We start from the raw sequence: 563,567 nt of genomic DNA on the forward strand, positions 1-563,567 counted from the left end.
AAATCAACATTTAGATAACATCATTATTCATTATTTTTTTTCTCATGTTGGTAATATCTGGTGTTTTGAAAGTGTTGGTTGGGCTGTAAATTATTCTGTTTAAAAATTATTCTGTTTTTAGAGAGAGATTTGGCAATGTCTATTAAAATGTAAAAAACATACTCTGAGCAATGTCAATTCTAGAATTCTATACAAAAATAACAGTATTTCAAGTACAAAAATTTCAAAACAAAATAAGTGATTATCAATAAGTGAATGAGACATTCATTGAATGGAATGCTATGAAAACATTATAAAGAATAGAGTGCCGCCCTAGCCAATTTGGCTCAGCAGATAGAGCTTCGACCTCCGGGCTGAAGGCTCCTGGGTTCAATTCCAGTCAAGGGCTCATGCTCGGGTTGTGGGCTGTGCAGGAGGTAGCCCATCAGTGATTCTCTCTCATCATTGATGTTTCTATCTCTCTTTCTCTTCCTCTCCCTTCCTCTCTGAAAAATCAGACAGAGGCCGAAAACCAGGATTACAGGCTTTATTAGAGGAGAAGGACCTGCCGGGCTGTCTCGCAAGGGGAGGACAGCAGCACGTGCAGGGGTGGGCACGCCTTTTGAGGGGCGGAATGGGAAGGGGTGGGGGCTTAGTGTACTCGGCACACACTGATTGGTGGCTTACTGCATTGTCCATATAGGACAAGGGCTTAGGGTATTTGGCAGGTGCAGATTGGTGGTCCAATGTGTAGTCCATATAAGGTACCTGGTTAGTCACGCAGGTATTTCCGGGCTGCAGGTTACGTCATACTCCACCCACCAGTTGGGGGAAGGGAGGATCCATCACTCTCTGAAATCAATAAAAATATGTTAAAGAAAAAAAAAGAAAAGAAAAAACAATAGAGTGCTCTGGCCAGCATGGCTCAGTGGATAGAGTGTTGGCCCGCTTACCAAAGGATCAAGGGTTCGATTTCTGGTCAAGGGCACATACCAGGTTCAATCCCCACCCTGATTGGGGAGCCTGCTGGAGGCAACCAATTGATGTGTTTCTCTCACATCGATGTTTCTCCCCCCCCCCCCCCCCCCCCCTCCTTTCCACTCTGGAAAGGCAATGGAAAAAAATACCTCGGGTGAGGATTAACAACAACTGAATGGAGTAACTTCTTTTAAAAACAAGTATTTTTTTATGCCGAAACCGGTTTGGCTCGGTGGATAGAGCGTCGGCCTGTGGACTGAAAGGTCCCAGGTTCGATTCCGGTCAAGGGCATGTACCTGGGTTGCGGGCACATCCCCAGTGGGAGGTGTGCAGGAGGCAGCTGGTCGATGTTTCTCTCTCATCGATGTTTCTAGCTCTCTCTCCCTCTCCCTTCCTCTCTGTGAAAAATCAATAAAAATATATTAAAAAAAACAACAACAACAACAACAAAAAAAACAAGTATTTTTATTGATTTCAGAGAGGAAGGGATAGGGAGGAAAAGATAGAAACATCTATGATGTGAGAGAATCATTGATCAGCTGCTTCCTGCACCCTCCCACTAGGGATCGAGCCTGAAACCTGGGCGTGTGCCCTGACCGGGAATCGAACCATCAAACCACTGAGCCACGCCGGCAGGCCTGGAGTAACTTCTTATGAAATTTACCTTGGAAACTGTATATGACATGTTAATTGCAAAGAGCCCATTGTAGAACAATAAGTACATTATGACCTCATTTCTGTAAAAATTAAAAAGTATGCACATGTCTGCATATAAATTTACATCCACATAAGCATGAAAAGGTCTGATAGACAGGAACCAAAAGTGGTTTCCTCCAAAGGGTGGGATTCATGTCTTCCTTGGTTTGCTCATTCATTCATTCATTCATTCAGCCAATCATTCACTCACTCATTCTTCAGCCAATGTTTTTTGGGTGCTTACTACTTACTAAGCACTGTTTAGGCACTGTGGATGTAACAATATGGACAAACCTCCCACCCTCATGCAGCTTACAGACAATAAAGAAAGGGAGACAGACAATAAAGAAATAAATATCCAGGATTTCAGGTGGTGACATGCTGTATGGAGAAAAATAAAGCAGAGGGGAGAAGGGTGGGCAGCTTGCAGTGTGAAATAGGGTGGATTGAAAGTGTAGAGGGAACATTTCACATCTTTATATAATTTTCTTTACATGGCAGGATTAATGAGTGTTTTCTTTCTTATTATGTGGTTGATTATTTTGTATATTATAAGTAAACAGCATGAAACAGGAATAAATGTTTTAACAGTGGAATTTCTGACCTGGGGGTAGGGCATAACATTTGAGTCTGATGGGGTTTTTTCCTCCCCTGTCTTTGAAAAATCATCCCTACGTATCCCTGACTGGAGAAGGAAACCTACTGTGTGAAATCCCATCTCTCTTCCTCACTTACTGGGCATATTACCAGCACACCCGTGGGTGTCATTTGTGTTATTTCCCCCCAAAGACTTGCTTTCTTCTTTTTTTAAAAAATATATTTTTATTGATTTCAGAGAGGAAGGGAGAAGGAGAGAGAGATAGAAACATCAATGATGAGACAGAACCACTGATCGGCTGCCTCCTGGGGATCGAGCACGCAACCTGGGCATATGCCCTGGGGAACCGAACCGGTGACCTCCCAGCTAGGCAAGACTTGCTTTCTTAATCATGTTAGCCTAAGGGCATTTAAACATTGGTTTGCATTTCTGAGTACAAACTGATAGGGAAACCTGATAAAATGCAAATTGCTTATCTGTGTGAGGTAATCCCATTAATTCCACAATGACCCTTATTTTATTAGTTCTCCCCATGACAGAGCGAGGGACACATGCTAAGGGACAAAAGGTAAGAGTTTTGACGACTATTAAAGTCAACCAAATTGATTGCAAGTTCTGAAACATAGGGAGCAAGTCCACAAGAGGTTTTTTGAGTCCCTGTTTTGTGCAAGGTTTGTGATGTAAACTGGCGAGCCCTTCGAGTTCCTTGCAGTCGGTGTCTGGCTTCTCTGAGACTCTTAAGGAGAGTGGAAAGGAAGGGGGAGCGAGGCTTTGCCATGTGCAGGCAGAATAAAGGAAGTCTAGGCAGACCTGCCACGGCAAGATTTAAAGTTAAACATGAGGAAGGACTACGTTCTGGGAATCTGGCTGGGGATCTGCAGGAACAACAACCTGGTCTCCTCATTCTGGAATCTGCCCCGAGTGGCCCTGGGACTAGTTTGGGGAGTTAGTGGGAGCCAGATGCCTCTCCACAGTGGAACTTATCAGGAGCTTCTCTGGGTGTGCCCCTCTCCTTTCAACCAGCAATGTAACTAACGGTGGGGAATTGTAACCCACACCACCATTTTTTGACACTTTCTGTAAAAGCTGACTCTAATATGTACATAGCTTGTAGAGAACAGCATGCTTGTATAAGAATCCTAGGAACTAACTTCAGAAGATGCAGACTCCGGCCTCCAGTCATCCCCGTTCTGGGAGACTGGCTGATCTTCAACCATAGATGGAGGATGAGACAGAACCAGAATGATGTAGAACCAGATGACGCACATCAGACCATCACTTGACCAGTTTCAAGATCCGTACCGGAATGGACTGTGCTGGCCTGCACGCAGAGAACTTCTCAACCCCCACCCCTTGATCTCTTTGTTCTGCATTGCCTCTCCTTATAAAAACCTCTGCCTGCACTGAGATGCAGAGATGGGCTTTGGGTCGAGTCCCCCAGCACTCAAACCTTTCCTTTTTTACCAGCATCGGTCTCACGAGTTTGGTTTTCATGGTGCAGGCAGCAGAACCTTGATTCCGGTTATAGTAACATCTCTTAACTTTCCTGTCCCCCAGTTGTATGGTTGATAATGGCCAGAGTTGTCTTTGACACACTTACCTACTCTTTAGAGTTATATTAGTAACAACCCTTCTGCCAAATAGGGTGTGTGGAGAGGTTATACATTGTGTCACTCTTTTTCCTCTTAAACAGTCTCTTCAAATTAGTTAGGACAGATATTATTCCCACTTTGCAGATATGCAAACTGAATCCATGCTCTGGTGAAAGGATGGACAGTAGAAACTAGTCTCTTAACTCCGTGTCAGGTGCTCATTGATTTAATCAGAGCACAAGGCAGCCATTCTTTTTTGTTTTTTGTTTTTTGAGGGGGGGGGGGGTTGAGTGTTCTATGACCTTATATTCACATTTCCGTTGCTTATTAAAGGCTTATGGGTTATTTATGATCAGTGTGCTGTTCACCTGATATTAATCACACTACTAAAAAATGATGAGCAGCCCTAACTGGTTTGGCTCAGGGGATAGAGACCGTCGGCCAGGTTCGATTCCAGTCAAGGGCATGTACCTTGGTTGCTGGCGCATCCCCAGTAGGGGGTGTGCAGGAGGCAGCTGATCGATGTTTCTCTCTCATTGATCTTTCTACCTCTCCCACTCCCTTCCTCTCTGTAAAAAATCAATAAAATATATATTTTAAAAAATGATGAGCAATAAATTTCCCTAGTTAATTTACGTTACTATACATGCAGTGAATGCACTTTTGCTGCCTGGGAAGGAATTCCCCTCATATCTAAATTCAGAGCTTTCTTTTAGCCCCAAGCGGAGCCACAGCGACTATCTTGGACTACATCTCCCATTGTGCAATGGGAAAGGTGCAGCACTCTTCCGTGAGCCGACAGGACGCCTAACCAATCCAATGTCAGAGCTCTCATTCTGCGACCTATTGGCTCCGGGTAGAGGCGGGACTCTCAGTTGCTACGTTGTTACCCTTAACGGAAGTGGCTGTGGGCCGCTGCAGGGCAACACCCCGGCGTCCCTGGAAGCGGGGAGCGGGGCAGCCGGGGTGGAGCGGGGCAGCCGGGGTGGTGCTGGGAAGCTGTGCAGAGCCGGGAGCCCTAGCCCGGAGCCTCCGCCTCGGGGACCGGTGAGCACGTCCTCGGAGGAGGGATGGGGGACCGGGAGAGGAGGGAGCGGGAGAGTCGAGGCACTCTGGGCCAACGAGCGGGTGTGCGCGAGCGTGGGCAGGAACTGCAGGAAGAAGGAGAAAGGCCGGCGGGCCGTGAGCCTCTGCCGGGACCCCCGAGCGGCGAGGGCCGGGCCGGGCGGGGCTGCGGCCGCCGGCGCCGGCGCCGGCGGCGAGAGCTGGCGGCGCTCGTAGACCTGGCCCCGCCGGTGTGACGGCCGCCGCGGGCCTGGCGTGGGCGCCTCTCCTGTGGGACAGCTTCCTCGGGGCGACTCCAGGGCTAGCCAGACCCTTTCCCTCTTTGCGGCAGCTGGGAAGTTAGAAAACTTTTGGTTTTCTTTTTTAACTTTCCTTGCATTGATTTGAAAAGATCTGCCTTCTCCTGCTGTCCTCACTTGGCTTCCAAGATTCCTCTCCTGCTTTTTTCCTTTAATCCTCATCCAAGGATATGTTTTTATGGATTTGAGAGAGAGAGAGAAGGAAGGGGAGGAAGAGAGACAAATATTGATTGGAGAGAGAGAGAGAGAGAGAGAAAGATCAATTGGTTGCCTCCCAGGAATCGACCCTGCAACATTTTCTAGGGGCTCCAGTCCACTGAGCCACCCCTGGGGTTCTCCTGGTTTTTCTGACGCAGCCTTCCTCAGTTGCCTTTGCAGCCCCTCCATTCTACCCACCACAGGCAGCTCTGGGTGACTTCACCCAGAGGTTGGGTTACCATCTATTTAATGGTGATTCCCACTAACTGTGGCTCCAACCAGGCCTCTTTCCTGAGCTCAGATCTGTTCCTCTTGTTCTTCCTGTCTCCGCGAAGGAAGGACGTCACCATTCACGAGGCCCAGTTGCACCTGGAATTCCTCTAATGCTTGCAGCAGACGCTGGGAATTTCCTCTCTTCTAGCTGGTATGCTAGATGCGCTGATGGCAAGGTGCAGAAATGACAATATAACCGTGAACAGGATACTGGCTTAAGTGCTCTGACTTCCCACCTCCCTCTCCCTCACTTGGTGTAGACTTCAAGCCCAGTAATTCTCCTAATATCCATGGAATCTGGCCCTTCCTTCCCGTTCTCACAGCCACCACTTGAGTTCACAGTTTCTTGCCTGTGCTTTCAGGGTCACTTCCTCCGTGGACCCTCGGCCTCTGTTCTTTCCCTTCTCGAATCAGTGCTTACTACACAGCCGTCCTGATTGTGTGACATCCCGTGACCACTCCTCCTCAGGCACAGGACACAGTCCTTCACCGTGTGCCCCTTCCTCCCACCGTCCCTTGCGCTCTGGTCATGACAGTGGTTCGGGCTCAGGCTTTGGAATCGCGTGCATGTGGGTGTGCACATGTTTTGCTGTGCCTTTTACTAGCTGTGCCCCCTTGGACAAATTGTGTTTTATTTAAACCAGTGGTTCCCAACCTGGTTTTGGCCATGCCCCACCTAAGCATCTCTAAAATCCTGATGTCCCCTCGTGACATATAATTCTTATTATTCAAAAAGTGAACTCCTATTCATGTGGAGGAAGCCTAAAAGGCCATTAACTTGGTCTAAACAAGCTTCCAAAGAACATGACCTCCATGAAAGAGAAAAATCAAAGAATGAGAGGACAGTTGAAGTCCTGAGGAAGAAATCACTAAGAAATTGTTAAGAATATAATAATATGAAGTGACATGAAAAAATAGCAAAGTTTCAAAACATAATAGAGAACTAAAATGCATAAATATGTCACAGTATATATTTTTTTTTTCCCTAGTTTTTATTTTTTTATTTTATTTTTTTATTTTATTTTTTTAATAATTTTTATTTCTTAAAGTATTACAAAGAGTATTACATATGTCTCCTTTTTTCCCCCCCTTGACATTCCCCCGGCCCCTACCCCCCCCCCCCCCCCCGGCCCCGTGTCTTGTGTCCATTGGTTAATCTTATATGCATGCATATAAGTCCTTCAGTTGGTCTCTTAATCCCCCCCACAACCCTCCCCAGGCTTCCCACTGTAGTTTAACATTCTGTTCAATGTTGCTCTGCTTCTGTATCTACCCCTGTTCATCAGTCCATACTGGTCCCTTTTATTTGTCCCAACCTCACTGGAGTAGTCTCAACCTCACCAGGGCCGTCTGAGCCTCACCAGAGCCGTTTCAACCTCACCGGGGCCGTCCCTACCTCACGGGGGCCGTTTCAACCTCACTGGGGTCGTCCCTACCACACCGGGGCCGTTTCGACCTGACTGGGGTCGTCCCTACCTCACGGGGGCTGTTTCAACCTCACCGGGGTCGTCCCTACCTCATGGGGGCCGTTTCAACCTCACCGGGGTCGTCCCTACCACACCGGGGCTGTTTCAACCTCACCGGGGTTGTCCCTACCACACCGGGGCCGTTTCGACCTGACTGGGGTCGTCCCTACCTCACGGGGGCCGTTTCAACCTCACCGGGGTTGTCCCTACCACACCGGGGCCGTTTCGACCTGACTGGGGTCGTCCCTACCTCACGGGGGCCGTTTCAACCTCATCGGGGTCGTCCCTACCACACCGGGGCTGTTTCAACCTGACCGGGGTTGTCCCTACCACACCGGGGCCGTTTCAACCTCACCGGGGTCGTCCCTACCTCACCGGGGCTGTTTCAACCTGACTGGGGTTGTCCCTACCACACCGGGGCCGTTTCAACCTCACCGGGGTCGTCCCTACCACACCGGGGCTGTTTCAACCTGACTGGGGTTGTCCCTACCACACCGGGGTCGTTTCGACCTGACTGGGGTTGTCCCTACCTCACGGGGGCTGTTTCAACCTCACCGGGGTTGTCCCTACCACACCGGGGCCGTTTCGACCTGACCGGGGTTGTCCCTACCAGACCGGGGTCGTCCCTACCTCACGGGGGCTGTTTCAACCTCACCGGGGTCGTTCCTACCTCGCGGGGGCCGTTTCAACCTCACCGGGGTTGTCCCTACCTCACGGGGGCCGTTTCAACCTGACCGGGGTTGTCCCTACCACACCGGGGCCGTTTCGACCTGACCAGGGTCATCCCTACCTCACGGGGGCCATTTCAACCTCACCGGGGTCGTCCCTACCACACCGGGGCCGTTTCAACCTGACCGGGGTTGTCCCTACCACACCGGGGCTGTTTCAACCTGACTGGGGTTGTCCCTACCACACCGGGGCCGTTTCGACCTGACTGGGGTCGTCCCTACCTCACGGGGGCTGTTTCAACCTCACCGGGGTCGTCCCTACCACACCAGGGCCGTTTCAACCTGACCGGGGTTGTCCCTACCACACCGGGGCTGTTTCAACCTGACCGGGGTTGTCCCTACCACACCGGGGCCGTTTCGACCTGACCAGGGTCGTCCCTACCTCACGGGGGCCGTTTCAACCTCACCGTGGTCGTCCCTACCTCACGGGGGCCGTTTCAACCTCTCCGGGGTTGTCCCTACCACACCGGGGCTGTTACAACCTGACTGGGGTTGTCCCTACCACACCGGGGCCGATTCGACCTGACTGGGGTCGTCCCTACCTCACGGGGGCCATTTCAACCTCACTGGGGTTGTCCCTACCACACCGGGGCCGTTTCAACCTGACCGGGGTTGTCCCTACCCCACCGGGGCCGTTTCGACCTGACCAGGGTCGTCCCTACCTCACGGGGGCCGTTTCAACCTCACCGGGGTCGTCCCTACCACACCGGGGCCGTTTCAACCTGACTGGGGTCATCCCTACCTCACGGGGGCTGTTTCAACCTCACCGGGGTCGTCCCTACCACACCGGGGCCGTTTCAACCTGACTGGGGTCGTCCCTACCTCACGGGGGCCGTTTCAACCTGACCGGGGTTGTCCCTACCACACCGGGGCCGTTTTGACCTGACCAGGGTCGTCCCTACCTCACGGGGGCCGTTTCCACCTCACCGGGGTCGTCCCTACCTCACGGGGGCCATTTCAACCTGACCGGGGTTGTCCCTACCCCACCGGGGCCGTTTCGACCTGACCAGGGTCGTCCCTACCTCACGGGGGCCGTTTCAACCTCACCGGGGTCGTCCCTACCACACCGGGGCCGTTACGACCTGACTGGGGTCGTCCCTACCTCATGGGGGCTGTTTCAACCTCACCGGGGTCGTCCCTACCACACCGGGGCCGTTTCAACCTGACCGGGGTTGTCCCTACCACACCGGGGCTGTTTCAACCTGACCGGGGTTGTCCCTACCACACCGGGGCCGTTTCGACCTGACTGGGGTCGTCCCTACCTCACGGGGGCTGTTTCAACCTCACCGGGGTCGTCCCTACCACACCGGGACCGTTTCAACCTCACCGGGGCCATCCCAGCCTTACTGGGGAAACAGGAAGTTTGGCCCTCTGTCCCCTGCCGGCGGCTCCCCACCAGACAAAATCTCCAGGCGTTCCTGGTGGTTGAACATCCAGCACTCCTTCCCTCCACCAAGTGCACAGACTGCCTGTCTGCTGTCCCCCAGCGCCCCACAAGAGACTGGGACCAGTGGGCATGTTTGTGCGCTTGCTGGTACAGCAGTTCCACAGTGCCGGCCGAGTCAGGCCCAGCCCTGGCCAGGCCCGGACCCGACTCTGCCCCCTGATTGCGTCCCTCCCAGATGAAAGGAGCTGAAATCTGCAGCCTGCTGGGATGGGCTCTGTACTTGGTGCCTCTGCACATCCTACTCAGTCTCAATGCGCTTCTTTCTATGCGAGGAGTTGAAATCTGCAGTTTTTTGGGTTGGGCTCTGTACTTGGTGTCACATCCTACTCAGTCTCAATGTTCTTTCTCTCCTTCCAGTTGTAGAGCTTCCACTGGGCCAACTTTTCCCATGGTTCTGTATGATAGGTGTTTGTCTGATATTTGGTAGTTTCAATGTTGTTGTGTGAGGTAGCACGCACAGGTCTCTTCCTTATGCCGCCATCCTGGTTCTCCTGGGTCTGCTTCTTGAGTGTGTCTCCCATGGCTGCGAGCAGTTGAAGTCTGCAATTTGTTGGGATAGGCTGCAAAAGCGCAGGTGGGTCTTTTTGTGCACCTGGCACAGCTTGGATGGGGATGTAAATTGATTAGGGCTGAGACTCAGGGAGTCGCCATGGCGGAGCAAATAGCACTGGCTGAGTCTCCGCGGCCCCTTGAATCTCTGCCAGGGCTTTGTGTCCCCCAGTGTTGGCGAGCAGCTATGCAACAGAGTCTCCCTCGCTTTCTGATGGCTGCAAGGCCGTGCTGCCTCTCCCCGTAGGGTCTGGTGCCTCATGATCCCGCCTGAACCAGCTCAGTGGATTTGAAAGTTTGCAGAAGCAAAGGCGTTTCTTTGAGTCTGGCACAGCCCAGATGGGAATGTAAATTGCGTAGGGCCGGGTCACAGGGAGTCGCCGGGGTGGAGACTCAGCGGCCCCTTGCCTATCCAGGACTCCAGGACTTTGCGTCCCCCAGTGCCGGCGAGCAGCCGAGCGCCAGAGCCTCCCTCGCTTTCTGACCGCTGGAAGGTCGTGCCGTCTCTCGCCTTGGGGCCTGGGGCCTCAGAGACCCGCCCGAACCAGCTCAGTGGATTTGAGAGTTTGTAAAAGCACAGTCATTCCCTCTTGTGCCTCTGGCACAGCCCTTAGGGTAGGGTGGGGTCACAGGGAGTCGCCAGCGTGGAGGAAATAGCGATGGCGGCGTCTCCGTGCCCCTCGCCTCCCCGGGACACCAGGACTTCTTGTCCCTCAGTGCCGGCGAGCAGCCGCGTGTCAGAGCTTCCCTCGCTCTCCGACCACTGCAAGGCCGTGGCCGCCTCTCCCTGTGGGATCTGGGGCCTCAGAGACCCGCCCCGAGCAAGCCCAGAGGATTCGAGGGTTCGTAAAAAACCGAGAATCCATTTGCAGCCCGCGTGGCGTGTGACTGCGTACCTCTGGTTTTGGTGCCTCCGTAGCTCCCACTCAGTCTCACTGCGCTTCTTTCTTTTCTTCCAGTTGTAGATCTCCCACTGGGCCAACTTCCCCATGGTTCTGAGTGGCGGTTGTTTACTTCATAGTTGATAGTTTCAATGATGCTGTGAGAGAGCAGCACACACAGGTCCGCTCCCTACGCCGCCATCTTGGTTCTCCTCCACAGTATATTTTTTAAAAAAATATATTTTATTGATTTTTTACAGAGAGGAAGGGAGAGGGATAGAGAGTTAGAAACATCGATGAGAGATAAACATCGATCAGCTGCCTCCTGCACATCCCCCACCGGGGATGTGCCCGCAACCCAGGTACATGCCCTTGACCGGAATCGAACCTGGGACCTTTCAGTCCGCAGGCTGACGCTCTATCCACTGAGCCAAACCGGTTTCGGCATGTCACAGTATATTAATAAGACTGTATATGAAGCCCCTAGAACCATAAGAAATGCAAAAAATTCACCGTTAATAACTCATTCTCGAATTGCTCCCCTTAACAATCAAATTGCCCCCCTGTGGGGCATGTGCCCCATTGGGAACCACTCATTTAAACCTTGCTCTGAGACTCAGTTTCCTTATTTGAAAAATGGGGACAATACTCTCTTCCTAGCTGAGAGGATAAGGTGAGATGATGTATGTAAGCATTAGCGCAGTTCTTGGAATGTAGGCAGAGTTCAGTGATTGCAAACTTTTGTTGTCACAATGAATTCTCTGCACCCCGTGTTCTTTCCTGCCCTGCCTTTGTGCACGCTGCTGCTGCTGCCATACATTCCCCTGCTCCCTCTCCTGGGGAGCTGCCGCTTGTCCTTCAACCACCACTTCTACGGGCCTCATCTCCAGAGTAAGCTTAGTTGCCCTTTTGTGTCCCATTGTATTTTGTTAAGTCCCTTAATGTGCTTAACATTTTATATGATCATGTGTAACCAGGTTGGTAGCCCTGACAGTGAGCACTGTGCTTGACCCAGGCTGGTGTTCAGTAGCTGGTTATTGAATGTCTGAATGGTCTTTTGTTGTTGTTAATCCTCACCTGAGAATACTTTCCATTGGTTCTTAGAGAGAGAGAGGGAAAGACAGAGAGAAACAGTGATGTGAGAGAAACACATCGATTGGTTGCCTCCTGCACGCGCCCCGACCAGGGCCGAGGCTGGGGAGGAGCCTGTAACCGAGGTATGTGCCCTTGACTGGAATGGAATCTGGGACCCTTTGGTCCACAAGGCTGACACTCTATCCCAGTGATGGCGAACCTTTTGAGCTCGTCATGTCAGCATTTTGAAAAACCCTAACTTAACTCTGGTGCCGTGTCACATATAGAAATTTTTTGATATTTGCAACCATAGTAAAACAAAGATGTATATTTTTGATATTTGTTTTATATATTTAAATGCTATTTAACAAAAATCAACCAAAAAAATGAGTTCACGTGTCACCTCTGACACGTGTGTCATAGGTTCGCCATCACTGCTCTATCCACTAAGCCAAACTGGCTAGGGCTAAATGGTCTTAATTGATACTCCCTCGTACTGGGTTTGTCTTCTGGAACAATGTAAAATAAGGCCTTTCGGAATGTGAATTGTACAAAATAGATCCAGAGACATGGAAGCATGCAATGGACTAACGAATCTCAGAGAGAAGAGGGAGGGCATGAAAAGATTAACCAAAGATCTTATATGCATATATGCATAACCCATGAACATAGACATTAATGCTGTGAAGGCCTGGGGTGGGGACGAGAGTGGGGAGGAGGGGTCAGTGGGGGGAAAAGAGGGATATTTGTAATACTTTCAACAATAAAAAAAATTTTAAAGAAGTGAATTGTAACAACAACAACTGACAATTACTGAGATCTTAATATATTTTAAGTATTTTATATGTAGTGAATCATATCTCTCTCAACCCTTTGAGATAGATATTGTTATTATCCCCATTTTACAGATGAGGAAACTGAGGCAACTTGCCAGGTGTAAGTGGTAGAGCTGAGATTAAATCCAAGAATGTTCTAAGACCTGTTCTCATTGCCACTACATAATCAACTCTGTGTCTTCTGCTTCTCCCCAAAGCCTTCTCCAGGAATTTACTCCCCACTGTGGTGAACTTTCTTTAAAATTGTGCAAGCAGGTCGGAAGGAATAAATATTCAGGAACTGTAACCGTGCGTGGTCGTGTGCGTGTGTGTGTGCGCACGCGCGCGTGTGGGTGCTTTGTTAGTGTTCAGATGTACAAACTGTTGGCCATGCTGACAAATCAACAGCGTTAGGAAGGCAACCGATGCCCAGGGGTGGGGGGTATACGTGCAATGAATGGAGGCTTAGTCTAGAGTAGAGAAGCTTGGAGTGCTCTCTAGGTCCAAAGGGCAGAACAAGCAAATGAGAGGAAACTTCTTAGGAAGTGATTTTTGGCTTAATATGGGCAAGACCTTTTCATAGTTAATCCTATATAATAAAAAGCTAATATGCAAATTGTCCCCTTGACCAGGAATTCAAGCAGGGGGCAGGGCCGGCTGGCCACCCGCCCATAGTCCCTCCCCCTAGCCAGCCCAGCCTGATTGGCCCTGATCAGGGTGGGCTGGCTGGACCCCACCTGTGCACGAATTTGTGCACTGGGCCTCTAGTCCTATATACTATAATAAAAGCCTAATATGCTAAGTGTCCGACTGTTCGTTCAACCGTTTGACCAGTTGCTATGATGCGCACTGACCACCAGCGGGCAGACGCTCCAACTGGTAGATTAGCTTGCTGCTGGTGTCTGGCCAATCAGGACTGGGCGAGACGGGCCGGACTTGCCCTGGAGCCCTCCCGCGGTCCCTCCCCAGCCCCGATTGTGCACCAGTGGGGTCCCTTGGCCTGGCTTGCACCCTCTCGAAATTCAGGACCCCTCAGGGGACGTTGGACTGCCAGTTTTGGCTCGATCCCCGCAGGCCAGGCTGAGTGATCCCACCAGTGCACGAATCTGTACACTGGGCCTCTAGTCTATATATATAAAAGCCTAAATGACTGTTCCGCTGGTAGCTATGACACGCTCTGACCACCAGGGGGCAGATGCTCAATGCACAGGCATGGAAACATGGAACAGACTGATGAATCTCAGAGGGAAGGGGGTGGGGGGAGGGTGGGAAGAGATTAACCAAAGATCTTATATGCATACTAGAGGCATATTACTCCTAATATTTTATGAGAAGTATCTCATTTCATCCTCAACCTTTTGATGTAGATTATCATGAGTTTCCATTATACACAGGAGGTGAAGGGCCTTGCCAAATTTGCCTAAGGTCATACAGCCGGTAAGGAGAGAGCTGAATTCAGGAGTTTCTGGCCCTGAAGCCGGTCCTTGGACCACTGTGCTGTCTGTCACTTACAGCATAGAGAGGAAGATTTTGGCATGGGAGGAGTAGTTAGACCAAAGGTCTTACAGGTTTTTTGACTGAGATTCCTTGGCTCTATGTTATGGTTTATAGCAGACAGAGCTCCTACAGTTTATATACCTTATTTTGGGCTTGGTCAGAAAATGCAGAGGAGGGAGGAGGCATGGCTCTCATAAGTTTGTGGTTAACAGGGAGGGGAACATATTCCCATGAACAAAGTAATATTAGGAGTAATATGCCTATGAACACATGAAAACTGTCCTTACTGCTGAGGAGGTTATGTGTTCATGGGAGTAGCTGAGGTTAACCAGGGAGGGCTGCCTGGAGGAGGTACATGAGCCACTTTTTTTTTTCCTAGATTCTAGGATTGGCAGGAGATGGATGAGTGCAATTGGATGACCCCTCCCCTGCGATTGTTATGGCCCATAGAGGGTCTCGGGCCTGGTGGCAAGTAGATCTCATCACATTTCATCTGACCTGTTGCTAAGTGCTGTACGAATCTGTACACTGGGCCTCTAGTCTATATATATAAAAGCCTAAATGACTGTTCCGCTGGTAGGAGTACATTACTGATGGTTCTGAAGTCATGTAGGCTGCTGTGATCGACAGTCTCAGACTTGGAAGGAAATGTTAGGACATGTGCCATGTACTTGCAGTAGCAGATCTCAGGCTGCTATCTTAGACCTCTCATCTTCCCTGTTACCCCTGGAGTCCAGGTTATCATGATATCTCACCTACACTAGCGCACCGTTTCTTATTAATCTCTCTGCAGCCACTTGGATTTTCTCCCTTCTGATCTGGCCTCCATTCCAGTCTGCATTCCCAGTGGCTGCCAGAGTGATCTTTTCAAAAGGTAGATCTAAAAAAGCGTTTCCTGGCTTTCTTATTATGAAGGCCAACTTCTCGGCATGGCATGGCTTCCACCCATGTCCCCAGCAGCGTTGGCAGCCATGCTGCTTTTTGCTTGGTGTGCTTTCCTGTTGCAGGGCCTTTGCACGCGCTGCTGGTTCTGTGGGAACACCTTTTCCACTCTGTCCAGTGCATACGTACCTTCAGTCCTCAGCATAGGCTAACGTCAGGTTCATTTCTTCCAAAGCTCGACCTCGTTTATAATTGTACATTTATCTGTGACTTTGGGATGTTTGTCACCCTCCTTTTTGAGGCCATAGACAAGGGGAGCAGCAGCAGAATGGCTTTTCTCACCATTACATCTCTAGTGCACAGCCATAAGTAAACGCAGCTCCCTGCATAGTGCTCGAATGAGTAAATGGTCTCTGGTAGCCATTAAATAAATATGGTTTCTCTCCCGCCACCTTCCTCAATCCGATAGTTCCTGCTCTTTTGGCCCTGTCCCTGCCCACTCTTTTCTGAAGCTAGGCAAAGTGAGGAAAGAAGGTAGAATATAACCCACACTTTTAAAAAAATTTTCTGGCAGGTTCGTTTGACAGTTAAGTGATCCATGAGTTCAGATTTCCAGGACCTTTCTGACCTTTAAATAGCTTAACGTGGATAACTATGTCCATAGCTAATTAGGCACTTCACCACAAGGACAGATTGCATCTGCTGTGCTTTCTAGAGCTGGGATGTGTCCAGGGGTGGGTACCATTTCTCAGATGCAGGATTTCTCTGAGTAGCTGACACAAGGCCTGTATAGATCACCGCCTGCTGGAGTGACTAATTCTCAGCCTGATGTTCAGGCCACCCTTGGTTCCTCCCTCCCAGAGATCTTCCCTCTCCCTCTCCTCCCAACCCCGAGGATTAGATAAGCCCCAGACAGTGGCCATGTGCGCTGCTCTTGGTCTTTCTGGCTCTGCCTTTGCAGAGTCTGTGTGTGTCGAGTCTGGAGCGCGAGGTCCACAAGGCGTCCTTGGGCTCCTGTGGCAGAGGCCAGATTCCCGCGGGGCTCATGCCTGCAGAGGGAGAAGATGCTGCTTCATCAGCCTGCCTTCCTGCCATGCTGCTCCGTGGTGCCGTGGGAGCGAGAGGTGGCAGAGCCTGCTCCCTGTGCGTCCTGAGGCCAGACACCTCTTTGTCCATCCCTCAGCTTTCAGGCTGCAGAGGGGGCCTTGGTAATGGCCCCTCGTGGGTCCCATGCCGTGGATCAGGGTCCCTCTCTGGGAATCTTGGAGCAGATTCAGTAGGACCAGGCCTTGCCGTTTCCTGGCATGCGGTGCAGGCTGCTCCCAGCCCCGTGCGCACAGCTTTTCCTGCTCCCAGGGGTGTCCTGCTTACTCCTCTGCGACAGTGGCAGCTGCTGGAGAGGTCAGGACCTGCTCCTCAGACTGCTGTTGGTTGCAGCTGTGGCTGGCGCCTCCTTGGTGGGGGACACAGTCAGGGCTGTGGCAGCTTCTCTACAGGGCGGCTTGTCTCTGTTACTGGGCGTCAGCGTAGGTGCTGCCGTCCGGGAGGATGGCCTGGCCTTGGGGTCCTGAGGTGGTTACAGGGACAGGAAAGGAGCAGTTCCAGAATGGCGCCAGCTTGTCCGTTGGAGAATTTGGCACTGTCCTGCTCCCAAAGCTAGAAACCGTGGATTCCCGTTGGACTCCTTTCCCCCTCTTTCCTCTCATCCTAGTCCTGCTAACATCCACGCAGCCCTCACATCTGTTCCTTCCTCTCCATTCCCGCTGCTTCTGCCCTCGTTCAGGCCTCTCACCTGGATGGCAGCGCCTCAGTGGTTTCTGGAGCCCAGTCTTCTTTCTCTAATCCAGCCCTGCCACTCCTGCCAGGGCTGTCATCCTAAAGAAAGGCCACCGTGTCACTTTCTGTCACTGAAGCCCGCAGGGACCCTACCCCCTTTGCTACGGGGCAGAGTCAAGGCTCTTATACATGGTCTACCCAGCTTTCCACCTCTGCCCCCGCTGCGCGCTGGTGCAGCCCCCGTCGCTCGCGCTGGTGCCCAGCTCCAGAACCGGTCTGCACGTGGTGCTCCCGCACCTGGCATAGCTCTCCACTCTCCTCTCCAGTGCTCAGAGCAGGCGTGCTTTCCCTCCGCCGGGCACTGCTATTGAGGTTGAGTGCGCTACCTTCACTAGAGGGTGAGCTCCTTGAGGCACTGTTGGGTGTAAATAGGGGCCTTGTTGAGGCGGTGTGACCATGGGGGGCTGCTGGTACTGGCGGGTGTGTGTGGGGCTGTGTGTGTGTGCTGTTGGCTATTTTGATCACTAGGGTTTTCCAGCCGGGGCTGCTGTGCTGTTCGTTCTTTCTTCATTTGAGGGGTAGGAAGCCAACCTCTTGAGTTGGTTCTCAGATCTTTTGTGGTCACCAAGGGTTCAGCAAACCTGGGGGAGATGTGTCTCAGGAAACTTTCCTGGCACAGAGCCGGGAGGCCCGGGTTCCCCCAGCGTCTGGCACATTCCCAGCGCGGTTGGCTTGCAGGGTCTGGTTGGACCTAGGGGCCCCATGACGCAGCTCTGACGGTCTCATCTAAGCTGGGCACTCATTCTCTCTTTGCGGGGGTCTCTGGGGTCTAGGCCTGGAGCCCAGACCAGCCATGGCTGGAAGACCCATCCGCATAGGAGACCAGCTGGTCCTGGAGGAAGACTATGATGAGACCTACATCCCCAGTGAGCAAGGTAAGATGCCTGGCGTGTGCTGCAATAGTTCTTCCAGGGCAGGAATCAGCTCTGACTTAATGTCATTCTTCTGAGGCAAAGATGGTATATGCTCAGGGCTGCTCAGTCTGTTTGGCTTAAAACAGGGTTGGCAAACTATAGCCCATGGGCCTAATCTGGTCTGTTGCTTGCTTTTGAAAAAAATTTTTTTTTAATTTAAAAATATTTTTATTGATTTTAGAGAGGAAGGGAGAGGGGGAGAGAGAGAGAGAGAAATATCAATGATGAGCATGACTGGCCTGGCTCAGTGTTGAGCGTCGACCTATGAACTAGGATATCAAAGTTTGATTCCCGGTCAGGGCATATGCCCTAGTTTCGGGCTCGGTCCCCAGTGTGGGGCATGCAGGAGACAGCCAATCAGTGATTCTCTCTCATCATTGATGTTTCTGTCTCTTTCTCCCTCTCCTTTCCTCTCTGAAATCAATAAAACGAAAAACAAAAATTTCCTTTAAAAAATAAAGAAATATCAATGATGAGAGAGAATCTTTGATCGGCTGCTTCCTGCACTTTCTGCACGCCCCATACTGGGGATCATGCCCTGACCAGGAACTGAACCATGACCTCCTGGTTCATAGGTTGATGCTTAACCACTGAGCCATGCTGGCTGGGCCTGTTGCTTGTCCATTTATAATCTGTGGCTGCTTTCATGCTGCAAGGACATTGTTGAGAAGTTGTGACAGAAAGCATGTGACCCACAAGCCTAAAATATTCACCGTCTGACCCTTTACAGAAAAAGTGTGCCTACCTTGGATTAGACCAGTGCTTAGTTTTAAATGAAAATACAGTAGGGGATTTTATGAAATGCAGTGAGTGCTGAGGCCAGGGAAACCCAATTTCTTAAGAACAAACTAAAGCCGTGTTTTTCTTTAAACGGAAACAATAATATTATTAATATTGATGAAAACAGAATTCTACTATGCGCTATCCTCTGTAGTAAGAACTCTCTATATACTTGCTCATAGTAAGTCATGAGTTAGGAACTTTTATTATTCCCATTTTAAAGTTGAAGAAGCCAAGTCACAGAAAGGTTAAGTGACTTCTCTGCAGTCACACAGCTCTACTCAGTGAACTGGGAATCCATGCCCAGTGTCCCCTCTCGTCCATGCCATGGTGACTGCACAGGAGGCACTCAAAACCGGCTGTGAAATCAGTGACTCAGGTGGCCCCTTGGCTCCCGCATTGCAGCTGGGCCTTTGAGAAAGTTCTTTTGTTTCCTAGTCCCCAGGTATGTCACCCTCCAAACTCTCCACCGAGGTGACCCCTATTGTGATGCCTCTCTGGCCAGGGTCAGTATCAGCTCAAGCACTGATGCCCCTGGAGAATTTATTTGTTCTTCCCGGGGCTCTGGTGACATACTCCGTGGTTACCTTGTGTACCTTTTTTTTTCTTCTCGGTGAGATAGCCCCTAACTCAGTACTTGTGCCTCCTGTATTCCTCCAGATCTCTGGCAAGAGAGCATTTCTAAATGTTTGAAAAAATTTTTTAAAAAACTTGATTTTGAGAGAGAGAGAGAGAGAAACATTGATTGTGAGAGAGAAACATCGATTGGTTGACTCCTTAACATGCCCCGACCATTCGACCAGAGTGACCCTGCAACCTAGGCATGGGCCCTGACCGGGAATCAACCTGCCTCCTTTAATGCATGGGATGACACTCCAGCCGCTGAGCCACACCAGCTAGGGCTCTAAATTCTTGATTCCAAAAGAGTACAACAGGAGTGTTAGCGTTCACAGCATAACGCACAATTGAAGAGGCATCTTCCTTCACGGGAGAGGCTCAGTGAGTGGGAAGAGGCTGCCTGCTCATCATCCCGCCGCCTCGGATCCGGCCTCTGCTCCCGTGGCTCTGGGGCACCTCTCCCCGCCGTGCTTCTCCCCCCGCGGCACCTCTCCCCGCGGCACCTCTCCCCCAGGCATCTCTCCCCTCGCAGCACCTCTCCCCTCGCGGCACCTGCCACCTGCTTGTACCCCGTCGTGTATTGGTCAGGTCTCCAAGGGGCTCATTCGCTGGTCCTTTTTCAGCCCAGGCCTGTGTGAGTGGCGAGGACTTTTTCATTGAGGTTTTGCAGGTTTGGGAGAGCTTGGGTCCTGGGAAGGCTGCCCTCGTTCAGGACGGTCTGGCTGTTCTTCTTGAGCCCACACTGAAGTCCTGGTCTTATTTTCTTTGCCTTTAACGTGGCTTCAGATTATATTCTTGGAGTATGGTAACAGCATGCTGGATTCAGATGTGCCCTTTATAACTGTAACTTAAGAAAATCACACATATTTATTATGTAGAACTAATACTGCTCCCTGAAGGGAATTGGAAAGTAAAGGCAGAGTGGAAAAGTTTGGGGAGAAACCCTGCTTTTCCTTTCCTCTGACCTCCACGCTTCCGACACCAGTCGTGTGGGGTTTCCCCTCCCAGCCAGCTCCCTGGCAGCGGGATGTCCCGCTGTTCCGTGCAGTCCTGGCACTGTCTGCCTGGGGTTAGGGTCAGCCCCACAGGTCAAGGCTCATTCTCACAAGACTGCCCCCGACTCCAGACACTAATCCAAAGTCCCCGGGGGTCCCCGGTTCTGTGGGTGTGTCAGCTGTACACCGACCACAGTTCCCACCACCCTGTCCTCAGGTTTAATGACTTGCCAGAACAGGTCACAGAACTCAGGGAAACACTTATGTGTGCAGTTTGTTATATAATAAAGGGCATGGTAAAGGGTGTGCTGGACAGCCAGATGAAGAGAGACACGGAGAGCTCTGGGAGGGTCCCCACTGTGGGAGCGCTGTCCCGTGGAGTGGGGGTGTGCCGTCTTCCTGGCATGTGGGTGGTTCCTGGGGGCTCTGGCTGGGGATCTTTCTGGAGCCTTCATCATGTAGACATAATCCATGAACTCATGTCCAATCCCTCTCCCCTCTTTGGAGAATGGGGGTGAGCCTCAGAGTTCCAAGCTTCTAATCTGGTGACCAGCCTCATCCAGGGCCACTAGAGTCTAGCCAGAGTCTCCTCATTGGGCAGAAGAACTCCTAGGACTTGGGAGATTGCAAGGGTTTTATTTTATTTTATTTTATTATTATTTTTTATTTTTATTTTTATTTATTTATTTTTTTTAATTTTTATTTTTCGCTAAAAGTATTACAAAGGGTATTACATAAGTGTCCTTTTTTTCCCCCCCCACCCTTAACAAGCCCCTGCCCTCCCTTACCCCCCAGTGTCTTATGTCCATTAGTTATGGTTATATGGATGCATACAAGTCCTTCAGTTGATCTCTTACTCCCCTCCCTCCAGTCCCCCAACCCTCCCTGGTCTTCCCACTGCAGTCCGACAATCAGTTTGAGGCAGCTCTGCCTCTGTATCTATTATTGTTCAAAAGTTTGTAATGGTCTTTATTATCCATGAATGAGTGAGATCATGTGGTATTTTTCCTTCATTGACTGGCTTGTTTCACTTAGCATAATGCTCTCCAGTTCCATCCATGCTGTTGCAAATGGTAAGAGTTCCTTCTTTTTAACAGCAGCATAGTATTCCATCGTGTAGATGTACCACAGTTTTCTAATCCATTCATCTACTGATGGGCACTTAGGCTGTTTCCAGATCTTAGCTATGGTGAATTGTGCTGCTATGAACATCGGGGTACATATATCCTTTCTGATTGGTGTTTCTGGTTTCTTGGGATATATTCCTAGAAGTGGGATCACAGGGTCAAATGGGAGTTCCATTTCCAATTTTTTGAGGAACCTCCATACTGTCTTCCATAGTGGCTGCACCAGTCTGCATTCCCACCAGCAGTGATTGCAAGGGTTTTAGAAGCTGTTTCAGGACCTGGGGGCAGAGACTAGCATATATATTTCTTATTATTTCACAGGTGATTGTGACTTACTTTTCTTTTCATCCACCTCTCTTACTTTTCTACCCTCCTGCTTCTCCTTGCAGAAATCTTTGAATTTGCCAGAGAGATAGGTATTGATCCCATCAAGGAGCCGGAACTGATGTGGCTGGCCCGGGAGGGCATTGTGGCCCCACTGCCTCAGGAGTGGAAGCCATGGTAAGTCTGCACGCTGTGGCCAGGACGTGCCACCAGAGGCGGAGGAGCCAGGCAAGGAGGTCAGCGCTCACCAGCCGCCTTCCATAGCCTGTCCTGCCCTGAGGACGGGAAGCAATGGGCCGCTCCTCCGCTGGGCAGCCTGATGCCAGGGGCCGGGAGCATAGGCTGACTTGATGGTCCTGTTTGTAGAATAACGGTTTCTGAGCTGTGGCCCTGTCAGCTCCTTGAGTCCAGCATCGTGTGGGTACACTCGGCCATGTCTGTTGCTCCTTGCAGACCGACGTGGAGACCCGTCAGCATGTCCACGTGGGTGCTAATGCTGTGAGGTCTGCGCTGAGGCTCAGGCCGGCAGGGGTTTCACCTCTCTTGGCAGCCCATCCCCACATTTGAGTGGCCTCTTCAGGAACACGCTCGTGTTCACGGGATCGTTCATATTTTCGGGTGCAGCCCTTTGGATAGTGAGGAGCAGAGAACAGTCAGGATGTCTTGGGGGAGCAGGTGCAGGGTGCGGAAACAGACTGGCCGCTCTCCTAAGGCTGCACCCTCCCCGCTCTCTGCCGGCCTGTTTCTTCTCTGCAGGTCCCCTCTGCCCTGCAGTGCACAGGGCTCCCCCAGGCTGCCTCCCCAAGTGGGTGCCCTACCTTTACTTCCTGCGGCAGCGCGGGATTGCCCTATGCTTGTCCCGCACTGTCCCCAGGTGGCTGAGGGGTCCTCGCTGATGCTGGGCTTGTGTGAGGGTTAGTCATTCTATTCTTTTTCTTTTTTTTTAATATATTTTTTATTGATTTCAGAGAGGAAGAGAGAGGGAGAGATAGAAACACCAGTGATGAGAGAGAATCATGGATCGGCTGCCTCCTGCATGCCCCCTACTGGGGGCCGAGCCACAACCTGGGTATGTGCCCTTGGCCGGAATCGAGCCCAGGACCCTTCAGTCCGCAGGACCACGCTCTATCCACTGAGCCACACCAGCCAGGGCCGTCCTGTTCTTATCCATCCGTTTACTGTGTTGGCTGTACTTCAGAATGAGTGCAATGGCAGCCTCACTCATCTCCGCTGAAGAATCGGAACCCTTTAGCTTCTTACCTGGCAGTCTCCTATCCTCTGGATCTTTTTAGTGGCCTTTCCTTTAACTTCTCCAGCTTCCTGACATCTCTCTTGTAGTTAGTCCTTCAGCACCGCACACTGTATTCCAGGAGCTGGGGACTCATGGTCGTGTTTGTAGAATAACGGTTTCTGTTTTGTTTCCAATATCCACCCTGATATTCACATTTGCCTTATCTAATAGCTTCTATCTTCTTTTTCTCTCTGTTTTTAACTTTGTATGTATCTATGTTTTGCTTTTGGATATTTTTTTTAATGAAAAGCTATAAGAGAAATAGAATCAGTATAACAGCACCTTCATGTACACATATCTACACTAATAAAAGAGAAAAATGGTAATTGGCGTACGACCGCTACCCTTCCCATTGGCTAATCAGCATATCCTTATGCAAATTAACTGTCAGCCAAGATGGCGGCCGGCAGCCAGGCAGCTGGAAGCGAACATGAGGCTTGCTTGCTCCAGTGACTGCAGACTCCAACGTTCCCCGCCTGACTTGCAGGCCTCTGAGCTGGCAGTTTGAAACTTTGTAAAAAATATAGCCGGCTGGGATCTCAGAGCTGAAGTTATACAATGTTTCGATTATAGAACGGCAAACAAACCAGCAGCGGAAGCCTCAGAGCTAGAGCCAGAGCTAAAGCTGGCCCAGAAGAAAAAAAAAAAAAGAAAAAAAGGAGCGGTTGGGAGCTTCAGTCAAAACCGCCAGCCTGAAAGCAGCCCTCAGCCCCTCACCCAGACTGGCCAGGCACCCCAGTGGGGACCCCCACCCTGATCCAGGACACCCTTCAGGGCAAACCAGCCAGCCCCCAGGCCTCTATCCTATATAGTAAAAGGGTAATATGCCTCCCAGCACCGGGATCAGCGGAGCCGAGAGGTCTCCTGGCACCGGGATCAGCATGACAGGGGGGCAGCACCCAAACCCCCTGATCGTCCTGCGGCTCTGTGTATGACAGGGTGTGGCGCCCCAACCCCCCCTCCCCCTCCACGGCCCCTGCTCTGTCTGTGACGGGGTAGAGCCATAACCTCCCCATCGGCCCTGCCCTGAGTGTGACAGTGGTGGCGCCCCAACCCTCTGATCGGCCCTGCTCTGTGTGTGACAAGGGGTGGTGCCCTAACTCCCCTATCGGCCCTACTCTGTGCGTGACGGGGGAGCTCTCCAACCCCCTGATGGGCCCTGCTCTGTGCATCACAGGGGGTGGTGCCGCAACCTCCCCATTGACCCTGCCTTGAGTGTGATAGGGGGCGGTGCCCCAACCCCCTAATCAGCCCTACCCTGAGCGTGACTGAGGGTGGCATCACAACCTCCCAATCCGCCCTGCTCTGTGCATGACAGGGGGCGGCGCCCCAACTCCCCAATCAGCCCTGCTCTGAGCCCGACCAGGGGCTGCACCTAGGGATTGGGCCTGCCCTCTGCCACCCGGGAGCAGGCCTAAGCCAGCAGGTTGTTATCTCTTGAGGGGTCCCAGACTGCGAGAGGGCACAGGCTGGGCTGGGGGACCCCCACCCCCCCCCAGTGCACAAATTTTTGTGCACCGGGCCTCTAGTGTAATAAATAAATGGCTGCAGCGATGTTGAAGAAATGTGGATGGAAGGAAGGAAACTGACATTGTTTATGGGCCAGCTGTGTGCCAGCTGTGTGCCAGCTGCCTTCACACACCTGCTAGAATTGGTAGCACTCCCTTGTCCTGTGAGGACAATAGGAAGTGTTTCTCACTTTTAAAAATAACAAGTCACTAAAACTTAACGTCTATGTGTCCTCTTTGATCCTTGCTCCAATCCCAAAAGTGACTTGGTGAATTCCTCCCAGACCTTTAAAACAGACAGATCCCCCACTCCCCGCACGTTTTGTGTTTTAGACGTACGTGCTGTACTGTACACTGCTCTTCTGTGTCCGAGTGTGAGAGTCCCCCTTAGCCTCTTGCCCCTGCGAGCTTTTCCACGCAGAGATGGACCATAACGAAAAAATCCTCATTTAGTTAACCGCTTGTACTGAAGGATGTTTAGTCTTCTTTCCAAATTGACTGTTTTGCATGGGTCTGTTTCTGGGTTGTCTGCTGTCTTCCATTTAGTTCTTTGTCTACCTTTATGCCAATGTCATGCTGCCTTGATTACCGTAGCTTTATTAGAAATCTTGAAATTGTTTAGGGTAAATATGCCAACTTTGTCCTCCATTTTCAAAGTTATATAATAGGTTCTTTGCATTTCCATATGAATTTTAGAATCAGTTTGCCATTTTGTAAAAAAAAAAAAAAAAAAAAAATCACTTTAGGATTTTGATTGGGTTTGCATTGAATCTGTAAATTGACTTTGGGGGAGTTGACATCTAAAACAAGATTGCGTCTTCCAACCCATTGAGTCTATTTAGTTTTTCTTTAATAACAGTAAGATAGGTTTTTTAGTATCCTTCTTGCCCACATTTTGTTAGATTTATTCCTAAAGAGTTCATATTTTTGATGTTTCTGTAAATGGCATCTTTAAAATTTTAATTTCCAAGTTGCTGTCATACAGAAATAAAGTTGGTTTTTGTATATTGATTTTGCAAACTTACTAAATTTACTTATGTCAGTTCTAATAGCTTTTTTGTAGATTCCATGGGATTTTCTACATAGATGACCACGTCTTTTGGGAATAAAGACATTTTTACTTCTTCCTTTCCAATCTGGACACTTTTTATATCTACTTCTTGTCTTACTGTGCTGACTAGAGCCTCTAGTACAGCTGAGTGGAAGCGGCGACAATGGACCTTTCTGCCTTGTTCATTGGGGAAAGCGGGCAGCCTTTCACCGGGCGTGTGATGTTGGCGTTTGTTGTGGTCAGTGCCCTTGGTCAGGATGAGGACGTTCCCTCTATCCCTAGCTTGCTGAGAGTTTAAATCAGAAATGGATATTGGATTTTATAAAATGCTTTTTTTCTGCCTTTTATTGATAGGATCATAGGAGTTTTCTATTTTGGCCTATTATATTGATTGATTTTTCAGATGTTCAACTGACCTTACATTCCTGGGATAAAGTCTATTTGGTACATAAATATATGTTAGTTGATTTGATTTTCTGAAATTTTGTTAAATATCATTGCTCCAAAATAATAGTTTGAAGGGAATGAGGTAGACAGAGTTTGGGTATATTTTATTACTGATTTCCAATTTTATTTATTCATTATAGTCCTTGTTATAAGTTGAGATTTCTTTTGTGGCTCAGTAAGTGATCCTATTTATGTAAATTTTCTGTGTGTGCTTGATAGAAATGTCATCTCTCATTTTTGGATACAGGGTTCTAGACATGTCCTTCATATATATCAAGCATGCTAAGTGTGTTTATATCTTCCTGTGTCTTCAGGCATTTTTGTCTGGTGTCACTCTTGAAAGATAGTTTCATTGGGTATAGAATTGTTTGTTGAATATGAACAACCCTTTGACAATATTATGCACCATCATCTTCTGGCTTCTGATTTTTCAAATAACACATGTTTATTTGGTCTAATTTGTTGTTCCTTTGTAGGCAATCATGTTTTTACCCTCTGGTTGTTTTCATTGTTTTGTTTTTAACTTTGGTGTTCTGTGATTCACCACAGTGTACCTAAGTATGGATATATTTTTAATTACCATGTTCAGGATTGGGAGTGCTCTCTTACTCTGAGGACTCATGCCTCTCTTCAATTTTGGAATATTCTCAACCATATCACTTTTCTGGAACTCTTACTAGAAGTATGTTGGACCTTTCTTTTTATCCTCTGTGTCTCTTCTGTGTCATATTTTATTTTTTGATGAAGCCTGAAAATGGCTAGTCTGTTTTTATTACTGTAAATTCTTTATTGTCTACAGTAATACATGTATCTCCTTTTCCCCCCATTGACCTCTCCCCAGCTGCTCCCACTCCCCATCTGTTTCATATTTTAAAGATTACTTTTATCTTGCATGCTGCATTCTGGATAATTTCCTTTGGCATGTTTTTAATTCACTATTTGTTTCTTTTTCTATGTTAAATTTATTGTTTAAACTACCTGTTTTTTAAAAATTTTAATTTAATTGTTGACAGTATTACAAATGTCTTTCATTTTTTCCCTTTTTGCCTCCCTCCACCCTATTTACTTGTTTTTTAAAAATATAATGATTTGCTCTAGCCAGTTTAGCTCAGTGGATAGAGTGGATAGAGCCTGGTGACTGAAGGATCCCAGGTTCGATTCCAGTCAGGTTCGTGTACCTTGTTTGCAGGCTCCTCCCTGGCCCAGGCTCTGGTCGGGGCTTGTGCAGGAGGCAACTAATCGATGTGTTTCTCTCACATTGATCTTTCTCTCTGTCTCTCTCTCTTCTACTCTCTCTAAAAAAAGAAAAATCAGTGGAAAAATATTCTCAGGTGAGGATTAAAAAAAAAATATATATCCTATGTAATAAAGATGTAATATGCAAATGGTGTTATGCGGTGAAGTGTAACAACCGAACGCATAACGACCGGATCACTGATCAGCAGGAGGGTGGGGCAGTGAGCTACAAGTGGGTGGAGGAGAGCTACAGGAGGGGCAGGGCAGCAAGCTATGAGGGGGGGGGTGGGGGTGAGGGGGAACAGGGGGAGCTATAGGAGGGTGGCAGCGAGCTACTAGCTACAAGTGGTGGGCGGAGAGCTACAGGAGTGGGGAGGGCAGCAAGCTATGGGGGGGCAGGGGTGAGGGGGAGTGGGGGAGCTACAGGAGGGTGGGGCAGCGGGCAGAGAGCTATAGGAGGGCAGCAGCAAGCTACTGGCTATAAACGGTGGGCGGAGAGCTATAGGAGGGCGGCAGCGAGCTACTGGCTACAAGTGGTGGGCAGAGAGCTACAAGAGGGGGGAGGGCAGCAAGTTATGGGGGGGGCAGGGGTGAGGGGGAGTGGGGGGAGCTACAGGAGGGTGGGGCAGCGGGTGGAGAGCTACTGGAGGGCCGCAGTGAGCTACTGGCACACAGGTTTGTGTGCAGGACTACTAGCATATATATAATGATTCTTGTAAGTTCTGTAAGTTCCTGTAAGTTCTATTCTGTCTTATTTTCAATATGTCTGGGTGTGATTTTTTTTAAAAATATATTTTTATTGATTTTTTTACAGAGAAGAAGGGAGTGGGATAGAGAGTTAGAAACATCGATGAGAGAGAAGCATCAATCAGCTGTCTCCTGCACACTCCCTACTGGGGATGTGCCCGCAACCAATGTACATGCCCTTGACCGGAATCGAACCTGGGACCCTTCAGTCCGCAGGCCGACGCGCTATCCACTGAGCCAAACTGGTTAGGGCTGGGTGTGATTTTTAGAATTGTGTTCCTTCATTGTGGGTTCTACTCCTTTCTCCCTCCTACAATAATTGTAAATGTAGTTCTTCCGTCTTCTTTCAATGTTCTTGGGAGCCAAGGCTTTTGATGTGCTGCTGCTTCTCTTCATTGTGTCACAGCCTTTCTGTCGGGCGAGCTGTTTGCTCTGGGTTTGTGATCATTTGTGCACTTTGTGAGCTCACCTGTAGGTCATTTTCTGTAAGCGTCTCATCCCTAGTTGCCGAGTGGCTTTATTGTGGCTTCTGTCCACGGTTTCTCAGTGGTGTAGGACTGCATTTTTGTACCAGTTTCCTGACTTTGGGTTTCCATAACACATCTTGGCCTCTATACCTACATGTGTCTTGGGGTTTCCGTTATCCATGAAATGTTATTGCCTGCTAGAGCCTGAGTGGTGGCATGCTTCCTGGTCTCCATGGCTCTCGGGGTTACTTTAGTCACGGAGGGAGCATTCTAAAGGCCCACAGGTAAATGCAGACTTCTCATTTCCAGTTTCTAAACTCGTGGAGGCCTAAGGCTGCATTTTTTGTCCCTAAATTGATATTAAAACGCACGTTCCAGGCCTGTGCCCAGGTCAAGTACCAGCCTCGACCTGCCATGTGGTGCACTTCTCACTCCGAGCTCCCGTTTCCTTCTGCATCTGGCATCTGCGATTCTCTCCTTCTTTCTGGCAGAGTTGAAAACTTTTTTTGTCATATTATTTTATTGTTGTAATTGTTGTTATATATTATTCTAGTATTTATTCATGTTGGCATGGGGTGAGGATAGGGCAGATGTTTTCTTCATTCAGTTAAGTATATTGCCCGAAGTTTTGTATGTGTTTCTTTAGAAATAATTTCTAGAATTTTAATTGTTGTGTGAAAAGATGTGAATTTATTTATTTATTTTTTAATCCTCACCTGAGGATATTTTTCCATTGATTTTTAGAGAGTGGAAGAGAGAGGGAAAGACAGAAATATCCATTGAGAGAAACACATCGATTGATTGCCTCCTGCACGAGCCCCAACCAGGGCCCGGGCTGGGGAGGACCTGCAACCAAGTACGTGCCCTTGACTGGAGTTGAACCTGGGACCCTCTGGTCTGAAGGCCAATGCTCTATCCACTGAACCAAACTGGCTAGGGCAAGATGTGCAGAATTTAAATATTGTTAGTTATTATCCTATCTAATAAAAGAGAAACATGGTAATTAGCCGTACGGCCGCTACCCTTCCCATTGGCTAATCACTGAGATATGCAAATTAACTGCCAACCAAGATGGCGACCGCAGCCATGCACTGAAGCGAACAGGGAGGCTTGCTTGCTCCAGTGAAGGCAGACTCCAACATTCCCCGCCTGACTTGCCAGCCTCTCAGCTGCAACTCTAAGCAACTATGTTGCAAATATAGAAGCTAAACAAAACCCCAGAAACGTGCTTTAGTCAGCCAGGCTTCAGCCAGCCGGACCGCAACATTGTATCAAATACAGAAGGTAAACTAAGGCCAGAAAGCTGCTTCCAGCAGCAGAGGCCTCATAGCTAAAGCTGGCCCAGAATAAAAAGAAAGAAAAAAAGGAGCGGTTGGGAGCTTCAGTCACCCGCCAGCCTGAAAACAGCCCTCAGCCCCTCACCCAGACTGGCCAGGCACCCCAGTGGGGACCCCCACCCTGAAGGGTGTGTGACCAGCTGCAAACAGCCATCATCCCCTCATCCAGGCTGGCCAGGCACCCCAGTGGGGACCCCCACCCTGATCCAGGACACCCTTCAGGGCAAACCAGCCGGCCCCCACCCGTGCACCAGGCCTCTGTTCTATATAGTAAAAGGGTAATATGCCTCCCAGCACCGAGACCAGCAGATCCGCGAGGCCTCCCGGCACCGGGATCAGTGTGACAGGGGGCAGCGACAAAACCCCCTGATCGCCCTGCGGCTCTGTGTGTGACAGGGTGCGGCGCTCCAACCCCCCGCCCCCCCACGGGCCCTGCTCTGTGTGTGATGGGATAGAGCCATAACCTCCCCATCGGCCCTGCCCTGAGTGTGACAGTGGCGGCGCCCCAACCCCCTGATCGGCCCTGCTCTGTGGGTGATAGAGGGCAGCGCCCCAACCCCCTGATCGGCCCTGCTCTGTGTGTGACAGGGGGCGGTGCCCCAACTTCCCTATCGGCCCTACTCTGTCAGTGACGGGGGAGCGCCTCAACCCCCTGATGGGCCCTGCTCTGTGAGTGACAGGGTACGGAGCCCCAACCCCCCTGATGGGACCTGCTCTGTGCGTGACAGGGGGCAGCGCCCCAACCCCCTGATCGGCCCTGCTCTGTGCGTGACGGGCTGGCGCCGCAACCTCCCAATCGACTTTGCCTTGAGTGTGACAGGGGGCGGTGCCCCAACCCCCTAATCGGCCCTACCCTGAGCGTGACTGAGGGTGGCATCGCAACCTCCTGATCCGCCCTGCTCTGTGCATGACAGGGGCCGGTGCCCCAACTCGCCAATCGGCCCTGCTCTGAGCCCGACCAGGGGCTGCACCTAGGGATTGGGCCTGCCCTCTGCCACCTGGGAGCAGGCCTAAGCCAGCAGGTCATTATCTCCCAAGTGGTCCCAGACTGCGAGAGGGCACAGGCCGGGGCTGAGGGACCCCCCCTCCCCGCCCCCCCCCCCGCCCGCCCAGTGCACAAATTTTTGTGCACCGGGCCTCTAGTTTAATTATAATTAAATTAATTAAATTATTTTTTAATCCCACCAATAGCACGTATGATTGTTCATTTGAAAATATTATAAAAAATTATCTATCCAAAAAATTGTCAGTCTGAAGGCAAGGAATTATATCTGATTGTTTCAATTTGTATTTCCCAAGTTGTTCATAGAGTTGAGTTGGCTGTCAGTTGGCCAAGGTTTGTCTTTTGTGATTTGCTTGTTTATATCCTTTGCCTTTTTGTCTATTGTGTTGTTTATCTCTTTATTTTTGTTAAGCAGGAGGAGCTCTTTGATTCTCTGGGGCATTAATTTTATACTACTATTTCTCCTAGCTTCTTTTTTATTGTTATTACTTTATTATTATTTTTTTCTTTTTGTATTTTATTTATTTATTTATTTATTTATTTTCTCTTAGCTTCTTGTCTGTTAATTGTCTTTATGCTTTCTTGTGCACTGAAGAACAAGGCAGAAATGTCCATTGTCATCACTTCTGTGCAGTTGTACTCGAGGTCCTACAGTTGTAAGTTACAGAATATTTTTAAATAGCAAAATTTATTGCTTTAACCATTTTTGGATATACAGGTCGGTGTCATTAAGTAATTCACAGTATTGTGTGACCATCACCACCACCCATCTCCAGGACTTTTATCTTCCTAAGCTGAAACTCTCCAGCTCCTGGTTACCTCTGGTCTACTTTCTGTCTCTATGACCTTGTCTATTTTAGGTATGTCACATAAGTAGGTTCATGCAATGCGTGTCCTTTTGTGACTGGCTTATTTTACTTAGCGTAGATCCTGCAGGGCTCATCCATGTGGGAGCATTCTTCAGGATTTAGTTCCTTTTAAAGACTGAATAATATCCTCTGTGTGTGTGTACAGCATCTTGTGTACCCACTTGTTTGTCAGTGGATATTTGGGTTGTTTCCACCTGCAGCTGTTATGAGTAGTGCTGCTGTGAACATCGGCATTAAAACCCAAGTTCCCAGGGCCTATATACAAATGTCTGTTTGAATCCTGCATTCCATTCTTTTGGGTATGTACCCAGAGGTTGAATTGTTGGGTCATATAGTAATTCTATTTTCAATTAAAAAAATATTTTTTAATTGATTTCAGAGAGGAAGGGAGAGGAAGAAACATCAACAATGAGAGAATCATTGACTAGCTGCCTCTTACACACTCCACAACGGGGATCGAGCCCACAACCCGGGCATGTGCCCTGACTGGGAATTGAACCGTGACTTCACGGTTCATAGGTTGATGCTCAACCACTGAGCCACACTGGCCGAGCTCTGCTTTCAATTTTTGAGGACCTGCCATATTGTTTTCCACAGTAGCTGCACCATTTACATTCTCACGAACAGAGCACAAGGGTTTCAGTTTCTCCGCATCCTTGTCAATACTTGTTATTTTCTGCTTTTTTGATACTAGTCATGCTAATGGGTGTGGAGGGGTATTTTATTGTTGTTTTAACTTTCGCTTCTCTGATGCTGAGTGATGTTGAGCATCTTTCCATGTGGCCATTTGTATAGCTTCTTTTTATACATAACCCTGATACTAAGTACCCCTGATGTTTCCCCTCTTTACTGCTGTGTGTTTTCTATCTTATTTGGATAGAGATTGAGTTGTCAGGTTTCATAAGGAGCTGGATAGGGGTTCCACTGGGATCACATGGATTAGAGGATTATTGGCTTGTTTACAGACTTGAATCTTTTTATTCAGGAACATGGAGTCTCTCTCTCTCATTTTCCTCCTTTTCCGGGCTTTTCAGGAAAGCTTTAAAAGCCTTTGCACTGGGATGTACCCCCGGACATTACATCTTTTATGTTGCTGTTGTGAATGCTGTTTTTTCTGTTATTGGAATGGGTGATTGATAACGGTGGACAGGGTAAATGGCTGCAGCATTTTGGACTTGTCCGTGGTGTAGTTCGAATTCTTGAAACCCACCTTTTGCATTATTTCCTCTGTTGCTGATCCCACTAGCTTGTACTGGCACCTCTTACGCGTTTGGAGGCTTTTGTAAAACCAGAGCTTTCCCAATGTATCTCTCTTCCTCCGACCATTTATAAAAATGTTAAGCAAGGTCTATCCTAGATTTTACCGCCAGTATACCATAGTATTTGTACTTAACTATCTCAAACCGAGTTTATTCCTACACCAGTCTAGCATGAATTCCCAGGATCCCCAATGATTTTACAGCTCCATGTAGGCATCCCATCCTGTGTTCCTATTTAAGTTAACTCCTTCCTTCTTTTTTTTTTTTTTTAAATATATTTTATTGATTTTTTTACAGAGAGGAAGGGAGAGAGATAGAGAGTTAGAAACATCGATGAGAGAGAAACATCGACCAGCTGCCTCCTGCACATCTCCTACTGGGGATGTGCCCGCAACCCAGGTACATGCCCTTGACCGGAATCGAACCTGGGACCTTTCAGTCCGCAGGCCGACGCTCTATCCACTGAGCCAAACCGGTTCCGGCAACTCCTTCCTTCTTAGCTAAATGCTACCCTCCAGCCTTGTGTTACCTTTTCCTGTTTTCTTCTCTCCTTCTATCTGCTCTCTCCTTTCCCTTCCCCCCAATTCCTCCTCCTCTGCCTCCTCATCATTTTTCTCCTACTTTTTTCCCTAAATAGCTTTGGACTTGAGTAGGGACTAACTGCTGGCCTCTGCTCATCCCCAGCCAGGACATCACAGGTGATATTTACTATTTTAACTTTGCCAATGGGCAGTCCACGTGGGACCATCCATGCGATGGGCACTATCGGAACTTGGTGATCCAGGAACGAGGGAAGCTGTCGTCTTCTGGGGCCGTTAAGAAGAAAGACAAGAAGAAGAAAAAGGAAAAGAAAGACAAGAAGGACAAAGAGACCCCCAAAAGCGCCATGGTGAGCTAGTGGACGCCAGCTCAGAGGGGCCAGGGCTGCCACTGAGGTGATACGGGGAACCGCTAGGTGTGTGCAGCTGGGAGGTGAAGAATAATGATTGATAGTCATTTCTCGATGGTACATCCTCCAGAGTGTGCCAGTCTTCTGGCACTTTTTCTTTCAGCTTCTGAAGTTGTTACTGTTTTTAAACAATTCCTTTTTCCCCCTTGGGAAGCACATATTACAGAGGAGGATTGGCGGCAGAATGCCCGGCTGAGGAGGGTGGTTTGCAGGAATACTGAGAGAAGTGATGCCATCTGCCCCCTGGAGAGGGGCACAGGGAGCAGCTGGCAGAGGCCAGGGGGCCTGGGTGAGCCCGTGTGTGTCTCAGTGGTGGGATCCTGGACGTCAGATGAACCGCATTGAGCTGTCAGAGCACCAGTGCCTGCCAGGTCCCTGAGAAAAGCTGTAGGGCTTTCTCCACTTCCGGGGGCTGTGCTGCCAGGGTCCTAGGTTAGGGACGAGTAACTGAAATGTGACTGCAGTGGGATATCCGTGGTCTCCAGTGGCTGTTGTGCTCAGATTTGAAGGTGCTTTTTCCATTTTTGCTTTATTTGTCCCTTCAGTATGTCTGCCTTTGGAAGATAGCGTCATCGCCTCATTTTATAGGCAGAGAAGCTGAGTGGGAGCTGTACCGAGGAGGCTGGGCATTCCCAGCGGCCGTGGCCGTGGCCGTGGCCGCGGCTGTGGCAGGGCTGGGAAGCTGCCTCCGTCCCTTCACTCAGGCGTGGGCAGGCGGCAGGCTGCGGGAGCGTGGGTGGTGGGCAGGAACACTGGGCCTACCAACCTTGTCAAGTCCATTGACTTGCCCTTTTGTTTATAGTCTTCATTCCCACCAGCGCCTCCTCCCGGGAAGGCTTCCCACCTGCCGTCCTTCCCAAGGCCAGTCTGGCATTGGTGGTTGCTCACGAACTTACCCTGTATCATTCCTGTCACTGCGCACGGTTCTGAGACAGGCCCGGTGGAGTTGCCTGTGAGTGCCTGCAGGTTGATGGCTCTACTAGGATGTCTTCCTGCCCCGGCACTCTCACTGCCAGGCCCTCTCTTGGCGGCACCAGCTCTGCCTTCGGTAGAAGACGAGGCTGTGCTTCAGGGCGCGGCTCCCAGCAGGTTCCCTTCGTCTCTCCCTTCCTAGCTCATGCCAGCAGGCCTGGAGGAGGTTGGTGGGTTTCCTAGAGTTAAGCAGCCGCAGGGCTGAGAGCGTGATGGTACCTTAGGCTGGTCTGGCTGGCGATTTTCAGGCTTGTTAGTGGTGGAGGCTGTCTCGGGTCAGTTCCTCCGGAGTCCAGGGTAGAAAGGATGCGGTGCCTGCGGTGGCACCCGGGCTGTGGATCTTGGGGATGCCCCCTCTTCATCGCACGTCCCTGTAGCGCCCCAGGGTGCCACGTGGGACTGGCCTGCAGGGTTCGTAAGCCATGGACCTAGTCTAGCCTCCTCTCTATGAAAAGGAAATGGGGCCCGAAAACAAAGCCCAGGGAGCTCTGAGCTGCCTTCCCTCTTTGGGCTTCGTTTTACTGTACCTGGACGTGGGTCTCTGCTAAGGGCTTGCCACGGGCTGAGGTGGCAGGGGTGACCCCAGAGTGCTCTGTCTTAGTGTCCTCTGCATGTTTATATATCCATCTAGGACACACCACCTGAGCAGGGACTTCTGCCTTCCTCCTCCTCTCTCCGCGGCCCGTCCTCTCTCCCACCTAGGCTTGCTGATCTGGATCTAGACCAGGACACGCAGGCTAGAAATGAGGGCTTCTTTCAGAGAGGGAAGAGTCCATGCATGCTGGGGGACACCCCCTGGGCCCTCCTGGGCACCCCACCCAGCAAGCTGCAGCCGCTCTCCAGAGGCCACGCTTCCCGAACCCACCAGCTCTTTGCCGACGTGGAGAAGATCTTAGGCAGGGCTCCAGCCCAGTGCAGGACAGAATTAGGTGATCAGCAGGGCCTGGAGAAACCCCAGAAGCTGGCTGAGAAAATCTACCTGGGGTTTTCAGACCCTGAGATAGAAGAGCTGGAAATGAGGACCAAACTCAGCGCTCTGGGCTCCGAGGACAGCGGGCCCCTCCAGAACGGGCAGGAGGTGTTAGGAAGCAGGAGCCAGGCCTCCGTGCACTCCACCCTCTCTGAAACCAGCAAGGGCCCACAGCTGACAGGGGTGCAGCACAGCACTGGCCCTGCGGGGGACAAAGGCCAGAGCCCCGTTCCCTCCGCGTCCCCCGAGGGGCACCCCTCGCTCTCCCCTTGTTCTTCGGACCAGATGCTGCCCGGCAGGCAGTGCCAGCTGCTCTTGTTGGACAATGGCCCTGCTGAAGGCCTGCGCTGGCAGGGTGTTTCTGGGGAAGGGGCGGGTGTGGGCTGGGGAAGGAGGAGGCGAGAGCCCCCAGGACTGTGGATGGGACAGGTCTCCAGGCTTGTCGACAAGGACAGCCCCGGGAGCTGCAAGGAAGCAGCGCCCACTGACCCTGGGGATCTCGGGGCCTCAGCGGGAGATCCATGCCCGGGGCTCTTCCGAATACCACCTGACACTCCGGCATCAGAGCCAGCCCAGAGTGCCCCTTCAGGGAGTGCCAGTGAGAGGAGACAGCCCCTAGCGTGTCCAGAGCCCCCCGAAGAAGACAGGAGGCCCAGTGAGTGTGAGCCTGACTTAGAGAGCAGCGGCGGCAGTGGCCTGGCTTCTCCCCTCGGCTCTGAGGTCATGGGCGAAGTGAATAACTTCCCGTGGGACCTGCAGAGCTCTCAGGGGTCCGGGCGGGGTGGGGGTCAGTCAGGCCCCGGGCCCAGAGGGCTGCCCTCCGGCCCCTTCCTGGTGCCCCAGTCGCCCCGCCTGCAGAGCTCTGCTGAGGAGCAGTCAGAGAGCGAAGACTATTCTGAGGACCAGAGGTTCTACCAGCACATCCTGCAGATGGCCAAGATCTCCCGGCAGCTGGAGGGCCTGGGGCTGCCCGAGACCATGCAGGAAAGGCCGTGCAAAGACCTCGCCAGCGTGGTCTGCTGCGTGGCGGCCGAATCTTCCAGGCTGTCTAGTGTGGGGGAGCACGAGGCCATCGGAGCCCTGGAGAGAGACTCCAGGTTTCTGGCTTGGGGACCAGAGCAGTTGGAGCATCCTCAGGAGGGGGCCCTGGCCCCGGCCCCGGCTGGGCAGGAGGCCGCTCCGCAAGCCTGTTTCCCGCCAAGCAGCAGCCCTCTCAGGCAGGCGCTAGTCGAGCTGAGCACCAACGAAAGGCTCGCTGTAGAGCCAGGCCAGATGCAGCTTCTCCACCAGGTAGGCTTCTCGGCGTGGCCTCCAGGCCGCGGCGCCGCGGCGACGGGGCAGGTTGTGCGGCCAGCAGGTCTCTTACCTGCCGTGTGCCCTCCCTTGGTAACGATTGGTCCCTCCATGCTCAGGGTGGCCACCTGGGGGGTGACAGGGATTTCCCGTCTCTTCCACCCCATCACCGGCAGGAGAGGGTGGAAGGTACCTGGGCTTCCTGAGGCCCCCCAGGCTGGGGAGGTATGAGTTTTGGGGGTGAGCAGTAGCACTCCTGCCGGTTAGGTACCTCCCCAGGATCTGATTGGAGAGAGAGGTCCTCCTAATCAGACCCTGCCCAGCTCTGGATCCGTCCCTCCTCAGGATCACACAGAGCTCGAGGGTCATGTCACGGGCGGAGGCCCAGGCTCTGCCAGCCAGGAAGCTGCTTCTGCTCCTGGCTTCCCAGGGTTCCCAGCGACCATGTGAACCCGCGCCAAGCTGTGCAGGCCCTGTTTGCCTACACTTCCTCCCCTACTGGGATGGACCAAAGCGGGAGAGGGCTTTCCCTGTCATTTTGACCCTTTATCCCTTTAATGAGTCACACCATATTCTTCACTTAGAAGAAGTCAAGTTAGATCAGAGACCATGGGGTCCATTTGAATCTCCCTGGCTGTTCTCTTGCCCGCTATGGCTTTCCCTGGTGTCCCTCAGGCTCCTAATGGCTGGCGTGCACTACTCTCCGCCTGCCCTAGTGACCACTGTGTGCCATAGATACCCACTGGGCTGAGGTCAGCCTGTAGGTTCTAGTTAGCGCAATGGCAGCGAGTGCATCCGCTCTGAGGGACAGCACCACGTGCAGCCATCACCAGAGTTAATGGCCATCTCTAGAAGATGACCGGCTAGGGCCAGGGATGTATAATTTCCCCGCTAACCACGGGTTTGGTAAAGGCCCGGAGAGCAAAGCCCTCAGCATGCCTGTCTCCCTCCCTCAAGCCCCCAGCACATTAGCACATTAGCCACGTTTAGGAGGCTGTAATTTCCCATAAATGCAGTGTGGGAAGTATTGTGCTTGCTGCTACATGGGCGGGTTAGGAGGGGGGAGTTGGGGGAACGGGTTTGGTTCGCTCCCATTTCACCTCCGAGAAGCTTGCCTGGGCCCCTCTTCTGCCCCAACCAGGAGGCAAAGGAAAATGCTGGCTTAGGGAGAGCCCTGGCTTCCAGCCTATCTCTGCCCCCCTGCTGGCTCTGTGACTTTGGGCCTCACCAGTCTATTTTGGCTCCTGTGGGGAGGACGATGGCCTTAGGCAGTGGCCAGAGGTCAGGGAGATGTGACATGGAGGGCGCTAGCTCGGTGCCTGGTGCTTGGGTAGTGCTGGCCAGTGTTACCAGCATCACCTCTTTTCCTGCCTGACGGACACCCCACTCTGGGCCAGGTGATTGGGAATCTGCAAAGCGCTGGGAGGGGCTCCTGTGTCACCTGTCAGGTGGACATCGATGCCCTTCCCCTGCAGGAGGGGGCGCTGTGCAGGCAGAGCCCGCCTGGGATCGGCCGCTCGGCCCAGGCTGTGGGTGAGGAGTGGACCATCTGCGTGTTCTAACTCTCACCCTCTCCGGTTCCCTTTCTCTCTTCAGTCCCAGTGGGGTGGGAGAGAAATGGATTTTTGGTTGTTTCATACATTTTAAGTTTGTGAAGTGATTTTAGAGAGCTCTTTGTAAATTTGTTCCCAGATGCTACCCTTGCCTCTGCTTCTAAGGCCAGACTAGTGTGGTGTGAGTCCCTACAATAATAGTGATTCCATAGCGTGGGGTCGCCCTGGACCACCTGCATATGCTCTTCGCATTCATGACCTCATTTGAACTTCTCCACAGACTTGCAGTGATAGGACACACATCTCTGTCTTTCCGAGGGGTAAACTGAGGACCAGGAGTGTGGGCGTAGCCCAGGTCTCAGGCCCCGGGTGCTGGCCTGGCTCTCCCGCCCTTGCTGGCGTGGAGCCGTCGGAGAGCAGGGAGGAGCAGGCTTCTGGAAGGCCTCCATCAGCCACTTTCCTCCTTCCTCAGTGCAGCGGGGCAAGGGAGCCCCTCTTCTGTTGCTCACGTTTATTGTTCGGAGTTAATATTTAAGGGCAGACATGCCCCTGTTACACAGTCAGATAGCACCAAAGTCATCTGACAGAAGACAGCACCTGCTCGCTTCTGTGTTGACTTCATATGTGTAAGCAATGTGCTGGCACTGCCTTTTCCCCGTTCGTCAGTTTACACTTGATCTGTAGAGACTTCTCATCCTGGTAGATGAGCTCCCGGCTCTGCTCCCCTCCCTGACCTTCCTGTGGCTCCTGGAAGGACACAGCCCTGCAGCCTCTGCCAGTGGCAGGGGCATGTGTGCTGCAAGGCAGCCGCAGGGGCATGCGGTCGGGGCACCAGCTGTGGTTTCTCAGGCTGGTAGGGCGGTGATTCTGGAGGCTGTGTTTCATGAGCAGCCCCTGGATGGAGATGGTTTGAATTTGAGTGGCAGGATGTAGATGTTCCATTTTTGTATCTGTCTGCACCTCGCAGAGCCACCTGGCTTCTTAGGTTTATAACAAGACGTTTTCTGTTGACCAGGCCCTGGGCTCCTCACTAGCCCCAGTCCACGTTCCCCTTGGGGGCCTGGCTCCCTTACGAGGCCTCATGGATGCCCCGCTCTCTGCTCTTCGTGCCTCTCACAGTGTGAGCTTGGGGAGCTCTGTGGAGCCTCGTCAGCCTGGAGAACTCACGCTGGTAAGTGCTTTTCATATGTTAAGTGTATTGAGTGACTGTGGGCCTCCTTGTACCATGCTAGGAATTATGTGGCCCACAGATGAGAAACAGAGGGCAGGGGCCGAGTCCTCAAAGCTCATAGTCCAGTTGGGAAGGTGCGTCACACCTGTGTGCTGCTGAAAGTGGGCTCTCCCTGGCACGGCCCCACGCCCTAGTGTCTGCAGTCCTGCAGCCAGGGCAGTGGCCGCCGGGAAGGAGGGGTCAGTGTGCACCGCAGGTACCAGGTCAGCTTTGTGGATGTGGCCGGCTCCCATGGAGGAAGTGTAAACCGAAAGAGCGGGGAGAGCATTCTGAAGGTCACCTGAAGGTCTTCCTTGTGAGCCCCTTGACTTTCTTTCTCTATTTTGGAGCCTTTGCAGGGTCTCAGGACTTCTGCTCATATGCAAGGTCTCTTGGGCTCCATCCATGAGGACAAGAATGCTCTCGGCCTCTTGGCTTTAGGGGAGGAGACCAGCGAGGAGGAGGTGGAGAGTGATAACCAGGTAATGACGCATCCTCCTCCTAGCCCGAGGACCCTCGGTGCTTTTTTTTTTTTTTTTGGGAAAAGTTTTTGTTGTGGTAAAATATATGTAACATGAAAGTTACCATTTTAACTATTTTAAGTATACAATTAGGTGGCCTTAATTACTTTTTTAAAAATTATTTTATTGCTTAAAGTATTACAAAGAGTATTATATATGTCTCCTTTTTTTTTCTCCCCTTGACCCTCCCCTAGCCTCCCATGCCCCCCAGTGTCTTGTGTCCATTGGTTATGCTTGTATGTATGCATACAAGTCCTTCGGTTGATTGCTTACCCACCCCCAACCCTCCCCAGCCTTCCCGCTGTAGTTTGACAGTCTGTTCGATGTTGCCCTGCCTCTGTATCTATTTTTGTTCATCAGTGTATAATGGTCTTAATTATCCATAAATGAGTGAAAAATATGGAACGCTTCATGAATTTGTGTGTCATCCTTGCGCAGGGGCCGTGCTAATCTTCTCTGTATCGTTCCAATTTTAGTATATGTGCTGCCGAAGCGAGCACGGCCTTAATTACTTTTACAGTGTTGTGCAGTTGTCACCACTGTCCATTTCCAGACCTTGTCCATAATCCCAAACAGACACTCTGTGCCCTGAGCGATAACTCCCCATCCTTGCCTCTCCCGGCCCCTGGCAGCCTCTCATCTCCTTCCTGTCCCTGACTTTGCCTATTATGTACGTTTCCTGTAAGTGTAATCATACAGCGTTATCCTTTAATGGATGGCTTCTTTTGTGTGGCATAGTGCTGCTACGGTTCCTCCACACTGAAGCATGTGTTAGAACTTCGTTCCTCTTTATGGCTGAATTATCCTCCTTGTAGGAATAGACTCCATTTTGTGTATCCATTCATCTGTTGACGAACACTTGGGTGATCATCACCTTTTACTAACCTCTGCATGACTTTGAAAATAAGTACAAATGATGTTGCGGCCCACAGCTTCCCTTCTGGCCTGGTCTGTATACCTCTTAGGTCTGATTGAGAACATGTAACCCACAGAGAGCCCCGACCCTCACTTGAGCTGTCCAGTTTCCTCCAGCCAACCACTCATAATCATTTTTGTTTCAGAGTGTCCGCAGCTCAAGTGAGCTTCTTAAGAACCTGCACCTGGACATTGGGGTCCTGGGGGGCAACTTCGAGTATGAGGTAAGGTCCTAAGGCCCCCGCAGCAGCTGTGGCTTAGCCTGGCGTGTCCCTCCGCGCGACATGCCTTTCTCCCTGTGGAATGTGTATTAGGAAAGAGAACCATTTGTCCCCCTCCTGTCCAGATAGGATTTCTAAGGCTTGGGGAAGCACAAGAGGGGAAAGGAATTCATCTATTTATTCATTTACCAAATAACCACCATTTATTGCACGTTTCTACAAAATAAGGTACTTTGCTAGGTGTGTAGGTCATAAAATGCCTAAATTAGATGTGATTCCTGCCCTCCAAGAGCTTATAGTCTCATAAAAGAGAGACCTAAAGGGCCGGAGTGCAGAGTAGAATGCAGTGAGACCGCCAGGAAGTAACGGAGGCCCGGGAGGGAGCGTGGCAGTCTCATCCATTTGGATGGACCAGGAGAGCTACTGAGAAACTGACCTCTGAGGTGAGTCGAGAACAATAGGCAGGGCTAGACAAGCAGGGTAAGTGGTGGGAGAAGTCCAGGTGCAGGGCACTGCACAGCAGGGGCAGGGGTGTGGGGTGCGTTTGAGGAAGAGAGGATACAGGACGTATGTGGGAGAGGACTGAGACAGCGCTGTGGGTGGGCTGGGCTGGACTGCGGAGGACCGTGTGCCAGCTCCGAAGTTTGGATTGAATGGCAGGCGTTGGCAGCCATCAGAGGTTTCAAACAGGTGTGACTCACCCAGCTTCTGCACACTGGTGGGATGCTGGTCTGTATGTGCCATTGTGCACAGGTGTGACCTCACCCAGCTTCCGCACACTGGTGGATGCTGACTGGTGTTACAGGCCACTGTGCACAGGTGTGACCTCACCCAGCTTCCGCACACTGGTGGCATGCTGGCTGGTGTTACAGGCCATTGTGCACAGGTGTGACCTCACCCAGCTTCCGCACACTGGTGGCATGCTGGCTGGTGTTACAGGCCACTGTGCACAGGTGTGACCTCACCCAGCTTCCGCACACAGGTGGATGCTGACTGGTGTTACAGGCCACTGTGCACAGGTGTGACCTCACCCAGCTTCTGCACACTGGTGGATGCTGGCTGGTGTTACAGGCCACTGTGCACAGGTGTGACCTCACCCAGCTTCCGCACACTGGTGGATGCTGGCTGGTGTTACAGGCCACTGTGCACAGGTGTGACCTCACCCAGCTTCCGCACACTGGTGGATGCTGGCTGGTGTTACAGGCCACTGTGCACAGGTGTGACCTCACCCAGCTTCCGCACACTGGTGGATGCTGGCTGGTGTTACAGGCCATTGTGCACAGGTGTGACCTCACCCAGCTTCTGCACACTGGTGGGATGCTGGTCTGTATGTGCCATTGTGCACAGGTGTGACCTCACCCAGCTTCCGCACACTGGTGGATGCTGACTGGTGTTACAGGCCACTGTGCACAGGTGTGACCTCACCCAGCTTCCGCACACTGGTGGCATGCTGGCTGGTGTTACAGGCCATTGTGCACAGGTGTGACCTCACCCAGCTTCCGCACACTGGTGGCATGCTGGCTGGTGTTACAGGCCACTGTGCACAGGTGTGACCTCACCCAGCTTCCGCACACAGGTGGATGCTGACTGGTGTTACAGGCCACTGTGCACAGGTGTGACCTCACCCAGCTTCTGCACACTGGTGGATGCTGGCTGGTGTTACAGGCCACTGTGCACAGGTGTGACCTCACCCAGCTTCCGCACACTGGTGGATGCTGGCTGGTGTTACAGGCCACTGTGCACAGGTGTGACCTCACCCAGCTTCCGCACACAGGTGGATGCTGACTGGTGTTACAGGCCACTGTGCACAGGTGTGACCTCACCCAGCTTCCGCACACTGGTGGATGCTGGCTGGGTAACAGGCCACTGTGCACAGGTGTGACCTCACCCAGCTTCCGCACACTGGTGGATGCTGGCTGGGTAACAGGCCACTGTGCACAGGTGTGACCTCACCCAGCTTCCGCACACAGGTGGATGCTGGCTGGGTAACAGGCCACTGTGCGAGGCCCTGTGGAGATACAGGTGTTACTAAGGTCTGGGGCGGGCTGGCCTCAAGGAGTTTGCAGTGGAGAGAGAGAAAGGATTAGGTTCTTGGCGTTCAGTAAGTGATCAGTCAGTGGTGAGGAAATGAGGATGTAGGAAGCTCTGAGCAGGGCAGCATGTACATGAACTTGGCACAGGCTTGCAGGAGTCCTGAGGGAAGGAATTACTGGTCTAGAGGTCGGGAGAACTTGGTGGAAGAGAGGACAGTTGGCCTGGGTCTTCAGAAGTGGGTGAGTGTTGGAACGGGGAGGATGTGAGGATACGTTAGACAGGCAAACATCTTGAGCACAAGGCCTGGGAAATGCAGAATATGGTTGGGAATAGTTTCTGGAAATCCCGCCCCCAACAGTCCTATTGCTCTCATCTCTCTCCCTGGTCTGGCCTTCACTGCCACTAGGATGTTCCTTATAAAAACAAACCAACAAAACCCCAAACTTACCATATTGTTGTAATACCCCAAAATTCCAATGCACTTTTGTACTTGAAAAGGAATAAGATACTCTATGCATTTTGGTGTGCATTCATCTTTAACAATTAGCATTTCTCTCAATATATTCCCAAAGTATTCACACAACTAGTAAATCATGAGGTCAGCCACTCAGATTTCCCCAAACATTTAGTTACTGATTGCAAGCTTAGTTACGCTTCCCCAAGTCTAACATGCCAAATTCTTCTAAATTTTTTAAACGCTTTAAAATGAAACAGGTCATCGCATTTCGTTAGAATGACCACAAAACTGACAGCTAAACAACAGTGCTTGTGCCGCAGATTTAAATTTGTTTTCTTACGACCTCTTAATATTATGTCCTCCTCCCTTACCACGGCCCTGTTATTTCTGACTCTTACGTCTTGGTCCTCGGCCGCCCTCAGAGCCAGGGCTGATGCCTCGGGCCGGTGGAAGTTGCGGTGTTGGCTGACAGGCCCTGAGTCACGGGTGGGTCTTTACAGGTGATCCTGCTTGAGCCATAGCAGGCACTCTTACAGTTAGGCTTTCTCTAGAACAGTGGTCGCCAACCTTTCGGACCTCATGGACCACCAGTGGTCTGCGGACCACCGGTTGGCGACCGCTGCTCTAGAACGGTCCATGTTGTTAGCTCTGCATAATCAGATGCGTTTGGATTGTGACTTTGGCACTTTCTTCCAAATGTGACATTTTTTCTGAGTGTCTTGTTTTTTTCATCAACCTGATCTGTGTCTGTGTTGAAACTCTTCCTTCCAAATGGGGCCTGGTCTGCTTGCATTAAATCCCAAGCCTTCAGTCTGTTTGCTTCCCCAAATGACAACTTTGTTCCTCTTGTTGACCATCAAGACCTTGTAATGACGGTGGAATCAGCAGCTCAGGGTCTGAGCCCGGGAGGAGGATGTGAGTCGGAAGGGGGTGGCTTTGGGAGAAAGGATGGTCTCCACGAGACGGAGCAGATTGAGAGTGCAGAATCCACCCTACGCCCGTCTGTGTGTCAGGGCCTGCCCCCTGCCTGGCCCACAGGAAGGGCACGGCGCTCGGGCGTCTCAGGCCGCTCTCGAGGAGGGCTCCTTCAGGTCTGCCCTGGCTCGTTGTTGACTGTCACTTGCTCTGGATTCCAGGAGAGGGCAGTAGGGTGGCAAGAATGACTCTCTCCTTCCCCCTCCTCGTCTGCCTTCACCTTAAACCCATTTCCAGGCTGTGACAGCCTCAGAAGGGAGAGGCTCGAGAAACAGACACTGGAAACGGTGTGAGGGAGAGGGGGGCGGGAGGGTGGCGAGCTGGCCTCATGTTGCTGGTGAGAAGCCGTCTGCTGATCCCAGGAGCGGAGGGAGCTGGGCTTTGGAATAATGGATGATGTCAGTGCGACTGGAAGGTGCTAACAGCACCAGGGAGAAGTGCAGAGAAGGGTGGGAACGAGATGCGGAAAATAGACTGCACTGATGATTGATGGAGGCGGGGGGGTTTTGCGGGGGCTCTCCCCGGAACAGGATGTAGCTGTGGACACCGTGCTCAGCACCCCGTCCTCCAGGCCCTCTCTCCTGGGCTGTGTGCCTGGCAAGACCTGCCTTCATTCTCTGGGACCCTCGTGGCTTTTGGGGTGTGTGTTAAACATGAAATGGTTCTTACAGGTACTCTCCCGCAGCCCCTCCCCATGCAGATGCAAGGTCTGTTTTGAAAAAGCCACAGAAATTTGCCTTGAGATACCCAAGTCCCTGGGGCTGGGCCCCGAGAGAAAGGAGTCTGACCACAGATGAGCTGAGAGCAAAGCTGTGCCCGGGGGTGCAATCCCTGCCCTCCCCACCCCCGTGTGCCCCTTAGAACACCGGCCCAGGAGACGCATGGACCGGAGGGAGCCTGGGTCGGGCCTCAGGCCTTGGGCTGTGGTGTGAGGAGGAGCAGGCCCAGGGAAAGGAGAGGAGCGTGTTGTCTGACGGGCTTTGTACACACTCATCTCACCCATCCATCTGTGGGTAGTCTGTGAGGAATGTGTCTCCCGCCGCTGTCCTTCCCTGCACTGCGCCTCTGGCGGTCCCGTGCGGTCGCCATGGACGCAGAGTGTGCCAGCTCACTTACTTTAATGTTAGCCACGTTTTAATATGGTAACGTTTAGGCAGACAGAAGAGGATAAGCCCCACTGTGGGAAAATCTTCTTTTGAAAATGGAAGCTTCAGAAAGGCCTGGCTGGGCAGCAGCCTTGTGGTCCAGCCATGTTTCTCATGTGGACCTGGTGTCCTCCGGTGTTGGATAGGCTACTGGTTTCTCCATCATCTTGAGTATTAGTGGCTGACATCTATTCAGCTGCTTTTCATTTAATGAGCAGAATAAGAAGTGTAGTCTAATCCCTCACAGCCATGTAAGGTAAGGAGCCGGTCTCCCTTTGTAGAGTGGGTGCTCCCGTCGCAGGACACCCGCCTCCCCCCTCCTTACTTGTTTCTGCAGTTCCTGATCTCCCAGCCTCCGCCTTCCTCCCCTCACCTGGGCTGGGAGAGGGCGTGTTCTGGTTGAGGCTGTCTTAGCCACAGTTCAGCAGATTGCTGTGGAGTTTTCACAGTTTATTTTTAAAAACTCAGTCAAGCATTTTCTCTTGTGTGCCAGGCAGTGAGAATAACGGGGCTGATCTGGTGGCGGAAACAGACAAGGAAACCAGCAATTATAATGCAGTAGTTGTTATAGAGGTACTCTCCACACCCCTCCCCATGCAGGTGCAAGGTACCTATCTATATAGAGGATGGGGAAGGCTCATCTCAGGACACCTGCCCCAGGGATGGAGGATGTGATGCTGTGAGGCTGTGAGGACTAGTGGGGGCGGGGGGTGGAGAGGGGGAGAATTAAGAAGGTGCGAGGCAAAGTAGGAAAAAAAGCATGATGTTTATTCAAAGGCGGGAAGAGAGGATGTGTGCAGGGTGTGGCTGGAGAGGACCCATGTGGAGGAGGCAGGGGCTGGACCAGTGAGGAGAAGTGAACATGTCCTGAAGGCCATGAGTGCTCTTTGTCCCCGTTTTATGATCTGCTGCCTTTATTAAAAAAATGTTTATTGTTGAGAGTATTACAGATATTCTCCTTTCCCCCCCATTACTCCCCTCCAACTAGTTCCTGCCCCACCTTAGACCTTCCCCACCCTATTGTCTGTGTCCCTGGGTAATGCATATATAAGATCTTTGATTAATCCCCCCCCCCAGATTCGTCAGTCTGTTCTGTGTTTCCATGCCTCTGATTATATTTTATTCATCAGTTTATTTTGTTCATTAGATTCCTTATTTGTTTGATTTTTAGATTCAATTGCTAGATATGTATTTATTGCCATTTTATTGTTCATATTTTTTATCTTTTTCCCCCTCTCTTTTCTTCTTCCTCTTCTTAAAGAATACGCTTCAACATTTCATGTAATACTAGTTTGGTGGTGATGAACTCCTTTAGCTTTTTCTTGACTCTGAAGCTATCTGATTTTCAATTCTAAATGATAGCTTTGCTGGGTAGAGTAATCTTGGTTGTAGGTCCTTGCTATTCATCACTTTGAATATTTCTTGCCACTCTATTCTGGCCATAAAGTTTCTGTTGAGACGTCAGCTGACAGTCATAGGGTACTCCCTTGTAGGTAACTAACTGCTTTTCTCTTGCTGCTTTTAAGATTCTCTCTTTGTCTTTAACCCTTGGTATTTTAATTATGATGTGTCTTGGTGTGGGCCTCTTTGGGTTCCTCTTGTTTGGGACTCTCTGGGCTTCCTGGACTTGTAAGCCTATTTCTTTTACCAGGTAGGGGAAGTTTTATGTCATTCTTTCTTTTTTCTTTTTCTTCTTTTTTAAAAAATATATTTTTATTAATTTTAGAGAGGAAGGGAGAAGGGGAGAGAGATAGAAACATCAATGATGAGAGAGAATCATTGATTGGCTGCCTCCTGCATGCTCCCTACTGGGGATTGAGCCCACAACCTGGGCATGTGTCTTTGACCAGAATTGAACCCGGGACCCTTCAGTCCACAGGCCAACGCTCTATCCACTGAGCCAAACCAGCTAGAGCTATGTCATTATTTCTTCAAATAGGTTTTCAATATCTTGCTCTCTCTCTTCTCCTTTGGCACCTCCATAATGTGAATGTTGGTACACTTGAAGTTGTCCCAGAGGCTCCTTATATTATCTTCATATTTTTGGATTATTTTTTTTTTGCTCTTCTGATTGAGTGTTTTTGCTCCCTCATATTCCAAATTGTTTATTCGATTCTCAGAATCCTCTACTCTACTGTTGAATCCCTGTAAATTATTCTTTATTTCAGTTAATTATGCTTAATTTTTTACTGGTCCTTTTTCATATCTTTGAAATTCTCACTAAGATTCTTGAAAGTCTTACTAAGTCCCTTGAAGCTCTCAAGAAGATCCTTGAGTAACCTTATAAAACCATGGTTTTGAACTCTGTATCCAGTAGTTTTCTTGCTTTCATTTCTTTCATTTGTGACATTTTTCTTTGTCTCCACATTTTGGCTACTTCCCTATGTTTATTCCCATGTATTAGGTAGAGCTGCTATGTCTCCTGGAATTGGTAGGGTGTCCTCGTATAGTAGGTGTCCTGTAGGGCCCAGTGGCTCAGCCTCTCCAGTCACCTGAGCTGGGCACTCTGGGTGCCCTGTGTGGGCTGTGTGCAGTCTTGTAGTTGAGCCTTGATTGCTGTTGGCATCACTGGGAGGAACTGACCTCCAGGCTAATTGGCTGTGAGGACCAGCTGTGACTACAGTGGAAGAGCTGCTGTGCAGGAGACACCCTGTGGAGCAGGACTTGCTTCATTGGGGCTTTGGTGCTCACTGAGTCTGCCCCTTGAGTGTGTCACTTGTGATGTGTAGAATTGTAATCTAGTATGGTCTGAAGCTGTCCACGAGGTGCACTGGCTCTGGGGCCTCCCGGGAGGTGCAAAGTCAGCCACTGCCTGGGGCCACTGGGCAGGAGCTACAGAGAGATCTGCAGATGGCTGCTACTTGTATTGGGCTTGGAGGTGCCCAGGAGAGGCCACGCTGTGAAGCAAGTCAGGCTGGTGCTAGTGTTGGATCTTGGGCCTCTTATTGATAGATTTGGGGCATGCTCTCATTAGCTGCAGCTTGTTTGAGAGATTTAGGAAAGTCTGAAACCTAATCTAGGACAGGCCATTTGTATGGAAAAGCCTCTGCAAACGGCTTGGGTGGGGCAGGGTCTCAAGGAATCCCCAGTGTGGGCCAAGCTGATGGAAACTCAGATATGGCTGCCAGTCAGCTCTGCGACTGGGAAGGTTCCAGCACCAGAACAATGACCCCTGTGAGCACCTCCTTCTGGGAGAAAGCTGCCTCCAGAGTTCTTGCCCTGATGCTAGACAATCTAGTTCTTCCCCAAGTGTCCCAGATTCCTTTCAAGCAGCTACCCCAGCACTGGAGCCCAGAGGGATTGAGTCCGAGTAAGTTCGTGTGCCAGCCCTTTAAGAGGAGCTGCCTGGGACTCCAGCAGCCTCCATGTCACTCAGCCACAATCTCCGCTGGTTTTTATAGCCTGAATTAATGGGGACTTGTCTTTCCAACTCTGGAACCCTGGGCTGGGGGTCTGGTGTGGGGCTGGGACCCATTGCTCCTCACAGGCAGCTTCCGCAGAGATGATGTTACTCCCAATTAAAAACATGCCACATGTGGATGTCGGACCGGCCCGTTCCGTGCCTCCGCCCCTCTTACTAGTCTCAATGTTTCTTCTTCTTTAATTCTCTAGTTGTAGGACTTCATTTAGCCAGATTTCAGGTGGTTCTGAATCATGGTTGGTCTGTATTTTAGCTGTAATTTTTATGTTGTTGTGGGAGGAGGCCAGTACTGGCATTTACCTATGCTGCCATCTTTGGTCTGCCGCCTTTATTTAATCCTGAGGTGAGCATGGCTGGGGGATCGGCCTGCTTCTGATGAGTGAGGCAGTGTGGCTGCCAGACACCCTCACCTATTCCAAGGACCCCCGCCTCCTCCTTGGAGTCCTTGGAGCCGCCCAAACTGGTTGTGCTGCGAGCTGGCCACTCTTGGGGATGTTGCGATGAGGAGCCTGTCTCGCCCTGAAGATGCTTGTCTTGAAGAAGAGGAGCTTATCCTGCTCCTTCTCTCAGCTCCGTGATTGAGGCCGATTCCTCCCATGTGGCACGTTAGGGGTGTGGCGAGGACGGGCAGCACTGGCGGGTGTCCTGCCTCCATGCTTTTCTCCCTGGGTGCATCCCCGCCAGGTCCAGTGCCCTTTGCTTCGGGCAGTAAAGGCTCCTAACCCAGGCCCCCTGTGACGTTTCACTTTTCTCCATACTTATCTGAATTCCCTCAGGGCCATTCACACCTTGTTCATATTTAGGTCCCCAAGGTGGTACTTGGCACATGAGTCTCAGTGAATGAATGTGTGGATCTTGTCAGAACACAGCAGTTAAAATTTATGGAGCAGTCATGGTATGCTAGGCACAGCTGTAAGTTCTTTAGCTCCACGACTGTTGCTCATTTCATCTTCCCAATAACGCTGTGAGGCAGGCCTACTTCAATCCCTGTATTTTTGTTGTTGTTAATCCTTACCCAAGGATATTTTTCCATTGATTTTTAGAGAGAGTGGAAGGGAGGGGGAGAGAGAGAGAGAGAGAAACATTTAAGTGAGAGAGACACATTGACTGGTTGCCTCCCACACGCGCCCGACTGAGGTCGGAATCAGCCTGCAACTGAGTTATGTGCCCTTGACCGGGATTGAAGCCGGGACTCTTCAGTCTGAGGGCGAATGCTCTATCCACAGAGCCAAACTGGCTAGGGCTGTATCCCTGCATTTTAGAGGAGAAATGGGCAGAGAGAAGGAAACTCACTTGCCTAATGTGGAGCTAGGGTTTTCACCTAGGTGGTCTGTGTCCGAGGCTGAGCTCTGAGATGCTCCAATTCCCTGCCTCTCCTAATGGGCCCTGGCATGTCTGGGCGGCTGGTCAGTGGGCTGCTGGACCTGCAGGCAGGCGCCTTGGCTGTGGGTACAGCAGCCCCCTGACAGGCAGTGTCAGTGGATGCTGTGCTGGGGCTGCTCCTTGGGCCTGTGGACTCTAGTTGTCGGGCCCCCTGATTGGGTGACTGGGGCAGGGAGGTCTTGGATGTTGTGCGCACTGGCAGCTCAGGTGTGGGCACAGGTGTTTTCTGGGGGGAGGCGTCCCTGCCTGAGCTCAGGAGAGGTCATTGGCTGCATTTCTGGGGCAGGGAAGGGGCCCTGTGTTTATTTAGACCAGCTCAGTTCCAAAGGTATCCTAGTCTTTGAAGCGAGGTGTGTGTGAGCAGGAGGGTGTGAAGCGAGGTGTGTGAGCAGCAGGGTGTGAAGCGAGGTGTGTGAGCAGCAGGGTGTGAAGCGAGGTGTCTGAGCAGCAAGGTGTGAAGCGAGGTGTGTGTGAGCAGCAGGTGTGAAGCGAGGTGTGTGTGAGCAGCAGGGTGTGAAGCGAGATGTGTGTGAGCAGCAGGGTGTGAAGCGAGATGTGTGTGAGCAGCAGGTGTGAAGCGAGATGTGTGTGAGCAGCAGGATGCAGCAGTGGTGGAGTCCGCTGCCCAGGTTGTTTTTCAGGAGGCCCTGGTGGAGGGCCCGGGGCAGGTCGACAGTCCCCAGCTGCTGACTTTGCTTCCCTGTGGCTCCTGCCAAGGCCGTGCTTCTGATGGAGTGGATGGGGTGCAGCAGGCCCTGGAACAGGGACATTTCTATCTGATGTGCCCGCCGCCACACACACACATTCCTTCGAACTGCTGTGGCCCGAGGCTTCCTCCTCAAGCGTCCTCCTTCCGTTCCTCCAGTCGCAGGTCTGAGACCCGTGTTCGAAGGCTTCCCTCCCGCCTTTATCCTTCACAGTAAATGGATGGCACCCTGGCCCATCCTGGCACGTGTGCTCAGAGCCTGAGTGGGTGCTCCCACGAGGACCCGTCCCAGGGCCTGTGCAGGGGGCTTGGGCGGTGGCTGCACCTGCTGCTGTGAGGAAGGTGTCCTCCCTGCTGCCTTTTGAAGATGAGAAATAGAAATCCTAGACTCTGGTGCTTTGCTCACGTGATTCTCCGTCACAGTCATTGTGAATAGATGCCGACTGTCTGCGATCTTACGATTTGTCTCTCGGGGCTGGAATGAGAGGCGCGGACCTCCAGGCAGCGGTGTCCCTGCTCCTCTGCGGACGGGGTCTGGTGGGGCCTCCCCGAATCACCATGGCATTTGGAGTCAGCGGGTCTGGGAGCCAAGGGTCTGTGCTCCCCAAAGCTTTGGGGGTGCTTGATAACCACTGGTGTCAGGACTGGAGCAGTGGCCGAGGCGGCGAGGAGACCCGACTTGCCACAAGCCTCTAAATGCTGTGTACTGACTCCTGCTGTCTTCCTTTCTGACATGGCCCACGCTCCCCAGGAGTCTCCAGGAACAAGCCAGCGTGAGGAGAAGGCCCTCTCTCCTGACTCGGGTGCTGCCCGCCCCCCGACTCACGGCAGGCTCTCCGGCCGAGGTGCAGACAGCAGCCTGGCCAGTGCAGGCAGCAGAGGGCGACAGGGAGGAGGGGCGAGTGCCCGGCTCCCCGGAAGAGACAAGAGTCATGAGAGTGACCCTGTGACGACGGCCACGAGTCTGGTGGGCCCTGGGGGTGACCAGCCCGCCACGTCCAGTAAGAGAGACGCACCCCAGGACCCGGCTGCAGCGAGGGAGGCTTCCAGGAAGGAGGAGGCCGCAAGGGAGCCGGAGGAGGAGGCCCCTGTCCTGGGAGAGAATGGATCAGACGCCAGTGACGTGAGTCTGTCCCACAGGTGTCCTGGGCAGCCTTGGTTGCTCCCTCGCCCAGACCTGTCACGGAGGCAGGAGCTCCCTCCGCAGGCCTGCGGTGGGCGGTGGGCATCAGCCAGAGGCCTTCGTTGTGGTAAACAGGCCCACTCAGCGGGCGGTAACCTCCTGAGGAAATTCGGAGCAGACACTGGCCTTTCCATTGGGAGCCTCCTGGGATTGCCATGTTCTTCTGGTCTACTTCCTTCCTCTTCCCATTACTGCCTCCCCTGCTACTTTTTCTTTTTAAAAAAATATATATTTATTGATTTTTAGAGAGAGAGGAAGGGAGAGGGAGAAAGAGATAGAAACATCAGTGATGAGAGAGAATCATTGATTGGTTGCCTCCTGCACGCCTCCCTACTGGGGATCGAGCCCACAACCTGGGCACCCCGGCGTGTGCCCTGACCAGGAATCGAACCAGCGACCTCTTGGTTCCTGGGTCAACGCTCAACTGCTGAGCCACATTGTCCGGGCTCTCCCGCTGCTTCGTGCCTTCAGTTTGGGATTGGCCTTCCTTGCAGAGAGGAGAACCTCGTGTGGGCAAGGCAGTTGGGGTTCCTGCTCAGCCCTGGGCAGTTAGGTCATAAGACGACTCCTCATTGATTTCTGTGGCTCTTTCTGCACCAATCCAAGACCTGGCCATGACCCGATGGACAGAAGTCAGACCGGGGGAGGGCCATGGGCATTTTTGGTTTTCCAGCCCTTAGTCCTGCTGCTCCTCCAGGTGGATGGTGGGGGAATTCATTTAAGGAGCTCTTAACTGCTTCCTGGGAAGGATACTCTCATGCTGTGTTTGTTTTCAGGATAGCATCAACTTCCCTAGCTATGCCCACTGCACTTATTGGCTCTCCTTAGCATGCAGACCCTTCTTGTCCATACTCACCTGGGCCGCCAGCTCAGGGGCTGGGGGCTGGAATCTTATGTCCAGAGAGAATGGGAGGGTCCATAGGCCTCTCAGTTTTCCAGAAAAGGCGGGCTCTGGTTTGGGCTTAGCCCCATGTTGGCGTCCTGGCCTGACAGCTCCCTGGGTAGTGATCAAGACCCCCAGCCCACTGTCCTGGTTACTGTCTGTGGGTCTATCTTCACGGGGATCATGACCCCCTGCGCTCTATCCTGGTGACTGTGGTCTGTCTCCCCAGCGATCCTGACCCCCAGCCCACTGTCCTGGTGACTGTCTGTGGGTCTGTCTCCCCAGCGATCCTGACCCCCAGCCCGCTATCCTGGTGACTGTCTGTGGGTCTGTCTCCCCAGCGATCCTGACCCCCAGCCCGCTGTCCTGGTGACTGCTGTGGGTCTGTCTCCGCAGGCGCTGGAGATCAGTGAACACGTGAAGGAGCTACAGGGCTCAGACTCCGATGCCTCCAACTCCAAGTCCCTCCTTGGCCTGGTGAGTCAGAGGAGGGAGCAGGGGCTGGGAGAAGGCGTGTGCTCGCGGGTCACGGTGCTTAAGTGTCTGCCTTTCATCACAGCTTATACCTGGGGAAGTGTGAGTCAAACTTCTGTCTTGTCTGACTCCAGTTTCTTAGGCCATCACTAAGGATAATACCGCCTACTTCATAGCTTGTCATGAGAAGAAATTGGGTCAAGGGAACCATCAGCACATAAACCTTAAAGAAAGGTCGCTGCTGTTGCCAGGGCTGCCGTGTGAATGCCCTGAGGTCCTGCGAGGTCAGCGCCTCTGGGCTCCGCAGGAACGTCACCTGGATCTAGGCGGCCACAGACTGTGTGCGTGCGTGTGTGTGTATGTGCGCGCGCGCGTGTGTATGTGCATGTTTGTGCACGTGCATGTGCGCGCGCACATGTGTGTGCATGTGCGTGCGTGCGTGTGTGATCACTAAGCGATGGCGAGGACCGTCTCGGGCTCTGGCTAGGCGGGTGCTGGGGTTTCATATCTAAAGTCAGGACGTAGTCCTGGAATGCAGCCTCTATGGTTTCCTTGTCCAGCCCTTCCTGCAGCCTGCAGTGTCCCGCGCCCGCCAGGCCTGCATTTGCGGCGGGGAGTGGCGTGCTTCGGATGCATTTGGGCCAAGCATTGCCTCTGGAAGCCGGGCTCCCTCTGTTTGTGGTGTCTGGCTAAGGGGATGGGCTCAGGGATCTGGTGTCTGGCTAAGGTGGTCTAAGGGGATGGGCTCAGGGAAGAGGGTCAGCCTGAGCAGCAGTGATGTGAGGGGCTAAGGAGGCAGATGGCAGCTGCATTAAGTGGAGTAGAACTCAACCTGAAAGGAAAATGTCACCAAAAAGGAACTCATAAGCTAGGAAGGCAAGGCAGAGCGCCCCTGCGGGCAAAGGCCGCGTGGAGAAGGGCCACCTCTCAGGGCTCTTTGGTGGGCTCTGCCCTTCCGAGGGGCCGCTGTGTGGAGGCGGTGCCCAGCCGTCCTCTCTTCTCTGAGCGGGTGGCTGGAGGACAGCACGGGCTGCAGGACCAGAACGTGGCTGGGCGTCCGCCATTTGTCAGGGCTGATGACAGCTGTCCCTGGTAGCATGCTGCCAGGTAGCAGCCCCTCACCTTGCCCAGTGGGATCTCGGGTGGAGGGGCGGCAGCATGGTTACCTGGCAGCCGGGGCAGCAGGGGGCTGGCTCCTGTGTGGCGCTTGCTGCCTGCCCCAGCGAGAAGCCTGTGAGGAAGCTGCTGGGAGTGCCAGTGGTTCGGAGGCACCTGTACTCGAGGCACCTGTACGCGAGCGGGACAAGTGGGAGGAGCCCACGCGCCGTTTCCGAGCTGCCACAGGTCTCCGGGCGCTTCGGTGGGCACAGGAGGGAGAGACAGCGGGAAGTGACAAGCTTTGCGGCAGGTGTCATGCCAAGAGCTTGGGCTTTGGAGTTTGTCCCGGGCACATCTGCCCGCAGCCCCTTGTCTGTCAGGGGCGCGACCTTGGGGAAGTGACAGATGCGGTGAGGCCTCTTCCTCAGCTGGGAGATGCGAATAGGAGAACTGCTCTAGCAGGGCTCTTTTTCTTCATACTTTTCTATGAGAAATTTCAACCATACAGAGCGATTAAGAGGATTCACAGTGACTGCGCACACACCTGCAGTCCACAGCGAGCCTGTTAGCACACTTGCTTGGTCACCTCTTTCCGTCTGCTTATGTGTTGCTTTGAAGATTACAGTAATTAGATGCCAGAATATTTGGTGCAGCGCCTGGCGTGTGGCGGGTCCTCCTGGGAGGCTGGGGAGGGGCCTGGTGGGTGCGGGGTGAGGGCCAGCATTGACCTTCCTGCCCACCGTCTCCAGGACTTCGGTTTTTGCAGCCGGATCTCAGAGCACCTGCTGGATGTGGACATGCTTGCCCCGGTCCCAGATGGAGCCCGCTGGCCGGTGAGTCTCTGGGGATGGCCAGGGTCTCCCTTTTTGGGGTAGCCCAGAGCGGAACCCTGCCCATCCCAGGATGCATTTACGGAGTTTCCTCCCTCTGGAGTCCTTGGGGCCTGGCCCCGACTCTGCCTGGGATGGAGCTTCTGACCACTCCGTCGCTGATGCTGTGCGAATCAAGGCACCCCCACCCCCAACCGTCGCGTTTACCTGCTTACCCATCGTTTACTCCTGTGCTGATGCTGTGCTGAGAAATGAGAGCGGGAGCTCTTTACTGAGCCGGGTGAGGGAAGACAGGTTGTGAGTTGGACACGGACGGGAGGAAGGTGGAGCGGGAGGAGGACTGCGCCCCGCTGTTCTCTGCGGCTGACGTGAGGAGGAGTGGCAGCCCTGGCAGGGAGCCCTGCTGCTGTGGGCACCAGAAGGTACTCTGGCAGCCTATTTAAAAAAACATATATATTTTTTTGTTGATTTCAGAGAGGAAGGGAGAAGGATAGAGAGATAGAAACATCAGTGATGAGAGAGAATCATTGATTGGCTGCCTCCTGCACGCCCTCCACTGGGGACTGAGCCCACAAACCGGGAATTGAACCTGGGACCCTTCAGTCCATCTGCCAACACTCTATCCACTGAGCCAAACTGGCTAGGGCAGCCTTTTTATTTTTAATGTAATTTGGGGAGCTGGCTTTTAGCTCAGGCCCAGATGGCAGAGTGGGCCACAGCTGCTGGGGTTCAGGCTGCTAGTGGAGAGGTGTGTGTTGGAGGGACACTGCGGACCCAGGGACAGGAACCCCTGGGGAAGAGGGAGTGAGCTGTCTCCTGCCCAGGGCTCCTGTGCTGTCAGAGGCCAGAGGAGTGGCTGCTCCTTTGCCTGCCAGTCTGTCTGCCTATCTGCCTTAGGCGGGGCGGGGCGGGAGGCGTGTGCGCAGGGGAGCTCACTGGCAGCCCTCTTCGGGACCGGCTCTCGTTTAGGCACTAATCTGATTGAGTCCTCCCCGTGGCTGGCACGGGTGGAGGCGAGGCTGACCACCACTGCACTTGCGTGGCCCCGCCCCTGGAGGACATCCTCAGACTCATCAAGAATCGTCCCGCTCTTCACATGTGCCGAGGCCCAGGCTTTACGACGAGATCTGTTGGGTTTTTGATAGATGTGCATCCTTGCCTGGGAAGCGGCCTCATGGCCCGCTGATGGGAGCCGTGTGGATGGAGCGAAGGAGCCCTGTCGGGCTCCCTTTCTCTCTGTCTGTCTGGGCGCAGCCGTCCTCTCAGGTGGAGCTGTCGGCTGCCCCCTGCAGCCATGGCGTCTCAGCGTCCATGGTGGCACTGGCCCTGGAGGTCCGGGCCGCTGAGGACATGGGGTGTTTGTTCACAGATCTCTTCAACGACAGTGAGCGCTTCCAGCTGCAGGCGCAGGCTTTCCTTCCTCTTGTGTGTCTTCCTGCAGCCCTGGCTTCTGGTTCTGGCGCAGTGGCTATGGTGTCTGGCTCGCCCTCCCCAGCCAGCCTGGCCAGCCCTGGGAGCAGCTGGGAGCCGGGACTTAGGCAGAGCCTCAGGGGCCTTGACTGGACAGTAGACAGGCTGCTTCTGCTGCATCCCGCGGGGTCCTCACCCACCAAAGAGCCACTCTTACTGCTTCCTCCAAGCATGGCTGTCAGTGGGAGGGTTGAGGGATCCACATCAGACCCTCCAATATGCACTTTCCACCACTGCTGCCTGCAGGCCCAGAGGCTGGGAGGAGAAGACCAGGACAACAGCCAGTCCAGCCACGATGAGCTGCAGAGCAAACGGTCCCAAGGCTCCGAGAGGTACGGCTGGGGGAGGCCGCCGCAGGGAACTCGGGGATGTGTGCTGGGCAGAACTCCTGGCTGGTCTGCGTGGCTCAGGTGCTCCTGCCTGAAAGCGCATGGGAACCGACAGGATGGCCTGGTAAAGTGTGTGTGTGTGTGTGTGTGTGTGTGTGTGTGTGAGAGAGAGAGAGAGAGAGAGAGAGAGAGAGTATGAGTGAGTGTATATGCTTGTGTGAGTGTGTGAGTGTGGGTGAGAGAGCAGACCTGTGATTCCACACCAACACAGGAGAGTGAAGAGCTGCTGGCGCCTGGTTGACTCCACACATGGCACCACTGTGGGCCGGGGCTCCGACTTGTCACTGCTGGGATTGAACTGTGTGTCTGGTTGTGGCCGGCGCTGGAGTAGCCGCGGCAGCCCTGGGGGTCATGCGGGAGGGTCAGTTCTGCAGCTCAGAGCTGGACCAGGGCCCTGCACAGCAGAACAGGCGTGGCTGTGTGTGTGTGTGTGGGGGGGGGGGGGGGCTTCCAGGTTCTCAGGCTTGAGCCCTGATAAGGCAAAGGCTGTCCCCTGGAAGGGGGAGGGCAGTCATTCTACCTTTTGGACCTTGAAAAACCATCAGAATTCTTCCTTGAAGCTGCAGCTTCAGCATTTCCGATAGTCTGACCACTTGAATCTGGCTTCCCCTTTCCTTCCCATTTCCTGCTGGGTCCTTCCATCCCTCCTGGCCCAGCGATTCAGCCTCTGCGCCCCAAGAGTGCGTGCCGCTCTGCTAGGGGCCAGCACATGCAGCGCAGGGCCATGGGTCCAGTCCAGGACGGGAGCCCTCAGCAGGGTGTCTCCCTTCCTGCTCTTCCACTGCTCTGCCCTCTGCCCTCACCACTCCGTGAACCTGGGGCCCCGGCGGGGGTCCAGCTGGAAGGAGGAGTGGACGCAGGTCCCCACTGCACCCCAGTCTCCTCCTGACTCCCCTCTCTGGCTGGTCTGACCAGGGTATCCCCTTCACTTCTGTACGGGGAGCGGCTTGGGAGTCCCCGGCACAGCCAGGCCACTGTGAAAGGGCCTCTGCAGGCCCCTGCTGGGCCGCCTGAGCGGCGGGGGACACAGGAGCCCACGGAGCACTCTGCACGCAGCCCCCTCCCGCCCGAGTCCCTGCACAGGTAAGAGTGAGCGTGTGCCTCCCGGGAGGGCGCGGCCTACCTGGGTGGAGTTGTGTGTGGGGGGCTGGGGGCCTGGAGAAGTTGGGGAGCGAGTGGCCCTCCTGGAGCTGGAGGGTGAGGAGATTGGCCTCTTCTGAGTAGTCAGTCTGCAGCTGAAATTGGGGTGCCCCGTCTGATTAGGGGAGCTTAGGAACTCCTGAATGAGGCAGGTCTCTTCTGGCCCAGCTGCCTCCCCAGCAGGGCTGCGCAGAGACTGCTGTTACCTGTTACGGGCTGTGATGGGCCTGCCCAGGGGCCCTTTCTCCTAGTCTCCGCCCACCAGCCCCTTCCAGCCAGTGGCCATCCCACCTCTGGTGGGGCAGCACCCCTGTGGGGTCCCCGTAGTGTGCCAGGTGAAGGAGGCGCCCTACCCAGGCTTCCCTGCGGCCAGCCAAGGTCCAGACCCCGGCGCTGGTGCTGTCTGCAAGGGGAGACGCTGGCCTCAGGGCTCACCCGGCGCAGTGAGTCCCTGGGATGTTGAGCAGCATCCATGCTCGGTTGCCAGCATCTATGGGGCAGCTGCTGCAGGTAGAACTTCTTGGGTCCAGTAAGCATTCTGCCTCCCATGTGGGAGGGCGCACCTGCTCTTCATTGTAAACAGCTCGGGAAGAGGCAGGGAGGGCAGGGAGAGTTAAGACCTGAGGAAGGGAACCGGTTGGGGCTGCCTCCCTGTCCCCATCACAGCTCTCTGACCCCAAATGGGGTGCCACTGGAGCCTCCTACCTTTAACACATTTGCTTCTTTATTGCTATCAAGGGATGAAACCCCAAGTCCACCTGCCTCCTGCAACAGTGGGGAGGCGCCGTGCTCCCAGGCCGAGGAGCCCAAGGAGCCCAAGGAGCCCGAGGAGAAGGTGGTGGCCAGCCCCACCCTGCCCATCTCTCCGGAGGGGTAAGGGCCAGTTCTTGTGGGTTGGGCCTATCCTCCATCGTGTGTGAGTAGCTTTAGATCCCATCCACTCTTTTTATTAAAATTCTTACTTGAGGATGAACCCGCAACCGAGGTATGTGCCCTTGACCAAGAATGGAACCTGGGACCCTTTGGTCCACGGGCTGACACTCTAACCACTGAGCCAGACCAGCCAGGGCTGTTTCCACGCACTCTTGGGTGGTGGGGAAAGATGCTCTAATCCCCCCAGAGGTGGTGTGGGGCGGGGGGGGGGTGGTGGTGGAGGGAGTGTACCCTTGGTTCTGTGAGCAGCCTTGAGACCCCAAGGAGCCATCACTGTCCCCAGGGCTCCCCTTGTCAGGACCTGGGGAGCAAGGGTGCAAGTGAGGGGTACCTCCTTAGTCATTAGCAGAAACCTGGTAAGTCATGTTCTCCCCTTTACCAAGCACTATTTTCTCTTTTTATTTTTTTAAATTTATTTTTTAATTATTCTTTACTAGAGGCCTGGTGCATGAAAATTCATGCACTGGAGTGGGGGGGTCCCTCAGTCCGGCCTGCCCCCTCTCACAGTCCGGGAGCGCTCAGGGGCGGGAGGCGACCCGGCGATCAGGGGAAGGCGACGCCCCATCACACCTCTGCTGCTGCCACTGCCGGCAGCACAAGCCTCGGCCGGCCCTGGTTACCTGAGCCTCGGGTGGCCCTGGGCGGCTGGGGGGCTGAGGGGACTGGGGGACTCCGGAGGCAGGCGGGCGGAGCAGCCGGACCTGCCTCGTGGTGGGCCCAGCCTTGCCATATGCCTGCCATTCTGGTGGGGCTGAGGGGACTGGGCACCGCCATCTTGTGGCTGTGGGTGCTGCCATCTTTGAGTGTGTGGCAGTCAATTAGCATATTCCCTACTTATTGGTTGTGGGCTCCACCGTCTTTGAGGGCATGGTAGTTAATTTGCATATTCCCTCCTTATTGGCTGTGGGTGCCACCATCTTTGAGGGCGTGACAGTCAATTAGCATATTCCCTCCTATTGGCTGTGGGTGCTGCCATCTTTGAGTGTGTGACAGTCAATTAGCATATTCCCTACTTATTGGCCGTGGGGCACGACAGTCAATTAGCATATTCACTCCTTATTGGTTGTGGGCTCCACCGTCTTTGAGGGCATGGTAGTTAATTTGCATATTCCCTCCTTATTGGCTGTGGGTGCCGCCATCTTTGAGGGCATGGTAGTCAATTTGCATATACCCTCATTGGCTGTGGGCACTGCCATCTTTGAGAGTGTGACAGTCAATTAGCATATTCCCTCCTTATTGGCTGTGGGTGCCACCATCTCTGCAACCTGCTGCTCAGTCGTTTGGTCGTCCCTCACTAACCCCCCCTTGCTGGCCTGGTCGCTCCATGCAGCCTGTTCAGTCATCTGTTCGGTTGTGATGGTCACTTAGGCTTTTATATAGATAGATGGTTGAAAGTATTCCATATGTCTCCCTTTGGCCCCCTCCATCCCCCCCACCCCCATTATTTTCTCTTTCCTCTGTAATTGGAGAAAAATGCCCGCTCTGAGAAAAAGCAGACAGAAGCTTTTGGAGCTATTTATATACATGGAAGTACACAAGTCTGAGTTGTACAAGTCAACGAATGTTTACACGAGTACACACCACGGACCCACCCCGGATCCCACGGGAGCATCCCGTCCCCCGAGAGCCTTTCCTCATGCCCCCGCCCCCCCGGCCACCCCGTCCTGGCTTCTGCCCGCAGACCCGGTGTTCCAGGCCCCACCTGCATGTAGTAGATTGGATGGTACACAGAGGGCTCTTTGTGTCTGGGTTTGACGCTCACCACAACCAGACATCATTTAGCATTTCTCTGCCCAGTTCACCTTCCCTTCTCGCACCCCTTTTACAGGTGGGGAAACTGAGGTGAAGGGCTTGCCCAAGGGCACATGGCTAGTTGCTTGCAGAATTAGGACTAGATTCTAGTCCCTGGGACGTCTGGCTTTGTGGGGCCTCTGCTGTTCTCGACAAGGACAGGCAGGGCCGGGCAGGGCCGGGGCCACCCAGGTGTGCCTGTCTGTGGCCTGAGTGGTTCGGAAGCATCCACGCCCTCGGGGCCCGGGGCTGCCTGCTGAGCGGAGACTGCCCACCTGCCCACCCGCCCACCCGCCTACCGTGATGGCTTGCTGACAGTGCCCCGGGGGCTGGCGAGGCACACGGACCCGAGCTCGCATCCTCCCCGCGCTGCAGGGGGATGTCCTGAGGGGCCTGTTCTCAGGTGCTGACCAGCCGGCAGCAACAGCTCTGCCCCGAGGGGGGACTCGCTCCCTGGCCTCTTCGGTGGCTGTGGACACCCGGGTCAGGGTGCTTTCTATGAGGACAGAGGTGAGTGGTTCAGAGAAAGGGCCCTGGGCAGAGGTCAGAGGTCAGAGGGTGGTTGCCAGCACCTCTGGGAGAGAGGCTGGGCAGTGAGGGCCGCCAGGGCACCTTGGGTTTCACCCCGTCCCAGCGATGCTGCCCTGCTGGGGCCTCGGGAACACGCCCTGAGCAGTGCACACAGGGCCCGCGGGACACGCCTTCTGTCCTCGGAGTCTTCCAGGCCCCGCACTCCCTTGTCATTACTCCTCACAGCCGTGTTAGGAATGGGGTGATTTCCCCGGGTTTGTGGGGAGCAGCTTTGTGCCTCATTCGAACCTGTGGAATTTTAATACACGGAGGTGACTGGCATCGTGGAGAGGCCAATGGCTCCGAAAGAGGAATATGTTACTAACATTTCCAGAGAAGAGGGCGTGCCACACCACCAGGGCCACAGGGGAAGAACCAGGGCAGGTCAGGAGGCAGGAGAGGTGCGAAGGGAGGGCATGGTCCAGAACCTCTATTGGGGTTTTCTCGGGAAGGAATGGATGAGGCAGGGTAGGTGCCTGAAGTGTGGGACTGGATGGTTTGAATAATGTTGTGCACTTGGGGCTGTGGGGTGGTCTCTGGGTGATTTAGGGTAGGGAAATACCCCCGTGGTGTGCAACCAGGAGGGGCTGGGGTATAGGCGCAGGACTATCTGTGACAATTGGCTAGTCCTGGGAGGGGCAGCCTCTCGTTGACCAGTAAGCTTTTTAAGAATGTCAAAGCATCATCAGCACAGAAGGTGAGGGACCGTGAGTCACAGAGCCGGCGCCTTTCACAGATGTCACGATGCGTCAGAGGGGTTAGGAGCAAAGGGCAGGGCAGCAGCGAGGGCTGGGCTCGCAGGCAGCCACCGCCATGCACGCATCATGCCAGAGGCCTGGGTCTGGGAGGCAGGGACGTTGTTCCCTTCGCCACGCCCACATGAGGTGAACCACGGGGTGGCATGTGGGGACACAGGTGTCTCTGGTTGCAACCCAGTGTCAGTGGTGCACGGCCGTGCCAGAGGGACCGGGACGTGTCTCCCTCCGCCTCTTCCTGCCACCCTCCCTCCTCCTCTCCTTCACTCCGGCCTGCCAGGCCTGCCATGACTGCTTCAGGGACCCACTGGGGCTGGCGCCCGAGGGTGGCCTAGAATGCAGACCTGCCTCTCCCTCTGCAGGCTTCACCCCGAGTGGCCGCGGGGATCTGCCTTGTGGGCCAGTGTTGCCTGCCTTGGACTTACAGGGAGCTTAGGATGGTGGATCTTTAGAGCAGGGACACGGAGAAGAGGCGCACTAAGAAGTAGGCTGGTGTGGTGCGTGCAGCTATTCTCAGGCTGCTGTGCTGTGGACGCCTCATCTTCCCGCAGCATCTGTCCCTGGGGTTCCACATGGCTACACAGCCCACAGGGAGATGCAGTAAAGGAGCCATCTCAGGGAGAAAAGCGTTTGCAGCAGAGGCTGGAAATGAGTTGGAGGGTTGATGAGGCGGAGAGCTGGGGGAGGCTCTTTCAAGGGCAGGATCCTCGAGGGGGTGGCAGCCGCATCGCTTACATCTGCATCTGCTGGGCTGTGTGGGGCCTGGGAGGAAGCGGGGTGTTGGGAGGAGGGGAGGTGGAGCTGGCAGCAGCAGAGAATTAAAGACATAGCTCAGGACCGTTTCTGGTCTGAGTTATAATTTTAGGAATGGAGGAAGGAAAGATTTTAATGGTATTTCAGAGATGTCATGCCTTCCTTCTCTCTGTGGTCTCAAGGGGCGGAGAGGGAATTGTTCCAAAGGCCTGTTGTCACCTGCCATTCTAGCCACGCCCTCGGCCGCCCTCCATCTGCTGCAGGGCTAGAGCTGGAGGGAGGAGGGGGTTCTGTGACCCCAGCCGGGGCTGGCACCCTGCTCCTGGGATTGGATCCAGCCACATGCTGCTGAGGTTGACGGGGGTCCCCCTGCTAGGCCTGAGCACTGTGGGAGGAGGTGGTGGTTGGGTGGCAAGAGCAATTCCTGACGTAAGATTTAGGACCTGGGAATGCAAATGTGTACTAGCTTTTAGGAAAACCGCTCTGGGAGGCGAAACACTTGATCTCACTTAAGCTTTCATTGTTCTAAGTGTCCTTGGGGTTTCTCTTTGGGTATTTCTTTCAGAACCAGTGTACAAGCAACAAACAACCTTGTTACTCTATAGACATCTTTGTAACTGGTACCCTTCGTCCTTACCACCCACCTTATGCATCTGGTTAGCTCTGAATTTCTTTCCCCCTTTTTTGTTGTTACTCCTCACCTGAGGATATTTTTTGCATTGATTTTTTTTTTTTTTTTTTTTAGAGAGAGTGGAAGGGGCAGAGAGAGAAACATCGATGTGAGAGACACATCGATTGGTTGCTTCCTACATGAGCCCCAGCCAGGGCCAGGAATCGAGCCTGCAACCGAGGTACATGCCCTAGACCAGTGATGGCAAACCTTTTGAGCTCAGCGTGTCAGCATTTTGAAAAACCCTAACTTAACTCTGGTGCCATGTCACATATAGAAATTTTTTGATATTTGCAACCATAGTAAAACAAAGATTTATATTTTTGATATTTATTTTATATATTTAAATGCCATTTAACAAAGAAAAATCAACCAAAAAATTGAGTTCATGTGTCACCTCTGACACGCGTGTCATAGGTTCGCCATCACTGACCTAGACTGTAATCGAACCCGAGACCCTTTTGGTGTTCGGGCTGACACTAACCACTGAGCACACCAGCAGGACTCTCTGATCTACTTTTAAACATCGATTCCTTGGTGCGGAGATCTGGAGCCTGGTGTCTGTTGTGCTCCTGCTTCTCTCTCTGGCTCAGGGGTGGTCCCCTGCCTGGCTCACTGGGCAGTGTGGGGGGCGGGGTTTCCTGTCCCTGGGCCTCTGCGGACTGTTCTGGGTCTCGGCTGGGAGGGATGCTGCTGCGTCCCCCTGGCTCCTATGCATTGGCCTCTGTGCAGTTTGGGAGGCAAAGAGCAGCCTCTGGGGACTTCAAACTGATGGCAGGAGCCTCGAGTAGCAGGCCCAGCCCTAGTGGAGGGACTGAGCGGGCTTGAGCCGTACGGGAGGAGTCGTCAGGGCCAGTGCTTCAGTTTCTCCTCTGCCGCCAGCTTGGGAGCCTCGTCTCCGCCTTGGGCCCGGGTCCGCAGGGCCTGCTGTGGGCTGCCCTTCTCCCTGGGCTCACGCGGCCTTAGCAGCCACAGGGGGCTTGTCTCGTAGAACAGATGCTGCCTGCATCTCCGAGGGCATAGCCTTCTGCCCGCTTGGGGGATCTGAATTGTGTGTGTGATTCCTGGTGGAGGGCCCTCCATTAGGGTCTGTGATGACCCGTAGCTCTGTAAACCTGGTGCCGAAAGGCGGTGGTATTAACACTTGTGAACTGCTGTTCCCTCCCCTTGGTAGGCGATCTCCAGAGCTCCTGGCTCTCCCAGAGCAGCTCCCAGAGGCCGCCCGGAAGGCCATGGAGGAGGCAGTGGCCCAGGAACTGGAGCAAGAGCAGAGGCGGCTCCTGGAACTGAAGCGGGAAAAGGTGCAGCAGCTGCGGCAGAGGCTGCGGCAGGAGGAGGAGGAGGAGGCGCTTCAGCTTCGACAGCGGAAAGAGGAGTCTCTCAGGTGCGGCCCGCCCCCCTCCCAGACAAGCTGCAGGGCCTCCAGGACTTGTAGGGAGGGACCCACGCCTCCCTCCTGGGGGCCACTGGGTGCCCGCGGCCTCTCTAGGATCCTCCTCGCCGGCCTGTGTGGAGGAATGGGCTCCCAAGCCAGGGTGCCTGACCCCTCTGTCTTTGGTGGGGAGTTGGGAGGTGTGATCGTGATGGGAGTAGCTGGTGTCTTTTGAGAGACTGCACTGATCCATGTGCTTTATTTTATTTTATTTTTTTTAATATACATATACTAGATGCCTGGTGCACAAAATTCGTGCACTGGGGGGAGAGGTTGTCCCTCAGCCCAGCCTGTACCCTCTCCAATCTGGGATCCCTCTCACAATCTGGGACTGCTGGCTCCCAACTGTTCACCTGCCTGACTGCCTGCCTGCCTGATTGTCCCTAACCGCTTCTGCCTGCCTGCCTGATCACCCCTTAACCACTCCCCTGCCAGCCTGATCGATGTCTAACTGCTCCCCTGCCGGCCCGATTGCCCCCAACTGCCCTCCCTCCCCTGCAGGCCTGGTCACCCCCAACTGCCCTCCCCTGCAGGCCTGGTCGCCCCCAGCTGCCCTCCCCTGCTGGCCTCATCCTCCCCAGCTGCCCTCCCCTGCTGGCCTGATCGCCTACAACTGCCCTCCCCTGCCAGCTATCTTGTGGCGTCCATCTTGTGCAAGGCCGTGATGGTCAATTTGCATATTACCTCTTTATTATATAGGATATTTTATTGATTTCAGAGAGGAAGGGAGAGGGGAAGAGAGATAGAAACATCAATGATGAGGGAGAATCATTGATTGGCTGCCTCCTGCAGGCCCCGCACTGGGAATGGAGCCCACAACCCAGGTGTGTGCCCTGACCAGGAATTGAACCGTGACCTCCTGGTTCATAGGTTGATGGTCAACCACTGAACCATGCTGGCCGGGCCCCATGTGCTTTATATCTATGACTTTGTTAGTCTTCTGAAAGGCTCTTAGGAGGTGTTATTATCAACCCCATTTTATAGAATGTGTAACGTAGACAAATTGAGGCACCAGGAGGTGAAGTCCCGTCCCAGGTCTGGAAGCTGAGACGCAGCAGAGCCTCTTAGCCAGAGGCTTATCTCTGAAGCCCATTGTCTTAACTCCTGCAGGTCCTCTTCCTTGGGAGTCGGGGCCCTGCCGGGACCATGGGTTTGGTGGGGCCTTGTGCTGCAGTGGGAGGAGCTCTTGCCCAGTACTCACAAGTTTCTGTTTGGGTTCCTGCTCTTTGCATAGCTGGCTGGGAGGCCCTAGACCAGTGATGGCGAACCTATGACACGCGCGTCAGAGGTGACACGCGAACTCATTTTTTTGGTGGATTTTTCTTTGTTAAATGGCATTTAAATATATAAAATAAATATCAAAAATATAAATCTTTGTTTTACTATGGTTGCAAATATCAAAAAATTTCTATATGTGACACGGCACCAGAGTTAAGAGGGTTTTTCAAAATGCTGACACGCCGAGCTCAAAAGGTTCGCCATCACTGCCCTAGACAAATAAGACCCTTAAGCCTGGCCAGGCGTGCGTGTGTGTACAGTGGAACCTCGTTCCAGAAGGCTGTTTGAGAAGCACTTTGTTCAAAAACGCAATCCTTTTTTCCCATTAGAAATAATGTAAATGGAAGTAATCTGTTCCAGACCCCTAAATGATTCCCTGTTTCCACCTTTCTTACACATAGTACATGTCTAATGTACTGTTTAATCTATAAACACTTCTTAAATTCATCGAACCCCCCTACTAGCCTTAAAGGAATTTTTCATCTGTCACTGCCTCCGAAATGCTATCACACAGGCTCACTGCTTTTCCTTTATCCAAATCAAACAACAGCTTTTCTACCTCTTCAATTGCCTGTGATTGCTGTTTTGTGAGCACTTCACACCCTTAGCAATATTAGTGCTCTTTTTTAAAAAAGTATATTTATTGATTTCAGAGAAGGGCAAGGGCAAGATAGATAGAAACATCAATGATGGAGAGAATCATTGATCGGCTGCCTCCTGCACACTCCACACTAGGGATCGAGCCCACAACCCGGACATGTGCCTTGACTGGAATTGAGCTGTGACCTTCTGGTTCATAGGTCAAAGCTCAACCACTGAGCCATGCTGGCTGGGCAACATTAGCACTCTTGATGGCCTCTTTATGTTTTAAAATTGTGCTAATCAGCCAGCCACAAAAGCATTCTCTCCTTTGCGTGTTGTCATGCGGAGGTATCAGCATGAAAGGGTTGTCAGGTCGAAAACTGAAATTTTGGTCGACAACTGAGATTTTTTTTTTTTTTAAAATATATTTTATTGATTTTTTTTACAGAGAGGAAGGGAGAGAGATAGAGAGTTAGAAACATCGATGAGAGAGAAACATCAATCAGCTGCCTCCTGCACATCTCCCACTGGGGATATGCCCGCAACCCAGGTACATGCCCTTGACCGGAATCGAACCTGGGACCTTTCAGTCCACAGGCCGACGCTCTATCCACTGAGCCAAACCGGCTTTGGCAACCGAGATATTTTTTGTCTGTGAACAAGTTGATCGAGAACTGAAGTGTTGGAGATGGGAGACGTTTGAGAAACGAGGTCTGACTGTCTATGTATAAACAAGCTAGAGGTTGATTTTTGTAAGAAAAGGCAGCCCTGGGCTGGCACACGGGAGTCCTGGGTCCTTGTCTTCTTTCATCTCTCCCGCTTTAGTGCTGGTTTTACTCTCAGGGTCTCTTCTCAGGCCAGCATAGCTGCTGGCTCTCCAGCCATCGCGCCTGTGCTCCAGGCAGGAAGGACAGGGAGAGTGTAAAGAGGGTACCTTCCAGTTCCTTCAGTCCCATTAATGGAGTTTTCCTGGAAACCTTACCCAATAATTCCCACCTAAATCTCATGGGTTACCCCTGGTTGCAAAGGAGACTGGGAAATGTAGTCCTTTAGCTGGGCCTCTTTACCTGAGAGAATAAAAGGAAAGTGGGAGAATGCCTGCTGAGGAGGTGGTAGCAGTCTCTGTCACCGTCCCAGCATGGGAGAAGTGCAATAGAGGGATGTTAATATAGTTCACGTACTTGGCAGTGTAACGAAATCTTACCCTCTGGACCGAACATCCAAAGTGGTAGAGGCTTATTTTTTATCAGAGATAACAGTGTGTATAAAGAACGGTCACGCTTTATTTAGAGAAGTTAGGAAAACCAGCCCCTGACTGTCCGGAGGGTGGGGACCGTCTCTCATTAGCCAACGCCGGATCCACTGACCCCGGGCCCATCCTTACACCCGCCCCTGGGTCCCCTGCCAGGGAGCAGCCCACGGAACAGACCCCAGAGCATCCTCCTCTTCCACCCAACTGGGAACGGAGCCCAACAGCGGGGCTCAGCTCTCCTGGAGAGGCTGTGCCAAGAAGAGCAGGCAGGCGCTGCGTCCCTGCCTGCCCCCCCAGGCCCCTCCTCTCCTCCTGCCCCTCCCTGAGCTCAGTGGACTGTGCCTTCCATCAGGTTGTGTGAAGACTAGATGCCCCAGAGCCTGCCTCGGCCTGCACTCCGTAGCCGCTCAGTAAAGGCTAGCTCTCGTTTTATTTTCAGTTGAGATCAGTCCGGTTTTGGCGGTCTTGATGGCGTGAGATCTGTGGGCAGCGCCTTGCTGGCTCCCTTTGAAATAGTTCATCACGAGGACCCTGCTTCTGTGTACACGGGAGCCTTCTTGAGGGGCTCTCTTTCTGGGAAACTTCCACTTGGTAGAAATTTCTGGAAGGCACACTGACCTTAGAGCAAATATTCCTTTCTCTTTTTTTAAAATTTAAAGTAATTTTTAATTACAGTTTACATTCAGTTGCATTTTGTATTAATATCGGGTGTACAGCGTTGTGGTTAGACAATCGAATGCTCTGCGGCGTGTTCCCCCTGATATTTCCAGGCCCCGTGGGCCCCGTACACAGTACCGGTAGTAGTTGTGACCGACTCCCTTGCTGTGCTTCCGCCTGTGCCTGTCGGGGGCACAGTGTCTCCCGGCTGAGCAGGCAGGAGGGGCGGGCGGTTGTACGGTGAGGAGGCCGAGCTGAGTTGGACCCAAAGGACCGCACCTCCGGAGCCCTCCGGAGCCCTCCGGAGCCCTCCCGTTCCGTGGTTCTGCGCAGCCGTGCACAGCGGTCACCACAGGTCAGGGCAGGGTTTTCACTGATGCACGCTCTGTCCTCTGGAGGAGAGCCGTGAGCTGACAACCTGAACAGAAAGTGAGCCTAACTCTTCTCTGGCTTTGGAACTCATTACGGAAGCTTCTCAAAGGCGCTGTCTCCCGAGACATGTTTTCCTTGGGTTTGGACTCCCTGAGCACAGCTCCCGGCCCTGGCCTGGGGGTCGGGGGGCCTGGGGGGTGCCTGGGGCTGGGTGGGGGGGGCGCGGGGAGGGGCTTGGGGGCCTGGGGCCGGGGAGCCGGGGAGCCTGGGGGCCTGGGGCCGGGGGCCAGGGGGCCTGGGGGCCTGGGGCCAGCAGCGGGATGTCTGCTGGGGCGACATGGTTCCCGTGGTCGGTCTGTCCAGAGGATGCCCTCATAGGTCCCCAGAGCTTGCTTATACAGGGTGGCCCCTAAGTCGCTTTACTGTTTAAAAATTGAATAATTTTTTTTAATGTTTCCTATTTTTACAATACAAAGTACAGAAAATGCGAATTTTTAAAACTATGTATGAAAAATTATGTCACATAAATGTCCTTCACTTTCCACTTCAAAGCACAGGGTCTTTCCGTGGCATTTTCCATGACGGCTGTTAACATGTCCCTAAGCTGCTGGGCAGTCCTGGGTGTGAGCTCATGCACCAGTGCACCTTATGTGGGTCCGTGTGTAAGTCTGTGGCATGTGCTGCCCTAGTCTGCCCTGCTTCTCCCCCAGCGCCCTGCACACGCTCAGCCCTGCTCCCCCTCAGCGCCCTGCACACGCTCAGCCCTGCTTCTCCCCCAGCGCCCTGCACACGCTCAGCCCTGCTCCCCCCCAGCGCCCTGCACACGCTCAGCCCTGCTTCTCCCCCAGCGCCCTGCACACGCTCAGCCCTGCTCCCCCCCAGCGCCCTGCACACGCTCAGCCCTGCTTCTCCCCCAGCGCCCTGCACACGCTCAACCCTGCTCCCCCCCAGCGCCCTGCACACGCTCAGCCCTGCTTCTCCCCCAGCGCCCTGCACACGCTCAGCCCTGCTCCCCCCCCCAGCGCCCTGCACACGCTCAGCCCTGCTCCCCCCCAGCGCCCTGCACACGCTCAGCCCTGCTCCCCCCCCCAGCGCCCTGCACACGCTCAGCCCTGCTCCCCCCCAGCGCCCTGCACATGCTCAGCCCTGCTCCCCCAGCGCCCTGCACACGCTCAGCCCTGCCCCCCCAGCGCCCTGCACACACTCAGCCCTGCTCCCCCCCCAGCGCCCTGCACACGCTCAGCCCTGCTCCCCCCCAGCGCCCTGCACACACTCAGCCCTGCTCCCCCCCCCCAGCGCCCTGCACACGCTCAGCCCTGCTCCCCCCCAGCGCCCTGCACACGCTCAGCCCTGCTCCCCCCCAGCGCCCTGCACACGCTCAGCCCTGCTCCCCCCCAGCGCCCTGCACATGCTCAGCCCTGCTCCCCCGGCGCCCCCTGTGTTCCTCTGCGTGTGATCTGAGCACGGTCTCCTGCCTGGGACGCACTGCTGGGTCAGTGGGTGGACCCAAAATGGAAGCCTATATGTGCTCTCTGTGTTAGAGTCGTGGAGGGCTGATTGAAAATGAAATTCGGTGATTTTCATGCGTTGTTCCATCATTCATTTTCCCGTAGTAAATTTCCAGGGAACAAGTTTTCAGAATCTGAAAAAAAAATTTAAAAAAAATTACTGCCAAAAACATTATTAAAATTTTAAACGGGAAGGTGACTTACGGGCCGGCCTGTGTTTGGGGCTAGGTGACACTGTTCGAAGTCAGCAGACAGTATGGAGCACCTATCCCATGGCGGGTCCTGTGCTCGGTACCTGGGATGTAACATGTTTTGAGAAAAGGTTCTTTCTCTGGAGAAGCTCCCAAACTTGAAAGAAAAACAGACGTACAGGTGATTACTTGTGAGGCAGTGTGGAGCGGCGGGATGTAGCTGTGATGGGGTGGTTGGTGAACTGGGGGGTGGTGTCAGTGTTGGGGTCCAGCCCCAACAAATCCAGGGGTTCCCCAAGGTGTGGACGGAGTCGGCGAGGAAGGAATGACAAGGAGGCAGCTCAGGTGATCATCAGGGCGAGGTTCCTCCTAGCCAGGTTCCTCTTTTTATTGTCCTCTTACATTTGTATTTATACTATTTGATCTTAACCCTATCTATTCTATTCCAAAGGTCAGGGCATTTCTTATCTCCATTCCAAGGTTACTCTATTGTTCTATTAAGCTATAAGGATGTAACTGAAGGAGATTATTCTAAGTAAAGATTATGTAGCTTAAGCGTGATTGTTCGTAGTTAAAGTGATTAACTACCCACCTGGCACTTAGTTAAGGGGTTTTACTGATAAAAATCCTCACCTGGGGAAATAGCCTTTCTCAGAGAGGTGGTCCTGTTTAAAACACATAGCATTAAGAGGGGGAGCAAATATATTAAGAACAGTATGCCATATGCGCCAGGTCCCTTGAAACATCCCTGCAGCGACTGTGTCAAGCAGCAAGGGTGGATTGGCTTCCAGCATGTCAGAAAGACTCCTCTGAGAGGGCGGGGCTTGGCATTGAATGATGAACGCGGATGGGCAGGCAGAAGGGGATTTTTGCAGAGGAACCGGCAGGAGCAAGGCCCAGAGGCCAGGAGAGCGGTGGGGTCAGAGGTGGCTCATCGGAAGTGGCTGGAGCAGAACCTATGGGTGGAGAGAGAAAGATGTGGACCAGGGTCAGGCTGAGGCAGAGGGAGCCTGGGGGAGGAATGCTGGTCTGGGATCAGGCAGCCTGTAATCCGCTTGCTGAGGAAAGGGCAGGGGAGTTCACGGTCCCCCTCCCATGGGAGGTGCAGGGAGGCAGCAGGACCAGAGGCTGGGGTCAGCGCCCCTGTAAGAGACCAGAGGCTGGGGTCAGCGCCCCTCTAAGACTCCAGAAACTTCCCAGCAGGCCACAGGCCTGTGGGCTGAGAGCCGGGGATACGGCTGGAATAGGGTGGGCCCTCAGCAGACTTGCCTTGCCTTTCCTCCCCAGGCTCCTGCAGGAGCAGCTGCAGAAGGCTACTGAGGAGGAGGGGACTCAGATGAGAGAGGAGGAGAGCCAGAGGCTGGCCCGGCTCCGGGCCCAGGTCCAGTCCAGCGCAGAGGCAGATGCTGACCGAATCAGGTGAGTGCCCATGCGAGCTGCCCAGCCCCTGGGGCCGCCCCGAGGGCTCAGTTCCTTCCTTATCCTTCCGTCTGCCCAGGGCCGAGCACCAGGCTTCCCTGCAGAGGCTGAGAGAGGAGCTGGCGGCCCTGCAGGAGGCCGAGAGGGCCAGCTTGGAGCAGGGCAGCCAGCAGGTGCTGGAGCGGCTCCGGGGAGAGATGGAGGCTTCAGAGAGGAGAGAGCAGGCTGCCCTGAATGCCGAGAAGGAGAAGGCCCAGCAGCAGCGGAGGGAGCAGCTGGAAGGGGAGAGGAAAGAGGTGAGCAAGTAGAGTGGGACCTTCCTCTCTGATACGGCACCACACGGCCTGGGCTGCCTGGGGAGGGACCGAGTGCAGAGAGCGAGCAAGACTTGGGCATGCAGGTGGGCGCCGGGTGGAAAGTGGGGTCTGCACAGACGGGGCGCAGACCCTGGGCCCATTGCTCACGTGACCCAGCTGGCTGCGGGCAGGAGCTGGGTCCGGTCCCTGCAGAGAGCGGTCGCAGAGGCTCCCGGAGGGCTGCTGGGCCTGGTGCCTGGGTTCTGCCACGGCTGGGAGGAAGTTTGGGGGGAGATGGCTGTGGGTTTGGGGAGATTTCATGACTGAAAGAACTTCGACCAGAGCAGAGGTCCTGAGACGCCTGTGCCTCGTCCCTGTCCTTGTCTCTGGGGACATGCGATGACCTTCCACCCTTCCCTTTCTCCTGCCTTCGCTGAGCGGTAGCGCACTCAGTTGTCCTTCGCTCTTCCTCCATGCCCATCTGGTGTGAGGGTCTGTCCCCAGGTGAGAGGCTGAAGTGAGTAACAGCCAGGCCGAGGGACTTCTCTTTCCTTTTGGTGAGGGATGGAGCCTCGCTGAGACCAGGAGACCAGCAGGCGGGCGTGGGCCGAAGCCTGCAGCCTCCCTGCCTGGCCGTGTTCACCAGCGGGAGTGCCCCCAGCGCCCAGAGGCAGGGTGGCAGCAGTGGCCGGGACCGCCTCCGTGCCCTCCACACTGCCCACATGCCTGTCTGTCGGCTGGTTGCAGGCTTCAGGGGCTGAGCTGTATCGGGAGAAGGAATTTGTGCCAGAGGCTCCCTCATCCCCTGAGCTCGAGGCACGTTGGGGCTGGTGTTCCTGGCTCCTCCTTGGTCTGGGTCGCTGCCCAGCAGCCTTCTCTGCCCAGCATCCCTCACTGGCCCTTTGTTGCTCTCCAGGCGGCAGCAGCGCTGGAGACAGAGCACAGGGCTGAGCTGGCGCGGCTCCTGTCCTCCCTGGAGGCTAAGCACAGAGAGGTAGGTGCCAGGCCTGGCCTGTGGGTAGAGCCTGGGCTGTGGCCCTGAGCGCACGCTCGACCCTTCCCTGCCACACGAGGGAGGCAGCCTCTCCCCCTGCAGCCTGCGGGAGGGGCATCGGGTCCTGGGAAGTGGGTCCCCGGCCACTCTCGTGCTCTCTGCCTCACCCCCGTGGCCCTCCTAGGTGGTCTCCAGCCTCCAGAAGGGGGGAGAGGAAGCTCAGCAGAAAGCGGAGGCCCAGCAGCAGGAGAGCCTGGGGTGGGCGGAGCGGAGAGCGCGCCAGCTGCTGGAGTACGAGCAGGAGGTGTGTGCTGCGCTGCTCCCGGGTCGGGTAGTGTCGTGGTGCTCTGACCGCTGAGCCATCCTGGCCCAGAGGGTCCTCTCACTTTGGCACTTGCGCTCCCGTTTCACAGCCCAGTTCCCTTGCGGCAGTGCTTCTCCACGCCATGCCCTGTGTGTGGGAGGCAGTGGGGAGCATGGCCATCACCTGTCATGCACCTGGGTGCGTGGGAGCTTTCGGGGGGTGCCGTGTGAGGCCGAATGCTCAGTCCCGCGTGCTGCCCGCTCAGTCCCCCGTTGTATCCTGCTGCCTGCCCTGCAGCTCAGTGGGCTCCTGAGAGAGAAGCGACGGGAGGTGGAACGGGAACACGAGGGGAGGATGGACAAGATGAAGGAGGAGCACCGGCAGGCGGTGGCGGAGGCCAGAGAGCAGTATGAAGCCGAGGTGACGGCCCTCCCCGTGGCACATGTGGCACAGCCTGGGCCCTGGTGGGCCGGCTGGAGGCGGGGGGAGGGAGAGGGGAGGCGGGGCGTGTCTGTGGGAGGCTCTCTTCCCTGGCCCTGCCCTGGCCAAGTCACGTTGTGCCTCAGCCATCGGATGAGGAGGGACCCTCCGCCGGGCAGGCTGCACTGGCCTTCGGGTGACGACCCTGGCATTGAGCGTGGGCCGCGTGCCAGGCCCTGTTCTCAGCGCTTGGTCTAGATTAGCTCATTCAGTCCTCACAGCACCTCAGGCGGATGTCCTATCATTACCTCCATTTTAAAAGTGAGGAAACTGAGAGTTGAGCGCGAGCCACTTGCCCCGACCCATGGCTGACAGGCAGGAGCTAGGGTCCAAGCCTAGATTGTCCGATCCCAGAGCCTCAGCCTTGGCCTCCCTAATCCTGCCACCAGGGATCATAGGAAGCCAGGACACCAGGAAATAGCCTGGCAGGAGCCAAACAGTAGGCAAACCTCACCTGCCCATCTCCAGCCTCGGCCTGGGTGGGAAAGGTCAGTTACCTAAGCCACCGCCCTCAGCTTGGCTTGCTACTGTCCGGTGAGCAGTGGCCGTGGCTGACTTTGGCCTGCGGCTGGGCCTCTGCCCGGACTTCTAGGCTGCGGTTCCAGGGACCCCAGATCCCAGACTCTCTGTGCCGTCTTTCCCGGCAGAACCAGCGGGTCATGAGGGATCTGACTTCCTTCCCAAACCAGTCCTGACCTGCGAGGGAGAGGGAACTATTAATGGCCTCTTCCCTGAGGGAGGCAACAGCAGTAGGAGGCTCCCCAGGCCATTTCCTCACCACACTGTCCAGCCTGTGCTCTCTGGGGGGACCCCGCTGTCCTAAGGGCTGGCCTTGGGGCACTGGCAGGGGTGGGGACTGCGGTTTCCTACTGGCGGCCCGCTTTGTGCAGGAGAGGACACAGCGGGCCATGTTGCTGGGGCACCTGACTGGGGAGCTGGAGCGCCTGCGCAGGAGCCACGAGCAGGAGCTGGAGGCCGCGAGGCAGGAGCAGGCCAGGCAGCTGGAGGGCCTGGGGCTCCGGCACCGGGAGCAGGTGGGCTGGGACAGTGGGGGCAGCAGGCCAGCAGCTGCGGGAGGGGTTCTCGCTGGCCGACCCCAGTCTGGGACATCGGTGCTCCTTTGTTTTCTGGGCCAAGGGGGTCAGCCTCTCCAGGACCTTGGGGTTGGCACCTCTGATGCTCCTTGCCCACCCTGGGCATAAACAAGGGGTGGTGCTTTCCTGGGAGGCCACAGGGGCTTATGGGAGGGGGTGGGAGCCTGTCAGGGGGTGTGCCATGGCATGGGGGTCAGGACCCCTCCTGCCCTCACCTCATGCCTCGCACCGTTTCTACACACACAGTTTTTCCTCTGACTTTGCTTTGTGCAGGAAAGGAAACTCCAAGATTTAGAGGTGGAGCTGGAAACCAGAGCCAAAGAGGTCAAGGCCAGGTTGGCTCAGCTGGACGTTCAGGTGAGGGAGTGGGGTGGAGGGTCCCCAGGTGCCCTTGATCTTGGAGACATGGTTCCCCCAAGACAGGATGGGCCTTTTCTGCCCCTGCGCCCTGGGGCCTGGCGGTGGCCCAGGCTGGTCCCCTCCCTCAGGAGGAGGCTGCCCCAAGGAGAGGTGGCTGTTGGCCTGAAGCAGCAGGTGGCGCTGGAGAGCGAGCCTGGTCTCCTCACCTGGCCTCCCTGTCTGCCCCCCTCTCTCTTCCCCACCCCCCACCGCTTGTTCACTTGGTCTTTGCCTGCAGGCCCTGGGTCTATTCCACCAGCAGTACCTGTGGGGGAGCCAGCACAGGATGCCAGGGAGTGGGGGGTGGGCCGGAGGGGGAGGACCCGTGACCTCGGTGTGTGGGCCCGGTGTGTGGGCCCTGTTGGGGCCCTGTCCTGGGGCTTCCTGGCTCCCTGCCTTCTCCCACTCTTTCTCCAGGCGCTTCTGTCTTTCCTCTGCCCAGGAAGTCACAGCCACCCATCAACACCTGGAAGAGGCAAAGCAGGAGCACACGCGCCTGCTCGAGTCCAACCGGCAGCTCCGAAGAAGTCTGGGCGAGCTGCGGGCCCAGAAGCTGGAGCTGGAAGCCCAGGTGGACCAGCTGCAGGCCCAGGCCAAGGGGCTGCAGAGACACATCAGGTGGCGTGCCCTCTGACCTTCGCTGTTCGGCCCGTCCCAGGCAGGGCTGGAGCCAGGCTCTGCTGCCTATGGTAGGGATGGGGGTGTGAGGAGGCAGGAGCAGCTGGGGTCCTGGTTTCACCGTTCATGCCCCAGCCCTGCCTCAGAAGCTTGGCCGGAAGTGAAGCGATGGAGATGGTCTTATTTTCTACCTCGGGTGAGGCTCCAAGCCCACCAGGGGTCTCGACAGTGTGCTCAGGGGAGCCTGCTCACCTCCTGCACCCCCACCCACAGTGACCTGGAGGCTGAAGCTCAGAGGAAGCAGGAGGCGCTGAAAGGGCTGGCGGTCGAGGCGAGCAGTGCTTCCCCCTGTTGTGAGCCAGACCTCCACGTTGAGGACCTGAAGACACCCCCTGGCACCGTGAGCTTCTCTGGCCTTGGCAGGGACAGGATGGCTGGGCGGGGCTCCAGGAGGGGCGGGGCTCTGCTCTGTATTGGGCCTCCAGCTCCTGTTCTTACTGTTCCTGGTCCCCCACTTCCATAGTCCGAGGGTCTCAGGGGTGAACAGTGCCAGGCCTCCAGCAGGGCCGGGGTGTCGGCTCTGGGAGGGTTTCAGGCCTGGCGCTTGCGTGCACCTGCTGGCCTGGGTCAGTGGGTTTTCCTGTGTCCTCAGAAGCAGACCAAAGAGGCGCCCCCTTCTGTCTCCCAGAGCCCGGAGGTCGCCGACTCATCCTTGGACAGGTGTGTCGATGGCCCGTCCTATTTGGGGTTGGGCCGGGGGAAGCGAGGTCACGGCAGTCACCCGTGGGCGTGGCTCAGGGAAGTCGGTGCCCACCGTGACTGGGTGCGGCAGGCTGGCATCTGCGGATGCCTGGGCGAGAGTCAGGCTGACGGGAGTGCCTGGCCTCTATCTGGAGGACAGTGCCACACGCCCTGTGTGGTCTCCAGTGGCTGGGTTCCTTTCCTCGGCAGCCCCACCCCACCCCCAGTCTGCTCAGGATGGGTGTCTGCCAGGAGCTGGAGTGACCCAGAGCAGGGCTCTGGAGTCTTTGTAGGCCCTCTCACCCCCGCCCCGCTCCCCGCCTGTCCCCATCAGCTTCCGGCACTACCTCTCTGCCGAGGGGGTGGCTCTCCGCAGTGCCAAGGCCTTCCTGGTGCGGCAGACGCGCTCCATGCGCAGGCGGCAGGCAGCCCTGAAAGCCGCCCAGCAGCACTGGGGCAACGAGCTGGGCACCGCTTCGGATGCGCCCGAGGACCTGCTGGGCACCAAGGGCCTGGAGGAGGTCAGAGCCTGGAGGACAGCCTGGGCCCCGGGGAGGGAGGCTGGGGAGCCGGGGCTGCGCCCGCCACTGCTCATTCTGGGGACCCCATGAGGGTGGGTACACAGCCTTGGGCTCTGGGCACACGTCACGTCGGGCGGTGGGCCGGGCAAAGAGATTCTGTGGCTCCTCGAGGATGAAACGACTCACAGGCTCGCGAGGCTGGACCCCGTGGGCAGGACGCTCTGATAGAAACCGCATGGCCCCCCAGGAACCGCAGGTGATGTGCAAGGGGCCAGTGTTACTCCGTTTGCTAGGTGAGGAGTGCAGTAAGCTGCTCTGAATTTCACGTCCAGCGCCTCCCTTGTAACATACTGCATCTCAGTTAATTCTCAGGGCCCATGAAAAGTAGCAGTTCTCCTAGATGAGAACCTAGACTGAGAGTTAAGTAATGTTTCACGATAACCCAGCGAACAGAGGGCCAGGCTGGGCCCCAGCGTCTGTGGGTCACACAGGCCCCTCCCCTCCCGTGACTGCAGGAGGCCAGGCACCTGGGGGAGATGCAGTCTGCCATGCGGAGAGGCCGCGACCTGCTACAGAGGAAGGAGGAGAAGCTGAGCGAGCTGGAGGCCTCTCTGCGGGACGAGGTGAGCCCTGGCCACACAGCCCGGATGCGGTTGGGTGTTGGGTCCTGTTGAGGCTCCCGGGCGGGGAGACGGCATGGCTTCAGCTCTGCGTTGGCTGGTTTGTGCTGCGTGGTTCTGAGAGACCCGGAGCTTCTTGCTGAAGCTTCTTGGGAGAGGATCTAGCCCTGGCCCTTCCCCGGCCATGGAACCTGAGGACAGGTGTTCCGGGGAGCAGCCTTTCCCCGGATGCCCAGGCGTGGGTGGGGAGACCCTGCAGAGCGAGTTTACTGGGGAGAGAAAGGGTGGGCACCAGCCTGGTCCTGGTGGCCTGCCTGCCCGCGTCTCAGGTGGGTGAGTTCTGTGAGCCTCTCCCCGCCCCCGCCCCCGCCCCCCACCCCGAGAGGCAGCCCACAGGATGTGCCCCTCCCAGAACCCTGGCCCCAAAGAGCCCGCACCTGAAGGGGTGAAGGGCTCCTCTCCAGCACAAAGCCAGTCGGCAAAGGCGCAGGGCGAGGGCCAGCAGGAACTGCTGCTTCTACCCACAGGCTCTAGATGAGGACATTCTGAGAGGGCCCCCCCCCAAGAAAGTGGTGACCTTTGACCTCAGCGACACGGAAGACACTAGCAGTGGAAGCTCAGAGTCCGGGTCCCTGCCTCATGGTGAGTGGTGGCCGCAGGGAGGACAGGGAGGGTGGCTGGGAGGGACCGGTTTCCGTGGAGAGGGAAACGGGCAGCCCCTCCTTCGCTCTGTGCGGGCCTCGGGGAGCCGTGTCTGAGCGGGTCCTCGGTGGGTGCTGGGCGAGGAGGAGGCTCGGGCTTTCCCGCCCACAGGCCGCACGCCGGCGCCTTCCGAGTGCGAGTGCACAGTCCCTGACCAGCCTCTGTGCTCTGGCTGTCTGCTCTGCCGGGAACCGAGGCCCTGCCCTCCACGGTGCCACAGGGCCCGGGGGCCTGGGTCCTTCACCACCGGCCTCTTCCCTTCCAGGCAGCCCGGCCAGGCCCCCCTTCCCCGACAAGATCCGGTGCTTGGACAGCTCCCTGCGGCACATCAGCAGCCAGCTGCACCAGGTCCTCAGCCTGCTGGGCGTCCTCGGCACCCAGCCGCCCCCGCTCCTCACTTCCACCCCGGCCCCGCCCCCGCCCCCCTCCCTCCGGAGGACCCCCACCCAGTGGGCCTGGGACCCGGGGCTGGGCCCCAGGCTCTCCTCCTCCACCACTCAGGCCATGGACGACTTCCTGGTGGAGAAGTGGCGCAAGTACTTCCCAGGTGAGCTTCCTTCGGCCGAATGTGACCTGGGCCCAGCCTTGCCCCTCCTCCTCTTCCTCTCTTCTTCCCCTACCCCCCTCCTCCCTCCTCCCAGCTTTGGGTCACTGCTCCGTTGACTGGCCCCTTGGGAAGCAGGCCTGGCTGGGCCAGCAGCCTCGGCTCTGTGGGTGAGGGCGCTTCGCCTGGGCTTGGGCCACTGGGGCCTTTATGGCTCCAGAACTCAGCAGAACCCAAAGGCCGTCGTCCTTATCATCATGAGGCGCCATCGGGAGCGCTGTGTTGTAGGCCGGGTGTTTCATGTAAAGTTTTTCATTTAGGCCTGTAACCCTCTGAGGTCGTCATTCGTTTTTTGTTGTTTTTGTTAATGTTTTTACTGATGTTTAGAGAGAGGAAGGGAGAGGGATAGAGAGATAGAAACATCAATGAGAGAAACATTGATGGGCTGCCTCTTGCACTGGGGATTGAGCCTGCAACCCAGGGATGTGCCCTGACTGGGAATCGAACCGACTGGAAATGGAAACAGAAAAGTAGATTACGTTTTGGAGATGAAATGGACAGGGTGACTCCCGCCTCCCACCTTTCGCTTCCAACAGCTGAAGGTCTCCCTGTGTGTAGGTTCTCCTTGGGAGGGGCACTGCCTTTTCTGTTGTGAGGAGGCAGAGGTGCTGGGGAGCAGGGGCGGCTGCTCGGGCGGGCGGCTGAGGCTCAGGCCCAGCTGGCCCCTGTCCTGAGCCATTGCTTCCTGCTCCCCAGCTGGGAGCCCCAGCCTCCGCAGCAGCCCTGTGCCCTTGGAGAACAGGCTGGGCTACGTGTCTGCCAGGTAAGACTCCCTGCAGCTCTGGCGCCACCTCTGAGGGGAGCAGAGCTCAAGGTGGGGCGGCCCTGAGGGTCAGGCAGGCCTGGGTCCCAGCCGCCCCTCGGCACAGCCAGAGGAGAGTCCCGGAGCCCAGCTCCGTGAGGAAGTGCCCTGTGGCACCTCGGGGAGGAAGCAGCCTGGCCAGCCCTGGCACAGCCCTCGCGTGGCCCTCCAGCTCTCCATCCCGGAGTGGCTTTGCCCACAGTTCCTTGCCTCCCCAGTCCTGTAGCAGTATCTGAAGGAGGGGGCGCCCTGTGGGGGAGACAGGTGGGCCAGCATTTGAGCCTGCTTATCCTGTTCCTGGCCACATGCCCTGCCCCCCCCCGCCCCTGCCCCCCCCCCCCCCCCCCCCCCCCCCGCCACAGGCCCAACCATTAGCACCCCCCACCCCTCTGACCAGTGGGAGCTGATGCTGGGCGCGCATTTGCTGATGAGATGGGACCAGGATCTGTGTGTGTGGAGCCCACAGTGTTGATGTCAGGAGAACCCAGCTGGGGGGCGAGGGGACAGTCCCGAGGGCCTCCTGCTAGTGGGGGAAGCTTTGAATGGCTAAAGCCACCCCATAAGCCTGTAGCTGATGTTGGGGGAGGGGGCGATGTGCTGCCTTTGGTCACCGAGTCACAGGCCCTCCCCTGGCCCTCCTGCCCCTGCCTCCTCCTTCCAGGGAGCAGCTCCGCCTCCTGCAGCATCCCCACTCCCACGTCCCCGAGGTGGGCAGCGCCAGTCTGCAGGGCATGATCGAGGCTAACCGGCGGTGGCTGGAACAGTACAGGAATGACCCCAAGTTATATCCTTTCAGCCAGCTCTCAAACCCTGGCCCCTTCCTGCTGTAGCTGGGCTGGCTGAGCGGGGCGGCTGTGTTTGTGCCCTGGAGGTCCGAGGATGATCCTGTTGGGCTCCCTTCCCTTCCTTCCCTTCTTTCCCTGGCCTTTCCCGGTGCTCAGCTGCCTGCAGTTTTCCTTCACCTTGTGGCCAGGCATCTGTTCTTAGTGCCCAAGCCAGCAGCCTCGGGCCTCCTGCAGCTGAGCCTGGATGAGAACAACAGGCTGCAGGTGAACCGCTACTGAGGCTCGAGCGGCCGTGTGGGCCCCCGCATCTCCTGCTCCCAGGCCAGGGGCTGAGGAGGGCCCTGCACCTGCCTCGGATGAAGCTCTACAGCGGGGGAGGTGGGCTGGGTGGAGAGGATGGCAGAGCTGAGAGCTAGGAGCCACCTGCAGCGACCATGAGCGGACTGCAGGGTGACCGTGGGACATCGGTGAGCCGCTGTGAGGATATGGCAGCGCTGATGTGGGGCCCCCGGGACATGGGCACCTTCGGGGAGGGGGCATCACCGGCGTTGATGTCAGAGGCCCAGGGATCCCTGTGGAGCGAGGTGAGCCTGCACCGGCCTGCAGGGCTCCGCACAGTGACATGCGCAGTCCTCAATCCATGAGCAAGGCCCCCGCGTCCTGTGTCCTGTGCCCTGTGCGTGGGACGCTGTCTCTCCAATACCTCAGCACATGAGCTCAGGCCATTTCTCTCTTTTCTCCTCCTTCCCTTTTTTAAAACGTCCTCTTTCTTGAGTTCTCTGTTTCTCCTTTTGACTATCTCAGGATTGGGCCCAGCCCTGCCCGAGGGTGCTGGGGCCCCCCTTCCCTCAGCCGCACTGTGCTGTCCCCAGGGCACCCTTTCCTTTGCTGGGCTCTGTGCAGAGCCCTCCCCGTAGCTTCTCAGGTCTGCAGCACACAGCTCAGTGAGAGCCACCCGGGAAAGCCGGATGGCTCTGGTGCTCTCGCCTCTCACCCCTGGGTGCATCCACGTGTGCTTGTTTCTAGCTGTTTCCTGCTGTGCCCACCCTGCTCAGCCGGGAGACTGGGTCTAAGGAGGTGGGGGCAGGGCCGGAGCGGGGCCTTAGAGGGAGGGGTCTTGTGCCCCAGGAGCCACTGCCTATCTGCACAGCCCCCTGCACCCCTCTCACAGCGGCCCCCTGGGGTCCCCAGACACGTCTCTGACATCTGTCTCGGTGTAAAGAACAGAGCACTCCCTTCTTCTTGCCGGGAAAGCTGTGGGGTTGCCCTGGCCTCTATGCATGGAGACCGACTCTCCGCCCTCCCCCCACAAACTTCTTAGTCCCGGAATAAGAAACCAGACCCGATGGCTTTTATCCACCCTGCGTGCTCGGCTCCGTCTGCCACACAGAAAAAGGTCCGTGGCGGATCCTGTGGGACTAGCGTATGTGTTGCACCCTCTCTGTAACCAGCCTGTGTTTGTACATCAATTAAATCTCTGTTGGTCCATTTTCTACAAGGTGGCTGTGTGAGTGTGTCCTCGCCAGGGCCTCTGCCTCCTCCCTCTTAAGAACAGAGCTCAGTGGGTAGAGTGTCAGTTTGTGGACTAAAGGGTCCCGGGTTCGAGTCCAGGCAAGGGTTGCGGGCTGCTCCCCAGCCTGGGCCCTGGTAGGGGCTTGTGCAGGAGGCAACCAATGGATGTGTTTCTCTCACATTGATGTTTCTCTCTGTCTTTCCCTCTCTCTTTCAATCTCCTTAAAAATCAGTGGAAAAATATCCTCGGGTGAGGATTAACAACAACAAAAAAGCAGAGGGAGAAGTCAATGTTCACAGAACATCTAGGAAGCTGATCTGATCATCACAACAAACTGGTGATGCAGGGATTGCCATCTTCATTCCTATGGGCGAGGAAATCAAGGCTCGGGCACCTTTAAGTGCCGGGGTCCTGGAGAAAGTAGCTGAGCTCCCTACAAGGCAGATCCCTCCCCTCCCTGTGCCCTGGGAGGTGCTGACCTCTCCACCGCTCCCTTCATCCCCCTCCTATTGCACTGCCTGCCAGATGCAAGAGAAACCCCTGGAGTCCTAGGCAGGCAGGTAGGGGGTATTGAACACCCTACACACAGTGCTTCCGTTCTTGGGTCTGCAGCAGCAGGAATGCACGGGCACCAGCTTGAGATGGCCCTGTGTCATGGGTTTGCATAAGAAAACCAGCTTCCAGAGACGCATGCACACTGACCTCGGCGCCTGTGGTCTCAGGGCCCCACGCACTCTGATGGAGGGAGAGAAGGGAGCAGGGAGCCTTCGTGGAGCCCCCGGATGCCAAGTGCTGGCATGTCACCTCATGCAGCCCTTTGCCCTGCGCGGTTGGTATTATTTTGTAGACGAGGAAACGTAGGCTCAGAGAGGTTAAATGATGATCTCAAGGTCATCCAGGTCCACGTGTCTCCGAGAGCCAGGTTCCAGCTACCACACTCCCGCCCCTACCTCAGCCGCTCCTGTCTTCCCCTCACCTCCTGCGGGGCTGAAGACGGGGTCCCAGGAAGGGGGTGGCTTCCAGCTGAGGAAGCAGCCCCCGCCCGGGCCAAGGTTTACAAAGGGACTTTTTCAAAAGACTCCTAAACTGTCCCATCCCTCCCTCATGGATTCTCGACGCTGCCTGGGGAGTCTAGAAGCAGAGTTGGAGCTGCCGAGCCTCGAGCCTTGCGCTGACCGGCTCAGCGCTTACTGGCCTGGGCCAGAAGCCACGAGAAGACCGAGCTGTCCAAGTTAGTGTGTGGCAGGCGTGCGGCTAGAGCCGGTAGTCAGTTCTGAAACTTCCAGCCTGAGTCTCAGAAATATTTTTAAAGGATGTTTGTTTTGAATAGGCTCATGTTCACAGGCTTGATGCTCAGATGGTGCAGAAGTTGCTCCATCCATGGGCCATCTCGTTCCTCCTTGAAGGTCACAAATGGATCAGTTCCTCCTGGAGATTTTATGCAAAGACAAGGAAAGAGCAGGCTGCTCTGCTCTTCCCATAGCAGGTGGGCTTAGGGTCATCCTAACCCAGGAATAGAGGCTTCCCAAAGCTCCGAGATGCCCCTGACTGCTTTCTTATGGGAGCAACACTGGGAATGATAATGGCCCCACTCCACCCCTCAACTGCACGGAAACTTCCCACAGGACGGCAGGGTGGTGAGGAGCTCTGGCCTTAAGACACCCCCTGGCTCTGTGACCTCAGCAAGTGCCTTTCCTGGTCCAAAGCTCAAAGCCTGAGTCCACGTCCAGGGGTGAAGCAGGGGCTGCCAGCTTCAGTGAGGATTCTGCTATGTGGGGAGCTACCCTCACTCAGAGCCTGAGATCGGGCTGGGCTGGGGAGGGGTACTGGGAGAGGGGGGTACTGGGTGGGGAGGGTGCTGTGGGGAGGAGGGGTCATTTCATGGGAGCCCCTGCCCGACAGGGATTGCAGGGGAATGTGGGGCTTAACCACCAGGAACTTGATTGTGACGGAGAAGGTGACGAGGCTCCCAACACCTGGCTCTCGGATCTCAGCAGACTAGGTTCCAACCTGCAGCACCCAAGTAGTCCTTCCATTCAGCGGCTTTGCTCATCTGCAGAACCAAGGTGCAGGTGCAGTCAGGCCAGAGGACTTGCCAGGCACAGGTCTGCCTGATTTGGGTCCTCAAACAAAGGGTTTTGCTGGCCCTGGAGCCTGGTCTGCCCACGCCCAGGCAGACAGCTGAGTCATAGCCCCAGTAGCTGCCTGCTGCACACCCCCTACTAGGGATTGAGCCCACAACCTGGGCCTGGGCCCTGACTGGGAATTGAACCATGACCTCCTGGTTCATGGGTTGATGCTCAAGATGCTCAACCATGGAGCCACACTAGCCAGGCAAGACAGAAAGAATGTAAAAAGCAGTAAGAGAAACAGATGAGTTACTAACAAGGGAGCCCCCGTAGACTAGACTTCCTAACAGACACTTTTCAGGCCAGAAGAGAATGGGAGAGCTTATCTAACCTAATAATAGACAAACATGTAAATTGACCATACCTTCGCTATGCTAACCAGCCAATCAGGAGAGTATGCAAATTAACCCAACAAAGATGGCGGTTACTTTGCATACGTAGGCTCCAAGCTGAAGCAGCGAAGCCAGATGGTTCCAGGGCCAAAGCAGCGAAGCCTGACAGCTCCAGCCGGAACCCGACCAGAGCGAAGGCCTGGATCCCGGGTGCCAGAGGCTAACCAGTGCCAGCAGCCAAAGGAAGGGAAGGCCTATTGCATGAATCTCTTCATGCAATAGTCCTCTAGTATAAAATATTGAAAGAATAAAACCATCAACCAAGAATACTATAACTAGTGAAGCTGTCCTTCAGAAACGAAGGAGGGATAAAGATTTTCTTGAACAAATAAAAGCTCACGCAGGAGGTGGTGGAGATGCCCGTGTAAACTCTCCCAGGGCTTCTCTGTCATGACAGCTTTGCTACTGCCCGTGCCAGGGCTTCTGCAGCCCTCACGGGTCCACGGGTCCACGGATCCTCACCACAACCCTACAAGGGACCCATCTATAAGATGAAGGCATGGGTGGGGTTGAGTGGAAAGGTTAAGTCAGTAGGTGGCAGAATCAGAATGCAAACCCAGATCAGAATAAGTCTCCTAGCCTTTGGGCATGGCTGTGCATGTGGGCATCTGTACTCACCCTCATGAGCTGGTGCCCTCCCTCCCGCCACTGGCACTGGAGGGCAAATAGGAAGGGACAGGGAAGGCGGTTCTGAGCCACTTGCCTCTTCATATCAACAGGGCAAGTCTTCTCAGAGGAGAGCCTCCTGGTCTACCTTTCCTCCTCTCCCCTCCTCCTCTCCCCTCGCGTCTCTGCCCCAAGGCAGTGCAGTGTTTGTGTGTGAAATTAATAGCTGTCGTCCCTCCTCGACCCCATTTCCCGTAGGAACAGCATCCACTCAGCTGCAGCCAGGAGAGGTCAGTGGGTGCAGGGCCTGGGTGACGCCTCCCCTCAGGATTTTAGACCCCCAGATGGAGGCACTGCTGTTGGGGTCAGAGGGACCCCTTCTCGGCTGGGACCTCAATTCCCCCCTGAGCTCTGGCTAAGTGACTATGCAGAGACTGAGCCTTCGTTTCTTCGCCTGAGAATGAGACCATTACATGCAGCCGGGGAAGCCCACCGCCTGCCCACCCTCTTCTCCCAGTGCCCGCAGTGCCTGGCAACGCAGCATACACACGCAGGAACTGGATGAGGCTTTCCTCCATGGGAGGCCTGTGTCTAATCCCCTCTCCCTTAGGCTCAGTATGTCTAGGGCCTGGCTGGACTCCCCAGCAGCCCTACAACAAGCCCTACTCAGCTTGGTATACAGTTCATTCGCTGATTGGCTCAAGGGCAATGCGGCCCTGCCTGCTTCTCGCCCCAGGCCACCAGGCTGGGGGGTGCCAGCTCTCTTTTAGCCTTTTGTTCCCCTGGAGGGGTCTTGGAGCCTGAGAAGGGGGGACCTGGGAGTCCTATGGAAGAGGGTGTGGCAGGACCCAGGAGTGGGGCGGAGTCAGACGCTGTAGAAACTCTGCGTGGAAGGTGAGGTGAGAGGCTTGTGTGCTCAGGCCCCACTCACTCACTGGGCACTAGGTGGGCAGCTCTGGGCCAGGCTTTGGCTGGTGTCAGGGAGCAGGGCAAGAGTGTGCACACTGTGATTCAGGCAGCTGTGGACACACAGGGCTGTGCCTCCACCTTGGCTTCAAAAGGAGGGAACTAAAGAGAAAGAATGACACTGGCAGCAGGAAAAGGGCCTCAGGGCAGAGCCTCCTGGGGGGCAGGTAACCACATTGCCCCCTCTCCTGGGGTATCTCTTGTTTGGAGTCAGAGAGCCACCTGCCAGCTCTTGGTTCTACCAACATTAATGGATTTGAGGATATTATGAGGCTTGAGAGTTTCCTTCCCTCTGGCAGACACTGTGAGCTCTCATGGCGACTTTCAGTAGGTTCTCCAGGGCAGCAAGGGCCTTCAAATCCTACCTGCTACCCTGGATGCAGCCAAAGCAGTTCTAAGAGGAAAGTTCATAGTGATAAATGTCTATCTCAAGAAACAAGAAAAATCTCAAATAAGCAATCTAACTTTGCACCTCAGAGAACTAGAAAATGAAGAATGAGCAAAGCTCAAAGTTACTAGAAGAAAGGAAATAACAAGGTCCAAGAGTAAATAAACGAAATAGAGATTAAAAAGACAACAGAAAAAAATAAAGCTAAGAGCTGGTTCTTTGAAAAGATAAACAAAATTGACATATCTTTAGCTGGTCTCACCAAAAATAAGAGGGCTTAAATAAATAAAATCAGAAATGAAAGAGGAGATGTTACAACTGATACCACAGAAATACAAAGGATCATAAGAGGCTATAATGACCAACTATATGCTAACAAATTGGATAACCTAGCATAAATGCATATATTTCTAGAAACATATAACTTACTAAGACTGAATCAGGAAGAAATAGAAAATCTGAATAGACCAGTGGCTCTCAACCTTCCTAATGCCGCGACCCTTAATACAGTTCCTCATGTTGTGGTGACCCCCAGCCATAAAATTATTTTCATTGCTACTTCATAACTGTAATTTTGCTACTGTTATGAATCTTAAATATCTGATTTGCAGGATGTATTTTCATTGTTACAAATTGAACATAATTAAAGCATAGTGATTAATCATAAAAACAATATGTAATTATATATGTGTTTTCCGATGGTCTTAGGCGACCCCTGTGAAAGGGTCATTTGACCCCCAAAGGGGTCGCGACCCACAGGTTGGCGACCCACAGGTTGAGAACCGCTGAAATAGACTAATTGAATCAGTAATCAAAAACCTCAACAATCAGAAGTCTAGGACCAGACGGCTTCACTGGTGAGTTCTACCAAATATTAAAAAAAATACCAATCTTTCTCAAACTCTTCCGAAAAATGGAAGAGGGGACACCTTCAAATTCAATTTTATGAGGTCAGTGTTACTCTGATGCCAAAACTAGACAAGGACACAAGAAAAGAAAATTACAGGCTAATATCTCTGATGAACATAGATGCAAAAGTTCCTAATAAAATGTTATCTAGCTGAATTCAACAATACATTAAAGGGATCATACACCATGATCAAGTGGGATTTATTCCAGGGATACGAGGGTAGTTCAACAGCCACAAATCAGTCAAGGTGATACACCACATCAACAAAATAAAGAATAAAAATTATATGATAATTTAGCAGATGCAGGAGTAGGATTTGACAAAATTCAACATCCATTTATGATAAAAACTCTCAAAAAATCAGGTATAGAGGGAATGTACCTCAACCTAATAAAGGCCATATATTACAAGCCCATAGCTAACATCATGTTCAATGGTGAAAAGTTCAAAGTTTTCCTCTAAGATTGAAAACAAGACAAGGTGCCTCCTCTCACCACTCCTATTTAACATAGTACTGTAACCAGAGCAACTAGGCATGGGAAAAAAGCCACCCAAACTGGAAAGAGGTAAAACTGTCACTATTTGAAGATGATATGATGTTATATACAGAAAATCATAAAGACTCCACTAAAAAACTGTTAGAAATAAACAAAAATTCAGTAAAGTTGTAGGATACAAAATTAATATACAAAAATCTGTTGCAGGAGAACCAAGATGGCAGCATAGGTAAACACCTGTACTTGCTGCCTCCCACAACCACATCAAAATTACAACTAAGATACAGAACAACTGTCATCCAGAACCGCGGGAAAGCTGGCTGAGTGGAAGAACAACTAGAGAGATAAAGAAGAAAACGCATTGAGACTGGTAGGAGGTGCGGAGGCGCGGAATGGGCTGGCACCCGGGTGTGCTGCTTTTTTAATTGGGAGGGAGATACAAGCTCCCACTTGCTCTGAGCTCCGGTGCTGGCCAAGGCTCTGGGGGACCCAGACACATATGGGGAGAAACTGGACTGTCTGGAATCGGGGCAAGAACATGGGGGCGGCTTTCTTCCAGATGGAGGTGCTCGCAATGGTCATTGTTCCTGTGCTGGGACCTCCCCAGTGCAGGGCTGACTAGCAGCCATTGCTGTTTGCTCTACCCTGGAGATTCCCTGAGACCCTGCCCTTCCCAATTTACAACCCCACCCAAGCTGTGCACAGCAGCTTTTGCATATGAATGGCCTGTCCTTTCTCAGCCTAAAACCTGCCAAACAAGCTGCAGCTGGGTCAGGGAGCCCCAAAGCTATCAAAAGAAGGCACAAGGCCAGCACCAGCAGCAGCCTGCCTTGCTTCACAGCTGGGCCTTGTCTGGGCACTTCCAAACCCCATACAAAGAAGAGAAATCTGCAGATCTCTCTGTAGCTCCTGCTGGGTATCCCCAGGCAGTGGCTGACTTTGCACCTCCGTGGAGATCCAAGAGCCAGTGTACCCAGTGGTCAGAGTGAGACCATCCAAATTATAACTCTTCATATCCATAAGTGACACACTCAAGGGAAGACTCAGTGAGCACCAAGCCCCACTGAAGCACGTCCTGCCCCATAAGGGTGTCTCCTGCAAATCAGCTCTTCCATTGTAGACACAGCTGGTCCTCACAGCCAATTGACCTGGAGGTCAATTCCTCCCAGTGATGCCAACAGCAATCAAGGCTTAACTACAACAAGACTGTGCACAAAGCCCACAAAGGGGTGCACCAAGAGTGTCCACCTCAGGTGATTGGGGAGGCTGAGCCACTGGGCCCTATAGGACACCTAGCACAGTGGGGTGGTGAGGGCCTGGGGTGGGGTGGGAACCGGGTGGAGGGGAGCTATGGGGGGAAAAAGAGGGACATCTATAATAATCTGAACAATAAAGATTTAAAAAAAAGATTAATAGAAGAAAAAAATCTGTTGCATTTCTATACATTAATAATGAACTATCAGAAAGAGAAATTAAGAAAACAGTCCCATTAACAATTGCATTAAAAAGAATAAAATACTCAGAATAGATTTAACCAAGGAGGTGAAAGATCTGTACAATAAAAACTATAAGACCTTGTGAAAGACACCGAGGAAGACACAAATAAGTGGAAAGATATTCTGTGTTCAGGGGCTGGAAGAGTTAATATTGTTAAAATGTCCAAACTACCCAAAGCAATCAACAGATTCAATGTTATCCTAATCAAAATGCCAGTGGCATTTTCCACAGAAATAGAACAAACAATCCTAAAATTTGTATGGAACCACAAAAGATTCTAAATAACCAAAGTAACGTTGAGAAAGAAGAACAAAACTGTGGAGGCATCATCACACTCCCTGATTTCAAACCACATTACAAAGCTATGGAAATTAAAGTACAATTAAAGCCAAAAAACACACATAGATCAATGTATCAGAATAGACAGCCCAGAAACAAACCCACACATATATGGTCAATTAATTTACGACAAAGGAGCCAAGAATATACAATGGGGAAAAGACAGTCTTTCTGAAGAATGGCAGCGGGGAAGCTGGGCCACTACCTTACATCACAGACAAAGATGAACTCAAAATAAATTAAAGGCTTGAATATAAGACTCGAAACCATAAAGTGTCTAGAAGGAAACATAGGTTGTAAGCTCCTTAACATGGGTCTTGGTGATGATTTTTTGGATCTGACTCCAAAAGCCAAGGCAACAAAAGCAAAAATAAACTACATTAAACTAAAAAGCTTTTGCACAACAAAAGAACCATCAACAAAATGAAAAGGCAACCTACTGACTGGGAGAAAATATTTGCAAATCACATATCTGATAAGGGGTTAATATTCAAAATATATAAAGAAATCATACAATTCTATGAAAAAACCCCCAAACAATTGGATTAAAAAATGGGCAAATGATCTGAATAGACATTTTTCCAAAGAAGACATACAGATGGCCAAGAGGTACATGAAAAGATGCTCAACATCATTGATTATCAGGGAAATGCAAATCAAAGCCACCATGAGATGGCACCTCACACCTGTTAGAGTAGCTACCACATAAAAAATAAGACATAGGTACTGGTGACGGTGTGGAGAAAAGAGAACCCTTGCTCACTGCTGGTGAGAATGTAAATTGGTACAGACACTGTGGAAAACAGTATGATGTTCCTCAGAAAATTAGAAATAGAACCATCACATAACCCAGCAATTCCTCTTCTGAGCATTCATCCAAAGAAAATGAAAACACTAATTAAAAACGATATCTGGCCTGGCGAGTGTGGCTCAGTGTTTGAGTGTTGACTCATGAACCAGGAGGTCGAGGTTCGATTACTGGTCAGGGCTGTGGGCATGATCCCCAGTAGGGGACATATAGGAAGCAGCCAATCAATGATTCTCTCTCGTAATTGATGTTTCTATCTCTCTCTCCCTCTCTCTGTGAAATAAATAAAAACATTAAAAAAGATATCTGTCCTGCTGTATTCAGAGCAGCATGATTTACAGTAGCCCAGGTATGAAAACAACCTAAGTGTTTAATGATGGGTGAATGGATACAGAAGGTGTGGTGTATGCATCCAGTGGAATACTGTTTAGCCACAAAAAGAAGGAAATCTTGCCCTTTGCCACAAAAGAACGGAACTTGAGGGCATTATGAGTGAAATCAGTCCGACAAAGGCTGTTTGTGAAATTTGAAGAAACAAGACCAAAATAAAGCCCAAGCTCATAGTTACAGGAAACAGATTGCTGGCTGCCAGGGGCAGGGGGCCGAGGCCGGACAAAATGGGTGGAGGCGGTCAAAATAAATCAGTTATAAAATAAATAAGTCCTGGGAAAATAAAGCATGGTGACTATAGTTAGTAATACTGTGCTGCATGTTTGAAAGTTGCTAAGAGAGTAAATCTTAAAAGTTCACGTCACAAGAAAAAAATTTTTTTTATAACTATGTGTGGTGATAGATGTTAACCAGACTTACTGTGGTGATCATTTCCCATATGCACAGAGGTTGAATGATTATGTTGGACACCCGAAACTAGTATGTTTTTGCCAATTGTATCTCAATCACAATAAGTTTAAAAGTTGGCAAAAACAACAAGAAAAAGGCAGAGCAGTGTATCCATACGCATCTCTTTAAACCACACTCACAGTCCAAGTCAGACAAGAGCAAAGTCTTGCTCTGTTCCCCAGGCTTCTACTATCCCAGGTACAACCCAAAGCACGCCAACGCTCTCCCTAAAAGACGTGAAAAAAACCCGTATCCAAAAAAAAAAAAAAAAGGTAAATTTTACGTTGTATATCTTCTACCGCAATAAACATAAAACCCAAAGCAAATGCTGGCTGTACACCCACAAACACTGCGGTTGGTGAGATCTGGACTTGTTTTTGTTTTTAAAAAAATATATGTTTATTGATTTCAAAGAGGAAGGGAGAGGGAGAGTTAGAAACACCAATGATGAGAATCATTGATCTGCTGCCTCCTGCACGCCCCCTACTGGGGATGGAGCCCACAACCCAGGCATGTGCCCTGACCGGGAATCGAACCCTGACCTGCTTCATAGGTCAACGCTCAACCACTGAGCCGCGCCAGCTGGATGGACTTGTTTTTTTTTAAACAAGCTCCTCAGGTGAATCTGATGTGCAACCAAGTTTGAGACCCACTAGTTTGTCTGGGCTGTTGGCAGTGGGAGAGCGGGGCGTGGCCTCTCGGAAGGCCTGCTAGAGGAGGGCTTCTTGAACTTGACTGTGCATCCGTATCCTCTGTGGATTTTCCTCGATGGCAGACTCTGACCCAATGGGTCTGGGGGAGCCTCTGGCTGTGCACTTCTCACCAGCTCCCGGGGACGCTGACGTGCTGGCCTGTGGTCCCCACTTTGAGTGTGAAGGCTCTGAGCCAGACGGTGGCCTCGTCTGCGGTGGACACAGTGCCGCTCCGGAAAGGAGCAGACCACGTTTGTGCGGATTGCCCCAGACTCCGAGCTCAGCGAGGAGGAGCAGGCGTTCAGCTGTTCCGTGAGCCAGCTTCTGGGTGCGGCCGAACCAGGCTGTGGTCCAGCTACAGAGCACGCTGCGGGTAGAGGCAATCGGCATGTAACATCGGGTGAGTTCTGCACAAGCCCGTCTCAATCTCCAGGCCTTCTGTTTACAGGAAGGGGCCCAGCTCAGCCGAACACAAGCTAAACTGGCTCGAAGTTTGCTTCTCTGTTGCCTCTCCAAATCCTTCGATTCCCATCTGGCCCACCTCAGGTCCAGACCTGCCTCCTGCCTCCGCTCACTGCCCCTCCCCAGGGCGGAGCATGTGGGGCTCCCTGCCACCCAGCCGCACACTGGCTCATGCCCTGATGGGTCAGTAACAGCTGCACACAGACTGGAGCTGCGCCAGGAAGCGCAGGGACGCAGCTGCTCACCTGGTCCTGGGCCTCTTCCCCGGGCAGCACCCACCGGCGCTTGGGTCCAAGGGGAAGGCAGCAGGCTCTCCTGAGTCTTCGTCTCCTCTCCGTCTCTCCCTGCCCCGCTAACTCTGGGTGATTGGCTGAAACCCGAGCTCCACCTTCTCCCTTTCAGGTGGAGATGGAGATGGCGCAGCGAGGAGGTTCCCAGAGCCAATGCGCAGAAAGGGCTCTGCTCAGCCTGCACAGGGCTCTCTCTGCATCCTTGGCGGCTGGCTCCCTCCACTCTGGCTTCTGGGATTCGTTCTTCCATGTGTGCTGGTCGGAGCGGGGGCTGAGTTGTGATTTCCCAGGGCCCAGTGTATGCATGTGTGCGTGCATGTGTGTGTGTGAGCATGCATGCATGTGTGCGCACATGTGTGTGCTAGCGTGCATGTGTGTGTGTGTGTGTGTGTGTGTGTGTGTAGAGCCAGGGAAGATCTCCTGGCCTGATCGCTGCTTGCAGTTCCGTGCCAGCAGCCCAGGGGCGCCCTGTCCTCCAGGTTGGAGCGGAGCTGGCCCGTCAGCAGGTGCCTGGAGCGCAGAGCTTTGTTCTCCCTGTTCTCCTTAATCCACCACTGGGTCTCCGGGGTGGGCCCTGGGTGTGGGGCCCGAGATGGAGTTTCCCCCGAGGACCCAGGAGTCCCCAAGGGGCCCTCCTCCGCCCCTCCTCTGTCCCCAGGCCCCCTCACTGGGTGCTCAGGGAATGTTTACGGAATAAGTTCCTTGATTATGGAGAGCCGTGCATCTCAGGAGTGCAGCCCTCACTGTGGCCTCCGCTCGCAGGCACAAGCCCCCGCCTTCCTCCCCAGCTCCTCCCCTCAGCCGAGGGCGGGCGCAGACTCACCTTCCTTCCACGTTCCCCTCGCACACTTGGCCTTGGCTGAGGGTGCAGACCTCAGGAGCCCCCTTGCCCTTCTTAGGGGCCCTCTTTACACCTGCGCCCCCCCCCACCCCTGGTGCAGGGAGGTCCCCCACAACTGCTCGCCTGGGCTTTCCCTAGTGTCTGGTTCTGTCCCTTCACCTGGAACCTAGTCGCCAACTCCTCCGAACCAGGTGAAGCAGGACCCAGCCTGACTCTCCTGGCTGAGCTCTGTGCCCCCTCCACCAGCCCTCCCGCCCTCTGTTGACCTCCCGCCCCACCCCAGGCTCACCTGGCCCTAACAGTCCCCCCAGAAACTCTGAGAGCCTCTCTGTGCGAAACGATGGCCTGGGACGGGGCCTCCCCCGCCCCCCCCCCGCCTCCTCCCCACCCCCTGTCCCCCCCCCCCCCCACCCCCCGCCAGCTGGGAGAAAGCCACCACGTAGAAACATAACCTTTATTGCACACGGCGTTGGGTCTCTTTTCATAGAAAAAGGTATTAACACATAAGCATCTGCAAATTGAAGCAACTCCTGGCTTTTGTGGGACAGTGACATCGCATGCAGTGTCTCCGAGTTGGGATTTTGGTCTTTGTCAAAACCACCGAGATTAGGGGGTGGGGGCGGGGGAGGAGAAATTGCCGAGTCTGTGCTTCTGTCTCAAAATAAGGTGAGAGAAAGACACAGACATAGTGGTCGCTGTGCTCCTATGTGCATGTGTATCTCTCGCTCCACGCGTGGTTTCTGGGTGGGGGTGACGTGTACTGTCAAGTTCTTTGTGCCCTGGCTTCACGGAGAAGAAGAAAATAGTTTCATTTGTACAAAAGAGTCCTATGTACAAGCATTCGCAACGCGGTTGTGGTCATGGTGGGCTGGTTCTGTCGGTCAGTTTAACGTCGATGGTGCAGGAAAGCGGCCGACTTGGTGTTTGAGGGCTGGGGGTGCAGACGGGCCGAGGTCGGCCCTACACCAGGGTGTAGGACTTGGAGTAGGCCCCTGCCCCCTGCTTCTGAGACCTCCCTACCCCCGACGTGCTCATCTCGAGCAGTGAGTCCCTGGAGCCCCCCATTTTGGTGTTTGGGCCCCCGGCCCGGGGAGGCTCGGTGCTGGGGGCCGGAGGGGCAGCACTGGGGGCAGCGGGGGGCTCGGCGGGGGTGGGGCCGGGTGCCGGGGGTGCTGTGCCAGCCGGGGGCGCTGGCATGGCCAGAGTCCTCTGAGGTAAGGTGGCCGTGGAGGCGGCAGCGGGGGCCCCTGGGTGGGGGAGGCCCAAGGGCTTGCTGGCGGGGTCCAGAGTCAGGTGGCGAGCCTGGGTGTGGTAGGTTCGGGCCAGGTTCCGGATGGAGGCCTCTCGGGGCGGGACCGCGGGACAGGGCTCACGCCCCTCTGCCTTTCGGAAGAAGGCCTCCGACTTGCCGTACAGGGGCAGGTTACAGTAGTCACCTGGCGGAGAAGCAGAGGAGGTGAGAGGCGGGGCCCAGCCAACCTCCCGCCCCCCAACACCCCCCTGCTGGCTAGGAGTCCCTCCCCGGGATGGCAGTGAAGGGTTGAGGAAAGGTCAGTTACTTGTCCTCTCTGAGCCTTAGTGTCCTTATCTGTGAAATGGGGCCAATCGCATTCCCTAAGGACATCTGAGCGGAGAGGAAGGTAACGGGCCCTCAGTACAGGGGCTGGCACAGTGGCTGCTGGCGAGCTGGTGCTTATGGGTCAGTGGCCACGCTGAGCCGCGGCCGCAGAGGGCTCCCTGCTGAGGAGCGGGCTCCCGAGGGCTCTGGCTGGGGGATGCGTTTCCTCCCGGGAGGAGAAAAGGACTGTCCCTCCTGCCACTTCTGCGCCGTGAACCTGATTCTGCCCTCGGGGGACCCACAGAGCGGCTCACTCTCCCCCGCACGGCCTCTCAGGCGGAATGTCCTTTGTTTCTGAAACTGACTCCACGTCCTGCTGGCCTGCCAGGCACCTTCGCAGACAACCCCACTTGGCCCCGCAGCCCCCTGGGTAGGCTGCCTGCATTTTGCAAGTGAGGACACGGAGGTTCAGGAAGATGAAGTAATTTGCCCAAATTCACACAGCGAGGAGGGGTGGGCGTCACCCAGGGCTGCTGGTCTCCTGAATCCTCGACCTCTGCTGCCCCGGGCCCTTCTCTAGATGACCCCGGGCCTCCGGTTAGCCTGCCACTGAGCGAGGCCAGTGTCGAGCAGACCAGACTCACGGGGTGACGGCCTGGGCCGTGCCTGCGGCGCCCCAATATCTGCTGATGGACTCCCTCGCCTGCCCCCGCTCATCCTAGACCTGCCCCTCAACCCCAAGGGGCGCATGCCCTGGCCAGGCCCCTGCCGTGGGATGGTTCTCAGCCAGGCTAGGGCACTGCCCACCGGGAGGCTTGGCCCATTGGCAAGGATCGCCAGGATCGCTCTGTTGGGTCGGGATTAAGTTCACAGCATTGAGACCAGCGGCCACTGGACAGTTGATCCCAGGGGAGTCTCTTTCCATCCTGACATAGCTTCAGACTGGTCACTACTTAGTGAGAACGTACTGTGAGCCATGCGTGTGCATCATTTCTAATGCCCGCTACAACTCAGAAAAGCATACGCGATCATTTGCATTTTATAACCGCGAGGCCAGAGAGGTGAAATGACTTGCCCAAGGCCACAGAGATATGAAAAGGTTAAACAGGACATGGGCCCTGGTCTGCCTGCTTCCAAGTCCTGCTCTTTGCACTACCAGCACTGCCAGGGAATCCCCGGGGCTGGCAGGGCTCATGGGGTCTGGGGCAGGGGCCGCAGCGGGGGAGGTGGCCTGGGCACTCACTCTTGTTGGCCCGGTGAGGGATGGGCACCGCCACGTTCTTGCCCCGGTCCGCATCCTGGGGCTTGGGCGGGGAGGCGGTGAAGCGGCAGATGCCGGGCTCGGAGGGTGTGCTCATGGATGTCATGCTGTCGGCATTCTCATTGGTGCCCGTGGTCATCTGGTCCGAGGAGCTGTCCGAGATGAAGCACTCGGTGATCTCGAACTTGGCGTGCTGCAGCTGCTCCTCCAGCTTGGCGTGCTCGTAGGCCCGGGCCAGCTCCTCGTATGTGGAAGAGGCGCTCTCCGTGGACACCATGCTGTTCCGTCCTTTGTCTGGGGAGGTGGGAGGCGGGAGGCGGAGGAAATACGTGGGTTCCCGAGAGGAGGGAGTCAATGAGACCAGACTGAGCAGCTCCCCTCAACCCCCTCCCCAGCCACCTGAGAGCCTGGCTGCAGGTGTGGGCGAACCAGGCTGAGACCCTGCCCTCCCACTGCGAAGGGAGCAGAATTGGGATCTGGGCTGTGTGTGTGTGTGGGGGGGGGGAGGGCAAACACTCTGGGAACTAAGCAACTCCTTGGCCGCCCAGCCCTTCCTCCAGCAGACGCCACGCAGACTGTTTCCTCTATTTTGGGGGAGAGCAAACTGAAACCCCGACCAGGCAGGGCTCAGAGCAAACTGAAACCCCGACCAGGCAGGGCTCAGCGAGGTCTGGTGTTTGTGTCACCGCCACACAGGGCGCCAGCAGCCAGCCGGGGACTAAACTGACAGTGTCTTGGACCCCATGGGCCGGCGGGTAGGAGTTGGGAAAACGGCAGGGGGAGCGGGGTGATGGGACTGGGCGAGCGGGAGCAGGAACAGGCAGGGCCCTGGCCTCACCTGTGTCCTGGGAGAGACTTGCGCTGTAGCTGTCACTCTCAGTGACGGTGACGCCGTGCTGGGAGCCCGCCGTGCGCCAGTCGGAGGTGAGCGTACGAGCAGGTGTGGAGGCCTGGCACTTGGTCAGAGTCCACTGGCTCGAGTACCGGTTCCGGGTACTGTGGGCTGACTTCACATTCTTCCTGGACACGGGGTCTACACAGAGGAAGCGAGAGCCAGCTGCCTCCAATCCTGCCAGCACTGCTACCCTCACAGTGGTGGTGGTGGGGGGGCGCACTGGGGCTCGGGCAGAAGGCAGTGGGGAGCCAGGGAGGAGGCACACGCAGCCACAGGACTCCCTTGGGAGCGCTGAACAGGCTGCCTTTCCTGACCACACAGCTGGCCTCGGGGCAGAGGAGCAAGAGCGGCCAGGCATGGGGCAGTGGGCAGCATCCTGGTCTTCTCTACCCTTCAGCCTGGGAAGAAGGTCACCTCTCCTCCTGACTGTGCACCCATTCCCTACAGCCCTTGATGTATTCTACACGCATGTCTGGAGCCACAGGGCTAGAAGCAAAAGGCCCTCGAGGCAAGAACACCCACCCCCCTCAACACCTCTAGGTGAGGACACCAGGCTCAGAGGTATAAGATTAGGTAGGTTCCCAAAGTCACAGGTAGGAAGTCTGCAGGCCAGGTGCCCAGGCTCTAACTCCACTGCGCTTCCTGCTCTCCCACACGGTTCCACCTTCTTTTTATTTTTGAAAACATTACCCCTGACCCATGCTGTGCCCAAGACACACTGTGCAGGAGGGGCTGCCTCCCTGGGGGCATGCGTACTGGTGCCTGGCCGGATATCGGACATGTCGATGAGGGGGCCGGTGCTCTGGATGAGGGCTGGGTGGTGCAAGGAGACACCGGTACAGAAACTCTGTGGGTTGACAGCTTGGCTGAACTCAGCGTCCGCCACAGGGATGGTGGCCTTGTCATCTCCTGGAGGAAGAAAAACAATCAGCAGGACTCCTTCCCTCTGGGCACCGTCTTTAATCCTCAAATTTCTCTTTGTCTTTATCCAGTGAACCACCAGGAAAATGATCCCTTAGACCAGCGGTTCTCAACTTGTGGGTCTCGACCCCTTTGGCGGTCGAACGACCCTTTCACAAGGGTCTCCTAAGACCATCCTGCATATCAGATATTTACATTACGATTCATAACAGTAGCAACATTACAGTTATGAAGTAGCAACAAAAATAATTTTATGTTTGGGTCACAACATGAGGAACTGTATTTAAAGGGCCAGAAGGTTGAGAACCACTGCCTTAGACAGAGAAGGAAACAGCTCTTTTTTTTTTTTGGTTTGTTATTTTTGTTAATCCTCACCTGAGGATATTTTTCCATTAATTTTTAGGAAGAGTGGAAGAGAGAGGGAAAGACAGAGAGAAACATTGATGTGAGAGAAGAACATCGATTTGTTGCCTCCTGAACAAGCCCTGATTAGGGCCCGGGCTGTGGAGGAGCCTGCAACTGAGGTATGTGCCCTTGACTGAAATCGAACCTGGGACCCTTTGGTCTGCAGGCTGACGCTCTATCCACTGAGTCAAACCAGCTAGGGCGTTAACAGCTCTTTGAGAGAAGCGGCAATGCATTGGAGGTTGTTGAGCTGTTGCTAGGGCTTTGGTGAGAACCACAGCACTGCTGTGAGGCCTGGTGGCTGCCCGTGGTGTGTGTGGCCTGGGAAGCACACTCCGCCCAGGACAGAGAGCTTGTGGCACCTGTCACTCACCCAACTGCTTGATGCCCTCCTTGTCCTCGATTAGCAGCTGGACCCTGGGGATGTCAATGTGTAGCCGAGGGCCTTGGGGGGGCCCCTTCACGGGGGTGTCAAAGCTTCGGTTGTTCTTGCTGTGGGGAGAAGGGCTACAGGTGGGTGACTCAGCAGCCATAAGGGGTTGGGGGAGGGTTTTTTGCAAAAACAGCGGGGATTGAAGCTTGTCCCCTGCAGTGGGGAAGAGAGAGGAGAGGAGAGAAGAAGCAACTATATGAAACCCACCTTATCAACATCTCTGCCAAACTCTTTGCATCTGCAAAACAGTAGAGAGAGGGGCTGGGTGAGAAAGGACTTTGAGTAGGATGAGAATTGGAGAAGGCATGTGGGAGAGCTGAGACCAAGGCCGGTCTCTTGGGAAGAAGAGGGAGAACTGTAAGGACCTCTAGAACAGTCTAAAACATGTTTTCCTTTCCTCAGACTTTTATCTAATAGGAAGGTCCTTGCCAAAGGAGAGAGTATATAAAGAGCTCCATTTGGTTCCTGACTCTAATTAAACAAGGCACCAGAGCAGACTGGAAATGGGCATCAATGGTGGGTCTCTCCTTAGTTATCTGCTGGGGAGAGGAGAGAGTGGAGGATGCAGTAGAGGTGGTCAATGGGAAGCCCCAGATGACTATCAACCAAGAGGTGTCACATCCTCCTCCAGGGCATCTATCCCCTAGAAAATCCATGGATGGATTTGGAGGGCCCTGCTTTGTTTCAGAGGGCCCTTGAATAGGATTAGGACAGGGTAAAAATTGGTGAGCGAGGAGAAGCAAAGGTCCTGGTTAATCCATTAAACCCCCTGATAACAGAATGATCTGTCAGAGTGAATCTAGTTCCAGGCATGCATCCATCTACCACCCATTCATCCATTTATTATTGATCCAAACACCTGTCCATTCACCTGTCCAACTGGTCACACACTCATCTACTCACCCACCCAACTATTCATCCATCATCCACCAATTCAACTACCCATCCATTCAACCATCAACCCATCCAACTATTTCTCCAACCATTTATTCAATTATGCATTCATTTATTTAACTATTCATCCAAACATCCATTCATTTAACTATTTAACCATCCCTTCATCTTATCATCCTTCTATCCATCCAAATATACATCTATACAATCAAGCATCCCTTCAACCATCAATCTATCCAACCATCTATTCACCCATCCAATCACCTATCCATCCATCCATCCATCCATCCATCCATCCATCCATCCACTCCTTCATCCATCTATCTATACAACCACCAATCCATTCAACCATTTATTCAATAAACCTTTTATTCAACCATACTTCCAACCACATTTCCATCTATACATCCTTCCATCCAACCATCCAATCAATAATCTAACCTTCCATCCAACTATGTAATCACTCATCCAACCAGCTATCCATTCATCTATTCACCCATCTGTCCAGCAGCCATCCAACCATCCTTTGAACCATTCATTCATCATTCACCCAACTCCTAAACACCCTGGGCAGTGTCAGTCATTTCCTCTTCTGTGCTGCTATGGTGCCCTGGCTTCTCACATTAGACCGTTAACTCTATAAGGGCATGTTGTTCCTTCTTCATTCATCTTTTGATCTCCAATGTCTGCCAGATACTCAATAAATGTTTTCCAAATGAGTGGTGAACATCTATTAAGCAGCTAGTAGGTGTCAGACACTGTACAAATCGAGGTAAATCAGACCCATTCATGCCACGCTGCACTATTAGATGTGGGGACAGGGGATGATATTCAAAATATTTGAAAATGGGTGTGCATGGAAACTGTCCAGTCAGAAATGAGAGAGGCCCCAAAGAACCCTGCAGGCATGCTCATTAGTGGCTAGGCCCTGTGTGAGAGATCGGCACATCTAGGGTGAAAGGAGCAACATCTATTTACCAATCAACAAGGACATTTTAAAATCTTTTAACAAGCAACACGGCTTTCCCAGTGTGAGCCTCTAAAAGTCAGCCCTGGTTAGGACAGGCACAAAGTCCTGGGGGCAGAGAGAAGGGACCAGTCAACATGAGGAGGTCTGGAAGGGTGGAGTGCGGCTCCTTTCAAGCGCACACGGGCACTCTCTCTTGTCCAGGGAAAGCTGTGAGCCAGGGAAGGTGGCCGGTGGGGCGGAGGGTCAGCGCTCCTGCCCAAGAGGCCATAGGAAGGAAACCCCCCCACCTCGAAGCCGCTTTAGCCGTTTCTCCTTCCTCTTCTTCCGTACGATGAAGAGCAGAGCCAGCCCCAGCGTGGCCAGGATGACGGGGCAGCCGATGGTGAACAGCTTCCTCACGTCGTCCCCCTCGCCTTGAGCAGACTTGATGGGAGGGATGGTGCCTGGATGGGGGTGGGGAAGGGAGTCAGGTGTCCCTTCTGAGTTGGGTGCTATGCAGATTCCCATGGGTCGGGGAGCCCTGGGACCGTTCTTGCTGCCCTCGTTCTTATGCTGACCTCCACTTCTTGGTGCAGAGCTCCTCCCCTCTGCTCCCCCAAATTCTGGTCCCATCAGGACAATCATGGACAGTGGGGTAGTTTCCACACTACATTTTGATATTAATGACTTCCTGAACCTGTTTCTCTTGTTGGAGTTCACATTCATTCTTAAAGGGTGGATGGGTGGGCTCAGATTCCCACAGCCAGCTGGGCAGGAGGGGTGGGTGGGGGAGATGGTGAGAATCTCAGTAGAGAGAAGTCAGGGCGGTGGGATCCTGGGTTCTCTTCTCCAGATGAAGACAAAAGCTACTACGTACACCGCCTTCCCTCCCTGCTCCCCCTCCCATGGACCGTGTCTGCTGGCCTTGGGCGCCTGCACGGAGCAGGAGGCAGCGACGTCTCCTGCTGACAGACCTCGGCCGAGCCCTGTGCCTGTTTCAGAGCCTGCCTCAGAGTCCTCTCCTTCATGAGCCTTTCCTGCCTGAGCCATCCCCTCGCCGGGCAGACTTCGTCTAGCTGGTGACAATGTCCCTCTGAATGCAGCCTTCTGGACGCCTTTCATGTTTGTGTGTGTCTATGTGGGTGCACACGTGTGCATGTGTGTGCGTCATCTGCGAGGTGTCCCGTGTGGCAGACACCAGTTAGTGCTCACCGATACCCATGTGCTTGTGTGCATGTCCCAGCGACAGCCATGGGCCTCGTCCCGGACCTCAGAGCATGACTAGGAGTCAGGGGTGTCACCTCCTGGCCCAGGCCCCTGAGAAGTGGGGAGCCTTCTCTCTCTCTCCCTGGTTATCTTGGAGGTCACAGTTCAAGATGGCAGAGCTAAAAGCTGGTGGCCAGCCAGCCCCCAGGAGACTGTCTGAGCGCAAGAAACACATCTCCACCGACTCAGCCCGGGGCCGTGCCCATGTCTCTGTTACTGCAGCGAGACCCTCCCTCCTGCCTCATATCCCGAGTCAGTAGCAGGTCTCAGAGGGCAGGGCCTCAACCGCACCTCCCTCCCCGTCTCTGAAGCAATGGCCGGCAAGGCTCCCTCCTTCGGAGCCCCAGTGTCAGGCCTGTCTGTCTGCCTGTCTCTAGTGCACCCGCCTGCCTGCCAGTCTGCTGCTGCCTTTGCCTGTACCCACCTGTCAGCCTTTCTCCTGACGATAGTCCTGCTGATTTTTCTCTGTTAGTCCCTCTCTCTACCAGCTACCCTGGCAGCCCCCGGCGCCAGCATCTGTGTCGTTCCCCCCGTTCCCGACTCACTGCCATCGTAGTCCAGGGTGGCGAACTGGGCCGTCTCGTTGCCGCAGCCAGCGCTGTTGCACGCCCTCATGCGGAGCTCGTACCACGTGGCCTCTCGCAGTTCGGTCAGAAATACCTCCCCAGAGGTGTTGGCCCGGAGGCCCTGCCAGGCCCAGGTGCCCTTGGGCCGGAACTCCAGCGCGATGGCCGTGATGGGGCAGCCCCCGTTGCTCCAGCCCTGCAGGTTCAGCCTCGCGTGCGTGGAGTTGATGTGGGTGAAGAGATGCTGGTCTTTGCTGAAGGAGGGCTCTGGGAGCCAGAGGAGAGAGGGGTCAGAGAGACTGGGAGGGGAGGGAGTCAGGCATCTGGGCTGGCCCAGGTCCCCGGGGACTGCAGCGGCTCCAGGGGGCAGTGGTTGGCACAGGTGGCGGTGAGATGCCCAGGGAAGAGGAGGGGAGAGGCGGGAAGGACTGGAGAGAAGGCCTCGGCAAAGGAGGGAGATGCAGGCAGAGGAAGAGAGGCACAAGCACCTGCCACCCCAGAGGGAAGGGGGACCCGTGTTTCCTACTGGGATTCGTCCAGACGCCGAGCTGAGGGGAGCTAGGCGGCATCTCCCTGTAGCCTCCCGCCTCCCTTCGCCCTCCTGCCCCGCCATGTCACCCGGCCTCACCCCGCCCGTGGGTCTTGGCCTCGATGATCTCGCTGATGCGCCCGGAGCCCACGCTGTTCTTGGCCGCCAGCTTCACCTTGTACCACGTGCCGCACTTGAGACTGTCCAGCTTGAAGGCCCGCTCGCTCGAGCTGATGAACACGTCCTTCCACTCCTCGCTGTTGTCCACCGAGTACTGCAGCACGAAGCCTGCGGGGAGGTTCGCCTGGCTCAGGGCGAGGTACTGGCCAGGGAACTGGCATCGTGGGGGGAGGGCTTGGCCGGGGGGGGGGGGGGGGGAGGGCTCTGCTCATCGGGAGGGGCCCATGCACTTTAGAGGCAAACCTGGGAGGCCCTGGGTGAGTGTTACCGCTCTCTCTGCAGTTCTCATGTTGGGGTTTAGAGGCCAAGTGGCGGGGGGGAGGCAGAAAAGCAGGCCGTGAGGCTTCAAAGGGCCCCTGCTTAGCCCCTGTGCTGCGCGTGTGCCCGCGGCAGCGGCGGTCGGGCGCCTGCTGGACATGCAGCGCTCAGCCCACCACAGCCCTGAGTCAGGGCTTCTTGCAGGACCTGGTGAGTCACGGGCGGGTTCAGGTTTGAGAAGCTCTCATCCTGGGGCGCGTCCACTCGGCAGACGTGGAAACTGGGGCCCGGAGAAGAGGATGACTTCCCGGGTTTGCACAGCTCCCCAGTGGCTAAAGCCCAGAAGCCCAGGCCGGGGTGCTACTTCTCCCGTGTCCCCCGCCCCTCACTTCCCTGCCCCGGGAATCTCCTGCGGTCACTCCCTGGGCATTCTCGGCACAAGTGGTGGGAGCGGGGAAGCCCTTCCCTCACCCCCCCTCAGGCAGACCCTCTCACCTCGGATGGAGCTGCCCCCATTGTCCCCTGGAATCCAGGTCAGGGTGATGGAGGAGGCGGAGGTTTTGGAGACGGTGAGGCGGGGCTGGTCGGGGGGCACTGTCGGGGAAAGCCACAGCCCTCACCACAGGGCCACCTTCTGATGATGGGGACTGGGGGATCCCGATGGGCAGGAGGGCGAGGGACTGGCTTTCCCACCCCTGGGTGCACCCCACACCTGCTCCTTCCCTGAGGGTCACTTTCCCGGGGTGGGGGGCGGGTTGATCTTTCTCTTCCATTCGACAACCCCCTCTCTCACACGATGGGGTTTCCACCGCTTCTCGGTCCGCCCACCCGCCGCACCGGCCTCACCTTGCACGAGCAGGTTGACGATGATGGTGTCAAAGCCCCCGGTGTTGGTGGCCGTGCAGGTGTAGTAGCCCGAGTCCTCCGCCTTGACCGCGCGCAGCAGCAGCGTGCCGTTGGCGTGGATGAGCCGGTGCCCGTCCACGGACGCGGGGATGGCCGAGTCCTCACTGTGGGGGATGGGTTATGGCACGCACCCCTCCCCTGGGCCTCCCCCGGGTCTGCGGGCAGATGGAGCTGGGAGCAGGAGGCGGCTTGCTAGGGGTGCCTGATTCGTGGGGCTTTACTTAGGACTTCCGGGGCTGTCTAGGAACCTTGGCCTTTCGACCATCTGGGGAAGGGAGATCCTGAACTCCCAGCAGAGAGGAGTCGGAGGCCAGGCCTGCTCCTGAGATGGACCTTCTGCGGGCTCCTCTCTGGGCTCACCCGTCTTCTGGGCCCCACACACCTGTCCTTGGTCCATTTCACAGCCGGGGCTGGATCGCCCACCGGACTGCAGGGCAGCCGGACGTCCCTCATCCAGGGTGTGGTCACGGTGCCCCCAAAGGAGATGATCTTCGCTGGGGCTACAGAGAGGAGAGGGTGAGGTCGCCCCTCTGCATCCAACACTGCCTTGGCCACCCTCTCAGGGCTCCCCTAAGTTCACAGAAAGTCCTGCCTCTCCCACCTGACCTCAACCTTGGACTTGGGGTTGGGGGTAGGTGCAGGGAATTTATCAGTGCTGTTAGGGGTCAGCTACCACATGAGGCCGAGGAGTTACAGACAAACACAGTGCGTTCGGTGAGGGTGACTGCTGGGTCCAGCTGGGCCAGCTCAGGGGTAGGAGTGTCCTCATGGAGACAAGGCTCTCGGAAGAAAGAGGGGGGGTGCAGTAGAGATGGGGGAGGAGAGAGGGGAGGAGAGGGGGTGCAGGAGAGATGTGGAGGAGAGTGGGGGTGCAGGAGAGATGGGAGGAGTGGGGGCTCAGGGAGAGGTGGTCCTGGCAGGAACCTCACGGCCACCAGGAGCACAGTAGGGCTGGAAATGAACCAGCGGCCGCAGTGCTTCTGAGCAGAGGGGCCTTCTCAGCCAGGGCCTTCCTGGGGGATGGCAGGTTAAGGGGCAGGAGGCCTGTTCAGGGCTGGGGTGCAGGGCCTGAGGCTCCTCCCTGGGTGGGCAGCACCGAGCCTTGGCGGGAGGGAGGATCTGGGGGCGGCTGAGAAGGAAAGGGGGGCTCGAGCGGGGAGGACACCTGGAGGCCGGAAAGACTCGGATGGAGCTGAGGGGCCCCGGTGATGGCTTCTGTTGGGGCCACAGAGCGGTCCTGGGGGCCCGGGGAGAGCGCCAGGTCTCTGGAGGTGGGGTTCTGGCCCGGCTCCACCGTCTGGCCACCGTGTGGCCGGGGCTGGCCTTGAACTGCCTGGCCCTCGGGGCAGGTGTGGCGCTCGGTGCACAGCGTGTCCCTCCTGCCTCAGGCTGCTGTGAGGACAGGACAGGGAGGTGTGTGGCTGTGTTTTGGGAAGGACAGAGTGCTGGATGTGACATTTCACGCCCACAAGGGAAGGCTCAGCCTTCTGCTGAGACACAGCCCCTCAGCCCCTGTGCCAGGCCAGTGCCCGCTGCCCGGGGCACTCCCTCTCAGCCATTCCTCCAGCAGGAGATGCGTTTAGGAGAAGGCGGTGGTAGTGCCGCTGAGAAGAAGGGTCAGGGGAGGTTAGAGACGCTGAGCCACGTGGACAGTGCCCCAGTGTGGAGCCAGGAGGACCAGCCCACCTGTCACAGCCGCCCCACAGGCCGTGGGCCCTGCGTGTGCTCAGCTGTAAATGGGATGTCAAGTTCACGGGCAGGGCTGGGGCCGGGCCCACTGCGGGCCCAGCGTGCGAGCTGACTCTGAGCCTGTGTCAGGGGAGGGCTGATGCCTCCTGTGTCCCAGCTAAAGTCCCCTTCCTCCAACCCCATCCGAGTTCTGGTCCTGGGCCCTGGGCTAGAGGTCAGGTGGCCGTGGGAGGAGGCAGGGCCGGCAGGAAGGGCCCAGGGAAGCCCAGCATCAAATAGTGAACCGGAGTCAGAGCCTGTGGCCACACCCCCGCCCCAGGGTTGGCACAGAGGCAGCCTTGCAGCTCTGTGTGGCCGCCTCTGTCTCCATCGGGCTGTGGCCTCAGAACCGCCCTGCCCTGTCAGGTGGTGTGCATGTGCTCCCTGGCACACGCGTGTCCAGGTCAGGGGTTCAGTGGGCACTCCTGCAGGCCAAGCACAGGCTATGTCACCCGTGTGGCTTCTCCCCAGAGCCCCCTCGACCATACGCACTCGGTGTGACTTCTGCCAGAGCGAACCAGCGAGCGGGGTGGCCCTCTGTGTGTGAGGCGTCCAGGCTCAGGGCGGGCCCTGCTCTGGCAGGCAGGGACCCTGCCTCGGCCCCTCTGAGGAGCTGAGCACTGGGACAAAGGGTTTGCTGGGGCTGCAAGTGGCTACCTCCCCTTCTCTAACCCTAGAGTAGAGTTTGAAGTGGGGGGCCGGTGCTCCGTGCCCCCAGCCCCAGGCACCAGAGCAGCCCCAAGCCTGTCGTGAGGCTCTCTGGGCAGCAGGGGGCAGCAGAGGCCCAGTCTTGGTGGATGCAGAAGGGAGGCAGTGGGCCAGCCTCTCAGACAGGGTGGAGGGAGACATCCCCTATTTGTGCAGAACCAGAATTCCAGAACAGAGCGTCTGGAAGCTTCTGTCCCTCTGGCCCACCCCCAGGCTGCTCACCCTTGCCAGCAGGCTCGACGACGACCTTCTCACTGCTGTTGCCCCGGCCGGCGGAGGTCACGGCCGCCACCCACAGCAGGTACTGCTGGCCTCGGTTCAGATGGGCGATCCGGTAGAAGAGCTGCTCCGGACTCGTCTCATACTCGCTGGGAGCCTGTGGGGCGGAGGCAAAGACGTCCTGAGACCCCAGGCCCTCGGGCCTCCAGCCCTCAGCCCCAACCTCGCCGTGGGGCCCTGGGCTCAGAGGTGGCGGCCACGGGGCTGTGCAAGGGAGGCACATCCTGCCTCCTTGGCCCTGGTCGTGGCCCGGGAGCTGATGGGCCTGCTCCGGGGCTGCTGGGTCGGCCTCAGGTACCACTGATCATCCCTGTCTGGCAACTGCAGCTCCAAGGCCAGGGACGTGTGTTTTGGTTGAAAGCTGGAGGGAGTGGGGAGAGGGGAATAGAGGAGGGAGGGTCCCAGCAAAAGCTTGAGAAAGGGAGTTTCTGGAAGAAGCTAAATGACTGTGCTCCATTCCCCCCGCCTGTCCGCACGCGAGGCCCCCCAGCCCTCATCACCGCTCCTTCGTTCTGCAGAAAGCCAGGTCTGGGCGAAGGGGTTAGGCGAAGGGGCGGGGAGGGACGGAGAGCTTCCCCGGGCAGCACTTCATTACCGGTTATCAGCGCAGACCCTGTCTATAGCTGTAGGTTCTATAAATCTATAGGTTTTTTTTAACCAAATGACAGTTTTGACAAGTTGCCAACAAAACAATATCAGATCCCAGTGGTTTTACCAGTTGCTTTGATGAAAAGATTATGTTACCGTGGAAACCAGAGGCTCAGATATTGAAATGAATTTGAGCACGAGCTTTTGATAAGCGCTAGTTTGCAGCCCTCCTGGCAGCCTCTTCCCGGTGCAGGCGGGATGGGCTGGCTTTCATTTTATGTTATTTTTTGGTCGGCTGCAGGGAAGGGGGAGGAGGACCGCACTAGAGCCTCTTTGAAATCAGGGCGGAAGTCTCGGGAGGGGGAGCCCCCGGAACAGATGGGGGGCCCTGAGGCCAGAGGGAGCTAATAATTAGTTATCTCTGCAGTCACAGGATCGTGCCCACATATGTGCACATGCGCACTCAGACACACAGACATGTAGATGCTTTCATCACATGCCGAGGGCAGACCTCCACAGTCCCAGAGGCATGTTCTCTGTGCCCATGGTAGGGTTGAGGGCCCCATGACTGACAACAGGGGCCCAGGCTGTATGCAGGGAAGTGCTAAGGAGAAGGCACAGGCATTCTGCAACTGACGGAGAACTCCCTGGCCAACTCCTCTCCCCCCTCCCCCATGGAGATCTGGCCTTGAAGCCAGGAGGTCCCTGCTGGGGGAAGGTGCAGAGCCACCTGGGCCCTGGTAGTGGGGGGACTGTGTGCACATCTGTGCTCATGTCCGTGCATGAGGTAGGGTGGGTAGTGGCTTTAACACCTGCCTGCCCTTCTCACTAGACATATGACTCCAATGTCTCTTAGAGATCCTGGGGCCTCAGTTTTCTCTGCTGCAAATGAAGAAAGCAATACAGCTCTGCCTGCTCTGCGTGGTGCATTGTGTGTGTGTGTGTGTGTGTGTGTGTGTGTGTGAAGAAAAGCTGAGTGTAGCTGCTTGTGCGTGTGAGTGTGCACCTGCGTGCACATTTCTCTCTACGCAGGGAAGGGAGGGTTTGGCTTCCTCTTGAAGGCGTTAGCATCTTACCCAGCACACTTCCCTTTACTCTGGACTCCCCAAGAATCTGCTGAAATCCCTTAAAAACACATACAGTCATCCTCCCAAGTCAAGTTTCAGTGGATCAAAGGTTAAAGAAAACAAGTAAGCCCGGCTGGTGTGGTTGACCTATGAACCAGGAGGTCGCTGGTTTGATTCCCTGGTTTGATTCCTAGTCAGAGCACATGCCCAGGTTGTGGGCTCGATCCCCAGTAGGGGGAATGCAGGAGGCAGCCAATCAATGATTCTCTCTCATCATTGATGTTTCTATCTCTCTCTCCCTTTCCCTTCCTCTCTGAAATCAATAAAAATATATATATAAAAGAAAAAATGATAGGTCATCTGTGTTTTAATCACAAAAGCAAAGGCAAAATTATAAATGGAAATGGTTTATAAATTTGAATTATATGAAAAGAAAACCTGATATACGGATTTTTACACCAAAAATAGAATCAAAGGCAAACAATGACCTAGCAAACACTTGCAACCTGTATAATAAAAAATGTTATTATCCTTAATATGCAAAGAGTATTTGCAAATCAATAAGAAAAAGAACACATGAGCCATGTAAATAAAAAATGAACAAGGGACATGAATTGACAACGATGAAAACAACAACAAACCCCAGTAAAAACATATAACAATAATCAACCTAACTAGTAATTAAAGAAAAAAAAACTTAAAAAAATCCAACTGGCAAAGATGAAAAATATATAATACTTTGGATTAACATGGACACAAGGAACAAGAATGCACTTACCATGCTAGTGGAAGCACAAATGGGTGAAAACTTTCTGAAGGGTAATTTGCAAATGTCTATGCAAACTTTAAGAATATTCCTACAGAAATTTACTGTAAGAAATAATAAATCATGTGCATAGGGACATTTATGTCTCAATGAAACATTATTTATAATGGTGAAAATTTGAAAATAGATTAATATAGAATAATGGAAGGAGTGGTTAAATAGAGTATGTACAAACATGCATTTAAGATCATATTTAAAAAATATTTGATGGTGTTGGAAAGTGCCCACTATCTACACTAATAAAAGAGAAACATGGTAATTAGCGTACGACTGCTACCCTTCCCATTGGCTAATCAGCATATCCTTATGCAAATTAACTGCCAGCCAAGATGGCGGCTGGCAGCCATTCACTGAAGCGAACAGGGAGGCTTGCTTGCTCCAGTGATGGCGGACTCCAACGTTTGCCGCTTGACTTGCCGGCCTCTCAACTGCAACTCTAAGCAACTATGTTGCAAATAGAGAAGCTAAACAAAACCCCAGAAACCGGCTTTCAGTCAGCCGGGCTTCAGCCAGCCTGACCGCAACATTGTATCAATGTTTTCAGCAGCGAGGCCTCAGAGCTAAAGCTGGCCCAGAATAAAAAAAAAGAAAGAAAAAAAGGAGCGGTTGGGAGCTTCAGTCACCCGCCAGCCAGAAAACGGCCCTCAGCCCCTCAGCCAGCCTGGCCAGACACCCCAGTGGGGACCCCCACCCTGATCCAGGACACCCTTCAGGGCAAACCAGCCGGCCCCCACCCATGCACCAGGCTTCTATTCTATATAGTAAAAGGGTAATATGCCTCCCAGCACCGGGATCAGCGGAGCAGTGGGGCCTCCCAGCACTGGGATCAGCGTGACAGGGGGCAGCGCCCAAACCCCCTGATCGCCCTGCGGCTCTGTGTGTGACAGGGGAAGGCTCCCCAACCCCCTGATCAGCCCTGCTCTGTGCCTGATTGGGGGAGCTCCCCAACACCCTGGTCGCCCTGCGGCTCTGTGTGTGACAGGGTGCGGCGCCCCAAGCCCCACCCCCACGGGTCTGCTCTGTGTGTGACAGCGTAGAGCCATAACCTCTCCATTGGCCCTACCCTGAGTGTGACAGTGGCGGCACCCCAACCCCCTGATCAGCCCTGCTCTGTGGGTGATAGAGGGTGGCGCCCCAACCCCCCTCCACGGGCCTTGCTCTGTGTGTGATGGGGGAGAGCCATAACCTCCCCATTGGCCCTGCCCTGAGTGTGACAGGGTGCAGCGCCCCAACCTCCTGATCTGCCCTGCTCTGTGCGTGACGGGGTGGTGCCGCAACCTCCCCATCGACCCTGCCTTGAGTGTGACAGGGGGCGGTGCCCCAACCCCCCAATTGGCCCTACCCTGAGCGTGACTGAGGGTGGCATCGCAACCTCCTGATCCGCCCTGCTCTGTGCATGATGGGGCGGCGCCCCAACTCCCCAATCGGCCCTGCTCTGGGCCCGACCAGGGGCTGCACCTAGGGATTGGGCGTGCCCTCTGCCACCCGGGAGCAGGCCTAAGCCAGCAGGTCGTTATCTCCTGAGGGGTCCCAGACTGTGAGAGGGAACAGGCCAGGCTGGGGGGACCCCCCTTCTCCCCCCCCGTCCCGAGTGCACAAATTTTTGTGCACCGGGCCTCAAGTATTATATGAAAAGCCATATGATCTCACTAATATGGGGAATCTAATGAACAAAATAAACTGACTAACAAAACAGAACCAGAGGCATGGGTACATGGAATAGATGGACAGATGTCAGAGGGCAGGGGAGGGGGACTGGATAAAAGCAGGTGAAGAAATTAGCCAAAGAGCTAATGGACACAGACCGTAGGTAGGGGCTACTCAGAGGTGGGTAAAGGGGGAGGGGAGGATAGGGGACATCTGTAATAGTGTCAACAATACAACAAAAAAGAAAGTAAAAATTTTATTTAAAAAATATTTGTATTGATTTCAAAGAGGAAGGGAGAGGGAGAGAGAAATAGAAACATCATTGATGAGAGAGAATCACTGATCAGCTGCCTCCTGCATGCCCCTCACTGGGGATTGAGCCTACAACCTGGGCATGTGCCCTGACTGGTAATTGAACCATGACCTCCTGGTTCATAGGTTGATGCTCAACCACTGAGCCATGCTGGCTGGACTTATTTTAATTAAAAAACAAAACAAAACACACACATACACTTAAGACCCACAATATATGTACAGATCAAATACCGGAAGGCTGAATACCAAAACATTGACAGTGCTTCTCTTTAGGGAATAAGAGTATAAGTAATTTTTGCTTTCCTTTCTTTCTTTTATATATTTACAGAATTTTCCACAATAAATTGCATTATTTTGATAATTAGAGAAAAACAACAAATGTTTTAAAGTGTTGGGTAAAATTTCCAACAGGACTCAATGCAGCTCGGCTGTCTCCAGGCGTAACTTGTGGGGAGCCAGCGCCATATGTAGTTTTCCACGTCTATTCTAGGGTTGCGCACACACACGCTCATACACTTTGACTCGTGTGCATCTGTCTCCAACCTGCACGCCTACCCACCGCTCTGCATGCCACGCACACACAGGCGAGCCCCGCCCCGCGCCCACTCCCCGAGCCCTTTCAGAAATGGATCTGTCAAGCAGGTATTTGGAATTCGGTGGTTAGGTCCCGGGTCCTTACCCGGGATGTGGCCGAAGTTCCCCTCTCACTAGCGCACCGGCCCCTTGTTGACACTGTCCGATGGGAAACCTTCCCACAGAGAGGAGGTCCCGACACGCTCGGGACACGAAGAGGGAGCAGGGAGGGCCCGTCTCAGCAGCAGGAGGGAGGAATGGGGAGCAGCAGCTCTGCTCTGGGCCCGTGGAGGGGGCTCCTCCAGCCCACGCGAATGAGGAGGCCGGGCTCCTGGATCCCCAGCCCTTGGGAAGACTTCCTCATCCGAAGAGCAGACACCCCAGCTGGAGAGCCCGTTTCCGAAGGGAACGGCCTGATGCCTGAGGCTTTGCAGGTGCCAGGCTGCGTGCTTTTCATGACAATGATGTTCCAGGCACAGTGTTTGGCAGCTCAGACCCAAAGATGAAAAAGATGCTGCCCTTGTCCTCACAGGCCCTGCGGACTAGTGCGGGAGACCCGCGTGGACAGCTAACTGCCCTCCAGCCCACCCAATGTGTGACAGAGGGAGGACGCCTGCAGGAGGCAGCAGCGGGCAGGGGTGTCGTGCTGTGGAAAGGCATTGTGGGCGCCCAGATGTGACAAGTTTAGTGTGAGGAGAGCCTGGAGTGTGTGTGTGTGTGTAAGGGTCGGGGAGGGGGAGAGGGGGCAGAAGACATCGGCTGGAAAATTGGCACAACCACCACCCATGGCAGGGTACTCCCAGCCCACCACCTGCAGGCCCCATGACCCAGCAATTCCGCTCCTAGGTACGCGCCCCACAGGGATGATGAGCACCAAGAGACGCGCAGGAGAATGTCCACGGCAGCACATTTGTCTTAGCTCCGAACTGAAAACTACCCAGATGCCCATGGATGTATAACAGCTTGTAACATGTGTGTGAACAGAAACCTGCACAGATGTGAGAGTGGACTGTCTATGCCACACACAACAATGTGGGTGAAATTCACAAATTCAAAATGCCATCCAGTCAAAGAAGCCAGACAGACGGCATGGAAAAGCAACACCAACCTGAAGCCAGGACAGCCCCACGCACAACTCCCTAACTGCTGCCGTCCCTACAGGGCCCCCCGACCGGAAGCCTGCTGAGGGCAGGTGTCCTGGCTCCTGCTCTGGTAACCAGAGCAGGCCAGCAGCTCTGCGGTTGAGGGGCTGGAGAGGAGGCAGATGGGAGGGTGTGTACTGTGGGATGTGGGTGCATAACCACTGCAGCCCCCCTCATCCTCTAGCTCCTGGGTTCAGTGGGAGGGCAGGGGCTGGCACTGTGCCCAGCCTGGGGGCCACCCCTCACTCCAAGGTCTGGGCACATATTGCAGCCTCTCTGTCTGCTCACCAGCACTGGGCCCAGGCCCTGGTCTGGAGAGATGTCCCTGCCCCTCTCAGCTGTCCTCTGTCTTCCTCCTTCCTCTCCTCCCTCCAGCTGGCTCCCTGCTGAAGGGGCTCTCAGGGCAGAGCCCCGCAGCCTCCACGCCCAGACCGACCACGCTGAAAAGCACCCCCTTTCTAGGGACATGAAACAGCCAGTGCCCAGGCAACCAATAGCTCTGGGGCCTGCCAGGGGTTTTCTTGGTCAGTCAGACCGGAAGGGCCTCGGCCCCGGCTTCCCTCTCCGGCCTGCTTGGTCGTGACCCCTGACTCGAAGGAGCCTCCAGGGCTTGGGAAACCTTGCCACCCCTGGAGCAAGGACTGACTCAGATGGATAGTGGGTGAGGCTTCGGCCACTCTCGTGTGACAAGTGCCCATTCCTATCCCTGAACCCAGGTAGAAACACAGACAGACACAGCCCTGGGCTTTGGCCTGGAAGCCAGCTGACCCACAGGGGACTTTTTTCTTCCTCTCGTCCCCTTACCCTTCAGCCCTGGGCCCGCTTACCGGCTGGCCAGACCCGGGGCTGGAGCAGAAGATGGTGTACTTGCGGATCACCCCGTTGGGCTTGGCAGGGGGCAGCCAGGACACCACCACGCTGCTGGCAGACGAAGGTACGGCTTTGACGCCCGCGGGGGGACCTGGAACTGAGCAGGGAGAAGACGGTTCAGTTTAGAGAAAGAAGGAGCACAGCCTTTGGGAAAGAATGACATGCTGGGGAGAGTGAGGCTGATCAATCTGGGTGAGCTTCTTGGAGGAGGTGTCCTTGAGCTATGGTTTAGAGGGGGGAGGTTCCAGCTTGGCAAACTGATGGGAGAGGAAAGGTGATGATACATTTTGAGCATGTAACAAAGTCTCTGAGATAAAGGCACTGGTGGTGGCCAGCATCAGAGCGGTTTGGCTAGAGCCAAGGATTTAGGACTCGCAGGGGAGAAATAAAACCCATGAGTAATTCATCTTGATCCCTAAGACCCTAATCTGCTCCCCGCCCCAATGCTCTACTGACTAATAACGTGTATTCAGGCCAAACAAATGCCCTGGGCGCTTTGCTTTTCCTGGCCTCTGAGCAACGTGAAGCCAGGGGCTCCAGAGTCTCACAGAGTGGGCCTGCTCCTGAGGGTCAAGGGCTGTGGTCAGCCCGTGGATGCCTGTCTGCTGCCGTGCGCCAGGGCACTGCCTTCTCGGTGCTGGCTAGGCCCTTCCTGTTTTCAGGAGGGAGAGTCTACGTTAGAATTGGCTGGGCTCTGACTCGTCTCAGAGTCGCTGGGAGCCACGTGGAAGTGGTCGTCATTCATACAGACTCCGACCTCCCCTGCCCCCGCTCTGGGCCTGCCTGCCCTCAGCCCACACTCTCCTTCTCCATCTCTCCCTCGTGTGGTTGCACGCTTGCCTTCCCTCCTGGGAGCTCTCACACACCTTTGTGGATAGTGACGGTATCTCACTCAACTTATTTTACCTCTCCGAGCCTCAGTTTCCCCACCTATACAATGGACATAACAACAACCACATTAAGGGTTTGTAGGGAGAATTCGTGCTCATTAAAATAAAGCACCCAGCATAGTGCCTGACACATAGAAGACACTCAATAAATTACAACCATTATTACTTTTGCATTCCCTCTCAGCTTCTAGCAGCTATCTATTTTTTTTTTTAATCTAGTAAGTGGTCAACAATTCTAGGTTAAATAAAAGAACTAGATGTAGCATCATCGCCCATACAGGCCCGGAGCTCAGAAGCTGGCCTTCGCCCTTGACTCCACCCTTCCTCACTGCTGTGCCCTCCCTCCGCCACTCAGCCCCCAGGGCCCTCACCGTGCACCTTGCATGGTGGAGCACGGGGCTCTGCGGATGGCCGCTGTGTGAATCTACCCTTTATCCTGTGCACTCTTTTGCTTATCAGTTGTTGGGAGAGGTATGTTGACATTTCCCACTATGACTGTAGATTTGTTTATTCATCCTTCTATTTCTGTCAGTTTTTCTTTTTAGATATTTTGAGGTTATGTTATTCGGTTCACACAAATTTAGAACTGTTTTATGTGCCTACCAAATGTGCCTAGTAAATGGTGTCTTTTATCCTAACAAAGTATCTTTTTTTATTTCTAACTAGTGTCCTGGTGCATGGATTGGTGCACATTGAAAGGAAATTAATTAGAAGAAATATTTTAATATTGCTATTCGCCCTTTCTCTATAATAGAAGTGTCAACCAAATTCATGACCAACAATGACAGATCAAAACACACGCATGCAATTGGCACCAGCGAGAGCTTTATATGTATCGCGCATGTGCAAGTCAACTTAGCCTTTTATAATATGGAATAAACTTGCTTAATTAGAGCTGCTTTCTGATGTAGCTAAACCTTTTCCAGCCCAGTCAAGCACCCCAACTTCTCTTTCAGGATTGTCAGCAACAGAGCAGTAAATATCAACATGAAGCAGATTATTATTGTAGATCACGCAGGGAGAACAAAGGGTAAAATATTTAGCTGCAGCAGTGTTTGACTATATTCTGCACAGCGAGAAAACCTGAAGTCATTTTCAAGTTCCACCATTTCTTACTTCTTTTCAGTCGGGTTAAGTTTCTAAGCTTTCTAAATCTCTGTTTTCCAGCCAATAAAAAGAAAATAGGATTCCACCCAGTCTCCTATCTACCTACTCCAGGACTTGTGAGGATCAAATGAGATGAGGCACGGGAAAACACTTCACAGACATTTGGTTACAGTGTGAAATGTTTCTACCTGGCTATAAAGCAAGTTGTGTTCCTGGGCTGAAGAAACTCCAAGGAGGCTAGTCGCTAAGGAGAGGAAGCCGGGTGTTGCTATGTGATGTCATTACTTGGCGCCCACAGTGACTGTTTCCGGGCTGGGCTGGGCTGTGAGCCGCATTTTGTGCCATGGGGTCTTGGCAGCATTGGCTGCGATTTGGTGGGCTGTTGCTCCGGGGTGGTAGTGGGGCCTGTGTCCCACTTGGGGGAAGCCGAGTGTTGGTTTGTCGGCGCCAGGTCCGTGGTGCTGTTTGTTGTTAAATGGTCAGTGCGCGTCATGGCAGCTCCTGCATCTTGCGTCTGCTCCGTGGTGATCAGTGCACATCTTATCTACCAGTCAGATGGACACTTAGCCTTTTATATATATAGATAACTCTTTTTGCCGTATGGCCTACTATGTCTGATATTAATATTCCAGTTTTCTCTTAGATGGGTTTGCATGGTATGCCTTTTATTTTTTTACACCCTTCATGTTGAACTGTTCTATACTTTCATGTTTTAGATGTCTCCTTTAAACAGCACATATTTGGGTTTTGTTTCGTTGCTAGCCGGTTTGATAGTGTTTACTCTTTAATTGGAGAACTTAGTCAATTTATCTTTAATGCAATTATTAATGTATTTGAGTTTAAATATTCTATCTTACTAAATATTTTTTATTTGTCCCACTATTTTGCTTTTCTTTCCTTTTGTGCCTTCTTCTGGATTGAGTATCTTAAAAATACTCTATTTCTCCCACTCTATTAGTTTGGCTATTATATAATTTTTAATTACTTTTAGTGGTTACTGAATGGATTAAACCATGAATCTTTAACTTACCAAAGTCTGATATCATTAATTGGCACTTTTCTCAGCCAATGCAAGGGACTTAGAACTTCCAGCTGCCCTCTTCCAATGTATATGCCATTGTTGCACATTTCAATTCTGCATATATTTTAGATCCTCCCTAAGATGATAACATTATCATCATCATCATTTTTATATAGTCAATATTAATTGATATTTACCCATATATTCACCTTCTAATTGCTCTTCTTTCCTTATTGCATCATTAAGCTTCCACCTGGGGTCATTTTCATTCTAGCTAAAGAATGCTCTTTAATATTTTTCTAGGGTAGGTGTGTTGATGATAAATTCCCTCAGTCTTTGTCTAAAAATTTCTTTATTTCATTTTAATCTTGAAGATATTTTTGCATGGTATACAGTCATAGGTTGATAACTACTTTTCTTTCATACTTTAAATATGCCATTGCATTGTTTTCTGGCTCCCATTATTTCTGATAAATTAGATGACAATCTAATTGTTGTCCTTTTGAAGGTAACTGGTCTTTTTTTCCTTTGCCTTCTTTTAAGATTTTTTTTGTTTGTATTTTTTGTTTAGCAGCTTTGTTATGATGAGCCTAGGCATGGATTTCTTTACATTATTGCCTGTAGAGTTTATAGATCTTGCATTTGTGGCTTGATATCTTTCAACAGTTTTGAAAAGTTTTCAGACATTTTGTCTTTTGCCCCACTGTCTTTCTCCTCTTCTTTGGAATATCTCCTTGTAGCCTCTGTGACCTTTATATTCCGAATGTGTTCCATGGATCAGCAGCAGCATCACCTGGGAGCATGTTAAAAATTCAAAATCTCAGGTTTCACCCTGTACCTACTAACACAGAATCTGAATTTTAACATGATCCCCAAGTGATTTGTATGTACAGTCAAGTTTGAAAATCGCTGCTCTATGTCTTACTTGCTCTTTTATTTTCCATTCATTTGTCTTTCTGTGCTCCCATGGCAGAGGTGGAATTGGCCTGTGGGACGATGTAGTGGAATTGGGCAGCATGGATGGAGTGGCCATATTGTCTGCTCACCCGCTCACACTATTTTTTCCTATTTCTTGTAAACAGATTCTCACTTTTTTTTTTCAATCCTCATCTGAGGGTATTTTCTTCTTACCTATCTTCCAGTTCACTAGTTATCTCTTTAACTGTGTCTCATTTATTTTAACTTATCTATTGAGTTTTTGATTTCAGGTATTAGTACTTTTTGTTTCTAGATTTTATAATTGAGAGCTTCCAATTCTCTTAAAATTTCAATCTTATTAAGAACTAGAGGCCTGGTGCATGGAATTTGTACATGATGGGGGGCGGGGTGTCTCTCAGCCCAGCCTGCACCCTCTCCAATCTGGGACCCCTTGGGTGATGTCTGACTGCTGGTAGTTGGACATCCCTCTTGCAATCTGGGACTTTGGCTCCTAACCACTCACCTGCCTGCCTGCTTCATCGCCCCTAATCACCTCTGCCTGCCTGACTCATTGCCCCTAACCCCTCCTGCCTGCTTTATGCCCCTAACTGCTCTCCCCTGCCAGCCTAATCGCCCCTAACCATATGTCTGCCTGCCTGATCGCCCCTAACTGCCTCTGCCTTGGCCCCCACCACCATGGCTTTGTCCAGAAGACGTTCGGTCTATTCAGTCTAATTATCATATTACCCTTTTATTAGTATAGTACAAATAATTATTTGAAAGTCCATATTTGATTAAAAAACACACCTTTGTTTGGAATCCTGTGGGTCTGTTTCTTTTGTCTATTTTTTTCCTACTGGCTTTTGTTTACATTATTCTTATTTATTATTTTTTATTGTATGCCAGGCACAGTATTTGCATAATTGTTTGTAAAACTAATTTGAGGTCTCAGGTGATGTAATTTTCCTAAAGAGAGAATTCATGTTTGTTTCTGACAGGTACCTGCAATTTGGGGCACTAGCAACCTAGGGTTGCTTCACTGTAATGTCCTTGACTGAGATGATTTGAAGCTGAGCTGTCTGCTTTTGGCCACTTTTAATCCCGTCCTGCATGGTCTTAACTCAAAGTGAGGGGTTTGCCAGACAGACCTCCATGCCCTGGCAGGCCCTGGCCTCCAGCTCATGTCTTCCTAATGCTGCTCAGATGCTCAGCAACTGCCTCCAGATTCAGCAAATGTCTCCCAGGGGAAAAGCTGTTCCAAATGCCAGGCTTCCCTTCTGGGCTTCCATTCTCCCTTGGATCCTGGCCCAGTAATTCCTCCCTCTCCTGCCAGCCATGCGATGCCTTCAAGCAGGTGTTTTCCACACTATTTTACCCAGACTTTATAGTGTGCGCAGCAAGGGGGAGAGCGGGTTTGGGTTATCTGGCCCACCACTGCGGCAGGGAAGTCCTCTGGCGTGCTTCTCTAAGGTCGGCCTCCTCTTCCCTCATCCTCACTGCTGCCGCCCCAGCACACACCTTCCTAGTTTCTGCCCAGATGCCCACAGTTTCTCACAGGTCTCCCTGACACTACTTCTCATTCCTCCCACCTCCTTCCTGTCATTAGTGCCCTACACTCCTCCACAGTTAAAACCTGGGACTAGTCAAGACTCTTCCTCAGTTAAAGATCTGAGGGTTGTGGGCTCGATACCCAGTGTGGGGCGTGCAGGAGGCAGCCGATCAATGATTCTCTCTCATCATTGATGTTTCTACCTCTCTCTCCCTCTCCCTTCCTCTCTGAAATCAATAATAATATATTTTTTTAAAAAAAGAAATAATGCCCACCCCATAGGGCTGCTGGGAAGCTCACATCTCACCTATGGCCGCATAGCACATGCATGCGAGGTCTGACCACGTTCTGGATGAGGCCTCATCTGACCTCAGTGGGGTGGGCAGTGGGGCAGTGGGTTCCTCCAGCCTCGGCCCCTCTGGCGACACCACTTCCCGAGGGGCACCTGGACCTACTGCCGCAGTCACTCATTGTCAGCACCGTGGCAACCTTAGCACAGCTGCCATGTGCTCGCACTTGACATGTGAGAGGGGATTTTACAGCTCACTTGTTTCTTACAACTTGTCCCCATTTTATCATGAGGAAGCTGAGGTTTGGCACGTTTGAGTGACTTGCCAGTAAGTGACAGGACTGGTTTACAGTGGCCCTTTCCCTCCAGGACGCTGCTGCTCGGGGCCTCGCCCTGCCCGTGGGCACCTGTGTGTGTGGCTCTGCTGCCTGTGGGCACCTGTGTGTGGCTCAGAGGCAGCTCCAGACCCGAGGTTGAAAGCTCCCTGCAGGAGGGTTGGTGCTCCCTGGCCTCTGGGCTCCCTAAGGGGCCTCCCCTGGGTCAGTTAAACGCTCGCCGGTGCTTACGGCTCAGGCACTGCCCGAGGATGGAATGCAGGAAGTCGGCGGCCCAGGGCTCACTTCCAGAGGCTGCCTGTGTGTGGCCCTGATCCTGGATGGAGCTGTGAGCACATCCCTGCTCAGCCTCCACACAAGAGCAGGTGGCTCTGCCTGGAGCTGTCCCAGGAGGCCCAGATGGGGGGCTTGGTGACAGGAAGAGTAGGGCAGGAGGTTGGAAAATATTTGATTGCTCAGAGCTGAAGGTGGGGAGAGGCTGATCTGATGGAAAGGGAGTGGTGTGGGAAGGGGGGGCATTATGCTGAGCTGGAAACGGGTCTGGCCCCTGAGCCCCTGCTGCTCCGGATCTTCATCACCACTCCCAGCCCGAGTCCTTTCCCAACTCCTCCAGTCCCTTCAGCACCTTCTGGCAAACTGTATGGGCAGACCCGAGACTGGAGAAACTGAGGCTGAGTGGGAGGGAACCACAGCCACACGATGTCTCACATAAGCCAACGCTCCTGAGAACATAGCGCCTGGCTCCGAAGCCACGCGTTTGGGGGAGGTGAGCTTGCAGCTTGGGTCGCGGATGGAAGGCTGGCCTTCCCGAGGTCTGTTCTCTCCGGACTGGCTCAGCTCCCAGCCTCCCCCCACGCCCTTGCTTGTTTCTCCGCCTTGAGTCTTGGCTCCTTATTTCAAGTTTCCCTCCATTTCCGCCCCCGGGGGAGGGCTCCAGACCTTAGCCCCACGGAGGCACATGCCGTCCCTCCCCAGCTGGGGCCTCTGCAGGGTGACCGCGAGGTCCCTAACCCACGAAGCGTGGGTGATGCTCCTGCTCCCCCTCAGCCCCAGCCGTCTGTGTCCAGAGAATCAGGTGAGCACTGCAGGGAGCAGGTGCCGCAAAAGGGTGCCCGTGGGCGAGGGAGGAGAGCATATCTGCTCCTGGCCTAGTGCTGGGGGGAGGGGATGATTGCTTCTCTGTTTCCTTAGGAGTCGGGGGCATCTCACCACCACTGTGGGCTGCTTCTCCCAAAGCAGAGCCCAGGCCTCCCAGGGACGGAGAAAGGACAGCTCTGCTCCCGCCTCTCTCCTTGGGCAGGGCGGGCAGTGGGTGGGCAGTGGGGCGGGCAGTGGGGTGGGCAGTGGGGCGGGCAGTGGGGTGGGCAGTGGGGTGGGCAGTGGGGCGGGCAGTGGGTGGGCAGCAGGCATTGGGGTGGGCAGTGGGGTGGGCAGTGGGGCGGGCAGTGGGGCGGGCAGTGGCGTGGGCAGTGGGGTGGGCAGTGGGGTGGGCAGTGGGGTGGGCAGTGGGGCGGGCAGTGGGTGGGCAGCAGGCAGTGGGGCGGGCAGTGGGTGGGCAGCAGGCATTGGGGCGGGCAGTGGGTGGGCAGTGGGGCGGGCAGTGGGGCGGGCAGTGGGTGGGCAGTGGGGTGGGCAGTGGGGTGAGTGGCGAGCAATGGGGTAGCTCAGGGTGCTCTCAGCAGCCGCCCCGGGAGCCTGCCCGGGGCAGTGAGACACTCACCGTCCTCCTTGGTCTGGATGTGCAGCACGCCGCTGCGCACGCCGTCGCCCGCCTGCGTGAAGGCCAGCACCTGCACGCTGTAGTTGGTGAACTTCTCCAGGCCCCGCAGCTCCACGCGCTCCCGCGTGGTCGTGATGTTCTGCATCTCGCCCCACTCTGCCGAGCGAGAAAGGGCCTCTGCATGCGGCACAGCCGGCCGCCAGGGCCCCGCTGCCACCCTCCGCCAGCTTCACGGGGCTCCGGCTTCCACTGCAGGGGGTGGCCTCTGGGGGGACCCTCTACCTCAAGGCCCACGGGGCCAGGTCTGGGGCACTTTCCAGGCCTCATCTCTCCCCAGGCGGCCCCACCAGGGGGAAGGGCAGATGCTGGCCTGGTCTCAGCCCAGCCGGCCTTGCACCGAATCCAACTAGTGCTCTCCCTTTACAGCACTCCCATCTCCCTGTCTCGCAAGTGACGTTTCCCGTTTCCCGGCTGTCCAATCCTCTCCGGGTGAAGGACCGACCGGGGCGGCTCGGGGCTGGAGGGCAGCCTAGGCCAGGCGGGCAGTCCGCAGCCGTTCCTCCCTGCTGCCCCGTGCCTGCCTGCCGGGGCTCTCAGATGTCCCCAGGCAGTGTGGCCACTTGGGGTGACTGGTGATAGGCTGCAGCTGGATGGACTGCTCCTGGGCCAGCCCCCTGACTCTCAACAGTGAGCCAGGCCTTGCCTTCCTCCTGCCCGGGGAGGACCCATCCCCTGCTCAGCAAGGAACCCTGGGGCCTCTGAAGAGAGCTCAGGGCCAGGGTCCCCGGGGAGGGCCAGGGTCTTAGAAGGAGGAAAAGAGCCAGGCTCTGGAGCTGACAGCCCCACTGCGTTCCCTGGGCTTGTAGAAAGACAGGCCCAGACACTGGCCGAGGACAGACTGTGTCGAAGCCAAGCACCTGCAAACCATCCCCAGCCGCTGCCAGGGTCCAGAGGGCGAGGATGCCCAGCCCGAAAGGACTCAGGTCCGTTCAGGGGAACCTGGGAGGCCTGGGCAGCCAGACCCTCCTTTCTCTGGCGGTCAGACTCCAGGGCAGGCCTTCCAGGACGGAGCTAGAGGAAGACCAGGAAGCGGGCAGTGCAGCCCTCGCCCCAGGTGGCCTTGGGGATTAGAGAGTCCGTGGCCCCTCACCTGAGGGCTGAGCTGGGGAAGCCTGCAGGCTCGGACTAGAGAAGCAGGTCCTGGAAAGCGAGGGACGGCCTGCTTCCTGACTCGGCACAGCCGTGAGGCCACCTCAGCATAAGAAGTGGGGACACCTTGGGAGCGAACCCTGAGCTCCAGGCCTCTGAGTTTGGGAGGAGACAGCGGAGGGAGTGGGGGGTGGGGGGACAGACCTTCCTATTGGCAGCGTGTCTGTCGGAGCAGAATCCAGGCGGGGAAGGGGAGGGAGCTGCACGGAGACTGGCCGTGAGGGAGGCCCAGGTCCTCCAGGAAGGAATGAGGCACCAGGGCCGGTGGCAGAAGGGTCAGCATTTGGGGAGCAAACTCACTGCAGCCCTCTGTGACCCCGCAGAGCATCCCCAGAGTCAGGGACGCTGGTGCTCTGGGGCACGATGCAGACTTCCTGCTCACCGCCAGTCTGTGCCCCCCTTGTGTTTGTGGGGCCACACAAGCCCGTGTGGACCAGTGCGTCCAGGGGCAGGAAGGCACCCCAAGGCTGGGACACTGTCTTGGTTGTCCTGCCCCGGCTCACATGGGCTCTTGGCTAACCTTGTCCAGGTGCCGCCCAGCTCCTGGGCACACGCATGCTCACTGCCTGGGCAAGGGGCTCCTGTAGGTGCTCAGACCCGCCTCCTCCTCTTGCCCCTTCAGCCCCGGATGGGGAGGGCTTCCAGCTGGTGCTACTCTCGGGTACCCCCCTTCCCTGCACCCCCTCCTCCCCCAACCCCCCGGAAAGCAGTGCCTTCATTAAACTCTCTTCAATTGCCCCATCTAAGTGAGCCAAGTGTCCCCCTGCTGGGACCCTGACAAATGACCAGAGGCCTCATACCAACACATGACATTAGAAAAGCAAATATGCCCCCATCACCCCTCCGGTCATTCCCAAGCCGCTGGTGTCTCCTCCCCACAACCTGCCTTCCCCCCCTCCCGCCCCCCCCCACCAAAGGTGACCCTGGTGCCTGGCTGTGGACCCGGATCATCGTGGGGAAGAGGGGCTGCACTCCCCTTTGGCATCGGGGGGAAGATGCTCAGCTCTCACTGGGCATGAGCGCAGAGCCCACCCCCGCCCCTCTCACCCCGAGACTGGCCAGCGCTCCCGCAGACTCACCGCCGTCCATGTACAGTGACCAGAAGATGACCCGATAGCCTTTGAGGACGCCGTTGAGAGTGCTTCGTGGGGGCTCCGACCAGGAGATGACAGCCACGTCGGAAGTGATGGACAAGGCCCGGACATTCTCAGGGGGCTGGCTGGGCACTGCACGGGCGAGGGGAGAACAGGAGGGCTGGTCAGGGAGGCAGAGCACTGACCCAGGGCCGGCTGCCCAGCCCGAGGAGCTTCAGGTGAGGGAGGGAGGGACCTCTTGACTCACGGAACCAAGTTTGGGCCAGGAAGTGAGCCACGCCTCCTTCCCTGGAGACTTGGGTAAATAGAGGTCTTTATGCACCCGGATCCTTGCTCTTTGGGGGCCATGTCCCTGGTTCTGGGTAAATGCCAGGGAAAGAAGGCGAGGAACTCTGGCATGAGCCCCCGGACTCAGCAGTGGGCACCGCAGCCCAGGGAGTCCACCTCTGCTGACAGGCAGCCGAGGCTCCGCGCTGGCCCTGGAGGGTCTGCAATTGATGCCTTGCCTCATGGCTGCCAGCTCGTCAGTGTCACCTGGCCAGGGCCTGAGCCAAGGCCTGGCCTAGAGACCTGTGTCCTCCTGCTAAGCTGAAGGGAAGGAAAGGAAGGAAGGAGGATTCAACTAGTCCTGGTGAGAGGGAAACGAGTTTTTATAGATGCCGCTGGGACCCCCGGAACATTGCGCCTCTGTCCCTGGCCCTGCACACGAACACACCCACACGCCTTGGATGACGAGGGAAAAACTCTCTCTGAGGCCAACGTAGGTGGTCCGCCTGCCTTCGACCCTCTCCCGTGAGAGCTGCCTGCGAGCGAACCTGAGACCCACTCCTGCGTTGCCCTGTGCTGCTCACCCTCTGGGATGACAGAGCGTGGGGCCCCAGGCCCAGGCGCCACCTTGGCGACGAGACCGTGGTGGCACTCCCTCTGGCCTCCGAGAGGCCGGAGGGCAAAGGGAGGGCCACGCCGCTTGGCTGTCCGTGGGAGGGAGGAGGCGCAGGCTGATGGAAGGTAATTAGATCCCGTTGCCCCACAAGAGGCAACTCTAATTTTTATGAGCATTTAAATGATAATACATCATCCTAACGACCCTCTTTGAGAATGATTATTGTTTCATATTACTTAGGTGTAAAAATATAAGCACCATGTAATTAGGGACCCAGTGTAATAAACTAATACAGATCGCCCGTTTGAACAAAATGAAGGTAATATAATTATGGGAAAGACACTATTGCTGGAGCAGGGGCCCTTGAATACCCCAGGAGGAGCGCTAATAGTGCCAGAACGATCGGGATCTGACAGGCTAACGAGGGCCTTAATTAAGTATGAAAAACTGCTGAGCAAATGCTGCCGGAACTTTCTTCCCTCTCCTCCTTTGTTTGGAAAACGACTCCACAGCCCAGTCTGATCTCTCCCTGTTGGGAAGCCCAGGCCCCCGACTCCCCAAAGCAAGGGAGGCGGTGCCCCGTGAGGCCGCAGGTGCGCCTGGCCTGGCTGATTCCTGCAGGGGCCTGGGTGGACGGGAGCTTAGTGTCTGGTCGGCAGGCTGGTGTGGGCTCCGACACGCATCCTGCCTTCACATCAGTTGGTCCTGCATCCGGCTTTGCTCCGGAGCAAGAGGGCGACCAGCGGGTGTGGAGGAAAGAGTGCAGGGAGAGAGATGGGGGAGGGCCCGACGAGGGAGGAAGAGCAGGTGGAGGAGAAGCATGGAGGGACAGTGTGCAGGAAGGAGCTCAGGCCACAGGACTAGCGGGCCGAGCTGATATCAGCAAGGGATGCAGAGAGCGCCAATGGACTGAGAAGCCTGGGTGCTCAGCAGACCAATCAGCTCTCAAGGAGCCAAGGGGCACAGGGAGATGGAGGATCCGGGGAGCCTGTGTGGACCACAAGACCATGATGGGGCCAGCAGTGGGGGGAGGGCCCCGCGCCCTGTCTGGCAGCCCCGGCTCTGCCTGTGGCCGGGACCTGCACCCTCTAGGTCCGCCGGTGCCCTCACCGTCCTCCAGGGTGGTGGCGTTGATCTCGCTGGACGAGGGCCCCGTGCCCGCCCTGTTGAAGGCCTGGACCACCACCCCATACTGTGCGAACTTCTTGAGGTTGTCCAGGGTGTAGACCTCGCTGTCCCCGGTGGCCTTCATCTCCACAATGCTGTACTGCCCGTTGCTGCCAGGGCTGTTCTCCCTGTAGCCGATCTGGTAGCCCCGGATCACGCCATTCTGTAGCTCCTTCTTGGGCGCCTGTGAGCACAGGGTGGGGCGACAGAGACACAGTGACACTCTGAGACGACACTCTTAAAGCCAAAGCCAGACCATGTCACTCCTCTGCTCCCAACCCTTCCACGGACCCATGTCACTCAGAGTGAAAGCCGAAGTCCTTGCAAGGGCTACACAACCCCATGTGCTCTGACCCCATTACCTCTTGGACCCTCCTCCTCTCCCCTGTGCCTGCCTCACGCCAGCACTGGCATCACCTGACCTTCTATATAGTGTGCTGATGGCTTGGCTCTGTGTCCACATTAGAATGCAAGTGCCAGGGGGATGGGGATGTCGTCTGTTTTGTCTCCTGCTGTTCTCAGCGTCTAGCATGGTGCCTGGCCTGTACTAGGCCCTCCACACACATTTGTTGAATGAATGAATGAATGAATGATGGATGAATGGTGAATGAGTGAATGAATGAATGAATGAATGAATAAGGACATTGTTTGGCATGAGCTCAGGGGCCTGGGAGAAAGGGAACAGCAGACAAAAAGGAACCGGATGGAGAAGGAGGTGAGCAATGAGTCTGAATAAAACGGAGTCTGAAGATTCCACTGCACACCCAGCAGCTGCCTGTTCTAAAACACTGGCAAGTAACAATTGTTAGTGAGGACGTAGAGGAGCGAGAGCCCCTGTGCACTGTGATGGGAATGTGAAACGGTGCAGCCACCATGGGAAACAGCTTGGTGTTTCCTCAAACCGTTAAACTTAGAATTGCCATCAATCCGGCAATTCCATGTCGGGTAGGTACCCAAAGGATTGAACGCCGGGACTCAAACAGATGTCTGTGCACCCATGCTCATAGCAACAGCATTCTCAACAGCCAAACGCTGGAAGCAGCCCGCGCGTCCACCCACGGGGAACGGGTAAGTAATGGTGTATCCACACAATGGAATATTAGCCTGGAAGGGAAGGCCTTCTGATACAGGCCGCAACATGGGTGGATCTTGAAAATATTATGCTTAGTGAGCTGAGCCAAACACAAAGGACAAATCTTGTGTGAAAGTAGTTCTACGAGGTCCTGAGACTAGACAGTTCACAGACAGGAAGTGGAATAGAGGCTGTGAGGAGCGGGGGTGGGTGGGCAGGGAGGTACTGTTATGGGCACGGAGTCTCGCTTGGAAGATAGAAAAATTCTGCACATGAACAGTGGTGTTGGCTGCACAGCACTGTGAACATACTTAGTGCTGCTGAGCTACACACACAAACATGGTTAACAGGGGAAGTTGTATGCATATAAAATGGTTTACATATTATACAAGCGAAAGAAGTCCTGACTTTCACGTGAGTCCAGCCCCTCTTGGAGCAGCAGTTTCCCTGGCGAAGGGCCAGCTGCAGATGGAGGGACAGGGATAGGCCAGGCCATGTGGGGGCAGGGGGGTCTTAGAGTGCTGGCTGGTGGGCAGGAGTAAAGGCCTGATCCCAGCAAAATGGAGAAAACTCCACTGGCATCAGTCTGGGGGGTGGAAAATGTATTCTCACCCCAAGCTTGAACCCTGACACACACACACACACACACACACACACACACACACACACACACACGGTCCCAGTATATCTCCTCATACCCAGAACCACGAACACACACATCCAGACCCTGCGATACAAACACCCACACCTGCCGCCGGCCAGATGCATTTAGACCCACAGAGAAACTGATGGAAAGGAGAGGACCCGCCCTCTACCAGCTGAGGGGCAGTTACAGAATTTACCAGGCGACCGGAGAACACAGAGGAATGAGTACTTGGACATACAGGAAAAACCCGTTTATTCTCAGATATTTCGCATGTACTAGTATGGTGACTCAGGGGAGACTGTTTCTCTCCAAATCCTGAGCCCCCCAATATGGAGGAAGCGCTCCCTTTATACCCTTTGGTTTCTTTGTCCCCCAAATATGGATGAGACTTCCGGACCTTTCATGGGCTTTGAAAAAAGCCCTCTGTGTTGGGATGGGGGCTGTGAGACCACACCTAAAGGCCTGGCCTAGCGCCAGCGCTGAGAACCCCCTTGGGGGCGTGTGTTGTTCATGGTTTCGGGCCTCTGGAAATGGGAGGACCACTTAGGTCAACGGTCTTGCAAGACCAGATTGTGGAGAAAGGGGCAGTGACTTAATTACAGGCGATTGAGAATGTGCATTGGGTTCCTGCACAGGTTCAGATTGCCAGCCCCAGGAATGTCTCCTTTCCCCTCAGCAGCACCCTCCCCGGTGCGTATAGAAACAGCTTGAATCAGGGTTTTGAAGACAATGAGGTCACGTTAGAAGCCCAGCTTTCTATTGTGCGAAAAGCAGCGAGCTCAAAAACAATGTAGTAAAACCAGTTAGTGAAACAGCCTCATGGTTTTCTTAATTCAATGAATGTTTTAAATGAACTGCATTTTAAAGCTCACTGTTAACTCAACAAAATGAAGTTTTAAATTTAATATAATTGTTTTGAACTCATGAAATAGGTGTGTTCACAATACACACCTGTACACAGCACCATGCAACCTTCACTCACACCAATGTAGACTGGTAGAGGCCCCGATAGGCACCCAGGCCTGCTCTGCTACATACCTCCGCCTCCCTCCTCTCTTTCCTTCTCTCTCTTTCTCCTCCCACTCACCCCATCCCCCAAACAGGCACACTCAGGGTTTAAATCAATCTTAACAATATTTCTCTGAAGCATTAAGAAGTCAATAGGGCTGATTGCAAATTTATATCATAAAGCAGTGGTGATCCATCTCATGGAAAGAGTCTTAAAATGAAGTGACTTATCTTTCTTTCTTTTTTTTTTTTAAATATATTTTATTGATTTTTTACAGAGAGGAAGGGAGAGAGATAGAGAGTCAGAAACATCGATGAGAGAGAAGCATCGATCAGCTGCCTCCTGCACACCTTCCACTGGGGACGTTCCCACAACCAAGGTACATGCCCTTGACCGGAGTCGAACCTGGGACCCCTCAGTCCGCAGGCCGACGCTCCACCCACTGAGCCAAACCGGTCTCGGCGAAGTGACTTATCTTTCAAGTGAATCTTTATTTTTCAGTAATCTGTTTCTTGGTGTTAAAAAAATCCCCTGAAAAGTCAGCCCAAAATTTATTGATGGGCTGGCTCATTCTGAAGCTCTAACTTTCTAATCGATTTTATTTGTCATTATGGGACTTTGGAGAAGTAAATCTGATTCTAAATTTTTATCGACCTCCAGATCAGAGCACTGTAGCCAAACGTCCCGTGTCCGAGTTTTACATACTTGCCCATTCCTGCCCCGCCTCCCGGCTTCCTCAGGGCGCTCCCAGAAGGTGGGTCCAGAGCCAGGAGGCAGAGGAGACCTGGGGATTAGACTCCGGGCCCCAGTTTCCGAGGAAAGCCCTGGAGCCCGATCTGCATGTGGAGGGGAACCATGGCTCCAGCCACCACATGGTGGGCTGGTCTCCAGGAACCCCCACTTTTGTCTTGATTATTTCTTTCAGGAGGGAAGGGACCAGGCTCTGTTGCAGTGTGTGTGTGTGTGTCTATGTGTGTGTCTGTGTGTGTGTCTGTGTGTGTGTCTATGTGTGTGTCTGTGTATGTGTGTGTGTGTGTGTGTCTCTGTGTGTGTCTATGTGTGTGTCTGTGTATATGTGTGTGTGTGTGTCTCTGTGTGTGTCTGTGTGTGTGTCTATGTGTGTGTGTGTGTGTGTGTGTCTGTGTGTGTGTCTGTGTGTGTGTCTATGTGTGTGTGTGTCTCTGTGTGTGTGTGTCTCTGTGTGTGTCTATGTGTGTGTCTGTGTATATGTGTGTGTGTCTCTGTGTGTGTCTGTGTGTGTGTCTGTGTGTGTGTGTCTATGTGTGTGTCTGTGTGTGTCTATGTGTGTGTGTCTGTGTGTGTGTCTGTGTGTGTGTCTATGTGTGTGTGTCTGTGTGTGTGTCTGTGTGTGCGCCTGTACACCCGCACGCGCACACAGAGTCTTTTTAGGGAAAACATTACTAGGCTCTTCTGAACCTCTTCCATGTGCCAGCTCTTCTCATGCTGTTCACAGCGGAGGACAGTGAGGCCTGGCAGGACCAAGCTCCTTGTCCCAGGCCTCGTTGTGAGAAGGCAGGGCGTGGCATCAACCTACCGCCCAGCTCTGGTCACAGGGCCGAGAGAGGGTGAGGCTCTGTCCTGCCATCGCCATCACCCACAGCCCTGCCCCGGAGCTTCGCACAAAATGAAACCCACTCCTGACTTTTTACAACATGTGGGCTTTGGAGGACAGTCCAGTGTGGTGGAAAGCCACCTTCCCTCCGTGGCGCTGCCAAGTTCTTCATGCCACGCACAGGCCTCCACCGGAGAGCCAGGGCGGAGAGGGAAGTGGGGATTGGTGGGGACTTGCTCCTGTAGCCTCTCTGCTCTTCCTTCCAGTCTCCCTGGGTTTACCAGTAAACAGGCATGGGTAAGCCCTGGCCGGTGTGCTCAGTGGACAGAGCGTCGGCCTGTGGACTGAAGGGTCCCAGGTTGGATTCTGGTACCTCAGTTGCAGGTTCGCGGCCCTGGTCAGGGTGCATGCAGAAGGCAACCAATCGATGTGTCTCTCTCACATCGATGTTTCTCTCTCCCTGTCTCTCCCTCTCCTTTCCACTCTCTTTAAAAAAAAAAAATCAATGGAAAAATATCCTTGGGTGAGGATTAACAAAACAAACAACAGACAGCCAGTATGGGCATGGTCAGGGGCCCCCACCAGCCCGCCTGCTGGCCTTCCCTCCAGGACTGCAGGGAGGAGGCCAGGAGGTGTTCTAGGGAGATACCTCCAACCCTACTTACCTTCCAGGTCACTTGGATGCTCTGTGAGGTCACGGGCTGCAAGGTGACGTCCACGGGGGGCCCATCAGGGGCTGGCGGGGAAGAAGAAGAGCCATGTTATGACTCAAGTCCGAGAGGAAGAGTCCTGTGCTCCCATTCCTGTCCCCTGAGCTGGAGGACTGCTGGGCAGGAGGGGCACGCTCACCGACAAGAGCAGACGGCCTGCCTGTGAGCCCCCTGAAGCCATCTGGGCTTATGTTTCCTCCTATTCTCTGTACTTTTCATGTTTGATAGTACAAAGTGTGGGCAAGGGTGTGTCGTGGCAAGAACTCTTATACTCGTACGCACGTCTGATGACTCTCTAATCCTACAGCTGCTCGTGTCCCCGAGAGAAATGCAGGAACCGTGTACAAGCACCCAAGTGCTCACATTCCAACTGTAAACTGCAGATGCCCAGCTGCAGGGCAATGGACAGACGGACTGGATGTGACCCTCAGGTGGGATACCGCAGAGCACTGAGAAGGCCCGCAGGCTACGGCTGTACTAAAAACAGGACGCTCTACACACACTTATCAAAACAAGGAAGCAAAAAGAATATATAAATTGCGGCTTCATGAACACATGCTATTGGAAAATAGGCAAAACTAAACTATATAGTGTATGTGTACAGACATTGTGGTGACAATAGAGGGAAGAAAAGCAAGGAAGTTAAGACACTGGTTACCTCAGCAGGAGGGATGGAGTTATGGCTGGGAAGGGGCATGGAGAGAAGCTCTGGCGTGCTGGTAATGATATTGGCTATCTTAGTTCTTACGTTACTGTTATTTGTAAAACTGCACATATCTATATCTATATCTATATCTATATCTATATCTATATCTATCTATATATTTTTCTCTCTATCTCTATCATCTCCATCTCTTTGGTCTCTATATCATCTCTATCTCTATCTTATCTAACTCTATCTCTATATCATCTTTATCTCTATCATCTCTATCTCTATCTGTCTGTATCTCTCTCTCATCTCTTTCTCTATCTCTATCTCTATTTCTCTCTATCTCTACCATCTCTATCTCTATCTCTATCTCTATCTCTATCTCTATCTCTATCTCTATCATCTCTATCTCTATCTCTATCTCTATCTCTATCTCTATCTCTATCTCTATCTCTATGAGAGAATATATAGCAACAGAGATCTTGTTTAAAATTTCAGGAAAACCCCATGACAAAGGTCATGGAAAATAATTCAGGGTACCAGTACCCCACCCTTTGCAGATCTAGCACATCTGTCCTTCCCATACAGGCTGGGGCTGGGGAACAGGACAGAACCATGGACAGCTCCCAGAAGCCGGTGTGGAGCACCCCACCTGGAACAGGCCAAGCAGATGAACGGGGCGGACGTAAACAAATTCCTTGGGATCTCCCTCCCCTCTTCCCTCTTCTAACTGCCAGCCCGCTGCCCGTGGACAGGGTGGGTGTGGGCCCCGGGAGTCCCTGACCCCAAGGCCAGGGCACCGGGCAGGGTGAGGGGCTCACCGGCCTCCTCGGTGCTGACGGTGAGCCCTTTGCTGGGCTCGCTGCGGCCGATCTTGTTGAAGGAGTACATGCGGATGCTGTACACCGACGCCGGGTGCAGGTCCACGATGTTGGCCTGGTTGATGGTGGGGGAGATGTTGCGCGTGGACTGCTTGAAGTCCCAGGAGTCTGCGGAGAGGATGCTCGTTTCCACCACAGCCAGGCAGACTCCAGAGCCCCTCCCAGCCTCGAGCATCAACACACCGTCCGGAGTGTGATGCCCAGGAGGGGTCCGGTCCCAGAGACTGCAGCGAGAGGGCACAGCTGCACCTTTACGGAGAGGGAGGGTCTGCTCCATGAAGCTCGAGAGACCCGGGAGCGCCCGAGCATGCGAGCAGCAATGCACCGATGGAGGCCGAGACCCAGCTCTCCTCGGGCCTGGGCTGGCTTCCCCACTCAAACCTCAGACAGGGTCAGACGAGGCGCTGCCGGAGGTCCTCCCAGGACCACCCTTTGCTTGCTGTCTCCGAGGGCCTGACTGGGCGGGGCCCTTCTTACTCGCCTCTCGCAGCTCACAGTGGCCTGTCTGAACGGGAGCACCCCACCGGCCAGTAGTCCCGCTGCAGAGGGCGCAGCCACGCATCCCCCTCCCCCCTCTGTGTGCCTCCCAACTTCCTTCCCGTGCGCACTCGTGTCGGGTGGTGTTGGGTGTGACGGGTCTGGCGGTGGACAGACCTAGTGCCAGGGTGCCCTGTCCAACCCCACCTCTTCCTGCGCCAGCAGGAGAATGGCCTCGGAGTCTCTAGGGTCAGGCCAGCGAGAGGACTGGCCTGTCCCTGATTTACCGGGACGCTGGCAGCCCGCGCCAGGGCGAACGTTCAGCAAAACCGTGGCGAGTGAAAAATACCAGATGACTGCCAGGGCCCAAGGGACAGCGCGCCTGCACCTCGAGAGGAAGGCAGTCACCTTTTTAAAAAAAATATATTTTTATTGATTTCAGAGAGGAAGGGAGAGGGGGAGGGAGAGAAACATCAATGACGAGAGAGAAGCACTGATCGGCTGCCTCCTGCACGCCCCACACTGGGGATCGAGCCCAAAACCCCAGCATGTGCCGGAACCGGGAATCAAACTGTGACCTGGTTCATAGGTCGATGCCCAACCACTGAGCAACAACGGCCGGGCTGCAGTCATTCCTTCAACGTGTTTTTGCTATGCCCCTACTCGGGGGCTCCAGAGGAAAACGGGAAGGAGGTGCAGTTACAGCGATGCCCAAGTGAGGACCTACCACCCGGGGGTCCGTAACCAGATTCCTTTATTGGCACTTCACTTTGAAAAGCACAAAAGGCAAAGCACAAGAGAACAAGCTGACAGGAGGGCTCCAGCGTCTCCCAGGCTGGCCCGACGCCAGCGCGCAGTCTAGTTTCCAGGCCTTTTAAATCCACAGGAGAGGCTCCTGAAAGTTCTCAGCAGAAAAGATTACACTGTGTTCACCACAGTTTCATCTCTCAGCCAGAAAAGAAGGCTAGCACTTTCTAGAAGGAGTTTTAGAGGGTTATTCAGGCGAACACCTGCGAAGGCAGGAGAGCCGTGCACCAGAAGAAACTGCTCTTCCAGATTCTGGTTCACTGAGGTCTTCATTTTTCCAAAACACCCCTCAGCTGCAGGCTCAGCACCTGCGCGGGCATCGCCCAGCGCCCCCTCTGCAGCTTTGCATTTAATTCTTTGGTTTCGTGAGCCGAAGTCACGCATGTCAGGCTGTGGATGCTCAGACACATTCTGGCCTTATCCTTCAACCGCCCCTCCCCCAGCAGGAGAGGCACTCTGAGGCTCACAGGTTAAGGCAGAACTGCACGTGTGCAGGCTATGACCTGCTGTGGGCACCTCTTGGTTTGGGAGGGATGGGCCAGCGACATGGAGGCAGGTACTTGCCCCTCTCTGTGGCACCCTGGGAGCCGGTGCCAGCTCACACGTCCTACTTGATCTGCCGTGTTGGTACGTGGGGAACTGACCAAGAGTCAGTGTATTCGCATTCGATGAGTGCAGGCGGAGGGGGAGACCCACACGATGTGTTTGAACACAACGGGGTAGGAAAACAAGTGCTAACATTTGCCAAGCACCTGCGATGTGCCAGGTGTGCACAGGACAGTGTAAACATTCACCAGTTACTCCTCACCTTGCATGGACATCAACGCCATAAATCCACAGCACAGGGGACCCTCAGCGCCTCGCGGCTTATCGCCTGGCCTCCCTTGTGTGCCCCTCCATCTGGTCCCGTGGGCTCCCCAATAAAACACCCTCTGGCTTTCCTCTCATCTCTTGGGTCATTTCTTTGCTGTCTGCTTTGCCGGTGCATCTTCCCTCCACTACCACTAATGAACGGTCAGTTCTGACAGGGTCCATCCTCCACCCTCCTTCTCGCACTCCCTATGCTTTACCTGCCCATGACTCCATGCCCTCCTGTACACGGTAACTCACGGATTTTCATCAGCCCGGATCTCTCCTCTGAATTCCAGACCCTGGAGCTCACACTCAACATGTCTAGGACAGAAGTCTTGACCATACACCCTGCAAACCCACCACCTTCCTGGATTCCCTGACTCATGTTGTCCCAGAAACTTAGGTGTTATTCTTTCTTCTTTCTTTCTTTCTTTCTTTCTTTCTTTCTTTCTTTCTTTTAAATTTTATTTTTTATTGCTTAAAGCATTACAAAAGGTATTACATATGTGTCCTTTTTTCCCCCCGCCCTTGACAATACCCCGGCTCCCCCTACCCCACAGTGTCTTATGTCCATTGGTTATACTCATATGCATGCATACAAGTCCTTCGGTTGATCTCTTACCCCCCTCCCTCCTGCCCCCCAACCCTCCCCGGCCTTCCCACTGCAGTTTGACAATCTGTGTGAGGCAGCTCTGCCTCTGTATCTATTATTGTTCAAAAGTTTATAATGGTCTCTATTATTCATGAATGAGTGAGATCATGTGGTATTTTTCCTTCATTGACTGGCTTATTTCACTTAGCATAATGCTCTCCAGTTCCATCCATGCCGTTGCAAATCGTAAGAGTTCCTTCTTTTTTACAGCAGCATAGTATTCCATCGTGTAGATATACCACAGTTTTCTAATCCATTCATCTACTGATGGGCACTTAGGCTGTTTCCAGATCTTAGCTATGGTGAATTGTGCTGATATGAACATATGGGTGCATATATCCTTTCTGATTGGTGTTTCTGGTTTCTTGGGATATATTCCTAGAAGTGGGATTGCAGGGTCAAATGGAAGTTCCATTTCCAGTTTTTTGAGGAAACTCCATACTGTCTTCCATAGTGGCTGCTCCAGTCTGCATTCCCACCAGCAGTGCACGAGTGTTCCTTTTTCTCCACATCCTCTCCAGCACTTGTCGTTTGTTGATTTGTTGGTGATAGCCATTCTGACAGGTGTGAGATGGTACCTCATTGTTGTTTTGATTTGCATCTCTTGGATGATTAGTGACTTTGAGCATGTTTTCATATGTCTCTTGGCTTTCTGAATGTCCTCTTTTGAAAGGTGTCTATTTAGATCCTTTGCCCATTTTTTGATTGGATTGTTTATCTTCTTTTTGTTAAGTTGTATGAGTTCCCTATAAATTTTGGAGATTAGGCCCTTATCAGATATGACGTTGGCAAATATGTTTTCCCACGAAGTGGGTTTTCTTGTTGTTTTGTTGATGGTTTCTTTTGCTGTGCAGAAGCTTTTTATTTTGATGTAGTCCCATTTGTTCATTTTCTCTTTAGTTTCAACTGCCCTAGGAGCTGTATCAGTGAAGAAATTGCTTCGGCATATGTCCTTCCTTCCTTTCTTTCTTTCTTTCTTTCTTTCTTTCTTTCTTTCTTTCTTCTTTCTTTCTTTCTTTCTTTCTTTCTTTCTTTCTTTCTTTCTTTTCCTTCCTCCCTCCCTCTCTTCCTTCCTTCCTTCCTTCCTTCCTTCCTTCCTTCCTTCCTTCCTTCCTTCCTTCCTTTCTTTTTAATACAGTTTTATTGATTTCAGAGAGGAAGGGAGAGAGAGAGAAACATTAATGATGAGAGAGAATCATTAATTGGCTGCCTCCTGCATGCCCCCTACTGGGGATCACATGCTTGCAACCTGGGCATGTGCCCTGGACCAGAATTGAACCCGGGGCCCTTCAATCCATAGGCCGATGCTCTATCCACTGAGCCACACCAGCTAGGACTAAGGTATTATTCTTGATGCTTCTCTTTCTCTCCCTGCCTACCAAGTCCTATAGCTTTTGTGTCCCATGTGGCTCTTGGATCTCTCCACTTCTTTCCATCTCCATCCCTACCCAGGCCAAGCCACTGTCACCTCTCACTGGGATCAGGGAAATGACATCCAACTACTTAGCCTCCCAGTACCTACCGTGTGCCCCTCCCACCTGTTCTCCACACTGCAGCCATCATCACTCTACAAGTATGATTGGCTCCTCTTACCGGCCAAGCACTCTATCTTGGCATTGAGAATGGTTTTCCCAAAACAAATCTGCTACTGCCACCCTCTTGCATAGAACTCTTCAATACATTTTCCTTGTCCTTAGGATAAATACAGTATTTATTTTTTAAAATATATTTTTTCATTTTAAAATTATAGTTGACATACAATATTATATTAGTTTCAGATGTACAACCCCATGATTAGACATTTATAACTTATGAAGTAATCACCTGATAAATCTAGTACCCATTAGGCACCATATATTTAGTTATTACAATGTTATTGATTCTATTCTTGTTTGGAAAGCTTTTTATTTTTCCTTCAATTTTAAGTGATAACCTGGCTGGGTAAAGTAATCTTGGTTGTAGGTCCTTGCTTTTCATCACTTTACATATTTCACACCAATCTCTTCTGGTTTGAAATGTTTCTGTTGAGAAATCAGCTGGCAGTCTTGTGGGAGCTCCCTTTTAGGTAACAGCTTTTCTCTTGCTGCCTTTAAGATTCTCTCTTTGTCTTTAAGCTTTTGCATTTTAATTATGATGTGTCTTGGTGTGGGCCTCTTTAGGTTCATCTTGTTTCAGAGTCTCTGTGCTTCCTGGACTTCACAAGGTCAGTAAAGTTTTCCACCATTATTTTTTTTTTTTTAATATATTTTATTGATTTTTTACAGAGAGGAAGGGAGAGAGTTAGAGAGTCAGAAACAAAGATGAGAGAGAAACATCAACCAGCTGCCTCCTGCACATCCCCCACTGGGGATGTGCCTGCAACCAAGGTACATGCCCTTGACCGGAATCGAACCCGGGACCTTTCAGTCCGCAGGCCGACGCTCTATCCACTGAGCCAAACCAGTTACGGCAGCACCATTATTTTTTTCAAATAGGTTTTCAATTTCTTGTTTTCACTTTCTGGCACCCCCATAATATGAATGTTGGTACACTTGAAGTTGTCCCAGGAGCTCCTTAGACTACTGATTTTTTTTCCTTTCACTTTTGACATTTAAAATTTTTTTTTTTCTTTTTGGGTGTTTTCTGCTTCCTTATCTTCCAAATTGCTGATTTGATTCTCAGCTTCATCTACTCTGCTGTTGATTCCCCGTAACATATTCTTCATTTTAGTTAATGTATATTTTTCATTTCTGACAGGTTCTTTTTTATGTTTTCTATCTCCATTTTTATCTTTCTTCCTGTTTGTTAAAGTTCTCACTAAGCTCCTTCACTCTTCTCCTAAGTTCATTGAGCATTCGTATAACCAGTGCTCTGAACTCTACGCTGGTAGATTGCTAATTTCCATTTTGTTAAGTTGTTTTCTGGAGTTTTGCTCTGTTCTTTCATTTGGGGCATGTTTCTTTGTCTCCTCATTTTGGCAGCCTCCCTGTGTTTGTTTCTATGTATTATGTAGAGCTGCTATATCTCCTGGGCTTGGTAGAGTGGCCTTGTGTAGTAGGTGTTCTGTAGGGCCCAGTGGCACAGCCTCCCTGGTCACCTGAGCTGGGTGCTCCAGGTGCGACCCTGTGGGCTCTGTGCACCCTCCTGATATAGTGGAGCCTTGATTGCTGTTGGCACATTAATGGGAGGGATTTACCGCAAGACTCATTGGCTGCAAGGATGAGCTGTGACCACTGTGGGGGATCAGCTGTGCAGGGCACAACCCCATGGGAGGAGAACTCTCTTCAGTTTGGGGCTCAGGTGATTCCTGAGTCCACCCCTTGAGTGTGTCCCTTGTGGAGGTGGTTGGGTGGTGCTTCCGCATGGACTGAAGCTGTCCGCTGGGTGCACCGGCTCTGGGGCCTTCTGGGAGGTGCAGACGAAGGTCAGCCACTGCCTGTGCCCTGTCAGGTGCCACCTGGCATGAGATACAGAGAGATCTGCAGATGGCTGTTACTTGTGCTGGACTTTGATGTGCCCAGGAGAGGCCAAACTGCGAACCAAGGCCTGCTGCCACTAGTGCCGGGCCTGGGCCCCTTGGCAGGTACAGGGTACACAGGAACCATATGTTGGTGTTTGAGAGATTTAGGAACACAAGCAGTATGAGCCAAGACAGGCTGTTTGTATGGAAAAGCCACTGAAAAGGGATTGGGTGGGCCTGCATGTTGGGTGGGTGGGGCCTCCGGGAATCACCAGGGCAGGTAAACAGTGTTAGCTAGGTTGATGGTGACTCAGATGTGGCACCCACCTGCTGGCTCTATGGGAGGCAGACTCAGAAAAGGAACAATGGCCTCTTCCAGCACTTCTGTCTGGGAGAAAGCTGTCCCTCCAGCTCTTGCCCTGATGCCAGACACTTCAATTCTTCCCATATGTCCCTGGTGCCTTTCAAGTTGCTGCTTCAGTGCTGGAGCTCAGAGGGAGTGAGCCAGAATAAGTCTGTGCCTGGGCCCTTTAAGAGGAACTGCCTGGGCACCAGCAGCCTCTGTGCCACTCAGCCACAATTCCCACTGGCCTTTACAGCCAGAAGTTATGGGGACTTCTCTTCCCAGCTCTGGAACCCTGGGCTGGGGGGCTGGTGTTGGCCTGGGGCCCCTGGATCCTCAGAGTGACCTCTGCAGCTGAGATATTCTTCCTGTTTTTAACCAGCACTTGTGGGTGTGGACCCAGCCTCCTACCAGTCTCAATGTGGCTTCTTTCTATCCTTAGTTGTAGGACTTCTGTTCAGCTAGGTTTCAGGTGGTTAGGAATGACGGTGGTTCTGTAGTTTAGTTGTATTTTTGATGTGGTTGCAGGAGGTTTCGATTCCTGCATTTACCTATGCCGCCATCTGGACTGGAAGCGCCAGACAAAATTTTTAACATGACCCAGGCCCTGCAATGTCTGGCTTGGTCCCCACTTTTCAGCTTCACCTTCATCACTCTTCTCTGCACACCCACAGCACGTAGAGCCCTTTTCGTTGCCAGGTCCTTTTGGAGGGTCCACTGTGAGCCCAAGGAGACGCTGCGCTCCCTGAAGACAGGAGTCACGTCTGACACGTAGCAGCCCCCTCTCTCCACAGCCCTTCCAGGCTAATGCCAACCTGGCCGGTGTGGGCACTTAAAGCCATTGTTGGTTTGGGTCAGAGCCTCCTTTTTGTCCTTTACTTTGGCAGTAAATACCCCTGCCTTCCCCTCCCTTGCCTCGCTCAGCTGCCAATCATAGGAAGGTGGGAAGGGGGGACATCCCATGAGTGGCTCCCCATTTTTCTGCTGTTGCCAGTCCTTCGCAGGTGGAGTTGACCTTGTGTTCCCAAATCATCTTTGATGTTGGCACAAAACAGCTCTCTCCCCACAACCCTTCCAGGCTAACGCGTCGGGTCAGATCTGGAGGCCTCAGGTTGATTTTCCAAACTCGATCACTGCCATCCGCTGACCCTGAGCAGCTGGGACCAAGGCCTGTTCTCCCTCCCTTTCCTCTTCAGCTCTCTCAGGGTACCGCGTGGGCCTTGGCCAGTTCCGTCTCCTTTAATATTCCCTTTCATATGAGCCGGGCTTACCCAGATTAGCATATTTCATTAAGGGCTCTCTCTCCCTTTCTTCATCAAAGGGTTTATGATGCAAAATATTCTTCTTACAGAAATAAGGCAGCGGCTGGGGAGATGCCAGTGCCTTCTGCTCTGCGGGCTGCTTACGGGAGGGGCACGGAGCTTTGGTTTGCAGGAGACACAGTCACTGTGGAGGAGCATCCGGACAAGAGCCACATCTGGAGCACTGAGCGGCCTGCGCTTGGGAAACATGTCCATTCTGCGTCTCTGATCTCCTTGACCGCGTTCTGAGCCTGCGTGGCCATCTCTGCAGCTCCCAGAGGAGGTTCCTGGGCCTCAGCTGCTCACCGCCACCCAGCACCATCCCTCTCCCAGCCACACTCTAGCTCACACGGATGACACGTCACACAGGCCGGCTCACGCTGTGGTGGCCGATGGCCGGTGCCATGAGGCTGCCTGCCGGGCGTGGAGGCCGTCCTCAGAGAACCCGCCCCGGCTGCTTGCGTAGGGAACAGGGGCAAAGTGTGGCACCTGCATTTGTAACTCTGCACAGTGTCCTCATGGTAGATTCATGAGGACGCTGCGGCCTGTCATTCACATCCACATGTCGTTACTCAGCTGCCCGGGCAGGAGAGCCGGCGTGCGCGGGTGGCTCAGGAAGGGCGGGCTTGGGAACCTCCCTGGGAAGATTAACATGAGGACCAGGCAGGAACCTGCAAAGGCACAGTTGGGGCAACGAAGGGGGTCGGGACAGGGGAAGGGAGAGTAGAGGCACCGGCCGGGGCCGTGGAGGATTAGAATGTGCCAGGCTCCGTGCCAGGCTCCGTCCCAGGCACCACCGCACCCGCTTAACCCTTACGGCCCCCAGGGAGCGCATGCTGCTGTCCGCTTGATGGACAGAGAGATGTCCCCGGACAGTGGGTAGCTGCTGAAGGTCACCCGGCTCTGACCTTGGTCAGCCTGTTCTGCTCTGATGGTGGTCCTTGTTCCACTGTTCCACACGCAGGAAGAAGGTCTATGTACACACACACACACACACACACACACACACACACATCTCCCTCCTCCCTCTGCGTTGTCCATCCGTTCCCTAGGAGACCTTCTCAGGTCCCATGTGATAGCCTGTGGTGCGTGATGCGGGACTGCGTGGCGCAGTGCGGTGGCCCTGGAAGCATGTGTGCGCATGTGTGTGCAGTGTGTGCCCTCACACCAGCTGCGCTGCATGCTCCCAGGGCAGCACTGTGTCTGCGATTCCTGTTTCTCTCCTACCACAGGGCGGTTACATGATCTGCGGAAGGTGAAGGCACTCAGTACACGCTGCTGACTGACAGGCACAGGCCTTCCAGCCTGCAGGTCCTGGGCTGTGACTTAGAGGGGGAGGGACTTGCATTACTAAGGATTTCCCACAGCCTGTGCGAGGTGGTCTCAGCTCTCAGAGCTCTCCAGCTAGGCGGCCCGGGACCCCACCTCCCCCGGAGCTCTCTGGGCTCCCGGCCTGACTCCAGGGGTCACCTGTGGCTCTCCCGCACTCCTTCTCCGAAAGGCGGGGCGGAGGCTGTGGGAGTGGGATGGTCTGGGGAGCCCCCCGAGGCCGGGGGACTGGGCCAGGCGCGTCTCTGTGCTCTTGACCAGCTTTCTTTCTCTCCAGGTGCAAAGCCCCGGGAAGGGAGAGTCTGAGGTGCTTTCATCGCCTCCCCCGCCACTCTGCCTCCCTGCCCGGCGCCCCAGCTCTGGGGTGGGCGCGGCGAGTCCTCACACTGCAGGGAGCCGGAGGGGGCGGTGAAGCCGCGGACAGGCTCTGGAGTGGCATCTTCCCTCCCCACCTCCTTGCTGCTGTTCAGACGTGTGATGTTCTCAGCTTTGCTCGGCCAAGTGCTGCCCCAGGAAAGGTTCCCACACATTACGGAGTGGCCGGCGGAGGGGAGGCGAGGGCAGGGAGGCCGGTGCACAGAGCAGTGGGCGGGGTGGGGGCGCCAGCCCTGGCACCCACTGCCCACCCCAGCTGTGAGGGCAGACAGGGCGGCCGGACAGCCTGCACCGCCGCCCAGAGACGTGGACCTCAGGCACACCCATCCCTTCCTGCCTGGCTTCTGGGCCTCAGAGAGTCCTGAGGAGTGAGCTGGGCACAGTGGCTCCACCCCATGTCCCAGCGGAGGGCCTGCTGCTCATCACCTCCTCACCCTTCCCTTCCCACGGCGCCTGCTGCTCCAGCCCTCCTGGGAGCCAGCCGTTGCCAGGCTCTCGGTGACCCTCCCCAGCGAAGGAAAGGCTCAGCCGGAGCGCCCGCCCCCGCCTGGCCCCAGAGCACGGCTGGTCTTCTGGCCCAGGAAGTGGCTCTGCGACCCCTCGACCCCTGGGCTGGAAGGCCACTCCCCGCATGGCGCGCAGGCCCTGCCCTCCCTCTCCCTGAATCCAGGCCCTCACCTCCCCAGCTTCCAGACCCAGCTCAATGTGGCCTCTGCAGGATCGGGGAGATGCTTCTCTGACCCCCAGGGGCAGCCCCCCTCGGCACCCCCTCCTGTACGCAGGGCGAACTCGGGTGCAGGCCGCCACCTGGCTTTTCTCCCGAGCGAGGCCGTCAGCTTCTCCTGTAGAAACCGCATCAAACACGGCCCCAGTGCCCTGGACAGAGGGGCTTCTCCACGTGAACGCTCAGCTCAGAGCTGCGCCTCTGTCTCCCTCCCCCTCACACAGCCGCGTGGAGCACCTTGTGGGGCGCTGTGCTGGGTGCGGGAGCACGGCGGGGCCAGGGGAAGGCGGGGGGGGGGGGGGCTGGAAAGCTTTGGGGGAAAACGAAATCTTGGACCTCGTCTAAGACCCACGAGATGAGGCGGCTGGCAGGGACCCAGACTGTTTTGTGTTTAAACGATTTGAAAAGCGTGCACAGCTACGTGAGCGAATCCCTAAGGCACAAGAGGGTCCGGAATGAGAAGCTGTTTTCCTCTCGCTCCTGCCCAGGGGCCACCCAGGGGCCTCACAGGTCAGACCCGCCCTCCCTCCCCGTTGCCCATCCATCAGGTGCCTCCCTGAGAGAGCCACACAGATGTGAGCACAAACGCCTGCGCCTCACCTTTGGCGTGGTTCACGTTCCAGGCCTCTTGTCCCTCTGGGACCCCTCTCCCCGACCATGCCCCCCCTGCCTGTTCCCCAGAGACCCAGGGCCACTGTCTGCTCGCCCACAGGGTCACCGTGGTGGGCAGCCTCGCAGGAGCTGGCTGCGCCCTAGGGGAGGGCCCTGGGAGGGTTCCTCTTCCAGGGACTCTCACCCACCAACGACCCAACCCATTCTCGGTTAGGAACAGCCCCCCAACTCCCTCCCAGTCACCGCATCGTCCCAAACCAGGACTGCTGGTCACCCGCCAGCCGCCGTGTCTCTGACCCACAGCCACAGCCCAGGCCCAGGTGACCCGCCAGCCGCCGTGTCTCTGACCCACAGCCACAGCCCAGGCCCAGGTGACCCGCCAGCCGCCGTGTCTCTGACCCACAGCCACAGCCCAGGCCCACGTGACCCGCCAGCCGCCGTGTCTCTGACCCACAGCCACAGGCCCAGGCCCAGGGCCTTTGAATTGCTTTAAATCTGACCACTCTGTGGGCTTCCAGGGGCAGCACTGGGACCCCTCCCCCTCAGCTGTGGACCCTCCGTCTGCTCCCTGGGTTCCCAGTCCCACCAGTGTCCCTCCCCTTGGAAGCCACAGGGGCTGCGCACTGGTGTGTATTGGCGTGCCCGCCTAGAGGGCAGCCCCGAGGCCCTGGCGCTGTCCCGGGGGCCCAGGCGGCTCAGCACGTGTACCTGACTTGTTCTTGTACTCGATGTCGAAGCCTGTGATGATGCTGTTTCCATCGAACCGCTGGGTCCAGCGCAGGTTCATGCTCCGGGCCTTCACCTCCCGGATCTCCAGCTCTGGGGGGTCGGGGGGCTCTGGGCGTGGCGGGGAGGGGGCAGAAGTGAGGATGGCAGCAGAGAGCTGGGCCTCCTGTCCATCCCAGGGACGCCCGGGGTTCTGCTGACCCCTGGGGGTTAGTGTGACCTGTAGTCTACCCTGGAGTGTGGGCCAGGTGAGGCAGGGAGAGGCCTGGCACACGGTTCGGCAGGGGGATCCCCACTTCCTTTCCTGGGAGAGGGCAGCCCCTTTGTAGGGACTCCTCAGAGCTGATGGCCTGTGTGTCCCCCATGCAGAATTCCCAGCTGTTTCCAGCCTGACTCCCTTCCCGCGCCCTCCAGGCCCCGCCCTTCTGCAAACCTGGCGCTGGAAGTGCACCTGGGGAGCCCTTAGCACCCACTGCGGGCAGGAGGGAGGGTGGGCAGGCCTCCTCAGGGCCATTTCCTGTCACCCTCTTCCACCATGTGGGTGGGCACTGCCCCTGCTGCACCGCCCTGTGGGGTGGGCACTGCCCCTGCTGCACCGCCCTGTGGGGTGGGCACTGCCCCTGCTCCATCGCCCTGTGGGTGGGCACTGCCCCTGCTCCATCGCCCTGTGGGGTGGGCACTGCCCCTGCTGCACCGCCCTGTGGGGTGGGCACTGCCCCTGCTGCACCGCCCTGTGGGGTGGGCACTGTCCCTGCTGCACCGCCCTGTGGGGTGGGCACTGCTCCTGCTGCACCGCCCTGTGGTGTGGGCACTGCCCCTGCTGCACCGCCCTGTGGGGTGGGCACGGTCCCTGCTGCACCGCCCTGTGGGGTGGGCACGGCCCCTGCTGCACCGCCCTGTGGGGTGGGCACTGCCCCTGCTGCACTGCCCTGTGGGGTGGGCACTGTCCCTGCTGCACCGCCCTGTGGGGTGGGCACTGCTCCTGCTGCACCGCCCTGTGGGTGGGCACTGCCCCTGCTGCACCGCCCTGTGGGTGGGCACTGCTCCTGCTGCACCGCCCTGTGGGGTGGGCACTGCCCCTGCTCCATTGCCCTGTGGGGTGGGCACTGCCCCTGCTGCACCGCCCTGTGGGGTGGGCACTGCCCCTGCTGCACCGCCCTGTGGGGTGGGCACTGCCCCTGCTGCACTGCCCTGTGGGGTGGGCACTGCCCCTGCTCCATCGCCCTGTGGGGTGGGCACTGCTCCTGTAGCACTGCCCTGTGGGGTGGGCACTGCCCCTGCTCCATTGCCCTGTGGGGTGGGCACTGCCCCTGCTCCATCGCCCTGTGGGGTGGGCACTGCTCCTGTAGCACTGCCCTGTGGGGTGGGCACTGCCCCTGCTCCATTGCCCTGTGGGGTGGGCACTGCCCCTGCTCCATTGCCCTGTGGGGTGGGCACTGCTCCTGCTCCATCGCCCTGTGGGGTGGGCACTGCCCCTGCTGCACCGCCCTGTGGGGTGGGCACTGCCCCTGCTGCACCGCCCTGTGGGGTGGGCACGGTCCCTGCTGCACCGCCCTGTGGGGTGGGCACTGCTCCTGCTGCACCGCCCTGTGGGGTGGGCACTGCCCCTGCTCCATTGCCCTGTGGGGTGGGCACTGCCCCTGCTCCATCGCCCTGTGGGGTGGGCACTGCCCCTGCTGCACCGCCCTGTGGGGTGGGCACTGCCCCTGCTGCACCGCCCCGTGGGGTGGGCACTGCTCCTGCTGCACCGCCCTGTGGGGTGGGCACTGCCCCTGCTGCACCGCCCTGTGGTGTGGGCACTGCCCCTGCTGCACCGCCCTGTGGGGTGGGCACTGCCCCTGCAGCACCGCCCCGTGGGGTGGGCACTGCTACTGCTGCACCGCCCTGTGGGGTGGGCACTGCCCCTGCTGCACCGCCCCGTGGGGTGGGCACTGCCCCTGCAGCACCGCCCCGTGGGGTGGGCACTGCCCCTGCTGCACCGCCCTGTGGGGTGGGCACTGCCCCTGCTGCACCGCCCCGTGGGGTGGGCACTGCTCCTGCTGCACCGCCCTGTGGGGTGGGCACTGCCCCTGCTGCACCGCCCTGTGGTGTGGGCACTGCCCCTGCTGCACCGCCCTGTGGGGTGGGCACTGCCCCTGCAGCACCGCCCCGTGGGGTGGGCACTGCTACTGCTGCACCGCCCTGTGGGGTGGGCACTGCCCCTGCTGCACCACCCTATGGGGCGGCACTGCCCCTGCTCTTGAAGTGGAGCCAGCACAGGCACCGGGTCCCTGGGAAGGGCAGGGGATGTGGGGCAGGCGAGGCTACCTTGCACCGTGAGCTGGATCAGGCCCCGGTCCTCCCCGTAGGAGTTGATGGCGTGGCAGCTGAAGAACACCGAGTCCCCACGGTCCGCGGGCTTGAGCTGGGGCAGCAGAGGCAGGAGGAGGGAGAGGGAGGGAAGGGCCTGGTGAAGAGCTGGTCTCCGCAGAGGCTCAGTGCAGTGAGGCCAGCGTGGCCTCTTCTGGGAGGGGCGCCCTCTGGGCTTTTGCCAGGGCTCCTATTCCCAGACAGTCCCAAGGATGGACGTGGAGGGAGGGCGGAGGGTCCAGGGGTCCAGGAGGGAGGGAGAGCCCAGGGGTCCAGGGAGGAGGGTCCAGGGCCCAGGAGGGCGAATGGAGGCAGGGGCCCTAGAGAAGAGGGCAGGGCTGAGGGTTGCACACAGTTCCTGGCCTGGGGCTGTCAGGAGGAAATAGAGTGGGGTTCTAAGGTGAGGTTCCTAGCTAGAGAAGGGAATAGCTAGGAAAAGGGAGGTAATTTTGAGGATGAGGGGAGGGGCTCCCCAAACTTTCTATTTACCTCCATTGGATACAGATGTCACAGCCGTGGGATCCCCACTTCCTGAGAGTTGGGGTCCCTGAGCCGGGTGTGGGTGCTCACCTTCAGTGTGGAGACGACCTCGTCGCCGCTGTCCTTGGTGGTGATGGCGTAGCGCATCACCCTGTCGGGGTCGATGACCGTGTCCCCCTTCTCCCAGCGGATGATGATGGGCCGCTCACCCCGCGCCGTGCAGTTCAGCTCCTTGGCGTGGCCCTTGATGGCGATGGTGGTGTTGGGGTGGGAGGTGATCATGGCCGGGACTGGGGAGGGAGAGGGCGCGGGGGGGGCCCCAGTGAGGGAGGCAAGTCCCTCCCCGACTGCCCCTCCCCACGAAGCCCCTCAGCTCCAGGCAGAGGGTCTGATAATGGCTGAAGGGGGCTATAGGGAACCCCATCTGCCTGTTCGCTTTCTCCTTCCCCCACCCATGACTGGCAGCCTCCTTTCGCCAGGGATTCTTCCATCCCGTGGGCCCTGTTCAGAATGTTTTAAAATGCACACAGTATCTACAATTACAGAGGAGACCAGATACACTGAAGTATGGCTATCAAATATTAACAACCCTCAGAAGCAAACTTTTGATATAGTATAGCACACATCCACACGTGAGTTTATTACTCCTGATCAGATAGGTCTGGCGCTGGGTCATGCTAGCAGTTCTGTGACGTGATGGTAATGACGTTTTGAGGTGTCTGCACAGGGAACGCACACACCGGCCTGGAGGTCTCACGGCCGTGATGAGAGCAGATGGCAGAAGGCGCACCCCCCAGGGAGGAGGTGAGGAGGGTGAGGAGGGTGAGGGGGGGACAGGCACAGCTGACAGGCAGGACTTCAGGGGAGAGCGGCACCCTGGGCAGGGGACCTGCTGGAGTGACGCCCGAGGCGCAGGATGCAGCCCCGCTGGCTCAGCGCTCCGACGTGTCCGCAGGCCTGGCCCTGACCTCACCACCTTCCAGGCAGACTCGCCTCTCAGAGCACAGGCCCCGTGGCCACTGCGGGGGAGGGAGAGCGCGTCAGGCACGCTGACGGACAGACTGGGAGGCTGTGAGTGATGGCAAGAGTCAGACACTCCCGCCCGGCCGGCGTGGCTCAGTGGTCGAGCCTCGACCTATGAATCAGGAGGTCACGGTTTGATTCCTGCTCAGGGCACATGCCTGGGTTGCAGGCTCGATCCCTGGTGTGGGGCGTGTAGGAGGCAGCCGATCCATGATTCTCTCTCATTATTGATGTTTCTCTCCCTCTCCCTGCCTCTCTGAAATCAATAAAAATATATTTTAAAAAAAAGAGTCAGACACTCCCCCGACCCCACTGTGGAGGCCCCTCCTCATGCCACGTCTGCAGAGCAGCGCCCAGCTCATGGCAGCCCAGCACTGTCCTCTCCAGCGGCTCCCTCGGGGCGCGAGTCCCTGGCCCTCAGGGACTGGCCCTCTCTGTACCCCCAGTGTCCTCCGATCGCTGTCTCCTCTAGCTCTAGAGACTTACTCAGAAGACGGCCTCCCCAGCAAACTTGCCAGCTCATCTGCTCCTGAGGACTAAGCCTATGGAGCAGGGAAGCCATGAGCCGTGGTGGTGCGCCGGGGATGCCAGGTGCGGTCTGGCACGGTGTCGGGGGGAAAGGGGTCTCCTGGTGTCCCTGAACTCACACCGCGTGGCCAGCCACCGCCTCTCCTCTGCCTCAGTCCTGTGGGACTTGGTATGATGGGCCCGCGGCCCCTGCACCAGCATCCCAGCCCCAGCTCATCAAATAATGGAGCAGATCCCTTTTATAATGCATGGCATTACACCAGCACAGACAATAAAATGCGGAAGACAAATAACGAGGTGCAAGTTATAATGAAGAAAAAGCCTGCAGTCACAGACATCCGGGTATGAATTATTGACTAAGGTTTTACACTCAAGGATGTGCGCAGGAATATTTTTCCATCAAAGATTTGCATAATTCACTCGGATAAACCTGGGCGGAATACAGAGAGCTTCTACATCAACACGGGATTTGCATTGCAGATGCCTCCGTTTTTCCTGGAGGATTGAAATGTGGGGGGGCTGAGTGGGGGGAGAGGCAGGCGGGCTCTTTCTGCTCTTCCCACCGTCAGGGGTCTGAGACTGGCGCTCCTTGCCCCCCCCCCCCCCCCCCCCCCCCCCCCCCGCTCCCAGCCCGGGCAGGCAGAGCCCAGAGGTCTTCCTGGGGGAGAGGGGGCCTGATCCTCAGAGGCAAAGCCCCAGAGGAGCTGGGGGATGTTTATGCAGAGGGGTGTGTGTGTGTGTGTGTGTGTGTGTGTGTGAGAGAGAGAGAGAGAGAGAGAGAGAGAGAGGGAGAGAGAGGGAGAGAGGGAGGAAGAGAGGGAAAGAGAGAGGGAGAGAGACACGGGAAGGGGGAAGGTGTGGGAGCAGGGTCCAGCCTCAGCGTCGGTCCGAGCCCAAGGGCGGGAGGGGAAGGGCAGTGTTTTTGGAAGGAGGGCTTCCGGCTTTGCACTGGAGTGGAGCTCACAGCACAGCCTGTTCTGCTCTGCAGGGGGCGCTGCGGCAGCCTGCGTGGCTGGTGTGAATGATAACGGACACCCCGCTGGTGGATGAAGCCTGAGGCTTGGCCAGAGGAACGGGGAGTGGGTTTCCGACTCCCCTTCCCCTTAAGCGACGTGCCTCTGAGCAGCTACAACTGCACATCCTCGTATGTCAGTCCCACCCCGGGGAGCTTAGCTCCCCAGCCAGGTTTGTCCCCAGAGCCAGCACGGGGAGCAGAGCCGTCAGGGTCCAAAGACCCTGGACAGGCCCAGAGCCACGGGCGCCAGCCCTGAGGACAGCCCCGGGGCCTGGGTGGGTGCCCTCATCCCCCGCCCGCTGGCTGCTTGCTGTGGCCAGGAGCGCAGGCAGCACAGCCCGATGCTCCTCGCAGCCCCAGCACAGGCAGCTCGGGAGGCCGGCCAGGAGGGAGAGGAGACGGCTCCTGGGCCCACCCAGCTCGAGGGGCTCCGGGCCAGCAGGCTCGGGTCTGTTCACGTTTCTACCGGCTGTGTGGCCTTAGGGCTCACGGCCTGTGACATGGAGACACGGCTGTCTGCCCCCAAGAGCTCTTATGGGGCAAACGGGGTGCATACGAGTCAAGTACCTGCCGTGGAGCAGATGCTGGGAGACCTCTCCCACCGAGGCCCCCACGGTCCTCTCCTGCTCCCAGGAAAGTGTCAGGCAAACACGTGCACAGGCAAGACCCTTTCTGCCAGGCTCTTCCACACACTCAGGCCCTGGAGCCGAGAACCACAGCCACGCGTGGCCACTGGGCCTCTAGAACGTGGCGGGTCCCCGCCGAGCTGTGTTGTGGGCGAAAAGCCATGCGAGCCTTCTAAGCACAGGAGGAGAAGGAATGCGCACGGTCTCACCAATGCGTTTTACGTGGATTGCATGCTAGTATTTTAGATACACTGCGTTACAGGACATGTCCTCCTACAAGGAGCCGCTGTTTCTGTTTGCCTTTTTGAAGGTTTAAATGGCGTGTATAGCTGGCATCTAGTTTCCATGGAAGGGCCCCTCTTTTGCATCACCTACACGAACCTTCTTTCACAGATGACGCAACCGAGGCCAGTGGTCACGGTGCTGGTGAACAGCAGTGGCCGGAGGGGAAAGGCAGCACGGCCCACATAGCGGCCGCCCTCGTGGCGGAAGGTGCGAGTCCCCGTCCTCAGGACGCATGGCTGCGAGTCCCGGTGACTCCTGTGCGTGGGCTGGGCTGGGCCCTGGACTGGTGTCAGCCAGCTGGGGTGTGACAGGAGACGGGCAGACTTCCAACCGGGCCACCAGGAGTGGCTGAACTCGGAACGCGCCCTGTGCAGGCAGCGGGAAGCGCAGACCTGTTTGGCCGCAGAAGGAATTTCCTGGGAGCCTTTTCTGCTTAGGGAAAGGGCTGTGGTGGGAGCAGCGAGCCCTGCATGGGAGGTGGGGGGGGGGGGGTTGAGGGCAGGGCAGAGAGAAGATGCCAGGGAGAAGAAGCACACACAGGGGTCAGAGGCCCTTGTCTTGGGCCCCTGGAGGGAGGGGAAGCTGGTCTGGGGATCCAGCTCCTTGCTCTGGGAGGCGATTCTATGCTTCAGAATACATTTCTCCTGGCACGTGGGGTCTTTAGCTCCCTGTCCTGGGCAGGTAGCAGAGAACCTGCCTCCCTCTTCCCCCTGCCCTACAGTGTTCCTGCCAACACCGAGCAGAGAACTCTGACACTGTGCCCCTCCGCCAGGCCCTGCTGGTGGGACCCCAGGGAAGGGGCCATGGTGCCCTCCTGTGCCCACACACTGGTACCGATGGCCTTAATGAGGCAGCATACGAGGCTGCCCCGCTGCGTCTGCTCTCTTCCCTCCACCCCCAGGCCCCCAGCCCCGCCTTGGACCGCACAGTCTCTCTGCTCCACCGAATTGCAGCATGAACATGATGGGACTCTCCCTGCACCAGACCTGGTGTGCCCCAGGGCAGACCCCAAGAATTCCCTGGAGACACGCGCGGTCATCTGCAGGAGCGTGTGCACGTACACACACACACACACATGCACACGCAAACACACACACGCACACGTGCACACACACGCACACACACACGCACATGCACACGCACATGCACACATGCACACACACGGTGCCCTTTGACTGGGAACTTCCCCCGAGCTGTGTGCTGGCAGTATTCTAGCACTCCGCCTGAATCCACTCCTGGGAGGTGGGCACTGTTAGTGTCTTTCCTGACTTAGTTCCGTGGCCCCCGCCTGTGACGGGGCCGGTGACAAGCTGGATGCTTTGGCCTCTTGGCTCATTGCTCAGGGATGCCCCAACACCCAGGAGAAGTAAGTCTTGTCCCCATTGTTCCACCGCTTTTTCAGTTGATGGCACCGAGGCTTCCAGAAGGCAGTCCCTCCCTCGTTCCGCCCGCCCTGCTGTGGCTGCAGGGCGGCCGCCCCTCACCATCTGTCTGTCTGCCACCCGCACGCAGTCTCTGGCTCTGGGAAATGGAATTTGCTGTCAACAAAAAGCCGTGGCTTCTGTGGTGGGCAGTTCAGCAGCCCCTCCCGGGGGCGGCAGGGAGCAGCTTCAGGGACAGTCAGTAGGGGGCTGTGTACATGGCGGGGCCCTGTATGACCAAGGCTGGCAGCAGCCACAAGGCGACCCATCGCTCCAACAGGACAGGAGAGCGCCTTTGCCTCTCCTGCGGACACAGCCTCTCCGCCCGGCATGTCCTGCTGCAGGCCCCGCCCCCCCGGGGGACCGTGAGACCCTGGACAGGAGCCTCTCTGTCCAGGACTGAGCACGTATCTGTGGAAGGAAGGTTCTTGGTGCCGGCCGCCTCTCCTGCCGCCCCGTGCCCGTGCCCTGGGCCCGCCTGCCCTGGGCGCAGTCAGACTCGCTCCGAGGCAGGGCGAGCCTGGCTGGCCTGCGGTGCTCAGGCCACCATCTGATGGCTCTGCAGACACCCCGATCCGGGTCTGTGGCAGGCTCTGGAGAGGAGCAGGGCGTGGGCGGGGTGGAGTCCCCTGCCCCTCCCCACCCTTCGCTGGGGCTCCAGAGACAGCCAAAGGGGAGGAAACTGGCTTCAGAAACAAGACCGTGCCAGGCAGGATCCGACGGAACTGGTCCCGGGTGTGAAATCCCTCGCAGACGGCCGTGACCCTGAGGTCCTGCCCCAACCAGCTGCTAGTTGCATTGTAACTTGACGTGAGGGGCTGACAGGATTTTACACACCTGAGCCACTCTGCTTCCTTGCTCATCCCCAGGTTTGCAGATAGCGTCCCGGGGCCTCTCAACCTGCCATGGCGTTTAAACGGGGCCCCTGCTTGGTACTCCCGTGCTCCCCCAGTGCCCCCTTCTCTGGGGTCCCCCTCAGCAGATGGTAGGACCTGGGAGAAGGGGCAGCTCCTTGTGGTTTACAGGGCACTGGACTTCCTCTGTGAGGAGCATCTGGTTAAGCCGCCTGGGGCTGTCAGCCCTACTGTGCGCTGAGGAAGCAGCTCAGAGAGGCTGAGGGGCTTTTAAAGTCACACAGCTGGTGAGCACAGGAGGGAGGCAGCTCTGAGTCCCCTTTCCCGGTGGAGTCTAGCCTCTTCTGCCTGGCGGGTGTCCTGGGCTTGGTCCCAGGAGTGGGAAGCCACGTGGGAATGACATGGGTGGATCCTGGTGGGAGTGCGGAAGGAGGCTGACACCTGGAGAAGGCTGGAGGGGGAAGCCAGGCCGGGGCAGGCGGGGCTGGGGGCAGAGCAGGGGCGGGCGGTGGCGAGTCAGTCCTCGTTTTCTCCCTCCCTCTCTCCCACCTGGTGATGGAGCTCAGCTGTGTTTCCTGACAAGTCCCCTCGTCACCAGGGAGGAAAGATTCCGTTGTGAAGGCCCCCGGGAGAGCTGCATGTGAGGGAGGGAGGCTGTGAGGGAAGAGGGTGAGAATGTCCATGGGGGCGGAGAGGAGTGGGCGCTGCAGCCCACAGGGAGAGCCACCTCCCAGCCGGGAGGGAGCCGCTGGCCCATCATCACCTGCCATGGGCTGAGCACAGAATGTGCAGTACCTGACATCATTGCCACTCCCATGTGCGTTCTCTCACCTGCATGAACTCACTCAACCCTTCCAGCAGCCCCATCGTCATTCCCACTTTACAAACGGGGAACTGAGGCTTAGAGAAGTCAATTGCTCAAGTTCACACAGTCAGTGAGCAGCAGAGCCAGGACTCAGCCCGGTGCCTGTGGCTTTCCCCACGAGGTGATGCGGCCAGAGCCGGCATAGGGAGAGGCACAGGCACCAGGAAGGGGAGTGCCCGAGGCCAGGTTTTCCAAAGAGAAACGCAGCCAAATGTGGGGGGAGAAGATTGGGCTGGAAACCGGGGAGGCCGAGATGCCGGATTCGGCTCTTTACAGCGGTGGCCGGCGGGAGGAGTGCAGGCTCCCAGGCGCGGCTACACATAAGCATGACCCGGGGATTAAAAAGGCTCACAGCACAGACCCCACCCCAGAGGCTCGGAGTTAATTGGCTCAGGGCGGGGCCTGGGCACCAGCATTCCTTAAGGGGACCCTAACCCAGGTGACTCCCACTGTGGTCTGGGGAAGGGCGGTAGGGGAGCCATCTCTAAGCCAGGAGGACTGGGAGAAGGGCAGGGCGTGGTGCGGTGCACGTCCTCTTCAGGAGGCCCAGGGGAGGCGGCTGAGGTCCCCAGGCCCACGGGCTTCTGCCTAGAAACGCTGTTCTCTGTGGCGGGCGGACAGCTGTCCCGATGCCCTTTCCTTGTCCCTGGGACAGGCCCTTCCTGAGAGCCCTGCAAACCCAGCTCGGGGCGGAGCAGGGGCCTCCTGCTCGGGGCCTCAGCTCCTTTTGTCTCTGAAAGGATCACACGTGCCCAGTCTGCCCACTTGAGATGAGGGACCCTCCTTACCCTCAATCCAGCCCAGCCCGCTCCCTCCCTCCAACGGCTAGTGTCTCTGCTCCTGGTTAATGAGATCCTGACAAGAGCTAGAGCCCCACTTGGCGGGTGGGCCAAGCTGCCACAGGGCCATGGCTGGCGTGCAGGGTGGCGGGCCTGGGGCGGGTGGGCCAAGCTGCCACAGGGCCGTGGCTGGCGTGCGGGGTGGCGGGCCTGGGGCGGGTGGGCCAAGCTGCCACCAGGGCCGTGGCTGGCGTGCGGGGTGGCGGGCCTGGGGCGGGTGGGCCAAGCTGCCACCAGGGCCGTGGCTGGCGTGCGGGGTGGCGGGCCTGGGGCGGGTGGGGGCATCTCTTTGCGCTCAGCCCTGGCAGCAGCTCCAGGCTTCCCCGGAGAAGGACTAGGGTGGAGGTGCCTTTCTGTTCTTAAAGAGCCAGGGTCACGGCGTTGTTAATTTGATTGCACGCACTTCGGCTCCTTGTCTCCCCTGATTAGCCAAGCTCCACCTGAAGCAGGAGATTAATTCAAATTGCATGGCAGCCGTCAGCCTCGGCTCTGAGCTGGCGGGGAGGTGCCCGGGGGCTGAGGGCTCGTGAGACCCTGGCTGGCCACCACCCATGCACATGGGCGGCAGCACTGGCACGCAGTGTGTGTGAGGGGTGCTGGTCCACACGGGACCCCTGGGACATGGGCTGCGTGTGCTGGGGCACCCGATCTCACCAGGCCTCGCTTTCTCCTCCTATCAGGGGTGTTAGTCAGTCCCTCGCTTGGCTGCTCCCCGCGGAGTAGCGGAACAGGAGGCGGGAGGATTTTTAAGGGAGGCGGGACCTGGCTTCCCAGTAGAAAATGACAGTAATAATCAAACGCCTACCACTCAGGGGATGCTAATGATGTGCACGCACCCGGCTGGTGCTCTGTGGGAGTGAGCTCATTGCATTCACCCGTCCGAGGCGGTGGGAGTGGTTTCATTCCTGTGTTAGAGGTGAGAGAACACTCAGCTCTCCTCTGACTGCACTTCGGAACCCTTTCAGAAACCGGAGGAGGCGAGCTGTCTCTCTGTAATTACTGGAAGGTACTAGAACTTGGCGAACTCTTTCTGCCGAGGTCTGGCTAGTAAATATTTCAGACTTTGCCGGCCGTAGGTCCCCATTGCAAAACCCCAGCTCTGCCCCTGTGGCTGGAGAGCATCCATGGACAACAGGGCATGAAGGATGGGCATGGCTGGGTTCCAGATGGCAGCTGGCCAGGCCCCGCCCTCGCCGTGTGCTGACTCAGGGCCCAGGAGGGGCTGGGTCCGGGGGCTGCTGACCAGGAGGGGGTGTCAGGGAGGAGGCTGGTTGGATTCAGACAAGGGCATGAGGGATGCTGGGAAGGAGAGCATCTCAGTGTCTGAGTTCTGGGAAGCATAGAGTGGGGGTAGAACACGGCGTGGGGACTGCTGCAGAGGCTATGCTGCTGCTCCCCCCGGGGCTGTGGCTGTGACAGGGTCTCTGTAGATGTGATTAGGGTGTCTTATTGGTGCAGGGTGGGCCCTTGGCCCAATAGGCCCGGTGTCCTTACAAGGAGAGGAGAGATCCCACAGAGGAAGGACGGTATGAAGGCACAGCGAGAAGGCCCGTGCGGTGGAGACGCCGAGTCGCTGGGAGCCTGAGGACGAGGGGCCCAGACTGCCCTGGAGCTGCCGAGCTCGGCCCTGCTGACACCCAGGGGATTGCTAGCCCCCAGAGCCGGGAGGGAATGGGTTCTGTTCTCTAAGCCACCCGGCTGGTGGCTCTTTGTTACAGTGGCCCTAGGACAGTGGTCGGCAAACTGCGGCTCGGCAAACGGCTTGCGAGCCACATGTGGCTTTTTGGCCCCTTGAGTGTGGCTCTTCCACAAAATACTGGCTCTTCCGCAAAATAACGACTTCTGCGCAAGGGCCACGAAGTTTCAATCGCACTGTATATGCACGCCCGCACGTGGTATTTTGTGGAAGAGCCACACTCAAGGGGCCAAAGAGCCGCATATGGCTCGCGAGCCGCGGTTTGCCGACCACGGCCCTAGGACACCAGCACCAGGTTCCAGCGCGTGACAGAGGTTGTCTGTGCGGAGTGCGCGGGAGGACAGTCCACAGCCTCTCCTCCGTGGAACTGGGGGGCAGCCTAAGGTGGGGGGTCATATGGGCTCTGCTCGCTCCGCTCTGTGAGGCGCTCCCCCCCTTCCACTCCCAGCCCCACGGACAGGCTGGCCGTGGGCAAGGTGCACGAGTGTGCAGGGCCCCCCTTCCCCCCGCCCAGGGTAGGCGCTCGGCGGGCGCTCAGTAACCACTGAACAACAAGGAGCAGCGGCAGGCAGCGGCCTGAGCCACACCAGCCGGGGACATTTCCTGCAGAATCTTCATTTTGCCAGTCTCGCATCTCTGGAGACAGAAGGGGCCCAGATGGAAGCGACTTTGAGAGCCCTCGCCCACCCCAGCACCACCTCAGCGACCTGGGGCCCTGGGCACGGGTTGCACATGGCACTTCTCCGAGAACCAGCTCCGGAACCCAACTCCCACCGGGCCCCGGACCCCTGCAGCTCTGGGTTGGTGTCTGACACCAAGAGTCATTGATCCCCGGGAAGAAAATGCTTTGCTCCCAAGGCTGTGAGCACCTGCGATCACCCTCCCCGTCTCCTCGCCAGACGCCATTCACGCCTTTCCCGGCTCGGTGCCCTCGCCATGCTTCCTCCTCATCCTGGAATGGAGTGACCTTTGCCCCTGTTGGTCCTTGTTGTCCAAATCCTTCAAGTCCTACTGGCGGCTGCTACATTTGTGGAGCTTCTCTTGACCCCCAAGTTAAAGTTGGTTACTCCGTCTGATTCTCTTTGTACCCCCTTCTTCATAGTGTTTGCAGGCACTTGCCGCCTTGCGCATTTGAGTTGTTTTGGGCATATGTGCATCTCCTCTTCAAGATTCTAAATTCCCTGAGAACAGCAACTTCACTCTACTCCTCGCTAGATCTGCAGCACCTGAAACTAGCGGTGCTGCTTGTTCACACGTATTTGGTGCCAAGTACAGGGGTGGCTGCTAATGCCCCATTTAGCCCTCACCGACGATGAGAGACTGTCAGGCAGAACCCGGGGCTTACAGAGACTGTGGTTCAGGACCTGCGGCTACCCAGGGCAGGGCTTGGATTTGAACCCAGGTCCCCCTGGTTCTAAAGTCCATGCTCTGGAGCCAGGAATCCTATAGGCCTACTTAGCGCGTGAGATCCTGTCAGTGACTGTTGGAAACCGTGGGGTCACTGCACGGGCGTGCCCAGGCGGAGGCCAATCACGGAAACTCAGTGTGACACTAGGGTGCCTTTTACAATGCATGTCTCTCTGACATAGTATTTACTTCCTTATTTTCACTTGGCCAGAGTGGGGGCCAAGGCCAGTTTGCCTCCTGAGAGTCCATTCAAGGTGCCGTCTGACAAGGGGAACTACCGGCCAACGCTCTCCCGCGTGTGGTACGAGCATCGAGGCTGGTCTTGAAGTCAGCCTTGCAATGGCAGGCCCTCCTGTGCTCGGCCCTGCACGTGGGCGAGGGGAGGGTGGTGGTGGGTTGTTGGGGATGGACTGAGGGGTGTCTAGGAATGGCTTTCCCTGGCAACCCCATTGGTGACTCACATGCTGGATCCTGAAGATTCCCTCCCCATCTCCCTCTTCCCTTTCAACTGAGGTCAGAGGTGGGGGGAGGGGAAAGGTTGAGGGAGAGTGAAGGGGGAAGAGGCCCCGCAGGCAGGGGAGGATGTGCAGGGGGAGGGGCTGCAGGCGAAGTCCCTGGAGCAGGGGCCCTGTGTGAGGCCGTGGAAGGCAGCATGGCAGTGCCCAGAGGCCAGGAGCCCACATGCCCATCCCGCCAGCACTGCCCCATTGTCACAGGAGCATCGGCGGCAGCAGGGGCTGTGTGGCCTCGTTCAGGCTGCAGAAGGGCAGCCAGGCCCCACCCCTGTCAGAGGCCTGCCCGGCTCAGCCAGCACAGGGCCTGCCTCAGGCCTTGAAGTCTGGCCCTGCCTCCTCCACTCCTGCTGGCTTTGGGGTGGTCCAGAGGCCCCCCGCATGGGGAGGCGGGAGGATCACCTCAGCCTGTAAGTCAGGCACAGGCATATTTAGAGGATGTGTGCGAAGAGGGGGGGCTGGACTGGAAGGGGGTGTTGGTGACAGAGCAAAGGTGTGAGGGAGGCAGCCAAAGGTGCAGTCTGTGTGAGGGTTTGGAGCTCTCGATGTGCTGAGGGTGTGTGAGGCCCAGAGGGTCCTGCGAGGGGCGGGCGGGGCGCTGGGTGCAGAGGGACCCAGAGCCTCTGTGTCGTGTGAGTGAGGGGAGGGGAGCGGGAAAGCGTGTCCAGAGGGGCTTGGGAGCCAGAGCGGACATAGGGAAGGGGTGTGTGCATCACGGTGGGAGGAAGGAAGGAAAAGGCAGGCACTGAAATGAGGACAAGGAGGAGGAGAGGAATGAGGTGCAGATTTGCCCCTAAGTGATTACTAGAGGGTCTGACACTCCCGTGGGAAGAGGGGGCCAGAGATGAATACCTCTGTGAGTGTGTGTGAGTGTGAGTGTGAATGAGTGTGTGTGTGAGTGTGTGAGAGTGTGAGTGTGTGTGTATGAGTATGAGTGTGTGTGTATGAGTGTGAGTGTGTGTGTGTGAGTGTATGAGTGTGTGTGAGTGTGAATGAGTGTGTGTGTATGAGTGTGTGAGTGTGAGTGAATGAGAGAGTGAGTGTGTGTGTGAGTGTGAGTCGTGTGCATGTGTGCATGTGTGTGTGATCGCCCACGCGCATGATGCTGCCCTGATTTATAAAATGTGTTTTCTCTGAACACCTCAGCATCTTTCACAGCTGCTGCCTGGTTGGGAAAGTGACAGAATGGAAAAATTCAGGCTCTGAGGGCCCCATGCCGTGGGGGACAGCTGCTGTGGACTGAGTGTCCTCACGCACAGCCTGCCCCCAGACCCCTGTACCGCCTGTCCCCTGGACCCCACATCCCCTCACCTCCGTAGAGAAACCACGGACCACAGAGCCATGGCCACACCAGGTCAGTGGAAATCCCAAACTTGGAGAAAAGCAGCATACCCTTCCTCCCCAAAGTCCAAGCATTTGGGCTCATCTCTCCTGCTGACAGTGGGGAGATAAGGATCTCATACCAAGGAAGGTTCCAGAAGCATCTGCTACTCCTCGTTCTCACACAGCAGAATCAGCCAAGCTCTCCCTGGCCGAGGGGTGACAATGATTGCCTGGTTTTATCAAGGACCAAGTGCTTCTTGATGGTGTGAGGGGAGTGGCTCCTGCCACCCCAGCCCCCAGCCCCCACCCTCCAGCCCCCAGATCCCAGCATGGACCACTGGCTTCCCCATCTGCAGAGCTGAGAGCGGGTTTTGGCGAGCGATAAAAAAGCTGTGATTCTTATGGAGGGCGCCCTGGGAGAGGCGAACAGACACCCCTCCACCAGGCCCTGCTCCCGGCAGCCTCTCCTGCACCTACCCTGGGGACTGCATTAAGAATAACAAAACTGGCGGCTACATCTTGGTTGGCCTCCTGGGTGCCAGGTACCACCTGGTTGCTTTACACCTGCTATCGGACTTCAGTCTTAACAAAGAGCATGCCAGGGAGGTGCCCGTAGGATTCCTTCTGTATGTCAGGAAGACCAAGTACACAGAGGACCAGCAAACTCATCAAGGTCACAGGAGCCCCGATTCACACGGGGTCGGTCAGACTCTAAAAGTCAGCCTATCCCACTGTCCTCCATGACATGCGGTCCATACCCTGACCTACAGCCCATGGGCACTATCCTTAAGGCAGGATTCCTGTTCTTTATGGCAGGATTCCTGGACCTTATGGCAGGATTCCTGGTCCTTATGTCAGGATTCCTGGGTCCTTATGTCAGGATTCCTGGTCCTTATGGCAGGATTCCTGGTCCTTATGGCAGGATTCCTGGTCCTTATGGCAGGATTCCTGGGTCCTTATGGCAGGATTCCTGGTCCTTATGGCAGGATTCCCGGTCCTTATGGCAGGATTCCCGGTCCTTATGGCAGGATTCCTGGGTCCTTATGGCAGGATTCCTGGTCTTTATGGCAGGATTCCCGGTCCTTATGGCAGGATTCCCGGTCCTTAAGGCAGGATTCCTGGTCCTTATGGCAGGATTCCTGGTCCTTATGGCAGGATTCCTGGTCCTTATGGCAGGATTCCTGGTCCTTATGGCAGGATTCCTGGTCCTTATGGCAGGATTTCCCGGTCCTTATGGCAGGATTCCTGGTCCTTATGGCAGGATTCCTGGGTCCTTATGGCTGGATTCCTGGTCTTTATGGCAGGATTCCCGGTCCTTATGGCAGGATTCCCGGTCCTTATGGCAGGATTCCTGGTCCTTATGGCAGGATTCCTGGTCCTTATGGCAGGATTCCTGGTCCTTATGGCAGGATTCCCGGTCCTTATGGCAGGATTCCTGGTCCTTATGGCAGGATTCCTGGTCCTTATGGCAGGATTCCTGGTCCTTATGGCAGGATTCCCGGTCCTTATGGCAGGATTCCTGGTCCTTATGGCAGGATTCCCGGTCCTTATGGCAGGATTCCTGGTCCTTATGGCAGGATTCCCGGTCCTTATGGCAGGATTCCTGGTCCTTATGGCAGGATTCCTGGTCCTTATGGCAGGATTCCTGGTCCTTATGGCAGGATTCCCGGTCCTTATGGCAGGATTCCTGGTCCTTATGGCAGGATTCCCGGTCCTTATGGCAGGATTCCCGGTCCTTATGGCAGGATTCCTGGTCCTTATGGCAGGATTCCCGGTCCTTATGGCAGGATTCCTGGTCCTTATGGCAGGATTCCCGGTCCTTATGGCAGGATTCCTGGTCCTTATGGCAGGATTCCTGGTCCTTATGGCAGGATTCCTGGTCCTTATGGCAGGATTCCCGGTCCTTATGGCAGGATTCCTGGTCCTTATGGCAGGATTCCTGGTCCTTATGGCAGGATTCCTGGTCCTTATGGCAGGATTCCCGGTCCTTATGGCAGGATTCCTGGTCCTTATGGCAGGATTCCTGGTCCTTATGGCAGGATTCCTGGTCCTTATGGCAGGATTTCCCGGTCCTTATGGCAGGATTCCTGGTCCTTATGGCAGGATTCCTGGGTCCTTATGGCTGGATTCCTGGTCTTTATGGCAGGATTCCCGGTCCTTATGGCAGGATTCCCGGTCCTTATGGCAGGATTCCCGGTCCTTATGGCAGGATTCCTGGGTCCTTATGGCAGGATTCCCGGTCCTTATGGCAGGATTCCTGGTCCTTAAGGCAGGATTCCTGGTCCTTATGGCAGGATTCCTGGTCCTTATGGCAGGATTCCTGGTCCTTATGGCAGGATTCCTGGTCCTTATGGCAGGATTTCCCGGTCCTTATGGCAGGATTCCTGGTCCTTATGGCAGGATTCCTGGGTCCTTATGGCTGGATTCCTGGTCTTTATGGCAGGATTCCCGGTCCTTATGGCAGGATTCCTGGTCCTTAAGGCAGGATTCCTGGTCCTTATGGCAGGATTCCTGGTCCTTATGGCAGGATTCCTGGTCCTTATGGCAGGATTCCTGGTCCTTATGGCAGGATTTCCCGGTCCTTATGGCAGGATTCCTGGTCCTTATGGCAGGATTCCTGGTCTTTATGGCAGGATTCCCGGTCCTTATGGCAGGATTCCTGGTCCTTAAGGCAGGATTCCTGGTCCTTATGGCAGGATTCCTGGTCCTTATGGCAGGATTCCTGGTCCTTATGTCAGGATTCCTGGGTCCTTATGGCTGGATTCCTGGTCCTTATGGCAGGATTCCTGGTCCTTATGGCAGGATTTCCCGGTCCTTATGGCAGGATTCCTGGTCCTTATGGCAGGATTCCCGGTCCTTATGGCAGGATTTCCTGGTCCTTATGGCAGGATTCCTGGTCCTTATGGCAGGATTCCTGGTCTTTATGGCAGGATTCCTGGTCCTTATGGCAGGATTGCTGGTCGTTATGGCAGGATTCCTGGTCCTTATGGCAGGATTGCTGGTCGTTATGGCAGGATTCCTGGTCCTTAAGGCAGGATTGCTGGTCCTTATGGCAGGATTCCTGGTCCTTAAGGCAGGATTGCTGGTCCTTATGGCAGGATTCCTGGTCCTTATGGCAGGATTCCTGGTCCTTATGGCAGGATTCCTGGTCCTTATGGCAGGATTCCCAGGGCCCGTTATGCAGATTCCTGGGAGTGTGCAGAGGTAGATCACACAGTAGGAATGTGTGTCTGTGTCAACAGTTACAGTCATATACTGGGGTGCCACAGCCGGCAAGATGGGCTCTGTCCTTGGGTCCTAGAAGCTACAGACACAGCACCAAGTTGTAACGTGTTTTAATGCTTCCAGCTTTTCTGGCGCACGTCCCCGTTTCTGCCCTCAGTTCCCATGCTGTTTACCCCGATGTTATGGGTTGGGGGCCTGTTGAACCTCTTGCACAGGGAGGGCACTTCAGGGCCCTGATCTGAAGTCAGGACCCAGGTTTTCTCCTGCCTTGTACATACGGTGTCCTCCTTCCTAAGTCACAGGTTACACTCAAGCAGGTGTAAGTCATGTAACAAAAATGAAGTGCTCAATGTGACTATTCAGATAGAATTGCCAACCTGCAGATCAAGGTCAACGAGAAATCCCACGTCCCACGAGCACCTCAGGAGCGTATCAGGACTAGTGTGTGTTGAGCGGGGCCTTTCGGGGTCAGGCTCCTGCTTTCAATGCTCCCCACCGCCCCCCTTGATTTTTAGAGAGAGTGGAAGAGAGAGGGAAAGACAGAGAGAAACATCGATGTGAAAGAAACACACCAATTGGTTGTCCCTGACCAGGGCCTGGGCTGGGGAGGAACCTGCAATTGAGGTGTGTGCCCTTGACCGGAATCGAACCCGGGACCCTTCTGTCTGCAGGCCGATGCTCTATCCACTGAGCCAAAGCGGCTAGGGCATGACAGTGCTTTTGAATCCCCATCCAAGTGTCCCAGCCCAGACCCGACCAGGAATCCTCCGGCCTCCCCTTCACACACGGACCAATGGAAACCACGAGGGGGCAGGTGGGTGCAGAGATGGGCCCTGGCCGTGTCCAGGGTGCCAGGAGGGCCCGGGGGCAGGACTCACTCTTGACGGTGAGGAACATGGACTTGCTGATGTCGGTGCCCACGCCGTTGCTGGCCTGGCAGAGGTAGTAGCCCATGTCCTCCTCCAGGACGTGGCGGATCAGCAGCGAGCTGTTGGCCAGGACCTGGATGCGGCCGGTGAGGGGCACCGGGTGGTACTGCTGGGGGCTCCCGCTCCCTGGAAGGAGGCAGAGGTCAGAAGAGCTTCTGTTTGGGCTGGGGGTGAGCTGGGTGGGTGGGAGTGTCCCAGGCAGTGCCCACTGCCTTTCTCCTGAAAATCCAAGGCCATTGTGTGGCATGCCCACACCGCTCCTGTTTCCTGGGCCGCAGGAGGGACCCTCACGGAGCTGGCTGCCGGCTCGCAGTGAGGAGGTGGAGTTGGCATGCCCAGGTGGCCCTGAGCTTGTGTGGGGTGAGTTCCTCAGAGAGGAAGAAAGAGTTGTCTTCGGGCCACTTGGCAACAGGCAAAGGGAAGACTGAGCCCTCAGATGGCAGTTTCCTGGTCCTGGGCAGCCACGCCCGGGAAGGAGGCCCGCCATCCTCCAAGGGGGCTTTGGGTGCCACCCCCTCCCAGGGTCAGCCCTAGACATGGTCTAGGTAAGAGGTTGGCGTGGGGCTTAGTCAGATACGAAATGCATCATTGGCGTGAAGTTGGGCTCCAAGATCCCAGATCCCAGAATAACTGGTGAGGAGCAGGGGCTGATGAGGCTTGGGGCCCCCAGAGCAGAGGGTGGGGGCATGTGGAAGTGGGGAGCACAGAGTGCCCTGAGATCTAGGGCTGGAGGGGACAAAAGGACCTTTGGAGTCAGCATGATAGCTGTTGCCAGCCCACAGACCCCTGGGTGTCCTCCAGGCTGGGTGTAGCCTGGGGTCCCCATGGGGCTCAGAGCCCAGGGCTCCCACCCCGGCCTAGGGATCCGTGGGAACCAGGCCCGAGTCTCCCCAGTGTCCTCCATCCCTCTCCCTGGCTACTCAGAGTCGCTGGTTGGCCAGGGGCTTACCCTTGGCGTGCTTCCACATGACTTTGGGTGGGGGGTAGCCGTCCACCGAGCAGTTGAGCACACCAGCTTTGCCATAGATGCCGTCCTGGTTGTTGGGCTGCACCACGAACCGAGGGGGCACTGCAGAAAGAGGGAAGGCGGGAGATACCGATCACCTCAGTCTCTGATAGGTCTCCTGGGCCGGGCACCTGCCATTCAATGTCAGTCCCGCCTGGACTGTTCTAAACGGGAGCTCCCGAGAGCTCCTGCTGGGTGCCGGTTGGGAGCTGGGAGCTCTGAGCTCCAGTTCTGACTTTGCCAGTGGCTAACTGAGCAGGCGTCTTCCCCTCACCAGGCCTCAGTGTCCTGGCCTGGAAAATAAGAGGCTTGAACCTCTTGATCTTTAAGGCATCTGCCAGAGCCAATCTTCCCTGAGCCTGGCATTTAAACCTGGACCGAGAGACTTCGAGCAGCAGACAGAGCTGGACTCCCCCTCTCACCCCACCGGCTTGTCCCCACGCACCGCGCACGACGAGCTGGCGCTCCCGGCTCACGGTGGCTGCCGCGTTGCTGGCGATGCACGTGTAGTTGCCGTTGTGTTTGAGGGAGACGCTGGAGATCTGCAGGGAGCTCATGAACTCCTTGCTCTCGATGGTCACGCCAGAGCCAGAGATGATCACCTGCCCGTCCTTCCTCCAGGTGATGCGGATGGGCATGTCCCCCGAGGACACCACACAGGGGATGTAGAGCAGCTGGCCGATGGAGGCAGGTGGGAACTCGAAGGGCTGGATCAGAGGGGGCACTGGGAGGGAAGGGGACGCTGCTGTCAGCCCCCCGGCCCAGCCCAGCCAGGCGCACCACCTCCCCTGCCTCCCCCTCGGGCTCCTCCCCACCCCAGCGTGGGCCTGTCTGGAGCCTGAGCTGCGGTGTGGGGATCCTCCTTTTTCAGCTCTGGCTGCAGCATCAGCCATTATCTCTATGACAACTCAATGAGGCCACAGCAACTTCCCCGGCAAGTGGGGGCAGAAGGGAGAGGAGGAGACCTCCTTTCTGCGGCCCCATGATTATAGGCTGGTTCTCCCAGGACCACTCCACCCTGCGGGGAGCCTGCCTTCTGCCCCAGGCCCACCCGAGCGGGAAGGAGTGGCTTCCTGTGCACGCCTCAGCCGCTCCCGCTCCCCGGGAAGTGGCCAGGTGGACGTGGTCACACCTTGGCAGCCCTGTGGATGCTGGGAAAGGTCTTGGTCAGGAGCTCTAGGTCCAGAGAGGTGACATTTAGGAGGGATGTTGTCTGCATGACCTATCGGGCAAGAGCCATACCCCTCAGCAGGGCCCTTACCCACCTTCCCAATGTCATCTCCCACCTCACCCTTCACTCCGTCACCAGTGCCCACAGCCCCACGCTGCAGCCCGTGCCGGGGGCGCCTGGGCGAACACAGCTGGGCATTTGTCCTCTTCACCTCCCACCATGTGTGCCAGCCCAGTGGCTGCTGACCCATCTCATTCCTTTTTTTAAAAAAAATATATTTTATTGATTTTTTACAGAGAGGAAAGGAGAAAGATAGTTAGAAACATCGATGAGAGAGAAACATCGATCAGCTGCCTCCTGCACACCCCCCACTGGGGATGTGCCCGCAACCCAGGCACATGCCCTTGACCGGAATCGAACCTGGGACCCCTCAGTCCGCAGGCTGACGCTCTATCCACTGAGCCAAACCGGTTTCGGCCCATCTCATTCCTGACCCACCCAAGTCCAGGCCCTACGTCCGTCAGGTGTTCTGGGACTGGCCACTTCCTGGACCTCTCCACCCCCGGCTATGGCTGCCTCTGCTGTTTGGGTTGGAGCCTTCCCAGTATTCTGGGTGGTTTGCTGGGTCTTGGATATCCAGATGGATTTTTCTGGAACCCTGACTCGAGTAATGGCCAAGTGCCCCTTGCTCAGACGCCCAGAAGTTCCTCTGTGGGGCTCTGTTGAGCCACCCCACCCTCTGTTCTTTGGTTTCTGTTTTTGTTTTGTTTTGTTTTGTTTTGTTTTGTTTTGGTGCCTAGATGAGATGTAGGCCCCTGGCCTCCTTGGGCTTTGTGGTGGAATCATGGCAGAGCCCAGATCTGCCCCCCAGTTTATTTCCTGAGCCCAGCAGTCCAGTCCTTCCCACCAAGGCGGCAGCTGGAGCCCGGCCGGCCCCCGGGGAAACCTGCCCTCATCCTCCCAGACCTGCCACCTCTCCTGGGAAGCCTGGTCCCCGCACAGCCCTGCAGCCCTGGTCCGCACGGCGATCACAGGGCACTGAGGCAGCCTTTGCATGACCCCTTCCTTGGGCATCTGGGGGGTTCTGCCAGGGCAGTAACTAGGCAAATTGTAAGAGTCCAACTCATGTTTGGCAGGTGAGAGCAGTGAATGAAAGAATGTCTGTAGGTCATGCCCAGGGCTGGTCCTAAATGGTTACCTGTGAGGTGGGCAAGGGGTGGTGAGAGCACAGGGTGGGGTTCATTCAGAAAAGGAGGGGGCTCTGTGCTGCTCCTCAAGGGGCTGGTTTTGCTAGGGTTCGGGAGCTCCTCCCGTGGCCCCTCCAGAGCCAGCTTCTGTGGGTGAAGAGCCTCTGGACAGGGAGCTGCAGCAGCGAGGGCTGCGGGGCAGGGGCGGGGGGGGGGGGGGGGGGGGCGGGGAGGGCAGGGGGCGGGGGCTGCGGGCAGGGGCGGGGGGTGGGGAGGGCAGGGGGCGGGGGCTGCTGTGGGGAGGTGCCCAGCCTGCAGGGCTGTGCTCCCGGGAAGGGTGGTCCCGCGAACATTTCCACGGAGCACAGGGCAGATGGAGACGATGGATGGAATTAGGCAGGAAGCTTGAGCTCAGGCAAGAGGAAAACGGTCTCTCTCGGTAAGAAGGGATTTAGATAACGGAACAAGTTTCCAAGGCAGGTTAATTCACTAATTAACTGAGTCATCTAATATTGATGAAGCGCCTGCTCTGCGTGGGCTTCGCTCTGTGTGGGCGCGGGAGGCAGGCACATCCTCACAACACAGACAGAGGCTCCGGGACCGTGTCCGCCACCATGAGTGTTGGACAAGCACCGTCCGAACGTGGAGGCGCTGGACTCAGAGCAGAGTGCCCTCTAGTTGGGCGGCTGCAGCTTCATGGGGGAGGCGGCGTGGGGACTGTGAGGGAGCACACACACGCTTTAAAGTATGTGTGTGTGTGTGTGTGTGTGTGTGTGTGTGTGTGAGAGAGAGAGAGAGAGAGAGAGAGAGAGAGAGAGAGAGACACCGCTGAGAGGCAGAGGCCAATGGGTTACCAAGTGGAACATTGTGGCTCCTGGACAGACCACCGAGGGAGGGTTGCCAACACCCCTGGGGAGTCAGATGTTCCCCGGGGCTGGCTAGAGCCTCCGCTGACCTGTGGGGGCAGGTGGCCAGACAACGCCGAGACCCAGGCAGGCTCCTGCCCCACTCCCTGCTGTGGGCTGGTGGGGAGTGAGGCTGTGGGGGGTCAGGGTCCCCTTTGGGAGGAACGTGGGCAGCGCCGCACAGAATCCCTGGCTCGGGGATGGCCCTCGGAAAGCCTGCAGGTGGGGGCACCCTGCCCGAGGGGGCAGAACACAGAGGGTCCTGGCTCCTCGCTGTTCGCTGAATACTAATACTAGGGAGTGGGGGACCGAGGAGCAGGGGTGGGGCTCTGGGCTGTGCCTGCAGGCAGCTGCCTGGGTGGGCTGCTATCTCATCTGAATCGACAGGGCCTTCCCCAGCGCTCAGTGGGGACATGGCTGGTTGAACGTGTCCATTTCCCCCTGGGAGAGCGTCCCCAGCAGCCAGGGCCCTGACTCCTCCGTGGTGATGGCCGGGGCTCTGCAGGGCCGACCGCAGCCCGAATGGTGGCCACAGGGGCCACGTCACCAGGGACTTCTCTCCGGAAGCCCTGCTCTGGCTACAGTCCTCTGGGCAAGAGGGCAACTCGGTCAGGACAGGTGCTGGCACAGTGAGGCGGCTGCGAGGCCACTGCAAGACTCACAGCCCTGCCTGGGAGCGCGGCAGAGGGGGCAGGTGACTGCCAGCCCGGCCTGTGGACACTCTGTGTCTTCATCCCTCTGAGACGGAGCCTTTGGCAGAGGATGGGCGCTGGCGAGTTGGAGCGTCTCCTTCCTGCAGCAGGGACGTGGGGCAAGACCTCGCCTGGGAGCCAGGCCAGACTGTGCTCTACACCGTGACCTGGGCAGGTCGCCCCCTCACCACCCTGCTCTCCCCCGAGCCTCGGCACCCCCATCTGCAAAGTGCGGGTGGGGGTGGGGTGGGGCCAAGTCATCTCTGAAGCCCCAAGGCCGGTTTTGCAGTCATAGCAGTCATAGGAGAAATAACTCCTCAGGGCGGCCTCCCCTGCCGCCCGTGTAAGATTGCACACCGCTCACTCCACCCTCTGCACTCTCCCTCCCACTCCGATCTCCTGTCATTCCCCCCAGAGGGGCTTCCTGAGGGCAGGGCTTGTGTGCCTGCGCACAGCACAGGCCCGAGTGCCCGGAGCAGGGCATGGCCAGCGTCGCTGAGGGAATGGCACCGTCGGCATCTGAGCCCTGTCTGGCCACTAGGACGATGCTGCCCGTTGGTGTGCCTGGCCCCTCCGCCGAGGAGCAGGGCTGCTGGCAGCAGCTGCCTTGGTGCCCCCGCCCCAGCACACCTGGGCAACCGGCCTCGGTGAAACCACTGTGCCCCCTCCTGTGGATTCTGGTGGGTCCCTCCAAACAATGCCTCTGCCAGGATCAGGCCTGTGGCCAGGTGGGGGCTTGCTCTAAAGCCTGGTCACAGCAGCCGCTCACTAGGGTGGAAGAGGCCTCCTCCGCAGGTCCCACCTGAGGAGCCGGGGCAGGGGCTGAGCTGAGCAGCGAGGGAAGGCTGCATGGGGGTGGGGAGTGCGGGCATCGTGAATGAGGGTGAGGACGTGTGTGAATGTCAGTGTGTCTCTCTCCCGTTTGCTCTCCACAGGACTTGGCACCCTCCCCTGGTCTGGCCTCGTGAGCTGGGCAGAAAGTCTCTCATGCTCTTGCTTTGGCTCCAGCGGTCCCGAGAGGCCCAGCGGTGGGGATGGAGATGAGGCACCCGGTGGCAGCGCTGCCTCCTGAGTGAATGAACATCCGGCCCGCGTGCCCCGAGAGGCTTTTATGCTACCTCATTTTTCAGATACAGGGCGCCCTAAGACCCCAAATCCAGGTGGGACCCATGGGCCCTCCTCTGAGCATCCTGCCAAGGATCTTTGGATGCCCAGACACAAACACTCGCCTCTCTGCAGCCTGGCTCTCCTCTGCCAGTCACTGCCCCACGTACCACAGTCCGGGAGGCCCTCAAAGCATCCTCGCCTTCTCTCCCCTCAACCCCTCCACCTGGCTGGGCAATGTCTCCTATGGCATCACCTGCAGCTGCCGTTCGTGGCTCAGGAATTTGCCTCACAGGAGGCCATGGACAGAGGAAACATTTGTGTACATGTAACTGCCAGCACGTACGATGGACATGTATGTGCAGGTGCGGACAGGTTGCATGTACCTGCATATGGTGTGTGCCAATGTGCATTGCTTTCATGCACACAGGTCTCTGCACACGTGTGTGCATGCATGTGCATGCAAATCTTGTGTGCTCTGCTCTTGGCTCAGTGTTTCAAAATTCATCAGAAGACAAGCAGTCCCAGAAGAAATGGAGTCAGCACTCATTTTTCCAAATCCTGGAGCAGCATGGGCTTTGCCCTGCCCTGTGCACAGCCCTGACACCCAAAGAGATGCGGGACTTCCAGCTGGTCTTGAGCTTCTAGCACCCGCCTGCCCGCCTGCACCTGGCCCTTCCCAACACTCGGGGTTTCGGCTCTGGTCCTGGGGGAGGGGCGCGTGTCCCAGCCAGGCAGTAGGGGTGGGGCCAGTGCCCCTCTCCACACCCGCACCTCCTCTGCCTCCTCTCTGAGGAGCTTGGGGAGCAGCATATCAGCTAATCAGAAGCGCCTCCTAATCAGTCCTGACAGCTTCTTTGCAAAAGTGCATTCTAATGAGGTGGGGAGGGGGGCAGGGGAGAGAGGGGCACGGAGGGGCCCAAGCTTTGGGAGGGGCAGGGGCACAGGTCCTGGGAGCTCCTCACACTGTGCTGCTTCTTGGTCTGGAGAGGAAACAGGTGAAAACCCTGCTGGGGCTGTTTTCAGCCTTGGAGGGTGGGATGTGGGAGTGTGGGCACAGGCCCTGGTATGCCCGCCACATCCCTGCCGCAGGAAAGTCACGCAGCCTGGGTGCTGGTGCGCGGGCTCTGCCTCTAGGAACACACACACCACACACACACGCACACACGCACACGCACGCACACGCACACACACACACGCACACGCGCGCACACGCACACGCACGCACACACACACGCACACGCACACGCACACGCACGCTCCCTCCCGGGCTGGGAGACGCTGTCACTCAGCACCGCACTATCTCAACAGGCCCAGCGAGTCGCTCAGACGGAAGGCATCAGATTCAATTCATTAGGACTGATCGCTCCCTGAGTGGGGATGAATAATTGATGAGCAGCAGCTTTCAGAATGTTCCGCGTGCTCCGCGCTCGCTGGAGGCCTGTTCTTTTTTTTTTTTGTTGTTGTTTTTAAGCCAACAAACCAGGCCACATGCTCCTGGTGCGGGTGGTCTAAGGGAGCGGAGGTTAGATGTTCTAATATGTGATGTTTACACCGGGAACTCTCGGTCTCCTGCTTGTAATGGGAATGGATCCAGGAGGCCCGTGATGCTGGGAGGGGCCACCAAACGGGGCTGTGGCCTGGGGGTCGGAGGTTCCCGCCAGCACCAGCTCCCTGGGCTGGGCAGAGGCCTCAGGCCGAGAAGGTGGCCGCGGTGGCCCGCAGCCTGGCTGGGAAGCAGGAAGGCAGACGCCATATGGGCCCCCGGGCCTGAGGGAGCCACAGGACACCCAGTTCTCGGGGCTCAAGGGAAGGCTTCCCAGGAAGTCACTCTAAGCCAGACGGCTGTCTAGCTTCAGCTCAAGAAACACACATAGTCTAGCGCTGTGACAGGGGCGGGTGCACAAGGAGGCATGTGCCAACGAGGGCGACTGGTGACAAGGAGCTCAGGAGAGAAGCACCCGCCACTCCCAGATGCATGCACCTGCTCGCCCACTGCGGGCTCGGGGCCAAACCAAAGGCAGTGTCCACCTCCACACTCGTCCTTCTCCCAGACCTCCCTCTTCCTGTCATAGGCCTTCATTCCACCTGCGTCAGGAGCTTGGGACCCTCTGGGGTCCCCTGTGCCAGCGACCTTCCCCCAGGGCCCAGGCCAGCTTTCTTCTGGAGTATGTGTCCCTGCCGCAGGGGCGACGCTGATGTCCAGGTGTCCTCCCCGGCCCTGTCTCTCCTCCTGCCTCTGCAGGTTGTCCCGGGAGCTTTCCTCCTCCTGTCCTGCCCTGCCCCGGCCCTCGGTCCTTCTGGGTTAAGTAGAGGCTGCCTGGCTTTCCCTGACCTCTTCCCAGCCACGCCTGGCGGGTCCCACCTCCCCATCCTGCCCCCCGAGCAGCCAGGCTCCCGGCCCAGACAGTCCCCAGGCCTGCGGCTTCCAGGAGTGGATGTGGGAGGGAGCTTCACGCACAGGCACCGCCCAGAACCAGGTGCATCCCTCGTTTTTTCATGCAGCCATTTACTCGCGCATTGGTATTCACTCACTGGTTCATTCCACCCACGGACAGTTACTCAGCGGCTCCCAGGTACCAGGCTGGGGGCTGAGCTCCAGGAGGTGCTTCCTAGGCTTTAAGCGGCATCAGCAGGTCCGGAGCCAGCCAGTCTGCACCCCAGAAGGGAGCCCGGGACCCAGCGCCTGCTCCCTGCACCCCGCCTCCTGCTGCCTGCACGCTCCTGGCTCCCGCCCCCCACCCCTCGCCGCCTCCTGCCGGCCTCTGGTGGGCCCTGCCTTCCATGCTGACGTCCAGGGACCTACAGAGCCTGCCATCTCTGTCCTGGCCTCTCTCCCTGGCTCCTCTGGGGTCAGTGCTGTCTTGCCCTGCAGCCCATGGAGCAAACCTGAATGCAGAGGTCCCCGTGGCCTTGTGTCCCCGCAGGCGCCCACCCTGCCCTGCCCCTCAGACTCCCTGCGGAGCCTTGTCCCCCGTGGTGTCCCACCCGCTCAGATGCAGAGGCCACGGCCCCCGTGGCCGGCCGTACGGCTGGGTGGCGGGCCTACCTTTGACGGCCACGTGGACGCTCTGGCTGATGGAGAGCTGCGGCTGGATGAGGACGCTGCACAGGTACTCGCCCTCGTCCATGCCCTTCTGCACGTCCGTCAGCTTGAGCGTGCCGTTCTCGAACACCACCTGGCGGTGATTGTCCGGCAGCAGCAGCGCGTCCTTGTACCACTTGATGGAGTAGTAGGGGTAGCCGATGACCCTGCAGTTGATGAGGGTGTCCCGCCCGGCGACGGCCGTGATGTTCCTCATCGCCCGGATGCTGGGGGGCCCTGGCGGGGTCAGGAGGGAGGAGAGGAGGGGCGGGCGGTGGTCAGCCAGGGGCAGCCGCTGCCTGGGTGCTGTCCTCAGTGCTGGGCTCTGAGACCACCAGGGGGCGGAAATTGCTGGTGGGGAGGGGAGGGTGGCCTTCATCTGGAGGCAGAGCCTGGGACTGGGGGCCCCACGGTCTCTCCAGGACTCGGTTACTGGCTTCAAATAGTTGCAAACAGACAGGTGTCCATTCCTGCCCAGGCACGAGCCCATCCCCGAGGGAGGGCACAGGAGGGCGCTGAGCCTCTCCGAGAAGGGCAGGCTTGGGGGCGAGTCCTCATTTCCGAGGCGATGAAGATTTGGGGTTAAAATGGAAATGTGGACATGCTCATTTTCATTCAATTTGCCATAATGCTAGCTAAAGGGCAGTAGGGAGGTCTTCATTGGATGAACTGATCATTTTCTTTCCACAGATAAATGTGCTTGGTCACGTGACGGCTCCGTGGGGGTGCACTGGTCACACGGGGAGGGAGTGTCGGCACTGGTCAGTGGGGCAGATGGTCCTGTGGGGGTGCAAGGGGCTCAGAGGCACCGTGCAGGGCGTGTGGACGGGCACAAGAGGCTCCAGGCTCAGGCTCCCCACCCAGGAGGCGAGGAGCTGCCCCCGGGACCCTCCCAGGACCTGTGGCTCTGTCCTTTGCAGATTCAGAGGGAAGGGCATGGCGGCCAAATGGAGGGCATGTTCTTCATGTGGGGTTGGAGACCTGCTTGGCACAGGTGACTTAGCATGATCCTCCCGCCCCTCCCCTCCCCACGGCAGCCACCAGCACCCCTGGTCCAGAGCCCCCCTCTTCCCTTGGGCCTCCTCTGTGCTTGGGTCAGAGGTCACTGGTAGGGTCAGATGAGGGCCAATCTGACGTCACAGGCTGCAAAGGGCTCCAGAGGAGATTTCTCATCGCAGTGACTTGGAGAACTGAGACTTGGAGAACCTGAGGACTCCGCCCCTTGGAGTTGCCTGTCGTGGGGTGACCCCACCCAGCTGGAGCCTCCTACTTTTGATGGCTAGAGCCTTCCGGGGTAGTGAGGAGGCAGACAGACGATTGGGAAGAGAGGATGCTCCGGCTCCTGCTGCTCACACCTCCTGGAGCATTTGGGGGACGGCTCCGTGGGGGTGCACTGGGAACACAGCTTTGGTGGACACCCCCGTCAAAGATCAAGCCTGGCCCCTCTGCTCCTTCCCTGGCCTGTCCTGGCAAGGCCCTGGTGTGCTGGTGGATGCTGGCTGGGCGCTTATATACCTGGGGCCAGAGAGGTTGAATGGGGGAATGGGGACGGGCTCAGGGCTGGTTGCAGGAGAGAAGGGAAGAGGAGTGGAGTGGGTGAGGATGCCAAGGCAGTGAACTGTGCCAGATACACACACACACACAGACTCACACAGACATACACACACAGACACACACACAGACACACACACACACACACACACACACACATGGATGGACGATGGGACTGTGGAGGGCAGGGGAAAAGGGGAGAAAGAGGAAAGAGACCTCTACTAAAACCAGAATGACAACTAATCACAAGTACCAGTCACCACAAGAATGATGAGGACCACAGAGATGGCAAAGGAGCGCAGCCTATTCTGATATTTAAATGTAGACAGGCACCTCTTACGTTTATTCGAGCCTGGTATTCGGCACTGCCCACCGAGTTCCTCGCGGTGCACCGGTACACGCCCCCGTCCCGGATCTGGGGGCCCGTGACGTTCATGTGGCTGATGGTGGTGCCGTCGGACATGGTGTACTGGTTGGTGCGGTGGCTGCCGTCCCGCACGATGGGCTCCTCGTCCAGGGCCCAGGTGACCGTGGGGGGCGGGGCCCCCTTGGCTGCGCACATCAGCGAGAACTGCTCCCCGGGGTTGACCACCTTCTCGCTGAAGGAGGAGACGATGCGGGGCGTGCCGTCTGCAGGAGTGAGGAGCCCCTCAGGGTCACCGAGCCGCTGAGCAGCCATCCCACCAGCGCCCCCCCGCCCCCCGGGAGGAGGGGAAGCAGTGGCCATGACAATAGAAGGAACTCTCAGGCACATCGGTTTGCGCGTTATCATAAATCCCCGTCAGGCGCCAGCCACTGCTGCACAGGGTTTGAATCCTCCCTCAGTCGCTTTAGCTCTGTGTCTGCGGGCAAGTTACTGAACCTCTCTGAGTCTTTCCGGCTCGTCTCCATAGAGGATGGTGATAATGGGGATCTGAGTATGAATTCCTATCCGGATGCTGCAAGGTTTAAATGAACTAATGCATGAAGGATGCTTAAGACAGGACTTTGCAAGTGCTTCCTAAAACATGACTCTCAGCTGTTCCCTTTCCACGCTCCCTCCTCCCGCTATTAATAAAGACAGAGGCGCAGAGGTTAACTGTGTGTGGAACCGGGACCTGACCCAGCCGGACCTGTGGAGTGGGGTTCATTTCTCATTCTGGCAGGAGGGGGTAGGGGGTGAGGGGTGGGGCGTGATGGTGCTCCCGCAAACAGCCTCAGTTTGAGGCTTAAAGTGCAAGCCGCCCAGAGGCCGTGCTGCGGGGTCTGCGGCTGGGCCTGGTCTGGGCCGACCCACAGGCTGGCCCAGGAGGTAGCGGCGCTCAGCTGCCTGCAGGGACACTGCCCTTGTTCCCCACCCGGGAGAGGAGGAGCCTGGCCTCCTGCCATAAGGGTTGGTGTAAAGGGTAAAACAGGCATTAAAAACCCCAAACAAACATAAAAAGAAAGCGAGGCAAGTGTCACATGCACTCCATACCCACCCACATGTCACAGCAACATGCTGATGCTAACCCCACATTCTGCCAGTCTCAGCCCCTGCCCATTTCTGGGGGCCCTTATCTCAAACGTGGGGAGAGCCGGTGCCTGGCGGAGCCCTGGTGCCCGCTGGGTCACTGCCTGCTCTCCTCTGCCTCCTTCCTGTGCCCTCACTTCCGGGTGTCCCTCTGCTCTACTCCCTGCCCTTCCCACCAGCCTCGCCATCCACGGCCCTGCTCTAAGCTGACGGCACTTCACCTTGGGCAAGTGACCGAAAACCTCAATTTCCTCAACTGCAAGATGGCCCCATTAGTAAAGTATCTCCCCCCGCGCCCCTGGGAGGATTAACTAAGACAGGCATCTGCCTGGGCGCAGGAAGAGCTGGTACACGCCTCCCATCCGGGCAGGCAGGGCGCCTGGGCCTGGGCACCTCCCGGCAGGGCTTTGGGAGTCCCAAAACCACCCTCCGAACGGGCTGCCCGGCTCACCCTCCAGCACCACGACGGCGAAGTCCTGGGCGGTCTGGGCCTTGCGGGTGGCGAAGCACTGGTAGGCCCCCGAGTGGCTCTTCTGGGCCGAGGCGATGAGCAGCGTCTCGTTGCTGAGCCCGCGGATGGAGATGGCCTCGTCGGGCAGCACCGGCTCGGTGTTGCGGTACCAGCGGATGGTGTACTCGGGGGAGCCCATTGGTGCGCAGGAGAGGATGACGGTGCTGCCAATGCCGGTCTTCAGCTTCTTTGGTGTCAGGGTCACATGGAGGGGGTCTGGGCCAGGCCGGGGAGAGAGGGGGGCAAATGGGGGAGAACAGGGCTCAGTGTGGGTGAGCGTGGCTGCGGGTGCACCGTGATCACCAGAGGCCCTGGTGCCAGAGCCCTGGGCGGAGGGGCTGGGACTGGCGAACCCCCCTCTCTGGGCCTCACCTTACTCATCTGCCAAATGGCAGTCAGGCCAAGAGAGGCCTCCGCACCTGTTGTTCGGAGGGGCTGTGCTTTCTGGGGGTCCTTTGCTCTTGGGGCTGTGGTGCTCCCTGCAGCTCCTGACCCGCTCATCATCCTGCTGTCACCCACCCCAGGCGCCAGGGAGCACCTGGACCCACCACTCACCTCTCACCACACAGAACCAATCCTGCCTTCTGCTGGTCCGCCTTCTTTGATACGCCCCAGGCCACCAGCCTCTGGCCTGCCCCCGGCAGTCTGCGCATCCCTGCCTCCCGTCTCCCGTCTCCCGTGTCCCCCCATCTGGCCCCGTGCTGCCGCCTGCCACTGCCCCGCTCAGAACTTCCACGGCCCAGCAGCTCAGGGGGCGTTCAAGGGCACCAGGTCCTACGGGACCTGCCCCTCGTCTCAGGAGCAGCCTCTGAGAGGCAGCCTGCCCACAGGTCCTGCACCCCATGGGCTGCTCCTGCCCTAGGCCCTGCCTGGAGTGTCGTCACCCCTTTACCTAGTTCCTTCTCATCCTCCACCCTGAGCTCAGGGGTCATCTCTCCCAGGAAGCCTCCCCCTCCCCCCCGCCCCGCCCGCAGGCTGGGTTCAGGGTCCCGCTTCAGGCCTCCCTGGGTGCATTAACACCATTGTAAGCACGTGGTCTTTATCACCTCTTTGTGTCTCTCTCTCCCTAGACCAGTGATGGCGAACCTTTTGAGCTCGGTGTGTCAGCATTTTGAAAAACCCTAACTTAACTCTGGTGCCGTGTCACATATATAAATTTTTTGATATTTGCAACCATAGTAAAACAAAGACTTATATTTGTGATATTTATTTTATATATTTAAATGCCATTTAACAAAGAAAAATCAACCAAAAAAATGAGTTCGCACGTCACCTCTGACACGTGTGTCATAGGTTCGGTTCGCCATCACTGGGCTAGGCTGTGAGCCACCTGAGAGCCAGGCCATCCCTGACTGGGGGCAGGGGATTGAGCCTGCAGCTGAGGTGACCAGAATCGAACCTTGACCTTTCTAGCTTTCTATCCATACTGCTCCCTGAGTCCTGTCTATCGATGGTCGCACTGGCCGCCTGGTTCCCAGCCCCAGGTGGCTCTCTCCCTGATCTCCATGGCCCTGAGGGCCTAGCGAGGAGGCCGAGACCCCTCCAGGGAGGCAGCCGACAGGAGATGAGACACAGGTCCGTCTGGTGGGTGCAGCCAGCCTGGGCCCGCCCATGCCAGCTCTCCCTCCTGGCTCCGAGCCTCTGTCTGTGCCCAGGAAGTGCCAGGGCCCAGTGAGACAGGCAGCCCCTGCTCACCCGCCAGGCCTCCCGGCCCTGCCAGCCGCGCTCTCCTCGCTGCCCTGCTGGGTGTGGAGGCAGCATGGGGGGCGGGGGGGGGGCCTTGGTTGCAGAATTGGGGGAAGAGTAGGAAAAGCACTGCTTTCCCCTCCGTGACCCTGGCCGGGAGGGGCTCTCGGAGAAGACGGAAGACAGAGAGAAGCCATGTCGCTTCCCTTTGAGTCCAGGTCTCCAGCCTGGCTGTGGGGGAGGGTGGGAGCTGAGGGTCCGAGGAGAACAGCTGTGCGTGGGCACAGGGCTGGGCGCCTGCCACTGTGGGCAGTGACTTACTGTGCATCTGTGCGTGTGCCAGGATGTGAGCATGCACAGCAGAGGGATGTGTGTGCACCCTGCACATGTGCACGCGTGTGCGGGGTAGTGTGTGTGTGTGTGAGTGCCTGCTTGCCTGTACGTGCTGTGGACACCAGATTACCCAGAGTCAGGTTTGCTCATTTTCCAAGGATTTGGGGTTATGTCCCGACCTGTTCCCTGAGACCGTGTATGAGTGTGAGTGTGAGTGTGAGTGTGAGCGTGAATGTGTGTGCAGCAGGAGAGTGGGGAGGGGGAAGGTAACGTGGACAGTGCTCAGTGCAGGAAGTGGGGGGCACCCTGGCCCTCTGTCGGCCTCTCTGCTCCTGGCTTGTGTGTCGGAGGAAACCCAGTCCCTGGGGCTCCTGGCACTCTCACCCTGGGGGTCTCATGTCACTCCCAGAACATGTCCTGGGGCTCCTCCTGCTCTTTCAGGGTCTTCGTGAGCTCCAGTCGGGAGGGACCCCTCAGCAGAGCAGATCAACACATGGAACTGTCGGGCCCCTGGGCTGTGCGGAGGAGGCTGGCCCCCATCTGGCTGAATGTGGCCCCTGGCCCCGGAGGCCGGCCAGGGGGGATTGGGCTCTCTGGTCCCCCCAAGGGCCTGCATGACCTGCAGCTCTGTGCTCCTGAGACCTGGTGAAGGGGGTGGTGTGGTGGGTGGTGACGGGGCCTCCACCCCCCCCCCCCCCAGGTCGAGTGACCATCTTGCTGCCATCAAGTACCATGTTCAGGACTCAGGCCACTGCTGCCCCACGGGAGTGAGACCCCCGAGTGTCTCCGAATCCCGGCCCCACTACTGCCAGCAGCTCCTTGCACCCAGAGAGCAGACACTCAGAGTCGGACTTGGTGCCAGAGCTAGGAGGGCCTCTTCACGTACAGAGGACACTCGGAGGCGGGCCGGCGGCAGTGGGGGAGAGAGGGGTGGTGCAGAGCATGCCCTGGGCCTCACCAATCCTGCTCCAGGGGTCTCCCCTGGCATCAGCCCTCTGCCTCTCCTCCCCTCTGCACCCAGGGCCTCTCTGCTCCCCTGGGGCCCTGAGCTGGGCAGGAAGAGGAAGGACCACCCCCGAGGGACACCTGGGCTGTTCCACCCGTGCCTGATGGGACAGTTCTGTTCTCTTTAATGCAGCAACGCCCGCTGGTTTCCCTTCGTACAGACACTGTCTCCTTCCACACGCCAGAAACCCTGCAAGCTTGTCCCCATGACCCTCTTGGCCCACCTGACCTTGTGACCTCTGGGAGGTAGGAAGCCAGGGATCACGATCCCATTCACAGACGAGGGCACCGAGGCTGTGGTCACGGGGTGTGACCTGCCCATCGTGCGGGAGCCAGAGGCAGGTCTGCTTTGCCTTTCCCAAACAGGAGACACTCCCCAGGGCGGCCCAGAGGCAGGCGCAGCTGCCCCCAGGCCCCTCCCCTCCCCTCCTAGTGCCCTTAAAGGCCACTGTCAAGGACAGGGCTGGAAGAGCAGCCTCCCCACTCACCTATGACCGTGAGAGTGCCTGTGGCCTCCGCTGAGCCGAAGGTGTTGGTGACCTCACAGATGTAGGTGCCGCTGTCCTCGGTCCGCAGGTCGCTGATGGTCAGCCCTGTGACGTGGTTGGTCCAGCGGTTGTCGGCCGGGAGGGGCCTGCCATCCTTGAGCCAGCGGATGGCGGGGGTGGGGTAGCCGGAGGCGGTGCAGGGGAGCTCCACGGTGTGGCCGGCCCACACCTCCTGGGAGTGGAAGCTGTCCAGGATGGCGGGGACGGACTCAGCAGGGTCTGGAAGGCAGAGTGTCTGGGTGGCCCCGGCTGGCCCTGGGCTGGGGGCCGTGGGGCTGGGGGAGGGGAGGCAGCACCCGGAGCAGGCCCTGCTGCCCACTGGTGCCCAGAGGAGCAACACCCAGTGTGCGAGGGTTCTTGGTGTCTCCCTGAGCCAGGCGCTGGCCCAAACTCTCCCGCTCCTGCTGGACGGAGGCCCTGAGACCCCGGGCCGGGAGCAGGGGCTGGGGAAAGACAGGCTGACGCAGCTAGAAGGACAGACAGGGAAGAGCCTGAGGTGCAGAGGGAGAGTGCACAGCTCCTCACACCGCAGCCCCACAGGCTGGCCAGCCTCGGAGCAGCGAGTCCCTGTGACATGAGCGTCATGATGTCTGGGGCTGGCGATGATGGGGAAGGCTTGGTCTGGGCCTCAGCCTGGCCTGCGGGTGCCCCTCAGGATGGGGGACAATCGCCTGCCCTGTCCCGTCACCCCCCAGCAGTCGGGCAGATATGCACTTCCCCAGCACCCAGAAGGGCTTGGAAGCTAAGCCTTCTGCAAACAGCCTCTTTGCCCCCAACAAGTACCCACTGTTTGCTTTTCCAAACCAAGAGAAGGCAGTGGCGCAGGACCTGAGCCCTGGACTCCGAGGCCCAAAACCTGAGCAGGCAGGTCCGTGCGTGACGGCCGTGCCACTTCCGAGTGGTGCCCGCTGCTCGCTCAGGCTGGCGCTCACCCTGCCAGGCCTCCCCGGGCTCCTTCCCATGGGGCCTCCTGCTGTGACAGCTCCTCAGGCTCCGCTGCATCCACAGGACACAATGCACTCCTGCCTGAGCTCCAAGGCCCCATGATTAGCTCCCGCCGCTCTCCTGGCCTGGCCTCTACACTGCCTCCCGCCCTCATCTCAGCGCTCCCACTTGTGCCCTCCCGCCCTCATCTCAGCGCTCCCACTTGTGCCTGCGGGTCCACGCTGTCCCCACCTCCGGGGCCAGCTCCTCCTCCTCATCCTTGGAACGGCGCCCCTGCCTGCCTCCCGGACAGGCCACTCTCGCTGGGCTCCCAGAGCTTCCTTTTTCCTTCATTTTATTTTTAAACAATCTCCTCTTTTTACAGAAACACTTCAAAGTGTAATATATACTCCTGAAGGTGTGGGCGAGTGTACAGTATGTGAAAAGGGAGGTTCCCCCTCCCACCCACCCACCTCTCCCAGGAGAAGTCACTGTCACCCCGCATGGCCCTCGCCAGCAGCAGCGAGCACCAGGCCTGTATCACCGCCCAGAGGACTGAGGGCACCTCGGGGCAGTGTGGACCCATTGCTGCGTCTCCCGGGCCTGGCACCGAGCAGGTGTCTGAGGAGGATGAGCAGGGCATGCAGCATGGGCGGGCAGGTCCCCCCGCTGCAGAGCCTCCCAGGCTCAGGCACCCGCAGCGCTGGCTCAGGGGCCTGGTGGGCTCCCCTGGATGAGGACCTGAGACCAGAGCGAGGCAGCGACCTGCCGGGGTCAGACTGCAGAGCCCAGAGCAGAACCCAGGTCGCCCACACCTGGCTCAGCAAGTGGGATGGAGGTGGACTCATCCAATGCTGAGCGCACTCAAGGGTGACGGAGCCCCTGGAGCCGCCTGGGCTCAGGGCAGTCCCCTCGTCCCAGCTCAGCTCCCCCGGAGGGGACCGGGCAGACATTCTCCTTCTGGGCAGGACTTCCTAGAGGCTCTGCTCCCTCCCACCTCCACTGCTCTCGCATGAGCCCCGCTGGGACACAGGAGACCCTGCAGACACCGGGGTCATAGGTCACCAGTGCCCTTGGGCTCGCATGGTCCCTCAGCACCTGCTTCCTCATCTGCACGGGAGGTGGGGGGGAGGGCTGCCTCCAGCCCTCGTCAGGCTGTTGTAGACAACATGGCAACGTGTGTGCCAGAGCTCGACGGACGTGGCACCCCTGCCGTGTGGATGTGGCACCGCCATGCAGATGTGGTACCACCGTGTGGACGTGCCACCATCGTGTGGACGGACATGCAGGGCAACTGCTCTCAGGCCTCCCTGCCTGCCAGTTTCTGCAGCTCTAACCCCGCCCCCTGTGGGAATGGTTGGGATAAACAAACCCGGTGCCAGGGAAGAATTACTCAATGTGACACTTAATTGATGCAAAACACACAAATTCTGTGGCACACTCGGAATTTACAAGCGGAGGGGCTGACAGGCCGCGGAGGAGGGGCAGGGGATTAATCAGCGAGTCTCAGGCGTGAAATTAGATTCTGAGCGAGAGAAACCGCTTTCCTTCTCGGGAGCGGAGGATGCGCTATGGCGTGTGCAGCCAGGACTCGGCATTGCTGGGCCAGAGCGGGGCTGGGGAGATGGGTGATGGGGAGACGGGGGCTGGGCCCCGAGAAACCCCGGGTGCTGGGCTGGGCGGAGCATCCAGGCGCCCCGGGAGGCTGAACAGCGCTGCCCGGAGGACGCCCCAGACATGGCTGCGGCCCTGGCCCTGGGCTCTGTGACCTGGGAGCTTGTTCTGGTCTCAGCCTCTCTGGCCCTGGGTCCCTCTTTTGCAAAAGCCCACGACACGGTGCCCGAAAGCACTTGTAACCGGAGGAAAGCCCGCTGCCCGGGGTTAGTGTCAGGCTGTGTTTTAGGGACTCACACTGTTCTTGCAACTGCCTCCTCCTCTTAGGAAAATACAAAACATGGAAGTTGTCCCCCGCCCCACGCCGGGGAAATGTAGGAGTAAGAGCCAGCAGCAACAGAGCAACAGCAGCTACAACAGAGCAGCCTCTCCCAGGACCTGCCAGTGCCAAGCACCCCACCAGGCTGCCTGCAGCGGGACCCTATTTAATTTTCACGACCCCTCGCGGGCACATTTTGTCACGCCCACCTGACAGAGGAGGTGGCAGAGGCTTGGAGACTTCATTTCTCTGATGCTGGATGCACAGCTGGTGCGCAGTGGGGCGAGGCCGGAAGTGTGGCTGCTGCATGTCATGGCTCCCCTCTTCCCTCCCTCTCACTCCATCAGTCACTGAGGATGAAGGAGCTCTGACTTGGCTGTGGCCCTCGCTCTCATCCATGCCCACCCATAGCGCTCAGCCCGCACACCGGCCCCACCTGTTCTTCCTGCCTTTGGGCCTGGGAGCAGGAGGGGTAGCCATCCCTTGGGGGTGTGCCGGGGTCAGACCCCTCGGCCACCAGGTGCCTCCGCCCAGACACCCCGCTACCTCTCCCCATCCCTGGTCCAGCTGCTGGCCCAGAGCTTCTGGCTGGGCAGGGCCACGCCTTTCCAGACACAGCTCCAGGGGCTCATGGGGCTCTGGCCACAGAATGAAACATCTCAGCTGAAACCCCCAGTCCCTGGGACTCATTCCCACCCTCAACTCTGGAAGTGGGTCTGAAATGACGAGGGCAGTGGGGATGGAGGCTGAGGCCTGACAGGCACTCCCACCCCATTCCCCCCTCCATGGCCTCGCTCCAGAGCAGTTGCATTTTTGCCAAGACAAGCAGCTTGCAGATCACCTCTCAGCATCCCATCCCGTCACAGCAGGGCGCTCCCCTGGCTCCCTTGCTCCCTTCCCTTCCCTCCGCTCTCTGCTGCTCCCTGCAGGTCCCCCGAGCCTGAGCCTCTCCCCTTTGTCTGGGTGCCTTCCTGTCCTTATTTCTGTCTCTCCATGCGGGCTGTGTGTCTGATTCTCTGCCCACTCTCTCCTTCTCACAGCTGGTGGGCCATAAAGACAGAAGGAGAAGGGCTGTCACACCCTCCAGTTTAACAAGTGTCTTTTCTGAGGGAATCTCGTTATTCCCCTCCAAAGTGGAGGTGAAGTTAGCAGGATGGAGGGCTAAATATTTGTGCCAGGGAAAGGAGCAGGCCTGCAGGAGGCGGGGTGTCCGTGCCTGCCCCACGCTGTGAGAGCGAAGCACCATGCACAGACAAGTCCCTGTGACCTGGAATGGAACCACTGACACATTTGGGAATGAAGTGGCTCAGCCCTACGTCCAGCCCCGAAGATGGAGCCGCGTAGTGCAGCCCCCTGCCCTCACCCGATGAAGCACAGCTCCCTTCGGCATTGGTTAATTCCATAACTGTGTCCTGGGCACCTACTAAGTGCCAGGCATAGGGCCAGGTGCAGGAGGCACCAGGAGGCATCAGAGAGCCCGATCCTGGCCCTCCTGGCTCCTGTCCCCTTGGTCTTGCCTACAAATGAGAGGGGAACCTGGCAGAGCCACCTGCTGGCCAGGGCAGTCCTCCCCAAACCACACCACATCAGAGGCGCCAGCATCAGAGCGGTCACCCGGTCTGGCTCCTCTTCCAGAGGCCCAGAGAGGTGGCATGATTTGGGGGCGTCTAGTCTCCAAACCAGGAGTCTGACCATCAGTCCACCCTCCTTCCCAAGGCCGCTCCCATCCCATCGCTTCAAGAGCAGAACTTTTCAAACTGCAGCCACAACGGTTAGGAAGTTGTCACACCCACGGGGCGAGGCTGTGGCCAGCATTTAGATGAACTGGTTAGGAAAGAATGCCACAGGGAAGGTGAGAGCACGTGGCCTGCAGGTGGCAGGAAGCACCAGCGACTGCGAGGCCCTGAGGAGCACGTCTGGGGGCCGCAGCTGGGAGAGCAGGTCCCTGAAAGCCGGCCTCCAGGGGCTCCATGCGCCCCTCTTTGCTCTGTGGCTGGGCATGTGTGTGGGGCTCCTCTGGCCCTTCCCTAGGGGTCGGCAGCTGGGGACGCTGGGGTCAGAGTGCGAGTTCTGGTAAAGCGCTGGGCTCCCCTAAGCCCTGCTTTTCTCACCTTTGAAATAGGAAGAGCAGCACACACCTCACGGGCGAGGGCGTGCCTGACAGCACAGGAGGAAAGCGCTGGCACCCGGCTTCAGTGAATATTAGCCTCCACCCTCCTTAAGCTGTAGTCAGCACTCCAGGAGAGTCCTTTATCCAATGCAGACAGATTGTGTTTACAAACTATCTCCTGCCTACTTTCAGATGCTGTGAGGTGGGCTACCACAAAAAATGTAAATGTACTTATAAACAGATAAAATAGAATCTTAAGAAATACTTAGAGATCGAAGGAAAATAAAACAGCTCCCTAATCCAACCTAATCTAATGGAATCAAAGCAAATCTAATCATTATTATGGTTGAGCATCAGATTTTATCTATGAGCTTCCTAGCAGCAAAGGCAAAGAAAGAGGCGGGGGTGGGGGGGTGGGGGCGTTTCCGTAACGCTCATTGTTTGATAAATAGTGACACAGTTCCTCAGGAGAGTGGGCCTCCCTCAGGTATAGACGCCTCTAAATAATTCCTTTTTTGCATCCTCATATGAAGGGCACCCCAAAACAAACTGGGCAAGGTTTGCCCCCGTGGTTCCATACCAGTCCTTTAACCTTCTCTGAGACTCTCTGGTCCATGGTGTGGACATGCCCAGTCCCAGGGCTGGGCTGGGGTGCCCTCCCTCCTCTCTTCCTCCCCCCCCCCCCCCCCCCCCGGCCTACCTGTCACAGAGAGGCGGGCCCCGTTGCTCTGCCGGGTCTCCCCGCTGTACTTGTGCTTGGTGATGCAGCGGTAGGTGGAGAGGGCGTCCTCCTTCTGCACGTCGGAGATGTACAGCCCGCCGTGGAAAGTAATAAAAAACCTGTTTTCTGGAGACACAAGCAGGACGTGTCCTTTACTCCCCCATCTGGGCAAACCACTGAAGCAACTCAGGCGGCAGCTGGCCCTCTCCCGGCCAGGACTACTGCCCAGGGGGAGGAAGGGAAGGGGAAGGGGGTGAGGTTGGTGCAGCCTCCAAGGCAGGGTAGCATCTCCAATAGATGAGGAATCTCTATGTGCAAACACATGGAAGTCACAGTAATTGTTCCTTTAAGTGAAACGCCTCAGGGTTTTACAGAAAGAATGGGGCTTTAAGGTCAGAGGAGATCCGGGTTCCAATCTGACTCTTATTGGCTGTGTGACCTCGAGCAAATCACTTAACCTCTCTGAGCCTTATCTGTACAAAGAGTTGCAAATAATACTTCAAACAGTGGCTGTAAGGATTAAAAAAATAACCAAGTGTCTGGAACACAGTAAGTGCTCATCTGGAGAACAGGATCCTCATCTGTACCTCTTTGCAAGCGTGTGCAAAGGTCTTTCACAGGCTTTGCTCTTTTGTTCTTACAACTGTGAGAGGTGCCTCTCCATGGTCAGGACACAGCCAGTAAGTGGACTGGGACTCAGGCCTTCTGGCTCCCAGCTCTCCCTCTGCATTGAACTGAACACAGGCCTCAATCCTCTTCTCGCAATTTTAATCACTTAATTCACTCAACAAGCAAATACTGGGGCTCAGCTACCCTGGGAACAGGGACCTGGGGATACAGATACACACCAGCATTCAACACACAGTTCCTGACCACCATCCTGCGCAAGGCCGAGCCCAGGCCGGGTCTCACCTGTCCTGCCCCTCCACAGACTTTGTCAGGATGTGGCAGGGAAGACGGAAGGACGGAAGGACAGAAGGACAGGCAGCAGTGCACCCATTCTGCGGATGCTGACAGCTGTTTCCACTCAGAATGGAGCGGGTTTTCTTGTCCAGGGTTCTCAGGCAAAACCTGAACTGGAGCGAGTCGGGGCTGATTTTGAAAGGGGAGCCTGTGGACCTGAGCGTTGGGGAGGGGCTTGCATTTGGCTTTGGGCTCCCTCAGCTCAGGTCCGTGTCCTCCCACCCCAGACCCAGCGGGACCGAGACTGAGCACTGACTCTGCTGCTCTCTGGGGGCCTCGCTTCTTGGCCAGGTGGGCAGGGGAGACCCCCGGCTGCCACTTCCACGGGGAGGGCCTGGCATCAGGACCGTGATGCTGACCGAGAAGGAAGCTGGGGAAGAGGGTAACGCTGGCGCGGGGAGGACCTGCTGACCCCCGGGGAGGCCCTCACGGGGAGGCAGGCTGGGTGCTCCGTGCCCTTCCCATCCTATTATGTAGAGTCAGCACCCCCCACCGCGGGCTGCGTGGCCCCCTCAGCCGATGACAAGAGCGCTGACACTGGCTCACCCTCCTCACAGGGACATTTCGTGGTGGCCCACCCTCCACGCTCGAGCTCACAGTCTCGGCATCTGGAGGTGGGACACTTTCTGCAGGAGGCTGTACAGGTGCAGGCTGAACACTGCAGTGTCTGAACACATCTTTTTTTTTGTTTAAATATATTTTTATTGATTTCAGAGAGGAAGGGAGAGGGAGAGAGAGATAGAAACATCAATGATGAGAGAGAATCATTGATCGGCTGCCTCCTGCGTGCCCCCCACGGGGGATTGAGCTCACAACCAGGGCATGTGCCCTGACCGGGAATCGAACCGTGACCTCCTGGTGCATAGGTCGACACTCAACCCCTGCGCCACGCCGGCCGGCGACCACATCTTTGACAAAGGTTCTCCAGCCTTCATTTGAGTGTCTCCCAGGCTGGGGAGCTCACCTCCTGTCAGGGACCCATCCAGAGTCCAGGGCTCTGCCCTGCAGCCAGACCTTCCTTGCTCGCAGTCGGCCTCCTGTGGCTCCCTCCGTGGCTCCCCCATGGCTCCCTCTGTGAGCGCTGCTTCTGCCACGGAGCCCGCAGACCCCTACACCTGTGCTGCTCACTCTCTCTCACACACCGGAGGCAGCCATCCTGACCTTTGGTTTTCCTTCCGGTTACGCAGCCTTGGGATTTCATTTTTTAATAGTTATTCGTTTCATATGGGTTCAAATAGCTTCAGCCCTCTGGTGGGTCTCTTGCTTCTTAATAAACTTTGGTGTATCTACAAATCCTCTAATTCTCTCTCCCTCCCCCCTCCCTCCCTTTCTTCCTGCCTTCCTCCCTCCCACTCACTAATCTTTGTATACAACTAGACCTACTACGTGCCTGGCAGGTTGCCTAGTGGTGGGGATCTGACAATCGGCCTGATCTGATCGGGGACTGTAGAGCCAGCCAGGCGGCCTGCAGCCTCAGACCACACACACTTGCTGGGGCCGGGCGGGCGGGGAGAGGCCGCACATTGTAGTTCTGCCTCACGCTCTCTTTGCGGTCAACTCAGGGCCCCGGGGAGCCCCTGCGAGGCCACTTCTCTCTCCCCCTTGGACACTGGCTTTGTGCGCCCAGGCCCAGGACGTCACATGATCCCTGCTGAGTGCCATCATGTTGGGATATGCCCCCCCCCAACCCCCCCTGAACCGCAGCTTCCTGGCAGCCTGCCAGTCTTCTGGAACGTGGAGCTGGTGGGCCCACCCCCTCCAACACAGACCCCATGGTGCAGACCCCACTCAGGGCTATGGGTAAAAGACGGAATAGAAGCAAGAGGAAGCCAAGCGCTGCTGCCCGCATTGGAGAGGACCCAGAGGAAGTGCAGAGAAAGCCCGGCTCCCCACCCCAGACTCCGGATGTGCCCTCATTGTCTCCATGTTGTGACCCCCCACTCCCCAGTCAAATGAGGAAGCTCTCCTGCCCTTTATTATGTAACTGTACTGGGACATGGAACTACTGGAGGGGGTTGCTGCCAATCAGGACCAGGTTAGAGCTGTGGCTGGGGGGCAAGGGTGGCAGTGGGGAGTGAGGAAGAACAGGAAAGACTCCAAATCAAGCCTATGAGCCCACAGGTGCTCTGGCCTGGACAGCCAGACCCCATGATGCCCACAGGTGCTCCCCCTGGACAGCCAGGACCCCATGATGCCCACAGGTACTCCCCCTGGACAACCAGGATCCCATGATGCCCACAGGTGCTCCCCCTGGACAGCCAGGACCCCACAATGCCCACAGGTACTCCCCCTGGACAGCCAGGACCCCATGATGCCCACAGGCACTCCCCCCTGGACAGCCAGGACCCCAGAACCAGGACTGGCCCCTGGGATTTTAGGCGAGGAAGGGGTGCTGTGGTGATGGTGGCAGGGAGCTGGGGTTTCTATAGTAACAAGCAGCTGCTGCATCTGATGTTTCACATCCTTCATTGTCCTCATTCCCCCTCCCCCCTGCTTGTGCATACTTAATTGCAGTAACATTTCCAGACACAGCACCTGCCTCCTGAAACAAAGGGGCTGGGAGCTGCAGGGGAAGGAGAAAACGGGGTATGATGTTGATCCCTGGGGGGCCGTGTGCAACCTCACCCTGCATGTGTGCGGAGAGTCGGCGATGGGCCTGCTGGGAAGGAGGGAGCCGGAGTCCTGTGGAGGGAACAGCATAGTGAGAGGGGGGAAGTGACCAGCCAAGCCGGGGAGGGGTCCGAGGACCAGGGCTCCTCACATTGCCAGCCTCCCAGGCTGGCTCTGGCGGAGCTTCCTGGTGGCCTGGCAGCCCACCCTCCTCACCCACATGGGACCAGCCACCCTGGGATGGTGGGGGAGCCACCATTCCACAGCCTGGCTCCTCCTCCTCGGGGCAGGCTGGTCCAGCAGCAGGGAGGAGGGTGTGGCAACCAGGCCTCTGTGCCAGCCCCCCAGCCTGAGGCCATTTAGAAATGTGTGTCCGGGACCATTTTTTAAAAAATATTTTTTTTATTGATTTCAGAGAGGAAGGGAGAGGGAGAGAGAGATAGAAACATCAGCCATGAGACAGAATCATTGACTGCTGCCTCCTGCACGCTCCCTAGTGGGGATCGAGCCCACAACCATAAAGGATTGAAATGGGTGCCTTTGTGAGGTAGTGAGTTTCCTGTCTTCAGGGCTATTTGAGTAGAGGCTGAGGAAACACTTGTCATGGAGGACTTACATATTGAGAGAAATAAATTAGATCATCTATAAGCCCCCCCTCCCCCCTGCCCCCCAGCAATTCATATATTCCTAACAAAACATGGCAGACTGCAAGACCCTTTGGCGATCGACGGCAGTGGTTTAACATCAGCGTGCGCGTGCTCACCCCACCCAGGCCTTTGCTTGTGACGAGTCTTTCTGTGCCCGCGATGCTCTGTCCTTGACTCGCTCCTGGCCTCGTTCAGGTCTGTGCTCCTGGCCTGACCCCTCCATCAAAATTAGACTGTGTCCCACAGCCTTGCCCAGTTCCTTACCGTGCCTTTTGTTTTCAGAGCACTCGGTGTTTCTCACGGAGAGCAGGAGGCACAGAATCTCGCCTCCGTTAGTATCTCATCACGGCTGGCACACAGAAGCTCAGTGAACAAGTGCTGAGTGAATGGACTGGGCTAGCAGAGCCAGCTCCAATGGGGTTAGGCAGCCGGACCACCAGCCTGGAGTCCTGCCTGTGGTACCCCAATCCTGAGGGCTCTCTCCTGCTCGAACCACCACTGTCACACTGCAATGCTTTGGGCCACTTTGATCCTTGTCCTGGTCCCCCTGCTCAGCCTAGTCCAGGCTGGGACACTAAAGCAAGACTGACAGTTTGGAGCCAGCAAAGGGAAGCAAACACAGATGACCACAGGAGCAGGGCAATCTGGAGCATGGACTACGGCTGAACCCACGCTTCCCAGAAGCCCCTCAAACACGCAGAGACCCAGGGCAGCTGGGCCCAGGGAGGAGGACACCACATGCCCTCTGCAGTGTGCCTGAGCCTGGCCTTCTTTTGTCCCTCCCTCGGGGGGACCCGATGACAGAGGTCACTGGTCCAGGATGGATCTCATTTGAATCCCTGGGCGACCTTCAGATCAGAGGCATGTGGTGAGGTGGAGGCAGGGGCACGCTGCCTGCTGTGGACAGAGACGTCTTGATCCTGAGCTGCCCAACCCAGAGCTCCAGCTCTGTCCCCCCGTCCTCTGCCCCCCAGCCCCCATGGCCCCAGTGGGTCCCCTGTCCTCTGCCCCCACCCCCCATGGCCCCAGCGGGTCCCCCGTCCTCTGCCCCCCACCCCCCCATGGCCCCAGCAGGTCCCAGGTCCCCAGCAAGGAGGGGAGGGGGAAGGATGGATGGAGCTTTGCCTGGAGACCAGACTTGGGCCAGGGCAGAAAAGCCACTCAGTCCCTTCTGGAAGAGAAGAGATACTTAGCCTGTCATAGTCCAGGTCTGTTTCCCGGGGCAGCCTCAGGACCAGCCTCCGAGCGCCCTGACTGGTCCCCAGGGAACTCCCGATTCCAAAAGAGAAATTGCAATCAATACCAGTTACCATTACTGCTCTATCCAATACAGACTTACAAAAACAGCGTGTCAGCCCGAGCCCAGAGCCTGCGGAGGAGACTAAGGAGCAGACTGCCCCCCCCCCCTCCCTACCCCCAGCAGGCAGCTCTCTCTCCCTCCCAGGCCCTGGGAGCCTGGGGCGGGGCAGGGCTGGAGGAATTAGTCCGGTCTGGGGCCCCGCACCTGGGCAGCTGGCAGGGAGCACCTGCCTTCCCTTCCTTCCTGGTGTTCCTGCTGCTCTGAGGGCCTGGGATACCCGACAGCCCGGGTTTGAAAAGCCCAGGGAAGCCCAGGCGTCCTTCTCTCCCCCTGGACTCTGGGCCCCAGGACTGTAAGCCTCCGCCCAGATTTGCGGTGCAGTGGACGGGACACGCGTGGGAGCTGGGAGCTGGGAGCTCGGGTTCACGTCCAGCTCTGGCGCTGGCTGCCTCGAAGCCCTAGACCCTCCTGCTGAGGGCTGACTGTGTCCCCACCTCCCCCCCTTCATATGCTAAAGCCTTCACCCCCAAGGTGGCTAATTAAGATTAAATGAGGTTATAAGGGCGAGGCGCTGATCCACCAGGACCTGTGTTCTTATAGGGAGAGGAAGAGACCCAAGGAGGCGTGGGCACAGGGGGAGGCCGTGTGAGGACAGTGGGAGGGGCCGTCTGCCGGGCAAGGAGGCAGGAGAAGCACCCTGCCGACACCCCCACTGTGGACTCAGCCTCCAGAGCTGCCTGTTGCCTAGGACACCGGCCTGGCCTTTTGTGAGCCAGGTACCGGCCCTGCCAGGTAGGTCCTGGCATTTCGTTATGTGGCCCCAGGAAACCGCCCTCGCTCAGGCCTGCTTGCCCCAGGGACTCCCTGATGCTCAGAGTCTGGGTTGGGCCCTGTGCTCTGAAGACCTGGGGTGAGGCCCTGGCCGGTTTGGCCCAGTGCATAGAGCGTCAGCTCGTTCACCAAAGGGTCCCGGGTTCAATTCCGGTCAAGGGCATGTACCTTGGGCTCGGGCAGGAGGCCACCAATGGATGTGTTTCTCTCACATCGATGTTTCTCTCTGTCTTCCCCTCTCCCTTCCACTCTCCCTAAAAACCAGTGGGAAAACATCCCCGGGTGAGGATTAAAAAACAAACCAAGAAAGACCTGAGGTGAGGCCTCTGAGGTGGGAGCGGGGAGGACAGAGCTGAGCTGGCCCTGAGGTCAGCAGGTGCACACGAGGTTGCGCCCCCAGAGGGCGAGGCGGGGAGGCTGAACCCAGACCTGCAGTGGGTACGTGCCGGGCACAGAGGAAGGCACTGCTCAGGGACCAGGTGGGCAGGAAGCCAGCCCTGGGCGTGGGCCTTCGTCCAGGCGGGGCCCCATCTGCGCTCGCTCTCGAACCCTCAAATGCAACCCAACCCTGAGTGTGACACTCAGGACACGAGGCGCAGAGGGTCACACGGCTGGTCTGGGTCGCAGCACCCATGTCAGGAGAGGCCTTCTGCCTGGCTCACGGCTCTTTCCCTGTGGAACTGAAGTCAGGCGGAGCCGACCCATCTGGGCTCCGAGGAGACAGCAGGATGGGAGGGGCCCTCAGCTACGGAAGCTGGTTGGGGGCACACAGAACCAGAAGCGGTGCCCTGTCCCTGGCTGGCGGGGAGAGCGAGGGCAGTGCTAGCGCTGGGCCTCAGGGGGAGCAGAGCGCCACAGCATGGCACCCTCCACGTGGCAGGCGGCAGCTGCACCGCCCGCTTTCTGCACAGGGTTCTCCAGGGGCCTGGGAAGCACCATGGTCTCAACTTCACCTTCCAAGTACAATGCCAGGCTGGGCTGGGGCTTGGCCTGCCAGGCTGCTGATGGGCACAGCGTACCGCCTGTGTTCCCGGGCTTCTTGGGGGAGTAGCCACCTCCAGAGGTGAGGGCAAGTGGTCAAAGGAGAAGACTGGAACCTGGGGTGATGCCCATTCCCGCCCTTTAGGAGAGAGTAGCCAGGCCTCATCTTTCTCTGTGCTCCGCGCTCTACAGGGTCCTACAGAGGCTCCACGAGGCTCTGTGCCCGCCATCGCGCCTCTCTGCGTGCTTCCTGTGAGGATGACATGAGCTGATCGTGTGCCCCACGCAGCGCCTGGCACGTGATGGGCGGTCAGTGAGTAGTTGGTAGTGACAATGAATTAGTGCTTAGATGACTGTATGACTCTGGTAAGGGTGGCTCAGAACCTGACCTGGGCTTTAGCCTCCAAGTGCAGGTTCTGCTCATGCTGACACCTCTTCCCACTGCCGCACAGGCTGGCCTCTGCCGTGAGGGAGGGTGTGGGCACAGGGCAGGGAGGATCTGGGAGGGTGTGGGGCGCAGGGCAGGGAGGATCTGGGAGGGTGTGGGCACAAGGCAGGGAGGATCTGGGAGGGTGTGGGGCGCAGGGCAGGGAGGATCTGGGAGGGCATGGGCACAGGGCAGGGAGGATCTGGGAAGGTGTGGGCGCAGGGCAGGGAGGATCTGGGAGGGTGTGGAGTGCAGGGCAGGGAGGATCTGGGAGGGTGTGGGGCGCAGGGCAGGGAGGATCTGGGAGGGTGTGGGCACAAGGCAGGGAGGATCTGGGAGGGTGTGGGGCGCAGGGCAGGGAGGATCTGGGAGGGTGTGGGGCGCAGGGCAGGGAGGATCTGGGAGGGTGTGGGCACAGGGCAGGGAGGATCTGGGAGGGTGTAGGGCACAGGGCAGGGAGGATCTGGGAGGGCGTGGGGCGCAGGGCAGGGAGGAGCCAGGCTGGCTGAGGTGCCTGCAGACTGACAGCTTCGGGCAGCTGAGCTATGGAGGGGTCAGCACTGCCTCTGGAGTGTCCCCGGGAGCTGGGGGGCCCCGGGGTGTAAGGCTGGAACGTGTCAGGGAGGAGAACAGGCAGGGGCCGTGGTGCAGAAACAGCGGCTTGTTCCCTCTCTCCTGAGCCCTTTTCTCTAAACACATCACTGCTTTTCTACCCGGGGATTAGCACACATCCCTCATTCTCCTAGTGCAACAAGATTTTATTTCTAATTATGCTGTAATAAAGCGGGGAGCTCCCAGCTCCCTTTCAAATGACTTGTACACACACTGCCGATCGGATCCTCCCCGGCCCCATTGTAATAGCATTTCCCTGACAGTCATTAGACATGCATGAGAGGGGCCCTTTAAGAATAGAATTGCATTTAAATGGATTTGCTGAGAGAGGAAGATGAAAAAAAGACAGACAAGGGGGAGGGGGAGAGAGGTCTGTTGAACAAACTATGAAAACAAGAGGCCATAATAGCAGGGCACGGAAATAGCCTCTCCCAGCCCTCCCGCTGCACGTGCGGGGCCCAGCAGGGGCGGCACCTCCAGCCTCCCCTGCCCCTCCCCCATGCTGCCCGCTGGGGGCTTCAGAGCTCTTCGCTCATGTGTCAGATGCTCAGGGTGCGATAGAAATCACAGTTATTAGGATTTGGGAAGCTGCCTGGCTTGGACAGAACACCCATACCCGGTGCGGGCAAGGCCCTGGGTCCATGGTGCCTGCCCTCCCGTCCGGCACTCAGCCTTGAGGCCTGGCCCCATCCTTCTGCTCCTCTTCTTAAATGACCCCACCCCCCAAGGCCCACCTCACGGAGGGGGAGATCCATGCTGACCCCAGAGCCCAGCCCACTTCCTACTAAGATCCCTGCCTCCCCCCGCAACCCAGCCGGCAGACTCCCTGGGCTCCCCAGGCAAACCACAAAGGGCCAGTGTCAACGGCCTAACTACATGCGGCACAGCTATGAGGTGTACAGCTATGATGAAGCCTGTACCGAGTCCCCAAAGGCCTGGCGGGCTCCTGGACAGTGAGCCCGGTGTGGGTCCTGGCATTGCTCTGGGCCCCGCCCCGGATCTGTGCAGTGGCATGGGTGCCGGGCACTGCCAGGGCCTCTGCCCTCTGATTTCCTGTCCCATGCCTGCTGCAGGCTGGTGGGGGTGGACGGCTTTCCTGCCCCTAACAAGGAGGAAGCTGAGAATCAGAGCTCAGAGCAATTTGCCCCAAACCACAAAGCCGGAGCTGCCTCGGCCAAAGGCCGCTTTTGCTCTGCTACTTCCTACTGCACTGCACCCCTCAGGCTCCTTCCTGGGGGCCCCTCTGCCTGCGTCCTCCGGAAGGCCTTTGAGAGCCGGCTCACAGACCCTCCTTCTCCTGGGGGACTGGAAGGGCCTCAGGCTCACATTTGGATTGTTTCTGCCTGGTCCACGGTCCACAGTCCACGGTCCACGGTCCACGTGTCTCCCTCTTAGATTCCCAAGAAGAATGCAAGTACCTTAAAGTCACCACATGTCACTCTTCTGAGCCCCATGACCCCTGACCCTGTGGCCAGGCTGTGGTCTGCAGCGTGTGGCTGGAGGCCGTCCTGGGAGGAGCCCTCTGAGCCCGGCCTCCGTGTCTGTAAAGTGGTAACTGTGCCCAGGGAGCCGCCGGAGAGGCCGGGCTACACGGGCTCTCGTTTCTGTCTCTCGTCCCGTTCCTTCCTGTGGTGTCTCTGGCGACATTGGCTGAGTATAGAGAGGAATGAGAGCGCTGCTCCCACAGGGTCCCAGGCGGGGGTGTGGCTGAAAGCAACGAGGCGCTGTGACCCCTCGAAGCACCTGATGTGGCCATGGAGGCCCTGCCTCTGTCCTGTTTGCCTTCTAATGTGTCACCTTCCCACCCAGAGGCCTGCCCCACTCAGAGGCCCCAGGGTCCACAAGCTGTTCCCCGGACGAGTGGCCACAGCCCCCAAGGCCAGGAGCAGCCGCAGGCCCATCTGCCTCTCTGCCCAGCCTCCAGCACAGCCGACGGCTCAGACCGTGGGTGAGACCCTGGTCTCCGTGGGGGTGGGCTGTCCGCCTGCCCACTGCTCTGGGCTTAGTCTGGGGCACAGTCCTGCCTGGGGGGCTCAGGAAGTGCTGGTGGATGAAGGGATGAGGGGTGCGTGAAGGAAGCTGAGCCTTCCCCCTCAGGTGAGCACTTGGGCCCTGAAGTCAGAGTCTGACTCAGTTACCTGACCGCTCTAACTCAGGTGCCTCATCTAGAAATCGAGCTAATAATACCCCGAGCACACAGATTGGCAGTTGCCACAAAGCCACTCCCTGGCCCGGTGCCCGCACAGTGCCTGCTTGTACACGGGAGCCCTCGCTGCTGTCACTTCACCTGCTGAGGAGCTGCGAGGGACACTCTCTGAGCCCCACTCCCCCTCTTAGAGCCGAAAACCCGCTGAGGCTGCTCACGAAGCAGAGGCAGCTCCACTCGGAACATCTACCTCTTTTATTGACAGGCCAATCAGAGGGACTGGACGGCACATGGGCAACGCCCGCTGGGAGCTTACAGGGAAGGCCATCACCCTTGTGCCTATCAGCGCTCCAACGAGGCTGCTTGAGCGAGATGATGTGACTACACCGCTCTGCCCCAGCCCCAGCCCCAGCCCCAGCCCCATGCACTCCCCCTCCCCCAGCACTGTGCAATCTTAGCCCCTCCCCTACCCTCCCTTCCCTTGCCCTCCTCTCCAGGAGCCTCCTCCCTCCCTCTGCCCAGCAGGCTGGCCTCTCTTCACCCCCAGCTTGTGGAATCTGGACCCTTAACCCTGCTTTCACGATACACTTGCTTTTATCATTGATTTAAAATGTACTGGTGGCTTGTCTTCCTTGGTGGCTCTGTTACCCCAACTTACAGATGAGGAACTGGCTGGGGGTTCGGGGACTTGCCCAAGGTCACGGCGCTGGAAAACAGCACACCTGCGACTTGAGCCCGATGGTCTTACTCCTCAGGCCCTTGAGCCGGAGGCCTCAGCCCCCCCCACCCCGCGCGCCCCCCCCCCCCCCCCCCCCCCCCCCCCCCCCCCCCCCCCCCCCCCCCCCCCCCCCCCCCCCCCCCCAGTGCGCAGGCCAGAAGCCCCAGGGTGTGGTGATTGACAGCGGTGGACAATGGCCTCCTCCAGGCAAGGCGAGCATTCAATGAGAAGTGCAGGACAGGCCCCGCCCTGGCTAAGCCCAGGGAGGCCCCATCGTTGATTATGCTGCACTCTGTGTGTTTGTATTCCGCGTGGTGCGTCTGGAGCCATGTCCCCTCAGCAAGTGCTGCCCGCCCCCCGCCCCTGCCCAGAGTGGGGCCAAATTCCACACAGCGCGTGGAATTTGGCGCTCATCACCAGAGGGCAGTCAGCTTCCCTCTCTTACTCTCCCACACTTTCTCGCAATGGATCCAGAGTCCTGCCCAGGTTAACCCGAAGTAGCCGTGCTCCCCTGTCCACTCCACAGCTCCCACCTGTGTCCTGGGCAGGTTCCCCCTCCAGGCCCCGTGCCCATGTCTCCCTTCTCCCTGGCACTGCTCCGAGGTCCAGGCCGCTGCCAGCAGGACCCCCTGGCCTGGTCAAGCGCGATTCTGGACGCAGTCTCCTGCTCGGGGCGACTCTTTGCTCTGCCCTCGGCCCTGGTGTAGGGCCCAGGACAGGCGGCTCACTCCTTTCCTTCTGCCTCTTTGGGGCTCACCTTAAAAGCTGGCTTTCTTTTAAACAAGGCTTTGGGCTGAAGGGGCCATAAAATTTCCTCTGCATAAACCCCAAAAAGTGTGTGAAGAGAAAGAAATTTGGGAGGACAAAGGTCAGAGGGAGTCTGCGCAAGGGAAGAATGAGGGGCTATAACTCAGGGTTGAAACAAGAATTTCTTGGTAAATTCCAAGAATGAATATTCCCTATCCCCACTAAATTCTGTCTTGGAAAAGCAGAGAGGACCTACTATGTGTCGGTACTATACTCTGTGCATTACCACAACTTTGCCAGATGGGTATTGTCATCCCCAGTGTACAGATGAGAAAACTGAGGCTCAGAGGATTGGGTAAGTTGTTGTCTATGTCACAGACCCAGCAAGGGAACCTAGGTCTTAGCCACTTATCCACTGTGCCAAGCTAGCCTGCATTCCCCTCTCTGGAGCTTCTGAGGAGTGTGTGTGTGTGTGTGTGTGTGTGTGTGTGTGTGTGTGTGGTGTGTAGGGGTAGAAAGGAAAGAGAAGGAAGGGGTAGGGGCAGCCATTTCTCCTTCTGCTACCTAAGCTCCAGCTGTAGATCAGCCGCATTGGTCAATACGTTAGAGGTAGCTGCTGCCCTAGACTGGAAGCTGAGAGGGGCAGGTGTAGGGACGAGGAGGCGTGTAACGGTTGCAGGAAATTAGGGCGTGGCTGACATCGGAGGAGACAGCCATGAGGGCCTCGGTGGTCAGCAGCTGTGGGCGTCCTGGCATATCAGCAGGCACAGGATCAAAGAACAAGTAGGAAGGAATGTCCCCGGGGTGGTCTGGTGCCTATGATATCAGCAGAAAATTACAGGACACGAGACAGGAGCTTACAGAATGAGGGGAGGGGACGAGAGGTTTCCATGGCTAATCCTGTTAAGGAGACAATTTCTTATCAAACTCATTATGCCTTTGAGAGGAGGGAGCAAGAGGGGGAAGCGGAGGTGGGGGAGAGGGTGGTGGAGGGGTTAGCCCTGGAGAAGGGAGGAGATGGGGGGAGCTATGGTAACAGAGCCTGCGGTTCTAGGGGCGGCTTGTGACTGGCAGGGGCTGAAGGAGTGGGACTTTGCCTGTCTCTGCCCCCCACCCCCCCACACGGGGAGGCCAGCGATAAAAGCTCCCTGAAAGCCAGCTCTCCACTGGGCTGCTGGGAGCACCCTGCTGGCCCTGCCGGTGTCTGAGCCACAGACACCCGAGAGGGAAGCAGGATCATCACTCTCGTCCATCTTGTCCCATCTTCTGTGGATCCAAGAGGACCATCCCCGTCTGCATAGAAGCCACAAATACTCCAGCGCATGGGACTGAGGGCCAGACACAACGTCCCGTGGGTGCGCCAGAGGGGCAAAGACCCCTGGGCCGGGGTCTGTAGGAGCGAGGGCTGTAGGAGGAGTCGGTCCTCGAGGTCGCGGTCAGGAGTGGGTGGGGTTTGGACAGATGGGGAGAAGCCTGATGGACAGTCAGCAGACACGGTGGAGCTTCCTGTGCACCTGGCGCCGTGCTAACCGAGGGACTGTTATAAAGATGCTTCAACTACTTCAGTGGCCAAGCCCAGCCCCTCAGCAAGTGTCGGCGGCGAGGACGCGGGGGAACGGAGCCCGTGTGCGCTGCTGGGGGAGGGACAGCGGTGAACAACAGGACGGCCACAGGGTCCGGCCCTCCACGCCGGGACAGAAGCAGGGACCAGGACAGAGATGTTACGTCCACAGCGGCATTACTCACCATCACCCCTGAGTGGAAGCCACCCATGTGCCCATGGACAGAGGGAGGGCTAAACAGCAGGTGGTACAGACGTACGATGGGAGAGCACTCCGCCTTCCACAGGAGGGCGTCTGCCCCGCTGCAGTGTGGGTGGCCCTGAAGGTGCTTGTTCAGGGAAATAAGCTGGTCACAAAGAAGACAGACACTGTGATTCTGCTCGGGCAGAAGTAGAATGTGGGGACCAGCTACGATGATAAGAACTATCAGTCCTGCCCTGTTCACTGACGGTTCTGTTCTGGTTAGAAAGCGCCTTCTCACCTGGCTGGGAGCCGCAGGCCCTGGGACATGGCGCTCACATCCAAGGGTCCATCCTCCTTCAGAACTGCCTGTCATTGTGGAGAGATTGACACCCTCGGGGCTGAGACAATCCAGTCCTGGAGGCACCTGCTCCTTACAACCCCAGCCCCTATGGCCTGGGGTCGGGGCCCGGGGCGCCTGCCCTCTGCGACCCCCCGCCCCCGTGACTGGTAACCTGTGATGATTACCTGTGCCCACTTCCCCTGCCTGTGATTCCTATTTCCCGCGCCATCTCTGTCCTTCTACCCCAGCGTGGGCAAACTACAGCCCGCGGGCCGGATCCGGCCCGTTTGAAATGAATAAAACTAAAAAAAAAAAAAAGACCGTACCCTTTTCTGTAATGGTGTTATGCTTTTGTTCCGGCCCTCCGGCCCAGTTTAAGAACCCATTGTGGCCCTCGAGTCAAAAAGTTTGCCCACCCCTGTCTACCCAATACAGCAGCGGCTTGCGGGGGGAGCAGCTTTCTGTGGGTGACCTGCTGCTCCCCCACGCTGCCCGCAGGATTGGAACACACGCTCAAAGGATTCACTCATTTGCTGGATTGGCTCAAGTGACGGGCAGCCCAGACCCCTTGGCTATCTGGCTACAATTCCACTTATGAGGTATCCGTACTAGTCAGCGTCACAGAGACAGATGAGAATGATGGCTGCCAGCGGCTTAGGGCGAGGGAAAATGGGAAATTGTTTAATGGGCCCAGAGTGTCAGTTTTGCAGAAGGAAACGGAAAGAGTATTGGCCGATGAGAGAGAGTGTGAGGGGTGTGGACCCCGGTCCTGAGGCCCTGCACCCCTGTCAGTGTACCTACTGCAGACAGCTTGGAGTCCAGGGTGTGGAGGAGGGGAGGGGCCCAGTGGGGAGCAGGGGGACAAGAAGGGAGCAGCAGGAAGCCAGGAGGAGCCTTTTGCAGATGTCCTGGAGAAGGAAGAGGAGGCCATGGAGGAGGGGGAGGGGAAGGGGGGGAGGGAGAAGGAGGGGGGAAGAGGAGGGGAGAGAACAGGGAGAAGGGAGAAGTGGGAGGGGGAGGGGGAAGGGGAGGAGGAGAGGGGGAGGGGGAGGGGGAGGAGGAGAGGGGGAGGGGAGGAGTATGCAGTGTGCAGAGGAGAGAGGAGATGGCAGTCGGACTGTCTAGAGCCGAGAGCTGGCTGTGTCACCTATGGGTGCCATTCAGGGCCGGTTGCCTCCTTCTTGCCCCGTTCTCACATTTGTAAACAGCGGGCTCATCACAGCGCTGACCTCAGAGGTGCCGTGAGGATAAGATGAGACAAACCGCTCTAAAGTGACACACACACGAGGCCCGTGCACTACGAGCTCAGTGGCCCTGAGATGGGGGCGCAGGGCACCCTCAGCCCCTGCGGGAGGTTCAGGGGTAGGGACACCTGTGACTGGAGCTGGGGTCACGTCAGGGGCCACAGGAGTTCGGGGTGGGGGGACCTGGATGGGGAGGCTTTGCATTCTGGGAAGGGAGTTCAACGGCACCTGTTCACCGAGGAGGCCACTGATGGTTCTGGATGGCGGCCTTCGGGGAGGAGAGCTTTAGAAAGACTGATGGGCTATGTTCAGAGCGAGAGCGAGAGCGAGGGGTGAGACTGGAAGGTGAGTAACAGGACGACGCTTTTTCCTTTCCAGGCTCCTAGTCACAACCCAAGTCCTACCCAGCCTCCCTCACCCGCCACCTTCACCCTCCTGGTGGGTCCAGGTGAGAGTAGGTGGAGGGGACATATCCTATCAGGCCAGGTCATGCCCGACTCCAGGGCCTGGAGCGAGGACGCTGCCCCATGCAGTGGACTGGGCAAGCAGCCACCGTCCTATTCACATCTAAGCACATCGAGGGCATCCAGCATCCCAGCTGCTACGCTGGGAGGGGACAGCCCTCCCGCCCCGCCTCTGCCCCACCTCCTCCTGAGGGTCCTGCGGAATCCAGCTCCTGACCCACTCCCTGGGGCCACCCACCGGCCTCCTGAGACACACGGGGCGAGGCCTGCGGCCCAGCATCAGAGTCAAACGGTGTAAACCCCTCCCAGCTTTCACCAGGGCATGTAGCACCGCCCCCCCCATCCTTCTGAGCCTTTACTTATTATTATAAAATTAATCTTCATTTGCTAAATAATTCATGAGGCAGTGACAGGAAATGCTTAGCAAAGCTTAAACTGCAGTCCTGGCTTGCCCGGTCCAAGTGTTCCAGAAGGTTCCAGGGTTAGAGACGGAGGGTAGGGCTGGGTTCTGGGCACAGCCTCTGTCCAGCAGGGGAGCAGGGAGGCGGAGCTGCAGGAGCGGACCCTCCCCGACGACCAGGACACAGGCTCCCTGGGAACACGCTGCATGGGCTGTGGCCTGCGCCCAGGAATGAGCTGTCGCCCCAGGAAGGAGCCATCGCTACTCCTCAGGATGGTGTGAGCTCTCCCTCCGCATCCTCAGACCCCTCCCCAAAGGGGATCAGGTTGCGGCCCACACCCAGGCTCAGGTGTGAGCACTGGCTAAGTCAGCACCCCTGGGTTCTACCATTCAGCCAGGGGATCCCGGCCCCACTGCCTCCCTCCCAAGCTTGGCCTTCCTTGTGCAAAACAAAGATGGTGCCAGATGCTTTTTCTACGTCACCCGGTCAGAGCACCCAGTGAGCCTGCTGTCACCCAGTCAGGGCACCCAGTGAGCCTGCCGTCACCCGGTCAGAGCACCCAGTGAGCCTGCTGTCACCGGGCCAGAGCACCCAGTGAGCCTGCCGTCACCTGGCCAGAGCACCCAGTGAGCCTGCCGTCACCCGGTCAGAGCACCCAGTGAGCCTGCTGTCACCCAGTAGGAGCACCCAGTGAGCCTGCCGTCACCCGGCCAGAGAACCCAGTGAGCCTGCCGTCACCCAGTCAGAGCACCCAGTGAGCCTGCCGTCACCTGGTCAGAGCACCCAGTGAGCCTGCTGTCACCCAGTAGGAGTACCCAGTGAGCCTGCCGTCACCTGGCCAGAGCACCCAGTGAGCCTGCCGTCACCCAGTAGGAGCATCCAGTGAGCCTGCCGTCACCCGGTCAGACCACCCAGTGAGCCTGCCGTCACCCGGTCAGAGCACCCAGTGAGCCTGCCGTCACCCGGTCAGAGCACCCAGTGAGCCTGCCGTCACCCGGCCAGAGCACCCAGTGAGCCTGCCGTCACCTGGTCAGACCACCCAGTGAGCCTGCCGTCACCCGGTCAGACCACCCAGGATGCTCTACTCCCTGAAGACATCACCACTCCCTGTGCTGGGCCAGGCCTCAGGGCCTCCCACGCAGTGTGTGCCAACCCCGCACAAACGCCACCTCTTCTGTGACTTCCCAGCTCCCCGCCCCTTGGAACCACTCTTGCTCTGAGTCCTTGTTGAACACCGTTCTGTGAGTTGCACTGAAATGTTACGTGTGGGTCCCCTTGGCTGACACGCGTCACGTTCTCTGGGGCCCAAGGTCCAGGTAGCACGATCAGTGGGGACCCAGCAACCCTGGGCTTGAATGCTAGTTCTTAGCCAGCAGTGAGCATGCAGCACTTCACTTCCCTGAACTCGTGCTCCTTTCTAAAATGGGCATCATATCACCATCACATGGATGTGGTAGGACTGGCAGACGCTCCATGGAAGAGTCTGAGCAGGAAAGAAAAGGTTACTGTGGGTGCTCATCAATGCGCCCCACGCCCGCCTCCCGTCCGGGGGCACCACGTGCTGACGAGTGACTGTCAGGGGCATCACTGATGCCCAAGCCACTTCCGGGTGACGTCACCACCCAAAGCCACCCTCAGTGGAGGCTGCTGTGCTGACCTGGGGCAGCTTGCCCTTTATTTCAGTGCTTACCTCTCGCATAGAGAGGAGAGGGAAGGGATGGGGAGGGCGAATGAAGAGGGAAGAACAGCCCAGCAGCCCCGGAGATAGCGGTGCAGCAGCAGCCCCTGCCGAGGCTCGGCCTCCTCCTGGCTCTGGAGCCCACTGAATACCAACCCCCAGCTGACGTGGACGCTAGGAAGGGCTGGGAGGAGGGTTTGAGGGCAGCTGCCTTACAAAAACAGCCAAGAAAACGCCTCTACTTTCAAACGTTCACCAACCGAGCCAGGAGCCAGCCCGGCCAGAGGCACTGGGTCTCGTCAGCAGGGAGGTGCTGCCGCCCTCCTGCACCGGGGCTCCTCACTGCGGCCTTTGTCTCACACGTTTGCGGAGTTTGGAGGGATTTTATGACCATGACATCAGCTCCTCCATATTTGGAAAATAGGAAAGCCGTGGGTGCCGCGAGGGCTGGGAAGAAGGGGAAGACGAGCACAATGGACTCCAACGTGGGCTCATTTTAAATGTAAGAGGAGAGCAAGGCACGAGCATTATGCCGATCCTGACGGGACGAGCTGTGTGACAGGAGGACAGGGAGTAACCATACGACAGGTGGCAGGGGCTGGGCCAGGCCTGTGCACCTGGCAATCCAGGTCAGCATGGGGAAATGCCCGAGGAAGCGGAAAGTGTGTTTGCATGCTGCTCAGCACCTGTGCCAGATGCCGGTCTGAAGTGGCGTTCAAGGCTGAGCAAGGTGCAGTGGTGTCGAGGGAACCTGTGCAGCAGCCAAGGACGGTTCTTCAGGTTCAAGGTCAAGGAATCTGCACAACATCCAACCAAGCCGAGGCCGCAGGTGCCGGTGGCGCAGCTGCTAGGGGCGCCCAGATGTCCTGGTGGCGGCCAGAAGGGCCACCCACCTCAGTGAATTTCCAGTGTCAACCCAACTGGTCTATTTTGGGACAAGATGCTTGTTAAACACCACGTGTGTGAGAAGGAAGAGTGAGCCTGGTTCAGAGCCTCAGAGGACCGGCCCACACTCCTGTCTCAGAACTGTCCCTGGGCAGCAGCTTCGCCTCCCGCCCCCCGCCCCCCGCCCCCCCTCACCCCGCCCCTCTCCCCCCGATGGCCCTTGGACTTAGAAGCAAACGGGCTGGCTCACAGCCTTTGCCAGGGGGGAGCTACTCTGCTTCGTGCAGAAACGCTCTGTGCTCTGACCACTTTGGGAAGGCCCTTACTATTCTGATGGTTATTTTTATTCGCCTGGCAGTGCACCTGCTCCTACTTGCCAAGTACACTCTGACCTCAGGCATTTGCCCCCGGCCCCCTGCCCCCCTTGCCCCCTGCCCCCTGCCCCACTGCCCCCTGCCCAGGAAGCCCTTCCCCAGATCTATGTCTCTCACTCAGCACCCCCTTCAGGCCTTTGCCCATGTTCAATTCTGCGCTGTGCCGCCTGCCTGTCCTCCTCACCCCGCCCCCCTGCCTCTCCTTGGCACTTATGTACCTAGCATATCACTTATTTACTGTGGTGATTATGTAATGTCTGTCTCTTTCCACGCAAGACTAGAGATATCTATTACACTCACCGATCTAGCCTCAGGTCCTGGATGAGTACCTGCCACATAGAGAGGGCTCGCTATGTAGGAAACTACTAGTAAATAGCTCCATTATGCTCACGTCCCCTGGGCTTAGGCCCGTTGTTTCACCTTTTGGGTGGCCTTCAGGTGTTGCTTCCCTCGAGCCCAGCACTGCTGGCAGGAGGCTGTTTTGTCCCTGGGCCCAGGTGTGCCTGGTCACAGCGCGTACCCTCTGGTCACAACCGAGCACCCTCAGAAACTGGCGGCTGGAGGACTGGGTTGGGATGTGACCAGATCTTAGGTCGTCCAGACCCTGTCCTCCAGTGCCGGAGCCTGACACTGCAGAAGAGCAGTTTCAGTGTATGAGGTGGATGGATGACTCTGGGAGAAGTGTCTCCACCCTCCCCTCACTATTATCTTCATGACAAGGTTGGGGCAGAGGACTGGTGGCCTGACTCAGGGTTTTAGACCTCATGCTAATAATAGATGACATTTTTGAGCACTTGATATGGGTCAGGCACTTCATGTGGATTACCTCATTTTATCCTCCCAACTAACCTGTATCCTGTCATCACCATCATCACCATCAACACCATCACTATCACCATCATCATCATTACCATCATCACCATTACCATCATCATCATCGTTACCATCACCATCACTACCATCATCAATATCATCACCATCACCATCACCATCACCATCACCACCATCATCACCATCATCATTAATACCATCACCATCACCATCATTAATACCATCACCATCACCTCTGTTTTATAGCTGAAGGAACTGAGGCCTATAGAGTCCCTTATGTAGTTAGGGAGCTGGCAAAGCTAAGGAGTCAGAAGCAGATTACCTCCAGCCCACTCACACATTACAGAGACAGAGCATGAGGTCAGGGCTGTTGAGTCCCATCCTGTGTCCCTTCTCTCACACCAAGCTACTGCCCTTAGTTTATGCTGTTCTAATTTTGCTGAGCAAAAGGTCAGGAAGACTTCCAGGAGATGTTGACATTTGAACTGGGTCATTGTGGCCCAGATAATGTTATTGGCCAAGTTTCCTTTTCCTGTGGCTAAGAATAAAACTATAGTTCCTAGCAGCCTGGTGGGCCCGAATGACCAAATTCTGACTCTGTGATGGGGCTAACATGATGCACCCACTCCACACTTACCCCCTCTTCTCCCTGCCCTGGCCGCAAGCCTGGCATCTAGGGCAGGGCTCTGAGGCCCAGTAGAAGGAGAGCTGTGCCCCCAACCGACTCACTGGGGTAGAAACACCCTTGTAAGGTACCAAGTCATTGAGGTTGGAGCTGCTTATCACAGCAGATTGCCTACCTTGGCTAACGCAGCCTCATTCGAGGATGTGTCTACAGGTGAAGACGTGGGAAGGACTTCCTGAGAAGCGAGAACCCCTTCGCAAACTCTATGGGATATGATGGGAGTTTTTAAACCGGCACTTTTCATGGGAGGTGGTGGGAAATGAGCTAGACTAGGGGGGGGGGGGGGCAGCTGAGAGAAGGCCTTAAATGCCACTCTAGAGGCGATGGGGGCGCTGACGGGATTCATTTCAAAGGCTGGCGCATTTAATCTGCGTTTTAGAGTGATCATTCCAGTGGTGTGTTCCCTCAAGACCTTTCCCAGGAATTCTGATCTGAGAGGTGCTCATGGAAAATGCAGTTCTGCTTCTCCTTAGACCAGTGGTTCTCAACCTTGGCTGCATGTTAGAATCACCTGGGAATCTTTTTAAAATCCTGATTTCTGGGCCCCATCCTCCGGAAATTCTGTTTCTTTGTTATGGGGTGGGGACACAACATTAGTAACAAAAAAACAGAATTTCTGGAGGATGAGGCCCAGAAATCAGGATTTTAAAAAGATTCCCAGGTGATTCTTTTTAAAAAAATATATATTTTATTGAATTTTTACAGAGAGGAAGGGAGAGGGATAGAGAGTTAGAAACATCAATGTGAGAGAAACATTAATCAGCTGCCTCCTGCACACTCCCTACTGGGGATATGCCTGCAACCAAGGTACATGCCCTTGACTGGAATCGAACCTGGGACCCTTGAGTCCGCAGGCTGACGCTCTATCCACTGAGCCAAACCAGTTAGGGCCTCAGGTGATTCTAATGTGCAGCCAAGGTTGAGAACCACTGCCTTATCAGTGGTCAGCAAACTGCGGCTCGTGAGCCCCTTGAGTGTGGCTCTTCCTAAGCCTTAGGAGTACCCTAATTAAGTTAATAACAGTGTACCTACCTATATAGTTTAAGTTTAAAAAATGTGGCTCTCAAAAGCAATTTCAATCGTTGTACTGTTGATATTTGGCTCTGTTGACGAATGAGTCTGCCGACCACGGCCTTAGACAATCGCACCGCACGTCAGCACGCCCATGACTCTGCCTTCGCCGGTTTACTCTCTTCACGGGCTCACCACTATTTGAAGCTCTCATTTACTTATGTGTTTATTTTCTATCTCACTAACTAGAATATGCTCACAAGACCATCCATCCTGTCTCACTTACCATTTATTCCCAGCAGCAAGGTGAGTACCTGGCACCTAACAGGCACCCAATACAATCTTAGTGACAGAAACGAAAGGCCCTGAGAAGTACTGCAGTCAAGGGCTTTGTTCACGGTGTTTGCAGGATCTACTAATATTCCCCTTGACGAGCACACTTTGCAAGTGCTGTTCCAGTGCCAGTGGCAGATGGCATAGCTCTTTGCTGACTGTGCCTACGGACTCCAAGGGCCACTAAGGGCCATGACCTTTCATGGTGGTGGGGGTGGGAGGTCCAACTAAAACGCAAGGAAGCCACTGGTCACGGCAGCTGGAACCCGGTGCTGAGGCTGGAGCCTTGCTCCCTGGAGAGCTCAGAGCAGGATTAGGTCTCCTGCTCCCGCCAGCCTGGCTCCACTCCAGCTGCCAGGCCAGCTTCCCACACATGGCAGCTGAGCGCAGATGCTAAGCTTTAAGGATTAATGCTGGCCCCTTGCAAACCCAGCTCCCACATCGAGTGATTTCAGCTGGGCACCAGGAGCCCAGGCAAATGAGTTAATGAAATCCAAGCCTCCTTCTGGGGAAGCAGGGAGGCCCAATGACCAACACTCCGTGGGGCTGGTGGGGAGACAAGTGCCCCGAGCGCCTCACTGGGCCCAGTTCTCTCAGCACCAGCACAGATGATCAGGGGCCTAGGAGCTATGCCTGGGTTGGTCGCAGAGAACCTGAGAGCAAGAGGGGCTTTGGAAAGCATCCTCATCTTTGCAGTCATTGCAAACATTTATTGAGCAGCTACTGTGTGCCAGGCAGTGACAGAGTCCTCTCAACAATCCTACAGGTGGGCATTATTGTCCAAATTTGAAGATGAGACCACTGAAGCTCAAAGAGACAGATTTTTCCAAGATCCTGGAATGAGTGAGTGAGTGAATGGAAGAGGGACCCTTCTTTGGACTCTCTGCCCAGTGCTCTTTCCCTCGCTCATGGTGGCTTCCTGGAGCCTTAGCCTCTGCCATTCTGTTCTGCTGTGACCCAGGCAGGCATTCCCAGGCTTGGCTTGGCTCTGGGCCCTGGAAGCTCTCTGCTTTCCTGCTCAGACAAGCTATTTGAGAGAAGGCGGACGAGGAAGGATGGGCCCAGACTCTGGGTCCAGGTCCTCACCCCGAGCTCCTCCCGCCCTCCCCAGCTGTGTGCTCTTGCCTTCCTCTTCAAATAAAAAAATTCTCACAGCAGCTGTTTGTAATTTTCACAAGGGCTCCTCAGCTGTAGCCTCGCTGGATTCTCAGCCTCATCCTGGGAGTGAAGTGCGGAGGCTGAGAGGGGAGCTGTGAGGTGCCCCAGGCGCCCAGGCCGAGGGGGAGCCAGAGGTCTCAGGGTTCCTGACCTCTGATCTGTCATCTCATTGTCTTGTTATTAATGGGGTTACCCGCCGTGGAATGGGGTCCTCGGCAAGGCCTCAGCCTCCCTCCCCCCTCCCTGTCCTCAGCCTCTCCCACGGACACCAATGATGGGCACTCAGAAGGACTGCAGGTGAGTTATTAGGAAGCTCAATATCCGGGGAAAGGTGCCTTGCAAAGAGCTGGTCTTTACAATTCAGACTGAAGGTGGTCCCTGTGCTGAGTTCCTCTCCCACGAGGCCCACAGACCCCACCTTTCCCGAGCCAGGCACACCCCTGCATACAGCATCCGCCTGGGGAGATGCACGAACCCACACTCAGGACTCCTTGGTGACCGCTGTGCCAAGCTCACACCCTGTAGAATCAGCTGCCTGTGCTCGTGGTGTAGACTTTCTCGAGGGTTCTGAGGAAGTCCAGGTGGACTCGGGGTGTCAGAGGCTGAGTTATGCGGCTCTGGGGTGGGGGCCATCACTCCCCGCCCCACCTGACTGGCACCACTCCCTATGGGACACCCACCAGCCACACCCTCCCGGCTCCTGGGGCCCCACTCTGCTGAGCTCACACCTGCGGAGGAGGCAGCTGGCTGTGGCCAGCCTGGCCCCTGGTACAGGTTTGCTTGGAATGCCCTTCGAGGTCTAGGCAGACTTGGGGAGACTGAGTCGTGTGGCTCTAGGGCAGGGGCCATTTTCCCCTCGCATACTGACTGCCCCTGGGCAGAGCCCTCCCTCCACATGGCCTGATCTTGGTCTGTTTAAACCTGATGAGCTCTGCTGGCCTCTCCCTGACGACTCCCTGAGACCCTGGCCCAGCACGAAGGCCAGCAGGCCCGGGCAGGGACAGCTAGACTTGGTGCACCTGGGATTTTTGCTGAGTGGCCTCAGACCAGCATGGCACTGAGTTTGAACCTGTATCAGTCTAGTGAGCACCACTCACCCTACCCGCTGGCTCACTGAGAACCTCCTACCTCACGCAACGTGAGCACCACTGGAGGCTCTTTCAGTGACTGAGCCTAACCAGCAGCCAGCAGGCAGAGGCAGGTCTCAGGTTGCCTTGAGCCTTTTGCTGACCTGCCCCTGGGCTTGGTGCTGGAGGAAGCTGGCCTTGATGTGCAGGTTGGCCCCTCCCATGCACTCCCAGGTCCATCAGAAGAAGCCACAAACTGTGGATTGCTTTGTAGCTCCAAATTGGTAGGCCAGGCCTGGTCACAGGCATTGTCTACATTGACCTGTACCGGAGTCACAATCAAGAGGCCCTAGAACCAAAACACCTGTGGGGGTGGGGTTCACCCCATGTCAGAGCACAGCCCAATTAGCTCCACAAGTGACACACCCAAAGGGAGATCTCAGCAGGCACCAGACCCTGCTGGGGTGAATTCTGCTTCATGGGGTCAGCTCCCACACAGCAGCACATACACTGTGGTCAGGGTTGACCCTCACAGTGAGTCAGCCTGAGGGTCAACCACACACAAGGGTGGGCCAACAGCAATCAAGACTCAACAACAACAGGTGGCTCATATACCACACACCGGGGCATCCCTGGGCACCTGGCTCAGGTGATCAGAGAGACTGTGCCACTGAGCCCCAAACACCTACTACATGTCACCATACTAAGACTGGGAGACACAGAAGGTCTACTTAATACACAGAAACAAATGCAAAGAGGCAGCCAAAATGGGGAGATAAAGAAACATGTCCCAAATGAAAAACGGGAAATCCCCAGAAAAAGAACTAAGTGAAATGGAGGCAAGCAATGTATCAGATAGCATTCAAAACAGTGGTTATAAGGATACTCAAGGAACTTAGGGGAAAATGGATGAACTCAGTGAGAACTTAAAGAGATAGTAAGCATAAGAAAGGACATAGAAACCATAAAAAAGAACCAGCCAGAAATGAAGAATACAATATCTAATATGAAGAGTTTACTAGAAGGAATCAAGAGCAGGTTAGATGCAGCAGGAAGTGGATCAACAGTTTGGTAGACAGGGTAGCAGAAAACACCCAAATAGAACAGCAAAATAGAAAATAAAATTAAATAAAAAATGAGGCTAGTTCAAGGGACCTCTGGGACAACATCAAGCATAACAACATTTGCATCGTAGGGGTACCAGAAGGAGAGAGAAAGCAAGAGGTTGAGACCCTATTTGAAGAAGTAATGACTGAAAACTCCCCTAACCTGGTGAAGGAAAAAGACACATGAATCCTGGAAGCTCAGAGAGTCCCAAAGTAGATGGAGACAAAAAGGCCAACACCAAGACACATCATAATTAAAATGCCAAAGATAAAAGACAAAAAGAGAGAATCTTAAAAGCAGCAAGAGAAAGACAGTTAGTTACCTACAAGGGAGCTCCCAGAAGGCTGTCAGCTGATTTCTCAACAGAAACATTGCAGGCCAGAAGGGAGTGGCACAAAATATTCAAAGTGCTGAAAAGTAAGGACCTACAACCAAGGCTACTCTACCCAGCAAGGCTATCATTTAAAATGGAAGGAAAGAAAATGATAAAGGAGTTCATTACCACCAAACTAGTGTTACAAGAAATGCTAAAGGGACTTCTTTAAGAGAGAAAAAAAGAGGAACATAGTTATAAAAAATAAATGGGCAATAAACATGTACCTATCAATAATCACTTTAAATGTAAATGGATTAAATGCTCTAATCAAAAGACACAGGGTAGCTGGATAGATAAGAAAACATGACCCATATATGTGCTGTCTACAAGAGACCCACCTCAGAACAAAAGACACACAGGCTGAAAGTAAAGGATGGAGAAAGATACTTCTGCAAATAGAAATGAAAAGAAACCTGAGGCACCAATGTGGAAATTAGACAAAACAGACCTCAAAGCAGGGACTACATAATAAGAGACAAAGGAAGACATTACATAACGATAAAGCCATCATTCCAACAAGACGCTAAACCCTTGCAAGTATTTATGTATCCAACATAGGAGGAGCTAAATATATAAAGCGAATTCTCGATGGACATAAATGGAGACATCAGCAGTAATGCAGTTATAATAGGGATTTTAATATCCCATTGACATCAGTGGATAAATCTAGACAGAAAATCAGCAAGAAAACAATGGCCTTAAATGACACATTAGACCAGATGGATTTAATTGGTATTTTCAGAGCATTTCACCCAAAGCAGCAGGATAGATATTCTTTTCAAGTGCACATGAAACATTTTCTATGATAGACCATGTTAGGACGCAAAAAAAGTCTCAGTAAATTTAAGACGATTGAAATCATGTCAAGCTCCTTTCCAACCACAATAGTATGAAGCTAGAAATCTATAATAAGAAAAGGGTAATATGCTAATTAGACCAGATGTCCTTCCTGACGAAGCCGGGGCCAGAGGGAAGCCAGCCCGGGTCCCGGGGTGCCTGCGGGGGGTCTGCTGGAGGGAAGCTGGTGCCGGCAGCCGGGGGGAGGAAGGCCTGCTCTTGTACAAGTTTTTGTGCATCAGGCCTCTAGTCAGTTATAAGAAAAAGAACCCTGCAATACACACAAATCTGGAGCTGGACCGAGGAGCGCCAATCCTGCATCCCAGGGGTGGATGGCGAGGGAGGGAGGCCAGCGCGCCCACCGCCCTCTCCCTGTGACTCCTGTGCTCGCTGGGAGCGCCCCTCTCTGGCTCTCGGGCTCAGTTTTCTCTTCTGTGGGACGCAACTCTGCAGAACAACGAGTGCGCAGTGTCCTTCCGGGAAACCCACCCTCTGGGGGCAGAGAAAGGAACAGACAGCTCTGCTTCCCGGCGCCTCCCAGAGGCAGGTGCACGGGGCAGGCTGCTCTCCAAGGACCCCTGGTCCCCACACGAGGTGGAGGGTCAGGGCCAGGTGGCTCAGGAGGGGTTCCCGGAAGGTGAGCTCGTGTGTCCAGAAGTGCCCTGAGGCCCCTGACCTTGCACAGATGCCCTGACCTCTGCTCTCCGCACCCACGGGCTCTGCAGCTCCAGCCAGGAGAGGAGCCAGTGCCCCTCCATCCTGTCTGCAGAGTCCCTGCTGGCACCCTCCTCTGAGGCCAGCTCCGGGCCTCTGGGCCGGCTCTCCCCTCCCAGGGCAGAGGCTAGGCATCAGGCCCTCAGGGTTCCCCCCCTCCACCCGCCCCCCCCCCCACCCCGCTGGGGCCATGGACTACCCCCCAGCACAACTGCCACACACTGAGGCGCCAGGGCCAGGGCTGCGAGCTGCGCAGGGAGGGAGGCCCGGTCACGTCACGGTCACGAGGAGCTGCATGGAGAGGAAGGGTGTGCAGGGACTGGGTGGCTGAGTTTAAACCCGAGGTTCTCAATCTTGGGGGCATGTGAGAGCCACTTTCAGCGGCAGAAGCCGCCACTGCAGCCCTGAGGCTCCTGACGTTGCCGCTGGGTGAGGTTGGCCTGATCTGAGAGACTCTAGTGACCGTCTACATGGCTGGGCGGAGAGGCATGGGATGGGCCCAGGGCGTGCCCCCAACTGAGACACTGGGAACCGTGTCCTCAGGAACGGGCAGGCTCTTTCCCACACGAGAGGGGGTGCTGGGGTACTGGCCAGAGAGGAAAGGCTTGTGTCCCCCACACTAGGTGCTGCCACCTGCTCTGCAGGACAGAGAGAGCTGGCTGGCCCCTGCTCTGGTCTGGGCTTGATGCTCGAGCCCGAATGCCGGCCACTGCCTAGATAAAGGCCCCCTTTCCCCAGAGAGGTGCCTGCCCTCCGTCAGCAGAGCTGCTCTGCCCTAAATCCCAGTCCCCCTGCCCCGGCTCTGGCTCTGAGGCGGCCGTGCCCCCCGAACCCTCCAGAACCACTTGCTTCCACTCACAACCAGGCCCGGGAGGAGGTCTCCCTGGGAGGGGCTTTGGCTGTCAGGGGTTGGGCTTCATTCTTGGCTTGACCGGCTCCACAGTGACCAATGAGAAGGTGCCCATCCCGCAGGGAGGGTCAACCACCACAGGTCGTGGCTGACCTGGCTCCTCACCATTCCACGGACACGCAGGGAATGTCCTGGCCGTGGGCTCTCCCCACAGTTTTCTGGGTGCTTCCTACCCCAGCCCCTCCTTTTCCTGCCACCATGTTCATCGCCCTGAGCGCCCAGTGTCTAGTGTAGTCAACAGGATGAAGAAGAGAACCAGGATACTGTGCTTACGAAGAGAGAGTTGACACGAAGCCCCCGACCGAGCCTGGCTGTGAGACGCGCTCAGAAATGAATGCCCGCCCTCTCCCTTCCCAAAGCCTCCCCCAGCGGAAGGCGGTCCTGATTGCTCTCAGCCTGCCTTTGCTCTCTGTGTCCAAACCTTTGAGGTTTCAGCTCCTGCGTGTGCAGAAACCGCTGGGGAGGAGGGACCCCGCTGTGAGCGGTGTCAGGGAGCAATCAGCTGCAGAGTCAACATTTTTATCAGCCCGAGTGGCTAACCGGGGCCGCCATTGAGCAGGGGCTGGAGTCGGGATGGGGGCTCATGGCTGATCACCAGGGATGTGAAATTCCAGCCATTTGACTCAGAGGCAGCACACTTCCCCATCGCCTGGGCCTACATTTCAAACTCGGATCCCTGATATAGAGTTCATCTTCTCCTACAACTTCCTGCTAGATGGCAAATCATTTTTCCCAGCCAGAGTGGCTGTGCGGGGCAGTGGATGGAGCCCCACACTGGTCATGGGCCTGAGGGCTGACCTGAGAGTCCCTGGCTCTGGTGTTACGCCCGGTGACTGGACCTCCTGGACGCTGGCCCAGGAGCTGGACTGCAGCTGGGCTCTCACATCCTGGGCCCTGGCCTGGCTGCGTGAGTCCCCAGAGCACATTTTGCCGAGTCCTGATTCCTGGCTTCCCCTCGGGGCGTGCACTTCAGTCCATCTGGGATGTGGGCTGAGCATCGATGTTTTCAGGAAGCCCCACTGCGATTTTAGCGCACGGCCAGGTTTGCGAGCCACGTGGCCAGGGAATATTTCCTTACCCTGCTTGTCCCATCAGAGGCATCGACCCAGCTGGCCACGTCCTCCTCACTGACACTCCGACCGCCTCTTGGCTCCGACGATGCCATTGCCTCCCGGCTCCCTCCTCCCTCCCTGCCATACCCTCTCCATCTCCTCTCGTGCTTCCTCCCTCTGTTCCACATCTAAAGGTTGGGTGCCCCAATCCCTTCTCTACCTACGCCCTCTCCCTTGGTTTATGCCTCTACTCTCATGGCTTTGAGTCCCACCCCTATGCCAACGGCTTCCTGGGCCTGAACCCCTTGCACGGGCATTGTCCTGGGGTCCTCCTCTCCCCTTTGGGATCTCATCTAACCCTCAGCCCCTCTTGTTGGCTTGATCTCCAAATAGACCCCAGCCCCTCCCACTTCTCTCCACACACACACCGTGGCCTGGCCTGTGCCTCGTCGGTTCCCAGCCGGCTCGGAAGCCAGACCATTCTCTCTGCTTCCATACCTGTCCTCTAATCCATGTTCTACTCGATGCCTGGGTGCTCTTTAAAAACATGTCATCTCCGCCTCTATCTTGTCACAACACTTAAAATCCAAACTCCTTCCCAGGATCTTAAAGTCTTTCATCATCTGGCCCCCCGACCTCCTGGACCCCATCTCTGTGGCTCACACTCCTCGGGCCACTCGGCATTTCTGCCCTGGCCTTTGCGCTGGCCGTCCCTTTGCTGGAAAGCTCCCCACTGACCTCCACACTGAGCTGAATGCCACCTCTCCGACTGGCCTTGGCTAGCCACCCCGTCAGCACTGGGTACCAAGCGCCCCCTTTTGCTTTATTCTGTTTCCATTCTCTGCACAGCACGTGCCACTGTCTGATAGTTAATAGTCTGGGCTGATCCTTTTCTTGTTTGTTTGCGGCCTCTCTCTCCTAGGGGCAAAGCCCAGAAGGTCAGAGACGTCATCTGTTTTATTTACCGCTGTGTTCCCACTGCCTAGGACACAGCTCGCACACGGTGGTACTCAATCAATCTGTATTAATAAGTGAATGAATGTACGTTCCTGTCCAGTTCTGGAGGAACATGATGCATTTAGAATATGGAACAATTCATTATGATGTTTCCTATAAAAGCTTTGTGGATGCCCAGACATTTCAGGCACCGAAGCTTCGCTTCTCGAGACAGTGAATTCCATAAAGACAGGAGCTAGCTACCCTCCCTTCTCTGCAGAAGTCCCCAGAGCACAGGGTCCGGCTGAGCTTCATACATGTTTGCCAAGAGCATGATGGATGGTCTTCTCATGGCTAAGGAAGGACACGGAGGTGGAGAGCAGGGAGAACAGTGCTCGGGAGGCCATGATGCTGGGGGTCACGCTGGCTCCTTGGCTGGTCCTGGGGCTCAGCTCTGCCCTCTACTTCCTGGGCTGGCTGCCCTCAGAGCAGTGCCTGACTTCCTTCCTTGTTCACGGCCAGAGCAAGACAAAGCCCCAGGCAGCTTCCCCACTTCACCCCCCCTCCCCCCCCCCCACTGCGGATGGGGCAAGGAGCTTGGTGCAACTTTCAGCTCCAAGGGTCAGTCTGCCCGAGGAGGTGGAGTGAGGTCGGAGAGAGGCTAACTCCGGACTGCGCTGGCTCTGCGACCTAGGGCAGGACTTCATCTCTCTCTGTCTCCACATCTTTATTCGTCAAAAGAAATGCATCATAGCAGTAGGTGCTCACAGGATTGCTGTGACGAGTAAACGTGAAAATGCATGCAAAGCTCTTTGTGCGGTGCCTTGCACACAGTAGCTGCTCAGTAAATGTTGGCTCTTTTAATGATCCTGAATAGTAGTGGCCTTGAGCTGGGACCTGGGGCCCCAGGTCCTCTACCTGGGAGTTTCTCCTCACTCCCCGCCCTCTGCAGTCGGGGACAAGTCCCCCGAAGTCGTCCTCCTCTCTGCTTCGTGCAGCCGGAGAGTGCTAGCCCTTCCTCCCAGCACTGCTGTGCGGATTAATTAGTGCTAATTAACCGGCTCTGAAAAGGAAAAGCACCCAGGTGAGTGCTGATCATGGTTATTAATGGGAACCGCGAGCTGGAGAAGGTGCTGAGCCGGGTCCCAACATCTCACAGATCCCAGAACAGTCAGGGGAGCTGAGAAAGCGGCTCTTAAGCTTGGAGGCTGAGGTGCCAGGCCTGCCGGCCTGCCAAGGGGCTCCAACCAGAACAAAACCCGAGCAGTCATGCAAAACCACTCAGTGAGCCACAGTGGGGGGTCTCAGGAGTGCCCCGGACTGGAAGGGACCCTGCCGGTCACCGGGCCACAGCTGTCCCTTCGAGGACAATGCGGCCAACACGGCTCTTTTGCCCCTTTGAAAAGTGGCCGTGCCCACACACTCTGAGGCGGGAAGGGGCTGCTCACCACAGAGATGGCAGTCAGAACTACCAATGTCCCCTCCTCACCGTGACAGCGAGCTCACCTACTAAGCACCAGGAGCTGGGAATTCTGCATAAAGGCATTGCTCTGTCTTGGGGGGACCAGATTAATGGTGGGGCCATTTGCGTTCAGTAAAACTCGCTCTTTTAGCAGACGCTCTAAAAGGCACAGGAAGTCCTGAGCCATCCCCATAATCAAGGCGCACTCCCATCACCTGCCAGGTTCCTTCGTGCCACTTTGTCATCAGGCCCTCTCCTTGCCCTCGGCCTGGGAAGCACTGGCGGGTTTGCATCCCTGTAGTTTTGCCCTTCCTGGAGTGCCACATAAATGAAATTATGCAGCGGGCAGCGGTGGAGGCTGGCTTCTTCCACCTTGTACAATGCGTCTGCGCCCGATGCATTGAGATGAGTGCTCATGAAGTCCGTGCACTGAGGATTTTACATGTGTTAATCTCTTTCCACCGTAAGACCATTCAGACTTAGGTACAATTACTCTCCCCATTTTATAGATGAGCAAATTGAGGCTTGGAAATGCTAGTTACCTTAATTAAGGTCATGCTAATAAGTCATGGGGAGAGAACTGGAACTCAGGATTTCTATGTCATAGCTCACGGGTCCAATCACTGCGGCCTTCATAGGACACCCACACGGCAGACGTGGATAATTGTTTGCATCGAGTCTACCCTTTTCCAGAGGCCCTGCTAGTCCCTGGAGCTCATCCTACCTCCTGAACATTCACTTCCTTTTCTCTGTGAACTGGAGACTGCCTGACCGCCGCGTTACAGCTTCCTATAGAAACACACTACCGTTCTCACGGAGGCAGAAACCCTACGGCCATGGGTGGGGGTCTCAGCCCAGACAGAGCAGGCGCCCTTTGGGAAGATGGGGACGAGGTCAGGGGTCAGAGGGCAGCGGGGGCTTGCGGACGAGTAGGGTGAAGTTCCATGTTCTGTGAGAACCCAGCCTGGTTTCTTTGGGACTCACTCTCTAATTTCATTCCAGCGGCTGCTTTGTTGATCCATTTACAAGCCCAGTGGGATCTGGGGGTGCAATGGGGTTTGACACCACAACACGTTTCTTTGGAGAAGTGCTGACGGGGCTGGGGAGGCAGCATCCACGTGGGCCCCGCGATGAGCACACCCACCAGGCATTCTCCTCCGCCAGGTCCCGCTGGCCTCGCTGTGCAGAGCGGGAGGAGCTGCCTGCAGCCACGTGACCCTCGTCTTCCCCAACGACATCAATTACTCTGATGTGCATGCGAGTGCACTGACCTACTTGGAGGTTTCATAAATATAAATAAATTAAACGGTAATGCCTCAGGCCGCCTGGGCAAGCGTGTGGGGAGGGAGGGAGAGCTGCGGTGGGTGGCCAGTGGGGAGGGCCCGCAGGCCTGGTGCAGGAGAGCCGAGAGGGCTGGGCCTCCGGGGAGAGGAACAGCCACCGGCCGCTGTGACAGGACCCTCCTCTCTAGCACTGGCTGAGCTTGCTGCCCCTGCCCAGCGGGGGAGTGGCCCTCGAAGCCGGGACTGGTGATTTCTTGCTGCCAGCAGCCTGGTCCGTGTATCCCAGTGCATCAGAGAGAAATCTTTCCGATTTGTGCTTTGAAGTGAATAAGGTTGAAGGAGAAGGAGCCGATATTGATTCCCAAGGAAGAAAGTGGTCCAAACCATGTGCACAGCCCGCAACCCTTCCCAAAGGGCTTGCACATCCTGATCTCTGATCATTCTCACTCCTCTGCACAGGAGGCAGGGACACTATTGTGGTTTCCATTTTACGGATGAGAACACGGAGGCCCAGGCAGATGCAGTGGGTATGCAGGGTCACCAGAGGGTTTCCTAATTCAGGAACCGTGGCCTTTCCCCCTCCACACTGCTTTGGGGGCCTGCTTGGTCTGGGGACTCCCCCTCGTTCCATCTCCCTGTCTATGTCCAGCGCCTGCTCCATCACTAGCTGCCTTGTTCCCAAGCCTCCTGGCCTCTGGCCTTGCCCTTCGATTCCTCCTGTTACCCCTCTGCCAAGCAAGTCCTCTTCAATGCTGTCCCCTCAGCTCCCCTTTACCAAGGGGGGGGGGGGGGAGTGCTCCTGCCTGCAGCGGACTCCCTGTCATCGCAGCCACACCGCTCTCTCCCGCCACTATCACAAGCTCCTCGACACCCTGCCTGGCATTGCAAGCCACCCTTTCTTTTTTCTTTTTTAAAAAATATAGTTTTATTGATTTCAGAGAGGAAGGGAGAGGGAGAGAGAGATAGAAACATCAATGGTGAGAGAGAATCATTGATCAGCTGCTTTCTGCACGCCCCACAATGGGGATTAAGCCTGCAACCCAGGCATGTGCCCTGCCCGGGAATCAAACCGGGACCTCCTGGCTCATAGGTTGATGCTCAACCACTGAGCTACGCCGGCTGAGTGCAAGCTACCCTTCCCAGGTCTGTGTCTGCTCCCCGCTCGTTAGCCTATGAGCTCTTTGGGGAGTGTCTGGTGGCCCAGGCTCAGACCCCCACCGTCCCTCAGACAGGAACAGGGGTGAGCCCTAGCCACGCCAGCACCCATGAAATGGGGGGCGGGGGGCAGAGACCTCCCAGGTCCTTTCCAAGCCCTTGCTCCCAGCTGTGGCCCCCACCATACAGGGCACAGAGCACCCAGAGGGCCTACCTCCCGCTCTCCTCCAGGAGTCCGCATTCTGACAGCACAATGCTTTCAGCCGAAGGAGAGAAGCTCTGACATTTGGGGCTGGGGGGCTCTCTGGGGCCCTGCAGGGGACCGTCTGCTCCTGGCCAAGGGCCAGGCCTGCTCTGTGGAGACAGCCACTCCGTCCTCCCCCACCCCACCCCACCCCACCCCACATGCAACACTAAGGGACCCTCAGGGAATGGAGAAAATAGAAACACATTTAAATTCTCGCTTCTGTCGTCTCTACTCAGAGGACTGACTCACTCTGGCCTGCCTCCCAGCTCTGACTTGCGCTCTAACCCCGGGCAGGAGCACTGTCCTTCTAGGTCCATTTCGAATCTGAAACTCAGCGGCTGGGACCCCTGGTCTATTCACTGCCCTCCCCCACGCCACGCCCACACCCTCCCCCACGCCCACGCCACGCCCACCGTTGTAGGCCTGCCAGCTCGCAGCGGCGGTCCTGTCTGAGATGAGGATGCTTAGGAAGAATAATGGGCCCCAAATCTGAGCTGGAGGCTGGCGGCCATCAGGCCCGTGCCAAGGTTTGCAGGACACCTGCTTGCCTAGCTCCGAAGGGGCCCTCGGACGCTGGGCTGAGGCGTGAGGCTTGCTCGGTGGTAGACCACACCCTTGAGTCTGGACATTGCAGAGCGCTTGGCGCCAAGTTCCCAGGGCCCAGGGCTCCTGGCCGCCCCACCGCGTGTCCCTGTCCCAGTCGGGACACATCAGACATGGGCATCATCTCCAGCGTGGCTCTGGGTGCTTTGAGAGCTGCTCTTTGTGTGTGAACAGGGATGCGGTGGCTCAGCCAAGGGCATCCGGGGAAGGGCACTAGGAGAAGGGCACCCGGGGAAGAGTACGGTGGGGCCGGGATTCAGGCTCCTCTGCTGTGAGTTGTCTCCCAGAGTGGCTGAAGGTCAGGGAGGCGCCCGGGCAGTGCTGGGCACACGGCGAGCCTTTACTAAACATCAGCCCTTATTATTATAAAGCGACTCAGAGCCAGAGCAAACATTACTCGTTAGTAACGATGCCTGGCGATTGCTCTCGTCTCACGTGGATGATTTTGGTCCAGATTATCCCTGACAACGTTCTCTCGCAGGACTCTCCAGGCGCCCCTCAGTCGTTCCGCGCTTCCCGTGGCTCAGCTCATTGTGATGCGCGGCACGGTGGAATCAGGACTTCCTATGTTCTAGCCCCCAAAGTGCATTTCAAGTAAAAGGGAAGATGTGTGTGTGTGTTCTCTGTGGTTTTAAATGAGCAGTTTCATCGTTTCTGTGTGCGTGCAAAATAAGACCAGCATGGTGTTTAAGGCCTGCCACTGTCCTCCGGGCTCACTCAGTGGACGGCTAGCAGCCCCCTGCTGACCTTCACGGAGCTGGAACGTGTCGGAAGTGGCTACAGGACAAGGCTGGTGGCAGCATGGGTGCCGTTGTCGGGGCGCCGGGGTGTGAGCTGCCAGGGCAGGGACCCATCGCTGCCGGAGGCTCCGGTGAAATGTCACTGCCGCGGGGAACCCTTCCTGGCCCGTTTCTTGTCAGAAAGAACCACACTTTGCCGTGCGCTCCGAGTGCTTGTGTTTGTGCCACGGGCCTTCAGGGGCTGTCCCCAGGGCACCCTGAGGACAGAGTGGCCTCCGAGTCCCCATGTCCTGAGCCCCAGCGAAGGCCCGGAGCCGTGGAGGCTCTCGGCAGATGCCCTCGGTGCCTGACCGCTTCTAGAGCCCTCCGACGCTGGGACAAGGGACCAGCGGGACCAACCTCCTCTACAGACCCAGACCACGAGGGAGGGAAATGGCAGCCCGGAGGCCACGCAGCTGGCGGCTCAGCTGGGACTAGAATGCAGGTCTGAGTTTGCGCCTAGGGGTCTGTTCTCTGCAGCTCACAGATTGTGGCCCGCTTCCCATCTCACCCTCCCCTCCACCTGTGGGCAAGAGGACATGGCCTGCCCCACCCAAAGGCACCAGAAAAGCTGATCCTGCAGAACCCCCATTGTAACCCCAAGCTGGCTGTCATGGGGACCCCGACCCTCTGCAGCATCCCAGTGGAGAGACCAGCTCTGCTCCTTCTGGACTCTCCCCCTAGGTTTAGGGCAGCCTCCTCCTGACCCCAAGAAGTGGGGGATTGCTTCTGCAGGCTCCCCTGGGGTTACCAGGCATCCTGCTCCTCCTCCAGGCCAGGCCTGGCCGGGTTATTCTTTTTCTTTAAAAACAACAACAACAACATATTTTTATTGATTTCAGAGAAGAAGGGAGAAGGAGAGAGAGAGAAACATCAATGATGGGAGAATCATTGATCAGCTGTCTCCTGCACGCCCCCTACTGGGATCAAGCCTGCAACTCGGGCATGTGCCCTGATCGGGAATTGAACCAGGACCTCCTGGTTCATAGGTCCACACTCAACCACTGAGCCACACCAGCTGGGCGACAAGGTTACCTTTTCCCGTGTTCTCTTCTCACACAGCTTATTGCTGGTCTCTCTGGACAGACCCAGGCTGGCTGTGAGCCACAGAATCCAAATCTGAGACCTTTTGTGGAGGTCGGCGAGCCCACACCAGCACTGGGTTTGACCCCACTCGCTCCAGTTCCCACACCCACCTAAGACACAGGTGGCGTTTCCATGGGGCCGAGGAGGGGCTGATGGCTCGGGGCAGCCTGACCCTCTGCAGTGTTCTTGCTTCCTACGTCTCTCCCCCCGTGTCCCGGGCTGTCCTGGCAGGGACTGTGCGAGTCCCCAGTGAGGCCGCTTCTTCAGGGCCCCCCATTCTCTGGTCCTCCTTCCCCTACCTGCCTGGAGGGGAGGCCCTGGAGGGAGGGCCCAGCATGCTTCCCACAGAGGCTCTCAGTACACCCAGCCTCCCTCCCCTCTCCCTCTGCCCAGCCTGTCACATCAGCCCCAGGACGCCCCTCTCCCCAGGCTTCCGTGGAGCCCTACTGTTGGTTACTGTGCACAAAGCCATGCACAGCCAGGCGGGACCCACTTTCCAGATGACGGACTAGGTCCGGGGCAGTGTACCGGGACACGCATCGACGTGTGTGCTTGAGTCCCGCTCTGCTCCTTCCGGCCGGGAAACCTCTGCCAGGTTCTGCAACCGCACGGAACGTTCGTTCTGTTATTTGCTAGGCCAGGATGCCTCCCTCACCGGGTTTAGATGACAACGGAAGACAGACACGGTGCCCGCCTGCGAGTGCTCAATAGCTGAACTGGTGGTTACACACCACCCGCCTGGCAAAGAGGCAGAGCAGGGACAGCAACTGGTCTCCGTCCACACAGCGTCCACACTCCCCCTTCCTCCTGGTCCTGCTCCGTGTTGAGCCCCAGCCTGGGCTCTGCGCACAATGGACGGAGCGGGGCCGCCCGGCAAACGCCACGGTGACGTGAGGAAACCGCTCGCCCTGGCGACCCTTGACCTCCCAGTCGCTTGGGCCCCACCAGCAGCGGTCAGCAGGGTGGTCTACACGTCTCCCCTGCTTCTCCCGAAAGTGCCCCTCGAGCAGCCCCGAGAAGTAGGGGAGGGACCTCGTCTGATGTTAGGACACCCAGAGGCTGACCCCTTGCCCTAAGGCGGCGGCACAGATGGTGGAGGAGTGTTGCCTGGCTGAGCCCCTCTCGTCTCAGAGCGGCAGGCTCTTCCCAGGGGCGGTGGGACTGTGGCCCGGGTGGCGCTTCTCCCCAGGACTTGGAGACACTCGGTTGGGGACCCACCAACTAGCTAACGGGAGACTGAACGGTAGGAGGTGGGAGCTAGTTTCAGGTGGAGGCCAATCTGGCCAAAGCCACAGGCGGAGCCTTGGTCCCTGTTCTCAGCTCAGCCCCTTCTAGTCTGTTCCAGAGGCAGGACCCCACCCAGACCAGGGAAGGAGGGAGCAGCGCCGAGCGGCCGGGGGCAGGCGGGTCAGGGGAGTTGACGCTTGCATGGGGGCTCTAGGGCAGGGAGGAGCCTTTGGACGGTCCGCCAGGGGCTGGTGGCAGTCATCTCGTCCTCTGGGGGACACGGCCCGAGGCGGATTCCGCCCATGCCCAGGTGCACAGCTCCCCTGTCTCAGTGGGGTGGCCAGCACCTCAGCGGTGGGGGTGAGACTGCCCCTACCAAGGTGGAGCTGACTTCTAGGGCGTGGTGAGAGTCACGAGGTGGGGCCTCCAGGGCCTCCGGCAGTCGGTCTGACCCTGTCCTCCGGACAGACACTCGGCCAGTTGGCTCTTCTCCGACACGTGCTGTGGTGGCCACAGGGAGGAACCTCTTGCCTCTGCCAGGGAGGGTCCCTGTTCTGGGGACACCTGTTTTGGACAAGACTTGTCACTTCTCCCGAAGCTGAAACAGTGGACATGCCGGGCAAGATCTCAGTGTGCCCCCAGCACCACACGTTTAGTTCTCTCGGCCCCGTGATGTGGAGGCTGTTAGTATCTCTATTTAATAGTTGAAGAAACTGAGGGTGAGAGGGTCCGCCAGCGAGGAGGGGGCAGAGCAGGGCTCTGGGGGCAGGCTCCTGGCACCGCCTGTGCCCTCCCCGTCTCCCCCAGGCTCTCCCAGCAGCCGGCTCTCTGCACGGCTCGGGGAGGCAGTGCCAGCTGTCCCCTGGTCCTGGCTGAGTGATGACACCCCCTCCTCCAGGGGCCCGGGGCCCAGACGGAGGAGCTGGCCGCAGAGCGGGGTGGGGCCAGCGCGCTCCTTGTCTGCCGCCCGCAGCCCTGCGCCTCACAGGGCCCCCAGAGGTGAGCTCACGGAGAGGGGCCCACGCCTCGTGGCCACTCCTCTGGGAGGGGAAAGGGGAGGAGGGACAATGTGACTTTAAAAATTGAAAGTCTCCCTTGGTTTTCAGGGTTAGGGCCTTCTCTCTTCACACCTCTTCTTTGCGTCCGCCCCCAACTCTGACTGAGAGTCAGGTGCATAGCCAGCCCATCCCGACGGGGTCTCCGTGGGGCAGCGGGAGCGGAGCTCTGAGTCCTCCCATGCCCTCGAGAGCCCTGAGGTCCTGCAGGAATGACTGCCCTTCTCCACCCGGATCAGGATCCCCACACCCCACTTCTGGGCTGCCGCCCTCTGGGGAGCTCACACCCCATTTCACCAGCACTGACATGACGCTGCAACGTGGCAGCTCCCTCCCAGCGTGTGGGTGACAGGAAGTCACTTAATTCCAGCTGACCCTCCAGACCGGGGAGCGGGAGGAGACCCGGGCAGCCCTGCCCTAGCGTCCAAGCTCGTAACCACGCCCCCCCCACCCCCCCCCCCGCCCCCGGGTGGAGTGAGCAGGGCCGCAACCTTTCCTCTGCCTCTGTGACTGAGGGATCTGCTCCCTGAAGACCGAGTGTCACCTGGTGACTGGAGGGCCCATTCCAGGCACTTCCAATGTTCTACCTGGCCGTGGGTAGCCATGAGAGGCCATAGCTGGCCATAGGTGGCCATAGGTGGCTGTGGGTGGCCATAGGTAGCCATGGGTGGCCATAGGTGGCCTTGGGTGGCTGTAGGTGGCCATGGGTGGCTGTGAGAGGCCATAGGTGGCCATGGGTGACTGTGGGTGGCCATAGGTGGCCATGGGTGACTGTGGGTGGCTGTAGGTGGCCGTGGGTGACCATAAGTGGCCATAGGTGGTCGTGGGTGGCTGTGGGTGGCTGTAGGTGGCCATGGGTGGCTGTGAGAGGCCATAGGTGGCCATGGGTGGCTGTGAGAGGCCATAGGTGGCCATGGGTAGCCATAGGTGGCTGTGGGTGGCTATGGGTGGCTGTGGGTGGCCGTGGGTGACCATAAGTGGCCATAGGTGGTCGTGGGTGGCTGTGGGTGGCTGTAGGTGGCCATGGGTGGCTGTGAGAGGCCATAGGTGGCCATGGGTGGCTGTGAGAGGCCATAGGTGGCCATGGGTAGCCATAGGTGGCCGTGGGTGGCTGTGGGTGGCCGTGGGTGGCCGTGGGTGGCTGTGGGTGGCCGTGGGTGGCCGTGGGTGGCTGTGAGAGGCCATAGGTGGCTGTGGGTGGCCATAGGTGGCCATGGGTAGCCATAGGTGGCTGTGGGTGGCCGTGGGTGGCCGTGGGTGGCCGTGGGTGGCCGTGGGTGGCTGTGGGTGGCCGTGGGTGGCTGTGGGTGGCCGTGGGTGGCTGTGGGTGGCTGTGGGTGGCTGTGGGTGGCTGTGGGTGGCTGTGGGTGGCCGTGGGTGGCTGTGGGTGGCTGTGGGTGGCCGATGCAAACTGCCGGGCAAAGTGATCCTGGCTCCTGTGGGCTGCAGCTCCCAGCAAAGCTCCCGTGGACAAAGCCCTCCCCTGAGGCCCTGAGCCGCGCATCGCGGGGCATCGCGGGGGATGGGGCGTTTTGTAGGTTATTATGGAAACACACAGGTGCCCTGGATGCCAGGGAGGCAGAGCTGGAGCTGTCACCCCCACAGCCTGGCTGGGATGCGGAGAGAGAGCTCTGAGGTACATTGACCCCGAGGGACTGTCAACACGACACATCTGAGGTGCTGTGTGCGAACAGAGGACCTGCTGGGGCAGGTGGGCAGGCTGGGTTCCCAGGGTGGGAACTGGCAGGCGGGGTTGGCTGGGGGTTCCTGTCCCCACCCTCGCGGCCAGCCTGCTGGCCATCCTCCTCACTGGACCCTTCCTTACCTCCCCCCTCCTTCTGTCTCCCTCTCCCAGTGACAGCGGGAGCTTCAGTACGGGACCAGGGACCCCGCCGCCATCTGGAGAGAGGAAAACACGCTTCATCAACTCAAATAAATAAAATAAGCGCACGCGGGGGTTGGGGGGGGGGGGGTTGCTGCCAAGCGCAGGCGCGGCTCTGGGGGGCTCCTGCCGGGAGAGCGGGGGGGGGGTCGAGCCCCCACTCTGGCTGATTCCCAGCCTCGGATGAGACTGGGGAAGCGGAAAGCGGGCGGCGGCCCTCCGCTGTCAGCATCAAACACAAGCCAGGGAAGGGGCTGCACACGGAAGGCAGATGATAGCCGTCCCTGCGCATTAACGGGCAGGCCACAGGCCCGCCTCCTCCCAACCCCGCTGGCTCCTCCTGACACGCAGCTACTCATTTATTCAAACAAACACGCACCGGAACTCTTTATCACGAGCGAACAAAGCAAACTCGTCTGCAGACGGAGCCCTCCCCCACGCACTGTGTTTCATTAACATAAACTCTTTGCAGGAGGCAGATTAATTCCAGACGTGATTTCGGACATGGCTCATCGTCCTCGCAGAAGAGGCCCCGGAGCCCTCTGCGTCCCCGTGCGCACCAGGGGCCGTTTCTTCACCACTCAGACTAGTAACGCTGAGGTGCAATGAGAAGAGGCCTGCGATTCACTATAAAACACCTCAATATGCAGCCCTGGCCGGTGAGGCCCAGTGGACAGAGCGCCGGCCTGCGGACCAAAGGGTCCCGGGTTCGGCTCCACTCAAGGGCACGTACCTTGGTTGCAGGCTCCTCCCCGGCCGGGCCCTGGTCGGGGCGTGTGCAGGAGGCAACCAATTGATGTGTCTCTCTCACATCAATGTTTCTCTGTCTTTCCCTCTCTCTTCCCCTCTCTCTAAAATCAATGGGAAAATATCCTCGGGTGAGGATTAACAAAAAAACAATAAAACACTTCACCATGCACATGTGCACAGCCCATGGACACAGGCAATAGTGCAGCGAAGGCCTGGAGGGGCAGGGTGGCGGGTCAGTGGGGAAGAAAGCGACATCTGTAACACTTTAAACAATGAGATAAAGCAAATGAGACTCTCTTTTTCTTCTCTTTGCTAATCCTCACCCAAGGCTATCTTCCCATTGATTTTTAGAGAGAGTGGGAGGAAGAGAGGGAGGGGGAGAGAGCAACTGAGAGACACACACCCATCGGGCGCCTTCCTCACATGCCCCAGCCGGCTGGCAATCCAACCCCAGAGCCTTCAGTGCACGGCCAACACTAACCACTGCACACACTGGCCAGGGCACGGACAAATCTAAGTGGTGGGTGATGGGTATACGAGATTCATTATTTTACACAATTTGAAATATTTTATAATGATTATTTTTCACATGAAAGAAAGTGACCTTCGCTCAGCTAGTGTGGGAAGGGGGGATTAGAACGCATAAAGAGGGGGCAGGGTGAAGGGGGTGAGGGGGGCCTTTGGGGAAAGGGGGTGTTCCCAGCACCCCCATCACCCAGGGGCACCCTGGCTCCCCACAGTCTGCCTCCCGCTTCTTAGTCTGGGGTTGCCCCGTAGGCTGCATGGGACCCCTGCTCTGAGGACTGACATAATCCAGGAAAGCACAGTGGCCCGGCCCAGAGCCGCCTGCTGGGAGCCGCCCGCTCAGCACATAGGACCCACCGGGCCCCGTCACCGCCATTTCCCGTGCCGGCTCAGAGCTGCGGGAGCGCACACACGGTCGCGGCTGTAGCAGGTCCGTCGGGACAGGCACAGGCGGGAGCCCTGCCAGGTTTGGAACTTCGGTGCCTGGCTGCTGCGGCCCGCACCCTGCCTGCCTGGCTCAGCGTCCTCATCATAAGCCACCCTGCTCCCGGCGGCTCTCGGTGGCCTCAGGCCCGGGTCCAACTCCTCTCCTTAGATGCTGGTGTCAGAACCTCAGGAGCCCTGCTTGCAACAGTTTGAGAAGAGGGGAGAGCACTTTCCACAGAGGTGCTCCCAGGAAGTCTTCTCTCCAGGACCCTACCTTCTGGGCATCCATGCCCTTCCCGGACCACCTCCGTACTAAAGACTTCCCTGGGCTCCAAGGGGGTCTCCTCAGGTCTGGACAAAGGGGAGGCAGGGCTGGGTAAAGGGGGCACCTGGCAGGAGAGACCACGGCCTGGGGCCAGGAGGCAGGTGGAAGACTGCTGGGCTGGGCAGAGGCTGTGCTGATCGGGAAGGCAGGGCCCTGGAGCACCAGCCGTCAGGGGGCTAGGGTCCCACCAGTCCCTCCTCAGCTCTGCGCTGCTGGGTTGGCCTCCTCACTCCCTTGTGAAGTCCCAGCCCTGGTCTCGCTGTTGTATAATTCACTGCGCATCTCCCCCTGGGAGCTGCAGCAGCTGGGAGGGCCTCAGAGCTGGGACGGAGCCGGTGCAATGCAGCCCCGGCACTTACACACAGAGGTCCGCTGGCCTCATCCAGGCCCGAAGCATTCTGAGTGTCCGTGCGTGAGTGTGTGTACATGTGTGTGTGTGTGTGAGTGTGTGCACTTATGCATGTGTGTGTGTATGTGTGCGCATGTGGGTGCAAGTGTGTGCATAAGTGTGTGTGTGCATGTGGGTGCAAGTGTGCACATGTGAGTGCGCGCACCTGTGAGTGTGCAAGTGTGTGTGAGTGTGCATGTGTGTGTGTGTGCGCACGTGTGAGTGTGTACGCCTGTGAGTGTGTGCGTGCACCTGCACAAGACCCTCCATCTCCCTGAGGGTCCCCTGATGGCTGGGTCTGTCTTCCTTTTCTGGAAGCCCCCACAGGACCCGGCACGGCTACCAGATCCCTCCCCCCGACACTGAGCCTGCAAGTCCTGTTGCCGTGGAAGGCTGGGTAGGACCAGGCTCACGAGTGGGCGGCGGTCTCGCATGCAGAGCTCACTGCTGGGGCACGCACTGCATGGCGGGCAGCGCCCTGGGTGTTCTATGCTGTTCAATCACACAGCCTTTGTGCCCCTCTGGGGTAGGTGCCGTCACCAGCCTCAGTTCTCAGAGGGAAAACTGAGGCACAAGGCCCAGATCCCAAGCTCCCAGCCGCCACACCGAACCGCTGCCCCAGCGGGGCTCCGAGGAAGTGACCTTTTGTTCATTACACCTCGCCGCTCTGGGGTGAACTCAGACACGAGACCACGTGGAGCCACGTCCTCCAGGCTCAGGATTCTCTTCCTCAAACGAGCGAATGACACACCTCAGAGGAGACTGAAGACGTCAGGCAGCCGAGGTGCCTAGTACCTGGCACAGGGGAGGCACTTACAAGAGGGCGCCCGCCCCGCCCCCAGGAGACGGGGCCTGAAGGCCCAGTGTCTGCCGGCCTGCCCTTGGCGACGTCTGCCCATGTGGCTCTACACACACAGGACTCAGTGGTCAGCAAACACCAGCCTCGGTAGCAAGGAAAACAGACCTCTGACCTTCAGCACGGCCGCCTGCTGCTCTACCCCTCACACCTGTCCCGACCTCTGGCCTCTCGCACAGCTTCCCCCAAATGGCAGATGCCCCCGGGGCAACGAGCTGCCTCTTGGGTGCCTCACGGGACTGGCCGGGTCCCTCAGGTGGCACCTCTGGGCTGCAGTGCCGCCCTGAACCAAGAGTCTGACGGATGGCACAGGCAGGAATGGAAGCCGCTCGTCCCAGAGCGGGACACACCACGGCCTCGCTTGCTAGGAAGAGGCTCAGCCCGGCAGGTGTGGAGCCCTCCGACACTGCCCACCACAGGCTGTGGGCTCCACACCCTCCAGCTGGACCGGAACCAGCCGCGTTTCGCAGGGCCCCTTTCAGAGGGAGCCGGGCCTCGCTTGGCACGGTGATCGGGGGAGTGAGACACCTTTTCAGCCGGCCACACGGAAGACAGGGCACCCAGGGACCCAGGGCTCTCTGATCATGTGCACAGATGCTCTGTGGCTCCATGTCAACCACGAAGGACATGTCCCACTGTTTCTCCATGCGGGCGATCTGGCGTTTGGGGCAGCGAAGAAGTTGGTTAATATCCCCCGTCTTCAGGCACTACGTGCCAGGAGCACCCCTTGGGCGTTTGTGACAAACGACTAGGTCCCCAGCAGTCAGACACACTTGGGGGGTGAGGCTGCCCCAGTGAGGAAGGCCTTCCGACCCCCAATGCCCTGAGGGTCTCCTGTCGAGAGACTCCAGGCACAGTGGTGGCTCCCCTCTGGGCTCAGCTTCTGCGACACACCTGTCTCCAGGTGTCCCCGGGGGCTAGGTGACCTCCATCTAATGTCCCGGAGCAGCTCCGCTCCTTCTCTGACTCCAGGTACTTGGTTCTCTCTCTCTAGCCCGACTTTGCAGGCCCTCCCTGGTCTGTGGCTCCCTCATTCCTCTCCCAGGGTTCTAATCTGTAGGCCTTGGTGGTTGGAGCCTGAGGCAGGAGGGGGCCGCGGGAGGGGCAGGACGTGCCCCTGTAGACCTCCCTGTGAATCCTTCTCCTGTCATCCCGGCGCTGACAGGCTCTGTGGTGCGGTTTGAATTCCTCATTGTTACGTTGTCAAGACGGAGCCCCTCTGCAGTGCACCCGCCTCTCCCCTCCATGGCTCTGCTTTGCATTTCTATGGTGGGTTTCCTCCTTCCAGATGTAATGAGCATGCTGTCTTTCTCGTCACTCACACGCACACACGCATGCACACGCACCCTTTGATGTTGCCTTGAGACACTCCTCTGAAGAGATGAGGGTACGGGAAGGTGTGGGGGGCTTTCTTCACGTGGGGATGAAGGAGGGCTGGGAGCATCATTAGAATGGGGTCAAGGAAGTCAGTGGATCCACTATTTCTGAAGGGCTTTGAAAAGATATCCACTGCTTGCCCGGCCGGCTTGGCTCAGTGGTTCAGCGCTATCCCATGCACCAGGAGGTCACCATTCAATTCCCACCAGGGCACATGCCCGGGTTCCAGGCTCGATCCCCAGCCGGGGGCATGCTGGAGGCAGCTGATCCTTGATATCCTCTCTCTCTCTCTCTCTCTCTTCCTTTCTGAAATCAATACAAACATATTTAAAACATCTACTTCTTTCTGGTTAAAATATAACACATATTCATTGTAAGGAGTTTGGGCGACTTAGAAAAGCAGAAACAAGAAAAGAGAAATGACCTGTAACCCACCAGAAGGCAGCAAGGGGCTATGTTGGTGCAGTTCCTTTGAGTCTGTTTTCCCGGGGGAGGTGGGCCGGATCAGGCTGCTTACACAGTTTTATACGCTCCCCCCTTCATGTACGGAAGGGCTTTGAGGCTGTGCTATTACATCATCGGCAACAGCACATTGTAAGGACTGGGCAGTATTTCCTCCTGAGGACGCTGCCATAGACCCCCCATGCCCCAGGATCCTGAGTCTCTCCGGCCGGCCCAGGTCTCCTGACACAGAGGCCCAACCCTCTCCCTGGCGCTGTCTTCTCCACCTTCACAGCCGGCACGGAGCAGCGGTGTCAGGCCCCACCCCGACTCCACCCTCCTGGGGGCCCCCCAGAGGTGGAGTTTTGTCAACCTATATGTGGCACACAGGCAACCTTTTAAGCTCTACTTCCATTATAACCAACATCAGGCCATCTTTCCTCAACACCTTCCCACCCAAAGGGCAGAGGAGGCAGGTGTGGAAACATGTCGATAAAAGTGGCGAAGGAACAAAATGGCCCGTCTCTTGCCCCAAAGCAACAACCTGTGGAACAGGAAACTTATTATTTTTGTTAATTCTCACCAGAGGATATTTTCCCATTGATTTTTAGAGAGAGTGAGAGGGAAAGACAGAGAGAAACATCGATGTGTGAGAGACCCATCGATTGGTTGTCTCCTGCACGCACCCCGAACAGGACCAGGGAACCTCCAACCAAGGTACGTGCCCTTGTCCAGAATCGAACCCGGAACTCTTCAGTCTGGGGACCGATGCTCTAGCCACTGAGCCAAAGCGCCTAAGGCGGAACAGGACACTTATTAATAAATTATTTTTTGTTCTGTGTTTCCCACAATAAATGACCACACTCAGCATCAGTAATGCAAACATGGAGACACACACACCTGCCCATTGCTCCTGCCGAAAGGAGAGAAGGGACTCAGGCTCAGGTCTGAAGGCAAACGGCACAGCCCCAACTGAGCAACACGCTCGCAGAGAGCTGGGCCAGCACACGGCAGTCACGGCGAGAACGCTGCGGCTCCCACGGGGAGGGAAGCTCCCAGACTGACAGGGCCCCGAGGGCCAGATGGTGAGGAATCCTGCTCTCAGCCCAGAGCTTCTGAAGCGACGCACTCTGCTCTTAATGGGGTTCCTACAGCAAACGCAGCCTCCCTGGAAGTTCAGCGTGTGCTCTGATCAGCCAGAACTTGCCGTTCTGCTCAGAAAAAGTCCCAGCCGGCACGCCAAAGGCACGGCGACGCCGCAGGCTGGGGAGCAGAGGTAGTGGCATCAGAGAGCCCACTTCCAGTTGCAATAATGTTATTTCTATGCTTGGGCGAAATTCCACAAGAGAGAAAATGCTGGAAGCAGATGCAAGAGGGTAAGCAGTCTGTGTCTCCGTGCCAGTGCAACCTGCTTACTACGCTCACAGGGGGAAATGAAACCATGCATCTAGAAAATTAACGGCGAGACCCGGGAGGTGGGAGGCAGGGGCGCAGAGAGAAACGGCGAGAGGGAGCAACGAGGTATTCTGTTCAAAAAGTCAATCTCTATGCACCGCCTTCAGCCACGGCTGATGCATGGGCACATGGTGCATAAAAAGGCAATTCCACGAGGAGCTCGTGTTCTGCATGCAGAGGCGCACCTGGACGCCCGCCCGCCACGCCAGCGGCTCACGGGAGAAACGAGGAGAAGCCAGGAGCTAGCTTTGGGATCAGCTGGTTTGGCGTTGGCAAGGTTTCCACGCCCGTGGATGTGTCACTGCGAGGGCTTTCTTTCCCCTTGGCATAGAATGGCTACCGTGATGGCATCAAAGAAGCTCAGTATAGATCTTTATTATTATTGGAGGGTGCTGCGGCTGAGCTGCCCTGTTGTGCATGGAGGTTTTGAGACATTATAATTACATTCTGTGGGTTTGCAAATAATGACATAACCCAGTCACCTTACGGTGGGGATGATTCATTACAAATAGCAAAATGTTATTATATGGAAATTAGCTTCCACACACAGCTGACTACGCGGGACAGCGCGGAGACACTTTAGTCACCGCGGGAGCCAGGAACCACGGCGTTTCAGGACCCGGGACAGCGCCAGAAGGGCCTTGGCCGCCCCACTTGCCAGAAAGACCTCTGCAAGAAGGGAACTGGGCCTGGCCCGGCCAGTGTGGCTCAGTGGTTGAGCATCACCTATGAACCAGGAGGTCACGGTTCGATTCCCTGACTGAGTTGCAGGCTCAATCCCCAGTAGGAGGCATGCAGGAGGCAGCTGATCAATGACTCTCTCATCATTGATTCTCTCTCATCATTGATGCTTCTTCCCTTCCCCTCTGAAATCAATAAAAATATTAAAACAATAAAAAAATAAAAAAGGGAGCTGGAAGGAAGGTGTGTGGGAGGGAGTGGGGCCACCAGAAGTTTGGGCCCAATCTGAGTTGGAGGCTGAGGCCTGAGTCAGCCTGAGAGAGGGAGCTGCTATGGGTGACTTTTGATTTTTCATGTGGATGCTACCTTCTTCTGCTCTCTTTTCGCAGCATAAATGCTCCTCTAATTTGGAAAGAAAACTGTCAGCACCGGAATCATCATCCATAATTTCACTTTTTTTTTTTTCGTTTCTGGGAATATTGTCATTCTTTTAAAAAGAAAAAGAAAAGCTCAGCCAAAGACACGCCGGCCTGCGAATGCTGAGCATCCAGGCAGGTGTGTCCGGCCTCCCATAACCGTGGGCTGGACTCACGGGGGGGACAGCCACGTAGATTGTGCAGAAGCAGCATGTTCATTGGTCATTTGCTGTTTAACATTTTTTTCTAAAAGGGTGGATGGTCACTGCTTATGGATGAAAACAGAATAGAACACTGGACAGTTCTCTCCAGTTCTCTTCTCTCTCTCGTGTAAGGAGATGGGATCCCAGCCCAACAAGTCTCCCATCCTGGTCATCCCTGCGGTGTGCTAAGGGGTAACATGCATTTGTAAAGAATATATATTTGTATTGATTCCAGAGAGGAAGGGAGGGAGGGAGGGAGGGAGGGAGGGGGAGAGAGAGAGAGAGAGAGAGAGAGAGAATATCATTGATTGGCTGCCTCCTGCACGACCCCTACTGGAGATCTAGCCTGCAACCGGGCATGTGCCCTTCAGTCCACAGGTCGATGCTCTATCCACTGAGCCAAACTGGCAGGGCTGATATCATGCATTTTTAACAAGGTAAAAGCAACGACAGCTTTCCTAGAACCTTTATGTCCTGCCATATCCTTGGAGTAGAACTTATTCCTACATTTAACTGGAGTAAGAATTAGTTCAGCAACTCGCTCAAGACTGAAGAGCAGAGGAAGGATTGCAGCTCAGGTTCCCGGCACTCCATCTCAGATCCTCCCGCTGCTCCCTGGCTGCCGGCGTGGCGTGAGGACCCGGGCTGGCGTGGGTCTGGGCTCCAGCATGCTCCCCCCAGCTTGGGCGTTCTCGACTCTATGGAGGAATTCTGACGTTCTTGTCATTTTCTACATTCAAGCCCAACAAAAGTGATCTCATCTCTTATCCCCAAATGCAAACTCCACATTTTCCTTGCCTTTGTCATTTCAGGGCTGAGTGGAGTGGGGGAGCTGACAGAGGGCTACGAGAATGGGGAGCACTCTGTGGTGAGGGGGGCAGTGCCAGCGTTCCGGGGACACAGTGACCCAGCGCCCCACGTACGCACGTCCTCATCCAACACCAGGCTGGGCTGCTCTGGTTCACACTCGTTAGCTCTGAGGGGTCTGCGGAGGCTCTGGCCACCCGATCTGGGAATAGGATTCCCGGCCTTGTCTTTTTTGATCTTGGTGTCCAAGGTTTTGAAAGGAGAAACGCTTTTAACGTTAAGAATTTAAACATTTGGCCCAGCCTGCATGGTTCAGTGGTTGAGCATCGACCTAGGAACCAAAGGTCATGGTTTGATTCCGATCAGGGCATACACCTGGGTTGTGATGTTTCTATCTCTCCCTCCCTCTCCCTTCCTCTCTGAAATCAATAAAAATGTCTTTTTTTAAAAAAAGAATGTAAACATTTGGAAAGCAATCAGGGACATTTAACTGCACTAACTTGGGGGCGGGGGATTACAGAATTATTTATTATAAATAACAAAACATTATGCTATGAAAACCACTCTCCACACGACAGCTCATAGAGGGAAGAGCTAGGGATACGGACTCGGGCACCAGTTTCCTCCAAATGATTAGGGATTTCCGACCAGTTCACACGAGACACACAGCTGCAGCACGAGGTGGGTTTCTGCTCGGTCGCTACAAAGCCAGAAGCTTCGCCAGGGCCTCACAGGAGACTCCTTCCCCTTCTGGCCCCGCTTCCCAGGGTGGCTGAGGAGGGGGCCCTTCACTGCCCAGCCCCCAGCCCTCAGCCTCCAGCCCCCGGCCCTCAGCCCCCCGCCCCTGGCCCCCAGCCCCCGGCCCTCAGCCTCCAGCCCCCAGCCCCCGGCCCTCAGCCCCCAGCCTCCAGCCCTCAGCCCCCGGCCCTCAGCCCTCAGTCCCCAGCCCTCAGCCCCCAGCCTCCAGCCCTCAGCCCCCGGCCCTCAGCCCTCAGTCCCCAGCCCTCAGCCTCCAGCCCTCAGCCCCCGGCCCTCAGCCCTCAGTCCCCAGCCCTCAGCCCCCAGCCCTCAGCCTCCCGCCTCCAGCCCCAGCCCCCGGCCCTCAGCCCTCAGTCCCCAGCCCTCAGCCCCCAGCCCTCAGCCTCCCGCCTCCAGCCCCCGGCCCCCGGCCCCTGGCCCTCAGCCCCCAGCCCTCAGTCCCCAGCCCCCGGCCCCCAGCCCCCAGCCCCCAGCCCTTGGCACTCAGCCCCTGTCTGCCCTGCTTCGTGCTAGTCCTTACCCTGCCCTACCTCTGGGTGCTAGTGACTGGGAGGGACTTCCACACAGCGCCACCCAAGTCTTCAGTGGCTCCTCATTGCCCAGACCAGCGAGTTTAACGGGCATGGCGCAGAATTTCCAAAACATGCAACACCTGACTATTCAGTCAGGGCACTGACCTTTCCCCTTAGACCAGTGGTTCTCAACCTTGGCTGCACATTAGAATCACCTGGGAATCTTTTTAAAATCCTGATTTCTGGGCCTCATCCTCCGGAAATTCTGTTTCTTTGTTATGGGGTGGGGCCACAACATTAGTAACAAAGAAACAGAATTTCTGGAGGATGAGGCCCAGACATCAGGATTTTAAAAAGATTCCCAGGTGATTCTAATGTGCAGCCAAGGTTGAGAACCACTGCCTTAGATGGTCAAATAAAAAAATGACAACAGCCAACACAGCAATAGTTGTCTGTTGTGAATGTATCAAAATTAGACCGTTTTCTTTGCTAAATTGGTCAAAAAAATCTAACATTGCTTGGTGTGCTGCAGAATTTTAGCAATTAGTTTGCGTGCCATGAGAGGAAAAGCTGAACATCCCTGCCTTGGACTCACAGATGAGTCCCTATGGGATGGGCCCAGGAGTCTTCACTGTGAGAGACCTTTCTGTGGCGTATGAATGCCTTTCTCCAATGCCACCCCGAGTGGAACCCCTCGCTGGGTGTGAAGTGGATGGGCAGGGTGACGCTCTGGATAAGCCCTGGGAGGGCCGGAGCCCCGCTGCACGCCGTGTGGGCAAGCTCACTGAGCTCGGCCAGCCTCCTCCGGGGCCAAGCCCGCACCGCTGCCGAGCCTGGCTCTGGCCGGCTCAGACCACTGCAGCTGGGGCAGGAGGCGCAGGGAACACCCGCTGTACCCACCAGGCCAGCAGTGAGGGGTGCTCACAGGCGACGCCCGGCTCACCAGTGACCGCAGGAGAACCGGGGCAAGGGGCCCATTGCCGCGGTCAGGGGAGGCAGAGGGCAGAGGGCAGGGCAACCCCAGCGTGTGTGCTTGGAGCGAGTTACCCAACTTCTCTGCTTCATTCTTCTCGGCTACAAAAGTGGTGGGAGAGACGAATGCAGCCTGAGTCACAGAGATACTGGGCGAGGAGGGGGTGAGTTTATTCTGAGGAAAAGCACCGATTCAGGGAAACGTGTGGCAGGAAGGAAGCACTCCTGGAGGCCGGCTGGGCAGGGCGGTGCACGGGGGAGGGAGGGCCACGGGGGAGGGCAATGACTGGATGACTGCGGCTCTTTGCAGCCCCTCCTCCCCCTCCTGGGCCTGGCTGGCGGAGCGGGAACATCTCGCAGGCACGTGACAGTCTCGGTGGCTGAGCTGCGAGGCGTGGAGGGGATTTATGGCTGCAGCCGGCTCCCTCTCGTGTGGGAACGTGGATCCCGCTCTTTGCTCACAGCTGTGCCCTCGCAGCCCGGCCCACAAGCAGGAAATGCCAGCTCCCTCTCCGGTCCCGCTGCCATTCTGCGCCCACCCTCCCCGCACACAGGCTCCCCTGTGCGCCCGTCCCCTCCCTCCCCTGCAGGAGGGCGGGTGGTCGGCCAGGCAGTGACAATTAAACCCACTCAGAGCCCAGTCATTTGCATGCAGCGCCTCGCCGGCCGAGGACACGGAGCCTGGCATGTCCTCCTGGCACTGCCGGGGCTGCCATCGGCTGTGAATGGCAGCTTCCTTCCCTGGCGCTGCCAGGCCCTCTCCTGCCCGCGGCCTCTGCGGGAGGCTGCGAGGCGGAGCGGGAGGAGGAGTGAGGCGAGGACCAGGCAGTAGGACCCCAAGGAGCCACAGGTGCCGGTGCCCCACCCCGAGAGGGTCTCTGAGGGACAAGCAGGGGGAGCGTGCGGGGGGGGGGGGGGTGGCGGCATCTGAGGGCAGGGCCCCCTTCCTCCGCTGGCATTCATTGAATTTTGCCTGAAAACACTAACAGCCACCATTGTGCTGTTCCCACCGAGCAGCCGCAGCTGCTCCCTCCCAGGCGCCCCAGCTGCTCCGCTCGGCCTCCCCCACCGGCTCTAAATAGACCAGCGAGACCCAGACGCGATGCCTCTTGTGCTGGCCCAGCACTTCTGGTCTCGGAGAGAGACAAAGAGACCCGAAGGCGCAGCATCTCACACTGATTCCCACCCTGGATCATGACCCAGGTTCCCACGCCCTCATGCCCGGGGTGGGGGCGGGGGGAGGATGGGGGGAGCAAAGCTTCAGCCAGGAGGCCTCCTTTCACCTCCGAGGCTGAGGGAGAGCCCGCCGAGACGCCAAGGTCAGGGCCAGCGACACACAGAGCAGGGTCATGAGAGACCCGGAAGCACTACACCATCCAAAATGCTACTCCGTAGCCACGACTGGAAATCCACTCTTCCTGTTTCATTCCTTTCACTTCCCTTTCATCTGGCTTAATGCAAATATGCCTGCCTGGCAGGGCAATGCTGTGTGTTATTTCCTCTTCAGTCAGAGCAGGTGGCTCCGCCTTTTGGGAAAAAAGCCGTGAGCATAAAGGCAGAAACAGACGTGCGAAGACGACTCCCTGGCCGGGGAGCTTTCAGCAGCGGTGGGGGTGGGGCCTGGGGCCTGGGGCAGAGTCTGGGTTGGGAAGCCTGACCTCCCTCAGATTTCTTCCTGGTTCTGACCCACTGGTCCGTGGGATGGAGAGATGCGGGCACGCGAGGCGGGCCAAGTGCCATCGAGGCCGTGTTTGTGCGGAGGACAGGAGGCCCGGGCTCCATTGGGATGGGTGCTGCATCCCTGCCTGGGACCAGACCACACGCCCACAGCGCCTGGCTCCACCCTCCCTCAGAGGCAGGCATTTACCAGAAGGACCCCCGTTTCCTGCCTCTGTTCCCACCTCAGCCAGCGGCTCAGCTGCGCATGCCCACAGGCGCCTCCAGGGAAGTCGCTTTGTCACGTGTCTGAGCACCTACTTTGTGCCCTCAGCTATGAGGAGATGGTTAATGGGGTGCCAGGCAGGAGTGCTCCCCCACTCCACACAGGGCCTGGGCACGGGCCTGCACCCCCTCCTCCCCCTGCCTGTGTCAAAGGCAGCTCCCTTCCTTCTAAACATTGCCTGGGCTGAACCCACAGCTGGTGCTCAGTGAGGACTAGTTGGTCGGTTGCCAGTCCCTACCCTTGAGTGACTCACAGTGTGGCTGGGAGGGCAAGACACACAGCTGCCACGCGGAGGGCAGTGCCAGGCCCCGTGGCGCGGAAGCTGAGGTCTACCAACCCAGCTACGTGGAGGACTCAGAACTCTCCAGCTCCCGTCCTGAGGCTTCCGACGGGCTGCAACCCTCCCCCTGGAACTGCCGCTAAATGTGCCCTAATCTTGCCCATCATGGCGCCCCTGCCTTGAATCAAATGCCACCGCACATGGCTTCCAAGCTGAAGGAAATCCATGTGTAGATAGCATGGTGGCTAGAAGCTCTGGGTTGGGCATGTCTGGGTCTCTGCTCTGTGACTGAGGGCAAGTTAACCTCTCCAGGCCTCAGTTTCTTCATCTGTAAAATAGTGACAGAGAACTACCTATGTCAAAGCTTGCTGTGGAGATGCAATAAGATCATGGATATAAAGCACTTAGCAAAGTGCCTGCCACATAGTCAGCACTCAGTAAATAATGGTGGTTATTTAGTTACAAGTGGCCCGGTGCACAAATTTGTGTGCATTAAAAGGAAATTAATTAGAAGAAATATTTTAATACTAGGCCCGGTGCCCAAAATTTTGTGCACTCGGGGGGGGCGGGGTGGGGGAGAGGGGTCCCCCAGCCCGGCCTGTGCCCTCTCGCAGTCTGGGACCCCTCGGGAGATAACGACCTGCTGGCTTAGGCCTGCTCCCGGGTGGCAGAGGGCAGGCCCAATCCCTAAGTGCAGCCCCTGGTCAGGCTCATAGCAGGGCCGATTGGAGAGTTGGGGCGCTGCCCCGTCATGCACAGAGCAGGACGGATCGGGAGGTTGCGATGACTCCCTCAGTCATGCTCAGGGTAGGGCTGATTGGGGGGTTGGGGCACCGCCCCCTGTCACACTCAAGGCAGGGTCGATGGGAAGGTTGCGGCGCCACCTCGTCATGCACAGAGCAGGGCCCATCAGGGGGTTGGGGCGCCGCCCCCTGTCACACACAGAGCAGGGCGGATCAGGGGGTTGGGGCGCTGCACCCTGTCACACTCAGGGCAAGGCCCGTGGAGGGGGGTTGGGACGCCACCCTCTATCACCCACAGGGCAGGGCCGATCAGGGGGTTGGTGCACTGCAACCTGTCACACACAGAGCCGCAGGGCGATCAAGGGGTTTGGGCGCTGCCCCCTGTCACGCTGATCCGGGTGCTGGGAGCCTCACTGCTCCGCTGATCCCGGTGCTGGGAGGCATATTACCCTTTTACTATATAGCATAGAGGCCTGGTGCATGGGTAGGGGCTGGCTGGTTTGCCTTGAAGGGTGTCCTGGATCAGGGTGGGGGTCCTCACTGGGGTGCCTGGCCAGTCTGGGTGAGGGGCTGAGGGGTGTCTTCAGGTTGGCAAGTGACTGAAGCTTCCAACCGCGCCTTGTTTTTGTTTTTGTTTTTGTTTTTGTTTTATTTTGGGCCAGCTTTAGCTCTGAGGCCTCGCTGCTGAAAACATCGATACAATGTTGCAGTCTGACTGGCTTTCAGTCTGGCTGGTTTCTGGGGTTTTGTTTAGCTTCTTATTTGCAACATAGTACATAGTTGCTTAGAGTTGCTGCTGAGTGGCCGGCAGCGGCAGGCAGGGAATGTTGGAGTCCGCAGTCACTGGAGCAAGCAAGCCTCCCTGCTGGCTTCAGTGCATGGCTTCCGGCCGCCATCTTGGCTGACAGTTAATTTGCATAAGGATATGCTGATTAGCCAATGGGAAGGGTAGCGGTCGTATGCTAATTACCATGTTTCTCTTTTATTAGTGTAGATTGCTATTCGTCCTTTCTCTATAATAGAAGTGTCAACCAAATTCTCGATCGACAATGACAGATCAAAACACACGCGTGCGATTGGCGCCAACAAGAGCTTTATATGTATGGTGCATGCGCAAGTCAACTTAGCCTTTTATAATATAGAATAAACTTGCCTAATTAGAGCTGCTTTCTGATGTAGCTAAACTTTTTCCAGCCCAGTTGAAGCACCCCAACTTCTCTTTCAGGTAATTGTCAGCAACACAGCAGTAAATATCAACATGAAGCAGATTATTATTGTAGATCATGCAGGGAGAATAAAGGATAAAATATTTAGCTGCAGCAGTGTTTGACTATATTCTGCACAGTGACAAAACCTGAAGTCATTTTCAAGGTCCACCATTTCTTACTTCTTTTCAGTCCGTTCAAGTTTCTAAACTTTATAAGTCTCTGTTTTCTGGCTAATGAAAAGAAAATAGGATTCCACCCAGTCTCCTATCTACCTACTCCAGGACTTGTGAGGATCAAATGAGATGAGGCACGGGAAAACACTTCACAGACATTTGGTTACAGTGTGAAATGTTTGCACCTGCTATAAAGCAAGTTGTGTTCCTGGGCTGAAGAAACTGCAAGGATGCTAGTCGCTAGGGAAGGAAGCCGGGTGTTGCTACGTGACATCATTACCCGGCACCCGTTTCCAGGCTGGGCTGGACTGTGGGCTGCATTTTGTGCCATGGGGTCTTGGCAGCATTGGCTGCGATTTGGTGGGGTGTCGCTCCAGGGTGGTGGTGGAGCCCATGTCCCACTTGGGGGAAGCCGAGTGTTGCTTTGTGGGCGCCAGGTCAGCGGGGCCTTTTCTCTCTGAGCGTCATGGCAACTCCTGCATTGAATGTCTGCCCCCTGGTAGTAAGTGCACGTCATAGCGACCAGTTGGACGGGCAGACACTTAGCATATTAACCTTTTATATATATATATATATATATATATATATATATATATATATATATTCATATAGTTTTTCTAAAGCATAAGGGTCATGCAGCAGAATTCGTTCTAAAGGAAGATTTTTAAATTCAAAGACAGCAGACCAAGTCCTGCCTTCCAGCCAGATGCAATAGTGGGGCAGGGGGCTACTCTCAGGATAATTGTAAGAAATGCCAAATCTTTGGGTAAAAACAGAAAAACAGGCGATTTCCTGACAGGCCTGGAAGACCAGTGTATTTGTAGGAAGGCCAAACACTGTTACTACCCCAGCAACTCTAATTTACTGAGCTACCATGTGCCAGGATTTTGCCAAATCCCGTACTTGGCATCCTTACAATGATGCTTCACGGAAGGCCTGATTATCTCCTTAACTGACCAGGGAGCTCTGACTGGCAGGTGCCTCGGACAGGTGGCTGTCTGACCTGGCGCCCAGGCCTCCGCGCAGCAGACGCCTCTGAGCCCAGTGACGAGAGCACAGCTCCCTGCGGGGAGCACGACCTCTCACGTCTTTCCAGGAGCCCCAGCCACACTTGCACCGTGTCTGACCCGTGTCGCGTGTCCAGTACATGACAAGGAATCGAACGTTTGGTGGCATCCATCCATTCACACACCAGAAGGTGGAAGAGGGGCTGTGTCCTTGAAATGGCCCCACGTGGCTGCAGCGCCCAGGCCACGGTCACTGTGAGGTGGACAGACTGTCCGGGACGGTCCTGGGAACATGGCCTCCCACTGCGTCCGACTGGCTGAGACCTGCCCCTCACCCCCACCCCCAGGCTTCCCCAAGGCCGGGACTACGTTGCAACGCACAATGGAGGCCCCACCTTGGAGGCGCTGCTCATGAGGAATGAGCCACCAGGCTCACCCTCCTGAAGGATTCTCTCCTGGCGGGTGAAGCGGGTGAAGGAGCAGGTGCATGACTGCAGGTGCTACTATTCATGCTTGAATGGGTGGCCACGCCGCTCGCAGACCACCTTTCTCTCACTGAGCCACTCTCCACTCCCCTCCCTCTAGTCCCAGCTCCCCTCGGAGGGCTCTGGGGGAGACGAGGCGGGAAGCCAGGTAGTTTGATTGTCCCAGGAGCTCAGGATGAGGAGGCAGGGATGGAAGAGGCAGAACTCTTCCACGCCAGGCCACCTGCCGTGCCTCCCTGGCGACAGGCCTGTCTGGGATCCAGGACCCCAATGCCTGGCCTGTGGCGCAGGCTGTCTGTTGGCTGTGGACTTGGGGGGCCGTGATCAGAGGGGCTCCTACTGATGGAGGCCTGGCAGGTGGGGCTCCACCGCCCGCCCCCCAGGTTTCTCTTTGCCGGTACCCCTCCCCAGGCGGGCTGGTCTGACAGGCATTTTCCAGGGTCACTAATTAGGCTGGGAAAGTGGGGCACACCCACGCTCCTCTCTCGGAGCTCAGCCCAGGCTCCGCGCCCTGCACGGGCCCTGCACTGCCGGCTCGAAGGCTTCCTGCTGCAGCACGCACAGAGCCCCAGAGCCCCCCTTTTGCGCAGTCACAGGAACCCCCGCACGGCCCGAACGCACAGACGAGGCGGATGGAAAAGCACGGAAGTGGAGGCCCTCAGCCAACTTCCATTCACCGCCCCCCCCCCTCCCCCGGCTTTGTCCAGTTCCTATCAGACTAGATCTCTGTTGGGTCAGGGCGGCCTGCAATGCTAGGAGGGAGGTGCTTGATGGGGGTGGGGGGTGGGGTGGCTGGACAAGTGAGAGAGAGGCTTGGGGGTGAGGAGGGATGAGAGGGTCGGGGCAGGGGTTCTAGCTTTCGTTGGGCTGCAGGGGGGCAGCTCCTGCCCGGGGATCACTGTGAGGTCCTGGAGTTGCAGATGTGGGTGTGAACCCGGCTTGGATCCTTCCCAGCATGCCACTGGGGGAGGGCCAGGCCTTTCACTTCCTGAGCCTTCGTGTCCTCACTGTCCCCGGGGCCAACCCCAACCCCCCTGTAGGCAGTTGTGAGGTTTAGACGTCTGTGCCCAGCACCTCGCCCAGGGCCTGCACGTGCCCAGAGCCGGCAACAGGTACTGCTGCCCTCCTTGCTCCGGCCCGTGTCCACTCTGCGTATGGGAGAGCAGCTGAACTCCTCCGCTGGGGGGTGGGAACTTATTCTCGGGGTGCTCGCAGTGTCGCTATGCTGACTGCCCCTGAGCCCTCGGGTTTGCGGGGCGGGGCACCCACTCTCTCTGGGGTCTCTCCTCCGCTCCTGAGATTTGCCTGGGAGTGAACTCTGAGGAGCAGAGAGGAGGGGGGGAGGGGGATAGCTCCTCTTCTTTCGTGGCTTCCGTGGCCCCTGGAGGGATCGCTGCCCTCCTTCTGGGGGAGGTGGCTCAGCCCTCGCCTACCCCTTGCCCCCAGGGTGTGCGCCACCCTGCACGTGGCCGCTCCCTGTGTGGGCAGCTCCAAGCACCGAGCACACGTCACACACAAACCCACACCCCGGACCCCCCGCCCCCGACTCTGAGTGGCCGGGATTTCTCCATCCGATGCCCCTTAAGCGCGGGGAGCCAGGACCTCTTGGGACAGTCTCCCTCCGCTGACATGAGATATGCTCCTTAGGAAAGAGTCCTTCCTAACTGGACGGGGCCTCCCCCCGCCCACCCCTGGCCCTGCCCTGGCGCCACTTTGTCAGTAGGCGGACCCCCCTCTCTGCACGGACAGGAGACCTGGGGTCTTGTTTATCTCTGTGGCTCTGCCTCTTGCACAGCTGGCCATCGCGCGGCCCAGGAGGGACATGTGGATTCGGGTTCTGATGCCTTTTTTCTTGAAACATGCTCACCACACCCGGCTTCTTCATCTGGACGCGCCTCCTGGGGCAGGCGCCCCTCGAGGGCCACCGAGGGACATGGCGTTGCACGGGGAATTGATCAGGCGAAGAGCATGGGCTCATGTAGGCAACACAGAACTTCCCACATGCAACAGCGCCAAGGGGTGACAGTGCAGGGGCCTGAACCCAGTCCTGCTGCAGGAAGCTCACCATGAGAGCAAGCCTCCCGGAGAGGGGGTTGGGGAGGGCCCTGGGGGAGACTGGCTATTTCCGGATGCGCGTGTGGCTGCCTGCGACTCCAGCATGGTCCCATGCCTTCCGACCACAGCATGAGCCGTGGGCTCCGTGGCTGAGCCTGGCCACCTCACAGATGGAGCCAGAGCGAGCACGCTTCAGAGAGAGGGGAAGGGGGGAGGGAGCGGGGGGGGGGGCATCCCATGGACCCAGAGTGGGAAACCAGCCTGCCGGTCCCGGGGGCGAGGTGCCATGGGTGCCTCCGGCGCCCAGGCCTGTGTTTCTGCCGCCCACACCCCTGCACAGCCCGGGCCACCCAGGAGCCACCATCCCCAGCAGAGACGGGAGCTCAGGGTCAGTCAAGGTCACAGCAGGAAACAGAGCAAACTCAGATGGTTCAGAGCGGAGGCTTTAGGAAGGGGCTGCAGAGAGCGGACAGGGACCTGGATGCAGCAGCCAGGCGGCAGGCACAGCACCTGGGCGCATGCTGCGGGGCCTGGGCAGCAGGGGGAGGGGGCCCGGCTCCCATAATCAGTCCCCACGCCCCGTTTCTGCTGAGAGAATGGGGCGCAGCAGTGGAGACCTTAGCAGGTGGCGAGGGCAGGACCCGCAGCAGGACCGCGGCAGCCAGAGGGGCTGTCTCCTGAGCCGCAGGGACGCAGTTCCCCTCACCCAGCAGCCGTCCGGGTGGGAGAATGCAATTAGCGGGGTAGGAAGAGGCCGGATAAACGGGGCGTCACAGGAGTGTGGTGCATGGTTTTTGTTGTTGTTAATCCTCACCCAAGGATATTTTCCATTGATTTAGAGAGTAGAAGGGAGGGGGAGGCAGAGAGAAACATCGATGTGAGAGGGACACACTGATTGGTTGCCTCCCACATGTGCCCTGACCAGGGCTGGGATCGAGCCTGCAAACCAGGTATCGAGACTGCAATCCAGGTATGTGCCCTTGACCGGAATCAAACGAGGACCCTTCAGTCCTCGGGCCGACGCTCTACCCGCTGAGCCATGCCGGCCAGGGCTGCGTGGTTCAATCCCCACAGGCCGGTTTAAACTGGAAGAGACCGCACTCGCTCCCAGTGGCGAGCTGGGAGCTCCTCTCTCCACCACACCGCACCGGGAGGGCAACAGGAGTTTCACCTGCATTGGGGTGGCCATCCTGACCCACGCCCTGTGCCCTGAGCCCTCCCCCTGCGAGGCCAGCGATGAGAGCTGGCGGGGGGCGGGGGGGGGGGGGGGCGTCTACGTGGGAGATATGCACGGACAAGTGGACAGTGCAGCGGGCAGTGGGCGGCAACACCACCGGGGGACAAAGCGATGCCACGGGGAACAGACGGCTTTGGTATTTACTGGGACGGAGTGGTTAGCACAGCCTTGCAAATACATGTAACTTACTGAGTAATTTTTTCTGACCATAAAACAAAGTATACTTATTAAGAAAAATCGAAACACAGTAAAAAGTATAAAAGAAAGACTTAAAAGCCACAATCCAACTTTCTCTATTAACGTTTTGGTGTATTTTCTTAATATCATCTTTTACTCGTATGTGTGTATTTATAAACACACACCCATACAACACACACTGACATATGCTAATACATTTCTATATAGTTGAGATCATATCGTACACCTGTTATATTTCCTCTTTATTTCACTTAACATTCAACTGAGAACATTTTTATATCTTTGAACATTCTTCACAAACCAACACGTATGATGCCCATGTGATCATCCACTATGCAGACATGTAATGAATTTAAACAATCCCCTCATTGATATTTAGGTACTTTCTGATTCTTCACTATTATAAATATTTATCCGGAGATCTGATTATTTTTCTTAGGATAATTCCTAGAAATGAAGCTCTCGGGTGAACAAGAAATAATGTAATATTTTTAAAGCTCTTGGGCACAGGTCACTGTAAATATTGAGCTGATTTCCACTGTCACAAGAAGTTTGCTGATCTGTCCTCACCTTTGCCAACATTGAGCATTATATTAAAAACATATGTGCCAAATTAAAAGGGCAAAATTGGAAGCTTGATTTAGTTTGCATCTTTGATTACTAATGAGGTAGATTTAAAAAAAATATTCTTTTCAACTATTTTTATTTCTTCTACAAATTCTGTCATGTTCTTTGCCCATTTTTCTAATACATTTTTTATTGATTTCAGAGAGGAAGGGAGAGGTAAAGATAGGAACATCAATGATGAGAGTCATTGATTGGCTGCCTCCTACACGCCCCCACACTGGGGATTGAGGCCGCAACCTGGGCACGTGCCCTGATCTGGAATTGAACTGTGACGCTCAACCACTGAGCCACGCTGGCCGGGCTGCCCATTTTTCTTTTTAAATGTTAATGTTTTCTTAATGATCTACAAGAGCACTATACTGCAAAGATTTTTAATTTTACCCATTGCTAGATTTGTTTCAAATAATTTCTCTTGGTTTGTCGCTTCCTTTTAGCTTTGGACACAGTGTCTGCTGAATGAAACGAAGCGGGAGGTGTGATGTTAACAGTCGGGAGGCCTGGCTTCACACCCTTCCTGGCCCTGGTGGGTCAGAACAGAGAGGGTCCGAGCACTGGCCTGGTCTCCCTCTGTTCCTGGGAACCGACGCTCTGCTGGACAAGAACTGAGGGGATGTCTGGAGACCACTCCTCCCTTCCCCACCTCCCACCCCAGAGAGGAACAGACTCCCAGACAGCCCACAGGCAGCCTTTCCCCGGAGGAGGCCCAGTGCTGTCCACATCGGGGCTCTCAAGGGTCCAGCCAAGGGCTGGCAGGACCTCGTGCTGGTTCCAGCAGATTGTTTGTGCACATTCCTTATGCCCACAGGATACTCTTTATATGTAAATTAATATATTTTTATTGATTTCAGAGAGGAAGGGAGAGGGAGAGAGAGAAACACTAATGCTGAGAGAGAATCATTGATTGGCTGCCTACTGCATGCCCCACACTGGGGATTGAGCCCACAACCCGGGCATGTGCCCTGACCAGGAATCAAACCATGACCTCCTGGTTCATAGGCCGATACTCACCCACTGAGCCACGCCGGCCGGGCCCTGCACCCCTTCTGTAGGGGCCTCTCCTGAGCCTGGGGCCCACGGGCAGCCCCTCGGGGAGCTCAGCGCCATCCCCATCCTCCTCCCGGGTCCCCGGCGGCTGTCGGGGGTCATGGGATGAAGGTCTGTCTCTGGGCCCTGAGCTCCCTGGGGGTGCGCGTGTGTCTGTTTCTGTGGGCGTGGTGTCCGGGAGGAGGCTTGGCACCTGGCCCCAGGGGCACGCAGGGCGTGGGCTGAACGACTGAGCGCCAGCCCACCTGCCTCAGCACCCAGCTCCCCGTCCTCCTCCGCCTGCGCCCATTTTCTTGGGAGAGATCAGTGCTCTCCTGGTGCGGCCGGCCAGCGTGCTCAGCAGTTGAGGGTTGACCTATGAACCAGGAGGTCAATTTCCGGTCAGAGCACAAGCCCGGGCTGCCGGCTTGATCCCCAGTGGGGGCGTGTAGCAGGCAGCTGATCCATGGTTCTCTCTCATCATTGATGTTTCTATCTCTCTCCCTCTCCCTTTATGAAACCAATACAATAATATACATACACACACACACAGTATAAAATGCTCTCCTCGCACCGTGGCGCTGTCGGTTCCTGCTGCAGTGGGGACCCTGTCCCTCTCTGGCCTCTGTGTGAGTCCCTCCTCGCCGCAGTGCCCTTTCCTCCTTCTTTTGCCCAAGGAGGTTCTCCTCACCTTCACGACACGCAGCGCCTTTTCTGTGACTCTCCCCAGCTCTCCCAGGCCCGGCTGCCTGGTCCACACCCTACAGCACCACCCGAGAGCCTCAGCCCTCTCCTGTGGCCTTCCCCCCCTCTCCTGTGGCCTTCCCTCCCCTCTCCTGTGGCCTTCCCCCCCTCTCCTGTGGCCTTCCCTCCCCTCTCCTGTGGCCTTCCCTCCCCTCTCCTGTGGCCTTCCCTGCCCTCTCCTGTGGCCTTCCCCCCCTCTCCTGTGGCCTTCCCTGCCCTCTCCTGTGGCCTTCCCTCCCCTCTCCTGTGGCCTTCCCTCCCCTCTCCTGGGTGTGGGGCAGCCGGAAGCCTCACTCATTTCCGAATGGCCATCGGCTGGTATAGAGAAGGTGTCAATAAACTCTGGGTGGAGTCACACCATGGGATGTTTAAGCAGAAGGTCCGCCTTGCTTCCTGAGCGTTTGGAGAGGTGTGGGAGGCGCTGTGGGCAGGCCGAGGCGCCCGCCCCTCTCCCGGCACAAGCACGCCAACCCCGAGGCTCGCCCACTCCCAGCGGCATCTTCCCACCCCAGAACGCGGGCAACGTCATCAGACGGGCAGAGGCCGCCTCGGTCTGGAAGTTCCTAGTTTCCCTTCCACGTCAGCAGCCTGCTCTCTGTCTCCTCCCGCCGCTTCCGGGCCGTCCTCGCCCCACCTGACAGGCCCCGCCCGCAGGGGTCAGCCCCCGGGCTGCAGATGCAAAGGTCTTTTGCTTGACAAATGGAGCTGCCCTTCCAGGAGGTAATAAGGACATCAATGCTGGTTACGCTGGATGCTCAGGAGCGAGGGGGCCCCTGACTTCCCTGCCACTCCCTGCGCCCCACACCCGGGCTGCCCCCTGCCCCTCCGCGCCCACCGCCCCCACCGCCCTGTCTTCCTCCTTCCACACCCTTGGCACTGCGAGGCCTGGCGCACCCAGGACCAAGCCAGCTCGCCTCTCTCTGCAGAGAGGTCATGGGTTACATTGAGAGGGGAGCATCCTTTGGGTGCGGAGCCCAGGAAGAGGCAGCGCAGGGCGGTGCCGAGGGAAGACGCCCAGCTGGAGTGAGGGACAGGGAGCTGGCCAGGGTGCGAGTCCCAGCTCTGCCTCGCGCTGGCCGTGTGGCCTTGGGCAAGTCCCCTCCAGCTCTCACTTGGCCGCGGCTGCTGGGAGTCGAGGAGTTAGACTAGAAAGCCTAAGGTCCGCGATGAGCTGCTGAAGCCCACGCGCCCTGAACTGTCTCCCAAGTGTGTGCATGCGCGCTTTGGTCCTGGCACAGGGCTCACGTTCCCCCAGCCCCTTAAACTCAGATTCCCGGGGGTCCCGGACCCCCATGGTCAGCCCAGCCCGAGCATCCTGGGTCCACACAGGAGACAGGCATTCCTCAGCGCTGCTCTGAGTGCTGGGGCACACAGGGCGCAACAGAAGATTCAAGAACACTTCCGCTGTGGTGCTGGAGATGGTTGGAGCTAGGTGGACACATCCGGAGGACTTCCTGGAGGAGGTACCTTTCAAGGAGGAAGCACGTTTCCAGGTCCAACAGAGGCTTGACAGGCGCAGACGGAGGGGCATTGGGAAAGAATAGGGCGTTCTGCTCCCTCCCACGCTCTGAAAATGGGACGCTTCGCCGGGGCGGGCGCTAATTAGCCGAGGCTGCTCACAGCCCTCCACCAAGAACAAGAAGTCAAAGCCAACCCCCGCTCATTACATGCTTGGGGCTGGCTAGCTATTAAAAGCATTTCCATTTCAGAACAGGATGCCTACCAGGGAATGCCAGACCTAAATATAAGGCCGCCCCTCCGTGCCAGGAGACCTCACCCTGTCAGGCAGATGGGAGGGAGGACAGCGTGGAGATGTGTCATTACTTTTAACATCCAAATATAACCCGCCCCAGGGGCTCTGGGACTGAGGCTGCTCTTCCCAGCCGCCTTCTGCCTTCTGCCAGAACGGGGTGGGGGGGGGGGGGGAAGGCTCGGAGTGGGGGGGAGGAGGGCGCTGGGGGGAGGGGGCTGGGAGCAGGCCCTGCAGAGGGCAGGGGTGGGGGCTGCCAGCAGACCCAGCCACCTCCCCTTCCCCAAATCCCGGGAGTCGGAGGAGGGGCCCGAGTCCTGCTGAGCACCCCTGATCTGCTGCGGGGGGGCGGGGGGGAGTCAGAGGGCAGGGCTGCCTTGGGTCTTTATGATGCCTGCCTGCCTGCATCCCTGTGCTTCCCGCGAGGGGGTGGGGGGGTGTGGGGGGATGGGTGGTGGTGGGGGAAGGTTGGGAGGGTCCTGGGGCCGACCACCCAGTGGCCTGCCTTCACACATCTGTGGCTAGATCTGATTTCTCGCCTCAGCAGCTCTCCGTTGGCAGTCCTGCATCGCTCACCAGGTGGTGTTTGGTCTGATCTTCGCGGGACTGCAAGCTCTTTGAGAACAAGGGCTGTGTGTCTGCTCCCTTTTCCCCTTTTCTACTCCCCCTGCCCCTCGTGCCCGGTGCCAGGCATGCAGAGCCTCAGTGAGTGGAGTGACAGGAACTGTCCTGCGTGGAGCACTCTGCACCCGCTCAGCTCGGGCCAGCGCAGCCGCCTGCCGCCTGGGTGCCCAGGGAACTGGCCTGGGGTGTGGAGTGGGCATCCCCAGGCGATCCTAATGTACAGTCACATTATCTAATGAAAAAGCGTCGGTCTCCTGTACCCTGCCCTCCTGTACCCTGCCCTCCTGTACCCTGCCCTCCTGTACCCTGCCCTCCTGTGCCCTGGTCTCCTGTGCCCTGACCTCCTGTGCCCTGGTCTCCTGTGCCCTGGTCTCCTGTGCCCTGCCCTCCTGTACCCTGCCCTCCTGTGCCCTGGTCTCCTGTGCCCTGACCTCCTGTGCCCTGGTCTCCTGTGCCCTGGTCTCCTGTGCCCTGGTCTCCTGTGCCCTGCCCTCCTGTGCCCTGGTCTCCTGTGCCCTGGTCTCCTGTGCCCTGGTCTCCTGTGCCCTGCCCTCCTGTACCCTGCCCTCCTGTGCCCTGGTCTCCTGTGCCCTGACCTCCTGTGCCCTGGTCTCCTGTGCCCTGACCTCCTGTGCTCTGCCCTCCTGTGCCCTGGTCTCCTGTGCCCTGCCCTCCTGTGCCCTGGTCTCCTGTGCCCTGCCCTCCTGTGCCCTGGTCTCCTGTGCCCTGGTCTCCTGTGCCCTGCCCTCCTGTGCCCTGGTCTCCTGTGCCCTGGTCTCCTGTGCCCTGCCCTCCTGTGCCCTGGTCTCCTGTGCCCTGGTCTCCTGTGCCCTGGTCTCCTGTGCCCTGCCCTCCTGTACCCTGCCCTCCTGTGCCCTGGTCTCCTGTGCCCTGGTCTCCTGTGCCCTGGTCTCCTGTGCCCTGCCCTCCTGTACCCTGCCCTCCTGTGCCCTGGTCTCCTGTGCCCTGGTCTCCTGTACCCTGGTCTCCTGTGCCCTGGTCTCCTGTGCCCTGCCCTCCTGTACCCTGCCCTCCTGTGCCCTGGTCTCCTGTGCCCTGGTCTCCTGTGCCCTGGTCTCCTGTGCCCTGCCCTCCTGTACCCTGCCCTCCTGTGCCCTGGTCTCCTGTGCCCTGGTCTCCTGTGCTCTGCCCTCCTGTGCCCTGGTCTCCTGTGCCCTGCCCTCCTGTGCCCTGCCCTCCTGTGCCCTGGTCTCCTGTGCCCTGGTCTCCTGTGCCCTGCCCTCCTGTGCCCTAGTCTCCCCGCTCCAGTGGAAACCATGGGAAGGGTCTTGACATTAAGGAAGCTCACCTGCGACACAGTGTGGCTCATTTCTTGGAGTGGGGGGAGGGGAAGCTGAGGTGACAAACCCATGGTCACCATGCAAGACCCAGCTCCTGTGCCTTCACACCTGCAGGCCAGCCTCCCTGGGCAGCAGCCGGGCGGCCAGAGTCAGGCGGGAGGCTAGTGGGGGTGGGGAGGGCTCTGTGGATGCAGAGGGCACAGTGTGTGGTCAGATAATGATGCTCAGAAGGAAGTTGTAAAGAATCTGCAGAAGAATCATCCACCCCAGGCTGCCTCTGGTTTACATGGAACTGAAGAGCTGATGATGGGGGGGAGGTGGTGACTCGGGTCCCTGGTGGCTCCATTTTCCCCTCTGGGGTGGGACAGTACACTGTCTTCATGGGCTGCTGCGATGGGGAGGTGGGAGGACGAAGGTGACAACGTGGAAGAGGAGAGCAGGTGAACGAGTGGCTGTTGGCTGAGGTGTCCCCATCGGTGGCCATTTACTGAGCGCTACGCCATGCCCAGCGGCGGGAGCAGCGTGGGGAGCCCCGGAAGAGCAGGGACACACGGCTGGTTACTGGAAAGCTTTTGTTTATTTAGAGCTGAAATCAGCAGCCACACAAAACCATGCTTATCTAATCCAGGAAGCCCTGCGATTGTCCCGGGTTTTGTGGCTGCAGCCCACTCGGTGTCAAACCTGGCAATCCTGTAATTAACAGGACCCCAAAGAAGGACGGGACCTTGGGGCCATCATCAGTCCAGCTGGCCATTTGATAGTTGACTCTCCTTTGCAAGCAGCCTTCTAGTGTCTACTTACATGCCTCTAGTGACGGGGTGCTCACTACCCTCTCAAGGTTTCTGCTTAAATTCACTACCCATTGTCTTGGATTTGGGCACAGCTTGGTCCTCTCAAGTCTGGAAGCTGCCCAGGCCTCTGCCGATAGGAGAGCTGGCGCTGGAGAGACTGTTCCTGCTGCTGAGGCTGGCCCGGGGGTGCAGGAGGGCAGCCCGGGGGTGTTCCAGGAAGTGGAGTAATCTCTGGTCATTCTCAGCTCTCACAAATCGTCCTCACGTCCTCAGCCCGAGGCTGTCCTGCCAGTGGCGTGTGCAGCTTGCTGCTTTCCATCCCTGACAGCATTTCACGGCGTACAACACGGCGCCGTCTGTTTACCTATCCCATTGCCGATGCCCATGGGCGCGCGTTCCAGGCTTGAGTGATGAATCTCACATGAATAACATGAGGCCGAGCAAAAGAAGTCGCCCTCCAAAGAGCACACTTTGCCTAATTTAAGGTCACGCTTTTCTCCGGGAGGGGTGAGGCCTGGCAGGGGCGGGCCCTGCAGTGCGGTCACGTTCCAGATCCTGAGTCAGAGGATGATACACAGACACGCTGACTTCACGAGAAACCAACCAGCAGCACGTCTGTCGTCTACATCCTTTGACACATGTATGTTATACTTCATTCAGATGTTTATTTTAAAAATTGCAGCCCAGCCACGAGTGATCGTAAAATAAGAATCCGATAATGAGCAGTAGGGCAACACTTTACGCTTCCCAACCGAGGTGAACGGAGAGAGGAAACGTTAAGGAACAGACTGACCCGCCACATAAAGGTCTGGCGACGATAAAGGCATTAGTCCCGGAAACGGGCTGATTACTACGCCATGTCAGATCCCACCCCCGTGCTTTCCTGTGTGTTAACGCAGTGAATCCTCACGACAACACTAAGAGAAGGAATGCAGGCCCAGAGAGGTTAAGTAGGCACTGAAAGGCCACACAGCTGGTCAGTGGTGGAGCGGAGGTCAGGAGTCTGCGGCGAGGCCAGCATCCCGCGCTGGTTCTGGGGAAGCGAGGCTGGGCTGGGAAGCCCTCCAGGCTCGGCTGCTGGCCTGAGTGTTCCTGGCCAAACGGGAGAAAACCCACCCCCGCAGTGAGGATGTTCTCCTGTTTTTAAAAAGAAGTAAACAAGCCTCCTCATTTGCATGATATCTCACGCTGACTCTGCCTCCAAACTGTTATTCCGTCTACACGTGGCACTGTGGGAGGCCTGCAATATTTTATAAAGTTAATAACTTTCTCTTAATTGGATGAGTTTATAGAATAGTCTGAGCAATTAACAATAATTACGCCAAAGCACTTTGATTCCGAGGATGCTCCACAAACACGGGTGCACTGAGCCATTTAGGAGACAAACAGCGACACATCCCGTCACGGGACAGCGCCGGCGCACACTCCCTGCCGCGGTCCTGTGACCCACGGCCGGCCGTTCCCAGGCCCCAGGACAGCGGAGCTTCTGAGATGCTGGGAGAAGGGGCTGGCGTCACACGCCAGTGCACCCCGCACCTGCTCCCTCCCCCCCACCTGGCAGGGCCAGGCTCCTGGCACTTGTTGTAGGACACACTGTCCACGCTCAAGTGACCATGCAGGACAACGGCTCCGGGCGCTTGGCAAAGACTCTAAGAACCTAGGTCTACAACAGCTGCTCCGGCCTCCCCCCCCCCCCCCCCCCCCCCGGCTTTGATCTCAACAATACCTTTTCCAGGACGGCTTCTCCTTCAAAAAGGGTAATTGCCAACAAACACGAAATTCAACGTTACCGGAATGCGTTTTTGAGCTAGTCTTTCACACAGTGAGAGACGTGCGGGGTTAGACTGGCCTTCATCTCACCCAGCGGTGGGATGGCTCCTCCATCCTTCTCCAGCTCAGTCTTGGCCGGGACACCTCCATGGATGGGGAGCTCCCTACCTCCCGAAGTCATCCATTCTGCTTTAAGACAGCTTTAATTATGAGAAAAATCTTCCACATAATAAAGCTTCAATGTACCTCCTTGGAGCTTCCGCCTGCTGGTTCTACCCTTTGGAGACTAAGAGAACTCTCTCTCTCAGATGACAGCTCTTCCATTTTCATCCCCTACTCTGAGCCATGTTTCCCCAAACACCCCGAGTCCCCCCTGCCCAGACCAGGAGCCCCGGCTCTTGTCATCTGCCCCACCAAGCCGAGTCCGCCCAGAAACCCAGCGTCTGAGTAGCAAACAATTCTAGTCCTAAAACAAAAGGGGTCCCTAGTCTAAAGTGTTCCTGGGATGTCATCTCTTTGTATTGCCTTTAGGTTTGATTTGATTAAAGGGGGAAAAAAAGATTTGGTCTTTGTGGACAGTAGATGCTGTGTGTGAGCTGTGGGAAGGAGGGCAGGGGGCAGGGGGCGGGGGCAGAGGCATCTAACTGGGCACAGGTGCGCAGAGCTGAGGAAGGGAGCCCTGACTACAGGCTCCTCAGGCAGCCCCAGGCCACCTGTCCCTCAGCCCCCACCAGAACAGACTTAGTGTCACTGCCACTCACCAGGGAGGGTGTCCCCAGGACAGCGAGACCCCACATAGGCTGCTCCTTTGGCTGCCATCCCAGCCTCTAGGTGCCCACAGCACCCGCCCTGGGCCTGCACAGAGAACCGACTCCTGACCCGTCTTCTCTGCCTCTCTCTGTCCCCTCCCAGCGCCACCCCCGCCTTCATGGTTCTAGCTGGGGGCGCCCGTGCCAGGCCATCTGCTCAGCTCCATATGCTGCCCGCAAGGACTGCCAAGCTGGCCTGGTGCTCGGCGCCTGGACTCCCCCCTGGTGGCTGGTCAGAAGCCGTCTCTGCTAACCTGGTCGCTAGGAAACGGCCTGGCTGCGTGTCCAGGCTGGGCCTCCTTGGGCAGTGGTGCGGCAGGGCCAGGGCTGCTGGCCAGGGGCACCTGACAGGCCAGTCTACTGTGGGAACTGCCCCGACAGGACCCAGGTTCTTGGGAACTGCCACTGAGCAGCCGGCCCTCACTGTGAGCCCGTGACCGTGGCCCAGGCTGCAGGTCCCTCACTGTGAGCCCGTGACCATGGCCCACGCTGCGGGTCCCTCACTGTGAGCCTGTGACCGTGGCCCAGGCTGCAGTCCCTCACTGTGAGCCCGTGACCGTGGCCCAGGCTGCAGGTCCCTCACTGTGAGCCCGTGACCGTGGCCCAGGCTGCAGGTCCCTCACTGTGAGCCCGTGACCGTGGCCCAGGATGCGGGTCCCTCACTGTGAGCCCGTGACCGTGGCCCAGGCTGCAGGTCCCTCACTGTGAGCCCATGACCATGGCCCAGGCTGCAGGCATCCCTCACTGTGAGCCCGTGACCGTGGCCCAGGCTGCAGTCCCTCAGTGTGAGCCCGTGACCGTGGCCCAGGCTGCGGGTCCCTCACTGTGAGCCCGTGACTGTCGGTGGAGGTGCAGTTCAGAACAGCTAGGACCGGAGGACAAGGGACAGAGGGTTCATCTCCCCCTGTGGCCTTTGCAAACCCGTACTTCCTTCTTATTTAAAGAATTAAATGTGAATTTTGGATAACATGTTTTGATTCCAAAATGCTCATGTTGGTATCCGTAAAGGGTATAAATGAGGATTTGGAAAACATGGCTACATTTGGGGAAATGCAAAGTTTCTCTTATTTTTTCTTATTTCTTGTTAGTGGTGAAATAGCTTGTAGATACATGTTTATATGGTGTCACACATACACACACACAGGTCACAGGCCATGAGGCACTTCATTCTCTCGCTCTTTGCTGAGCAAATTCTTTTGTCCGGGTATTGAAAGCCCGATGCCAGGGGAAATGTCAAAATCCTGAGTTCAGATTCTCACTCTTATATTTACGTATCAGCTTTGTGACCCTGGGCAACTTCTCTGAGCCTCAGTTTTCCAATCTGTAAAGTAGGGATAATAATTTGGCGAGGAAATCCGTTTAAACACCTGGTAAAACATTCCAGTGCTCGACACACTGGGAACAATGGAGCCTGTGGGGCGAAGACCAGTCTGGTGAATCCTGCTTCGTGACTTGAGGTCCCACGTGGGAACAGCCCGAAACAGAGTCCCAGCTTCCCCACACAGCCACAGCCCTGGCTGGAGGCCTGGGGAGGGGGAGGGGGGTCGAGCAGCAGCAGGCGTGAGGACGCGCCCAGCCTCTCCCCACAAACCAGAAGAGGCCGAATCGCACAGCCATGCACAGTGGAGAGAACTGACAACGCTCTCTAACCTCTCCAGCACTGGAAACACTGCCAGGCCCTCCTCTCTCTCCCCTCCTTTGTCCTGGCCCCCCAGCCTTTCCCCCAAGATTAAATTGGACTCCAGTTTTACGCGGCCGTTCTGACACCCACAGCTACCCAACTGCTCCATTTAATAGGGAAGACGCTGTGCCCGAGATGAACTCCGGAGGGGAGAGCTCCGGTCCGTTGCTCAGACAGGCTGTCTGCTCACCACCAGTGTGGACCGGGCCTCCCGGTTTGCCACTCCTCCTCCCTCGGCCTTCCTCTCCTTCCTTATGTCACAGATACAACCCTCACCCCTGTAGATCCACCCGAGGCCCAGACCAGCAGGAGGGGGTGCCCATCCCCTGGGGACGCGTGGAGACCAGAGGCACAGAACGCAGAGCCGGGAGGAAGGCGAGGGAGTGGAGTTGAAGGCAGGCAGTGACACATCGGTGTTTCTCTCCGTCTCTCCGCTTCCTGATTTGGAAAGCGAGGTGGCCCTGAGGTTGCCCGAGATAAAAGGGTGTGTCCTGTAAGAAGTGTTCTGTACGCTGAAATGCTATTTAATATGTAGCTGTTACTATCACATACGAAGACATGCCCCTCAGTCCAGGCTGGCTGAGTGAACGGAGGGTGGCATGGGAGACCACGCCTCGTCCCGGTTCAGAGGTGCGTCAGAACGAGGCCCCCCTGAAACGGAGGAGAGGTCTGACCAGCTTCCTACCGGCTGGATCTCCTCAGCAGGTCCATAGCGAGCCCTGCCCGCCCACAAAGCCAGCAGCCACGCGCTCTGCGGACACAGACGAGGCCGCTGCCACAGTGCCCTGGCGTCACCCCTCTCTGGTGGGAGACACGGGAGCTGAGAAGCCACCTTCTGTGAGATGCCGATGGTCCCCAGGAGCAGGGACTGGCTCCTTGTGTCCCCGCAATGGTGGGGTGCAGGTGGGCAGGGGCTGGCGAGCCTGTACAGCTAACAGCCCAGCGTGGATCAGACACCAGCCTGGGTCCCGGACAGCACTGCCCGCAGCTCCCCCTCCAGGTCAGTCCCGGGTGCGGGGATCGAGGCTCCACTCCTGTGGGATTCCTCCCCTCTGCCCAGTCCAGCCCGACCGGAACCCTAGTTCCCCGGACAGGAGGGGAGCCAGGGCCCAGCGCCTTCAGCGAAGTTGTGAAGCACTTCGAGTTCGTCTCAACTACCCGGCGCTCCTCGCTCTCCCAGGACACTCGGCAGCAGGCTTGTCCTCTGCTGCGCGCTACAGGGTCCCACGGGGACAGACTCGGTGCATTTTACATGGATATAATATTCATGCGTGTGAGGCACCGCAAGGTGCGCACATGCACACACACACGCACACGCACACGCACACACTGCCGAGCAAAACAGTGTGGCCATCAGGAATGTTTTTGCGGGGGCCAGTCTGAGCTGAGTCTCGGTCCCGCCTTTCCAGCTCTGAGGCCTCGGGTGTGTTATTTAACACCTTGGACCCTACCCCACCCTTCCACACTCTTAAGGGACACGGGACGCTGGTTTTCACTGACTAACATCAGTGGAAAACACCTAAGATGTTAAAGGGCATCAGTCTGTCTGAATGCTAAACTCTCCCAAGGAGGGGCACCGCGGGGGGCGGGGGGGGCGGGATGGTGAGCCCACCTGGGCTCCGTCATTCACCGGCTGAGAAACCAGGGGAAGGACATGACCCAGAGACCCGTTTCCTGCCTCTGACGTGGGAATCATGCGAACGCCTCGTCAGTAGATTACTGAGCAGATGAAGGAAGACCAGGCCCTGGGAACACGCAGCCCAGCCTCCGGCACAAGGCAGATGCCCAATACTCCTCGGCTCATTTTGTCCACGGAGCCTCCCAACAGGAGAAAGCAGGGGTTCAGGAGTCAGGTCACTTGCCAAGATGACAGCCCTGGGGTTTGAACCCAGGTCTCCGAGACCCAGACCAGTGGTGTGGCCACTGGGCAGCGACGACTGGCTGCCCCGCAGAGAACACGCTGGTTCCCATAGCGCCGCAGAGGCTGTGCTCCAGAGGAACGTGGCCTCCGGGCACCACGGCCGAGGGAGCCCCTGCACAGGAGCCACGTGGACACAGACAGCTCACCCGCCCCCAGGGAGAACTTCCTTCCTACCATTTTTCAAACGATGTTTTTATTGATTTTTTTAGAGAGACAGGAAGGGAGAGGGAGAGAGAGATAGAAACATCAATGATGAGAGAGAATCATTGATCCCTGCCTCTTGTACACCCCCCACTGGGGATCGAACCCACAACCCGGGCCTGTGCCCTGACCGGGAATCAAACCGTGACCTCCTGGTTCATAGGTCGACGCTCAACCACTGAGCCACACCAGCCGGGCTCTTTTTACCATCCTTTGGTTCCAAATTAAAGTCAGTCTAGCTACCCCACAGAGCCAGCACCTGCTTCCCTTGATTGAGACGAGCTGACTCGGAGGGGCCGGGTCATGAGGCGCCCACAGAGAGGGTGAGGAGGGTCAGCGCCCAGACGCAGTGCAGGGACCAGAGCCCGAGGAGGGCCCTTCAGCGAGGCCTGGAGAGAGGCCGGACCTCGTCTTCAGCCCTCGGAGAAGGACCTGGGTGATGCTTGAACGGGGGTTCTTGCCAGGGGATGGGTGGCAGGCTCTCTAACCCTGCACAAGGAAGGGGAGTGTGCCCGGTGCGCGCGGGCTGGCCCTTTGTGTCCCACATTTCAGCCCTTTCGACGTGGCTTGCTCACGTCGGGGAGATAACGCTTTAGGGTGATAGGCATCCGTATGTACACTTGTGGCCCCAGATTAGAGCCCCTGGGCCCTTCAGCACATCCACGCCCAGCCCGGGTGGGGCATGCCTGCCACCCCTTGTGGAGCGTGTTCGTGAACCCGGTTCCAATGCCACCCCGGCTAGAAGCACCGCGCAGGAGCGGCCTGCGGGTGGAGAAGCCTTCGCAAGCGGGTTTCTGGCAGGACACAGGTTAACTGTGGCCTCAGAGGGGAGAGCAAATCCGAGTTTGGGAGGCTGGCTTGGCTGTAGGGCCTAGGTCAGTGGTTCCCAAACTTGTCTGCACATGGGGCTCACCTGAAGAGCCCCAGCACCCCAGGGCCTGGCCACAGCCACCCTGCAGTGCCGCAGGTCGCAGGTGTGGCCTGGGCCTTGGACACTGGAAGGGTCCCCTGGCTGATTCCACTGTGCAGCCTCCACGTCCCCCCAAACACACGGGCCACCTCCACCGGGGCCCCCAGACTGCTGGGTGGGCGTCCGGCACAGCACAACCAGTTTAACTCCGAACTCTGACCAAAGGGTGTCAGGCCCCAGGAAAGTGCCCTCCGCCTTTCAGAACACCTCAGCACCACCCCTCCCTGCAGCTCCCTTCCCGGACAAAGCTGCTCACTCCACAGCCAGAGCGAGGCTTCAACCAGCAACACCCTTGGGAGAAGGAGGGGGACCAAGGCCATGCTGCACTACGCATGCCTGGGGAGCAGGCTGAGAGAAGGCATAGGGACAGTGCGCCCCATCCGTATCATCAGCCCTGTCCCGCCCCGAATGGCAGCTGGAAACACGTTTTGCTTGTCAGCAATGCCCCTGGGTGCCGCTGGCATTGGCCAGCAGGGTCGGTCCCGGACACTGGGCATCATGCAGTGTGGGCAGTGGGGCCCGAGGAAGGGCTGTCTAGCCGCATACCACCAGTGACCCTGGTGGCAGCAGCTCAGGGGGCCTTCTCTCCCTCAGCCCATCCCAGGGACACTGGTCCCCTTCGCTGAGGTGGGGACATCAGCCTCGGAAGCGGACGCCCCGGATAGGCTCTGCGGGCACTCAATGCCCCTCGGTCTCCATGGCCCACACCTGCACCCCTCCTGCCTGGCAGGGCCCAGCTTCCTGGGCTCACTGTCTCCAAGGACTGTCCCCACATCTCATCCAACTGGGCCACATAGTAGGGCAAATCTCAGAATACAGACACGGTGCCTGGTACCTGCCCATGGCCGGCCCTAGTTCTCTAGGCAGAAGAGGGTGGGGTGGGGACTCCAGAGGCAATCCGCGGGCTGCGGGCCGTGGTTCCCCAGACTTGACGCTCAGGAAGATGTGGACGTTTGTGGTGGGAAGTGTATTTCGGGGTGAACAACCACTCATGGCATTGTCACTACACTAATTACAGCCGGTAAGTAACGTTCTATTCTTTTTAGGGGTCACCTATTACAAGAGAAACCTCATTCATTCCTCTTCTTCCCCGGCAGACACACCAGGGCTCCTGGAAGGGTCCTGCCCAGCAGTCCCTGCCCTGCTCAATCCAAAGCTCTCTCCTGGCGGCCGGCGGGGTGGCTGTCATTAGCTGGGCCCAGTGTCCCCCGGGCCCTGGGCCCATGGGCGGGTGCTTCTTTGTAAGGCTTTGAGGGAAGGCCTGTCTCCTTCCCTTGACGCTGCGGCACCTCGTAAGCCAGCCGGCCTCTCGCAGCGTGTGTCCCCACGATGCTCCTGCCTCTGAGCCCCTCCTCTCATGTTCCCACATCTGGACGCCAGGCCACCCACATAAACCCCGCCCGCCAGCCAGGCTCGGCTCAGCTCCAGCTCAATGCCCGTCACTCTTTGCACGAGTTTATCTTTCCATGAGTTTATCTTTTATATTTTTAATGTATTTTTATTGATTTCAGAGAGGAAGGGAGAGGGAGACAGAGAGAGAAACATCAATGATGAGAGAGCATCATTGATTGGCTGCCTCCTGCACGCCGCCTACGGGGGATCAAGCCCACAATCTGGGCTTGTGCTCAACCTCTGAACCAGCTGCCAGGCCATGAGTCTGCCTATCTCTGCGGTGCCCAGCAGGGAACTTTGGGAACTCCTGTGCCAGGCACTCTGCCCGTATTATTACCTCATTGAATTTTAAAGGCGGTCCTAACACCCTTATTTGGAAATTGAGGAAACTGAGGCTCGAAGAAGTGCGCGCCTTGTCCGAGATCACACACCTGGGCACGTGGCCAGCTGGGATGGGCAGCGGGCCCACAGCGCCGGCATTTTCTCCTGCTCCCAGGCCCCACCATCACTCTCCTCTCCTTTTTATCAGTACTAGGCTCCTCATGGCCCCTCAAGACCGCAGGAGGGCTCCACGTCCACACTCCGCAGCTCTGATCAAGACGACTCTTCCCCAAGGGGCCTTCGGGCATCTCTGCGCCTCCGTGGGCCATTTCCCCTAGAGACCACCCTGTGCACTGGGAGTTCCAGCCATCACCCGGTGGTTTAAAGAGATTCTGGTTTTATAAAGCCCTTTCACCACATGTGTTTGAATCCTGTAATATTCCTGTGAGGGGTATGTTGGTACGTCATTATTCCAATTTCAAAGATGGGAGACAGGTGACAAGCTGGGTGGGGGTAAGATGGGGCTAGAGCCAGGTCTCCTGCCCCGTCGGGGGTTTCCCACTGGCCTACAGAGCTAGGTAAGGATGTATGATCCCTCCACTTACCCCCCCAAGCCCAGGGCAGCTCTGCGTGTGGCCTTTCCTGGCCGGGAGAGATGCTCTCCGGCCTCTGCGCAGAAGAGGGAGCGGCAGAGGCGAGTCCCTGGTGGCTCCACCTTCTGGTCCAGCCTCATGGTTCAGGCGGAACCCCTGGTTTTAGAGCCTCCCCATGTCACCCCATGCCCTTCTCCCTGGATCACGCCTTTCCCAGGCTCTGTCACAGCTGCACGCTGGCCCCTCTGTGAGCCCAGCTCCAGCCTCGCCCGGGCGCTGCAGCCTACACCTCAACACACCCGTCTAACGGGGAGCCAACTTCTCCTCCAAACACACCCCATCTGACGAGGAGCCTGCTATGCCCGCGCCCCCCCCCACCCCCCGCCCCCAGCCACACACACACACACACACAGCTTCTCCTCCAGGCTCCATTCATTCATTCATTCATTCACGTAAAAGATGTCCATCGACTTGAACAGCTATTTGCACAGCCACATTCACAGCAGCATTGTCAAAACAGCCGAAAGGTGGAGGCAACCCAAGTGTCCATGCACATTCTGTGCACAGACGGAATGTGGTATATGAATACCATGGGGCGCTGTTCGACCTTAAGAGCGGAATATGCTGATACCTGCTACAGCACGGATGGCCTTTACAACATTGTGCTGAGTGAAATATGCCAGACCCAGAAGGACAAATACTGTATGATGCCACTCAGACGAGGGACCCAGAGAGGTCAGGTTCATAGAGAGAAGCAGGTGGTGGCTGCCAGGCTTTGGAACTGAAACTTTATTGTCTAATGGGGACAGAGCTTCCGTTTGGGGAGACGAGCGTGTTCTGAGGATGATGGTGGCGATGGTTGTACAACAGTGTGACTGTCAGCAGTGCCACTGAACTCACACACTTACAAATGGTTAAAATGGTACATTTTATGTTGCAAACATCTACACTAATAAAAGAGAAACATGGTAATTAGCGTATGACCGCTACCCTTTTCATTGGCTAATCAGTGAGTATATGCAAATTAACTGTCAGCCAAGATGGCAGCCGGCAGCCAGGCAGCTGGAAGCGAACATGAGGCTTGCTTGCTGCAGACTCCAACGTTCCCCGCCCCACTTGCCGGCCTCTGAGCTGCAAGTCTAAGCAACTATGTACTATGTTGCAAATAAGAAGATAAACAAAACACCAGAAACCAGCCGGACTGAAACCCAGCCAGACCAAAACATTGTATCGATGTTTTCAGCAGCGAGGCCTCAGAGCTAAAGCTGGCCCAGAATAAAAAAAAAAAGAAAAGAAAACAAGGAGCGGTTGGAAGCTTTAGTCACTTGCCAGCAGGAAAACAGCCCTCAGCCCCTCACCCAGACTGGCCAGGCACCCCAGTGGGGACCCCCACCCTGATCCAGGACACCCTTCAGGGCAAACCAGCCAGCCCCTACCCATGCACCAGGCTTCTATCCTATATAGTAAAAGGGTAATATGCCTCCCGGCACCGGGATCAGCGGAGCAGCGAGGCTCCCTGCACCGGGATCAGCATGACAGGGGGCAGCGCCCAAACCCCCTGATCGCCCTGCGGCTCTGTGTGTGACAGGGGGCGGGGCCACAACCTCCCTATCTACCCTGCTCTGTTCATGGCAGGGGAAGGCACCCCAACCCCCTGATCAGCCCTGCTCTGTGCCTGATAGGGGGGAGCTCCCCAATCCCCTGATTGCCCTGCAGCTCTATGTTTGACAGGGGGGACCTCCCCAACCCCCTGATCGGCCCTGCTCTGTGTGTGACAGGGTGCGGCGCCCCAACCCCCCCCCCCCCCCCCGCATGGGCCCTGCTCTGTGCCTGATAGGGGGGAGCTCCCCAATCCCGATTGCCCTGTTGCTCTGTGTTTGACAGGGTGCAGCACACCAACCCTCTGATCGGCCCTGCTCTGTGTGTGACAGGGTAGAGCCATAACCTCCCCATTGGCCCTGCCCTGAGTGTGACAGGGTGCAGGGCCCCAACCCCCTGATCCGCCCTGCTCTGTGTGTGACAGGGGGCGGTGCCCCAACTCCCCTATCGGCTCTGCTCTATGTGTGACAGGGGGGAGCTCCCCAACCCCCTGATTGACCCTGCTCTGTGTGTGACAGGGTACGGAGCCCCAACCCCCCTGATGGGCCCTGCTCTGTAAGTGACAGGGGGCAGCGCCCCAACCCCCTGATCGGCCCTGCTCTGTGCGTGACAGGGGGTGGCGCCGCAACCTCCCCATCGACCCTGCCTTGAGTGTGACAGGGGGCAGTGCCCCAACCCCCCAGTCGGCCCTACCCTGAGCGTGACTGAGGGTGGCATCGCAACCTCCGGATCTGCCCTGCTCTGAGCCTGACCAGGGGCTGCACTTAGGGATTGACCCGGGAGCAGGCCTAAGCCAGCAGGTCGTTATCTCCCGAGGGGTCCCAGACTGCAAGAGGGCACAGGCCGGGCTGGGGGACCCCCCTCCCCCTGTCCCCCAAGTGCACAAATTTTTGTGCACCGGGCCTCTAGTCCTATATAATAAAAGGCTAAAATGCAAATAGACTGAACAGCAGAACAACTGAACAACCGAACAATGGGTCACTATGACACGAGCTGACCACCAGGGGGTGCGCACAGAACATGGCGGGTGTTGGCTGTGGCGGGATGGTGGAGCAAGTGAGTGGGGGCGCCAGACCAAGGCAGGGTGCCAGTGGCTATCACTGGGGCGAGCCTCTGGTGGTGACTGGAAATTCTTTGCTCCCCCGAGCCGTGGCCCCGCCGGGCACTCACACCTGCTGCTGGCTCTGGTCCTGCTTGCATCCCAGCAGCGGGTTCGAGTGGGACTGGTGCCATCAGCGTGTGGGAGTGGCAGTGGTGGGAGTGGGCTGCCGGCAGATAGGGGCCTGGGGGCCACAGCGGGAGGGGCTGGGTGGGGGTGTGGAGGATGGGCTAAGACCCGCCCCTGTGGCCACCGCAGCCTTGCAGCCCACAGTTCCTTTCAAGGTGCATAAATTCGTACACTGGGCCCCTAGTTTTGCTATAATTAAAAAAATCCTTCGTGTGTGCCAGGCACTGTTCTGGGTTGTGGAAACCGAGTAGTGGGCAAGAGAGAGATAAATAGGGGCCATCCTGAAGGTCACATTCAGGATGAGGAAGGGAGAGAAGCCAGAGAGCCTGCAGGCTGGGCGGCTGGGCGGTGCCTGGAGAACCAGAGCCGGGCGAGGGGGAGGGGACGATGTAGGGGTTGCTACTTCATGGGGGTCAGGATGGCCTGTCATATGGGGCCCTGAGCACACACCCTAAGGATAGCACGGGTGGGCCGTGTGATGGCTCAGAGGAAGGTGTTCCTGAGAGAAAATGAGCAGGTGCAGGCCCCAGGCAGGGCCATGTGGCTGGGCAGTGAGCCAGTGAGAGAGGGACCGGCCAGATCAGGGACATCTCAGGGGCTGAACTTAGATTCCATTGGCGCCACCTCCTCCCTGTGTTCACGGAACCATCAGGTTTCCTGTCCGCGGGTTCAGACCTAACACCTGGCTTCATGGCCGAGATTACGAGCTTGGGCTGGGCAGCCAGACCGCCTGGGCTCCCACTGCAGCCCAGCCTCCCGGAGCAAAGCCTCGCCCAAGAGACTGGCCAGCTCAGGCCTCATTCTCCTCATCTGTGAAATGGGTTGAGACTATGCTGCCTCCCTCAGGTCATGAGCACTCAGAAGGGTCCACTCTGATTACTGCGGCTTTGACTTTTCCCCTCTCCCTTGCACTCAACAGCCAAGTCCTATTAAGTCACCTCAGTGGCCCGGAGTGGCTGCTCATGTGGCCCCATACCGCCAGCACCTGGGACACATCCCTTGGATCTGAAGGACAGCTGGGTTCCTGCACAGGAGACCCCACAAGCCCTGCACGGACCCTCCTCCACCCCTTCCTCCTTCCCTTGGCCTTCAGCAGCCCCCCCCCCCCGCCCCCACCCCCCCCACCATGATGCCTGCTGCTGCCTTCCAGGGTCTGGGCTCCTCTGCTCGCCCTGGATGCCCCGCCTCCTGGTCAGAGCATAGAGGCCCCGTCCTCCTCCCTGCAGGGTCCTCCCAGCCTCACACCCTCCTCCCCAGGACGCACTGCTCCCCAGAGCCTTGCCCTTGCCTTCACTCCACCCACCTCCCTAGTTAAGGCTGGTCTCCACGCCCAGATCCCCACCCCGGCTGCCCAGTGCTTCCACCTCTGGTTTCCCTGCGGTCTGATGCACCCACTTGGCTGCCACGTCCGTCCTGCTCCCGCCTCAACCTGCCAGAGCCCCTCCGAGTCCGTGCACCACTCAGCCCTCGCCTGGCCCCGAGCACAGCTCACCCCAGTGGAACGTGTGCTTCCCAAATCGGTGGAAATCAGAAATGGCAGATTGATCCGTGTTAATGAGGCTTAAAACCCCCCAAAAGCAGATCGAGGGACTAAAGCCAGAGACGGAGGAGGATCAGCTCTTCCTTTAGAGCTGCTGCTCCATGAGAGGCCCGCTGCCGGGCGGTGCGCCCCGGGCGGCGGGGGACGCATGCGCAATGCCCCGCGCGAGGTCACGTGCTGGAGGCTCAGCGGTGCGGCAGGCAGGAGCCTTCGGCAGGGAGCATCGCTGGTGCCCAGATCCCAGCGCCCTGTACCCCAGGCTGACGGGCTGGGAGCCTCCAAGCTGGCTCTTCCCGAGCCGGGGCCTGTGCGCTGGGGCGCCTGTGCTGAGCTTGGCGGGGGAGTGCGGGGTGCAGTGGCCTGCGGGCATGTGCAGTGGCTTGATCTGGGGCAGTGATGGCGAACCTATGACACGCGTGTCAGAGGTGACACGCGAACTCATTTTTTTGGTTGATTTTTCTTTGTTAAATGGCATTTAAATATATGAAATAAATATAAAAAATATAAATCTTTGTTTTACTATGGTTGCAAATATCAAAAAATTTCTATATGTGACATGGCCCCAGAGTTAAGTTAGGGTTTTTCAAAATGCTGACATGCCGAGCTCAAAAGGTTCGCCATCACTGATCTGAGGTGTGAGACTGCTCCGGGCGCTCTGGTCAGAGGGCAGGGCTCTTCCTCCCCAGGTGGCACAGCCAGAGGGGCCGGGGTAGGCTGGGTGGGGTGAGAATCTGTTAGTATGACAGTCAGGCAGGGGAACCGCAGTGACAGACACAGGCAGTGACAGACACAGGCAGTGACAGACACAGGCAGTGAGACACAGGCAGTGGGGGACACAGGCAGTGAGACACAGGCAGTGGGAGAGACAGGCAGTGGGGGACACAGGCAGTGGGAGACACAGGCAGTGAGACACAGGCAGTGGGAGACACAGGCAGTGGGAGAGACAGGCAGTGGGGGACACAGGCAGTGGGAGACACAGGCAGTGAGACACAGGCAGTGAGTGACACAAGCAGTGAGGGACACAGGCAGTGGGGGACACAGGCAGTGGGAGACACAGGCAGTGGGGGACACAGGCAGTGGGGGACACAGGCAGTGGGAGACACAGGCAGTGAGACACAGGCAGTGAGTGACACAAGCAGTGAGGGACACAGGCAGTGGGGGACACAGGCAGTGGGAGACACAGGCAGTGGGGGACACAGGCAGTGAGACACAGGCAGTGAGTGACATAAGCAGTGAGGGACACAGGCAGTGGGAGACACAGGCAGTGGGGGACACAGGCAGTGGGAGACACAGGCAGTGGGGGACACAGGCAGTGGGGGGCACAGGCAGTGGGAGAGACAGGCAGTGGGGGACACAGGCAGTGGGGGACACAGGCAGTGGGAGAGACAGGCAGTGGGGGACACAGGCAGTGGGGACACAGGCAGTGGGAGACACAGGCAGTGGGAGACACAGGCAGTGAGACACAGGCAGTGGGGGACACAGGCAGTGGGAGAGACAGGCAGTGGGGGACACAGGCAGTGAGACACAGGCAGTGGGAGAGACAGGCAATGGGGGACACAGGCAGTGAGACACAGGCAGTGGGAGAGACAGGCAATGGGGGACACAGGCAGTGGGAGACACAGGCAGTGGGGGACACAGGCAGTGAGACACAGGCAGTGGGGGACACAGGCAGTGGGAGAGACAGGCAGTGGGGGACACAGGCAGTGAGACACAGGCAGTGGGAGAGACAGGCAATGGGGGACACAGGCAGTGGGAGACACAGACAGTGGGGGACACAGGCAGTGGGGGACACAGGCAGTGGGAGACACAGGCAGTGGGGGGCACAGGCAGTGGAGGACACAGGCAGTGGGGGACACAGGCAGTGGGGACACAGGCAGTGGGAGAGACGGACAAGAGAGACAGCTAGTGAGACACAGACGCGGCTCAGATACCTGGGGAGGGACAGAGAGTGACTTGAATAGAGAAGAGAGTCTGATGCAGCCTCACAGGACCCCAGGGACAGCAGCTGCCCAGCCCAGAGTCCCGCAGGGCACAGGGGGCCGGGGGACAGCGCCCAGAGTCCCCCCACAGGACACAGGGGGCTGGGGGACAGCCCCCAGAGTCTCCCCGCAGGACACAGGGGGCTGGGGGACAGCCCCCAGAGTCTCCCCGCAGGGCACAGGGGGGTGGGGGACAGCACCCAGAGTCTCCCCGCAGGGCACAGGGGGGCGGGGGACAGCACCCAGAGTCTCCCCGCAGGGCACAGGGGGGCGGGGGACAGCACCCAGAGTCTCCCCGCAGGGCACAGGGGGGCCAGGGGACAGCGCCCAGAGTCCCCCCACAGGACACAGGGGCCGGGGAACAGCGCCCAGAGTCTCCCCGCAGGGCACAGGGGGCCGGGGGACAGCGCCCAGAGTCCTCCCACAGGACACAGGGGCCGGGGAACAGCGCCCAGAGTGCCCCCACAGGACACAGGGGCCGGGGGACAGCCCCCAGAGTCTCCCCGCAGGGCACAGGGGGCCGGGGGACAGCCCCCAGAGTCTCCCCGAAGGACACAGGGGGGCCGGGGGACAGCACCCAGAGTCTCCCCGCAGGACACAGGGGGCCGGTGGACAGCCCCCCGAGTCTCCCCGCAGGGCACAGGGGGCTGGGGGACAGCCCCCAGAGTCTCCCCGCAGGACACAGGGGGCCGGGGGACAGCCCCCAGAGTCTCCCCGCAGGACACAGGGGGGCCGGGGGACAGCCCCCAGAGTCTCCCCGCAGGGCACAGGGGGGCGGGGGACAGCACCCAGAGTCTCCCCGCAGGGCACAGGGGGGCCCGGGGACAGCACCCAGAGTCCCCCCGCAGGGCACAGGGGCCGGGGGACAGCCCCCAGAGTCCCCCGCAGGGCACAGGGGGCCAGGGGACAGCCCCCAGAGTCTCCCCGCAGGGCACAGGGGGCCGGGGGACAGCACCCAGAGTCTCCCCGCAGGGCACAGGGGGGCCGGGGGACAGCCCCCAGAGTCTCCCCGCAGGACACAGGGGGGCCGGGGGACAGCACCCAGAGTCTCCCCGTGGGGCACAGGGGCCCGGGGACAGCCCCCAGAGTCTCCCCGCAGGGCACAGGGGGACCGGGGGACAGCGCCCAGAGTCTCCCCACAGGACACAGGGGGCCGGGGGACAGCCCCCAGAGTCTCCTCGCAGGGCACAGGGGGGCTGTCTCGTCTCCAGAGCCCCTTCCTCTCTCTTCCCAGTTCCCTAACTCCTGATAGGAGAGTAGGGAGCAGCGGAGAAGAGACAGGAAGACAGGAAGGCGGCCACAGGCCTGCACGGGTCACTGGATGCACTTACTACGCCGCTTGCTGCTAATTGGCCTAATAAACAAACCCACGCCTGTTCAGCCCGTGGCCTTGGAGACCTGCAGACCTCCACTCCTCCCACCATTGCAGGGGCTGGGGCTGGCTACCTGCGGGGCCCCCAGAATGCTCTGGGTGCGGGTGGGCGTGGAGGAGCAGATGGGGAAGGAGAGGCAGAGGCTCACCCTGCCAGGAGGCCTCCCCAGGGGGCAGGGGTGAGTGCTGGCGGGTCTGTCTCTCAGCCACCACTCACCGCGCTGGGGCGCACAGTGGACTGAGAGACAAGGACCGGCACTGGCCCCCCTTTACAGATGTGGAAACTGAGGCATAGAGTGGCAAAATGGACCACCCAAGGTTACACAAGGAGGAGAGGCAAGGCTGACCTCGGGCCGGAGCAGGCGGGGCCTGGGCAGAATGAGGAAGCCGGCGCTGGCCTCTGGGCATGGTCCAACTCAAGAGAGGCGAGCGGCCCCAGGACAGCAGGGACATCAGGACCAGATGTGGTCTGCCCCTCCTGACGAAGGCATTCTACAGGCTAGCTGTCCTAGATGCTCCCAGGGACGGGGCTCACCCCTCTCCAGGGGGCCGCTCTAGCTGCCAGAGTCAGGTCTGTCCACCCGGCCCTGGGCACAGGCTCTGCTGTCCTTGCCGGCAGGCTCTCCCAGGCCTCTCTCCTATGCTTCCCTCACATGATGCGCTGCTGGACCCCCGGCCGGTTCTGGGAGCCGGGATGCCACCAGCCAGCGCGCTTCAGAACACAGTTCTCCTCTGTCGCGTCCAGTGTGGGCTTTCCCCAGCGTCTGCCCAGGTAGGGCCGGGGTCTGTGGAGGGGAGTGAGTCTGAGACCCTCCCCACTCAGAGTATCCAGGCTGGTGCGAACCTCTTTCCCGGGCTTCTCCGAGTACGAGAGTAATTCTAATCCACTCATAATAGTCAAAACTACCCTTTATTAAGCACGTATATGTGCCAGGCACCAAGAGAAGGGCTCTACATATATTATCTCATTTAATTCTCCCAACAAGGCAAGGAGGTGAACACTGCTTATTAAAGAGACGGAAAGAAAGGGAGAGGAAACGGAGGCCTCCAGGGATGAGCGGTAACTTCACCGTCGGGGCTCCTAACAACAGGCAGAGGACCTGCCGGGCGCTGCTGGCCAGTGGCTCTGCGAGCCTCCCCACCCCGAGGACAGAGCTGCCTTGCCCGCCAGCCTTCTGAGCAGGAAAGAACACCAAGCCAGGCCTCCTTATGGCCAGGGTTTGGGGTTTGGGGGGACAGCTCTCCCGAGAGGGCGGACAGCTGCGAGCAGCGCCTTTATGAAGCACTCCCTCTGGGGCCCGTGGGACCCAGGCGTCCGTGGGGGAAAGGTCACGTCTCCTGGCGGACCAGACCTTGGCCAGCGTGGCCTGGCTTCCCCACCGCGAGAGGGATTCCCCCCAACCCCAAACACACCTCCCAGCTGAGAGGGCTGGAGGGCGGGGGAGCCAGACACGCAAATCCAGCCCTTGCTCTCTGCCAGCGCAGGGGGGCTCCGAGAGCTCTGAAAACTGGGTTAAAATGGCTCGGCGGCACCGTCTTATCTGCGAAAGCCTTCAGCGTGTGGCAGGCTTTCAGGCAGAATTCTCCTCGCTAATCCCCCTTTGTTCGCTCTGATACTGACATTGCAATCCCAGCTCGTCGGGGCGATTTGAGAGGGATTACAGACCCTCGTTCTGCGGCGTGCCGGGGAAGGCCGTTTTCTCAAATCAAATTTTACACAAACCCATTTTCAAAAATAATCAAAGTGCAAATCCCTCCTCGGGACTGAGGGCAGGGGAGACACTCAGCCCTCCAACATTCTCCCGCAGCCGCAGCTGCAGCCACAGGCCTAGACGGAGGGCGGAGGCGGCCTGGCTCCTGGCAGCACGTGCCCCTGGGCGGTACGCTTGCTGCAGAGGCTGCGCTGCAGGTAGGTCAGACGTTCGGCTGGGTTGGCGTTGCTCGTGACCCTGCTCTCTGAGTGGCACCTGAGCAAGGCAGGGAAGCATGGGGTGGATCAAATCCAGTTTCAGCGAATGCACATCAATAACCTATCTCATGCCACCCCCGTGCTGGCCTGGCGGGGACACGGGGAAGAGCAGCTTCACCCTCGCCAAAGTGCAAATCCTTGCTCGGGACTGAAGCCACCGTCTGCAAGGAAGGCGCTGTGGCCGGAGGGCGACTCCTGGTGCAGGGCGGGCTGGGCCCGGGGCATGTGACAGGAGGGAGACTCTCCCGCCCCCCAGAGGCTTCCCGGGGACATGGGTGGGGGTGCGTCCTGCAGGCCGGGACCTCAGATACCTCAAAGGAAGAGGGCAGTGGGAACCAGGCGGTGGCTCTGGGCTGGATGGCACTGCTGTGTGTCACTCCCCCGTCCCAGCCACTGGCTCATTCCATGACATCAAAGTGGTGCCCCTTCGGCCTGGCTGGCACAGCAGGCCGCCCTCAGGTCCCACACGAAGCATCAGGAGGTCAGGACACGGTTGCAGGTGGTGAGAGGTGCTGGGCTGTGGGCTGAATCCACCTCACCCAGGTCCCGGGTGGACCTTGGTCGGCGCCGTCTGGATTCGCACCCGTGATTTCTCCTAAAGCTCTGGGGCAGGAGCTGACCTGCAGGGCCCAGGCCACAACCACCTGCAAGCCCTCCCTCTTCCTGCCGACCCTCCGCCCCCACTCCAGCAGCGTCCTCCTGAATCCGGGCCTGGCTGCCAGCAGGCCCCCACTCCGCCAGCGGCCTCGGTGGCGGCGGGTCACACTGGGGCTTGCCCGGTTGCAGCCTCGCCAGTCCAGGAGCCGGGCTTTCCTTCCATCGTCCCAGAGGGAGCTGAAGCAAGGCATCTCTCAAGAGCCAAGGCCCCGAAATAAGAGGCCCTAGACTCAGACTGGTTCTGACGCTGCGCTGTGCCAGGCGCAGGGAGCAGCGTGGCCCAGCCAGAGACCTCCCCGCCCTCTGCGGGCACCGCCACGCCCGCCCCCCGCCCTCCCAGCCCACAGGCCGCTCAGCAGCGAGCAAATTGCCCTTGAGGGACTGATGAGAGATGGATGCGCAGCCCCAAGGTTACTTGAAGCCCAGGCTGCTCTCGAATGCACAACCCCAATATTTTCCTCTTAAGCAATTCTGCTCTTTGATGTTCAGCATCGGAATGCAATCACACTCGGTTGGTGCACAGAGCGGGAGGAGGGCCGGGAGCGGGGGACACCGGCTCTGCCTGCCCATTCTTTCCAGGCAAAGTCAGTTCTGCCATTTCACCCCTGGCTGGTCAGGCATCGGCGCGCCGTGGGGTGTCTGTCAGCACCAGGGAAGCGTGCCAGTCGTGGGTTTTACAGCTGCAAATGCAAAACCTCCCGATGCGTTTTATATGTTGTAAATTCTGTGGCTCGCTTGTTAATTACCCCCGTGCAGGCCGCCACGGACTCGGAAGGAGGAGGGCGATGAGCCTGAGAGAGCGGTGGGAGGAAGAGAGAAAGGAAAGGAGATGGGTCCTGTGGGAAGGGAGAGAAGGAAAAAGAGGAATCCATCTTTGTGGCACGCAAACCAGGAGGTGAGGATGGAGCACAGTGGCATGCTGGCTGGGAAATGTCACTTTTGCCAAAATTGGGTGAAACCACGGAAATCCAGGCCTGAGGAACATGGGAGGTAACGGAGGCCCAGATCAATAACGTGTCTTGTCCAAGGTTGAGCCCCATTCCCGTGGCCTCCGCTTCCTCTTTCCCTTTCTCCCCACCCCTTCCAGAGAGCAGCCAGCCCACCGCTACTCAGAGAGCGCCTGCCCGCCCACCCCGCTCCCCGAACAGGGGCCTGGCCCCGGCAGGCCAGGGGTTAGGAAGGTGCAGGTCAATGGCACCATGATGGGGACATTATGTTGGAACCAGGAAGCGCTGAGCCCTCATCGACATGACGGCTCCACTAAATAAAATCACACCGTGTTTCTCCCGCCCAGACATGTGGGGGCGAGGTGAGCGTTTTCAAGCCTTCCCTTTTAAGAGCAAAGCAGCATGTTTCATTATCATATTTTAATTAAAAGGAAGAAATCCTATTAAACTATTCCCCATGCATCGGGATTAGCAACAACCAGCACCTGAGACCCAGAGACACGGGTGTATGGACACACTAACCAGATTCACTGTCCCAGATGGACCCTCCCTCTCCCCCTCCCCTCCCCCTCCCCTCCCCCTCCCCTTCCCCCTCCCCCTCCCCTCCCCCTCCCCCTCTGCCTCCCTCTCCTCCTCCCCCTCCCCCTCTGCCTCCCTCTCCCCCTCCCCCTCCCCCCCTCCCCCTCCCCCCTCCCCCTCCCCCCCTCCCCTCCCCTTCCCCCTCCCCTTTCCCCTCCCCCTCCCCCTCCCCCTCCCCTTTCCCCTCCCCCTCCCCCTCCCCCTCTGCCTCCCTCTCCCCCTCCCCCTCTGCCTCCCCTTCCCCCTCCCCTTCCCCCTCCCTCTCCCCCCTCCCCCTCTGCCTCCCTCTCCCCCTCCCCCTCTGCCTCCCTCTCCCCCTCCCCCTTCTGCCTCCCCCCCCCCTCCTCCCCCTCCCCCTCCAGAGATGGCTCCTGTGGCTCCATCCCAGGCAGGCCTCAGTGGGCATCCCATGTTCTCCTCACTCCCCCCTGAGGGAGAGGGTAGGAAGATATATGACCCCCAAACCTGTTGGAATCCCCAAAGCATCCTACTCACAGCACTGCCGGCTAGAAACGGGGCTTTAGAATCAGGTAGTCTTGGGCTGACACGTGTGTCCCCACTTCCTAGCTGTGACCCTAAAATTCCTGATTCCTCTGAGCTTCAGTTTCCTAATTTGTAAAATGTGGATTTTACAGCTGCCTCGTGGGGTTACTGGAAGGGTTAGAAGTCAGATACGTGATTATTAATTATTATTATTTTATTTGTAGATGGAATGGAGGAACTACTACCAGAAGCTCCGGATAGAGCACATCCTTGGAAGGAGGCTCAGGAGGGGACGTGCGGGGCCATCTGAGGGGAAGTGCGGAGGGGAGTGCAGGCGGCGGGTGGGGGGTGGAGGGAGTTGGCTCCACGGAGGGGAGGCACAGGGCGTGGGGCCGGAGGCTGACCCGGCTCGGCTCGGAGACTCAGTGTGGGAGACTCAGTGGTGGCTGCAGAGACCCCAGAAACTGCCACCAGTACCCACCTTGCTGCCTCCCATGGCTCTGCCTCCCGTCCTGGGCTCTGCTGCCCGCCTGCTCCTCCTCCTCTGACACCCGCCCTTCTGTTTCTGTCCTGTCGCCACAGCAGGGACTGTTCTGCTGCCCAGGGGACATGAGCAGACCGGCAGGGGCCGAGCTGCCTGGGGGCGCTAAATGGAACTGAGCTGGGGCTGCCTCAGGGACCACGGCCACGCCGTGTTCCGCTGCTGCGGTTCTCAACCCTCAAGCGTCCACCAGCCCCTCCTCTGACTCCCACTGTGCCCGCATCCACCTCGTCACTGAGCCCTCCCATCGCTGTGGCCTGTTTCTGGTTTGTGAACCCCCAACTCCAATGGGCTGTAGGATTCTAAGGGGCAAACACCAAGACCTGTGACCCTGCTGTGTCTCGTGTCGGTAGCACCCCTGGACACACAGCGCTGCTCCCGTCGCAGCTCACACAGGGCCCGGCAGTGCCGACCGGAGCGCCAGGCCAGCCCGAGCACGCACAGGTGCAGGGGCAGCGGATTTGGTCCTTGCTCCCTCTGTCCCCTAGGCTCCCCGGCCACCCTGCCCCCTGCCTGGCAGCGGGGAAGGCACGTAGGTGTAGACACCCTGAGCAGGGCCTGGCCCTTGGGGCTGGGCCTGAGCGTGTGGTTGAATGGGAGTAAGTGCCCTGACTCAACAGGGAGGTTATAAGGCTAAAAAGAAATGTGCTTGAAATTGGGCCACTTGGACTATGGGTATTGGGTGCTACCAAGCCATTACTGTTACTTTTGCTGGTGTGGTCACGGCGCTGTGGTTAGGTAAAGGTGCCTGTATCTTGTAAACATGACTGCTGATACATGTAGGGGCAAAATCACCAATGTCTGGGGTGGCTTTAAAGTAACTTACCAAAAATAAAAATAAAACGAGCAGGAGGGTACAAGATGAACCAAGTGTGGCGAAACCTTGACAACAGATAAGCTTGGTGATGGGCTCACTGTATGGCCTCTCCACCTTTTGTGTATATTTGAATTTTTTCATAATTAAACTGTAAAAACACATAAAAATAAAACATGCAGGAAAAAGGACACGACAGCACCTAGCATCCTTGGGCTGTGGCGAGGCGCTTGGTAAATTATTTTCAGTCTTGGATTTCTCCTCCTCCCGCTGGGAGAAAACGCACATCTCACAGCCCCAGCGGCAGAAAACAAGCACACGTCCTCAGGCTCGGTCCAGGTCAAGCACATGCCCACCGGAGCTGGTCCCAGGGCCCAGGCCAGTGGCCCCTGCAAGGCCAGGTGCTCACCGTGAGGCTGCGCCCTGGGAGGATTCGGAAAATGTGCCTTTTATTTAAATGTGCCAGGGGTGGAGGGGTCTCTGTGTGCCTTTCCCTCACCCAAGGAAAGCAGTCGAGTCGTTTTGTGAAGACTGATCCTGCCCCGTCCGGCTGTAGAGGGTTAGGTGACCTGGGCAGCCCGGCTGAAGCCTCAGGCACAACCCCGTGCCCCCTCCATGGAAGCAGCACCAGGCGACCACCCGCACACCTGTCAGCTGGCATTTATCGCCCGCCCCGGCTCCCAGTGTCCTCAGGCACCATCCCCTGGGGGCGGGAGGCAAGCATGGGCACAGATGGGGAAGTTCTGAAAGTGGTGAGACCCACCCGCAGGAGAAGGCAGGCAGGTGACAGGTGAAAGGTCACCTCCAAACCTGTCCAGGTGGGGGCCTGCAGCTCCTGTGAGCTGGGAAACCAGGGACACCTGCCTGGCTCCCCCAGCCCCTCCCCCGGGAGCTTTCCTCCTCAGGGGTCACGCTGCTCACAGGAGCCCGAGACGAGCCCTGGCTGGGGCCACGGCAGCCAAGTCTGTCTGCCCTGTGACCCATCTCCCTCTTCCCAGAGAGACACGGGGCGGCCACGCCTCCGAGTCCGGCACGTTTGCAGGCACAAGACGCACAGACAGCCCCTGCGGCAGCAAGATGACCCGGGGCCAGCCTGGTGCACAGCGCACCCTCGTCCTGAGAGCAGACGGTCCAGCTGCTCCAGGGGCTCCCAGCACCTGGCAGAGCAACAGGCCATGCCCCACGTGCACCCACGTGTACATGCTGCCACCCGAAACGCTCCCTCCGGCCGCTTGCCTTCCCCACACTGAGCCCATTCACAACCTTTTCCTTCCTCCCTCCCCCTGCAGACATCCATCATTGTCCCTGCAGAGCGAGCAGGCAGCCCGCAGCTCCTCCGGATTACTAATACGCCCAGGAGCCTGTTCGTAGCTGTCACAGAGGAGCCATGGGGAGGGGGAGCCTCCCTGCCATGCAGCCTGCATCTCAACCCCCGGCCAGGGACCCCCCTCTCCACAAATGTCGCTCTAAGACAGGGGTGGGCAAACTTTTTGACTTGAGGGCCACAATGGGTTCTTAAACTGGACCGGAGGGCCGGAACAAAAGTATGGATGGAGTGTTTGTGTGAACTAATATAAATTCAAAGTAAACATCATTACATAAAAGGGTACGGTCTTTTTTTTTAGTTTTATTCATTTCAAAAGGGTCGGATCCGGCCCGCGGGCCGTAGTTTGCCCACGGCTGCTCTAAGAGCTGAGGGGCTCCAATGTCGAGAGCAGCACCTTCAGCCAGTGGACCACAGTGGTGGTGGCCGAGGGGGATTCGCTGGGACAGAGCCCACGCGGCAGCCCACAGCCTCCCACGCACCGAGCCCCACCTCATACGCTGCAGGGAACAGCTAGTGTCCCAGGTCCCAGGGGCTGCCTCAGAGGCACATACGGGGCCTAAGGGCCCCAATGTGGGGACTGTGCCCCCCAACACGGCCATCCTGGCTCCCGCAGGCCCGAGGCTCACAGATAGGGCCCAGCTGGAGCCTCTGTGTGTGCTCTCCTGGCCCTGGGAGGTGTGGGGACAGCTGACCTCAAAGGCTCAGGGGTCTTGTCACTCTCTTCCCCTTTTGAAGGGTGAGGACAATGGGTCCCAGAGAAAGGGCTTTTCTTGCGCCCACAGCCCCACACAGTGTCGCCTCGGGGCCCTCCATCAGGCCCAGGACCACTGAGGCCGATGTCCCCTCCGGGGATTGAAGGGGCGAGGAGACCTGGGACTGGAACCGGGAGGGGCGAGCTTCTCGAGTCACTTCTTTCTCTCTTTTGTGATGAAATATCCAAGCGTGCGGAGAGCATAAAGAATTGTATAACCAACATCTGCGCCCACTGCCCAGTATCAACAAATCCTAATTGCGCGAGCGTTCTCTATTTCTACTGTGGTTTTAGCTGCTATGTGGTTAGCTGAGTCTTTGTAGCTCTTTTCACATGTGAAGTAATTTTACTCTTTTCCATATAGGCTATTCATTAAGTGTGTAACCAGATGTAAGTTTTAGACCCTGGGAGACTTATTTAAATACATTCGGAATCAGGGCGAAGGCCCGCCCTGACCACAGGTCCTCACGCCCTGGGGGCTGCGGCCGGCTTGGCTGCAGGGGAGGGAGGTGACCCAGGTTCCCAGACTCTCCGGGGAGGTGGCGTCCCAGGGAAACGCCTCCCCCCAGCTTCCCAATGGCCCCACCCAGAAAGCCCGGGATGGAGAGGAGGCAGGAAGAAAGACAGCTGGCTGGGAAGTCCCACCTGGGGGGGCTCCGCCCCAGGCCTCTCTCCTTCCCCCCTCCCCCACCCTGGCTCTCTCCTCCTTCCCTCCTTGCAGGCTGTTAACTTGTATCGTATGTAGGGTCGACTCTGCACACTTGTCAGGGCTTGTCAGGACGTCGGCAGAGAGCTGACGAGTGAACAGCTTCCAGTTCAGGGAGCCAGCCGTGCCTTCCCAGCTCCACGGTAGTGACGTGGCGCTGGGAGCTTGCCACTGGCCACGTGCACCCACGCATACATGCTGCCACCGAAACGCTCCCTCTGGGCCGCTTTCCACGGCAGGAGTTTTATGCCATGAACACCATCTGCAAACACTACCAATCGGGGTCCTCTCTCTGGGAGCTGGTTCTTAACTGTTTGCCCGCCCACCACTGGCCGTAACCACTCCAGAACATGTGCAGTCAAGGGGTTTCCTAGAGAAGAAAACATGTAAGAGCCCAAGGAATGACACAGAGAAGGTCAAAGTTCAGACATGACCGTGGGATAAGTTCGCTTCTGCACAACGCCCACTGCTTAGTGCTTTGTGGCTGGAGGTGCTGTTACTTGCCCAAGGCCGTGCAGCTCGCTAATGACCTGGGTGGCTCACAATCTACAGCTCCCTTTCCAGCACTTTCACACGGAATCATGACCCTGTGCTCCTCCTGAGCTGCTCGGCTGGACACGGAGAGGCCACCTGAGGCAGAGCCTGAGTGACCTCAGCGGGAGCACCGAGATGGGAATGACGGTGCCCTGAGCACTTCCTGTCTCACCCACCAGTGACCAGCCAGGGCCCATCCCCCCTTCACCGGCTCTCCCTCCCCCAGCACCATCATGCCCACCTCCAGGTGCCCACCCCACAGGGGGAGCTGTGACCTGGAAAGCAGGAGGACTGTGTTCCACCAGCTGTGTGTCCCTGGGGCCAGCTGTCTGTCCCTGGGGTGAATTACTTCCACTCTGGAAACCCAGGGTCGGGTCGGTGTGGGGTTCAGGGGTGCCCGTGGGGCCACTCCAAGCTGGGAGGCAGCCATCTCAGAGTACCCAGCCCTCTCTGAAGGGGCTGGAAGGAGAGAGGCCTCGCTCAGTGCTGAGTTCATCCTTGGGTGTGAGCGTGGGTGTGAGCAAGGACGGAAGGAGGGCTCTGGAGGCTGACGCATGGGCCCTGGAGAGGGCAGCACGAGGTTCCTGGGTCAGGCAGTGACCCTTAACCCCAGGGCATAGAGTGGCTCGGGGTGGCTCACTCTTTGCAGAATGGAGGCGATGGCCATTGCTGGGCGGAGTGAAAGGGCACAGTCAGGGCCTGATGCAGACTCCCTCCCCGTCTCCCCTTCCTCTCTCCTCCTCCGGGGACAGGGGTGACATCTCGGCAAAGCCGAATGACAGGCGTGGTGAGTAGTATGAGTAGCTTCTACAGTAGAATGAGTAGCTTCTACAGTAGCTTCTACAGTAGTATGAGTAGCTTCAACAGTATGAGTAGCTTCCCTTATGATGGGCATGGGCTTCACAGGTATGATTCAGTACTTAGAACAAACTAGGAGGCACATATTATCATCTTCATTGTACAGTGAGGCTCAAAGGTTAATGATATTGCCCAAGCTCACACAGCTGGTAATCAGTAGAGGTGGAACTTTAAAAGAGTTTCAAAGCATTTTCTTAACACTATCTGGTTTCACTAGTCATGCACAGCATCCCTGGGGTCAGGCAGCCCAGACAGAGAGCACGGCCACTGCCCACACCACTGGGACCTGTGGTCCCACCAATGGGTGAATTGTGTGGCATGTGGATTAGATCTCAGTAAACCTGTTATAAAAATAAAAGGCGAGAACCCTGAACTGGAATTGGAGATGTAGGTGCCGCTCTGCACACCCCCCAGTTTGCTCTGAGTCGCTGGACAAGCCACCTACTTCTCCTATGAGACAGGGAAAGACTGACGCCTGCCTTCGAGGCCCGCTGGGGGAGTCAGGAGTTGGCAAGGATGTTGGCCAGGGGAACAGAAGCGAAGGCATGGACATGGGCAGGGTTTGCTGTGGAGATGCTGCTGGTTGGGGAAGCTCAGTGTTCCTGAGCCAGGGGTGCTGAGCCCCACAGTACGTTAAGTTGCAGGGAACCTCAGAGATCCATCAGGAACCTCAGAGATCCATCAGGAACCTTGGAGATCCATCAGGAACCTCAGAGATCCATCAAGAACCTCAGAGATCCATCAGGGAACCTCAGAGATCCATCAGGAACCTCAGAGATCCATCAAGAACCTCAGAGATCCATCAGGAACCTCAGAGATCCATCAGGGAACCTCAGAGATCCATCAGGAACCTCAGAGATCCATCAGGAACCTCAGAGATCTATCAAGAACCTCAGAGATCCATCAGGAACCTCAGAGATCCATCAGGAACCTCAGAGATCCACCAGGAACACGGCGGGGATGGTCCTGCTCCTGCCCAGGTCCATGCACCCCCACCCCGGTCACAACCTTTACCTGTGGCCTGGGGGGCACTGAGACACCGGAGGGACGTCAGGAGGAGTTTACTCAGGTACCTGGTGGGGCCCTGGATGGTGCTTCTGTGCATCTCTACCCAGGATGCAAAATATGGCATCAGATGCAGCAACTTCCTCAACACGGAGAACCCTCCTCCCGCGCTGCCAGGGTCCAGGTGTTGGAGCAGCTGCAGCCCACGCCCCTTTCCAGCCGGCGCCGGGCATGGCTCCGGTGCACACTCAGGCCGCAGCCCCAGCTGCCCTCCGCATGCAGGGGCCCCACACCTGCAGGCCGGGGCTGCGGCCTGAGTCACGGGCTCAGGTGGGCCCAGGGCAGGATGTGGGTAGGCACAGGCAGAAAGGGCCAGCTATAGCAAGGCTTTGAGTTCTGGGGCAAGAGAATATAGAGATGATAATAATCATACGGCAAATTAAAACAACAGTATGAGTAGCTTCCCTTATGATGGGCATGGGCTTCACAGGTATGATTCAGTACTTAGAACAAACTAGGAGGCACATATTATCATCTTCATTGTACAGTGAGGCTCAAAGGTTAATGATATTGCCCAAGCTCACACCGCTAGTAACCAGTAGAGGCGGGACTTTAAGCTAGGTCTGTCCGATGCACAAGTGGTGGGAAAATCTAATCCACACTCCAGCCCTTTCAGCAAAGCCCAGGGCCGCCTGGGCATCCTGCAAACCACTGCTCTGCAGAGGGTAACCTTAGCGACTGCCCAGCCCTGTGGAGGAGGGTCCAGTCCCAACCACATCTGTCAGGTGCCACGAGGGGCTGTGTCTAATCACAGGATGGAGAATCTGGGGAAGGGGCCTAGTTTGAAGGGTTTAGGCTGAAAGGAAAAGCTGGGTGCAGGAGGAGCCCGGCCACGGCACTGCCCTGGGCTCCCCGTGTCCCTGCTGTGGAGACCCCCGTGTCCTCTCCCACCGCGAGGAGCGGCTCCTGGTGGGCGCTGTGGGCAGAGCCGGAAGTGGGCAGCATCACTGTAATACAGGAAGGGGTCCCCCACCGCCCCAGACGGCAAGACACGGGGGCACTGCTCACACTCCTCAGAACTGGGGTTCAGGGTCTGGAGTAAGGCTGAACCAGACCCCAGTCCTGGTCCCACGACGGAACAGTGTCGTTGTCTTCGACAAGGAGCTTAGCTCTCCAAGCCTCAGTTTCATCACCTGAAAAATGGAGCTGTTCCGAGGATGAGGATGCTGGGGAAGACTGCCGTGACATTTACCATGTGCCAACGACAACTGTTCTTCATGTCTGCCTACATACCCCCTGTCCACCCCTCTATCTACCATGTGTCCTCAACTACCCAGTAAGATAGATATTATTATTATTCCCCTTTCATAGATGGAAAATGGAAGCTCAGAGGGTTAAGAACTGGGCCCCACGAGCACCGAGTCAGTGGTGTGCTGGGATCTCAACGCCATGTGTGCTTCTTCTTTTTAAAATAAATATCTTTTTATTGATTTCAGACAGGAAGGGAGAGGGAGAGAGAGATAGAAACATCAATGATGAGAGAGAATCATTGATTGGCTGCCTCCTGCACACCCCCTACTGAGGATGAGCCCACAACCCAGGCATGTGCCCTGACAGGAATCTAACAGTGACTTCCTGGTTCATAGGTTGATGCTCAACCACTGAGCCACGCCAGCCGGGCTCAATGCTGTGCGTTCTGACAAAGTCTGTGGTCCCATCACCAAGAGGCTCGGCCTCTGAAGAACAGGTGGGGGTCCAGCAGTGAGCTCAGACCACGTACACACGGTGCCACACTGTGGGACACACACGGTCCTCAGTGAGCTCAGACCACGTCCACACGGTGCCACACTGTGGGACACACATGGTCCTCGGGGTACCCAGGCACCATGAGGAAATGGATGCTTGCTAGGAGATGCCAGTGTTGTGCTGTCCAGATCTAGCCATTGACTAATTAAACGAAGAACCAGAAATGTACCTGCTGCTCTAAGAGAAGAGAACTAAAGAAGAGCTTAACTGTTATGTCACATCAGAGGACATCACAGTAGCTACCCGAGGCTGGTAGAAGCTTCCAGAAACAAGGCAAGTGTATGTGGGCTGCAGGGCACGCAGTGGCAGAAATACCGCCTGCTATGCCAGCCTCCTGGGTCTCTGGGACTTCGCCACAGCCAGGCCTCCCAGGGGCTGCCCTGCCCAGCCTGTCCGTCAGTGACCCTGCCCCGCCAAGCACTTTCCTGCCAGGTTCTCATGCCCTGGGACTTTTCGAGGGGCTGGCTCCCGGGACCTGGGGCCCACAGGTACGCGGGGCTCCTGCAGGAGGAAGGGAGAGGCGGACCCTCCGAGAACGCCCTGAGGCGTATGTAGAATCTCTGGGGCAGAAGGGCATGGGAATAAGGAAAGGGAGACAACACAACTCCCAGGCACCTCCCCTGGCCAGGAAGCCAACCTGCTGCTTTCAAATGTAGCTCAGAGAAAGGCGCCCCTGCCACGGGGCCTCGGGTCAGGCACCCACACGCGGTCCGTGTCCCTTTGTGCCTTTGCTGCCAGGAAAGCTCGGAGCTGAACTTAACGTTCAGTGTCAGTGACCACCTAGTCCCAGGGCCTTTCAAAGCCATCTCCGTCCCCCCTGCCCCTGGCCCCATCTAGATGGGGTCTTCTTTCCTGACTTGACTTGTAACCTCAACGCTACCGACTCTCCCTTCGGGAAGCTGGTCGGACGCACATGACAAATGGCGGCTGGGTTGCGGGGTACGGGGAGTGTGGGGGGTGTTAGCATGAAGAAAGAGGTAGATTAGGGACCGTTTAAGGCCCCTTTCAGCCCTGGGGCTCTGGGACGGTGCTCAGTGAACAGCCTGCGGGTCTCCGCAGAGAAGCGCGCCTGTCACCCTGTCTGGAGGAGGGCGCGCTCCGGCATGGGCGGCGGGAGTGCTGGTGCGTGGTGCGCCCGAGCCACTCCTCGCTGCTCCTCGCCGGCCACCTTCTGGGTTGGAGTGGGGCCTGGTTGCAGGAGGCAGGCAGCTCAGAGGCACAAGGAGCCCGGGCGTGAGAACGGCGGCCTTCGCGCAAGGAAACTGCCTGCTGAGGACACACGGGCTTTGGGGACTGTGGTCCCGAGGCCGACTGCACAAGCACAGCCTCTCAGGGCCCACATCACACATAAATGGGCACCACACTGCGCCCCTTTGCAGCCCGGAGGTCCCCGGAGCCTCAGATGGTCTGAGCTCCAGTGTCGCAGTCATGCCCGGGCAGGGGGGGCACCTCTGCCTCATGTTCTGACGTCAGTGATTTCCTGACCCACGTCCTCAGTGCACACACTGGCAAACTGACGCCCAGGAGAGGCCTGACAGCCCGAGGTCGCGCTGCGGGTTGACTGGCAGAGCAAGAACCAAAACATGAGTCCTCAGAGGGAGAGCCGAGGCTGCCGAGGCCTCGCCATGGGCGCGGGCAGGGCGTGCCCTCATGAAGAGCACACTCCGCGGGGGGGGGGCGGGGGGGGTTCACACACCCAGGGGCCCACTGGGCCATCACCGGAGCCAGCCAAGGGTTCAGATCTCAGGAGCGAGTGAGGGAGCTGACGCTGCCCAGACAGCCCGCCCCTGCCCGAGGGAGAGGCAGCCCGCAGGCCGAGGCCAGGAGAAACACATCCGCAAGTGCGGAAGCCTCTCCGTAGCGAAACTGTTTGCTGAGCCACAAACTAGCCCCGTACCCACAAGTGTCCATGGGGCAGCCTGCAGTGTGCCCCCGGGTCCAGAGGCTTCTTACTGGTGTTTGAGCAAAATTCCGCTAACTCGGCCTTCCTGGTCGCCCGGCGAAGGTCAGGCCACTGCCCCTCGGGTCTGTGTGTAGCTCTAACTTTCAGACACACCAGCCCACAATTCAGGGGTACACAGGCGCCCTCCTTCTGGAGGGGGACACTGGGGGCTCGGGAGCATCTGAAAGACTGTGTTCCCTCTGCGCCCGAGCGGCCCTCCCTGCAGGAGAGGCTCTGGGCAGGGACCACCCACCGGCACTGAGGTTTGGTTTAGGTGCTTTCTGGCGTCCGGGGCATTTTCACATGCTATGTATCTAATCCAAGCCTGACCGCAGTCTAAAGCCAGTAAGGACACCCAAGGCCACTCCAAGCAGCAGGGAACCAGGGCCACAGAGGGCAGGGCCCTGGTCAAGGCACCCAGTTGATGGGGAAGTTGAACCCAGAAGACTGCTTCCTGCCTCTTTCGTGAAACGGGTGTCTTCCCAGACGCCGGCCACAAGGCTGCACTGGGCAGCGCAGACCCTCCCGAGGCCCAAGGCACAGTGTGTGGGCCTCTAAGCTTCCCTAGGGCCTGGGGAGGGGGCGGGCCTGCACTGTGGGCTGACCCAGGCTGCTCCGGCCACAGCACCTACTCAGCTCTGTGCTGCCCGCCTACCACTCTCCATCCTCTGCCCACACCTGTGCTCACCCAGCCAGAACCACCTCTCTCTTCCCCTCATCCTCCCCTGTTTCCCCTTCCCTCCCCCCATTTCTCCTCCCTGACAGGGGCTACAGAGATGGCCCGGCGACCTAACAGGGTGTCCAAGTCCTCCCAGGTGCCCAGCCCGTGACGGAGCGCAGAAGTCACAGCTCACTCTGCTGTGGAAGGAGCTGGCATCGCGGGCTCACGCTAAAGCGCTGACTGGTCGGACGGCCAGGCCTGGACTGAGGCCCGTGTGCCTCGGTCCACGTGTCCTCAGCAAATGACTCTCCCTGGGGGCTCAGTTTCCCCATCTGGCAGGTTGGCAGGTAATTCTGAGCTCCGTCCTGCTCTCGAACCTCCACGAGGACTCTTCTTAGAAGCTGCAGGAGCAAAGCCTTGTCGAGCCCATGCTCTGAAGGGTCTTGGCCCTAAGGGGAGGCTGCAGCAGGGACCAGCAATTCATGGAGACTTCCGAGAGTCCAGAGAGGATCTCAATTAACAAGCAAATATTGTAAACATCCAAACTCGCTCCACCCTGCAAGCGGCAGCCCAGCAGTGAGAGGGGTCGGGGCACCATGCCCAGCGTGGTGGCCAGTGCGGGGTTCCATGAGGCAGCCCAGGCACGTGGAACGCCCACGTGAGAGGGGATGGTGTCCTCGAGTGAGCCGCATCTAGAAGCAATTTTGTGGCTTAACTTTGAGAAAGACCCCCTCCCCCCAAACATCATCCCATCTCATTCCATACACATTCATATATACAGGTTTTACATACAGTATAGAAAACTCCATCACTAGGAGTTCCTTGGGGCGAGAGATTGCATTTCTATTCTAGGCAGATCATGCGAAGAGGTAATGAGTCCCATGACGGTCCCTCCCTAGCTGTGTGATCTTGGGCACAGTCCTGCTGCTTTTCCAGGGGTGGGGGCTACAGCAGCCACTTTTCCAGGGGTGAGGGTGCTAGAGTGGGCCGGCCCCACTCTCCTCCTGGGACCCGGGATCTAGGCTTGCACTCCGCCTTCTCAGGGCTGAGGATGCCAGGACTTGACCCAGATGGCAGGCGGACACCATAGGGCCGGGAACCAGAGGGGCGCTCAGAGGCCCACAGGCCCAGGCCACAGCCTCAGGGAGCAGCCGGGGGGGTGGGCGTGGCCCTGGAAGGCCCTGCCTGGGCCTCCCTCTCAGGGAGGAGGAAAAGGAGAGCTGGCAGGTGCACACCAACAGTGGATGCGGCTGCTGGCTGGGCATCGCATTCCTTCTACTCGCTGCAACTTCGGTGATTGTCTAATTATGGCTCATTATAAACACCAAGCTCCATTTTGCAAGGTCGTAACTACAGGGGAAGGATACAATTATTATAATGAAGCCTCCCCAGCCCAGACTCGCTCCCCTCCAATCAGCCCCAAATGCCACTGCTCGAATCCTTTTCCTCGCCTGCCACCTGGGCTCCTTCCCTGCACCCTCCTCATGGCCACGGTGATGAGGGCGCTCAGGGCACGGTCCTCTCTGTGGCCTTTTCCCATCAAAGGAGACTTTCCCCCTTTTTCTTTTCCCTGCTAATGAGCACTTTCCCTGGTGCTGCCTTGGCGGAGGGAAGAGCTGAGGATGCCGGAGGGCGGCTGGTGGTGTCGTGGGGCTGGGGGATGCAGAAGAGGGGCAGGACGTGGACTAGCGAGGAGGGCCCTCCAGCCGGGGGGGAGGGGGGGGAGAGCTCCTTAAAGGCAGGTGCTGGCCCACAAACTCTGGGCCAGTGAGGCCTCAGCCCTGGCAGCGGGCAGCCCGCGTGGCCTGTATCAGCCCTGGCAGTGGGCAGCGCGTGGCCTGTGTGGGCTGTCCTTGGCCTGTCTCAGAAGTCCTCCCACCCCCGAAGCCCGTTAAGGGGAGCCGGCCTCCCTCCTCTAAGGGCAGCTTGTCAGGGCCAAGGCTGGTCTGGAACCAGGAATGGGAAGAGGGAGTGTCTCAGTCCCCCTTCTTCGGGTCCACCTGTTTCTAGGAATAAGGCACCACTCTTTAAGAAGGACGGCACAGCCTGGCCCCTGAGGCTCAGTGGCTGAGCGTCCACCTATGAACCAGGAGGTCACGGTTTGATTCCCGGTCAGGACACCTGCCCAGGTTGTGGGCTTGATCCCTGGTGTGGGGCATGTGGGAGGCAGCTGACCAATAATTCTCTCTCATAATTGATGTTTCTATCTCTCTCTCCCGCTCCCTTCCTCTCTGAAATCAATAAAAATATATTTTTTTAAAAAGAAGGACCACACAAACCCGAGCACCCAGAGAAGGGGAGGCAGGAGAAGTCTGACAAACTCTCCGGCCATGGACGTGGCAGCTCCAGTTTGGGAAAGAGACTTGACAGGAACCTAACAGCCGGCGTCAAACTCTGAAGGGCTGGCATGTGGGAGCCGGGAGAGGCCCTGTGCCCAGAGGCAGGCGGGCCTGCAGCCCAGCCGCTGTGGCCTTGCCCCTCAGAGCAGTGAGCCCATGGATGACCCAGATGGGCTCTGAGGGCCCCTCCCCTGAGACTCTCTGTATCGGTGACTCCAGGCAACAGCCTTGGCACAACACCTTGCGCACAGTAGGTGCTTAATCAGCGTTCCTAGATTGTCCAGTGGACAGTATTAAAGTGTACGGGGAAACCGGCTTTCAAGGAGGCGGTAGAAGGACCCTCTCTCCAACCATAGGTAACACGTGCAGCCCCTCACGGGCCAGCAGCATTCACGCCCACAGGAGCCACCAGAGAGCTCATTAAGGTCTAATTCTGCGCCCCACCCACAATTTGGATTCAGTAGGTCTGGAATGGGGACAAGAAATCTGCATCTTAAACACAGTTCCAGAGGCTCCTAGGCCTGGGCTGGCCGGACCAGTCTGAGAAACGTGGACCTGCAGCACCAGGCCAGGGCTCTCCTGGCCCCCCGGCATCGCCCCATCTGGGTGCTATTGCCTGTGACTCCCCACACCCCTTGGCCCCGAGATGGAGGAAGCCTCCGTCTCATCTGGCTGAACCCCAGGAAGCCAAGGCCCAGAGCAGCCGGAGCAGGAAGAGGGCATCTTCACCTGAGACCCATTCCCAAACGCACACTGACTGCACCGGAAAGCCGGCCTCCCCTGCTCTTGCCACACCAGACTCAGCTCTGAGAGTGCCCCAGCTTCCGGCGCTCCCCACCTTTTCCCTTGTTCTGACCTTCCCAGGGCTGTCTGCCTCCCTTGGGCTCAGGCTTGAGCTCTTGCCTCCGCACCATCTGGGCTCTGCTTCTGGCCCCACTGCCGTTGGCTGTCCACCTGGCTGCCAGCACCCTATGCCCGGGGCCATCCCTCATCAGTGCCTTTGCCTTTGGTTCCATTTCTGCAAGAAGAACCCAGCCAGCCTCCCGGGAGCTCTCCTGTGGCGGGACTCCTCCCCAACCTCCTTCTCCAGGGGCCCTCTCTTCCTGTCCAGGCCCTTCTGCTCCTCCCACTCCCTCTCAGAATGAACAAAAGCCAGACCCTTCCAGGAGGTTCTCCCATTCAGTCCCCAAATCACTGCCAAGGCCACCCCAGCTTGCTGCCCCCCCCCCCCCCCCCCCCCGCTCCAGGGACGGATTTGTGTGGTTTCAACAATTCCCCCTTCCTGGCGCAGCCTGCTTTCCCTGGCCCTGGCGGGAGGGTCTGTATGAGCTGGAAGAAGAGCGGCTGGGGAGGAAGGAAGGAAAACATCCCTCCTGGCAAAACCCAGAGCGCCACTTTCTCAACATCATTCCGCTGCATTATTTACTGCGCCGCTGAAGCATTTATCCTCCCGGCTCGGCCAGAGCACAGGTGTTTTCTCGGAGCTCCAACAGTGCGGCGGGCGAGGCGGACACCAGGTGATGCTCAACAGTGCACCCGGGAAACCTGTGCTCCCGGAGGCTGGGGCGGAGGGGCCGCCAGGGAGAGGGTGTGGCTCCAAGATGCAGGAGAGTGGCGGGAAGGAGGGGCCCGCCGCAGGCCATGGAGGGGGAAGCGGGTTCTCTAGGCCAACAGCTAAGGGGGCTGCGAGCTGAGGCTTGGGGAGAACAGGGGCCTGAGCCCACCAGGGGCTGTGGCAGTGACACTCGGGAGCTGCTGTGACGGGCTTCAGACGCAGGTAATTTACTTTATCCAACAACCTGTGTAAGTGCCTGATGAATAACTTGCGGTGGAATGGGAAGGGGATTGGCTTCAGATTCAGACAAATCTATGTTCATGCCCCTGTGACACCGCCCTGCTGCGACTCGGGGCAGGGACATCATCTCTGGGGCTCAGTTTCCCTTTCAGCAGAAACAGGTACTCAAACCCGCCCCCCCCCCTCCCCTGGATGGCTAGTTTGGAGCCTCAAGGTCCTGTATAAAAAGTGCCGAGCACTTTCAGGGGCTTTCCCCCCTATTACAAAGAAGGACGGCGCCCACAGAGAGCCGCTAATGGACGTCACCACGAGGCAGTCGGCGCATGTGGGTCGCCGAGCACTGTGCATCCTCCCAGGTCTCGCAGACCCTCTCCAGGCCTGGCTGGTGTGCATGCCGAGAACACAGTGCGGTAGGGAGGCCCGGCATGCGTGCAGGCCTCGGCTCTCTGACAGTGGCTCCGTGGGCCAGCGGCTGTGGAGTCCCTCATGCCCATTCATCCCGCTTCACCTGAGCTGAGCCAGCAGCTGCCGCACCCCTTGCTGGCTGCAGGTCTGCTGGGTGCGACGGAGCAAGGTTCCTGGGCCGCTGCTGCGGGGCTCTGACCCAGGAGCCCCAGGCTGGAACCTGTTCTGCCTTTGCTATCGTCCGGCTCAATGCAGGGCGCCCTGCCTCCAAACACTTTGGCATCGGCTTTCTTCTCTAACCCCTTTCCTGGAGAAGAAGGGAAATTGGGAGGCAGCGCCATAAGATCCACCACTCACTAGGAGTCTGACATGGGAGCAAGTATGAGATAACCAAACACCATTAGCATTTATGTGCTGATATGATCTCATTTATTCCTATAACTACCCGAGGAGGTCCTTAATACTCTGTGTCTTTTCTTTCTTTTTTCCTTTCTTTCTTTCTTTCTTTCTTTCTTTCTTTCTTTCTTTCTTTCTTTCTTATATTCATTCCTTTCAAAGTATTTCTAAATGTCTGTGACCTGCCAGGCGTGGCAGGAGGACACAGGGCTGAGTCAGAGAGCTGTCCCCAGAGGAGCTTATGACCCAGGTGAGGAAACCGGCCCAGGAGGCTGGCTAAGGACAGGGCCTGCCCTCGGGATGTCACCCCTCGCACCTCTCTGCAGGGGGCTTTGTAGTTACAGATCCCAGGGATGGGGCAGCCCGCCTCGTTCCCCCCCCCCCCCCCCCCCCCCAGCAGCTGGCCCTCTGAGGGGCTGCTGCGAGCTCTGCAGGAACTGGCTGACAGAGGCGTGTGAGGCACCTGTAACCTGTAGCGCACCAGGCGCCATGGATGGTTCCTGCCTCAGGTTGCACCCAGGCCCGCCCCAGGACATCGCAGGACCCCAGGCAGAGCGCGCGCCTCCCTCCACGGCTCCCGCCTGACTTCCATTTGATGGCAGGGCCACCTGGTCTTACACCAGCCCCTTCTGCGGCTCAGTGCCACCTCCTTCCCGTGGTCCTGGCCGCTTTCAAGCGTGGGGAGTGGAGAGGAGAGGCGTGCAGCGAGAACAATAGCCAATTTGCCTGCACCCCGACGCTGGAGTTAATAAAGAGAAATGAGCCCATTCAGGCTAGCGCTGAAATTACAAGGCTCAGTTTCACTGGGGCGCCAGGAGGCGGGGGCTTTGGCACAGAGCTCGGAGGCAGGCTGGTGGGGGTGGGAAGGAGAGCTGGGTAAGCCTGGCACTTGGATAGGTTTTCTTCCTTCTTTTCCAGCTGCCCCTCCTTGCCAGGCCCCCTCCTGTGAATCTATTTGTTTATTCCTATTGATTTCCAAAGGCCTCGGTGCCCCCAGGGCCTCTTGCTGCAGGTGAACCAAATGTAAATCCGACAATTACAGTGGCAACAGCAGGGAACTCCCCATAAAGGGAGAAAGCCCAGGGCTCCCCGCTGGGGGTGCAGCCCTCAAAGACAAGCCCTCCCCGAAGGGCAGCTTCAATGGCCAGACCCCAGGCCAGGCGGGCACCTGGGTGGGCAGACCCCTGCCTCAGGCCCGGAGCCCTGTAAGTCCCATCTGTAGGAGAGAGGGGGACTGGGCTGGCGTGGCTCCCTTGCTCAACCATTTAAAGGGCAGTTCTAGTGTCCGGCACTGTTGTGGGCCCAGGATGGACAGACAGACCTGGTCCTAGGGCGAAGGGGGCGGTAGCCTCGTCAGGGACATCAGACAGAAGCCACAGCAGCAAAGGAGGGAGGTTAGGGCAGAACCAGGGAGGGAGACGGATAGCAGCGGACAGACAGGCCACTGGAAAGTCAGGGAGAGCATTTCCTGGGGGAAGATGTGTACCCTGGGCCCGAAGGATGAGAAGGAGCCAGTGTGAGGCGCGAGGAACAGTTTTCCCAGCAGAGGGATCAGCGCCAGCAAAGGCTGGGGGCGGGTGTTTGTCTGAGAAACGCAGATCAGCGTGGCTTTAGCTCAGTGAGCCAGGGGAGGTGGCAGGAAAGGGGTCAGAGAGTGGCAGGGCAGGACCCTGGAGCCTTAGGGCCGTGACTGGATGGACAGCGGGGTCAAGCTCGGCCTGGTGGCCGGGTCCCGCCTGTGGTGCTCGACCCGCTTTAAGGAGGGCACTGCCAGCTCCCAGGGCTTCGGGGCCTTGCCTGCCGTTGGGGAAGGAAAGGAAACCTTTAGGACAGCAGTCCCGAGGCCCGTCGCCTCCCAGAGTCTGACTTATGTGACCTGTGCCTCACTTATGTTCCGATACTGGAAACCAGCGGGCAGCCAGAGGTCTGCTCTTCCTGACTTTAGGAGCATCAAGGCCTGGGCAGAGACGCAGGGAAGGAAGGCACGCTGTCCGCTCGCGCCCTTTTGCTGACGTGGACAGCGGCATGAACGTGCCTTCCCAGGCCAGTAACTTGGCAGAGGGGAGGAGCGCAGAGGCCCGAGTGGCCGGAAGTCAGCCTGGGGCTCCTTTCTCCACACTCATCCCCACGTGGGTGCCCGAGAGCTGGCCGCTCCTGGAAGGGGTGCCCGCGGAACCTCCAGGCCAGTTCCCGTGGCCTGTGCTTGGCACAGGATGCACTTAACGCCAGCACTTCAGAGCGCCAACCCGCCCGGATCTCCGGGGGAAGCAGGGCACCAAGCCGCCCGCCGGCAGCAGGGCTTCATAGGCAAATCCCCACCCAGGCTGCCCCCTGAGGCAGAGTCCAGAGGTGAGGACGTGAGTCCCAGGGGGCTCTGGGGGCCCATATCTTTGTCTACAGAGCGGCTCCCGGGGGCGCTGAGGAGAAACGACTTATCCCGGGGCCTTCGGTTTAGGGTCCCGAGTCTCTCGCACCAGCCGGCTGCCAGGAGGCCACGCGGAGTCTGTTCACCTGCTCGCGTACCTGCTAAGCCCGGCGCACACGTTAAGCATCTCCCAACAGCAGCCCTGGGATTCGAGACATAAATACTTAAATAAAAAGCCACTTACCACGACCCAAAGGCCTTTTAACTGAGGCCGTGTGCCCGGCAGGATATGCCAATTACCAAAGGATTGTGTCCAGAGGCAGCCTAACTGTCTCAGAGCCATGTCAGGGGGATCAATAAGTAGTCAGTCAATGGACTGATTGATCATTACGGCTGGTAATTACATTTTGAGAAAGTACAAATTCTATTACACCAAAGTCAGTCAGAAGTGATGCTCAGATCCTGGGCCATAAAAGGAAATTGGGAGGGACGCCCTGTGGCCACAGTGTTAGAAAGTGGGGGGTGGGGGGGCGCGTGGGGGTCTCACAGCGCTGCAGGGCTTTACGGCAGAAGGAAACATGGTGCCATCAGTCTGCCTCCCTCATGTTGGGGTGGGGGTGGGGGGGCGCGGGCAGCCAGGGCTCCAGGGGTTGTGGGACTCGACCGGAGACCCGGAGGGTGGGTCAGAGCAGGACCCTGCCTCTGCCTCCTGGTCCAGGGCCCTTTAAGAGAAGGCGCAGGCAGTCCGTTTGGGGGGATGGCTGCGACATCACTGGTGCTTTGCCGGAAGCTTTCCCTTGTTCCTCACTAGGTTTCCTCCTCACCCGCACACATGGCTCATCTATTAACACGAGGTTCACGGAGACCCCTTCTTCTGGCAAAGTTAGGAGGAAACTGCTCTTCAATTGAGGATTTGCCGTCACTCAGGAAATTCAAGAGGAGCGGACGCCTGGCACGGACGCTGCGCCCTGGTCCTCACCCCTTGGGCACTGCCTGGCGCTGCCCGGCAGCCCTCACGCTGAGTGGGACCGGGGCGGGGGGGGGGGGGGGGGGCGCGCACTTTCTGCCAGGTGAGGTGGGGACGGAGCCAAACACTGTTTGCTTACCCGCCCCCCCCCCCCTCCCGCTCCTGCCCCAGTGGTGGGAGGCAGAAGAGAACACCTGGGCGGGCTGTACATTTCTGTACTCGTTCCCAAAGTTACAAGAAACTCCTCCAGGAGGCCGCCTGCACAGCTGCCTGGCTCTGGCCTCTAGGCCGCTGTCTGTCTGTCTCAGGCATCCTCATCGTCTGTTTTTATGGCTCTTGAGGACAAGGTGCGAACCTTCCTCCAGCCACCAGCAGACCCGGGAGCCCCCTGCCTGCTGCCCGTCTGAGTGTGAACAAGAAAGGCAAACACACGGCGATCCCTTGCTTAAGCCAGCGGAATCAGGGAGGTGAATCTTCAGGGAGGAGAATCAATACGTCGCAAAGTCCAGGATCAGTGCCCCTGAGCTGCCCCTGCCTTTGTGGGATCGGCACTGCTGTTTCTGTTTATGCTAAGCCTTCCTGAGCCGTCGCCATCCGCGTGGCTGCTGTAGCCAGTGGCCCGCCAGGCCCTGGGGTGGGGATCCCGCCGCCTGCTCCCCTCTGGCTGTAATGCTCGTGAGTGTCTTCCCTGAGGGCGTATCCTATGCTCCTCTGGAGTCTGTCCCTACCCCAACCCCACACCCGCCCTGTGCCCAGGGAAGCCCCTCAGAGAGAGGAAGGATTGTGGGACGCGCTCTGTGCTGTCACTGGTAACATCCGAGCCTCCTGCACCCCCTAATTGGATCCTCTGCGGAGGTGTTGGGGGGGGGGCGTTGGAGGGGGGCGAGGAAGGCGGAGCCTCGGCCAGGCTTGCTCTGTGTGATGGCCCCAGCTGTGTGTGCACAGTCAGCCTTTATGGACGGTTACACTCCATGCTGGACAGCTGCCTACAGAGAACACGGACTCCTTCCCCACGGCTTAGGCTGCCTTGGGACCCGGCCCTGCCATTTAGTTATCTCCTGACCCCGTGCACTGCCAGGCTGGGCCTGGACTGGGAGGCAGGGCCGAGACACAGCTCGAGGAGGAGGGCGCCCTCCACTCGCTTGCCGCAATGCTCCCCTCTCCCGGGTCTCACCCTGTGGTGGTCCCTCCACCCCCACCTCACGCTTCCTGAACGGAGTCTCCGCAGGAGGAAGTGTGAGCGGTGCTGACCCCGGAGCAGTGCACTTTGTGGATGCCGTCAGGGTCCCTGCGTTTACCTCACACGCTGTCTTGGGGATGCCATCTCCCCGACTCATGTCCCGACTCACGTCCCGACTCACGCCCACGGGTGTGCACGGCCTCTCTTGTGGACAGTCCCTGCACAGAGCTTGTCTCCAGGGACGGGCTCCGAGGCTGACAATGGGGCACAACCTTCCCTGGATGCAGGGTGCTTTGATTTGGGGTGGGGGAAGCTGAGGCAGCCCCCATTCTGTGGTGAGTGAGGCAGGTCTAGGTCGAGGCATTTCTGATGGAAGATGGACCAGCCACAGTCCTCTTAACACACGGGGGCTCTCGCAAGGACTGTGCCGTGCACCCCACAGGCTAAGCCTTCGCTTGCGTGTTAACGGAATACTCTCCAAGGTAGGACCCCTGCATGCCATCCCCCCAAGTTATCCCACTGCAGAGCCAAGCTCCCCAGTCCTCCCGGAGGTGCTCAGCCCACCCCCACGTGGACTGAAGACAGAGAATCACACGCACAGAGGCCGACTGCGTGGTAGAGAAAGAGCGTCCCGTCCAGCCTCAGGGACACACACTTTCCATAGCCCCTGCCTGTGTGCCCCCAGCCTCGCTGCTGTTCCCTGCTGGGCGACTTTGGGCAAACCAGACAACCTCTCTGAGCCGGTACTGCTGCATTCACAAACTGGGGCAATGCCCTGGCGGCTTGCTGTGAGGGATGCTGAGGACCACAGGGGTGATGTGTGTGCAGGCGTGTGGGTCTGTGGAATGTGCGAGTGTCTCCTCAGGCAGGTGGTGGGGTAGTTGGAGAACAGAGGCCAGGGCCCGGGCTCCAATCCTGGTGTGCGGTACCTGGCTGTGCGGCTCTCAGTAAGCGTGGGCCCGCTCTACGCCTCAGGTTCCCGTGTACAAAGTGAAAATCAGAGCCACAGCCGCCAAGGCTGTCATGCAGATCTACTGAGCTGACATACATGATGGACTTAGAACAGTGCCTGAGTGTTAGTTCTTATAATTATGCACACGGACAGTGTATCTCCTTACTGTCTGCTCCACACACACACACACACACACACACACCATGGCCCCAGACACTTTCAAATATACCACAAACACCAGGGTTGCACTTCCTCCCAGGGCTGAGAAGGGGCCTCCTCCTTCCAACCTGGTCCCCGGAGCGATCATGGTGAGGACGAGCCTGGCCATGGAGCTGGCTTTCTAGGCGCCAGTCCCCCTGCTCCTCGCAGAAGCCAGCACTGGAGCGCCCAGAATCACCCCTCGGGCATCACCCTGGGCATCACCCTTGTTGGGTGCAGGGGTTGGCGGCCAACACGTGCTCCTGTCCCCCATCCACCGGCAGCCCCCCTAGCCTGCGACCCACGGTGGCCACGCAGCCCCTTGTCACCACCACCTGTAAAATGCAAACCACATCGACCAGTTCCATCTCCTGGTTATGGTTCCATCCCCATACTGAGCGACCCCCACTCCAGGGACGGCTTTCCGTGACGGGGGGCTGGGGAGGGGAAGGGAGAGCGGGAAGCAGAGCGGTAGCGGGGCTTTCAAGCTGCAATCCTGCGAACGGTCCTAAACCCCCAGCTTCTCGCATAGAAGGTGCATGAGGATGGGAATGATAAGATCAAGCCGAGTCCATTAAAGGCCTGGCAGCAGGACCGCAAATTGGGAGGGAAAAGCATTGCTGGTTTTGATGACTAAGAAAGAGCAATTGTGGGGAGGGAGGAGGAGGAAGCTCCAACGCGGGCAGGGCAGCCTTATCCTGCAGAGGCGCAGGCGGCAGACGCGGCTCCGGACGAGGGAGAGTGGACACAGCTCAGACAAGCTTCAGATCTGCCCTTGCTCTTCACACCAGGGGCCAGGGAAGCGCTCCAGCCAGGGCCGGGACCCTCCTGCCAGTGGGGTCTGCGCCTGCATTTCACACAGCGCTTCAGAGCAGCCACCAGCCTGCGGCCCCGCCCCTCTCCAGTTCCGTGTCCCGCAGCCAGAAACCTGCCTCTCCCAACCTGCGGCCCCTCCCCAAAGGGCCCAAGGGTTTCCATTTCTACAAGCCTGCCTTTATGGGGCGCCGCCACGGCCAGCCCTCTGCCCCTCCTCCCGCGCCGGCTCCCCATCAGCCTCTGTCGCAGGTGTCACGGGCGGCCTGCGCTGCCTGGAAGGCCCGGTGGCTGCTCACTGACATCTTCCCAAACAAGCAGCGGGTCCGAGCTCCCCGTCCCAGGGCAGACGCAGGGAGGGCCACTCGCGGCTCCTCAGGGGCAGCACCCAGAGCCAGGGCGCCAGCAGATCCAGGGCCACAGTCACTGGGGACAGAGCGAGCGTGCGGCAGCCGTGAGCATTGCCCGGCCTCCTGCTAGTGCCGCCAGGTGCGCACGCCCGAGGGCTGGGCCGAGCCCCGAGACGCTAGGAAAGGGTCGCTCTGCGGACAGGACTGCACGTTCTCCTCAAGAAGCGGGGTGCAAAGCCCTGGTGGGGACCCCTGACTAGCGGTGGACTCTTGGGTCGGTCATTTCATCTTTCTGGGTCTAGACTTCCTCCCGTCTACACCGAGGTTTGAACCAGGAGATCATGAAGTCTCCCTTGTGCTCTAACATCCTAACGTTATCATCACGGGCTGTGAAAGGATCTCCTCACGGTCCCAGAGTTCCTCGTGAAGCCCAAAGCCGAGACTCATGGCGACACGGACCTCCACATCCTAGGAACTGGCGCGAGGCTGTCCCGAGGGGCTGGTAAGGGGCGGGGCCTTGAGCCCACCCCTGGCTCCAGCGGGCACAGGGCGCCCTGACGTTTGATGAGCGGTAGGGTGAGGATGCCTGGGAGAGAGCGGGCTCTGCGGTTCCCCGTGCGAGTCTCAAGAATGCCCCCCTCCCCCCTCCCCTCCGTGGTCCAACTGAGGGCTCTGTGAACCTCGGGAAGCCCTGGGAACTCAAGGGCATTCAGGAAGTCCTCGGGGAGTGAGACATGGGTTCTGGGCTGAAAGCAGGGGCTGGTGATGACCCTGGCCTGTGGGCGGGGCCGCAGAGTGGGTTCTGGAGGCTGCGGGGAGCACGGGGCAGGGTGGTGCTGCCTATAGAGGGGCAAGTGGACACCACAGAGAACCCATTTCCCCCGGGCCAGGCTCTGCTTTACACATGTCCTCTCACTTAAACATTACACCCCAAGAAATACTACCATTAACCCCATTTTATAGACAAGGAAACTGAGGCTCAGAGAGGAGACGGAACTACTGAGCGTCAGAGCTGGTGGAAGAGCCCAGGCTGCCTGGGCCGCAGCCCCGTTCCCACCCAGCACGTTGTGAGGCTAAGAGCATCTCAGGAAGCTGCTCCTGAGGGCTGTCTGCTGGGCCACGGTGTGGCCTAGAGCAGGCGCGAGCGGGGACGCGGGAGCCATCAGGATGCTGCGGGCTGTGGGTCCCGAGCGCTGCCCCAGGACCTCACCTGCCACCCAGAAGCGGGCGCTGCCCCCCCAGAGAGCGAGCTTCAGCAGCAGCAGCAGTGGGGCAGGCCCTCGCCCTGTTCTTATCCTTCCTCAGTGACGCCAGGGGCATGGGGAACAGATCACCCTCCTCTCTCCTGTGAGTCACCAGCACGAGGCCCAGGCTTGCGGGGAGGAGGAGGAGAGAAGCCTGGACAGCCGAGAGCCTGATGCTCTGACTGAGCTGCATGAGCACAGATTCACTGAGCACCTACTACGCGCAGGAACTGTTGAGGGGCTGCGGACACAGCGACAAAGAGATCGGGCCAAGGCTCTGCCCTCTGGGGCTTGCAGTCCAGGAGAGAGGGCCAGCAAGGAGCGGGCAGGGAAATCCTGACAGTGTTAGGGGCCGGGCCTGGAAGCACGGGCGTGGGGAGCATGGTTACTTTACAGGGAAGACGTTTATAATGCGCCCTGAGGTTTCAGGCCGTCCTGAGGGCAGGGACGGAGTGGCCCGTGGTCGGTCGTCTGGTGGAAGGAGGCCCAGGAAGGGGTGGGGAGCGGAGAGGCCCGAGGCCAGGAGGGCAGCACGTCTGGGCAGCAGGAGGCCCTGTGCGTGGAGTGGGGGGGGGGGGGGAGGGGGGAGATTACTGAGGGCGGAGAGGCAGCAGGGGCCAGAGTCCCCCAGCCCAGGTGTGGCTTTGACCCTGGGTGAGATGGGAGCCATGAGGTGTGTTTAGCAGGAAAGCCAGGGCGCTGCCCACAGCAGGGGAGGGAATCAGCAGTGCGGGCGGAAGGGCAGAAGCTGGAGTGCCAAGCCATCGCCTGGTCCACAGGAGCCCAGCATGTTCCATGTGGACGTCATGCTCCTGTGTCCTGAGAAGGACTTCTCATCTCACCCTCAGAGCCTGTGACGGGGGAGCAGTTCCCCCATTTTTGCGATGAGCAGAGAGACTCAAGTGAGGTGAAGGTTGTGAGCTGAGTCCCCTGTGCCGGAGCGAGGCGCACAGGCTCACGCGGGCAGGAGCTCTGGGCAGAGGCTGCGTGGCCGTCTGCTGGGTCACCGAGGCCACCTCTGGCCTGTCGGCCAGGGCAGGAACAGGACAGAGCTGGGTGCTGGCACCCACAGGCTGGCTCTGGGCCTGGCCGCCGTGTGGCGGTCAGTGCAAGGCCTGCACAGAGGGCGGGAGATGCAGGCGGTGTGCGACCCAAGGCCACAGGGGGCAGGGCCCTGGCAGACACCAGGCGCCAGGCAGCGGGTGCTGGTGCTGGTGCTGGTGCTGGGTCAGAGCTGCATGAGTGGGGTCAGCAGTGGGCAGCCCCCTCCCTCCCCAGAGGGTTGGGAAAACTCCCAGGGAGGGCCACTGGGAGGCCTGGAGACGGGTCGTATGGAGAAGGAGCTGCCTGGCAGTCATCCTGAAATCTGCTGCTCTCAGTGGGGGTGGGTGCCTTTCCCAGCCCTTGGTGAGCAGCCATGACCTTTGGCCTCAGCTGTACCCCTCGCCTGGGCATAACGTGCTCAGATTCACCTCTGCTGCCCGCACGCCGCCCTTGCTGGGCCAGTTTCTTGCTCTCCTGTGAGGGCCCCGAGCCCCTGTGTCTGACCCCTGCACCATCCTTGGCGTTGCATCAGGGCCCAAAGCCTATTTTTTAAAAAATATATTTTTATTTATTTCAGAGAGAAAAGGAGAGGGAGAGAGAGAGAGAGAGAGAGAGAGAGAAACATCAACGACGAGAGAGAATCATTGATTGGCTGCCTCCTGCACGCCCCACACTGGGGATCGAGCCCACAACCTGGGCAAGTGCCCCGATCAGGAATGAAGCATGGCCTCCTGGTTCATAGCTTGACTCTCAACCACTGAGCCACACCAGCCAGGCCCAAAGCCTATTTTAAAGTCAGTCAAGGGGGACAATAAGGAGAATGCACCCCACCCAAGCCAACGCTGCAGCTCTGTGGACCTAACGCCGCACACACTGCAGAGTTCTGGAAGGAATTGGACCCATGTCCCCCAGACAGCTATGTGACAGGTGTGTGACACTCCCAGGGAAGAGTATGAAGTCTGAAGGCTGGCTGGAGCTGCCATGAGGGGAGCAGCCGGGGAAAGCTGCCCTGAGCCCGCCTCTCTGCTTTTCTACAAACTGTCCCGCCCCCACTCTACAGATGAGGAAACTGAGTCCCAAAGAGAACCAGTGAGTTGTCCAAGATCCCGGTGTTATCAAATGGTTGAAAGAGAAACCGGACCCAGATCTGCCCCCCTTTCCACATGTCCCACTTGCCCTCCATTCCTCTGGAGAGGGTGTGTCCATCACTATCCGTTCATTCACTCTCCCGCAATTACTCCTTCATTCCATCAGTCGAGAGGTACTTATAGAGCACCCACTGTGGGGCTCCAAGGAAACTGCAGGAAGGACTTCCGGGGCATCCAGCCCCGTGTCCTGCCAGCAGGCCCGCAGTAAGCTGGAGACCGCTGCGATACAGACCTACTGTGCGTAATGCATGCGCCAAGTACACGGCGACCTCTGGGGCACGGAGGTGGACCCTGAGCTCAATTATCCAGGTGCTTACCGGCATCACTTCAAAGTTTGCAAAGTACCTGGACAGGCATTTCTAGTTTGGGGTCTCCTAGTGACCCAGAAGGGACTGGGAGCGCAGAGCGTGCGTGGCCAGCACCCATGGCCACACAGCGGAGAGGCTCTCTGCCTCCAGGCCTTGCCTGTTTGGATCCTCCACATAAAAGCTGTGTGGCTTTGGCAAGTCACTCCCCTGTCCACACAGCAGCTCCCACGTGTAAAATGGGAGCACACCTCCTACGGGAGCACAGTCTCCTACGGGAGCACAGTCTCCTATGGAAGCACACCTCCTACGGGAGCACACCTCCTACGGGAGCACAGTCTCCTATGGGAGCAAGCCTCCTACAGGAGCACAGCCTCCTACGGGAGCACAGTCTCCTATGGAAGCACACCTCCTACAGGAGCACAGCCTCCTACGGGAGCACACCTCCTACGGGAGCACAGTCTCCTACGGGAGCACACCTCCTACGGGAGCACAGTCTCCTATGGAATCACACCTCCTACGGGAGCACAGTCTCCTATGGAAGCACACCTCCTACGGGAGCACAGCCTCATACGGGAGCACAGTCTCCTACGGGAGCACAGCCTCCTACAGGAGCACAGCCTCCTACGGGAGCACACCTCCTACGGGAGAACAGCCTCCTTCGGGAGCACACCTCCTATGGGAGCACAGCCTCCTACGGGAGCACACCTCCTACGGGAGCACACCTCCTATGGGAGCACAGTCTCCTATGGAAACACGCTTCCTACGGGAGCACACCTCCTATAGGAGCACACCTCCTACGGGAGCACACCTCCTACAGGAGCACACCTCCTACGGGAGCACACCTCCTACGGGAGAACAGCCTCCTACGGGAGCACGCCTCCTATGGGAGCACACCTCCTACGGGAGCACAGCCTCCTACGGGAGCACACCTCCTATGGGAGCACACCTCCTACGGGAGCACAGCCTCCTACGGGAGCACACCTCCTACAGGAGCACAGCCTCCTACGGGAGCACACCTCCTATAGGAGCACACCTCCTACGGGAGCACACCTCCTACGGGAGAACAGCCTCCTTCAGGAGCACACCTTCTATAGGAGCACAGCCTCCTACGGGAGCACAGTCTCCTATGGAAGCACACCTCCTTCGGGAGCACACCTCCTACGGGAGCACACCTCCTATGGGAGCACAGTCTCCTATGGAAACACGCTTCCTACAGGAGCACACCTCCTATAGGAGCACACCTCCTACGGGAGCACGCCTCCTATGGGAGCACACCTCCTACAGGAGCACAGCCTCCTACGGGAGCACACCTCCTATAGGAGCACGCCTCCTACGGGAGCATGCCTCCTATGGGAGCACACCTCCTACAGGAGCACAGCCTCCTATTGGAGCACACCTCCTATGGGAGCACAGTCTCCTATGGAAACACGCCTCCTACGGGAGCACAGCCTCCTATGGGAGCACACCTCCTACGGGAGCACAGCCTCCTATGGGAGCACGCCTCCTATGGGAGCACAGCCTCCTAAGGGAGCACAGCCTCCTACGGGAGCACACCTCCTACGGGAGCACGCCTCCTATGGGAGCACGCCTCCTATGGGAGCACAGCCTCCTATGGGAGCACACCTCCTACGGGAGCACAGCCTCCTATGGAAGCACAGCCTCCTATGGGAGCACACCTCCTACGGGAGCACACCTCCTACGGGAGCACAGTCTCCTACGGGAGCACAGTCTCCTATGGGAGCACAGCCTCCTACGGGAGCACACCTCCTACGGGAGCACAGTCTCTTATGGAAACACGCTTCCTACGGGAGCACACCTCCTATAGGAGCACAGCCTCCTACAGGAGCACAGTCTCCTATGGAAGCACACCTCCTACGGGAGCACAACCTCCTATGGGAGCACACCTCCTATGGGAGCACACCTCCTACGGGAGCACAGCCTCCTACGGGAGCACACCTCCTACGGGAGCACACCTCCTACGGGAGCACAGCCTCCTACGGGAGCACGCCTCCTACGGGAGCACACCTCCTACGGGAGCACACCTCCTACGGGAGCACAGCCTCCTACGGGAGCACACCTCCTACGGGAGCACAGCCTCCTACGGGAGCACGCCTCCTATGGGAGCACAGCCTCCTACGGGAGCACACCTCCTATGGGAGCACATCTCCTACGGGAGCACAGTCTCCTATGGAAACACGCTTCCTACGGGAGCACACCTCCTATAGGAGCACACCTCCTACGGGAGCACGCCTCCTACGGGAGTACAATCTCCTATGGAAGCACAGCCTCCTACAGGAGCACACCTCCTATGGGAGCACACCTCCTACGGGAGCACACCTCCTATGGGAGAACAGCCTCTTTCGGGAGCACACCTCCTACCAGAGCACAGCCTCCTACGGGAGCACACCTCCTACGGGAGCACGCCTCCTACGGGAGCACAGTCTCCTATGGAAACACGCTTCCTATGGGAGCACAGCCTCCTACAGGAGCACACCTCCTACAGGAGCACAGCCTCCTATGGGAGCACACCTCCTACGGGAGCACACCTCCTACGGGAGCACAGCCTCCTACGGGAGCACACCTCCTATAGGAGCACGCCTCCTACGGGAGCATGCCTCCTATGGGAGCACACCTCCTACAGGAGCACAGCCTCCTATTGGAGCACACCTCCTATGGGAGCACAGTCTCCTATGGAAACACGCCTCCTACGGGAGCACAGCCTCCTATGGGAGCACACCTCCTACGGGAGCACAGCCTCCTATGGGAGCACGCCTCCTATGGGAGCACAGTCTCCTATGGAAACACGCCTCCTACGGGAGCACAGCCTCCTATGGGAGCACACCTCCTACGGGAGCACAGCCTCCTAAGGGAGCACAGCCTCCTACGGGAGCACACCTCCTACGGGAGCACGCCTCCTATGGGAGCACGCCTCCTATGGGAGCACAGCCTCCTATGGGAGCACACCTCCTACGGGAGCACAGCCTCCTATGGAAGCACAGCCTCCTATGGGAGCACACCTCCTACGGGAGCACACCTCCTATGGGAGCACAGTCTCCTACGGGAGCACAGTCTCCTATGGGAGCACAGCCTCCTACGGGAGCACACCTCCTACGGGAGCACAGTCTCTTATGGAAACACGCTTCCTACGGGAGCACACCTCCTATAGGAGCACAGCCTCCTACAGGAGCACAGTCTCCTATGGAAGCACACCTCCTACGGGAGCACAACCTCCTATGGGAGCACACCTCCTACGGGAGCACACCTCCTACGGGAGCACAGCCTCCTACGGGAGCACACCTCCTACGGGAGCACAGCCTCCTACGAGAGCACGCCTCCTATGGGAGCACAGCCTCCTACGGGAGCACACCTCCTAAGGGAGCACAGCCTCCTACGGGAGCACACCTCCTACGGGAGCACAGTCTCCTACGGGAGCACACCTCCTACGGGAGCACAGCCTCCTACGAGAGCACGCCTCCTATGGGAGCACAGCCTCCTACGGGAGCACAGCCTCCTACGGGAGCACACCTCCTACGGGAGCACAGCCTCCTACGAGAGCACGCCTCCTATGGGAGCACAGTCTCCTACGGGAGCACACCTCCTATAGGAGCACACCTCCTACGGGAGCACAGCCTCCTACGGGAGCACAGCCTCCTATGGGAGCACAGCCTCCTACGGGAGCACACCTCCTACGGGAGCACGCCTCCTATGGGAGCACAGCCTCCTACGGGAGCACACCTCCTACGGGAGCACAGCCTCTTACGGGAGCACACCTCCTACGGGAGCACGCCTCCTACGGGAGCACAGTCTCCTATGGAAACACGCTTCCTACGGGAGCACAGCCTCCTACAGGAGCACACCTCCTACAGGAGCACAGTCTCCTATGGAAGCACACCTCCTACGGGAGCACAGCCTCCTATGGGAGCACACCTCCTACGGGAGCACACCTCCTACGGGAGCACAGCCTCCTACGGGAGCACACCTCCTATAGGAGCACGCCTCCCATGGGAGCACAGCCTCCTACGAGAACACAGCCTCCTACGGGAGCACACCTCCTATGGGAACACAGCCTCCTACGGGAGCACACCTCCTACGGGAGCACGCCTCCTATGGGAGCACACCTCCTACGGGAGCACGCCTCCTATGGGAGCACAGCCTCCTATGGGAGCACACCTCCTATGGGAGCACAGCCTCCTACGGGAGCACACCTCCTACGGGAGCACACCTCCTATGGGAGCACACCTCCTACGGGAGCACACCTCCTATGGAAGCACACCTCCTACGGGAGCACACCTCCTACGGGAGCACAGCCTCCTACGGGAGCACACCTCCTACCGGAGCACACCTCCTATGGGAGCACAGCCTCCTACGGGAGCACAGTCTCCTACGGGAGCACACCTCCTACGGGAGCACACCTCCTACGGGAACACACCTCCTATGGAAGCACACCTCCTACGGGAGCACAGCCTCCTACGGGAGCACACCTCCTATAGGAGCACGCCTCCCATGGGAGCACAGCCTCCTACGAGAACACAGCCTCCTACGGGAGCACACCTCCTATGGGAACACAGCCTCCTACGGGAGCACACCTCCTACGGGAGCACGCCTCCTATGGGAGCACACCTCCTACGGGAGCACGCCTCCTATGGGAGCACAGCCTCCTATGGGAGCACACCTCCTATGGGAGCACAGCCTCCTACGGGAGCACACCTCCTACGGGAGCACACCTCCTATGGGAGCACACCTCCTACGGGAGCACACCTCCTATGGAAGCACACCTCCTACGGGAGCACACCTCCTACGGGAGCACAGCCTCCTACGGGAGCACACCTCCTACCGGAGCACACCTCCTATGGGAGCACAGCCTCCTACGGGAGCACAGTCTCCTACGGGAGCACACCTCCTACGGGAGCACACCTCCTACGGGAGCACACCTCCTACGGGAGAACAGCCTCCTACGGGAGCACGCCTCCTATGGGAGCACACCTCCTACAGGAGCACAGCCTCCTACGGGAGCACACCTCCTATGGAAGCACACCTCCTACGGGAGCACACCTCCTACGGGAGCACAGCCTCCTACGGGAGCACACCTCCTACCGGAGCACACCTCCTACGGGAGCACAGCCTCCTACGGGAGCACACCTCCTACAGGAGCACAGCCTCCTACGGGAGCACACCTCCTATGGGAGCACAGCTGAGAGCTCCCGGCATCTGTGAGCTGTGAGGTCCGTGCTGTCTCCGCACACAGCTGGCTGGCAGTCTATGCTGCACTGACACTGGCTTAAAGAAGGGCGGACACAACACACACAGAGACATGGGCTGCTGGCATCCCGGGCCCGCCCAGCCACCTCCTTACCCGCACCTGCCTTCCCTGCCGGGCACACACCAAGGAATAGACCCTCAGAAGGCCTTTTCCTCCCATTAAGGCCGTCCCAGCCCCTGTCCCTTCCTTCTAACTCTGGATGGGCTGATTCGCTCCTGATGGGGTGGGGACTCCTATGTCCCTGTGTGCGCATTGATGCACGGCAGATGTGCACAGGGGAGAACAGGAGAGGAAGAGATCACACGTGGAGTTTATGCTGATCTTCCCTTTGTCCTTCCTCCTCCTCCTCCCTCCCCTCCCACCTGCCGGCCAGGGCCTCCTTCACAGCCCACGGGAAGGTGGGACGCCCACCAGCACTGGTTTTCAGCTGGGAGCACACTGTTCTCACATTTCATTCACCAGAAAAAGAGGGGGGGGGGGTGTGGGGTGAAGATGGCAGCGTATCAAAGTCACTTCACTCAATTATACACAGAGACATGGAATTAACAGGGGCAGGCGGGGGCTGGGCTGGGGCAGGAGGAGGGGCCCACTCTGCGTGTGCTCGCTTTCCTGCGCTGATGAGCTGTGTCTGGGTGGCGTACAGTGCATCGCCCAGTGTGAGACCCTTGTCAGTGATGTGAAATGGAAGGGTATGTGTGTGCCCCGAGAACGAATAGGAAACAGTGTTGAGGGGAGCCTAACCCCTCTCTCCGCACGTCTCTGGGCTTGCTGTGCACTCAGAACTTTCGCGAAAGGCTGGGGTGGGTATTGCTTGCCCCCCGCAATCCCTCGGGGGAAGAAGGCTCCCAGGTCCCCTTGTGAGGAAGCCGAGGTGAGCTGTGGTGGAGCCAGGCTGGTCCAGCCGGCGCTCTGAGCCTGCCCTGGGTGGCTGGCGGCAGCAAAGGTCCTCTGTCAAAAGGGAGGCATGCAGGGGTCTCCGGAGGTTCCCACGGCCTTTCACCGGCAGCAGGCACTGAGTCACAGGGCAGGCAGTGTCTTGTGGGGAAACTGTAGGAGTGAGAATGTCAGAGCTGGCAGGGATCTGAGAGATCGGCTGGTCAGGCCCTTCCTTTCAGAGATGAGGAAAGGGAAGCGCAGAGAGGTTCAGTGACCTAGCCCAGGTCACACAGAAAAGTAATGGCTGGAGCTCGAATCCAGGCCTCCTGGTCCTCAGGCAGGCACTATTGTCTTCACCCCCCCTCTCCCCTCCCCACCCCCATCTCCTGCTCCTTTTCTGGTCAGGTCAGCCTGTGCATGGAGCCAGGCTCATGGTAGGGCATGCGAAATTGAGCCCAGGCAGAGTGCTGGGACAGGCCCGACCCAGGGCAACCTGGAGCCCCCTCACCTCCTGTAACAGGGCTGCGCAGGGGCAAGGCCTGCTGGCGGGGGCTACGGCTTCTGAATTGGGATCCACAGATGCTCTGGGAAAACCCAAAGCGTGGCCCTCCACCCCTGGCACCGCCGTAAGCTCTGAGCTCCCCAAGAGGAGGCTGAAATCACTCTGACCTCTGGGTGACCTTGGGCCACAAACTCACTGCTCTGAGACTTTCCTTATCTGCCTGGCTCCCATGGGCCTGGCGAGTTCAGCTGTGGGTTCAGTCCTGTCGTTGTGAAGAGAGATGATGATGCTAATGGTGTGTGAGGACCACCCGTGGGCAGTGAGCGTGGGCTTCCGTGCCAGCTGCCTTGGGAAAGGAGGGCCTGGGCAGGGCTGGGCCTGAGGGTGGCCTCCCCCTTCCTGGAGGCTGGGGGGAGTCTCGCTGGAGATTCCCTGTCTGCGCTGCACCTGGCCCGCTGGTCCGCGTGCAGCCCCAGGCGGAACCCACAGCGACAGCTGAGGCCTCAAACTAGGTCCCAGGCTCCCTCCCAACCTCAGAGGTCCCAGCTCCTGACCAAAGACCTGCAAGGCAGACAGAGCCGCACCTGACTTTGAACAGCAGGCTGGGGGCGAGGGGGAGGGGCGGAGGGAGGGCAGCGTGCTGGGCTTGCCTGGGTTGCCCCTGGGCTTAGAGCTCAGGAGGCACCCGTCCTCCCCGTCCTCCCAGGGCTCCCGGTTCAGCAGGTCCCCCTGCAAGTAACGAGCCTCCCTCGTGCACTCGAACCCCCAGGGCAGCTCGGGGCACTGTGCCCCTGGCTCCCGCCGAGGCACCCGCACCCGCAGAGGTCACGGGATTTGAAGACAGGAGTTTCTGGAGAGACAGAAATGGTCCGGGGACCATACAGATAAACGCCACCCAACAGGGCTATTTATTTTTTGATCTTAGGTTTGTTTTAACCTCACTATTTTTTTTTTACCCAATTTGTTTCTTTTTTCATGTATTGAATTTATTGGAGTGACATTGGTTAATAACATTATATAGGTTTCAGGGGGTACAATTCTGCAATATATCACCTGTATTGTATTGTGTGCTCACCACCCCAAGTCATGCCTCTTCCCATCACCATTTATCCCCTCCCCCTCCTCTGCCTCCCTCACCCCTTTTCCTCTGGTAATCACCACACTGCTGTCTGTGCTCTGTTCTGTTCTGCTTTTGCTTAGTCCCATCACCTTTCCGAAGCCTGGCTACTGAAGTGTGCCTGGCGGAAGGGCCTCACCCAGGGCTGCTTAGGATGCAGAGTCTCAGGCAACCCAGAATACAGTCTTCAACAGGATCTTCAGGGATTGGCAGGCACACTGGGATTCGAAAGCATCCAAAGGACACACAGCAAGACGGGCCTGAAGGACACCCAGCAAGACGGGCCTGAAGGACGCCCAGCAAGACGGGCCTAAAGGACACACAGAAAGATGGGCCTGAGGGACACACAGGAAGACAGGCCTGAGGGACACCCAGCAAGACGGGCCTGAAGGACACACAGAAAGATGGGCCTGAGGGACACACAGCAAGACGGGCCTGAAGGACACACAGGAAGACGGGCCTGAGGGACGCACAGCAAGACGGGCCTGAAGGACACACAGGAAGACGGGCTTAAGGGACACCCAGCAAAACAGGCCTGAAGGACGCACAGCAAGACGGGCCTGAGGGACACACAGGAAGACGGGCCTGAGGGACGCCCAGCAAGACGGGCCTGAGGGACGCCCAGCAAGACGGGCCTGAAGGACACACAGCAAGACGGGCCTGAAGGACACCCAGCAAGACGGGCCTGAAGGACGTACAGGAAGACGGGCCTGAAGGACACACAGGAAGAAAGGCCTGAAGGACGTACAGGAAGACGGGCCTGAAGGACACACAGGAAGACGGGCCTGAAGGACACACAGCAAGACGGGCCTGAAGGACACCCAGCAAGACGGGCCTGAAGGACACCCAGCAAGACGGGCCTGAAGGACACACAGGAAGAAAGGCCTGAAGGACGTACAGGAAGACGGGCCTGAAGGACACACAGGAAGACCGGCCTGAAGGACACACAGCAAGACGGGCCTGAAGGACACACAGAAAGATGGGCCTGAGGGACGCACAGGAAGACGGGCCTGAGGGACGCACAGCAAGACGGGCCTGAAGGACACCCAGCAAGACGGGCCTGAAGGACGTACAGGAAGACGGGCCTGAAGGACACACAGGAAGAAAGGCCTGAAGGACGTACAGGAAGACGGGCCTGAAGGACACACAGGAAGACGGGCCTGAAGGACGCACAGGAAGACGGGCCTGAAGGACACCCAGCAAGACGGGCCTGAGGGACACCCAGCAAGACGTACCGGCAGCTCCAAAGGAACACGTCCTGCAGGCAGTTCTGAAACACACCACGAAGGGGAGGGAGGGGCGGGGACACGACTCTCGGCTTTCTGGGACCCTCAGATGAGACATGGGGCGAACAAGATGGCTATTCATGGCTCCCTCTCCCCTCGGAGCCCGGTCCTGGGAGGAGCCGAGGGTGTCCCCCATACCTCGGCGTTGCCCCGACTGCTGGAAACTTGGATCAAAATGCAGCTGCCTCTGTTGAGCTGAGACCAGCAGAGCTCAATTCACATTCTCCGGGAGGACAGGCATTTGCATCAGAAATTACCCTGGAACCTAATTCTGCACAATGTTGCTCAAACACCTGGAACTCTTTGCCAAGGCCAAGGAAACAGACTGCAGAGAGAAGGATGGAGGGACCGAGGAGGGACAGGGGAAAGCAGGGGGGGGCGGGGGCGGGATGGGGGAGGGAAGGGGCAACTTCTAGCCAGAGGTGCTCCTGTCTTCCCTTCATGTCACTAGCATGGTGCCAGCACATAGTGGGCACTCAGTAGGCCGTTTTCTAAAGCCACAGGCAATACTGAGAAAAACAGACACAAGAAAGACATAATGCTGAGAGCGGCTCCCTCATCTACTAAGCAACTCACCAATCCTGCCACTCAGATTCGCGATGGGTTTTATTGCACCTACTGAGCCGGGCACGGCGCTGGGCACTGCGGTCCTGCCTCATCCTCACGGCCAGTTCAAGCCCGGGCTGGGCCCGCTGTGGGCAAGCACGGCAATGGGGGGTCCCCATCCCGGTCCTGGCCCCAGGGAGCTTAAAGCCGAGGGTAGACTCAGGCACCTTGAAAAATGACTCAAGGCCTTGCTAGGCGTGGAGGCATCTGAGGGTCTCCACACGGCCCCTTGCAGGCCGTTCAGTCTCTGCCGCACTGGGCACCACCCTGGGCACCGCGCTGGGCAATGGAATTTCCCTGAGGCGTGCGCATGGCTTAGGTGTTAGCCGGGGAGGACTGCGAGTGACCATCCAGTTGTCTCCATTAATTTCACAAAGAGGAGAGTGAGGTGCAGAGAAGCAGCGAGCGGCGTCCAGGCCCCAGCCTGCTCACGGCAGTGCTGGAGGGAGAACCCGGCTCCCTCCTCCACCAGGTTGCACACCGCCTGGACGGCAGGGGACCTGGGCTCCAGTCCCTGGGACAGGCAGGTCTCGTCTCCTCTCGGGGTCTGCTTTGTCATCTGGAAACACAGGGAACCTTTCAGAGGCCCTCGCCCTGCTCCACAGGAGCCTCCCGGGCAGCCGGGCTGTCTGGGGGCTCGGCCACCTCCTCAGCTCATCAGGGCCCCTCTCTTGTCCATCCGGCTCTCATGAAAGGGAGGTGTGAACCCAGGGGTTCCTGGCTGGAAACTGAACCAACACAACCAGCCACGAAAGGAAAAGTCCCGCCGGCTCCTGCGACCCGGGCACCGGGTGCCTGGCGATGACAGAAGGCGCAGAAGAGGCTCTGCCCCGTGCGCCCCGTGAAGAGGGAGAGCACGTGCGGGGTGGGCGGGCAAAAGCCCAGGAGCCCATCCAGCCCCGACTGTGCCCGAGGTGGTGGATCGGAAGTGACCCCATAACATGAACGGCCAGGGGACCGTGGAGGGGGGAGGGACAGGCCTCCCCGAGAACAGCAGCCAGAGAGAGGCCGGGCCGGGACCCTGGGCTTCCGATGTCCAACTCTGGGCCGACCCAGAGCCCTAGGGGCTGCGTCGGCCCAGGGCCACCAGCCTCCCGCCTCCCACCAACGTGTGCTTCTGCCAGTGACGTGCGGGGCGGCTTCTCTGTGTGCTCATCAAATATTACCCCGGCCGCGGCTTGTCGCGGAGCTGTTTCCACGGTCTCGCCCCCGTTACGGGCGTATTAATGATAATAATGCCGTTTCCCTGCCCAGCAGCTGGGCTGGCGGGAGGCATCACTCACCAGAGCTGAGCGCCGGCAGCGGGAAGTCGGATTCTGGTCCCTGCTCGGCGCTCAATCTTAATAACATTTTATCTCGGACGACAAGTGTGTGTAATGTTGTTTAAAAGCCACGGCTACACGGACACGGCGTGTTCGGGAGAGGAGCAGGGGAGGGCTGGGGAGGGCCCATCCCCCCTCCTGCCCCTCGTCCCCCCTCCCTCCCACCCCTCGTCCCCTTCCAATGCCTCCTGAGCTGGGAGGGAGGGGTGAGGCCCAGGGGCCGCCCGCCCTCCCCCTCCCCCCGCCCCCAGCAGTCTGTTCGGAAAGGATTTTTTAACCTGTGAGAATGAAAACTACTTACTTACGAGCACATCAGCTCTTGGAAACACAACTACCTCAAATGGGCTCCATTAAAAATAAGTAAGTCCATTCGGTAGTGCTGGGCCTGAGGGGACGGGAGCCTTTAAGCCGAGGTGCAGCAGGACCGGGTTTCCTTTCCCCGAGGCCAAGTTCTGAGGATCCAGTCCCGGCACCGCACCGCTGGCTTAGCCAGGCCACCCTGGCCTCCCCTCCACCCCTCTCCCGCCTTCCTCGCTGCTGCGGCCCCTCCAGCTCCCTTCCCAGCCCTCGTTCCCTCTGCTACACCAGCCCCTGTCTGACTCTTGCTTCCTGTGACTGCTCTGCCCCCCCTCACTGTCCCCCACACTGTCTGAGACCCAGGGGGGGCTCTCTTTGTCTCTCTCCTAAAAGACTCAGGGACCATCTCTGCGAGGGGATGGCTGTTGGTGCTGACACTGTGGTGGCGGCCTCACCAGTCAGCCCCTCAAGCTGTGCACGCTCAGAGGTGCAGCTTTTATGTCAATCGTACCTCAATAAAGCGATTTTAAAAGGGATCGATATAAAGATAACTTTATCATATAAATCGTGGGGCATGCCCAGAACACTCTTAGTTCACAGTGAACACCCCTCCTTCCGACGTCAGCTAGTGAACTAATGCTGTGCAGCTCAAAGGAAAGACCGTGGACTGTGATAGTAAGTGCTCAGTGACGAGATGTGGTTGGATTTAAACTAAAACTACCACTCAGCTCGGAGAAGGGTGCTGGGCTGAGGGGGGAGAATCGCTGTTCCAAGTCCGGTTTTGTGAAGGTCTGCAAGGTCATAGAATGCAGCAGCCAACCCCTGGAAAGGACCCTCAAGGTCGCCTAAGTCAACCTTTTTCCCAAGATGGAGTCCCCACTGCTGTCCGCACCCGGCCATCCAGGCTCAGGATTCACAGGGATGAGGGGCTGGGTGGGGAGTGCTCCCTTGGGGAGCCCAACCCGAATGGCCCCCCTGCCTGCAACCAGAATCTGCTGACCAGGCCCACAGCGCCAGGCTGCGCCCCGGGAGCTCGCGGCCAGGCCGCCTCCCGCTGCACAGGCTCTCCAGGCTGAGGGCTCTCATCCCGCCTCCTCCGTGGCCAAGGTTTCCCGGCTCAACTCATCGCTGCCCAGAGGGCCTGCCTCCCACCTGCTGTTTTCTCCAAGTCCCTCCAAGTGTGATGCTCGGACCACATCCGGCTCTGATGTGGTCTGACCAGCAGAGTCCCGGGGACTGTCCCGGCCTCCCCGCTGGTGTCGGACTTGGTTCCCTCAGAACAAGAGCATTTGTCGGCACCTGCCGTGGCCATGGGAGCAGCCAGGAGCCTGAGATCCTCACGAGCAACCCCAACACCTGGGCCACTACTACCTGCACCTCCTTCCAGTCCAATTGTCCAGCTGGGACTCGGGAAATGGATTTTTTTGAGTCTTCAGTGCAAGACTTTCCACTGATTCCTGCTAAGCTTCACCGCTCCGCTCAGCCCAATTGGGTCCTGGTCCCGGAGCCCACCCATCAGCCCCCTCTGCATCCTCGTCACCCACTTATCTGAAAACACGCCTTCTGAGTTTAACATCAAAGCCTGACGACTTGATAAATGACCGGATGGTCAGGGCCAAGGCTCAAGGCCTGCAGCACCGTCGACATCCCTCTCAGGCAGAGAGCTCCGTTGGGCACACTGCTCAGTGGGCTGCAGGCCAGCGAACTCCAGGAGCAGCCCGTGCCGGCCCGGCCCGGAGAAGCAGGCCAGGGCCCTGCTGTGCCGCTGGTAAGCGGGGTTTCCTTAGGAAACACGAGCCCCCCAGGTGGGGGCCGCCGTTTCTTCACCTGTAACGGGAGAGGGCTGCTTGATGGCCCGAGTTCTCTCCTGGCCCAACACTTGACGGGATCAACACTCTAATGCTTCCCGACCTTGCCCCCAGGGACACAGTGAGAGACTGCCAGAGCTTTCTTCACGCCAGCTGCCCCGTGGCCATGGCGTCCTCTCCGACCAGCCCAGGGTCCTTATGCAAACGGAAGATGTGGTTTGGGCGTGACTTGTTCTGAGTGGACACAAGCTGGTTCCTAGTGACCACCTGTTCTTTCCTAAATGTGGCTCAGGCTTCCCTCCCCCTGTCACGGTTGGTCTCTGTATTTTTCCACTATTTTGAAAATTACAACATATTTTCCATCTACAGTCTCCAGGCACCTATTCTGTTTATATTTCAAGACGAAGGAAAATGAACATTTATGGAATGCCTAAGAGATGCTCCACCCCTGCCATCTACTTTCTCAGCAAGAGAGCCACAGCAGAAGAAAGCGAGGTCCCTGCCCCATCCAGCCAGGACACACACTTGAACAACTCACCATAAGGGGTAGGAAGGGCAGTGTCGGTGATGGGAACCGGGTCTGAGGAACAGCGGTCCATTGGCTGCGGAAAGCATCAAGGGACAGACAGACCTGGAACCGCCCACTCTGTGCAGGTGTCGGGGACTTGTGAATAGCTAACCAGAATGACGCCTGGTGCAGGGGGTGGCAGGTGAGGCGTGTTGTGCAGAGGAGGCCAGAGGGACACTGGAGCCAAGTTGTGGGTCACCCTGGATGCCTGTGAACTTGAACCTCAGCCTCCAGGTAACTGGAAGACAGGGCATGTTGAGAGCAGAGTGGGAGCCTGGGCTTTGGAAAGACGCCTGGTCGCTGTGTAGGGGATGGGTTAGAGGGGAAGACGCTGCAAGCAAGACAATCAGTGACGTAGGGAAACAGGACAAGGTCCTAAGCCAGAGCCCTGGCAGCGGAAGCAAAGGGAAGCAGAGTCCCTGGCTATTTTGAAAGTAGACTCTGCAGGGTCTGCCTTTCCCAAGGGTGAGGGACAAGAGAAAGACATCCCGGATGATGGCTCCTTTGACTTCTAGCTTAAACGACTGGGTAGAGGGCTCGCTAACCAGCCTCAGGAAGAAAGGAGCAAGGACATATGTGAAGTGAAGGAGAGCTGAGCTCGCTCCTTGCTGAGCGTGGCGGGACTACAGAAGAGCGTGTTGGAGTCGTCACTGCCCTGGGGATGGTTAAAATCAGGGGCATGAGCTCACCTGGGAGCTCTTTTTCAGTGTTTGGACTGGAAGGGGCGCAGGTGGCTTGCAGGATCGAGAGGAGGGAAAGCCGTGGGACGGGCTGAGAAGGAGGAAGTGGGCTGGGCGCCGCGCATTTACTGTAGAATGTGCTGCTTGGAGGTGACTTACTAAAGGAAAAGTCAGGCAGTCCTGCCAGTTGGGGCTTGGGTCACCATCCGCACCCGCCATCTTCCCAGGCCAGGCTGTGCCTTCGCTCCCTGCGGCCGTGGGGCTGGGCTGTCCGCTCCTCCCACTCCCACGGGCCTCCGTGCCGGCCTGGAGCAGCAGCGGGCAGCACCGCCTTCTGCGGGGCTGAGCACAGGGCAGGCTCCTGACACTTACTGCTGTCCTTTCCTAGTTATCTGGACGCAGGGGGCCAGAGAAGCTAATCTCCCCTGGCATCACCACAAGCCCAGCAGTCGCTGTTCAGCTCACTTCCGACAGGGGAAGTTCCTGCTCGACACCTCAGAAAAGGGCACCTTGCCTGTTTGCCCATTAATAGTAGTACAGCCTCCCTTGTCGTCTGAGCAGCCGCTGGCATTTAAACAGCCTGGAACCCCCATTTCCTCCACAGAAACTTGAGGGGTGGACGTGGGAGCTCACATTGAACAGGGCCTTCTCTTCGCCGGAAACCTCCGATGCGCATCAGACACTGTGTTTAGCTTCGCGACATCCCCGGTGTTGTTAACACCGTCACCCGTTTTATTGACAAGGAAACAAAGGCTCGGAGAGCGTCGGTCACTAGTACAAGTCACACAGCACTGAGATCAGCCCCCGGGCTGGCCGAGTCCGCTCCTGTGCGCAGCCCCGCGCCCCTCTGCCTGCCCGCAGCTTCCTTCTGCAGGGCCCCGGGCAGCCCCCTGCTCTCGCACCCGCGCCAGGGCTCCGGTCCTGCCTTTGCGTATCCTGGTGGGGTACACGAAGCAGAGATGCTCCAGCACACCTGGGTCAATCTACCTGTCTCTTGTTTTATGGTGAGCCATAACCGCGTCCCCGTCCGCCCCCCCCCCCCCCCCCCCCCGGCTAATTTTAGCTTTCTTACGGTCAAATACACAGAACATAAATTTACCCTCTTAGTCATTTCCCAGACTGAAACTCATGTCCCTTAAACCAAATCCCATTTCCTCCTCCCCTTGGCTCTTGGCAACTCCCACTCTACTTTCTGTCCCTATGAACCCAACGACTCTAGAAACGTCCCGATAGTGGGGTCGTACGAAATGTGCCTTCTGAGGTGGCTCATTTCAGCATAACGTTCTCACGGTTCGTCCATGTGGTAGCAGGTATCCCAAGCTCCGTCCTTGGTGGGGCTGGATAATATTCCATGTATGGATACCCGTATTGTGTGTATCCATCACCTGTCCATGGATACTTGAGACCTAGTTTTCAATTCTCATGGGCAAGAGACCCAGAAGCAGCATTGGCGAATCACGCGGTGATGCTGTTTTTAATTTTTGGAGGTACCACTGCTTTCCACACCACTTTGCACCACTTTACATCCCCACCAGCAGTGCACAAGGGCTCTGATTCCTCACTGCCTTGTCCACGCGGGTCATCTGATTTTTTTGATAGTTATCATCCTAGTAGGTGTGAAATGGTACCTCACTGTGGTTTTGACTTGCAATTTTTTTCTTTCCTGACCGGTCACCCCCTTTCCTCCCTCTCTTCTCCCAGGTTTCACACTTGCCTCGGGGCCCAAGGCTCTCACCACCGACTTCCACTCTCTGTCCTCGTTTTGTTTTTTGTTTTTTAAATATATTTTTATTGATTTCAGAGAGGAAGGGAGAGGGAGAGAGAGAGAGAAACATCAATGATGAGAGAGATCCATTGACCGGCGGCCTCCTGCATGACTCACACGGGGGATGGGGCACACAATCTGGGAATCGCACCATGACCTCCTGGTTCACAGGTCGATGCTCAACCACTGAGGCATGCCAGCTGGGCATCCCCGTTCTCTTTATACTCCCAGAACTTCCTCTCAGCGAGTCAGCTGCTCATCTCATTCTGCCTGACATCTGCTTGGAGGACCCAGAAGATTTCTAAACACCACCTGACGCCTCTACACACACACACATACACACACACACACACACACACACACCACAGCTTCCCAATAAAGGCCACGTGCCTCCTGGGCTGATCTCACATCTAGAGGCCGAGTGGGAATCAAAACAAAGGCGGTCCAAGGTCATGGACAGGAAGAGTTAGCAACAAAAAGTACAGCAAGAGGCAGGCCCTGACCCACACGTTCATTTCTGTGGGCAGGAGGGCACTTGGTAATGAGACCTCGTGCTTAGGGCGCCCTGTTCCTCCTGGCCCGTTAACTGGCCCTCATGGCCTGGAACAGCCGGCCCTGCTCCGTAGGAAGCTGAAGGATGCATGAGCTTACCGACCACAGTCCTGCTCTGCAATGTCCCCAGCCTTCGGCCTGGCCTCCCACTGACCCCCTCGCCGGGCAGAGACGGCCCCGAGGCTGCTAACTGAGCGCAGAGAGGTTGAGGATGTTGACCACAGCTTTAAACCTCCGCTCCCTATTCTCCTTCGTGCCAACACTGCCCCCCCATGCAGAGGCCCCTGGGCAGCGGACAGGGCCCCCCCATGCAGAGGCCCCTGGACAGCGGGCAGGGCCCCCCCATGCAGAGGCCCCTGGGCAGCGGACAGGGCCCCCCCATGCAGAGGCCCCTGGGCAGCGGACAGGGCCCCCCCATGCAGAGGCCCCTGGACAGCGGGCAGGGCCCTTGTTCCCCAGGCCCCTGGACAGCGGGCAGGGCCCTCCCATGCAGAGGCCCCTGGACAGCGGGCAGGGCCCTTGTTCCCCAGGCCCCTGGGCAGCGGGGCAGGGCCCTCGCTCCCAGCCCCTCGTATCTCCCAGGACATTCCAGCTGATTCCCTCCCAGGCTCAGAGAAGCGGCAGCTCAGAGCACAAGGCCAGTGAGGTCTGAAGCACCGTGGGTAAGGCCAACTAGTGACTGACTGGCCACGTTGCACTGTTAGTAACCAGTATGCAGTCACAGCAAACTGGACCCCAGGGACACGTCTAAGGGCACCTCACAGTGTGGAGAAGTGAGGAGCACGGGCTTCCCGGGGCAGCAGCGCCTGTGCCAGAGAGGGATCTACGCCACACCTGCCCCCCCTCCCTCCCCGCCCCACGTGGGCAGAAGCCCTAACCTGGGCCAGCTGAGAGCCGAGCAGCCCATTCTAGAATGTTCTAACCATACCATGCAGCACTGGGTTGCCACTGGGGATGGAGGCTTCAGTTCTCCCTGCCTTCTGAGACAGAACAGAATTTGCTTAATTTTCTTTTTCTTTTTAAATGAGGCAAAACGGAAACAAGACTGAGTGATGACGGAGTGATGACTCCGGTGGGGACACCACTCCGGCGGGGTTGTCCTGGAGGATGAACCGCTGCCCGAGACAAACAGGCTTTGCTGACCTGCTCGGGGTCAACGAAAAATCCCCTGCACGCCCCTGAAGAGCAGGTCAGTGCTTGTCACGGAGCTCAGGATGGGGTGCAGGTGGCAGGTGGCAGGAGGCATATGAGGCCACCTTTTTTAGAGGCTGAGCTGGGGGCTCTCCAGGGAAGGGGGGCTGTAGGAAAGACCCCTCGGCAAGACCAGCAGGAGGCGGGAGGCCTGCTTCTCCATCCCATTCCCACTTCCAAACGCTCGTCTGCCTCTTCTAACGAAAAAGCCATCTTGGGAGCACTTTTTCAGCCCCTGCCCTGTCCCCCTCTGTCCCCTGCTGGTTCCTGGCTATGCCTCCTCAGTTCGCACTCCGTCTCTGCAAGCCCACCCTTGGGCCCGCGGCCTGGATGTCCTGGGGGGTCACCCTGGCTCCCAGGCCACTCACCCCCCCCAAAGGCAGGGGGACAAGCAGCCCGCAGGGGACCTGCTCTGCTAGCCTTAGCCATGTCCCTCCCTCAGGCCACACCCTCGGTTCCCGGCCAGGGGTTGAGCCGCCTCCTCTACAAGAGCTGGCTCTCTAGTCCCCTGACCCCCGGGCAGCCCTTGCCTTTCTCCTGCCCGGCTTCCCAGTCGGCCTTCATTGTGGCCTCCAGAATGATCCTCCCACAATGCAATAGGACCGTGCCTTCACCTGAGAGAATGTCATGGCCCCGCTGCTTCTAGAAGTTCAGACGCTTTGGTCACACACAGAACACCCTTCGCGACGCTGTGTCCTCTGCCTCCTTCCCAGCCTCACCTCCCCTACACGCCCGCACCCCCAGGCACTCCCCAGACACGCTGTCTTCCATGGGATGTGCCCTCTGCTAGGACCGCCCTTCACCCTCTTCTTTGGCGGACAAACACCAGCTCTCCCTGGCTTAGCCTCACCTACTCGGGGAAGCCTTCCGGACTGCTCCCCTCCAGTGGGATTCAGATCCTCCTGGGTGACCCCTGCCCTTGCTGCTCACCCTCCTGACAGCAATTCCCCTCCACGGGCAGTGGATGCTTCCTGAAGTGTCCTTCACAACAAAGACTCTGCCTTATTCATCTCACTATTCCTGGCACACAGTAAGTATTCAATATATTGCATGAATGAATGGATATCTACTACAGCTTTACAGAAATTGTGTAATTATCAAGTTTTTGTGAATTTTCCCACTGAGCTCATTATAATACCAGAGGCGCCTTACCGTCATCTCCAACTGCGGAGACATCAACGGTGGTTCTGGTCCTTTTCCCCTGTGTGTCTCCCCCACCGCCTCTGCCAAGTCACACAGCCAACACGGCCTAGTAGGAGCGGCTAGGTGAAGGCCTCACGGCTCAGCCTCGATGTAAGACAGAAGACTTTCTGGGTGCAAAGAACCACCTCCTGGTTTATCTACTTGGTTGGTTTGAATTTGGAGGTTTCTTTAAATCAGCAGAGCAAATGGGCAGTTTCTCTGAAAATGCGCGTATGGTTGGGGCTCAGCGCTTACAGATGCAGACGAAGGGCTCATTCGGGGGCAGCGGGGAGCACAAGTGAGGGGGGATGGGAGTCTGCAGAGGCTGCAGGTGGATCTGCAACTCCACTATGCAAACCAGTGATTTAGGAGGAAGATGGCAGGTTCACCCCATCTCACCTCAGGGTTCCCAGGCGCCTGCACCACCCCCTGGGCCTCTCCGGAAACTGGAAGGTGTTTCTGGTCTTCACCCACCGGAATCCTTTGCTGTTCAGAGAGCTGCCTGCGCTGTGCGCTGTACAGGGCTGCTGCCCCCACCGCCCTCCCCAGACGCTGTTCTGCCCCGGCAGCCTGTCTACTCACCACGGGTGACCAGTACTGACACTGGAACCCGCTCTGCGTCTACAGTGCTAGTTTTCTGGTCCCAGGAAGCTCAGTTCCCACGTGACAAAGGGATTTAAGCCCATGAGCTGTGCTATCATCCAAACCAAATAGAAATCTCGGCTCTCCTGGCCCTTCCGGGATCTGGACACAGGGTTTCTCCCTCCGCCACCAGCCTCACTCCACCAGCATCGAACCCTCTACAGGCACTGAGTGCAAATGGAAACAGCCTTGTCACCCGGTAACACTGTGGGGCCCAAGGAAGGGACTGGAATGTCTGTCTCCAGGGCTGGCCCAGAACCTCTCACTCGGAGGAGGTGGCCCAGTACATGCTGGGAGGAAGGAGAGATGATGACGGTGATGATCATAGTAACAACTGCCTCCCCTCCCCATCACAGAGCACAGGCCGTGTGCTGAGCCCTGTGCTAAATGCTTCCCGTGGATGAACCTAGTCACTAGGTTAATTATCACAAGTATTAGGATGCCCATTTCACAGAAAGGAAACTGAGGTTCAGAAGGTTAAATTACTTATCTAGGATCACACAGTGGACTCCAAAGTTCAGGGCCTAACTCCTATGAAGAGAAATGGGAGGAGGAGAGAGAAAAGACAAAGCATGAAAAGGGAAAGGGAGCGGGGGAGGGAGGGAGGGAAACAGACTGACCTGAGGCAAACCAGGCAAGAGTGATCAAATTCACTACAAAAAAAAAAGACGAAATTATCATTCCTCAGACTGATTCCCTGAAAAACCCAAAGTGCCCTCACATCTGTTCCTCTTTCCTTCTACAACCCAGCGAGGTGGGTCAGAGCATCTGCTATTTGTACCTTTCATCATCCTGGGCTCCACCCCCCTTCACCCCGCCTCCCCTCCCCGCGCAAACACACACTCAGCAATGTTCTCAGGAGACCACAGACCAAAGTCCGGAATAATCTTATGGTTAAAAACTTCCAGCTCTCCAGCCAGACACCGAAGGCAAGCCAGGCAGCCTGCGGGGGAGGCCGGAGCCCCTTCCTCTGGTGACGGGAGCCCAGCGATGAGGATGTACGTCTCCTGCTTGGCTTCAGCCGAAGGGAAAGGTAGATGTTTGCATGCCCACACCTCAGAGGCCACGTGCAGATTAACAGCTGTTTCAATTGTACGTGAGGCGCCTCAAACGCCTTTTGTGTTGGTGGCTCCGAGTGGGGATGGCACTGTCCGCCGGCCGGCCGGTGGTGGACTCACAGAGAGCTCATTCAGAGGGACACTGCGGGGTGTCTCCGTCCCCCTGGGCGCCAGAGGCGGGGGGCGCAGGCAGTGAACTGAGCAGAGGTTCGCCAGCGCCCGGATGTGCCCGCGCCCGGGGCGGATGTGCCTGCGCGAGGATGTGCTCGCGTCCGGGGAGGCACATCTCGGGCTGGGCAGGGTGGAGAATGAGAGACCCCCTCGATGCATACTCTAAAGATAGTGTGAGCTGGCCGGTGGCTGGCGATGGAGAATTCCCCCCCAGTACAACCTTGCTAACTGTATCTGCTCGGCTGCACTACAATGAGTTTGCGCTCAGAGCACTTGGACAGCCGTGCAAACCAGGCAGTGCTGGGCCGGCGGGCCATGATCCTGAGAGTCTAAGGAGTCTTGGATAACCCTAGTCCAAAGTCAACCACCTCCAAGTATGAATATCGTTTTTATTTTAAGATAATTTTTTCTTTTGTGAGAAACAAGACACTTGTGCCTCCAGGGCTGTGGAGAAAGACTTTGTGTCCCTGGTAAAAATTCCTCTCCTCCCCCCAACCCCCCAGCCCATGTCCCACGATGAGCATGCTCCGTACAGTAGGCACTGTCTGATCAACAAGGGACTCCTTCAAGGCTCAGCGCCACCACGGCGTGGCCCGAAATGACCTCAGCAGAGTGGGCAACCGAGGCTCAGAGGCAGCCTGATACGGTCCGTGTGTCCTGCTCAGAGGCAGCCTGATACAGTCCGTGTGTCCTCCCCCTATCCTGGTGCACCCGCTCACCTCCAAGCAGAAGGAACTAAATAATCTCAAACAGGCAACTGTCTCCTTCCTCCCCCACCTCCGGAGCCCTGCACGCTTGCTCCTTAGCAGTGACCTTTGCGATTCTAGATTCTAAATCCCACGTGAGCCCCATCTTCTCCAGGGGCCCCGGGGTAAAGTTTGTGCTGCAGGTGGCAGCCTGGTGCCCTGCTGGCACCGGAGAGCTGTGCTTGGGGCCTCAGCCTCTGTGTGTGAATGGGGGTGGGCAGTGACCTCAGGTGGCCGTTCCTCAGCTGACCCCGCCCTCTCTGATCCAGGTGAACAGGTGACGGTGTCTGCCCCATGAGCTTTACTTGAGGAGATGGAAGTACCTCCACGAACCACTGAGCACCCCTCTCCTCACACCCCTCCAGTTTGCTCCTGCTCCCACGGGCACAGGGTCACCTCGCAGGGCCAGTGCCGCGGGCTCCCGGGGCCTTCCGTTGACAAGAAGGCTCTGCTGGGGCTGCCTCCACTTTGACGTGGCTGGTCGGTTTCCAGTCAGCCTCCCCCAGGTGTCCTGGGGAGGTGAAGCCGGGCGAGCGATCAGAGCTCAGTCCCGTGGGACTTGCTGTGACCGGTGGGGCTGTCCCGGGAGGAGGGGTCCGGGATGCAGCGGGTGGGGCTGGGAGGCCAGGTGGGCGGGAGACATCGCAGGAATCCCCTCCTCGCTCGCGGTCTGGGCCAGACCGGCTCTTCCAGGGGAACTGCAAGCCCGGGCGGGGCAGCCGTTCTCGGAGGCAGACACACCTGTGCCGGCTCCCGCCTGCCCGCCCTGTGCGGCATGAGGGGTGGCAGGAGGGCCAGTGTCCAGCCTGCTTCTGCCACTGACATTTGGGTGAGCCCTGAATTCCGTTTTTCCAAACTCCCTTGGTTATAGACACCACCTGGGCCCGATTTACAGTGTGGACTCCTGGCGTCTGCCCAGAACTACTGATGTAGGACCAACCACAGGGAACCTGCAGGAGCTAGTGAGCCGAGGGGTCGGCCTGGCTTTAGCCCTGTTCTCTCCCGCGACGGGAGAGGTCAAGGCCTCTGCAGCCCTCGCCAGCCATGCTCCCCTCAGGCGGCCTCAGTGGCCCCGTCACCTGGGAAAACGCCACACCTCCCAGGCCCGACTCGCGGGCCTCGGCGCACAGACCCCGGCTCGCTCCCGCTGGGCTTCGGCGGGACTGGGGGTTCCGTTTCCTGTGAAGCGTGCACTTGTGGGAGCTGGTGCTCCAAGCCCCGGGTGTAACTGCCCCTTGGCCCCCCGGGTCGTGGCGGGGTCCACGGACGCCTGCGACAGAGCACACTGCCCAGGGATGGTTGCTGCCCTGCCCAGCGAGTCCACTTAAACCTCAAGCGACTAACAGCACCATCCCTGTGGCCAGAAGGCAGTGGTCAGTCTCCTGGCTCCCAGGGGAAAGGAAAAGAGGAGAGTGAGTGAGCTTGGAGGCTCTGCTTTCTGTTCCTCCTCCTCCTCCCACACCAGGTGTCCACAGCCTCTCCCAGGCCCCCACCCTCAGCCTCTCCCAGGTCAGCACCCTCAGCCTCTCCCAGGCCCGTACCCTCAGCCTCTCCCAGGCCGGCACCCAGCCTTCTCTCAGGTCAGCACCCTCAGCCTCTCCCAGGCTGGCACCCAGCCCTCTCCCAGGCCCCCACCCTCAGCCTCTCCCAGGTCAGTACCCTCAGCCTCTCCCAGGCCGGCACCCAGCCCTCTCCCAGGCCCCCACCCTCAGCCTCTCCCAGGCCGGCACCCAGCCCTCTCCCAGGCCCCCACCCTCAGCCTCTCCCAGGCTGGCACCCAGCCCTCTCCCAGGCCCCCACCCTCAGCCTCTCCCAGGCCGGCACCCAGCCCTCTCCCAGGTCAGCACCCTCAGCCTCTCCCAGGCCGGCACCCAGCCCTCTCCCAGGCCGGCACCCAGCCCTCTCCCAGGTCAGCACCCTCAGCCTCTCCCAGGCCAGCACCCAGCCCTCTCCCAGGCCGGCACCCAGCCCTCTCCCAGGTCAGCACCCTCAGCCTCTCCCAGGCCCCCACCCTCAGCCTCTCCCAGGCCGGCACCCAGCCCTCTCTCAGCCACGCTGAAACGCCGGTGAGGCACACAGCGGAGCCACCATCAAGTGGGTATTCCAGATGCTTCTGGAGCAGCAGCAGGAGGCCCTCCTTCTAGTCCAGGAGGTGGGGTGAGCCTCCTCCCCATCATGACAGGTTCCAGCAGAGGCTGGCCTGAGTGTGGCTTTTCCAAGGATAGAGACGCAGACTGGATGAGGGCCATGGTGAGCTGGAGGGGTGTGAGCTGCCCCACAAACCACTTCCAATGCACACTGCCTGCCTGCGTGCCTGTCCCCCACCCCCCCCCACCCCCCGCCATCCGACAGTGTGACACTGTTCCCCACTGACCACGTGGGGTCAGGAAGACGCGGGTGGAGAGGGACTTCAAATCTGTCTAGTTGAACCCCCACATCCAAAGCTTCAGCTCTGTGGCGTCACCCCATCCCCATCAGGGGTGGCTCCCTTCTCCTGGGAGTGACAGGGGACTCACTGCCCACCGCGCGGCTGCAAAGTGGGCTTGCTATCGGATCTCAGGCTACCTCAGCGACCAAAGTTCCTGCAGTCAGTTAACTCGTTCTTTCCAAACACATTCGTTCCGCCCGACTTTGGGCAAGTTTCTGACTATCTAGCCTGCTTCCTGTTTCCTAAAGTGGGCATGACAGCAGCACGTCACTCAAACTCCTGACTGTCGTGAGTCCCAGGAAACACCACATACACAGGGCGGCGCCCAGGAAGCCCTCAGGTGTGTTCCTGCAGATGTTCTGCTTTTGAGGACCTGACGTACCGTCCTTTGCACCGGAAGCATTCCTGATGCTTCCATTCTCAGCAGGCTCAGCCCTGGCCTGACAGCAGGTGTGCTGGGGCGTTTGAAGATGGGGGTGGCCCACCCAAGGCTACTGGCCCTGCTGGAGGTCCGGAGGCGCCCACCCCCAGGCTCTCTCTCCCGTCCCACTCCACGGGCCCAGATACACAGCAGAGTATGTGGCGAGTGGCTCTGGGCTCCCGTCACAGACCACCGTGTAAGTCATCCGGATTTCATCCACGGCCTTGTCCTACCCCAGCGTCATGGCCTGTCAGACTTGGAGACCCTCCTTCAAGTGCATGCACCAGCTCTTGCCCTTGGGTAAGCAGTTTAAACTCTCTGAGCTTCAGTTTCCTCATCTGTGAAATGGGGATATCGACAATATCTGCCTCATGGACTTTTCATTCAGGGATACACTACAATGAGGAGCTTGACTTACGCCAAGCGTGGTAGAATGCTAGATGCAGCCTCATGGTAACACGGCCCAGCAGGCTACCGGCCATCATGAAACCGGACGGCAGCTGCCTTAGTCTACGCAGGCTGCCAGAACAAAATACACAGGCTGGGGCTTAACTCCCAGAAACGTATTTCCTCCCAGTTCTGGAGAGACGTGAAGTCCGAGATCACAGTGCTGGCAGCAGGAGCGGAGCGGGTGGGAGCTCTCGCGGAGAGCACTCGCCCTGGTGCTGCTCTTCTGAGGGCACTAGTCCACGTGGCTGAGGGCCACACCCTTATGACCTCATTTAACCTTCATTACTTCCTTAGAGATCCCATCTCCAAACATTTTTAAAAATAAAGTTTTATTGGTTTCAGAGAGGAAGGGAGAGGGACAGAGAGATAGAAACAACAATGATGAGAGAGAATCATTGACCGGCTGCCTCCTGCACACCCCCCACTGGGCATGGAGCCCACAACTCAGGCACGTGCCCTGACCGGGAATTGAACCGTGACCTCCTGGTTCATAGGTCAACACTCAACCACCGAGCCACGCCAGCCGGGCCCATCTCCAAATTCAGTCACACAGAGGATTAGGGATTCAACATGTTAATTGGGTGGCAGGGGGGACCAAACATTCAGAGCATAAAATTAGCCAAAAGGGGTTTGAAGTGGCTGTTTGTTTCAGTAAATGTTTGGAGGGGGAGGGGGACACATAGCCACAGTCTCTTCCTTCCCCGGTCACCTGCTTTGGGGTGACTTCACAAGAGAGGGCACCAGGTAAGTTTCCTGGTTCACCAGCCTCAGCAGCAGCTGTGAGAAGATGAGCCCCCCAGGAGCTAGTCCAGGCCCAGGTCTCCGAGGAGCCAGCACCTGAGGGTAATGCGACAATGGGCAGACCCAGACCAAAGGCGCCGGGAGCAGGGAGCCAGGCAGCGAGCCTGCCCCAGACGGGCCTCCTTGGTAACAGACGCAGAATACACTGCAGGCTTGGAGCCTGCCCCTGCAAGGGACAGGCCCAGATGGCCTTGTCTTGCTGACAGATTACTGTTCTGATGGCCTGGGATTTGTATTTGACGTGGCCTCTTCTCACACCGCCTGGTTTATTGCATGAATATTTCATCTCCCAGATTCATCTTGGATCATCAATAAAGGTTCCTTCTCTGCTCTCTAAGATGTCCCTGCTAATCATCAGCATCTATGTTGCAATTTCAGATTAATTAAAGCTGTAAACCGGGAAGCTAGTCCTGTAAGTCACAGCCACCACTTCTGTGCTCCCCCTCAAAATCACGTCATTTCATGATACTCTTCCTAAAAATAACTCTACCCTCAAATTCCCTTAGCAGCAGGCAGCCTCCCTCCGGCCGGGCTGTCCTCCAGCCACGGCTTCCCGGCGGTGGGCAGCGAGGTGGCACAGAGCCCCTCCCCAACTTTAGCAACCCCCAAATGTACCCAACATGGTCCTCACAGACCAGCACCCAGGAAGCAGACTCCTGATTTTGAGCCCAGCTCACCACTTCCGACTTGTGTGGCTGTGTGACTGAACCTCCTGGTCCCAGCTGTGGGGCGGGTGTGACCACGGTGCCCAGCCGGCGGGCTGTTAGTATTGAATGAACTGTGCTGCGTAAAGCTGGTAGGAAAATGCCTGCATGCAAAGAGCTCTATCTGTGGCACTGGGAGGTGGGTCTGCCAGCCCGGCATCTGACTGGGCCCCGTGCACAATACCAGGGAGTGTCCGTGCCCTCTGCAAGATGAAACATACCTGAATGAGAGGATTTACCGAACTCTGAGCCACGTGGCACAATTGGAGTTGGATCACGGCAAGGTCACGTAGCTGTCCCAGGGAGGGCTCTTCCCATCTCCCCACCCCTGTGCCGGAGATGGCAGATGCCTGGAGCCGAGTCTGGCGGTTCAAGCTCTGCTGCTCCCACCTTCTCCAGCAGCTCTTTCATCTGCACGAACATCACGTCATAGCTTCTGCTCCCTAGGCAGGCTGAGCCCAGCCACGGGCCAGGAGAGTGGGGTTGGGTGGCGTCTGGCTGCTCTGCTTTGGGCTGCCCTCCTATGTTTGGAGGACTTGAAGGACCTGAGGCTGTGAATGCCACCACCTTACACGGAGCTGACTGAGAACTCTCTGCTCCCATTTCATGGAAGAGAACAACTGAGGGTATGATAGCTGTTGAAGTCCAGGATGGAACCAAGAGTGGGCTTGTAACATAACTCTGGGCCCACAGAGCAGCCCCACAGAGCAGCCAGCTGTTCCCTTCCTCGCCACCCCCGTCATCATGTGAAGGCAGCCTGAGCCCCCCAAACTGCATTCTGATGCATATGCTTGCTAGCCCCAACCCCTCTCCGCTTGTGTCCTAGCTAGCCATGCAAACCTGTTTCCCTGAATACTTCCATATTACAGAGGCCATAAACCATGACCCATACACAACCCCTGGAGGGGTTGGCAGCGCTGACGCCAGCCAGGCCAGGCCTTTGGGCGTAATCTCACTTCTCCCATCCCAACCCACGGGGCTGCAAAGCCCACAAAAAGTCCAGAAGCCTGGTCCATATTTGGGATACAAATAAACTAAGGAGATAACGCCCCCCGCCCACACACACACACCCAGCATTCAGTGCTCAGGCTTTGGAGACTGACTCCCCTGAGTCACCCCACTAGTGCATCTTCGATAAAGGCGTCCTTTCTGAATCCTCTGAGTGCCTGGCTGTTCGTTCTCCCAGCCGCCAGCTTATCTGCAACAACCAGGGCACCAGCTGCTCCTGAAACCAGGTGCAGGAATGCCCTCTCCCCCGTCCACCAGGGACGGCTCCGGTGCTGGGCACAGGTCACTGCCGGACAGCCCCCCACGAAGCTTCTTCCCTCAAAGGTCTGCAACTCCGGCTCCCGGAAAGAGATCCGGTTCCGCAGCTCCTTCCCCCCACTTTCCTCCCATCACCTGAAAAGCACTCTCCGGATTGTTCAATTCCACAGGGAAGCCACTGGGGCTCACGGCTGGCCTATCTTCCACTAGGAGTAAGATTCATCTCAAATAAGAGGGTTTTCTCCCACTCCCCTCTTTTAGTCCCAAGCAGAATTTGCATTACAAAAAAATTTAAACAAAAGCAGCTTTCTCAATCTCCGCTCATTATGCCCATTACTTTTGTTAACATCATTATCCCCACTGAAGAGGCAACTCTTAGCAAATGGGTGGCGCTTCCCGGCTGCTTGCTATATTAGTTTAGAAAATGGCTTTAATGCCTGTGCTTGCAGAGATGTAGAAGCTGCCCTGGCATTTGTTCTATAACGCTGCACGTTGTTAAATCTAATCGTGCATTTGTTTTTGTAAGTGCATTGCACCAGAACAAGAATGCATTCGCGTAGGGAGGATACAGATGCAACGGGGAACACACAGAGCCAGGCTCCGACCCAGGCCTCTTCCGCTCCTCCCTCCCTGGAGTCCCCTGGAGAAGAGCCCACTCCTCTGAAGCCCACACCCCAGGGTTTGAGTGCACTGTGGGCGGGGTGTGGGCGGGGTGGGGGTGCTCCCTCGCCCAGCCATCCTGTGGGGCGGTAAGCAAGCCCTTCTGTTCATTAACACAGCAAAGCAGGGCTTTGGGGGCAATTACCAACTTCCCATCTTCATAGAAACCCCGCTTCCCTGGAGAGAGAGGCGCAGGCTGGAGCAGGTATGCAGTGCTGACTTCTTACGGAAATAAGAATTTTTGGTAATTACAGGGAGCTGCTCTTTATCTGCTTCTGCATTTTAATGACGAGGAATGTTACTTGGCTAGTGTCTTTGTTGTTATTATCCGCCCTGGGATCCTGGGGACCCACTCTTCCTGCTTACAAACACCCAGTCTCCCTGCTCCCCAAAGCAGAGGGCAGAGCTGGCAAAGGGACGAGGGCAGCCCCACGCAGGGCTCCATGCCTCCAACCCCCGCCCCCGCCCCCTCTGGGCAGTGTGGAGTGTGTTAATGCCTCAGGAAGGCATTTTTAGGGTGAAGAGGGTAAGGATGTGGGATTCTGTTGTTTCCTCCTTCCCAGCGCCCTCTCCTGCAGCAACCCCCACCCCACCACCAGGGTTCTCAGAAACATGGGCAATTAGTGTCACTGGGTGAGGCTCACATAGCAAGCCCCCTGACTCGGTTTCCCCAGTGCCCGGTGATACTGCCAATCCTGTCCCCAAGCCGGCCCCCGGGCCTGCGTTGGCCTCCCCGGCCCTCCCAGGCTGCATGTCTGAGACCCCCTCGCTGGAGTGGCTGCGCTCTCCCAGGGCGGCCTGCAGAGGGACGCCAATCCCTCCCAGAGCCATGGGAGCTGAGTGACAATCGTTATCAAAGGGGGCATGGCTTCCTTAAGCTTAATAGACCCATTAATTACCCCAAACAAACACACATCATGAGCAGAGTTTACAGCCTGCGTCAGGGGGTCAGAGGTGGCCCCTGTCGGCCTTGACAGGCTCTGGGAGCCCATCCATCCCAACACCTTGCAGGACCCGCAGCCCACGGCCGTGGGAGGTGGAGGTGGAGTGGGGTGAAGGCAGATGCAGCTGAGGGCAGCACACCTGGCTCCCCGCAGCCCACGGAGCGGACAGCAGGCTGCACAGTGGTCTCAGCCCAGCAGCGAGCTCAGCCTCTTGGGCCCGAACCCCGGCTTCACCACTTCCTAGCCGCCGGCGTGGGGCAGGCGGGTCCCACTGCCCCGTGTCTGCAGGGGTGAAGGGACACAGCACCTCCGGGCGGTCCACAGGAGGAGCGGAGTGGGTGCACTCGAGGGGCTCAGCGCGTGCTGGTGCAGGCCCGCACTCTGGCCGGGGGTCTGCCTGGTTGTTGTCAGTGTGAACACAGACTGGAGCCCCTCTGAGGCCCGATGTTTCCCGGGCAGCGCCCCCTCCCCCGCTGAGAGGCAGGAATAGCCCTACAGCAGCCCCGCAGCAAGGGCTGAGTAAGCCACTGAGTGCCTGGCCCTCGGTGGGGCTGACGGAGCCGGAGCCTCAGAGGGGGTGCGGCCCAGAAACGGCTCAAAGCATCGAGGGAGCCCGAAGTCAGGCGATGGGCTCTGCCTGCACTGCCTTCTCCACGGGAGGAAGGAAGAACAGACAGGCTCCCAGGGACTGGCCAACGGCCTGGGGCCACAGAAGGGCCCCACCGGCGCTAGACCCCTGGGCCCGGCCAGTCCACGCGACGGTCACCCTGCCTGCCTGTGACGGTGCCACCCTCCACCGCAGGACCATCACACACTGAAGGACCACACTGGGAAGTGAGAAGGCGGCGTAGGGAAATATGAATGGAAATCGGAACCCTGACCCGCTGGAGTGGAGCTCCTCCCTGCAGGGTCACAAGGCTCTTGGGTTTCAGAAGCAACGATGCTCCCTCCCAGGCCTTTGCCCACTGCCTCTCTGCCCCGGGCCCTCCCCTCCTTCCCTCCCTGTTCCCTTGGCCAGCCCTGCTCCTTTCCCAAGGCTCAGCTCAGGTTCCACTGTTCCTCGACTTTCCATCCCTGCTGGGATCTCCCAGAAATAAGGCGCCCTCACCTCTCCTCTCCACCTGCACCGCCACAGTCCATTCCCCGTGGAGCCGAGAACGCACGTCACTGTGACTTGTCCTGGCTTGATCGTTCTCTTATCACCACACACTATACTGAGCACCAGGCCCCGTCCCGGGCACGAGGGATGTGGCAGCGAACTAGACCCCTGGAGCTTAGCGTCGGGTGACACTAGCCTTGTCTAGTGCATCTTCGAGTCCCCTGTGCTCAGCAGGAGCCTAACAGGTGAGCAGTTCCCACGTGGCCGGATGCGGGCGGGGGTGGGGGGCTGAAGCTGGCTGCGAAGTTGGCTGCAGGTGGGGGGGGGAGGGTGTAGCTGGGAAGAGAGGCCGGCAGAGAGAGGATTGGGATCTCTTTACAGCGTGGGGGCAGGGGTTATGGTCCTGCCTGGGGCCCACCCATCGGGCTGGTGACAAGCCTGGGGGAGGACAGGACATCTGTTGGTGTGAGTTCACCCCACATAACCCTCCCCCAGCTACTAGTCCATCCTCGGATATCAATGCCTGTCAGCCCTCAGCCCCAGGACCCTGAAGCTAGCTGTGAGGGCTGCTGTCTTTCCCAGCCAGCTCCAGTGTTGATTCATGCGCCCAAACAACCAGGCCTTTATCTCCGCACTGGCAGCCTCAGCGGCAAGGTGTCACGCTGAGTCCCCTTCGCCCGGCACTGGCCTGTTGGCCGTGTCTTCTCTTCTCCTGACAGAGGCGCAGAGGCCATGGAGTGAGGGACACTGGCCACCAAGGCTGGTGCTTTCTGACTCTCAGCAGGGAGGCCTCTGCCTCCTGTAGAGCGGAAGGGGTCTAGGCCTGAGGGCAGGGGTCCCGTCCCCAACCCCCTGCCCGCTGTGCTGGTCACCGGCGGAGCCACCTGGAGCAAATCACGTCCCCTCTCTGGGCCTCAGTCTCCGCGTGTGTGACCCTCTGACCACTGAGGTCTCAGGAAGGAGCAGAGGCAGCAGGGAGAGCTGTCCTCAAACAAAGGCCTTGGCTTTTGCCTTCTATTTTTAAATTTTTTAATATTTTTATTGATTTCAGAGAGGAAGGGAGAGGGAGAGGGAGAGAAACATCAATGATGAGAGAGAATCACTGATCGGCCGCCTTCTGCACACCCCACACTGGGGATCGAGCCCGCAACCTGGACATGTGCCCTGATGGGGAATCAAACCGTGACCTCCTGGTTAATAGCCCAATGGTCAACCACTGAGCAACACTGGCCGGGCTGGCTTTTGCCTTTTATTTGTTTATTTATTTATTTTATATATATTTTATTGATTTTTCACAGAGAGGAAGGGAGAGGGAAAGAGAGTTAGACACATCGATGAGAGAGAAACATCGACCAGCTGCTTCCTGCACACCCCCTACTGAGGATGTGCCCGCAACTAAGGTACATGCCCTTGACCGGAATCGAACCTGGGACCCTTGAGTCCGCAGGCCGACGCTCTATCCACTGAGCCAAACTGGTTAGGGCGCTTTTGCCTTTTAAAAGCTTGACCAGGCCAACTCCATCCCCACCTCCCTAACCTCTTGGAGGCAGGAGCTCTGCAAAACCAGGAGTGGGCGAGCAGCCCACAGGCTGGAGGGCAGAAGTGCCAGCCGGTGGAGGTGGCCCGGCGGACCGGGAGTCGGAGCTTGGCCTGCTGCCCGTTTGTGCAGCCTGAGAGCTCAGCATGGGTTTTACATGGATGAAAAGCTTGGGGGGAATCATGAGAAGAACACGTTATGACCAAGTGTTCCACGGGACTCACGTGTCAGCGCCCAGACGGAAGGTTTCGGAACACGCCGGGCCCGCCTGCTCACGGACCCTCTCCGGCTGCTTCCGCTGCACAAGGCGGAGCGTGTGGTCGGAAGAGACCATCACCTCTCAGTGCTGACAATCTATGCTCTTCGATCCTTTAGGGTAAGTCTGCCAGTCCTTGGCTAGATGATGGCGATGCCAGACACCCACACCGTAGCCACGCCCGAGAACACGTTTCTAGCCGTTGCTTTCTGTTTGTTTGAAGATGGAGAGTCACTCACAGAGCCAGGGAAGGAATCCTGAGGCTTCTATCGGCTAAAGAAACCCTCCCGGGGAAGCCAGAGAGGAGAGATGGCCAGGAGCCCCACTGCTGGGTGGGCTCAGCAGGCGGCTGCCACTCCTGCTGCCATGTCCCCCGTGAGAAGGTGAGGAGACTATTTGTTGCCCACTGGGCAGGGCTCTGTCCCCACATCCGGCAAGGCTCTGTCCCCCCCATCCCGCAGGGCTCTGTCCCCCCATCCCGCTGGGCTCTGTCCCCCCCATCCAGCAGGGCTCTGTCCCTCACTGGCAGGGCTCTGTCCCCACATCCGGCAAGGCTCTGTCCCCCCCATCCCGCAGGGCTCTGTCCCCCCATCCCGCTGGGCTCTGTCCCCCCATCCGGCAGGGATCTGTCCCCCACTGGGCAGGTCTCTGTCCCCCCTCCCACAGGGCTCTGTCTCCCCATTGGGAAGGGCTCTGTCCCCCATCCGGCAGGGCTCTGTCCTCCCATCAGGCAGGGCTCTGTCCTCCCATCTGGCAGGCCTCTGTCCCCCCCATCCGGCAGGGCTCTGTCCCCCCCCATCCCGCAGGGCTCTGTCCCCCCATCTGGCAGGGCTCTGTCCCGCATCCCGCAGGGCTCTGTCCCGCCATCCGGCAGGGCTCTGTCCCCCATCCCGCAGGGATCTGTCCCCCCATCTGGCACTGCTCTGTCCCCCCATCCGGCAGGGATCTGTCCCCCCATCCGGCAGGGATCTGTCCCCCCATCCAGCAGGGATCTGTCCCCCACTGGGCAGGGCTCTGTCCCCCCATCCCACAAGGCTCTGTCTCCCCATTGGGACGGGCTCTGTCCCCCATCCGGCAGGGCTCTGTCTCCCCATCAGGCAGAGCTCTGTCCTCTGAACTGGCAGGGCTCTGTCCCCCCATCCGGCAGGGCTCTGTCCCCCAACCCGGCACGGTTCTGTCCCCCCATCCGGCAGGGCTCTGTCCCCCCATCGGGCAGGGCTCTGTACCCCCATTGGGCAGGGCTCTGTCCCCCACATCCGGCAGGGCTCTGTCCCCCACTGGGCAGGGCTCTGTCCCCCCATCAGGCAGGGCTCTGTCTCCCCATTGGGAAGGGCTCTGTCCCCCCATCCCACAGGGCTCTGTCTCCCCATTGGGAAGGGCTCTGTCCCCCATCCCACAGGGCACTGTCTCCCCATTGGGAAGGGCTCTGTCCCCCATCCGGCAGGGCTCTGTCCCCTCATCAGGCAGAGCTCTGTCCTCCCATCTGGCAGGGCTCTGTCCCCCCATCCGGCAGGGCTCTGTCCCCCCATCCGGCACGGTTCTGTCCCCCCATCCGGCAGGGCTCTGTCCCCCCATCTGGCAGGGCTCTGTCCCCCATCCCGCAGGGATCTGTCCCCCCATCCGGCACTGCTCTGTCCCCCCATCCAGCAGGGATCTGTCCCCCCATCCGGCAGGGATCTGTCCCCCCATCCGGCACTGCTCTGTCCCCCATCCAGCAGGGATCTGTCCCCCCATCCGGCAGGGATCTGTCCCCCACTGGGCAGGGCTCTGTCCCCACATCCGGCAAGGCTCTGTCCCCCCCATCCCGCAGGGCTCTGTCCCCCCATCCCGCTGGGCTCTGTCCCCCCATCCGGCAGGGCTCTGTCCCTCACTGGCAGGGCTCTGTCCCCACATCCGGCAAGGCTCTGTCCCCCCCATCCCGCAGGGCTCTGTCCCCCCATCCCGCTGGGCTCTGTCCCCCCATCCGGCAGGGATCTGTCCCCCACTGGGCAGGTCTCTGTCCCCCCTCCCACAGGGCTCTGTCTCCCCATTGGGAAGGGCTCTGTCCCCCATCCGGCAGGGCTCTGTCCTCCCATCAGGCAGGGCTCTGTCCTCCCATCTGGCAGGCCTCTGTCCCCCCCATCCGGCAGGGCTCTGTCCCCCCCCCATCCCGCAGGGCTCTGTCCCCCCATCTGGCAGGGCTCTGTCCCGCATCCCGCAGGGCTCTGTCCCGCCATCCGGCAGGGCTCTGTCCCCCATCCCGCAGGGATCTGTCCCCCCATCTGGCACTGCTCTGTCCCCCCATCCGGCAGGGATCTGTCCCCCCATCCGGCAGGGATCTGTCCCCCCATCCAGCAGGGATCTGTCCCCCACTGGGCAGGGCTCTGTCCCCCCATCCCACAAGGCTCTGTCTCCCCATTGGGACGGGCTCTGTCCCCCATCCGGCAGGGCTCTGTCTCCCCATCAGGCAGAGCTCTGTCCTCTGAACTGGCAGGGCTCTGTCCCCCCATCCGGCAGGGCTCTGTCCCCCAACCCGGCACGGTTCTGTCCCCCCATCCGGCAGGGCTCTGTACCCCCATCTGGCAGGGCTCTGTCCCCCATCCGGCAGGGCTCTGTCCCCCATCCCGCAGGGCTCTGTCCCCCCCCATCCAGCAGGGCTCTGTCCCCCTCGGGCCCTCAGCCCTTCTCAGAACTTCCCGGGTACCACTCATCCTTTCCTCCACTGCAGACAACAAATTGCTTCCATCCCAAGGTTCCAGCTTCTGCAGGTGGCTTCCTGCGAGGACAGGAAGTGGGAAGCTGCCTGGGGACTCAGCAGAAAAGATTCCTCGTCAAACAGCAGTGGGTGCTGCAGGCAGGGAGGGGCTCGGGCCCACCCTGGTGCTGGGCATTGCCAAGGTTTCAACCCCCTTGTGATCTGCCAGCTCCTGGCTGGTAGGTCCCCACTGCCTGGCCCAGAGCTGGTCTCAGGCACCCCCTTCCCCCCACCAGCCCTGAAATCAGCCCTTTCAAATGCCTCCAGGCAACTGGCACTAAAACACACCTATTTGGCTTCTTTTCAAAGAACTGCCCGGGGAGGCACTGCCAGGCCAGGAGACAAGTGCCCATGCCCCTCCCCCTTTAGGGAGGAATCCTTGGCATTTACTTAGCAAACAATACCCAGGTGAGGTGTCTGTCAACAAGGCGGCTCAACAGCTCTCACGTCTGGGCAGGTTGTAAATGTTTGCCACATGCCAGACATTAATATTTTAACGCTGCGCATCCCTGGCGGGTGGAGCAGTGTCTGGAACACAGCCTAAAAGTTGCATGACAACCACCTGGCTGGGAGGTCGATGGGCCTCCCCTCCGCCCCCCCCCCCCCCCCCCCCCCCCACACACACACACCACCACCACCACCACCACCACCACCACAGCCTGGAGCTGCAGGCTGCCTGCTAAGCTGCGAGGAAGGGAGGGGCTCCCCTGGCTCAATGACCCCCATGGCCCGGGAGGCTCCCAGGACACTCCCCAGCCTCTCCATCAGGGGATGCGAGTGTGTGGAGGGGACCACAAGCTCAGCTCTAGGCACAGCTGCAGTGGACTTTTGCAGAAACACAGGCAGTTTGGGATATTTGAAACTCAGCAAAGGCTTTCTGGGCGAGGGGGTGCAGTGGGGAATGAGAGTGTCCTCACTAACAGAATTCACCAGTGGGATTAATTGATTAATCCGGTGGCTCCCAAATTACTGATAATACCTTAAAACAGAAACTACTTCGCTCAGAGGGAAGGTGTATGGTGAAACCAAACACTGCTCCCAGTTTCCTCTCCAAAAATAAACACAAATAAGATGAACATTGAAACATTCAAAATACCCCCCACCATGTCAGATCTTTAAATAAAACCTTCTCTCAGAAGCTACCTGTTATGCAAGCTTGGCAGCAATCTTTTCTATGAAACACTGTAGGGATTGTAAGACAATTAATAATAGCAACTAGCATTTAATGAGCACATACTAGGTCCTAGCCAGGGGCCAGTGAACTGCCTCTATTAAAGGCCAGATAATAAATACTCTCAGCTTTGTGGGCCAGAGCCAACTCTGCCCTTGCAGCCCGAAAGTAGCACAGACCATACAGACTGAAAAGAGTGTGACAGAGTTCAAGTACAAGTTCATTTACAAAGCAGGAGGGGGGCCAGATCTGGCGAGTGCTACAGTTTGCTGACTCCTGTTCTAGGCAGTGTGTCAAGTGTTTCACATGCATAATCTCATTTAATCCCCATAATCACCCTAGGAGATGGGTACTGTTACTATATCATTTTTAGAAATAAAAAAAATTCATGGTTACGGTTAGATTTCTTGGCCAAGATCACAAAGTTAATATGCGGTGTAGCTGGAATTCAAACCACTTCACTGTATTGCTCTGGTTAGAATCTTGTAAAAAGAGTAGTATTTACTACTGGCTGGCACGTAGAGTACTTACTAGGAATCGGGCACCAGTATAAAGGCTTTATTTAATTCTGAAAACTCTGTTATTACTATTCCCATTTTATAGATGATGAAGTCAAGTCCGGAGGTGAAACGACTTGCCCAGGGCACACGGCTGATCGATGGCGGAGCAGAGATTTGAACCCAGGGGGTCTAGTTCCACAAACTTGTCGTCTTAACCGCCTAACTCTCAAGGCATTCTTTGGGGTCAGTGGGCAGAAGGTCCAGAGGTTGAGGCCTCAGCTATGCCATTCCGTGCCATGTCTCTGACAAATAGTAGATCCAACCCTGCCTTCTTCAGGGCGGCCTGTCCCTGAAATGGGTCCCCAGGACAGAGCCGCCTGCTCTTCTTCTGGGCCTGAGGGTCGGTGGGGTTTCCAAGGCAGAAAGGACTTGAAACTGGATATAAAACCCTGGTGGTCTGTCACCACCCCCCCCCCCCCCGCGCACCCCCCCCACACACACACACTTCCCGCCCCTGTCAGGCTCAATTGAGTCTCAATCACTTAGTCCCTCCAGGCTCAGGCCAGGAGCCCTTGGTGGGCCCTGGGGGGACAGAGTCTAAATGCCTAAAGAGGTAGAAAGTGCTTCTTCGGGCTGAGCTGAAATGCAGCTCCCTGTCCACCTGGCCTGGCCTTGGCTTTGGAGAAGCAGCCAGCACAGCCTGATGGGGTGCCAGGGCTCCAGGGCTCCTGGGATGACAACCACCCTCCCCCACTTGTCTCCGGTTCAACTGTCCCTCGTGGCTGACAGCTTATTTAGTTCGTTATTCCAGTCGGAGGTTCCTCTCTGCTGACCCTCCGTCAGCCGGGCTCGCTCCATTTGGTCCGTGTCCTTGACAGCTTTGGGCCTGGCCGCACAGCGATGGGCCCAGCACCCTGCCACCCCCAGGGGCGCTCCTGGGGGCCTCCTCGCCTGTTGACTTGGGGGAAGGAGCTGTTTTCAGACATGCTGGCGACAGGTTACCCCCTCCTGTCTCGATGCCCTTTGGTTCTAGAAACAGCCATTCCCACGCATGCCTACTAGGTTTCATCGCACGTCCTGCCCAGAATGCCAGTCCTTTGAAATGGCTCTGTGCCATGTCTCTCTCATAGCCAGGAGTGAAGGGCACAGGCTCTGGGGTCAGATGGTGTGGCACTAAATTCTGGTTCTACAACGGGTTACCTTTAGCTCTTCGTTCTCAGTTTACTTGTCTGTAAAATGGGACTGATATTACCTATCTCATTAGGATGCTGAAAAAATGAAATGTTAACATGTGCAATGTGTTTAGAACAGAACTCAGCACAGGGTAAGCGCTACAGTGTTCGCTCTAATTCGTCTCGTTACTGCTCTATGAGGTACTGGCCCCTGAAGCTGTGGGTCATTGATGTTAGCATGCCTTCTACATCTTCACCAAAGCCACCGATAACACAACTGGGAAGGACAGGGGATCCCACATCCTGAGAACTTTCCCGAGACCGATCTCAACCGTTAGGCATCTATCTTTCCCTTTTGGCCTTTGGCCTGCTACATGCCCTCCTTCCCGGATACCTTTCAGGGTACAGATCTCCGGTTTGTCCACAGGAATGCCGTGAAAGACGATGACAAGTGACATTCTGAAACCCTCATCCCATGTTCCAAGCACCACCCTGGCCGGGGGTACGTCCAGGAGAGGCGGTTTGTCTGGAGTGAGGGTGCCCGGTGGCCCCAGCCTGACTTTCGATGACCAGCCTCGCTGGTCTTGTGTCCACGGCCACCCATGCCACGCTGCGCTAGCCTCCGGGGCTGGGCTGGACCTCCCGCGGGGCCTGCATGGATCCCTGCCTCTCTGTGCTCACAGCGACTCCACTCTGCCAGCTCCCCGGAGGCCTTCAGCGACCCGGCCGCCTGGCGGCAGCGCCAGCTCTCAGCACCCGCCAGGAGACCCCTCACATCCCTGGACGGCCCTGGGCTCGCATCCCGCAGACCAGGGGGTCCCATCCCACCCAGCCCCCTTCTTTCCAACTGAGCTGGGCTCTGCTGCCCACCCCCGAGCTCTCACGAACATTGTTCCCTCTGTGCCCACTGGCAAACCTGCACCTTCTTCTTCTGCTACAAAAGCAACTTAAAAGTCCCTTCTTAAGGCCCTAACATCACTTTTTCTCACATGTCCCGCACCTGGGGTTCAGCCTTCCTGAGAGCAATAAGCCACCCCCAGGGCTCTGCCAGGTGCGAGGGTGCGACTCCCTCGGAAACTGGACGCGCCCTGCGAGGCCATGAGGCCACGGGCAGGTCTTTCCCAGGAGCTCTGGGGCCCGGGCACCGCAGGAGGCAGGAGCAGAGCGGGAGGAGGCTGAGGAAGTTCCCCCAGGCAGGGGGCCGAGCTGGGCTGTGGAAGGGGCAGGGGGAGGCAGCAGGGACCCAGCCTGGAGCTGGCACACGGTCTCGCCCAGTGCCCGCTGGGAAGGTGCCCAGCTCCCCGCCCCCCAGGCCCGCCTGCTGCTCTTTATTCATTAAAAGGCTCAGATGCCGGCTAACTTTATTTGCTCAGTATTTATGCCGCCAGCCTTGAAGCGCAGCAGCAGGCGTGATGGAAAGGCTGTCCGCTTCCATCGCGGCCGCTGTAAGTAATCCTGCCGCCGGTGGACGTGGTGTTTTATGATGTGCCACCCCCCTGTCCTGCACCAGCCGTGCCCGGTGGACTGGAATCGTCATTCCCGAGTCACCTACGCGGTCTCCTCCCTCGTGCCCAGGCCTCGACAGCAGCGCCCTTCCCTGCAGCCTGACGCTGCCTGCGCCTGGGGCCCCCCTCAAAGGAGGGGGCATCTCCCGGAGGCAGAAGCCACCAGTCACCAGCCACACAGCAGACAGGAAACGGCCTGGAAATCAATGGGGGCTCCAGGTTCCACTTGGGCCCATTGCCAGGGGCGAGACACGGGCACCGGGATGGGAGTGGTGTGGGTGGCGAGACCGTGTGGGGGTCCCCTCTGTGCACATCCTCATCGGCCAGGCGGCGGAGTGGGCCCAGTTCTGCCTGGAAAGGGGTGGCTAAGCTGCTCTCCGGAGAGCGTTAAACAGGAGAAATTCGGTGCCGCCCACACCCTGTCCTGCTCCAGCCCACACCCCCGTCCTGCTCTAGCCCACACCCCCCGTCCTGGACCAGCCCACACCCCCTCTCCTGCACCAGCCCACACCCCCTGTCCTGCACCAGCTCACACCCCCTGTCCTGCTCCAGCCCACACCCCCTCTCCTGCACCAGCCCACACCCCCATCCTGCACCAGCCCACACCCCCTGTCCTGCACCAGCCCACACCCCCCCGTCCTGCACCAGCCCACACCCCCTGTCCTGCACCAGCCCACACCCCCTGTCCTGCACCAGCCCACACCCCCTCTCCTGCACCAGCCCACACCCCCGTCCTGCACCAGCCCACACCCCCTGTCCTGCACCAGCCCACACCCCCCGTCCTGCACCAGCCCACACCCCCTGTCCTGCACCAGCCCACACCCCCTCTCCTGCACCAGCCCACACCCCCGTCCTGCACCAGCCCACACCCCCTGTCCTGCACCAGCCCACACCCCCCGTCCTGCACCAGCCCACACCCCCTGTCCTGCACCAGCCCACACCCCCGTCCTGCACCAGCCCACACCCCCTCTCCTGCACCAGCCCACACCCCCTGTCCTGCACCAGCCCACACCCCCTCTCCTGCACCAGCCCACACCCCCGTCCTGCACCAGCCCGCACCCCCTCTCCTGCACCAGCCCACACTCCCGTCCTGCACCAGCCCACACCCCCGTCCTGCACCAGCCCACACCCCCCGTCCTGCACCAGCCCACACCCCCTCTCCTGCACCAGCCCACACCCCCGTCCTGCACCAGCCCACACCCCCTGTCCTGCACCAGCCCACACCCCCCGTCCTGCACCAGCCCACACCCCCTCTCCTGCACCAGCCCACACCCCCTCTCCTGCACCAGCCCACACCCCCCGTCCTGCACCAGCTCACACCCCCCGTCCTGCACCAGCCCACACCCCCTGTCCTGCACCAGCCCACACCCCCCGTCCTGCACCAGCCCACACCCCCTCTCCTGCACCAGCCCACACCCCCTCTCCTGCACCAGCCCACACCCCCTGTCCTGCACCAGCTCACACCCCCCGGCCTGCACCAGCCCACACCCCCCGTCCTGCACCAGCCCACACTCCCTGTCCTGCACCAGCCCACACCCCCCGTCCTGCACCAGCCCACACCCCCTCTCCTGCACCAGCCCACACCCCCCGTCCTGCACCAGCCCACAACCCCTGTCCTGCACCAGCCCATACCCCCTGTCCTGCACCAGCCCACACCCCCCGTCCTGCACCAGCCCACACCCCCTGTCCTGCACCAGCCCACACCCCCCGTCCTGCACCAGCCTGGACAACTCTGCTGAGAAGTCCAGCAGGCACCTGGCAGGGCTGGGCTGGCCAGGGGCAGAGGTAGCTGGGCAGGGCCCTCTGTCTGCCCCAGGGAACAGCAGGTCTTGGTGCCTTGAGGCTCCAGCAAACGCCCAGTGCGCCTCTCCGGCCAGCAATGTGTCCTTCTGCTCCTCCCGCGGGGGCGTCAGCAGGTGGGGAGCCCAGGACGCCCCTCCTGCCTGGCGCTGAGCATGGCTGGGCGACCCCCTCTCCTCACTCTTATGTCTAAATCAAGGAGGTGATTTATTTCCCCCTTATCTTCCGCTCCTGCTCCTGCTCCCTGTGCAATCCACACTGCTGAGCATGCAGAGTGAAGGCCATCACCGGTCACCTGTGGCCAGCCAGCACTGCCCTGAGCTGAGAGTCACCCCCCACACCCTGTCCCCAGGCGGAGCCCTGAGGCCTGCAGGGCGGCGGACCCTCCCGGAGACCCAGCCTCAGGGTGTGTGTGTGGGGGGGGGGGGGGGGGAGCACGTAGATGCTCAGGAGCCTCTACAGAGGGAACCGCCCAGGGCTCTGGTGATAAAGGGGGAGCAGCTGGGAGCACGGAGCCGCTAGCCCGAGGCAGTCTCAGCCCCAAGGCCTCCCGCAGCCTCAACCCCTGTGCCCCTCACTTGTACCAGTTGTGCCTCATGCGGCCCCCTCGCTGGATGCGCTACCCCACAGGGTCTGCAGCCTAAAAGGCAGCGTCCTGTGAAGGGGGGAAGGTGAGGGGAGGGCAGGTGAGGGTCTGGGCAGGCGAGGGGCGGAGCATGGGCTCCGGGCCAAGAGCCGAAGCAAACCACTTGGCTCCTTTGAGCCTCGGTTTCCTGGTCTGCTAGAAGGGTAAGCATACCCACTGTCTGAGGCTGAACGAGGCTGTGTGCAAAGGGTGCTTTACGGGGTGGCATCTAAAGCATTACGCCAGGCTCTTGTGGGGTGGGGGGGGGGGTGCGGGGGGACATCATATTGGGGCAGTTTTTTGCTGTTGTTAGTATAGAAGCAATCACTTGGGTGACTTATTTATTTCCTACTATGAGATTGTATTTATCGATATAAGGATACGACCCCTGGGAAGCGCATGACCCAAGCAAAGGGCACACAAGGATATTGTCTGTGTTTTGGAAAGACTGGCCCTGCCCAGGTATAGGCCGTGGGCAGTGGGGGCCATGTACAGAGGAAGCAGGGCCCTTCTGGGCGGGACTCCGATTTCGACTCTCTCTGCCAGGTCTGGAAGCAGAGCTGTCTGCTGAGCACGCGAGGGTGGCCCTGCGGAAGGTTTGATGCCAGGACAGGACCCCAGGGCCCTAAAGGGAGACTCCCAGTGAGGAAAATGGGCAGCAGGGCGGGTGACCTGCTCAACCCCCAGCATCAGGATGGCTTTGGGAATGACGATGAGACCATGACCTTGAACCCAAGGTGTGGGGGCCTCTGGCCTTATTGGGGGGCTGGACCAACACAATCAACCTGTAGGAACAGAAGACCTTGGAGCAGCAGGCAAAGCAGTAGCCTGGCATATGGTACACCAGGTGGCATTTAGCTTGATCCCAGGCACTCAGCACATGTTGGCTCCTGTTAGTAAAGATGCTAGTGGACGTTCTCTGAGTGTGCACTGGGTGGCAGAGGGTTCCATGCCTTCTACACTCGTTGACTCATTTAATTTTAACAAAACTCCATTCAGTAGCTACTATTCTTACCCCCAACTTTATAAATTAAGGATAGAGATACAGAGAGGTTAAACAATTTACCCAAGGTCACACAGCCAGTAAGTCAATGAGCTGGGATTCCAACCCAGATTCACCTTTTTATTTTTAAATATATTTTATTGCTTTCAGAGAGGAAGGGAGAGGGAGAGAGAGATAGAAACATCAATGATGAGAGAGAATCATTGATCGGCTGCCCTGCATGACCCACACTGGGGATCAAGCCCACAACCCAGGCCTGTGCCCTGACCAGGAATCGAACCATGACCTGGTTCATAGGTCCACGCTCAACCACTGAGCCACGCTGGTCAGGCCAGGTTCACCGTTTTAATTATTGGCAATAAAAGTTCTGTATCTTCCCCCCATTCCAACAACCACACTCTGTCCTGTGAGATTACAGAGTCCATAGACTGGAGACAAGCCTCAGGAAACCGATGGGTCACTGTCCGGAGGCCAGCAACGGCCCTGCGCCTTCCTCCTCTCCTTATCCACCAGCACCCATCCCCACCACTCTCCCCAGAGCGGACGGATCCACTCCCTCACCTGCTGGCTGTGGCTGCAGAGCTCAGCACATTACTTCTCTTGATGTATTTGCCTTTTAACTTGGAAAAAAATCTTAAGTCAAAGGAATGAACCTCTACGTGCACAATATCAGAGCCGGTGAGGGGAAGGATGGCAGGGGTGACCATCAGCAGGGGTCAGGTCCCTTCCCTCATGTCTGGACTCGGCCTCTGTGGGAAGCAGCTGGTCCTGGCCTCACCCCATCACCAGGATCCATGCCACTCTTTTATCTCTGACTCTGGGAAGATGCTGATTTGGAAGGAAGTCATCTCTGAACAACATAAAGGCGCCCTAAAATGTTGAGTGCTTCCAGCAAAGAGGTCAGAATCACTGGGTCCCTGCCTTTCAGAAGGCAGCCCTCATGCCCACTGCTCAGGAGGAGGATTGGGCCAGGCACTTCCTGGAGGTCTTCAAACCATTTGTGGCCAGACATCAGGGTCCACCGTGGGCTCAGCTGTCTCCAGACATGGTGGTCTCCTCCTTTCCTGGCCTCTGCACTGCTGGGGTCTTTGCTTTGCTGTCATTTGCTGACTTTGGGTCACGCTCTGTCCTCACTGCACCCCTGTCGCCTGGGCTATTGCTGCTGGGCCAGGGACGGAGGCCCTTCTGGCCGGTCATCTTCTAAAGCCTGCAAAGCTCCCGTGCGGGCTGTGCCCAGCTCCTGATCCGGGGGGGGGGGGGGGGGGGGGGGAGCCTCGGCAGCATGAAGACCACCCTGGGTGAGAGCCGAGAGCCAGGAAGGGCTCCGGGTCAGTCCCGACAAGCCGTGTGCAGCCTTGGCCGAGTCATGCAATGCTCTGAGTCTCGACATCCTTACACACCATGTGGGGGTTCAAAACCTTGGTCTGTCTGCCTTGCACGGCTGTTGGGCAACTCACAATCAGAGGTAGATTATGTATATATATATACATACATACATACATATATATACCTATATATACGGGCTTTGCAATATATACTGACGGCAGGGTTATCACTAACATGGTTATGTCTCCGTGGAGGGAGTCCTTGGTCAGTGACCCCTTGCATGTGCTGAGGTTTCCCACGGCCTTGGGGCCTCCTGCCTGCACTGTCTGGATCGGGGAGGGACCTGGTTCCCACTCACACCCTAGCGCTGGTCAGCCATCAACCACTCAGTTCAGGATCCTAGTGTGAGAAAATGCCCACCTGCCTGAAATAACAAACTCGGAGACATAAGATGGCGAACACGAGACTTTTCATACATTCTCGAGAGCAGGTGCCGGTCCCCTTGCCCAGGCACCCCTGAATTAGCTAGCACAGGCAGCACTTCTCCCATGGCACGGAGTCCCTCCTCCGGCTCCTCATTGGCTGGGTACTATTTGGTCACCTGTTTCCTCATGCCTCGCCTAGGTCTTACTGTTTCCCGTTGGGCCATTAAAAAAAAAGGGGGGGCTGAGACCTTTCTAGTTGCCTGTCTAGCTGAGGCAGGCACCTCACGGGTCTCCGCCATGTTGGTCCGCATGCACAGCTCTTTGTTCCTCTTCCCTCCTCTCTACATTCTGTTTGCCCTGGGGAAATTCAGTAAATTCCATCAAAAGCCGACCAAGCTGGAGATGGAGCACAGAGGTCCATTTCCTACAGTAGGAAGAATTCCAGAACCAAGATAAACCCTGGAGCTAGCTGTACCTGTAACCCAATTTGCCTTTTCTGAGCAAGGTAGTAAGACTCTGTCCCTATGATCGGTACCACAGAAGGGTAGGACAGGGACATGCCTGGAGGGTCAACTCCTCCTGGGACGGTACATGACCCACTGGGCCATGCTGAGCTTGGGACGGGGTTCCTGGGCTCAGCAAGAAAGAGCTCCAAGATCAGCTGGGAGGCGGAAGGGTCGCAATTCCTGCCGAGCTTTGCCAGAACTATTTGGCTCCAGCAATTCCTTGTAAAGATGGGAGCCAGGTCTAGAAGGCAAGGCCACATGCCCAAGGTCACCAAGATGGAGACAGTCCCGGGCTCTTTCTACTCCACCGTGGTGGGAGAACTCTGTCTGTGAAATCACAGGGTTTTCAAGGAGCTCCCTAAAGACCTGCCATAGAGCAGGAAAGGGAGGCAAGGGTGGGCAGGACCCAAGAATTCTATCCTGGCTTCAACTCAAGCAGCTGCCTCTTCTAATGTGCTTTACATGTCAGGCTTCTGCAGAAGATTCTTTCTGACATAAACATTCTGCTGCTTTCAACACATGTTTAGCTCTGGCCAGTGTGGTTCAGCTGGTTGGGCATCATCCCGTGCACTGAAAGACTGCCGGTTCCATTCCTGGTCAGGGCACATGCTTGGGTTGCGGGCTTGATCCCTGGTAGGGGGTGTGCAGGAGGCAGCTGATGGATATATCACTCTCACATCAATGTTTCTCTCTCTCTCTCTCTCTCTCTCTCTCTCTCTCTCTCTCTCTCTCCCCCCCGTCCTTCTCTAAAAATCAGTTAAAAATCTTTTTTAAAAAAATCATTTACACTATATCAAGTATAATCATCTCTAAAGGTTTCCAATCTCTTGTCTTTTAGTTTTCTGGGACACAGGTATTTTAACAAATACCGAGAATTTGCCAAGCAAATAAGGTAATGACCCCAGGCCTTGAGGAGCTGGCATGCTAGGAGGGGAGACAAGCAGCTGAACAGGCATAGGAGACAGGGGCGATTGCTACAACAAGTTGTGTGTAATGAATGAAAGGGTGGGAGCAGAGGGGAGATGACGATGCTGTTAGTGCTGCTGGGTGGGTGGAGGGAAGCCCCAGATTGGAAAAGAAGCAGCATCCAGATTGGAAAGGCAGAAGGAAAACCATCTCTCTGTTTGTAGATGATATGATCCCGCATATAGGAAATCCCAAGGAGTCCACTAAAAATGGTTAGAACTAATAAGCGAGTTCAGCACGGTTGGGGAAGGCTTCTTACCCAAGACGACATCTGAGGCAAAGACGAAGACATGGGCTCAGGTGATTGTCACCGCCTATGGCCATGTGCAGCCGTCATGGACTGACATGGGGAGATGGAGGCAAGAGAGTGAGGACAATCCTGGCAGATGGCCTTGTAGGAGGGCATGGGAAGAGGGAGCAGGGATTTGGTGCCCCCAGGGAATCCTGACATCAGAATAGTTACTTAACACTAGAAAACTGAATTAAAAAACATATAAGAAAAGACCATATACCACGACCAAGTGGAATTTATCCCAATGATGCAAGGTTTGGTTTAACATTGAAAAATCAATTAATGAAATACACCACATCAATAGAATAAAAAACAAAAACCACATGATCAACTCAATAGGTACAGAAAAGGCATTTGAAAAATTTAACAACCATTCATGACAAAAGCACTCAACAAACTAGGAAAGAAGGAAACGTCCTCAATATGATAAAGGGAACCAACAATAACCCCGAAGTTAATATCATCTTTAAGGATGAAAGAGCAGACGCTTCCCATGTAAGAACAGGAATAAGACGAGGCTGTCCATTCGTCACTTCCATCAACATTGTACTGGAGGTTCTAGCCAGGGAGGGCACTTAGGCAAAGCCAGGAAATAAAAGATAAAAGGCATCCAAAATAGAAAGGAAGAGAAAACTACCTTCTATTTGCAGATGACAGGATCCTGTACATCGAAAATCCTAAGGAATTCACTTAAAATGATTAAAATTAATAAATGAGTTCAGTAAGGTTGCAGGGCATAATATCAATACACAAAAATCAATTGTATTTCTATACACTAGCAATGAACAATCCAAAATTAAATTAAGAAATAATTCCATTTAAAATAGTATAAAAAATATAAAATAGAAATGAATTTAATAAAACAAGTGCCAAAGGTATACTCTGAAAACTACAAAACATAATTAAAAGAAGACGTAAATAAATGAAAAAACACCCCATGTTCATAGACTGAAAGACTTAATATTGTTAAGATGGCAATGGTCTCCAAATTGATCTACAGATTCAGGACAATCCCCATCAGAATTCCAGCTGACTTCTTTGTAGAAATTGATGAGATGATCCTAAAATTAATAAGGAATTGCAAGGGACCCAAAAGAGCCAAGACAATCTTTAAAAAGAAGAACAAAGCTAAAAGATTCATATTTCCCAATTTTGAAACTTACTACAAAGCTACAGTAATGAATATAATGTGGTACTAGCATAAGAATAGACTTTTAGGGTAATGGAATAGAAATTACAGTCCAGAAATAAATTCTCACAATTAGGGTCAATTGATTTTTTGACAAGAGTGCCAATATCATGCAAAAGAATAAGTTGAACAGCTTCCTCATACCATATATAAAAACTAACTCGCTCTAGCTGGTTTGGCTCAGTGGATAGAGCATTGGCCTTCGGACTAAAGGGTCCCAGGTTCAAATCTGGTCAAGGGCACATGCCTGGGTTGTGGGCTCGATTCCCACTAGGGGTCATACAGGAGGCAGCCAATCAATGATTCTCTCTCATCATTGATGTTTCTATCTCTCTCTCCCCCTCCCTCTGCCTTTCTCTCTGAAATCAATAAAAATATTTAAAAAAAACTAACTCAAAATGGATCAAAGATCTACATGTAAGAGCTAAAAATATAAAACTCTTAGAAAAAACCATAAGAGTAAATCTTTATGACCTCACATTGAGCAATGGTTTCTCAGATATAATACCAAAAGCATGAGCACCAAAAGAAAAATAGATAAATCAGATTTCATCAAAATTAAAATGTTTTGCACTTCAAAGGACACGATTAAGAAAGAGAAAAGACAACAAATAAAATGTGAGAAAATATCTGCAAATCATATACTGATAAGTGACATATCTAGAATATGTAAAGAATTCTTGTAACTGAAAAATAAAAAGACAACTCAATTAATATATGGGCAAAGGATCTGAGTAGACATTTCTCCAAAGAAGATACACACAGGGCCTTGAAAATGTTTGACATGGTTTGCCATGAAGAAAATAGAAGTCAAGACCACAATGAGATGCCACTTCACACCCACAGCGTGACTGCTGCGGAAGACAAAAATAATGGTCCCCCAGCGCTGCCCACTCCCTAATCCTCTGGAGTCTGTGACTGTGTTACCTTACATAGTGAAAGAAACATGGCTGATGCAATTAACTCAAGGATCTTCAGAAGGGGAGAGGATCCTGGGTTATCCAGGTGGCCCAGAGTCATCACAAGGGTTCTTTACGTGGAAGAGAAGCAAGAGGGTGGACGTCAGAAAAGGAGATGTAACCACAACACCAGAGGTCAAAGTGCCGAGACTGCTGGCTTTGAAGCCAGAGGGCCGTGAGGAGGGATTGGGCAGGCTCTAGAGCAGGGGTGGGCAAACTTTTTGACTTGAGGGCCACAATGGGTTCTTAAACTGGACCGGAGGGCCGGAACAAAAGCATGGATGGAGTGTTTGTGTGAACTAATATAAATTCAAAGTAAACATCATTACATAAAAAGGTACGGTATTTCTTTTTTTTTTTAGTTTTATTCATTTCAAACAGGCAGGATCTGGCCCTCGGGCCGGGCCGTAGTTTGCCCACGGCTGCTCTAGAAGCTGGAAAAGGCAAGGAAACAGCTTCCCCGGGAGCCCCAGGAGCACTGCCCCGCCCACATCTCCACCCCCAGCTGTGGCTGCCCTACAGGGCCTCCCTGAGCCCCAGAGGCTGGGCTCCTTCATGCTCCCGCGGGCTCCTTAGCTCCTGGAAAACACCCTGCCTGCGGTTCCACACCCCGAAAACTGCGGGCTCGCAATGTCTGTCACCTCAGCCCTCGGGCCCTTGTCGGAAGCCGCCTCGAACGTGTCTGTAGCTTTGGTAGCCGGAGGGCGTGGCGCACAGTAGCTGCTTAGGCGTGTGGAGTAGCAGCCCACTGGGCCATCTTCCGCCGAACCCCCAGGCCCAGCGGGCACACTGCGGAGACGGGGGGAGAGCCGGGACGGCGGGGAGGGAGGGTCACAGCAGGGTCCCCACGAGGCCCAGTGGTGCCAGCCTCTGCCCCTCACCTTCCTCTCAGCAGCTGCCCTCAGTGGCCTTTTCTCCTCACTGCCCCCAGCCCCGGGGCCAAAGGGGACTCTGCGTGTAACCAGTAGACCCTGGAGGGCTGCAGGGCTTTGGAGAGAAAGCGAGGCTGACCCTGATGGACCCGAGTGGCACTGTGTGGCCTGTGCTGTGTCCCTCTTCACTTCTCGCACTGACAGTGACGCACGGGGCAGGCGTCAGTTCCAAGGGCCTCACTCCTGTCCCACACGCAGAGTCCTCCTTTTGCTTCTGTTACTAACAAGCTTTTGACCTGAGGGCAAAGGTCATTTCTGCAGTTCCAGTCGCCTCCGTTATAAAAAGGGAGTTTATCGGGCCTCTCAGGCCCCGTTCAGATCTTGCACAGACACGGTGACGTGAGCCACGGGGCCGGCCAGCGCTTCTCAGGCCCCGCGTGGAAGGCCAGCTCTGGGCGCACCAAGCCCAGCACCGAATGGGAGGGGCCGGGGCCTCGGTCAAGTCCCGAGCCCGCAGATGGCGGCCCGGCCTCTCCGATCGCTCGCCTGGAAGCACATGGCGGCGGCCGGCTTCCTCGGGAGCCTCACGTGAGATCCGGGAGCAGCCAGGAGCTGTTATTATTATCATTATTATTGCGTGTGGCTTGTGCATGACTCACCGGGAAGAGGGTACACTTTCCCCTTCCTGATCCTGCAAACACGGGTCTGAGGATAACACAAAATTAACACACGCACCCACACTAATTGTCCCTGAGCCTCCGAGAGGCACATTTAAATAAAATGAAGCAATTATTTAGTCCGCAATTAAAGATTTCAGTGGTTTATTTTTAAGCAGGAATATCATCCTGGGCGACTGGAAGGGGCCTGTGGCCCAGGTGGAGGCAGGAAGGGGCCTGTGGCCCAGGTGGAGGCAGGAAGGGGCCTGTGGCCCAGGTGGAGGCAGGAAGGAGGAGCAGGAGACCCAGGCAGCAGGCCTGGGCAGTGGGTGGGCACGGACTTGCAAGAGGCCATGTTAGGCCCGGCTCCTGGGAAGGTCAGCCTGGTGGGTGAGGGGTGAGGTGGTTCCCGGCCCAGCAGAGCCCGGGTGGCACAGTTACCGCCTCTGCTCTGCTCGCCCTGTGGGCGCTGTGAGTGCCCAGCACAGGGGGGGGTGGGGGGGGGGGGATGAGGGTGGGATGGGGGGGGGGGGGCTCTCCACACGTTGCGAGAGGGTCAGGACGCACAGTCTGTCCTGCCGTCCTCATGGGAGACTGGCCGAGTGGGCACGGTGGTGCAGGCTGCGCAACAGGCTGCCTCTCTTCTCTGCTCCCTCGGGCTCCGTCCTCCGGCGCAGGTGGGCAGGCTGTTGGCTGACTAATAGGGTGATTGCTGCCCCAACCCCAGCCATGCTCCCTCGGGGGGAGAACAGCACAGGGTCCCCGGAGGAGCCGGAAGGAAGCACGTAGTGGGGTAGGGTGGGGAGGGGGGTCAGGGAGAACCCTTGTAGGCCTCTGGTTTCTGGAGCCAACACTTGCAACATGATATGAGTCTTGTTGTTTGTGGGGCAGCCTGGAAAAATCACCCCCTTGATCACCCCCTTCTCCCATGTCCCGAAGCCACTGCCCATCCGCTGTCCCCGCGTCCCCGAAGGGGCGGGTCTTTCCCTACAAGCAGCGCCTCTTAAGGAATGGGGACCCCAGTGGTGGGGCAGGTGGGGAGAAAGGCCAGACAGAGCCACTGGGTCTCTGGAACTCAGTGGGGACCCAGGGAGCCCCCGCTTGCCTCTCCGCATCACCCTAGTCCCTCACCCCCTGAACTCTCCTCCCAACACGGGCTGGCCCAGGCCTGGCCACACCAGGCTCTCAGGGGACTTGGACCTTTGGCTTCCCCCAACTCTGCCGGGCTAGCCCCTACTCCACATCACGGCAGTCCCCCTCCCACCCAGAAGTCTTTTGTAAACCCCCTCCCTCCCTGCCCCAGGGCCTCGTCCCCCCTACACTGTGTCCGGTGCCTGCTCCCTGTCCTCTCAGCCAGCTGCAGGGGGCAGGCCCAGCTGCTCTGCTCTGTGAACATTTGTTGAGTGAATGATTCGGGGAGGGGGGCCTTAGGATGCGAGGCTGAGCTGAACGTTGGAGGGTAAGGGCGCAGACACAGGTGCTCAGCAAACGCTGGCGCGGGAACTCCAGAGGCACAAGTCCGGATGGGTGTCGGGTCCCCTTTCCCTGGGAAAGCCCTGGGCCCGGGGGCTACTGGATGGGACCCAGGCCATGCTGGGGGGCACTCGCTTCCTCCCTCCCTCCACACCGTGGGCGTGGCCTCGCTGCATACCTTGGGAGGCTGGGGAGAGGGAGGGTCAGGGGTCAGGAGGAGGAAGGAGACACCGCATCCCAGGCGGCAGGCAGAGCCACAGCAGGAGTTCATGAAGGACCTCCACATTCCTCAGCGCTTTCCAAACCACGCAGGGCCTGGGTGACCACCCACTGTGCTCAGGGCAATCGAGCTCGGAGAGGATGCGGCAGGCTCAAGGGCACACGGGTTAAAAGGCAGGTTCAGGATGCTGCCCTGGAGAGAGCACAGGCTGTGTGTGCGCACAAGAGTGTGTGTGCGTGTGTGTGCATGTGCGTGTGCGCATGTGCGTGTGTTCACGAGAGAACAGTCACCCCTTTATTTGCATTCATTTTCCATAATTAAAGAAAACATACGCCAATACCTTTAATGTTGGAAACCAGTACCATGGCCTGTGCGCTGGACAGGGGCTGCCTCCTACAAAGGGCGGAGCTGTGGAGAATTACTATCAAACCAACACTAGCCTCCAGGCACCAGGATCCAAGGAGATTTATTTTTTGCTAAATTAAAAATTATTTTGTTGGTGCTGATGATGACGCGAAAAAGCCCGTAATACCTGCAAACAAGCACCCCTTTCAAAAGCACATGGAAAGCTCAAGCAAGGAGCAGGCTGGGCCCCCATAGAGAGGGACAAGGCGAGTCTTTCCTTCCCAGAAGGGCAGCCTGCGCGAGCCCGCCAGGCCCTGGCATCTGTGCCCGCACAGGAAATAAACGCGGTTCTGGCACACAGAGGGGCTGCGATGAAGCAGGGGCTGTGCTGGTGCGGAGCTGGGCCCCACCTGTGTCCCGCCTCTGTCGCCGCGAGGAGACAGCGACCCGCTGTCCGGCCCTGGGCATGCCCCCAACACTGGGCTCTGGGAGAAGGAGAGACCCATGGGTGACCCCTGAGGGGGGGGCGGGGGGGGGGCAGCTGCTGCAGGAGCAATGCCGTCAGGTGCACCGCTCCCACATGGACGGCCACTGCTTCTCAGGCCCAGCCCTGCAGGAGCCCCAGGGGTCACAGAGCCGCAGCCTCTCCTCAGGGGCTGTATCAGTTCTCTGCTGCCGCGTAACAAATCTCCCCCAGGCTGAGCAGCGTGAGCTCACTACCGTCCATCCGCTCACAGTTTCTGAGGGTCAGAGGCTGGCTGGCGGTCCTGGCTCAGTCTCTCGTGACCTTGGCCAGCTGTGGCCACGGCTGCAGCCACCTCCAGGCTCCGCGGGCGGAGAACCCCTATGCTTGTCCCAGGCCTCACCTGTTCCTGGCTTGTTGGCTAACGTCTTTAGTTCCTCGCCACGTGAGCATCTCCCTGTGGCTGCTCACAGCCTCATGGCCGGCCTTCCCCGAGAGCCAGTGACCCCAGGGCACAAGACCCAGACAGAAGCTCTGCTCCTTCACAGCCTCGCCTAGGAAGTGACCGCGTCACTGCTGGCCTCTGCTCTTGGCCACAGACCAAATAGGACAGTGTGAGAGGGCGTGGCCACAGGAGGGGAGGATGCTGAGGGTCATCCCGGAGGCCAGCTCCCAGGAGGGTGCTGTCCCACTGGGTGGAGTCCACCCTGCACTGTGCTTGGCATCCCTGGCTCTGCAGCTAAGACCCCTCCCGCTCTCACCCTCCACCCTTCATCCCCTCCACCCCTGAGAGTGTTTCCTTACTGCGGGACTATTGCTCCAGCTTCTCCTGTTACTGAGGAGAAAACGGCATTGGCAGAAGGCAGCGTAGCAGGACCACAGAGAATGGGGTCACTCAGGCTTGTGCTCACAGCCCCCTGCTCACAGGCTGTTGTAAGCGACCTCTCCTCCTCCCACCTCAGGTTCCTGACCTGGGCAAAGGGGGCAGAAGACCTCGCTTGTCGAGCTGTCATGAGGGGTGAGATCAAGTATGTCACCCCCATGGCGCATTGTAGGACCTCAGCATCCCACCATCCACAGTGACCAGGCTCCTGTCAGAGACCTGCCAGTTCTGTGACACCCGATGGTTAGGGACAGCATGCCCAGCGAAGGACACCCCTGTCTTTTTAAAATATATATATTTTTTATTGATTTCAGAGAGGAAGGGAGAGGGAGCGAGAGATAGAAACATCAATGAGAGAGAATCATTGATCAGCTGCCTCCTGTACGCCCCACACTGGGGATCGAACCCGCAACCCGAGCATGTGTCCTGACTGGAATAGAACCTGGGACCCTTCAGTCCACAGGCTGACACTCTATCCTCTGAGCTAAACCGACCAGGGCGTGTACACCCTGTCTTAATGCGGAAGCTGGGCTGTTCTCAGCTTTGGGTGCGTTATCCCGAACTTTCCTGGGCTTCACCTCCCCTGAGAGTCACATGCAGAGAGGGGCTTCGGAAGGGTCCGGGGGCTGCCCGTGTGGAGGGAGGACCCGGCGGTGGGGGACGGGAGAGGCAAGCCGGAGAGGCGGGGCCATGGTAGCTCTGGGCACTGGACGTCCAGCGGGTGTAGACATTTACTACAAAGAGCGTGAAGAGCCTCGAGCGGTGTGGACTCCGGCGGCGATAGGACCAGACCTCCCGTTAGACAGAGGTGGAGAGACAGGGAGGCACTGTGGTCAGCAGGGAGCAGCGGCAGGTGGCGGGGTGACCGCGAGGGCTGCCTGTGGCGTGGGGACACCGGGCACTCCACACGTGCTCATGCTGAGTGCTGTGTGTGCATCTCTCCACGGACATGCTTCATGCAGGTTCTCCGACCCGGCCATTGCAAGGGCACCTGCTCACCCCCCACACACATGCTGCACCCCTTTCTCACCTGCCAGCGCCCCGAGGAGGCACTCTTCTTGCCAGAATCCTCCCAGTTTTCCAAACACGTGAAACCTATTCTGCACTGTAGGCCATTCCCTCCCGACAAAGCATCGTGTGGGTCTAGCGGTAATTAGCTGCTGCTTCTCAAGTCTCCCCTTAGATGCCGACGCCAGCATCAGTCACTCGACGTCAGTGTCAGCCACGCTCCACGCTCACTGCGGCGTGTGCCGACGCCCAGGCTCCAGCGCCCACTCAGTCCTGACACTGCGCGGAGCCCTACATACCAGCGCCACACATGCATCGTATCCATATTGCAGATTCACAGACAGGTGGGCATGGAAAATGTTCACTAAGAATTCATTAAACTGCCCTAGCCTGTGTGGCTCAGTGGATAGAGCATCGGCCTGGGGACCAAAGGGTCCCGGGTTCGATTTCTGTCAAGGGCATGTACCTTGGTTGCAGGCTCCTCAGGCCCTGGCCCTGGTTGGAGGCAACCAATCGATGTGTCTCTCTCACATCGATGTTTCTCTCTGTCTTTCTCTCTTCCACTCTCCCTAAAATCAATGCAAAAATATCCTGTGAGGATTAACAACAACAACAACAAAGAATTCATAAAACCACGGCCTTCCACCCCTCCACTGGGCGTCCAGAGCCAACGCCTCGGGCTGCTGGGCATCGCTCCTGGCTCTGCAAAGGTTCCCACGGTGCCCGGGACCTGCCGACCTGCCAGCAGCCCCACCGCTGTGCTCGGGGGAGCCACAGCGAGGTCTGCGCCAATGCCGACGGGTCTCCATGTTGGGAGGCTGACACTGATGGCCACCAGGTGTCCAGCCAGAAGTGGTTCTGCAGCAGCCTGTCTCCCACCTCTTGGTCCTCTTTAGGGTAAGAGATGAAGAGGTGAGCGGTTTCATGCCAAAAGGAAGACCTAGGAGGGTCCACCCGCAGATGGAAGGGACGCAGACGCAGCCCCGAGAAGAAAGGACTGGCTAAAACCAAAGCTGCACTGGACCCGTCGCTCATCACACCTGGACACCCTGTCGAATCCGATCCTCTGAAAAAGGCCTCAGGCACTTGTAGCAGGCTCCCCGCTCCTCGCTGATCACGGAAACCAGGCCCAGAGGGCTGAGATGACGCCTACACTGATGCCACCACAAGAGGCCAAGAGGGACCTGGCCCTGGCCTCCTATCTCCTGTACAGAGGTTACCCCAAAAGACCGGCCAGACCATGTCCTCAAAGGTGCTCCGGGCCAGCGGCACCAGCACTGCCTGGGCTATTGCTAGAAATGCAGGTGCTTGGGCCCCACCACAGACCAACGGGGTCAGAAACTCTGGCAGTAGGATCCAGAGATGGAAGTTGTTGTTTTTTAAAAATATATTTTTATTGATTTCAGAGAGGAAGGGAGAGGGAGAGGGAGATAGAATCATTAGTAATGAGAGAGAATCATTGATTGACTGCCTCTTGCACACCTCCCATTGGGGATCGACCCTGCGCCCCGGGCATGTGCCCTGACCAGGAATCAAACCATGACCTCCTGAGTCATAGGTCGGCACTCAACCATTGAGCCATGCCGGTTGGACCAGAGATCAAAGTTTTTACGAGCCCTCCAGCTGGCTTGGATGTACACGCAGGTTCGAGCACACTGACCTGGGACACAGAGATAGGGAAGGAGATAAAACGGAAAAGGACTTGAACCCCACAAAGAGGACATGTTGACAGAAGGTGCCTGGGGGATGTGCTGGCTGCTGGCCTCCAGGGCATAACTGTGAGCCCTCTTACCAAAGCCAGCCTCAGTTCCTGAGGAGAAGGCTGTGGGAGGGAGGGAGAGAACACACCTGGAGGAGGAGGCTGTGGGTGGGGGGAGAGAACACACCTGGAGGAGGAGGCTGTGGGTTGGGGGAGAGAGCACACCTGGAGGAGGAGGCTGTGGGAGGGGAGGAGAGAACACACCTGGAGGAGGAGGCTGTGGGAGGGAGGAGAGAACACACCTGGAGGAGGAGGCTGGGGGAGGAGAGAACACACCTGGAGGAGGAGGCTGTGGGAGGGAGGAGAGAACACACCTGGAGGAGGAGGCTGTGGGAGGGAGGAGAGAACACACCTGGAGGAGGAGGCTGTGGGAGGGGAGGAGAGAACACACCTGGAGGAGGAGGCTGGGGGAGGAGGGGATGAGAGAACACACCTGGAGGAGGAGGCTGTGGGAGGGGATGAGAGAACACACCTGGAGGAGGAGGCTGTGGGAGGGAGGAGAGAACACACCTGGAGGAGGAGGCTGGGGGAGGAGAGAACACACCTGGAGGAGGAGGCTGTGGGAGGGAGGAGAGAACACACCTGGAGGAGGAGGCTGTGGGAGGGAGGAGAGAACACACCTGGAGGAGGAGGCTGGGGGAGGAGGGGATGAGAGAACACACCTGGAGGAGGAGGCTGTGGGAGGGAGGAGAGAACACACCTGGAGGAGGAGGCTGGGGGAGGAGAGAACACACCTGGAGGAGGAGGCTGTGGGAGGGAGGAGAGAACACACCTGGAGGAGGAGGCTGTGGGAGGGAGGAGAGAACACACCTGGAGGAGGAGGCTAGGGGAGGAGAGAACACACCTGGAGGAGGAGGCTGTGGGTTGGGGGAGAGAGCACACCTGGAGGAGGAGGCTGTGGGAGGGGAGGAGAGAACACACCTGGAGGAGGAGGCTGGGGGAGGAGGGGATGAGAGAACACACCTGGAGGAGGAGGCTGTGGGAGGGAGGAGAGAACACACCTGGAGGAGGAGGCTAGGGGAGGAGAGAACACACCTGGAGGAGGAGGCTGTGGGTTGGGGGAGAGAGCACACCTGGAGGAGGAGGCTGTGGGAGGGGAGGAGAGAACACACCTGGAGGAGGAGGCTGGGGGAGGAGGGGATGAGAGAACACACCTGGAGGAGGAGGCTGTGGGAGGGGAGGAGAGAACACACCTGGAGGAGGAGGCTGTGGGAGGGAGGAGAGAACACACCTGGAGGAGGAGGCTGTGGGAGGGAGGAGAGAACACACTGGAGGAGGAGGCTGTGGGAGGAGGGGATGAGAGAACACACCTGGAGGAGGAGGCTGGGGTGGGAAGGAGACTGTTGGCGCAGGGGAGCGGGGTGCATGCTGGTCCCAAGGACAGCTGTCTGGAATGGGGTCCTGGCACACCAAGGGACTCAGGTCAGGAAAGTGGGAAGCACCAGGGAGCTGAGTGTGCGATGCTGTGACCTCAGGTGCCCTCTCTGTGCCTCCGGAGTGTCCCTTCTGAACGCACAGATAGGGAAATGCCCACTGCACCCTCTTCCACCTGCTCCCACCCGCCACCCGCCAGCACAGCGACAGTCTCCTCAGGCCAAGCCCTGCGCAGGGCCAGGGGACAGGAAAAGAAGAGGCGGCTCTGTCCCAGGCACTGAGTCTGCAGGAGAGAAAGTAAAAGCACAAGGGCTCCAAGGCTGTGGCCAGGTGAGGGGCAGGCCCGGGAAGGGGTGAGGAAGCAGGAGGTGGGTGGCCTGGGAGCACAGAGCGGAGGCTGGAGCAGGAGTGGGACCCGCACTGTGACCCACTGCACCCCGAGCCGCCCCAGGGCCCCGCAGTCCCGGACACCTCTCTTTGTCCTCCCAGCTCCCCAGGGAGCCAGCTGCTCCTGGTCCCATCCCCCTGCCAGGTCCCTGAGAGGCAGGGGCTGAGTAGGCCCCCACCTCTGGGCCAGCTGGTCTCCCGCTCCCTGGCACAGCCCTCTGCTTGGCCCCTGGCCAGGTTCCCTGGGCAGCAGGAACTCCCTGAAGCCTAGACCCTCCCAAGCATTCTCTCCCTCCCTCTGCCATCCCCTTTCTCATTTAATTCACAACTGATTGGGAGAAAAACACCGTGTGTCTCCTCAACAATTAATCCTTAGTGACTAAAGTCCATAAACATCATGCAGCCTGATTATGGCCTACAGGGACTACACTCCCAGACCCACAGGTATTATCACACTCCCAGACCCGCAGGTATTATTACACTCCCAGACCCACAGGTATTATCACACTCCCAGAACCTCAGGTATTATCACACTCCCAGAACCTCAGGTATTATTACACTCCCAGACCCGCAGGTATTATTACACTCCCAGAACCTCAGGTATTATCACACTCCCAGACCCGCAGGTATTATTACACTCCCAGACCCTCAGGTATTATCACACTCCCAGACCCTCAGGTATTATCATACTCCCAGACCCTCAGGTATTATTACATTCCCAGCCCTCAGGTATTATTACACTCCCAGACCCGCAGGTATTATTACACTCCCAGACCCACAGGTATTATCACACTCCCAGAACCTCAGGTATTATCACACTCCCAGAACCTCAGGTATTATTACATTCCCAGCCCTCAGGCATTATTACACTCCCAGACCCACAGGTATTATTACATTCCCAGACCCACAGGTATTATTACACTCCCAGACCCGCAGGTATTATTACACTCCCAGAACCTCAGGTATTATCACACTCCCAGACCCTCAGGTATTATTACATTCCCAGCCCTCAGGCATTATTACACTCCCAGACCCACAGGTATTATTACATTCCCAGACCCTCAGGTATTATTACACTCCCTGACCCTCAGGTATTATCACACTCCCAGACCCTCAGGTATTATTACATTCCCAGCCCCTCAGGCATTATTACACTCCCAGACCCGCAGGTATTATCACACTCCCAGACCTGCAGGTATTATCACACTCCCAGACCCGCAGGTATTATTACACTCCCAGACCCGCAGGTATTATCACACTCCCAGACCCGCAGGTATTATTACACTCCCAGAACCTCAGGTATTATCACACTCCCAGACCCTCAGGTATTATTACACTCCCAGACCCACAGGTATTATTACACTCCCAGAACCTCAGGTATTATCACACTCCCAGACCCTCAGGTATTATTACACTCCCAGACCTGCAGGTATTATCACACTCCCAGACCCGCAGGTATTATTACACTCCCAGAACCTCAGGTATTATCACACTCCCAGACCCTCAGGTATTATTACATTCCCAGCCCCTCAGGCATTATCACACTCCCAGACCCACAGGTATTATCACACTCCCAGACCCTCAGGTATTATCACACTCCCAGACCCTCAGGTATTATCACACTCCCAGAACCTCAGGTATTATTACACTCCCAGACCCACAGGTATTATTACACTCCCAGACCCTCAGGTATTATCACATTCCCAGAACCTCAGGTATTATTACACTCCCAGACCCACAGGTATTATTACACTCCCAGACCCACAGGTATTATCACACTCCCAGACCCTCAGGTATTATCACACTCCCAGACCCTCAGGTATTATCACACTCCCAGACCCTCAGGTATTATCACACTCCCAGACCCTCAGGTATTATTACACTCCCAGACCCGCAGGTATTATTACACTCCCAGCCCCTCAGGTATTATCACACTCCCAGACCCTCAGGTATTATTACACTCCCAGACCCACAGGTATTACATTCCCGGACCTGTGTGGGGAGAAGGCAGCCTGGCTCTTCATTCACCCGACCCAGAAAGAGAGCTCTTTTCGCAAACCTGCTCCTTCTGGCCCCAAACAAGTTAGCTCATCAGCCTCAGTTTCTTCGTCTGAAAAACGAGCTGCTTGATCTGTAAAATGGGGACAATCATGCTCCACACTCACCCTCAGGGCTGCCGTGGGAGCTGGAGGAGAGACTGTACGGCAGCACCTCGCCCACTGCCTGGCTCTGGTGATGGATAATGTTTCTTGCTGGCACGTGCTAGGGCTGTTCCAAGTCTTTCCCCTGGATCAGCTCACTGAACACGGATCACCTCACTGAACACGGATCAGCTCACTGAACACGGATCACCTCACTGAACACGGATCAGCTCACTGAACATGGATCACCTCACTGAACACGGATCAGCTCACTGAACACGGATCAGCTCACTGAACACGGATCAGCTCACTGACCACGGATCACCTCACTGAACACGGATCAACTCACTGAACACGGATCACCTCACTGACCACGGATCAGCTCACTGAACACGGATCAGCTCACTGAACACGGATCACCTCACTGAACACGGATCACCTCATTGAACACGGATCAGCTCACTGAACACGGATCACCTCACTGACCACGGATCAGCTCACTGAACACGGATCACCTCACTAAACACGGATCAGCTCACTAAACACGGATCACCTCACTGAACACGGATCACCTCACTGAACACGGATCACCTCACTGAACACGGATCAGCTCACTGAACACGGATCACCTCACTGACCACGGATCAGCTCACTGAACACGGATCAGCTCACTGAACACAGATCACCTCACTGAACACGGATCAGCTCACTGAACACGGATCACCTCACTGACCACGGATCACCTCACTGACCACGGATCACCTCACTGGACACGGATCAGCTCACTGGACACGGATCAGCTCACTGGACACGGATCAGCTCACTGACCACGGATCAGCTCACTGGACACGGATCACCTCACTGACCACGGATCACCTCACTGAACACGGATCACCTCACTGAACACGGACCAGCTCACTGAACGCAGATCACCTCACTGGACACGGACCAGCTCACTGGACACAGATCACCTCACTGAACACGGACCAGCTCACTGAACACGGATCACCTCACTGAACACGGATCACCTCACTGAACACAGATCAGCTCACTGAACACAGATCACCTCACTGAACACAGATCACCTCACTGAATACAGATTAACTCACTGAACACGGATCAGCTCACTAAACACAGATCACCTCACTGGACACGGATCAGCTCACTGAACACAGATCAGCTCACTGAACACGGATCACCTCACTGAACACAGATCACCTCACTGAACACAGATCAGCTCACTGAACACGGATCACCTCACTGAACACAGATCAGCTCACTGAAATCTCAAATAACCCTGCAAGGGAAGTGCTGCTATTATCCTGATTTTATGCATGAAGCTCAGAGAGTCTGAGTAACTTGCCTAAGGTCACAGAGTGACTGAGCCAGGATCCACACCCGGACAACCTGGCTCCTGAGCCCACGTTCTTGCCAACCCAGCGTAAGGCGCAGAGAAGAACCCTCCAACCCTAACGTGCTGAAGCCACGCACCTTGTTGAATGCAGACTCTGCCCCCACAGGCGGGCAGGGCAGAGTCTGCGTGTCCGCTGAGCCCTGGGGATGCCAGATGAGGCCTTGAGGGTGCACACTAGCACCTTCCCTTTCATTTCTCCAGAAAGTCAGACTTTACCAAGAGACCTGGATTCCTGGGATTTCTGAGCTGGACGGGGCCTTCCATCCAGCTGTCCTCCTTGGCAGCCTGCCAGGCCTGTGGCTGGCGGGTGTCTCGTCTGTTCTCTAACTAGCCCCGCCACTGGCCACCCTGGTGACCAGAGCCCCAGGGGGCAAAGTCCACGATGTCCCACCCAGGCCTGAGCCCGGGGCAGGGAAAGACTCAAACCCCAGGCCCGAGGAGACGAGAGGAGGGATGGGGAAGGAGCTCAGAGACCCACGTCTTCCATGTGAGACGCTGCCCTGCCCTTCTCCCCTCAGACAGGCTAGTGCTGAAGTTGCTGACTTCTGCTTTGTTCTGCTCTACTTGCGAAGCATGGAGCATCCGAGCTAAATGCCTGGCCTCACATCCCAGTGTGTTACTTCCTAGTGTGTGCTTACTTCTCAGTGCCTCAGTGTCTGCGTCCGTAAAATGGGGAGAACAGTAGCACCTTCCTCCTAGGTAATTCTGAGCATCGCCTGAATTAATGTACGGAAAGTGCTTAGGACAGGGCCTGGCCCGCAGGAAGGCCTCTGGAAGTGAATTTTTATTATTCTAATCCAGGATTTGGCAAATGTGTTAGGAGGCATCTTTCTGAAACTCACACTGCCCCCCCACGTCTGCCGCAGAGTAAGCCACCGGTTGTAGATGATACAGTTGAAGCTTCTTAGAGGCCGTCGGAGGGACTTCCCCTCACCGAGGGTTTGCCTCCCACACGCCCCTGCAGTGCGGTGCTGAGCCAGTGACAGGCTGTGTGCCCTTGGGCACATTACCTGACCTGTCTGAGCTCCCCACTTCCTGGGCAGTGTGGGGACAATTATACCTAAATTGCAGGTTACACGGGAAAGTGGGCACAGAGTAGGAATGCCTGGCACGCAGTAGGCCCTCCTCCGTAGCTGTAACTAATGTTATCATGACCAGCTGGCCCTGCCTTCGACATGCTCAGTCACGGCGAGCTCCCCACCTCCTGAGGGATCCACGCCACGGCCTGACCTGGTCATTGTTGGAAAAGCCACATCCAGTTTGCGCTGCCTCTGTCCTCCCCACAGTTTCTGCCCCCGGCCTGGCCCTGCCGGAGCCTGCCACGCAGGGGAGGTGGGCCCCGCCCTCTGAGAGCACCTCAGACATCGGAAGGAAGGCAGGACCGTGTCCCAGTGGGTTTTCCATAAGATCTGACTCTCCCTGGTCACCAGCCAGGACGCGCTCCAGGAGGGGCTCAGCACGAAGCCGGCTCCGGCTGGCAGAGGGCAGGGCCCGGCCTCTCCCCCTCTCCCCCTCTCCCCCTCTCCCCCTCTCCCCCTCTCCCCCTCTCCTCCTCTCCCCCTCTTCCCCTCTCCCGTTCGGCCTCTTTGGAGCCACGGATCGGAGGAGAGAGGTGGGACTCCAGGCTGCTCCTGGTGCTTAGAGCCCGGCCGGCAGCATGTGCAGGAAGCTGGGGCTTCAGGCCTCTCACCCCCACGTGGGGAGACCCAGCTATCCAGGGAGGCTGCAAAGGGTTTGCAACATCTCCCCCTCCCTTGCTCATCCCGCCCAAGACAGGCTCACTCCTGGGGTGACAGAGGAGAGGCAGGGGGTTACAGGCTCACTCCTGGGGTGACAGGGGAGAGGCAGGGGGGTTGCAGGCTCACTCCTGGGGTGACAGGGGAGAGGCAGGGGCATTGCAGGCTCACTCCTAGGGTGACAGAGGAGAGGCAGGGGGTTACAGGCTCACTCCTGGGGCACCCCTCAGCTGGCTGAGCAGAGCTGGCCGGATGAGGTCCAGTCTGCTCTGGGTTCCTGGTGGGGCCTGCTGGCTCTGAGGGATGGCTCGTCAGCCTTCCTCAGCCTCCCCTATGCAGGGGAGCACCCTTTCCAGAGATGACCACAGCACAGGAGTGCAGAAAAGGAAGGGACTAGGCCCCAAATCAGCGTCCTCCTGGAGCCCTGCACCCGGGTTCCTGGCCTCCTCGGGCGGACGGGGCCTGGAAACGGCTGGAGAGCTGTTGCTGCGAAGCTGCACCTTCCAGGTGCAAACATCGCACCCCAAAAACCAGCAGTCCGCTGTCTCCCGACCCACGGGGGGGCATGCACCCGGGACTGCTGTCCTCAGAGAAGCAGCTTTGTCTCCTCGTGGGGTGCAGCGGGGGCTGGGGACCCACCCACCTCTCTAGCGCTCTGTATCCTGTAGCCTGGCCCAGGTAACTCACTGGAAAAAGATCCCCTGAGCACTCTGCTGAGAGGGCAGGGGGACCAGCCCGGGGAGACCCGCAGACTGGAGCCTGCAGGACCAGCCCACCTGCTGGGGAGGAGGCCGCGGGCAGCCTGGCCCTTCCTGACCAGATGCTGAGGCGCGGACACGAGGGCCACACCTGCTGGTGGTTCCTCACGGCTGGACCTCAGCACCTGGCTGAGCTGGATCTCGGGGCAGTGAGTCTGCTGGGCGGTCTGCCCGGGCATAGTTTGTGCCCACGGCGGAGGGCGGGCGCGCTCCCTCCACCAGATGGGAGAGGCCAACTCCCCAGGCTGACGACCCATGCCTGTGCCAACCTGAGCCCTGCTGGTCCTCAACATAGCAGACCCCCAGGCCAGCAAGTGGGGGACAGGGACGCCGACCGACACGCCTGCCTGGCCTGTTTGACATTTGATTGACAAGGACCGATGAGTGACAGCTAAGAACTTGGAGGCCCTGCGCTTACTTGGGCTTTGCCTGCAAAGAGGCAGGAGGCCTGGCCTGGGCTTCTCATCTGGGAAATGTTGGTTCAGGGGCAACACGGGTAGAAGAGAGCGAGCAATGGAGGCCTATCTGTCAGCAGGAAGTGGGGTATCACTGAGGGGGCCCCAGACTCAGGGACCCCCCTCACTCGCAGAGCCTTGGTCCTGTGAATACCCTGGCATCGCTCTTCCCCTGCACCCGGGGTGGGAGGGAAGGGCTGGGCCGGGCAGGTGAAGGCACTGTGTCCTCTGGGCCCAGGCCGGAGGGGAAGGCAGCGGAAAGGGCGGTGTGCTCAGGGCCTACCGGGGACAATGGATTAGGAAGGTGACGACAGTGGGGAACTCCCAGTGGCTGGAGACCAAGACCTGGTGAGAAACTGCCAGATACTAAATAGCAGAACCTGCAGGCACATGTGCTGGGCAGAGGAGGGTAGATAGCGCCCAAGCAACACTGACAAAGGGTTCCTGGTGTGCCTGCTCTTTGCCAAGCACAAGGGCCATTGCACGCATGCCTGTCCCCCCTGGGGTGCGCGAGGCAGGGAAAGGAACAGAGGGTAGGCCTCGGTGCTGGTTCTGATCCCAGGTGACATCACTGGTAGGAAAACCCTGGCCTGGGGTCAGAAGACGGGGTTGGAGCAGACGGCGCCCTGGGCAGCGAGCAGGACCGCGGTGTCCATGAACACGTCTGGTTAGTCACCAGGTGGGACAGAGACTGCACAACAGGCCACCTCGCCCCGCCCCAGCCCCAGCCCCAGCCCCAGCCCCAACCCCAGCCCCAACCCCAGCCCCAGCCCCCGCCCTCCAAGGCTGTGCTCTACGGAACGGAAGCGGGCGGCTCATGTGGGCAGGATGGCAGGAGAGGGAGCCCTGCCAGCCTGCCCAGCTGGGACTGCCTCCCCTCCCGCATGGAGCCTGCGCCGCCCGCAGTGCCCTCCTACCGCAGCCCGCCGGCCCTGCCAAGGCCTCACGCTGTCGGGGGCTCCGAGGTTTCTGTTTGGGAGAGGCCGGAGGCGGAGGGCATGGCTGGGGCGCCATGCACACATGTGTACGTGTTTGTGTGTGTTTGAGCGTGCAGGCGTGACTGTGCATTACCCAGGCTGGTAATGAGTCCTGGTTGCAAGGGGTTTGATGAAATAATTATATTCTGGAAAAGCTGCGGGAAGCTGCGCTCCGCTTCTTAAAGGGCAGGATCCCCAACGTTTGTGCTGCAGTATTTGCAGCCGCACCTTCTGCTGCATCTGCTCCCTTAAAAAAATCTCCCACTCCAATCTGATCTGAATATATAAATCTGAATTATCACAGCCACGGCGACACGCTCACACCTTTTTTTCGTTTTTTTAATCTGTTGCCATGGTGATTAGATAAAATTCACGTGGCGTCTCCAGGGAAGGATGGAATTATTTCAGACAGTTTCTAACCCCTCTCGGGCTCCTTCTCTCTGCCGCACGCCTGGGTGCTCTGGGCCGGGCAGGGAGATGCACGAGGGAGAAGCAGCTCGGCGAGCCCCTCTTCCAGAGGCGCCCTGAGCCACAGAGCCAGCAACACACACATCCTCAACGCGCAGCGTCCTCAGCGACCCCCGGGGAGATACACGGAGGCTCTGGGGGCAAATGACAGTGCCCTTGTTCAAGGTCAAGGACACCGGAGTTACAGAAATTGGCCCAGGGCCATAGCACTGACCTTGCCAAGTGGAACTGAGGGAGGAAAGAGGGGAAGGACAGACTCCACTCCCAGGTCTGCATCTGGGTCCCCTCTCCATCAGAGCTTCCCCGACAGCTCCTCCCAGGGGCTGATGTCCTGGATGAGATTCATTGACAGCTGCTTCATGAAGGTACCACTGCCTGGTGGTGTTGAACTCTGCCAGCTCGCAGCCACTGGGCGTGTCATTTCTGTGGCCCGGAGCGCCTCACGGAAGCAGCACCCCTCCCCACGAGCCTTCTCTGTTCTGTCCAAAGCCCGGTCCAGGCGGGGAGAGGGACTCGTTCTGACTCCAGGAGGCCTTTCGCCAAAGCCTCTGGGGACTGAAGGCACGCTGATGGAGGCTGAGCAGGCAGGGGATGCTGTGTCCGCCCAGACCTCCCGGTGGGACACTCATCTGTGTCTGTTTGCCCCAGTCGCTCTTGCCAGGGCCTCGTTAGTAGTCCCACCGACAGAGGGGGAGGGGGAAGGCACGGAGAGTTGAAGGGTATCTCATGGCAGCGGCCTACCCCAGGGTGAGTTAGCAGAGGGCTTTGGAGGACAGCAAAGGATGCTGGATCTCCAAGGACTTCGTCCAGACCCCTTCCGGCCAGTGCACATTGATGGCCTGGGCCACGAGCAGGCCACTGGGAGAAAGAGGACTTCTTTGCGTATTAGCCAGAGGATGTCTCCTTGTGCGTGTTGGTGGGGCCCCAGACATACTCGGCAGGGAGGCCCAGGGAAGTGCCAGGGCCAGGAGCCAGGCTGTGTGGCTGCTAGAGCCTCGGAGAGACCCTGCTGTGTGCCGCCCCTGGGCCTCAGTCTCCCACGCTGAGGGTGAGGGAGAAGCCTCTTTCTGTGACTATTGGGGAACACAGCAAATCTTTATTTTGGGGTGATGTTAGCATGGAAGCCCCGTGTAGCAGTAAGGACACCAGGAAGGCTGAGCCGCCAACCTGCCCCTGGCCCCACACGCACAGGGCCTGGCACACAGGCACGCGATGCTGGGAGCCAGTGGGAACGAGCCTCTAAGCTCTTCTGTTGGCCCCTGGCTGACCTTAGGGAGCCATGACCCAGGATGGGGGCAGGAGGGATGGGAACATGGGGAGTCCAGCTGATTGGCCGCGAACCCTGCAGAAGCCACTCGCTAGCCCTTCACTGGGCAGTGTGACCCCCGAAAGCCTCGGTTCCCTCAAATGTAATGGGAACACCTTTAAAACCTACCACACAGTAGTGTTGTTGGGTTTCAATGGTGTGAAATCTGTAAAGCACTTAGCACAGTGCTTGGCACAGAGCAAAGGCTTAATCAATGGTGGCTAAGATGATGAGGAGAGAAGTGCCAGAGGCTAAAGCAAACAACAGTGAGCATATTAACGCTAAAAGACCCCTTGGAAGGCCAATGGACTTTGATATTCAGGAGGGCTGAAAAATCAGCATAATACTGCCCTGCTTTGGGCTCAGTGGCTCCAGGCAATTTCCTAACCTGATAATCCTTATGCTGTTTACCAAACTTTACCTTTGATATGCCTGTGCATTGCTAAAGAGCAAATGTGTATTCAAGTAAATAAAAAGCAGACCGGCCAGAAGTGGGGGTGCCTCTTCAAGACAGAGGTTTCCACCTGCCCCCCGCATGCCTTCTAAATTCATATTTCTTGTATAGCATTTTCATTTCAGATCCTGAATCCCTGCCGCGAAGGTCGCGGCATCTGGTGCTCAAATAGGAATCTGGAGGAGAAGATTCGCCTGAGTGAAAAATGAAGTGAAAAAGGAAAAGTGGAAATTCACTGGGAAGGTGGGACGTTCACATGCACAAAGCCATGCCAGCTTCAGAGCCACGACCGTAAGTGGATGGGATCATTTTTGGGAATCAGCCAGGTTATAATGGGGAAGAATTCGAGTAGAAGGCAAAAACATCATTGTAAAATTTTAGCTTGCATGCTAAGGATAAAGGAATTAAGGTGTCAAAAGGTCCTCTCTTAAAGAAGGCTCAAGGAAAACGAGTGCCCTTGTCATCTGTAACTATGTGGGCTCCTGCTCGAACCGCATTATGCCCACTTTGTATTGGGGATCAAAAGTCTGTAAGACCTAAGGCCCCGGATCCTCCGCCTCTAGTGTGGGAAGAAGCTCATCAACTAGAGAAAACGGGCTTACAGTCCCTTCCCAAAAGGACTCTAATGCTTTGTATGAAAATTACCATATGATGCCTTGGGAAGGGCAGCTTTTAGCTAAAACAACTTGAGATGCCAGTCAGTGCTGTGGAGAGCAGAATATGCTGAGAGCTGTGAACAACAGGCTGAGGTCTAGGCTGCATCTGGCTGTAAGTCCCAGGCAACGTAAAACATTGGAAAGATCCATGAAAAGAACTCTGATTTATTAAGTCTTGTCTATGTGTTATGTGTGCTTATGAATATCGGATATATGAGTGTCTGTTAATTGTTGTTTTATCTGTCTGTGTTGTTTGGTTTAATTTGTTTATTGTTAGTCTATTAAGCATGCCCTTAATTTATCTTCATAGAAAAGAGACAGTAGATGCCCAGGCCATTACTAAATTTCCCCAGAGCAAACAGGATGTGAGGGTGGGGAGAGAGAATATGAGCAGTACACGTGGCCCATAGAACAAGCCCTAGAAAGATTCCCCTAGACAAGGAGAGGTAAAGGAAAGGAAACTGAAAAAGGCCCCAGCCCATTCATCACGAGGTCTCTTGGTGATCCTGTAAAATGGACGCCCACCCTCGGGAGTATTATTAAAAGTCTCATTTTACCATGTTTTTGTTTCCCAGTTTGTCATTTGAAATTTGAATAATAAGCTCTTTCTCACAGTTTGGAGACTTCTATGAGACTTCTATGCCCATGAAGAGAAAAAGGCTAGTCTAAGAGGAAGGCACCCCACCTGATTTTGGGTGGCCTCTTGGCCTAAGCCCCATCTCTTCACAGATGCTATAGAACAGGCAAACATTTTAATTATCTTAAATTTTTTCAGCCTGTTTTTCTTTAGAAGATGGCGAAAATGACACAAGGAAAATAGACAGGCTGTGTTTGGGCAACAAGATTAGTGTTTCCATAATAATGGGTAGTTCTTGAATAATAATGGACCGCATTTCAAGGTTGCCTCCCAGGTCCCGAGGGCACTCTTGTTTTTATAAAGAAAAATAAAATAAAATAGTACTTTAACATTAAAGCCACTGAAAGTCAGTGAGTTATCTCTGTTACAGAATTTGCCAAGGAAAATGCCTTGAGTAATAATAATTGGCTTCAAAATCGCAAAGTTGTTAAGGCAAAATATATACAACTAAAAGGAAGAGTATGTGGTAAAAAATCTTTTTCAGTGGTAATTATATATGACTAAACTTAGTTTTCCAAAGTCTTTGGAGTTTTCTGAATTAAATAATAAAAATTATTAAATATCTAGGTATTTCGAAATAACAAAATACTAAAATATTAATCAGTTTGCCTCATATGAAAAATCTAGAGGAGAGATTTGAATCTATTAATTAAATATGTCTTGTATTTTATTAAAAAATATCCTTAAAAATATAAATGTATTTCTAATCTGAGAAATGCTAAGTATTTAACTTGCCACCTAAAAATTGAGGCTTCTAAGAGTTAAAAGTTCAAATTAAGTTGGAAGAAATTATAATGGTTGTGATAATAGAATGCATGAAGTATGGAAATTCATTTTTGAGGAAAATAATTCTTGTGTTTTCTCTGGAGAAATTAGTAGTTCAAAATATATTGTAGTCCTTATGTGTACTACGTGTGGTAAAATTTCAACCTAGGATATAATATTTTATTGGCCTGATTAAAAAAGAGGATTAATTCTATGGTCCAAACCAAATTTTTAATATTAAAACTAGTTTAAATTTAATTGATATCTTTTAGAATAATTACAAAAAGTGTATAATATAATCTTTGGGTTATATATATTTAATAGTCTTTTCAAGTTAAATTTCAAGACTTTAACCGAGAGATAGCTTTGGGACATTTCAAGGGCCCTGGAATGATTCAAGGATTTATTCTCTCTTCTTAAAAGAAATATTTTTGAACTAAATTAGGCCGATCTAATATACTTGAAATCACGTGGGAAGCTTTGTCAAATAAAAAATTAATAACTGTGTTCTATTTATATACATATATTTTAAATGTTATAAAAGTTTCAGCCTTTAAGCTTGTCAGGACAAGGTTGCAGAATACTTCTTAAGCAAAACCAGAATATTCAGCAGCAGAATTTCAAAACAGGAGCATACATAATGCCTCAGACTCCCACCAGCCTGCTCTTCAGATTGGCTGGGGGATGGGGTGGAATCTGTACTTCATGGGTCAAATGTATTAAGTTTGCTTACTTTGCTTTTTCAATAAAGGTGTTTACTTTAATTACTTAATAAGTTAGCTTTTTACAGTATAATCAAGGTCTCATTCAAACTCATTTATATAAGAAGCCAATACTTTATAAGCAATTGGTTCTACTAGGGTCCAAAATAAAATTTGCATACATATGCAAATGAGCACTAGCCCAAAAGAATGCTGTTTAAAAGTAAATTTAAGTTTAATAAGGAGAAATTTTTAAATCTCCTCCACTACTATTTACAAAGTAAACTAAACATTATTATTTAAGCATTAAATCTCACCATTAATAAGACACCATAAGTAAAAGAAAGTTACTTTTACTTGAGATGTATGCATTGCAGTATTGTGCAACATGTTTTTCTCCTACCTGTTTTTCTGAAAAGCAACCAAGTTGGTTGTTCTCTTTAAAAGAAAGTAAAAGTTTTTAATGTAGCAATTTATGGCAAGCCTACAGGAAAAGCAAACTTTAGTAATGTGTACCAAATTAAAAAGAAACACCCTCAATGGGGCTTAAAAATTGCTCTGAGAAAGGTACAGAAAGAAACACCCTTCTAATATCTAGGAACTGTAATTAAAAATCAATGTATTAGGCCTCGAAATGTGGAAATATGAAAGGATTGCCTTAAGACCTTAAATGATTTTCAAAAATTATTTGGGGACATTAATTGGTTAAGACCTTATCTAAAAATCTCTACTGGAGAAATGATCAATTTATTCAATATACTCTAATCTTTCCTCACCCCGAACATTAACAGATGAAGCTAGGAAGGAGTTACAAAAAATTGAGCAGGCAATCTCCTCAGCCCAAGTAGCACAGGTACAGCCTGGATTGCCTTTATTAGGACAGATTAATCCTACTGCAAATAGTCGCACTGGATGTATTGTCCAAAGTAAGAACTCTCCTACTATTATTGAGTGGGTCCACCTAGGGCAGTGGTCGGCAAACTGCGGCTCTCGAGCCACATGCGGCTCTTTGGCCCCTTGAGTGTGGCTCTTCCACAAAATACCACATGTGAGCATGCACGTACAGTGCAATTGAAACTTCGTGGCCCATGTGCAGAAGTCAGTTTTCGGCCGGGGCGATTCTATTTTGAAGAAGTACTGTTGATATTTGGCTCTGTTGACTAATGAGTTTGCCGACCACTGACCTAGGGCATCAATCCTCTAAAACTGCAGTTACATATATAGAACTCATGGCTCAATTAATATCTCAACTCAGAAAGCGCTGCAGGCAGCTTAGAGAAGAGCCCCAATGCATCTATCTTCCCTTCACTGGAAAGCAATTGGAAATGTTACTTCAGACGGAATTGGCAGGGGAACTTAGTTGTCACCTACTAAAAACCAAGTTACTACAATTTTTATATTATACCCCTATTATTATACCAAAAAAAAAAAAAAAATACTAGGCAGGAACCTATTCCTGGAGCATTAACTGTTTTTACTGATGGTTTATCTAATGGTAAAAGCTGCTTATCATACAATGGAGTCAGACAGAGTCATCCAGACTAGTCACACTTCTATACAAAGGATTGAATTAGAAGCTATCAAGGCTGCACTACAGAATTTCCAAGAGCCTCTTAATATTATTTCTGATTCTGCCTATGCTGCTGGCCTGGTAAACAAAATTGAGACTGTTCAATTAAATGACTCAATGACCAAAATCTATTTATACTATTTAAACAGGTACAGCAAATTGTACAGCGAAGACAATATCCCTTTCATATTACTCATATTAGGGCTCATACCACCCTGCCAGGTCCTTTAACAAAAGGAAATGCATATGCGGATCAGTTAATTGTTTTATTACAGCAGGCAAAACAAACTGTCAAGGAACGTCCCACTTGTATGTTACATCTGCCTCAAAGGCCTAATACAGGAATTAACCCTTGAGGATTGATAAGGGACCATATCTGGCAAATGGATGTAACACACTATACTCCTTTTGGACGCCTTGGGGCATTGCATGTCTCTGAGGACACTTTTTCAAAGCCCCTCGTGGGCCACCGCATCTGCAGGGGAAGTGGCAAAACACGTCATTAATCATTGCCTAGCTGCTTTTGCAGTCATAGGAATCCCAAAAATTATTAAAACTAACTATAAACCTACATACACAAACTCATTTCCAGCAATTTTGTAAAAACCCAACACATTACAGGAATACCATACAATTCCCAAGGACAGGCAATTATAGAACGCCATTAGCAGCTAAAATCCCAACTTGAAAAACAAAAAGGGAGAATAGAGATGCTGGAGAAATCTCCTGTAGGTAGACTACACCAAAGCCTTAGTTACTTTAAATTTTTTTCACTTGTAACGCTGATGGCAAGACACCCATGGAATTACACCGGTGTCAGAATAAGCCAAAGGAGAATGGTTTGGTTAAATGGAAAGATCCTAAGTCTGGTTCAAGAAGAAGGTTCCACCTGCCCCCCATGCCTTCCAAATTCATATTTCCTGTATAGCATTCTCATTTGTGCGTCGGCCCCTCCTTCAGATCCTGATCCCCTCCGTGAAGGTCGAGACAGAGAAGGAGGAGGAGAAAGAGGAAGGAGAGGAAGAAGAAGGAGGAAGAGGAGGAAGAGGGAGAGGAAGAAGGAGAAGAACGGCAACATCATTTTAGCAAAATGTGATGCAGAAACAGCCCAGGCCTAGGAGTGAGGAGGCCGAGTTCCAGTTCTCCCTTTGCCCTTTGTCGCTGTGCTGGGGCCTCACTCCCCATGTATAAAATGAGAGTCCACCCCATGGTGAACGTGTGCGATCAGAGCTATCCTTCTTCGTTTTCAGTGAGAAAGGAGGCTTTGAGGAGTCAAGCACTAGGAGCTGCACAAAGTCACGTGTTGGTTAGTGGCTGAGCTGGGATTCAGGCCCTGGGGAAGAGTATCGGCCTGGCCTTCAGCACAGAAAGTATACATGAGCTGATGTGTGTACACTGGTTGGTTGTCAAGTGTGACGCTGGGCTCGGTTGCCATGATTAGCAGTGGTTGTGAGGATCACCTTGAACTGGCTGCTGGGACCTGTGACTGAGTGGGGCTCAGAGACACAGCCGTCTCTGCGCTACCAGAGCAGAGATGGGCCAGGGAGACTGTTCTAGGGCCCAGTTCTTGTCTTGGCTCGTCACTAACCAGGTGGCTGTGGACCAGGCCCCTCCAGGGTTAAGCCTCTGTGATGCTAGTGTTTGTTCCCTGGGGACCAGGTGTGGGCCTCACCTAAGGACAATTAAGGGAGATGACGGGAGATAAGCCACGGGGATGTATGTGGGCAGCTCAAAAATGACCCTGGATGCCTTTCCCTTTAAGAGGAGCAAAGGTCCCTGAGGTCTGGATGAGGCCGTGCAAGCCTGGAAGGGGGCAGGCAGGAGGCCCTGAGCCCCGAGGTCCAAAGGCACCTGCCCCTGTGAGATGCAGAAACTCTTAATTGGAGCAGCGAGCACCCAGCCCCGATCGGATGGGATCGGATCGCCGTGACTGCCTTCCTGAGGCTTCCCAGGCAGCGCTTCATTAAACCCGACGCCAGGGAATTAATTCAGCTCAGGGCCGTCACTCTCTCTGTCACCCGTCCCCCTCAGCAGCCGCTGCTTCTTGATCTTCCCCACCTTCATGTCGACAGTTCTCCTTGAGAAGGGAAGCTCTGTCTGACTGTCACCCGCACCACGACGGCCTCGTGGGCCAGGACCCGGGATTGGGGGCGCCGCGGGAATGGGTGGGCGGGTGGGAATCGATGATGGGCACACACGCCTTCCCGGAGAGAGAGCGAGGAAGGGCCGCGGGCCATGAGGGTCCTCCAGCAGCAGAAGGAAGGATTTGAAAGCTGATGGTGACAGCTCACGGGCTCAGCCCCTCTTAGCTATTCTCGAAACTGACTTTATAATTAAAGTCCCTTTGGGAGGAGTCACGTGGAAACAGAGGAGGGAGAAGAGGGGGCGGGCTGGGGGCCTACCTGGGCCACTCGGCACGCTCACGCTCACGATGCTTGGAAAATCGCGGCTCCACTCGGACCCCTCACCTACCTGCCGGCAACTTCCTACCACGCTCCCCACAGTCTCCTCCTGACTCCACAACTGGGCAGCCTGTGCTCAGAGGCCCTGGTCCTGAGTCAGGGCAGGACCTGGGCCAGCAGATGCCCCCACCCCCCTGGGAGCCAGTAACCCCCATCGTAGGCCCCAGAAGAACAGCAGTGTTCCCTCCGCTCTGCCTGTGCTGAGGAATCAAAACACCGGGAACTGCCTCAGGCACCAACGCTGAGGCCTGTGTCCAAGGAAACACTTCAAAGGCCTCCCACTTGAGCCGACTTCCTCTCCTTGTGGGGCCAAAAGGTGAGTTCAGGGCTTGTAAAGAAATAGACAACAATCATAAGAAGGTGTAAGGGTAGCCACTCAGTTATGTCAGAGGAGAGGTGATAAGGAACAGCTTTCCCGGAGGAAGGAGGCAGGGGCCGCGGGACACAGTAGCAGCTGCTCAGGATCCCGCTGAGGTGAGGGCGGCCCAGGAGAGGACACTGGTGGGCACCACCTCACTGCTCTCTCCCTCTAGAGGTGAGGACGCTCTGGGAGGCGAGTAACTGCCCAGGCCTGGCCCCTGCTTCTGCCGACCCTCACCCCCCTCGCCCCCTCGCCCCCTCGCCCCCTCGCCAGAGCACCTTCTGGAAGATGCCCACCCGCTCAGGAGCGCCAAGCCGACACCCTCTCCTCAGGACCATAAGCAAATTGCAGAGTCCAGTCAAATGCAAAACAAGCCCTTTTAAGGGGTTCTTGGTTTTGTTTTTAACCTTCTTAAGAAATTCTGATCTTTTCTTTTCATTGAGTCACCAAATCAGATGATAAATGGTCCCAGCCCGGGGGTGGAGCGGCTCTGAGTGCGGCTGACATCATTGGCACAAAGGAGCACCTGGCCGCAGGTGAGGAGCGCCAGCCGGCCGGTCCCCCCCATTATTGAGAGGAGACACGGTGCCCGCACCCAGGCCACCAAAGCCACAGCCACCAGTGTGTCTGGAGTCCCTGTGACACTCCGCCACCTGGAGGAAGGCCCCTGTCCTGGGAGCAGGAGAACCACGCTTTTTGGCAAAGCAAAAGGAGAGGAGATGAAGCTCAGGCTTTCTCACGGATAGGGGCAGAAATAGAATATTGGGGACCAACTATAATTGCAGGAAATATTAATCGTGCTCTGTACTGTTTTGTTGTGATTAAAGAAGGCACATTCTAACCTGGCTGGGAGTTCCCCTAGAAATGCAGCCCATCCTCCCCATCGGAGCTGCCTATAATCAGGGAAAGATGAACAACCTTGTTGCAGAGACCAGAATCTCCAGCCCTTTGAAGACCCCCCTGCCTTTTGCATACCACTGAACCATTTGAAGATGCCCAGCCCTTTGCATATCACCAGCCCTTTGAAGACCCCCAGCCTTTGCATACCCACAGGCCTTTGCAAATCTCCAGACCTGTGAACTGCCCATTTGGCATGCTTTCTGCCTACTTCTCCATGTAATCTTGTCCTTCTGCCCAATATAGCAGCTGGCTTATGGTGGGGTGCAGAGCAGATTTTTGTGGGTGACCTGTTGCTCTCCCACATTGCTGGCAGGATGGGAATAAATGCTGCTGAATTGGCTCAAGTAATAACAGGCAGCCTGGACCCCTTGATGGTCCGGTTGCATCACTGTTAAATGTGTTAACACACAGCAACACCACACACCCCTGACATCGCAGGGAGATCCCCGTGCCCTCCGAGCTGCCCCAGGTGAGAAGGTGAATTCGGGAAGAAGAAAAGCGGTGCTCTCCTCTCAGACATGGGCCTGCGCAGCTGGGGACGGGGTGGGAGAGGCCACTGGACAAGGTGAGTGCCCGGCGGGCTGCTGGGGACAGAGCAGCCTCTCCTGGGTCCATGCCCTCTGTCTCCCAGAAGCCCGGGAAGGTCTGCACACTACACGGCCTCTGTCAGGCGGGCCTCTGTCAGAATGAGGAGGAGGCCGAGGCCCTATCTGGGCGGCATCAGGAAAAACAAAGCAGAAGCCCTGAAATGGCAAAGAAGCAGAATTCGGCAGAGCTGGGAGACCAGTGGCCTCCTGGACCTCAGGCCTCTGAAGGACACAGGGCATTTCTGAGGATGTGGAAGGAAGATCAACAGCATTTTATGGCTTTTAAGAGGCAGGGCAATCCCACTGATATCTGGGTTATAGAAAGTTATTGTTCATCTTATTTTACGAATGAGGACGTGGAGAAACTGAGGTCCAGAGTTACCGAGAGCAGCCAGCTCCGAGGGGTCGGCACCCCAAGGTGGCTGTGGACAACGCTGCCCCAGCTGTGCTCTGAGGGGGCGGCACCCCGAGGTGGCTGTGGACAACGCTGCCCAGCTGTGCGCCGAGAGCTGGCACCCCGAGGTGGCTGCGGACAACGCTGCCCAGCTGTGCTCTGAGGGGCCGGCACCCCGAGGTGGCTTCGGACAACGCTGCCCCAGCTGTGCTCTGAGGGGGCGGCACCCCGAGGTGGCTGTGGACAACGCTGCCCAGCTGTGCGCCGAGAGCTGGCACCCCGAGGTGGCTGCGGACAACGCTGCCCAGCTGTGCTCTGAGGGGCCGGCACCCCGAGGTGGCTTCGGACAACGCTGCCCCAGCTGTGCTCTGAGGGGGCGGCACCCCGAGGTGGCTGCTGAAGATGCTGCCCCAGCTGTGCGCCGAGAGCTGGCACCCCGAGGTGGCTGCGGACAACGCTGCCCCAGCTGTGCGCCGAGAGCTGGCACCCCGAGGTGGCTGCTGAAGATGCTGCCCCAGCTGTGCGCCGAGAGCTGGCACCCCGAGGTGGCTGCGGACAACGCTGCCCCAGCTGTGCTCCGAGAGCTGGCACCCCGAGGTGGCTGCTGAAGTTGCTGGCCTGAGCTATGCTGGCAGAGACAGCAGGTCCCTGTAAGCAGGGGCCTCGCCACGACCTCGGGCCTTGCTTCTGTGCCTCGGGAGCACACACTGGGCCTGGGGTCTGAGGAAGACACTGACCACTGGCGCTGGACCGGGTCACCTCACAGAGGGGCTGCTGCAGACATGGTCGCATTGGTTAGGCCGGGGGGGGGGGGGGGGGGTGGCACTGGGCCGGGCCAGGGACAGGAGGGGAGGCCACAGGGAAGAAACAAACTCACTCTGTGGAAGTTTGGAGGTGGCCTAAGGGAGGAATTTCACAAAAGCAGATTCTCGTCCAACATAAGGAGGAAGCTCATTAAAGAGGAGCTTCCTGAACAAGCAGGAGGCGGCTACTCAGCCAGACGTCTACACTTGAACATGGCTGTTCTGTTTCAAAACCGCTTCCTGTTCAATCTCCTCTATACAGACTCACAGGATACAGGAAACAAGGGAAGAGAAAACAAAAACATTCCTAACCTCGCTGTTCAGAGATAGCACAGCAGTCACCAGTAGTCTGCAGTGTTTCTTTCAAGAGTTCACCTATGACATACATATAGTATATGTGTATGTGTATATGCATATGTATATGTACATGTACATGCATGTGTGTGCACAGATATGCATGTAGATATGTGCACACACGTGTATAGGCATATATGCATGCACGTGTGTATGCATGTATGTGCAGGCGTGTATTTGTATATGCATGTGCATACGTGTGCGCTCATACATGTGCATGTGTGCATACATGTGTATTTATGTGTGTGTATACACGTGCACATGTAGGTGCATGTATATGCATATATGTGTGCATACATGTGCATATTTCCATGCATGTGCATATTGTACGCACATGTGTGTGTTTGCGCGTGTGCATGCACGTGTGTGTGCATATGTGTAGTTTTTAACCAATTAGGATCCTACTATATGTAAACTGTATTTTCCACTTAACATCATGTTAAGATATTTTTTCATGTAATTAAAAATGTATTGGAGCCCTAGCCGGTTTGGCTCAGGGAATAGAGAGTCAGCCTGTGGACTGAAGGGTCTCCGGTTCAATTCCTCAATTCCGGTAAAGGGCACATGTCTGGGTTGCAGGCTCGAGCTCCAGTGGGGGGCATGCAGGAGGCAGCCAATCAATTATTCTTTCTCATCATTGATGTTTCTATCTCTCTCTTCCTCTCTGAAATCAATAAAAATGTATTTAAAATGTATTAGAATATTTCATTGGATTATTGCACAATTATTTAATCATTCCCTATTATTAGACATTTAGGATTTAAAAATTCTTTTCACTTATAAATAACATTGCAGTTAACAAAAATTTTTATTGCCATCTTGGGTTTCTTCTTAAGAGCCCAAAGAATATGGACATTTATGGCTTCAGGTACATATTGCCAAATTGCTTCCCAGAAAGGTTGTACCAGCATCTACGTGAGTGCCCACCTGTCCACACGCTTGCCAACGTCACCTCAAGGTTTTTCTGAAAAGAGGCCTCCTGCAGTTACGCTGGGAGTTGAACCTCGCTTCCCAGGAACAGTCTGTCACTCCTGCTCATGATACATGGTGCACTGCCCTGCACACTGGCTCTGCTCTCGAGAAACCTGGCGGCATGCCCAGGCCCTCAATCTCAGCACGGCCACCTGCCCAGAGAGCGCCTCCCTCGCCCGCAGGAGGGCGCTTCTTGAGGCCGGGCCCAGGCCCAGGCAAGGCCTCTATCGCACGGCAGGGGACTGGGCGCCATGACTTCCAAGGCCCTTCCAGTCCTGACAAAGCAATGGTACCACCTGCAGGTGCCACCCGGGAACTTGGGGATGTGAAGGGCGAAGGAAGGAACAGAAGAGCAGGATGGGGATTTTATTGCTTCAGGACCAACTGGAACAAACCTGGGTGTTCTCAGAGCCAGGCGAGAAGGCAGCAGTGGCCGCCCCTGCCACCCTCTGCCGGCACACCCCTGCTCTGCATGTCCCCAGGTGGCCCCGCGGGAGCCCTCGGGGATCGCCTTTCCCTCTCAGGCTTCCCCGTGCTGGGGACCCCAGCTCTCTCTTGCCATTGGAGTTGGAACTGGGAGTCAGCTTCTCAAAGGGAGGAATTATCTGGCCTCTCCCCTCTCCCCCAAGTCCCTGGTCCCTACCCAGCGGGCCTGACACTGACCGGCTGCCTCAGTTCCCAGCTCTGCTCACAGTCCCATGAACACCCCGATTCTTCGTTTTCAGTGGCCTCATGCTGGGTCTCCAGACTCCCATCAGACCGGAATCAGATTACAGCGGGTCCACAGGTGGCTACATCGCAGTCACACCACTCTCAGCCTCGCGTCCTGGCGGGCGGCCGGGGGCAGAGGGCAGGCTGAGCTCTAGGCATGGGCACTGCCCTCCCCAACTCCACCAGCACCCCCTCTGGGATCGGCCCCTGAATCTCACTTTCACCAACACTGCACCCCAGTCCCCACCCCTAGGCTGTCACCTGGGAACCTAAACTGCAAACGGTGCTGAAATGGGTGCTTTTCTAATGAAATAGATCATGCATCTAGAAACGGATAAACATAATATTCAAACAGCCATGGGTATCTTGCTGTTTTCTTCCGACCTTTCTCAGACATGAGACAGTGAAACAGCCGTGTTCCTGTGTGAGCACCGCCGCCGTCCTCAGAGGAAGCACGCACATCTCGTAACACGGTGTCTGTCGCTCTCAGGCATGTTTTCGTACTTTTGCTGCATATGGATGTATCCAGAAACGATACAGGCTACTGTTTTGCATGTTTTCAAACTTTACACATATGGGACCATAATGTCCGCATCTTTCTGCAATTTGTTTTTCTACTCAACATTTGTCATGACGTGTCCAGGCGATTTGTAAAGCTCTGGGCCACGCATGCCCCTGTGGGATGGCATTCCATCCCTGGCATGTAAAGTGCAATTTGCTCTCACAGACATGGCTGCTGTGATGAGCCTGCCCTGCATGCATGCAAGAGTTTCCTTAAGAAACACACGTGTTGGCGGCCTTTTCCTAGCATGTCTGTCCCCCCAGCAGGGCACGTACGTGTCACTGTGTCCCCGGTGCCCAGCATGCTGGAGGACACATGGGGCTCAGTGGAGTTTGTTAAACTGAACAGAGTTGGCAGGAATCTGCGGGGTCATCTGTTCCAGCCCCTTCCCTTTCAGAGGAGGAAACTGATACCCAGAAGGGGCAAGAAGTAATCTAGTGGCAGAACTGGACCCAGAACCCCAACCACTCCCCCCACCCCACCCCGTCCTAGCCTGACCCTACCACACTCAGGGGGACTGGTGACCCTCAGACAAATGACCCAAAGGAGAGCGGGTAAAAGCAGGGGTACAGAGGTGCTAACGAGGTCACACCAGGCCAGCCGGCCTCCAGCTATAAGCCTCACACCTGGACAACCCGCCTCCAGCTATAGGCCTCACACCTGGACACCCCCCTCCAGCTATAGGCCTCACACCTGGACACCCCGCCTCCAGCTATAGGCCTCATCCTGGACACCCCTCCTCCAGCTATAGGCCTCACACCTGGACACCCCCCTCCAGCTATAGGCATCACACCTGGACACCCCGCCTCCAGCTATAGGCCTCACACCAGGCCACCCCGCCTCCAGCTATAGGCCTCATCCTGGACACCCCTCCTCCAGCTATAGGCCTCATCCTGGACACCCCTCCTCCAGCTATAAGCCTCACACCTGGACACCCCGCCTCCAGCTATAGGCCTCACACCTGGACACCCCGCCTCCAGCTATAGGCCTGGACACCCGGCCTCCAGCTATAGGCCTCACATCTGGACACCCCGCCTCCAGCTATAGGCCTCACACCTGGACACCCCGCCTCCAGCTATAGGCCTCACACCTGGACACCCCGCCTCCAGCTATAGGCCTCATCCTGGACACCCAGCCTCCAGCTATAGGTCTCACACCTGGACACCCCGCCTCCAGCTATAGGCCTGGACACCTGGCCTCCAGCTATAGGCCTCACACCTGGCCACGTCCAGAATGAGGCTGGGGATTCACAGCCCTAGTGCCAGGTGGACGCCTGCCCTTTGGGGTCTGCCTCCCTCCTTCTAGCCCAGTCCAGTGGAGGACCCCAGACCTGGAAACAGGAGGCCGGATGGCACGGCCTAGAGGTGACAAGTGGGCTCTGGGACCAAATGGCTTGTGTTGAGTCCCCACCCCATTTCGTACCAGCTGTGTGGCCTTGGGCGAGTTCCTTCACGCTCTGTGCTTCCTTTTCTTCCTCTCTCAAATGGGGAAGGCAATTCTACCCACCCTGCTTACCATGACGCTGGGGAAGGAACAAGTCAGTCTGTGCACAGCAGGCCACAGTGCCTGGCGCATGGCAGGTGCTGTGCTTTCATTCTTGTCCCTCTCCCCCCAACTCTCAATCACGGCAGGGGCAGTGCCAGCCCTTGCACAGCCTGGCCTCACCGCCCACGCTGACTCTACTACCTGGCCTCGGGCTGGGGGCTTCTCTGTGCCCCAGTTTCCTCATTGGAAAGGGGATGACAGCAGCTGTCACGAGAATAAAATGAGGTCAAACGACGCACCTGGGCCTCAGCAAGGCGAGTCCGTGAGGCAGCCCCACAGGCGAGGTCTGGCTGCTCTATCCTCCGGCGTGTTCCTGCTGGCGAGCCCGCATGTCCCCATCGCCACAGACACGAGGACACAGAAGACTGCCCACAACGTGGGAGGCACGTGGGCAGTGCCTGCGCAGCGCCTGGCCGCAGCCCTGCTGTCATGAAGGGCTTCTCCTCCGGGGAAGGAGGAGTGAGCGAGGGAGCAGAGCGAAGTCACGGAGCCTCTGTTTGCTCATCTGTGAATGGGGATAACTGTTCCTTGCTGCACAGAATCGTGATGAGAGTCGACGTGTGATATACCCAGTGCTGTAAGCTGCAAGCACGGTGTATTTAACTCACTAGAGTTCTAGAGAAAGACCTGTGCCGCTTGCCATAGATCCCCTCCTGCTTACACTCTGGGTGTGACACTGCGGGCCCTTCCTCCATGGGGCTCTCTGGCCAGCTCCACAGGTGCCCGCTGGAGAAGGGACAGGAAACGGATGGCCATGTGGGGAGGTTGTCTGCAGCCCGCCCGCCAGGCATGGCCAGCGCTCGTTCCCGGGACTCCAGGAGGCTGAGCAGGGGTCATGTCCAGGTGTCTGGGAACATCCTTAATCACTGAAGACCACTCCCTGAAGTCCTTCCAGACCATCCCCACTCACACCTTCAATGGCTCCCCATTCCACTAGGAACATATAGCTCAGTGCAGCTTCAATCACCCCCACCCTGAGCTCCCATCAGACTGGCTGCTCACCCCAGAGCTCAGCTTCAGTTCTCAGAGCGCCAGGGTTTCACCCAGTGGCCTCGTGGGTGCAGAGAAGGGCTTTGAAGCTCAGCTGCTCACCAGAGTCACCTGGGGCTGCTCACCAGAACCACCTCGGGGCTCTCACAAATACAGCTGCCTGTGTCCGACACCCAGGGATCCTGACTCGATTCTTGGGGGTAGGTCTCAGACAGCAGCATTTTGAAAAGCTCCCGGGTGAGTCGAGAGCCACGAGCTGAAAAGCGCTGCAGGAGCTGAGCCGCCGGGCCGAGTCCTCCTCCAGGACCTAAGGGCAGTGTCACCTCCCACGTGGAGCCTGACCTCATCGCAGAAGAGGCGGTGCCCTCTGTGTCCTCTTCACTCTGCCTCGTGCGGGGGCATCTGCACCCCAAGAGCACCCTCCCTGTTAACAGCAAGCCGCTCGAGGGCAGCGCCGTGTCTCCCACGCCTCTGCCCCCCGCCCCACAGCCCACAGGCCTCGGTAATAGTGACCGATCCAAGGCTGTCCATAGAACTCAGAAGACCGAGGCCACCCACATGGACCCAGAAGATGAGGGGAAATGAGGAACTGTCCTTTCTGTCCAGCAGAAAAGGCCAACCCCTGGACACTCACCAGACACACAAGCCGGCTGCTGCGGGCTGCCCCTGCCCACACATCAGGGGCCAAGGCAGCTGCCTCGGGCCCTGCTCCAGGCGCTCCGGGGGTCTATCTCCCCTCCGCAGTAAACGCTGTGAGTGTGAGTGCATAGATGGACATAGCCATCATGTGCAGATTACACGACGCACATTACTCACATATACACGCATGTCTTCACTGAGTGAGTTCCTCTGGCGGTGTGGGAAGGGGAATTTCTCCAAACCCTTTGATATCCCCAAGCAAAGGCTCTTGGGAATCACTGTCTACACAACAGCATCTTGTGCACAGGAAGTGCTCAAAAAGCATCTGCTAAACTAAATAATGAACTGAAAATTCACCAGCCGGTCGCTGCTTGTGCCAACACGGCCATTTCCATACATCCAGGGGACGAAGTCGGCATAGAACACAGCACTGCCAGCGACAGCCTGACGGATTCTCTGCCCCTGCCTGGGCGCAGGCCCGAGGGTGTGCATCTATCAGGCCTTGCACTACTGCCCCCCTAGGCCTATGTCAGGAAGAGCAGTCTCCAGAATATTCTAGATACAGCCCTTTCCTCTTCCTCTGCTTCACGTGGCCTAAGAGCCCACCAGACCGTTGCACAGAGGACAAAGATCATCCCCTGCCTGGTGACCTCAGGGCCCAGCGGAGCTGACCTCGGAGTCCACACTCCACCATTGTCCCCACTCCCAGCCCCTGCCACTCACTGCCACAGCCATGGGCCCCCACCCTGCCATCTGCTTCTCAGAAGACTCCAGAATTCTGGCAGATTCCAGGTCCCTAAGACATGGGGATTCAGATCTGCTTTGACCCTGGAGTGGAGGGAGGGATCTCTAGGTGTGAGAGGGAAACTTCCAAAGTTGAGGCCATAGTGAAGCTGGCCTCTGGGCCCTCCTGCCCCTGCCCTGGCATGCAGAGGGCTGCTCCCACCTCCACCCAGCCCAGCAGTCACTGCACAGGGGGCAGGGCAGCCAGTAACACACCTGTCTGAGCTCCTGAGGACCCTACACAGCAACACGCGGTAGAACACAAAGGCCAAGGTCAAAGCTTAGGGAGTGGGCTTCTGCCTGTGGGGTCACAGAGCTTAGCCTGCCTCTGCCTATAAGGATTTCTCATAATCCCAACCTTATGTCCGCAGCCCTAAAAGCCAAACTACCCCCAAGATGATAACAGCCAAGTTCACACTCCAATATGCTCACACCTAATGCTTATACCTACATGCTCACACCTAAATGTTCATTCCTGATGCGCTCACACCATGATGTTCACTCCTGATGTGCTCACACCTACATGTTCATTTCTGATACGCTCACACCATGATATTCATTCCTGATATGCTCACACCATGATGTTCATTTCTGATGTGCTCACACCATGATGTTCATTCCTGATGTGCTCACACCATGATGTTCATTTCTGATGTGCTCACACCGTGATGTTCATTCCTGATGCGCTCACACCATGATGTTCATTCCTGATGCATTCACACCATGATATTCATTCCTGATATGCTCACACCATGATGTTCATTCCTGATGCACTCACACCGTGATGTTCATTCCTGATGTGCTCACACCATGCCATGATGTTCATTCCTGATGCGCTCACACCATGATGTTCATTTCTGATGTGCTCACACCGTGATGTTCATTCCTGGATGCACTCACACCATGATGTTCATTCTTGATGTGCTCACACCTAAATGTTCATTCCTGATGTGCTCACACCTACATGTTTATTCTTGGATGCACTCACACCTAAATGTTCATTCCTGATGCGCTTACACCTACATGTTCATTCCTGGATGTGCTCACACCATGATGTTCACTGCTAGATACTCACACCTGAAGCTCACACCTGTGTACTCACATATAATGCTCACTCCAGGATGTTCACACATGTATACTCACACCTGATGCTCACTCCTAGATGCTCACACCTGTGTACTCACTCCTGGATGCTCACACCTGATGCTCACACTTGTATACTCACTCCTGGATGCTCACTCCTGTATTCTCACACCTGTGAACTAACTCCTGAATTCTTACTCCTGGATGCTCACACCAGTGTACTCACACTTGATGCTCACACCTGTGTACTCACCCCTGGATGCTCACTCTTGGATGCTCACACCTGTGTACTTACACCTGATGTTCACTCCTGGATGCTCACACCTGTATACTCATACCTGATGCTCACTCCTGAATGCTTACACCTGTGTACTCATTCCTGGATGCTCACTCCTGAATGTTCACACCTGTGTACTCATTCCTGGATGCTTACTTCTGGATGCTCACTCCTGAATGTTCACTCCTGGATGATCACAGCTGGGTGCTCACACCTGTACACTCACATCTGGATGCTCACTCCTGGAAATTCACTCCTCTTCCCTTCCTGGTCACAAGGAGATAATGACTAATCCTGCCATGTGTCTGTCTGCTCAGCACTAGGAAAAACTGAAACCTACATATAGAGAACCTATTTATTGAAAACATACCTATATAGGAAAATATAAGGTAACATGGAAAATATGTTTTCCTACATAGAACAAGTATGTATTTTCTAATCCTCTCTTTGAGGAAATTGAAGCTCAGACAGGTTCAAGGACCTACGTAGGATCATACGGTAAGTAAGGAGTAGGATCAGGATTTGACCCCACGTCCTTGAAGCCATAGCTCATGCCCTGTAGCTTTGCAACACACCTTTTCCACCAAAGAGGGGCTCCAAGCAAGCCCTGCTGATTTGGGGCATAACAGGAGCAAATGAGGACTTTATTCTAGCAGCCCCAGAGTCACACCCTTCTCTTCCTTTAGTCCATCCCCTTTACAACCAAATTGAGGGTCCATCGCCTGCTGTTAAATGTTCCTCCAGGCAACTGACGACCATAGTCTGAGTGCCTACCATGTGCTGGAGCAGCGAGGCTCCAGGCCTACGGGCAGGCGGACACAGATCCCCACTGCACCTGTGCAGGCCTCTGCTCGGGGCCATAGTCCTGTCCCCAGCGTGACTCCAGCTCTGGCAGCGAAGTCTCACTGATACGCAACAGAGTTCAAAATCACAGGCTTGGCAGGAAGTGCCATCTATACATAGCTCTCCCATTCTGTGGGCACCGCTGGCTCCTTCTGAATAAATGCTACTCTGCATTAAACGCCAGAACTCGGCAAGCAATACTGTATGTTTGCAATGAGACTGAGAACTAAAAGCAAGATGGATTCTGATGTGAACACCAGCCAAGCGAATGGGTTGTTGAAAACCCTATCATTTCCCTGCAACCCTTGACTTCACTAAACACACATTCTTAGCCCACAGCACAGTCAGGTGGGCATTAAACAACAACGAGGCCGCCCAACAATGAGTTATGTGTAGCATAACCTTCTATAAAGAATTCCGCTCTGATTCCAGGGTAACTTACAGAGGTGCCAACTTAACCAAACAACACCGCTTGCTCCCGCCTGCTGCCACGGCGTGATCTGGGCACCACGTTGGCCTGCAATTGTCTTACATCCGCTGAAATTTGCCCAGTGGGCGCTCTGGAAATGTAGTGCCTGCCATGGACTAAATGGGAAAGCAAAGCACAACACGTGCCCACAGCCAGAGGCACCTGAGTGCGCACGCATGCACACACACACACACACATACACATATACACACACATACACACACACATACACACATACACACACACATACACACACACATACACACACACACACACGTCTGCCTGTCTCAGGAGCTGCAGCGGATGCTGCCGGAGCCACCGACAGGCATGCAGATGCCAAGCATCCCACTGGCCAGGGCACAGGGAGGGTGTAGGCATCAACCCAGAGCCCCGGTGGCCCCTTCCCTGGCTGCGCAGCCTTGGGGAGACCCCTCCACCACCCGGGCCTTGGTTTCCCTGTCTGTGAAGTGAGGTCAAGCACATGTCTCCCTCGGCTGGGGTTGGATTCAATGCGATGCCTGTGAACTGCTGTGTAAGCCGAGGGACCTCTACACGTGAAAGGTGGCACAGGCAGCAGGGCACAATGTGAGAGGCGGCTCACATCATCTCCAAGAGCTCACGTCACACCCTCTGGACTCGGCGCCAGCTCCACCCCGCCCGCACTCTATGGCCCTGGGCAGGTGAGCAGAAGACTCTGTGCCTCAGGCTCCTCATCTGTAAAATGGGGACAATAATGGTGCCCGCTGCACAGGACACGTGAAGATGAAGGGAAACCACGCGTGGGAAGCCCTGAAGCAGAAGAGCTCAATGCTGGTCATTTATTCCCTCACTAACCTTATTCGACCACGATGATGAATTCAGGTTAGGCTGCCTGGCTGGGCAGAGAATCCCTTCGCCCCTTTGGAGTGCTTCCTTGTCATCTCTAACCTGCAAACCGGATTTTGTGTGTGTGTGTTTCTTTTTTTTTTTCTCTGTAATGCTCACCCAAGGATATTTTTCCATTGATTTTTAGAGAGAGCGGAAGAGAGAGGGAAAAATAGACAAAAATATTGATGTGAGAGAAGCACATTGACTGGTTGCCTCCCGAGCGTGTCCTGACCAGGCCTGGGCCAGGGAGGAGCCCATAACCCAGGCATGTGCCCTTGACTGGACTCAAACCCGGACCCTTCAGTCTGCAGGCTGACACTCTATCCACTGAGCCAAGCTGGCTAGGGCCAGACTGTGTTTAAGGCACGAGGAAGGAGACTTTCTCTCTGCAGCCCCAGGAAGAAAACAAGGCTGCCTGAATCTGAGGCCCCCTTCCCACCACACCAGCACAGTTGGGGACCGTCCTCAGGCTGGGCAGCAAGGGTGTGTCAGAGGGAAGGAGACTGGGCTTTGGGGACAAAGCTTTGGGCCCAAGCACGGCGGGCGGCGGTGTGGCCGGAGCAACCGGCTTGGCCTGAGTCACATTCCCTTTCCACCTAAGAATGGGGCCGAGGCCTCGCTCCCGGGGCTCAGAGGAGGTTAAAGGAGAGGACGTCGCGGAACTGCCAGGGGCCCTGCACACACGTGGATTAACCGTGCATTTCCTCCCCTTCCGCGCTCCTCTAACTGCGCAAGTCACCGGCCTCGCTGCGCCCGCCTCCCTGTCTGAAGCGGGGAAGGTAACGGTTACCGGGAGGAGCAGGAAGGCCATGGGGAAGCAGCTCACAAACGGTGAGGTTACGGAGAGGCTGGTTATTCACAGCCAGGGACTGAGTGCTGGGAGCAGGGGAGACCAGGCGGTTTGCAGAGCTGATCTTTGCCGTGTTGGTGGCAGACACACCCCTCATTCTGGACCTAAACATGTGTGATCAGGAATCACCCAAGGCACGAGTGGATGCAGAGATGAACGACACCACAGTCTCCCTCCTTCTGCCCAGATAGCTCCACGGCCTGTTTGAAATCAAAACACCGCTGTGGTCGCCGACCCAGCCCCTTGCTCATGGCTTTCTCCAGATCACGTTCAGGGGAGCCGTTCTCGAATCCGTGGCCCAGCAGCACTCGGCTCTCGGTGGCTGACCCCTGGCCACCCTGTGCTCTGCCTCCCCAGCCCCCAGAGGGGGCAGCAGAGCCCGGGTCAGGCAATGGCACGAAGCTGAGTGGCCATATCCCTGCTGGGCTTAGGCCGCTCCTCCATCCGAGAAGGCGTCTCTCCAGAGGCTTAATTTTCATCTACAGACTTCCATGTGTGACAGGTCTCATTGTCCCCGTTTCGTAGGTGAGTAAGTTGAGGCCCAGCGGACTCTGCAGCCCGGCTCCTCCCTGCCACGCCCACGGCCTCTTCGCGACCCGTCCACTCAGATTGCCGCCCAGTCTCAAGTTGTGCTGTTTTCTTACTCTGACAGTTTGCAGAATGTGTGTGTTCTGTGCGCTCATTTTTGTGAGGCATCATAGTACAATGCTGGGCGCAGGCAGTGGAGTCTGCATGGCGTCCGACCGCGGGCTCCCCCACCGACTCAGCCAACGCACGCGCTTCCTGGTGCTTCTGTCCGCTCACCTTCCAACGGCTGCGAGGATTAAACGAGCCCAACAGACAACATGCTCAGCAGAGCCTGGCAGCTTCGTGTGCGTTCACTATTAGTCACTGTGACCAGGCTGAGTCCTTTTCTCTCAGACTAGATGGGGCTTTCACGAGTTCAATGTCCTGGTGTCCTCCTCAGCCTTCTCCCACCACTTTTCACCCTCCGGCCGCGTCCCCGGTGCCCACCCTCCTCGCCTGTGGCCTGCGTGCCTTTGCCGGTGCTGCCGCCTCCACCGACACGCTCACCCCGCGAGAGCCCTGTGAGCTCGGGGCTGCCTCTGCACACTAGCCTCTCCCGGGGCGGTGCTGGGGCCCCCCAGACAGGCGCTCCCAAAGGGCAGGTCATGGTCAAGTTGGTCCCTCTGCGAGGCCCAGCCTGTGCTCAGCGCCCAGCAGGGGCCTTGAGCATCCATCCACCTCTCATTAGCACGGGCTGGCCCTCGCCTGCATGCCCCCTGCCTCCAGGCAGTGGGGAGCCCAGGTCCCCAGGTTTGCATCTAAACAGCAGAGTTGCAGGAGGAAGCCACAGACGGGGTCTCTCTCTGGGCACCTCTGCAGCGGCCCAGCACCACAGAGACAGGGTCCCCAAGCCCAGCACCGTGATGCCACCAGTGTTCCCTGTGGCCTCAGGGGCCTCCCTCCTGCCTGTCCAGTACCGCCCAGGGCAGAGCCTGGCATTCGGCACCGCTGTGAGCCACCGGCTATGAGCATGGGGACTGGGGGGGGGGGGGGGGGGTCTGAGTAGAACATAACCCTGCTCAGGGGGATCACACATCTGGTGGCGGGAACAGCACAGACTGTAAACTACCACAGGACAGAGTACGACCGTGTCTTGGGCAGGAACTGGTCACGTCCTGGGGGAGTTCAGGAAAGGGACCCTAGAGGTCATTCTGGTGATTTTTAAATCCATTCTTAGCAGAAACTGGGAAAGACCATGGAAAAGTCCTATTTGAAGCGGACTTTGAAAGATGGGCAGATTTTAGACAGGGAAAGGGAGAAAGTCTGCCGGTAAAAGAGAAGCCCCGTGAGTAGTTACAGTCACGCGCCCAAGAATGGGCAGGAAAGGGCAGGAGAGGCCGAAGGAGGCGAAGGGCTCGGTCGGGCCTGGGCTTCTTCCTGAGGGAGGGGTGGATTCACGGCCTGCAGGCCCGCCCAGCTCCGACAGCCTGGGACTCCGCTCATTTGTAGCCATGTGTCCACCCTGGTTCCAGGCCCACCTCCTCTCTCTGCTCTGCCACCCGCTCCGCGTGGATGCAAACTCCCGGGACCAAAGCAGCCTTAGGACCAGCCGGAGCCAAATGCAATCAGCAGGTCAGGTCTGCTTTCCACGCAGGCCTGGACCACGCTGGACTGCGGGCCTGGACCACGCTGGACTGCGGGCCTGGACCACGCTGGACTGAGGGCCTGGACCACGCTGGACTGCGGGCCTGGACCATACTGGACTGCGGGCCTGGACCATGCTTGACTGCGGGCTGTGCTGAGATCATGCATCCTTGTCCATCAGAGCTGACGGCATGAACCGAATCCTGAAGGTCCAGGTTGGACTGTCGCTGTGTCTCCCCCAGGGCCAGAAACACAGCCAGCACCCAGGAAAGCCTCCTGTGCGAAGGACTGTCTCGTCCATGGACCTTTCAGCTGGAGATCCACTGCCCCTCAGAACAGCAAACCTCTGGTCACTGCACACACACTTCCTGTCCCCACACGGTCCGGGAGCCGGGGACGGGCCGCCTCCTCTGTGGGAGCCGAGGACAGTCTAGAGAGGAAAGCCTGCCCTGGAGAGGCAGCGGGGGCAGAGCCGCCCACGGGACCCCAGCTCACACCAGCTGCCTGCTCGCTGTGTGGCCTTGGGCGAGGTGCTTCACTTCCCTGAGCCGCAAGATCCTCATGTACCAAACTGGGTGGGTGAGGGCCGGGGAGGGAGGACCAACACAACAGAAAACGTTCTCGCTCTTAAAGAGTTATTGTGAGGATGAGAGGCAACACGTGTGAACGTGCACACAGTGCCGACCACAGGTCTCAGTACAGGAGAGAGATCACCATTCGTCGTCTGGTCTTATGCTGTGGCAGGTGCTGTGGATCCGGGATGGAGAGCTGTAAGGGGTCAGGCTGCACCGTCCTGCAGCACAGGGACGGATAGGAACATCGCCAACAACAGAAGACAGGCGGAGTAAGCGCTGCAGGGGCGGAACCGGAGGGAGCAGTTCTGCCCGGGTCAGGTGAGGCCTCGCCGAAGAGCACACGTGACCCAAGTGTAGGACCAAGGAGGGGGAGGCATGCACCGGAAGGAGGGGACCGATGTGGCCCGGCGCAGCAGGCAGCAGGACCCAGAGAAAAGAGGAGCAGAAACCCATGAACCACATGGAACCCTGGGGCGACGGGAGGGGGATGGGCGGGGGCTCCTTGGTGCTCACCTCGGGCACAGGGGCTGCAGGCAGGGAGCACTGCCCACCTTCAGGAAAGACCCCTTGGGCCAGAGTCCTCCTCGCCCTGCCGCCCCCTCCCCAGCATGCAGGTGCCCAGTGTGCCCCCGCCTGGCCCTGTTCCCATAGACGAGGGAGCAGATCCAGGCTTGGCCTCCAGGGCAGCAGCAAATCCATCTGGCCCGCGGAAAGCCGTGTCCCAACCTCCCCGCCGGGGCCACCTCCGCCGCAGGATGCTGGGGAAGAGCATGCTGGGAAACTCCCGCAGGAGCCCGCATCGATATAATCAGGTCTGGTGGAAATTAAAAGCTATTAGAAACAGGGCCGGATTTATCTCTATATCCAATAACACGCATCGTAATGGTGAGCGTGCAGATGGGAAATGAAACCCGGCTCGGCTCACTGCAGGCCTTAATGGTGTGTTCGTGCGCAGCCCGGGCCTGTGACTTCCAGGCCGCCCGCTCCCCAGAGACCAAGTCCCTGGGAGGGACGGAAGGGGAGAACCCGCCTGCACAGGTGGAAGGCTGTACTCCTGCCCACACTCCTTTAAACAGCCTGAGGGAGGGAAGATGGCCGCTTGGAGGGAAGGAAAGGGGTGCAGGAAGGGGCAGGTAGCTCCAGAAAACAGCACTTTGGGGCTGGCTCTCCAGCCCCACAAACCCCTGGGACAGCACAGCCAGCACGCAGCTTAGAGTCAGAGGCCGGCTCCAGGAGCTCACCTGCGTGCCCTCCCCACCCACCCTGTCCCCAAATGTGGGCAGCGGGGAGGCCAGCCTGGGAACAACTTTCCAATGCACAGAGCTCGTGTAGCCCCAAGCCTCGAATTCCTGCCAAAGTCCCTTGGAGAAAACCTGAAGGCAGGAGCCTGGACCCACCCCTTCCTCCTAGGGCACCTGCTCTCCCAGGCCTGATTGGCCACCTCAGCCCCCCACCCCGCCTCCTGCCCTCGAGCACCTGCTCCTGCTGGCCCAGTGCTTGGTGAAGAAGCTGAGCCCAGCCTTGCAGAGCCAATGCCACGCTCCCTGGATGGGATGGAACTCCGGCTCCGGGTCCCTCCTTAACCCCAAGGCAACCTCATCATTACATCTCCCCTCAGCATGGCTGCCTTCCAACCCACCAGCCAACACAATCAAGCGCACACACAGTCCAGTGTGAGCTTGGTTGGCAGAGAATCCCACTTTTATGAAAAAATCCTATAAAGAATGTGTGTTTTCCAAAACGAAAGCAGGCAACGTGTGGGCCCAGGTTCCAGGCCCTCAGCTACAGAGCCCGGACGGCCCAGCCAGGGCCGCGGGCTCTCAGGGACGCCTCCCGGTGGGGGGATTGGATGTGTGTGCTTTGGGGAGTCTGTCCCTGGATCTGAACTGTAGCTATAAAGAGATCTCGAATGATAATGGAGGGGCTGCAGGGCTGAGCAGGGGAGGAAACGTCTCCGAGGCGGAAGGAGAGAAGAGAACGGTCCCGCAGAACCAAAGCTCCCAGCGGCCTGCAGGAGAGCAGCAAACCCACTGACCATTATGCCCTTTGGGGCCACAGCCCAGTCCCCACATGAAAGACGGCCCCAAAGCACCCACTGCAAGAGCCTCACCAAGTAAAGGGCCCCCCAGCTCGCTGCCTCCGGCTCCTGAGGCCAGGAGCCAAGTTCACCCCTTCTCTGCTCTCTGGGCTGGGCTGTCGCTCCCCCACGCCCTGCGCTCACTGCTGTTGCAGTGCCTCTGTCCACGCTGTTCCCCCATTCCTTCCCCTAACCGTGCAATCGGCCACCCCTGGACGTCAGTGGGCAATGCCCTGGGTGTGCCGGGGGAGGTGTGAGGAGCCAGGGAGTGTGGATGAAAGCAGTCCCGTCCCCCCTCAGGAAGTTCAGTCTCGCGAGGAACACAGACCCTGTTACGTAATAACACACATGCCCACCAGGAAGCAGCAGCACGGGCGGGGTGGGGGGGGGGGTGCGCTCCCCGCCTGCTGGTCAGCATTGCATCAGGGCCATCCTCGACGCTTCCCACAGACTCCAAACACTCCATGTAACGCTTCTCCTCCTTAAAGCAGTGAATCCTCCTCCTCATTGCATTACGGTTGGGGAAATTGAGGCTCTGAGGTGGCAAGTGACTTGCCCAGCTGGTAAGCAGTGAGTTTCAAGCCCAGGCAGTTGGGTCCTAAATTCTAGATCAGTGATGGCGAACCTCTGACACGCGAACTCATTTTTCGGTTGATTTTTCTTTGTTAAATGGCATTTAAATATATAAAATAAATATCAAAAATATAAGTCTTTGTTTTTACTATGGTTGCAAATATCAAAAAATTTCTATATGTGACACGGCACCAGAGTTAAGTTAGGATTTTTCAAAATGCTGACATGCCGAGCTCAAAAGGTTCGCCATCACTGCTCTAGATGCTTATTAATCACTGCATTCGACTCGGTTCCAAAAAGCCTTTCCTAAAAGCCAAATGGATGTTTCTCCCCTTCAGGAGGCCGAAGCCTCACTGCCCGCAGCACACAGGCCTTCACTGTGCCGCTCTCCCAGAGACACCTGCGCAGGTGCGGGGGACGGGGGGGGGGGGGGGCAGGCAGCTCCCTGTGCAGGTGCAGGGAGGGTGGGGGGGGAAGAGGGCAGCTCCCTGTGCATTAAGTACACAGGCTGAGAAGACAGGCCTGGGTTCGCCCTGCCCCTCTACCAGCTGTGTGACCCAGAAGAAGTTACTTTACTTCTTCGAGCCTCAGTTTCCTCTTCCGTAAAGGAGAGGATGAAGATACACTTATGGCATTTTATACGGATAAAATGAGATATTACATGAAAGTTCCTTAGCCCAGGGCCTGGCGTATAGGTAGCACTCAAAATTCCTTCTCCTCCTCCTTCTCCTCCTCTTCTCTGTCTTCTTATTTTAATGAGTATAACTTAGTCCATAAAGCGAGTGTGTAGGACTTTGAATCCCCTTCCGCCTGCCTGGTGCACAGACAGGACATTCAGTCCCCATCACTGTTGGGGCTTTGCCCAGAGCGGCCCGGTCCAGGGTCTCTCTGGCCTCACCAGCCCATGGTCGCTGCTGGCATCATCCCTTTAGGCTGTGCACCTGGTGCCTCATCTGGACACCAGAGTCCCGGCCTCTTCGTCCCAGACCCTGTGGAGCTGCACGTGGCCACCTGGCGGGGCCCAGCCATCCCTCCAGCACCGTCCGGGTCTCTGGTGTTCCCGCGCCCCCGTGTGCTGCCCACATAGGCTCTCGCCCCAGCCCAAGTGCACACCCAGCCTCTCCCACTCCCTGTGGTTTCACACGCAGGGGAGCAGCTGCCTAAGCGGCTTCGGACTCCTGTTCCACCACCAGTTCTGGGGCCAGGAGACAGGACGCCCTGCCATCTGCTCGCGAGTGAGAGGAGGAAGATGTACCAAGAGCAAGACACAGGTCATTGTCTCACAAAAAGGATGCTGCCACATTAGCAGTGAATGCCCAGGCGCCCGCCTTCTCCCAGCTGGGCCCTGGGACCACCAGACCCTCAGTCCCCAGGCCGGGCTCCACCCGAGGGGAGGGTCCGACAGGGGCCGGAGCCCCGGGCTGTGCAACGGCCTCCCACGGGGCCCAGGGCGCCGGGACTGGGAAGCCCACTTCTGAGGCTGTGTGCACAGAAGTCTGTCCTCCCCAACTCACCACACGCCTGAGCAGCCGCGTCACCTCGGGGGACTAGTGACGGACGTCAACGCCAAAGGGCACACAGTACCAGGCCAACCGCCTCCTTCCACAGAACGGAAGCCAGGTCCCAGGAGGAAGGAGAAGGGGCCGCCCTGGGCCACGGGGGAGCGGGGAGGTAGGGCGAGAGGACCGGTGTGTGATGAGGCCGGGGCATTTTGAGGACTGGAGTCCTCTCTTGGGGTCTCTAGACCTATTTTCCTGCCAAAAGGGAACCCTGACCAGGAAAAGGAGCCGATGCTGAAGGCTGCATCCCAGCAGCCCGACAGGTGAGCCTGCCACCTGGCATTCACCTCCCTCCCAGGGCCGGGGTGGGAGGGGGGGCAGCCGGGATTCTGAGGGGTCTCAGCTGCCTCATGAAAGGAGCCCCAGACGGTCCTGCAGAAATGCAAGCACGCAGGCCACACGCCAGCCTCTACGCCCCTCTCCCCACAACCTCCACAAACAAGCTTCCAGCCTCGACTCCGATCCTGAAGAGCAAGAGCGAGAAAAGCCCCAGGGTCAGGGGTCAGGGGCCAGGGCCCCACCCACCTGGCGGAGGCTGCTGGCACATGGCTGTGCACCTCCCACACGGAGGGCACCGAGCGGAGACCGAAGACACTTTGCCAAAGCATCACCAGAACAACAGCAAACTGCTCCCCAGAACCAGCTCAAGACCTCGGGGCGCTCAACAACCCACACGGCACCCCTGCGACATCGCTCCCTGCCCCCCGCCCTCCACCTGCGTGGCCCCGAGGGCTTCCTACCTGGGACGATGGAGACCGTGTCCTTCTCCCAGGACACAACTCTGACGTACTCCTGCACTGAGGAGGGGATGAGGCACTTGAAGACGGCCATGCTTCCACGCATGGACCGCTGATCCTCCACCCGGACGGTGTAGGGTTCCCTGAACACTGCGGAGAGAGGGGCCGGGAAGGCCTGTGTCACGGCTTCACTGGACACGGGGCCCAGAGAGGCCCCCAACTCCCTCCACACCCAGCCTCAGCCTCCACCACCTCTCCCCACCCTCCCACTTACCCGGTCCAGGACTCCCTGACAGGATTTTTAAAAGATATATTTTAATTGATTTCAGAGAGGAAGGGAGAGGCCGAGAGAGAGAGAAACATCAATGAGAGAGAATCATGGATCAGCTGCCTCTGGCACGCCCCCCACTGGGGATGGAGACTACAACCCGGGCATGTGCCCTGACAGGGAATCAAACCATGACCTCCGGGTTCATAGGTCGATGCTCAACCACTGAGCCACACAGCCAGGCCCTGCTGGGATCTTACTCCTGCCTGTGTGGCTCCTTCTTTAGCAAGCTCCCCCCGCCCCCCTCCGCCCCCCAGGGCAGCCCACTCTGCCTCTGAAATACCAGCCTTCCTTCACGAGACCACAATCCCACACCGGCTGCCCCACAGTCAGGAGCGCTAACAAACTGCACTAAATAGGAAGGACGCTGCGGGTGCCTGAGCCCTGCAGTGTGATCACCTTCAGCAGGGAGTGATATGAGGGAATATTCTAGAATTCACCTAAGGAAGCCAAACTGCAGTTCCCACATGTTCCTCGGCCCAGGGCGGCAAGAGTTTGGGGCACGGGGGCCATAAATTGCCAGATAAAAATGGACACGTGACCGCACAACAGATTTTTTGTTGGGTCTGGGCACAGCCACGCACTGTGGAAAGCAGTTTGGGGAAATGGAGGACATGAGCAGAACTGGGGGCTTGCTGCCTTCCTGGGCAGAATGGTTGTCGCTCTCTTTGTCTCTAGAAACGCAGCGTGCGGAGACATGGGCGTCTCCACGCTCCTCCAAAGCACAGCCTTCTTCTCTCCCCACCTAACACTGCGGACACCTGGGCCCGCCTCGCCCAGCCTCAGACCCTTCCTCCCAGCATGCCCTGGGCAGGCTGGTTCCGGGGCTGTAACCTGTAGCCACTCCATGTGTCAGGCCCATGGTGGACGGGCCCAGCCTTAGCGGGGCCCAAGGGGCCTGCCCTCTTCTCTCCTTGTCCTCCTCCACTTGGCCTCTCCGGGGGCTCCCTCCATCCTTCGACCCCTTCTCGGCCGAGGGGTATCCGGAGCCCCACTGCCTCCAGCCTTGTCCTCAGCAGGCACCTGGGTGGTGCCCTCCTGCCGTGGCTCTCAGGGGGACATCCCCCCCCCCCCCCAGCCCCTGCCCCCAGGTTCATCAAGAGCCTCTTAATTGGCTGTTTCCCGTTGGGCCCGCCCCCCCCTCCCCCTCAGGGCTCTGTTCCTTCCCAGCTCTGGCTGGTGGTGTGATGGGAAGAGACACAGCTGAGTGGGAGGGAGAGGGGTGGAGGGAGGCACTGCTGCTGGCTCTGTGGGGCCATGGGCCCCTCTTCCTGGGTGTGGCCACAGCACTGCAGGTGCGGGGTGCACACAGGGGAGACTGAGGGAAGCTGACCCTGGCGGGAAGCAGAGGGGAGGAGGAGAAGGGTGGGCTTGGGGCACAACCCCAGGATGGGCCGAGGGACCAGCAGAGGCCAGTGGTTAGGGTGTCAGACAGGCAGGCGGGCGCTGTCTCCTACTCTGAGCAGCTGTGTGCCCATGGAGGCTGGCGCCAGGCTGCAACCCCGCCCAGTGCTCCCTCCCCGCCGACCCCCTGCGTTTCAGGGGACAAAGGAAGGCTCCTGAAAGGCAACCCCACGGGAGCCCATAGACGAGGCTCTGAGCATGGCCCTGGGTTCTGAGATCACTCCCTCCCCCACCCAATGAGATGGGAAGAAGGTCAGCTGTTTAACGAAGAACTCCCCCCCTTCCTCGCTCCCCACACGCCTGGGCCCAGCTACTCGGCACCTGTACTTGCAATAGGCACTCACTCCAGAACCCTCCCTTGTGCCCCAGGGATGGTGCTCAAGGCCGGGACCCCTGAAGAGGCTACCAGGCCGCCTGTCCTCTCCCACCACAAGCTCTTCCCAGAAAACCACTCCCCAAGTTCCCTGCTTCCTTACAGTGGAGGCCCCCTCACAGCTGAGGCTGGCACCCGGCGGACAGGGACGTCCTCGCCAAGAGTATCTCAGCCAAGCCAGCCCGGGCCCACCTTACAGCTGAAGGTGACACCCAGCGGACAGGGACGTCCTCGCCAAGTAGCTGACCTGGGCCATGCCGGGCCTGCAGGCCTGACTCCAAGAAATGAGACTTTCTGTTTTCTCTAGAGAAGCCACCTGAGAAAGGCTCACTTCCTTGACCGATACTACTTCCATAGGCCAAACTCCTTCACTGCTAACAGTTTTCCACCACGAATTTCACCTGAATGGCTGTTCTCATGAGAAACACTGTCCTCTCACGGCTATCACCAGGGCGGATGAAGGGCAGGCAGCGTGGGGAGCAGGAGACCACAGCGATGAGATGCATGGCTCCCGCACAGCAGCAGGGGTGAATCCCACAAACAGAACGGTGAGCAAACAGCTCGAGAGAACACAGACTGTGGGACTCCACTTATTTAAAGTACAGACATTGGCAATATCATCAGGCAGGAGTCAGGACAGGGGCTTCTCCCAGGCCTGGTGATGGGAAAAGCATAAGGGGGCTTCCGTGTGACTAACTGCATATCCTGAGCTGGATATCAGTTAGACTTTGGGAAATGCATCAAGCTGCATGCGTATAATAAATGCACTTCTCTTTATAGATCTAATCTAATAAAAGAGAAACATGCAAATTGACCGTACCTTCGCTATGCCCCAAGCCACGCCCACCAGCCAATCAGAGCGACTATATGAAAATTAACCCAAGCAAGATGGCGGCCTGCAGCCACGGAGCTGGAGCAAGCAAGAGGCTTGGTTGCCCCCACAATGGAGGAAGCCAATCTTCCCGTCTGCCCTGGCCGGCTGTGGCCTCTGCTAAAGGCAACAAAGTTTCAATTATAGAAGCTAAATAAATCCCTGATACCTGCTTCCAGCCAGCCTCCACTGGGAGCTTGGGTGGCTGGGGGCTGTGGCCAGCCTGCAAACAGCCATCAGCCACTCACCCAGGCTGGCAGGCACCCCAGCAGGACCCCCACCCTAATCCGGGACACCCTTCAGGGCAAACCAGCTGGCCCCACCCATGCACCAGGCCTCTATCCTATATAATAAAAGGGTAATATGCAAACTGACCCTAACAGCAGAACGACTGGGAATGACTGGTCACTATGACACATACTGACCACCAGGGGGCAGACACTCAATGAAGGAGCTACCCTCTGGTGGTCAGTGCGCTCCCACAGGGGGAGCTCTGCTCAGCCACAAGCCAGGCTGACGGCTGCCAGCACAGCGGTGGTGGTGGGAGCCTCTCCCCCCTCCTCAGCAGTGCTAAGGATGTCCGAATGCAGCTTAGGCCTGCTCCCCCTGGCAAGTGGACATCCCCCGAGGGCTGCTGGGCTGCAGGTGGTCATGCCCTGAGTGGTCCCAGCCTGTGAGAGGGCACAGGCCGGGCTGAGGGACCCCCCTGAGTGCACACATTTTTGTGCACTGGGCCTCTAGTCTATAATAATAAAACTGTAATATGCTAATTAGACCGGACAGTCAAATGACCTTCCAGACGACCTTCTGGATGAAGCTGCAGTGACAGGGGCTAAGGCAGAGGCGGTTAGGGGCGATCAGGCAGGAAGGCAGGCAGGCAGAGTGGTTAGGGGCGATCAGGCAGGTGAGCGGTTAGGAGCCAGCAGTCCCGGATTGCGAGAGGGATGTCCGACTGCCATTTTAGGCCCAATCCCACCTGAACCAGCAGTTGGACATCCCCCAAGGGGTTCCAGATTGTGAGCGGGTGCAGGCCGGGATGAGGGGATGCACCCCCCCTCCCCCGCCGTGCATGAATTTCGTGCACCAGGCCTCTAGTTGTTTCAATAAAAGGTTTTATTTTTAATTTAAAAAGGAAGGAATGAAGCTCATTGGATGTTTTCCATGAGTCAAGCACCAACATGAGCACTTCATGTGAATGTGTGCAATCTCACAATGACCACAGGCGGTGAGAAGCAGGTTAGAGACTGGCATCCCCTTTGTAGGTGAGGAAACTGAGACTCAGAAAGGGATGTTCTCACCCAGCTGGTGTGGCTCAGTGGTTGAGCGTCAACCTACGAACCAGGAGGTCACGGTTTGATTTCTGGTCAGGGCACATGCCCGGGTTGTGGCTTGATCCCCAGTGTAGGGTGTGCAGGAGGCAGCTGACCCATGATTCTCTCTCATCATTGATGTTTCTGTCTTTCTCTCCCTCTCCCTTCCCCTCTGAAATCAATACAAAATATTTTTAAAAAATAGCAAGGGGTGTTCTCAGCCTAAGGACCTACAGTGAGTGGCAAAGAGTTAAGATTCCAAAGAACAAAACTTTCCTTTTGCCAAGTCCCCCTCCCCCACAATGTTATACACGTGTCTGAATGATGGGTGCTGCCCGCTCCCCAGCTCAGCCCTCCAGACTGCTCCCTGCAGCGGGCAGGGGCCGGCCTCACCTGCTTTGACGCGGATGTTGGGGCTGCGGATCTTGCCGGCGGCGTTCTCCGCGGTGCAGAAGTAGTCATTGTCGTGGATGAAGCTGTTGAAGGCGGAGGGGGAGAAGGGGTAGAGCTGCAGCGTCCCATTGGCGTGCACGTGCCGGATGTGGGGCACGTCGTAGATGTCGTCCCCCGTGGCCAGGTACCATCGAAGGGCTGCGCTGGGGGAGCCCGCAGCCGGGCAGGGCACCACGACCCCCACGGAGCTGGAGAAGGTCACCTGCTGCAAGGAGTCATTCACAAAGTAGAGGCTGGTGCCAGCATCTTCCGGGCGGGCTGCAGGGGGCAAGGGAGGGGCTCCGTTAGCAGAGTTGGTAAGACCCTCGCGGGCCAGAGGCAGCGAGCCCACACTCAGGACCGCCAAGCACCTCACTCCACAAGCGCTTACTGAGCGCCAACTGTTTACCGGCACTGGCAGCGGTGAGCCAGAGGCAGACCACCCTGCAGAGACTCCGGCCTTGCACAGGGACAGTTAGAACATTGCGTGGCGAGAGGAGGCCACCACTCTGCTATGCTGAAGGGTCGGAAGCCATTGCTTAGATAGTAAATATCTCTTGAGCAGCTACTATACGCAGGCAGGTTCACACCCATCCCCACCATTCACCTGTACCGTCCTGTGGGGAGGAGGTACCACTGCTCCTCATCATTGTCTGTTACAGGCTGAGATGAGATGGGGGACTTGCCTGAGACGACAAAGCCAATAAGCCCTAGATCAGACATGTGACTCCATTGCTCCCAAAGAGGTCTCAGTGCACTTTGTACCCACCCCCGCCGAGCGGGCAAAGGTGTAAGCCAGTGTTCTGCAAGGCGTGGCTGAAGGGAGTGCGGGGTGCTCACCTGGAAGACGGAGACCCCAGGAGACCTGAGAGCGGCCTTGACCTCTGGAGGCCAGTTTGGAAAATGCCAGCCCACAGGCTGAAGGAAGGATTGTGGGTGATGCGTTTGAGTGCGGGAGCAAGAGACCGCCCGCTTCTCAACCTGCCCTGCCATGGCCGACTGCGGAACGCCCTTCCCTGTCTGATCAGCGTTTCCTCAGATCGTAAACGTGGGGAGGATGGACCAGGCTTCGGACTCCATCACTCCTGGCCGGCGGCCACCGTCCCCCACCCCCGCTCACAGGGAGAGCATGCTCCCATGGCAGCGGCTGCTGTGGCAGGGCCACCGACAGGAGGGCAGCGTCTCAGCGCGCATTTTAGCTCGGGACCTCGGCTTTCCTGCCCCAAACTGGGGGAGCCCTGAGTGAGGGAATCTGGGCCCTGCCTCCCCACGAAGAGGCCTGTCCCTTTAAGAAGGACCACCTCTGACCAGGAGGGGCAGACCCTGAGGAGGAGAGAGCCTGGTCCCAGGTCTCCCGGGAAGCCGCGCCCTCTCCACCCTGAAGATCAAGGACCACATGAACCACTCGAACCCAAACCCGCTCGCTGCTGCTCGGAGTGCAGGGGCCAACTTGACCTCAACTGCCACAACTCGGCGGGCAGGGGAAGGCCTGCATCTGGACTGCGTTAATATTCTTGGCTTGACTCCCAGCCGGGCCTCCAGGGAGAATGTACCAGGCAGCGCATTGAGGGAGGCCATTGAGCCTCATTGGTCAGAGCGATTCACAGCATCTCATAAGGAGCCATGTGGAGACACGGGCAGCAGCGCTAGACACATCCGTCCTCGGCTCCAGCGGCTCCAGCTAGGGTATCAGGGAGACCTCTTACAGCAAGTGCATCGCTGAGCGCCCAGAGGCTCCGGGAGTGGCAGCATCCCTCCCCCTCCTCCCCCTCCCCTCCCCCCCTCCCCCTCCTCCCCCTCCTCCCCCTCCTCCCCCTCCTTCCCCTCCTCCTCCTCCTCCTCCTCCTCCTCCTCCTCCTCCTCCTCCTCCCCCTTCTCCTGGGACAGTCCCGCTGCTGGTGGTTGAGCAGGTCTGCTCTGGGAAGAGGAGGGTGGCCACCAGGAGACCCCGATAAGCTCAGATGTGCCCACTCGCAGTGGCTGGAGCGTTCTCCAAGGTCACGCAATCACACCATTTCACAGGTGGGCAAACTGCGGGGTAGGAAAGCTTCTCTCAGGGTCCACCTTGGCCAGCTTCCCTTCCTCGAGCCCGTTCACCTCCTGAGAGACCCGTTGCTCACCTCCTGGAAGATGCTGGCAATGGTGAGCCAGAGGCAGACCACCCTGCAGAGACTCCAGCCTTGCACATGGGTGTGAACCTGCCTGCGTATAGTAGCTGCTCAAGAAATATTTATTACCTAAGCAATGGCTTCCGACCCTTCAGCATAGCAGAGTGGTGGCCTCCTCTCGCCACGCAATGTTTTAACTGTCCCAGTGAACAAACCACTGCCGAGCACCTTCAGCACGCCGGGCACCGCTGTACGCACGTTACTCACAGGACCGCTCTCAGTCCTCCCCACTGCCTTACCAGTCGGCCTCATAATCATCCCGCTTAAAGCTGAGGGAGCTAGGGTGCCGAGAGGTCAAAGCCACTCACCCAAGACCACACAACCGGTGAGTGAGGGCTCGGAGAGGCGGACGCAGGCCATCTGGGCCCAGAGTCCGATTTCCAACCATGAGATCGCTGTAGCCACTGCAGTAATACACAGGAGACTGCCTCCTCCTCCGCACCGCCTGGCCGCCAGCCTCCATATTCAACCATCGGGAACAGAATTCACAACTACACACACACACACGCGCACACACACACACACAGCACACACACACACCACATACACACACACACACACGCACACACACACACACACCACATACACACACCACATACACACACACACACACCACACACACACACACACACACACACACCACACACAACACATACACACACACACACACACACACCACACACACACACCACACACAACACATACACACACACACACACACAGCACACACACACACCACATACACACACCACATACACACACACACCACATACACACACACCACATACACACACACACACACACGCACACACACACACACACCACATACACACACCACATACACACACACACACCGCATACACACACCACATACACACACACACACCACATACACACACACACACACCACATACACACACCACATACACACACACACACACACCACATACACACACACACACACGCACACACACACACACACAGCACACACACACACCACATACACACACCACACACACACACACACACACCACACACACACACAGCACACACACACACACCACATACACACACCACACACACACACACACACACACACACCACACACACCACATACACACACCACATACACACACCACATACACACACACACACACGCACACACACACACACAGCACACACACACACACAGCACACACACACACCACACACACACACCACATACACACACACACACACACCACATACACACACACACACACCACACACGCACACACGCACACACACACAGCACACACACACACAGCACACACACACACGCACACACACACACACAGCACACACACACCACATACACACACACACACACACACACACACACACACCACACACACCACATACACACACCACATACACACACACACACACACGCACACACACACAGCACATACACACACACGCGCACACACACACACGCACACACACACACACACACACCACATACACACACCACACACACCACACACACACCACATACACACACACGCATGCACACGCACACACATACACACACACACAGCACACACACACACCACATACACACACCACATACACACACACACACACCACACACACACCACACACACACCACATACACACACACACGCACACACACACCACATACACACACACACACGCACGCACACACACACCACATACACACACACACACACACACACACACACCCTTCCTGGGGGGGGGGGGGGGCCCTATAGGACCGGCACTTCACAGTGCCTCACTCTGGGGTCCTGGCTGCTTCCTGAGACAACAGACAACCTAGTGATCAGACCCCTCACCACGGCCGCTTCGTGGATGCTGGGAGCGGAACCCATCGCAGCCCAAAAAGACTGCCCTGTGCCTGACAAGTGGGCTTGGGGGGCTCAGAGATTCCTGAGGAGGAGAATTCAGGCGCTGACTCAGGGCGGGTGAGAACATACGGAAGGAGGAGGATGCTGTCCCCCAGTCACAGCTTCACGTCTGCAGGACTTCCTAGGCCAGTGATGGCGAACCTATGACACGCGTGTCAGAGGTGACACACGAACTCATTTTTTTGGTTGATTTTTCTTTGTTAAATGGCATTTAAATATATAAAATAAATACCAAAAATATAAGTCTTTGTTTTACTATGGTTGCAAATATCAAAACATTTCTATATGTGACACGGCACCAGAGTTAAGTTAGGGTTTTTCAAAATGCCGACACGCCGAGCTCAAAAGGTTCGCCATCACTGTCCTAGGCGATGCTACTATTTTTTTTTTTTAAGTATTTTATTTTTTTTAATCTTTTTGTTGTTGTTGCTAATCCTCACCCGAGGATATTTTTCCCATTGATTTTTTCTTTAAGAGAGAGTGGGAGGGAGAGGGAGAGACAGAGAGAAACATTGATGTGAGAGAGACACATCAATTGGTTGCCTCTCACACGAGCCCCGGCCAGGGCCAGGGATGCCTGCAACCAAGTACGTGCCCTTGACCAGAACTGAACCCAGAACCCTTCAGTCTGCAGGCCGACACTCTATCCACTGAGCCAAACTGGCCGGGGCGCGAGGCTACTATTCTATTTCTATTTTACTTCGAATGGTAAGGAGATGAAGACTCAGAGTTAACTAACTTACCCAAAGTAACGCAGAGGGAACCAGTAAGCGCTGGACCCGGGCCACAAACCAACGGTGCCACCCTTGCTGAGCGGGCACGGAGCTGATGACAAGTCAAACCACAAAATATAGGCGGCATTCTCCTCCCCAACGTGTCTTCCACCCCCTGAGCCCCCACACCCCAACACACATTCCCAGCCTCCTTCTCTCCCACTGGACACCTGTCCCAGCCTCCCTGCCTGTGAGGCAGCCCCTTCCCAGGCTCCCCACCCTCCCGCAGGAGCGCCAGCCACAACGCCCGCCCCTGCCCGCACGCGGGCCCGGGGCCTGCCAGAGCCAGGGACAGGGTCTCAGCAGCCACAAGAGAAGATCTACTTGATGGATTGACCGGGACTGTCCAGCCACCTGTCGGGCGGATGAAAGACAGATTTACAGCAAAGGAGAGCGGCCTCCTGGTTCTCCCGCCCGGGTGTGAGCTGCTGTCTTCCGAGCCTGGACCGGGGAGGGTCAGGCCAACCATTCATTGCTGCTTGCAGCTGACAGTGCGTGGCCGTCAGGAAACATCACCTCGGGCGTAAAACAAGAGCGTTTTGCACCTACATCGGCCTCATATTTTACCATCACAGGCACCTGTCAGCCCCAGACGCAGAAGCCCTTCCACAAACATGACTTTAGTCTCCTCCACCTGCTCAGAGAAAGAAGTGAGCAGATGCACAAAGAGGAAACTGAGGCACTGACCACCTCAAATCTCTGCCACATGCCCAGGTGAAGGCTGGCCCAGGGCACAGTGAGTGGCTGCAGCGGCAGTGGGTGCGCGCAGTCCCCTCGCCACGACAGGGGAGTGGCCGGGCCCGAGGGCCTCCCTGAGGCTGGCGTGGCCTTCACTCGGGGCTTTCCCTCCTTCTCAGTCTCCTGGTGGAGTCTTCTGAGCCTCAGCTCAGAGAAGAGCCAGGAGTGTGTGTGGAGCCGGAGCCGGAGCCGGAGCCGGAGCCGGAGCCGGAGGGTCTGACAGATCTACTTCCCTCCTGCTCCCTGACCAGCTGTGTGGCCTCAGGCAGCCCACTAGCCGCTCTGAGCCCTGGTGTCAAAAGAGGGAGGACTGCAGGATTGCATCATCTACCTGCCCTCCACCCCACCTCCACCCCGACCCCAGGACCGCCCAATGGCAGCATGGAATGTGACTGTGCTTGGTGCCACCTGACGAGGTGTGAGTCTGAGGGATGGGCTTGCTGTTCTGGTCCCAGCAACCCCCACCCCAGGGGCCAGAGGGCCTAAGGTGAGGGCAAAGGATGCCGGGGCCAGTGCCCCTCTACACCTGTGGGACTCCAGCCCTTTCCCACCCCCTTCACCTCCTCCTCCCCCGAAAACAGGGCTCTCCTTCCCAGTCCTTGCTGACCAGCGACCAGGAAAGACTTGGTTCTCAGGGGATCAGGAGCAGCCATGGTCAGCAGGCCCGGGTGTGGGGAAGCACCAGGAGGGGAGTGGCCAGAAGGGTCCCCCAGCGCCAGGGCAGTGAGCAGAGGGCTGAGCACTGATTCCCCATGAGCCCCGGGAGGGAGGTCCATTACTCAGCATCTGAGAGGAAGCTCTGGGAACGAGGAGGCTCTGGGAACAGGGCTCGAGCCTAGCCTGGGTGGAGGGTCGGAATGAGGCCCTCCTGGGAAGGGATGGCCGGCACAGTGGCTCGGTGACATGTGTGGGTCTGGCATGTGTGGGGACACAACAGAAACCTTCCAGGCAGGGCACTGGGTGGGACTGGGGAGAGGAGACGGAATCAGCGGGCTGGGCCCTCGGTGGTGGGCGGGGGTGGTTTGCGGGCTCCTCCTGGTGCGCATTGCGTGATCGCTCAGGACAGGTGACTGAGGTCAGTCGAGTTCTTGGAGCCTGTGCCCAACTTCCTTCTGGCCACACCATTTCCCTGACGGCTTACTGGCCTGGCCAATGGCGCAAAGCTCTCCAAAGAGAGGAGACTAACATTAATTGAGCACCTACTGTGTGCATGCACCGGGCTTCTCATGTAATCCTCACACAAAGGAGCTGCATGCACAGGGGAGGAGAAGAGGCTCATGGGGAGAAATTTCCCAAATCACACAGCGAGACGGAGACAGAGCCAGCCCCCAGCAAGGCCGGCCTGGCCCCCAAGCCCGGGCGTTTTCTGCCACAAGTTTGGGGCCTGATGAGGTTTCTCCTTCACTCTCTGAGGCCAATCCTAATTTGGAAAACAAATCCCTGGACAGGAAACACCTCCTTTCCCTCACTCCCCAGCCCAGCCGCTGCTTCTGCTTCCCTTGTAGGCCGAGTGCGGATATTCACAGAGAGAACGACAGGGGGCAGGACTTCACATGTGAGGAGACATTCACATCAACAGCAGCGCTTCTCTGGTCGGAGGGGAAAGTGGGTTTTTAATAGAAAATGGAAGTTGTGGGTTTCGTTGTGATGTGACAGACGCCCAGCCTTAAGCCCAGTTAATCTCCTCGCGGTAACACTGAGCATCCGATGCCGCCCCACAGAACAGGCTCCACACCCCCACGAGATCAGCTGAGTGGAAATAGCACAGCGATATTTTTAAACCGGAAATCGCCCCGGGCATTTGGCTGCCCCAGGGTCACCCCCGAAACCTAAATATTCGTTGCATCAACTCCCTCGCTCTGCCCTGCGTCTGGCCAGGGGGATTAGTTTGTGGAAAGAAAGGGGACACCAGGTATTCGTCACCCATGGGCCCCCTGGGTTGGAAGGGGGGTGTCTAGCCAACCGAGGCTTCCTCCCAGGTGCACCCTGAATTATCCCTGATCATCGGAAATGACCACCAGGGGACTGACACCACACGTGGCCTCCCCCACGGGGAGGAGGGAGGCACTGTGCTCTCCCCCTCAGGACACTGACTGGTCTCACTCTTGGGGCTCCTCCCAGGGAGCTGAGCCAGCACTGGGCCCCATCACGCCCCCACCCCAGATAGGCAGGGGCCTGAGCGAGGAGTCCGCCTGGGCACAGTCATGCGGGAGGGAGGGCACAGCGGGTCCTCAGGGGAGCGGGAGGCAGGGGAAGTGGGAGAGGCTCCCTGCAGGCTGTGAGCTCCCCTCCCGCTCACCACTCCATCCCGGGGCCTAGCACAGGACTGGGCACTCAGCACAATGGCTACCCACTCAGACCCCACAGCCAGGCACCCACTGGTGAGTCCCTGCTCTGCCGCTTACGAGCAGAGTGACCTGGGCCAGAGCATGAGCTCTGTGTCAAGTGTGACCTGGGCCAGAGCATGAGCTCTGTGTCAAGTGTGACCTGGGCCAGAGCATGACCTCTGTGTCAAGTGCGACCTGGGCCAGAGCATGACCCCTGTGTCAAGTGTGACCTGGGCCAGAGCATGACCTCTGTGTCAAGTGCGAGCTGGGCCAATGTTGACCCCTGTGTCAAGTGCAACCTGGGCCAGAGCATGACCTCTGTGTCAAGTGTGACCTCTGCCAATGTTGACCCCTGTGTCAAGTGCGACCTGGGCCAATGTTGACCACTGTGTCAAGTGCGAGCTGGGCCAGAGCATGACCCCTGTGTCAAGTGTGACCTGGCCAGCACTGACCTCTATGTCAAGTGTGACCTGGGCCAGAGCATGACCCCTGTGTCAAGTGTGACCTGGGCCAGAGCATGACCCCTGTGTCAAGTGTGACCTGGGCCAATGTTGACCCCTGTGTCAAGTGTGACCTGGGCCAATGCTGACCCCTGTGTAAAGTGTGACCTGGGCCAGCACTGACCTCTGTGTCAAGTGTGACCTGGGCCAATGCTGACCTCTGTGTCAAGTGTGACCTGGGCCAATGCTGACCCCTGTGTCAAGTGTGACCTGGGCCAATGCTGACCCCTGTGTCAAGTGTGACCTGGGCCAGCACTGACCTCTGTGTCAAGTGTGACCTGGGCCAATGCTGACCTCTGTGTCAAGTGTGACCTGGGCCAATGCTGACCTCTGTGTCAAGTGTGACCTGGGCCAATGCTGACCACTGTGTAAAGTGTGACCTGGGCCAATGCTGACCTCTGTGTCAAGTGTGACCTGGGCCAATGCTGACCCCTGTGTAAAGTGTGACCTTGGCCAATGCTGACCCCTGTGTAAAGTGTGACCTGGGCCAATGCTGACCCCTGTGTCAAGTGTGACCTGGGCCAATGCTGACCCCTGTGTAAAGTGTGACCTGGGCCAGCACTGACCTCTGTGTCAAGTGCGACCTGGACCCGCGCTGATCCTGTGCAGAGGGCTCGCAGGTAGGTGAGTTCAGGGGTGATGGTTCCTAGTGAGAAAGGCCGGCCTCACCTCAGTATCTTTTGCTGTGACCATTGTTATTAGAGCACAAGCATTATTTGTGAAATAAATACCCCACAACAAGCACTTACCTCTCACCTACAATGACACTAATAACAACGACACAAGGAAAGACTGAAGCTCTCAACGTTACCCCGCATAAGAGTCGCTGGAGCGCTTATGTAACATGTGGGCCCACCAGACAGTGGGAGGGCCGTCTGCCCCGGCAGGAAGCTCTTTCGGTTCAGGTGGCCCGGTCTCCAGGCTGGCCGCCCTCCTCTGGGAAAAGATGGACCTGCCATCTGGGCTCCAAGGTCACCTTCCCCAGCAGTGGGCAATCTCCTGGTCGGCCTGAGGACCTTCGCACCGCGGTGGCTGGACCTGCTGATCGAGGTCATGCAACGACAAAGCGTGACCAAGCGCTGCACTAGCCCATGCGGCTCGACAGCCGCGCGGGCCTGTGAGGCTCCCGGTTCATTGCGAGGCTAATCTCCACACAAAGGCTTCCGCTCCCATGCAGGCGGGCAAAACTAGGTTTACAGTGTGAGCCCACAGACCAGTTTGCTCTCATCTGATTCGTTAATTATTGTATTGTTCTCCATACGAACAACTGGAAACTACCTCCGGTATATTGTTTGTCTTCACTCTGATTGTCCTCATCCCACAGCTGGGAAAACTAGGCCCAGAGAGGACCGGCCAGCGGTGCCCGGGCCCAGCTCAACCCCAGCGTCCATCCAAACCCAGCCCAGCGAGCGGGTCCGGAGGCAGCATCAGGAAGCCCTTCTGTCTGTGCGTCTTGAAGACAGACGGAGTCTAGGCCCTCGGCCAGAGCTGGTCCTTCCCCTGGGACGAGATGGAGCAGCGGGGATGGAATCCGGTGCCTTCAGTCCACGGCTCCCCACACCGGGCGCCCCTGCTTCACCATCCTCACCAGGCCGTGCCCACTGTCTTTGCAGCACTTGGCTTTTGCCAGGCACCATGCAGACCCTTTACTTGCATTACAGTGCCTTTGGCCTGACACCAGCCCCCGGAATGTGGCTGCCACACGAGGCCACACGTGACAGTGAGAGAGCAGAACCGAGGCCCCCGGGTCCCTTTCTATAGCTGCGCCTCTCAATGGCCCGGCATCCCAGGTGCGTCCTGTCTCCGGGCGGTGAACATACCACAGGGGGTCTCTGACGCAGGACAGCAACTTGGGTAGAAGAGTTCTGATTTATTTGGGACTGTCCCAGACATCAATCACTTTATCCCCAGTATGTCCTCTCCACAAGGAAATGCTGGCAGCTCCTTACTCTAGGCACCGAGATGCCAAAATACCACCCACCCTCATTTCCAAACGACCTGGGGAGGCCATCCTACCCGATCTAGAAGCCTGGCCAGGGTCCAAGTACTCCACCTCTGTCCATCAGAAACATGATTGTTCTTTCTTCTCCTTTTTCTGTTAATCCCCACCCAAGGATATTTTCCCCATTTTAGAGAGAGTGGAAGAGAGGGAAAGACAGAGAGAAATATCGATGTGAGAGAAACACATCGATTGGTTGCCCCCTGCACATGCCCTGACCAGGGCCCAGGCCGGGGAGGACCCTGCAACCACGGTACGTGCCCTTGACCGGAATCGAACCCAGGACCCTTTGGTCTGTAGGCTGATACTCTATCCACTGAGCCAAACTGGCCAGGGCTCTTTTCTCCATTTTTTTAAAGATTCTCAGCACAAACACTTCCTGTAACCAGCAACCAGGGACCTACAGGACACGGTGAAGATCAACCATCCTTCAACCTAAAGGCCCTGCTCCACTGGCTCCAGGAGAAATTATGAGCCAACAGCTGACAGTGAACAGACTCCAACCTCCAGCCCCTTCCCGCCAGGCCTGTCCCGGGCCTCGTGGCCCGAGGGTCTCCCAGGGAGCTGGCCCAGATGGCACAGTTGTCCCAGAGACCCTCGATTTAGACCGCTAATGCTTGAGGGACTTAAAAGATTATTCTGTCCAGTCCCCTCCGTCTCCTGGTGGAGAGAGTGAGGCCTAGAGCGGTGGACCTGTGCACCCAGAGCTCGCTGGTCCCCCCACAGGCCGGGCTCTCTGCGGAGCATCGCCTCAGGGAAGGGCTCCGGGGGCCTGTGGAGAAGCCGGCATCTGGGTCATGGAGGGTGGAGTCGTCCAGGGACACCCAAGGTCAAGGGCTGTCAAGGGTGTTCTCTATACACAAACTACCTAAAACCCAGCGAGACTCCTCCCAGCAGGAGAGACAGAGAAAGCCACCCCGCTACAAGGTAGGGCTCACCCTGTGCGGCCCATTGACATCGCTTTATGGCATCAGATCCAGACAGTTCTTACTCTGTCCAATCCTGGTAGAGATTTAGCAACCGATCCCAGCTTTCCTTCGGCAGGTGTGTGTGTGTGTGTGAATGAGAAAGAGCCTGTCCTGCCTTTGTGTCCCGGCTGGGATAGACCCGTCTCCACCGCTTCCCATTTGGGGCCCCCCACTTGCCAAAGCAGCACCTCAGGATTGGAGACGCAGCATGGGGAGATGAAATGCCATCTGAGGGAGCATGAGAGGGAGAGGGACGCCGGGTGCCTGGAGGAGAGCACATTTGCCTATGAGCCATTCACGGTTAGCACAGGGCAGAGGCTTCCCCTAGAGCAGTGATGGCGAACCTTTTGAGCTCGGCGTGTCAGCATTTTGAAAAACCCTAACGTAACTCTGGTGCCGTGTCACATATAGAAATTTTTTGATATTTGCAACCATAGTAAAACAAAGACATATATTTTTGATATTTATTTTATATATTTAAATGCCATTTAACAAAGAAAAATCACCCAGAAAAATGAGTGTCATAGGTTCGCCATCACTGTCCTAGAGCCACGTGGTCTGAAGGGTGGAGGACCAGGGAGCAGAGGGACCGGGCCTGGACCAGGTGGCCGATTCCAGGGGTGACTGTCATAGTCTAGCCGTATGACCAGGCGAGCGCCTGGGAGGGAAGGCGTCTCCTGGGGCCGGAGGGGCTGGGGCAGAGGGAGACCCACTGCTGGTGGGAAGCTGCCCAGGCAGCGGGCATCTGACTGGGGGACGCCTTCCACCTGGGAGACTTTTGCCCAAGCAGTCGCCCCGAGGCAGGGCCCCTGCCTCTCACCCCCCAGCAGCCGTGTGCCCAGGACCCTGGCTCAGCAGCGCTCTCAGGACCTGGTTCCAGTCGTTGCTCTCATTCAAATGAGGTCACACAAGGTAGGACCCAGAGCTCACGGATCTCCCCAACAGACTGGGTGCTGGGAGGGAGCCTCGCCCTCTGGGAAGGTTCCGGAGGCTCTTCGGGAGCCTGCCTCCGAGGGCCTGGGAGGGACCAGGCAGGGACTGCCACCCCCCTGGGCGCTGGGCGGCGGGGAATCTGCCGCGTCTCCTCCAAAAGCTGCTGCCGGCCTGGACGCGCTTCCTCAGCTGTTCCCATGTGGATGAAAGCGAAGGCTGAGAGCATTCTCTAGACGTGGGGGCCCCAGAAGGGGAGACCGCCCCACGCAGCTGCGAGACCTTCGTTTCCCTGTGAGGAAATGACAGTAATTATACCTCCTCTTTCAGCAGAGCATTCACAAGGCTGAAACCGATTTTTATGTGTTTTTACATGTGTGTGTTTATATGTTACCCTGTTCGGTTTACAAAGTGTTGTCACATGATGTACCAGGGATGCCCCTCATCCTTTTCCCACACATGCAGTAACAAGCGCTCTGTGGGACAGTCGGGCAGGGGTGATGTGCCCATTTTACGGATTAGGAAATAGAGGCACGTGGACTCTTAGGCAACCCGCCTGACTTAGGCCACGCTTTATTCTCCAGGCCCATGGACAATGCTTTTTCTCATTCACACGCACACACTCATACACACACACACACACTCACATACTCACACACAGTTCAATGGGCAGGCAGCTCGCATTGAATGACTGTTCTTCATGAAGATGGTGATCTTGGAACCGGTCAGTGCACGTGTCATGCAGAGCAAGAGCCCGGGGAGGTGGGGCAGGTGGCTGAACGGACGAGGGGATAGCAGCTGGTGGCAGAGGAGGCACTCAAGGCTAACACTGTTCATGCTCACCCAGCCCTGGGCAAACATCTGTTCAACAGGGCACATGGCCGCTGTGCCCACAGCCGCCCCCACACTCAGAGCCCACAGGCCACAAGCTGCCATGGGCAACACTTGGCTCCAGGTCAGGAGCTGTGTCTCCGAAGCTGACTGGGTCATGGAGGGTGGAGGGTCCTCCAGGGACACCCAAGGTCATGGGCTGTCAAGGGTGTTCTCTATACACAAACTACCTAGACCCAGCGAGACTCCTCCCAGCAGGAGAGACAGAGAAAGCCACAAGGTAGGGCTCACCCTGCGTGGCCCATTTACATCGCTTTATGGCATCAGATCCAGACAGTTCTTACTCTGACCAGTCCTGGTACAGATTTAGCAACCGATCCAGCTTTCCTTCGGCAGGTAGTAGGCTGGCCTTTGACTCACCCCATAGCCATGTCTGGAACCAACCTATGCCCTCACCTTTACTGCTATTACCGTCAGCCATGGCCAGGAAGGGAGTGCTGGGTCCCAGGGACACCCATGCCGCAGGGCTCGGCTCTCTCACTGAGGATGAGGCTACAGGCTACCCAGCTGGTGGTAGGACGGGGGAGGGGTCCCCCGCCCTGGTCCCCTCTCAGTCTTTCTTATTCTACATCTAAGCCAGTTAGCTTGGCCAGTACAGCGGCTCGAGGCAGGACTTGACGATCTGCTGGGGCTGGGGGAGGGGAGGGGAGAAGCGGGGAGCAGTGCTGAGCAAAAGCAGAGGTCCTATGTGTACTGAGCACCAACTCTGCTCTGCTGCTTCATAGGCATTGTCTCCTTTAACCCCATTTCAAGCGTCAGGAAGTGCAGAGCCAGGCTGTGAAGGAAGGTGGGCCTGACTCAGTTCCCACCCCACCCGAGAGGCACAAGCTTTAAGTTCTCTCTTCACACTCCAACCTTAAAACACTCTGGTTGGAGGACTCGGAGAGAGGGAGCCTGAGCTCCACCCGCTGGCCCTCCCTCTCACAACCTCCAGCCACTCCCTAAGGCTCCCCCACGCCCCCTCGCCCCCGCCCCCCCACCTGCTCCCCGCACCTTCGGAAACCTCTGTGGCACCCTGGCCTTTAGCAGAGCCAGAACCTCGCTGGGAGGCCTTGGAGCCACCCCTGCCCTGTGGGCTTTGCTCAGGGCCCTGGAAATGCAGACAAACCCATTCCAGAGGCCGCAGCCCCAGCCCCAGGCAGGCTCCCAGCCGGCTCCCCTCCCCAGAGGAGCCCTCAGCCGCCCTCCCGCGTTTGCTCCTGGAGCAGGATCCCAGCTCTTCACCCCTCCCTCTGTGACCGCAGCGCCTGCCATCCCGCCGCCCTGCCCGGCGCTGCGCAGGACCATGGCCTCCACGCGCTGGAACACGAGGGCCCGCTCTTCCCCTAACCCCACAGAGGCCACGGCCTTCTCCAAGCCGGAGGTTCACAGACCAGGAGGGAAAAGAACAGTTCGCCGCACTTCACACCCCTTCCCATCAGGGGCTGCTTCTCCTGAGCCACAGCCCCGAGCACTGGGCCTCGGGTGTCGGGGCGCTCACCGGAGGCTCCTGTTGGCTCTGTTCCCACTGCCAGCAAGTCCCTCTCTTCACCCTCCTCTTCCTACAGCCCACGCCCCAAGCTTGGTCGGCCATACCGCCCATCCTCCCCAACAGCAGCTCCAGGGCCGCCTCACCAGCAGCAGAGCCAGGAGAGAGAGACACACACCCCAAATCCCAGGCCTCGCTCCTGCCTCACCCCCCCCCCCCCCCACCCCTTACCAGGACAAGGCCACTGCCTGGCTGCTCCTGGGGGAGGCCCTTGGCCTGGGCAGGTGAGCATGCAAATCTGAATGTAAATTATATGCAAATCCAGGGCCTGCCCTTGAATTCCGGGCACCCCCCCACCCTGCATCTCTGCTGCCTGTGGCTCACCCCACTCAGGCCTGGTGCCCTCGGGAATACACGGTGCTCCGGGCTGAGAAAGCCCTCGGGGGTGGGGGCTCTCCTCTCAGCTGCTTCAAATGTCCCCCCAAACGAGATCCTGATGGAGGGAAGAATCTCCCAGCCTGGAGCTATACCCCGAAAAACAAAACGTTCTCTGAGTACCCACCCTCCCTTCAACTCATCCACAAATAAAATCATCCTCCACCAAGCCCGGGGGTGCCCAGTGGAACCGTGGGTACCAAGCATGGGTTTCCTGAAGCCGTGGAGAAGGTAAGGGGGCTTGAGGTCCGCACCCCTTTGTCAAAGGCCAAGAGCCCACCAGATGCTGGGGCAGACCCCTACCCTGTGTCCGGGGGCTCCCAGCCTCTCTGTTTGGGGGCTTGCTTCTTTAGCAAAACATCTCTAGGCCAAACCGGAGCTTGCATGCCCACCGCCTTCCTCCCCACCCGCCAATTTAGGAAACATAAGCCTCTCCCCTCCTGGGATCTGCTAACCTAGTGCCGCCTTCGGGTCAACTGCTCACTTGTTTGTTTCTAGCTGAGCTCCCCATTCTGCTGCGGAAATATAGGCAAGGCAGCTGCCTGATGCCCAGAAGCATGCCGCATCGGAGAGGTTTGTGGGCACCATGGCCGTTCCTTCTCGCCCGTGTAATTCTAGCGCCAGAGCCGCTGCCCACCGCCCCACCCCAGTGCTTACTGGGCCTTCACCTGCTTCCCCTGAGTTGCATTTGCCATTTCAAGATTTTGAAACACACCCCCCCACACTCCCCCTCTTTTAATTAGACACTGAACAGAGTGTTAGAGATTTGCTTAATGGTTCGACGAAGGCTTTTAATTTGGTATTCTCAAGAGAGAAGAACCACGAGTCCCCATTGGAGAGGTTGGGGTGGGAAATGAAAAAAATCAATGCAACCCATTACTTTGGCTTTTAGAAAACAGGAATTTTACTGCCGGGAAGCTGGTCTTTTACACAGTAAAAATGCAAATGCCGGCGACACAGATGCTGGCACACGGGATGGAAGCGGAGAGAGCCGCGCCGGGGTTCATCTGGCTGCCCAAGCCGGGGTTTGTTTTGGCGATAATAAGACCGTTATTGAAGACTCCATAACCGATTATTAAAATATCTTCCCAGTTTAGTTCTGGGGAGTCGGTCTGAGCTCAGTCTTTATCCAAAAAAAAAAAAAAAAAAAGGTTTCGAGAGGAATGGAAATAACAGAAGCTTAAAACACATTCAATCACCGCTTAATTCCGTCCAGAGGATGAGCCATCTCCTCGTTCCCTCTCCTCTGGCTCTGCCTCCTCCCGCTCCTCACAGATGGACGTACAAATTATTGCAGGAGGGTATTGTTTTCTGAAACAGGCTTGAACATCACATTTACATTTTCTTTGGTGCCGCGGGGGTGGCTGGCAACGGGAGAGAAAAATACTCCAAACCCTATCTCCCCTGCTCTCACTGCATCCCATCTCCCCCAGCCGCTTCTGCCCCGCTCCCTCCCACGTCACCCCAAGCGAACAGGCCCCGGGGACCAACCTGGCACCTAAGACCCAATCAAGGCTCAAAGCAAATGAAAGGCCTGCCTGGCGAGGCGCCCGGCCCAGCGCAGAGGCTGGAGCAGCTGCATGGCAGGCGCGCCAGGGCTCTGCCGGCCAAAGAGCCACTCAGGTGCTGCCTCACCGGCACCTCCAACCTCCCAGGCCGACCTAGGACAGGGGCAACTTCCTTCTCGAGTTGGAAAGGATGCTGCCCCTGGGCATCCTGCTGTCCTCTGGGCCTTCTCCGCCCCCACCTCCATCTGCTGCCTCCTATCGGGTAGCGAGTAGCGGAGCTTCATTTATTAATGCCCCGCTTCTGGGAGGGGGAGGGGGAGGGGCATCGGGGTTCTGCTCAGGGGCCTCCGCTCCTGGGAATGGGCTGCTCGGGAGGAGGTCCCCAGAAAGGGGGTGGGTAGGTTGAGGACAAAGCTGGGCCCGGTGTGCAGGGCTCAGGCCCCGCTTTCTCACCAGACAAAATGGAAAAGGGGTGGGGGCGAGAGGGAACCCGAGAGAGAAGCTGCCGCTCCTCACCTTATGTATTTTTAATATTAATGTAATTAAAACTGCAAGCCGAGCCAGCCTGCGGGGGCGGGGGAGGCAGGAAGAGCCTGGGAGAGGGAGGCTGGCTGGTGTGTGTAGCGGGGTGTGGGGGGAACTTGAACGCTAGAAGGCCTTCTCGCTCCCGAAAGTGGGACGGGAGGGTGCTGTGCAGGGGACAAGGTGCTAGCCAACCTGGCCCAGGCTCGTGTGGCCCCCAGCGGCCCCACTGCTCTGAGAAACTCACCTTGTCCGCCACTGGGAGGCCATCGCCCCCCCTCCCCCTCACCTGCCCCTCACCAGGCCTCCAGGCAAACCCCAGCGGTGCCTTGGCCTTCAGTCTGGCTTTGACCAGGAGTATTGACAAATGGAATAGGGGTTACGTGTCCCCGTCCCCCCCCCCTCCCCGCCCAAAGCCAGGAGCCGCAGCAACCAGCTACAGAAGGTTGGGGACGCCGCACCCCTGGGGCCTCTGCACCGAGGACTGGACCCCCTGGAGCGCCCGCCATTGGCTGGACTGCCCTTCCCCCATCGCCCAGGGGTCAAGAGTGGTGGCTCCTCCCGGGTCACCACCTGGGCAAAGGAGGGCGGGGAGAAACCGCCCCCAGGCGCAAAGGAGAAAAGTTGGAGGGCTGAACCCGAGAAGCAGAGCGCACAGCGTGTGTGCTTCCCGCACAAGGGCGTGGAGTTCGGCCGCTGGTCTCCCGCCATCTGCGCGCCCCGGGCACGTCCTCTACCAAAGCCTGGCAGCCCGGCCGCCAACGGCCTGGCCCCGACTCGGTGCCCAGGCGCTCTGGTCGGAGACGTCTGCCCCCTTCCAACTGCCGGTCCCGGCCACTTGGAGGGTCAGGTGCGCAGCGCCAGCAGGTCTGGGCACGCCGGACACCTGGACCCGCCCTAGCAACGCTTCCTCTGCCGGACAGCGACACGCCCCACCCCTCCGGCCCCATCCCCGCTCCGGACGGAAGACTGGCCCGTGTCCGGCTGACCGGCTGACGGGCACGCATCGGAGAATCTGGCGCCTTGGAGCGCGCTGCTCGGTAGCTAAGGCGGAGCCGCGGAGCCCGGGTGCGCGGGGAGGGGGGAGGGGGGGGAGGGGGAGGGGGAGGGGAGCTGGGAGGGCGGCCTCTGGGTTTGGAGAACAACTTGCTCCCCTGGGGACCCCAGCTCTTCCGCTGAGCATCCAGCCAGCTCCACTGGGCGCCTTTCGGGCGGCGCAGGGGTCCGGCGGCGGAGGCGCGGGGGGGGGGGGGGGGGGGGCGAAGGTGGAGTAGCCACCGGGTCCGAGGCCGGAGGAAGCGAGGGCTCCCTTGGCCACCCCCGCCCGAGGACCCCGCCACTCGGAGGGCAACTCAGAGGGCACCCCGGGGTCCCAGCGCCCCCAAGCCGCAGGAAGCGGCCCGGGAGCTGGGGAGGGGTCGGCGCAGAACTGCGCCTGGCGAGGAGCGGGGGGAGGGGAGGGGCTCGGGCACCCCCCCACTCTCACCTCGACACCAAAACGGCAGGAGCGGTGGCCAGCGGAGCGGCCCGGGGCGGACTCTCACCCGGCCCCTCTCCGGGTGCTCGCCCTGTCCCCGCTGCCACCCACCCAGGGCCGGGCAGCGGGTCGGTCCCCGGACATCTGGAGCCCGCCCGGCACCCCGCTTGGCACCCCACCCGGCACCCCGCCTGGCCGTCAGCGCGCGCGCTCCCGGCGCTGCCCCCGCCGCCGGCGGCTCGCGCGGGCTCACCTTTGTGCCAAGAGTCCAGGAGCAGGAGGAAAGTTACCAGCCACATGCCATACAGAGGCCGGTTCCCCGGGGATGGTCCTTGGCCGCGTGCGGCAGCGCCTCTCCCCGCTCCGCGCTCGCAGCCGCCCGACTCCGCGCCGCTCTCTGCTCCTCGCCGAGCGCTCGGCGACTCCTCCCTCCCGGCTCCCCGCTCCTGTCATCCGCGGGGCTGGGCCAGGCGCCGCTCTCCCCGCCCCCCCGCGGCACCCCGGGGGTAGCGCCGCCCAAGTCGGCCCCCAGACCCGCACGCACAGGGTCGAGGACCCGGACATAGGACCCTGCCCGGGGTTCGCCGTCTGGGAGGCAAGGGGTCCCTGCCACCCGCGGGCTCAGAGCTGCGGGCGCACACAGGAGTGTGTCATAGGAGTGCCAAGAGCCCACCGTGCTCCTGCCAAGATGCCCGGATCTCCCTGCCGACACCTCTCTCCATCCCACAGCTCAAAGCTGCTGCCTTCCAGCCCTGTCACCTCTGCAGGTCAGCCTAGGGGCCGGCCGCCCCTCCGGACCCGCTGGGATTCTCTGGGCACTGCACATGGGCTTGTTTAGACAGTATCTGCGTCCTTCAGTGTCTGCTCATCTCCTGCATCTTCAAGACCTACCACCCCCAGCTTTCTCACCAAACAAAAACGGGCTTCTCCCTTAGACCAACCTGCATGAAGCTGGCGCAGGATGGAACAGGTATCCTCGAAAGTACGAAGTAAATGTTGAGCGCCTGCTGAGTGCCGGACACTGGGCTGGCGAGGGGCCCAAAGCTGGCTGAGCCACGTCAGTGGTGGGAGCTGGCAAGGGTGAGAAGCCCTCCTGGCCCCGGGCAGGGTCCAGAAAAGCGATCCCAGCGGCTCTGAGAACGGATAAGCCGGGCCTGGGCCTGGGCCTCCCCTCCTTGAGGGTAACGGAGGCCACCTGGATGCGCCCGCCGCTTCCTGGCGTGCTTCTGACCCAGCTCTCTGAGGTGTGCGGGGAGGGGGTGTGAAGGGCGGAGGGGAGAGAGGGTGCTGTTTAGCTCCATCGGACAGAGGAAGACAATTTACCTCCCCAAAATGTCTTGCCCAAGATCAGAGAAGGGAACTAGGACTCCGCATCCCCAGGTTTTGCCAAGATAACCTAGAGATTTTAACTGAAATTTTAAAGTGCGTTTACTTTTAAGATGTGTTAAAATATACAGAACGTAAAACCCACATTTCAACTGTTCTCAAGTGGCATTTAGTGCATCTGCATTGTTGTGCCACCATCATCACTACTCATTTCCGAAACGTTTTCATCAGCAGAAACTAGTCGTTCAACATCCTCCCCTCCTCCCACCCCATAACCTCTCATCTGCTTTGATGTCTATGACTTTGGCTATTCTAGGTAGCTCGTAATCTCAGTGGAATCATATTGTCCTGTCTTATTCCACTTAGCATACTGTCTTCACGGGCCACCCACGTTCCAGCACGGAGCAGAATCGCACTCCTCTTCATGGCTGAGTACTATTCCACCGTGTGCAGAGACCACATTTTGTTGATCTGTCCATTTGTGAATGGACACTCCCCTTTTGGGTTGTTGTGAATGATGCGGCTCTGACCGTGAGTATCTCTTCCTTTGAATCCTGCTTCCGGTACCTGGAGGTGAAATTGCTGGATCCTATGGTAATCCTAGTTTTAACTTTCTGAGGAACTGCCAGGCGCATTTGCTCTTTTTGTATAACATTTTAAGAGAACATCTCAAGGGCTCCCACTACAGCTGCTCCCTGTGACCCTCACAATATCGGTTGAAGCTTTGTCACCCCCTTTTAAAACAGGTAAGCACATCGAGGCTTCGCTTGTTCAAGGTCACTTCCGTTTGTATCGCAAGCAAGACTAGAACCCAGGTCTCCCGGCTCCGGGGCAGAGCTGCTTGCTCTCCACTGTGCCGCCCCTGCTGTAGGATGCTGTCACCACCCTAGAGTGGAGGCTTTGTCCCTAGCGCTTTGTACTCTGTGCACGGGGAGCGAACAAACCCAGGCAGACGGTGTCTGGGATGACCAGCGAAGCCTCTCTTTACATATAGAGAAACAGGCCCGAAGGAGCAAGAGGGAGGAAGCGACGGCCCATCCTCCCCTCCTGTCCCTTCCCCTCTAAAGGGAAGGTTGCTGAAAAGAATCCAGTTAAGCCTGTTGACCCAGAGCACCTGGTCAGGCCGAGCCTAAAATACACGGAAGGTGCAAGGGCTGCTGTCTGCTGGGGCAGGTGGCGCTGAGTGAGCCTGCGCGTGCCCGCCCAGCTGCTCCTGCCCCACGTGCTGGAGGGAGAGTGGAGGCCCTCCTGCCTCCACCACCTGAAGTGCATCCTCCAACCTGTTCCTGCCATGCTGCTTACACCTGGGCCTTTAAGGGACCACTGCACTGTGCAAAGGGCCACGCGTTCCCTGAGGGCGGGCTCACTCACCGTGTCCGGGACCACAGTCTGGCTGTCTCTGAAGAGGAGGCTTGTATGTGGGAACGGGGAGCCTTTATGCTGTCACGGTGAAGGGTGCGGCTTTGGGGTCAGACAGAGCTGAGATCTCAGCCAAGTCTGGCTCTGCGTGCCCTTGGGGAAGTCATGGGGACCAAGCCCGTTCCCTCACCTGTGAACTGGGGACTGCTGTGAGGATTCAATACTTCAAGCCCAGGGCCAGCCCATTGTAAGCACAGCTGAATACTCACTACAGGTCCTGGCTTTGCTCTGGGGACCTGGCCTGGGGTGTGGGGGCATGGGGAGAGGAGGAGGCCAGGATGACCTACTACACTCCTGCTGTGACAAGGCCAGAGCCAAGGCAAGAAGCTGCAGAGACCAGGAGGAGGCGCACTTGAGGCTGCAGGGGAAGATGGCCAGCAGGGAGGACCCAAAACAGGCAGCCCTTATGTTTAAGAAACATATCTTTAAGGAACATATCTTTGAAAGTGACAGTCTGGTTTATTGTGTTCGGAAGTCCCCTCTTAACTGGAATTTACCGAGAGAGCTAGCGGGGCACCGTCAGGAGAATCCGCAGGGGACCCAAGGGAAAGGGAGCTGGTGGGAGAGTGGGTGCTCCACCCACCCCGCCCTGAGCCCGGTGCACTCCCACAGCTCACATTTGGGAGGCTTTTTATTTTGATAGAAGGGACAGTTCCTGCACAGTCTCACACTGGATGGAAGCCCTCACACCCACCCACGCACACCGCGGCGAGAGCAAACACCGTCGCCAGCGGACAATGTGAACGTAAACACGCAAGGCCAGCACACCTGCTCGCACGTGAGTTCCACTCAACCCAGACATCCCGCACTGCCACCTACGCGCATGTCCTGGCGTTGTGTTCGCAAAGCCTCAGATCTGCGGGTTCCTTTCTAGGATGGACGGACCAGCTGTTAGAAAACAGTGGTCAGCCCTGCCCGGTGTGGCTCAGTGGCTGAGCATCGTCCCGTGCACCAAAAGGTTGATGGTTTGATTCCGATGTCTCTCTCTCTCTCTCTCTCTCTCTCTCTCTCCTTCCTTTCTCTCAAAACAAAAAAATCAATAAAAACATATTTTAAAAAAATTTACAAAACACACACATACAAAACAACAAAATCCACAGTGATCACTTTCACTATTTTGTTGCACCAGAATAGAATGTTGGCTGATGATGTGGTTGGTGTGTGTGTGTGTGTGTGTGTGTGTGTGTTACCAATGCAGCTGAAGCAGCAACATGAAGGCCTGGGAGGTGACCCCTCTCCAATTCAGGTTAATCATGGATATTGGGGTATTATTTTGTCATGTTATATTAGGTCTAGAGTCATCATGAGAAACAACAGCTACTTTTACTGTTTAACTCATACAACAGCTTATATATTTTGGATATTTCTCGTCAAAAACAAAGCCTTCATACGTGTTCTGAAATTCACATATATATATATGCTTTTCATAAAAGAAGTCAATACGGACCAGGTCAATGTTAAAAACTTAACATTTGGGGTCATGTAGCTAATCAGAGTTGACCTTCTTATACTTATTCATTGATTGAGGAGGAAAAAACAATTAAGAATTTCCCTGCTTGTTTTTTTTTTTTCAATCTGTAATTTATTTTAATGTTATAGAAGGAGTCCTGGCCTACAAATCAGAAATTCTGGGTTCTAGTCTCACCTTTGCCACCTTAGCCCACTGGTGACCCTGGATGAGTCACTTTCCTTTTCTGGGCCTCAGTGTCCTCGCGAGTAACCCGAGAGATTTGAGCTAGAGGATGAGCAAGGTCCTCTCCTGAACTGGAAATAGGGTGAGCACCGACAAACACACACATGTGCACCCGTGTACGGTGTGTGTGTGTCCCCACAGACCTAGGCATGTTTTCTAATGCAGGCAAAGAAACAGAAATACAAATGTTCATGCACAGATCCCTAGAAGCAAACAGACACACACAAAACACAGAAATAAGCAGCTTCTGCTTCAAATGCATGCACACGTACCTGAAATCCTTCGTTCTTCTAGAGCAGTGGTTCTCAACCTTCCTAATGCCGCGACCCTTTAATCCAGTTCCTCATGTTGTGGTGACCCCCAATTTCATTGTTACAAATTGAACATAATTAAAGCATAGTGATTAATCACAAAACAATATGTAATTATATATGTGTTTTCGATGGTCTTAGGCGACCCCTGTGAAAGGGTCGTTCGACCCCCAAAGGGGTCACGACCCACAGGTTGAGAACCGTTGTTCTAGAGACAGGATGAGTCTTTGCATTCCTAGACTGATTCCATCTAAAAAGGTGTGCGTGCCCTGGCCAGTGCTCAACTAGTTGCAACATCGTCTCCTTACGTCAGGGTTGCGGGCTCCATCCCTGGTCAGGGCACATGTAGGAATCAACCAATGAATGCATAAATAAGTGGAACAACAAATCCATCTCTCCCCCCTCTTCCTCTCTTTCTCTAAAATCAATTTTAAAAATTTTATAAGGGCCCTAGTTTGGCTCAGTGGATAGAGTGTCGGCCTGTGGACTGAAGGGTCCTGGGTTGGATTCTGGTCAGGGCACATGCCCGGGTTTCGGGCTTGATCCCCAGTGTGGGGCGTGCAGGAGGCAGCCGATCATGATTCTCTCTCATCATTGATGCTTCTATCTCTCTCTCCCTCTCCCCTTCCTCTCTGAAATCAATTTTAAAAATGTATATTAAAAAGGCATAGGTGTCATTAAATTCCCTAAGCGCTCCTTACCCAAACCCTAGATGCCCAGGTTGGCGGACGTCTAGGCACCTTTGGCTGTGTCTCCCCTCAGCGGTTTGGATGGGAGCGTCCTGGTTCTAAGCTCACTGAGTTCAAAGCCCTGCGGCTCCTCCTGCACAGATGGGGTCTCTAGGGCCCTTGTTCAGGCCACGGTCGGGAGGGTTAGCCAGGGAGGCTGGGTTCCCTCAGTCACAGTGGCCTCTCTCCCCTGTCTGTCCTCTCCTAGCTCTCAGCTCTGACGCAGGCCGTGAAGCCGGCCCTGAGAGGCTCCATGAAGTCCTGATCCTGGAGGCGATGCTCGAAGTCGCCGTGCTCTGGAGGGCAGGGGCTGGGGGACCTGAACTGAGAGAGAGAAACGGAACCCCCTGAGCGGGAGCTAACTCGCTGCCTCCCAGGTGCTCCTGCAGCGCCTCTGACCACACACTCACAAACGTGTTTGTCAGATTGCGGTGAAGGAACTTCCGTCTGGAGAGCTGCCCGCAGTGTTTCTCTTTTTTCTCCACCTGTGCGAGCCTTCCCGCGGCGGCCACAGCTCCTGCCAGTCCGCCAGCCCTGCCGCCCTCCCTGCGCCCTGCCTGCCCGACACCAGCGTGGCCGTGGCTCACGCCTGGTCCTGCATGTGGTTGTTCCCCGCACGTCTCATTCAACTCGGAGCCCTTTCATCCTGTCCCTGCAGAGCCTGGCTGGGTGGTCGCGGCACAAGGCCACTCAGCACATGACTGAACGATGGGCGAGCTCACCGGCCAGGGTTGCAAAGACCTGAGGCCGATGTCATAGGCCACACCTTCCAGAGGGAGGTCCTTTAACAGAACCAGAGCCTCAGCCGGCACCGCCCTCGCCTTCATCGTTGTCATCGTCACTGCTGCCGGGACCCGAAGGGTTCATGTTTTCTTCCATTTCTGACCCTCACTCGAAATAGTCAGTTTGGGCCAGAGTCTGCTTTGCTTGTTACACAGATGAAGAAACTGCAGCTCAAAGAGGTTTGCGATGTGCCCAGAGCGTCGGCTCCAGGAGCCGGGGGGCAGGCACCCGCACGCTCAGGTGTTACAGAAAACTGGGCCGATGCTGCTGCCGACCTGCCATCCATCCTGATGCCCCTCTTCTCCACTTGTGGGTCTGGTTGCATTTGGGGGTGACTGGGGGCCCCCCTGGAGCGAGTGAGTGGCCCTGGGATCGGTGACAGGGCCCGGGAGTGGCTGTGTGCAACTGCCACCTCCTGGGCAGCTCACTCGGCTCCGCCCACACACTACAGGGCCAGGCTGTGTCGCCATATGACCACGGCCTGATGGTGCGCTAACACATTTAACGCTGGTTAAATGCTTCCAGAGACCAGGGGCTCCGCCCACTCAGGAGTCCGCGCTGGCTGCACTGTCTGTGATGAGGCACACGCTCTTCTCTTCACTGAACCCCCTGCCCGGCCCTGTGGCCCTCAGAGGTGGGCCCAACCTCTGCCAGATGCCGGCTTTTCCAATATTTGAGAGCAGCCACCTCGGCCGATCCTTCCTCGCCTGTCAGCACCTTTCTGGTGTGGTGTCCAGCCCTTCCCCTCGCTGTGCACACACCCCACTCCAGCAGCAGCTCCTGGAGACAGGGTGGCCCCAGGCCAGGGCTGGAGCCCAAAGACAGGAACGCCCCCCTCTGGCCCCTACCCCTGCCCAAGGCGCTGTGACTTTGGGGGGCCTCTTTCCCATGACCGGCCACTGGGCGGGCCTCAGCCCTGCACCTGAGGGCCGCTGGGCGAGAGGGCATGATGGAATGCAGCATGGTGGGTCTGCCGGAGGTGACTGCTGGGTCAGGGGGCACCATTACCACTCCCTGAGGAGCCCTGCCCGGCCCGAGGTCCTGGCTCGGCCCAGAGGAGGGGACAGACTCAGCTGAGAACAGTCTGAGGAGCGTGAGGTCCTCGTTTCAGGCCACAATTGCACGGAAGGCTTAGTATCTTCAAACTGACTTCGTTTTAAACAAACTCACCTGAAAATGCAAGAAGATCGAGTACTGTGTTTCCTGGGAGTTTCATGGGAAGGAAAGAGGTGACAGGCAAAAGCAACCTCACGGTCACACAGGCATGAGAACACTGGGTGAATGGGTGTCTTCCCCTGAGGACTCATCAGAGCCTCACATGCTGACGGCATCTCACCCTGCAAGTGCAGGCACAGTGGAAGGCTTGGGGATCCGGTCCTGCTTTTCCTGGTCTAAAGCCTGCCCTTTCGCTGGCCCCTGCCCACACTCGGCTCGGAGAGACCACAGGCTATCAGTTGTTTCATTCCTTCAGCAAGTCTGCGCCCAGCTCCTGTGCAAGGAGCAGCTGCTTTTCCGGAAACTCCCCCGGGGTCCCTGCTGGGAAAGGAACCTCTCAGACAAGGAGCCAAGGGGTCAGAGCGGGAAGGGAGTGAGGGTCTCCCACGCGCACCCTGTGCCCCAGAGGAGGACACGGGCCAGCAGAGGACACCCCTGCCACAGGCCTGAGGGTCAGCCCGGGCTTAGGTCCCGGGCTCCTGACCCCCAGGCCTGCACTTCATCGAGGTGGCATTCATGGCCCAGGGGTGTCCTCCCTCCCGCCCACCGGCCGGGTGTGCCCTGCTCACCACTCTGTCCCTGGGGGCCGGGTGCAGGCCGTGGCAGGCCCTCCGTGAGTGGGCACTGAATGAAGCTACAATGGTGGGGGAGGGGGTGACTTTCAAGACCTCACCTGTGGCTGCGGTTCCTCGAGCTGTGAAGAGAGCTGCGCGGAGAAGGGTGGGGACAGAGAGAAGCCGGGCAGGCGGGCGTGGGCTGTGGAGCCCGCAGAGCAGAGGGAAGAGGAGGGACCAGCCTCGGGAGAAGGGGCCGTGCGGCCCTGTGGTGTGCGGCCGCCCACCCAGGACATCCACTCGCTGGCCAGAGGCTGCTCGGTGCCTCCAAGACTCTGGCAGCTAACCCTGCACTCAACCGAGTTCCCCATGTTCACCTGAATCAGCCGAAGTAGCTTTTCCCCCTTTTTTTTGGCAAATCCTAAGGGAGCCATGAGCTCCTACGAATAGCTGTGGTGGCTGAACGGAGGCTGTGGGCCGAACTACATTCAGGGCCTCGGGCGCAGGCCTCTGTTCCCGGAACCAGCTGTAAGACCAGTGCGGTCAGCACACCTTCCCAGCCGCGGACAGAGACCCTGGGAGTTAGATGCTTGTCCAGCCCTCACGGCCCGCGAGCCTGGGGCGCGGCCCGAGCGGAACAGCCGGCTGCAGGGTGTCGTCCTGTTCATTGTCCTCGGTGGTGGCAGTGTTCCTGCTGTTGCCTTCTGGGAGTTTCAATGTGGGAAGCCTCATACAGACCCAAAGCAGGGGACAGTGTGAGGCCTGCCATGCACCCCCCCCCCCCCCCCCAGGCTGTGACAGCTGCTGACGCACGGCCGGCGTGCTCATCCCTATCCCCATACTCCCCCACTTCCCGCACCAGGGGTTTTTGGAGCAAATCTCACACGTGATATAGTTTCATCGATAGTTAGTGCAAGCTAAGGACGACACCTCATTCTCCGTCGCTACGCTCTGTGCCACCTGACCAGGTGCTGCTCAGGCAGACACGCCCGCTGTGCACCTGGACTTCAGGCGAGCGCCGCCTGGGCAGCTGGACCACGGCCTCGGGCAGAGAGGCAGGCGCCTCCCTTTCCCACGTGCTCCCCTCACAGCTGGGCACAGCGCCCCCTGGGCCTCCTCAGTGGGTCTCGCTGCAGCGGAAGCCTCTGCCGTCAGCCCGGCTCCTCTGGCGATGGGGACAACCAGATGTGGTGCCTTCCGCCTGGAGGGGCGGCTGCCACCACATAACAAGTCTTCCTCCACCAGCCGGGACCCAGACCCCAGCCCTGGCCATGCCTTAGTCCTCTGCCTCGGAGGGAATGACCTCCACGCCACCCCGTCTCAGACAAGAGGGATGGAGCAGATGGAGTGGAAGCACCTGGAGTCAGAGAGCCCCTGTCCCTCTCTGAACTGGAAGGTCATGCCTCACTTTCTTAGTCTGTGAAATGGGAGCATAGCACCGACCTTGCAGCTGTGAATATCCAAAGAGACTGAGGGCAGTTTTCTGTGTTTGGCTGAAGGAGCTGCAGTACCGGCTATGGACAGCAGGTGTCGCCCCAAGACTAGCCCTGGAAACCTTGGGGGCCAAGGTGGAGGCCACTGAGAGAATGCTCTTCCCTTTCGGATCCCCTTGGGCTGGGGCGGAAGGGAAGTCCAGCCCGTGGGATTGCTCCGTAGGGAAGTCAGCCTCGGGTCTGGCTCTGTCCACAGCATGTGCACATGACACCCACAGGGAGGCCGGAGAGGAGATCGGCTGCGAGAAACCAGGGCTGCGCTGAAGGTCGAGCTAAGGAACCCACCATCACACCTTCTGCGCCCACATTCCGGGTGCTCTGCTGACACAGGCTCACAGGCCAGCCCTCTAGGAGGAGCCGAGCTGCGGCCCCCGCCCCTTGGGGAAACTGCAAAGGGCGCAGGCCGCCCACGGCTCTGGCCTGGGATGGGCTGTCTTCTCAGAGAGTCTCCCGCTGGGCTCAGATTCCAGGCTCAGCCAGGGGCCCAGCTACACAAAATGCGCGAGCTCGCGGGACAGGGAGACAGAGGCAGAGACCGGGGGAGGGAGGCTCCCGGCCAGGGGTCGGGAATCCGTCACGGGCCTCAGGGTCGGCCCCTGGGAAACGCTGGGCCCCGAGATCCGGGTCTGTGTTCTGTAGGACACAGCCATCTCCACGTCCTCTTGTTAAGACACCCGGCACAGGCATCGGGTTTCCCAATAGTCCATGGAGGTTGTGCTGACCGAGGGCTGGGGAGCGTGCGGCCCCCGGCCCAGGGACAACCTTGGCGGACGTGCTCCATCGCTCCGTGAAACCCACATGTGGTAGCCCTTATCTCACACACGGTATCTCATTCGCTCTTCTTCATCCACGTTTTAGATGAGGAGGCTGAGGTCCGGAGACCCAGCGGACAGCGGCAGAGCCTCCTCTGCACTGTCCCACGCACGTCCCTGCATGGCTGAGACGAGACCGAGTCCTCCCCAGCGGTCAGGGGGCGCCTCTGATTCCGGGAGAGGCGGCAGCAGCTTGTCCGGGACCTCGGGGTGCCGAGCATTTCGCTCCGGGACGCGGCTAGCTGGGGACTCCAGGTGGAGGGCCAGGCCTCCTCCGGCGCTCAGGGCGTCCGCCCCTGCCTGCCCTCCCCGGAGCCCGCCTGCCCCTCGCTGCCTGGCCTGGGGTGTGGCCCTGCTCCCTGGGACATCCCAGCCCCTGCCTTTCCATTGCTGGCGCCTTCCACGTCCCTGCCCCCCACGTCTCTGCTCCCAGCCCGGTGATCTGCCTCCCCCTAGTGCCACCCGGTGGGATGGGATGGAGCTGCGGGCTGCTCAGATTCTCCACCCTCTGCCCCCCCCCCCCCCCCCCCCCCCCCCCCCCCCCGTCAGGACACTGTTCGGGGAGCCCAAGAGGCCCCTGAGAATACGCTCAGACCAGAGAAATCCCAGGAAGAGGCCAGAGCAACCGCAGGGCCCAGCCCGACACTCCTCAGCGTCATCGGAGCCGCGATGTGGCTCGCCTCGCCACGCTCACCCCTGCCCAACTCGTCTGTCAGCTCCCAGAAACCATCAGAGGGACCAACAGCGTCCTCCGATCTCAGCTAAGGGACCCAAGGCTGCTCTCCTGCACCCTCGGATGAGCCTCCCGCTTCCTGCCTGCACAGCAGCAACACACCCACATATACACACACTCACTCATGTACACTCTCTCACACACGCGGCACACAATCAGGACACTTTTTCACAAGCCCCTCTGGCCCCAGCCAGTAGCCACAGACCAGCCTCCGCCCGTCTCGAGAGCCGGGAGCCCAGGGGAGCTGGCAGCTGGCCCTGTGGTGCCCCCTCTCCTGGACCCGCCAGCCTGGGGACTCAGGGGCTCCACCTAAACCCGGTCCCCAGAAGAATGAGCGGGACAGACTTTCAGATGTGAACGCATCAGGGAGGCTGGGTGTCGGGTCCCGGGAAAAGAAGTGTGTCTGTGTCAGCCCTGAAGAGCCGAAGGGGCGATGCTCCCAGCTGGTCCGCAGCAAGGAACTCCATGAGCTAGACACTGTTTCTCCCTTTGGGGAGACTGAGGCTCTGGGGAAACAGTCCCAGAGTCCACGATTGGCCAAGCCAGGGCGCCAATCCGGGCCCACGGGCTCCAATCCGGGCCCCCTGGCTCCAATCCGGGCCCGAGGGCTCCAATCCGGGCCCCCTGGCTCCAATCCGGGCCCGCGGGCTCCAATCCGGGCCCCCTGGCGCCAATCCGGGCCCCCTGGCTCCAATCCGGGCCCGCGGGCTCCAAACCGGGCCCCCTGGCTCCAATCCAGGCCCCCTGGCTCCATGCGTCTAACCATCTACCCTTAACGTGATGCCGAGGAGGAAGTACCGGCTGTCCTGGACCCGCCCCAGGCCCCACCCCCTGGGCACGCACCCCACACCTGGCCGCTGCCCAGAATGTAGCACCCAACAGCCCTCCTTGCCCCTTAGGGAGCAGGAGGCAGAGGGCCCAGATGTGGGTCATCCCTGGCCACTCACTCGTTCCCTCGGTCGTCAGTGGAGCTCACTCACAAACTCACTGAGCGGGAGCTCGGTGCCAGGATGGCCGGCAACTGGGGACAGGAAGCCCTCCTCACGCAGCTGGTGGGGGGTGGGGGGCAGACAGACAGGGAGGGGTGGTCGGAATCAGGGCAACGTGAGGCTGTTCCCCAGCCCCTGGGCCAGGAGGGGTGGGGTAGCCACGCCCCAGCCGGGCCCATCCTGCACCCACTCCGGATGGACAGGCCCCGAGGGCTGCGGCCACTCCCCGCCGCTGTATGACCTGCACAGGGAGCACGGGGTCCACGCACAAAACCTGAGCTGTGCTCACCTGGGAGCAGAGCATGCGGCCAGGGCCTGAGGTGGCTGCGGCCTTTCAGGAAACAAGAGCAGGAGGCTCCAGCAGCCGCTGGCGTGGGCGCCGGCTCGCCTCAGCTTTGTCAAGGGGGGTCGTTTCGTCTGCCTGCCCAGCGCCTCTGCTCTACTCCTAGGAGGGAGCAAGTGTGTGTGTGTGGTGTGTGTGTGTGTGTGTGGTGTGTGTGGTGTGTGTGTGGTGTGTGGTGTGTGTGTGTGGTGTGTGTGTGTGTGTGTGTGTGTGTGGTGTGTGTGGGGTGTGTGGTGTGTGTGTTTGGTGTGTGTGTGTGTGTGGTGTGTGTGGTGTGTGTGTGGTGTGTGTGTGTGTGTGTGTGTGTGTGTGGTGAATGTGGTGTCTGTGTGGTGTGTGGTGTGTGTGTGTGGTGTGTGTGTGTGTGTGTGTGTGTGTGGTGTGTGTGGTGTGTGTGTGGTGTGTGGTGTGTGTGTGTGTGTGTGGTGTGTGTGTGGTGTGTGTGTGTGGGTGTGTGTGTGGTGTGTGTGTGTGGTGTGTGTGTGTGGTGTGTGTGTGTGGTGTGTGTGTGTGTGTGTGGGTGTGTGTGTGGTGTGTGTGTGTGGTGTGTGTGTGTGGTGTGTGTGGTGTGTGTGTGGTGTGTGTGGTGTGTGTGTGGTGTGTGTGGTGTGTGTGGTGTGTGTGGTGTGTGTGTGGTGTGTGTGTGTGGTGTGTGGTGTGTGTGTGGTGTGTGGTGTGTGTGTGGTGTGTGGTGTGTGTGTGTGTGTGGTGTGTGTGTGGTGTGTGTGTGGTGTGTGTGGTGTGTGTGTGTGTGTTTGTGTGGTGTGTGTGTGTGTGTGTGTGGTGTGTGTGGTGTGTGTGTGGTGTGTGTGTGTGTGGTGTGTGTGGTGTGTGTATGTGTGTGTGTGTGTGGTGTGTGTGGTCTGTGTGTGCGTGTGTGTGTGTGTGTGTGGTGTGTGTGGTGTGTGTGTGTGTGTGTGGTGTGTGTGTGTGTGGTGTGTGTGGTGTGTGTATGTGTGTGTGTGTGTGTGGTGTGTGTGGTCTGTGTGTGCGTGTGTGTGTGTGTGTGTGGTGTGTGTGGTGTGTGTGGTGTGTGTGTGGTGTGTGTGTGCGTGTGTGTGGTATGTGTGGTGTGTGTGTGTGGTGTGTGTGTGTGGTGTGTGTGGTGTGTGTGTGGTGTGTGTGGTGTGTGTGGTGTGTGTGTTTGGTGTGTATGTGTGTGTGTGTGGTGTGTGTGGTCTGTGTGTGCGTGTGTGTGTGTGTGTGTGGTGTGTGTGTGGTGTGTGTGGTGTGTGTGTGGTGTGTGTGGTGTGTGTGTGGTGTGTGTGTGTGTGTGTGGTGTGTGTGTGGTGTGTGTGTGTGGTGTGTGTGTGTGGTGTGTGTGGTGTGTGTGTGGTGTGTGTGGTGTGTGTGTGGTGTGTGTGGTGTGTGTGTGTGGTGTGTGTGTGTGTGTGTGGTGTGTGTGTGGTGTGTGTGTGTGGTGTGTGTGTGTGGTGTGTGTGGTGTGTGTGTGGTGTGTGTGGTGTGTGTGTGGTGTGTGTGGTGTGTGTGGTGTGTGTGGTGTGTGTGTGTGGTGTGTGTGTGTGGTGTGTGGTGTGTGGTGTGGTGTGTGGTGTGTGTGTGTGTGTGGTGTGTGTGTGGTGTGTGTGTGGTGTGTGTGGTGTGTGTGTGTGTGTTTGTGTGGTGTGTGTGTGTGTGTGTGGTGTGTGTGTGTGTGTGTGGTGAATGTGGTGTGTGTGTGGTGTGTGTGGTGTGTGTGTGTGTGTGGTGTGTGTGGTGTGTGTGTGTGTGTGGTGTGTGTTTGGTGTGTATGTGTGTGGTGTGTGTGTGTGTGTGGTGTGTGTGTGGTTTGTGTGTGTGGTGTGTGTGGTGCGTGTCTGTGGTGTGTGTGTGTGTGTGCGGTGTGTGTGTGGTGTGTGTGGTGCGTGTCTGTGGTGTGTGTGTGTGTGTGTGGTGTGTGTGTGTGTTTGTGTGGTGTGTGTGTGTGTATGTGTGGTGTGTGTGTGTGTGTGGTGTGTGTGTGTGTGTGTGTGTGTGGTGAATGTGGTGTGTGTGGTGTGTGTGGTGTGTGTGTGTGTGTGGTGTGTGTGTGGTTTGTGTGTGTGGTGTGTGTGGTGCGTGTCTGTGGTGTGTGTGTGTATGTGTGGTGTGTGTGTGTGTGTATGTGTGGTGTGTGTGTGTGTGTGGTATGTGTGGTGTGTGTGTGTGTGTGGTGTGTGTGTGTGTGGTGTGTGTGGTGTGTGTATGTATGTGTGGTGTGTGTGTGTGTGTGGTATGTGTGGTGTGTGTGTGTGTGTATGTGTGGTGTGTGTGTGTGTGGTATGTGTGGTGTGTGTGTGTGTGTATGTGTGGTGTGTGTGGTGTGTGTATGTATGTGTGGTGTGTGTGTGTGTGTGGTATGTGTGGTGTGTGTGTGTGTATGTGTGGTGTGTGTGTGTGTGGTATGTGTGGTGTTTGTGTGTGTGTGGTATGTGTGGTGTGTGTGGTGTGTGTGGTGTGTGTGGTGTGTGTGTGGTGTGTGTGTGTGTGTGTGTGTGGTGTGTGTGTGTGTGTGTGTGTGTTGCACGCGTGCCCACACAGACACACCCGCTTTCCCTGAGCCCAGCTTTCTCGGGCAGGAGGGACCGAGGGGTCAGCCACAGCCCCACTCACCCTCCCCGAGCCCCTTCCCTCGGAAGCCAGTGCCTGGGATTTGTCCTGTGGTTGCTTTTCCCAAAGCCAAGTCCGGAGAGAGACCGTGGCCTTCTCAAGGGCACACAGGGCGGCCTGGCCCCGAGCCAGCTCTGTGCCTGCCCAGCTGCCGGCGGAGCTGCAGGGGACGCACTGGCCCGGGGCTGCCGCCCAGCTGGGAGCTCCTCTTCCCTCCACTGCGCTCACCTGGGAGCTGCTCTCGGTGACAGCAAGGGAGCCTGGGGAGTGACGGTGGGAGTTCCTTGAAAAGGGAACCAAGCTTAAGGAGCTGGAGGGACCGGCACCCCAGCGCAGTGCGCTGACGCCCAGGCAGGGGCGGGGTGTGGGCAGGCACCAGAGCGGCCGGAGCGGAGCTGCCGCGTCCAGGTGGAACCGCCACCCCGCAGCCTGTGCCAGGGCCTGGCAGGGTGACATCTCCCTGCCTCCTATGTCGCCTCCCGACCCCGTGAGTCTGCCAGGCTGAAGCGGCACCACGTCCCCGGTTCTAACGGATCTCCTCCCGGCCCTCTGACCCTCTTCCGCCAACAACGAAGAGCCCCTGTCTGGGAGGCTCCGTCTGCCTCCAGCCGGGAAGGATCAGAGGCTGAGTGTGGCTCTCCCAGCCCGGTGGCTCAGCCCTGCCTTCCCAAGGCCCCTGAGAGGGGGCTGCCAGGGCCCTGCATCGAGGCCCAGCCAGGGGCTCCCCACGACGGCAGGACAGGCTGGTGGCTGTGGCCTTTGCCTCGTCCCCCGGCCAGGCAAGGACTGGGTCTGGCTGAATCGCACTCGGCCCCGCTGCCTGGGCCTAAGGTCAACAGGGAGACGGTCCATCTCTCCAGCAGCCGCCACCCCCCGGGGCCCAGGAGTGAAGAGGGGCAGGACACGGCTGAGGGGAGACTCAGCACCTCCTGCCCTGGGCCCCCCTTCAGCACAGCCCCCCTCTACCCTCCACCGTCTGCCCAGGGAGCCCACTCCTTGGCAGCGGTAGGGCCAGGGGAGATGCCCCGGGTGCGTTTGGGGGCCTCCTGCTCGCTCAGCTGGGGGTTGAGATTGCTCGCAGGGTCCCCCCAAGTCCCGAAGTGTAGAAAAACCAGAGGCTTGTGCCAGGGCGCCCTCCCTGTGGAAAAGATGTCAACGCCTGTGGGGTCAGAGGTCATCTATTCCAGTCCACGCCTCTGGTTCTCCCGAGGGGAACCCAGTACCCGGTGAAAGGCCGCCCGCACCCGCCCCAGGCCACCAGCCGGGGTGCCAGTCAGGCCCAGAGAAGGAACCTCCAGCCCCCTTCCCCCCTCCCCAGGCTCCTTCTCTGCCCTCCCCACCCCACATGTGTGAGCGCCCCTTTCATGAAGGGGTGCAGAGGGGGTGAGACTGGGCAGTAGACAGGGGTGTGGGCTGATGGGCTCACAGTGCCCGCTCCTGCCTGCCCTGGGCCTGTACCTGCTCCTCCACAGGTGCAGTGAGGAGAGGCCGGGTCGGGGCAGGCTCAGGAGGGCCCAGGCCCCAGGCCCTGTGTCCAAGGCAGCCCAGGCCTCGGGGGCCAGAAAACACTCCCTGGAGGTGAGAGAGAGAGCAGTGGGGAGGAGCTGCTGGGGCGGGGGCTGCCTGCCCCTCCCCTACGGAGCAGGTCCAGCTGAGCTCTCCTGGACCTCCCAGCCCCCACTCCTTGGTCTGGCCACCACTCCCCTCAGGCCCCGCCCTCGGGCCTGCCCACCCACCAGGCCAGTGACCTTCCAGTAAGTTCACCTGGGAGGTTTCCAAACCTCCCAGGCCCCATCCATTGAGTCAGACTCTGCAGCTGCGTCCAGAAGCCTGGTTCCGGCCCCAACCCCTCCCCCTGCACCACACAACGCCCCGGCCTGATGTGTGCGCCCCCAGGTCCTGCCCATGATGCCGGGGAACTCAGACTGCGGGTTGGAGGCTGCGGGTCCCCAGCCCTGAGGAAGGTGCAGACCTCTGTGCTCCCCACTTCCCAGAACAAGCCAGGGCTCAGGACCTCGCCGAGGACCACCCCACAGGAGGGCGCGGTGCCCCTGAGGGGTGCAAGGGAAGGAAGCGAGTTCAGGGCTCTTTCGGGAACCTGACCTCCTGGCAGACCATTCTGGGGGCCCCTCGTCGCCGCAAAGGATCCCCCCCCCCCCGCCCCCCAGCCCTAAGCAAGACGGTGGAAAACCCAGGTTTGAAGAGTTCCAGTAGGACACGCGCTCCCTCTGGTGGTCATGATGGGAACTGCAGGCCCTCAGCCCGGCTGTTTCTGTCGCTGTTGTGATGAAGAGAAATGCATCCAATCGCTTCTCAGGCTGGGCTGCGCGGTGATTCCATTTGCATGGATTGTGGAAGGTCCCCAGGGAAACGAGAGCCTAGTAGCTCCCGCCCAGGAGACCTTCATGGGAAGGAAGGGGGAGGGATGTGCCGGGCCAGGCGGAGAGCGGGGCCAGGTCGGCAGGATCCACTGGGTCTCCAGAGCCACCTGCAGCTTGTGGGTGCCAGCCTGAGGGAGCCGGGCCAGGCGGACAGTCCGCAGGCCTGGAGGGTGCTGTGCTGGGTGCCTGGTGGTTTGAACAGCACCCAGGTCCTCCGGCAGGCGCTCTGGTCCCCATGAGGCCTCGGGTCCCTGGGATGGAGGGTTTGCAGCAGCGGCAGAGAGGGGCCGTCTCCCTCCAGCGCCGCCCGCAGATGCGGGGCCTGTGTGCAAACACTCCCCTCCCGCTGCTGCGCTCCCCCAGCGGCCACGGGCCTCTTCCTGTGGGTGCTGCTGCTCATCCAAGAAGCTGTGGGCCCCCCCCCCCCCCCCCCCGCCCGGAAGCCCGCAGGGGACCCGCCCCCTTCCTGTCCCCGTCCCCACTGCTGTGGGCAGCCCACGTGTGTGCCCTCCTTGGTGGATGGAGAAAGAATACTGAGCTCTGTGCAGGGCTTGGCCCGTCACATCTGACTTGTCACAGTGAGCCCCACGCAGGGCACGTTCTGAAGGACGAGGCTCTGCTCTCTGCAGGACAGTCTGTGTTCAGGCCTGCAGTTCTGTGTGGGCTGTGGTCTCGGACCTGAGGCAGCGGGTCCATTCTCACGCGGAGTGGTGGCTCACCCTGCCTCTGCTCCCCAAACCACCCTGGTCATTTTATTTTATGTTTAATATATTTTTATTGATCTCAGAGAGGAGGGGAGAGGGAGACAGAGATAGAAACATCAGTGATGATAGAGAATCATTGATCACTGCCTCCTGCACGCCCCACACTAGGGATCGAGCCCGCAACCTGGACATGTACGCTGACCTGGAATTGAACCGTGACCTCCTGGTTCATAGGTCAACGCTCAACCACTGAGCCACGCCGGCCGGGCCACCCTGGTCACTTTAAACTCGGCACACTTGCTACTGATGTGGATTCCCAGCCAGTCCTCCCCTCCCCTGCCTCGGAGGCCTGCAGACCCAAAGGAGGAAAACGGACATGGTTTCAGGTGCCAGGACCCCCATCCCTCCAGCCCCCTGAAGGCCTCTGTGGGGAAGGCAGGGAGAGGGCAGACGCCGCCCACGGGGAGCCTGTGGCACTGCAGGGCCCACAGGCCTTAGGAAGTGGGTGTGGTGGGAGGGCCGGCCTGACACCACCTTGGGCCGAAGCTGTCTTGGCCGGGGCCGCCGGGATGGACAGGGGCTGCAGGAAGTGGTAACGAGGCCCCCTCACTGCTCACTCCCCAGCCCCTTGTCCTGGGATCAACCAAACCAGCACCCAAATACACGGGGGGAGGAGGCCTCGATGAGTCCCCGCACCCAGAGCAGAAAAAGCATGGCCTGGGCTCAGCACCAGGGTCAGGAGGCCGGGGGGCAGAGCACGGGCTGGGCCGCAGCTCACCGGCCTGGCATGTGGGTGCAGTGGGGAGATGGCGCACAGTGTGGCCACCACCGGCTGCACGTTGGGCAGCCCAGGCCGGTCCACGGCAGCCTGCAGCGGGTGGCGCCAAGTGGCACCCAGGGCCTGGCCAGCTACCCCACAGCTCTGAGCCCGTGGCCTTTGGACTCCTGGTTCCTCTCGGCCCGGCATTTGGAAGACGGGTTGAGTCCGTCCGGCGCCTGGTGATCAGGGCGAGGAGCGGCCCGCTGGCTCTACGGGCACCGGCGCCTGAGCCGTGAACGGAAAGCCGGAGACCGGGCTGTGTGGCACCCCAACCTGGAGGCATGAGTCAGGGCAGCTAAGGGAGAGCGGGGAGCGAGGCAGCGGAAGAAGCCATGTCTGAGCTCAGCTTTATTATTAGGAAGAGGCGGCACTGGGGGTGGGGGGGGCCGTCCAGGGTTTCCACGAAGCCTGGTGCTCCCTTCAGCCCGAGGGCCTGGCCGCACCTGGGACAGAGGCCTGCGGTGACGGCGGCCTGGCAGGTTCTGGAAGACAAAGGCAGGGTGTGGGCCGTGACGGGCCAGGCCCGGATTTTCCCGTTTCCTTATTTCTCTGACCTTTCTCCAGGGCACCTCTGCCCTCCCCCCCCCCCCCCCCCCACCCCGCCGCCTTGGCTGCACACTCCATGCCAGGCATTTGGCCATCATTTGAAACGCATGAGGGGTGACAGGCTGCCTGGTGGGTGAATGGACGCCCTACAGCTCTCCCCGCCCAGCCCCAAACTCCCTCTCTTTCTCCATCGCCTCCCAGCCCCTCCTGCGCACCTGCCATCACAGCTCCTCGTCTGCGCCGGGCCTGGGGTGGGGAGGAGAGGAGGCCGGTGAGAGCCAGTAGGGAAGATGGGAACCCTGAGGGTGGGGACCCTTCCCAACAGGCCTCAGAGACCAACTTCCTCGGCGGCCCCTCCTCGTCCCACCCGCCTCGCCGCCCTGCGGGCACTCACCGATGCTTCTTTCTGCCCCCGCAGCGGAGTCTTTTGCCTTGAAGAGAAAAGAGGTGGGTTTTCATGGGCCCCTCGCTTCCAAGGAGGCCTCCTTCCCCGGAGACTCAGCTCTGGCCCTTCCCTCCTCCCTGCCGGCCGCACAGAGGGCCAGGCCAGGCCCAGGGCAGCCTGTCGGTCAGCGAGCACCGACTCAGTGGGTCCAAGGTGGACCCTGGGCAGCTGGGAGCGGGCCCAAGCCTGGGCCCTGGCCATGCCCTCAGCTCTGTGCTGGGCACAGAGTAGCTGCTCAGTGGGCCTTGGAGACCGACGACAGCGGCGAGTCCACGGTGCTGCCTCCGCGCTGCGAGCTCAGCACCGCCCTGTGCCTCCTCCAGGGGCCGGGAGCCGGGAGCCGGGCGCAGCGTCTGCAGACAGAGCCCCGAGGTGGAGAGCGCTGCTAGGTCCCGGACCCCGTCTGTGTCTCCTGTCCACTCATCGCATTTCCGTGTGTTTTTCTTCTGGTTGCATCAAAACAAATCAACATCCTCTTGTCCCTGTCCCTGCCGTCCCTGGAGCCGTGTGCCCATGTCGGCCCCTCTGTGTGCTGTCTGGGCTGCACATCTGGGTGCCAGCTTCCACCTTAGGGGTGAGTGGGATCACCCCTACTCCACAGCGGAGCACTCTGGCCAGGGACCTGGGGTTCCATGTGAACGGGAGCGGGGCCTCTGACCTCAGGTCCCAGCTTCCCACACTTCCCAGCAGCAGGTGGGAGTAGGGGCAGGGTAGGCACCCCCGGGTGCAGCTGAACCAGCTCTGCTCTGAGCAGCGGGGAGCCATGGACAAGTCGCTGACCTCGCAGGGTGAGCCTCATTTCTCATCTGGAGAATGGGGACAGGCGTGGAGTGATGCCGAGAAGAATAAATGGGCTGGAGGCAGCTCAGGCCAAGAACATGCAGGGTCGGAGGGTGTGGGTGTCCGGTAGAGGCTAGTAGAGAGCACTGCCCTGCCCCCCTCCACTTACGGGGGACCTTCCCATCGTCAGAGGGAGCCAGTCCCCATCCTGGCAGCTCCTGGGTCCCCTAGAGGGTGCACTTTATTTTATTTTTTCTTTTTCTATATATTTTTATTTCAGAGAGGAAGGGAGGGGGGAGAGAGAAACATCAATGATGAGAGAGAACCATTGATCGGCTGCCTCCTGCACACCCCACACTGGGGATGGAGCTAGCGACCTGGGCATGTGCCCTGACCGGGAATCGAACCGTGACCTCCGGGTTCATAGGACGACGCTCGACCACTGAGCCACACCAGCTGGGTTAGGGTGCACTTTAGAAAGATGGAACCTCCTGTGTGGTCCACGAACCAAGCAGGGAGACACCACAAGATGCCTCCCTCCATCAGGGCGTGGCTGGGTCCCCACATCCAGCCCGGGGCGGGGAGGAGAGAGGAAGGGAGCGGAGAGGGAGGGAAGGGGGGGAAGGGGACTCACCCCTCCCAGGGCCTGCACAGGGGAGAGAGGCCCACGGGAGGCAGGGGCTCAGGAAGGACTGGCCCCGCACCCCCTACACGAAGCAGCCCCACTTACTGAGGATGATGATGAGCCCCACCACGAAGGCCAGGCCGGCGAAGATCAGGCCCCCTTTGCGCACGGCCTCATAGTCTGGAGCGGAGAGGCAGGGTGGGTGGGTTACGGGCATCCTTCCCACAGCCCAGGCTGGCAGCAGCCCCCCCTGGTGCCTGGGGAAGGTGGGGTCAGAGCCCGGGGCTGGGGGGCTGGGGGCCCAGTGGGGGAGCAGGAGGCAGGTTCAGGGCCCGCAGGGGCGCCAGGCTTACCGTAGTGGAACGGGTCCACGTCCCCCCCGGGGCTGCCACCTGGGGAGACAGGGGAGGGCAGGTCATGACGTGGGGTGTCCCAGCCACGGACACGCGGAGCTCTGTCTCCTGTCCCTGCACCCCCAGAGCACAGTGGGCAAGAGTGGGCTGGTGAGGGGAGTCCCTGGGAGAGGAGGCTGGAGGTGCGGGAACCCCTCTGTCTGGGGGCGGGGCCTCTCGGGGAGGGCGCTCCCCTCCTTGAGCACAGAAAGCAGGAAGAGGCCGTGAACACACCCCCCATCGACTCCCCGTGGCCCCCAGTGAGACTCATCCCCGCCAGGGGCTTCTCGAAGTCTGCGAGGCAGACGGACAGACGGACGGACAGAGGAGGAGGGCGCTGAAGCCCAGTTGGGAGACTCATCTAAAATCCAGAAGGTCGGAGGCAGGACTGGTCCCGACCAGGTTTCTAGATGCTTCTCTCCGAGCTGCTCTCCGCCCGGGGAAGCAGGCTGGTTGAAGAGACATTGCTATACGGCGCCCTCCCGCCCTCCGTGCGCCAGGCCCACCGTCCTCAGGAGCCTGCGGGCCCTGATGGTCCAGCAGCCGCGGGGAGGGGGCCGCTCAGGGAGGCCGTGGGTCCCACCCCTTACGCCGCCAGAAAGTAGCTTGTGAGAATGGAGGGACTTTGGCCTCTTGCTGTGCTGCCTCTCAGATAGTCGGAAGGAAGGAGACCTGGAGGCCACGCAGCCGGGCAGCCCCCCTCCTGCTGCCTCGCCCTGGCATTCGCCCTGGCACACGCCCTGGCACAGAAGCGCCCATAGCCGGCAGGCAGCCCCGCCCTCGGCCCTGGCCTGGGAGCACTCATCCTGGGGACCTGGAGGGCAGCCAGAGCTCCCACCACACGGAGCCCCTCTCCTGCCTCTTCGAGCCCCGCCTGGCACGAGGGAAGCAGTGCCCAAGGTGGAAGGAGTGAGCTCGTTGGCACCTCCCGGCTGTGCTGAGCTGCGCCCTGGAGGCCGCAGGGCTGGGGACCCAGCTGTCCCGACACAAGCTCCCTGGGGAGCGAGCAGCTGGGGGGGTGGCCGGCCTGCCCGCCAGAGGCCCAGGGAGGTGACGGGCCCAGGGCCGTCCCCGCACGGAGGCCTGGAGGTTGTCTGATTCCAGGTCTCGACAAGGTCACAAGGGAGTTAGTGTCAGAGGCCTGACTACACGGGGCCCCTCACCACACAGGGGCCCGCCTCCTCCTGAGGGTCGATGAGCCCCACAGTCAGCAAAGGCCCCTCCATGACGGGAGCCCTCTGGCCTCTCCAAAGCCCAGAGAGGCTGCTGCCCCCCACCCCCCGACCCCGCCTGCCGCCTGCCCCTGCTCTGTCTGAGCCCAGGCAGCCAGGAAACAACCAACCCGGACAGGCGCCCGTGCCCAGGCCACGCTGGCACCCCCGGGGCCCGAGGCTCTGCATTGAAGCTGCGGTGAAGACAGGACCCCTTGACAAGCAAATTTCCTTCGCAGGAGGCTGGCCGGGGAGGGCGGCACTGTGCTGGGGGGGCAGAAGTCAGGGAGGACGCGGGATCCGGCTCCCCCTCCGGACGGTCCCAGCGAGGCCGCCTGCTGTCCCCACGCACCTGGTCCGCACACTCACCCTCGGCCGTGGGCACCCCTGCCATCGCCGTAGACTGGACTGGATCCCGCTGCCTCCGCCGCCGCCTCTGCCCGGAGATTGCCCCGCGGCCGCGGGGTGGCCGGGATGAGGCGGGGGCATTAAACATTAACAGTGCCAGCTAATGTTTACCCGGGACCCAGAGAGCCTGGTGTGGACGGGGGGCTCCGCTGGGCGTGAGGAGGTGCCCGGCAGGCGGGGCAGGAGCTGGCTGGGGTTCCAGACCCTCCCCCAGGAAATTTCCAGAGCGCAGGGCAGGAGGGTGGGCCGGGCCTGCTGGGGCTGCCGCATGGGAAACAGGAATGTCCAACTGCTCCCTGTGTGCTGTCCCCGGGTGCAGGGCAGGGCCCGAGATGCCCCCCCCCCCCCCCCCCCCCCACGACCACCATCGCAGCTGCCCCTGAACCTAGCAGCACGAGGCCCCTGTCTCAGCGGAGTTTCACCAGGTCCCCGGCGGCGCCCTCCAGGCAGGGCACACCCCCAGGCCCCCAGGCTCCGCTGCCTTCCTCTCTCATCCCCCCCCCCACCCCCCACCAGCTGCACCCAGCGCTCACACCTCCTCAGGGAGCTCAGCCATCCTGGCCCAGCCTCCCCCTGCCGCTGCACTTCCCTCTCCAGCCACTAGGGGCGGTTGGCATCCAGGTTCCAAGGTTGCACGGGAGGCCCCACAAGAGGGGGCCGAGCTCCCACAGGGAGAAGGCCCTGCTTTTACGATTCACAACACAGGCTCCTGACCGGCACTGTCTTATCTCCCCATTTCTCAGGTGAGTCATCTGTGGCCCAGAGAGGTCGGGCTCTGTCCCAAGGTCACACAGCCGTGAGGGGGAGGGGAGAGGACAGCCAGGCGTTGGGCTGTAGGTCAGGTGCTTTCCCAGGCCTCTGATACCCCTCCCCCTCCGCTGTGGCCTCCTTTACGTCGGGGGCCCTGGTGCCGGGCCCCATAGGTGCTCAGCTTCCTGGCCGGGTGAGTTCTAGTCCATTGAATTGACCTCCACAAAAAGGCTGATGCTCAATAGCACCCGAGGCCGGGGGCCCATGTGCAGGGCTGGCTCGTCGTGGCAGAGGGACCCCGTGGGCAGCGGTGGGGTCGCGGGTGCAGTCCACGTCCTCTGCCACGTGCCTGAGCTCCCTGTGCCGCAGGCCCCTGCTGCGAGGTGGGGTGCTGCCCGCACAGGGCACAGGGCTGGGGCTGGTACGCGTCGCCATGGTCACTGGCTGCGTTGACGGAGGAGTCACTGCACCTGTAACTTTGTGCTGAACGTCAGCTGTTGGACACAGAAACCACCCTCCAATGAGAAGGAGCTGGGACGCGGGGGTGCCGCCGCCCTGCTGCCAGGAGCCAGGCCCCGCTCAGCTGCCCTCGGCGTTCGGGGCTGTGGGCTGGCCCCGTCACACTCGCATGCCCCCCCCCCCCGCCCCTGAGGCCAGATGTGCTCCTTCCACAGTCAACAACAGGCTGAATCTGTGCTCCCCAAAGGACTCTGGAGGTGCCCGGATGGCCAGGATGCCACTGGGCGTGCCGGGACGATGGCGCAGGAGGCCGAGGGGCTTGTCTGAAAACCCCAGCAGTGGCCACACCAGGGCTGGACACCCAGGCTCCAAGGCTGTGCCCGCAGCGCCTGCACTCTCCCCCAGGGCACCCTGTCCTCCGTGCACTCTCTCTCGGCATCTTGGCATCTGTCTAAGTTGTAAGCCATCCTGAGTCTTTCTGGAATAATAGCAGATACAAGCATAGGTGGAAAGATGGCTAAATGGATGGATGGATAGATAGATAGATAGATAGACAAATAGGTGATAAATGATAGATAGATGATTGATAGACAGTAGATAGGTAGGTAGATAGATAGATGATAGATAGACAGATAGACAGGCAGGTGATCATAGACGAGAGAGGAATGGGAGAGCACGCTGATGTTGCATTTTTGAACTCTGTGCGCAAGGCCCTGTGTAAGCTTTACAAAACCTTCGTGTAACCCTCATGGCGCTGCGAGTGAGGCAGGTGCTCGGCCGGGGTATGATGAAGAAATGGAAGCACAGAGTTTAAGTAACTTCCCAGCAGGCAGCTGGGAAGTGGAAAAACCAAAATCTGAACCCAGCAGCCTGGCCTCCGAGTTCCTGCAGACAGACAGACAGAGGGATGGACAGACACACAGAAAAGGAGGCTTTGGGCGGCCGTCTTGTCAGCGCTTCAGCTCAGAGCGTGGGCGGCAGTGAGCCCAGGCCTCAGCACGGCACCGAGAGGGCCTCCCTGCTCCTGCCTCTGCCCCTCGGGGCCGGGGGCGCACACCTGGGTCGGAGTCTGAGAGAGGGAGGGACGGGGCTTAGGGGACTCACCCAGGAACCACCTGCCCATGGCGGAGCTGCTGTGTCCCTGAGGAAGGGCCGGGAGTGCCTGTGGCTGAGGGCCTGGGCGTCCCTCCCTCCACACCGCAGCCACCCCGCGGGGAGGAAGAGACGAGCCAGGGAGGAGGGGCTGGCAGGCAGCCTCACCTGTGCCAGCCTCGGGGGCAGGGGCGGCGCGGGAGGCCCAGGAGCCACGTGAGGGGGCAAGGAGGGGGGAAGCTGGGAGCCACTGCAAGGCACACGGCAGCCTGCACAGCCCTCGGCCCAGGGCCCAGGGCCGCATCCAGACCCTCCAGGCTGCCAGGTGCCCGCCAAGGTCACAGAGACCCAGGAGGGTGCCGGCTGAGGCCGGGGCTGCTGGTGGCCAAGGGGGGCACTCGGGGCATTTGGGGGGCCCTAAGCCTTACCTCATTCCTCCAGCCCGGTCGGCCTTCACCCTGACAGCCCTGTCCCAAGGCCCCATCTGTAGCCAGGAGTCCCCGATATGGGACAGCAGCCTGGGGGCCGCCCTGGGGGCAATGGGTGCTCTTGGGGAGCCCCAGCAGCCGCTGAGGTCATTCCCGCAGGAGGGCAGAGAGGAGGGGCTGCTGTGCTGCTGTCCCACAGGTCCTGCCCCCTCAGCTTCCCCCCACCGGGTCCTCAGGGACCTCAGCAGGTGTGATGTCAGGCCTGCACCCCAAAGCTGCCTGGAGACACTAGCAGCCCCGTGAGGCCTCCAGGACTGCGGCTGGTGGGGGGCATGGCTGGCAGGCGGGTTCCAGACGCAGGGCAGGTGTGGAGGCTGCGCGCCAGAGGGGCAGGCGTGGGGGCAGGGCCAGGGCCACTGATGTGACCAGGCCTGTGCCACATTCCCAGGAGGAACTCTGAGTACCCAGCAGCCCGAAGCTGCCAAGTGGGAAGTTCCCACGCTGGGCACTTCGAGGGTTCCTGACCCTTGGGGTTAGATGGTACTTCAGAGGTTACCTGTGCAACACATCGATGTCCGGAGAAGTGGGCATTTAGCCAGCCCCCCTGCCCACCCCCCCCCCATGCTCCCTGCGGACCCCCCGCCAGAAGGAAGCAGCCCCATCTTACAGGGAGACCTTGGGCCATAGGCCGACCGCCTGGGAGGAGCTGCAAGGCCCTCGCCCCTCACTGTACCACGAAGGGCTCTCTCTACTCAGACCCTCCAAGGACTGAGGTTAGGCCAAAGCCCCTTCCTGTGTCTCAAAAAACCTCCCTGTGGTCCTGTGGCATCTCCGACCGCACCTGCTTCCTGGCCCTCTGTGCGCCCGGCCAGGCTGCTCCCCGGGGGCCCTCTGTGCGCCCGGCCAGGCTGCCCTCCTGGGCCCTCTGTGCGCCCGGACAGGCTGCTCCCCGGGGGCCCTCTGTGCGCCCGGCCAGGCTGCCCTGCTGGGCCCTCTGTGCGCCCGGACAGGCTGCTCCCCGGGGGCCCTCTGTGCGCCCGGCCAGGCTGCCCTGCTGGGCCCTCTGTGCGCCCGGACAGGCTGCTCCCCGGGGGCCCTCTGTGCGCCCGGCCAGGCTGCCCTCCTGGGCCCTCTGTGCGCCCGGACAGGCTGCTCCCCGGGGGCCCTCTGTGTGCCTGGCCAGGCTGCCCTCCTGGGCCCTCTGTGCGCCCGGACAGGGTGTTCCCCGGGGGCCCTCTGTGCGCCCGGACAGGCTGCTCCCCGGGGGCCCTCTGTGTGCCCGGCCAGGCTGCCCTCCTGGGCCCTCTGTGCGCCCGGACAGGGTGTTCCCCGGGGGCCCTCTGTGCGCCCGGACAGGGTGTTCCCCGGGGGCCCTCTGTGTGCCCGGCCAGGCTGCCCTCCTGGGCCCTCTGTGCGCCCGGCCAGGCTGCCCTCCTGGGCCCTCTGCCCCGGCCACTGTGCTCAGGCCTTTGCACTGGCCTCCCCACCCTGGGAACGCCCTCTACTGAGCTCCAGGCCAACTCTGCTTCCTCCACAGGCCCCACTGGCCCGTCTGCGGCTCTTACTTCTGTGCAAGGCTCCAACCTTGTAGGTGTCTTTCCCTCAGTCGCACTGACTGTATCTGATCAGGTATCTTGTTTTTCTTCCGTTTCCGTCTCTTTTGACTGAAATGTGTGCTCCCGGAGCCCAGGGATTGTTTCCTGTGTCATTCCTTAACTCCCGCCCAGAACGGGCCAGGCACACAGTGGACCCCCTTTTTGTGAAATGAATGGCTAAGTTCCAGAGGTGAAGTGACTTTCCCGGGGGCCCAGGTGCACCCTGACTTGCAGCCTCTTCGCAGGAACCGCTGGCCCTGTAACAGGCAGCGCAGTTTGATGGCTCCCACAGAGTGCTCCCCCCGGCCCTTCTGGGGGGTCTGCCGTCCCTGCCCTCCTCACCGGCCCCTCCGGGCTCCCCTGGCCCTTCTGGGGGGTCTGCTGTCCCTGCCCTCCTCACCGGCCCCTCCGGGCTCCCCTGGCCCTTCTGGGGGGTCCGCCGTCCCTGCCCTCCTCACTGGCCCCTCGGGGCTCCCCTGGCCTTTCTGGGGGGTCCGCCGTCCCTGCCCTCCTCACTGGCCCCTCCGGGCTCCCCTGGCCCTTCTGGGGGGTCCGCCGTCCCTGCCCTCCTCACTGGGCCCCTCGGGGCTCCCCTGGCCCTGCACGGTTTCCATAAAAGAACTCACTTGTCCTTTCTAAGGAGGCCAGCCGGGGCCAGGAGGTCCCCCCGGCTCACCTCACTCACTCCCAGCCTCCCCGGGCTCTGCCTGGTTCCCACACCCCACGGACTGAGGCACTTGGGTCCTGGCTGGCACTGGGGGCAGGAAGCCCTCTCTCAGAGGGAGCCCTGGTTCCTTTAACCCGAGGCCCACGATCCCCCGAGAGCAGCAGGGGAGGGGGCAGGGGGGTGGGTGGGGTGAAGCATCCTCCTGGTCTCCATATGCCGAGGCCAGGCACCCGCTGGACGCCTGCACCGCCCCTTTCCCATGGCTGTGGCCTGGTCTCCTCCGTCTACAGAGTGAGGCCGCGGCACCTACCTCGCAGACCCGCTGTCGGATTGAGAGGACGTGGATGCACGGCCAGAAGGTCCTGGTGAGCCAACACCATCGTCCTCCCCTGAGCTGCTTCCGGGAGCAAGGACACTGGCCACAGCCCCTTCCCTGGAGGGTCCACTCCTGCCCGTGGCCATTCCAGCAAGACCCCTGGGCACCTGCCCTCCCTGCCCCTCAGTGTGGTCTCCACAGCCCCCCCCCCCCCCCCCACCGGGCACCCTGACCCGCCTTTCCTCCCAGACCCCACACAGCATGGCTGCTCCCTGTTGGGCCTGGCCCCACCCTGTTCTCCCACTTTCCCAGGGTGGGCAGAGCCCTACCCTGCCGCCCAGAAAGGCTACAGGGCGGTAACTGTCCGGCACCCCTCCCTCCGATTGCTCCAAGCTGAAGCCACCGCCACCAGGGATCAGAGGGTCTGTGAGGAGTAGGAGAGGCAGCCCCACTTCCCTGTCAACACGGCCACACCCTCGGGACAGTGCCCCCAGGACAGTGTCCCCTGTCCTGTCCCCCGTCCTGTCCCTCCCAGCAGGCCTCCATTGGTCCTGGCCTCCGTCTCCTCTCAGGCAGCAGCCTGGGTGCCTGCTGGTTCGGCCGGCAGGGACCACCCAGAACATCAGCTGAGCTCTGTCTGCTGGAGCTCAAAGCAGCGAGGCAGCGGCCCTCCCCACCAACCTCCGCAGCTGGGGCTTCTCAGCTCCGCCAGCGGCACAGGGGGGGCGGGGGGTGGGCGGGCTCCAGACCCAGCCATCGCCCTGCAGTGGCTCACAGCCGACAGAGGCCCCTAGGAAGCCCAACTCCCTGCTCAGGTCTCCATGGCACGGTGGCCGTCTGCGGGGAGGTGGCGACTCCCAGGCCCCATCTGTGCTACCAGCAGCCCTGACCCCAGGGAGTGCCGGCTCCTGCCTCCTGCTGTGGCCACAGAGCCAGGGTCACCGGGGTCTTATAAGGCGGGCCTGGGAGGAGGTGGCCCCGGAGGGTCCGTTCCCTAAGTGCTGGCGTCGAGATGGCCGAGCGTGGGGCACCGAGGTCCTGGGAGCTGCCAAGGGCAATGTACTCGGAGCCAAGGTGACTGTGTCCTCTCCGCTCCCTGGGCAGCGGGGCCCGGGGCCTGGAGACCTGCCTGACCCCCTCCCGCAGCGAACCCTGGAGAGACGTGCATTCCTGGCGTGTCCCAGCCCACGCCCGGGCCTCACCGAGCAGAGGCTGTTTCTCCCCCTCTGCCTCCTTCCCAGCCCGTGACCGCGTCCCTCCTCGTCTCTGACAGGCAGCTGCAGGCTCACCGCCACCTCCAGGAAGGCGGCAGGAGCCACGCCACCCCCAGCGCTGCCCTGTCCTCCGGGACCTGGGGGGGTCGAAGGCTGTCCCCGGCTCGGCAACCGCCTCTGTGGCTGATTCCACAGGCAGCCGGCCGATCCGGCCTCTGTGCGGACTCACCACGGTGTCTGGTCAATGTGGCCTCGTCTGCTGCCCACTCTCCTCGCTGACAGGTGCATCCACTCAAGTTCCCAATCGTTCCTAAGAGCCTGGGTCCCCATCAGCTCCCCCGACCCCCAAGACAGCTCAGCCCAGCATCCACCTCAAGGTTCCCAATCGTTCCTAAGAGCCTGGGCCCTGCATCAGTTCCCCCCGACCCCCAAGATAGCTCAGCCCCGCAGGTTCGGGGACACCCGGGTGACCGAGAAGACGGAAGGGGGATGCGGACAAGTCAAAACTTGAAGCCTGTTCAGGCAGAGAGAGGGGAACCTGCTATGAAAGAAAGAAGACAAGGAAATGGATGGTAATGTTCATGTTAATAACATATCTTCATGTAGAGTCTTCTAAGTGCCTTTATGTCCACTGATCTCTTTGACCTTGGGAGGTCACAGGAAGGGTGTTGCTGGACCCATTGTACCGCTCGGGAGACCGAGGCTTCGGCGGCCCAGCGTACCCTCTGGCCAGGAAGGGCTTCATTCCGCAAAGAAGGAAACGGGCAGAGATGTTGGGCTCTGCCCAAGCTCACGCAGCCGGAGGGAAGGGGACCTGAGAGAATGAGATGCCCTAGCCTCCTGCCCCCGCCAGCTGCCCCCATCCTGGCTTGGAGGGGCCCGTCCCCCAACAGCCCGTGCCAGCTGAGACCTTCAGAACATCCATGGCAGCACCACCCAGGCTGCCACCGCCACCTCGGCAGGCGGCCCACCGTTACGCAACCAGGCAGGGCTGGGCTGGCTCCGCAAACCAACAGCTCGTCTGGAACAGCTGCCGGCCCCCGGGGGTCAGCGTGATAGCAATGAATCACACTAATGCTGCCGTGACCACACTTCCTCTTTGTGGCCTGGAGACAGGTATTTCCAAAGCTCCCCCCTGGCCCAGCAAAAGCACCTGACCCTCCCTCCCTCCCTTCCTCCCTCCCCAGGTGAGGCGAGCAGCCAGGGACAAGGTGGGGTGAACCAGACCCAGCTGGACAGCCCTCCCCCAGCAGCTCTACTCGCCACCCCCACCCCCCGCCTGCGTGACCCTGGGGAGGGCAGGCCTTCCCCGCAGAGGGCGGGAGGAGCCCGTGACCTTGGGGTGTGCTTCACCAGCATCCCTCCCACCCCGCCCTCCCTGCCCCTTGCTCTCTGCCTCTGTCAAGAACAACTTGGCCAGGTCCAACCCACAACTGGAAAACAACCAGAGTGGTGGTGGGGGGGGGGGGGGGGGGGGAGGCAGCGTGACCTGGTCTGATGTGGTGTTAGTAACACAAACACCTCCGCGCAGATAGACTTCAGATCTTTGGAGTGGACCTCACAGGGCGTCGCTGAGGCGGAAGGTGCAGGACCCGAGGTCACTGTCACCAGGAGACTCGGTGCTCCCTCCGGGCTATGGCACCTCCGGGCTATGGCACTGCCAGAGCTATGGCACCTCCAGGCTATGGCATCACCGGGGCCTCTCCCAGTTGGGGCGTAGACACTTTGTCACCTGGGCAGGTTCTCAGAGTTCATTTTGCCTGGAGGACCCCACCAGCTGCTCACGTTCCTGCAGCTCAAACACCTCAGAGGGGCGGGGGGGGGGGGGGGGGGGGGGACTCACTCGGTTTGGGGTCATAACGCCTGTGGGGACGGACTCCTTCCCACAAGCCAAGTCCTGCCGCCTCTCATGCCCACCTGGCGGGCTGGCACCCTTCTCGGCAGCACAGTGGCCCTGGCCCGGGCTGGGCCTCGCTTGGCCCCAGGAGTGCGGACTGGGTCTCATCTAGGAAGCAGATGGCATCACCTGGGGTTGAGTTCTGGAGTCCTCCGCCCAGAGATCAGCACAGCCAGTGCCCGTACATGCTCGCTGCTCTTATTCATTACTAGAGGCCGATGCATGAAAACGTGCAAGAGCAGGCCTTCCTTCCCCTGACTGTCGACACCGGCTTCCCTCTCACACCCGGGACCCGGGCTTCCCTGGCAGCCCCAGCTTTGTCCTGTCTAATCAGCATATTATGCTTTTATTATTATTATAGACCAGAGGCCCAGTGCATGAAATTCTTGCACTGGGCCGGGGGGTGGGGGGAGGGGGGCGTGTCCCTCAGCCCAGCCTGCACCCTCTCCAATCTGGGACCCCTCAAGGGATGTCCAACTGCCAATTTGGATCCCAGTGGGACATCCCTCTCACAATCCAGGACTGCTGGCTCCCAACCACTTGCCTGCCTGCCTACCTGATTGCCCCTAACGGCTTCTGCCTGCCAGCCGGATCACCCCCTAACCACTCCCCCGCCGGCCTGATTGATGCCTAACTGCCCTCCCCTGCCAGCCTGGTCCCCCCAACTGCCCTCCCCTGCAGGCCATCTTTGACCACATGGGGGCGGCCATCTTTGTGTGAGAATGTGATGGTCAATTTGCATATTACCTCTTTATTATATAGGATTGTTATCATCATGGTTGTTATTTTGACGACCAGTCTCTGACCTTTGCGTGTGGTTTCCAGGCTACTCACTTCCACACAACCCTCCCCAGAGCAGCCTCACCCCGATGTGGTCTCTCCCCTGGGTCTGGACATCACCCCCGCCCGCCCCCCCCAACCCCGGGAAGGGATCCCGGCCACGCATGTGCTGTGCAGAGCCTTGGAGACAGACCATGCTGGGCACCAGGAGACAGGTGGCTGCGTGGAGCCAGGCAGAGCGGGCGAAGCATTCCGTGCGTGTGCCAGAGAGAACGAGCAGGCTCTGCTGTCAGTGTTGCTATGGGAAAGCCAGCGCCTCCCTCCTGGCTGTCCTCCACTTGTTCGTATAGGAGAGCCTCCTCTTCGTGGGTCTTTGTGACTCTGGCCTCTGTGGACCTCCCGGGCCGTGCACAGCCAGGCCTGTGAACCCCGATCCTGTGCTCCCTGATGGGCGTGAGCCTATTTACAAAGTGTAAGCGTGACCCCAGCGACCACTGGGTTCACAATGGTGAACCTGACCTCAACTACACGCCTGTCTTTCCAAAGCCCTGTGGGCGGCAGGGAGAAGTGCCTAGAGGCCGTGCAGGCAGCACAGAGGAGGGTCAGGGAGGTGGCAGGGAGCACGGAGGAGGGTCAGGGAGGTGGCAGGGAGCACGGAGGTGGGTCAGGGAGGAGGCAGGGAGCACGGAGGAGGGTCAGGGAGGTGGCAGGGAGCACAGAGGAGGGTCAGGGAGGTGGCAGGGAGCACAGAGGAGGGTCAGGGAGGAGGCAGGCAGCACAGAGGAGGGTCAGGGAGGTGGCAGGCAGCACAGAGGAGGGTCAGGGAGGTGGCAGGGAGCACGGAGGAGGGTCAGGGAGGTGGCAGGGAGCACGGAGGAGGGTCAGGGAGGAGGCAGGGAGCACAGAGGAGGGTCAGGGAGGAGGCAGGGAGCACGGAGGTGGGTCAGGGAGGTGGCAGGGAGCAGGCAGGGAGCACGGAGGAGGGTCAGGGAGGAGGCAGGCAGCACAGAGGAGGGTCAGGGAGGAGGCAGGCAGCACAGAGGAGGGTCAGGGAGGAGGCAGGGAGCACGGAGGAGGGTCAGGGAGGAGGCAGGGAGCACGGAGGTGGGTCAGGGAGGTGGCAGGGAGCAGGCAGGGAGCACGGAGGAGGGTCAGGGAGGAGGCAGGGAGCACAGAGGAGGGTCAGGGAGGAGGCAGGCAGCACAGAGGAGGGTCAGGGAGGAGGCAGGCAGCACAGAGGAGGGTCAGGGAGGTGGCAGGGAGCACGGAGGAGGGTCAGGGAGGTGGCAGGGAGCACGGAGGTGGGTCAGGGAGGAGGCAGGGAGCACAGAGGAGGGTCAGGGAGGTGGCAGGGAGCACAGAGGAGGGTCAGGGAGGAGGCAGGGAGCACGGAGGTGGGTCAGGGAGGTGGCAGGGAGCAGGCAGGGAGCACGGAGGAGGGTCAGTGAGGAGGCAGGGAGCACGGAGGAGGGTCAGGGAGGAGGCAGGGAGCACGGAGGTGGGTCAGGGAGGAGGCAGGGAGCACGGAGGTGGGTCAGGGAGGCGGCAGGGAGTGGCTGGGGCCCCCACCCCCAGTCCCTGTAATCCTGTGGCTCTGAACGCACAGACCCTTGACAGACTCTAGGACTCTGTGTGAGTCCCTGAGATGCCCAGGCATCTTACGTTAGAGTAAGACGCAGCCCCTGCCTCCAGAGACTGTCTCTGATGAAGACACCAAACACGCAGAGGTGGGAGGTGGGTGCCCACGATGGCCCCAGGGGCTGACCCCGCTGTGCGGAAGTGGCCAGCAGCACTTTTCACCAACCTCGTTGGAATGCCTTTGAAAGTCGCTCTGAGTGCCCTGGGCTGCAGCCCCGTCTGTGATGTCACCACAGCTGGTTCAGCATCCTTTGCTGGGCTCTACGCTTGGCTCCAGGCTCGGAGTGTTAGTTGTGATGTGAAGGTGGGCCAGTGTGACTGGGGCACAGGAAAGAAGGGCCAATTCTCCCTGAAGTCCAGGAAGGCTTCACGGAGGAGGGGGCATTTGGATTGGCAGAAAGATAAAAGGCTTGGATCTAACCCGAGTGTCACCTGTGCACCTCTCTGTCAAATCCTTAGGTAGCGGCCCCCAAAAGGACCAAAGGGAGAGGTTAGAACCTTTTGCCCCAGGCCAGGGAGCCCTCAGTTAGGCCACTGAGGGCACAGGTCCTGGGCCCACGGATTGGGAAGAGGGGGTGGAAACAGGACGAGGGGGAGGGGGAAGGGGAAGGGGATCCAGGAGAATCGGGGCTGGGGGTGGGGGGCGTGGCAGACATACACGAAGCAGCTGGACCCCTCTTCAGTCCCCACCGCCTCCCTCTGACCCAGGTGGAGTCCCTCGGCCCTTCATACATTTGAGTCCATCCCAGAAAGGACCGCAGCCCAGCCGCCAGGAAACAAATGGTATTTTATTCTGTGTGGAGAGGACAGATCACAGCAGACAACACGCTCGCCTCGTTTCCACGGTAACACGATGCATGGGAGGGGCAGGGCTGGTTTGGCTTCCTACTCTCTTTATGACCTTTGACCTCTGTCTGTTTTCCAACAACAAGGCCACTGCACCCCCCACTCTGGCAGTGACAGGTGGAGGGAGGGCGCAGGCCATCACTGCTCACCTGGCCACGGCATGGACCAGAGGTCCTCAAACTTTTTAAACAGGGGGCCAGTTCACTGTCCCTCAGACATTCCACACATGCGCCCTGCGGGCCCGGGACGAGTCGGCTGCTAAGCAGGACAGGCAGCGGCGGCAGAAACACCCGGCGGGCCGGATAAATGTTTTCGGCGGGCCGCATGTGGCCCGCGGGCCGTAGTTTGAGGACCCCTGGCATGGACAGATGGAGGCCCCTGACTCTCCCCGCTGCCTCCCGGGAAGCCGGCCCCAACAGAATGGATCGCCTGCCCCAGACCCAGCGCGAGGGTGGGGATCCGAGAACAGAGGAGCTGGGCTATAAGTCAGAGTCTCGGAAGCGGGGAGGTGGCGGGGGCAGGGGTCCAGAGCCCAAGGGGTTATTGCTGAGAAGATATGCAAGGGCACATTCCCAGGGGAGCCGGGCCTGCCCCCCTGGCCTCTGCATGGGGCGGGGCAGAGGGGAGGCGGGGAGTCCCAGGAGAAGAGGGCCAGGGAGGGTTCGCGGCCTGAAGCCAGCTGGCTCCCAGCTCCTGGCTGTGAGAGACCCTCAGAACAGGCCAGGCCAGGGGTGGGCTGTGGAAACTGGTTCTTGAAAAGGAGTGCGGAGAGGCCACGAGGATCACAAAGCTGGTGCACAGCTTCCCAAGTCCCGACGAGTGGAGACTCCCTCCCAGGCCCCCCCCTCACCACCTCTACGTCAAGAGAGGGGACTGGTCTCAGGAGCAAGCAGACCCCAGAGCTGGGAGAGGGGGGGGAGTGCGGGGGGGGGGGGTGTGTGGGGCGCACGGGGAGCAGGAGGAGCTGATGGTGACGCGGCTCAGCTCCAGCCCAGGAGGTGAGTCCAGGTTCAGGAAACAGCGACAGCCACAGACAAGCAGCCACGAAGACCACAAGCATCACACACACACACACACACACACACACACACACAGACACGTCACGGGAGTGGACACGTCACGGGAGTGGACACGTCACGCTGCGTGGGAAGGCAGGTTCAGTCGCACACTAAGTGGAGGACTGTTCTCGGGGATGGGGGTGCGGAGACGCGGGTCCTTGACTTCTCGGGAAAGAGCTGCTGCTGGAGTGGCTGGTTTTCTTCAGCATCGACATTCGCATCTAAAGGTCCAGGCGGCTGCCTCCAGGTTCTGCAGAGGGAGAGACGCTAAGTTAACACAAAGCCCTGCTCCTTCCAGAAACCTCCCCAGCGGGAGTGGCTCCGCTGGCTGAGCACCGTGCTGGGCGCTGAAAGGCTGCCGGTGGGTTGCGGGTTCGGTCCCTGGTTGGGCACGTAGTCAGTGTTTCTCTCTCACACAGATGTCTCTCTGTCTCTCTCTCCCTTCCCCTCTAGGCATGTCCTCGGGTGAGGATTTTAAAAACAGCAGTTTATGAAGCAGCTCTGCTGCTGAGACAGTCTTCTTGGCTCAGTGATTGAGCGTCGACCTATGAACCAGGTTTGATTACGGGTCAGGGCACATGCCCGGGTTACAGGCTCAATCCTCATTGTGGGGCGTGCAGGAGGCAGCCGGTCAATGATTCTCTCTCATCATTGATGTTTCTATCTCTCTCCTCCCTTCTTCTCTGAAATCAATAAAACAAAATATATTTTTTTAAAAAAATAGAAATCTTTTAACTGCTCATCTCCCTGCCTGTAGCAGCCCCTCTCCTCTGCCCCCTAAAATTCCCAGGGTGAGACCCATCCTAAGTGCCAGGTTCCGGGTGAAGCAGGAGGACACGCCTGAGACAGGGAGAGATGGAGGCCTGGGAGGGGGGCCTCAGGGGAGGGTCCCCTGGAGGCTGGAGCCTGGCTGACACGGAAACTGTCAAACCCAGAGTGTCCATCCCAGGACACCCCATGTCGCTCCCAGCGGCTGGCTCCAGGCCCCGCCCTCCAGCTTCCCCACGCCACACCCCGATGCTGACCGCCAGCTGCCGTGGAGAGTGGACAGACGCCGGGCTACAGCTGGGACCCCTGCCTCCAAGGATGGGCCATGGCCTCCTCCAGCTCAGCTTGGGAACCAGCTCCTGAGCCCCTCTCGGAGCTGAGACCCCCTGACTCCCCAGGGCTGCTGGGGGGACGTACAGCCCCAGGAAGGATGTACACTGAGAAGTACACCTGCCCTGCGACCCGAGACGCTGCGGCACCAGGCACTGCGCATCCAGAAACCTCATCTAACTCACGTTAGAACAAAAGCATGTGCCGGAGGAGGAGCAGGAGGAGGGGGGGGAGGCGAAGTGAGCTGATGGAGGACGGATACTGGCACTAAATCCAAGGCCTGGGTTCAGGCTCCACGGTCACACATAGCCCTCTGGCCTCCCTGACCTCAGCTTGGTCACCTGAGTGGGGGGAGCTGCGCTGTCCCGCTCCTGTGGCTCCTGAGGGTGCGGGTGGCATGTGAAAACGGGAAGGCATTGAGCAGGAATTGCTGCCCTGCTCCCGACAATGGACAATGGAAAGGACACTGCGGACAGTGCCCTACACGCTGAGACCTGACGACACTGGAGTGCTGGGGGTACAGGGGGTGCAGGGGGTGCTGAGGGTGCAGGGGTGCAGGGGGTACGGGGGTGCTGGTGGTGCTGGGGGTGCAGGAGTGCAGGGGGTGCTGGGGGTGCAGAGGGTGCTGGGAGTGCAGGCAGTGCAGGGAGTGCTGGGGGTGCTGAGGGTGCAGGGGTGCAGGGGGTACGAGGGTGCTGGGGGTGCAGGCGGTGCAGGGGTGCTGGAGTGCAGGGAGTGCTGGGGGTGCAGGGGTACAGGGAGTGCAGGGGTACAGGGGGTGCAGGGAGTGCAGGCAGTGATGGGGGTGCAGGGGGTGCTGGGGGTGGCATAGACTATTATTCTTCTGACTTTTTAAAAATAGATTTTTATGGACTTCAGAGAGGAAGGGAGAGGGAGAGAGACAGCAACATCAATATTGAGAGAGAATCATGGAGCGGCTGCCTCCTGCAGGCCCCACACTGGGGATCAAGCCGGCAACCTGGGCGTGTGCCCTGCCCAGGAATCGAACTGTGACCACGCCGCCGCCGCCGGGTTACTCTCCTGACTCTCGTGCAGGGTTGGAAAGTTTCATAATAAACTGCTATTTATAAAAAATGGTCCAAGGAACTGAGTCGTCTCTGAGCCGCTATCTTCCTGCCACCTGATACCAGAAGCATTTCGCTAACAAGTCCTCTCCCAAGCCAGGCCCACGTGGCGGCTCGGACGGAGCCTGATTAACCGGACCCCTGGGCTGTGTCCGTCTGTCTCGCCTCCCTTTCAGACACGAGCCTCCAGAGAGCACTGCTCACAGTAAAAACGGTGCCCATGGCAACAGCCAGCCAACCCCTCCCCGCAAAGGACAGAGGGCCCGGCAGGTGGCGCCTTACCTCCGTGAGGGCCCCTCAGTTCTCCGCTTTCTGGGGCTCTGCTGCTGGGAAGGAAACAGACAGACTATTGGACAGGGCCCCTCTCCCCAGCGGCCCTGCGGCAGCCGCACCGCTGCAGACTCTGGGGGAGCCCGACCCACAGGACAGAGGTGCCTGGGGTGGGACTTCGGGTCACACAGGCCGGGGGCACAGGGCACATTCCTGAACGTTGGACGGGATGCCCACCTCATGGGCCGTGGGCACATGCCATGAGACGGGGGCTGTGACACGCTGTGCCATGCCTGACACTGAGCAGACACCCGCAAACAGCCATCGGAAGGGGCCTGTCGGGGGTCGGGCGGGAGGGACGGGCAGGCGGCCGGGACATACCATTCGCAGTGATGAGGTTCTCCGCCTGGGCCTCCTCGTCGCCCGGGGCCCTGCAGGGGGACAAGCCAGTCTCCGTCAGGGGCCAGGGCGAGCCCTGCTCCTCTGGGAGTCAGCCCTCCACCCGCATGGGGCTCAGGGGGAGGGAGAAGTGGGGGCTGAAGGGCAGAGCCAGGGGACGCACAGGCACCCTTCAGTGTCAGCCCCTGAGAACTGACTGGGAAGGGGTGATCCAGGGCCCCACGGGGCTTGGGCTGGCCCTGTCGGACTTTGGGCTTCTGAGACCCAGTGCTCCCCTGGTCATGGCAGTGGCCAGGGCTGTAGTGACGGGAGCCAGGCTTCTACTCAGCTCAGAGAGCCTCAGCGACCAGCTGGCCCGTGTCACAGAGCCTGAGGGGAGGAGAGGGCCTCACGGGAGGCCCGAGGCCTCTGCCCCTTCTCTCGGATCCGGCACCTTCCTGCCCACTCCCGCCCCACGCTCATCGGAATGGAGGAGCTAACCGTCGAGTCCGCCTGGCAACCCTCAACTCTCTGCCCCACCTCCAGGCACACGGCCTGTTTCCCAGTTTCCGAGGTAAGAACCTAAAACCACTCAAGTGGGTGCCACACTGGGAGGCCCCCCCGCCACCCGAATGCCCACACCAGGGCGCCCTTACCTGGGCTTCTGGCTGAAGCTGCACTTGCACCTGCGACCTGAAAGGCAAAGAAACCACCCGAGGTCATCCTCCGACTTGCGTTCAAGGTCATGCTCCTGCTTGGCCACAGCTGCCCAGGAGAGGGTGCAGGCTGGGGTGCCGGGCGCGGCCTAGGTGGGGGAGGGCTCTTCTGAGGCCCAGGATCAGCAACAGCTCAGAGGGTTACACCCTGCCCCAGGGTCTGCTGGTGGTGCGAGTGCAGAGGGCTCCCTGCAGACCAGGCTTACCCGGGGCAAACAAACCCGGGGGACCATCCCTCAGGGTGCCCTCCAGACAGGACAGCTGTGTCCTATGGCCTGAGACACCCCCACTCACACCCTTCTGGGCACAGCACCAGGGGCCACCTGCTCCTTCTCATCTGCGCTTATTTTCACTGAGCATGTACTTGTTCCTGCTTCCCTGTTTTACTGAGCACCTATTATGTGCCAGCATGCAGTAGGTCCTAGAGATACAGGGAGAACAGACAGGCTCCCACGCTGCTCTCTCTCCCCACCGCTGAGCAGAGACCCTGCTCTTCCTGGGTGAACAGAGAAACTTACTCAGGATGAGGAGGATGCCGACCGAGAAGAAGACCACGGCAAACACCAATCCCCCAATCCGCAGGGTCTGGTAATCTGTCGAAGGAACAGGGAGAAATGGGAGAAGAGCAAGGGCCAGGAGCGCTGCCTATCCCTCACCGGATGGGCTGTGCCTCCTCACGCCCCGCGCCCCCCCGCCCCCCCGCCCCCCAGGGAGGCCCTCACCACTCACCATAATGAAAAGGGTCCTGTTCCTTCTCCTGCTCACTGGCTGCAAAAGTAAACCAGCCTGGTCAAGAGGAGACAGCCTGCCCCCGGGCCTCCCTCCCGCAAAGGGCTCTGGGAAGCAGGGCCTGTTAGCAGAGGGGCCTGGGAAGCAGGCAGGCTGCCCACTGGCCGAGGGCAGGCACACGGGAGCCCGGTGAGAAGTGCTCACAGTACAGCAGTTACGGTCCCTTTATTCTCATGTCATCCCTCCTCCTTCCCGATGAGGAAACGGAGGCCCAGGACAAACACGGACTGGCACAGGCCAGAGGCTGGACTCCCCCGTGCCGGCCCAACATCTCCAGGGGCTGGTGATCTGAGGCTTAAAGGCAGAGCCTGCGGGAGCCTGGGAGTGGCAGGCTAGGGGAGGGCCGGGGAATCGCAGCGCCTCCCAGGAGGCGGACCAGACGTGCAGACTCTGAGAGCCCCAACCCTAGAGCCCAGGAGCCAGGGCCTCCCTCCAGAACAGAACAGGCCACAGCGCCGGGTGCGGAGCTGGTCCGGTGCGTACTCACCACTGGCCAGGACGGTGGGGGCCAGCAGGCCGCACAGCAGGATGAGCAGCACCTCCATGGCGTCTGGAAAGAGGGGGGAGAAGCAATGCCCTGAGCAGGAGACCCCTGCTCCGACCCCCAGTGCCGGAGTCCAACCCCATCAGGTCCAGGGGTCCCCAAAGGTGTGGACGGAGTCGGCGAAGAAGGAATGATACGAAGACAGCCTTCAGTTGATCAGCAGCCTAGTCAGGACCTCTAGCCAGGATCTCCAGCCAAAGTTCTGGTTAGGAACTCCAGCCAAGCTCTGGTTAAGATCTGATCAGGATCTGATGTTTATTGTCTTGTTACATCCGTATTTATACCAGCCGATTTTAATCCTGTCAATTTCTATTACAAAGGTTAGGGCGTTTCTTATCTCCATTCCAGGGAGTAAAGATTATGTAGCTTAACTACCCGCCTGGCACTTAATTAAGGGGTTGTATCTCCTCCCTAACCTCAGGGAAAGATCCCCACCTGGGGAAAAAACCTTTCTCGGAGATGTGACCTTGGTTAAAACACATGGCGCTAAAGGGAGCAAACATATTAAGAACAGTATGCTATATATGCCAGGTCCCTTGAAACATATGCTTTGCAGATGTTTCTTTCCTGCAGCGACTGTGTCAAGCAGCAAGGATGGACCGGCTTCCGGCACCCCAGCCCGACCCTCAGCCCGACCGGGCCAGCAAACCCCACTGTTCCAAGCGCTCCCCACATGGCGGGAGTGCAGACCGGGCAGAGGCCATGGACACTGGGCTCCCACGCGGTGCTCTCCCACACTGACCCATCACCACCTGCACCCACTTGGCCAGCGGCCACCGGACTGACCCCTCTGAGGGAAGGACCGGAGCTCAGAGGTAAGTGACACCCAGGATGGCGAGAGCAGCAGCTGGGGTCCCGCAGCCCAGCCGCTCCCCGCCGCCTGCCTCTCGGGCCCGGAAGCCACGCGGCCTAGGGGCTTGCAGATGAGCCCTTGGTTACCCCCTCAGCCACCCCCTGGGCAGCTCTGACTCTTATAACGCCTGGGACACCGGGCCTGGTCCCCACAGCCTGACGCACTGCTGGCCGTTCTGCCTCCCACGAGGTTAGATGCTGCCGGGACACGGTGCCAGCTCCGGTCCAGCCGGCGGTGGGCAGCCCTGAAACGCAGGCAGCTCCCCCAAGTCACCCTCACACGCCCCCCTCCGTGCCCACGGGCTCCGGGCACAGTCCTCCAGAGGCGGTTTCACTAAACGGAGGGGTGGAGGCAGGCTCTCTGGGCATCGATGCCCAGGCCCCCACCCTGGAGACGCAGAGACCGTGCTGTGGGCACCACCTCAGGACAGCCCAGGATGGGTGCAGAGGACAGGCCGCCTGTCCCTCCCGGGACGGGTGTCAGTGGTCACACACACCTCACTCCTGGGCGTAAGGGGTGCAGTGAAAAGCCACAGAGGACAAGGGGGAAACCCGAACCAGAGAAGCAAAGTTGTCTGCTCTTCCCCCTGGGAGTGCGACTGGCAGTGGCCGGACCTCCTGGACATCTGCCCGGTGGTCAGGACCAGGCTGTGCCCAGGGATCTCGCCCTCGTACTCCCCCTGGCCCACGCCAGCGCCCAGTGCCCTTCCCCTCTCGGCCACCAGAGGTCAGACTCTGCACCCAGCACACAGGCACAGACTCCAAGGAGATACTTCAAAAGGCACTTTTGCTTTTAATGGTACCTCATTTAATAACTGTATTTCTTTTAAATTTTACATTATCTTTTACATGCATTAAGAATATATAACACTGGGGCTCCAGTTGGGCAATCGGTTAGCGCACGGTACTTATAAGAATATATAACACACACACTAAAGCACAGTAATAAGATAAACACCCACAGATGAGTAACTTCAGAACTAGAACTTCACAAGTACTGCTGCACTTACTAGCTATTCCTCCCTCCTGCCCTCTCTGCCTGCCCCACTCCCAGAGGGAGACAGTACCCTGAACATACATATTTTTAATGGTTCCCTTGCTCCACTTCAGAAAAGGCTTTACAGTCACAAATCACAAGCCCTGAAGCTCACCATTTGAAAGGGTACAGCTCAGCGGCTTTTCGTGTATTCACAGAATTGTACAAGCACATCAATGTCAGAACATTTTCATAGCTCCCTGAAGAAACCTGTCCCCGTCGGCCACTCCCTTCTCCCTCCCCCGACAGCCACCCATCTACTCTGTCCCTATGGTCTGGCCTGCCCTGGACATTTCATATTTTAAAAAACCATTAACATGTGGCTTTTCACATCTGATTTCTTTCCCTTAGCATGTTTCAAGGCTCATCCATGTTGTAGCATGTATCAGCATGTCACTCCTTTACCCATGGTGGATGAGTACCCGTCCTGCTCTTCTTTTTAAAATATATCTGAATAAGATACAGTTTAGTGGAGATTTTTTGAGCTTTATAATTATGATCTATATCTTAGTGTGTGTGTTTTTTCAGTCTCCTAAATCTGGCTTTTTCTGATCAATATTTTTATTATAATTTTTTTTCAGAGAGGGAGAGGGAGAGATGGAAACTTCAATGATGAGAGAGAGTCATTGATCGGCTGCCTCCTGCACACCCCACACCAGGGATCAAGCCACAACCCGGGCATGTGCCCTGACAGGGAATCAACCATGACTTCCTGATTCACAGGTGGATGCTCAAACACTGAGCCACACTGGCCCAGCTTTCTGTTCAATATTATGTTTCTAAGATTTGTCCATATTATTCCCTGTAAGCATAGTCCATTCATTTTCAATGTTGTGTAATATTCCGTCCACTATGCCAGTAAATTACCTTCTCCCATCAGTGAGCATCTCCCCGCCCCCTCCCGTGTGTGTGCTCTTATAGATAATGCAGCTGTGAGCAATTCTGTGCACGTCGCCAGGGCACACACATGTAAGAGTTCATTCCAAAGGCACTGGCTTTCAAATCTCTGACACCACTCTCATAAGCAATGCTTTCTACACGGGAACCCAGTATAAATCATATTTCTCAGTACCAGAAACAGTATCACCAGATGATACGTAACTTTAAAATGAATGATGCCCTCTGACATTTCCTATTCTACCTTTTTATTTTAAACTAGAGGCCCGGTGCACAACATTCATGCACTTCGAGGGGGGGGGGTCCCCTCAGCCTGGCCTGCACCCTTTAGCAGTCTGGGAGCCTTCGGGGGATGTCCCACTGACGGCTTAGGTCCACTCCGGGGAGCGAGCCTAAGTTGTAGTCGGACATCCTTAGCGCTGCCGCAGAGGCAGGAGGCTCCTGCCACCACTGCTGTGCTTGCCAGCTGTCAGCCTGGCTTGTGGCTGAGCAGTGCTCCCCCACTGGGAGCGCACTGACCACCAGGGAGCAGCTCCTGCATTAAGCGTCTGCCCCCTGGTGGTCAGTGCATGTCATAGCAACCGGTTGTTCCGCTGTTTGGTTGATTTGCATATTACCCTTTTATTATATGAGATGGCCAGCAGTTTGAAAAATGACGTTCTAGAGACAGGTCCAGAGTGAAGTTGTTGGGTGGCACACTATGCAAATCATCAACTTTCAAAAATAACTTCAAACTGTTTTCCTAGGTAATCATCTCCACTTGAATATCCCACCAGCTGAGCAGCAGTTATTACTCTACATAACTGTCAATGCTTGATATGGTCAGACTGCTTAATTCCTACCAACCTAGAGGGCTAAAATGTGGTATTGATTTTCTTTTAGACGTAGAACTGGGCTTCTTTCTGATCGTTTGCCATTCCTGGTTCTTCATGTCTTTTGCTCTATTTTCAAATGAGTTGATATATTGTTCATTTCTTATTTTGAGCACTAAATCATTGTCATTTAGTATCAAAACTATCTCTTCCCAATTAGAGGCTTGTCTTTTCACTTTCTAAAATTGTCTTTCACATGAACAGAATTTCGTAGTTCTAATGTAATTTAAAGCAAAGATGTTTGTGTCTTGTTTAAGATGTTCTTTGTCACCCTGAGTCAGAATTTTCTTCTCAAAATTGTAAAGCTTTGTCTTTTACATTTACTTCTTTATTCCACCCAGAACTGATGTCTGGGTGAGGTGGGGACATAATGCCACCCTTTGTGGGCCCCTCTCCCCCTTTCCTCAGGACCCACAATGCACCTGTCAAGCAGCTGGCGTCTGTGTAGATGTGGATTTCAGGGCTCCTTCTCGGGTCTCCTGGCTGAGCGTCCACACCTGCAGAGCATCAGTGTCTGAGTCCCACAGCTTCGCAGGCTCTCCCCACGTGGTGAAGCTTCGCTCTTCTTTCTGCTCTTTCTTCTCGTCCTCTTCCTTCAGGAATGTCTTCACCATTCTTGACCTTTTACTCTCTCTATACATTTTAGAATCAGCGTGTCACATTCATCTAAAACTGTTGGGATTTTCATTGGAATTGCCACGAATCTACGTATAAAACAACTTGGGGAAGCTGACCTTTTACTGACCTTGAGACCCCTATCTGACCTTGAGTCTTCTATCAATAAATCTGTTCACTTGGCTAGGACCTTTGCAATGTCCTTTAATAAAGTTTTATTAATGCTTTCATTTAGCTCTTAGACATCTTCTATTTGTTCCTAGGTCCCTTATAATTTTTATTCCTATTTTAAATGTGATGTCTTCTGTATGTTTTCTAATTTTTCCTGGTATAGAGAAAAGCAATAGACTTACATATTAATCTTAAATCCAATAATCTTGTTAAATGCTCTCATTATTTCTATTAATTTACCTTTAGATTGCTTTGGGTATTCTCTGCACACATGATACAGTATTGTTTCTTCTTTACCAGTTCTACACTGTTCCTTTCTATGTCTTATCTTATTCTTAGTGAAATGTAGACTAGACATACTGATAATGCCTGCGCATACACAGACACAAACAGAAACACATATGGTCTTATTATTGATGTTATTTCACTGTGTGTTTTTATTTTTCCCAGCTTCACTGAGATATGACATGCAACACTGTGTAAGTTTACTATGTACCACGTGACTGGATACATGCATATACTCTAAAATGACTGCATGATAAGGTCAATGCCTCCATCACCTCACACAATTGCCTTATGTGCATGTGGTGAGAATAAATAAAATGTGATAGATATATATCAGCCATAAAAAGGAAATTATTGATTTTAAATAGTGTTCTAATGGTTGTTTTCATTTAAATATCCTTTTACAGAGAGGAAGGGAGAAGGAGAGATAGAAACATCAATGATTTGATTGGCTGCCTTTTGCACGCCCCACACTGGAGATGGAGCCCACAACCAGGGCATGTGCCCTTGACTGGAATCGAACCTGGGACCCTTCAGTCCTCAGGCCGATGGTCTACCCACTGAGCCAAACCAGCTAGGGCTTCTAATGTTTTAAAAGTCCCCCTCTACTCCTGGTTTTCCAAGATGTTTGTTTTATTTTCTCCTTTAATCTATCAATTAAGTAAATTATATGTATGTCATACAAATTACTTAGTGTTAAATCATCCTTTCATTTCTGGGGTACAACCGATGTACCGCCTTTTTAATAAACTGGTGGGTTTGGTTTGCTGATGTTTTGTTCAGGATTTCTGCATCCATGTGCGTGAGAATGGGCCGCGAGTTTCACTTTATTGGATTCGTTTAGCCTGGTTTGGGCATCACGGTAGCCTTGGCTTCACAGGACAAGTGCTCCCTTCCTTGCTATTCCCGGGAAGAGCCTGCAGAGATAATCTACAAGTACCTAACCAAGTGAGAAGATTTATTGGGATAGTCTGTTCTTCGAGTGTTTACTAGAACTAACCTGTAAAATCATCTAGGCTTAGTATTTTCTTTATTGATTTTAAATCGCCTATTCAATTAATTAATGGCTACAACACTTCAAATTTCTATTTCTTCTTGAATATATTCTATATAATCCTGTATAATAAAACCCTAATAGGCAAATTGACCAAACAGCGGAACAACCGGTCACTATGATGCACACTGCCCCCCCCCCCCCCCCCCCCCCCCCGAGGGAGGCGAATTGCAGCGGTGATCAGGGGTTGGGGCCAGCTGGCAAGCGCCCCGCCGGTTGCCTCCCACAAACCAGCAGTCGGACATCCCCCAAGGGTGCAGGCCAGGCTGAGGGACACCCCCACTCCCTGTGCACGAATTTCATGCACCGGGCCTCTAATTGAGTTATAATTTTAATGGGAACTTGCCCTTTTCTGCTTTCAAATTTATTGCCATAAACTCGTTTCTAGTGTTTTCTTAGCATTTTAATTTCTGTTGGATCTGTGGTTATGCCCTTTTTCACATTCCTAATATTGTTTGTGTGTGATAACTTTTTTCCTGATCAATCTCATCAGAAGTTACCTATTTTATTAAGCTTTTCAAAGAACCCACTTGGTCTTGTTATTCCTCCACAAGGTGTTTTAAATTTTTCTTAATGCTCCCCTATACATTCTTGAATTTATTCCCTTGTTCTTTCTTTATATTTGCCTTATGTTGGATATATTAGTATTTAGCCTTTCTTATTTTCTTTTTTTTAAAATATATTTTATTGATTTTCTACAGAGAGGAAGGGAGAGAGATAGAGAGTTAGAAACATCGATGAGAGAGAAACATCGATCAGCTGCCTCCTGCACATCTCCTACTGGGGATGTGCCCGCAACCCAGGTACATGCCCTTGACCGGAATCGAACCTTGGGACCCTTCAGTCCGCAGGCCGACGCTCTATCCACTGAGCCAAACCGGTTTTGGCTAGCCTTTCTTATTTTCTAATATAAGCACTTAAGACTATAACCTCTAAGTGTCATTTTCACTCCAACATAAAAGCTTTGAAATGTATTTTTTGATCATTGTTTAGTTTTTAATACTTTAACCTGGCTTTGAAATCTCTTATTTGACGCCTGCATTAAGAAGTGTTTTTGAAATGTCCACATGCATAGTGATTTCTAATTCACTGTTTTTATTGACTTCTAGCTTAAGTGCATATGGCCAGGACATGGTCTATAGCAGTGATGGCGAACCTATGACACACGTGTCAGAGGTGACACTCGAACTCATTTTTTTGGTTGATTTTTCTTTGTTAAATGGCATTTAAATATATAAAATAAATATCAAAAATATAAGTCTTTGTTTTACTATGGTTGCAAATATCAAAAAATTTCTATATGTGACACGGCACCAGAATTAAGTTAGGGTTTTTCAAAATGCTGACACACCGAGCTCAAAAGGTTCGCCATCACTGGTCTATAGGGTACAGACCCTCAACATTTATTGAAAGTTTATGATTTAGATATTTTAAAAATCTGTTCCACGTATTAGAAGGTTGTGAATTCCCTCATTGTTGGAAAGAAGGTCCTATATGCCATTAAATTAAAATTATTAACCATGCTAACTTTCTCTCTTTTTGACCTATCAAAAATTGAGATAGGTGCTTTACATTTTATACTATGGGGAGGACTTATACATTTACCCCTCTGTTCCTTACAATATTCTAACAAAGTTTAAAATTGTTATATGGAGTGGGCAAAATTAGGTTTACAGCTGTTTGTATGGGAAAAGACATACAGGTGATGATCATTACAACAGCTTCATTAGCTCGGAGGAAGGTCACAGGCAACTGTAAACTCCCACCCCAGTCCTGTCCTGTGAATTGGTCTCTCAGGATTATATAGTGGTCCTCTCTACCTCAAATTCTATTTCACTTTCTACCTTTTTGTGTCTCATGCATTTTGTGTATCTTGTAAACAGCAAAGAGCTAGATTTTTATTTTTTTTAATTTTATTTATTTTTTAAATATATTTTATTGATTTTTTACAGAGAGGAAGGGAGAGAGATAGAGAGTTAAAAACATCGATGAGAGAGAAACATCGATCAGCTGCCTCCTGCACATCTCCTACTGGGGATGTGCCCGCAACCCAGGTACATGCCCTTGACCGGAATCGAACCCGGGACCTTTCAGTCCGCAGGCCGACGCTCTATCCACTGAGCCAAACCGGTTTCGGCAAAGAGCTAGATTTTTAAAAATTTGAACCTAATAATCTCTAGTAACTGTCAAATTTACTCCATTTAACTTTATTGTGATGATATATTTGGTCTAATTTCTACCATCTGTTTTTCCATTACTTTCCTTCTGTATATTTCTTAAGGTTTTTTTAAAAATTTATTTTATTAATTTTTCTCTTACTCACTTTCTCCCTCTACTGGCTGAGAAATTATACAACCTATTTCTAGTCTTTCAGTTTTTGCCTTTGGAATGACCACATATATTTGCTCTGGATAAAATGTGTCCTCCAAAATTCACATGTTCAAACCTGATCCTCACTTGATGGTGTTAGGAGGTGGGGCCTCTGAGAGGTGAGCAGGTCATGAGGGTGGAGCCCTCGTGAATGGAATTAGTGCCCTTATAAAGGAGACTCCAGAGAGCTCTCCAGCCCCTTCCTCCAGGCCAAGGCTCCACAGGATATGCTGTCTATGAACCAGGAAACAGAACTCCATTGAGCACCGAATCTGCCGGGACCCTGATCTTGGGATTTTAGCCTCTACGACTGTAAGAAATGAATGTCTGTTGTTTATAAGCCACCAGTATATGGTGTTCTGCAGCCTGAACTAAGTCAGTATTCAATTTACCAAAGACATCTACGTTATAAGGTGTAATAAATATTAGATATAACCCCTTCCTGAGATATAGGCTATTACTGTTACAGTGCAGTAGCCAGCCTACAATTCCTCCTGGTATTTATTTATTTTTAAAATATATTTTTATTGATTTCAGAGGGGAAGGGAGAGGTAGAGAGATAGAAACATCAATGATGAGAGAGAATCACTGATTGGTTGCCTCCTGCACGCCCCCCATTGGGGATCAAGCCCACAACCCAGGCATGTGCCCTGACAAGGAATCGAACAGTGACCTCCTGGTATTTTCATGCCTGTGTAGTCCCTCCACAAGGGTTAGTCTGTATGACCAATAACATATGGCAGAACTGACATGTCACTTTCAGTATTAGATCATAAAAGGTACCAGCTTCCCTCTCCCTCCCCCTCTCCCTCTGATGGCTTGCTCTGGGGAAAGCTGCCAGCCATGCCTTAAGGATGCTCGGGCAGCCTGGGGAGGGCCCCTGTGGCAGAGCACTGAGGGAGGGCCTGCCAGGAGCTCTCAGTGCCGGGAAGCGCATGCTCCAGCTTTCACAGAAGTGCCCCCTGGCGGACAGCCTCCCCTCAGCAGTCGCCTGCTCCCTGATGCCGGACCCTCAGGACTGTAGGAGGTGACAGATGTCTGTGTTCCAAGCCATTGAGTCTGGGGTGATTTGTTACGCAGCAATAGAGAACTAACACGACACAGCGATGAGCTGGTGTGTTCACAGTCCTTTTCGAGTCTCAGTCAGCTTCAAGCCATGTTCTTTATTCCTGAAGAACACCTTTTGGGAATTTCTTTAATGAAGACCTATTAGTTATAAACTCAGTTTTTGTTTATCTGAAAATGTTTCCTTTCACCCTTGTGATGGGAAGCCTGTAAAGGAATCCCCAAGAATTCCAACTTGGCGTGTCCCAGCCGGTCGCTGTGATCCCCTCCGCGATGGGAGCAGGAGCTGGGACTTGCTTCCCACAGCCTATGGCAAGGTGACGGCTGTCACTCACGTGATGGTTGTTATGTCAGACTCGATCTTGGCAGACAGAAGCTAGAGCATTCTCTCCCTTGCTGGCTTGGAAAAGTAAGGGCATGATGTGAGCACGTGGCAAGGGATTGTGGGAAGCCTCCAGCGGCTCAGAGCAGCCCCTGGCCACAGCCAGCAGGAGAATGTCCTCGTCCTCCTGCCACAGGAGCTGAACTCTGCCCACAACCCCAGGGAGTCGGAGGTGAGTCTTTCCCCAGAGGCTCCTGACTGGGTCACAACTCCAGCCAACATGCAGGCCGAGCTTGGGGGGGCCCTGAGCAAAGAACCAGGTGAGCTGTGCTGCACGCGCCGACAGAACCAGGCGATAACAAAGGTGTGTGTGCTCAGCTGCTGGGCTTGTGGTCGCTTGTTCTGCACCAACAGGCAAGTAACACACATCTGAAAGGTAGCGTGGCCGTGTGCACAATTCTTGGTTGATAATTATTTTGACTCCGATGTTGAAGATGACATATCCATTGTTGCTGCTTATTTTCATTCTGTCACAGATATTCTATCTTTTCTCTCTGCTGTCCTTTAATTTTTCTCTGTTGGTGTTTGAAGTTTCACTGGACCGGAGCCTAAATGTGGATTTGCTGTTGTTTCCTTTTCCTGTAGAATCACCCACTTCAACAATAATGAAAAATTCTCAGCCCTTCTCTCTCCAAATATTGCCTCTCCTCCACTCTCTCTATGTTCTTCTCGAGATTATGACCATGTTAGATATTCTCATACGATTTTCCTTATCACTTCACAGCTTTCTCATGTTTTCTGCTTCTTTGTTTCTGTGCTGCATTCCGGGTAAGAGTTTCAGATTTATTTTCCACTCACTGGTTCTGTTTAATCCATTCATTTAATTTCCCATTTCAGTGATGATATTATTTATTTCTAAATGTTCTATTTAGTTATTTTGCAAATTGCCTGGTTATTTTTGTTAGTCTTTGTTGCCAGCACATTTGTTTTACCCATTTTTTATTTCTTCCGTTTCCTACATAGTTATTTTATGTTCTGTATCAAATTCCAAAATCTTAATTTCTTGGGGCGGCGGGGAGGGGAGTCCTTAAGGTGTTTGTTGTTTCTGTGCCTCTCAATCGCACATGACGTGATTTTTCCCGTGTTTGGTAATCTTTGATTATGAACTCACAGTTGCTAGGTTTTACTCTGGGGACATTAGCAGCCCTGGCCTGGGAGGCTCCCCGGAGAGGGTCTGTTCTGCTCTGCATGCAGGCCGAAGGCGGCGCACACCAACCCGAGATCGCTCAACCCCACAAGGGTCCCGGCTTAAGGCAGGCTCTCCGGTTTGGCTTCCTAAACTCGTTGGGTCCGAGGCGTGTTAGTCTCCGGGAAGCAATGATGTCAACGAGCACTCATTCCATGCGCAACTCTGGCTTCAGCCAGTGCTAGTTTATCTCCTGGGATTTAGGTTTTAGTTTTTAGGCAGCTGTTGGTGTGGGGAGAGGCTGATGCCTGGTGGTGGATGACCTCCTTCCTTCTAATGAGCCGAGCTCTGTACTAACAAAGTGAGTTTATCTGCGATCAGTTCTCTTATCGTGGGATGTTCCATCCCAAATACATTCTGCAAAGTATGAAAGTGAGTTTGAAGCAGCTCCGAGCTGTAAGACCTTTATGATTTGGGGACTGGGGGCTGGGTCTACTGCTGTTTCTCAGACCAAGTCTCATCTCCAAGTCACATCTTCAAGTTACAGCTGCTCCTCGCTCAGCCATGAGGAGACGGGACGCAGGCCCTGGAAGGAGGGACTGGACACTGCCAGCCTTCGGTCCTACAGGCCCTGGAAGGAGGGACTGGACACTGCCAGCCTTCGGTCCTACAGGCCCTGGAAGGAGGGACTGGACACTGCCAGCCTTCGGTCCTACAGGCCCTGGAAGGAGGGACTGGACACTGCCAGCCTTCGGTCCTACAGGCCCTGGAAGGAGGGACTGGACACTGCCAGCCTTCGGTCCTACAGGCTCTGGAAGGAGGGACTGGACACTGCCAGCCTTCAGTCCTACAGGCCCTGGAAGGAGGGACTGGACACTGCCAGCCTTCGGTCCTACAGGCCCTGGAAGGAGGGACTGGACACTGCCAGCCTTCGGTCCTACAGGCTCTGCTCTGCGTGCTGAGGGGACAGGAAGGACAAGTGAGCTGGGCTTCCCACCGTGCCTCCTCCACAGCCCCCGCCAGGAGCGGGGCGTGAGGCAAGTGGGACCCCCCAGGAGTAGACAAGACACACATCAAGGTCCCGGGCCTTCCCTGCTGTGCCCCCTTCCCCCCCAGTCACCTCCACAGACGCTCGGGTTAAGGTGAACCCCACCACACAGGCTGCGCTCCGGGAAGGGGCACCCTGTTCCGGTTCTGCCAGGGGCCAAAGGCCGACCCCTGACGCCTGAGCTTCCTTCCCAGGAGAGGCAGGTGGCGCCAGGGCTGGGCTACGTCAGCAAATGAAGCTTCCGGTAGAGACAGCGCAGGGAGAGCCCGTGGGGCCAGGATCCAGGAAGGACAGGAGCAGGGAGCACAGCGCAGAGCCTGGTCGGGTCCACGCGTGGCGTCTCAGCCTGACCGCGGCCTCGAGAGGCGGGTGGCATGTGATGAAAGGGATGAGAAGAGAGAAAAGGAAGGGCTTTCTGGCAGCAAAAACAGCACCAGCGCAGGCAGGAGCGCAGGCAGGGGAGCAGGCAGGGGAGTAGGCAGGAGCACAGGCAGGAGCACAGGCAGGGGTGCAGGCAGGAGCACAGGCAGAGGTGCAGGCAGGGGAGCAGGCAGGGGCACAGGCAGGAGCACAGGCAGGGGAGCAGGCAGGGGAGCAGGCAGGGGCACAGGCAGGGGAGCAGGCAGGGGCGCAGGCAGGAGCACAGGCAGGGGTGTAGGCAGGAGCACAGGCAGGGGAGCAGGCAGGGGCGCAGGCAGGGGCGCAGGCAGGGGAGCAGGCAGGAGCACAGGTAGGAGCACCGTCAGGGGTTCAAGCAGGAGCACAGGCAGGAGCACAGGCAGGGGCACAGGCAGGGGCACAGGCAGGAGCACAGGCAGGGGTGTAGGCAGGAGCACAGGCAGGGGCGCAGGCAGGGGTGCAGGCAGGAGCACAGGCAGGAGCACAGGCAGGGGTGCAGGCAGGAGCACAGGCAGGAGCACAGGCAGGAGCACAGGCAGGGGTGCAGGCAGGAGCACAGGCAGGAGCACAGGCAGGGGTGCAGGCAGGAGCGCAGGCAGGGAAAATGGGAAGCAGGGTCACAGAGTTCAGCTCAAGTTCGGTTCAAGTTGCACCTCAAGGCACCTCCTCCCGCAGGGGCCGCCTGCAGGGGTGCCCCCCTCGGAGGGAAGCCCAGTGGGAGGAAGGGCCTCGTCCACCGGTGATGCCTGTGTAACCCAGGAGGCGCGGGACAGCAAGCAGCCACGTCTCTGCCGTTTCCAGAGCAGGAGGCCTCCCCAGACAGTGACCCACCCGCTGAGCCAACGCGGGGCGAGGGGGGGCAGAATTCTGATCAAACAGTTGGATCACGGAGGATGTGAAGGCCACACTCAGGAACAAAGACCTGCCTTTGTATTTTAGAGAGAACGTTCCTGGTCGAGTCCCAGTCTGCTGAAAGAAACACTGCCACCGATTCGGGAAGCAACTCCCTGCTCCTCCCAGCCTCCCCCGGGCCGGGCCACCCCAGCCACACAGCAGCAAAGGCTCCTCGGGTGTCCCTGACGGGCCATTGGTACCACGACCGTGACCCTGAATCAGGCGGTCAAGTACTGAGGTCAAGTACTAAGCCTCTGAAGGGACACAAATGCCTCTCTCGCTGCTGCACCAAGAAAGTCACCTGGGCCTCTGCTCCCTCCCACACAGGCCTTTCTCGCAGAGGAAGTGGGAAGCGGGGCTGGAGGCGCTAAGAAGCAGAAGACATAAATCCTACTTCCAGAAGGAAGCGAGGAGGGAGGGACCTGGGGGAGAGGGGAAGCAAGGTAGATGGAAGTGGAGCTGGGAGGGGGGTTCGGGAACATTATATTCCCCTACATTCCCTTCTGTGTGCATGTTGGGCATCCTGCCTCTGAGGCCCGGGACTCCTGGCCTGGGAGGCTGAGGGCCTGGCCCCTGGGGTGGGCTCTGCAGCCACCTCCCTCCCTCCCTCATTCCCTCCCTCCCTCCGCGCTTCCCAGCTTGACTTTAGCGCAGGGGTCCTCAAACTTTTTAAACAGGGGGCCAGTTCACTGCCCCTCAGACCGTTGGAGGGCCGGACTATAGTTTAAAAAAAACTATGAACAAATTCCTATGCACACTGCACATCTTATTTTGAAGTAAAAAAACAAAACGGGAACAAATACAATATTTGCATTTGCATGTGGCCCGCGGGCCGTAGTTTGAGGACCCCTGCTCTAGCGCATGCGAACGGTCCTCCGTCTGGGAAATGGCCCAGCTGCACGTGCTGCCTCTAGAGCACCTCAGAGAGATTGTCCTTCCCACCTCTCCTCCGCCCGCCCCACGTGCTGCAGACTGCGGGCCCCTGGGAGACTGCCATCCGCTGGGCGCTCACCGTCCCGGCCCCGCCTCTGCGCAGGCCTCCTGCCTGTACCGGGAAAGCAGACAAGAGGGTCCCGGCAAGCATCCGCCCGCCCCGCCCCGCCCCTTCACACACTGCTGGGGAGAGGCAGCTTGGAAAGAGGAGCCGCTAGCTGATGTCACAGCAACACACCGTGTCATTTCCGATTCCGCGCAGCAGTGAGGTAGAGCGGATACCCATTCCATTGTGCACACACCTCGGGGCCGCCTCCCTTTAAAACAGGAGAATCCAAATCCCAGGGGAACGTCATCTACTCGCCCTCACCCTCCGTCCGCAGCCCGAGCCCCCTCCTGGTTCCTGGTTTCCACCTGCTCGCTCTCCGTCACCCGCAGCCCAGGGGACACACCGAGGGCTCACCGAGGCCTGGATTCCAGCAGGATCCTCAAAGAAAGATGAGGTGCCCCACTCCAGACAGGGCATGCCAGAAGGGACCCTCTTATGGGGTCTAGAATACCTGCGCCCTATTGTTTAGGCTAACTGCTTCCTCTAGGTGTTACCGTAGGCCAGGGGACATGACTTAGCTTATGAGGATGCCTCCAAGTCTTTCCATGAGAAGCGGCGAAAAGAAACCCCATTGGTATAAATCGGATACAACCGGGATGTATATCTCGGCTAAGCAGGTGGAGTTAGTCTGCACGCCAGTTAGCATGACTCAGGAGACCGGGCCCCAGCAGAGAAATGCCAGGTCATGCCGGGGTCAGGGGCAGAGCCAGGCCTTGAACCTGTGCGTCCAGCCCCTGACAGGTCGGCGGCTCCACTGGCACCTTTGCTGGAAGATGGGGGGAGGGGGGGGGGCAGCGATGGAATGACGCCTGAAAGGGCCTTCAGGGGGCATGGCGCCCACCTCCTCACCCTCTAGGGGGGCGAGGGACGATCAGAAAGTCCTTTCCGGTGACCCGGCTGCCTGTGTGCCGAGCGTGGCGCCGGCGACTGTGACGGCACAGACCTGAGCAGTCTCGGCAGGCGAAAGGCGGAAGCAGAAGGCCCAGGACTGAACGCGACTGCGGACACACTGGTCGCTTCACTGGCCAGGGCGGGTCGTCAGGTCCCTAAGACACAGAGTCTTACTGTCCGGAGTTAACGCGGGGAGGCAGCCTGGCCGCACCCTGTGAGCAGGACCCCTGTGCAGAGGGGAGCGGCCCAGCGCCTGTGAGGACCCGAGCTCAGGCCCGGTGAAGGCGGGGCTGCAGTTGGCGTAGGACACTCACACCCGCCATGAAGGGGCCGGGAGGGGACGGCACAGTCCAGCACGGGATGCCCAGCCCTGGCTCTGGGAGGCGCTTCCCTTCCATGAGAACTTGGGCATCACAGAGCCTGCGTGCCGGTGGCTGGATGCTCTCGGTCTACACTGGCCTCACCCCCGTGTCCTCCTGGCCCCCCCACCCCCGAGTCCTCCTGGCCCCCCCTCCACCCCCGCGTCCTCCTGGCCCCTCCCCCCCACGTCCTCCTGGCCCCCCCCACCCCCACGTCCTCCTGGCCCCCCCCCACCCCCACGTCCTCCTGGCCCCCCCCCACCCCTGCGTCCTCTTGGCCCCCCTCCACCCCCGCGTCCTCCTGGCCCCTCCCCGCCGCGTCCTCCTGGCCCCCCACCCCCGTGTCCTCCAGGCCCCCCCACCCCCGCGTGTCCTCCTGGCCCCTCCACCCCAGAGTCCTCCTGGCCCCCCCACCCCCGTGTCCTCCTGGCCCCTCCACCCCCGTGTCCTCCTGGCCCCTCCACCCCAGAGTCCTCCTGGCCCCCCCACCCCCGTGTCCACCTGGTCCCCCTCCACCCCCGCGTCCTCCAGGCTCCCCCACCCCCGTGTCCTCCTGGTCCTCCTCCACCCCCGCGTCCTCCAGAACCCCCCAACCCCGTGTCCTCCAGGCCCCTCCACCCCCGTGTCCTCCTGGCCCCCCCACCCCTGTGTCCTCCTGGCCCCCCCACCCCTGTGTCCTCCAGGCTCCCCCACCCCCGTGTCCTCCTGGCCCCTCCACCCCGGGGCCCAGGCTCCTCACACTCACAGGGGGCTGCACCTTTCCTTCCTACTGCTCATCGCCTCCCTGCTTTCCATCTTAGATGCTGTGGCCCAGAGTTCTCCCGGGGCTGGAGGCACCAGAGGAAAGAAAGCAAGGGACACAGGACAACAGTCACCCGCTGGACAGCTCTGTGTCCAGGAGGCCCCCGGCGGCTTTCATCCATCGGCTTAGCCCAGCGCTCCTCCCTCCGCCCCATCAGGGCTCCTCTCAGGGACCGTGCGTTCTCCCCTCACCACCGTGGCCTCAACCCCCCAACTCTGTGCCCTTCAACACCCTGACCTTGAAGTCCCCCAGCCACGTGACCCAGAGCCACAGCCACGTTTCTTCGGTTTCTGTGGAATGAAGGGTGGATTCTTCTTCATCTCTGGCCCCTGCTGGGAGGCCGCCTCGGACCCCCTTTCCTCACGGAGCCCCACGACCCGGCGGCACCTCCCTGACTGTCAACGTCTCCATGTGACCAGCCCCAGGTCAGTGTGCCCTGACCCAGGACCACCCGCACGGGGAGGGCGCTCTGAGCCCGTGGCCGGGACCGTCCACCTCCTGCAGAGGGAGCCAGGGCTGGAGCTCCTGGCAGCTCCACGGAACCCAGTCCCACTCACACGCGCCTCCTGGGGCCTTGACCTGAGTGTGAAAGGGGGTGCAGGCGAGATGGAGAGTCTTCCCAGGGGTACGGAGCACTGAGCATGGCCATGGGATTAGCGAGTGTGGAAGTGGGAGTGTGGGGTGTGGGATTAGTGAGTGTGGAGGTGGGAGTGTGGGGTGTGAGAGTAGTGAGTGTGTAGGTGGGAGTGTGGGGTGTGAGAGTAGTGAGTGTGTAGATGGGAGTGTGGGGTGTGGGAGTAGCAAGTGTGGAGGTGGGAGTATGGGGTGTGAGAGTAGTGAGTGTGGAGGTGGGAGTGTGGGGTGTGGGAGTAGTGAGTGTGGAGGTGGGAGTGTGGGGTGTGGGAGTAGTGAGTGTGGAGGTGGGAGTGTGGGGTGTGGGATTAGTGAGTATGTAGATGGGAGTGTGGGGTGTGGGATTGGTGAGTGTGTAGATGGGAGTGTGGGGTGTGGGGTGTGGGATTGGCGAGTGTGTAGGTGGGAGTGTGGGGTGTGGGATTGGTGAGTGTGTAGGTCGAGTGTGGGGTGTGGGATTGGTGAGTGTGTAGGTGGGAGTGTGGGGTGTGGGATTGGTGAGTGTGTAGATGGGAGTGTGGGGTGTGGGATTGGTGAGTGTGTAGATGGGAGTGTGGGGTGTGGGAGTAGCAAGTGTGGAGGTGGGAGTATGGGGTGTGAGAGTAGTGAGTGTGGAGGTGGGAGTGTGGGGTGTGGGAGTAGTGAGTGTGGAGGTGGGAGTGTGGGGTGTGGGAGTAGTGAGTGTGGAGGTGGGAGTGTGGGGTGTGGGATTAGTGAGTGTGTAGATGGGAGTGTGGGGTGTGGGATTGGTGAGTGTGTAGATGGGAGTGTGGGGTGTGGGGTGTGGGATTGGCGAGTGTGTAGGTGGGAGTGTGGGGTGTGGGATTGGTGAGTGTGTAGGTCGAGTGTGGGGTGTGGGATTGGTGAGTGTGTAGGTGGGAGTGTGGGGTGTGGGATTGGTGAGTGTGTAGATGGGAGTGTGGGGTGTGGGATTAGTGAGTGTGGAGGTGGGAGTGTGGGATGTGGGAGTAGCGAGGTGCGGGGTGGGAGTGTGGGGTGTGGGATTGGTGAGTGTGTAGATGGGAGTGTGGGGTGTGTGAGTAGCGAGTGTGGAGGTGGGAGTGTGGGGTGTGGGATTAGCGAGTGTGGAGGTGGGAGTGTGGGGTGTGGGATTAGCGAGGTGCGGGGGTGGGAGTGTGGGGTGTGGGAGTAGCGAGGTGCGGGGGTGGGAGTGTGGGGTGTGGGATTGGTGAGTGTGTAGGTGGGAGTGTGGGGTGTGGGATTGGTGAGTGTGTAGGTGGGAGTGTGGGATGTGGGATTAGTGAGTGTGGAGGTGGGAGTGTGGGATGTGGGATTAGTGAGTGTGGAGGTGGGAGTGTGGGGTGTGGGATTGGTGAGTGTGTAGGTGGGAGTGTGGGGTGTGGGATTGGTGAGTGTGTAGGTGGGAGTGTGGGGTGTGGGATTGGTGAGTGTGTAGGTGGGAGTGTGGGGTGTGGGAGGGAGAGAGGCCTGCCTGAGGCACAGGAGGGACTCCACGGAAGGAGCTGAGGGGACTGGAGATGCCAAGGTGAGAGTCTACCTTGAGACCCAGGCGCAGCCTGGTCTGCAGGGATGAAGGAATAACCATCCCCATGACCCACGGTGCAGGCCCGGCACTGTTCTCAGTGCTCTCAATAGCCACTCTCATCTAGTCCAAATAGCCGACGAAGGACGTGCTACCATCAAACCCATTTTACAGGGAAAGAAACTGAGGCAGACAGAGGTCACCAGCTGAGTAAAAGATGGATTCCAAACCTCAACCAGCTCGCCCTGCCTCCCTGCGGGTAGAGGAAGGGCAGTGTTCCTGCTGGGAGCTCCTCACTCCACCCCTGGGCCCCTCGTCCCTGGGGAGGGCTCTCCAGAGGGCTCCCGTCCTGGCAGCGGCCACCTTGCTGCTTGCTCCTATCCAGCCTGGAGGCTGAGCTGCTGGCTCAGACACCTGAGGAAGTCACAGCCGTTCTGCAAAGAGGCGCATGAAGGGGCTTCTCTCCTGCCTCTGGGGAGCCCTCGCCCAGGCCGCTCCCGCCCCTCCAGCTCTAAACGGACTCAGGAGAGGAGGCAGCAGAGATACTAGGCCCCCCCCCCCCCCCCGCCGGACTGATATTCCCTCAGAAGGGGTTTGTTTTAACCAATTACAGAATTGTGTAGCTGGATAGGCCGGGGTGGGAGCAGGCGGCAGGGGCATGGGTGGGGGCAGTGGGGCGGTGGGGGATTAGCCAATCCATTCCCCTGTCTACCTTCCTACTATAAAGGTCGAATGAGCTAACATAAGGGACAGTTTTTGCAAACAGTAAAGCACTGTGATAACAACACCTACCACTTGTTAGGCCTTCATGTCAAGTACATTTGATTCTTACATCGGTTCTAAGAAGTGGCTATGATCATGATCATTCCCATTATACAGCCGGAGAAACTGAGGCCAGGAAGGTTGAGTAACTTGCCTTAAGTCCCAAAGCCAGAAAGTGGCAGCGCCCAGATTAGAACCCACGCAATCTAGCTCCAGCGCCGGTCCCCTGAGCCAAGCTGCATCTCCCTGTGCTACTGACACAGAAAGCTGGAATGCTAGCGCTTGGGATCAGAGGAAGCGCCTCGGTGCCGTCACTCACCCCTCCCAGGGCGTCTTCTCTGGAGGGGACATGGCTCTGGACACTCCAGCCCTGCAGGTCTCCTGGAGGCTGCCAACGCAGCCCCTCCCTTGCAGCTGAAAGGACCCTGTGAGATTCAGTGTCCCTGGGCTGTCCCACGTGACCTGGTGAGAAAGGGTGCAAGCAGCAGCTGTGACCTGTGGGTGGGGAGAAGTCCGCCAGCAGCCGACAGGGGACACACCGGCCGGAGAGCGGAGCTGGGAGAAGGGACAGGAGGAGTCCCGGCTGCATGTGCCCCTGGCCCGTCTGCTCCCAGACCAGCTCTGTGTGCCCACCCCCAGCGGCCTCTGTGCCTGAGACCCTGCCTCAGCAAAGCCGCATGGGGGTTGGGCCCGTCATTTGCAATAAAAAGAGATACCGATACCGCTGGCCACGCCACTGCTCTTCAAGCATCAACTGTTCATATGACGACTCTTCCCCCCACCCTTCGCTCAGCTCCCTCATCCATTTTCTACCTTCTTTTGTGAATGGGGAGGAGAAGTGGAGCTGGAGCAGGGAAAGGCCCAGTCCCTGCTCTTCCTTACCCCCCTTCCTCCTCCTGCTCTCTAACCGGGAGGCATGGTCTCCAGTCAGAGACTTGGGTGGGGCAGGAGGGGCCGGCCCACAGCCACACCAGCGGAGGCCTGACAGCCATGAAGGCTGGCGCCCAGCCCCTGCCTTCTGCCGCCCCCACAAAAGCAGCCTGCGTCACCCGGCACTGAGTCAGCCGGGAACGTGACACACCCTCCCGCCACCCCTCCCCCCAATGGGCCCCCACCAGACACAGCAGCCAGACCAGCAGAACACAGGGAACAGCAGGAGGGAAGACGTCCAGAGGAAGAGGAAGTGAACGGGAGAAGCCCAGGGAAGTGGGAGAGGCAGCGGAGGGGCGAGGCCAAGGCTGCCAGGCAGGCAGAGGCTGTGGGAGGGCGGAGGGCGCCGCTCCTGGCAGAGACTGAGAAAAGGAGGGGCCGGCGGCAAAGCAAGGGAAGGCGGAGACTGCTGAGAGGACAGATGTTCTTTGGAGAAAACATCAAGCAGCCTCCATGCAATCGATCATCCTCCCTGCGAGACCCCAGCTGGGCCTACACTCTCGGCTGTCGCGGTCGCCCCCCCAAACCCCCGCGTCACATGTGGGTGTAATGTCTCCCCCCAACTCCCTGGCTGCAGGGGGCTGCCCCGTAGGACACACAAGCTCCCTGCGGTCCAGTCCAGTCCGGTCCGGTCCGGGCAGCCTGCTGAACACGGCCAGAAGCCCAAGACCTAGCCCTGGAGGGCCAGCCCCCGCCCTCTGGCCAGCATGCTGTCTTCCTCTAACCCAGTGGTTCTCAACCTTCCTAATGCCGCGACCCTTTAATACAGTTCCTCATGTTGTGGTGACCCCAACTATAAAATTATTTTCGTTGCTACTTCTTAACTGTAATTTTGCTACTGTTATGAATCGTCATGTAAATATCTGATATGCAGGATGTATTTTCACAGTTACAAATTGAACATAATTAAAGCATAGTGATTAATCACAAAAACACTATGTAATTATATATGTGTTTTCCGATGGTCTTAGGCGACCCCTGTGAAAGGGTCATTGGACCCCCAAAGGGGTCTCTACCCACAGGTTGAGAACCGCTGCTCTAACCCAAAGCCCTTCCAGAAGCCCCAGGGGCCCTCGGTGTGTCTCTCCTGGAGGGCTGGCCCCAGCGAAGCTCAGGCAGGGTCACGTGGACTCATGCAAAACTCAGGGGGGAAGGAGGGGTGCCGAGGCCGCCCGGGCCCTCCCGCCTCTGTGGGTTTAGAGAAGGTCAGAGCAAGATACGTCAGGACAGACTGGTCCTTCAGCCCCGGACCCTCGCGAGGACCTGGGCTGTCCTAAAAGAAAGGGGGGCAGCTGAGCTGTGTATGCTGCACACCCCACCTGCTCCCCTTCCCTGGAGGAGACGATGGCGGTGGGATGCAGATGCCTCCCCAACATCTGGAAGACAACTTACTGACCAGACGTCACCAGCACGAACCCAAAGGAGCATCACAAGCCCAGGCAACGAGGGGCATCGCTGCCACTTCACAGGTTAGGAAGGTGAGCTCGGTGCTGGTACCCGCCCAGGGTCCGGCAGCTAACGCCGCCTTGGCCAGCGCCCGCTCCTGACTCTGTGGATACCAAGTGCTACTCTCCCTCCACGCTGCCTTGCTGCCCCGCAGGCGTGGCGATGTGTGGGAGCCGAGGAAACGGGACATGCTCCCGACTCCAGGCCCGGCTGCCCCACTGGGCCAGGGGAGGGGAGTCAGGGAGGAAGACCCCAAAGACAGTGAGAGCGTGTCACTGCACGTCAGCACGCACTCGGTCCTTTTCCCTTTCCCAGTGTCCTGCCCAGCTCTGCTCTGTCACTGTGACTGGTGTTGGAGTCATTCCGGGACCCTGGAGCCTCAGGAGGGAGGAGGTGGGAGGAGACGGGCCACTGTCCAGAGCTCAGCCCCTCACTCCTGAGGAGCCTCAGAAGCAGCAGGTACTCGACTGCCTCCGCAGCCTCCTCACACCTCCCAGCAGCTGCCCGTATCCCGCTGCTCTCTGCCAGCAGAGCCATCTATGCCAGGAGCGGGCAGGGTCCCAGGCGGCTGTCGGCCATCCTGTCCTTCAGAGCTCGGCCGACAGGGGGCGCCCATAGAACAACTAGCCGGGCACCTGCCAGCCTTGGAATGGGCCCGGCAAGACGCAGCGCCCCCTTTCTCTGGTCTGGCTGGGAGTTGGATTGGGGGGTGGAGGGGAAATAGAGACCACCCCTCCTCAAGGCTACATCCACACCCACATCCCCAAGGAGCGAGGTTTAAATTCCACCACATGCTCCTGTAAAAGGCAATGCTTCCGGTCCTAACAGTCATGCCTATCGGGGCCCGAGTTACTTTAACCCGATTGCTTTCCAAACAGCTGAGATCGGCCCGCATTTAGGGGGAGAAACTGGTGGAGAAAAGGAGGGGAATTGGGGAACAAGGTGTAATTTGGGGAAACATGGCACCATTATTGCCCGAGTAACCAAGTCAACACACGTGTGAATGGCCTGCTGCTCCCGGAGCTGGCTCCTCACCAAGGCGCTCTAGCACAGCCCCTGCCTCTGGGGGGGGGGGGGGGGGGGGGGGTGGCATGGGGTGAGTGTCACAGACAGAAGCTGCCCCAGGCGGAGAGGCCACGCCCATCACCACGCCCAGGACTGAGACCCCAGACCTGTCCACCCGCAGTGGCGGCTCCGCCAGCAGCACTCGGAGGGGAGCCCGGGGCCCACTCCAACCAGGCACACAGCGGCTGAGGGGCATCGTACAATGGCCTGCCCGCCTCCCCACTGTCATCGTGGCCAGAAAAGGGGTGGGTCTCAGACACTGTCCGGACAGGAGCCCAGGGAGGCCTGAGGACAGGATGCACGTGGGCGCTGGGTGGGGCTGGAAAGGGAAGTGGGTAAAAACTGAGGACATAGGCATAAACTTTGGATGTTAGTTAATAAATGTCACTATTGGTTCATCATTTGTGTGAAAAATAATGTGAACAGAGCCGCTTAGAACCAGTCTGCACGCCTTACTCCTCAAACCTGTGGGATGTGTAGACAGGGTGGAGCGGCCCAGCCCACCAGACACTGCCCACCAGGCCCTGCCCACCAGACACTGCCCACCAGACCCTGCCCACCAGGCCCTGCCCATCAGGTACTGCCCACCAGGCCCTGCCCACCAGACACTGCCCACCAGGCCCTGCCCACCAGACACTGCCCACCAGGCCCTGCCCACCAGGCCCTGCCCATCAGGTACTGCCCACCAGGCCCTGCCCACCAGGCCCTGCCCATCAGACACTGCCCACCAGGCCCTGCCCACCAGACACTGCCCACCAGGCCCTGCCCACCAGACACTGCCCACCAGACCCTGCCCACCAGGCCCTGCCCATCAGGTACTGCCCACCAGGCCCTGCCCACCAGGCCCTGCCCACCAGACACTGCCCACCAGGCCCTGCCCACCAGGCACTGCCCACCAGGCCCTGCCCACCAGACACTGCCCACCAGACCCTGCCCACCAGGCCCTGCCCATCAGGTACTGCCCACCAGGCCCTGCCCACCAGACACTGCCCACCAGGCCCTGCCCACCAGGCCCTGCCCATCAGGTACTGCCCACCAGGCCCTGCCCACCAGACACTGCCCACCAGGCCCTGCCCACCAGGCCCTGCCCATCAGGTACTGCCCACCAGGCCCTGCCCACCAGACACTGCCCACCAGGCCCTGCCCACCAGGCCCTGCCCATCAGGTACTGCCCACCAGACACTGCCCACCAGGTACTGCCCACCAGACACTGCCCACCAGGCCCTGCCCACCAGGCCCTGCTCACCAGACACTGCCCACCAGGTACTACCCACCAGGCCCTGCTCACCAGGCCCTGCCCACCAGGTACTACCCACCAGGCCCTGCCCACCAGACACTGCCCATCAGGCCCTGCCCACCAGACACTGCCCACCAGACCCTGCCCACCAGGCCCTGCCCACCAGGCCCTGCCCACCAGACACTGCCCACCAGGCCCTGCCCACCAGGCACTGCCCACCAGGCCCTGCCCACCCGGCTGGAAATGAAGGACATCCTTTAGGATGAGCAGCAGCACGGTAGCTCGAGCGTCACTGGCGTATCTGCACCTGGGAAAGCTCTCCTCCTATCCATGCAGTCTCCCGTGCTTTCCTACAGAAGCCTGGCTCCGCCCTCCCTGGAGCCTGGGCTCCGCCTGGGCTCTGCTGAACCAGCCTCGGAGCAGCTATTCCTTAGATCTCAGGAAGCGCTGTCCCTCTCCTTCTGGCCTCTTATCTTTAGATCAGTGTTTGTAACAAATGTGCCCCACTGTGCCCGATATTAACAACAGCGGATGCTGTGGGTGTGCTGGGGCTGACTGGAACTCTGTACTATCTGCTCAAATTTTTCTTATAAATTAAAATTGTTTTTAAAAGGGCTATTAAAAGTAATTAACACTTAAATTAGTTAACATAAAAACAGTTCCCTAACCTCCTCCCATCACCGTCCTGGCAGCCAAGCGCAGGGCCAGAGCCAGCAAAGGCCTGGAAAGCTGCCTTTTAAACAAGTGCGTGGGGCCACAGAGGCCACAGAGGGATCGCTGCCCTCGGAGACAATGCGCCAGCTCCCCGATGTGCATTTGAGATGCCCATCAAATAAACAATAAGCCAATTATCCTGTTTATTTTATTTTTGTGAATCCTCACCCAAGGATATGTTTCCATTGATTTTTAGGGAGAGTGGAAAAGAGAGGGAGAAACAGAGAGAAACATTGATGTGAGAGAAACACACCGACTGGTTGCCTCCTGCATGTGCCCTGACCAGGGCCCAGGCCAGGGAGGAGCCTGCAACCAAGGTACGTGCCCTTGACTGGACTCGAACCTGGGACGCTCTATCCACTGAGCCAAACCGGCTAGGGCTAATTATTCTGTGTAATAACCTAACTTAAAGTGCTGGCCCCTCATAGATTCTAACCCGGATACTGAGGAGAGCAAAGGTGGTGATCTAGTGGCGAAAGGACTCACAGTGGCCGGACACCCTACTGGACCCCCACACCGCCCAGGCTGCTGGACAGACAGGAGCAGGGCAGGCTGCCTCCACCCCATCCTCACTGCCGCTGACACCTCCCAGGGGGTCCCTTCCCACTGGGTCCCCCCACACCGCGAGGTCTGTCCCCATAGATCCCCATGACTCAGAGCTGTCTCTCTGGAGCCCAGAACCCACCCAGCCTGGCTACACGGGGGAGGGGGGGGGGCGAGGGGGACAAATCCCGGTATATATTTTATTGCCTTGAAGATGGAGTGATTCCTCAGGAAGAAACAGGAAGGAAGTCACCAGGAGAAACAGGAAGACCCCTTCCTTAGAAAGGAAACGGCATTCACAAATCACAGATGCAGGCTTGGTTTCTGAGTCCCCTAGCCAGAGGGGGTGCAGCGCCTCACTCCCCCCCATCCCCGCCCCCACTGTCCCTGCCGATTCTCAGCCATTCTCCCAGGGGCCTCTCACAAGGGCCCTCAGACAGGAGCTGAGCGCAGTCCCATGCCGCCCGCCAGCCAGGCAGAGAGCGCACGGTGCCAGGATGGGTGAGGGAGCGGGACCCCGGCCGCTCCGGCCAGCGTGAGGCCAGGCCCCTGTCCTGGCGGTGCTTGGGCCACCTCTAGGGGTTTTGGCTGGCAGGCAGCATTGCAAGGAAGCCCCAGCCAGGGCCCCGACAGCTGCTGGGCATGAGCGAGTCAGGCCAGCACAGGCATCGCCTCCTCCGTGGCTGCTGACAAAGGGCCATTCAGGGGAGGCTGACAAGCAATCCCAGCTGCGGGAAGGAACCCAGAGCAGCTGCCCGGGCCAGGCCGCCCCCTCCCCCCCACTCCCCCAGCCACACCGCAGTGTCCAGGCAACCTCTGCCCACCTCCCTGAAGGCCCGGCTCTGCCCTTGTGCTTGAGCCTGCAGAGGTACGTTGCATAAAATCCCACTGTCTTGCTTGGGACATGGGGTGTGGCCTGGGGACGAACCGTGACCCATAGGGCCTCCTCCCTGGAGATCTGTCCTGGGTCTGGGAGCGAGGGGGGTACATGCACTTATGGACGGTGTACTTGACCTTGTTTATCTTGGCTCCAGGAAACACACTGTCCCCAGCCCAGACACAGGCCCTCATTCCGTCCCCACAGAGCCACGGCCACACCTCCTTCCACACATGCACTAGTGTGTCCCCCATCAGACTACGAACTCCTCGGCGGCAGAGCCACGTTCTAGACACATCTGAGTCTCCAGGACTCAGCGTAGCTGCTCAATAAACACTGGTGACTGACTGAATGAGTGCTTCCGGGTCACTACCCCTTTAAGTCCTAATCCAGGCTAAGCTCAGAACAGCCTAAGGGTCTGTATTGACTTCCTAAGGAATGTTAAAACTTCTCAGTCCCCAGTCCCTGGGTCCTCCCTTCTGCTCTCCAGGTCTCCGTCAAACCCCAATCACCAAAATGCTCCGAGGAGTCCGCTCCTCCACTGGCCTCAGCCCTTAAGCATCCCATACCTAAGCTGGAGTCAAATTCTTCGTTTAAGACTCTCCCAAGGAAGCAGGCCTGGGGTGAGAACCTCCACCTCAGGAAGGCGTGGCAGCCCTGTGTGAGTGACAGGAGAAGGCAGCTGGGAAGGAGGAATGGCGCTCACCCCTCCTGGTGGGAGAACGGTCCTGCCCATGCTCATGGGCTTCCTCCATGGCCCCCACCCAGCCAGGCACTGTCTAGGGCAGGAGTGACCTTGCCATTGCAGAGGGAAGTGGGAGTGGAGGGGAGGAGGCGTGGACATAAGTAGCTAAAATGAAAGCACAGTGGGCCACAGAGCCTGGGGGAGGGGGGGGGCGGGGAAGAGGAAAGCCTGTTTCTCCTGGGAATCAGGAAAAATAGTTGAAAGAATGAGCACTGGGAAGTGCCTCAGAGGATGATGTCATAACAAAAAAACTCGGCTCTGATAGCAACGTCACTGCGAGCATTCCGACAGCAGCCGAGACCCATGGAGTGTTTACTGTGTGCCGGGCACACACAAGCACGTTACACACTCACCCTGCTCAGTCCTTGTGCCCATTTGACTGAGAAAACTAGCGAGCCTGGGAACACAGACCAGAGCCCAAGCGTGCGTCCCCAAGGGCCAGCCGAGTTAGCAGGCTGCAATGGAGAGCTCCTTCCAGAAGGCCTGGGCACAGGCAGCAGGAGGCAATCATCAGAGAAGGGGGCTGGGGCGCCCGGTGACAGCCCACAGAGCCCGTGCAGCCTGCACCTCCTTATTCGCAGGCGAAGAAGAGCCACCATCTGACAGGCTGATGAGGTCAGCGGGGGGCGGATTGGGACCCAGCCAATGGAGCGAAGGGGCCGTCACAATGGCCTGGGTGAGGCGCAGCTGGCCAGTGAGCGGGCGTGAGGCCCTGTGAGCGCGTGCTGTCTGTGTCAGGTCTGCCAGCTTATGCATGTGTCTGAGAGGGAGAGTGTGTGCAAGTGGGTGAGCATGTGAGCGGGGGTGGGCCTTGCTGTGGAAGAAGGTTGCAGAGCCTTCCTGGTGGGGGGTGGGGTCAGGTCAGCAGGGGGAGAGGAAGGGACAGGATAAATCCATCGCTCTGCCTGAGCGGGAGGGCCTGGTGCGTGGGCAGCCATCGTTCCACAGCTCTGGGAGATAAATGACGGCCACGGAGCCTGGCAGATCGGAGGGGCTCAATGATCGTCTGTTAAAATGATGTGAGTGAATTGACGCTCCTGGCCTCGGGTCTCTTCTGAGGTCTGGCTTTGCCCTTTGGCTGTGTGGGGCCACGGTCATCGGCACTGGACCCTCCCTCATCGCTGGCCCCTCCACCCCAGATCACACGTTCTGAGTGGAGCAGCCGCACTCCGAGTCCCAGCCCTTGCCCTGGGCCTGTGCACCCTCGCACATCTTCCTACAAACGCCAAGCGGGCTTCCTGCTTTCCCAGGTCAGGCTCTCCGTCCTCCCTCCTGTTCCAGAGCAGAGATGCTGCCAAAGGCTCCCCCCTTCCAGAGGAAGGCCCCCCATCAACCGGGGGGCCGGCTCCCACGGCCCAAGAGAAGGAAGCTTGGGCTCGGTCTCCTGGGCACCTGGATGCAGGCGGAGGCTCTCTCTGGAGTAAACGGAGACCAGCCCCTTTCTGCTCAGCTCAGTGGCAACCCTGTTTTATGAAATAATTACGATTCAGCACCAGAGACAACAGGTCTCTTTCAGATTGCATAATCGACAAAAATTGAGAGGAAGAAATGCCTTTGAAATCATGGAACCTAACCCCCTAAAAACAAGGTGTTATTGACAGACCTGAGGTGGAAATAGAGGTCTGAAATCTTGGAGGCTTTCAGTTGCTTAAGATCAGTCTCAGCCACTTCTGACTTTCAGCAAAAACATGCCTGTGGAATGAATGCTCTTACCCTCAGGGCAGAGCCTGGACTAGAGCCCGTCTGGTCTGTGCCTCCAGGCTCGCAGCCTTCACGCTGGGCCTCTGCCTCCTGGGGCTGGGCTGTCCGGGCTGCTTTATCTCCTCTAGGCGCCGGCAGAAGCTGGCGGGCGCTCTGTCAGACAGTGAGTCCAGATGGCAGCCACCTGAATCCCACAGGGCTGGGGGCAGGGGAGTGTGTGCTCTGATTTACAGCGTTTCCAGGGTCTAGGGAATGGCTCCTTCTTGCCACACCCTCCAAGAAAACAAAATGAAGCAGGCTCCCCACCCACAAGGGGGCCCACACTTGGAAAGGACATACCAGTGCCCAGAGGACTGCTGAAGGTCAGATGGCCCCAGCCACTACTGGGTGTGAGCCTCCATTTCCCACTGCGCCTCAGTTTCCCCATATACACAATGTCCTGATTGGATGTTCCCTCAAGGCCCCTTCTGGCTCTTAAAAACCCAGAACTCTAAGGTCAGGGGCTGTGTCTTCCTCCTCTCCTTCATGTCCCCAGCAACTCACACACAGTAGGTCCTTAACAAGCTCACTGGACGAATGAGCTGGGTCCTCGGTCAGTCCCAGGATCACGGAGGTCAGGAAGACTTGCCTCGTGCCTACCACCTGATCCTCACAGAATCCACAGGTCTCACTCAGCACAGCCCTGGCAATCCGCAGCCCACTGCAAACCTGCTTCCTCCCTGGGAAGCAGAGATGTGGCTGGAGGAGCCAAGCAGGAAAAGGTGCCAGGGAAGAGAGGTGCCAGGAAAGAGAGGGAGGCCTGGACGCCAGACAGCTCGCCCGGCCCGACGTGCACTTTGCTAACTCACCTGGCTCCTCTCCTTCCTGCTCTTCTGACTTCCCTCATCCGTGGCCCTCACTCCCTCTTGTAGCTGCTCCCGGCCCCTCCCAGTCCCTGCCACCTCTAGGAGGCTCCGAGCCCTCTGCTGGCCCAAGACCGCCTGGCCCTCCGTGAGGCCGGAAGACAGAAGGGCCTGAGCAGACTCCTAGGCTGGTCCAGGAGCCTCGGGCTTGCTCAGGGGCAGGGCATGGAGAAAGCAGCCGTGAAGACTTACGTTCTGACCCAGGAGAGGGGCTCCCCTTAGAGAAGATCTCTCCACCTGCCTCTCAGGGTTCCTGGGAATGGGTCCCTCCCGCCTCTTGGCCCTCCCCTACATGTGCAGGCACAGAGCCTGTCAAGGCAAGAAATGCCCTATCTCCCAGCTGAGATCTACCGAGAAGCACTTCGCGCGCGTGCGCACGTGTGTGTGTGTGTGTGTGTGTGTGTGTGTGTGTTATAGTTTTGTGTGTGTGGTGTGTGTGTGCATGTACACTATGATGGCAGGGCGTATAGGTGGGTGGTGTTGTAGAGGGATGTGTATGTTGTGTTTGGTGTGCATGTGATGTGATATACGTGCAGCAGCGGTGGTGTGTGTGCAGGATGGCATGTATGCATATGTTTGTGATGTGTACTGTGGGGGGGGGGGGAGGTGAGGGGAGTGGGTATAGGGGCCATGTCAGTTTGGGTGGGAGCTAGCTAGGCAGGGTCCCCTGCCAGAGAAGCCACAGATACCCAGTATCCAGGCAGCCATGTTGGGGGGCGGGGAGGAGACAGGAGGTGAGGAATGGGCAGGAAAAGGAAGGAGGCTGCGAATTAGAGGCGTCTCCATGGTAACTACCAGGCAGGTCACATGCCAAAGGCTAAGTTGCTGGAAACCTATACACATCCACAATATGAGAGCACGAGGCCCCGGCGTGGGGGTATCTTCAACCATCTCCAAACCTGGGCATCCGGCCAGAGAGCACCCGCCAAGGAGACCAGGGGAGAGGGGACAGAGGCCACCGGGTGGGGCGAGGCCGCAGCAGCCTTGGCCCCACGGCTGGGGGCGGGCAGCGGGTCTGGGCAGGCCGTTTCTCAGCACAGCCGCGCTCTGCTCCCACCTGGGAGCTTTCTCCTCCAGCCACCACTTGTAAGAGCCAGAAGCCGTCGCCAGGAGCGCCTCCAACTCGCACGGAAGCTCCGGGAGACACAATGGGGAGGTTCTGCCGGTCGCCCCGCCCGGGAAGGGGCTGGGTAGGAGGAAAGGAGGGAAGGGAAAGGATGGGGGGGCGGGGAGCAGGGCTCCCTAAAAGACATCGGGACTGGATAAACAAGGAGGAAAACACTGATGCTGCATCCTCATGATCCCGCGCCCTGGAGCCCCAGCCCTTCTCTGCCTACCCCCACCGCCCTGCCGCTCCCCTAACCACCAAGTTCCATTTTGTGTTGCTCCTGTGTACACACGCACACCCAGCCGCCCGCCCAGGCTCTATCCGGGGGCCACGCTTGCAGGTAGCAAAGGGGAGGCGCCCGCCGGATAAGGATGGTGCAGCCCTTTCCCCTTCTCCCCCAAACCAGAGCCCGCGCTCCAAGCGAGCGCGTGCACAGCCACGGCCTCGCCGGGCCTCTGCCCAGGGGCCCCTCTCCCCTCCGACGCCCACCTCCTCCTTCGCAGCCGCCGCCGGGGGAGACGGCTCACACCCGCGAAACCAGCAAACCGCGCAGCTCGCCGGCGCCTCCGACCCTTCTCCCCCGGAGCCTCTCCCTCCGGGAAGGGGAGCCCAACCTCGCCCCTCGCAGTCGCTCACCTGCGCAGCGCGATCCTGTCCCAGGCGATGCCCCGAGGACGTGCCGAGCCGGAGGAGCTGGGAGTGGCGCCCAGGGCAGGGCAGTGGGGAGGCTGTCCGCTTTCCGCCTCCTTTCGCGGGCCGGGTGGGGCGGGGGCGGGGCTCCGCGGGCTGGGGGTGGGAGGTGGGCGGGGCTCCGCGGGCTGCTGGGGGTGGGGCCGGGGATAAGGGCGGGGAGGGGGGCTCCGAGGGCTGGGGGTGGGATGGGGGCTAGGGACGGGGGGCGGGGCTCCGCGGGCTGCTAGGAGATAGGGTGGGGGAGGGGAGGGGGGCGGGGCTCCGCGGGCTGGGGGTGGGAGGTGGGCGGGGCTCGGCGGGCTGCTAGGACATGGGGTGGGGGAAGGGAAGGGGCGGGGCTCCGCGGGCTGATGGGGGTGGGATGGGGTAGGGGCGGGAGCGGGGCTCCGCTGTTGAGGGACCCCCGCCGCCCTGTCAGCCCCCGCCGGCTCGCGGGCGCGTCCACGCAGGCCCACGCCGCGCCCCCCGCCCGCCCCGGGTGGAAGGGTTCTTGCGAAGCGCGGCCCCCTCGGAGGAGCAACAGGAGCCGGCGCCGGGCGGGCAGCGCGGCTGTCTGAGCTCCCTCTGCTGCGGGAGGGAAGGGAGAGAGACCAACAATGACGGCCAGTGTCGCTGTCAACAGTGAACCGGGGATGGGAATCGGAGGGAACAGCCTAGCGAGCCGCCGCAGCCCGCGCCCCTCGCAGCCGGGCCGTGCGGGGAGCGCGCAGGAAGGGCTGCGTCGTGGCGCCGCGAGTCTGGTTGTCGCTGCCATTCAGCGAGAGCCAGGTGGGGCGCCCACCCAGAACCCCCTTTTCAAGACCCCGCCAAGTCAGCCCGCTCCGCAGGGTCCCAATTTAAGACCGAAAACTGCACCTGGAGATCTAAACCCTAGTTCCGCACAGCTCTACCGATCGATCGCCTCCGCTTCCTCCCCTGTGAACTGGCTCCCCTGTAACCACCGGCCCCTGGAGGCTTGGCCCAGCCCTCAGTGCTCAAGAAGCCGGGTAATGGCATGGCGGGCGAGCAGGCATGAAGAAAGGGAAGAGGCCAGCTTGGCAGAAACTCAGCAAGGCCTGGCCACTGGTTGGCACCCAGGAGGCCATGCTGCCTGCCATGAGGCTGCCCGGCCTGAGCTGAGATGGGGGGTCCACAGGACGAGGGCTGGCTGGTGAGAGAGGTTGGACTCTTGAGCCTGGGCAGGGCCCTGGGGGAAGCCATTACAAACCTAGGGAGGCGGGCACTGCTAGGAAGAGTCCCAGCCCTGGGCCTCCGCTTTCTCATTTGTGCAATGAAGGAGGTGGACTAGATAATCCTGAGGCCCTTCCAGCGCAAATCCCAGGTAATTTAATTGTTCAATATGTAGTCCGGTCTTAAAACCTGAACACAGGACGTCTACATACATTCGGGAAAGCTGTGCACTGCGTTGGAAGCCACAGAGGGCTCCTGAAATAGTGAGGCTCAGTGGGGTGGGGGAGACCCCTAGATCATGTGACTTTCCACAGTGACATCTCCAACTCTGTTCTTCTTTCTCAAGATTGCGGTGGCTCGTAGGGGTTTTCTGTGGTTCCAAATTGATTTTAGGATTCTTTGTTCTAGTTCCGTGAAGAAAATGCCATTGGTGTTTTTTGTTTTTTAAATATATTTTTATTGATTTCAGAGAGGAAGGGAGAGGAAGAGACAGATAGAAACATCAATGATGAGAGAGAATCATAGATTGGCTGCCTCCTGCACGCCCCCCATTGGGGATCGAGCCAGCAACCTGGGCATGTGCCCTTGACTGGAATCAAACCTGGGACCCTTCAGTCCGCAGGCTGACACTCTATCCAGTGAGCCACACCAGCTAGGGCACATGGTGTTTTGATAGGGATTGCATTGAATCTATAGATTGCTTTGGGTGTGTGGACATAAAATCCAACGTAACATGACATTCTTTCTTTACAACCCAATACCCGTTTCTGCTTCATCTCCTGAGACATTCCGTGCACTGCCTTCCCCGTCCATCTATCATGCTATTACCCCAGTCCTTGCCAACACTGTCCCCCAGCTCAAGAGGGCCAGTCACAATTATTCCAGCACACTGCTTGCTTTTCTGCCCCCAAACTGTTACCCAGATAATTTTCTCTCCTTCAAACATTCTCTCTTTCACTTCTTTACTTATCAGAATCCTAGCTACTGGGCAAAACTAAATGTAAGTACCACCTACTGAAAGGGAAGCTGTCATGTCCCTGCTGACATGAGCAGTGTTATGTCTCCACATCTGTCCTTGGACATGTCAGAGTCTGACTTTCATGATGTCTAATTGCATGTGTGCTGGGACTTCTTTGGGGTCGGCCGGTCATATTACTCACCCATAGACCCCAGTGTCTTGCTTGGCAACCCACTTATACTAGTTGAATTTGAGGGAATCATAGCTCACAAGACCCTGCATCAGTGATTCCCAAAGTGGGCTCTACGGCTCCCTGGTAGGTGCTGCAGCAATCCAGGGGGGCAGTGATGGCCACAGGTGCATTTGCGGACCATGAGTAACTGCTATTAAAATTAAAAAAAAATTAATTTCCAGGGGCTGAGTAATATTTTTTCTGGAAAGGGGGCGGTAGGCCAAATAAGTTTGGGAACCACTGCCTTACATGATCTTGCCCCACCACCTTTTCAGATTCATGTTGAATACTCTCTTGCTCACTCTCTCTCCAGCCAGCAATCCCTCCATTTAACCACAGGGTCTGCAGACCTGGCTCCCTGCACACTGGCACCTCGGGCTAGACAAGGCCTGTGAGTGCATGTGCATTGTTCTCTCTCACCAAGATGAATGGATAAAGCAGCTATTGAGGGCACAGGCAGAAGAAAACTGGGTGGTGAGTCTCCCAGAGCTCCTAGGCCAGCAAAGAAGGGCAGGTGACCCTGACACTGACATTGTGGTTCAGGGAAGGATGTCTCCATGGAACTGGAGGCGCTGGGGAGGGTGGCAGACGTGGTTGGTTCCCTAGATCCACTTTCTTCTTTTCCCTTCCTATCAGAACTGCAATGTGTTCAATTTAAACTACCGATTTCCCAGACTCCTTTGCAATGAGGGGTGTCCATATGACCCAACTCTGGCCAAGAAGATGGGAACAGAACTGTCCTGAGTGAGAATTCTAAGAAAGACACAGTAGTATGTACCTTTTGCCCTTGACTTTTTTTCTTCCTGCTCCTCCCCCTCCTCCTCCTCCTTCTCCTCTTATTTCTCGGAAACATGGATGTGATGCCTGGAGGGGAAGCAGCCATCTTGCAACCAGGAAGAAAGAAGTCTCCTACTAAGGAGGTCGGACAGGCGGCCATCAACAACATCTGAATGACTTCATTGTGGAGTTCTGGCTTCATGAGAAAATTCAGCTCCTATTATATACATGTGCAGTAGCTCATTATCTGTTCCGTGCAGTTAGTACGGCCCTACCTGATACAAGTGAGGGCCCAGCTGGCAGGACAGCATTTCATCCTGAGAAAGCCCCTCCCCTGGAAGACCTCCCTGCCAGGCACAGCCCCGCTGGCACAGGCTGGCACAGCCAGCATGTCGAGGACACACACTCCACCAGCTCTCCTCTTGGAGTGGGTCCTGCATGGCCCCTTCCCTTCGCTACCTTGATGCCAAGGCCTTAATTGGGGGGAAGGGAAGAAAGCAGAGGCCGCCATAGCGGGAAAGTCGGAAATAAAATCTCGCTCTGCCTTCCCCCCCAGGAAAAAAACAAGCCATGACAAAGCCTGGATGAGGTTTGTTTTGAAGTGAAAAATCCACGCCAGTTCCATTAGTTTGGAAAACCAGTTGCTGCCTGAATAACTGAAACCTGTCCTGTAAGCGTGAACTGTCACCTCAAGGTGCTGGCCTCTAATTGTGAGCACACATCGGCCAGAGCTGCTGGTTCTCCAGACTGGAGCACGTGACGCCTCCTCCCCCAGCCCTTCCACTCTGACAATATGCCACCATTGCTGCTCCCAGTGATGCCCCTGGGAGAAAGCCAAGCGATGCTGCCCTTCGGAGATAATGGCGTTGGAAATGCAATGCTAATGGCTCCCCAGACAAGACCAGAATAGCCTCGTGTTCTGCCTTCCTGGCGCACAGAGGCCGCAGCCTGTGAGCATCCGCAGGCGCCTCACGCCCCGCCCTCCCCGAGTGCCCGGAGCCAGCTTCATGGCGAGAGCCACCTGTTCATCATCATAGAGTTTTGTCCAACCCGCTGGATGGGCTCAGAGCAGAGGCGCAGCTGAGTGTTTGAGCCGGGAGAACCTGCGGCCCAGCAGGCACCTCCATTCAGACTATAAACTCGCTTTGCAAGTTGATCATCACCCACTAACTGGGCCATGTTTGCCATGCAGTTAAGATGGATTTGAATCCACTTATTTTCTTTTGCACCCCAGCTCCCACCCCCACCCAAAGCCTGAGCTGGTGTTTAAGAAAACAATAAAAATGACATGGGCTGGTGGACTGTTGACCTTCTTTATATGGAAGTCACGTGAAGGCTGCAGACCAACTGCCAGGGGCAAGAGGAACGTTCCTGCACTTCTCCCAGGAGGTCTGGCGTCCCAGGGCTGCTGCTGGCCTGTCTTGGGAAGGGGGCTCAATTCTGATGACAGTGGGCATTCAAGAAGGATGCTGGGCAGGTCTGCAGATCACTTGTGGCCATACAGGCACTGCCTCTCTCGTCTGTTTTGTTTTAAATATGTTTTTGTTTATTTCAGAGAGGAAGGGAGAGGGAGAGAGAGAGAGAGAGAAATATTAATGATGAGACAGACTCATTGATCGGCTGCCTCCTGCACGCCCCCTACTGAAGGTAGATCCGGCAACCCGGGCATGTGCCCTGACCTGGAGTCCAAGGTGACCTCCTGGTTCATAGGTCGGTGCTCAGCCACTGCGCCATGGCAGCCGGGCCTCTCTCATCTCTTGGTAGTGGACTCTTGGGTCCTTTGATTTCTCCCCTCTCCCTTCCTCCTGTAATTGTTCTCTGATGATGCTGTTCATGCAGTTGCCTCTATGCTGCGGGCATATTTAATGTCCAGCATCTAAAGCATTATCTCTATTGGTTTTCATTTTTCAGGACTTGTATCCAAGCTGAGGTGTGGCTGGTGGAGTCGATGGGTATCAAGCTCGATATTCTGGCCATTTGCTGGAACAGCCCTGGACGCACCCACTCCCTGGCACATCGTTAGAACCCACAACTGTCCTCCTACGTTGAACTCACAACTTCCTGCTTTAGCCCTGGGAGGAGGGCTGCAGCGGTTAGCCTGGGAATCAACCGAATTGCCTACTCTCAGATGGTGAGTAACTTAGAAATGGGAAGGGTGTCTTGTTTATGTTTTTGTTTTTTGTTAATCCTCACTCAAGGATATTTTTCCATTGATTTTTAGGGAGAGTGGAAAAGAGAGAGGGAAAGACAGAGAGAAATAGCGATGTGAGAGAAACACATTGATTGGTTGCCTCCTACACGCACCCTGACCAGAACCTGGGCTGGGAGGAGCCTCCAACCAGGATATGTGCCCTTGACCAGAATCAAACCCAGGACTCTGGTCCTCAGGCCAATACCGTGAGCCAAACCGGCTAGGGCTTGTTTATGTTTTTATCCCTCTTCTTCCCTCTCCTCTACTTGCCAAAAGAATTGGTATATGATGGGTGTTTGCTGAATGCAAAAGACAGGACGGGTATTGACAGAGAAATCCAGCGCAAATGAATTAGCCCCCAGAACAGCGCTTCGAGGCTGTTTGGTGTGGGAGGAGGGAGAGCGGGGAGGGAGCGGTGGGGAGCGGCTCCCTGAGACATGGTCACAGATCGTGGGCACAGCACACTCATCTACAGTCGGCTGTAAAATTATGGTAAACTGTGTTTACAAAGACGGCCTCAGTCATGTCTCCTTCCCATGGGCTCCCAGCGAAACTCTGCCACCCTCCCGCTGAGAGTGGAGTCTGCCTCCTGTCCCTCATCCGGGCTGGCTCTGACTTATTCTGAGTCATAGAAAGAGGCAGAACCATCACTGAGTAACTTTGGAGACTGGGCCTTAAGAGATCTGCAGCGCTAGCTGGTTTGGCTCAGTGGATAGAGTGTGGGCCTGCGGACCGAGGGGTCCCAGGTTTGATTCCCATCAAGGGCATATACCTCATTTGCAGGCTCCATGCCAGGCCCTGGTTGGGACACGTCCGGAAGGCAACCAATCGATGTGTCTCTCTCACAATAGATGTTTCTCTTTCTGTCTCTCCCCCTCCCTTCCATTCTCTCTGGAAATCAATGGAAAAATATCCTTTGTTGAGGACCTTTTTTTGTGTTTTTCTTTAAAAGAGATCTGCAATTCATGCCTTAGATTTTGTAATGCCACCTCTGGGCAGCCAGCTGCTCGGCAAGGCAGAGCGCCTGCCGGAGAGAGACCGGGTGGAGGCGGCCCTGACGCCTTGGACGTCCCGTCCCAGCTAGGGCTGAAGGCAGCCCTGGAGCGAGCTGACCACAGACCTCTCAGCGGCCGGCCCGGCTCCTGCTCCTCGGACCAGGAGAGCATCGCGAGGTGGTGCTTTAAACACCAACCGGGGAGCATTTTGTTCCCAGCAACAGATGGCTAACAGGAGGCGATGGGGCCACCCATGAGCCAGATGCTCCGGAGGTGGGGCCTGCGCATCAGCATTTTAACAGGCCCCGCTGCCCCTGAGAGGGGACTGATTGGCTCAGCCCCGTAACCCGTTCTCGGCCCCGGGCGGACCAGAGCGAGGCCTCCCGAGAATGGGTCCGGCCGCTTTCCCTTGCCCACTCACCTCTCAGGGTGTCTGTCACATGCTGCCTGAACTCATGGAAAACATTTTAAAATATTAACTAAACTGTGACCCTGTGAGTGCTGATTATTCATGTCCTGATGAAGGTAAACAGGTGAAAAGCATCCAAGGCAAGAGGTGGGACTGATCAGGGACATCTTCCGGGGGAGGGCGGGGACTGGCCTGGAGCAGGAGGCTGGGCCTGGGGGAGGCCCCGGGCTGCAAGGCGATGGATGGGCTGGCCGTAAGGCTGGTCTGGCTGGCAGGTTCAGAAAGTCCTGCTGGGGAGGAACAGGGTTTTGAAGTTTCCATTCAGGCTCCATTTTTCTTCTCTGGTTCTCCCACCAGCAGAGGGAGAGAGGACTGGCTGGTGCCCAGGTGCCAGGGCCTGTGACAGACTCCCTCAGGCCCCACTGCCGGCCGCGCTGTGCTGATGAGAAAGCTGACCGGGGCCTGGAGAGGCAGCCCCGGAGCCAAACCAGCAAGACCCAGGGCTTCCAAACCTGGTGGCAGGATCCCACTCTCTGCCCCAGCCAGCCCCCGCCCCTGTCATTAGAGGAGGCCTCAGAGACCCCACCCAGCTGTAGCTCCCATTCTCTCCTAAGGACCCCTGTGCGAAGGGGGCACACTTTGTGCTTCCAGCTGCCCTTGCTGAGGACAGAACAAGAGAGAAGGGATGTGGCTTGTAGCGGGAGAGGTCAGCCAGGCAGAGGCAAGACCTCCGGGTCCCATGGGCAACATGAGCGACGTTGGCCAATTTATTCCTCTGGCAAACATTTCTTGCTCAGCGAGAGGTGACGATGCTACCTGCAGCATCCAGGCCAAAGAACAGCTTCTCTGGAGAGGCGGGAGGGGGCGTGATGGTGGCTCGCTGGAACCCGTGCCGCTGGTCCTGAGCAGGCACTGGCCTGTGAGGAGGTATTGATGACATTGTCTGTCCCAGGGGCGGGCGTGAGGGCCAGTTGAGATAACACATGGACAATACCCACCACTGTACCTGGCAGTGCCAATTGCTCAATAAATATTGGCTTCTTAACTTCTCTGTGCTAATGAAACCCACTCAGACCAGCCCCAGGGTAAAACGTCATCTTTAACGGCCATCTAGTGCGTGCCTTTCAGTGCCAGCACAGAGCTAGGCATGCAGCTCACCTCCCACAGCGACCTTGAGTGCTCCGTGTTACTTACCCCCATTTTCTTGGGACTCTTTTTAAAATATATATATATTTATTGATTTCAGAGAGGAAGGGAGAGGGAGAGAGAGGTAGAAGCGTCAATGATGAGAGAGAATCATTGATCGACTGCTGCCTGCACCCCCCACTCTTGGGGATCAAGCCCATAATCCCTGCATGTGCCCTGACCGGGAATTGAACCGTCACCTCCTGGTTCATAGGTTGATGCTCAACCACTGAGCCACGTGGCCAGGCTCCTGTGACTCTCTTTATGGCGAGCCCCACCCTGTAGCAGACCATTGTGACAAAAGTCACAGAGGGAGCAAGGGTGCAAGATGTCCACGATCAGACACAGGTCCTGCAAATAAAGGCCAGAGGAAGGCGCCCTGCTTCTGAGTGACATGTGCCGCGGGCTCCAGCAGGGGAAGCGCCCTTGACCCTGCCCGTGTCAGGGACCTGGCCGGCCAGTTTACCTCATGAGCTGCTCAGATGATAGAGCTGAGGGACTCAGCACAACTCTGTGGGGAAGGAGGGAGGAGGGAGGAGGAAGGCGCAGGGGAGGGGGGAGGAGGGAGGCCCACGGAAGCGGGGAAGGCTTTGGGAAAGGACTACGAACACAGGGGCGACTCGAGCATTCCCCTCTGCCGGCACAGCGCTGACGAGCTCACAGAAGTCGCCCCTTTTCATCTGCACCACAGCCCCGGGCGCAGAGCCTGGTGTTGTCCCCGATTCAGAGACAAGGCAGCGGAGCCTGGAGGGCTGAGCCGCTTCCCCGAAGGCTCAGCTGGTCAGGGCGGAACCAGGGCTGAAGTCTGGGTGCAAGGCAGGTACTGGGTGGGTGTTGTTTGGGGCAGATGGACCTCACCCGTGCTTTCTGGAGTTCTGCACCCCGGGCCTCTTCCCATGAGCGATCGTGCTCCGGGGGCTCCCGCCTGCCTGTCCTGTGACTCCGGACCCTCCACAGTCCTGGCCACCCCGCCCCTGCCTGGGGGGGCCGCGGCCCTGGCACCCACCCTCCTCTGTGTCTCTCTCTGCACACTGGCACCATTAACCAGGACGGGCAGAAAACTGTTTGCTTTGTCCAGCGGTCCCTTTCTCGAGCCAGAGAGGTGTTTTTCCACTCCGAAGAGGCCATTTCTCTTCCTCTCCCGTCGTGCACTTCCTGCTCCGTGCCTGGTGAGATGATAATTCTGTCTGTAATAACGGAAGAGTGTCTGGGGCTGGTAAGAAACAGGCGCAGCTGGGAACATCTCTGGCATCATAATTATTGTCATCACTTAAGAGCTGCTCAGTGGCCCCGAGTGCCTGCTGCAGACGCGGCCGAGCACGGAGAGAACAAAGTCCAGAAAGATGGAGCGAGCTTCCTGCTTCCAGGATGCCTAGATGCAAATCTCCGCCTGCGCGTCCAACACCCGGAGCCTGGCGCGCACGGGCATGCAGACACCGAAACCAAAGGGCTGTCCGGACAGATCGCGGGGCTCCCAAAAGGGGTGCTGATGCTCCGCCAGGGGACCACACCGAGAGCCGCGCGCTAATATACCCACGCACAGCACTTAGACATTATGCATATGCTCACATGCAGGAACATGCTCAGACATACATGATCAGACACAGTCCTGCAGGATCCACTGGCCCCACCCTCCCCCTCACTCTTTGGGCTCTGGCATCTCTAGTCTTTGCATTCTTTTTTTTCATTTTTAAAATATGTTTTTATTGCCTAACCGGTTTTGCTCAGTGGATAGAGCATCGGCCTTCGGACTGAGGGGTCCTGGTTTTGATACCGGGCAAGGGGATGTACCTTGGTTGCGGGCACATCCCCAGTGGGGGGTGTTCAGGAGGCAGCTGATCGATGTTTCTCTCTCATCAATGTTTCTAACTCTTTATCCCTCTCCCTTCCTCTCTGTAAAAAATCAATAAAATATATTTTAAAAAATATGTTTTTATTGATTTTAGTGAGGAGGGGAGAGGGAAAGAGAGAGCTAGATACTCTGATGAGAGAGAATCATTGACTGCTGCCCCCTGCTGGCCCCCTAATGGAGATTGAGCCCACAACCTGGCACGTATCCTGGCCAGGGATCAACCTGTGACCTCTTGGTTCATAGGTGGAGGCTCAACCACTGAGCCACACTGGCCGGACCAATCTTTGCATTCTTCAAGCCATGCCCCTCCTGCCTCAGGAGGGAAAGGCAGCAGGCGTGTGTCTGGGGAACAGCAGCAGATCCTGCCAGCAAGGGGGCTGCCATGGAGGTTGAACAAGAACAAGAACAAAGCATTCTCTCTGCCTCAAGCATGCTTCCTCCTGCTCTTCCTCTAGTGTAGCGGTTCTCAACCTGTGGGTCTCGACCCCTTTGGCGGTCGAACGACCCTTTCACAGGGATCGCCTAAGACCATCCTGCATATCAGATATTTACATGACGATTCCTAACAGTAGCAAACATGACAGTTATGAAGTAGCAACGAAAATAATTTTATGGTTGGGGGTCACCACAACATGAGGAACGGTATTTAAAGGGCCAGAAGGTTGAGAACCACTGCTCTAGTGAGTGTCTCCTGACCCTTCAGGTTCTAGCACCAACGTCTCTTTTCCAAGGAAGCCTTCCCTGATCCCCTGGCCACCCTGAGCAGCATCCCCGACCAGGACAGAGCCAGCTATGTGTGGTCATATCTTGATATAATTTGTCTTCATACACTTATGGCAGGTGTGTTTAGTGTATGTTTGAACCCATGAGGCCTGGGATCTTGTGTGTTTCTCAGTTGTAGCCCTAGGTGAGTGCCTGCTTCATGGCAGATGCTCAGAAATATTTGCTAAATGAATAAACCCTCGGGCATGTGGAGAGCTCACATATCCACACAGGCGGTCACATAAGAACACATTCACACATGCTTTCATGACCGTCTGTAGCATCCTTTGAAGTGTAGGGTAGCAGACTTGGACAATGTGGAGGAGTAGACATTAATTCAACCCTCCTGAAAATAGTTTAACATTTTGGATAAAAGTGTAAAGAACCTTACTTACAGGAATTGACCCGTAGGAGACCATTGCTTCAGAATAAAGCAAGCACAACAGAATTCATGGAGGAGTGTTTATACCATCAAAATGTGGAAACTAGCTACCTTACTTACATGTCCACTGACAGAGTAAATTGATGCATCTAAACAGTGAAACATTCTACAACTATTGAAGATAATGATAATATCCATCCCCTTTCTCGTGTCATTGAGAAAAAGAAGTAGAGGTACAAAATAATTTGTATCATATGATCCTATTTATTTAAAACTAGTGGCCGGGTGCATGAAATTTGTGCACAGAGGGCAGGGGTTCCCTCAGCCCAGCCTGCACCCTCTCTAATCGGGGACCCCTTGGGGGATGTCTGACTGCCAGTTTAGGCCGGGCCTAAACTGGCAGTCGGACATCCCTCTCATAATCTGGGACCACTGGCTCCTAACTGCTCACCTGCCTGCCTACCTGATCACCCCTAACCCCTCTGCCTGCCTGCCTGATGGCCCCTAACCTATCTGCCTGCCTGCCTGATCACCCCTAACTGCCTCTGCCTGCCTGCCTGATCGCCCCTAACCTATCTGCCTGCCTGCCTGATCGCCCTTAACTGCCCTCCCCTGCTGGCCTGATCTCGCCCCCAACTGCTCTCCCCTGCCTGCCTGATCTCACCCCCAACTGCCTCTGCCTGACTAATCATCCCTAACTGTCCTCCCATGCAGGCCTGATCTTGCCCCCAACTGCCAGCCCGATTGCCCCTAACCCCTTGCTGGCCTGATCTTGCCCCCAACTGCCCTCCTCTGCTAGCCTGATCGCCCCTAACTGCCTCTGCTTCAGCCCCCAAACCATGGCTTTGTCCGGAAGGAAGTCGGACATCCAGAAGATGACCCTTCGACCTGGTCTAATTAGCATATTACCCTTTTATTAGTATTGATAGATTATATAGGATAGGATTGCTTAAATGGGGTGGGGGGAAGCCTTTTTCAGCAGGAGGAGATGCTTTTGGCAGACAAAAATACATAATCCCTATATCTGGACTGACAGCCAGCCATATGCACTATACTGCCAAACCGTCATTAAAAAATTAATAACTGGTCATTAAAAAATTAAACCGCTTTCTTACACCTTACACCAAATAGCTGTTGCCCTTAAAACCCCTCCTCAGTCTTCACCTTAGGTTCTGCCTTCGCAGTTCACCCAGATTTGGTTCCGATTGGTTGGTTTCTATGCCAGTCAGTGTCAAAAGCTCCATCTCTTAGGCAGCCATTGGCTCCTCACAGTTCACCCAGATTTGGTTCTGATTGGTCGGTTTCTATGCCAGTCAGTGTCTCTGGGCCTATCTCCAGGCCTGATCAGAGAGTCAGGGCTGATCAGAAGCCCCCCCAGAGGCCCAGAGAGAAAGAGAGAGACAAGAGCTGATCAACAGCTGCCACGGAGGCTACGGATCAGACCCTGCTTCTCTCTCCAAGCCTCTCTCCGGGCCTGATCTGCAGCCCCCTCGGCAGTCAGTGCTGGGTCACTGTGCCCGGAGCAGTGACCCAGCACTGACTGCAGGACTAACTTCCGGTCGGTGGAGCCTTCGGTTGTTTTGGACATTAGGGACCCTGGGTTTTTATATATTAGGATTATAGACCACTCTCTTTGAATGCATAAAGAGTTCTAGAATTTACCAGAATGCTAATAGTATTTACCTCTGGGTGGTAGGATTGAAGGTGATTTTTACTTTCTTCTTTGCAAGACTTTCTACTTGAAAATGTTGTTGAGATACAGTATGTTATGATGTGTGGAGTTTATAGCACAATGTGTAGCACAAATATATGGTATCCTTTATATTATTTTCATAATTTTCAGGATTGTTTGGATTTTTTTCCCTTTGCTTCCTTTCTTTATTAATATTTAGCTACTCATGCTAACATATTACTCCCTGAAGAACCTTGGACCTTGTAATCTTTCTTTTTTTATTAAGAGTCAATATATTTTTTTAAATATATTTTTATTGATTTTAGAGAGAGGAAAGGAGAGGGATAGAGAGATAGAAGCATCAATGAGAGAGAATCATTGATTAGCTGTCTTCTGCACACTCCTACTAGGGATCGAGCCTGCAACCCGGACATGTGCTAACTGAGAATCGAACTGTGACCTCCTGGTTCATGGGCCGATGCTCAACCACTGAGCCACACCGGCCAGGCAGGCCTTGTAATCTTACAAGGGTAAACGGATGAAGGTCTCATCCATAGTTTCTTCTTGCTATTAGGGGGCATAGTCCTGCCAATTCCCAGGCCCAGAGATTCTTTTTATCTGCCAGAGGAAGAAAGGAGCAAAAAGGGAAGGGGAGACACATGCAGGGGAGAGGGGTTTTACAAAGTCCAGGCCAGCCTGCTGTCCTTGGGAGGGGGCACATGGATGGTAGAGGCTGGCCCTGTTGGACAAGCTGGCGTCCTTGTTGTGTTCTAGAGATGACAAATGTGACAAGAAGATTAAAAAGGCATGGTCCAAAAATGAGGATGATAGCCACTAGCGGTCTGGGGAGAGGTGGGAATCAGGTGAGAGGGAGGGACTAACTTTACCATGTCCCAGATCAGGTAGGAGGAGGGCCTCCCTGCAGGTAGGTGCGTCACACCCAGAGGCCCTCTTGTGTACTGCGCTTCATTTAAATTAGGCTACAGGGAACTTTCTAAGATTTCCCTCCTGAGGAACTCTGGGCCTTTCTGTCTGAACCATTTGGGCAGAAAAGGGAAAGCAGTTTCAAGTGACGCCGATAGACCACCTTATACTTCGCTGTCTAGTCCTGTCAACAAGTCCATCCAGCAAGACCGCTGGGTCTCATTTTTGAAGGCAGTGGTGCAGCTGGATGTCTCAAGCGAGGCCTGTACTGTGTAAACAAGCAATCAGGTAAAGCAGGTCATAGGCACACATCCTATGAAAAAAGAAGGGAAGAGAACATGAAGGTTAATGCACACAGCACATCATAGACCAGCTTCTGAGTCTACAAGACTGTCAGGTGAGAAGACTTCTCAATGCAAGGTTTTCGGGAAGGAAATCAAGCCGTGACAATCTGCTAGACCCTCTTGTCCACAGTTTGAACATCTTTCATCAGGTGATGAGGTAAATTCTGTATGGTGTATACAGACACAGCCTTACAATAAAGGTTTTAGTTCTCAACAATTCCTAGTCAGAGATGGGAGAACAAAATGAAGCATTAGCTTGGAATGGCAGTCGCTAGTGGGTGGTCCGAGAACCACTGGTGTTCCGTGAGGTGCGAAAGGTTGGCGACCACTGGCTTGGAAGATCAAAGCAAACTAGAAGAATTCAGGAGCCAGTTCAGCTACAGGTAAAAAAGGAAACTTTGGAGGCAATTAACTGAACTAGAGTTTACTATCCACAACTGGGATTATGATTTCTATTGAAGCACAATTTTTCTCCCTAAAATTACCTTTATTTTCATCAAAGAGACTGCATTAAGCCCAGTCTTAATTTGGCCTGATTACTTGCAATAAGACAAGAACCACAGTTGACTATACAGGCTCTTTTAAATCTGCTTTGCTGGAATCTTATAAGCACTCTTCAGCCTGAGCTTCAGACTGAAATTAAAAAGTCAGCCCTGCAGGACAAAGAAGCCATGCCTCACAGTTGCCATCAGGCTTTGTTTGCAATCACGACAGGTTTGAGGAAATTCCTCAACTTCTTGAGGTCCCCCAAATATGTCTTGAGGTTCCTTCCTTGCCATCTCTAGGGAAAGCAACCTTCGTTCCTCACCTGGAAAGACTGCCAAGAATCACGTGAGTAAGAAAGGTGCCCGGCGATTTCTCCAATGGGCTGTTATTAGCCTTGACAGTCAGTCTTAATTCCATAAAGCTTGTGGTGACATTCAGAGTCCAGGCACGTTTCTCTTAACATGACAATCCAGTGAAAGTCTTGGTTAGTAAAACCACAATTGGAAACTGGTCTTACTGGATTCATGCAAATGAGCATAATGCCATGACTCAATCATTAAGAATTGACAAATTCTGGAGGGATTGGGTAGGGAGAAAAATACAAAGCAAAAGGAAAATTCTTGTCCCTTAACAGAGTGAAGAGGACTGGACTCCAATTCTGTGTTAGACAACTAAAAGGTAAGCAACTAGCATTCTTTAGATCGGCAAACACATTCAGTACTTATAGAAACATAGGCTCCTTTATTGCCAAACATACACTTTTAAGAGACATACATCTTCTTGAGACAAGTCTTATAAAGCAAAACTTACTGATCTGGAAAGAAACAGTTAAAATAAGTTAAATTGATTTGCTCAGCCAGCTAAGGTTTTTCTCTCAAAGATTTACCTTCTAGAAATTTGCATTTCAAAAGATGGCTCAGATAAGAATTCTTGGAGACCTGGTATCTTCATTTTAAAGGTGCAGATGTTGGTTTCATAAAGCCAATTATCTCTAAGCATTTCCTTGAGGGACCCAGAATTAAATTGCTGCCATCTAGTGAGTATGCACCCAAAGGGTCTCTCCAGGCGCTGTGGATGGAGGCCTGTTGTCTTCAGGGAGAGGAAGCTTTCTTCCTAGTGAAAAAGGGAGACGTCGGATCGCTGAGAGGCCTGAACATCCTCAGGGCTCCCCAGCCCCACGTCACATGACCAAAACTCGGGTGGTGTGTGACCCCTTTTTTCTGGCCATTGACTCCCAAAGCCTGTTCCTGCCTGTACCAGCACTGGTGTCTGTCCCACAGCCTGTGCCTCAACCTCGCCCAGCGGTGCAGACCTCTGGGAGAGCGCGGTGCATGCCCAGGCGTGGAGCCTTCCAGCGCTCAGTGGTGACCCGGCGCTGCTCTGTGAGCTGTATTTAACTCCACGTGGCGATTCTGACCGCTTTTGGCCTTAACTAGTCTCACTGGACGTTCCCACCTTCGTGTCCGTCTAGTACCTCTGCTGCCTCTGGTGGAAAATCTCGCCCTGTAACTCCGGCCTTCTCTAGGAAGATCATAAAATGCTGGTTGCTGGCTGGTTTGGCCCAGTAGATAAAGCGTCGGCCTGTAGACTGAAAGGTCCTGGATTCGATGCTGGTCAAGGGCACATACCCGGGTTGTGGGCTCCATCCCCAGGAGGGGGCGTGCAGGAAGCAGCTGATCAATGATTCTCTCCCATCATTGATGTTTCTATCTCTCTCTCCCTCTCCTTCCCTCTCTGGAATCAATAAAGATAAATTTTGAAAAATGCTGGTTGCCCCTGGGCATGCGAGGGCACAGAAGTGGTGGGAGGGACTAACACACACTCAGTCTCCAGATCAGTCTAACACCATCCCGCATATCAGATATTTACATTACGATTCATAACAGTAGCAACATGACAGATAGGAAGTAGCAACGAAAATAATTTTATGGTTGGGTCACAACATGAGGAACTGTATTTAGAGGGCCAGAGGTTGAGAACCACTGGCCTAACACAACCCTTCCCATTTGTGCGGCTTGCATCTGAGCTTCCTGCTTACTGTGCATCTGCAGGGCGTTCGTGGAGGCCAGTGTTTCCTGCCCTGGGGTTACAATCTCCCACGTCTAACTGCACAGCGAGGGAAACCCGGGCTGCGGGGCTAGGGGCACGAAGGCAGCCTGGCACGCGGAGCGGCAGGTGAGGCTGAGAGATGTTCTGCGAGCTGCAGCCCAAGCCCAGGGTAACAGCAGGTGACTGCCTACAGAGACATCCCCAGGGGACCTGTCCTGGAGCTTCGGGCTGGGGGCCTGGGCAGTGGCTCCTGCAGTCTGAGCTGGGTAATGGGGAGGGAGCAGAGAGGAGACAAGCTGGAGCGATGCAGGCAGTGGCGGGAGGTGGGGAGGCCAATGAGGTGAAGACCTTCCAGCGGTTTCCTTTCCACAAGCCACAGCTCCGCCCCCATGGCTGGCTCACCAGATGTTGCCAGTGGAAGTGAAGTCCCCCCACGGAGCTGCCAGGGAAGCATTCCAGGGGCCCATGCGGGAGGCAGAGGCATGTAAGGTTCATTGTAGCACCAGGTGCAAAATCCAAGGACTGTCCTGGGCTCCCAATGACTCTTCTCAGTCCGGCCACTGGGACCGAAGTTCCGTGTTGTCTTCATCAGGCACAGAATGTCTGGGCGCTGGCCCTACTTCTGGCCCTACATTCTGTGCCATTGGTTCAGTTCCTGCTTCCCGGCTGAGCCCTGGCTGGCGCTGTGCCCAGTCCCACGGGGTTTGCCATGGGCCCCAGGCGGCTGCCAGGGCCACAAGATTGCTATGGAGAGAAAATGCACAACAAACCGGGGAGGGAGGGATGGAAAGAGGGAGGGGGGGAGGGAGAGAGAGAGGGAGAGAGAGAGAGAGAGGGAGAGAGAGAGAGAATGCGTGCTGTTGGGACTTCTCAGAATGCCCTGTGTGAGAGTTAAATTAGAAGATACTAAAACAATGAAGCTGAAAATCAGAGACCAGGGTAGAAAGGGCCAGAGGCAACATCAGGATCAATGAGCCGAGGTGTGCGTCCTCCACCCCTGCTCCAGAGTTTAACCTCGTCCTCAGTGCCAGTCAGTACTGTGACAACTGGGTGAATTCAACTGAATTTGGGCAACTTTTAGTCCAGGTCAAGGCGTTATCAGACAAGAACCTAACGGGGTTCTGATCTCTGGTTCCAGCCACCCCGACCTCGTCTGGGGTATGGAGGGCACCGGCGTGCCGCCCCAGTCCTGGGCAGAGTAACTGAAGTGCTTCTAACTAGAAGTAGCACAGTCCCCTGGGATGCATCAAGCTCAGGAAGTTCAGAAAATGCACATTTTTAATCACTCTTCGTTCTCCCACCCTCTGAGCTCTTGGGTAAAGTGCCATTAAATGAGCATCCCTCTTCCTCAGCAAGCTCAGCACCCTCACGTCGACCTGACCAGCCGGACCTCACATGAGAGAGTTTTCCCTTTTTCGTGGGAGTGGGCAGGGAGGGTAAGATAAAGACCAGGTTTCAGGGACAGACCCTGAAATGTATTTTATATATTTCATATATTTAACCAATTTCTATACAATTCCCAGGAAGTGCCTGGGAGTGAACTTGGGCAGGTTCCCTTCCTGTCTGAGTGGCCTAATGCAGCAGTGCTCCAGGGGTGGTGTGAGGCCCCCGGGGCCACCGAGACGGCAGAGGCAACAGGGTTTTCATGATAACGCTCTGATGGCATTTGCTTTGTTCACGTTGTTGACATGGTTGGTGCAAAAGCAAAGGTGGGCCACCCTGCTTGCTCCTTCGTAGGAATCAAGGCAACACAGGAACGTGGATTGCAGTCACTGTGTCCTTCACACCACGATTTCCAGCTTCACTTAAGAACACCCTCCATGGCCCGGCTGCGTGGCTCAGGGGCTGAGCATCGACCTAGGAACCAGGTCTCTGTTTGATTCCCGTCAGGGCACATGCCCGGGTTGTTGGCTTGATCCCCGGTGTGGGGTGTGCGTGCAGGAGGCAGCTGATCAGTGATTCTCTCTCATATGATGTTTCTTTCTCTCTCACCCTCTCCTTTCATCTCTGAAATAAAAAATATATATTAAAAATGAACACCCTTGATGAAGCAGTAGAAAGGGTTAATTATTAAAAATTATTATTAATAATATTATCTCAATCCAGAATACATGTGTTTTTAATTTTTAAGGTGAAACATGGGAAGTTTGCATCTAGCACTCCTGCTGCAAACCAGAATATGAAGGTTTTCGAGGGGGAAAGGGCTTGTATTCTGAGCTGCAAGCTAGACTAGCCACTTCTTTCATGAAACACCATGTTTACTTGGATGAAAATTGACAAGCTATGGTTACCCAGGCTCAGTAGTTGGCAATCATTATTTCAAAAATCAACAAAATGAGCTTGTACCTCCAGGAGAACACCTGACAGTATTTATTGCCAATGATACAGTTTAAAGTTCCAGCTGAAAATGAAAAGTTTGGAAGTGAGCTTGACAGCCCAACCCTTAAAGACTTTTCTGATGAGGTGAGTGGTGATGTTAATACGTATTGTTTTTGCTCTTGTTTAATGAAACTGTCAATAGTTGGAAGATGTTCTACGGTAAAACCAACATTTCCAATTGTGACAAAGTTAGGCCCATTGAGGCTGCACACAGACCGGGATTTTAATATCACCAAGTGCACAAAGCTCATCCGCAGGCTTCGGATTCCACAGCGAAGCTCACCTGTAGGAAGCTCTCACTCGTCAGGCTTGAGTGCAGTCCCGGAGAAAAGGTTCCACGATTATCTGAGAGGACCATTACGATAAGCTTCCACCTCCCGCCCAGCCTGCCTGGCTCTCTCTCGTGATTGATGTTTCTCTCTCTCCCCCTCTCCCTTCCTCTCTGAAATCAATAAAAACATATTAAAGAAATAAAATAAAAAAAATCTTCCACTTTCCAACCCGACATCTGCATGAGATTAGAATTTTTTCATATATTTAAACCAAAACAACATATTAAACAGCTTGAAAACTGAAGCAGTGTTAGGATCCAGGTGTTCTAGGAAGCCAGATGCTAAAGAGATGTGCAAAAAATGTAAAAAAATGCCACTCTTCTCCTTAATTTTTTTGTTTTGAAAAATAGTTACTTTAATAAAAATTTATTTATGTTAACATGTAATTAAATACTTAGTTATAATTATAATAAAATAGGTACATTTCAGTATAATGAATGCTGAAAACTACAAAACGTAGATTTTTATATATAAATGAAAGAAGAGCTTAAAAAATGGAGAGACATACTGTGTTCATGGTTTGGAAGGCTCAATAGTTCACATGTTAATTATCTCCAAATTGATTACAGATTTAATGCAATCTCAAAATTCCAAGGATTCCTTGTAGATATAGACAATCTGGTTCTAAAACTTCTATGGAAATGTAAGGAATTAGAAGAGCCAAAATAATTTTTAAAAAAGAACGAATTTGGAGGACTCACCCTACCCAGCTTTAAGACCTATTAGAAAGCTATAGCCGTGGAGCCAGGGTAGCACTGGTGAAGACAGACACAGAGGTCAGTGGGGCAGCATGGAGAGTCTAGAACTATGTGCACACAGAGGTGCTCAGCTGACACAGAGGTCAGTGGGGCAGCATGGAGAGTCTAGAACTACGTGCACACAGAGGTGCTCAGTTGACACAGAGGTCAGTGGGGCAGCATGAAGAGTCTAGAACTACGTACACACAGAGGTGCTCAGTTGATTTTTGACAAAATGCGAAGGAAATGGATGGGAAGGACAGTCTCTTCAACAAATGGCGCTGGAGCCACTGGGCTCCCTTTGAAAGCCAACAAGCAAAGCCATGGACCTTCAACGCCACCTCAACAGGATCCAAGAAGTAACTCAAAATGGACCCTAGGTCCAAATGTAAATCACGAATCAATAACATTCTTTAGAGAAAATATCTGAGAAATTCTTCATGAGTTTGGATTTGGCAAAGACTTCTTAGCACAATCCAAAAGGGGAAAAAAATTGCTAAGTTGGAAGGGACCAAAGTAAAAAAATGTGCTTTGTAAGGACAAAATTAAGAGAATGAAAAGACAAGCCACATGGAGAGAAAATATTCACAAGCCACATGTCTGTCAAAGACTAGTATCTACTCATGAGAGAAGTGCAAATTAGTAGCACAATGAGACGCCACTGCTCACCTCGTGGAATGGCTACAATAAAAAGTGCTGGCAAGTCCAGTTACCGATGAGGATGTGGAGCAACTGGAACTCCTGTGTTGCTGGAGGGATTGCAAAATGGTACATCCCTCTGAAAACAGCCTGCCAGTTTCTTATAAAGTCACACATACCATTGCCGTACAGCCAGCAATCCCACCCAGAGCAACAGAAACTTAGGGGACATGGACATCTGCACACAGTTCCCGAGAGCTAGGCTCCTCTTGATTTTCTCTCGTGACCTCATGAGGAAAGAATGGCTCTGACCCAAAAGAGAATGTCTAGGCCTTTGCGCAATGTGAATAGGAGACGGGCCTGAGCCGCCTGCAGGAAGAAGGGCTCTGGGGGTGGAGAGGCTGCGCCTGAGCCTGACCGGGAGGGTGGGACCCTGAGACCAGGGGTTCGGAGGACAGCAGGTCTGTGCGCCGCTCCTTTGCCTGGGAAGGCCGCCAGCCGGGAGCAGAGGGCAGGCTCTGCCAGGCGGCGTGTCCGGGAGAACATGGCGCGGGATGTTTTCTGGCCCAGCTGCGGCCGTTCGCCAGACTTTAATCTGCTTTTAGTTATTTATGTATATATTTTTCATATATATTGTTATTGATTTCACAGAAGAAGGGAGAGGGAGAGAGAGATAGAAGCATCAATGATGAGAGAAAAATCACTGATGGCTGCCTCCCGCACGCCCCACCCTGGGGATGGAGCCTGCATCCCGGGCATGTGCCCTGGCTGGGAATCGAACCTGGTTCATGGGTCAATGCTCAACCACTGAGCCACGCCGGCGGGCTGATGTGCTTTTAAAAAGAAAGGTGACATTTCTTGTATCCTAGTGACTTGGAGCAAATCCCTGCGGGGTGCCCCAATGCCAGCTGGCAGCCCCGGGGTGGGTGAGGTCACCCGGTGAGCATTTTCCCTGAGGAGACCCCGAGGGGTCTCCCCGGAGCTCGGTGTAGGAGCCTGTGGGAGACCGGAGGCCCAGCGAGCTCCAGAGGGGAGCTGGGAGGAGCCATGGCAGTGCCACCTCGGAGGGAGCACTCCCAGTGAGATGCTGCAGAAATGCCAGGAAGATGAGGACTGCAAAGTGTCCACCAGATTTGGCCACGCGGCGGTTCGCTGACGTGATGGGGCAGGCCAGTGATGGAGGGGTCTGTGGAGGACGGGCATGGGTGTCCCCTCACGGCCCTCATGTCCGCTCCGCTGGCTAATCAGTCAGACGCCACTGGAGCAGGGAGGGCCAGGGACAGGTAGCCGTTCTGGTCCATCAGAGGAGGAGAGAGCAGGGTGACTTCACTCAGTGAAGCTAGAGAAACCACCACTAGGGGGCGTCCACCTGCCCATGTCACCTCCAGGAAGATCAGCCCATTCCTCTAAGATGACCAAGAGGGCAGTTCTTGCAGAGAAATGGTAAATGTCCCGAGACCTGAAGGTTTATCCAATTTTCCCTCTCCTATCTTATTTGTCCGGTAAAGGGACCTGGAGGGGAAGGGCCTGGCCCTCTTGATGCAAGTTCATCATTTATTGAGAGGTCACGCTACACCAATAACTGCCCTGAGTGTTTACCTGTATCTCCCACTTAATCCTGCAACACGTGAGACAGACACACCCATTTCACAGGCGGAGAAATAGAGGTCGGCTTGTCCCAGATCACACAGCTATGTAAGTGGTGGAGCTGGGATTCCTACCTCCAGATACTTCCATTCTGATTCCAGTGCTCTCTCCAGTACAACGTGTATAATTAGAAGGGTTTATTCAAAGGAGGTTCCCAGCCCAGCCAGCGTGGCTCAGTGGTTGAGCGTCGACCTATGAACCAGGAGGTCACGGTTCAATTCCTGGTCAGGGCACATGCCTGAGGTGCAGGCTCAGTCCCCAGTGTGTGGCACGCAGGAGACAGCTGGTCAATGATTCTCTTTCATTGATGTTTCTATCTCTCCCTCCCCTTCCTCTCTGAAACCAATAAAAATACATTTAAAAAACAAAACAAATGAAGAATATTCCCAGGGCTCTCCTTGTGTGAGAAGTGGAGGATTCTGGGACTCAGGGCGGGGCCAGAAGACACCTCCTGTTCTCTCCTTCTGCCCTGCTGGCAGGAGCTGAGCTGTGGAGACCAACGACCAGGCCGTGCCCTCCCCTCTTGGAGGACTCATCTGATAAAGCCTCCTGCCTGGGCAGTCCAGCGGCCTCTCTGCAGAGCATGGTCCCCCATGGTCTCGGGGAGGCCCTTGGTAAGACCAGGAAGGAGCCTGCTGCCTGGGCGGGGGGTAGATTACCAGGAGCAGGAAGCCTGGGCCGTGCGGAGGAGGTAGGGAACGAGTGGCATGTGCCTCTCAGAGCCGCCCACCCACGTCAAGGTGACATGGAGGTGTCTGGCCTGACAGCTTGTCATGGCTGGGCGGGCCTTCCAGAAATCACCCACTTGGGGTGAGGGTGGAGGTGCAGGGGGCCTCCTCCCACATGTGATGACTTGTCCCAGGTTCTGGAAACTGCCTGGTCCAAGCCTTGGTCCGTGTGGCACTCTGAGGGGTGTGCCAGCCCCTCTGGGGAGTTGCCCCGGCCCCTCCCACCGCAGAGGCCCAGCGGAGAACAGAGCGACCCATGAGGCCACAGAGAGCTGGATTCCACCTGGCTGTGAAAAGCAGCTTTTCCAAGGGGACAGCCTGGATGCAAAGTTCAACGCCTCTACTTAGTTGTCTGGGACATTTATTCCATTTCCCCTGTGTCTTCCTCAGAGAATGCAATAATAGCCGTGCCTGCTCCATGCTACGGGGATAACACACATCAGGTGTTCAGTTCAATGTCTGCACACAGTGGCCGCTCAGTGAGTGCTGGCTGTGACCACTCCCCCTTCGCTGTTGCCCCCGCAGCTCCCCGCCTGTATCTGTGTCCTCCCCGCTGCACCAGGGCATCATCTGCACAATGAGGGAAACAGCAGCCTCAGGATCTAACCGGACCCAGAGGCCGCTGATGGGCAGCTGTCCTTCTGAAGAGCCATCGTCTGCCCCCTCAACCCACTCACGCCCCCCCAACCCCCCGCCCCAGGGAAACGCAGCAGTCAGCAGAGTTGACAGAGCCAGAGACTTTGACTGGTACTGGAGGTGCCTGGGACCAGGGACCACAGGACAGCATCACCAGCAACACCTCTCCCACCATCACACACACACACACACACACACACACACACACACACACCACACATGTCCCTGGAGACTCTGAACCAATCTGGGAAGTCCCATCACCCTTCCCTGATTTTTGTCGTCTCTATTGACGGGGGCTAAGGCATGTGTTTCTTTCTCTCTACCCAGACATTCCTCACAACCCCCCACCGTGCAGATCCGTCTATGCCCAGGAAGCCTGAGAGAGGAGGTCGGTCTGTTCTAAGGAGAAAGGCACAGAAATGGCCGGAGCCCGAGTTCTTTCTTTAGGCTCCTTCTGGGAGGACCAGAGACAGCAGGCTGTCCCCGCAGTGAGCGCTTGCTCTGGCGTGGAACTGGCCCACTTCACTTAGGGAGGTCGGCCCCCATAAACTGCGGATGAGAAAGCTGTGCCCCCCCCCCCCCCCCGCCCCGCCCAGCCTGAGCCGAGCGTTAGGAGGTGGTGAGCTTCCTGTCCTCCCCCCCCCCCTGCCCCTCGGCAGAAGCAGCCGATAGTCACGAGGTGGGAAGCGTCAGGGTCCCTGGAAAACCACGTGGAGGAGAGCCTGCCCTGAGCAGACACCCTCACTGGCTGGGTAGGCGGCTGAGAGGAAAACTGCGGTTGGGTTAAGCCACTGAGATTGTGGGAAACGGTAGATCCGTTACAGCAGCTGTTACACCTCCTGGCGACACAGCAGGCCTGGCATCTGCCCTCTCCTCAGACCTTCTTGTTTGGATGAAGCAAAAAAGAACTGGAGCCCTGGCCAGTTTGGCTCAGTGGATAGAGCGTCGGCCTGTGGACTGAAGGGTCCTGGGTTTGATTCCAGTCAAGGGCACATTCTCGGGTTGTGGGCTCGATCCCCAGTAGGGGGGCATGCAGGAGGCAGCCAATCAGTGATTCTCTCTCATCATTGATGTTTCTCTCTCTCCCTCTTCCTTTCCCTCTGAAATTAATAAAAATATTATTATGAATCTTATGAATTATTTATTTAAAAAAAAAAAAAGAATTGGAGGGAGGACTGCCCCTGGCATCAAAACGAGAGACCAAAGCAAGCAAACAAGGCCAGGCCGGGTGGGAGCCAGCCTGGAGAATTCCCTGCTGGTGGCCGGACGCTGTGTGTGTATCGTGAGGTCCTGGGGGTGCTGGCACCCACCAGGGGGATCACAATGGTTGAGGTCAGCATAGTAAACGCAGGGAACAGTAAGGGCAGAGCAAGAAGAAATACGTCTCTCAGAGGAGGCCAGGGGCCCCCCACCCATCTCTGTGGGAATAGCTGAGTGAGCTCTGGGGCTTCCTGTGCACACGCCCCTCCTTGAGCCCGCACAGTCGGAGGCGGAGAAGGAGGCCGGCCAGGGAGAGGAAGGACAGAACCGAGTGTCCTTGCCCATCTCCGTCCGCTCGGTCTGCTCGCCTGCCCTTGAAGACTCATTTCAAACCTCGCCTCCTCTGTGAGGCCTTCCTCAGCCTCTGTGGGTGCAGCTGTGGCTGTTCCATCCGTGCTCCACGTGCGGTGCCCAGACTCAGCCTCAGCCGCCCCCGTGTCAGTCACAGCTGTGCGCACCTGAGGCTGCCGTCGTGTCTTCATGTCCCCGGGCCTGGTAGGGGCACCTGGTCCAGACCAGGCTGACACGGCTGGTGCCTGAGTCCATAAAGGAGCGACAGTGAAGGGAGCCGAACCCGGAGCAGAGGAACCAACACTCAGAACCCACACTGCGTGTCTGCGCGGCCGCGTGGGCCTTCTCTAGTTCCTACCTCGGGTACCAGGACCAATCCAGTGACAACGTGTTCACACAACTTTTATTGCTGACGGCCATTGCTGGGGGCTGGAGGAGGTCACGCTGCCCGCCCTCCACCCCAGCCTTCATAGCACGTGGCCAGCCCTCCAACGCTGCCCAGCCACTCGCCACTCCACCTGCTCTTCCAGGCAACCTCCCCAAGCAGCTGCCTGCCATGGCTGGGTGGGGCGATCTGCTTGGGTCCTGCCTCTGGGAGCCATACACCACCAGACAGGCCCAGGCCAGGTGAGGAGAACCGGACGGGAGGAGTGGGAGCGAGGCCGGGAGGTCCAGGCCTGGGGCTGCCATGGAGGCAGGTGCCCTGAGGGCTCGCAGGTCCGGGCAGGGGAGCATTCAGAAGAGCCCTGGGGAGGGGGACCCTGGAGGCAGTGTCCGCGTCCTCTCCATGGCAACATTCATGTCAGTGTTATGTTTCAGAAAGAGCTGAGAGATGGAAATGGAGAAAGCGGAGAAAAAGCTCCGAAGTCCCCAGACGGCTTCCCCGCCTCCGGGGCCCAAGGAGGAGCAGCGCCCATTCCTCATGCCCTGGGCGGAGCCCTGAGTGAGCGCCAGTGTGGCTCTCTCTGCCCTAGGTCTGCCCCCTTCCCTGAGGTTCACCTCCCTGAGGAGGCACAGGAGCCCCGCAGCCCCAGAGGCCGGGAACCTGCCCCAGCCCCGGAGAGGCTCGGCCCATGGGTCCTGGGAGCTCTGAGCGTGCTCGCTCTCCTATCTGCAGGCATTTGGGGAGAGTCTTTAAAAATACATCCAACTCTGTTTCTTAAATATAAAAATAAAGTAAAGTCCACACCCAACTGCCGTGACCAAACACGATCGGTGACCCCTGTCTCCCGGGTCAGCCCGGCCGGCGCGGCCAGGCTCCACACACAGCGCCGTGGGCCGGCGGGAGCAGATGCTGGCGATGCCAACGGAGCATCCTCCTGCCAGGGACGGCGGGCGCTCCGACGAGACCGTCACCACCCCGGACGTGCTGGTGTCACCGGGCTGCCAGCGGCTGCGTGTTCTAGGACAGTCTCCAAGTCCAGGTCAGAGGGGCGACAATTCCCGAAGTGACCTTCCAGGCCCTTCCCGGCGTCTCCTCTGCGGGACACACCTGTGGGTGTCTCCAGGCGCCACACTGTGGTTCCCAGGTGTCCAGCCTGGGGTTTGGGAAGAGCTGACCGCCCTCCTGGTTTCTGAAGATCTTGGGAGAGCAAGCACAAGCACGCACAACCCACACGTGCACACATGCATGCACACAGCCCCAAGCACACACACATGCATGCACACATGCACGCATGCACACACGCACACACACATTGCATGTCCGCTGAGCAGCAGGCAGGGAGCGGCCGGAGAAGGGCCCGGTGGACTGAGCCAGGTGCCGCATGGCCGGCCTCGCAGCCTCCAGCAGCAGGTGAGGTAGGCAGGCCGCTCAGGGCTTCCGGAGGCGCACCTCGCTCTGTGGGGGAGGGACACAGGGGAGGCTGAGCCGGGGCCCACGAGCCAGACACGGCGACTCAGAGCCTCCACTCAGCCCGCCTGTCGGCTGGCGGCCCTCGGAGAGGAGGGAAGGGACAGCCATGGCGGCGGGTTCTGAGCCCCGGTGGCTCCCCGTCCCCTCTGAGCACCACTGTCCTGCCCTCAGCAGGCAGAGCACCGGCCTTCCAGCTCAGACACTGGCCCGGGAAGGGAGGGCTGGCTCAGCTGGAGGGGTGAACCTCCACTTCCTGACACCCCCCATTCTGCCAGGGACCCACTTCCAGGAGGGGAGCCCTCCCTCCTCCCTGGACCCCTCCCCCGTCCCCCAGCTGTCCGTGGCCTGTGAGATGCACAGTGCGCCCCCCCCATCCCAGGGAGAGGAGCAGCACTGGCCACACCCCCGCAGGCCCATCCCCTGAACCCTCGGACCCTGCTCCGCTCAAGGACGAGGAGCACAGAGTACCTATCGTGGGGCTGGCCCAGGGTGTGACCCTTGTCCTGTCCTGTCTTCTGCGCTTTGTGACCCCCTGGTAGGGGGACGTGAGGGGCCCGCTGAGAGCGGGGAAGGGGCCCTCTTCCCGGTGCCCCTGTGGGTGCTGCCCCGCCGGCAGTGCCCCGCAGCCTCACCTCCATCTTGCTGTATATCCAGGGCAGGAGCTCCGTCACTTTGGTGTACACGCCGGGCTTGTTCCTCTGGCCACAGCCCGTCCCCCAGCTGGTGACCCCTGCCAGGTACCAGCGGCCGTTCTGCTCGCAGACCAGGGGACCCCCGCTGTCCCCCTGTGGGGAGTACACCCATCAGCAGAGCGGGGGAGGGGCCTTGTGCAGGAAGCTGGGCACCCGATTCCCCTCTGATCAGCACCTCCGCCGCCCCCACAGCCCTGGGTCCCGGAGCCTGAGCCCCACCCGGAGCAGCTCACCTGGCAGGAGTCGCGGCCGCCCCGCAGGTCCCCCGCGCACATCATCCTGGGGGTGAGGTAGCTGTCGTAGACCAGGAAGTCGTTGCACTTCCTGAAGTCGATGAGGCCGACCTGCACCTCCCTCAGGAAGGGGGAAGTCTTCTCTTCAGGGAGTGCGGGGGGTGGGGGGGTCAGATGTCAGCTTCCGGACTTCCAACTGCCCAGGACCCCAACTCAGCCCCTCGGCATGGAAGGCACCATCCCTGGGGTTGGCGGCCCAGACATGTGCACACACACACCCTCACGCCAGACACAGCTCACTACACATGACAAAGACAGACGGACACAGACACGCAGCCTCTCAGTCTGCCTAGCATGCTGCACGGTGCTTTTCCGTGCTCAAAGCGCCATCCCCCAGGGCCCTCCCTTTGTTTCCAGTAACTACGGGCTGGAGGAGGTGTAGCTGGCCCATCTGCAGATGGAGACGGCCAGTCACCCAGCTGGTCAGCCCGAGAGCCGAGGTCAGAAAGAGCAGCTCCCCGGCCAGGCACACTGAGCAGGGGAACCCGGCCTGCATCTCATGGGGGGCAGACAGGCCTGGGCGGTCTCCTGCGCCTAGAAACAAACCTACAGGGCCAGCATCAGACCAGGCCGCTCCGGGACCAATGTCAGACCAGGCCGCTCCGGGGCCGCGATGGGCACTTCCTAACCTGGGCAGGCACAGGCGCAAGCAGGAAGGTTGCCATGCAAACCGCCGTGCCAGCACCCTCTCACCAGGAGGGACAGCCGCCGCTTCCTCGCCAATGGCAGCTGCAGACCCCGTGTGGCCACAGCCCCAGACGAGATGACTCAGGGACGGGATCACAGACCTGCTCCCCGACAGCATCCACTCTAGAGACAGCTCCCCTGAAACCCAAGCCCCAGGCCCTGTGCCGAGTCCTTCCCGATGCCCCTGCTGGGAGGCGCCCTGGCTCTCCGTGGCGAGTGTCCCACTCGGGCAGGAGCAGAGCCCCACCTGTGCGGATCTAGAAGTTTCACGGTGGTCTTAGCCGGAGGGCACAGTCACATGACTGCTTTGACGTACACACAGGTCACACAGTCCTACCCAGGCCCATGAGGTCAGAGACCCAAACCCTCATTAGCTAGGCCCTTACCTACCTACCCAGCACGTCACCCCACACACTGCACGCACACACACACACACACGGTACCCGCACAGGCACACATGTGCACACGCACACAGCCTAGCACCCCGCCTCTCACCATCTGTCTCCCTGGTCTTGCCAAAGCCCGTGATCCAGCAGGTCTCATTGAGGCTGAAGGTCTGTCCGTGCATGGGGAGGCAGGCCGGGTGGATGTGAGCTGCAAGGGGATCGCACGTCAGTGGAGGCACTGAGCTCTCCGCGCTGGGGGGGGGGGTGGGGGTTGGGGGGGGGAGTGGAGGGGGAGGGACTAATGTCCCAGGAGCCTTTCCTGGTCCCCAGAGCAGTTCTGAGTCTTCCGGGGCTGGCACTGACCCATCACTTTATTTTTCTTCCTTTCTTTTTTATCCTCACCCGAGGATATTTTCCCATTGATGTTAGAGAGAGTGGAAGAGACAGGGAAAGACAGAGGGAAATATCGATGTGAGAGAAGCACATTGATTGGTTGCCTCCTGCATGCACCCTGACCAGGGCCTGGGTCGGAGAGAAGCCTGTGAGCGAGGTACATGCCCTTGACCGGAATCGAACCCGGGACCCTTTGCTCCATAGGCCGATGCTCTATCTGCTGAGCCAAACCGCCTAGAGCCAATCACTTTATCTCGACCCCCCCAGTCCTCAGGGTGCTACCAGAGTTCCCCAAGCATCCTGGTGCCAGAGGGTGCCATGTGGGCAGAGGTCTATGCCTTGGACCAAAAGGATCCTGGGTGACGGGGGTCTCTACCCCCGAGGGTGGCTCTCCTGCCCGTCTCTCCCCTGCCTGTCCCTCAGAGCAAGGAGCAGTCGCAGGCTACGTCCAGTGTGATGGCCACGCTGTCTCGGGGCGTGCTCAGCCTGATCTGGGGGGCCCCTGCCGGTGGCCGGTGGCAGGGACCTGAGGCTCTCCCTCGGGGTCAGTCAGCCTCTCCCGGCAGGAAGGGAGCCCTCCGAGGCTCAGGCCACAGCACCGCTGCTCACTCCTCCCGCCTCAGAGGCAATGAGCAGGTGGGGGGCTGCTGTGGGTCACTCCGAGCCTCCTCTGAGGACGCTCTTCCTCAGGCCGCGGGGCACTGACCACCACCTCCCGCTCCTGAGAAGACAATGTGCACGGATACATGTCTGCTGTGCTCTCAGCTGCTTTTGTTCACTGCAGCTTCCTGCACCGGGAATATAAATGCTCAGCAAACTTTGAAAGAAGGAGAGAGAAGGAAGGAGGGAGAATGAATTCTCCTATAGCCCAGCCAGTGTGGCTCAGTGGTTGAGCGTCAACCTATGAACCAGGGGGTCACAGTTCGATTCCCAGTCAGGCACATGCCCGGATTACAGGCTCTATCCCCAGTGTGGGGTGTGCAGGAGGCAGCCAGTCAATGATTCTCTCTCATCATTGATGTTTCTTTCTCTCTCTCTCTCTCTCTCTCTCTCTCTCTCTCCTCTCCCTCTCCCTTCCTCTCTGAAATCAATAAAAACATATTTTAAAGAAATTCTCTTATAAATCGGGCTTTGCACATTGGCATCTAACATACCTGTCTGCCTCAGAGTAAACAAACAAGAAATAAGTGAAGGGATAGTATCAATTATTAACAAAATATGCAAAACACCATCTCTTAAAATATACTGTCCCTATTTTTGCAACACAGAGTCTGGAACATCTGTACCCGTTACACATTCCGCTAATCTTATGGGGAAACTAAGTTTCCCAGTGAGTTTCCATGAGTTTTCTCCAATTGCTCTGTGACCGCAAGGTGCGTGGCCTGCGTGTGGCCAACGGGACCTGCTCTGATTTCTAAGCCAAGGGTCAGGTCCAGGGTCTGACCCCAGGACGGCCCCACCGGGGCTGTGAGTCCTCCGGGCCTTGCAGAAGGTGGAGATGGCTTTATGGCATCGGAAAGGCCTGTTCCGGCCCTGCAGACTCGCTGCCCCTTTCCTGTGTGTACGGGGGCAGGGCAGGGCAGGGGCACCGCAGACAAGGCTGGAGGAGCGCGAGGAGGACGGAGGTCACGCCCACAGGAGGCTGTGGCTTGGGTAGGGGTAGTTCTGGGTCAGGCCCGGCCAGCTAGGCTGCACCAAGGTTCCCTCCTCCTCACCCCACCCTGCTGAGCTCGCTCACTGCTCTGACTCACCACCCGCCTCCGGAGGTGACATGCAGGAGAGGCAGCCAACAGGCCCAGAGCACAGGCACGGCCGGATGGACCAGAGCCGCCCAGGCTCCCGGCAACCCGGCCCGCTGAGCCAGCCTTCCTCGGAGAGCCTCCCTGTCCCGCCTGCCCCCACTGGGCCCATGGCTCCGCCCCCGACACCCCACCTTCAGCTCCCTGGCTGTCAGCTCCATTTGCACTGGCAACCCCGGAGCCCACTTCGAAGCGGGCACTCCGTAGTCGCAAGTGAACGACTGAGTGAGTGCATTTGTGCGTGGCGCCCTCCTTGGTCCCCTGAGAACTTCAGGGGCATTTCCTCGTGTGCCCCATTGGTCCTTAGCCCCCACCGCATGGCAATTGGTTGTTGGCATCTGACTCCCAGGTGTCCCCCGCGGGCCAGCCCCGCCGCCCGCAGCTGAGTGGGAAGAGTGTTGCTGGGGAGTCGGACCACCGGGCCGGTCCTGGAGCTGCCGCCACAGCTCCCTCTCCTCCATGTAAACTACGCTGACGACAGACCTGCCCCGCAGGACCGGCTGTGCAGAGCCAGCGCGATCACGGCTGTCACACGCCTCCCAGTGCCTGCCCCTCGCGAGGCTCCGTGACTAACGGGGAAAACATGTGACCTGTTCGTTAGGGATCCTATGCCCTGGCTCGGCACCAGCTTGCCATGTAAGCTGTGCCATCCGGGCAAACTCCTTTTCCACCTCTGGGCCTCAGTTTCCCTAATTGTAACACAACGATGTCCCCTTAAGTGCCCTCTGCGCCCGACTCCACACACTGAAGCTCTGCCCACCCCATAGGTTAGCAGATGCTGCCAGGGCGAGGGCTGCGATGAGCCAGACCGGGTGTGACCGGCGTTGACTCACGCACCGGACAGGGCCAGGGGCTTGGAGAGGCGCATGAGGGCGATGTCGTAGTCGTCTTGCTCGTCAGAGTAGTTGCCGTTGATGATGATCTGGGAGATGGAGGCCGCCTCGGGCAGCTGCTGCAGGTTGTTGGTGCCGGCGTACACCTTCCAGCCCTCCAGGATCTTCTCCCGGGTCCTGCAGGGGCCACAGGGGAGCAAGACCAGTCACCTGCCCGCCAGCCCCCCGCAGGGCGGCGTGTGCTACACAGGAGCTGTGCTGCGGGCCCCAGCCTGGTGGCAGGAGGATGGGGGACGTGGCCCCCGGAGGCGCCCTGTCTCAGCTCAGGGGTGCAAAGCAATGCCTCTCGCCCCCAAGACACCCCGAGCCTGCACCTGCACCCTCCAAAGGACAGGGAGGGGCCGAGCAGGATCTCTGGGAGCAGTCACCCCCTGTTTCCTCTGCACGCCCCCAAAGATCAAGTCAGGGAGCATACACATTTCAGTATTACTGTCCTCAGTAGAAGCAGAGGTCTAGGCAGGACAGAGTAGCCGCTGAGGACTCACTGCTGGGCAGGGTGCTCGCAGCGGCTCTCCAGCCGTTCCCTGCCCACCGCTCACGGACACGCCTGGCTGCCACTCCGACCCCTCCCCCAGCCCTCAGTTCCCCAGACAGTGTCCTGATTCCCCAGGCTCCTCTCCTGTAAGTTCTGGTTCCAGGAACCGGCAGCCAGGAGCCCAGTGCCTGGCCTTCAGGGCAGGCTCCTCCTGTCTCCTCGCTCTCCCTGGGGCCACCAAGCAAAAGCATCGTCTGAGGCTGGGCCTGATGCAGAACAGACGCCCAGGACCAAGGGCCCCTGGAGAGGGGAGGGCGGCCTCACACCAGCCCTTCCGGTGACCCCGAACCCCGCACCCTCGCATCACTTGCCCCTCGGCACTTACACAAAGAAGCAGTGGGCAGCTGTGAGCACCCACTGGGCGTCGATCAGCGTGCCCCCGCAAATGTGGGTGGTGCCGTAGTGCAGGCTGACTTGCCAAGGCCACTTGCTCTCGGGGGCCAGTGCCCCTCCCACGATCCGCCCGGTCATGGCCCTCAGTCCGCAGTCTGGGGGAAGCAGAGAAGATGACCCGTGAGCGCTGCTTCTCTCCGAGCCCTGCCATGCTCCCTGGGCCCAGGGCAGGCTCGGGCAGCCCGGTCCCGAGGGCACCCACCCGCCCGTGGGCACCACTCTGCCCACTTAGTCTGATGTGGCTCAGTGTTTCCTGCCAAGGCAGGAGCCCCCGTGGCGGCTAGCTTCCTGGGAACACCCAGCAGGAAGTTTGATCCCAGGCAGGTCCCTCTTTCCTCTGCCCCCTTCACTCTTCCTCAATTTCAACAAATGCCCAATAAGTGCCCGATATGCTGGGCCTGTGCAGGGCACGGTGGCGGGCATCGGGGTTGCCACGGGACATCTCGGGGCTGCTGTCAGGAGCTCAAGAAACAGATCAATCTCCCATGACCCTCAGTTAATAGGCGCTGTGCTGGGATCGCCATTCCCTCCCTAATACTAGCGGAGACAAACTTCCCATGATGCACAGGTGGCATGGTGCCCACGTGGTTCCTCAGTGGGTCAGTTCATGCTGTTGGGGGCCCTTCATCCCAGGGAACATTTCCCCGCATCTCCTGGAGTGAGTCATCCCCCCAAAACCGTGGATAAGGAGGGCAGCCTTGGGGTCTGTGCAGATGGGCTCTTCCCTCTTTCGAGGGACAGCGTGAGGAACCGGAGTGTCTGGGTGGCACTCCGTCCCTAGCACCGCGTGCCCGGGCCCGCTCAGAAGAGCACCCCACCTGGCCATTGCTGAGAACACAGTCCTCTCGGGGACCAATGACCAGCTTGGGCTTCAGGGTCAGACCCTAGGTCAGAGGTCAGCTCCTCCCCCACCAGAGGTCTGACCTTAAGCAAGTAAACACTTCCGTTTCTTTTCGGTGAGGGGGCAGTAATAGTGCCTGCCTCCCGGGAATCAAACTTGCTCATGCTTGTAAAGATACAGCAAGCGCCTTGCACATAACACCGCCAGGGGTGCTGGCTCCAGATCCAGGTTTCTGCCTGTGGCTAGAGGGGCTGTCAGTGGGCCGGCCCTGCTCTCCAGGCTGCTGCCCCCGCCCAGAACCCAGAACCCAGAGTCTAGAAGTGCTTCTCTGGAGGAGCGAAGCTGCTGGGCTGAGGTCAGGGAAAGAGAAGGCCGGTTGGAACTGTCCAGGTGCCTTCCAGGAACCCTGGCCTTGAAGCAGGCCTGCTGGCTAAGCCCCTCTTCCTGGCGGACCCCAGGCCAGCCATGGTCCCCAGAGAGGCCCCACCTCTCTGCCCCGGATTCCCACCCCCACAGGCCACAGTCAGGAGGAGGAGCATTTTCTTACGGGAACACTGGAGAGAGACGTACCGCTGGGAAGGGCATTCAGATCTGAAGGAGGAAAGACAGAGGTGGGAAAAGGGCACATTAGCCACCTCTTCCAAGAAGCCTTCCCTGGTTGACTCGTGCTCAGCTCCTATCCCATTTCTTTTGCACAAAAACATGGAGATTCTGACCTTCTCCTTCGTGGTGGGAGGCCCCTCCAGTGCGCTCACCAGGAATGGAAACAGCTCAGTCAAACCCTCCCCACTCTCTCCACACCAACCCCCGCTTTCCAGTGGTGGTTGCACACATTGACCAGATTCCCATCGTCTGAACTGGTGACTCTGTTGTCCCAGCTTCTTCCACAACAGAGCAGGCAGCCTAACCCTCCTCTGGCAGGTTCCATGATGCTCACCAGCAAAGGTGCCTGCAGATCACCTGGCACAGAGCAGGCACTGCCAGCAAAGGTGCCTGCAGATCACCTGGCACAGAGCAGGCACTGCCTGACACAAGGCAGGCACCAGGAGCAGCTGGCTCCTTTCCCTCCCTCCCACCCCTTCTCTGGGAGCCTTGCTTCTTCTCTCATCTCCCCTCTCCGGAGGTAGGCACTGCCAGCTGGTGGAGTGCCCCCAGGCGCCCTCTCGGTGGGGTGGGACCTGGTGGGGCCGCAGTGCAAAGCTGACACCTGATGAGGAGGTTCAGGGGGAGGCCATGCCCCCGGGTGGGCACCTGCTCCTGACCGCAGGCCCCTGGCACTTCCCCGCTGCTGCTCCCCCCCCCCCCGCCCCCCGCCCGCCCAAACCCTGCAGCAGGGTTTACTCCAAACAGCTGGCTGACTGCTGGTCCCCAAACTTACTAAGTGTCTCTGGCAACCAGGTAAACTCTGGGGACACCTCTGACCCCATGGTGCTCTCTGCAGAAGGAGTCAGGGGGCAGGTGGCGAATGAGTTCCGGTGCTGAGATGCTCCTGACACTCACATGGGCTCCCGGAGGCCGGATCTCAGAGAGGCCCAGGGAGAGGAGCTCCCTGACGTCACAGCCCTGACCCCCCTCACCCCCGCTCACAGCCAGGCAGCTGGCCTGCTGCCTCACCTGTAGAGGCTTTCCTGGAGGGTGGAGTTGTATTGGGAGATGGAGAAGCTGCTGGTGGCACCCCTGTAGGCCACCTCGCCTGTCCGGTAAGCACTGCAAGGGGAGAGGGGAGGGGGAGAGTGAGCCCTCTGATACAGGGTCCTCTTCCACCCCCTGATGGTCCTGGCCTGCCCTGTTGACGGGGAGGGGCTGGGGGGCAGGGGCTGTCAGGCTCCATATGGTCTGACCCCGCCCACCTAACCCCAACTGCCCCCCTAGCCCTATAGTTGGCCCAGTTAGGATCACGCCAAGCCTTGCAGCCTCGGCCCCGCCTGGGAACTTGTTGGAAATGCAGTCTCAGGCCCTGCCCCAGCCCTCCTGGACCGGGGATCTGGTCCTGGGGTGGAACAGGCTCTGTGGGGGACCCTGGCGCTTCACCTGAGACACGCTGACCTGGCCCTTTCCACCCGCACTGTGACCCGAGGACCCGCGGCGGCGGCACCTCCCTGGACCTGCAGACCCAGACCCGGCACCTAAAGACTCTCATCAGCCCTGGCTGGTGTGGCTCAGTGGATAGAGGGTCCTATGGACTAAAGGGTCTGGCTTCAATTTTGGTCAAGGGCACATGGCCGGTTGCGGGCTTGATCCCCAGTTAGGGGGCGTGCAGGAGGCAGCCGATCCATGATTCTCTCTCATCATTGATGTTTCTCTCTCCCTCTCCCTTCCTCTCTGAAATCCATAAAAACATACATTTTTAAAAAATGTCCACGGTCTCCTGACAAGATCACCCAGACTCCCCTTCCCAGGTGGGAACGCTGAGCCGGAGGCAGGGACAGAGCTGGGTCTAAGTCCTCGTCCCCCAGCCTGGTTTTCTAGCAGTTTCTTCCACAGAGAGCCCTCAGTGAGGTCCTAAGCTCTTCTCCCCACAACCTCGCTCACATGGACAGACCCCAACATTACTTGACTCCAAGACACAGACCAAGAGGGAGCATGGAGGTGACCATGTGGCCTGCAAACTGGACCCCAGAAGGTCACATCTCCTCCTCCCCCTCCTCCACCTCCTGGCGTCAGCCAGAGATTCATGTCTTTCCCTGGCCGCACCTGCCCACTTCACTCCCATTTGGTGAGTTCAAGCCCGGGCCACCCCTGCCACAGCTCAGAGTCCACTGAAGGGCTGCACAGCCTGAGCTTCCAGGTCCCAGAAGCGAGACCTGCCAGATGCCTGTGTCCTCAGGGGCTGCAGTGGCCACTCACTGTGAGGAAGGGCATGAGGGGCAGGGAACCACACAAGTGGGTCCTACTGCAGAGCTCCGGGCTGGCCGCATGGAAACAGCTGGCCCAGACGTGTGCGCCCCGGGGCCTCCGAGCTAGTGCCCTCAGCCCTGGTCCCCAAGAGTGATTTGAACATGAGATCTCTGCAAGGCGCCTGAGCTGCCCCTGCAAAGAGCTGAGCCATCCCTGAAGCCGGAAGGACCCCGGGTGTGGGGGAAGGGTTACCTCTCAAAGCCCAGCTGCTGGCAGGCCTTCACCGAGTAGGAGCTGTTCCAGCTGTCGCTGCAGACGGGGACCCACTGGTGGGAGGAGGCTGAGTAGACTCTGAGCAGAGACTTGTCCCAGTCAAACCTCACTGCAGGGCGAGAAGGGCAGAGGGGCCCTCAGCACCCAGGAGGCGCCACGTCTGGGGCATGAGCTGAGTAAGGCTCTGAGAGGCACCTGTCCTGAGAGCCCTCGCTGAGGCCTGGGAAATGCCCGGGAGCTTGGCCCCGGAGGTGAGGAGCATCAGCCAGTGCTTAGAAGCGCATGACACGCGGTGAGGGCAGAGGCAGGGCAGGGGCGGGGGCGGGGCAGAGGGCTCTCCATTCAGCAGGACCTGGGCCATCACTGGGACAAGGGCAGGCGCTGCCAGGAGCTGTCACCCCGAGAGGCAGTGACGTGCCCAAAAGAGAGAGTGACAAGGGGGGTGTGATCTATGATCCGACCGTGTCCTCACTAGACAGGCTCAGTCACAGATGGACACGGACATGGGCAGGACACATGTAAACGTGCAGGCAGAGTGGAGGGGCCCTGCCCCCACAGTCGTCCACATCGGGGCCGCACACAGTCAGCCTGCAAAAGCCACTGAGAACCGGCGCTCAGCACCACCTCTGCGCTTATCTAGGCCGGCCACTAACAACGTGCCTCCATGAAACCACAGGGGGTGTCAGAGGTCACGTGCTGGGCAAAGAGGAGGGGCACATAGGCTAACGCCCAGAGAAGGTAAGCGATCTGCCTGCCTCACACAGCACTCAAGGCCAGGTTTCAAACACAAGCCTCCAGGACTAGAACCCAAATCCTCCAATTCACTGTCCATCACCTCCCATTCGAGTTTGCAGTCACCGGAGTGTGCACACTCACACATACACACACACATGCACACACATGTGCACTCATGCACACACATGCACACTCATGTGCACACACATGCACACTCACACATGCACACTCATGTGCACACATGCACACCCAGCCTGCTCACCGCAGCCCAGCTCGTCACTCTTCAGCTTGCAGTCGGCCACGCCGTCGCAGCGCACAGCGTGCCGGGGGCAGCTCTCCACCGCCTCCTTGTACTTGATCCTCGTGTGGCCCCTCCAGAAGTAGACTGGAAAAGATGAAGCACAGAGCGCCGTCACCGCCAGCCCCACGGCGAGGAGATGCGGAGCAGCCCGAGGCCCGGGGTTCTGAGACACCGACCTGCAATCCCTCTCGAACTCTGGGGCTCTCGTCCCCCATCTGTATGGAGAAAAAGGCTACTCAGGAATGTTCCAGAATGCTCCAGAAAGCTCCTGCAAGCAGGGCAGCACCAGGCCGGCTTGAGCAGCCACCCAGAGAGAGAGAAGGAGAGAGAGGGAGGGAGGTGTGGACGTGGGGACTGCCCCGCCAGCTCCCCTGCCTGCTGCCGGCCAGAGCGGTGGCCAGGGCACCACTCCTCCAGGCCCAGAGCCCCTCCGCGCCCCTCGGCCTCTGTGCCTCTGCTCTGTAGGGTGAGGCAGAGACATGTCTAAGCACCTGCCTGCGCTCCACGGAGGGCCTTCGGCCTCAGGAGCTCCTGGATGTCCTGTCTCCTACACTCGGTTCCTGCCCCACGACTTGTCGCTGTGCTTTTAAATATCTTCCCACTCAAAGAGCAACGGGAGATGCTGGTGCCCAAACGCACACGCTTCACAAGCCGTCTCCGCCTCACGGCTGACTCCACACCAGAGCTGTCAGCCCTCCGCCTGGACACACCGGCCCTGGGAGGCCAGGGAAACCGGCTCTGACTTCTCACCCGCCTGTCCCGGCCCTGACCCTACTTCCCCGCCCCACCATTCTCTCCACCCCCAGGGTGAAGGTCACCTGTGACCCCAGGGTGAAGGTCACCCGTGTGTCCCCCAGGATGAAGGTCACCTGTGTGACCCCAGGGTAAAGGTCACCTATGTGACCCCCAGGATGAAGGTCACCTGTGTGACCCCAGGGTGAAGGTCACCTGTGTGACCTCTGGGTGAAGGTCACCTGTGTGACCCCCAGGGTGAAGGTCACCTGTGTGACCCCTGGGTGAAGGTCACCTGTGTGACCCCCAGGGTGAAGGTCACCTGTGTGACCCCTGGGTGAAGGTCACCTGTGTGACCCCCCAGGGTGAAGGTCACCTGTGTGAAGGTCACCTGTGTGACCCCCAGGGTGAAGGTCACCTGTGTGACCCCCCCAGGGTAAAGGTCACCTGTGTGACCCCCAGGGTGAAGGTCACCTGTGTGACCCCAAGGGTGAAGGTCACCTGTGTGACCCCTGGGTGAAGGTCACCTGTGTGACCCCTGGGTGAAGGTCACCTGTGTGACCCCCAGGGTGAAGGTCACCTGTGTGACCCCTGGGTGAAGGTCACCTGTGTGACCCCTGGGTGAAGGTCACCTGTGTGACCCCCAGGGTGAAGGTCACCTGTGTGAAGGTCACCTGTGTGACCCCAGGGTGAAGATCACCTGTGTGACCCCCAGGGTGAAGGTCACCTGTGTGAAGGTCACCTGTGTGACCCCCAGGGTGAAGGTCACCTGTGTGAAGGTCACCTGTGTGACCCCCAGGGTGAAGGTCACCTGTGTGACCCCCCAGGGTAAAGGTCACCTGTGTGACCCCCAGGGTGAAGGTCACCTGTGTGACCCCAAGGGTGAAGGTCACCTGTGTGACCCCAAGGGTGAAGGTCACCTGTGTGACCCCTGGGTGAAGGTCACCTGTGTGACCCCCAGGGTGAAGGTCACCTGTGTGGCTCCGAGGGTGAAGGTCACCTGTGTGACCCCCAGGGTGAAGGTCACCTGTGTGACCCCCTGGGTGAAGGTCACCTGTGTGGCTCCGAGGGTGAAGGTCACCTGTGTGACCCCCGGGGTGAAGGGGGTCCTGTGTGACTGCTCCTTCCAGGTTCAGACGCCAATCCCTCCTGATCTGCAGGATGTGCCTCTCCTCCATGCCCCACTCCCCTCCCACGGCCTGTGCCCTGGATGGGCCATGGTCCCCTTGACGTGTGGGGAAAGCTCTGGGTGGGAGTCAGGCCTGGGCTCTAGTGTGACCCCCTCCCTGGTGCTGGCAGGATACTGGCCAGAGGACTGGGGCATGCGGGGGCACTCGGGAGCTATGCCAGGAGGCTCTTCCTAGGGCTCTCCATGGATGGGAGGCGGGGGTCCCCTGGAGGTGCCTGTTTCGGGAACAGGAGGGAGAGCGGGCAGCAAGCCCCGAGCCCTGGACGAGGTTCATGTGGACCCACGTGGCGGGCTTACAGGCACCGTGACAGCCACGCCTCCACCTCGTTGGGCCGGTGGGGAGTGAGGCTCAGGAAATTACTAACCTACCAGGTCACCAGCTGGGCAGGCACAAGCCCGTGCTTCGGCAGGTCTGCATGGCACCGAAGCCGTGTTCTAACCAGCACACGGCCCCCCATCATGGCCCTCGCTCCAACGGCCCTGCCCCCCTCCCCCCACAGCTGGCCCTGAACAGCACCCCCAGCCCTCCCTGCATTCCAGCTCTCTCACCCTGGCCAGGCGCACCCACGCGACACACGGGGGCTCTCTAGGCACATGAGGCAGGTGGCAGGGTGCGTGGGGAGAGAGAAGGGCTGCTCACAGAGAGAAGGGTGCCCCCCTCCCAGGCCCACTGTGCTGGGTTCGTAGTGGACCCCCTGACAGAGGGCCCGGGACACGTCCTGAGTGTCGTTTCCAAAGAGGGGAACTCCTCAACCCAGAACAACTTATCTCAGTGACGGAAACGCCCCGAGACTTCTGATCGGAGCGCTTGTGTTTGTTTTGTAATAACCAGCTTTTCCCAGTGGGATGTTGTGCCAGGCCTTGTGCCATATCTCACTGATTCCTCATCGCCCGTGAAGTCTTTACGAGACTTTCTTGGCCACATAGTAAGTTGAATGAATGAGTGAATGAATGAATGAGTGAACAAATGAATTCCATCTAATTTAAAGATACAGAAGCTGAGCTCTCAGTGGTGCACCAACCTGCCCAGGGAGCGGCTCAGGGGGAGGGACAGGGCCGGAAGCCCAGGCTTCTCTGACTCCCCACACTCATAACCCAGGCTTCAGAGGGGCCTGGGGGCACCGTGTCGGAGGCCGTTTGCAGTGGTGGCTCCGTGTTCCCGCTGTGCCCCAGCACCCCCACCATGGCCACATGCTCCCCATGGTGCACCCCCCCACAGCACCCCCCCCCCATGGCGCATGCTCCCCCGCCTGTCCACTCACAGAGCAGGATGAGGGAAGCCACCAGCACGATGAGCAGCAGGACGCACCCGATGAGCGGTAGCCGCTTCTGGCCCTCCTGCCAGGAGAACTTGGGGGAGCGGGCACCTAGGGGCAGGCGGCAGTGGGAGGTGAGGGTGGGAGGGGCCTGCCTGTGGGGTCTGGCTGGAGCCCGTGCCCTCGAGATGGGCACCCGACCCCCCTGTGCAGCCTCCACAGCGACTCCCCCTGCGGATCTGCTTTCCAGCCCCTCCCCACTTTGCATGAATGACTCCTTCTGGCCCCTCCCTGCCCAGTCCCCTGCTGCCCCCTGACCGTTCCCTTCCTCCCACGCATGGCCATCCAGGGCGCAGAGGAGGAGCGGCAAGCCAAGGCCGAGCCTTCCTCCCCCCACGGACGGCCCCCTTCTCCTCCTGCAGCCGGCCCCTCACCTGGGGTCTCCCCGGCGGCCCTGGTGGCTGGTGCTGATGTGGCAGGAGAGGCCCGGATGGGTGTGGCCCCCACGGGTGTTGCTCTGACCAGGTGCACTCTCCTCGGAGGGGATGCTGTGGAGGCCGGCCTGGCAGATGGTGACCTGCCGGACGGTGACCTGCTGGACGGTGACTTGCCGGACGGTTGCCTGCCGGATGGTGACCTGCCGGACGGTTGCCTCCCGGACGGTGACCTGCCGGATGGTGACATGCCGGATGGTGACATGCCGGACGGTGACATGCCGGAGGAGGACCTGGAAGGTGATGCCCGGGCTGGAGTCCTTGCCGGGGAAGCATTCTGAAATGGAGCAAAGGCGTCCCTCAGGTTGCATCCCTGCCAGCCACCCAGTTGCAAGCCCTCTGAGCTCCAGGGAACCGCTCTGAAGCAAGAGGCTGGAGGAACAGGGCCGGGGCAGGGGAGCAGGGCCACCCCATGGGGCGGGGGGGAAGGGCCAGGGCAGGGCCGGGGCAGGGGGAATATGTGGGAAGACAGGAGGGTCCAGGGATGGAATGAGCCCAGAGTCCCAGCTCCCTTCAGTCTCTCCCTGTCCCAGGCCCTGCAGAGGTGGGCAGAGGGCAGTGCCATCTGCCTGGGGCGTGGGGGCACCTGCTTTGGCTCCACGTGTCTAAGGCCCCTCACAGGAGAGGCAGCTGGGCCGGCTCCTCCCCCAAAGGCGGCCAAGAGCTGTGGTTCTCGTGGAGGTGGTAACCAGCCCTCCTGTCCCCTCCACTCCTCTCCCCGCACCGGCCCCTTCTGTGTGTGTGTTGGCCTGTGACACTGGTCTTACCATGAGCTGTCATCAGGACGTGTGAACGGCACAGCTTAAGAAAAGCCCTGACTTGCCTTATACCCCCTACTCTCAGTAACCCCAGAATTAACACAGCACGCCCACACACATGCCCCCCGCCCCACACACACACGCAGGGGTAGCATGCAGGCAACGGCACAGAGGGACACGGGAAGGCAGGTGCAGGGGGAGGAGAGGGTGTGGCCAGGAAGGCAGGTGCAGGGGGAGGAGAGGGTGCGGACGGGGCTGAGCCTCCCCCCTCGGACATGATCCGGAACCTCATCAGCTGCGGGCGCACTCATTTACCCATAGTCACCGAGCGGGGCGGGGGGCTCTAACTGCTTTCTGTGTATTTCCTTGTCTCGTCGCCAGAACAGCCCTGAGGTAGGGATTCTCATCCCCATTTTGCAGAACAGAGCGACTAAGCAACATGATTAAGCTGGCGGAGCCCCGTGTGAGCCCAGGAAGGCAGGTTCTGGGGGCCCTGCCCTTCCCACTGGGCGGCTGCCTCTGAGGGGGGCCGTGTGAGATGGTGCAGCGTGGTCCCAGCAGGCGATGTGCCCTCCGCTGCCCCCGGAGACCCGCTGTGCCTGCGTCTGAGCCTGCGCCTGCACGCCCCCATGGCTACATCTGGAGGAGGGAGCCTGGTGGTCAGGCTGTGGGGAAGGCGTGCACAGCCTCTGCTGGCCTCAAGCCCCAGTCTACACAACACCAGGCCCTTCACCAGTTTAGGGCCCTTCTCACCTCCCTCTGCCCCTGTGGAGACCTCTCCACCCTCCTCACCATCCCTGCCTCTCAGATCCCCTCTAGAAGCCCCCAGAGCGCAGGGGAAGCTGGGAGCTGACAGGCCCAGGGGCCACACCTGCTCTCACTGTCATTTCTGTGGAGCACTGACCGGCTGCTGAGATGGTCTCCAGGAGCCGCAGGAATGCGGGGGCTCAGCCTGCAGGTGAGCGGAGGGCACAGGGTCTGGGCCCCGCACCTGTCTCCTCCCTCCCCGCCCACGGAGCTGGACAGCCCTGCACGCGCTCACTCAGCCCACCAGCTAGTAGAAGCCCTTCTCATGCAAACACCCAGCCCCAGGCAGCAGCTTCATCCCTCCCAGGCAGGTGGGTTGCATTCCATTTTATTTATTCTCTCTTCTAAGCGTCAGAGGTCGCTGATGTGGTCACTGCCCCATGTTTGTGGAGCCTGTGGGATGAATTCAAGGAGGAGGCGCCCTCCTGATCCCACACGCCGGTGAACGCACGCGGCCTGATGCCCAGCAGCGGCAGGGACACCCTCACGTGTGTTCAGGAACCTGAAGGGTGGCTGCTTGCCATGCTGAGCCCAGTGGACCAGAGCTCGGCACCCTCCCCGGGCTGTGTAGGTTCCAGAGGATGAAAACACATCAGCCCCTGGAGGCCCCCAGGGAACAGGACTGGGGGGGCAAGGAGAGCGGGCAAGGCCGTGTGGAAGGTGGCGGGCAGCCGCTGACCACACGGAAGCCAGGCAGGCAGGCCGATCCTGGGCCACCAGCATGACCTGTGTGACCTTGGGACAGCCACTTAACGTTCCCTGTTCTTGTTCTCGATCTGGGGAGTAGGACGGGTGCTTCCGAGGGTCCACTGAGGTCAGCGGGAGAGCCCTGCCCGCCTGGCACACGGCAGCTTGGTGGGAGGGCCATTCCTCTCCCCCTTTGCACCGGCACCCGCAGCGAGCTGAGCGGTGACAGCCACAGGGCATGACCAGAGGGCTGCTGGCAGTGCTAGCTCAGCTTAGGGAGAAGTGAGGGTGCCGGACAAAGGCCAGACTAAAACCCTTTGCACTTGTGCTGGCCGAACCTTGGTGTCTGCCTGGGACCTGGCATGTGGCCGTCTGCCTGCCAGGCCTTGGTCCCCGTTCTCACCCCGCGCCTTCCCCGGCCTCAGGGAGGGAGTTCCCTTCCCTCAAACAGGACAATGCTAGGAGCCCGGTGGTGTGAGAGCTCAACTCGCTTCCATGTCTCGGCCTCGGGGGTCCTCCTCCAGCCCTGAGGATGGAAGTACCTTTTTACAGACGAACAAACCCAACTCAGCGAGCATGCTCAGAGTTACAGTCAGGAGTCAAGCCCACGCCCGTGTGCGGCCGAGGCCCCTGCCTTCTCCCGTCAGCAGCCGGAGCCCATGCCGGGCTCACCTGCATTGGTGCCATGGCTGGAGGACTGGGCTGGGCCTTTGAGGGGCCAGGAGCACCTCGAGGAGCCTAGAGGGGGGCTGGGGTTCCCATAGGGATGCTGGTCTTGTGAACTTGCTGGTGGAACCGGAGTTGGGCCTGGTGACCTGCCAGGCTGGGCCAGGCGGGTGCAGGGAGTGGCAATATCAGCCCCAAGCCCCCGGGAGGTGGCTGGGACTCTGGCGGTGGCTTAGCCCCCACACCGTGGCCTCCTCGTGTGCGGCGAGCCAGTCCCTGCGCAGAGCATCGCGGTGGCCGGTGGTGGTGAAGTCAGGACTTGGTGGCTATCAGCTGGGTGGCAGGGGTCTGTCTGTCTATCTGTTTGTTAAAGATGCTAGAAATGAAAACCATGTGTTTAAATATGACTTCCCTCCCTAACTGGTTACTTTGGCAGGTAAGTTCCCCTTGAGAGAGGCTCATGCCTGTGTGGAGCAAGTCCTGCCTCGGCCGCAGGGGACGCGGGTCGGCGTGAGCAGCCGGGCTGAGCACGTGTGGCCGGATGGAGACAGCAGCCCATTGGGTGCTTCTCTCGGTCCCATTTCCACTTCCTGGTGGCTCTTTGTGGGGGAGAAGCCCATTGTACAGGTTTTGAAACTGAGGCCCAAAGTAGTTAGGAATGTTAGGAATGCCACATTCCCGTCTCAGGCGCGTGCCAGGGCTCGGGTTCTAACCAGGAGAAGCCGAGTCTGGACAACGGTGCCCAAGGGGCCCACAGTGTCCCTTCATTGCTGTGGGGCCTACAATGTGCCGTGAGCGTCCCCCCATTGTTCCATCCGATTCTCACACGGCTCCTGTGGAGCATGCCTGCCGCCCTGAACTCTGTGGTGACCTTGTCGGGCTCTCAGAGTCTCTGACTGCACCCAAGCAGGACCCCACGGCCTGGTCCTGTCGCCCCATCGCGGTGGCAGGAACAGAGAGCCAGCCCCAGGAGAGGGGCCTGGGGCAGGCAGGGCCTAGAGGAAGACTCAGAAGACTGGGGAGGCGGAGCAGTGGGAGGGGAAGCGGGTGGCAGGGGCACCAGGAAGGCAGAGGCCCTGGTGCTGGGTCTGCCCGCTCTACCTGCAGGCGGCCCACAACCCACCCATGCCTCGACCAGCAGGAAGCAGGGAGGAGAGGCCTGGAAGGCGCCCTGGGGTTCCTCTCTCAGCTGGGAGACATGGAAATGGGACTGATCTTGAGCTCAGCCCCCGGGGGTCCAGAGCGGTGGTGAGTGCCCCCGGCCAGGCTCTTTAAAACCGTTGGCTCAGAACCTTGGAGCTCAGTGGCCCATTTAGTCTCCCAGGGTCTGGACGTGTGGGGTGCAGGACTCGGCGGGGTCGGGGGGGGGGAGAAGCTGGGGGTGGGGTACGAAGGGCAAGATCCAGAAAGAGCCGAAGCCCTGGAGGCCCCTGCCCAGAAGCGCTGGCACTGTGTGTCAGAGCTGGTGAGAGGCAGGAGGGGTGTGGGCCCCAAGCCTCACCGGAGAACTGCCCGGGGGGACTGAGGGACAGCAGCCACAGCAGCCACAGCGGCCACAGCAGCCACAGCGGCCACAGCAGCCTCAGCAGCCACAGCAGCATGGAAGGGCTGCCCAGGCCACAGGGAAGCACCCACCGGGGTGGCTGGGGCTCCAGCCCCAACTCTGAAGCTCAGCTCAAACCCCAGCAGGAGCGAGGCGGCGTTCCCGTGTTCTGGGACCCCGATAGGAGACTCTGCAGGCATCCTTTCCCCCTCCACAGGCTGCTGCCCCCCGAGAAGGTTCCCCCCGGCGTCTAACCCACAGCCCAGGAACTCATTCCCTCTCCTCAACTCCTGGAGCGCCATGCCTCCCTCCCAGAGGCTGGCTGCACCTCTGAGCAGATACCTTAAGCCCGCAGGGAAGAGGGGGAGGAGACATCTCGTTCAAGGTGTTAAGATTCCAGGGCAGAGCCCAGCCCAGGCCAGCCCACCTCCGAGCCCTGGCCAGCGCACAGATGACCAGGAATGAGGCTCAGAGGACAACTCCTGGGCCGGGGCCCAGGCTCCCCCAACCTGCCTGCAGCTCCAGGGTCCTCACCTGCCGGCTGGGCAGCGTGTGACAGGGTGGAGTCAGACAGAGGCGACTCCCCCACTCCCTGGCCCGGCATTGCCAATCTTTCCTTCCTGGCCCTGCCTGTCCTCCCCATCCCCCGGCCGGTCTCTGTGGTGACTGCCTGGGGAACACAGTCATGAGCCCTCCCACATCATGAGCAGGACTCCCCAGGCTGCTCCCAAGCGTCCCACTCAAAACTCACCCAGCCCCTCAAGGGAGCAGGCGGAGCAGGGCCCCCAGGAGGCAGGGGGTGGGAGGGCTGGAGAGAGCGGGGACTCTTTCTAAGAACTTTCCTGGACAGGAGCCAATGAGGATTATTCTTCCCATTTCACAGACAAGGAAGTAGAGGCCCAAACCATTGATGTGCTTTATCCAAAGTCGCTCAGGAGTATCTTGGCGCCCAGGAGGGATGAGACCCCAGATGCCTTGTGCTGAGCTCCCTGCCCTCTGTCCCCGTTCCTGGCGGCAGCTCCCGCCTCAGAGGTGAAGGGAATCTGAGGTTTCCTGTGGCAGACTCTGCCCAGAGGCCCTACCTGGTGGGGGATGGGAGTGAGTCGACAAGCCCCTCGGCCTGCGTGGAGGGGCTGGGCTGAGTGACGTCACGGCCCCCCGGCCACAGCCATGGCCTGAGCCCTGGGCTCTGCGTGGAGACTGCTCCCCGGGCCCCTAAACAACATCCACCTGCAGTAGCGGCTCCCACGCATCTTTACAGCCCGAGGGCAGGTCCACGGGGCCTCGCAAGTCCAGCCCGTGCCCTGGGGTCCCCCTCAGCCTCAGCCCAGGGCAGGCTGGCACAGGCTGGCAGAGCCCCAAGGGCCTTGCAAGCTCTCTAGTCCAAGTCTCTATCCTACTGCTGAGGCAGCTAAGGCCCAGAAATGCAGTGGCATCTTCCGGCCCCGGCCCCTGGGCTGCTGCCTGGCGAAGTGCTCGCCCACTGCCTGCTGCCCGCTCAGCGTGCCAGGCAGGCCCTCCCCAGACCCAGGCCCTATGGCAGCTTCACTCTCCCAGTGACCCGGAGTGTCGTGGGTGTTCAAAGGAGTGGGCACAGGCAGGGCCCCAGGCCGACCCCCCAGTGCTCTGGGCCAGGCAGGAAGAAGTGCCCCAGCCCCCCGGAGACACTGGGGGTGCCAGGAAAGCTCAGGGGCCCCTTTGATGGGACCTAACAGCCCCCTTGCCCGCAGAGCCCACTGCAGTGTGGACTGGCCGGGACTGAAGGGGCCTCGTGGTGCTGGCCGCACTGGATGGGGTAGATCATGTTTCCCATTCTCACTGCTCAGCCCAGGCTCCCCCTTGCTCTCCCCTCCCTGGGCCAAGAGAAACCCCACCACCGTGGGCTCCCTCCGATTCCCAGCACCTCCTCCCCGCCAGCCACCATGTTAACCCCAGGGTCTCGGTCAGCCTGGAGTCAAACGGGGCCCCAGACTAGGAAGCCAGGGCCACGAGGCTTCTTTTCTCCAGGTGTGGGGGCACGGGGCCTCTTGCTTTTGCTCCTGCGCTCCTGCTCGACCTGCGGGGAAGTCACACCCCTCTGGGCTCCGTGATCTGTAAAACCAGGGGCTGGACAGCCAGCAGCCTCCTGGCAGGGTCCACAGGGCATCCAGGGCGCACGGCGGGGCCTGGGAGCCAGATTCCCAGGTCAGGGCTTGGGTCCCTCGCCCACTTCCAGCAGAGAAGAACCCGTTTCCAGTTGTGGGCAAGGGCTCCGCCTCAGCTTCCACTGCCAAGGCAGCGCCTGCTGCCACCCAGAGCATGAGGGTCACGCCGGGAGCCCTAGGGTCGCCGCAGTGTGGGGCCTCCTACACACCCGGTGAGGCCAGACTCAGAGCACCTCCTGTCCCTGCGTTCGTTCCCTCACTTTCCTTCCTTTCTTTCTTCCTTTCTTTCTTTCTTTCTTTCTTTCTTTCTTTCTTTCTTTCTTTCTTTCTTTCTTTCTTTCTTTCTTTTAAAATATATTTTTATTGGTTTCAGAGAGGAAGGGAGAGGGAGAGAAAATCAATGAGAGCAAATCACTGATCAGCTGCTCCTGCACACCCCACAGTGGGGACCGAGCCCGCAACCCGGGCATATGCCCTTGACCAGAATCAAACCCTGGACCTTTCTGTCCACAGGCCGACGCTGGTTTCACTGAGCCAAACCAGCCAGGGCCATTCACTCATTTTCATTCATTTATTATTTGTTCATTCATCAAATCATTTAAAGACATCGAGTGGCCACTGCTGCCACGCAAAGAGCATTGGGTGATCTAGGAACTTGCTGCCTCAGTTCCCCCCAGGGGCCTCCCTGTCGATGCTGGTATATGATGAGGCTCCCTGTCAGACAAGCCGGCCGCCCAGGCCTCCCCTTGGCTGGCAAAGCCCAGGGCTCGGGATTCCTTGATTCCCCTTGCGCCCCCACCCAGCACCCTGCACACCCAGCTGGGCACAGTCCACCTCCACTGCCGGGCACCAAGAGGAAGCTGTGTTGCCAAAACAAGGCACTTAGGTTAAGTGGCTATTGTTACATCAGCTGCCTTCCTGCCCAGCGCCCGCGCCCCCACACACTCCCACACATCCCAGTGGCCAGGGGCCAGCACAGGACGAGGCGGGGGCGGAGGGCGGAGGGCGCAGGGGGCAGAGGGCAGGAGGGCGCGGGTGGAGGTCTGCCGGGCACCATGACGACAGGGACAGAGGTCGGAGGTGAGGCGCGTGCCGGCAGAATGCGCGGCGGTGCCGGGTCCTGAAGGTGCCTGCACTTTGGGGCACGGCGGGTCCGCCGTCTTGGGAACCTGCCGGCCCCCGCTGGGGAGGCGCCTCAGCTGAGCCCTTCCGGGGCCCTCCAGCCCTTGTCCAGGCCACGGCGCCACGGCCTCGGGCGGGCTGGAGCCGGGCCACTTTAAGAAAATACCAGAAAGTACAGGAGCGTCCGCTTTGCAAAGGATCATTCCATCATGGTCCACGTCGGCCTCTCTTTTATAAACGTTCACTCTGCGAGCTCGGGGAATGTGGCTTATTTCGAGAAAACACCAAGTGCACGCTTTTAAAAAACCAGTGCACTCTGATAGGGTGCACCTGCCACCCCGTTCCCTGTGGTCAGGGGGCCTCCAGGGCCTCCAGGGGCCTCCAGGGCCAGGTGTCCAATCCTCTGATTTGACGGCGGAAAAACACAGTCATGGAGAGAAGGCTGCCCACATTATTACAGGAGCCGGGACCAGAGCATAAGGATGGTGACAACAAGCCCTGCTCTATGAATCCATCTCTGCCTGCCCCTGCCCCTGTCTCTGCCTCTGTCTGTCTGTCTGTCTGTCCCCAGCGATGGCAGACGCTATTCTAAAGGAGCCTCCAGGTGAACTGTTCTAAGACCCTCAAGTAGACACTGTTACTCCATGTTACAGAGGCCGTCACAGCTGAGCTGGGACGTGGCCCGTGTTCCACCACCACACCCCGAGGCTCCTCCTTTGAAAACAGAGGCTCTGAGAGCCTTCTCACCCCTTTGCCAAGACCCCCCGAGACCCTCCCGGACCTCACAGGCGCTGTCAGGCTCCGGCCGCAGCCGCCACCTTCCTCACAGCCCTGGGTGGAGAGAAGCCGTTGCGGGCGCTGCTCTGCGAGGAAGCCCTGGCCAGGAGGCAGGGCCTTGGAGGGGCAGGTCCCCAGCCGCCCCTCTTCAGTGTTCACCCCCCGGCAGCTCCCCCTGCGCCCCCAATCCGCCCCTCCAGCTCCTGTCTTGGCAGCTCTACCTTAAACAGGGGTACATTTGAGAAACTTAAATAAGGAAGTCGGAGTGCACATCTTCCATTCTGGTATAAGTTAGCGCAGCCCCCCGAATGCACATGGCGCCCCCCTCCACACACTCGCTCCATGATAATGAAAAGCCCGCTCTCCACCCTGCGCTCCTCCAGTGCCCTTCCGTGTGGCCCCTGGCCCTGGACAGGTGCTGCCCAGTCCGATTGCCCATCACCCTGCCCGGGACGGGCCCTGCCCCTTCGGAGAGCTCACCCTTCCCCCGCTCTGCGTTTAGGGACCATCACATTAGAGCCAGCAAGTTACCAAGGCCCAGGCTGGGACTGTGGGCGCAGCCCCTTCACGTCCCAGATGAAGCTCCGTTCGAGCTGAACATCACCTCTGCTTCCCAGAGACTCCCTGCTCCCACCCCCTCAGTAAAGAGCAAGAGGAGGAGGTTAGAGCTCCTGAGGAGCGGCCCTCAGGGCAGAAAGGGGGCCCAGGTGAGCCAAGTCCCGGGAGCCCAAAGGGGGCCCAGGTGAGCCAAGTCCCGAGAGCCCAAAGGGGGCCCAGGTGAGCCAAGTCCTGGGAGCCCAAAGGGGGCCCAGGTGAGCCAAGTCCCGGGAGCCTCAGAGCACTCGCTGCTCCCCCCCTCCCCCGCCTACCCCCTCCTACCCCCCCCCCCCCCCCCCCGTGGCGAGGAGAGGAGCCTGCCTGCAGCAGGAGGGGCTGTGGACAGACCCCAGGAGGCCCCCCAGGCATGCAGCCGACTCAGCCCCACAGTAAGTGCCCCAGGCGGGTGGGAATCCCCTGGGTCTGAAAAGCACACGTGAACCGTGGAAGGGCTAGGAGTCTGGGAGGATGGCCAAGACAACCCAGCAGCCAGCTAAAGTCCGAGGCTCCGTGAGTCTCAGACCAGCAGAGGTGACACCGAACAGCATACGGGTCCTGGCTGGGTGCTCCCAGGCTACAGGCGCCAGCCCGCACCCAGCCACACAGCCCGGGTGCTTCCAACAGACCCAGGGCCGGTCACCTCTCCTCCCTGGGAGGGTCCAAGAGGTCTTGACCTCAAGCAGTTTCTCAGTAGAAAAGGCACCTTCAGATCTCCCACCCCTGAGGCCCCCAGGGGGCAGGGCCCCGCCCGCCTCCAGCCCAGCCCTGCCTCCTCAGTGCCAGGAGGTCTGGCCCGCGGCCCAGCAACTTACCGGGCGGCTGTCCTTCTCCATGGCCTCCCCGGGGATGAGGCTTCCAGACTCAGCTGATATCAATAAGAAGGTCCATGTTGGCTCCTGGCTCCTCGGGCATGTGGGGAGAGGGGGCTGGAGGCCGAGGGCCGGCCCGCCAGGTGGGGTGGGGAAGCCGGTGAGTGTGAGGTAATCCCAGGCACAAACAACAGGGCAGAACTAGCCAGACCTGTCCCTCACCCTCCTCCGAGGCATCCCGGTTACTCAGCGAATGCCAAGGAGTGCAGGCTGTCTCTCCTCCTGAACCTGCCCCCACAGAGGCAGCTGTGGGGGGACCCGGGTTCCAGAAGCCTCCGTAGAAGGAGATTCTGAAAGAAGGGCCAGGCCCTGGGAAGACATTCTAAGCCCAGTTAACCTGAGCCCCTAAAACAGGTGCTCTCAAGCACCCAAAGGTACCACCTGTCCCCAGAAGGGGATGCCCACACCCAGGGATCAGGATCAGGCAGTGCAAACCTTCACCTTGTGGGGAAAAAGAAGGCCACGTGCTAACCTGACCAGCTCAGGGGAGGCCTGCAGGGCGGTCTTGCAAACTCAGAGACCTAGAGTCACCACCAGGATGGTCTGAAATTAAACTTTAACTAAAAGCAGTGATGGTGGGTAGTCACCTCCTAGGCCAGTACCTTCCTGACAAGGTCAACCTTTACCTTCACTGAGCCTATTGCCTTTTTGCATCTTCTAAGATAACATACCTATGAAATGTCAGGGTAACTTGTAACTCCTCCCCTCACCTCTGCTGGTCTGAGACTCACAACCAAATGCACCTGAGAGCCAGGCCAGAGACCATAAATTCCTTCATTGTCATTGGGGATGTTAGCTATCCTGCACCCACCTAAATAAAAGAAGTATGTGTCTATCATCTTACTTTTATCCAATCCCAAAGGTTCCCCCCACCTTTGCTTTCTCCCGCCTCCCTAATCTATCACCAATGGATTTCATGTCACCCACTCACCCCCCTCCTTTGCTCTAAGGTATAAAACAAGGTAAAACCGTGCCTTCTCTGGAGAGAGCATGATCCCAATCCTTTGAGATTCTGTTTCCCGGCAATTGTGGACAGTTTGGCTCAAATAAACTCACAAAAATTCCTTTCAGGTTTCAATGTTTTCACGTTAACAACCTCTGAGGACCACGTGTCCAAATCCCAAAGCAGGGCGGGTGGGCTGGCGATTTTCCCCTTGAACTCTAGTTCTACAAAACGCCAACAAGGAACTTAACCCAAATGGCCGCTGACAGTGCCCACGATGAATTGTGTCCATTGACAACAATGAAATGCTCCGAGACAACAGGCCAACGCCAAGTAACAAAACCTGCAAATCCCAGCATGGAGACTGCTCCGAGCAGCACCCGGCTGACTCGGGCCCACACCTGTGCCCCTGACTCTCCGTCATGAAGGAGACGCCGCGGGGGTGCTCAGCCCTCCAAACCCTGCGCAGCCGCCGCTGGGAGCAGCGGGTGCAGAGGGAGCACCCCACCTGGCCGGGCATTTGCGGGAGAAGAGATGGGGAACTGCGGATCTTGGAGACAGAAGGAGGCCCAGAGAGCACCAGTGACCTGGTCTCCTGGTTGACGGAGGAGAAGCCGCCTGCACGGCCGCGTTCAGCAAACAGCAGCTGCCGCCGAGACGGCCAGGTGTGGTGGCCTCCTGGATGCTCCCTGCAGCCCTGCGAGCATCCTCACTCGCTCGTGCAACACACACCTATGCAGGGCTCTGACGTGCCTGGCGCTGCCTGGGCGCCGGGGACACAGTGAGCGGGGAGGGCAAGGACCCTGCCCTCTGTCCTCAGCAGCGGGCACACAAACATAAAGAGCTAGGTAGGTGGACAGACAGACAGACAGTCCAGAGCAGGGAAGGGAGTGGGAGGGCTGGCAGGGGCAGGGTTGCAGGTTGAAACTCCCTGAGGTACATTTAAGCAAAGACCTAAAGGAAATGACTCCCACCCCCATGTGCATGTGAGCATGTGAGCTCAGCTTGAAGCTGCCGGGTGACCTAATCCAGAGTAGGGGACCCGGGCCTCCAGTCCCAGGGTATTTGGGGCGTCAGTTTTAGAACTCAGCCCCAGGACACACCCCTCCTTGCTCCCTCCCCAGCAGACGAACCCTCCTCTCCTCTGGCCCTAGAACAGTGGTTCTCAACCTTCTGGCCCTTTAAATACAGTTCCTCATGTTGTGACCCAACCATAAAATTATTTTCGTTGCTACTTCATAACTGTAATGTTGCTACTGTTATGAATCGTCATGTAAATATCTGATATGCAGGATGGGCCGTGATCGTATAGTGGTTAGTACTCTGCTTTGTGATATGCAGGATGGTCTTAGGTGACCCCTGTGAAAGGGTTATTCGACAGCCAAAGGGGTCTCGACCCACAGGTTGAGAACTGCTGCCCTAGAAGGTGCTGGAATTCATCTTGTGCTGCTCCTCCTCCTCCCTCTTACGGGGGCTCAGCAGGGCGCTCCCTGGAGCTGCAGCTGTCCCTGAGCCCTGGTTTCCACTGCCCAGGCCTGAGGAGCCTCCCTCGGTCCCTGGGCAGGTGCCTGGCCTCAGGGTCACCTTGAGCCTCACTCCCGTGACAGCCCACTGACCTCTAAGAAGAGCCAGGCCTGGAGCTGGGCCAGAGGGGAGCCCTGTGTCCGAGGTGTGAGGTGCGGCCAGCTCGTGAACTTGGGGCATCAGAGTCCCAGCTGGGAATGGTGATGACAGCCGACCAGGGATGTCTGGCTCTGCAGGGGGACTGGCTTTATTTCTTGTTCTGCTCCTTGGCCCCACCCAGAGTCCTTGCGGACCAAGCCATCGATCAGACCCATCAGAATTCCCATCGGCCCTGCTTCAGTTCCATAAGCAGTGTGACTGCAGCAGCAGGCCTCACGCGGCTGCAGTGGGCACAGAGCAGCCAGGCCTCACAGTGGCCACAGTGGGCACAGGATGGCACAGAGCAGCCAGGCCTCACAGTGAGCACAGGATGGCACAGAGCAGCCAGGCCTCACAGTGGCCACAGGATGGCACAGGGCATCCAGAGCCTTGCCTTGGAGAACTCCACGTTCAGCTGGCCCTAGACAATGCAGGGCGGGGCACCAGGGCTCCCACAGTTGAAAATATGAACATAACATGACTCCCCAAAATATGGTTAACACAGGTTGTGTCTGTGACCTGTATTGTGTCTGTTCTTACAGCAAAGTGAGCTAGAGAAAAGGACAGGTCACTCAGCATGAGGCAGAGGGGCACCTGTGCAGGCCGTGCGCTTTGCTGTGCCGCCTGCGAGAGGCTGCTCGTCACTGGGGTCCTCTGTCCAGAGTCCTCCTCATGAGCCTCATCCTGCTCAGCCCCCCCATGGAGCCCCTAATGCCTGCCTCCTCTGCCCCCCACTCTGGGGTCCTCACTGCTCAGAGCACAGGGAGGGCTCCCTCCAGCCTGAGGGGGACACAGAGGAGCAGCTCCCCCCTGGGTGACCCCAGCTCCGCCTCCTGCCCAAGCCCAGAGTCCCTTCTGCCCCACCCAGCAGGGCTGCTGCGCAGGCCCCGGCCCTTGGCAAGGGGCCCCTGGGTGTTGTAGGAGGAGTCCAGGTCGGGGAGGGATTATTTTTTAAGCCAAGAGAAAACCACCTGTGAGCCTAAGTGGGGTCCCAGGTCCCCAGCTGCCTCTCAGGCACCCTACGGCCCCGACCCTGCTGGTGGCAGCGTGGGCCCCTCTCTCCCGCGGACACTGGGCCCCTTGGCTGGGCATCGGTGACGAGGGAGGGAGGCTCAGGAGGGAACCAGAGGATCCACGCAGGGGAGCGTGGGGTTGGCCAGAGGGCCGGCTGCTGCCCCGCAGTCTGTGCCTGAGAGTCTAGAACCCTAAACCCAGCAGCCAGCGTTTCCCCTTCTGTGTCCTGTTCAAACCCCCTCTTCTCCCGTGGTTGTCATGGTTCTTCCGCGTCATCAAAGTCCATGATCAGATGGGACAGGTCAGGCACGAAGCCTCCGTCAGAGCCCCTGGCACCGCCCCAGGGAAGGTGGGCGGTGAGCCACGCGGACCCCAGGCCAGAGCAGCGGAGCCTCTCCCAGATGCCCGACCTGGAAACGGCCCAGCGGTGCCCTGGGGCTCCAGAGAGTGGAAAATGCCACCGTCCGTCCATCCTGCTTAGCTGCCACCTGTTTCCGGAGGATTGACAGCCGTTCCTCCTGGGGTCACCCACCCCCGTTCCCCCGGAGTCTCCTTCCCTCCATGGGACACACAGAGTGAAACCCCACTGCCCGGCGACAGCCCTTCCCACACTCCAGGCAACAGCGTGCTCACCTCCAGAGTCTGCTTTCCCACCAGCCACCCGGCCCTTCCCCTCTCCTGGCAGAAGGCAGTGAGGCCATGTTAAGTCCCCTCACCTCCATGGGCTTCTTCAGAACAGACAGGTGGTCACCCCGGCCCTGCTGGGGGGTGGCCCGGGCCCCCAGTCGTGTGCACACGGCTGCTGCTTCCAGTAAAGCCTCCAGGTGCTCCGGGCCCACCCGCTGGGCTGCTGGTTCTCATGGAGCTGATGCAGCCACAGGTAGATGACGACCTGACAGGCAGGGGGGTAGCCCTGCATGCAGCTGCCACCTGCTCAGGGAGGGCGATGAGGCGCTCGATGCTGTGACCAGAGACCCGCATCCAGGCAGGAGCATCCGCCCCTCTCCCACCCACCTGAGGAGCCGCTCTGAGGCCCTGGGACAGGCAGGGAGGCGGCCTGCCACTCGGCGGCTGTCGGCTGTCGAGGGAGCCCCAGGCCTGGGACCAACCCCCAGAACAGGGGCACGGAGCAGTCTGTGGACCAGATCTCACCTCAGACAGTGACAGAGCCACAGCTCTTCCAGGGACGGCCTCTGTGTCCATCTCCGACCTCAGTTTCCTTATCCATGAAATGGGAATGATGGCTCCTCTCCAGTGGAGGATTTCTATCCACACAGGGAAATCATTTGTACAAAACCCTTGGCACGGGACCTGGTACGTGGTGCCCATCGATAAACAGTGGCCACTGTGATAGGATTATCGTTCCTAAGGTTGCTTGGAAACAGATAGAGGCTGAGCAGGTGTGGAGAGTGTTAAGATCTGGGCTTTGAGCCCTGGGCCGAGGCGTGGATGGGCCTCGGTTGGGCTCTGCCGCTCTGAGCCTCGCCCCCCCCCCCCCCCCCCCCCCCCCCCCCCGCCGGGCCTGGGGCTGCCGTTTGTCGCTTCCCAGCCTCTGAGAAGTGAGGTCCTCTCACCCCGGCAGCTCAGAGTCTCTAGCACAGAGGCCTGTGGGGGGCTGAGCGCCTTGCCAGGAGCTGGACGGAGGCTGAAGGGAGGCAGCTGTTCCCTGAGGAGGAAAATGCCCAGACGTGGTCAGAGAGACAGGGGCAGTGATGGTCAAGGCAGGCGTCGTGTGCCACCAATAAACACGATGAGGAGAAAAATGTGTGTGTGTGTATGTGTGTGTGTTTTCGTCGCTAAAATAAAAACACCAGGAACTAATATGTCACATTTAAGAGCAGCTGCACGTGTCTGACTTTGCTCTGTCCGCAGAGCACACCTGCATGCAGCCATCCTTCTCCCACTTGGCACCAAGGGAGCAAACACTCAAAGAAACAAGCCTCCAGGCCAACAGCGTGGACAGGAGGGAGCTGCCGCTCGATCGCGTTCCCTGCCTCCCAGCTCCGTTCTCATCCCGATGGTGTCGCTGCAACAGGGAACCACAGCGGTGATTCTAGTTTAAACGTTCCTGGATGTCAATATGCTGTTTTCATAATAAAGCTCGAGGTGCTAAGTGTGCACATTCCTGTAAACCGTGTCCTTCTCCGAGACTTGATGTCTGTAACGCACGAGCTGATGCTGAGCAATACTTCCCTAGTTCTGTCTTTCCGGCTGTTTCCCCTGTGTGTGAATCTGAGCAGGTGGTCAGTGCACAGCTGGGAAAGCGACCCCCTGTGGCCCCCCCAAACCTCCTGTGGCCCCACAAACCCCCTGTTGCCCCCACAAACCCCCTGAAGGCCCCCCCAAACCTCCTGTTGCCCCCACAAACCCCCTGTGGCCCCCACAAACCCCCTGTGGCCCCACGAACCCCCTGTGGCCCCACGAACCCTCTGTGGCCCCCACAAACCCCCTGTGGCCCCACGAACCCTCTGTGGCCCCCACAAACCCCCTGTGGCCCCCACAAACCCTCTGTGGCCCCACGAACCCCCTGTGGCCCCACAAACCCTCTGTGGCCCCACAAACCCCCTGTGGCCCCCACAAACCCCCTGTTGCCCCCACAAACATCCTGTGGCCCCACAAACCCCCTGTGGCCCCACAAACCCTCTGTGGCCCCCACAAACCCCCTGTGGGCCCCACAAACCCCCTGTGGCCCCCACAAACCCCCTGTTGCCCCCACAAACCCCCTGTGGCCTCACAAACCCTCTGTGGCCCCCACAAACCCCCTGTGGCCCCACAAACCCCCTGTGGCCCCACGAACCCTCTGTGGCCCCCACAAACCACCTGAAGGCCCCCCCAAACCTCCTGTGGCCCCATAAACCCCCTGTGGCCCCCACAAACCCTCTGCAGGCCCCCCATGAGCCCCCTGAGGCCCCACATGCAGTGTTTGGCAACTGTCACCAAAAGATAAATGTTTATGTTGTTTGCTCAGTTAAATTGTACATTTTGAAATTTTTGCTTTTTGAATGCGAATCATAAAAAAGAAGATACACAGTTATCTAGACTTCACATCTCCTTAACTGGAGAAGCTTCAGGTATTTGAAGAGGCAGCTGCATCATTCCGTTCTCCTGTGGGTCTTTCGGAGTTGGGAGAGGAAGGTGAGCTGCGTTTTCAGCTCTCAAAAGGCTTCTCAGCTAAGGCCCGGCCGGCGTGGCTCAGTGGTGGAGCATTGACCTATGAACCAGGAATCATGGTTCGATTCCCACTCAGGGCACATGCCCGGGTTGTGGGTTTGATCCCCAGAAGGAGGCATGCAGAAGGCAGCTGATCAATTTATTCTCTCTCATCATTAATTCTCTCCCTCTCCCTTCAACAAGTGAATGTAAAAGAATATGTTCTATGTGCATGGATACAAAGACTTTGAATAATCACATTTGCAAAGCACTTTCCTTTGTTGATCCCATCCAGCCCTTAAGACAACCCTCTGAGGTAGATAGGACGGTCCTGAGCCTGGGAAAGCGTGGCCCACGGTCCCAGGCTGAGGCGGCTGAGCCGGCTGCGTCGGAGTGTCTCTGAGACGCGCACTTTGCCGTTAGTGCGCGTCCCAAGCAGCCTCAGCGCCCTCAGGAGCGAGGTCCACGTAGAATTCATAGATATGAATACTTCCCTCGGACGCGGCTCCAGCTCCGCCCGACAGCGCTCGGGAACAGTGCGTCCCGACCAGGCCCAGCCCTGGCGTGGCTACTTCCCCGAAGCAAAGCCTCGCTTGGCCGATGACTTCACTTCAGTTCTCCCGACTGTGCCCCAGCAGCGACAGGGCTCCTCCGCCGGCCCCTGGATCAGAGACGGAATCTGCCGCTGGGCACCGCTGCAGCCCTGCAAGGACATTGGCTGCATGGCCACAAGCTTCGCACTCTGCGAGCAGGTCCTCCTGCAGTCGGTCCTCGTCCCATGCGCTGTGCTCTGAGACACGTCCTTACTAACACATCCGAGTTCAGTTCAGCTTTCCAGGTGTCACAGGTCCACACGTTTTCCTGCTCAGCCTAGTGCCACACTCAGGATGTTCCTAGTGGTTCTTTTTTAAAAAATATTTTTATTGATTTCAGAGAGGAGGGGAGAGGGAGAGAGAGAAACATCAATGATTAGAGAGAATCATAGATTGATTGCCTCCTGCAGGCCCCTCAGTGGGGATCGAGCCCACAACCCGGGCATGTGCCCTGACCGGGAAGCGAACCGTGACCTCCTGGTTCATAGGTCGATGCTCAGCCGCTGAGCCACACCAGCCGGGCTCCAGTGGTTCTTGGTGGAGCCCCTTCCGCAGAGCACTGAGTGAAGGACAGCGCTCAAGGGCAAGACACATTTCCAGTTGATTTCCAAATCCTCCCGGAAGCATCCAGATTCCCTTGGCCTTCGGCGCTGGGCCCCCTTGGGACCACCCACTAGCAGGCTGCATCCCAAACTGCAGTCACTCCCAGACCCTTTCTTTAGTCAAACAGAAGGCTCAGGGCCAAGACCCAAAGCCAGTGCCCGGACCATCATGCTGTGCTCCTTCCCGCCCCAACCAGGGCCCAGTCACGCAGCCCCTGACAGCCTGCCCCCTGTCCACACGTCTGTGAATCGTTACTTCCTAGGTGGCTGTTGCGTGCCTGGGGACGCTCACGGGCAGCCCAGCAGTGTGCCTGCTCCAGGGGTCTCGCCCTCCTATGAGGAGCTCTGTCCCTGGCCCTCGCCCTCCTCACTCAGGACTTTTCTATCAGAAAAGAATAGCGCATGCGTATTGAACTCCTTTAGGACAGTACCTCCGTTCATCACCACACCAGGCATATGAAGATTATTTGCCCAAGACCACAAACCAGTACGCGCTGAAAATGGGGTTTGCGTGAAAATCGGTCTCACTTCTGAGACTGCTTTGTTGTTGTTAATCCTCACCCGAGGACATTTCCCACTGATTTTAGAGAGAGTGGGAGGGAAAGGGAGAGACAGAGAGAACAGCGGTGTGAGAGAAACACACTGATTGGTTGCCTCCTGCACACACCCCAACCAGGGCCAGGGAACCTGCAACCGAGGTGCGTGCCCTTGACCAGACCCGAACCCGGGTCCCTTCAGTTCGTGGGCTGACGCTCCATCCATGAAGCCAAACCGGCCAGGGCTGAATCTGCTTTTAATGCTGCTCTATGGAGAGTCTCCCAGCCAATGTCACCTTCAACGGAGACGCGTGGTCTCTGTCATCCCACGAATTCAGGAAGCTGTGGACGAGGCCTGTGGTCTCAGAGACCTGGAGTGTTACCTGACAGTCTTTGTGGAGAAAAGTTTCCCATCTTCCCTGTGTTGGCTTTCTGGCCGAAGGCCCTGGCTCCTTATCTGTGAGGCACCTAACACCATGGCTGAGCATGTAGACTAGACTCTGGTGAACAACCAAAGCCGCATCCGAGGTCGGGATGCTGGGCACGTCATTCGTAAGTTTACTCTCTGAATCTCAGTGTCTTCATCTGCAAAAAAAAGAGACGGATAGCAGGTGCGCCCTGGCTCATGCGTCCCCATTCCTGTCTGTGGGGTTAAAGGGTTAAATGAGCAACACCTGATACAGTGGCCACGTGGGCAGCCATGCATGCGACACAACCAATCTTTTATCACGCCTCCTCCCACGGCCGTGGGCACGGAGCTTCTCCACAGGCGTAGAGTCCAAACCAGACGCTGCACCCTGGCTGCTCCAGCTGCAAAGACACCGGGAGGGGAGCCCGTGTCCCTCCGGCCTCTGCTTCCCTCTCACCCTACGTCCCACTCACACTCCTGACCCGGGTGTGGGGCCCCCCCAGCGATTCTCCCTTACACAGCTGGGTGTCCTACATTTTAACTCAAAAAATTTTTTTAATAAAGTGGGGCTGATGTAAGGAATTGGTCTCAATTCGAGGCTTTATAGGGGCGGGCTACTGCATTTAAAACGACATGTTTATTGATTGTTAGAGAGAGAGAGGAAGGAAGAGGGATAGAAACATCAACAGGAGAGAAACATCATCAACCTGCTGCCTCCTGCACGTACGCCCCCTCCTGGGGCTGGAGCCTGAAACCTGGACATGTTCACGGAATCGAACCCGTGACCTCCTGGTTCATAGGTCCATGCTCAACCATTGGCCACACCCGCCGGGCTTTACCTCAGTCCTGACACCACCACCTGGAGTTAGCGTCGGGCCCGCAGGGGGAGAGCTCAGTGCCAGGAGACGGCCCCCCTTCAGATGCTAACCATACGCACAGTTGTCCCCAGGCGCCCACACGTCTGCTCAGTTGGCTACGAATCCCCATGACCCCAGCTCCTTGGATCCGACGCCCCTCACCGCCTGCTGCGGGGGTGATATTTGCTGGAACAGCTCAGAGACCCAGGGAAGCACAGTTACCAGCTCATCAAAGGAGAAACGTGGACAGCCCGGTGGAGAGACCCCAGGCTGGTCCGGGGGTCCGAGCACAGGAGCTCGGTCTCGGGGAGCTGGGGGCTCCTCCCGGCATGTGGCTGTGCTCCCCACCTGGCCCCCCGAGCCCCAGAACACTGGGATTTGTGCGGAGGCTCCTCCTGATCAACTCGCTCCATTCCCAGCCCTGTCCCCCAGAGGATGGGGGCGGGCGGAACATGCGGCTCTTCGGCCCACCGCTCGGCCTCCCTGGGGGCAGCCCTCATCCCGGGCCCAGGAGAGTCACTTCCCAGGACAGAAGACGCCCGCCACCCAGCACACTGCGGCGTCAGAGCTCCGTGTCAGCACGCGGGTCAAGGAGGGAACACCATTCGCAGTGCCTGCTTACGCGGCAGACCCTGTGTCCCTCCTGTCCTTGCACAGTTTCAGTCACTCTGGACAGTGTTATTTTTAGCTCAATTAATTGCCCAAACGTAAAACTTCAAGGAAGTCTAGTCTCCATTCCGAGGTGTCCAATGCTTTGCTCAGACGGCCTCGCTGAGTGCTCACTAGTTAGTTAATAGGGTTCTTCTGCACCCACAGCCCCAGCGCCCACCTAAGCGGGGCCAGTCAGTCCACAGGCCGCACTGAGTCTCTGCCGTGGCGAGTAGGAGCTGCCACTGACCTGCACATCAGAGACAGCCCAGTGGCGGGACAGGTGTGCCTCGGGGACGGGTACACCTCAGGGACGGGTGGGCCTCGGGGACGGGTGCTCCTCGGGGACGGGTACACCTCAGGGACGGGAACACCTTGCGGACGGGTACACCTCGCGGACGGGTACACCTCGCGGACGGGTGGGCCTCAGGGACGGGTGGGCCTTGGGGACGGGTACGCCTCGGGGACGGGTGCTCCTTGGGGACGGGAACACCTCGGGGACGGGTGGGCCTCGGGGACGGGTGGGCCTTGGGGACGGGTGCTCCTTGGGGACGGGAACACCTCGGGGACAGGTACGCCTCGGGGATGGGTGGGCCTTGGGGACGGGTACGCCTCGGGGACGGGAACACCTCGGGGACGGGTGGGCCTCGGGGACGGGTACGCCTCGGGGACGGGTGGGCCTCGGGGACGGGTGTGCCTTGGGGACGGGTGGGCCTTGGGGACAGGTACGCCTCGGGGACGGGTGGGCCTTGGGGACAGGTATGCCTCGGGGACGGGTGGGCCTTGGGGACGGGTGTGCCTCGGGGACGGGTGGGCCTTGATGGTTTGTGAGCACCTGCAGGGCTGAGCGTCCCAGATCCAGTGCGCAGGGGGTGCTGCTGACCCCACCGGAGCACAAGGACGGGCCCCGAGGCCATCTTTTCTGAATCCCTCTCAATCTCTGGTCGGGGAACCCTCTGGCATCCTGAGCAGAGACTGAGAGCTGCTTCCTGCCGGTGGCCTTGCCCCCAGGATGGCGCATCCCCTGGAGTCTGGATGCTGCCCAAGGCGTCTTTGGTTCAATGCCAAACCACAGGCCCGGCTCACCGTGTGAGAGCGTCCAGGCTCACCGCACGGCCCACTAGCCGGCAGTCCTCCGCCCCACGGGAGCCAGCCTGGCCCCACCTGCTCTGGGTTCCAGTTTTTATTCTTTATTTTTAAAGTATATTTTTATTGATTTCAGAGAGGAAGGAAGAGGGAGAGGGAGAGAGAGAGAGAGAGAGAGAGAGAGAGAGAGAGAGAGAGAAACATCAATGATGAGAGAGAATCATTGATCATCTGCCTCATGCATGCCTCCACTGGGATCGAGCCCACAACCCGGGCATGTGCCCTGACAGGAAATCGAACTGTGACTCCTGGTTCATAGGTAATGCTCAACACGGTGCCACGCCGCCCGGGCTGGGGTCCAGCCTTGGTGTGAGGAGTGAGGAAGACCAGAGTCTGCCTGTGCCAACACCTCCCACCTGCTCTCCGTGCCAGGCCCATCCCCCACGTCCTGAAGAGCCGGTTCCCCTGGTCTGCACGGCCCAGGTGTGAGGCAATGCGGGGTCAGCCCTGCCTGCGGTTAATCAGCCACGAGTGCGGTGACACACACGGGGGCCGGCCTGGCAATTACCTGGGCGGCGACAGCCCGCTGGCGAGAGAGGAGTGGAGAGGAACGTCCCGGGACCCCGCCTGGGCCAGACCCTGTCCTGCCTTCCAGGCCCCTTTCCCAGGAGGTGCCACAGCACCCAGGAGGGCTGTCAGGGTGGAACCCCAGCGGTGGGGGGGGGGGGGGGGGGCGTGCAGACGGTGGGAGGTGCCTGCTCACCTGTGCATCCAGGAGAGTGTCCAGTCCAGGCACAGGCCGGTGCCCAGGTGGCCAGCTCACCTCCCTGGGAGCTGGGAGGCTGTCAGAAGGAGCACATTCATCCATTCTTCCCAAGAAACAAAGCTGCAACATCTTTTTTTTTTTTAAGAATAGTGTTTTTATTTATTTGTTAATCCTCCCCCGAGGATATTTTTCCATTGATTTTTAGAGAGAGTGGAAGGAGTGGGGGGAGAGACACAGAGAGAGAAACATTGATATGAGAGAGACACGTCGCTTGGTTGACTCTTGCATGTGCCCTGCCCAGGGCTGGGGGTTGAACCTGCAATCGAGATACATGCCCTTGACCGGAATCGAACCCGGGACCCTCCAGTCCCCAGGCCGACGCTCTATCCACTGAGCCACACCAGTTAGGGCTAAACTGTAACATCTTCACTGAGATAGAATTCACATCCCGTACAATTCGCCCACCGGAAGTGTACAATCCAGTGGCTTTTAGGACCCTCAGTTAGTTACGCAACCCTCACCACACCGATTGCAGAACCCTTTTGTCACCCCAAAAAGGACAACCTGTCAGCAACCCCCTGCTTTCTCCCCCTCCCGCCCCAGCTGTCAGCCACCACCTACCACCTTCTTCCTGAACACGGCGTGGCCTTTTGTGATGGGCTTTGCTCACGCATGGTATTTGCTCAGTTGATTTCCGCTGTGGCTTGTGTCAATACTTCCTCCTTTTTGTTGTGGAATATTCCACTGCGCGGTGATAATGTATTTCGTCACCCCTCGTCAGGTGGTGGGCATTTGGCTGTCTCCACTCCTCGGCTCTCAGGAATGCTGCTGCTCGGAGTGAAATTGTCTGCTCGAGGTTGGCATGGGCTCATGTTTTCAGTTCTCTGTGTCTGTGTCTGCAAGTGGAATGACTGGGTCCTATGCTAAACTCTGTGTTTAACCTTTTAAGGAACTTAATTTCCAGTGCGCCAGGCTGAGCCTAGGCGCTGGGATTCTAAACAATCTGGTGGAAATCTGAACCAATTCCAGTGAACAAAACAGACGAGGCCCTGTCCTCAGGGAGCTGCTACTATGGAAGACAGGCAGTGAGCAGATGAGAGGAAATACACAGTCATTTCGCAGAGCAGCGAGGGGCAAAGTGAGGGGCGGCCTCAGGTGGGCAGCCAGACGGCCTGGAGAATAAGAGCCAGGAGGCGAAGAACTGGAGGCCGCGCCCCAAGTGGGAGGAAGCTCGGTGGGTGTGAGGGACAGAAAAGACAGCAGCACTGGGAGGGGAGGGGCCTGGAGGAGCGCCCAAGCGCACGGAGAAGCCTTGAGCCCTTTTAAGTAAATGCTGGGGGTAGTGGCCTGAGCTGATTCTTACATGCACCCCTGTGTTCATAGCAGCACAGTTTACAACAGCTAAGATTCGGAAAGAGCCTAAATGCCCATCAGCAGATGAGTGGGTTAGAAAACCACAGTACATCTACACAATGGAATACTACGCTGCTGTAAAAAAGAAGGAACTCTTACCATTTGCAACAGCATGGATGGACCTGGAGAGCATTATGCTGAGAGAAATAAGCCAATCAGAGAAAGACAAGTATCACATAATCTCACTCATATGTGGAATCTAATGACCAACATAAACTGATGAACAAAAATAGACCCAGAGACATAGAGCACTAAACAGACCCTCAAACCTCAGAGGGAAGGCAGGGGAGGGTAGAGGGGGGAAGAGATCAAATGAACTCATATGCGTATATGCATGACCCTCGGACACAGACAGTGAGTGGTGAAGGCTTGGGGGCAGGGGGAGAGGGCAATGCGGGAAAATGTGTAATACTTTCAACAATAAGATTTATTAAAGATAATAATAAATTAAATTAAATTTAAAAGTATATTTAGTGCTCAGTGGTTGAGCGTCGACCTATGATCCAGGAGGTCACGGTTCGATTCCCGGTCAGGGCACATGCCTGGTTGTGGGCTTGATCCCCAGTGTGGGGCCTGCAGGACTCGGCCAATCAATGATTCTCCCTCATCATTGATGTTTCTCTCTCTCTCCCTCTCCCTTCAGCTTTGAAATCAATAAAAAAATATATTTTTTAAAAATTAGATTTAGTGAAGTATGATTTATACCCAATAAATTTTATCTTCTTTACATATGACGTTTGATAAACTTCAATAGATACCACAGTTGCATAGGCACTGCTACAATGAAAATACACGGGTTTTCATCTCCCCCCAAATTTCTCTTGTACCTTTTCTCAGTCAGCCCTCTGCCCACTTCCCCAGGCCCAGACAGTCTCAGAGTCATTATTCTGTGCCTTTTTAGAATGTCACATACATGTAATCATACATGTACATGTAATCATACATGAGTCAGCATAGCTACTCTGCACAGAGGAGAAACAGGACATCAGAAAGGCCTGAGATGGCCCAGAGCAACGGCTGCCAATGCAGGCCTCACCCCAGCATCCCGATCGCGGGGTCACCCCGACCGAACCGCCGGGAGTGAAGCTGATGTGGCGCTTTCCCGGCGTCCGTGGTAGTTCTCACGGCAGCCAGGCCCGAGGACTGCTTTTAGGACAACTTCCTCCTCACAGGGGACGGCTGAGGAGCCGAATGGGACCTGGGATGAGCGACTGTCCTGGCTGCCCAGGACCCTGAGGGCTTCCAGGGTCACAGGACTTTCAGTTAAAGCAGCCGGACAGCCCCAGAGCACGGACTTCCAGCGCCAAACTGGGAAAGTCCTGGGCAACCCAGAACGGGTGGTCATCCCTCTGCGCCCACCGCCCTCTCGCAGCAGCTCTCTGCACCTGGCGCGATGGGAGTGCTCACGCCGGACAGCCCATGGGCATCCTGCTATTGGATCAGACCCGTAGTGTGGCTCGCTTCTGTGTCCTGCTGCGCCGCACGGCGGGCCCCCCTTCCCCGATTCCAACTCAGAGCTGCCAGTGGTTCTAGCTGGTTTGGCTCAGTGGATAGGGTACCGGCCTGTGGATTGAAAGGTCCTGGGTTCGATTCTGGTCAGGGGCTCATGCAGGCTTGGTCCCCGGTGGGGGAGGTGCAGGAGGCAGCTGATCAATGATTCTCTCTCATCATTGATGTTTCTATCTCTCTCCCCCTCTCCCTTCCTCTCTGAAATATGTAAAAATATATTTAAAAACAAACAAGTGAAAATAACAAAGCGGCCAGTCCACTAGCCTCTGTGGGGACAGAGGTCACGTGGGAGTGGGGGTCTCACGGAGGCCACCCCTAGCTCTGTCCGGTGTCCATGCTGGCTTCCGGCCTCTGGGGGTGGACGGGCTTCTTCCCTGGCTAAGTTCCCTGGGAACCAGCTCTCCTGTCGCCAGTCACCGCTCCTCTGAAGCACTGGTCACAGCAGTAATTTTGTATTTGTGAGATAACTTGATTGGTGTTTGCCAAGAATGCAAACTCAGTGAGGACAGGGCCGTTCCAGTTTATTATTGCATCCAAGTACTGAGCATATAAATGGCACACAGTAGGTGTTCAACAAATGAATGAATGAATGAATGAATGAATGAACAATGAATGTCATTACCTATTGTCATGCCCAGGGAATAACACTGGCTTGTATCCTTTTATCCCTGGGAGACTTCAAACCCGTGGGGCCCACACTGTTAGGAGAAACGTAGTCCATATTAATCTGAGATATACAGTTGAACCTTGAACAAGGTGGGGCTTAGGTACTGACCCACTTTGCAGTAAAAAATTCCCGTGTAATTTTTGATTCAACAAAAACCTGGCTGCCCCTGGGTGTCTGTGGTGGGCTGGCTCCAGCACCTTCCAAATTCTGCAGACGCTCGAGCCCTGCGCAGACCGGTGCACACATTCGGGCTTCTGCACCCGTGGGCTCCCCATCAAAACAAACGGGTACTTGTTGGGGAGCAATCTGCCGCTCTGTGGACCTGAGCAGTTCAAACCCCAGTTGTTCAAAGGGTTGACTATGGAGGCACAGGAGTGACAACGAGGGGGACGCAGGCCTCCCTGGGAGGCCTCTCTATGCCCCCTGCCCCTGGACCTGGTGCTTCTGAGAGCGAGGCTGGTGCGCAGCCCGTGCACCCTGAGTCGGGGCCGCTGGCATTTTATGAACAGCCGTGACACTCAGGGCTGGCCAGGTAGGGCTCGGCCGCCCCCCAGGACGCACTCAGAGGCCACAGCCTCATCCGCACCAGATCCCCAGGGAGCATCCCAGGTCCCAGCTGCTGTGCTGGGAGCGGT

At 57.5% G+C, this 563,567-nt stretch overlaps 5 protein-coding genes, 1 long non-coding RNA gene and 1 other non-coding gene across 26 annotated transcripts; 2 read left to right on the forward strand and 5 right to left on the reverse strand.

The window, feature by feature from the left end:
* Positions 1-4,769: 4,769 nt before the first annotated feature.
* CEP164 (centrosomal protein 164) lies at positions 4,770-90,689 on the forward strand. 7 transcript variants are annotated; one of them, XM_070426134.1, is made up of 31 exons: positions 4,770-4,890; positions 17,627-17,728; positions 21,677-21,788; positions 33,511-33,715; positions 39,579-39,734; positions 40,124-40,255; positions 41,356-41,433; positions 52,303-52,674; positions 54,014-54,094; positions 55,939-56,022; positions 57,736-57,821; positions 58,794-58,961; positions 59,757-59,891; positions 65,665-65,874; positions 73,050-73,181; positions 73,261-73,477; positions 74,394-74,471; positions 74,656-74,775; positions 75,073-75,195; positions 76,146-76,289; positions 76,623-76,706; positions 77,191-77,366; positions 77,640-77,766; positions 78,019-78,086; positions 78,442-78,628; positions 79,144-79,251; positions 79,776-79,890; positions 80,216-80,497; positions 81,251-81,317; positions 82,018-82,169; positions 82,344-83,624. In XM_070426134.1, exons 2-31 carry the CDS (start codon positions 17,647-17,649, stop codon positions 82,418-82,420), a joined length of 4,158 nt encoding a protein of 1,385 aa, XP_070282235.1. In that variant the 5' UTR covers positions 4,770-4,890; positions 17,627-17,646; the 3' UTR covers positions 82,421-83,624. The 7 variants fall into 7 exon arrangements, with proteins under 7 accessions (XP_070282235.1, XP_070282232.1, XP_070282228.1 ...); XM_070426131.1 differs by lacking the exons at positions 81,251-81,317; positions 82,018-82,169; positions 82,344-83,624 and adding exons at positions 89,750-89,912; positions 90,663-90,689 and having other exon boundaries at positions 80,220-80,497; XM_070426127.1 differs by lacking the exon at positions 82,344-83,624 and having other exon boundaries at positions 40,133-40,255; positions 82,018-82,279.
* LOC139019181 (U6 spliceosomal RNA) lies at positions 40,688-40,794 on the reverse strand. Its single transcript, XR_011473060.1, has one exon. It is a non-coding gene; the product is annotated as a U6 spliceosomal RNA (small nuclear RNA).
* A 5,092-nt stretch (positions 90,690-95,781) lies between the features above and the next one.
* On the reverse strand, positions 95,782-423,923 carry DSCAML1 (DS cell adhesion molecule like 1). The gene is made up of 33 exons (XM_070426135.1): positions 423,799-423,923; positions 404,875-405,192; positions 400,199-400,345; positions 187,755-187,901; positions 182,028-182,306; positions 178,456-178,731; positions 176,846-177,142; positions 174,926-175,198; positions 167,263-167,541; positions 166,761-166,880; positions 165,761-165,937; positions 149,354-149,553; positions 148,742-148,838; positions 146,417-146,545; positions 134,738-134,905; positions 133,223-133,293; positions 128,201-128,441; positions 126,193-126,339; positions 123,905-124,060; positions 116,033-116,172; positions 108,991-109,144; positions 106,715-106,832; positions 106,273-106,436; positions 105,922-106,020; positions 105,088-105,276; positions 104,439-104,726; positions 102,936-103,091; positions 100,992-101,022; positions 100,725-100,843; positions 99,782-99,934; positions 98,969-99,163; positions 98,113-98,424; positions 95,782-96,747 (listed from the first exon to the last, which is right to left on the reverse strand). Exons 1-33 carry the CDS (start codon positions 423,842-423,844, stop codon positions 96,272-96,274), a joined length of 6,162 nt encoding a protein of 2,053 aa, XP_070282236.1. The 5' UTR covers positions 423,845-423,923; the 3' UTR covers positions 95,782-96,271.
* LOC139017548 (uncharacterized) lies at positions 423,033-431,243 on the forward strand. Of its 4 annotated transcripts, XR_011472875.1 has the most exons (5): positions 423,033-423,108; positions 424,275-424,312; positions 424,404-424,515; positions 425,238-427,068; positions 429,231-431,243. It is a non-coding gene; the product is annotated as an uncharacterized lncRNA (long non-coding RNA). The 4 variants fall into 4 exon arrangements; XR_011472874.1 differs by having other exon boundaries at positions 424,275-424,515; XR_011472873.1 differs by lacking the exon at positions 423,033-423,108 and adding an exon at positions 427,165-427,248 and having other exon boundaries at positions 424,107-424,515.
* Positions 431,244-442,773: 11,530 nt separating this feature from the next.
* On the reverse strand, positions 442,774-453,076 carry FXYD2 (FXYD domain containing ion transport regulator 2). Of its 6 annotated transcripts, XM_070426137.1 has the most exons (7): positions 452,834-453,076; positions 452,147-452,230; positions 445,188-445,226; positions 444,940-445,014; positions 443,379-443,415; positions 443,200-443,230; positions 442,774-442,920 (listed from the first exon to the last, which is right to left on the reverse strand). In XM_070426137.1, the coding sequence occupies exons 1-6, from the start codon at positions 452,907-452,909 to the stop codon at positions 443,206-443,208; spliced, it is 336 nt and encodes a 111-aa protein (XP_070282238.1). In that variant the 5' UTR covers positions 452,910-453,076; the 3' UTR covers positions 442,774-442,920; positions 443,200-443,205. The 6 variants fall into 6 exon arrangements, with proteins under 6 accessions (XP_070282238.1, XP_070282241.1, XP_070282242.1 ...); XM_070426140.1 differs by lacking the exon at positions 452,147-452,230 and having other exon boundaries at positions 452,834-453,073; XM_070426141.1 differs by lacking the exon at positions 452,834-453,076 and having other exon boundaries at positions 452,147-452,341.
* Positions 453,077-459,746: 6,670 nt separating this feature from the next.
* Positions 459,747-495,555, reverse strand: FXYD6 (FXYD domain containing ion transport regulator 6). 5 transcript variants are annotated; one of them, XM_070426144.1, is made up of 9 exons: positions 495,429-495,555; positions 483,844-483,986; positions 464,409-464,471; positions 463,862-463,900; positions 463,651-463,725; positions 463,073-463,109; positions 462,420-462,469; positions 462,051-462,094; positions 459,747-459,835 (listed from the first exon to the last, which is right to left on the reverse strand). In XM_070426144.1, the coding sequence occupies exons 3-8, from the start codon at positions 464,464-464,466 to the stop codon at positions 462,066-462,068; spliced, it is 288 nt and encodes a 95-aa protein (XP_070282245.1). In that variant the 5' UTR covers positions 464,467-464,471; positions 483,844-483,986; positions 495,429-495,555; the 3' UTR covers positions 459,747-459,835; positions 462,051-462,065. The 5 variants fall into 5 exon arrangements, with proteins under 5 accessions (XP_070282245.1, XP_070282246.1, XP_070282248.1 ...); XM_070426145.1 differs by lacking the exon at positions 495,429-495,555 and adding an exon at positions 484,640-484,693; XM_070426147.1 differs by lacking the exon at positions 483,844-483,986 and having other exon boundaries at positions 462,051-462,091.
* A 25,167-nt stretch (positions 495,556-520,722) lies between these two features.
* TMPRSS13 (transmembrane serine protease 13) lies at positions 520,723-547,154 on the reverse strand. 2 transcript variants are annotated; one of them, XM_070426151.1, is made up of 14 exons: positions 547,021-547,154; positions 537,048-537,384; positions 536,620-536,724; positions 533,613-533,651; positions 533,398-533,520; positions 532,380-532,509; positions 530,904-530,996; positions 529,837-529,880; positions 528,381-528,543; positions 527,465-527,637; positions 524,545-524,643; positions 523,303-523,445; positions 523,010-523,162; positions 520,723-522,362 (listed from the first exon to the last, which is right to left on the reverse strand). In XM_070426151.1, the coding sequence occupies exons 1-14, from the start codon at positions 547,039-547,041 to the stop codon at positions 522,336-522,338; spliced, it is 1,650 nt and encodes a 549-aa protein (XP_070282252.1). In that variant the 5' UTR covers positions 547,042-547,154; the 3' UTR covers positions 520,723-522,335. The 2 variants fall into 2 exon arrangements, with proteins under 2 accessions (XP_070282252.1, XP_070282253.1); XM_070426152.1 differs by lacking the exon at positions 533,613-533,651.
* Between the last annotated feature and the right edge of the window lie 16,413 nt (positions 547,155-563,567).

Source organism: Myotis yumanensis, unplaced genomic scaffold (assembly GCF_028538775.1).
Source record: "Myotis yumanensis isolate MYYU_CA2020_CCGP unplaced genomic scaffold, mMyoYum1.0.hap1 SCAF_10, whole genome shotgun sequence".
NCBI lineage: Eukaryota > Metazoa > Chordata > Mammalia > Chiroptera > Vespertilionidae > Myotis > Myotis yumanensis.

What these genes read in the sequence shown, in the direction of transcription:
- CEP164 (XM_070426134.1), top strand. Translation starts at nt 17,647, where the DNA reads ATGGCTGGAAGACCCATCCGCATAGGAGACCAGCTGGTCCTGGAGGAA. An exon ending in CTACATCCCCAGTGAGCAAG is followed by an intron (nt 17,729 to 21,676) that starts GTAAGATGCCTG and finishes TTCTCCTTGCAG; the next exon opens with AAATCTTTGAATTTGCCAGA. An exon ending in TGGAGGCTAAGCACAGAGAG is followed by an intron (nt 74,472 to 74,655) that starts GTAGGTGCCAGG and finishes TGGCCCTCCTAG; the next exon opens with GTGGTCTCCAGCCTCCAGAA.
- DSCAML1 (XM_070426135.1), bottom strand. Translation starts at nt 423,844, where the DNA reads ATGTGGCTGGTAACTTTCCTCCTGCTCCTGGACTCTTGGCACAAAG. An exon ending in CGAGTACAAGAACAAGTCAG is followed by an intron (nt 134,906 to 146,416) that starts GTACACGTGCTG and finishes TCCTCTCCGCAG; the next exon opens with ACTCCTGGGACTTCAAGCAG. An exon ending in CCCTCACCGGGCCAACAAGA is followed by an intron (nt 96,748 to 98,112) that starts GTGAGTGCCCAG and finishes CTTCTCCGCCAG; the next exon opens with GTGACTACTGTAACCTGCCC.
- FXYD2 (XM_070426137.1), bottom strand. Translation starts at nt 452,909, where the DNA reads ATGGCTGGGTCTGGAGCCCGCCCACCCCCCGCCCCCCCTGTGCCGCTG. An exon ending in TCCGACAGCGGGTCTGCGAG is followed by an intron (nt 445,227 to 452,146) that starts GTAGGTGCCGCG and finishes CTGTCTCCCCAG; the next exon opens with GTGGCAGCCCCGGGGGGGAC. An exon ending in GGGGGCAGAAAGAAGCATCG is followed by an intron (nt 443,231 to 443,378) that starts GTGAGTGCCCGC and finishes TCCCCACCCCAG; the next exon opens with GCCCGGCGCAGACGAGGAGC.
- FXYD6 (XM_070426143.1), bottom strand. Translation starts at nt 464,466, where the DNA reads ATGGAGGTGCTGCTCATCCTGCTGTGCGGCCTGCTGGCCCCCACCGTC. An exon ending in CCCCACCGTCCTGGCCAGTG is followed by an intron (nt 463,901 to 464,408) that starts GTGAGTACGCAC and finishes TTACTTTTGCAG; the next exon opens with CCAGTGAGCAGGAGAAGGAA. An exon ending in CGGCATCCTCCTCATCCTGA is followed by an intron (nt 463,110 to 463,650) that starts GTAAGTTTCTCT and finishes TTTGCCTTTCAG; the next exon opens with GTCGCAGGTGCAAGTGCAGC.
- TMPRSS13 (XM_070426151.1), bottom strand. Translation starts at nt 547,041, where the DNA reads ATGGAGAAGGACAGCCGCCCG. An exon ending in GAGTGACGAGCTGGGCTGCG is followed by an intron (nt 532,510 to 533,397) that starts GTGAGCAGGCTG and finishes CTCGCCCTGCAG; the next exon opens with TGAGGTTTGACTGGGACAAG. An exon ending in CAAGCCCCTGGCCCTGTCCG is followed by an intron (nt 524,644 to 527,464) that starts GTGCGTGAGTCA and finishes ATCCCCTTGCAG; the next exon opens with CTCACATCCACCCGGCCTGC.